A 558,059-nucleotide genomic window follows, 5' to 3' on the forward strand; every position below is an offset into this window, starting at 1 on the left:
TTGTTCATACCTGAACCACCCCTTCTTTTCATATTTGAAAAGAAATATCATGACACTTCAAAAGTGCATAATTTTATAGTTGTGTTCTTCCTTTAGATTTTCAATGTGTATGTTCACATTCTCCAATCCATTAGAGACACTACTCATAAATTGTTTCCCGTTGCTTTCACAGACATAAAAACTGACAGATGTTGAGGCAGACAGACGTAATGACACATAAATCAAATCAGAACATGGCAAGTAAGACGGAAAAAGAAGGTTTAAAAAATAAACCCTATATTTAGACTTATGACATGAGTTGTTTCTGTCAGTGTCAAGACTGCGAGCATCCTCTGGGGTTTGAGAATGGTTCTATACACCGTCAAAGATAGATAATTGACTATTTTGAGTAATTTTATGTACAAAGCTCAGCTGCTGCAGCTCAACCTCAAGTAAACAACATGCCTTGGGAATAGCCTCTGTTCAGCCAGCCTGTGTTTGTAGATTCCTTTCTGGATGAATGTTTTTGTCTGCCAGATGTAAAGAATAGGCCTAACCTTGTTAGCCCAGATGGAGCTATTTCGATTTCCTCTGATCTTCACAGCTACCAGTGAAATGCAAATTATTCGTACAATTAGGAGCACTTCATTACATGAACAATCATATTTTTCCCTTTTTTTTAATATATATTTGAATTTTGCACATGAGTAATTTCCCATACCTGGTATGAAAACATGTAATTTTTCATGAAAGTCTGTAATCTATACACAAAAAAGAGCAATGTTCAATTTAAGACTACACGGATAATCCTTTTCTTTTCGCACTGTTGTAAAGAGTTTCATAGTACACGCATCCAATACATCAGGACCAGTTACAAAGATCATGAAACCAGCTATATATATATATATATATATATATATATATATATATATATATATATATATATATATATATATATATATATATATATATATATATACTTAACATTGTAAAGCTTTAAAACCCCAGTCATATCCAGACCAAAACTGGTCTGATGCGGAGCTCCATAATTTTTTAGCAACTCATTTAGCATTTCCTTGTGATAACGTTATCATCAGAATTTGCTGCTGGTGTCTCATATTCCTTTAGCAAATTAATCAGGGCCATAACATTACAGGATTTCCTGTGTTTATCATTGGAAAAACACAGGCTTTTACAAGCGGTTGGTATTTGATACAGTTTATAATCTTGTCAGACAAGTTTTCTTTTTACTTTTATTTAGAAATAAGTTCACTTCAAAAATACTTTAAAAACATATTTTTCCAAACCTGAAAATGTTGAGTGTTTAAATGAGGCAAACAGGAGAGACCAGGAGCACCTAAATTCAACACTTAACAATTCTCTTGGAATGTCTATCGGAAGATCCAGCCGGCCTCAGGTAGTGTCTTTGCCATGTGATTAGTATTCATGTTCTGTGGAAAGGTTTAGAAGGGTTAGGACTTAGGCAAGGCAATGAGAGGTAAGAGGTAACTGATTTGATCTGGGGCTACTTCAGTCCACTTGCAAGGATGTCCTTGGGTATCTGAGAAACATGTGGGAGAATCATTTTTAGACAACGTGTTGCATGTGTATGTGAATACATCTGGCTTGTTCTTGAAAACAGTTCTAAGTTGTCAAAATGACAAGAAGAATTCTACATAAATATAGTTCATGGACTTGCTGAAACTCTTTTTTTACTTGAAGTAATTGTATCAATGAGTAATTAATGAATAATTAAACCAAATGAATAACTTGCAGTGTTACAGACAACTCAGATTAGGAAAAGCAGACCATCAGGATCCAGCAATTATCTTCATATACAGTACAGGCTGATTCCCCTGGTGTCCCCAAATTGTACCACACTGCATGAGAAACAGGATTCCACATGAACATCTGTTATCACAGCTGCTCCATCATCTAGATGTTGGTACGATATTATCCACACAGGGCTTGGGTCTGACGGGACTGTCTTTGTTTCTGCTGCTCTTCTTGCCAAAGTTTATTTCCTTTGAAACCTTTATCTCAAACAATAACAAAGCAGCTACAGTGTGACTCCAGTCCTGACAATGATGTCTTTGTTATCTTGATGAACTTCGGGAAGTGGAAAGCATGTAAATCAGTCAAAATGAAACACCACTGGAACACTCCTGGAAATGAGAAACATTTTGTTTAATTTGCCTGATGAAAGATTTTCCTGGATAGGATCTTTCATGACTCTTAAATGTCTAAGCAGCACTTTTGATTGTGCTTTTTCTCTGCTCTTTAGTTTGTTAACACTGTGTGAAATAGTAAATTGAGTGTGTGTTTTTTCATCAGCAATTTTACCTCAGGGATTGATAAAGTACAAACTACATTATTCAAAGGGTGAAATGTGACAATATTTAAATTCCTTCCATGTAGTTTTGATGTATTTGGTTATATTTGGTTATAGTTATAGATTTTTATACAAGGTAGAATAACAACGGATAACCAGTCCTATTGTTTGACGTATTAGGACAGAGATGTGATATAAAGAGAGAACAGATTATTGATTTACTGCTGTTCATTTCATTGATAATATCAGCTGGCCTTATGTTGTCTATGTAAAAAACATGTCTTTATGTAAAAAAGACTTGCAATGGTTAAAGTAAAAGCACAACAAGTCCTCAAGGGAGAGACTCTTGTATGTTTTATTCAGTCTGCATCAGCTGAATGACTGGAGATCTCTATAAAGTCGTTTCAAATATTAGAGATCAATCTGTTGGGTTTTGTAGTGCTTTTTTGTGGTAATGCCACTGTACAATTTCTAAGCGTCAATTCGTCTAATTATTGCTGTGGGAAACCCAATTTGGCTGTGCCTGGAGACATCCAGGATAATTGTACCAGATGTTTGAGTCACTTATGGCACTTTGGATGAGAAGTTGAAAAGTGTGGGCCCTTCTTGCTCGTAAAGTTATCAGTTAATCTGTCCATTTATCGTCACAGTCAGGTGAGTTTGGGTTCAGAACATGTATAACCTAGTAGTTTTTATTATGTACACTCCGGTGAAAAATAAAGTACATCTTTTTAGACCCCAGACCAGAAAATAGAAAGGGAGAGATCAGTAATGACATTAGTATCAATAACATGTTATCAATTTCCATCCCTAACCACAGTATGGTCATGTTTTAGGAGAGAGAAGCTACTCACTGCATTGATTAGAGTCAAATAACTTGTGCGCTGAAACATGTTCATCACTGCAGCACTAGCCTATTTGCTGAGTTTAAGCTGGGTGGTGATTTATTTATTTATTTATTTTTTTATTTATTTATTTTTTGGGGGGGCCAGGCAGGTTATAAAACAGTTCCAGCAGAAATGGCCCTGCAGACTTTTACCCCATTCAGTTGAATTACCTCTCCACAACACGCTCAAAAGCATATCCTTCATGAGGGTAGGATTTACTGAATGACAGTTTTATTACACTGCATAGTTGTGACTAATAGACCAACAAATTTGTGGATGTAACCTCAAATAAAAATGCAAAAGAAAGTGCAAGTGAGACAGCCAGCAACATACAACAACTCCACCTCATTTTTGTTTTTCAATTAGATGACACCGTGCTGGTTTGCTGGGAATTGACACATTGGTCAATAATGCACGACAGGAACTGTATAAGGCAAATGTGTACTTTGCGATTGCTCTTCACCAGCTTTTGAGCATGCAGTCAATTCAATCAAATTCTTGTTATGTTCATATGAATTCATCCTAACCAAGGAAAGATACTGGGACTAAAATTATATTGAGGAAAAAACATGTCTAAATGGAAATGTTATTGAGTGATTGATACAAACCAACTGGAGTATTCAGTCACATATCTTAGTTCATGGAAATAGATAGAGTGGAAATACAGTACACAGAAGAGGTAGTTTTTAGAGCTTATTTTTGCCTGATTTTAAAATAATATATATTGTAGGGGGCTGTACAATTGAGGTTATCTAATGGCTAATATAAAACAGCTACAGTTTCTAACTGATAAAACTCACAGCATCAAATCTACATAGTTGAATAAATACAGTTTAATTAATTTTCAGTTAGTTGATTTCAATATGAAATAATGAGGATTTTTCACATTATCATCAATATCATCAATTTTATCTTGATGAATCTTGTTATTAAATTATCCCCCTTATGAACCAAACTGATGTAAAATGGGAAATAGGGGTCTGTGATTGTTACTGGCCAGGCTATTTTAAAAATTCTGCTTTTCCCTACGAAAACGAGTGTGCATATCGACATAGATCTAATTAACATAATAATAGTATCAGATTAAGACCATCATAGAGGGGACATTTTTTTTTTTAAAACTGAACAAAAGATGGATAATGCCAGCTGGGGACATCAGCAGTAACATGTGAAATTAATGCTAAATGTGATAGTTTATATAATGAGAAATTAAACTCATTTCTTTTAAGCAGAGGACATTTGACTTGGATATTGTATGTAAAATACATAGTTGAGCTCTTTTTCATTTTGTGTGACAGTATAATGAATCTTTTCCTTGTATTGTTTTGGCCTCCTTCACCTCTAAGCTTTAATCAATTTGTTGTTCTCTCAATTCACATCCTTCATGTCTTTACTCCGCCGTGTTTGCTGACAATCATGTGCCATTTTTATCATGACAAGGAATCAAACCCCAGAAAATTACCTGCAGTGCAAACTGCTTTCTCCTGCTGCAGTCGCAATTAAAGCTGAGCTTCCAGATTAGGATCAAACACAGTGGTGTAGTTTACTCAGTCGTTTGAGTAACAGAGCTGAAGTGGTTGAAAAAGAAAGCACACACTCTTTCAAATCTGGGGTTTTGTGTATCAGGACACAACAAAATCAACATGCTCCTGCCTCGTCTTAAAATGATGTAAATGCAAGTTCAGGTTAACAAAACATGATATTTTTTCCACGTTATTTATTGAACAAAAAATATTGCCACAATGGATAAACGGTGAATAAAGAAGCTGACTAAAATATTACTGCTTCCATAAGAGTTTAGAGTGAAAGTAGCAGTCTGCTCGAGATAATCAAGTGAACTTGGTAATTGTAACAACTATTTACAGGAGAAGAAACGTTCTGCTCCTTAGCAGTCAGGTGTGTGTTAACACTGTGTCCAACGGGGAAAGACATTAGGCAAGCACTTGTGATTTTTGCTGCTCAGCCATCTGGGTACATGCGGCGTTTCCAGATCATGTCGCTGAAAAACAAACCCAGACCATCACTGTGTTTGACAGGTGGCATGCAGAGTCTGTGCTGAAATGCTGTTTTAGGCTTTTCCCTTTTTATATTATAGTTAAAGGGGACCTATTATGGCATTTAATGTATATTTTAAACAGGCCTTGAATGTCTTAAAAACAATCAAAAGCTTGTTTTTTCTACATAAATCAGAAATTCAGCCTCTGGGCCATGTCTTCATTTTTACCGCTTCTAACCTCCTTCTCTATGAGGGATTCTGAGGGGAGGGGAGGCTATGATGATGAGGCTCTGTGCTGATTGGCTGCCTGAATGACGTGTAGCAGGGGAGGGCACAAAGCCTCGCTCCGGGCAGAAAAGCAGCCGGCTGCGTACACTATTAAAGCATGTGCGATGCGAGCGTCAGCAACAAAATCAATTCCATTGCTTTATTTTTTTTCTATTGGACTGTCCTAACTGGCCGCGAGTTTAACGGTTTCAGTGTGGAAAGAGAGCCTCCGATGTCGGACGCTCGCATCTATTTATGATACGGTGTAAACGGATCTTAAAGCCTGAATTACGGTTCTGCGTTAAATCGACGCGTACCCTACGCCGTAGGCTCTGCGTTGGTGTAACGCGGAACCATAAATCAGCCTTTAGTTACCTGAAGAGGGGACCGGGTCACCTCGTCTTCACACTAATTCACACAGGAAGCTTTAATTGAATTTTAAACAGGTTATTTACTCAGATTCCTCATCATTTCATTTCTTATGTTACAAGACAAATGAATCATGTGAACTGTAAAGAAATCACAACTTAACTTAAAAAAAATAAAATAACATTTATGCACTATTGCTGGCTCAAGGAAGGAGCGTGCATCTTCTGACGGTGTCGTTGAACAGCTTCAGGTGCATTGCTTGGAAGATCTGAAACCATAAACAGAAGAAAAATGTATTACTAATAGAGCTTTTTTTTATTTATTACTAATAAAACACCTGAGGTCCGTTGAGTGGCTCCAGTGTAACACCGGAGCCACTAAACGGACCTACGGTGTTACCTGTAGACAAATATAAATAACATAACAAATTAACGTCACTTACCGCTGATTCGTGTGCAGTTGCCGGGTCCCTACTGTTGGTACTGATCCTTTTATGAGGGTAAGTGTCGATGCAAAACCTAATTTTTACTGTCCCTCAGTGTTCAAATAGCCAAACGATTCGCCGCTTCGAAACAATGGCGGACGCTCTGGCCGGAGGAGTTAGTTGTGGGCGTGGTTTCCAGCAGCGGAGGCCGACCTATGGAAATCACTCCTGTCGTTGTACGTAATGACAGGAGCAGATTCTGAACGGCTCGTAGAAGCCACATGACACTGGATGGCTCACCCGGGCGGGTTGAACAGACACTGCAGAATTTGGTTGCTTTCCTCCTTCTCTGTGTTGGCAGGGTGAGGGGAGACCACTTTATATATGTTAAAGCAAGAAAAAACGTGTTTTTCATAATAGGTCCCCTTTAAATATCTCCACTTTTTGTTTTTCTGCTATTGGGAGTGTTAACATTTAACATGGTAACTGAGGTTTATAGACTCTGGGATGTTGCTTTGTTGGTGTCGCAATTTCTCCTAGGAACATTTTCTATTACTAAGATTGACAAGTTTTTTTGAATAATGACAATGACACATTTTTGCATTGAATTTTGAACTAAGCAGTCTTGCTTTTATGGAGGTTCTCAAACTTGCAGATGATCATTTACTCAACCACTGCCACAGGGTGGTGAGTCACCAGTGAGGGTTTGGGTGTTGACGGGTAAATGTCTACCATGCAGTTTTAAGAAAAAAACAGTTCCTACTGTTTACATAACGAAAAGCTTGTCTTCATGTGGCCGTGTGATGGACTGGTGACCCATCCAGCTGTGAAAGGCTTCTCACTCTTATGCCACTTTAACGGTCAGACAAAACATGAAACAAAAAAATGAGGGGGAGGTGAAGCTGGCATAGAAGGGAGACAAACAGAAACCAAGATATTCTGCTGATCTTTGACTTCCTATAGCCTGGCCTGAATCTAAACTTTCTCCTAGGTCATGTGGATTTGAGGCCATGTTTCCACATAGCCGGGTATTTACAAAAATGGATATTTCCCCCTCTACGTTTTGAAAAATACTATCATTTACACAAATAAATACGCTGTTAATGTGCTATGAGCAGCCAAACCTACAGGGGGCAGTGTAACGAGAAGCATAAAGTCATGCTGGCCAATCGGAATCCTCGAAAAAAACATCAACAAATGACAAGTGTAACTTCCAAGACAGAACGAGAGTCTTTTGTTTGGAGTGACAGAGAAGTGGAGTTACTTTAAGTGTGACGTTAGAATATAAAACAAGTAAAATACAAGAAAATATTGACGGTGGCCAAACAAATTGTAAACACAGGTCGCACACATGATGCTGGTGACGTTTCTGTTGCATAATGTGACGTTCTGAAGCCTAAATGTCCGTCTCCCTCTGTTTACAAGCAAACGTGAAGACGGAGTTTTTGCAAATCTCCACTTTGGCTGGAATTTTCGGTTTTTGGTGACTTTGAGCTTCGTTTTTGTGTAAACGAACGGCCAAAACGCATGAAAACACCACCGTTTTTGGTACGTGTAAATGGGGCCTAAAAGTAGGCGCTGGTTTGAATGCAATTAATTGTACCAAGGGAGACTGCTGCAAAGTGCGTCTTTAGTTACCTTAGACAGGTAGCCTCTTATGGCTGTTGTAATTTTGTTCCGAAGCCTTAATGCCCACCATGTTGCCACACTTGAGACTGCAATAACCACCACAAATTAAACTAATGTTTTTAAGTCAATTAAGTTTTCTCTCAGGTGAGTGATCTGGACTCATGTTACATTTTACAATTATTCCTCAAATTAATTAATTTGTTTGACTGCTGGAGCATCTGAAGGAAATATTATCTGTGGAGTGTAAGCTTGACAGCTTACACGGTGGTACATATGAACACATTTGTAATGCAGTTTACCAAAACTCATTATGTTGTTGTGTTCGTGTTGTTGAACAAAGTGGTTTTGTATTTTTTGCTAATGTTCATGAGCAATCTTGGTCCTCTACCCACGGAGGAAATTTGTGTGAGGTGGATGGTCTTACTTCTAAATGTCCACCATTAAATGTGTTGCTTTACTGTCCTTTTGTGAGTATTTCATAACATTCTTTGATAATGTGCTCATCTTTGTAGCTATTTTTAAGTCAAATAGCACACAAAACCAGAAATACTGTCTCTAGAGACAAATCAAGAGATTCATTTCCAGGACCTTTTTTTTATATTTTGCTGTGAGACCGGGCAAAGAGTATTCCGACGTGAAAGAGGGTGAAGCTTAAAAGCATTGGAAAAATTAGAAAAAGCAAAGGAAAGAAGTGCTTAATCCACTGACACACAAATTTGACATCTTATTGGTAATTTTTTTGGGTGAAACAGAAAAATTATGCAAAAGTATTCACAACAAATCACTCTGAGCTCACACAAACAGAATATATGCAAATGCCACAAAAATCAAAAAACACAGACATTCCTGCTTTGTGCAGGGAAAAAAAAGGGTTGAAATTGTCGCTAATTGTGAAGATAATTCATTATGAGGGAAAATGAAACCCTGGCCTCTATTTCTGCCCAAACTCCAATCAAGCTGTAAATTAGGCAGCAAAGACTCCTCAGACATGAATCCTAACACCTGCACACTAAAAACTGACAACTTAATTGTAACATGCAGAATACAGCTGAGGACCAAGAGACAAGTCTCATTCATTTACCTCACATACACATATGTAACTCCACCACACACATACTTAGTCTTAATGCTTATCACAATTTTTTAAATGTGTCTAATTTTAAGGTGAACTATTCCCAGAGGTATGATATAAGATGACTGACTGAGTTGTGCCCATTCTGGCTCTTTTGCACTACATTTGATTAGATGCATATACAAACTAGTCATAGGTTTAAATTTTTTTCTCCTATTTTGATACATATGTATGTATGTGTGTGTATATATGTATGTATGTATATATATATATATATATATATATATATATATATATATATATATATATATATATATATATAATATATATATTTTTTTTTTTGGTCTGAGTATTTTTTGTGATTCTGTTTTGACAAGTTGGAGCTGCTGCACAAAAGCCAGTATCCCCTCGGGATAGTATTCTGATTCTGAACACTAGTAGTGTTACCCCCGGGTCCCACCGTGAGTGGAAGTCCGGACGTGCCACATCAGCTGTTGTGAATCGTGGCCACTCAATGGGTTATTTTAAGGTAGATAGTTTCCCTGAATGCGAGCTGGGAAGTGTCAATGCAGGGTTATTGCTGCCCTATTGCCTAAAAGTGAGTTTAGAGAGGAAAGAGGAGTCAGGAGGTGCTATTGAGTTGTACAGTGTAATCCAAATACGGCCAATCCAGTCTTCCTCAGCCACTCCTGCCATTGTGGTCGTTGACCGCGTAGAACTTCTTTACTAGGCTCTTCAATTTGTTAATGACCTGAGTTTTGTTACTTCCAATTGTAGTCTGTTCTTTTGTAATCCAGATGGTGCAACAATGGACCATCTTCTACGGCTCTAAGGCTCGGTAACTTGTGGACCTCGTTGTCTCCGCAGGTTCTCTTTGTGAAATTAGAGATATCACATCTTGCTGCTGTTACTCTGATCAGCTCTTTATTGTTTTTTTTAAGCTCCCCATGGGTTGCACTTATACGTTATAAAGAAATCCCACCCAGGTCTGACCATTCTACGTCAACCTATTTACATCAAGGCAGTCTCTTGTTTAAGTGTACAATTGGAGGTGGTTTATTGAAGGGGCCAGCTCAACACCCGTTGGTTAATGTAAAAATGACGGGACACATGTGAAATTGGTAATAAACATGGGGGATCCACCAATGTAAAGGGGGGGGTAAAAAAATTTGCTTACCAACTGTGTGTTGTGTGTCAAATCTCCTGAAGCTCTGGTGTTTTTCCCTGATGCCCCAAACCTGGCTCAAATATGGAGACTGGGAAAGGCCTTGCCTTGAATCTGGTCTAGGTGGTGTTAACACTTTTTTCACTAAAAATGTCATTAACTTCCAAAACTTGACACAAAAAATCACTTAGAGGTAGAGCTGTATCATGACAGCGCTGTGAGCTGTCACTTCTTATTTGGAGTTGGTAAGTGAAAAGTGTGATGACACAGTACACTGCAGGTACCTGGATGTAGCACTTATAATCGTTCGAAAATTGAGTGTGGAACACCGGACGCTTCACGCAATCAGTGATTACCAACTCCTCAACTTAGTGGAAGTAACGAGACGCTTTTTTGTTGTTCTTTTGGTTCAAAAAATATATGATAATAGTAATAAAACTACTAAAAGGGGACCTATTATGAAAAACAAGTTTTTTCTTGCTTTAACATATATAAAGTGGTCTCCCCTCAGCCTGCCAGAGAAGGAGGAAAGCAACCAAATTCTGCAGTGTCTGTACAGCCGCCCGGATGAGCCGTCCAGTGTGATGTGGATCTACGAGCCATTCAGATTTTGCGCCAGTCGTTACGTGACGACGGGCGCGATTTACATAGGTTGGCCTCCGATGCGTGAAACCACGCCCACAACTAACTCCGCCAGCAGGAGCTTCCGCAATTTTTCCGTAGCGGTGTATCGTGTCATTCAAGCAGCCAATCAGCACAGCGCCTCATTATCATAGCCCCGCCCACTCAGAATCCCGCATAGATAATGAGGTTAGAGAATGGGAAGATAAAGACATGGCTCAGAGGCTGAATTTCTCATTTATTTAGAAAAAATAATCAAAAGCTTGTTTTTAAGACATTCAAGGCCTGTTTAAAATAAGTATTAGTTGCCATAATAGGTCCCCTTTAAATATAAGTCTTGTCCTCCAACTATGTTGAGCACGGCTGCAAGAACAGCTAATAATTGCAGAACAGATGAGTGGCACCAGGACAGGACCAGACATTGGTCATATGTGATGTATTGTGTGTCCACGAAAGCTGCGTCTTTTCACACCTTCCATTTCTCTTAGGACCGATACCAGCCTTCAATTCTCTCTGTCTCCCATTCTCCCACTCAAGAGCACTGCGGCCTCAAAGGACTATAAAAGAAGACACTGCTGAAATATCCTAGAAACCACCCTTCCTTTTGTTTTTTTTATTTCTTATTGTCCTGCGTCAAGGGAAGCATCTTTTCTGGAACTCCTCTCGGCCATATTATGACAGCTAATTAAGAGGAAGATGAGTGCTACTTTGCTCTGATGTGATCTTGAAAGATTAAAGATGAAAGATGAGATTATGTTTCTATTAATATAGTTTTATTTTGCTCATGGTCTACACCTCACTCTCATCATGCATGAAGCCCACTGAAAGAAAGAGGACATATGACGTCTTTGTTGTTGGGTAGTTACTTTTCCTCCTTCATTTCGCACAAAAACTGTTGCCCCAAAAAGTATTTTGACAGTTAAACCATCAGCAAAGCCCCCAGTGGGATTGTGAGCGTATTAATAAGATATTAGATGAAATGGTATTTGAACCATAAATACAAAGACTACAAAAATTCAAAACAGACAGTTTGTGCTCTTTCTTCTAAATTAAGTAAATCGAGTTGTCACTTGATAAAGCATGAACACGCCATTTGAAAAAGCATAAAAAAATATTTGGACAAGGTATGATTGTTAGATCATGAATACATCAGTTCTTACGAGGATGACACTTGTGGTTACTCTAGATGAGCAGATTTGAACGTAATGGTAATTGATTTTGAACATCCTCCACAAATCATCCCAGAGCTTGTTAGGTAAAAGCAAGAGCAGAAATGGCAAACACACGTGGAGGTTGCTCTGAGAAAAGGTTGGAAATAATTTGTTTGCTCAGGGAAGGCGGTTATATTGGTTGAATTAAACAAATCTCTATCTCCTATGTGCTACATTTTAGTGTTTAAACAGTATTCAAACAGAAGGCAGTCCATCCAGAACGGCCAGACTGGACCACAGAAATTGTAAACAAAATCAAGGAAAAAGAAGATCAAACAATCACATTCTTTTAATTTCCCATATTTGAATGAGACAGAAGAAAAAATTATGAAATCAAACAAATGGGCATATTTTATGGGACATAAAATGAATATTTTTATGATTTGGTTAGATTGCTGCTACAGGTGAGTCACTCGAGTGAAACTAAGCCCACGTGCATTTCTCACATTCAGGTCCAAAGCATTTGAATCAGGGTTACTAAGTTACTGTAGGTGCCAATAATTAAATCTCCGCAGTGCATGATCGTTGTGAACTGTTTTATTTAATCCTCTTTTATATAGAGGTTGTCATTGTCATGGGCGGTTGTCATGCCAGAGAACATACCAAGGAAGGCGGTGGATGCATGACTATGCCAGTGGATTTAAATAGATACTCATTTAAAAAAAAAAAAAATATATATATATATATATTTTGAAATAAATAATGTCCCAAATCTACTCTTCTTTGGTTTCTAATGCCAATCATGCACTAGACAACTTTGCAAAAACTTTTAAAATATTTTTAAAAGACACCGTCTCACAACTACAACCAGATTTTTTTGTTAATCAAAAGACAACAATGCTCGTAATTGGTTGCTAAAGCAATCAGGCTCGTAACATGATGATGTTTGAATGAGACAAGACTAATGACTTGCAATTTTATTCAACATGCCTGATTTTGTCAAAAGCCGAGAACAACTGCCCCTGATTTGCTGCCACTTTAAACTTAAAGACTGAGATCACAAGAGTGGAACTGCGGTTCAAGCAAGGCTATTTAAGGTTTTCTCCTGACTGACAAAATTTGTCTGCGAATATGAAATCATTAATAAAATGTAATGTGTAAAGTTAGCACTCTCATTTTCTCTTCTGTCATTACTTTCTTGAGTCTTTAACATGATGTCCACTCCAGCTCTGTGAACCATTTTCATCGTTGATGTGTGACATAATGCCTTTAAAGGAGCATGAGGCAGGATTGAGGCAGGATTTATGAAAAAAAATTGTATACGTTTTAAGTTTTCTAGTAATAATGTCAGATGAAGCGTTCCAAACCAAAAAGAATGAGCCCTCTAGTGTATCTCTCCGTTGCCTTGAACAGGCTGTGTGCTGCAAAATGTGGTGCATTTGTGGGGCCGAATTTCCCGCGCTGTCCTGCGGATGTGACGTCACATGACGCTGCATGTGCGTTCTCCCCGTTCTCCCATGCCGGCTTCACTGTTGGCTGCAGTACCCCCGACGGCCGTCGTGGCAAAGAGTGGCGCTAGAGAGTCTCATTTCTTAAAAGGAGCCTCATGCTCCTTTAAGCCATATGCATTTGTCCCAAGACATATCTGGGACAGGAATCCAAACTTACTTTGTAAGGTATTTACCAATAACAGAGATACAAGCAAGATATAGATAACAATTCTGAAAAGTAAGCAAATATTCCTTCAAGTGAAACCAAAACTGACATTTTACTATGAAAGAAAAACTTATCTTCCATTTGATATTGATGGAAGTCAGACTGTCAACAAGGAATGTATTTGCAAAACAAAATAAACATTTAATAGGTTTTGATTGATTTATATTACTGTTTTTTGTTGTTTTTTTCAAGTTCAAATAAAGTCTAACTGGATCCGATGGTTGAATCTTAATCTGAAAGCCATGGAAAACTCTTACCTGATCAGCATACCACTGAGCAGTTGAACATGTTTTGTTACATCATGGAATTATCTGCAAAGTCACTATATAAACAGTTTGTACCATGTCAAAAAAATAGTCCAAATGTTTTGCAACAAAAAAAAAAGTTTGAAATGTTAGAATGCTGATCTCAAGAGAAGCAAGTATGGTGTTAATTGTGTATGGTTTATTCTGCCAAAAGCATTAATGGAAAAGGTAATGGCTTATTTGTTTTTTTTTTTATAAACACCATTTAACTGTTATTTTTCTCACCAGTGCACATCAGGTTTTTTAGTTTTTGCAAATATGTATCTTGTCTTTCCAGTTAAATGCCATTAAAAAAAACCTGAACAACCTTGGAGTAATAAGAAAATATTCTCTCACAAGCGCATTAGAGGCAAAAAAGAATCATATCAAAAACAAATCAAGTTTACATGAAACACTGCCTCTGCTTATTTTTAATGCCAACTTTGTGATGAGTTGAAAATATATCCTGTTTTGAGTTTATGAAAGCATTATTTGTTTTTACAAAGCATGTTGATGTGTTGATATTCAAATCACGTATCTGAAACGCTGTAATTGTGGAGAATTTAATTTCATGATTGCATAGCACCTGGGGCTCTTCTTGCATCCTGCATAGTCTTATTGTTTTTCTCTTTAACTGCATTGTTCTTCAATAATACTGAGAACTTCACAAGTTCACATAGATTTTATGCAGCATGGAAGAAACAAGCTATTATTGTTCATGTCTTCTGTGGCATCCTTGTATAAGCATGTTCAGACACTTGGCTTTTTGACTTCCAGAAAATCTCACATTTATAAAGCACTTTCTTACTATTTCTGTTGGCTCAAAGTGCTTTTACACGACAAACTCACCTATTCACATACACATGAAGTGCTTTTACGCCGTCACACAGAATCTCCCACCGAACTGAGTGCATTTGGATGAAGGTGGCGATCAGTGTCTTGCCAAAAGAAGCTTGAACATGTGGACTGCAGAGGCCAGGGTTCAAACCTCAAACTGTGACTGGGAGATGATTGCCGTACTTGCTGAGCCACGGTCACCTCTGTTATAGGAGAAAGAGGAGGCTGGAGGGAGTGGGGGGACACCTCTGTAAATGTAACTGGTAAAAGTGTGTAAGAAAATGCATTTTAATGAATTAACTTGTCTAAACAAGGACATTGGTATCATTTTTCTAAGTTCGTAGGCCACTTTTTACCTTGCGAGGCAGCCAGTCTTACAAGATCAAAGTCACATGTAAACCTATCTTCCACTGCTTTATTTCAAATCCATTCTGGTGGTGTATAAGGGCAAAACTTTAACAGCCATGTCATTGTCCCGTACAGCATTTCCCGTCAATGCTTTGACTGCAGCAACATGAGGATTGAGCTGTAAAATTAAAAACCACTTGAAAGGTGCTGCATTTCCCACACAGAGGGTAATAGGCTTTCTTTTTTTTTCTTTTTCACAGCATAGCTATTTCTAAGACACATTGTAGAGAATCTAAGACAGGCCATGTCATCAAAATAACAGGTATGTGTGATAGGAATGTAGCAGTAGTTCAGACCATACCTGCCAACACTCCCGATTTAAGCGGGAGTCTCACGATTTTCAACCATTTCTCCCGCCCTGCTCCCGATTTGTAATTTCTCCCGCTTATCTCCCGATTTTAAAGTTAAATGAGTCAATGGTGTTTCACTGTCGGGGTTCCTGCATGGATGTATTATATTAACGGGTTCCTGACAAACCTGGCAACCCAACCCAAAAGCACTGCCTACGTCCAAGCTCCGCCCCATGGAGCTGCTGCGATACGTCAACGTCGCCGCCATATTGGATGTGGCAAGACTGCGCTGTAAAGTGAATGGATTTATTTTCATAAAGCGCCTTTCTACAAAGAAATTTACGTTTTATGTCTCATTTATTCATTCACACACGCACTAATATACTTGGGAAACAGTTAGGCACCAAATATAATATGTTTAATTTTCTCAGATGGCAAAAATAAGAACTTTATCGATCCCATCTCATTCATGTTATAGCAGCTATAGAGAACAAGGTAGTGCCGAAAAACAATATATCCCCCCTCACAAAAACAAGAAAAATAGAGAAACATATTCTCTCATCAGCAAAGCATTACATAAACATATTTTAAAATTTTCAAGTTACAAAATAACATATTTGAACCATTTTTCAGATTTTTTCAGTTATTTTATTGTTTGGAAAATGGTTAAAATATGTTATTTTGTTATTTGAAAATTTGAAAATTTGTTTTGTTTGAGAAAATGCTTTGAAAAAAAGCTGAGGGAAGAGTTGGTGGAGTATCAAGTCATAGCAAGCAAGGAATTCCCACAGGAAGAGAGAATTGAAGGTTCTGGGGCCTTCTAGGGAAAGAGGAGAGCTTTACAAATCTGGCATCACTGATGAAGGCGATGCTCTGCATCCCTCACAGCAATGAAGCTCAGAGAGCTCATTCAGCATGGTGAAAAAGATCCTCACAGAAAACACAATGAGTATGGATAATTCTACTCTTTGCGCACTCCTTTCTTGCAGGATAAACCATACCAGCCCTGGCCACAAGTATGTACCCTCCAAGAAAGTGATTGAAGCTGCAAAGTCTGACACCTACAATTACAACAGGTCCTTGGGTGACAAAGGGAACCTCTGAAATTCTACAAATATTGTATTTTATTGTTATTAATACTAAACTTATTTGGCTCCAAGAAGGCTGTAGAATCATTTTGGGAGGTACATTTTAGCACATTTCATTGTAGCTATGAATTTAAAGCTCATTAAAAGTCGCCTTGTTTATATCATGGCGGGGATGTTGTGAGTGGAGTATTCCAACCACTACCCCAGAAAATCTCCCTATTTTTCACAACCCAATGTTGGCAGGTATGGTTCAGACACAGTCATCTTGCAGTTTTTTGTTTTTTTGTTAGTTTGTTTTGTTTTTTTGGCATTTTCCATCCAAGTGGAGTATGTCAGTGTTTTTAAAAATGAAATTGCACATTTAACAAATATTTGTCACATGTATAACTGAGTGTACAACGGTGTACAATCAATTCATATGATGGAAATAGCCTGCTTTGTAAAACACTATTCCAAAGTTTGAAGGAAAGGTGTTTGTCTTTTTTATGCTTCCCCTGAGTCAGTAACAATATATCAGGAGGCAGTAAAACTCTTACCTTGTGAAGCGGGGGATCAATGGGGGGACAAATGTTTTGTCTCACAAGCCTTTTCATCGTGGTCTTACAGATAGATGGACAATTCATCGTATCTTTAGGCAATTTTCTAGTCATTTTACATTGTGAAAAGTCTTTAAAGGGAACCGTCCGTATAACTTCCATTTACTATATTTGTTTAAGTAAATGTATTATGAAATTATTTACTTTTTATTTATTTTTAATTGGATTATTCATATTCTATTCTATGAACATAGCCAGATGCAAAGGACAATGTTATCCAGGGGATCCCAGCTCTTACCGATCTTTCTAATCTCACCAAAGCAAGCAGCACACTCACTGGGATGATGCACGCTGTCTATCTTTAGAATCCACCCAAACATCACAAAACTTTTGAAGATTTCCAAAGACTTTTTGCAGGAATTGATGCACGGCGCCCGAATCTAAGCCCTAGGGTTGACTCTCAAAATCAAGCTTTTCTTCTGAGGATTTCTGGTGTTAAAATTGTTTCTAAAATTTTTCATATTTGTATTCATACCAACATACTCAATAAATTGCTTTTTTAAAATTGAGTTAAGAAAAATTGGCCGTTAAATCTCAATGTGATTCCCACTAAAACACAGTATTGTGAAGGTGTGTTGTTAAGATGCACTTTATAGTCAGAGATTTTTGTTTGTGAACCTATGTCAGTGTTAATACAGTATTTTAAAGGGAAAATGTAAAAATGTTCAACTGTTCAAGAATTGATGAAACATTTTGCAAATCTTCCTGTTCTGGAGCATATGCGATTGGCTATTTCTAATATCAAATGGTGCATTAGGGGATATAATGAGCAAAGTTTCAATTTCAAGTTTTTTACAAAGGGTTTCATTAAACTGCATTTTTTTTTTAGGTCGAGTCAAAGATTTGGGTATATTCTTCTCCTACATGGACATGAAGGCTCACCATTATTTATGTAGTAAAAAAAAGCATTCAATGCATGTTTAAAGTGGATACTGGTCTCATTTTTAAATGTACGATTATGATAAATAATTAAAGAAAAAAAGCTTTGGAAGTATCAAAAAGGGATTTATAAAAATGAATATCACTGAGATCAGGTTTTCTTTTATCATAGAAACGTAATTTATTTTTGAAATTATAGTTATTTAAATTAAGTAATGCGTTTTTAAGGTGTTGACATTTTTCCACTGGATTTACTCAATTTCTGATACATTTATCTTAAATTCTACAAAATCTTTTAGGGATTCAGTAAAATCCGTATTATTAATTTTCCGTAATTTAAGATTAGTAATTAAGTTCACTAAAGTAACGCACATTAGTTGGAACATGTTTTATTTGTTTTGGTTCTTTTGGGGTTCGATTTTAGTAACAGTTTTCTTAACTTTATTTCAGCACACATGACTGAGAAACTTCAGAAATCAGAAGCTGTTTTAGTAACAGTGGATTAAGGCTTACGACTAAGGTAAACTCTGAAAGTCACTTTCAGTCAAGGCTTCCTCTAAATGTTATTTGAGGCTTGGCAGCAGCCTGCCCTGACAGGTTGTGCCCCAGCTGCCCTGGTTGCTACTTGGCCCTCCTTTGCTCTGTAGGTTGAAAGAAGCACTTGGTGCTGGCATGCCTGTGGAGACGCTGTATGGAAGGGGTGTGGAAGGGCGGTGGTTGTTGTGTTGATTGTGGATGGGTAGGGAGGGTTGGCAAACGACTGATCAAACAGCACTTGTGACTTGCTACGGCTCTAACAATCGACTTTAACCTTGACCAATGGAATTCTAGCACAATGAGAGACGTTCATGCTGCTTTAACACCATCTGTTTTTAGAGATTTTAGTAAACTAATTTGCTTGTGACATCCCAGGCACATGCTGCTAGCACCGCAAATGAAAAGGAAAAAACTAGAGACAAAAAGACATCATCATGTCCTTCACAACATGGCAAGAGAAATATATCATCACTGGCTGATGTGGTTGTTGATCCATATCTGTAAATAAAATGTCTTTTTGAAAAAAAAAAAGTGGTGGTGGAGGTTGAGCTGCCTTTCAGCATGTGTTTTTAATCTTGTTTACTGCTTTAAAAAAGGAATTTTAAAATCCATTATGCTGCACCCACTCATATTTTCAATTCTTTACACAACAGGGAAGACGGCACAGTGAGCACCCACCAGCATTCTCAGACATTTCTTTTATCAAGGCTATTAAGTCTTGTTCTGAAGCAAAAATGTGAAGTGACACTGTGACATTGCTACAGCATGTTACATTAAGATACATTACAAATTTACCAGGTCTTTCTGAATTTCTGGACAAACACGCTTGCCATCTCAACTCCAACATAAAAATGGAAATTTTAGTGTTTGCCAGAATAGTGGAGTCTGTTACTCCTGAGAGATATGAGGGCTCATAGTTTTCATCTGACACATAAAATCCACACCTTGTCAAGTGTGGTCGGGCAGGGGACAAGTTATCATGGAAGTGCATTTGAAGACTTTGGAAGCAAGACTTTGTTACAGTCCTTGTCTGGGTTATATTGATGAGTCATTCTTATAAAGTGTTTGTCTTATCATCTATTTCAATTAAGACTAATGGCACCCAACATTAAATCTATTCATTTTCTTTATTTAACAGGAAAATATAATCTGCTATAACTCTGCAATAGCCCTTTTGTGCTCACTGTTCACATAATGAAGATATTATCCACAGTAGAAGGCAGGAAATGTAGCTCTACAGCCAAGGCCTTACAGTTATAATAACTATCCAACTGTCAAGACAAGTGAAACTCAGGAATTTGTGAATTGACTGTTGAACATATTTATATTGATTATATCTAGCTAATGTTTTACAGTGATGATATAATCACTTTTGCAATGTTAAACTAGCTGTTTTGTGGATATTAACCCAACTTCCACCAGGAGAATTAAATCGTTGAAATGAAAGCATTGTGCATGTAAATGCATACTGTGAAATGCAATACTGAAAACCAACTGTAGTTAATATATTCATGCATATTTAAAGACCCAGCAACTGTAGTTGCTGACACACAAACTGCGCACGGCCGTCCCTAACAGGCACCGGGGGCTCCTGCCAGGAAGGTCTGCGGGTCTGGACACGACCCTGTCAAAACTCTCAGGGGATTCGTTTTTCAGACCCGTTTTCTTAGGTAAAATTTGAGACGAATTCTGAAACTTGAGACACGGGAAATACGTCTGAAAATGACATACATTTCAAAGGGATTAAATAAATCAGCACATTTCTTCATTCCTTCATTTGTCCTTTGTTTCAAGCCAATATCTTCTATGGAAAATAGACTGTTAGCCTTGTCAGAATGTATAAAGTAGCTGCAGGAGGATCCAGGAGAAGAAACTGTTGATGGAAAATGAAAACCAGGAACTCGATGCAAAGGGCAATCAGGCCAAAAAGAAAGCCCTCTGGGTAATTTATCCTCCAACGTAATTTCAGCATTTGTGGGATTCACCTTCAAAATGTAATGTGGCATGCAGGTAGAAAAAAACGTAGGAAATGAGAAATCCACTGAGGACAGCAGAGAGAGAGAAAGAGAGAGGGATAGAGTCATAAAGTAAGTCATCTCTGCAGCCTGCCATCCAGACAGGTCTCCTGTGACCTCCAGCACCACTGCCCTTCACATCTCACATAGTTGGGAGGACATGCTGGAAATATGTGGCTGTCTCAGCCTCCTCCTTATTTGAATACACTTATAATGTCTCTGTCTGCATAAGAGCATCTGTTAAATGACTGAATAGTAAATTGTGTGCTGAGGACAGCAGAGTAGCAGGGCAGATAAAGGAGCTTTGTCTTAGTTACTTTTCAGCAGGTAGCAGCATGGCTTAGACTGCCAACAGGTTTTGCTACTGTGCAAGCCTAATGGTGGATGACTGAGGGGAGGAGAGGGAGTCGCTGCTACAGGAGATGCGATTTTCCACTTGTCCAAGCAGTTTTCTGTGAGATCACATGAGTTGCTTCACATATTTTCAGGAAACGTATTTCTAGGTTTAGATGTTGAAATATGTGTTATCTCTGTAAATGAGAAACATAAATCAGATGAGGGAAATTGAACATCGTAGAAAATGAATGCTCTGTCTATGTTTTTGCTACCATTTATTTATTTATATATATATTTATTTATTATATTTTTTTTTATTTATTTAAACGGGTTGTTTTGGGTTTGTTTTTTTACATCCCTTGTTGACAACAAAATGTTAATTTACTTTCAATGCCGCTATCTCCACAAATCAAATCCTGTTACATCCTGTTTTTTACATCTGCATCCACCTCATAGCAAAAGCATGGTAATTGTAACATTCACTTTTATTTATCCACATTTCTCAATTGTCAAGAAGATCTATAACTATATATATACTGGTCTGAAAGATTATTTATTATTGGTAAACATGCTGCATTGTGGAATACGTGAAGAAAACATGTTGGTGCATCCATCTGTGAGGTGGGGGCTGTACCAGGCAGCCATACCTATTCACTTCATGCAAATCTCTCCAACTACCGCACTAATCTCATCAGATGGGTGCCGGATTTATATAACGACTTATACATATATGATGACCCAAAAGCTACTGTTTACAGAGATTGGTTTAAAGGCATTGAGAGGCAGCTTCCTCTGCACCAACGCCCCCTGTTAATCAAAGTCAGATCCAGTTTGGAAACAGTTTCAATATAGCAATTTGGCTTAAAATGCATCCAATGGCCAAACGGGAATGCTTTTATTTATTTTGTTTTATTTTTTTTATATTTACATGATTACCTTAACAATGATGCTAAAATACTTTCAGTGCATATTTGCAAGTAACTTGTTAATGACAACAAACCCCCATACATGCATGACGCGTCTCCATTACCAGGAACGGCCCTGCAAAAGTGGCTTTCAGAAACTATTATGGAATGAAAAAGGTTTGTGTAGTAGGAGAGGTACTCAGGTTTGCCAACGGGAACCTCCTGGTCAAGGATCTCTGTTGAGTAGAATTTGCATTATCAGTGTTTCGAGAACATAAATCATGTGAACACAACTCATTTGAACCATTTGGAGCGGAAACATTTTGCTGCAAGAATGTTTGATGAAGTTGAAGATTACAATAAAAAAACAACAGATTGGGCTGATGAGTTGGTTCAGGCAAGGGCCCTATGAAATCCGTTTTATTTTTTCCCACATCATGTTTTTAATTTTTTCCATTTTCTGTGTTTTTTTGTTTTTTAATTTTGGAGAATTCGATTTTAAGCATTTTATGCAAATTTGACCCCAAGGCAGTATATAAAGTAATGAAATATAGACAATTTCTGCAATTATAACTGAAAACTTTGTTTTCATAATTGTAAACATATTTAAAGGCAAAAACATGGCACTAGTTATTCTCATATTCTCATCCTTTTTGGACTTAAACACAAAATTTCCAAAACTTCTTTGTATGAAATAAACAACTCAAATAGGCCTTTCAATATCCATTTAAAGTGGAAAAAAAAATAAATTGCTACTGTTCATGCGGTAAACAGACACATATTTTGTCATGACGTTTTTCAGTTATGTCATGACAAACTGTGTTTCTGATAACAGAAGAAGTTAAATAAGCAATAATAAATATAGATACTATGAACTTCATTGAACTAATATAACATTTTGAAATTTAAGCTTAAATATCCAAAGCACTGAACACTGGTTGTGCACGGTTGGGTGTGTGTGTCCCGGTGTGTGTTTCTTTTAGGTGTTCCACGTACTACAGACATCAACGTTGAAGTACATGATTGTCAGCCTCTGTGTTTTTACGTTTATGCTTTTCACTCTGTAAGTGATCCTCGCACATATCCTTTCGTGTCCAGTAAACCGTGTGCTGAACATTGAATCGCTCAGGCCTTGTTGGCGTATTTTGCCAATGTAGAGGTGAGGGTTCTTTCAATCCAATGACTACCACCCCAGTGTATGTTAAAAAAGCAAATAAAATGCATGTTGTATCCCTTGTTTTTTCTTTGTTATTTTGCGGCATACGTCTTTTTCATTTCCTTTTATGCTGCCAGGCACATGGTAACAGCAAAAAAACATTAGCGCCACCTAGTGGGCAGTGTTGCTATTTATCAGTCAACGGTTCTTGTGTCGCGTTCATGGACCAACCCATCGGTTTCTGAAGACCAGTTTTGAAGCCTGTTTTTTTTTTTTTTTTTTTTTTTGTATGGGGTCCAGCATGTTGCTTCAAAAGTTGACATGAGAAACATGCACACTATATGTCAATTAAAGGTAGTTTTGCTTCCAGCTCCTTCAGGCAAAGCCTGCTGAAATATCTCCAGAGCTGCCATCTGACGTTTACAGCTACCATTTAACTCGGAGGTCTTCAACTCCACTTGATGACTGTTTCATTAACAGACCTTGATGAGGAGCTGATGACGACCACTAATTAAAATCAAGTTTGCTAAAATATGCAGGACAACAGACCTTGAGCACCAGAGTTGAAGACCCTTGGTTAAACTTGTTGACTTGACAGCAAAATGAAAAAATAGCACTCACATTTATCCGAGGCTGGGCTAATAGAGATGGCTGGTTACTTCGCTAAATGGGGTAGCATAACAATTACGGATGAGGAAGTGAGTCAATCATATTATCAATAAATTCAATGCTTCAAATGAACTCTCCTGGAATGGTACAAAAAATTGAATTCAGGTTAGTCATGGATGTGAAATCAAATGATTGAGATTAAAACGTTTTTTTTTTTTGTTTTTTTTAAATCTGGCTTTACATTTTTTTTTTTTCTACTCAAATGTTGGACATTTTAACACGGGAGTCAGCGGAGATCGACTCGCTTTTGGAGCCAGCCTCTATTGGTCAGTCGAGGAACTGCAACAAATCTTAGCTCTGCATGGTCCTCATTGCAGAACTTAGATGTTGCTGCTTGGTGGCGCTACAGTGTAATGGAGACACGCTGGCTGAAGAGGCTGAGGATGCAGTTAGACATTCCTGTGTTGCGGGTTTACACTAAACTCCCGTTCCTGGACACGTGTCTCCTAGGACTGTTTATGTAACAGGCCATATGATTTTGGTGCCAAATAGCTTTAAAACAACACTGTCGTCTTTACGCTTTCATATTAACACCTCAAAAGTTGGATTTTCAGCCAGTCAAATTTGAAGGGTTGTTTTTCAACCAAAAATAGGTGGGGACATTGTGCAGATGTGAGGTACCTGTATTTCTGGATCTCATCTATATGTCTGGAGGGAGGGATTCCAAAAATAAACACAGTTTGATTGTGATTTTTTTTTTTTTTTTTAGCTTTTAAAAAAAGTGGCCTAATTTCTAGGATTAGTTTCTTTAGATGAAAATGTTAGACGCTAAAAAAGTCACTGTCACTGAAATAAAAATATGGCGCTAAGTACATTTATATCATTTTCCCTGTTTATTTACAAAAATACTTTATATTGAAGAGCATACAGATTAACCTTACGGGATATTTGTTTATGCATCAATAATGTCCCATGCATACCCAAACAGATCTCGTAAACCTTTAGACACAGTTAGGTAAGATATTTGTACTTGGGTGGAAAGGTGGAAGAAAAAACACCTCTGAGGATTGTGTCTCAGTACTTGAACAGCCACCAGAGCAGTTTTCTTGTAGCTGATCAGAATTCTTGGCTTGACTTCCTTCAAATCTTCTATTTAAGGATTGCACCCCCTCCAAGCTATTGTACCACTGCCACTGCGCTAATCAATCACAGACCACGCTGTGTGCGGCAGCGCCTGTGTGCACATGTGTGTATGCACGGATGCTGCCATGCACATTCTTAAAGGGGTGTTTAGCTAATGTTATTCAAATGATTGTGAGTCCTTAAACATCAAGCCTATTGCCAAATTGCCCTTGACACAGAAATATGTTGTTAGCTAAGATAATGTGCTGCCCATTATTTTAGGCTGTAGTGCTCTGCCAGGATGCAGGATTATTTGTTGCTTGCAGGGCGGCGGCAGCTGTGCACTTAGAGATACACAGAAAAAGGAACAGGGAGCATCTCAACCATTATGCTGCCAGTTATGGAGACAAGAAGGAAAATTGTCGGCTATACCTGCAAGCAAAAAAAATTTCTCTTTCCTTCTCAGCTTATAAACTAATTAGAAATGCTGGAGTTTTGCATCTTAAAACCAACAGTGTCTTGATAATTTTCATGAAATGTATATTTGGAAAAAAAATAATCTTATTCTAGGGCCTTAAAACATATTGTCACAGAAAGTATGACATGCACAAGAAAATCATTTTGTGCTTTCGATTGATAGATTTTTTTTTATTTTTCCACCTTCAGTTCCTACTAAATTGAAGAAAATACTTTTTCTTTCCTTCTTTTGCTCTTTCTTTAACCTTGTGAGCTACAGATCAAATGCATTAGAGGAAAAACAAATATTCCAATAGAAAATAAGTTTGATTTCACTGTTATTCATGCAACTCAGTAGACAAAAACATGAAGCAATGTCTTAAGTGCAGCTTAATCACTGGCAGTTAATTGCATGTTGCCTGTGGTCTTGTACGCGATCTGACAAGATTGCTGACAACTACTGATGTGGGGTTTTTTATTTTTAAACAGTGGTATTTGTACAAACTGTGAACTTATCTTTTACAGACACCTAAGGGTTGAAATCACACCTTGAAATGTTGAAGCACGTTAAACTTTAAACTGTCTGATTAAAGTGTTTGAATTTCCCAATACCTCTTATCTGTATCTTTAGTAAACATGCATCAGCTGTAAAACAATGTATTGTGAAAGGTTACTGTAGCATGAACAAATTCACACTCTCTAACATATACATTTATACAGATGAATTTGATGCACATAATAAGGAGAATTATCTTGAATGGCAAGGATTGTCTCTCAATGGAGAGAAAATCCAGATGTATAACAATATCCTCAGAAACGAGCCTCCAGGAAGGTTTAAGAGAGCATATGTTACACTGTAAATCATTGGTCTTCCAACTTAACAGTCAAGGCAGTGTCAGTCAGAGTTCAAGTGAATCATTGCCAAGATTGTTAAGATGGTTCACAGTAAAATTGTATTATTGTAAGTGCTTATATCAGCTTGAGAAAGAGAAGCAGAATTAATATTGGTATAAAAGATGAATGGAATCTGCTGATTTGTGCCTGAAAGTTTATTCAAATAGGATGCGATATGCTCCGTGTCCACTACCGAGGTTTGGTGCACCGCATGGGGAGAGAGCACATGCATGCACGTTCGGCCCCAGTTGCCAGCAAATTAAAAAGCTTTCACAGACATTAAGGCCCTGTCCCAATACACCCACTACCCCTACTTTTCAGCCCTACTCCTAAATTTTGCACGTTCCCGTGAGGGTAGTGGTGTCCCAATTCCTCTTTTCACCTAGGGGTCGTGGAGAAAACGAGTGTAGTGGCTATGAATCTGGCCCTTCGGATCGAGGGTTTTCCGATGCTCACTAGTTGAACTAGGGCCAGAAAAATTTCCCAGAATGCTCTTCGTCGTCATTTGCGGACTGAATCAAAAAAAAAAAACATGGCGGACATTTCTTATTTCTTAGTGAAAAAATCAATATTTTGAGTTAGTTTCTGCATAAAAATGCGTTTTGATTACGTTTCTAGCGAGAAATATATATTTTACTTTCATAATATTCACTCAGTGAATGTACATAATCACTCGTTTGCCCGTTGTTGCAAAGTCTTTTTCAAACCTCGCTAGAATAAAGGCTGATTTATGGTTCCGCATTACACCAACGCAGAGCCTACGGCGTAGGTTACGCGGCGACGTACGCCGTACCGTACGACGTACTCTACGCCGTATGCTCTGCGTCGATTTAACGCGGAACCATAAATCAGCTCCCGAACCGGCACATTTTTTAACAGGCGTAGCTACAACTGTTAGATTTCATCTATTAAACCAACATTTATCTTCCTAAATGATTTATTTCAGTCAGCTGTAATTCTCCACAGAGCTGCAGGTTTCTCCCCGGGACGACGGCGCAGGTTGACCTGGCGATCACGTCTGTACTCCGGCTGCTGCTGCGCCCCGGACCGCTGGCTCTTATCATCGCCGAAAACATCAGATCAAATTTCTTAACAGGCGTTATTTGGATAAACTGAGCCCAGGTTGGGGATCTTAACGGTTACTTTTACGCCTGGAAAAAATATTAAAACTTAATAAAGTGGCATATTAAGAGCGCTACAGCTGAAATTAAATCAGCTTTTGGCTCTCAGCTTCCTGATTTTAGGGGTGGTGCTGAAAGTAGGGGTAGGGGGAGTATTGGGACAGGCCCCTGGGAAGATTTCAAGTGCCCTAAAATCTGTGGCTTCTTTTTTAGGGGTAGTGGTAGTGAGGGAGGGCTAGTGGTAGAAAGTAGGGGGGGAATTGGGATTGGCCCTAACTAGTTTTTGAGCTGTTGACTTGGACACATGTTGTGTTTGTCTACATATCAGCGAAAACCTCAGGCTTTTAATGTGTGCATGGAGTAGATTTACCTCACACAAGTCACAAGATACACTTTAGGCTTGTCCAGAAGCTGCAGGGAAGGTTTGCTGCAGGCTGTGCAGGGTTCAGTTTGTCTGTTGAGATTATTACCAAGAGTCACAAATACAATCTTTAGTCAGCCAGTCAGTCCAACAGAACATCTGGTAGTTTCTGTGAGGTGGATAATTGTGAGGTGTAGGGGTATAGGAGGTATAGAAGTTTCAAGACAGCTGTTACCAAGTTAAAATTGTTTAAAGCAGCAGAGAGAAACCTTTGCAAGTTTTAACTCAGCAGGTCCCCCCATTTCGATGGAGACGAAGTTGCTCTTACTATGGTCTATGATCACTCCCTTGTTTCCTCCTCCACCATTACTTTGGTGTCTCGCCTCTGCCATGATGCCCACCGTTGCTCTGTGAGCTTCCTTCATCATTGTTGATGTATGACAAAGACACAATGCCATGAGGCAATGTACACTTGTTGCAGACGATTGAGACAGGAGTCCAAGGTTACTTTAGCTGGCTAACCACAAGAGCTGGAGGACTTTTTTTTGAAATGAATGAATAAATAAATCTCTTGTGCTGCTATAACATCAGAGTAGTGCACATGGAGAGCTCACGCAAACTGTGTCATTTCATCTGTGATCCATTTCTTGAGTCATGAGGAATTTGTCGTTTTGATTGTTATGGTTAAATAAAAAAAAAAAAGAAAAATAATACCCTAGCTAGCATCTTCTAGATAGCATCAGAAAACATAAACAGCTGAAGAAAAATTGACATAATACAGAAATACAGCCCAATGATGAATTTATATTAATAATTTGTTTTACTCATGGTCAGTTTGATGGTTGGTAACAGAGTATGCCTGAAATAAGACTCTTCTTAAACAAATTTCAAACATTTGGAAATGCTTTTGCTTCATGCAATCTCTTACATATGAAGCAGTCTTATAATGAACGGCTAGAAATAGAAGTAGACCATAATAATCCTAAATTACAAACGGCATGTATTTCTATCTGCCTTTTTAAAAATTCAATCTAATGTTTTTAGTACCAACAACTGCAAATAAATGTACTTGGATAAATGTGATTTTTGCTCAGTATTAACTTTACATGATCACTGGTAAATCTAAACAGAAAAGCTGCAAGTTACAACTGCTGTTATTTGATGGAAAACAAGCTCTGATAATAATTAAATCATATGTTTTGTCCTTTTGTTCCACTCTTGGGATATTGTCTTTTTTATGATTTGGTTGTTTTGATGCACTGTACTTTTTTCTGTGCAATCAAAGAAAACTAAATTTTATCAGATACAGTATGAAGAACTAGTATTTTGTCATACTGTTTTTTGTGATTCGTGTTTGGTTGTTTTCATAACAGCTGGAAAATGTGACATTTTGGCACTTACACAATATTGAAGTTCTTATACTGGAAAGTGATTAGCTCATCATACATGTTATGTTTCAGAATCTAATATAAAAGGTGGCAGTGAACATGCACAGGGGCTTGAAGTCGGATGTTATTCTGAATTGATGTCAAAAAGGTGAGTGTAGGAAGCTGCCGGAGACTGAAGTATTAAGCAGCCTGCATTTTCTGTAAAAGTCTACAGATAAATGCCCGATAGATGACAATAAATAAATGTGAACATGGCAGCTGAGCCCATTTTTGCATCTGAGGCAAGACAGCCTGGAAGACTAAAACAATAGATACATTGTACAGCTCCTGGTTGATGCTTTCCACAGAAAACATCATTTAATCACTGACCTTTTGTCTATAGGAAAAGAGAGAGAGCGGGGGGTTTGGAGAGCAGCACAGAGAGTAATAAATTCCTTAAAATGGATCCTGAATCCATGAGATGTCATATGAAGCTTTAAATTTAGAATCCTCATGAAGCAAAATGACCAAATGTATTATCAGCCAAGACTAATCCTTTTCATATAAATCCCTACATTTCCCACTTTGTCTTGTTAAGAGAGGTCCTGTGTGGCTGCTGGGTGCCTCTACTCTCCTTACTCTCCTTACCCTAAAAGACCATCAAATACAACGGGGGCGGACTGGGACACGAGCTCATCCATCATGATCAATGTCTCCATGTGACTATCATATCATTTTAGAACGGAACCATGCTCACCTTATCTGTGGGTCCCAATGAAGCAGAAAATAAGGGCCAAGTGCAGTCTGAACATTACTGAGTATAAAACTAAATTGGAAAGTCAAGTAAAACAATGAGCATGAAGTAAATAGATGGCAAAGGTAATGGATTGTGCACAACATTCCCCCTGGATAATGTCAATCACTCTTTCAGACGGATAACCTACTCACTTCACTGAACTGCATTTCTGGTCAAATTCTATTGGTGGATGTCTATTACCTGCATACTTCCTCAAACTACCAGACTCTGATAACATTTAACCGAATCTTGTTTTAGAGAAGGTTGGACAGGCAGGACAAAAGTGAGATAAAATAAGTCGTCCCAGGAAAGAAAAAAAAAAACATCATATTACTAAATCCTATAACAGGGGAACTGGAATGAAAAGAGGGTCAAATGCTTTGGCTTGGAATGTTTAGTTGGCTGTGGTGTGGAGAGGATTATTTTTGATGAGTGAAATGACAGCTAGCTCATGAGACTGTTTAGCCGGTTAAGCTACTTCCAGAGAAGATGATACTTGGCGCTGTGTTTTCACTACACACTTCTTTACAGACATCGAATACACTAATTCTGGCAGACATGAACCATATCTTAAATACTCTTCATCTGCTTTTTCCGTTAACTGGGAATTATTGGATCCAAAGATAAGCAGTGGATGATTTTGATGTTTTTAACTCAATTATCTAGCGCCCGTGCAGTGAATTTTTAGACGCTGAGCAGGAGAAATGTTGGTGTCATTCCCTTGGTCTGTGCCATCCTTCTAATGTTAGATTTGGCTGTGAGATTGGATGTTCTCACCAGTGAAGCAGCACATACTGGAGCTTCAGTTTCTGGCACAAGATAGAAGAACCACTGCTCATCCTAACACATTAATTAATATAGTTTTATGCTGTTTGCTCCCATTTAAAAAGCAGCTTTTGGAAGTTGGGAACATGACACATTATTTTGCATGCAAACATAATGTACAACATAGTAAATATTAGAAACATTTAATGTACATTTAATTCACTTGTATCATAATCAAATACAGAGAGCAGTATGTATATAAAAGTACATTGTCAACACATGCTGGCAGCAACATAATATGGATACTGGATACATGATTATACGGACGTACTAATCATGTATCCAGTATCAGATATATAGTCATATATAGATATCAAATATAGAAGAGATATACAGAGGACTTATTTATTCCACTACTTTATTTGATAACTACAAACGGCATCAACAACTTTCCCTTGGATACCGTTATGACGATAGGTCATCTAGATGTATTTATCAGAACTGAATCTAGTGCTATTATCAAGGCTAAACAATTCAACTTCTTGGAGACTTCAAGAACAGTCTCCTAGACGTCTTGTGGTTTGTTCGATTAAGCTTTGCAGACTTTCGTTGTCTTGTTTATAGTTTGGCGGCAATTGTCACGTTCATTTTTAGATAAAAGAACGCTTTTACTTGGCAACCCTTCCAGACAAACCATACTTGTTCGTGCTGTAATGAACTTTCATATTTAACATGCTGAGTGAGGTGTATGGGATCTGTGATGGAGCTTCTTTTTAAGTGTGTGTGTGTGTGTGTGTGTGTGTGTGTGTGTGTGTGTGTGTGTGTGTGTTTCTCTTAGAACTGCATGGTATATGAACCTAGGAAGCTTGGCAACTTTCTTGAATGCTTTCCGCTGGTGAATAATCATTCCCACCATAGAAAGTTTAACTACAGATTGTTTGGAAATGGTTTTATAAACCTTCCAGATGGATGTTCAGTAGTAATTGCTTCTGTAAACCCATTGATTGTGTCTGTCCCTCAATACATTGTCTAAACAGATGCCAACAAACTGCCAAAATGTCTGCACACCTGCAGATGATCAGTTCACCAACTGCATTTGATTAGGAGCACCTGAATGCAACTTATCTTCATCAATCGTAGCTTAGCAACAAGGGGGTACCTCGTATTGCTCACATGATTTATTTTTGTTGTTGTTGCTGTTGACTTATTTTTTGTTAAATAAAATCAATATTTGTCCAAGGTCAGGTTTGCTTAAACATAAAACCAATTAAAATGTATTTTCTTAATTGATTTTATATTATCATAAAACGTATGTTCAAAATTAAATTAAGAGTAGGTAGTTGCTTTCGTATACGAATGTGATTTCACCATGAAGAGCAAATCCTTATTATGGAGGGCTACAAAAAATAAATCAATTATAAATGTTAGAAGCAGCACTGTAGCAGAAAAACTGGTAGCAGAAAATTGCAGATCAAGTGCATACTGTAGGTCTGCTTTTAAAGTAAAGTCAAGAGTTGCCCTAAGCTCTAAATATAATGTAGTATGCATAACCATACATCTGCCACTTTTGTGTTTTTCTGCTATTTCAGACACTTTTAGACCTTGTAATAGAATGCTATTCCAAAACTAAATTTAACATATTGAGCCATTTCAAATTTTCACTGTGTTAATTGTGTAGAAAGATGACTTTGTTTTGTAATTGGTTTTCTAATAGCTATGGTAATACTACACTCAAATGAACATGGGAGCTCATGGAGGAAAAAAAGGGCAGAACATAATCGAGTGTGGTATGTAGTTGCTCTGCCTTTATTCTTTATTTTTGCCTGTCCTATAAATGCTGTGCAATTTGAACTGCAGCCATTATCTGAAGCAAGCCTAATCCAACAAGTTAATTTAAGATAACAGTTGGAACACAGCCTGCTCCAGAACAGGTTACGTTTGCAACACAAATCACAGTGACGATCGAGCCAGGTTAAAAGAGAGAAAATCCTGGCTTTAGACTCGACAAACCTCAGTAACCCACTTCTCTCGCTTTGTAGTGCACCCCTCTGGTGATGAATAGACACAATTTTTAACACCATCAGAACAATAGTTGGCTCTCAAATATATAACATGAATACAATCCTATAAAGGATTAGGATCCTATATGAAGGTTACTGTACAATCCTGGGAAATCCCATGTGGCTTTTCAAGGCCAAGTAAATTTAATCTTTAATCACATATATTTGCTCATAATCTCATCATCAGCCATGCAGGGTGTCTGAATGTTTTTTCTTTTTTTTTACCCCCACAATGTTGCCGTTAGTCAAACGAGGCCACTGCAATCAGTCCTGACAGATTTGGAGCATGTTACGAGCCCTGTTTGTCACAGGCTGTACCTGCCATTCAAATAGCAACGGAGAGAAAGAGAATAGGACAAAGGGGGGAGGAGAGGGAGGGGGACCTTTAGGTAACCAGAAAAGAGGTAATTTTTAGGACCCCCTAGGGCTTAAATGACATGCCTTGATTTTGCTGAAAAGAACTGTAGCCCACACAGAAAAAAACTGCAGTACTTCTATAATTTCAGTTCATTGCTTATAGTTGATGGCTGACACTTCGTAAACATTCGTTTATGGGCGAAATCTTAAGTGTTATAAATGAGTGCAAGAGCATGCAAGGACATGCTGTCAGGTTATTGTTTGGTAGAAGTTATTTGTGCTGCATGACTTTTGTACAAAAAATAGAGATTAGTTTTCAAGATTTACAGCTTCTTTTCTTTTTCTCTTTATGTTGGTTTTAAAGGGGACCTATTATGCCATGTAATATATATTTTAAACAGGCCTTAAATGTCTTAAAAACAAGCTTTTGATTGTTTTTTTCTAAATAAATTAGAAATTCAGCCTCTGAGCCATGTCTTTATCATCCCAGTCTCTAACCTCATTATCTATGCGGGATTCTGAGTGGGCGGGGAGGCTATGATAAGGAGGCACTGTGCTGATTGGCTGCCTGAATGACGCGTAGAAAATTTAAAGGAACAATGATAGTTCCCTTATTTTGGAAAAAAAAAAGGAAGCATCCAGAATAGGCGTGACAGAGCTAATGTTTTTCAAACATCTACATTCATAATCATTATCTTTTACAGAAATCTAAATTAAGTCATAATTTAGCATTTTTGGATTGTTTTAAGATAAAGTAGGTCAGTTGTTTCTGATTTAAAAAAAAAACAAAAAATCTTAAAAAAACGTGACTTTTTTCTTTTTTCCTTTTTTGACATTGTAATTCAAACAGACATCATAGATGATGATCGCAGTATGTGGGCACTAAAATTAAAAAAAATACTGATTTTAAATGGAAAAAAAATAACATTACTTCTAACCCTATTCCTCATTAAGGGGGTACAGTGATATTAGATATGTTTTTTTTTTTTTTTTAAACCATGTTTTTGTATTTTTCTTTTAATCAACCATTTTGATTTGTGCGTAATCTATGTTTCTAATTAATTTTTTAAAGCATTTTTATTATAATGTTTGACTAAATATGTTTCCTTGTATTATGTTTTTACGTAGGTCAATGAGACAAATGGGCTAGTTTTATATTGCATCCTCTTAAGGCCTGGCATCCACATATGTAGGTATAACACACATCATATTTAATTTTTTAACGGGGCCCCAAAGCAGCAAGAAAAAAAAACATTGCACCGGGTCTTAGGTGCTTAACGTGTATTCAGATCTAAATGTTCCCTCATAGCAGGATATGGAGGAAGAGAGCAGGGGATGTAACCTTCTGCCTATTTCTCAAAAATTCTCTCCACATAATCACCTGCAACAGGATTAGTTCGGGGGCTCAGGGTCTGCCACTTGGTGCTAAATATGTTTGCCAAAAGCCCCAGCTGGCCTTCCCTGGTATTTGGACCAGGTACTCCAGGTCTCCCGCCCCCAACATCACGCCATACCTCCTTTTTTTTTTTTTTTTTTTTTCTGCATCCTCTCACCCATTTATTTATGTCTTTACAACATAGACCGTATTCTTTATTTCCTTCTTAATACAGAGTAAACGTGCCCCAAATTTATGTCAATCAATGATTGATTTGACATGTGCAAATACCAATTTGCATTTAGATTGATAACACACAGTGACAGACCAACGGATGGATGCTGTCTCCCACAAGTGATTGTAGCTTTACTGACTGTGCTAGAATCATGTGACTAACGATGGTTATCATGCATTTTCCTTCTAGCAGCATCGTCATTCTCCGATTGACTGGCTAAAAAAAGTGATTTTTTTGTGTTTTTTTAAATGCTTCAGCTCAGCTAGCAAACACTAAGCTGGCTAGCTAAGAGTTGCAAACATGGTTAGAGCGGCCATGCATGTTGCAAATGTAGCAAATTTGAGAGAAGGCATGAACATGAGCGCTGCATCTCAGATGAGATCAGGCTGTGCATTTTATAAAGAGGTGCATTCATGCTAGAAAATGGAAGATAAAAATGTATGAAATTGTTCTATCCTTGCATTTCATCTGTTGTTTTTCGCTCTTTATTTGAATATTTATGGATGAAATACTCTTTCTCTACATTTTATTATAAGGGTATGCTAAATAATAAATGTCAGAGTTCTGGGCATTTGGATTATCAAAATTTGCTAGTTATCTGAGCGTTTCCTCTATTTGTTGCTAACATTTCAAAGCAGATTACTGTTCTGTGGCTTTTATAAAATAACATTTATAACCCCAAAATTTGGATTATTTATAAAAGAAAAAAATGATTGAGGATGATGGAAGGGATGAACATGCATAGTAATAACATAATTTCTGGGTTAAAAAAAAATCCTTTAATGGATATGACAAGGATCTATCTATAAAGATGTATTTATAGATATGTCTATAAACTGACAAAATAATTTAAATATTTCCCTTTTTTTTTTATGTTTGCAAATGCTATAACACATTGTTTTTCTGTAAATTGATTCCTGAGAAAGTCCCTCAAGTTTAATTCATCAGGGTAAATATTCACAATACAAAAGTCTGAATTTGCATGTTCAGAGGTGAAGAACTTCAGTCAAACAGGCAAATGCACATCGATCTTAGGTCAAGCGTAAAAGATTGAGATTCAAACACTTTGCAATCCCGATAATCTCTCTATGCCTATTGACATGGAAAAACTAGGAAAAGATGAGAGTATCCTGCTGCTGCATATCCCCTCCCAGCATGGACTCTGCACTGATCAGAGGACGAGGACACAGGTGGAGACCTGGAACAGTGTCCTCATCAGTGTTTAAACACAAACCAAACAGTTTGGCCCAAGTAACGGGACCTGGATTTAGCCAGAGTGGGAACAACCACCTAAATACATTTTATGTTGGTTTTTTTTGCCATAAATACGCCACACCACGCTGTCCTCTCATGACAATATAAGGGGCCAGTTCCATAGCCAGAGTGAAGACTTAATACTGGAGAGCCAGGCCAGACAAATAAGATGACTGTGTACTTAGCCACCTGTGAACCAGCTGGAGAGGAGACGGCCATAAGATGGCATTGGATCCTCAGAGATTTGGTCTGATGAACTAAATAAATGAAAACAGAAGCAGCGGACCTGGTGCCACACAGAAATTATGCAGACCCTTTATCAAAATTACAAATGAATAGTACAGCCACAGAGCATCAAGACATCTGTGACTTTGGGAACAGTGTGTGTTGTGTTGATGAAGATGCACTGGTCACAATAAATCTCATCATTGTATCGACCGCATGCAGACTGCATAATGACATTTATATCTTAAATTACAGACACTGGGGATGAAATGGTTTCTTAAATTTCCACCAAGCCTCTTGTTAAAACTAAGTGACTTGAATTGAACGCATCTTAAATATATGGTTACACAAACAAAGTCGGCTCAGCTCTCACTTTTACTGGTCAGCCAGTCACTCCTGTCCTGCATGTTTTAGACGCTACCCTGTAGGGCTGCACGATTAATCGTTAAAAAATCACGATCTCGATTCATGCTTGAACGCAATCTCATTTCCAAATGACGACGATTTAAAAAAATAAATAAATAAAAAAAAAAAATAAAGATGGCTGCATAAAAAAAGGACTAGGCCTATGTTCTAGGTTGTTGTAGTCCTGTCATGGTCAACTATCATGTTGTCATGTTTGTTATATTTTGTTAATGATTGTGGATTTGGAGAAACATCTACCTTTCTCATCACCTGACACATATTGCACATAAATATTGTTAAAATTGTTATTGTTAAAATTATTTAAAGACAAGAGAGATGTTTATTGTTTTTATGTTCAATGACAGCTGTTACAGCAAAAAGCAGCCAGAGGAATAATTTGTTGCCTCAGAACTACAGGATCTGTTACAAGTCCCCTTTCTGAAAGGGTGTTCAACTCGGGGAGGAACAAATATTGTTCAAAATTGTTATTATTGTTTAAATTATTCAAAGGTTTGTGTAAAGAAGACAAGAGATGTTTATTGTTATTATATTTTTGTTCAGCTGTTGCAAAAAATCGTGAGAGAATCGTGATCTCAATTCTAAGCAAAAAAATCGTGATTCTCATTTTGTCCAGAATCGTGCAGCCCTACCACCCTGCTTCAGCCACGCCGTGATACAAGTAGCTGTGTCGTCAACAGAGTCGTGCAGACCTTGATGACAAGCTGGTAAAGAACATTAATCAGAATCAGGTGTGTTGATGCAGGCAAGATCTAAAACATGCAGGACAGGGGGACCCGAGGACTGGAACTGAGAAACACTGCTTTAAGAGATGGGGTGAGAAACGTGGTCATGTGGGAGGGGCTCAGAGTAGAGCAGCTGCTTCTCCATGTTGAGAGGAGCCAGATGAAGTGGCATCTGGTGAGGATTCCTCCTGGACGCCTCCCCGGTGGGCACGTCCCTCTGGGAGGAGACCCCAGGAAAGACCCAGGACACGTTGGAGGGACTATGTATCTCAGCCGGCTTGGGAATGCCTCATCTGGATCCCCCAGATGAGCTGGACAAAGTGGCCTGGGAGAGGGAAGTCTGGGTTTCCCCGCTAAGGGCACTGCCCCTGCAGCCCGGCCTCTGATAAGCGAAGGAAGACGAACGGACGGATGGATGGATGGATTGATGAATTGACAAACAGAGGAAGCGTGCACCAAGAACAAAGTAATACATTATTAATCCAATGATTCTCAGGTCAAAATAACTACGTCTAGAATTTTTGTCATAATACTTTTCTTTTTATTACGAATGTATTACCTAGCAGTAGGGCTGGGCGATATGGACCAAAAGTCATATCTCGATATTTTCTAGCTAAATGGCGATACTCGATATATATCGATATTTTTTCTGTGCCATAATTGGGGTTTCCCCCAAAGCATTTTAGCATAGCATCTCTGTTAGCTTCATTTTTTTCTGAGGCAAACCCTTAAAAAAACAGTCAGTTTTAATACAAAGCCTCGTGCCAAATGTCACACAGGTTCCTTTATCAACAGAGGTCTGCACAATATCAAAATGTATAAAAAAAATGAAAAAAAAATAAACTGCCTGCATATATAGAATAAAAATGCTTCTTGAATAAAATAAAACAAATATCCCTTTCCTGCATAACAATGACATTAAAATACACTGTGCAATTAATACAATGTAGACAGTAACAGGCAGACTTTTCCACTGAGGTTGACATTTGTGCAAATCTCAAATAAAACATTCAAGTCAATTTGTCACAAAATAAGCTATATCAAAATCATTAAAAAAAATATATATATATATATATATATTTTTTTTTTAAATCGATATAAACGATATTGTCTGGTACCATATCATGTTTGAAAATATATCGATATATATTAAAATCTCGATATATCGCCCAGCCCTACCTAGCAGCTATATATTATTATATTAAGGTGATATATGAAGAAACAAACACTACAGGAGAAATAAGAAAAACTTGTATTTTTATGATACGGTGTGCTAAGGCCCCAAATGTAGGAGATCCTAAGTAACAAATTCTTTCATTTTCAACCAGAAGTGCTGCTTTTAAATCCAGACATAAATGTCTACACCAACAGGTACTGATTTAAAAACTGAACAACTGACAGACTCGCCGAAGGACGAGCAAAAGCACTGACAGGCGTGCACCGAGATGAAGACACGGACGGGCGGTGAAGGAAGGTGAAGCAGGACAAAATGTATGTAAAACGAGCAGATGAGACACGTGTTAACAATCAGGGCAGACTAAAGAAGTCAAACAAGAACTCTTCACCTCAGGAATTTGACTTTCAAAGTCAAATCAGGAACTATTTTGGGCTTGGAAATATCCCAGTTACAACACTATTAGATGTAAGTTACAAGTAGAGGTGTCCGAAAAGAAAATGTATTGGAAACCTCTTATGCATATCGGTGATTTGGTAGAAATCCATATTTAATTTTAAAGATACAACACATTCAGGTGTGTTGTATTGTAAACAATACTCATGGTGAAAATTCATATTTATTCAATAAATAATATAGAAAGAAATGAACCCAGCTCAATCACTTGTTCAACCGAGAAGGGAACTTTGACTGGTCTATATGAGCAGAGTGTAGATTAATGTAAATCGTTCTGTTCAAACAGTCAGTGTTTAAAAATGCTACCAGGATTAACTGAGCAGAGTAGGACTGATGTTTTATCGTAGTGCAATGTGACATGGACACTTTGTGTTAAAACAAGTTAAACATTCCTTTTCTACTTACCAATAAATTACCTAAATCAGCAAAATAGGACGACATGACATCACTCACTGGCCTGACAACCACTGTTTTGTCCATTTTCTTTATGAAACAAGATGGATCATATTTGAACAGGGGATGCAGAGACGGAAAGGTAAATCCATGCAAATATGGACGAACATGGTATAGCTAAACAACATTGTAACCCTAGTAAATGCTCTAAACAAATCTGGAGACTGCTGTGATGTTAAAATACTAAAGAACAAATGTAGAAAAACAAAAAGAAAGGACAGCAGTTAAAACTTCAAGCTTCTTAAGCCTGAATTATGGTTCTGCGTCAAACCAACGCAGAGCACACGCCGTCGCCATGACGCCGCCGTGAACCCTTCGGACTTCTCCATCACTCCATTTCGCCGCGGTGCAGTACCCCCCGCGACCGCTAATTTGCGATCTTTTCCTAAATGGTTTATCTGACTTTTTCCGGTCACAGTGAATCAAAGAGATAAGGACAACTATTGTACAAAAAACCAAAACCAAAAATCACACATACACAAAGAAAAGAGCCCTGAAAGTTCACGACTGCTTCAAACCGGAAACCGGAAATGCATTGCTACCAAGCGAACCAATCACAGCCCTCTCGTCTGCGTTTGGTCTTCGTCGCCTCGGCGCATAGTTACAATTTTCAGGAGGTGACGTCAGTGACGGCGTGTGGTCTGCGTCGACGCGTACCACACGGCATAGGCACGGCGTCGTTTTGACGCAGAACCATAACTCAAGCTTTAGTCAAATGGATGGCGTTGCAACACAGATCCTCTCCGTTGACATGAGCCACCCTCCACGGAGGGCTGTGTCACCCAAGGTGTACCGCCAACATTTTTCTGGCTACACATCGACGCAATGCAAAGGGTTTGAGTCAAGGATGGACAATTTGCTTTTTTTCAGTGAACTAAGGTGCATATGGTATAGAAGATAATCCCATGATGCTGCTAAATCTGAGATGAAGGGGTGTACAGTGGCGCCGTGGATATATGGTTTAGTTTAAGCAATTGCTGGCATCAAGCTATAATCACTGGCCCAGAAGGATGCTGTGGCTTGCAGGGGGATCGGCAGCGCAGTGGCATATAAAAGCAACACAGATTGTCTCAGGTTACTAATCCAGCCAAGAAGAAGTGATTTGACATCTTTGATTAAAGCCTTCCTTTGCTGTGTCACATTCACTTTGGCTGGTGAAAAATGAACGGGTTAAGTCAGGATAAGACTGAAAAAAGGATCAGCCTAATTGGTTGAATACACTTATGCAAATGTTCTGTCTTCTTCTCTTCAGGATGAGTGGCTAAGCCTATAGACAATAAAAGGGTCAAGACTGTGCGATAAAGAACAAACCTAAAAAATGAAAATCACATAACCAAACATGTACCGTCATCATATACACTGATTTTTCTCCCTGCATTTTTGGTTAGGTTATACAAAGAGAAATAGTAAATGGCAAACCCTTCTGCCAAATGGTGTTATAACACTATTTCTCAAATCCCCAAGGGATAGTCAACTGAAATCAATTTCTTTTTCTGTAGAAAAGGGGTGAATGTTTTATTCCCTTAATAACATTTTCCAAATGATTTAATCACCAATAGTGCATTCACACTCATTCACTATATTCAATTATCTGAGCCGCACTGACTTCAGTCCACCTTGTGCTCAGTATGAGCACTGATCAGTATTAATCTAATCAATTACATAATCATTTGACAAGCCAAAGGCTACACAAATCTTGTACTAACTGAGCTCAGAATAACATGCCATGCATTATAATGAGAGTTCTTGAAAATCTTCCTTAGCCTGAACAATTTGTGCAGCAACTAGGGCAGATGATTTCAGATATTGAGTGTTCCGTAAGAGAAAGCCACCATGGCATCTTTGCTTATTATGTTTCTGGAAGCAGAGGGTTAAGTTCCCCAGAGGGCTTACTTTCCCCAGCCCTGATGCACATGCTCAGAAACAAAATATCCTTGGTAATACTGGCTGAGCTGTGATTGCATTCTGCATGATATTCTGCAGTTCATTAACCTATAGCTAAAAAAACTCCCCAGACAGTTGATCTAATAGAGAGGACAGTGCTCTATCCCCTCCGCTCCAATAACTAAAGAGTAAAGATAATTAGGGCCCAGTTAACAAGAGGAGAGGCAAATTCTCTTTGCCATGATATAGTTCAATTATAATTTGCTCCCAGTGGCCTTAAGAGTCTTGGGAATAGTCCACATGTATACCCAAGGGTCATCTAAATACATGTCTGTGTCCTTCTATCAGGTGACAATTGTAAGGTGAGACGAAAGTAAAGCATAATACTTTGCTCCTTGTATATCAATAACCACACCTAAAACAGAAACCTTCTTTTAATTCACACCTAGCGCACAAGCACGGAAAGTTGGCCCGTCTAATAAGGGCGTGGGGGGTAAAAAGGAGTATAACAATGCCAATGCATAATGGATTAGCCCAGGTTTGCAAGCTGAATATCAATCAGGTCCTCCAGTACGCACAGGCAACCTTAGCTCTGTTACAACAGAGTTGTTAAGGTGTGAATAAGCCACTAAGTGAACGCCCACCGTGACACTGACGCTGACATGCGATATAGATAAATGAAGCATGCTAATGAGCTTTCCAGAGACTTTCTAGGAAGAGGAAAGGATAATCTGTTAGGACTTGTAGCTTCTCTGAATATTTTTAGATTAAAAAAGAGAGTAGGAAGGTAATACCGAAAGACAACAACTATGCATGTTGATTTGAAATTTGGATAAAATATTTATGTTGTATAAAGAGAGATGAAAATGCATTGCATACTGCTACACCATTGATTAATTTTTTTGTTTGTGGAGCTTAGTCATTTGTGGTATGTATTAAGCCTAATAAAAGCATATCTGTGGTATTGTGGTCATATTGGAAAAACTGATTAAGTGGTGTCACAATATCGGTACTCTCAATGACTGCAGCCAAGATGTTCACATAAATACACAGACGTTGAATGGGTGGAGGATATCAGAGTGAAAAGTTGCTGCAGCTGGTGCCAAGATACACAGTGTTTGGAAATGGACACAGGTACACACATACCAGCACTGCCACAAGGTATTGGCACATGTTGAAGTGGACTTGGCACTCACGCTTGCGAACAGATGTTAATCCAGGACAGATAATTACATCAGTGAGTGAGCAGACATTTTTCCACTTAATTTCCATCTTTTAAAAGTGTGACTTCTCCCCAGAGGCATTTCCAATACAGAGATGCTTCTGGATCTGGTAAAGGGGAAGATGCTTAAAGCCCCCCAGTGAGAGTCCTGATCGCTGGGCTGCAGCGTGACCTTGTCCTCAGTGGGAGGCTCGTCAGTGTGTCAGTGTCACTTCCACAGATGTGTTAAAAGATGTGTGTAGGAGGCTGAAATGAGTTGTCAGCCTATTGCATTTCTTGTCTGTTATTTATAGATATCTTAAGGATACTCGTGCTAATTGTGCACTACAAATGGTTTTATATTGTTGTGGGAAAAAACAGTTCTGCTTTCTGTCTTTTATTGACAGTTTTATACCTTGGCAAGTACCCATTTATTAAACTCATTTATATGAGTTTGACGTAAAAGGTGGAGTGAAATCAATTCATTTTAACCTTCATGACTTTTGCTTCATTAGTTTTGCTATGAAATGAGGGTTCATCTCAACTTTACCTGCCTTGCCAAGTAAATCAAACCCTCCCATGTCTCAACATGTTAGCACTTCACTTCCATTTATAACTTAACCACCGCGTGTGTGTGTTTTGTCCACCAGTTAGGCCTGCTGGTGTGATAGCAAATTACTTCAGTGTGCACCACTACAGTGTCAAATGATTCTTCATTATTGTCTATCTGCAAACCCGTAAGTAGGTTAGATGAGCACAGGGCAATTTATCAACGACTTTAGTTGTAATTTAGCAACCCGGATCCACCATGGCGGAGAGTTGAGCCCCGGGACAGTGGTTCTCTGCAGACCAGGCCACAATAAATCTCACTTTAAATTAAGTTAGCATGTTCTTCTACATTGCTTAATGAGCTGCTCTGGTAAACAGTATTGCGGTACTCTCACTGATTGATTGGTGACAGTAGCTTTACTGCTTTCACAAGGGCTTCAAAAGGACATGAGGTTTCTTGTGGCAGATGCTTTTATCACTTTGTACTCGCAAAGACACGTGCGTTACCTCAGCTCTTAATAACGTTTATGAAGTGGTTCGACAAAGGCCACTTCAGTCATGTTCTGATTGTGTACATATGTGTTTGATTACGCTGTGGGTTAGTGTGTGGACATGCATATATTTGTAGGTGGGTGCAGAGGAAGGGCACAGAACTGCATTAGGGAAATTTATCGTCCATAAGACATTAGATAATTCATGGTGTGGAACCATGCAATAAATAAAAGCACAAGCGTGGGTAAATAGTCTGCCGCAATGAGTGTCACACTTGAAAAAGACCTTCCTAAGACCTTCTTGCCTTTGACAAAGGAAGTAGACTGCGTTAACTCCTTTTTTCCTGCTACTTGTCAGAAACACAAGTGGGCACTTCTTAAATTCTTCACTTAAGCCAGTCTCCTACAAAGAAATCTTACTTATTGTGTTTAAAATTTGATCAGTGTTACCGCATCTTCATATTTTCCCTTTGATTATTATTCTATTATTTGGAGAAATTGACATTTCCTCTCTGCACCAATGCCCTTCTGTCGTGTTCTCATTTAGAGCTACTTTACGCAACTCTACAAATTTGCAATTAAAGCCGTTCTATGAGGTATAATTAAATGTAGGAGCCTGTTTGGTGTGTGAAATTAAGTGTGCAGTATTGAGCAACGCTTATACCCAAAAAGCCCTTTCCCATCGATTCGAAGGAGAACTTAGTTTAATGTCCTTGGAAAATGCGGCAGGTAATCTATTGAGTTATTAAACTGTGAAGGGCTAGGCAATGCTGAGACAAATTGTGATTCTTTTGGGAATTCTTTTTCACCGGGTATCTGCCACAACCAAACTCCTCTCAATCAAAGCTCTCGTACAGTTCTTCAGCATTATTAAGACATTTCACTTCTGAACTTGAATACAGGAATGTTACAGAGAAACGGCTTCTCATCCTGTGGGAATTAATTTGCCGGCGCAGTCCGCTGACAGGAGGACATGACAGAGGGACGTGCCAGACACTGGAAACATGGCTAATACTTCCAATCATCTCTGGTGTGAAAGAGAAATTGCTCGAATCACACTTGTAATGTAAGAGAATATATATCCTACCTTGAGGGGCTTGTCTCTCTGTCACAAAAACAAGCACCAGTGAACATGCTGAAATGGTGCCATATTTGACACGTCTCCCTCTGATAATGCCGGAACCACAAAGCTCAAATGGAGCTGGGACTCGAGTGTGTTGTTTCTCGTCCTCAAATATGTGACCAAATCATTTTTTTTATAAACGATGCAGGTTGGCAGATGAGGCCCTGCAAAGGAGTGTGAGCACATATACCGAAATTGGCTGACAGGGTCTCACTGGGACTAGTTATGCGCTACATTTTTTATTTTTTTGTTTTTCTCATCAAGATATAAATAATATGTGACATGTTAAAGGAAGGCCGAACACTATCTATGTATACCACGGCAAGGGAGAGAAGAATCAATCACCATTAGAGAGAGAGCAAAGGAGTCCGACGATACAGTAGAAAGGGGTACAGCTCTTGAGTTATATGTACAGAAGATTGCCTCTATCTCTCCCGGATCAAACTCCTGTTTTCTTGTTTTCTTCCCATGTCCCAGAAGAATCCTAAGCTCAGCAACGATATGGCTCAATTACGAGGGCCCAGTTCTCCCATAACTCTCCAGCGGCATGTAAGGAGGAATTAAAAATGTGTAATACCTGAGGAATGTCCACACCCAGACGTGCTGACCTTGATGTGTGACAACCAGGACTTCCCGGTCTGCAACTTGGGTTCCAGAAGACAAGTGAAGGGAAAAGCTGTGCTAACTAAAATTAGGTTTAAGAAAGGGAAAAAAAACAGTTTGAAATCTGATACTCAACATTTGTCTCATATTAATTAAAGGGGACCTATTATGACATCTAATACCTATTTTAAACAGGTCTTGAATGTCTTAAAAACAAGCTTTTGATTGTTTTTGCTAAATAAATTAGAAATTCAGCCTCTGAGCCATGTCTTTATCATCCCATTTTCTTAACCTCATTATCTATGTGGGATTCTGAGTGGGCGGAGAGGCTATGATAATGAGGCATGTGCTGATTGGCTGCCTGACGCGATGACGTGAATGACGCGATACACCGCTACGAAAAAATGGCGGAAGCTCCGGCCGGCGGAGTTAGTTGTGAGCGTGGTTTCACGCATCGGAGGCCGACCTATGTAAATCGCGCCAGTCGTTACATAACGACGGGAGCAGAATCTGAATCGTAGATCCACATCACACTGGATGGCTCATCCGGGCGGCTGTACAGACACTGCAGAATTTGGTTACTTTCCTCCTTCTCTGAGTTGGCAGGCTGAGGGGAGACCACTTTATATATGTTAAAGCAAGAAAAAACATGTTTTTCATAATAGGTCCCCTTTAAGCACAATTTTGTCTTTTCAGGAAAAAAATATTTTTTTATACCGGTAGTTCCTTATGCTCATCAAACATGAAAAGAAAAAAAAATACACAGATTTTATTTTCTGAGTTGGCGCATACAAGAGCACCTTTACAGTTTTACTCCCAACACATGAGCTGCCTGTTTTTATTGTCTTTATACACATGTACACTGGCTGACCATATCACATGCAGATAAATGTCATACGCTGCCAATGTTGGTCCCTTAACAAATAATTGTGCCACCCGATAAGGGTGCAATGTAAATTAGGCCCGGGGCTCTGCAGTACCATAACAGAGCCTGTCATATCCAAGAATTAAATGCAAATCCTCTATTATCGCAAAGAACACTCCCTATCCATGAGAGTGATGCCTTTTATGCAGCACCAGAAGGTGCTCAGCTTTCTGTTTGTTGGTGGTGGTGGCGGTGGCGGTGGGGGGGCCAAAGAAAAACAGGCGTTTGACAGAAAACTCCTCTTGTGACTGAAAGGAACTTGTCAATCGAGCAAACAATACCCATCTCTCACCCCGTAATTATGGGTTTCATTACACAACCATGCACCTCTTTCATGCTGTCACTACACCTCTCTCTATCTCTGTGAATGTATGCACACACAGCCAGATGCAGCAGTCACACTCTGCCACACACACACACACACACACACACACACACACACACACACACACACACACACACACACACACGTATGCAGGGAAACAGAGGGAAAGTAGCTATAAACAGGATATATGGGAACATTTTTTTTTGTTTGTTTTTGTAATCCCCTAAAAGAAATGTACACATCAAAACAAAATGTAGTAAATCCTCGCAGTTGTCTTTTTAGCTGTGTGAGGACAAAAAAACTAACCCATTCTGAGCTGGAGTCATGCAAAGAAATGTCAATGAGATTCCAATCAAATTTTGTTGCCTGTTGGCAGAATTATATCCAAGTCAGGTACAACAAGGTTTTAAGCACTCGGTCCATCCATATAAAAGCTGTATCCGGTATATGGAGTATGGGTGAGCAGTGTCTGAGTCTCGGAGGTCTAGTGATTTAGGAGCATGCACTTTTCTGTCTGGCTTAAAAATACAGTTTAATATTTAAAGAAAAGAATATATGGGGGCCATAAAGAAGGTGTTGTTTACGGGCAGCAGTGTTGTTCATGTGCAGTGTGCAGAAGGAGGTCACCCACTGGAATACTGAATACCTAATGGAAATTGTACAAAAAGTGAAAATCATTGTTTAGGTCACCCAGACTCAAACGTTGATATTGATGATTGTATGTGGAGCCACTCTTGCATGGATATGATCAGAGGTTTATAATAGAGAGTCATTATGACTTGACTTCCTACATAAATGGTCATTGTTTAGGCTGTTGGCCACGTGACATCCATCCTTTTGACATTTGACAAAGAATCCCTGATGTTTTTTTTTTTTTAAATAAATGAGCTCCATCTAATAATGGAAGCTAGCGGTATTAAGGTAGTCGATGCACTCTTTCATTCACTCTTTTATTCTCATATGCATGTGCTATAATGCTTTGTCGGACACTATTCACAGCTAATGAATAGATGTAATTGAGAGACTGGAGCAATACACAATTGAGGTCTTTCACGAGTTTTATGGATCTGAGGCTAATTAATGAAAAATGGAGGCTGCATTGTCTCCCATCAAATCCGATCCTTAATTCACTAGGGTCCCAATCACCCCTTCATTGGAGCCTAACATTTTAATCATCCTACCTCCAGAGCACAAGGCCAGTCCCCTAGTCGATTATTGCAATTCAATTTAGAATATTAATTATAGCCACTGACAAAAGGTATGTTCTTTCTTTCAACTAAAGGTGAACCTGGTCCATGTTTTCAGTGAGTTTACTTTGGCCATGATAAGAGTGTAGGTACATATTACAGGCCTTATTTCTGGAGACGGCATAGTAATTTAACTCCCAGCGCCCTCGACTATCCGTATAAATAAGTGGACATCTCTGCAGCAGAGCACCCACTGTTAATCCTTTAGTGAAGACTAATACAATCAATAAGTTCCCCCATGGGAGGGCATTGTATTCAAAGATGTCTCAGTGGTGTTGCAGATGGCCTTGAACTTTCCAAAAAAAAAAACAGAGTTTAAAAGAAGAAAAAAAAAACTGCAGCAAAGGCAGTCGGCGGTCAACTCTTTTTTTTGCCCTATATAGACTGAGACACTGAGGTTAAGAGCAGGTGACTCAATGAAAGGATGTACCAGGCTTGTACTTGGGACCGCAAAGTGAAACAGAGCAAATACTTCTCTTTAAGCCTACAGCAATTTAACAGTGGAAGGGAATTACATTGTGTCGCTACAATATATTTCAGATCTGTAGTTTTAGAATGGAAATGGTATGTATATGTTCAAATATTAATGTCCAAATTCATAAAAGAGATGTATTCTTGTAGCTCAATAGCCTAAAACAATTTCCACTGCTTTCAAGCTTAATGAGTTAACACAACACAGTTAATCCTGTTCTTGCCATTTAATGGTTGATAGCCTGATTTGTATACGCCGCACTAAAACGAGTATGCCTAAAGGCAAGTTGATGCTTTCCACATTGTGATGCTGCAGAGTCTGCGTGATGTGAGTCGATGATAAAGTATGTACTGTCACTGTGGGTCTCTCCTTGCTAGATGCAGATGACTGCCTCCCTCCTCCTGACGCCCTCTCTTCGTCTCTGCCCAGCTCTCCCTAGGCTCCTGGCATTCCAAGCCAGACCCCTGTCAAATCCCTGAGAAGAGGCAGATGGGCCTGGCTTTTTATGTACTAATCAAGGAGGAATTTGCTCCCTCACAGACACGTCACCTCTGACCCATGTGTCTAGTCACATTCATTATTCATTCTCACAGAGGTGAGCTGCTCTAAAGGGTTGAGAGCAGAGTGGAAGCTGAGAAGGGTGAGCTAGAGGATGCGGGGTGGGGTGATGAGTTCTTGTTGTGCCCTGCTCCCGCTGCCAGCTTTCCAATATCCAAGGGTCTGTTCTTTATACAAGACAGAAGACCCCATTTGACATTTCGATCAAAATATTCTGGCCCTTTTTATAGTACTTTTCCTGCCTGTGCTCACACACTCGAATGCCTTCTTCATGTCCTGTTCTCTTTTTGTGGTAACCAGGGGACGAACTTGGACAGTATTGGTAGCAGAATCATTCAGTAGCAGCAGAAAACCAGTTCTGCTATCATTCATACGCTGTTCCTGCTTATAGAGTGCAAATGAATCGCTTTGTTGCAATTTCATTTTGACAGGAAAACCAGTATAATTGTATTTAATTAAGCTCAGACCTACACTACAAAACAGAGGTCCCTGTACTTTATTATATATTGTTATATTCCTCCGAAATTCAGAAGGAAATATATTAACTTTGCTTTTTCTGGCCACTTTAGCTGCTACTTTTCTAAGTCAGATTTAAATGCATATTTAAAGAAAAAAATAATGATCTTTGAAAATATTGTATATTGCTCTGAAAACAGATGGACTTCTTTGTCTTTTGTCTTGCCTTTGGCCGAAATTGCTCATTTGCTCATGATTCATTTAGAGGTTTAAACCAAGCAAACTTTGAGACCTGACATTGTTTTCTGATCTTCCGAATCCATCATTTGAAACAATTATCAGCAGATTAATGACAATAATCCTAAATTGCAGTCTGACATGTTGGGCTCCACCCCAATCAATTGCGACAGTGGGATCTATTTTTATCACATTTTCATCATTACATACATAATGTGACAGTCCATTTTCAACGGTGAATATATGAAAGAGAAAACCACCATCACAAATTAAGATTTAAAATCATGACAATGACCTTACTTACGGGCACTGCCTTAGACGATATATACAGTCTCTCTTTCCTCAGTGTTTAAAAAGTATCTCAGACTTTGAGGCAAAGTTCCTCTGGTTTATGTCAATTAGCAATCGCTAATAGCAAGGATGTTGTTAAAACCTGTTGTTCTTCACTGTGGATGCCTAAGTGACAAAAAACCTACTATTAACTTGTTTTTCTTTGCATGTTGTAACGTGTATTCAGCTCGTTTAAAATGAACTATGTAAATAAAGGACTCGATAATCTTATAAACAGATACTTGAAAGGAACAATGCTTTGTTGAAGCATCACTATGTAGGTGTAGTAAATGGGTGTAACAATGCTGCTACAGGCAGAGTTTAATATAAAATAAAGACTAACAGGTTTTGTGTGTGATATGTTATGATGACTATCACAATCACTTGATGTCCACATGGCGTGTGGTAGTTTGTTTTTTTTATTTTAGTTTGTCACCCTGGGATGTAGGAAGTATTATAGCTGAACATTCGTCAAAGGCTGTGACACAAAGTTTTATGCACTGTTTTCTTCTCCAGCTATGTCAATATGATGCTCTTGGTTTCTTTCACTGCAGAAAAGACGTTCAGTTTCTGTCTGCATCTGATAGCAAACTCCACATTTATACCACGATGCTGAAGTTCTGATTGAGCCAGGCTACGGTAGCAGTCCACTTGCTGAGACTATGCTAAGCTAATAGATATACAGAGAAGAGAAAAGTATACAGTAATCCCCTGATACATCGCGGTTCACCTTTTTAGGTCCCGCAATATCCCAGATATTTTTCATTAATATATTTATTACTCTTTTGATTAACCCTTGCTGTATCGAGTAGATCAGCAGTTCATAGAGATCATCTTTTTATGGGTTTTTACTGCTGGGATTGTGGGACACAGTGGGATTTTCATTCTCTCTGGCTCTGATTGGCTGTTGGTAGGATGACGCAACCTCGGGCAGAACAGATAGGCAGACAGCATCCCGCCTAACTCGGCCTCAGTTCTCCCTGTATCACTTTACCCTGCGTATGCTTCATGTTTAAATGTGTTTAAAGCGCTTGGGAGGAGTATTTTAAGGCTTAAACTATAATGTGCTTTTTCTATGGTCTTGCTATATTGCAGATTTTCACCTATCATGGAGGGTTGTGGAACAAGATGGGGGAACACAGTATGCACTCTTATCAAACTCGAGTCAATCCCTAACATTTTGGCTAAACATTTTAAATAGAAGTGCCAGTGCAAGAATTACTGTCAATACTACAATATTTTTCAGAGCCTCTTTCAGCACATTAATAATTATAGTTTTCAATAAGTCACTTGGGTGAAAATCACATCTCTGCCAATTGACACTGGAACCATATTCAGATGATAAACCCTAACAGCTTATTACATAAATTCAGTTGAGTGACTCTTTTTAAACACTTTAATTATATTTCCTGGTATAATGTAATTTCATTTTTGTTTGGACTCTGATTTGACGGAGAGTCAGTGTTGTTACAATATCATGATGCCCCACAACCTGGTTCAAAATTAACCTAAACTTCACACAATTGGTGACAGATGGTTTACCTGTGGGGTAAACTCTGATCTTCTGTGTGTTAAAGCAGACGGGCATACAGTGAAAGTTCAAGGTCCCCGTAAAATGATTAAATTATCAAGAAGAGTAGTGCACATAATGAATTAAGTTGGTTAAACAGTCATTATGTTGGCTAATCAGTGTATTAAATTAATCTCAGCCCTACTATAAATAGCTAATTTAAGTTGCATTCAACATTAGCTACTTATTTTATATATTCAAAGTGATTATTCATTTCAGTTGATAGATTGCAAAACATGTCATGAAGTTAAATGATTCCTGTTGTCACTTGTATATTTTTATGAGTTTACCATAAGAAAATTAATTGCTGAGGCACATCAGCCACAGGGAAACTCAAAGATTCATATGTTTTTTAATGTTTTGTTTGCATGTCGTGAGTATAAGAACGAGTCTTTATGAGAACATCAATATATTTCCTAATCAGTACAACAGTAAAGATGGCATGCCCGTAGAGCAAAGATATATCAGGAATTAAATAAGGTCAGCAGGCAACATAAAAAAGTGATCACACTTCTCAAAGGCTCATTCCATATTACATTTATGTTAGCTCAGTAATCAATTTGGATTCAGCCATCAAGCTTAGTCAGATCATTAGGATGCAATTTTCATTTTGCTTGAGAGGGAGTCCATTAGTTGCTTGCGTAACATTGGACTCTAAATTGGTGCACTCACATTGCATCTGGACTGATTTCAGAACAATAACCACCACACAGAATTACATGCAAATGCATCATTAGATCTAAAAACACATTGGTGGTTCCAGACACTGATGGTGCAGACACACAAAGCAAACATCTTCCCATTACCAGCAACTTTGTCAGTCATTTCGACGGCTTCCTTTATTGATGTGTTCATGGTGGCTTTGAGCACCCACCCTCAGATCTTAATAGATGGAAATAGCAGCATGTACGCTCCACTGAGCATTACAGGAAGTGACTTTCAACTACCTTACACAAGGTGGGCAAATCAGTGGGGAGCAAGCCATTATGGCAGTGTTGTGGTTCATTTGAGTGCCATGCACTGTGCAAGAAAACATGATCTTTCCAAGTGGCCAGGGGATTCTGCACAGCAGGGTCGCTGGGGGGAAGTCGCCCCGTAAATTACAACTAATTACAGCTTCGATTGAGCTGAAATTCAGTCTACCCACATTTCCACGACGACACGGTAGGTATTTCATTCTTTTCCACTTAAAACTCCGTATCCATTGGCAGCACTGAGAGACTCAGTGGCATTCAAATATGCATACCAATTTGCTCTTAAATGTGCTGTTTTGTGCTTTGTGGAATTATAATATGTCAATTAACACTGATGTAGTCTTATTTCTGCAGCGACTTAATAATGACCATAATATTTCCATGATCCAAAATGTTCAAGATGATAATTTTAGTATTGTATAGACTCTGATAAATACATTCCTCTCTAGCTTTTGTTTTATTATTAATTTATTTAACCTATTATTGGAGTTTATAGATTACAACACTGAAAACCTTACATTTTCTCATGATGCAAGCACAATACAATTATTTTGGCCTTCAGTTGCAGTAGGATTTTTTTTTTCCCCTTATTTCTGAAGTGGTCTGAGACTTGATAGAGAAAGACGATCTTTCTTTTTCTTCTCTATTGTCCCCCTGCAGAAAGCCTTTATCGTGTGCAGCTTCTGCACTTCAACAGAGTTTTTCAATTTCCCACCAAATCACGCATAATGCGCACAAGACAAGCTACGACCCACATGGTACTGGCATTGTGAATTGTGTTTACAAGGATCTTCTAGCAATAAAGGAAAAACCCACAAACAAACACTTTTCCAGAAAGTGAGTGATGGAAAAGGCATATAGTGATATTGGAAGGAAAAAAAAATCAAAGCTAAAGACGTTTAGTATTTTGATCAAAGATTTTCAGAGGCTAATAAGACGTAATAATCACAAACTGTTCAATGGTTTTCCCTCTGCTTTGGTTGTAGGGCATGTGTTGTACCACCAGAGAAAAATGAAGATTATGTGTTTATATTCCTTTTAAGCCCCCAATCAAAACCTCAGCTGAGCCAACAGTGACCATAAATCCTCCCAGCCCGTCTCTGCTTTGTTGAAGATGATCTCCAAGGAATCATTCATTTTATTGTTACCATGGGCACGGGAACACATCTTATTCCTGCCCTCCTCTCGTCTGTTCTCTTTTTTTCTCCCAATTTGCTGAGCTACTATTATTAAAAACAACAAAACAAAAAAAAGGCAGGGGGTGGCGGGGAGAATGGGGGGGACAATAACGACTTACCGTCCACAATCACTGCGTAGAACCAGTATCACTCAACATGGCACAGGGATGAGTCTCATCAGCCCCTGTTATTGGAATGGGAATATCTCTCACATCATCTAAAAAAATTGTTAAACTGGGTGGAAGTGATGACTTTCATGCCAGCCACCTGGTTGTTGAAAGTGAATGAGGTGCCCAGCCTTCTCAGTGAGGGTGGCAGACAGAGCGAACATTAACACCTGTGAGACTAATAAGCCACTGCTTTGGCAAAGCCTCTTAGCACATGGCCTGTGTCATCCATTTTATATGGCTCTGGCAGAGGGGCATTAATACTCTGTTACCTCTGCATTACAAAGGAGCATATGCTGTGTGGTTTACATGTGAATTTGTCTTTCTCTAAAACTAATAGAAACTTCCGCAACTTAGAGAAAAACATTGCAGAATTTCTGTGTTCCCCATTGAGAATCAAATACATCCAGGACTCCACACCAGGGGAATCCCCTACTGCTACCAAACCAGCTGAGTGAAAAGCATCATTCCAATAAGTCCTGGATTGATTCACAAGCTTTAGCCTGATGGCTGCGCCATGGAAATTTCAAAAGAGGAGGTATCAGATATCCAAATAACTTCAACTCAATCTTCTTTATACACTCCAAAGCTTTTCCACATGTCCCTATTTCTCACTGACCCAGGAGAAAAATGCTTTAATTGGTTGTAGTCTTTTGTTTAGAATTCAAGTTTAATAGGCCTTAGTTAGAGTAGGGACAGGAAAATTAACTACTACACGTTCTGGCTCAACTTCTTCTTCACCATTAAGATAAAGTACAGTGATCACATTAGTGTAGGAAGCTGAACCCCAACTACACTCAATCTCGGTCAATGGTTCCTTTTTATTTAAATGTTACAAGCAATGCTGTGTTATACTTGAACTCCTCCACTTGGTATACTCTGTCCCTTCATCTAAAGGAAGCACACCATCCTTTCCTAGGAGAAATGAACACTCATCTTCAAAGTGTTCAAGTGGACCTTGAAGCTCTTGTATAGTGGTTGTCTTCACTGTGGTTATGCCTTGAAATTCTGTTCACACAGCACCCTGTACTACTGAAGCACATTTCAGTTAGTACCTTTGAGAAACCCAGTCATAGTCATTTCTCAAAGTTCAAAAAAGTAGGAAAGGGGATTAAAGCCGCAATCGGTATAAAAAATCTCGGGCACAGTGCTACAGTTTGAACATTATTCATCCTGACGATCGTTCTTAACACCTTTCTGTACGGTGGCATATCAATTCACAGGGTAAGCAGTGTGATACTCTCATGCTTTCCACACAGCCTTCATTCCTATGTCTTAAAAGGTGGGACTCATCACCCATGTTCACCAGCATCCCGAAGGTCCATGTGTTAATTTCAGGCATGTCAACCAGGGCATCTTTAGAGATCCTTTAGAAACTCTGGGAAAATCTCATCCAATGGCTTAGGGAACTGTTACTCTGAGAATTAAAACAATCAAGACGGATGCACTGATGTAGCACAGTGTTTTGCAATATGCAGATACAGTGTGCCACCAGTCACATTCAATTCTATTCGATTTTATTTATATATCATCTATTACAACAGAAGTTGTCTCTCTGCACTTTCTAAAGACCCAGAACATGACGTTCGAGCAATTATTACATGAACAATGGCAAGTAAAAACTCCCCTAGTTGGAGAAATCCCTGAAGCCAAACAGTGGCAAAGGAAAAACTTCACTTTAGGAGGAAAGAAACCTGGACCAGGACCTGGATCATAAGGAGGGACCCTCCTGCTGAAGGCCAGCTGGACAGAGCAGGAAAAGAGAGATCAGACAGAGAGAATTAAGAACAGAGAGAGGACAGACACGGACACAATGGTGAGTTGGTGCACTACAGGGATAACTACACCAGCAGATTTAGGCAGCAGACACAGGGGTGGTCAGAGGGCAGGACCGCAGGCCAGGATGTCAGCAGGCATCTACCAGACATCCATACGGACAGGTGGAAGCAAGCAGTGGGAACAATTATGGTGATGAGATACTTCTAATTAATAACTATGGGTTGAAGAAAGGAAAGAGAATAAGAGGAGAGAGACACCGCTCAGTGGATCATGTTGATGTCCCCCTGCAACATAAGCCTATAGCAGCATATCTACAATGAATATAGTTCAATACGAACTGATTTAGTCTTGTCCTATAGCTGCAGCTATGATTACTGGCCCTAACACACTGGAGTTTACACTAACTAGAGGCTTTACTGAACACACGTTTTAAGTTTGGTTTTAAACACATACAAGTCAAATCAAATATTGAAACACACGACTTGCAAGAACTTGTTTCTGCCATCCCAAACTAAATTTTAAGCTTCTTTAAACAATATATATTTTACTAACAATAGTAATTTTACTATGTGGTGATGCAACAGAACAGCAGCGACATGTTTTAAATATCTTATTATCCCAGTAGGAATTTAACACAAGAAAGTGGACATCATTACTAAGGAGTACTTTTAAAGTCATAATAGTTTTCATTTTCTTTTTCTTTTAATCATTCCCTTTTCTCTGGCTGACATTGATGACTGGCTTTCATTGTCTTGCCATGGCATGCTTTTCAGATACGGCTGTGATGGTGATAAGATCTACCCCAGGCTAAATGTTAATCCGATCCGATATCAGGATATTGGATGAACACTATCCCTTTTTGCAACACACACACACACACACACACACACACACACACACACACACACACACACACACACGTATATATATATATATATATATATATATATATATATATATATATATATATATATATATATATATATATATATATATATATATATATATATATATATATATATATATATACCTAATTGGCCTTGATCTTATTGGCTTCTGAAGCATAGTGTAAACTGGAAATATTATTCACTCCCACAGCGTGGCCAAAAGGAAAAATGGCATTCGCTATTTGTTAAATTAACAAAAAGCTAAGACCCACCCCTTGTAAAAATGTAGTCGTAAAATGAGTTGTAAGCTATGCTCACTTTAGTGAGTTGAACATCATTCAGACAGACCATCTAGGTGCTAAATTAATGGGTTACACTTTCTGTCGTTGCATTTCCATTACAATTTTACGCAAAAGAAAAACAAACCTCTGAATCTGCAAATAAGGTAGCCCTGCATGGGCTCAGTGTTTCCCTTGAGCTGTGTTTTTTTGAATGAACATAATTATCATAACTCTCTGCATATCCTGTGAGACTTCTGTTCAAAACAACAAAAAAGAAAATCTCAACATTGAAGCAGATTGACAAAAACATCTTTAGTTTTTTTTACAAATGATTGTGATCGCCGCTACAGGTGTTGAGAAAATAGTCAGATGATGAATGCAGTGCATGATCATACAGATGATTATTCAGAGGCAAAGCCCTTGTATAATGCATAATGATTAAGTAGTGTGTTAGCACAACTACAGCATATCAATGAGGCCCAAAACAGCTGCAAACTAGACTTTGATTACTTTAGATTGACCGTCTTATGTTGCATCCAGTGCTGCCAGAGACGTGGAACTGTGCAAAAAGTGTTTCCATTACACTTTAGCAAGTGGATTACCGAATTGCAGGTTTTTGCCACATTTGATAGTTGTTTTTATTTTCCGAATTAGAGCCGTTTCCATTACAGGATTTCTTTTTCGATATATGGTTTTTGCGCAAAACTAGGGGCAATGGAAATGCGACTTTTCTGAAAATGATATCTATTTCAAAAGGGTTAAATTATTGGTCTACATGAAAGAACATTGCTGAACCTCATGTAATTTGTTTGAGAACTATCCAGCACATTATTACAACCTGAAAGGATTGTTGTGAAACATAATGTATGAGGACAAACATTTTCCCCATACTTGAATGTTATTGGAGATCATGTATGCATTTTGCAAAATAAAAACAAAGGAAATCAATTGTCGAACACAGTGAATCTTAAACAGTGAACCAGCATTTTCACTAATACACAATGAAGAAAAGTCAAGGTACTGGGATAAAATGGTTGTTTAACCTTGAGAAAACCCCTTAACACTGTCACCACAAGCCTGTGATGACGGTGTAAAGTGGTGGCATGGGCGTATACTGTATGACGGTAATACCAGGATTCACTAGATCCTGAGGCTAGACCTTAATCCTACTGAGAATCTTTTGGATGCGCAGGACTCCGACTCTACCATCATCACTACAAGATTCTAAAATTAAAGCATCTTTGGACATAAATAAATACTGTATTATTCCATAAGCTCATCGAAGCAATGTCACAGCAAATATGTGCCATTCCTCAAACTAAAGGTGGTCGAAAGTAAAATCTGAGTTTTGCTTTCACTCTGCCTGCAATGCCTTTTATATTATGATGCTCCCAGTTCTACAGCTTGACAGAGGGCTAAGTGATGTCACCGCTGTGCTGACGGTGCTCCTAATGTATGGGGGTGGAGAAACAACAGTTATGAGGAAGTAGGGGGAGATACTAAAGGGACAAATGAGAGATGATGGGGGAATACGGAGGGCGCATCTGTGTGGAGGACGCTCCAACATGGAGACACGCAAACAGCCTACACTGAGAGGCTCCTAGGGGAAGCAAAGTGGGCTGCAGCGTATGCTTCTTTCCTGTTGCGTGGTTGCAGAGAGGAGTGGAGGCTAAAAAACATTATTGCAATCATTAAGTCAAATTGACACGTGGCTACAGTCAGGTAGGTGCTGAATTCTGTCCAGTGTCTGTGGGATTAAGGGCCGACGTGACTTCTTTGTCAGTAATTCTGCAAGACAAATAACAGGGCTCCCTAGACACCGCCCCCTTCAAGGCAGCAGGCAGCCCGCACTAATTAGCAAGGGAGGTGTGAAGGAGAAATCATTACTTTATCCTCACACTGTGCCCTACATACTCTCTCTTCCTCTACAGACACCATCCCGGCCACCTCCCATCCATTCTTACCATACCTCTCCATACTGTCTGCAGAAAGTTGTGATGTATTTTGTGAGCAAACTTTTTGCTCAGCAACGCTAAGTGCTGCCACTGAGTTCAAAATGGAGGGCAAACAGACGAGAAAAGCAAGAAATCGGAACCGGTAAGGTTAAAACAGGGAAACGTGCTGATGATGATTAAGGTGCTGGGAGGGAACAGAGAAGAAAGTCAGAGTTGGAAAAAGAGATGGAGAGAGGAATTGAAGGAAGGGGTTTGTGTTGTAAGGTGTGGACAGCTCAGTGCCACGACTCCCCTGGTGTAATTGCAGTAGTAATTACATGGCGTGTGATTGATCGTTTGAGCCAGGAGGACCTCTAAAGCACCTCTGTGTTGTGGATGAGGCCTTTGTAACAATGCTTTGCCCCCCTTCTGTGGACCTTGTATGGGCTCCCATTCCCAGCAGCATGATTCATGAGGACTGGAGCTGTCTGCTGACCCAGGCGGGCCTGCAGTCCAAACCATCAGGCGGCACTCAAAACGGTTGCCCTCTCCACATTTAATTAGCGTAAAAAAGCAGAAGGCAACCCCCGGGGCCCCGACCTTCCTTATTTCATTCTCTGATTTTTAAGCTTGCAATCACAGTGACACATAAGGAGATGTTTATATCAACAAAGTCGGAAAATAACAACTGTATACTGATCTAACTAAAAGTGCTGCTGTTTATTTACCGACACAATCCGCCACAGGCTTACCAACGCTACTACATAGTCCAACCAGATTTAGATGTCGGGGTAGATGCCACAAGTAAAGTGGTGCACTTAGTACATGCAGCCTACTATCTAGTCAAGAACATCTTGAATATTTAACCATGTATCAATTTTACATACAAGCTTTTAAAATATGTGATGTTTATTTCATGGGGACAGAATGCATAAAAACTGCAAAAATTGAACCTTGTTGCATCCTCCCTTCATTCAAAAATCCACTTACAGTATATTGAGGACCTATTACCAGCACCATGCACTCACCCTGGTTTTGCCTCTAGCTACTTTTACTACTACACCGCCACCCACCCAACCCCAAACAAAAATATAATATAAAACACAGGTGAATAAGGAAAGAAAGAGGGGAAAAAACATTGTTGGTGGAAGTCGATAGCATTTATTTTGTAGAAATTTAGGTGTACATATGCGAAAGGAAAAAAAAAATATGCAGGCACTTCACTAAAATACAGTCAACCCCACCAGCAACTCAAAACAGGAGTGGCATAGAATAAATAAAACAGTGCTCCAAAGCACCGCACAGAAATCTAACATTCATGGGTGGTTCGCAAGAGCATCCAAGGCAAATGATAGCATTCCATATAAACCCATCTGAACAACCCACCCACTCAGTCCCCACCCCTGGAAAAAAGCGTCCTTTCAGCACATATTCATAAAGGTTCTCTAATGGCTTCCAGAGGGACATGGGGGCCTTCTCCTCAGACAGAGACATTTCACAGGCCCACGGGCAGAGCAGAGGAGAGCTCAGAGAAAAATATGAAATCTGAGAAAGAGACAGTGAGATAGGGAGGGGGAAAAAGTGAAAGAAAGGAAGAGGGAAAAGGAAAGAGAGAGAGAGGATGTCTTCATCATGAGTGGAATAGGAATGATGCCCCACTGGGGTCTATTAGTGAGCCTTTACATACAATGGCAGCCTCGCCAATTTCCAAGTGAGCAACAATTCAAAGTTGCCAGTTAACTGTGACAGGGATATTACGATTTTTGTGGAAAATATACATTACCTCTTAGAAAACCAGTATAAATACTCTCATATTGGTGTGGGCCATTTTGCTTTCAAATGAACACTGCAGGGTATTTCGCTGGAACAGAATTCATGATGATATAACACCTCTCAGTATAATGCCAGACAATTTAAAAACACCATCATCAGTAAACAGTGCTTTCCTTGGATTCTTTGTGCACACTTGCACACCAAAAGCTGCCATGCTGTAAAGCAGGATGTTGGTCTGGCCATAAATTGGTTTTCAGAGTCAGTTCAATATGTAGAGAACAGTTGGGGATTGAGCAATCAACCTAGAAAATCATGGTTTATCTCTTGAGCTTCTTCTTTCACAATTTCCGGCTTGTGTGAACCGTCACTCATCAGGCCTTATACTGACGTGACCAGAGACAATTACTTTGAACAGAACTGTTAAAACTCACACCGGTATCTTGATTATGGTTGAATTCTTGTTATTCCCTTGATTATGTTTAGAGCACGTAAACGTAGGGCTGGGCGATATATCGAGTATACTCGATGTATTGCGGCTTCTACTCTGTGCGATGTACAAAATGACTATATTGTGAATATTCTAGTATACATTGTCACGCCTTTGCTTTTAGCCGCGGGCATTAAATTACAGGCTTTTCTCACTCTCTCGTCTCGTCTCTCCTTCTCAGAGACATAAAACAAGCGCACCCAGTTACATATGTCAGTCACGTGCTGCATCGTCACACGACTAGGGGTGGGCAAAAATATCGATATGGCAATATATCGCGATACTTTTCCAGCTGATTCAATATCGATATTAAACATTTGAATATCGATTTTTTTTTTTTTTTTTTTTTTTTTTTTTATCCCCAATTTCTTTCCCATTATATCACCCAGTGCTCCTACCTAAGTGACAGTCCTGGGCATTTCCACTCTCTACCAACCCTGGGAGGGCCCTGCACTGAGCTCAGGTTTTATTTCATGTTTTATTTCATTTTATAATTTATTTTTTATATAACACAATTGCCTGTCCTTAAAAAATGAAAAATAATGGACAGAGGTTTATTTATTTATGGATTTATATCTATACTGACTGATCACTGTGCCTGTCCTTGGTTTTAGTACCCATCTTTCTTGTGTTTATTATCATTTGCCACATAATTAAAGCAACCTCATACTAAATTTAATGTTAATTTCATATGATGTAAATAATATGAAAAACATATACAAATAAGTTGTAACTTTAGCTTGTATAGTTATAATAAAACATTGTTTTGACTCAGTTTGTCCCATGAATTGTCACTATAATCTGAACGTGCAACTCAGATTTTAAGATCCATCACTATCATCTGATGTACATATATACAACTTGGATTTTAAGATATGTAATGCATTTTTAAATTTTTCGGTGAACTATGTAGAATATAATAATCGGGATATCGCATAATCGGGATATCGCAATGTGTATCGTATCGTGGCTCAAGTATCGTGATGCGTATCGTATCGTGAGGTCCTTCCCAATACCCACCCCTACATACGACCAGCAGAAAGGTAGCGGCAGCTGTTGTCGGCGCTGCTGTCGGGGACCGCCGGTGAGTTCCACCTAACTTCCCCAAACTCGGCCTGTTTGCGCTGTGAGCTCATTTGCGCGGTTGCTATGCACAACGGACTCTTTTCAAAGCAAACTGGGACAGTTTAGTAAAGACGGGAGGGGATGTTTTCTCCTCGCACGCCGTGCTGATGCAGCTCCAACTGCCGCTTAGTGCGACATTCGTCCGCTCGCAGCGCGCCGCCGAGCCTTTCTCTTCCAGAGCTGAAAAACGTCACCTAGTGTTGCTTAAATATGGCCACATGAAATCGATCACTATCATCGAAACAAAGTCAAACAAGACTATATGACGTCATATTTCTAAAGGTAAGTGAAAGTGATGCAAAGTAAGGGAGGAGAGGATGAAACATTGCAGTCCCTACACCTACAATAGTGTTAATATAAAGGTGCTCTAAAGGGCCTCCTGCTCAGAGCAGCTCATCCTGGTAAAACCGGGACCAGAACATGTTCTTAGCAGATGTTCTTCAGACGGGGAGTCAGAAAGATGCAACGTGCACTTTCTGTTTTGAAATGACACTTTTTATGTTTGTGCCACTCACTGCTTAACAGTTTAATAAATACAGTTTTGGTAAATTTGACTTACAGTATTCCCCCTTTTTGCATGAAAGTTTAAAATTAGCATATATTAATGCAGTATGAACAAGAATGTTTTAATGTAGACATATAGAATCATCATACTGGTGTGATTGTAGGCATCAAAGTGTTAATTCAAGGCTAAGGCAAAATATCGAGATATATATCGTGTACATGGACATATCGTGACACATTAGTGTTTCCACTCACCATTTGAAAATATTGTTCATTGCCCCCGATATACATGTATAACTCAGCCATCCATGCTCACTGGGCATGCACGCGTGACTGAAAGCAGGTTGAAAATTCGATTTTTGCAGATTGCTCCAGTAATATTTTGCCTCTCACACATGTAGGCAATTGTACTTTTATTGGATGCAGATTATCGCTGTGGATATTGGACTATTGTAGGTCACAGTCTTTCTCTGTCCCTAAACGCTAAAACCCCCTGTCCAAACAAGGTGCTCAGTCGCTTGTTAACATAACTAATCCCCTTCAAAATTTCACAAAGTTAAACATTTCAAAACGTTTTGCACTTTTATGCAATTGTAAAGCACAACGGTAACCACCAGCAGCAAAAAGGTTAACACTGACCCAGCTGAAATGACAAAGATCAATGACAGATCTCTCGTCATTGTCAAGTCTTCTGTTTTTGGTCTTTGGTTGTTTTCTGCTTCATTTACAGTACATTGTAGGCTGTGGACTTTGAATTGTACTGAAATGTTTTCTCCAAATATCTTTGTGTTATAGATTTTATGCACAATAGATGCTGAGTTATGAAAGCCTTATTTTCTTCTCTATTTTAGGTGATTCAAAAGTGTAACCAGTAAACATTTCTCTGTGAGCTATGAGCATTGAACGATGTGTTTTCAATATTTATTATTTTTTTGGTGTGTGTAGTGCATAATGACTGTTCAGAAGTGGTCGTATTTTTACTGCTTATTGCACGACACGAAAACACTGTTTTGTTCTGAGGAGCGGTAACTATTGCAAAGCAATCGTTTTGATTCTGCTGAGAAGTGTCAGGGGTTTCACATGTATAGTTTGAGAATTTTTCTGTTTACAAGTTTGAAATCAAGGATAGAAGGTTTCAAAAAAGTGTTTTGGTCATTGAAAATAACTGTAAACACTTGAGGCTCTGGATATATTACCATTATTTGCTGGTGAATGTTGCAACTGAAGTAATTACAAATTAGACACGATTTTAAACACATTATCAGAAATCACAATATTTAAATCACTATGGGACAGATTCATTGTTCCTGAGTGCTTGGCACAAACTATGTTTTGATTAAAAATATATAATACATTTCTTTCTGTATCATCATCCAAGTGCAGAGGTAAACTAAAGACCCTGTTGCACATGTATATATGCAAGTTACTCTCTCAGAGTGCAAACAATTGGGAAAGGGATTATTTAAATGAATCAATGCTGAGTTATTTACTGAGCTTTGCAAAAACAGTTCACTTCTCAAGATAAAAGCATGTCTTAAATTTCATACCTGAATCTGACTGATACTGTATGTCAGGATGCAAGTCAGTTTCAAAAGCCGAGACCCTGAAAGACACCTGTTCATGTGCTCGTACATCACTGAGGCATGAACTGACTGACTTGGAAAAAAGTTTGAAAGCTGTTGAAATTCACTGCAAATCTTTGACATAGTAAAAAACCACAATTAAACTTAGTTCTACTCTGAACCCAATTATGATGAGTCTGAACCTCAAGTGCATTTACCAGTTTTCTTCCTCGGTACTGTGATTCAGAGGCCTATTAACAATTCCTCATGAACAGGGTCCTCTGCCCAACATGGTGCTCATTAAAATTGCATTGGGAGAGGGCCATTTTCATTTATTAGCTTAATTGTCAGGTCATGTAGGGTGGACAGATGAAAGTGAAGGTGTCTGTGCCAAAGGACATGTTAGTTTCATTCAGCGACTGCTGCTGCAGAGTATAGGTCATTAATTGTCAGATGCGACCCATATATGGGCCACATTAAGCCACAGACAAATTAAACAAGCCTGCTCGTAAATTATAAGATAGGGATTGGGGCAATCTATACATCAGTGGCGTGGTAGTCATCAGTCATTGCGAGGCTTAACAACTTTGACTTCCCATCTCATAGATAACTGTGAGGGTTCATCTCACACCAACTCTTTCACTGGCCGTTCATACTTTCTTTTGTAAAGAGTTCAGCTGAGCAGTAACCCCTGTCTTACGAACCTCAAGCCTGCTTCATCACTTTCTTATTTTCTGATTTTAACAGGGAATGTATTAAGGACCAGACCTGGGATTATAACGGCTGTATAAACCACTAAAAGGAGAAAAAATATGCTGTGTATAGATTCTTGTACTCCTGTGTTTTTAATGTATTTTTCTCTCAATAACCCAACATTCTCCCCTTTCAGAGTCCTTTTATTTCTTTTTCCTCCAAAGAAGGTAATTTTCTTTTTTATTTGAAAAGGAATGATAACAGAAGGATTCCATAAAACTACACAATCTTACTCTGGAGTTAAGCTCAGATGATATGGCTACAACATTTACACCACTCTAGATCCAGACTGAATGCAGATGTTTATACATACTCAATACAAGTATATTATGTGGTAATATTGATAATGCAACCGTAAAACATGTAACATTATGTGACACGGCTGACAGCCAGCTCCGGCGTTGGCCGGGGAAAGTGGGTGCTCTTGCTCGCTGTTCTGGCATCTCTCCAATGGATTTAGTCAGGGATTGTCTGAGACAATCACTGTTTAATGCTAGGTCCTTAAAAAAAATGAACAGCTTTAGGATGGAAAAATCCCAGTATTTCAGACTTTGTATCTTGTTTGAACAGAAAGCACGTGTGTATGGGATTATTCTTCAGTTTGTTTGAACTGTTGCCTTCTGCATCTCTTCATAAAATTAAGTTTTCACACTATTATTAAATCCTGACTTTCCTTCACAAATCTAGCAATGCCTGCAAGCTACGTCAGCCAGACAAATCAAGCAACAGTTTGCGCTCACATTTACTCCAATTACACCCACCACTTCACTGGTCTATTTAAAGGAGCAGAATGGTGCCTAACTCTGCCTAGATAACTAATGAACTACTGCCAAGCTTAAAAAAATCTTAACACCTGCTTTATCCACCACACCCCAACCCAGCATCTAGTTATAAATCTGACTACTGGGTCCCACCAGTTGCAGAAGTGTTGCTAATCAGCTCCACCGCTTCAGATGGTTTTAGAAAGGATTTGAAGCAAGTTAGAGGACAGGTACAGTTTACTAGTTGAAAAGCTAATTTTCTTTGACACCATTGAGTCTTTTAATATGTCTAATATGTCTTTAAGATGTCTTGCAGACAGAACAAGACATGGTGAGAACTTTAAACAAACAGATCATTACGGGAGTCTCCAATCACATAGAAAAATTTGTGATCGTATTATTCCAGCCAAGCAGGAAATGCTCGCAATTGCTCTGGTCCTGAAACAATCCCACTGAAGACTGACCCGGTGGTATTCAGAGGTGAACATCAGAAGGAGGAGGTTAAGTTGTACTCGCTCCTCAATAACTCGATATAGGAATTACAGTATTAATGTGGTTTTATAAACAGCAACCTGTAAGTATTTGTTACACTCATAATGATAAAGCAAATGTATTTCCTGTACTGAGTTCACTGAGCTGAATGTGGTCCAGCTGCCGTTTTGAATGGCCGCTCCACTAGTCAATGACAGTGAACTTTAAGGATGAGAGTAATGTAAGGATGAGAGCAGAAAGGCTGAAAATAGCAACAGTCTTACTTGTGTGGATTACTGCAGGATCCAATTCTCACACCATCTCAAGATGACAGGTAAAGATGACACGCATCCTCTGTCTCATTGCTGCAGTCAGTTGTTAATTATCATGTCATTAAAAGTATAAAGAGTGCTTTATTCTACTGCGTTGGCTTAATCCATGTTACAACTATTTTATGAGCGAAACATGTCTGAACCACATGGGCTCGTATCCCCACAGCGGTGAACATGATTAGCCTTGATGGAGTGTGAGGTACCAGAACATGTTCACAAATGACCATATCATGCAATCCACCGCTTGAAACACAAAAATCAATCTTGATAATTAGTTCCACTCTCTGATGCTTGATGCACACACACTGAAGTCACAAATAAGATTTGTGCAAAATCGTTTCAACAGTTATAATTTGGAAAAGGAAACTTGTGGAAATATAAATTGCTGGTCGGGAAAATGTTATTATTCTAAGATTTTTCTTCAATGTTGCTCTAGAAGTAAACCAAAGTTTTACATTGCATGCTCTAATAGCCACTGCTCATTATCCAATTTACCAACCTAATATCATCATCACATGCACAAACACATTTATCTAATTAAGAAAATGGGATGCCTTTTAGAGCTAATCTATTCATATTTGCATCTCAAAGAGAGTGACACTTAAAAGTCACCGGAAGAAAAACAGGACGGAAAATGGAAAATGGACCAAAAAGATGTTTGGTTGATGGGTAGAGTGATTTCACATCTAAAAACGAAGCTGAGGTCACGCTAGAATACCGCGAAGCACACGTGAGTAATCAGAGCATCTTGTGGTTGATCAAAAGATTTGTAAAACAAGTTTGCATTTATTAACTTGTCACGTAATTATGCCTGAAAACTCAACGGTACCACTTCCAACACAAAGTAAGAGGCCTTTGCTGTTGGCAGCAACGGCAAAGGAATCACAGGTGTTTTACGCCGCGCTCTCCTAAACCCGCACAATGGCTCTCCAAAAATATGAAAGAAGGAAGTGAGAGGGTTGTGTACCATGCTTCTCAGGTGAACAGCTGGACTGTGGAATATTTGGCGGGCAGAAAGTATGAGGCACAGCTGGCTTTTAAGAGGAAGAGCTCCCCTGGAGCCTCTGGGAGGTCACAGCCTGCTAGGCCGTGAAGCGTTGCTCGGCAGGAGCCGTGTGTAAAGGCAGAAGGCCTGTGCCACTGCGTGCAGATGTTCCCCCAGCTCTGCTGGCTGCCTCAGAACACACACACACACACACACACACACACACACAAACCTTGGAGCTGGGATGATTTAACACATAGAGCATAAAGCATATATCAGCACCCAGACAGATTCAGTAACGCGCACACACACACACACACATATATATATTTGCTCTTTCTATCCTGTTTGCACCACCACCTCACTTGTATCCTCCATAGCAACAAGCGCCACCTCGCTGCTTGTGAGTGGTGCTAAAGTAGGGTCTAAATGAGCTCTCCAAGGTCTGAAACACACAACCAAATGTAAAAAGGTGCCCCTAGAATGCCTCATAACAGAGCAGCTTATATTCATTACTCAGAGGAAAAGCTGAGTTACAGGACAAAGGAGGGATGAAAAAATTCAAGGCTCCAACCTTCACATCCCTCCGCATTATACCTTTTTATTTATGTCTCTCACACAGTGCTGCATTTGAATAGCATTCTGCAACAGACACAATCAATAGCAAAGAAGGAAAAAAAAAAGGTCTAGGGAAAGAAAATCTTTAATTCCAGAGCTGTTTGCTTTTATCGACCAGAGTGCTCCTTGGGGATATATCCGCAAGGGATGAACAATGCTGTCTGTGGCAAACATATCTAATGTTTGCGGTATCATTACAAAATAACTAATTGAATAATGCCAATCAAAGGCACGGGAGGCTGCAGGGTATTTATTTCAGGTGGAACATGTAGTATGGAAGATGGCTCCGTTGGGAAAGGTATAGTCATTAGACACTAGCATCAGCAGTGTACTGGCAGTGATGAATGAAGAAAAAGACATAGTGACTGGCAGGCCCCAGCGAAGGACAACTCTCTGCTCGGCAATCTCCTCCGTCTGTCCACCTCGACAAACCCTCGCTAACCCAGGAGACAAATCCTCCCGCTGACACCAATGGACAAGCACATCTGGCAGACTAAGGTGCACCAGGGTGCACACTGACAGCCCCAATCAGCCACTTGATATTGACTGTGCTGGCTTACCATTCTCTCACTCTGACACCTTAGACAGAGGAAAGAGAGCAAAAGAAAGGGTGAGGAGGGGGTGTAAAGAGGAAATCAAATATTAATGAGCCCATCGCTACAAGTCTAGTCCAACACTGATATTCAATCAATCAGAAAGGCCCCAGAATGGAGGGATAAAAATGAGACAACAGAAGAACAGAGATTTTAGATCATTTAACACCATCATGTTTTCCAACATGCGCTATAGTCCTATGAGTTCCTAGCCTTCACTAACTGTTAGTTAGTGTTATTAAAACCTGTACCGATACGATAGCAGTGATTGTGTTTATATATATTGTTACTTCTATCACAGTTCTATTAATTATACACTACAAACTGACCAGAGGGTATATTGTTGACTACAGTTTAATCAAATATTGATAACACTCCCACTTTCACACCAGATTTCATTGTGTTTGTTTGCAAAACAATTCAAATTGAATAATTTATCAGAAACGTAGGAGGCCATTATCATTCAGTGTGAGCCCTGAGCAGGCTCCTGATGTCAGGGATCATGTCTTCGTACTGACAGTACATGCAAAGTCTGTGTTCTCTTTTATACATTATTAAAAGCAAATTCTGGAGGTGGGGTTAGACATGGGCACAGGGACTGCTACGTAGCATGTATGAAGGTGACCTGAGGCTGGCTTTAAAGGGAAAAATCGTGACTGAATTACAAAGACGTATTTATAGTTGTGTTTGGCGTAATCATTGTATTTGTTTTGTGTGTAATATGTTGCTTTATTAAAGTGGCAGGTGAATGGTTTACAGTGTAGTTTTCTCTAGTCCTGCACAATTTCATAAACACAGGTGATCTAAAGGGTTTACCATACGCATATGTTTTTAGTTATGAACTTCTGAAATGAGAACACGCCGAAAACCTGAGATTTAGATAGTAATTATTTAAAGCAACACAAATTACGTTTTTATTTGTTTTATTTAATGTTAGAATATCAGTTTAATTTTCATTTGAAGAAAGATTTAATATTTTCAGGAAGTGTCTAGTTATCCCATTCTCCCGTGCCTGCTCAAAATAGCTTTGGATTCCCGTCACGGTCATCTCTCATGACAACTCGGCAATGATTTACAGCGCTGTAATAAATCAATAATGATGGTCAATGTTGGAATTGATGAGCCCACAGAATGTATAAAAAGCGCCGGACAGATTTTCGGAAGATTTGGTTCAAAGTCCAATTTCGGGGGTCTCTGCATGACAACACGTTAACAGAAGATGGTTTGGTTCAACTGTGGTTAATCCAAAAATGGGCAAATGGCTGCTTGCTGCACCAGGTAGCCACCCATTAGCCACAGTTGCCCTCAGGTTAGCCCTGGCTTGCAGCATTCAACCAGGAGGCAAAGGTAGTTGCTTCTGGCTGTGCCGCTAAGCTTCACCCCCCCAGCCTTCTAGGAGAACCCAGATCAAGGGTCTGCTAGTGATACTAATTTATTAATTTAAATAAGACTAATCATGTTACGTGCTAAGTAACTAAGTGACTGCTAGAATTTTGACACCATAGCGTCCATTGCAGCTCTCACACACACAAAAAAAAACACACCAGTGCATACATATGATTGTATCTAAAGAGATGCATAAAAATGCAGTTGTCATGGACTTCACTTATAAAGACCAAAATCCCACTTGTGAGATACATTGATTCCTTTGGTGGATCGTGGAAGGACATACCTGCCAATTAGGGCTGGGCGATATGGACCAAAAGTCATATCTCGATATTTTCTAGCTAAATGGCGATACTCCAAGGGCGAAACTTTAGTTTCAGAGGTGGGGGGGACACAAGTAGGATGGGTAAATTTGTGCGTGTAGCTGTAGCGTGGATGTGCAGTGTGGCTTTGTAAGACTATGTGTGTGTGTGAATGCGAACGATCAAACGATTTTAATATGCATTTACTTTTTTAGACACTTTTTAACTTTTTTTTTGCCCGTTTTGGGAAAATGCTGGATCTGCATTCTTGGCCAGGCTTGATTTTTCATTTTCAAAAGCTTGGGCACAGAAAAAACATAGGATTCCATTGACTCCTTGTTTATAATGGAGCCAAGGAAACTCACAGTACCACTTCTCTTGATCTGAAGGTTTTGTTGCTGAGATGCTGTTCTACAATCACTTTTGGGCTAACATGGTTGGGTTCCTGCCTGCACCTCTTCACTTGGACCTGTCTCCACATATTTCTCCTATGAAATATGAAAATAGATCATGTTCATTCCTTCCTTTCCTTATAAACAAACCAAAATCACCTAACCATTTACAACATATTAACCTACCTTCACTACAGTGCTACTGCTGCTGCTGCTTTCCCCTGCCTCTCTCTGAGTTTGAGCCTGTGGTGTAAGTCCGACATTACAGTTAGTGAAGTAACAGCAGAGAGAAAATGTGCTTTCCATACTCTATACAACACACATAACCAGAGGTGGGTAGTACTCAGTTACATTTGCTAGAGTAAGGTTTAAGTTTACACTTCTTCCTATTTAAGCTTACACTTCTTCCTACTCCTTTTTTGTCACATATAAATCAATTTATCAAGTTTTGAAGGATGAAATTCCTTGTTTTGTTTTGTTTTCTTAAACTTCTCATGAAGTGTTGTTTCTTTTTTACATGTACAAAAATAAAATACATCAAATCAAATCAAGGTTTTGGATAAATTGTACTTTTTAAGAGTAGTTTTAATGCAAAGTACTTTGTGTGTGTGTGTGTGTGTGTGTGTGTGTGTGTGTGTGTGTGTGTGTGTGTGTGTGTGTGTGTGTGTGTGTGTGTGTGTGTGTGTGTGTGTGTGTGTGAGAGAGTGAGGGGGGGGGGGGTATTATAGTGTTGGTTCTCTTTCTCTCACTCACTCACAAGTAACGTTGAGTAATATTTGGCTACTCATCTCTGCACAGCCTACCTGCAACACAGCAGTGCTGCTGCTTTTTTGTCCCGCTGCAAAAATGGATTTTAAACTGAGCTGCCGGCTCCTCTTCATTTCTGCGCCGCGTCCTGCCTGTCTGTCTGTGAAGGCTGATTTATGGTTCCGCGTTAAATCGACGCATCCTAAGGCGCACTGTACGTTGCGCGTCGCCGCGTACCCTACGCCGTATGTTCTGCGTCGATTTAAAGCGGAACCATAAATCAGCCTTGAGCAGCACTGAGGGGAGAGGGGAGGCGGAGCGGGGCTGCCGTGCCGTCAGTACCTTCGCACAGGGTGTCTTGATGATTCGCAATTACAGGCTGAGCCTACCGTTAGTTTTTAAACTGTAAAAAGTGGGGGGGACAAAAACCTGATTTTGAAAAGTGGGGGGGACATGTCCCCCCTGTCCCCAGTGGAAATTGCGCCCATGCGATACTCGATATATATCTCGATATTTTTTCTGTGCCTTAATTGGGGTTTCCCCCAAAGCATTATAGCATAGCATCTCTGTTAGCTTCATTTATTTCTGAGGCAAAACCTTAAAAAAACAGTCAGTTTTAATACAAAGCCTCGTGCCAAATGTCACACAGGTACCTTTATTAACAGAGGTCTGCACAATATCAAAATGTATAAAACAAATGAAATAAAAATAAACTGCCTGCATATATAGAATAAAAATGCTTCTTGAATAAAATAAAACAAATATCCCTTTCCTGCATAACAATTAAATTAAAATACACTGTGCAATTAATACAATGTAGACAGTAACAGGCAGACTTTTCCACTGAGGTTGACAGCTGTGCAAATAAAACATTTGTGCAAATCTCAAATAAAACTTTCAAGTCAATTTGTCACAAAATAAGCTATATCAAAATCATAAAAAAAAAAATGTAAAAAAAAAAAAATTAAATCGATATAAACGATATTGTCTCGTACCATATCGTGTTTGAAAATATATCGATATATATTAAAATCTTGATATATCGCCCAGCCCTACTGCCAATGCGATGCAACCTGCACAAATCAATCATTTTACAGGAGGAAGATGATGGAGATATGTAACAACTGCAGTGCACAATTGATGTTTCATGTCTGGGCTGTTTAGCAAGTTTAATTCACCACCCATCAGTGGTTCATTTGACCCGGTGTGAGATCTGTAAATCAGCATCAGAGCACAACTCTTTTTTTACGAGTGTCAAAGCACATTTTATATACACAATGAGTGTTTAAGTCATTCATGTTTGGCTGGGCGGTTAATACCACATTTCTTTTGTGACGTGACAAACTCAGAATGCAAATTTATTTCTGCTTTACTCTGACTTCAAAGGTTAAAACCCACAGGGCCACAAATCCAGGCTACAGCGATCATAGCATCCCAGCGGGCCACGACATTATTCACCAGCTTCATGTTGGTCATAAATCTAACTTGGCTGGATCTTGACTCAGCCAGGGAACATGAATGTTTTTCCTCCAAGCAGATATTGTTTTTATTGTCTTTGCCGGGTAAGAGGTGGGTGAAAACCGGTGATTACAAGTTCAACCTGGAAAATGCAAAGCCTACTGACAACACTGCCAGCTTTCAAAAACAAGACTTGACTTGACATTGTGTTAGCTGCAGTGCAGGGGAAGACAGAGGAAGTGGTGGCTGATAGGCGTGACGGAGAAGAGGGAGAGAGTGAGGCAGGGGATGCCTTTTTTGGGATTTACTGCTGAGGTGCATTCACCTAACAGCTGACCGTACTGCTTCACAGGTCAGCCGTTCTAACTGGGCTCCATTAATACACCAGCCCACCTTGTGCCACAATTTACACTCCAATGCATCCGTTGGCTTTGGGACAACTTCACTGGCACTTCAGTCTACACAAGAGTCGGAAAGGGATAAGGCTTTGAGTCTAAAAAAGAAAAAAAAGAAAAATCTTCTGAATATAGTTAAAAGATAAAAGAAAAAGTAGCACAGAAAGTTTGACAAGTTTCTCTATCTACTGTTATATATTTTTCTGTCTATATTCGGAGAACTTTGGGAGTTTTAGCATGCGCAGGAGCTTGCTCATTCGCTTTCTATTAAGATCAAAGTTTGTTATGTTTTGCGCCTTGGAGTTGACTCAAGTTTATCTGATGAACCAGTTTCCACTTTTTTGGCCCAGTGGCCTGAAGCACACTTTGGGGACGGGCATGGACATCATAGTATAAATGTGTTTTATGACCAGGCAGCTGCTGGGGGCAGGCTGTTTTTTATGCTTTCTGGCCGAGTAGAACACGGCCACCTGCTTGACGTTAAAAACCCTTGCTGCTATACTGGGCTTTATGGGCACGCTTTTCCCTGAAACACAGATACGCAGAGACCTGAGCGAGGAGGGTTTCCTGATGCATATAGTGTGCTCTTAAGCAATTCATCTGTGCCATAAGCATTTGTGGGAGCAAATCGCTGTCTCTAGAGCTCGGCGGACACGAGGGATAGTGCTTGGTTCATGAACCCACTGATGAATTGCTTTCCTCCTCAACTCTGTGTTTCCCTTAGGCATGACTGTATGTTTCACTCCTCTGACAACTCTGTTTGCCTAAGCTCCAGAAAGCCCGATGATTATCCTGAGACGCTGGATGGAGGTTCTGCAACCCAGTGGGGATTCACAGATGATCACATCTCAGATTCACAGAAGCGAATGTGTTTTGTGGCATTGGAGGGAGGTGAGTGCCACTAGACCACCTGGTCTCCTGATAAACAAGCTCATGTATGAGGAAGAGTGAAAATGATTATTAGAGGGACTTCAGAGTGTCATCCCACCCCTCTCTCCTGCTAGCTCGCTTTCATTGCGAGAGGCAGAACAAAATTACTCCCCGCCAGTGAATAATAAGGAAGTTTATGAAACGTGACGAATGCTTTGGCGCTCTACATGAAATACCAATGAGGGAGGCGCCCCAGCGTGGCAAATGCTACATCCTAATATCAACAGTCACCTTGTGTTACTCCCTCTGCTCCCCAGAAGGACACATCATGGACAAAGTATGAACGCACAGCAGTGCTGGCATGCAGCTACAGGCAGGTGAGCAGTGCAGACAGACAGCATGTCACCGGCGCACACTGGCTCCAAGATACAGACACAGTTGTCACTCAGCGTGTTATTGAGTGACTCATTTTTGACACGTGTCTCACTGCAGATCTTGCTTGGTGTGAAACTTGGAATGTGAGGAAATTTTATATTATGCAGAGACTATGAAATAATTTCTCTACACAATATGAACCGACACTCGTGACAATTGACTATTCAGTAATATATGAAGTGGAAAAAAGCATATATTTGCTCATTCCACCTTGTGTAAATTTAAGATATGCTTTTTACATGGTGGTACCATTAATTACATATATATATATATATATATATATATATATATATATATAGTGAGAATCATAGTTCATTCTCTTCATGGTGGCTTCATGATTGCTACGCTAATCTTAATCTGGACATCTAGGACTATCACTCACGGGTTTTCAGGAGAGAGGTTTCAAAGCCTATGTTTTTTTCTCGTACTGCGCAGCACCATGACACAAATGGGTGGGAAGAAAAGCTCCTGGAAGCTGACTGGAGCACGCCCACCCGTGTCCATCAACAGCTCCTTTAGCCGATCTGTGCTGAGGAGGCTGATATGACAGTAATGGCAGCTGAAACACAGAAACGGCTTCATCACTGTTAGCTTTTGTCATTTATTTATTAAGAACACATGTTCGTGGATATAAAGACTCAAAACTAAGAATCAGTCAACTTTAATGTTGATCTTCTTGCCTCTTTCGGTATTTAATACTGATCCTTTACACAAAGGTTTAATTGTCATTAGCTGGTCTTTTTGCACACTATCTTTTGTCATACTCACAGTTGTATGCACAATTTACAGCATGCAGAGTCTGTGAAAACACCTCATTGATGTTTAACATTTGTTACCTGCCTTTCTTTGACATGTTGTCCTCTGTATGCTCACATTTTGTGTCATTGCTACTGATGAACACATGTGCACAATGTCTGCCAACTCCAAAGGAATATTCTTGATTTTTTTTAATTATATGAAAAGGAATAGTTTCACAGAACGTTATCATAGTTAATGGTAGAGTATAATTCATCACAAATACGTTAAGAAGTATGTTTCTGTGAAGTTTCTCTCCTAAACATATTACTGGGCATATATTAAAGAGGAAGTGAATATCTACGCTGCAAGAGTCATCTGTAATGTTTCTTGTGGTCAGAATTTTAGCCTCAAATGGCACCTTGAAATGAGGCAAAATGAGATCAGTTTTACTGAGGAGTATCTTTATTGACATTGTAGTTCTACGTTTTTCATCATGCTCTTGGTCTGGATCCAGTTTATAATGTCCACTATTCATCATTGTCATCCTCTATAACTCTGTAGACCTGATTTTGTATTTTAAATGAATAAATAAATGAAATCTCTGCTCAGAGAAGGCATGCATTTATCTCTCATCTTTATCACTGATGACCAGTCCCACAGTTGCAGGTCATTATTTGCTGCTGGGTGCAACACAGATGAAAAGTCTATTTTGCTGGCTTGCACATTTTAAACCTTTCAGCGTAAAATGAGTCGCTGCATTTCAACTTGAGCATTATTAACAATCTTGAATAAAAAAATAAAAAATAGAGGCCTGGATGGAAACGACTCTATTTTTTATGAGTATTTGTGTTTGTGTGGCTGTGTATTCGCGTGTATTCGTGTGTATTCGTGTGTATGCCAGTAACTTTACATCGGCGGGGTCAACCCTTTTATCCTCGTCTTTCAGGATGGAGTGCATGAGTGTTTGTGTGTTTCTACATTTTCCGCAGGGACTATTTCAGTTGAGGGCAAAGAACACAGAGAAACTTTGAAAGAGCTTTTATGTACTTTTGAGTGAAATGATCCTAAGAAAGCGTTTTTATATATATAAAAAAAAGGAAAACAAAATCCAGGCCTCCACATCTAGAAGGGCACTTACTCAATTACGAAGCTCTCTTTCTCCCTTTTTTACATCCATCAATCCTGCCTCTATTCTTAGGCCTGTGTGTGCAGGCACTGTTGTGGGCAAAGAGCATGAGCTTAGTTTGTAAGCAATGTAGGGCATGTCACTGAGTGTAAAGTGAGTCACTCATTTTTAACCACTTTATGTCGTATTATAATTTCAAAGCATTGTACGCCCAGAACAAAAAACCGCACAATGTGTCATCTTACTAATCCTCCTTCTGTTGACTATTTTTAAAGCTATTTTCTGTTTATTTTATTATTTTGAAGCCTGACGAATGTAAAATATAGCATGCACAGATGGCATGCAAGGTTGATACTATGTGACAAGTTAACTGAATAATAGGTAAAGTCATTCTGTTGCTCCCCCTTTTGCACCTTGCCTCGGTTTTTAACTGCAGCTTTTGTCAATTCAGTAGCCTGAAAGGCAAGACCTCACTCAGGTTTGACAGAGAAGTCTCCTGACTTGATTGCTGTTTGACATTTTACCTCCCAGAAAACTTTCAGCCTCTCCTCTCCCTTTCGTCCGCTCCTATCATCTCATAAACAAACACACATGTAAGATACTCCCCTCCATGTAAGTCCATCTTCTCTCCTCCTGTCCATCTGCCAGGCAAAATGAGGCCTCAGACAAAGGAGATGGAGGCTAACTCAGTGATCTGAATCAAATGGCAGGAGGAGGAGGAGGGAAAAGAGAATGATGGGTGCCAACGTAGGAGATGTGGGAGACGGAGGGCTTAGAAGGTAAAGCAAGGCATGAGGGGCAAGATGTGAATGTTTTCTGACAGGTTGAAGCCTCGTCTGAGCTGACCCTCTATACCCTGCTGGGAGACACGTCTCCTGAATTTGGGTGGGGTGAAGCTGAAAGGAGAATAGGGGATAGAAATGGGAACTCTGAACCGTCATGATGGAAAAGCCAAGCTAAATGCAGAAGTATCCACCGTAACAAACAGCGAGGCTTGCAGTGAACTGACCTGCACCGAGGCATAAACTTCTGCATGTAGTGCTGCTAAATGTTGCAGGTTAAATTAAACCACTAGATATACAGTAGTAAGCACAGTAACACATGTGATAACCAGGAAATGATAAGAATAAACAAGGAGAGTAAATCTGACATGAATCAGTGCAAGATGAATTCAATTTAGTTGAAATTGCAAAGATCCTTTGGTTCCCTTTCCCTTAAATTTTAGGATTTTCATTTTACTTTTGTATTAATATTTTAGAAAATTGTACATTTTCTGAATTGAAAGTACTGTCCAAACAAACAAGCCAGTATAACGTTGGCTTCATTGTGTTCTTGTTGTTTATTAATATTGTTAACAGCAAAAACAGTCCACACTTAAGTATCTCTGAGATTTCACTGGGCAGAGGAGAACTTTGACAAGAACTATTTTCTAATGTTGGCGTGATGAGATCCTCAAATGTGAAGCTCCATTAAACTTTTTTCCTCAAAAAGAGATAAAAGAGAAGAGATTTAATTAAAAGCAGGGCCTTTTATAGCAGCTCAGGACATGTTCAGTCCAAAGGCATTAAAGTTAGCCTTCAATATGAATAATAACATTTTATTGCAATGGTTCCAGTAATTATGAGACATTGTATTCATTATTATTATTATTATTATTTATTAATTTTTTGTTATTATTACTTTGTTTATAGCATCAATCATATTTTAGGGGTACAACTAAATTCCTTAAAAGTATTTCCTACTCTGAGTCCAAATAAATAGAGGTGTAAACTCTTACTTCAATAAAAAGCAATAATAACAATAATCATAATAAAGATAGATAAACTAATCTGTGATATTGGCTTTTAAGATGAAACCTGTCATTGAAGTGGAAGTTACTCTATTTGTACATCAATATGCACAATAATTGATCCTATCAGCTGAAAGCATGAAGACCAGAGGATGGAGATCCCTGGTTGAATTGGTCTTGGCTCCTTCTACACATGAATGGGGTAATTGACATAGTCTTTTGACCAAATGGACCAGAACTGATCCGTTTGATCCGTTTTGGTTTGGTAGGAGCCTTAGTAACACAGTCTGGCTGCTTTGCCAAGCTCTTCTCATATGGTACTGCTATTCCTGGGAAGTCTAAGAGGCTGGAGGTTTTCTGGACCCAAGCAAATATTCTCTATACCAACACGGTAATGCACGCGCTGCACCAGTGGTTCAAAACTGGACGCGGTTCAAGTGATGTTAATGTGTCAGGGAATGAGATTAAATATGGATGTGCTTGATATGATGTAATTGGTCGAGCTAAGTGGGGTAATAAATAAATACCAAACTCCATGTGTGCACCTCAGATTGGAATGAATAATCTGTGGAGCAGCTGCTGGTGTCCTAAAGGAGAAACCACGTGACAGACGTGAAAGCAACTCTGTAGGTCATTGTCTTGGTTCTGAACACCCATGTCTTTAGCTAGAGAGTTGGTGGACTACAAAAATACTATATTAATACACTCTTTATAATATTTAAAACATTTCAAAGCAGACTAATACCTACAGCTTTAGATGAGACAAACTATATATATGATAAAATATGATTATTTAAAATGATTTATGTTTGAAAGGAACATGCGACGGCACATGAAAAAGTTAATACTATGACATTCTTTGACGTCGATGACGCAAAAAAGTTTAGAGCATCAGTAGTGGTGTGTTAATGTCAACGTAGGGGGGACTGTTTACGTGTGGCGCACATTAAACCGGAATATTCTTCCAGATATTGAGACATCCAATCAAAAATCACATAGATGCATGCAATTATCCAACCCTTATGTTTAAGAGCAAAACGCTGTTTGAATAATATTTCACCTCTGATTAAATTAGCTCAGGCTAGGAGGATATGGGTGTTGTCCTTGTGTCATCTTTGCAATGGTTGCGTATTCTGTTTGGTGGGAATGCTGAATGAAACATAATTATGTTGTACTTCAGCTGACAGCTCATTTGTCACCAGCACATCACATTAAAAACACAGGCCTGTATAGTATAAAGAAAACATGGAGGGAAAAATATGTATTAAAAAGGAAATCTCACGTGGGCCTGGCTCAGATACCGACGGGGCAGACTTCTTTGGAGGGTGAAATAAAAATAAAAAAGCCTCGTATACACAATAGTGCTAACCTCGTTAGACAAACTTCTGCGATCTCATTCCCTGCTCAGACTACCGTCCCAACCAAGACGGATCTCCTGCTCTGCTGCAAAGTGCAATCACACCAGGCCAGACGAATACACTGAAGGGAAATAATCTTTCTGAATCACCTGGAAGAAAAGTTGAGGTGAAAAAAAAGCTGCTCCTCTAAAGAACTGCACTAGTGCATTGTAAGGAACTCGGTTGGCCTCTTTCAGCATGTTTACTTGCAGCCAAGTACAAATTAACCTCCCAAGATCAACAATAAACCTAATTAGAGTTGTGTTCTGCAGCACACATCTCTAAACACAGATCACAGCTTGTTGAGAGATGAATCTCCATCTGTCTGGCTGCACACTGGGAGGAGGAGAGACTCAGAGACTATCAGTCCCAGGATTCTTAGAGTCGTGTGTGTGTGTGTGTGTGTGTGTGTGTGTGTGTGTGTGTTTATGTGTGTGCATGCAAGCAGGGAGAGAGCAAAAAGGCCCTTGTGGCCAGGGGGTTACTTCCCTTTGTCAGTTCTTATTCTATGATGTCATCCTGCAGCAGGGAAGTAGGACATGGCAGATGCAGGGAGAACATGCCACTGGATTTGAGAATGCAAGGTGGTGATGGGAGGGCGGGTGGGCGGGGGGGATGGGCGCTGTCACGCTAACGGGCTCGGACAGGAGCAGCTCTGCCTTCAATTTGACACTCAACCACGGTGGCTTAGATAGCCAGATGGAGAGCAACACATGGGTGTGGAAACAGGACAGTCACCTCATGTAGTCAAGTGCATAAATGAATATAGAGTTTTCCCACAGTTCCAAGCTTAAAATATAACATAATGTTGCTGTATTATTCATTAAAGAGCCAGACTATTTGATTTAAATGCAACTTTCTTTTAAAAATGTTCTTTTTAGAATTTTAGAACGTTTGTTTTTTATTTATAGGGCACAAATAAAAAACAAACATTCTAAAATAAAAAAAAAATAAAAAAATCGCACAGATAAAAACATGTTACAAAAATTTTTCCAAATGATTAAAACTGACATTTTTTCTGAATATGCTTTAGCTCATCCTGTAGTAATTTCCCGAGTCTGCCGTTGGTAAAAACAGCAATATCGCTCACCCAGTGACATTGTACAAGATAAAACAGTGGGGACATGAATGCTCATTACAGGCAGGAGCAGGAACACCTAAAGCTCTCAGTAAGGCATGTCCATAAGTCAACGCGGGGCAGCTATCGCTTGCACTGCCGGAAAACAGAGATGTGACTTCAAAGTTAAGTATTTGGCAAAAAAAAAAAAAAAAAAAGTAGTGCCACGAAGATGTGTTTTAAGCCCTTTGAATGAACTCTTTTGCTGCATTAATGTGCCATAAAATGGGATCTAATCTCCATAGACGTCACTGTTAAATAGCAGAGTTACAATTTCCATCTTTACTGAAGGTCAAATCTTCTTTGGCAGCCATGACTTTGAGAAGACCTGGCTTTATACAATAGATAGTGGAGAGTATCCGGAAAAAAAATAAACTTTTGTTCCACCAGTCCACAACTCATTTTCACAGTGGTATTGCTGATTTCTAGATTGCCCTTTGACAAACTTCAAACATTTCTCGAGGGCAGCTCTGTGGTGTTCGCCACAGCCCCCCTTCCTCTTCCATGACTTATGCATGGTAGACTTATGAACAGAGATGTTGACCAGTTTCACTGCTGTTTCCAAACCTTTAGCTGTCACTTGTCTCATTTTTTATTTTCTTTCAGTTCACTGGGGATTTTGCTCACTTTCAGAAAACATAGCCACACTACTTACCTGTCTATTTACGGACAACTTGTCTTACTGTCGCCTGATGTTTTGAGATTACCTTGTGTCTCTTTCCAGACTTCTGAGGATCAACTAGGCACAGTTCACATCGGCAGGTGCTTCCCAAGAAAGTTAAAATATGTTAGTGTTTTTTTCAATAAAAGCAGCTTTCAACCAAACTTCCAAGTACATGTCAGTATTTTCACAGGCGATACAGTTTGTTTCCCAGACTCTCCTCCTGCAGAACTTTGTTTTGGTAGAATTTGCTATATGCAATTTATCATTGTCTTGCTAAAAGAAGCGCAAGCTTCCCTGAAAATTCTCATTTGGAGAATATTTTACACTCCGCCGTGCATATATTGTTCAGCATTAACAATGCTTTCTCCGTCGTCAATGCTATGAGTACTTACCATCGTGAATATTGACTCTTGAACTGAGATGGAAGGAAATCTGATCTGTACTCTCCTGGATTGTCATCTAAGGCACTACACATCTGTGATTTATATCACACCTCAGTGTGCATTCTTTCAAGTTGTCATGGCAAGAAAAATAATCAACTTTTCATCACCTTACTGTTGGGGTCCCTCAAGGCTCAAGGCTGGGACCCTTTTGAAAATATATACCAGCTCCTTCTGGTCAGTCACACCTTCTTTTTAATTTTTTCTTTTAATTTCACTGCTACATCAATAATCACATGTCTGTCATTCTTGCCAGATGAGACTACAGTCTCAGCACGTCTGATGGATCCTCATGTAAAACCTCTTTGAAACTGATGGATTCATCATTCCAATAAAGACTGCAGATATGGGTGTCATGATTGATGATCATTTCTACGCCAGGGTACTGGAGAGGAGAGTACGGCCGATAGTTGAACCTCGGATTCAGGAGGAACAATGCGGTTTTCGTCCCGGTCGTGGAACACTGGACCAGCTCTGCACCCTCCGCAGGGTGCTCGAGGGTTCATGGGAATTTGCCCAACCAGTCTACATGTGTTTTGTGGATCTGGAGAAGGCATTTGACCGTGTCCCTCATGCCATTCTGTGGGGGGTCAGTGAGTATGGAGTCCGGGGCCCTCTACTTAAGGGCTGTCCGGTCTCTGTATGATCGAAGCAGGAGTCTGGTTCGCATTGCCGGCAGTAAGTCAGACTTGTTCCCGGTGCATGTTGGACTCCGGCAGGGCTGCCCTTTGTCACCGGTCCTGTTCATAATTTTTATGGACAGGATTTCTAGGCGCAGCCAGGGGCCGGAGGGGATCCGGTTTGGGAACCTCAGGATTTCGTCTCTGCTTTTTGCGGATGACGTTGTCCTGTTGGCTTCATCGGACCGGGACCTCCAGCATGTGCTGGGGCGGTTTGAGGCCGATAGCGACGCGGCAGGGAAAGGGTGGCGTGACTTCTCCGGGTGGGTGGAGAAGTCCTGCCTCAGGTGGAGGAGTTCAAGTATCTCGGGGTCTTGTTCACTAGTGAGGGAACGATGGAGCGTGAGATTGACAGACAGATCGGTGCAGCGTCCGCAGTTATGCGGTCGATGTACTGGACCGTCGTGGTGAAGAGGGAGCTGAGTGGAAAGGCGAAGCTCTTGATTTACCGGTCAATCTACGCCCCTACCCTCACCTATGGTCATGAACTTTGGGTAGTGACCGAAAGGACAAGATCGCGGATACAAGCGGCCGAGATGAGTTTCCTCCGCAGGTTGGCTGGACGCTCCCTTAGAGATAGGGTGAGGAGTTACGTCACCCGGGAGGAGCTCGGAGTCGAGCCGCTGCTCCTTCACATTGAGAGGAGTCAGCTGAGGTGGCTTGGGCATCTGTACCGGATCCTCCTGGACGCCTCCCTAGGGAGGTGTTCCAGGCATGTCCCACCGGGAGGAGACCCCGGGGAAGACCCAGGACACGCTGGAGAGACTATGTCTCTCGGCTGGCCTGAGAACGCCTCGGACTCCCCTCGGAGGAGCTAGAGGAAGTGTCTGGGGTGAAGGAAGTCTGGGCATCCCTGCTGAGGCTGCTTCCCCCGCAACCCGGGAACGGATAGGCGGTGTAAAATGGATGGATGGATGGATGGATGGATTTCTTTCTCCCACCATCCTGTAGTCAACACTTGGCTACTTTGTGGTCCATAACATGGCAATATCAGGTTGTGCCTCACGCAGAGTTAACTAGCTTTTGGTTGAGGTCATGGTTATCTTCCTCCTTCACAACTGCCATGTTCGTCTAGTAGGTCTCCTTTCATGCAGTGAAACTCCCACAGATGAACCAGAACCCGGTGCATCTGAGGCCAGATGCATTAAATTGTGTAGATTAATGTGTAAAACCAAGTATACACAAAACCAGAAATGTGCATATAATCCCTTTTCCAGATTCATAAAGCTTTGTATCCATATACCTCTCTTTATGAATCATATGCACATGCCTGAATTTCACTTCCATGTCTAGCCAGGCATAGATGCAGGTTTATTTAATCATTTTCATATTTAGACATTGTTTGTAGAGTCACTCCATGAGAATGAAAGCAACAACAAATAACACGTTTGATTCTAAAATGCCATAAAATACAGAAAAGTTGATGGTCGGCTCCCGCACTCTGAGATGATCGGGACCTGCGACTGCAAAACAAACCCAAATCATAACTCCACCAGCACCGTGTTTGAGAGTTGGGAGGTGAAGTGTTTTTGCTAAATACAGTATGATGTGTAGTAACCCCATTTATCATTTTTAGAGAAATGGAATCCCCCCCTCTGGCATTTAACACGCTAACCAAGTCGAGTCCAAATGTAGCTCCAATTTGCTTGTTTCCCCCCAGTTTTAATGAGCATTTGTGCATAAAGACATAGTTTGAGGATTTGCTGTAAACATAAAACAAAGAGACAGCATATGTGTTGGAAATCATTTTATGTAACAAAGCGGTTATTACTTAGTACCATACTCCATCAGATATTCTATGGAAGGACAGTTTGCACAACCATTTTGTTTTCTTTTGTATTTTTTTTAATGTTCCCAAGGATACAAATAAACTTAAAAATGTTACAAATATAAATGTTTCTTAAGACAATTAACATACTCAATGACAACAAGGAGGGAGGGAAGGAAGGCAGGGATATGGCAGCTTACACATCATGGTCAGACTGGGTTTGTCAACAAAAGTGAGGATAGCTTGTTGATTCAGTCGTTATTTATCTTTCTCAAATTAACAGCGAACACTACCAAAGTATGAACTGGATATGTGGCAGCTGGGAACTATTTACCAAAAGACGTACTTTGCAAATAGTTCCCTCCGTTTGTGGCAATGTTGCACTTACGAATCTTAGCAAATCTTTCCGTCTGAGCAGAGTATCTCGTGGGATAAAGTGCACTCTTAGTTGAGCAACACGGGGAAGTTTGAATTCAACTCAAGCACTTGCCACCAGTCACCACAGAAATGGCACCTTTTTCATTGTTATACCCCTGCCTCCTCATTCTTACAATCACCATGAGCACTGGTCACGTCATCAGCTAATATTTGTTATAGCACAAGTACAGTAATGATGGGATGATTGGCTATTTATTTATCTACTTATTTTTCAACACATAGGCTCTGTTCAGACCCTTCCGCCTGAAAGTCAAAAGAAAATAAAATTCCTATGAAATGGGATGAAGCAGAGATACCACAAACACAGAGACAATGAGGAATATGTGCATCGTAGAAGTCTCTCCAGAAATTAAAACTGCTGTACGTTCCACATCAAAGGCAGGTCTTCCAACCTCACGATCTATGACGATTAATCCTTTTTTAAATCGTTTCAACTAACTTGTTTTTTCCTCTTTTTTTATCATTAACACGAAATGATTTTTTTTAAACAAATGTTTGACTGTTTTAAAATATAAATATCACATGACTACCATAATAAGACTAATTTCCTACTTATTAAATGGTTCAATGTTCATCAAATCATGATTTAGTTCACACGTCTGTACCATCTTTGTCACAGTAAAAAAAAAAAAAAGAAAGTATTTTGCTTAAATAATGGTTATTCATTTCAAATTATTCAGTCACCTCCATCCATTTAACTTGGTTGTTTTGGCAGGTAGAGCATCCGGTGAGAAGGAATAAAAGCATCATCAAATATCACTGCAGGTCCTTGTACTGGTATTGTATCACCTCAGGTGTGGTGTTGCAGAAGTGATTAGAAAGATGTCATTACTTATTTTAACAGCACATCTCTATCTTTGCTGTGAACGGGTCTTTAAAACTGATCACTGCGGAGTCCCTTGTACAGAAAACTCATTCTCAATGCTTTCTCTCTGTGACTGCTGGAACCTGATATTCAGAGGAGAGTTATTGTCTCCTTAAATATGCAGACTTCTCAGAGCATTGTGGGTGCACCTTGAGCTGAGATGATGTGTAAAATTGCATTTTAGAAGCATGCAGCCTTCGAGAGGAGACTTCATGAGCAAGACACATCACAAGCAGCACTGGCAGATTGTTTAAATGAAAAATCTCCATCTATTCAGCCCAGGAGTCAAGCACACTGAATCCCATTTTCCCTTGGTTCCTGTTCTGATTACTGAGCTGGCATGAAGCACACATACAGTCGCACAAAGAGAGGGAACACACAGACACTAAAGCTTCAAGCAGAGATATGGTTTTAAAGTAGCTTGTGTTATGATAAAAGGGTCACTTCTATTAGCGCCGGGGAACTGGGAGGTGTTTGGAGACTCACTTGCCAAGACAAGCATCGTCCTGTCTGCTGCGACCCTCTGTCTGTTTTTGTGGTCGCGCCCGGTGTCCATGTGGATTCAATAGTAGCATCTGCTGAAACTTTGGGGAAGTGAGGGGGACAGGGCTGCCCTAAGCATGAATATATGAATAAATAGTTCAGCAGAAGTGTGCAGCAGAGAGTCCATACAAGGAAACAGAATTTCTCCTGTACTGTACCTAAACAGCAAGCAGCAGATGGTTTCTCCATGTAGCAGACGCGCCTTTCTAGCGTCACAGATCTGAAAAGGTTTGGAGGTCTTCAGCAGAGTGAGGAAGTCTGTCAGTCATGGCCGGGCTTTTAATCCTTTCTCTCCTCATATTTGTCATATATATCTGAGATGTCAGGGTGAGTTTTGCAGTATACATTTTGATTTAATATCTGGTTTTATACAGTAAAAACATTTGTTGTATTCATATCAATTAAATTATATTAATTACACATTTTTCTCCACAAAGTTTATTTCATTACATTTCAGAAACCCATGGGGGGGGGATCCACAGGAAATCTGCTGTGATCATTCTGAGTGGCACTGATTTTTCTTTTTCCCTACCATCGCTCTCCACACAGATTAATTACTGCTGTACTTTTTTTTTTTTTCCTTTAAGAGCCTTCATTTTAAAAAAAAGGATGACATAGATTAATGATACAACTTTTGTAATACCTTAGTATAATTATGTCCCCCACTGAAAACCTGCGTGACCTACAGCGAGATCTGAGAGTTTCTAGTCGTCCCTCCACGGGGAAAGATGCGTTTAAAAAAAGTCTGTCAGTCTCTAATGTTAACAGCAAAAGTGTCTTCAGGACAGAGATGTACAAACAATGGTATTAGTGATATGCAGCAAAAAATAGTAATAAAATAAAATGCATCTTTTCAGAATGGAGATTAGTTTTCGAACGTCCACGAGTCACCGAAACATTGGAGTGAACCGCAGCCGGCTTTTGTGTTCTGTTTTGTGTTTAGTTGGAGTTTGATGTAATAATTACTGCTAAAAAAAAAAAAAAAAAACTGTTAAAGGTGGGGATGACGTGAAACACAAATGTAGCAGTTGTTTCCTCTTCTGTTAAGAGTTCAGTGACTTGCTGAGGAAATGGTCTGCCGTTTGAAAGCTTGTTAAAACATCTTCCTTTTTAAAAGACGGCTGCTCCGCCGCCCGTCTTCTTGAGAGCGAGTGTGGATGAAGTTGCAGTCCTCCTTGGCAGAATTGTCTATTTTCAATGCGATGCGATGTGTAATGCATGTGAGCTCGAGTATGATGTCAATTACAAGACTGAAGTAAAAGGTTTAAACCTGCAAAAAAATAAATTTGACTCTCATACAATTAAAATCTTTAAAATTCAAAGAGCAGTAGCTTTGATTATTTATTTTTTTTAGCTATAAATCAAACTCAAGAGAGGACAAAACCTTTAAAAGCATTTAGAAATTATTGAATAAATACGTAAGGCGATGAACAGCATGACGTTAAATGTCTGGTTCTGCAGCTCTGTGTAGTTTCTGCAGGCGTTTGTGTTCAATACTTGGTGCTGCGAGTGTGTGTGTGAGTGTGTGTGTGTGTGTGTGTGTGTGTGTGTGTGCCACAGTGACGGAGGTCTGTTCCTCCTTCAGATGTCTTCCTGGTCTCCTCTTCGCAGGCCTCTTTGGCACTTATCTAGCGTCTTGTGGTAGACGCGGGTAATCATCGAGCTTGGTGATTTGCGTTGTGGCGTGAACGAGACCTTTCCAGGACTGCACGGCGGTTGTCTATTCAGGCAAAAAGAAAAAAAAGACAAGACAAAGAATCAGTAAGAGAGCGTCAGACTGAGAAAGAACAAGAAAGTGTTACATTGATCCATTCTGGCAGAGGAGCTCAAATAAATGAAAGACTGTAGAGGGAAACTAAAGGAGGCAGGGAGGGAGAGCAGAGAAGAAACGACATGAAGCAAATCCAGGCTGATTGAGAGCAAAGCAGCAGGGGAGGATGGAGAAACAGAGCAGGCTGCTGGAGTGGAGGTGCTTGTGTCTGGTGTCATAGTAACTTCATTTAGCTCCTGATCCTTGCTTCCACTTAAGAGCTCCTCAACTATTCTCACAACAGATGCAAAATATGCATAAATGCACACATAAATAGATACCCTTGGGCAAAAAAAAGAAGACTAAACACATAGCGTACATGTAGCTTTTCTTTTTCAATGGCTCGGGATGGTGCATTATACTCTCACTGTGAGACGTAGCTGCTTTATTTCACCACACCGCAGTCTTGTTTACTGCCTTTGGTCTTAGTTCCAACAAGACTCTGGAGTCTAGAAAGAAACTGTGTCTTGAGTAGGGCTGGGCGATATGGACCAAAAGTCATATCTCGATATTTTCTAGCTAAATGGCGATACTCGATATATATCTCGATATTTTTTCTGTGCCTTAATTGGGGTTTCCCCCAAAGCATTATAGCATAGCATCTCTGTTAGCTTAATTTTTTTCTGAGGCAAACCCTTAAAAAAACAGTCAGTTTTAATACAAAGCCTCGTGCCAAATGTCACACAGGTTCCTTTGTTAACAGAGGTCTGCACAATATCAAAATGTATAAAACAAATGAAATAAAAATAAACTGCCTGCATATATAGAATAAAAATGCTTCTTGAATAAAATAAAACAAATATCCCTTTCCTGCATAACAATTAAATTAAAATACACTGTGTAATTAATACAATGTAGACAGTAACAGGCAGACTTTTCCACTGAGGTTGACAGTTGTGCAAATCACAAAACATTTGTGCAAATCTCAAATAAAACATTCAAGTCAATTTGTCACAAAATAAGCTATATCAAAATCATACATTTTTTTTTTTTTTTTTAAATCGATATATAAACGATATTGTCTCGTGTTTGAAAATATATCGATATATATTAAAATCTCGATATATCGCCCAGCCCTAGTCTTGAGTAAAATGAAAACGTCTCGGTGTTAGTAAGACCTTCCTAGCGACAAACCTAACGTGAGCCAGATTTACGGCTAAAAACTTAATAAAATGTGGGATAGTTAACTTCAATTAGAGGGAGGAGCAAATGTTTCAGAGGGCAATTAAACCCTGGGATTTCTCTGTTGCCCGTCGATGACGGAGTCGTGCAAACACTTCCTCCAATGCTGCTCAACCATGGCTGCCCAGAAATGCCCATGACATCCGTCGGGCAGCCAGGTGGCAGGTGGAGGCGGACGGAACCAGGAAGCGTAGCCACGGAGACGACTGCAGGCATACCCACACAGGGCTCCTCATATCTCTAAGTGCGCGGTTGCCAAGGTGCCCATCACTCAGCGGCTGTTGCAGGGTGCCAGGCGTGCGGGGATGGGCGTTGTTTAATGGCACTCGCTCCATCCATCATGTCAGGTAATGAGCTGAGCGTGGGGGCGATGGCGAGGAGATATACACTAACATATGCGCACACGAGAACCCTCGTTCACAGCAGAGAACAGAAAGCACTACCTTCGTCAGACTGGATACAAAGCATCATGCAGATGGTGCACAGGAGGAGAGGGGAGGAAGAGGGAGGGAAGGAACAGAAGGAGCAACAGGAAAACAGATCAAGATTTGTTTAAGAAAAATGCAAAAATGTCATGTATTCGCTGCTTCTTTTAGTCTAACAGGTTTCTATACTGTACATGAACGTGAAGGCTAACGTGTTCTGGCAGCACATCCCAACGTATTACAACCACTTCTCTCTGTTCTGTTTGTGCTTGATACTGTAACGGTGACGCACAGAAAGAACAGAGAACGTAACATGAAGGTATAGAAATGGGGACAGTTAGTGAGGGAAAAAAAAAAAAGAAAGAAGTAGATCATCTACAATCTATCTCTGCCAATCATTTTAAGTCCCAACTGCCGTAGCCTCATTTCTGGGCAAGCAGTCGCCTTTGACCTCTCAGAGGATGAAAAATCAGAGCTGTGTGCTCCCGCCCTGTCCAGTACGGAGGTGGTGGGGATGATCAAAGGGAACTAAGGGATGGGGGGGGACATACTGCATTTGGGAGAAAGTAAAATCACGACACTGGATCGACGCATACAAACAGAAAACCAATCAACGAACAAATCTATTAAAAATACAGCTACTTGGTTTGTATTTATACCAAACAAAAATCATTGTTCTGAGACAATTATACTAGACGTCACATCCAGGATACACAACGCAGCTTTGTTTTAAAGCTTACTTTGACATTTAACCCTTTCATGGATGAACTTTAAGCAGCAGCACACCACAAAATGCAATCGCTTACTTTTCTAAGCAAGTTACTAGAGAGTAGGGCTGGGCGATATGGACCAAAAGTCATATCTCGATATTTTCTAGCTAAATGGCGATACTCGATATATATCTCGATATTTTTTCTGTGCCATAATTGGGGTTTCCCCCAAAGCATTATAGCATAGCATCTCTGTTAGCTTCATTTTTTTCTGAGGCAAACCCTTAAAAAAACAGTCAGTTTTAATACAAAGCCTCGTGCCAAATGTCACACAGGTTCCTTTATTAACAGAGGTCTGCACAATATCAAAATGTATAAAACAAATGAAATAAAAATAAACTGCCTGCATATATAGAATAAAAATGCTTCTTGAATAAAATAAAACAAATATCCCTTTCCTGTATAACAATTAAATTAAAATACACTGTGCAATTAATACAATGTAGACAGTAACAGGCAGACTTTTCCACTGAGGTTGACAGTTGTGCAAATAACAAAACATTTGGGCAAATCTCAAATAAAACATTCAAGTCAATTTGTCACAAAATAAGCTACATCAAAATCAATAAAAAAAAAATGTAATTTTTTTTTTTTTTTTTTTTAAATCGATATAAACGATATTGTCTCGTACCATATCGTGTTTGAAAATATATCGATATATATTAAAATCTCGATATATAGCCCAGCCCTACTAGAGAGGTCGCTTCTTTGTCAATACTGATCTGTGAAATGATTTCATGGTGTCCAAGCTCAAACTCTATTCATACCGCATCAAGTGTATTTATCCTCCCCTTGCCAGAATGAAGGGGGGAAAAGGTCCAATTATGATGCATTGGATGGATCCAAACCCAGGCAAATATAATTGAAGAGCTGTTGATTGTAGTGACCACTAAGCACGAAAGGGTTAAAGGTCAATGAAGCTTCCCAGGAGTCCAGTTAGTACAGAAGCACATCGAGTCACGCTGCCTCTTTTTCCATCGACTCTCTTAAAATTGATAGATATTCAAAGTTCAGATGTACTGATACAAACAAAAGCTGTGCATTTAACCAGAGCAGACCTCATTTTAGCCTTGATTATTTGAAGTTGCAGCCACTTTGTGTTCTCTGTAAACTGGAAACAATAGACTATTAGTCTGACCACTTGTTGAAACCCTTCAGAGGCGCTGCCTCATTGTAACCACGGTTTGACAAATGACAAGAGCCCTTTGGGGGGTTTCGGTCTCTTGCCTAACTGCCTAAATATATTGGAAATCTTTCGTCAATGACAACGCTAAGTGGGAGAGAAATTTTCAGCAAACTGCATCTCCCATCAGAGGATTGTTGAATGGAGAGCTTTTAGCTTCTCAAAAGGACTTTTCTGTTCCTATCTTCAGGTGCATACAAACCCATCTTTTCTCACCCCACATCAATCTATCACAACAATTGAACAAACAGCTATTTCTACTGGGAGAGAAACATTACTGCTAGCCTCGACTGAATTGTACACTTGAAGTGCACACATGCACACGTAGGAACAGTCGAAGAACTGAGACTGGTGGGGGAGAAGAAGCGTGATCCGCACAAAAAGGCAAACTAGGGTTTTTCTTTCTCTTTTTTGTGCGCTGATTGCAACTCTTTCTACTTGCATTGGTTTTGATGGCTTCTTTACCTGCTTTTCCCAGAGGCGACATCTTTTCGAGTTAGAGACGGAGCGACACAGAGGAGCACAAGAACAGGAGAAGAAATTGACAAAATAAGAGCAGGTATTCTGTGTTACAGCAGGGAGACGTTGGCTTCCCGGCACTTAATTAAGTGCAGACTGGCACCGTTTCTCAAAATGTTACTAAATGCACTGTGGATTTCAGCGAGGGTGGGCAGATGGAGGGGGAAGACACTGATACGCACGCACGCACAAATGCATACTTTCTTTCTCTGACGCACACACACACACACAGAAAAGCAAGGAAATGCATTGTTCCTCAGGTCGACTTCACAGATAAACGGCTCAGCGCGTTGCTTTGAGGAAATCGTGCACGCTAACTCTTCCCCTCTGTTTCCAACACACACGGGCAAATCCTTGCATGTATATCATAATGATCCGAGCCACGAGGGAGATGCTCTGAATAGGCTAAGGGTAATAAAAGGAGGAGAGGACGCCAAGATTACTAAAGAGCTGAAGCAGAGGCCTTAAATCGCTGCGGTGCTCCAACCTTTCCCCGGCTGTTACAAGGGTCTCCAGTGAGATGTCATTTCACGTTATGAGATTCCTGAAAAGAGATTACATATCATCACGTCCTTTGTGTTCCTGTCAGCTTTCGCTAATTGCGCTGAATTACATCATAATAGAGCTCTGTGATCTGCAAAAGTAGGAAATCCAGTCACCCATCGATCAAACACGTTCCCCACTAAATGCTTTGAGGAATTACCCTTTAGTGGCCGGTATAAACAGGGAGACTTTGGAGGGATTATGCCAATTAAAATATCATATGAGTAGCTCTGTACCGCGGGCCAGCGTCTAAACAAAGTGCTGGTTTTGATCAGGGTCAAGTTCACGTAATCAGAAGTCTAAACAGTGTCAGAGCGGGAGCAGAGTCAAGCTGCAGCTATTACGGCGTTTGCTTCATCAACAGTTTTGGAGTTCTTTTGTCGAGCTGTGACACGACACCTCAGATGTGTCACCGCCTCTGTTACTCCTCTGAGTCATTTCAGTTTGTGACGAGTTAAAACATAATGAAACTGATTAAATCTGTGCTCGCAGCAGCCCGGCACGTTGTGTTTGCCTCTCTGGTGAAGGGAAAAATGTCTGCAGCACTAGCAACATGATCAGCTGCAACTCTCTATCACCCGTTTTCATCGGGCCCAGCTCTCCTCCACCAGCCTCCGAGCCAGAGACTAATGGAGCTCCCTACACAGAAACAAGATATGATGTATAAATGGAATGCAGAGGGAGTGCAGCTATTTCTTCCCGGTGAAAGTTATGGGCTTGGTATCGCAAAACTACAGTCGTGGCAAATGTAGTCCCTCGTACCGCCGCGGTAGGAACGGGAGAGGAAACAAAATGGAGCCGAGGACAAGGTGAAAGTACTTGTGGAGAGATAGAAGAAAAAAAAAGATTGAATGGTTAGTCAAAGAGCTGTCAGGGAGCCGTTGCTGTTTGGGGATACAATAAACTCATTGATTCACGATAAGCAGCTGAAAAGCACATCAAATCGTGAGGCGGTGATTACAGCATTAAAAGTTCAACAACTCCGATTTTCTGTTTTCAAAAGTTGTTTCTTCTGCAAAAAGACAGTTCAGCTCGGTGCAGTAACAAGATGGTGAATCTGTCAGAGTTTCTCCAAGATAAAAAAATTCCAGTACTGTATGCAATAGTTGGATTCCAAAAGTCTTGTTTTGTCATGAACAATGAAGTTCATTGCACAATATTTCACACTGCCATCAGTATGACTGTGCAGCTACTTGCTGCCGTATTGTCATTCCTATTACCAGCACCTCTGCGTACAGAACAGAACAGTCACGTACAAATGCTTAGCAAAAAAGACAAAAAAAAGAACTTTGAGATGTGAGACCGAGACTTCTCATGAACCAGTGAGGTTGCTGCAATGCAAATTTAAAAGTTGCATTAATGCTTTAACTCTTCAAACCTTATCTTGGCAGCCAGCAGACGTGGCAGCTGCCTAAGCTGAGAAATAAAATAAAAATACAGCCATGACAGCCACAACTAAGGGGAAGCGAAGGAGCAGGTAGGTGTTTTTGCAGACTTTTCCTCCGTTTAGAATATCAACATGAATGTTAGAGGTCGAGTCCAGGTCAGGGCGAACCTGAAACACTTTCTAGCATCACTAAGAAAGCAAATGGAAATGGGTTTGACTCTACCAGACCTTCGTGAAGATTATTAAACCGTGGGGGGTCGGGGTGGTGTGGGTGGGTGCAGCCAAACCTTCACAAACATCATGGAGGAATCATCATTAGAAAATCTCTCCCTCATCGTCACTTATGATTGTGACTTGACATCTTCTCAAGCCGCTTCTATTTTGGTAACAGGTTTCTTAGCCAATAAAGCTAAAAACCCAACTTTTCTGCAGTGATCAGCAATTGTACGCTTGGAGAGTAGGAAAAAAAAAAGGATGCAGAGTTTAATTAAAAGAACAGCTCTCCAACTGCTACGAACGGGGGTGGATTGATCATGCTGGCTTGTGTTGCAGCCAGCGGAAAAAGAAGCATTTTATTGGTGGAGGGAAGGAGAGACTTAATTAGATACCAGCTAACATCAGAACATCAGTTAAACAAAAGCTGAAGGTGTAACAAGGATGGTTTCTATAATAAGATAATCCAAAACACAATCCAGATCCACAGTAATTACACCTTGAAGAGGGCGAGCTCAAAGCGTCGTTGTGATCCTCGCAGTCGATGAAAAAGATCATTGAAAATCTGCAGAAGGCAAATGTAACAGATTTAGAAGCCTTTCGCAACAAAAACGAGCGCAGAAAATGAAGGGTGGATTTTTTTTTTGTTATATTTAAAAACTTTGGGTAAGTTTGTCTTGTTTGAAAGTCATGTGAAAAGCTATTCAAAGTAACACAAGAGGGTACGTGCACGTTTTTGCAATAAACCGTAGGATGAATGCCATTTTTTCCTGTTAATGATGCATAAACATCTAATTTACTGTCTTGTACAGAGTCCTTTCAAGTTCACCCTGTGATGTGCTCACAGCTAAATGTGAATTACCTGATTTTTTTTTTTTTTTTTCAAAGGAGTATCACCTAAATGAGTGGGCGGAACGAATGTCAGGGGATCTGAGAGTGACGGAGCTGCAATCTGTGCTCTGGTGGTGTTGTTTTTCTTCCCTCCCGAGCATTTCCTAGCAGGCTGTGGTGATCAGCCTGACAGAGGCAAATGCCTAAGACAGGCCTGGATAAACATGCGGCAAGATCCTGACATTCTCCCACTTACTGTACTTTCCCATCTTTTTAATCCTTCTTATTACTGACATTAACGCCAATGTTTAACCAAAAACAAAACAGAACAACTCGTGACTTCTACACACTCGCACAGCACCTGGGAAAGAAACTAAACATCAGCACTTGAAGCTCAACTTGCAATGGACACCACTTCCCATCGTATTCAGATACGGCGCGTGTGTTTATAAGTCTGCATTCCTGCCTGACAGCTTATAAACAGAATTTGGAAGGAAAATGTCTGTAACTGACATTATGTTGTGATAAATGATAACAAGGAGAGGTTAGCAGAGAGCAGGGTGGTCATAACTCATGCAATTGGTTTTGACAGCACAGGGATGTGGTTAATCTTTCTATCCTCTATCACCACTCTATCTCTGTGGGTACATGATGTACATGCTTGGCAATCGTGGTGAGCATCCCAGAAAGTGAATAGAGCCTTTTTACCCCCGCTCCCTCCCAGTGAGGGTCACTTTTGAGCTTTTCTTTTTTTTACCTGCCATTTCTCCTGTCCTTATTACAGCATTTTCCCTTTTATTGTCACACATACCATCAATAAATGCAGCCCTTTTTCCCTGTCACGTCTTCATATATCCACAGCATTTCATGTTCACGCACCGACGTACTACCCCACACTGCTCCTTTCACACCGTGTGAAAAGAGTAATTCCTCCTGACTGCTCGGTTAAAAAAAAGAGGGGTAATCACTGCACACACTCCTACACAAATGTTTATATTTTCAGAGTGAAAACTACTACTTTGCCTGCTCAGAGGTGACACTTTGACAGGTTTCACCAGGGACAGCAAATAAAACGGGTCTTCGCCGCATGCACTTATGCTTTTATTTGACTGTCTCAAATAAAATCCGCCTTTCCTCTTGAAGTTTGGCTACAATTTGTGAGATATTTTTTTTATGGGGAAACACTAAACCTGACAGAGTGAAGGTAACAGCGACTTCTCGCTGGGCCCGTTTGGTTCAGAAACCTCCTCATAGTGTCTCTGCTGGACTTGATTCTTCAGTCACGGTACAATGCCTCTCGGCATTCTGGGAAACAGCAGAGACACAAACAGCCCAAATGAACAGTTATATGAAAACAGTTTTGCAATCGATCAGCTTCTGAGGCAGAACCCTCATTCATGATTGTCCTCTCAGCAGTCAAGATTCAGGAGGCTGGTTTCATCCCAAGTAAAACCCTGGAAGACAACAAACATCCTCTGCAGTAAATACCTGTTAAGCATCTCTTACACATTTTCCTGCTGCTTGAATTTCATAAAGGTTTTGACATTATCTCCTGGTTTTGGCGCACTGCTGGAGAAAACGGCTTACAATTCTAGCGGCACAAGATGCTTCCTGGGAAATGCAACATTTGAACATTATTTTTAGTAAAATCCACCGTTTGCTCTGTTGCACGCCATGAAAAAGTGGGCGTCGCTAAATAATGTCTAAGGTCAAAAATATCATGTTCTCCCCGATGTAAAGAAAAGATCTGAAATAGTCACTTCCTAAACTGATGACTACCATTAATTGGGGAAGAGTAACCAACTCACTTATCAATCAGTAACCGATCACTGGAGGTCTAATTTAGTCAAGTAGACTTTATAAATGATGGCCAGCAGCATTATCAAAGATGCAGATGGGAATAAAGCCTTTGATTTTGGGCTTCGCCAGCAGCCCGGGACTGTGAGCACGATGCATGCAGGAGCCATGGAGCGCACAGATGGGGCCTGTGGCAGAGGCCCGGGCTTCACAGGCCGGAGCCAGGAGAAAAAGTCATCCGTCAGGCCAAGGCACTCTGGTGCCTCGGGGCTTCAGTCACTGATCCTATAAGACTGATTGGGCCTCAGCGGGAGACCAGACCCCTGACGGTGTGGACATCAGTGCCCAGCTCGCTCCACTGAGGCTTGAACTGAGCTAGACTGAGCCAAACCAGTGACCTGCTTCCATTTGGATTCTTGGGAGGGAGTTATGAAGATCAAAGATATTAGTCTATACTGAACAAGTTGTTTTACTTCAGTAAAAGTACACTTTCGGAACTTCAATATTTAATATTTTAAGTAGAGCAAACTAAGCAAATAACATTTCAGATAGGGAAATGTCATTCCGCCATAAATAATTCATAGATTCTGTGCATAAATGTACTTCATTTAGTCCCACGGCTTAGACGTAATTTTGTAGCTATAACCACATGACAGTATAAAACTTAGGACGAAGTGATAGGGTCTAATTAATTTATCCGAATAACTGATGAGCAGACGGGGTCACTGACGGCATCAGTCAGATGAGCAGCTGGAACCAGCGGCAGCCAAGGAAAGCCGTCATGATTGACAGCTGAATGAGTAGACGGAGAGATAGTTAGACAAATGGAAGCTAAGATATAGTTTGACAGACAGATGGGAGCGTAAATGGATGGTTTGGCAGCGTGATAAGGTAAATAGGCTGATGGATCACCAAACAAATGTGGGAGGAGGAAGGAAAAAAAAATAAAAGAGAAGGAAAGACAAGAATGCTTGCCTGTGGACAACAGAAGATAGGAAGCCAGATAGCCTGATAAACACAGATGGATTGTGTTGATACACAGGGAGGTGGCGCAAGATCGATAGATTGTTTTATTCCATTTGCTTGGCAAACTAGAGATTTGATGTGGCTGGTATCAAGGCGATCTGTTTCCGACAATGCCAGGCGTGACTGTTACAGATGGTGAGATAGTGACACATCTCAATCTTTTGCGGGCGTCGCCGTCGTCTCTGTTAGCTTTACGGCTAGCACCTCCCTCAGTGGTGCCATCACTTCTGTGCTACCCAAGCATATTAAATCTCCAGAGCTCTAAATCTACGCACGACTTCATATTAATGAGCGTGGGGCTAAAAGCAAAGGAGCGGCAGCTTGTAAAAAGGTCTTTGTGTCGCCTAATGGAGAACGATATGGATTCCCCTCCTCAGTTTTGAGCAAAACAGCACGAATGCACTGACAACCCAATGCCTCATTACTGCTGCTTACGTTTATCATGTCAAAATGGAAGACAAGGGTGTGTGAAGTTTACAGGCAAGGGCTCTCCTAGTTAGAAAGGTGGCGTCTCTCCGTGGCTGCTTGAGGGACATGGGGGTGCTCTGCAACAGCATTGATGACTGTTCCAGGGCTTATAATAGACAGGAAAGGCCTAGAAAGCATGCCCTTTAGAGGTGCAGCATCTCTCACCGTCTGACAGCTTACAGGCTCTAGGCTTCACAATGACACCTTCACGGTGCGCTCGAGATGACACACAAACACACATGCTTGCAGGTGCAGAAAAGCCTCCCAAACACAAATAAGTTTGGCAACACGGCACACATTTGCACGCATAAGCACACGCATGCACCGACACTCTCACATTAATCCATTTTCGATGTGGAGATAATACCTGGCAAGTGGAATTTCAGCATCATGCTGACAGCAATAATTTGTATAAAACAAGTCAGGCTATAAAAACACCCAGCATTCACGACAAGGACGGGCTGCTGGAAACAAACATCTGTTTGTGCCAAGTTAAGGAAGCAGCGCAACTCTCACTGCAAACAGAAATACAACCAAAGCCCAGTTTCTGGCAGTAATGTTGAGTTTCTGTCAGAATCCAGCAGCGGGCAAAGCAAGCAAATAACCAGTTATGGTTTCATTGACCTATGGAGAGCCGTATGCTGACCAGAACATTCACACAACAAAACGCTGCCCAGTCCACAGAATAACATCTCTCCTCTCTTTAAGCAGAAGCAACATATTTCTTCACATAAAAAAAAAAAAAACAACAAAAAAACAGGATTCAATTCATAGGTGTAATAATACTTTTTTCCACCCCTTTTAAAATATTAACCTAATGAAATTTTTGTTCTGGAGTAGCATTTGTCAGGGACGTATCGTTCTCCCCCAATGGTGCTGTTGGAGTGTGCTGTGGATTTACTGTAGTATGCAAGCAAAATGTTCACAATAAAAGCCCTACTAAGAACCAAAGGACATCTACTAAAACAGAAGATACATTTAATTTGATACTATGGGAGATGTATGACGTGTATAGTAGCAGCTTGTCAGGCTTGTAGTTTATTAGCCCATTTGATACTTTAGTATAGTTTATACAACCTCCAGGAGCACAGATTGGGCCTTCGCTGAAATCTACCAGTAACAGATTCAATGTTTTGGGTGTTAATGTGATTTGGAAGGGGTGGACGTGTCTCACACCTGTCAAATCTGTCAAATTAAGTTAAGATTTTACAGATTTCCTGTTGACTCATAAATTAACACAACGATATGTGAAAACGAGGTGCAAGTGTTTTACATCCCAAATTATTTTGGGGTGTGAAACTAAATGCACTTTTACACTAGTACCTACTCAGCATGACTTGACTCGCCACGCCCCGGTTTTGCGCTTTTACACTACGGGTCGAGGCAAGTGGAGGTGTGCCGAGATGATACTTTTTCTGTATCTATTCTGCCGAGGTTCTAAGCGGCTGAGTCGGCCCTGGATCTGACGTCATCACAATACAGGCCACTGATTGGTCGGGGGGGCGTCAGACGTTTGAATCAGGAAGCGGGAATCAGCGCGAGAGCGGCTCGCGGCTTCTACATTCTATTCAACAGGCAATGGCAGCGCAAAATCTGTTTGGTGATCCAACTCTGAGGTGCAGATGTTCATAAACCTGGTGGCTGAGGAGAGAATTAAAAAGGGATCAAGACGGGCGATAAGGAACAACCAGATCTACCAGGCGCTCGGTCACTTCATAGCTGCTCGCGGCTCCAGCTGACTTTTAGCAGCGCCGACACAAACAAACAAAAAAAACTTGATAACGAACACAAGTCACAGACCCAGCAGCACATCTATCATCTCCTCCAGGTTCTACATCTTTAGTGTTGTCTTCTCCGTTTAGATCACACAATCAAATACGTCACAACAGCTTCGCTCCAATTCCGCCTCCTTCTCATCTGCGTGTCTAAAAACAAACAAGGACGAGGCGTTACCGAGTCGCGCTGAGTAGGTACTAGTAAAAAAGCGCCATAAGGTAACGTAGATATGTCATGTTAATAATGAGAATTTTAATTAAATCACTTAAATCTGTTCTATAAAAGCTTGGAAAGTTCAGCAGTTAAAAATAAATAACAATAAAGACATCTACTGCCGTTACTTCTGCATCAAATGAATTCTTTCACCGATCTTCTGTACCCGCTTTGGTGTTGGTGGTGACTTGAATCTAACCCAGAGTCAACGAGAGAGAGATGGAAAGATGACCTTGGATGAGGTCACCTGTGAACCGGAACAGCGAATGAATTGAAATGCTGAATAATTTGATAAAGGTACAAGGTCATTAACAGAAATTATCATTATTAATATTAATGACAACAAAATGTAACCCCAATTAAGTCAGTTGCAACACAAATCATCTACTGTAGCAGTGGAAGAGTTTCATGTGGGCGGTGATGACAATATTTAGCCGAGGTTATGACTAAATAACCATATAAAACAAGAATGCATTAAACAACAAAGTACATAAAGAACGGGTGAGGAGTAGGTCAGATGTATCACATGGTTTGTGAAAAGACAACCCAATTATTCTCTGATTCCATTTCATCCACTGCATGTTTTATTGTATCTGACTATGTTTGGGTTGTGGCCTGTAGGTCCATCCTAAAGCTCCGGAGACTGGTAATGAATTTGTTCAATACCCAGGCTATCCAGAGAGCAGATGCTTAATGAGACAGGGAAAAAAAAAAAAAAGGGGGGGGGGGGGGTGAAATAAAACATCTGTGTAAAAGGGACTTCCATTAAATCATTGTTGTTTTCATCTCTGTCTAACCTTTGGTACTGCAGCTTAGTGTGCAATAACATTACATTTTTTAACTTATGGTTCATTACAGAACAACAGTTTTCCTCTAAATTATATAATAAAAGAATAAACCAATACAAAAAAATAGGAAGTCATCCAATCTCAGAATTCATGATGCCATTCAAACTTAATAAAACATGGTGTTGGTGTGTTATTTATTTATTAATTCTCCTTCAGATGTGTCCTGACTCACAGTGAGAGGTGTGGTGCAGATCACAGAGGCTTTGCAAGTGAGCGGCGTTGTTCTTTCCTCCGTGTGATCGCCATCAGACCCATTTGGCCATGTGAAAATGCTCCCTTCTGTTCACATGGGGGATGTAGGTTGGTGTGCATCCAGAAACACTTTTCACTTCCTCTTTTAATATAAATCATTCATGCTGAGAGATGCTCCGCTGTGTACACAAAACACCACAACTCTTCGTGTGATGGCCTACACTTTGCTACCTTCATGTTTTTGCTTGTGCATCGCCCTTGTCACTGTCAGTGTGAGTTTTGGTGGACAAACCCTAAAGTAGAGACGAGGGATGCAGAGTGCATAGAGATGCAGCAGTAATTTTGGCTTTTTGAAATTTTTGAAAACAAATTATTTGGATTCTTTTATTTGATTTACCAAAAAAGAGCTTAATAATGCTCTAAAAAATGATAAACGATCGATAAAAAGTTTTTCAACTTGCAAACACCTGAGGGGAAGCAGCCATTCAATCATTTATAGATATTTCTGAGTCAGGATAACCTGCTGATTTATAATCTTGAGGTTGGTTCAGCATTATTTAGTTTAACAAACAGTCATTATCCAGTACTTTGTTGCGTTTCTGTGTGTGTGTGTGTGTGTGTGTGTGTGTGTGTGTGCGCATATATATGTGAGCTATCAGCTGGGGGTTGACTACACATTCCCATAGACCAGACATCTCAGGCACAACTGGATTCTGTGTGAATGAAAAATGCAACTGTCCCCTTCACTTATTCATCAAGGAGGATGATTTTTCTGCGGGGACGCCCTCCAGAGATGTGGCGCTCACATGTCAGGCAGCCTGCCGCCACTTTACCCACAAGGTTTTCAATAAAACAAGCAAACAACACAATTCCAACACCTATAAATAAGTGATCGTTCCTGAATAAAGTGCCGTACACAAACCCCCTCACAGAGGCCACTCATCACACTTTAATGGGACCCTGTATCAGCCAAAGTTATTTCTCTCCAGTTCCCTTTTTCAGTATTTATCTTTGAGCTGAACGAGGGAACAAAGTTAGAGGAGGCAAGCTGAGACTGTGGATGGAAAGGTGCATTCAGATCATCTTAATACCATCGCCTGGCTCAATGCTGGTTAAGATACAGCACTATCTCTTCTATGATTTATGAGGCTATCAAAATGCACTGCCCCTTCTTTTCCACTCTCATCTCTTTCATGCACACGCAAAGAAGAAAACACCAACGCACACATGTAAGCACATATACACTCACTTTTTAAGTTGGGCGTCTCTTTCTGCAGACAGCTTGTTCACAGCAGTCTGAACATTCACAGTGGTGGCTTGCCAGATGCTCGGGCGTTTGTCAACATGATGCTATTGTTTGTTACCTTTTGATGAGAATATGAGAAGGGATCAGACCTAATCTGCACACCTGCAACTTGGCAGACTGAAGTCTCTTTTCTTTTTCTGTGCACCAAGCACAAGCAGATGACATGAAACACACACACACACACACACACACACACACACACACACACACACACACACACACACACACACACACACACACACACACACACACACACACACACACACACACACACACACATACAGAAAAGCTTGATGGTAACTACCTAACACTTTATAAAACTAACCTTCATCAAAATTAAATATGAAAGAGTCAGGGACATTACATGGAATTTGATGTGGGTTTTGTATTATGACCTTTTTCTATCGGAATAATTGAAGATTTCTAGGAAATATGTGGATTTTGCTTGCATTTCCTCAACAGGAGTAATCTGAAAGTGCTCATATATAACGGTGAAAACTGCGGTGATAATTGTGCTGCCTCGGTTGAGCATGGTTGCTTCGAATAAAGACAGTTCCCTCTTCAAACCAAGGGGATGCTTGCATTCAGATGTTGCATGACCTCCTAGTGTGCATGGCTTCTCTCTGGGTACTGTAGGTCGCTATGACAGCGGGGGGGAGGCTTCAGCCCAGCAGATTTTCTTTAGATGGGAAGTTTCATGAATGTTTCTGTGGGCACCAGTACAATAAAATAACTTTTTATTAGAGAAGAATTTATTCCTATGCTCTTTACTTTCTGTGACTATTCGGCCTATTTCTTTCTCTCTGATGGATGTGTGCGTTGACAAACAGACACAAAGTGTGGACATCAAACATGCTGATTAAAGAAGAACTGGGTCACAAGTATCCTGGCTGGTGGCACTTTCTGCTCTGGCTCAATAAGCCCCTCAGTTACCCAAAATCCCTTGGCATCCATGTCAGAGCCAGGGCCTGCGGCAGCACACCTGTGTCCACACTTCTTCTCTGGGATCAATTAGCATTAAAGTTTCAGAGCTGCTCTCCCGTAGCATGGACACAGTGTACACTGGAGGGGTACAGCCTGACAACAGCCACAAAAAGAGAGTGACAGAGACGTGAAAAAAGAGGCATATTTGTGGACACACACGCACAGTAGCAGTCTTCATCATTTCTCCATCCTTAACCGTATATTCACCACATTTCAGATCCACTAAGATCCGATACGGAGGAAGCTGCCGTCTGACAGCAATTTATGGACAGACATTGATTGTTGTTCTCCATATTGTCCTTCATCACGTTTTCCTAATCGTAGCAAAAGTGACATTGCTGCAAGTGCAACTGTTTTTAACCTTCCAGAGCATCTGTTCTGAGATGCATCAGTAGAAAACTAAAATTAAGCGTGAATTAATGTAATCAAAGGGTTTGACCAAGTTTACCAGCACGACAAAGAGTTTTGACATGAACTCACCACCCACCAGCTAAATCAACTAGTGTCCAACTAAGGTTTGCAACTTGGTTTGAAGACTTATTATTATTTTTTTTTTAATTTGATTCTAAATGAGAAAACAAAACCGACCTAAAAGCAACAGTTAAACTGTTAACAGTTCAACGGGACTTATTTAAGCTGCAGCCTGAACATAGACTTACTGTTCAACTCAACTGAATCTCACCATCCCTGACACAGTCATTTAAAATAATACAAGTCGGCTTTTTAAATGAGAATATAGACCCATTTGAAGATATATGGACTTTAGCATCATGTCTAGTAGTATTTAGATTCCACCACTATATTTTTTTTCTGTCCAAAAACATTCGGCATGAGTCCTGTCAGCTACAGTCTGCCATAGATCCAATGTTTTCTTTCAAATCAAGCATCACATAGCTCATCCCGGGCAAACAGACCGTCAACAAGTAGGTGGTAATGTTTGTTTTGAAGGAACCGCACAATCCTAGGGCTTTCACCCTAGGGGGGTTCCCACCACCGTGTGTTAATTTACAGGGAGCATGGATGTGCTTGGCTGTGTAGCCACATCATCGCATGTCTGTGTGAGAGTGTCTGTGCCACAGAGGAAAAAGAGCACTGAGGGCAGCTGTACCTGTGTTGCCTCGTGGTTGTCTCTTGACAGTGCCCTTCACATCACAGCATGGGCCTGGATATGGGATCTGACAGAGCTGACCTCCATGCCACATCAACCTCACAAGACACACAAATAGACCAGCACCCGGCACAGATGAAGCCAGACAAACACACACACACCCGATGACACGGTGGCATGCACAATGATTTAGGTGATATTCCAATTTCCAAATCAAAAAGCACATTGGCACACAATTTGCAACGTGTTTATCAAGATAATCATAAAAAAACGACAGAATCTAACACGGTAATATAATGTACAGCCACAAACGGCACACTGCGCTACCTCTTCTGGGTTACTTAGCCACCCAGCAACACCTCCCAGACAGCTATCAATCGGGAATCCAGCAGAGCGTCTGCAAGACAGCATTGGTAAACAAAGAGGGGATGGAAAAAATAGCCTGAATCAAAGGCAGAGTGGGGTCCCTTTTATTCTCTCTGAGCAGGAAATCATTTACTGGCAATTTGTGACTTATTTTGAAGCATTTTGTTTGTGTGTGTTTGTGAAGGTGGGTGGTGGTGGAGAGGTGAGGTGCTAAACTCTTGCTTATATATTTAAAATGTCAGGAAGTTTGTTCTTTAAATATTGCTACTTCCACAGAACTGTTGCCTAATCACAAATCTGAGTGCATGTGTCAAACAGGAGGCAGTAATTGATGACATTCAATACCAGCGCTATTCATCATGATTGATAGAGAACGGAGGAAGCACTGTGACTTGTATTTCTTACTTTCACAGTGTAAATATTAACAAATATAAGGCACTTGCGCCACTGTTTGGAATAAAATGGAAGGGCTATTCCATTTCACATGTCCTTTCTTAACTTTTCCTGCCACTTCCTTTAACCGATTAGCCTTATCTTAATCCCCACAAACACAACATCATTACAAGTTCCACAACACTCTTTTCACCAGTGACATATGTTACAAGTCTCCCCAAGGCCTAATTGAAATGAAGTTAGATGACCTTTAGGGTGCCTATAGGGACCTGATTGTTCCACTAGCCTTGTTGTATATTTCATTTGCTCCCAACTCATAAATCAGCATGTTGAACTTGGCTGGGATGATCGTCCCGACCTTTCTTGACATTTCCAAATGGCCACATCCTCCACCTAGGATCATGACAGCATGAAAGTCACCCAACCATAGTATATGAAGACGAGAATGAGCCCGCGATGCTGAGTGTGGGGGAGAAAATGAAGCAGTAGCACTGGAACATGGTATTGATTGCGACAAGTGGCGTTCTGTGAGCACAGTTTGATAGACACTCTTACACAATCACAACATGTATTACAGTACATATCACATAGGCAATGCTTTTGGCTTGAAGAAAGACAGTGGATAATTAAAGAAACAAATTAAATGCTATTGGTTAAAGAAAAAGGCCCATGTTCATTGTCCTCTTGAAAGTTCACCTCAATGTATCTATCAACATCTACAGTGGCAGCAGCATGGGAAAGTGTTGTTCTCTGTGCGACAGGACTGAACAGTATATACACTGGTGGAGAGACCGGAGCATTTTGTGTGTACTGCAGGGAGAGAAGTAAAGGTCCACCTCTGACAAGCCTACAGGGAATAGGAACATCTGGTGGACCGGCTGCTCCTCTGGTTAGCATGCTCCTCCTCAGTGGCCCCCAGTGACACACCCACACAGGTACCATGTGCACGGAAATGTACAGGATGACACAGACATGCACATATGCATATGTGGGTATTAACACTGTTTTTTTGTTTCCTAAACCAACCTTAACATTTATAGGAATTCTTTTCTTCATGTGATGTAGATAATTGACTTTCATGGCTACACATTTAAAACCATCCAGCAGAGAGTGGTATAAATAGGAGGCCTATCCTTCATGCAAACATACTGAAGAGAAACTATGTCCAATTCACACCAGATGCTTCTCGTGGTGAATTAAGCCTTCATTATTGCTTGTGGAAAATGTCATGTTATTGGCAAGGTGAACCCTCTCCACTCCAACTCCTGCTCTTGATGTAGCTATGCATGGATTTGTGCTGGCATCTTCCCATATCCACCCTGTAATCGACTAAATACAGAGCCATGCCATATTTTATCTTTGTTGCTCTGTCATTTATACGCACATACACGGGCACACACCTCTGCTCAGCTCCACTGACATCTTATCAGTGCTGCACTGGATATAACTCAGCCTCAATTAACTGTTTCTTCATCTTTGTTGAGTAAGTAACGTTAGATTTGGAGGTCATATTTCCTCCGAGAGTGGGGCTGTCCATCAGGAGACAACAGCAAGAGTAGGTTAGTATTCCTCTGTGAAAGGTTGAGTTACTTGATAGAAGTGGCAGCAGTCTAACTAGAATGATTGCTCACTGCCCGCGGGGCTGGCATTTGGTGCCCTAGGCAAGATATTGCACTAATAACTCCTTACTCCCCTCCTCTTCTCTATCTCCCACACACATACACATTTGCACGCATTTCGGAATTGGCCCCCATAAATGTACAGCCTGAAATGTTCTTCATTTGAACAGAGGTTTGGCCCCTTACTCCAAGAGCAGTCATTTGCAAGTGATATTTGTCTTTCTTTGCTTTCACCAGGAGGATATTTGGCCCTGGTAATAATTGTAAGATTGCGTGAAAACACCTTATCTCCAGCTTTCCTGAAAGTTGCAGCCACATCGTACTGAAGATGTATTAGAAGGAGGTTGTATACAGCAGAAGCAAACTACACTTTTTGACCGAGCTTGCCAACCTGAGCAAGGCTGAGCTGGTCTCCTGCCAGGGTCTCAGCATCTCTCCTTCACCAATCTATGTAATGGACGTGCTAATGATGGTAAAGCAGCCAGTACCTCAGTGAGCAGTAATTTAGACACTGCTAATACTATTGCCAGTGCAGTAATTTTGTGGTGCTGATATGCTACTGATATCAGCCTCCCCGGCTCCTGGTGGTTTTTTTGTGGCAACATGACAAAACTAGATAATTAGACGGAGTGTGTGCAAACACTTTGACTAACTTTGATGGGAAAAAAAAGAAATTGAATCGGGACAGAAAAAAACCCACTCCAGACTTGTAAATGTTTACTTTCTCTGCTGTTTCTCAGAGCTGAGAAAGTGGGTGTATTGATTTTCTTTTTCAGAGAAATAAAACCAAAGAAAGGAACATAAATACAAAGAAGGAAGTCTACTAAATACAGTTATGGAGAAGAGGAAAAAGGGATGAAAACAGAGAAGGAAAGAAGATATTGCAAAACATGAAAAAAGCTTTTTTACTTGTAAACACAAGTGAATAGCAGATTGTTCAAGGAGTTATTTTTACACTCAACATCTTTACAGAATGTGTTGAATGATAAATCTGTTGGATATGCATTGATTTTCCTGATACTGAGCAACACGAGCAGCGACTAACCATGTTGAGCAGTGGCCCCCTGCAGCTGAGCATCACAAACACCCAATTTCCAAATTGATAAATCTCACCAAGTGTCCATGCTCTTACCCATCTGCATCGGATCTTTTATAGAAGGTGGTGGAACTTTGTTTGTTGAGTTTTATATGTAAATCTGGACAATCAGGGATGCAAAGACAACTCTTACTTAGACATTTTGTCTAAATGTGTAATAGAAAACCAAAACAATATGGTTCTTTGGTATCAGATATTATTTAACATTAAAGCTGGCAATACATAATTTTCTTTATTTTATCTTAAAAAAAAACAGACATCCTGATCTCTGAAATGATTTTGAATTGAAGTCCATTTAATTAATATTGATAACACCTTGCCAAATGGTTCTTACCCTGTAACCTTACAATTATTGTTTTGGAAATGACACCTGGAATGTGTTATAACTGCAATTTGGTCCTGCTATGTACATGAGGAGGTCAGGTATTTGTTATAACTAGCCCTAGGCGTGTAGCTGCAATCTGATTAGGCGATGCTTGTGTTAAAACAGGATTTATCAACAGACGCACCAGTTTGGTAACTCCTAACATCAGCACTTTCAAAGTCAGTGACCTCCAACGCTGACGACTCTAACAATACAGGCACTAATGTGAACCACTGCCATCTTTTTGAGGCTCACAAAGCATAGAGTTAGTAAGCTGCCGTCAAAATGTGGTGTGTTTCCACATTGTACGTTTAAAATACATGAATTTGATTTATCATTTACTAATGATCATTATATAATATCCAATTTGAAATAAAAATCTTGCTTAACAAGTTCCTCCTACTACAGTATATCCTTGGTCCAATGAAGAGATTTTTGATGGAGATGCACATACTGTAAATACAGTGATGAAAACTGGAAAACATTGAGCGAAAGGTTCAAATGTAAAAGTTGTATTTCATTGTCTAAACAGACTTCCCATTTGTTAATCTTGTCTGAAATTCCAGGTTTTGTGTTGACCTCATCAACAGCCTATTCAACAGTCTATGTGGGCTGTACGAAGGCTGACGATGCCATCAAGCTGTATTATGTTCCTGGATAAGTGGCGGTGTTACAACACGAGTCGCATTAATGACCTCTGACGAGCCGTGATCCAGAAATATAATCAAGTTGGTTAAAGAAATTGAAGTGTGTTTTGAAAACCATTATTTCAATCAAACTCACTGCACATAGAATTTTCTTTTTGCCATATAAATATTCTTATCGGATCACGTTTTATTCAGTTAAACTGTTTTCGGGGGAATACTGCACAGCAACAGTCATGGTAACATAACGAAGCCTGTCTCAGTTGGTTTAACACATTCCAAAATGTTCCTCTAAGTTTTCCTTTTTATTTTTTTTTCTCAGTTTCTCTGAGCTTTGCAAAGTCTAACATCAAGGTGAAAACGCTGGAACGGCTACTCCTGAGAAGAGCGTTAACGGTCTTGAATCTTTTTCACTTGTGAGTAACGGGCTCAACATTTTGATGAAATGGCCTCAAGAAATTAGAGATAGCATTAATTGCCTCTCTGATGTGTTTGCAGATGTTTTTTCCTTCTTGGTCCTGCATTAACAGACTGTACCCAAACGCTCGACAGGCACGCGGGCAAAAATGTCTGCTTGGTTAGAGGCGGTCACACCTGCTGATGATCAATTCATCTGCAGACTTGATTAAGAGCACCTGTCCGCCACCACAGACGGTGCAAGGACTTAGTTTTTCACACAGTGTTTCCAGTTTGTTTTAGTTTAACAAAAAAGAAAAAAAAGATGTAAAATGTCATCTGCTGTTCAGTTTTTCTTTTTTTTTTACGTCATTATTTTCATTCTATTTTGATTTATTTTTTGTTTTAAAGCTGTGATATCTAAAATTATAGAACTGAAAGAGGCTTCATTTCTTCAAGCACACATGCTGAGGAAAGATCAACGTTACCCGAGTACTACACTTAATTTGATTGGGATACATTCTGACAAAAACTTTTAATGAAAAGTGGCATGGTGGGAGAAATTAGCCATTACCCTGCAGAGCGGACATAAAAGCTTTATAAATGGCAAAGACGTTGGCACTGACTGATTTGAAAGAGCAGAGCTTGGGGAACACGCTGATGCCTCGACAGCGAGAGAACGGGACACGGATTTCACCTGGGGTGGGCTGGAGAAGGAGAGCGAGAAACGAAACAGGAGGAGGAACGCAGGAGGCTGCAGTTATGATGTGCATGGAGACGGGAGACAGTGAGCGACAGGGCAAGAGACTTTAAAAGGCATGGTGTCTGTTAGATGGCAGGATGGATGGAGGGAGTGAGGGAGGTGTGCGACAACAGAGCGTGGTAAGTGCGGCAGAACAAACCGGTGGTGACTCATGGGCTCCTTCATTCACCACTGTGATCAGATCCACCAGGACAGCCCACCATATGGGATGGCACAACTTATTCATCCAATCACTTGGACCACACACAGGAACAGAAGAGGAAAAGGCTGGTGTGTGTGTGTGCATGTGGAGGACGAGGTGTCTGAATATGACGGTAAATGAAAGCCGGAGGAAGGAGAAAAAAGCCAGGACAAGGGAAATAATACATCTATTATGTACTCTGCTTAAATTAACAAATAATTTAAAAAAGAACTGTCCTAGGGAGATAGAACTGTACAATGAAACATAGATTTGTTTGACTTTTCAGGTTAAAAACAAATTGTTTAACTGAAGAATTGCAAGCTTTTGTTTTTTTATGGCTGCTCTATTGGTTGATCTTATTGAAGAAATTTTTTTTAACCCAATCTAATTGCTTCTTAAACCCAACCAATTCTACTTAGCAACTGGAGGGAAATAAAAAATGAACCCACAAACATGATTTAATGGAGAATTCTAAGATACTTAAATTAGGCGTCGTCTCCTCTCTACTCTCTGATCATTTATCCCATTAAGAGACGAAATTAAAAAAAAACACTCCAAATTTGTCAACAGAAAAAAATCAAGTGCATTTAAACAAATTATTTAATAAAATGCTTCCAAACATATATTCTCGGCTTCCGTTAAATGCAGATTAGAGCTAAGCTCTGAGAGGTGAAGGGCCTGGCAAATCGAGCCCAAACACACCACGCACAGGAATAGAAACAGACATAATATAACCAAAGCCAGATATTTTTGTGGGGAAAAAAATGTTTCTAGCCGGCTGGCAAGAAGCATCATAAACCCTTTTATGAGGTACCTAAACTACACTGCGCTTCACAGAAAGCAGAACCAATTTGCTTAACTTCCCAACATGCAGGGGCCTGCCGATAAAAGTGTCTGTCCTATGCCGTGGTTGGCAAAGATATTGTTATTCACTTTATTCCTCTGCCACGGTGCCAGCTTACACAGTTCCTTTTCAGTGCAGATAGCAATCGTTGTGGGGTAATTTAGGGATTAGACAGGAACTGTTATAATCACATGCTTTTGTGGCAGAGGGATAGTCATTTAGTTTATATGATGGCAAGACTGTCTAAAATGTACCTTTTCTCTCTAATTCAAAGTAAGGATCAGAATATATTTTGAAGATAGCTCCCAGATTAAGAATTTGTATTTGCAATCTCAGCATACACTGCAGCAATACTGATTTGGGGAAAAAAAATGTTGAAATGCAGGGTGAGTAGCGCTCTGAATGCCTATGCCTGACGACGCGTCTACCCATACGTTTGAATAATTCAAATTGGTCTGTATACATATTACAGAGGGATGCTGTGAAAGCAGCAGGAGTTCACATCTTTGTACAAAAGGCAATGGTGCGCCGAGGGTGCTATCCGGGATGTTTTTTGCATTTTTTCCCCTGCGTTACGCACTGTTGCCGATGCTAGCTGAACATCATTAAACAACACCGCAGTGTATAATAACCAACAATTTCCCATATTTTAGGCTTAACATTTGGGAGATTCTTTGAAAGTATACATGTTCCCAAGCTGAAAAACAACAGTGACTGCAGGGACTTCAGGGGGCAGCACTGGCAGAGATGGAAAAAAAAATCCAAACATGATAGTTTCAGTGTTGTCACGTTTTCATTTAGGCTTATTCAGCAACAATCACCACGCCTGTTTGCTCTCTTTGCCCTCTGCCACACACCCTCTGTTTTTGTTTTCTCTTAGATCAGACACTTCGATTGATCCACTTTTACCTTTGTTTTCTGTCTACACAACAGGCAATTTAAGGGCAATCCAGCTGCACAGGTGCAATACGGCACATCAAAGAGGACACTGCATTGATAGCTAAATGTCATGACAAGTTGTATCGTGTGATTGCTTTCAGTTTGTCAGAGCAGAATTGTTCTTCCAACAAGTTACTGCCGTATTTAGGAGGGATCAACATAATGGTGTAGATGTGCCCACACATGGTACATATTATTATGTAGGTATAAGACTGATATATTCCGTGTGGGAGATTTTACTTTGGACTAGGTTGAACTAACGACTGAAAAACAGATCATTCAAACTTGTTTTATGATATAACAAAAAAAGAAAAGTAAATGGGAGTGGATATATTGGGAATTTGAAATCTATTTGAGTGCAGAAAGTCAGAAACATGTCAATGGACTTCATGCACTCGTATGGAGCAGGTTACAAATGCGGTGATGCTAATGAATGTGTGACATTTAATGATTTAAAGATGATGTTACCTGCATTTTATTGAAAATAACTGAATAAAGTGGAATTGACAAACTGCTTGCTGGCAGAGAATTTACAAGCAGAAAACTGCAAATTTTCTTTTTCCAAGTTTATCGCAGTGCAACTTAACGTAGGTTAAACAGCTAAACTAGCTTAAATTACTCTTGTCGTCTCCAGAAAACCTGCAAGGGACAAAATTTGATCAAGTATACATCTCAACTGCTGAAGATAAAACATAAGTCAAAATGACACACAGGTAAACTTATAAAGATTCAGACTACACAGTTTACAGAGCTATCATATTGTTGTATTGTAGAAGTTGTGTATACAACATTTTTTATTTTGTGGTTGGGAGTTTTGAAGTCATAATCAGATCATACAACACAAATAATGAGACACGGGCTGTTCGTGTACGACTCAACACTGTACTCTTCTCTCTAGTCTTCATCAAGGGAGTGAGCTTTTCACTGAGGGGGGTCCCCGCTCTGTAGTCTGTTAGTTTATGCTAGAAACATGCACTATGGGGAGACTAGACAGTGGTCCCGAGATGAGATGAGCAGAGGTCAAGGACGAGCAAAACCCTGTATGACTGAGATCTGCCAGTTGGGTACAGACCCTGAAATCATTTTCTATGTAAGAAATTACTTGAATTTTATTTATTTTTCATTTGGGAGACGAAATGTCTGCAACAAAGACGTGACAACACATCAAGAAGTAGGAAACCCACGTCCTCGGGTCCCAGACTACAGTAGTAAATGTTTGGTAGTAAATGTACTTGTTTACAAAACAATGTTTTTTCGTTTTATATTTGGTTGTGCTCATTTTAATTATTAAGTTAAAGTGCTTCTAAATTGTCATTGCATGCTAATAGTTTTATTTTGTGTGTTTTTGTTCAGTCCTCACAATCAAACCTTATATTTTTCACTTCAACTGCATTCTGATCGTTTCATTCGAAGTGACGGCATGTGGAGCCAAAGAATGGACATGTTACAGACAATTGTGCATTTGTGTCTATGTAACTCCACTGATTTAATCATTATAATCTTAAATCGGTAGTTATTGAATAATAACTTGGGGAGTCTCTTGAAATTTTAAATAAGAAAATTAAGTTGAAGGCCTGAGTGACCATCATGAAGACAGAGCTCCATTTCAAGGCAAAGGAAATGTTCAAGACCCCTATATCTGACCACTGCCTGAAGGCTCTCAATTCTACGCATCTAGCCTGTTGGTCTATCTAGGGCAGATATATTTGATGAAAGTTGACAGTAGTAAAGGACTGTCTGCTTCAAGAAAAAAAAAGAAAAGAAAAAAAGGTCACATTCTGACTCTAGATAATAGATGTTGCCATTCTAAGCCAATAATAGTGTCTATAATGAAATCAGTGGAGCAGAAAAGAGGCACTCTTTCATTTTGTTATGAAGGGCTGTGCATTTTGTACTTCCCATTATTCATCAGGTCCTGGCTGCTGATAACTGCCCCATTTGCATCCGAATCAAGAAATCCTTACACCCCACCCCCCAAAAACTCCACCTCCATGCAAATTAAGTGACCTAAAAAGAGTTACTTTTTTAGGCACTGTATTTATTTGTGAGTAACTGTGACCTACTCTGAAGTTGTGTTAATATGGTACCCAGAAGAGGTGGAACTATTGTTGTGGCTTCATCATACTTCAAAGTAACTCACATGTAGATGTCATGCTGACACAATGGTATTCTGTGAGATAAGTTTTTTTTATACATGTGTGTACATTTCTTTTGAGTAACCTTACATTGTTTGGTTCAATGCTATATCTTCTGCTTCCGTTTTTCTCTTGACATAAACTGACTCCATTAACAAAAGACAGAAAAACCAGGTATAGTAAATATCTGTATGCGATCTTGGCCTTGGTTTTCATAGACTGGCTGTTTCAGTACCGCACAATCAACAGTTCAAAGGTAAAATACGTTATAATTTCAAATCTTTCCTGCAAGTCAGGAGCGTACTGTGTGATATTTGTGATCAATCATAACTGCAGAAAAAGATTGCTCTGGCTGTAAAAAATGCTATCCATAAAGCAGCAATCTTGTGACGGATGAACTCCTGAGAGGAAAGTCTGGCTGTGCCAGGCACACTGTTCAAAATCTCCACAGAAGGACAGATTAATGAGCTCTGTCTTCATATACAGTACGGCAAACTCAAGACAGATCTAGGTGGAATCCCCGGCCGTCTCCACAGACTGTTTGGTGAATTACATATGGTGTGCTGTAAACTTGTTTACTTGACAGTATATAATGGCACTCAAAGTTTCACACATGTAACTAAATGCCAGAGGGCAAATGGAAAGAAAAGGCGTGTAGGGGTCCTTTGTGCACCCTGAGTTCAGTTTAGGCCATTAAATAAGCTGGTACTGCAGAGGTGAGCGGCACTGACTATGATATATGGGAGAAACACAAGCCATTGCTGTTATGAATTGGTTGGCTCTGGTGCGGACAATGGTCACTCACGCACGCGTGCACAGATGTGTACGAAAAGACAAAAAGGCTCCCCTGAAACAGACACACTAAAACGAAAGGCAGAAAGAGCCAACAGTTCCTTTCCCTCTTCTCGACAAATTCAATTTTCATCCAGGCCATATGTAAGCTGATTAAAAAAAGCCAACAAAGATTGGAAAAAAATATGTCACATCCTTCAGGACTGGACACAATATTGAGTGCTGCTTTGGCAGTGCATGCTATTTCTTCTTCATCAAAGCCACTGTCCTTCACTTTCATGACCTTTCTGCACCACCTGATGGAATCATGTATCCCTTTTCTGCTTCACTTCCTTTATTGCTTTTTTTTTTTAACTCTAGGTGTTAATTCATGTGTTTTTTCTGTTTCACTACGCATTCTTTATGATTAATATCATGTACCTATGGGTAACGGTTGACAGGCTGTTTGCTTCACCAGATTTTTACATTTTCTGAATTGACAGTCAAGGATGTGCAACATACCGAGAGAACATTTCATTCAGTATAAAGTGAGTATAGAAACATCTGTGTGAACATAGGCCTATGTGTTTTTCATTTTTCAGGAAATAACAATTTCCAATCGAGAATAAAACCAAAAACACTATTATTCCATACATGGACATACAGGCCCCATTCCTGTTTGTAAACAGTGTGACACATTTTTGTGGGCGGGGCATAGCTGGAGGCGTAACCTTGGTGTAGTATTAGCAGTCCTAAATTAATTAGTTTTGAAAGTTATGGATGAAAATAAGTTGACTCAATTACCGGGACCGTGAGTGTTACTAAAAGAATTTAACCCTGACGGACACATGCGCCATCACTCAGTGGGGGGATGATATTATCTTTACCCTTATTAATGATCCAATTTCTGATTAGATGGGTACAATAACCACCACATATTATGTTGTGCACATGACAGTAAATGCATATATTTTTTAACTTACCTGATATGAAATGTGCACTGCAGACAAGCATTTTTGATCATTGCTTCTTTCCAGTCTTTTCACAACATCGCCCTGGACCAAAGTTTGCTATTTTGTTGACCTGGAGTTGCAGCTGGAGCCATTAGCAATATTTCTACCATTCTAGCACCCAACAACACAACAAGACGACATCTTAAAACTTTCATTTAGCCTACTAAACAGCGGTGAGTATTCGTATTTTCATTCAGGCTTCCTTTGTTTTGCCTCCAGCTAGTCGCCTTATGTCATCATGAGGTAGGCTGTGAAAGCGTCAACCATCACCAACCATTTCAGCGTAATCCCTCTGAGCAGAGGGGTCGCCACAGCGGATCATAGTCCCCACATCGATTTGACCTGATTTTACGCAGGATGCCCCTCCTAACGCAACATTCACGGTCCTTACGCAACCCTGCACGCATTTGAATACCGGATTTGACTTTCACAGGCATTTAACAGGTGATGGCACTGCTCTCTCAAATGTCTTGCGTGTCACATATCTAAAAATAGTGTTTAAAAATAGTTAACAAAAACAAGGTAAGAAAACAATGACAGCTATGTTTTCCACTTTTCTCTTGTGGCTTGGGTGGAGCCTTGCCAGTCAAAAGTATGTCACGCACACACACACACACACACACTCTCCCATGCACATGTGGCACCGCCATGCCTGTTTAGCCACGGAAACAATGTCATATCGTCAGAAGATGTGTGAAGAACGCATCTGAATTATGAATGTAGGAGGTTAATTATGGATAGAAGGGGGGCAGAAGTAATGCCTTAGACATTTCCCTGAAACACATGGTTGGATACATGGCAAAAGACCCAGTGCGCACTTCTTGGCAAGTATCAAGTCAGAGAGTCCTTAATTAGCTAGTCAGCGCTGATAATTGTTGGCCCATGTTGCGTGAGAATGTATTCAGCTTTATTTCAGTTAAAGAATATGCTTCAAATGATTTTGTAAGATGGACGTGCTTAACTCAAGTTGACAAGGAAAACTGGTCTCTTATCAACAATAAAGCGGTAAAATTATGATACAAAAAGCAATTATGCTCGGCACTCATCCTTGTAGGATGATGTGGAAAATGATAGTGATGACAGATGAAAGAAATCCAAGAGAAGAGAATTAGGCATTGATGATGACTTCCATCACAATGTTCTTTTTGGAAAAAATATACTGCCTTCATTATCTTTGTCTTTAAACGCCCTTAACACATACAGTACATTTGACAGATTTAATATTTCTCTATATAAATCTTATCTCTTTGAGGCGATAAACCTTCTGCACTTTTGTGGACTAATTATTCCTTTGCAAGACAGTTGCACCTGCAGCTCTGAAAGATTGTAATGGGCTGTCAACCACAAACAAAAGCAATGCCCTTTGAGAAAAGGGGGGTCAGAGATCTGTTTTGATAGAGTTTCGGCAGAGAACTGGGGGATGCCGACTGGGTTGGTGGCATGACTTAAAGGGAAGCAAAGGGATCAGGGTGGAACTAACAAGGGGCGTGCCATCGCCTGGATGGGAAAAAAAGCAAAGCCATTGGGGAAGAATGATGCTCCAGACGCACATGGAGCCCCGTTTTGGGGGGTTGTGACCCCTGGATGTTTTTCAAGAGCTGTAGAAGGATTAGTCAAATGGCTCCACCGTTCCTATTCACTGTGCAGCAAGTAGACACGACTGCCCTCACCTGCTCACATCTATCCACCCCATGAACTGCTTGTCAAAAATAGATCATGTAAATATCGGAATCATCTTTATGGCAGTAACAAGTTTTTGCGAGGCTGCTGTCCAGTGATGAAATGTTTAGTTGAAATAATGTTATACAGCATTTTTTGGGCAAAGAACAGTGTTTTTAAAATCTCTCCAGCTTAGAAAACTCCCATCTCTGCAATTTTACAGATTAAACCAAAAGTTTAGCTATCTATAAAGCTGCAATTTCTTCATAAAGAGTACTACAGTACGAGAGCCAGGGAGTTGTGAAGCGATAATCAAAGCTCTCGTGGGTTCTTTCATTGAGGATCCGCTCCGTCCACTAAATGCCAGCAAGAGGATGAGTGCGATTCCAAAAGTGACAAATAGGAGAAAAGTGGGACCTTTCTGTTTGGTTCAAGGTTTAAGAACGTCACAAAAGGGTAACCACAATATAAGGATATTGCTCTGTCATTGTAAGGATCAGTCAGAGCGAGGCAGTGGATGTACAAGGGCCTGTATGTCTCCTGGCTGAAATCTTCAGTACTAAGAGCCTTGGGACATCCACATGCCCCATTCACCCGGCTTTGCTAAAACATTCAAAGCTTTGCTTCCAAAGGGCCAAACTTTTGTTCCTTCACAAAAGGTTTGACCAGAGGTTCTCCCATAGAAGGGAGCCCCGTACAAAATCAAATTATTTCCAGTGAAATCCTCCTTTCTCCACCTGTCAGTTAACTATGTCAGTGCCATTGTGTCCTCCTTGATAAAGCTCTCCAGTTTGGCATAAAGGAGGCTGGATGTGTATTATTGCTTTTACTGCCATTTATTCCATGAGGAAAGAGGCCCACCCCACCGTCTCTACTTTCTTTCTTCATAGATTTCCTTATTATTTTTTATTATTTTTTTTTTTTCTTTGAAGAAAAATCTGGGCCACATGCCCAGAGGAACGCAAAGTGCTTTAATTCATTTGCACCTTTTCTCTCTGGCTGCCATCTCCAAGGCCTCTCTTTATGCCCAGAAGTGATTTGTTCAGACTGGACCATCAAAGCAATTATGGCAGCAGCCTGCATTCCTATTATGAAGAGAGATGACTGACAACAGGGACGGTGTGGGGGTGGAGGGCACTTTGCTTCAATTTATTTGATCTGAAAACTTTTTTTTTTCATCAACAAAACACAACCAAACTATTCAGATAATCTCTTTGAAATGTTTTGTCCTGGAGATCTTATCCAAATCTCAGTGTAGCATTTTTCAATTACCTTTTTCACCTCTTAGGGCAAAGTGATTGAGGGCCACAGTTAGTTGATGCAGGAGTGAATACAGGCAATGTAACAAAATACTGAGAGGCACATCAGGCAGTGATGCACAGCAATTAATGTAATGGACATGAGAGAGCACAATCTTTGGACTAATGAGAATGTCTTATATTACAGTGCAAATGCACAGGGTCGCCAAGACTCCTATCATTACTGGGCTATAGGAAAACGGCTGGCCACAGAAAGGATACTCCATAAATGGATAATGCTGGTGGAGCAAGCGGCGTATGGCGCCACTGAGCCGATGTTACATCCAAGAGTAATAACTCGGCCTAGAGTGACATGAGGTCAAAAGGACTGATCGGGACAGAATATAAAGGAAAAATAAAGTATTTAAAAAAAAACAACACAGCAATAAAGCTTGGTAGAGCAAAGGATGAGGCAAAATAATGTTCATTAGTGAGAAACTGAAGTAATAGAAGAGTAAAGCGGAGGTGGGGGGGGGGTGTGGGGAGAGGTGAAACAGAGGAAAAGGGAGAAGGCGCACAAGAGAATAGGAGTAATGATGGGGAGTGGTGTGAGGAAGAGGGCAGAAAAGAAATGAAAAAGCCCAGTGTACAGGCAGCAATATGACACCAAGGCTAATCAGTCTGCTGTCTTTCTTTTTCACAAGCTGTCATCTTGGCCATCAAGTCATCAAGACCCTGTGCCTCTTGCTCTCTCATTGACTGATTCCCCTGTTCAATTATTCAAGGTTTATAAGCACGAGCCATCTATTGAACTAGCAGCAGAGCCAGTAAAATAATGACAGGCTTGCTTCTTCAGCCATACTGACTGTCATAAAAGTTTTACAATTGGCAAAAGAAAAGTCAATTTCTTAGACAGACTTTTGCCACCACCGTAAACATATTAATGATGGCATCAGGAGAGAAGAAAGAGCTTTACCATGAAGGAGACTTTAATAATGCAGACCGTAAATGATTTTGCATGCCCTCTCACAAATCATTATGTATAGTGACTGAATATTTACAATGATGGAAAGCTATATTTAGCCAGCGCAGAATATTTATACACGTGAGTGTGCATGCTTATTCAGTCACGCTGCAGCTTGGGTGTGTGCGAGGTGAGTAAGGTGGTAATTCTTTGGCTTAGTTTATACGTTGACCTCAATTTTTCTTAAAAAGACAACCTATGTTACACTGTGACACTGAAATTAGGTCAACTGCTGGCCAGCTGAGGAATACGAGGCTTCAGTAAACACGTATACACAGCACAGAATAAAAAAAAACAACATATGCACCCATGCATGCATGTTCACATACACACACACTGGTTTGTAGGAACCCACTCAGAGACGCACTCCTTTCCTTACTTGTTGGAAATCTTAAGTAGCATCACAGCACCAATCTGCCATAATCTACCCTGGAGCAGCAGTGACCTGAACCACAGGAAGATACTCGTCTAGAGTAGAAATAAAAATAAAAATAGTTGAGGTAATGCAATGTGCAGCCTCATCCTTTACTTAGCTTGCAATGCCTTCAGGGTGGAGATGTTACAAACTCAGCAACCTCATCTGGCTTTAAACTCAAGCATGGCTCCTATACACTCTAGCTACTTCCTAGGGCACTGTCCTGTCACCATATCCTGCTTTTATGGATTTATCATGCAAACCTGATCAGTTTACATTCAGTGCAGCTTTACAAAGGTATCATTATCCATGCACACACAGCACTCTATATATACAGGTACATCTGTACACAAACCGAATCATAAATCTCTGCTCTTTACTATCTGGTTAATCCTAATCTACTGGAGACAGAAGGTCTGTACTGTGGCAACCTGTCTATTTTTAAACCTGACATATTAGTCATCTCTTGGGGGATAGCATTATAATTTATGGAATTCATGAATAACAAGCTGATGTGTTTCCTTCTTTTTAATTCGCCCCCTCCTTTATAGGTGCATTATCAATGGTTCGAGTGGAGCAAGTGCACCACCATTAGTCTAATAGTGTAAAAATATTGATGTAGTCTTGCCCATCTTGACCCCTTTGGCTTCAGTCCACCTAAAACCATAAGAACCGTCTGTTTACAGGTCTGAGATACGACGCTGATCTGAACTGCAACCCATCCATCCATCCACTTTTCTATACCCACTTAATCGTGTACAGGGTCACGGGGTTCTGCTGGAGCCTATCCCAGCTCTGAACTGCAACCACTTACTGGAAACAGACCACACAATGAATGGTTAAACATATGTTAAACGAAACCTTTGTGGTTTACTGCCCCTACCTGAATTATAAAATAGCTAAAAGCCGACCTGGACTTCAAAACTAATTTGTCAGTCAGTTGAACTGCCTTTGCCAGCCTTTCATCCCGATCCTTCTAGTTGGACAATATTTGGCTGTGAAAATGAAACGTCAATGGAAAAAAAATAATTAGCGTTGCACTTTTAAGTGATCTAACGGTGCTGCCATCCCTCTTATTGACTGCGCTCAAATGTAAGTGTGTTGGCCATCAGTAATACAGTGATGCTTTGGGTCCCCCTAACTGTTCAAACATTTCAAATAATAGTTCGTTGAGTTTGTTAATTGTATTCCTGGAAATTGAAAAATGTAAGATCCATGGGATATCCATGGGACCGTACGATTAAAAAAAGACAAAAAAAACATTTGTAGAGTTTTGGTTAAAGCAGATTTGCCACCAACCTCTGTTTCTCTAAATAATCTTTCAAATCTCAAACAAAATATCGTGAAACTACAAAACTGTTCCTTTAATAATATCATAACAAATAATTCAGCGTTAATCTGTGTTTTTTGTGTTCGTTTTTATTTTTTCGTTGTTATTTCTAAGATCATATTAGTACTTTCTATTTTACAGAAATTAACTACTGTAACTTTCTCCTGGAAGCTACTTGTAATTAAAAAAAACACATATCCCTATTTATTTTCATTTATTTATTATTTAATGGTGAAAGCAACATAATTATTATTAAATTATTCTTTCTACAAACAAATGTGTCTCTATAACAAAAAGCTAATTTGTGCATTGAAAAACACTTTTTTCTGTCCTTTTCAGCAAAGTTTGCAATAGACTCTGCTTGTCAAATGAACATCTGAATTCTTAAACTTGAGAATTAAAAGCTATCATCTTAGATTTGATCTGTTTTATATATTGTGAAAATATAGAACAGAAGCTGTGGAGTTTGACTTTGTTTCATTAATTCAATTAAGCAAATCATTCGGTGAGAAAATTGCAAAGCTTAAAATATTCTTTCTTTTATGCATTGATTGCCCTTGTTTGTGATTAAAGGTGACTCTAGTAGTCTGTAGCCTACAATTATATTGGACTACATAATGATTTATTCAAATCATTATGTAGTCCAATATTTTAATTATGGAATGGGCATTTTTCTGTTAATGACGTTTTCATTTACCTACGATGTATTTTTCATGGTTTGTTCTTGTTTTTATTAAATATCTCACTAGATTTCATTTGTGTGGTCTAATGTATAATATTTTTTAAGACAGTATAACTGACTAAAATCACTTCAGATAAACCCATAAATGCAGTCCAGAACGTTCCCTGTATCTACGAGACCAGAGACATCCATTAACTCCAGCTGATAAAGACATATTAGCTCTTTAAACCATTTAGAAAATGTGGTAAAATATTTAGCTACTTTCAAAGCCCTCAACAGAATGATACAAATGCCGTTCAATGCAAAGACACTGACAAAAATGTGTTGTGTGTTTCATTTATGATGCTTTCACTTCAACCCAACTCAAACGTTTTCTCAATGTCAAACAGACAGCTTCTCAGTTGACCCCTGCAGAATGTTTCCTCAGGCAATCCAATAATTACCCTTAAAATAATCGAAGTCCACGACTCCGATAATAAATTCCTCGAATTTTAAAAATGTTTTCATATGAGACTTCAGTTTAGGCAGAGCACAGTAATTATTACTCAGCAGGATCCTGTGTGGATTTCTCTGTATCACTACGAGAGTTTACAAAAGGTCTGCTGGCAAACCACTGGCCAGAGATATTAGCTTTCAAAGCCAATGATCTCAAATTGTACACTTGTGGGTAATTAGCATTGCTGTTCCCTCTGTAGCTTACAACAACAACTGCTGTATATCATTGTGAGAATAAACAGCAATTACATTTACACTTATTGCACTCTTAAGGGCATTATCAGAAGTTCAAGCAGAGGGGCATCTTACAATTTTATAGCCTACCAATACTGACTAAAACAAGAAAAAGGTGGACAAAAACCTAAAAAGTACAGGTTCTGTTAACAGTGAGCAATAAAAAAACAGCAGTTAAATTGTATTTAAATTCTTAAGGAAGATTTGCTGGTTAACAGCAACAGCAAAGCCCTGCATGAACGTAATGAGGATGAAAGTCCTGCTAAAGCTCGGAAAACCAATGCAGGCAAGAGCAACATGACCTCTCTAAAACCCTTCCATCACAGACTTACCAAATACGAGTACAAAGAGTGAGAGATAGAACAAATTAAAAATAAAGAAGCTAGTAAACCACTGGGATTAGTGCTAAGTAACTAAATGGGCATACCACTTTGCCATTACCAAAAAGGAACATCCTCTTCAGTTGCTGGAATCTAAATAAAAGGTGAACTTTGTCCTTCCTCCATCTTTTGTTCATTCAGGTGCAAATGGCTTCAGCCTTCTAAACTGCCTTGTGTGGACAAATGGAGATTTACCATCTTACAATATCCTTTAGGCCCATCAATAAATAATGTTGACACAAATAAACAGATACATAAATAAATAAGAAGAGCCTGGTAAATGGGCATCAGTCAGCATTAGTGATGGAACCATGTCAGGCGAGATCATGCCTGAGTGGAGCCGGCCTTCTGGCTGACGGCACACTCAGGATGAGTGCATGTGAGAGAGAACGGGCACACCACGGTGGTTTTGGGCTTTGTGCCCTTACAGTGTCTGCCCTGTCCTTTCTATAAATCTTCACTGCTGTCAATACTGATACATTCCTCCATCAGTTCTCAGTATGTCTTCTTTCTCCATTTTACTGAATGTGTTCTCCCTGTCACATGTGGACCTTATGTCTATAGTTGTGGATATAACTAAAGAAACTCGTTATTTCTAAGGTCATATTAGTACTTTCTATTTTACAGAAATGAACTAACTTCCTCCTGGAAGCTACTTGTAATACAAAAAAGAAAATGTGGATATATATAACTAAAGAAACTTTAACTTTCTTACAGTACTAATAGTGACTCAATTAACCTGGCTGGAAAACATGTTTAATTTATTTTTTAAACTACGACGTAAAATAAATGACATAAAATAAAGAAAAGCAGGGTTATTATATCTAGCTATTTAATCCCGAGTCACATATAATGGCATTTTTTTTCTTTAATATATTCTTGATCTAGTATCACTTTTACTGATATGACCTATTGAATGGAACATTAAACATTCTTTGACACATCCTATCTTTGTCTGTATTTATGGGAATTACCATTATCAGTCATTGCCAAGGATATAGTCTTTTCTTGTACCTTGATATTACAAATCATCGCAAGCCTGCCAAATAGAAAAGTAAAATATTAATTCTGCTACATTCTGGCTGACAGATTATAGATAATGGCTGGCACTTCAAATGCAAACATCAGCCTGGACAGTACATCTTTTACTTTAATTAGTGTCACATCTTATTGAGGAGTTAAAAAAAAGGAAGAAAAAAAAACGACAGGAGAGAGAAACACATTTAATTGTAGCACAGTCTTATTGTCAGAGGAGCACATAACCATGCAAGATGGCATCCTATTTCACCACACATTATTTTCTCTCTAACTGATCATCGCTTGGCCCCGCTGTATGCCTAATGAGTGATAAATAAGGTTTAATTCAACCAACACAAGTATCCCATCCTTCAACACTAAGCATGATGGCTTGGGCGAGATTCCATTGGAATTATATGAGGGTAATCTTTCAGCGGGTGGGATGGTCCGATTGCCTCTCCTATATTTGGCTTTCACAGGCATTCCTTTGTCTTTAAGCTCTGCAAGTTTATAGGTCTATTAGGAATACATCACACAATGAGTGGCATCACTCTTATTGCGTGAATGTGCCCTGGGTAGAAATAAGATAAAACCTTCCATTATGGGGCCTCCAAAGCACATTTGCCCTCCAAAATTGATCTAGTATTGACAATTTACACTTGGAGTGACCTTTCTTAACTGCCCACATACTTGAAAGCCAATATTGTTTGAAGAGTGAGCAAGAAAAACACAAAGCTCACTGCAAATACACAGGGAACTTAGTGAATAGGGTAAGTTAGTTGACAGTTGTGTTCAGGGGCCAATGATCCACAAGGCGGCAGGGTTGAGAACTTTATATCAACGAAGCTCTGCACCAATAAAGACAGGCAATACTGAAGTTATTTCTGTAGATCTATGAGGCCATTATAGTACTGGGCCACCAGTTTATTAAAAATAAGTAGATAAGAAACCGCTGCAAACCTGGCTCCAGCTTAGCTAGGGAACTGTGAAAGGGCATACCATCATCAAAAGGGCATTTAAACAGCCTCCTGTTGATACCCTCGACTCAAGTAAGTAGCATGACTGTAATTTAAACGGCGTGTTTGGGGTGGTACTTAACAGTGGTTGAGGGATCACTGGGGTCCACTTAGTAAGACGGGCTTTTCCAAGATTTGATTTAACCTTCAAAATGGCCCTATGTCACATTCCACTTACTTTACATCTCCTCTTGGCAGAGTCAAGAAACCAATCAGTTATGCTCCAAGGGCACATCAAATGGTACATAAAATCTTCATTTATTTTTCCACAATGGGTTTACTGCGGAAAATGAAGATTGATCGGGTTCAGAAAAAATGCCCTTCTGGTCAATAGGAGGGACAATGGCTTTGTCTCTGCTCCCGGACATCAAATCCTAAATGGACTAGACGCCCATGCTCCACTTTCTTCCCATCTGGCTTTTTCTTTGCTTGTTGATAAATATCCTTATCTTTGTGAAACAGGTGATAGATTTCAAGCAGCATGTCTCCGCAGAGCTTTTTTCTCATTTGCTGTATTGATATCTCCCATCTACTAAGCCATCCAAACTGTAGCACGAGACCCTCTGGGTCTCTCTGCCTCAAATCACGTTAGCTCCACTTCCTGTAGGCGCGCCTCAAGGGTCACCCCAATGAATAACATCTATCAACACCCTGGAGTAGAGGCCGGGAGCTGGAGGAGGCAAAGTCCTCAACTCCGAGGCACCCTGCAGCCGCAGGCCCGATCTGGTGTGTTACACTAGCTCAAACGTGTATATGAGGAACTGCTGGAAACTAACTGCCAGTGGGGCTGAGAGACAATAAAGAAAGATAAAGCGACGGGTACAACATATGTGTGAGCAAATTAATTGCTTAGGGAATTACGATCACTATCTCTTCCTCTGATGTCATTTGAGAAGCGAACCCCTGACTTTCCTCATAATAAAGGGGGAGATGACAGTATTGCTGCCTGGCTGAACAGATTGCGGTTGTCCACGTCAGGAAGACGTGGATAACAAACAGACCCACGTGAATAGGTACACAAAAGAAAAAATGGAGCCCAGTCAGACATCAGGGTGGAGGACATAAAAGAACAGAGGAAAATGCTTTATCATCACAAGCATCTCCTTAAAGGCAATTTCACTTCAAATCAATTCAGTTTTTCTTTTTTATATATATATATATATATATATATATTGCCAGCCAGAGTAATCTCAGGGTACTGTGCAGAGAAAGCACAACATTTTGAATTCAGGTTCATGCCTTTTCTTTTGTTTTTTTTTCATATGCCTCTTGCTGCCTACTCCCATTCCTTTCTTTAAAATTTCATGCAAGAAAATAGGTTATTTAATCTTCTTTTAACTTACATGGGACTCACTTTTGGCCAGACCAAGTGAATTAACTGCGAGGCTTAATGTCAAACATGCTCTCAAAAGAGACGTGAAATATGATGCTCTTTCACACCTCCATGTCTTTATTGTGGGGCACCAATAAACCTTGCTTGTACCTGTTTATGTCATACTGGCTGTTCCATAACCCCTCTATTAAGACTGCTGCCTGAAAAATGCTTGAGAACATTAGTTCTGGGCTGTTAAAGAGCTCACTCCTTTTAAAAGAAAAAAAAAATCTTATGATTAATAATTTTCACACCACTTCATCTACAATAGAGGTCCCGATGGCAAACTACAATCCTACTTGTAACATCATTTTTTCTTTCTGGACTTGACGATACAACCTCTCAAATCTATTTAGATTCATATTAGGCTCATTACCTTCTTATCATATGCCACGACATGTTAAAAATTTGCTGAAAAGCAGACTAAAAGGAAGAATGTGTGCTGCCAAGGAACACAGCTATTACCATGTTTTTGTTCAGTGCCTGCAAGTGATGCCCGTATTAAAGAAAATTGGTGACGAGCTGATGTCAGATAATTATAATGGAAAAATAACCCTGCACAGCTTTCACAAAAATATTTAACTGATCATTTTGCAGCTTTTGCTGCACTTAGAATGAACTTCTGACTGTGTATTATAACATATCTGGCAGAGTACAAGTTCAAACATTGCATGTCTCCTTTAATAGGCAATTTTTTTTCATGAGCACAAAAAAGAGAACTTTTGATGGACTGATTTGTGAAGGTGAAGCAGGACACTAGTAGTGAGAGATCCTGGTTTGTAATGACATTGAAAAGGCAGTAAATAAATAAGATTGGCTTGGCTCTCTTTGAAATCTGATTGATGTGTCTTTTGGGATGCCCCCCAGTACGAAAGACCGACTGAGTCTGTGGCTTTCATCCCTGACCAAAAATCAATGAGCCAGGATGTATGAGAGGCTCCTGTTCTCTACGCACCAATCTCCTGCCAGATTCCCAGGTAACTGTCTCACAAGAAAGGGAATAAGACATAAAAGAGTTGGGTAACCCATGTGCCCCTCTGTTTTGTTTTCATTTCTTTCCTCGTGATGCAGTCATGGAAAAATCTGTGACATGGAAATAATAAGGTGGTTTTAGTAAGTTGTGCTCGACTGCTGTAAAACTGAATGGATTTTGAATTTAAATTTAAAGTAGACCAATAAAAACAGCCGCACAAACAACCTAGATAAGCTCCAACAGATACTTGAAGTGTGAATATGACTAAAGCAGGTACAAGTAATTGACTGGCAGCATGGAGGTCTCCGCTGTTAAAATGAAGGTGAAAAGTTGATGCTAACATTACCCTGATATGTTGAGCAGTGAAAGAAGGCAGTGCTCAACAATAATTGATTACACATGAATAAATAATTAAATAAACTGGGGATATTGCTGGTTTTAAGAACTTACTGCAAGAATGTAAAATTCATCAAATCTGACCAACAGAAAATGTAATTAAAATGTTTCAGCTTATTACATGTATAACAAAAACAAAACATATTTTTCTACAATGTTAACAAAGAAGGAAGAAGATGAAGACAAAAAAAATAACTATCATAAAAAAAGCTCCCTGATTTCTATAAACATTTAGCAAATACCAAGAATATCCTTTTGAAAGGCTCTAACGGTATTTTTGAGTGGTTAGTTAGTAATTTGAGAATGCGTGGCACGCAGATGCCGGAAAATGAATCATTAAGAGGTGCATCAGGATAAAAAATAAAGAGAAGAATCATTTTCCCAAAATGAGATTGAACCCACTCCACAAATATGGCTTCTGTGCTCTTGCCATCAATCCATCCAGCTTCCGTGTGTTGAATTAGGAATGGCTGCTGTAATTGCATAACACATAACTATGGGCCCTGGGGTTAGATTTTCCATCTTACACAAAATGGAGACAAAGAAATAGGAAATGCTTCTTGAATTGGGTATGATTGTGACTGGCGGCATCCACAAATGGGCTCGGGCTGACACTTGAGGTAGTCTGGTGAAGTGCAGTTTAGCCTAAAGGATGAAAAGGAATGGCGTGCTGGGTTTAAATGAACTCCTTTTGACGTTAGCGAAGGATCTTGTGCGACTCTGACAGACTCTCTCTGGTGCATGCTGCTCGTTTAAGGATGACAGGAGGTTAATCAAGCTTTAAAGCATGAGATTACAACTGACATGAGAAGCGGATTGAATAGATTTGGCACACTGTCTGATAAAACTGCTACAAGATCTTTTTTAACCAGTAAACTCAGGAATGCTGTCAGCCCGCCCAAATCTAAGTTAATACATAACGTGCAAAAGGGAAGTATAAAAACATTATTACTGCCGTTTTAACTCAGTGACAACACCCCCATTCTTTAAATTCTGAAGAAATGCAGCCACTTCTCAGCATTCACACATGGATATCAACTCACCAGAGACTCAGAAGCCTTTTGTCACCTAGCTGTCCATCACTGGAGAACTCCATTATTTTTCTTTGAAATGTACACATACACAGAAAAATAAAGAAAGTCCCTCAAACTGTGGATGGATATTTTTGTTGGCTCCCCTCACAATAGATGAGACACATCCACCCCTATGTTCTATAGCCTCTGAATTCATTTCCAGATTCCGTTATGAACAGGAAAAAAATAAATAAATAAAATAAAATCCACGGAGTCTGCATGTCAAACGGGTTTTCTCTTCTCATCACCTCAGAGTAGAGAATCCATGCAGCTGTTTGTCAAATCAGTACTCCGCTCCCTATCAATAAACGGGAAGCTGCCGGTGCATAATACATGCTGGTAGCTCTGCAGCAGTGTTCACCAGGAAATTAAAATAAATAAATAAATACAATAAGGAATATTGCAGAGATGAGAGGCAGAATCTGATACATAATACCGTGCAGGAAGGACTGCATTTTTTTGTTAAATAAAAGTGAAAAAGATCAGACGTACAGAACATTGCATAAAATGTGTTTATGAACAAAGACAAGCAGATATTAGTTATATTCTAGTCTCTTGGTAGATTATGCAGTGACTCTTTCATTAACACTCGTTAACTGTGTCCAGGTTGCAGCAAACTCTGGACACGATGTTCATGGCAGGCAAAGTAAGACAGAGATACTTCTCAGCCGAATAGGGGATACCACATTAATGGTAATCCGGGTCTGCTCTCAACCATACCAAATACATCCATAGATCATCACAGCTCACATATTCCTAGCAGGAGAGCTACACCTCCACGGTGGGCTTTTTACCTCAAGACATCACTGAAGTTCTGCAGAAACAACATGCCTTTCCTGCCCACAACTGAATTTGTTTTAATGATGTAATGTTGACAGCTAGGCCTCAGCTTTCATGATGCCTCCACTGTGCCATCTTCATAGATGAACTTGGTTGGCTCTTCACAGTTTTAACTTTTTACTTTTAATTCTAGATGTATAAAAGATTGACACTGATTTTATAGGAAAGATAGCTAAATGTGTTAATGGTAAACTTTTATCCACAGTTTTGTTTTCGCCGTTGGTGTTTGTCAGCTTTTTGAATAGATGGCTTGTTTGGTGAAGTGACAGTTTTACATTTACACGCATTTCTATGGTTGACTTGAAATCAACATACAGTGTTTCCAGTATTACAAAAGCTAAAAATAAACTGTCGACCTGCTGCATCTTAATATCTGTCATGAAGCGGACTGGAATAAACTGTAAACTGTAAACTACAAAATTTTTAAGCACTGCCGAAATGATCAACTGACCTCAACCAATGGATGAAACAGTCTCCGTCTTTGGATGACAACCATCCCCTGTTATTTCTCCCGATCGGTCCACCTGATTTCCACTGTAGAACCATCATGCTTTGGGCGGCACCCTCTCCAGGACCCATTCATCCCACCAAGGGCTTCGTCACTCTAAACTAAAGCAATCTTAGCTTTTGTGCGGTAAAATGCAGAATGTGACAGTGTTATCATAGGTGTCATGAACCAGCCTGGTCATTTTTGCTCTGCATTTCCACTCTGGATACCTCAGGAAGAAGGTTTTCCAGTTCTCGTCCAAGGATACTTTGATACTTGAGGTGCTATTGAGAGAAAAGGTCTCTCAAACGGTTTTTAATTCTATACTTGAACATCTGGAATGCTGACATAAGTCTCGTCTGCCAAACCGGTAATAAAGTCAGGTATCAGCTTGCCAAAGTCGCCCCATGGCTTTACTAAGCATTTCTGTAAAAGCTTTCTTGTAATGTTACCTTCATTTATATTCTCAGAAGTGCTGGTATAACAGCAGAATTCCACAAAATGATTTGTGGATCTTTTGAGGTTTAGCAAAACCCAAAACAACAAAAAAAAGATCACACAACATGCATAATCCTAACACACATGCTCATTTACAAATTCACCAGCATAACAACGGGTACTTAGACATGCAGGCACGAACGCAAACAGCAACAAGAATCCCGTGTATAACAACAACGCAGCCGGCAGGATGTGGACGTCGACAATGCTTAGGGAACAAAAAAAAGCTGTGCTACTGAGAAAGCATTTACCAGGAATATAAGCAGAAAAGTATCCTAATAAAACGTACGGTGTTAGAGGCCAAAGCTTTGTGGTCCATCGACTTCTCCAGCAGGATAGTTGCCAAACACTACTACAAGACAGGAGGTGCTACCATGCTGCGTCAGTGTAAGTAAAGAGTGAAGTGGTAAAGCAAAGAAATTAGATGACCAGTGCATCTGTTCCACAATACAGGAAATGTGCTGAGTCTATTCTTTTAGGTTTTATGTTCACTTTAAGGGTTATAAATGTTGCAAGAGTTCACATTTCCATATGTTTCTTGATAATGGACTTATGTATATGAGAACGTTAATCCCTCAGTGTATGTTTCTCTGGTCACTTCTATCATACGTAGGATATCGTAAGTGCTGCACAGTGTTCGCTACCTGTTGCTTCTCATGCAAAGTAGCAAGGACCTAAAATTACATGCCATTTTTCCATTTTGTGGAGCAGATATATGCGGAAAGAGAAGTGTTACCTAACACGGTGCATAAGTGAGAGCACATTATCAACTACAAGCAGTACTTATGGTGCCCGCCTGGGCTTTGATAAGAGACTTGATAATGCATTCATGCAGTTTTATTAATGAAGCTCTGAAAAATGTATGTTAGAATGGATCGTGGTAGCGATCAAAATTTCTAGGTGAGTATCACTTATGTTTCATTATGCATTTTGAAATGTTTCTAGTGACAGATTGTTATAACTTAATGATGGTACAAGTTTTACATTTACCAATCTTGTTTGTTTTGTTTTGTTTGCAGTGAATCTTTCATGTGATGTCTTTTAACGTCTCACTTTCTAGGTGAATTGTGACTCAGCACAGCACTCTGTCTTGTTTTGGACCAAACTCAGCGTGAGTGTCTTCACAGGACGGACATGTGAGTTATGCAGCCAAGAGCAAAGCAAAGTGGAGCGACATGGTGTTCAGTGTGGCTTAAGAAGGTAGGTAAATAAACAGACCTAGAGTTCTCGAACCATAGTTAGCACCCGGCCACCGAGAGGCTGGACTGGAAGGGCTTTGATCACCTGCAAGAATGTTGGCGGTGAAAAGGAAAAAGGAAACAAAAGAAAGGGGGAAAAAAGGTAAAGAGAGAAGAAAAAAAGTGCATCAGAAGTGACACATTGAAGATACTGATGGAACTGCTCCCAGAGCAGAAGAAGAGGAAAATAATCCTTTGGGTTTGGCGACACACCTGCGTAAACATTTAGATATGGAGGAACAGGCTCATAGGAAACCCAAAAATGCAGCATGGAATGAAAGTGCCAGTGTTTCTTTAAGAGCAGCAATGTAGATGATGAAACCAGAGGGGAATGTGAGTGTTGGTTACGAGCTTTAAGCTTTTTTCAGATATACCATATTCAATGTGAAATATTTATCAAGCGCACAGAGACAGACAACCATGCACACTCACACTCCCACGTACCTAAGCTGAAAAACTGGAATGTAATCTTGTAAAATAACAAGTCAGTGGGTGAATATCTTTTACAGAGACATACACACAAAAGCACTTTTTTTTTTTGCACGTTTTACTTAGATGAGAAAGAAAAAACACCTATTTAGTGCTTGTTTAGTGTCTAAGGTGTCCACAGCAAACGCATACAATGCAGTCATTATTACGCTCATTATTTTTTCCTTCTTTCTTTTCTTTGTACCTTGATTGCCAGTGTGGGGCATGGCGGCACCTGTGGCTTCTCCGCAGAACTCTGGCTTGCATATCAATTGACCCTCACACTCCTCCTAGGTGGTGCTCCCGTGGGCACGGCCCATTCATCATGGTAGAATGAAATGCTTTAACACCAGGATTACACTAAATCATCCTCGGTCCTGTTGCTGAGCCATTCATTAATGGGAAAGGGGTAGCTCTTCATTGGAACACTTGTATGGTTGTTTCTGAGGAGTTTGTTTGTGTGCAGAGATGCGTCTAGGCCTCGCAGCGCACTCATAGTGTCCATAGACCCTTAGTGCGCAGTGAGGCTAGGCGTGTTGAAGATATACTTGTTTGAATACTCAACGCAAAATTGAAGTAGTACAAGCACCTTCATATATACTATTTCCATGCAAACTGGAGAATAAAACTCATTAACATAATAGTATGTAGGTGGATATGTTGCATATGGCTCATTTCCTATGAAAAAACAGATATAAGACGGACAAAAGGGTAAAATCTATACAGGATTAAAGACGGTGTTTTCCTGTTGGCCTACCATTGCGCGGTGTCCGTTTTCGCCTGTCTCTGAAGGCTGCTCCGGACTGAAGAGCTTCCATGAGGCTGTCCATCACACCAGTCTCATCACCCTCTGGAGAAGAGCAGAAACAAGCAAAGATTATCATAAAACGAGAGAACATTAACAAAGCTGCGTGAAGTGCATAACACATGTACAACATGTACAAATCAACACAAAAATACATATTTGGATTCATTTTTGTTTTCTTTAAGTTTTTTTCTAATACAGGTACATGAATAAAAAATAAAATGATGATATCAGATTATGTGGCAATGCAGTGTTTCTATTCTGAACAAACTTTGAGCAGTTCTAGTACGAGTGTGGAGACGGGCCTGTCCCTCAGGTACGTTCTTCCTTTTCTTTTTTTTTCCTTTTCCGTCTTCCAAGTAAACCAATGGGGCAGATTAGAATACACTTAACTTAGTTTAGTGGAGCCATATGATAAAAGCGTCCAGCGATGGTCATCGACTGACATTCTTTCTGTGGCTAAGTGCTTTTTACAAAGATTTAGTGTGGAGCCGCTCAATGCGCCGGCCCTCTATCACTGTTCAGTCAATGACACGAGGGCTAACCTTAGAAAAGCATTCCCCCTGCTCACTTTTCCAGATGTCCTGCAGAACCACGAAACCACAGAGGTGGAGGCAGCAACATCAGGAACATCAAGCGTTATAAGGCCAACGGCGCGACTGCTGTAGCTACGCACACCGTGCGCATCTACCATAGTGCTCGGTGGGAGCAGGGTTCAAAAATAAGCTTATGTTCCATATCTAGGTCATCTATCTTTACACCCTCATACTAATGAGTCAGAGGGGCAACCTTTTTATCATTCTGGTCCAGAATAGACATTATTTTAAACCAAGATCATTAGAGTGAGTTATTGTGGAGCTGGAGATTTGGCAATCAATTATTTTGAATATATGAGAGAACTAACTCTTCCCTGGTGTTTACTCTCTTGTTTCTGCTATGTGTTTACAGCTGAAGGGAAACTTTTGAACACAAGAGACAACTTGCACGCAACACTTGCAAAAGAGCTGGAGCAGTAGGTTGTTTGTTACAATTCAGGTGGAATGTAATCTACGAATTAAACACTCTGGCAAAGGATGACGCTTGATTAACTGATTGAAACGCTACATGTTTTCCCATAACTGCCAAAAAGTTAAATGTGCACATGTTGTTCCTCTCCTCTCCAGCAACAAACCACCTGACCTGCAATCAATCAGAGAAGTAAAAGAAGACAGTTTCGGCTAAGAATAGAAACATGTCTTATGCAAATTTTGAAAAAGCAACTCTTAAGTCACAATCGCTAATTTTACCCTCCATCTCATTTCTTCTCTTTCTTCCTCAAGTTCTTCCCAAGGGCTACTTTGAAATCAAAGTATCTGTCCCGGCCGTGTGCCGCGCTTAAAAGCAATCCTGATTAAATCAAGCTTAATTAGACCAGCTTTATCTGAACAAAACCAAAGCTGAGCCAAGTAGTGCTTATCTTAAATTGCAGCACCTCAGATAGCAAGCTCATTGGTTTAAAAGGAGGGAGCATGGGTTTTGTCTCCTATGACCGTAAGAACAATATGGTGAACAACTTGCACTTCTATAACTATATCAACTCCCAGGATCGTTAGCCTCGTCTTCATATGTAGGGTAGCAAGGACACGTTGTGAGTCCGACAGAAAGCAGAGTGTGTTAAGTGCCAGGTAAACATTTATCCACTCCTGCTATGCTAATAGAAACTTTTTGACAGCTCCTTCTTCACATGGACCTGAACATCACAGGGGGCACCAGAAACTTAGACCAATTTGTCCTACTTCTAGCTTCACTGTACCACTATTCATCATTTGTAATAGCCGGGACTAGAGAGGCTTGGTAGACTGGGGTTCAGGACTGTAGACACAAAGAAGCACAAGGACTAAAATTGGAAGCATGCTCCCCAGTCACTTCACAGTGCTCAATTAACTACATCTTAGGATGTCTAACGCTTAAAAAGTCCCACAAATGAGCCTCCAGAATGTATTAACCTAGTCACAAAACTACACTGTTTATATCTTTGACAAATCTGCAAATACAATCAAAGAATTACGGCTGAAAAAGAAATAAAACCGAATATTATTTGACAACACTTCTTGGGGTAATCCTCCAGCAAACTTTCTTAATGCCTTATTGTAACATCAACCACTTTAGCAGACATCTCTGACTTGTTCCTGTAATTCACTCGTCTTATTTTGAGCTGTTAAACCTAAGTCAAATATTCATCCTCTTCTTATTATCAGTCGTGGTACACTGCAAGGTGGGGAATTACAGAAAATCCAAACTCATATGCTTGGAGATCTTTTTCCAGGAGGAAAGATCTTCTCTGTGAGCGGGAAATTGCTTTCTAAATGGGTTAAGATGGGTTAAAACCCAGGACATTGACAAACCCACCCAGGGATGAAACCACCTAGGTGGGAACCCACAACCGACAGCCCTTAGGTCCTTTAATGATCATATTAAAACTTGTGGGACTAGGTGACATGGTTGAGGCTTCTGCACTTTTGGGCATTTTTTTTTTTATTTTTAAACCTTTAAGAGGAGATTTAAGTTTCCTCCCTTCCAGGAATAAGGTGCACTTGTACCAGTCCTCTGATTCCTTCTAACCTCAAATCCTCCACCGCTCCCCATCTCTTACCTGGATATCTTGTGGTACTTGGACCCTGAGGCTGTGCCACATCTAAGTGTGAGCTCTGGGGATCGGCTCAGTCTGCAATATATTTACAGGCAGCAGCACTATCACATTTCCTAATTAGGAGGGGTAACAAGAGCAATGTGCTCTCAGCTGGATTGCCATAAAAACTTCACACATCAGATTAGTTTTCTGCGATGAAAAAAATATACCAACAGTAAAAAAAGTGTCTGTGATGTACCATTCAGCAATCCCAGGAGCATAACACTAAGTCGAATGTCGACAGTAGCGGAGGGGAGGAGAGGAAGGGATAGGAAAAGAATAAGAACAGACACTTTAAGTGTCACCATCAGGGAGGAAAAAAAATGTGAAGAAAAAAATTAGGTGAGCTGTGTGGCGACGAGGGAGGAAAGCGAATCGTTTCTGTGGGTGCGTGTGTGTGTGTGTGTGTGTGTGTGTGTGTGGCGGCGGGTTATTGAGAGGAAGTAGTGGAGTAAGGTGAGGCACAAGGTCATTCAGCATCTTCCTGGATACTTGACGACCTTGACGCACAGACACACGGAGCCTCAGCTACAGTTCAACCCATCACATGTTTTAAATGACACAAATGCATTTGTGCATGCTTTGAGTTCTGGCTCCTTTTAGCTGATCTACATGTTTAGTGAGATCCTTGGCTGATCTTTGTGAATAATTTTGACAAAAGCAGCAAAGGCTTTGATAGATGGTCAGAGGAAGAGAGGCAGAGCATGAACTATGGGGAAAAAAACAAAAAAAAACTAATGACATCAAGATTAAGAAAGCCAATCAGTGACTGAACCCTATACAGCATATAAAAATCAAAGAAACAATCATTCATTATACAAAACAGGGCATCTCTCATTCCTTTAGCCGAAATCAGTTATCATCAACATCGCTAAGGAGAAAAAAGAGCAGCTATCGCCTCTTAATCACGGCAAAGCTTCCAAAATCAATCATCCAAGCCAAAAAATAAATAAATAAATAAATGCAATGGGAGATACCAGCTGCTCTTCTTAAGAATAGCAATCCTATAATTATACAGCAGTGTCAAGAAAGCCTGCTCATAAATTCAATTTGCTGTCACCTGCCATGCCCGGCATGTTTGCAGGAGAGAAAAAAACAAACACTGGGCCGACTGAAAATTCACTTTCTGATTGTTCGTGTGTAACCGTGACGACTCATCGGGAGGGAAAGGGACACGGACCTCCTTCTCACTACATATCAGTCTCTAAAATAATGACAAACTACGACATCATTTATACCCTGACAGACGCTGGGAGCTGTGACAATTTAACTCAAAAGAGTTTGTATGCAATTTTTCAAGAAACGGATAGCGGCTGTATTCTGTTTCTTTTCAATGTATGTAATCACAGGATTTTCTTCTTGTACAAAATCAAAGTGTTTGACCAGATCAAGCACATGACAGAGGTCTATTAGCCACTGCTATCCACTAGCAATTTCTTCAGTCTAATTTGTTCTGTAATTAGATCTAATGAGAGCGTGCAGGCCTTGTGTTTGATGAATTAAAGCCACTGTGCGAGGGAGACGCAGCGAGAGCATAACCTCACCCCAGCCGCCCTCCGTGGCTTCAGTAGAAAGGACGAGAGAGCAAAAGGAGGTGGCGAGGAGAGGCATTATTTTCTTTTCTTTTTTTTTTGCTTGCTTGCTGAAGATTGTTTTTGAGCACACTTGAGCCCATCTGTTCCCCCACAGACAGTCACCTGTGCAATTAACCTGGACCATTACCCGTGAAACAAAGGCCTGAGTGGAAGGAGGGGGGTGCTGCTTTATGGCCAGGTGGAGAGGCAGCAACCGCACTTTTCTTTTAATCTCAACCTCTATCTCTGCTCTCTCCTGTATGCACCTGGTTCTGTGTTATTTTCACACCTGAATTCAACCTCAGCGACCTAGATATACACAACCACCTGCATTGCTCAACACCCCCTTCCTCTTACTGCTCTGTTTCCTGCACTCTAACTGTCTAGCCTTTGAGCAGAGACACCCTGCACTCGCCCTCCTTCCCCGCAGCCCCAGAAGCTCCTAAGACCTGGGCAGACATACACCATTACTGCCACGGAGAGCACAGCGGACACGAGTGCCCCGAGCACAGCACTCATGCACCTGTTAGATATCCTCTTCTCTTTTTACCCCCCTCTTTCTCCGCATCCTCTCTCTTACCATACCCCTGCTGTCCAACAACCCCATCCCAGCAAAACCTTTGAAACAATGACCTGGGAAACCTTTAAGTGAGGCCTCTCACTGTAATTTGTAGAAGTATTTGTGCAATTTGTGTGTGTGTGTATGTGTGTGTGTGCGCAGATACAGGGTCCACTTGAGATAAAGAAGGATGGATGAGAATGGAAGGGTATGATGGCAAATAAAAAAGACAAACGTGATGAGCAAACCCACTCATGTCCTCCCTAACTCAATTACGGATGCTACCACAACACTCCATTCCAGGGGAGATGATGGTGTAGTTGAGCCTTTATTCCCTGTTTGGCGCCAGGGTCAGGGGAAAAAAGAAAGGATGAAAAAAATCAAAGGGGATGATGAGGAGAGTGGAAAGAATATTTCGTAAATGGCGAAGGTGGGTGGGAGGTGAAAGGCGTGTCACATTTCACAAACATGAAGTAGAGAAAAGTGTAGAGGCTCGGCCGGCCCGGTCGCTGCAGGTCAGATCCCACGCAGAATTGGCTGGAGGAAGTCCTGACTGCAGGAGACCGGGAGAAACGTGCAGGAAAGTTGGATGTTGACAAGGGAGAGATGAAAGTGGATTAGCCGCCGTGGCGATTTGCATTCTGTGGTGGAGCGAAAGCCCCAGCGATGCCCCGAATAGCTGGATGCATGAATAAGTAAACAAACAAAAACAAAAATAAACCCTCCATCTGGATGGATGCTGCCAGGCCCCAAGTGAGAAACGGTGGGGAGGGGAGGCTGGGAAATGCGAAGATGGGGAGAAGGCAGATACTCGCAACATAGCCGTCACGTCACTCTTTCCCCTGCTATCATGGACTTCTCCTGCCTGCGGGCCTCCTCACTTACCGCACCATCTACTCACTGCTTTTGGCTAGTTTGCCCAGTAACACCACCGATGCACCAGGGACAGCTGCAACCCGGCACTGACAGATGTTAACTTGACACACTTTCCCCGGGCCACATGGGGTCACCATGTCAGGATGCCAGCAGGGCCATGGGATGCTGTCCTTACAGCAGAGAGGGCCACTATTTCCCTTTTTTTCCATTAAATTAGCTCCAATATGTTTGGCCCTGTCCTATATTCATTTGTCACTGACCTCCCAGCAGGGTCTTCACTCTATTAGAGCTTGCTTTTAACCAATTCTTCACTGTAGAGCGAATAAAGTATATATGCTCTTGCCAGGGCCAAGACAGAAAGCTTTATGTAGAAAAAAACAAGAAAAGGACTCAATATGTTAAACTTTTAGTAGCATGTATGCAATATTAAGAGCCTCTCTTACTTGGAGCTTCTCTTCTGTGATATTTTTCAGTTTAATTCCATCTAATAATTTCTGGTATTGGCTTTTTAATCTGCTCTCCTTTGCTGTGCCCTTAGAAAAGTAGCAGAAACTGAGTAAAATGTGTGTAATGAACATCCTTTAATATGCGAACACTCTTTGATATAGTTCTGTTTAATAATTTATTCATTTTCTAATTGACAGCTGGTGCCGTCTACGTACGTGTTGATTTCAGCCTGACATTTTGGAGTCCTGAGGTTGGATCCTTGAGAGGGAATAATGTTTTACTGTGAATTGCTATCTGCTGCAGTGTCTTTCTTAATGCTACCACTGGGAGTTGCTAAATCCTACACCTTTAATTGCTTTAATGTAATCCTCATCCGTCCTGCTGCTGCTTTGCATTAAAATGCTTTTACGTGCAACACAGTAAATGGCTTTTATTATGGTGAGTGCATTTCTAATCATTGGCAAAAAACAATACCAGCAATATCCTCAGTACTATCAGCAGATTGTGTTGAGTATCAGTGTCTGATGACAGAAATGCAGCCACAGGAACTTAACAAGACAACAGGGTCTTCTACGTTTTACTTTCCTTTCAAAGTAGTAGATGACCAAAGCCGTTTACTATTCATAGATTTAACATACACTAACTGTTTATAGGAGGGTTACTTAAATGAAGTCAATGAAGCGTTGTCTTCTACGTCTTTCAGATGTCAAAGAGGCCATCGAAGAATATTGCTGCTATAAATATTTTACGTTTCATTTCTCCAGTTAAGTGTACGTTCTCTATTTTAGATGAGCGGCACGTTTGGTTAGCGGCTACAGAGTTTGGGAATACGGATGGAGATAACATCTGAACCAAACCCCACATGGGCTGTTTGCATCAGTGAAAGGCGGTGCTGCCTGGGGAAGCTAAATGGATTTGACAATGGGATTTGATGGTCTTTGTAGTGAGGGTAATTAGGTTTGATTGACTGTAAAGTGACTCGTGAGGTCCAGATCTAGGAGGGGAAATGATCAGACACTTGAACCACCCACAAATTAATGAGATTCAACTGTGCCCGAGTAGATTTCACCAGGAAGAAGCAGCACAGTCATGAAAGCAATGGCAGAGCGACACCAATGACGAGGGAGAGAATATACTGTGAGAAACATAAAGAGTGTACTTTAAGATAAAAAGAAAACACATACAAAAAGGAAGGGCAAGGATGTCTGAAATCTCTCTCTGCGACTTAAGGTCACAAACTAAGAGGTCTTTTTGTGTTTGCCTGGCTTTCAATTCAAAGCAATTTTGCATACAATTACAATAATTTGCTGGAACTGCTCGAATAGTGGAACACAACTATTCAGTGACAAAAAAAAGTGAAATCCTTAAACGCAACTTTGATAAACCAACCTACTTTTCCTCCATGTCTCAGTTCACACTGCTTTGTCTTCTGGGACTGAGCTGAGATGCAGCCGTCAAGAACCGCTGTGCCGTTAACTCCTGGGGGCAGATTCTGATTCTGACTGGAGATACGGCTCAATCTAACATGTTATTTACTACAATGGATGTATGGAAGCAGATAATCCTGGCCCCATCATCCCCGTCTTTCAAGGTGATTATTGAATTCATCAATGCATACACAGCACAGACTACATATGGTCCACATTACTCCAGTTCTCGCCTCTGATGGTTGAGAGTAAAAGAAGAGAGAGTTTGCTCGGATAGTGGCATTAAACTGCAGTCACAACCATACACAAATGTAGGAAAATGTCCTCTCTTATTTGTAACTCATGAAATGGAGGCTGTAACCAGACATGGAGAGCATTAATACCAGGAGGCAGAATTATAAAGTATCAAGTGACAATTCAGAAGCATCGCACCGTATATTGTTGCACTGTTGAAAAGTCTGTCTTTATTTATGTTCAATATCAAACATGAAGGTCAGCTTGAGCTCTAATATCAATTCCATTTCCCAAGTTAAGCTCAGGAATAGCGAGAATCTAGTTCAGAAACATTTCTTTTATCTGCTTGGGTATCTGACCTTCACGACTCGAAAGATATCTCCCTTGGAAATAGCGTTTGCCACGTCTGCTGTGCTTTGGAGCCACTAAGCAAAGTCGGGGAGCCAACCTGTCCACCCTGCCGCCGCATGTCAGCGCTTGTCTATGATCATCTGCTTGGCATGGCTCGACACAGGTATGCACTGGTCTACCGGCAGCTGTCATTGTCACACAAAGCCGTCAATCCACACCTCCAGCTTTGTCACTTCTGACAGGGCTCTAGCAGCCACGAGCAGTCCACCCACTGCCTAGAAATATGTCAGATTAGTTTAGAACGCCACACTCCCAGACACTTGAATTCAAAATTGAAACAGAAAAGCGGAAAAAAAACAATAGCACACAGTGATGTCTTGATCTTAAAAACTTTATCAACTAAAAAAAAATTTTTTTTTTGTTTTTTTTTGTGGATGTAGGTCTTAAAATTTTATCATGACATACATTATACGTCACCTCTCAGTGACTCTGTACGTGCGTGTCAAACAGACCAGAGACACTCGGACATTACGGACTTGTACTAAATGAATAAATAAAGTGGAAAAAAAGCGTGCAGAGCTTGTAGTGTGCAGCGAAGGTCTAACCTAACCAACCTCACCGGCTCCTTTTGCTTTTCTTTAGTAAAAGAGATGTTTTTCTGAGTGGAGCCTACTTTCACTTATGTAAACATAGCACCATTTTATCCTCAACGAGTGAAAGGTTGACAAGAAGGATGCGTAAATAAAAGCTGCGGGTTGTCAACATGCCAGCTGCTTTCTACAGAGAATCATAGAGACATGGAGACCTCATTTAAGCAAGCCTCGTTGAAAGTGAAGAACGCCTGAAAAACTATCGCCAACTCAAAAATGATGAGCTTTAGATAGCAAAGGATGAGGCACAATAACTGTAATGAAAACTGTACTGCAGGGACATTATTTTTGGATGAACTCGCAATTGAACAACAAACAATACTTGATGTGCAGTCACAAATTATTAGAAAACGTTGTCAGTATATGTGGCTGTGCAGATCTGAGATATTTCATTCAAACATTGTGGGAAAAGTGGTTTTTAAACATAAAGAGATTTGTTGTAAATATACACCTCCCAGATGCTATCTGGACAAATAAAACAATAAAGAAGATGATTATAATATGTGTTCAATAGCTATAGTATAGAACATATGCCCAGCCGAAACTGATTTATCACTAATATTATCACAAAGCAGCCCGATGTATGGATATGCATCCCGCCAGTATCTGCAAGCTGTTGAAATGGGCTGAAGCGGCTGGGTGGGCTCCAATTCATACTGTGAAAAATGATGCAGGCAAAACTTAATAAAAAAGAAAAAGATAAACAACATCTGTGGAGTGTTTGCATGTGTTTTTAGGGTTTTAGTAAAACTGTAGGCTCATTCAAAAAGCATTTTTTTTCTACTGGTGGGATATTCTTAGTTTGAGATCTATACATCTTAAGATGTTGGATGATGTTCAGGGGAGAATCTGAGATGGAAAACTCGTGGTAAACTCATAAAAGGCGTTGTAAAACTCCCAGCTTACAACCACTGTGCTCCGAAAGGTGGTATTTTTCAGTGTGTGACTTTTACACACAAGCTGTTGGAGCCTCTCTCACTGAAAACTATAACCAGTTTTAGATCTCTCAAAAGTTCTTCTCCTTTTCTCTCTGCTACCTGGACTAAATGAAATGTTCAAGTGACTTTTATGTCCCGCTGATCGTTTATTCTTATCTGCCTCATGCCAAGCTGCACCGCACTCAAAGAAACGTTCGCACTTCCTGGCACTATTCAAAGCTTTGTGAATCTGACTGTGGTACAGAGTTTACACACAGGTGCCGACGTTTGCCCTGGACGGCAGAACCAAATCCCGGCGATGCCAGTCAGGCGACCAGAGAGACCCGAGTCTCCCCACAAAAGCCTCAGAGAAGAAACATCCATATGCTTCCCCATGCTCCAGCTCTGTTCACACTCAGCAAGTTGTTTTTGACATTGTCTTTTGCAGTGAATAATATTTAACTGCATTGAGACATCTAACTCTGTATTAGTTGCAAAGCTGTAGTCTGGACTTATTCCACAGTGTTCAGCAGCTTTCCCAGGGTTTTTGTGTGTGTGTGTGTGTGTGTGTGCGCGTGCGAAAATGTTGAACATCTGGTCAGTTCATGAGAATACAGAAAATCCACTTAGAGCAAATTAACAGAAATGGAGTGACTGGATAATGATTTCATAAGCAATCTCCTACATTAAGATTTCTAATACTTTACAAAAAAAAAATGCATTTAGTGCCACAATTGTCTCATCTATCAGTCAAGCTTGCAAAAAACCATGCCTGTCACAATACATGGATAGAGTACGATATCAAGTTTTATCAAGTGGAAAATGGCAGTTTCCTAAAAGCGTTTGTCTCTTCCCCCTCCCCCTTCTTGGTGCCATCCTGGCAAAAGCTAAATGAATTAAATTCTCATTAAATATGCATTTCATTGTTAATCATTTTCAAGCGAAGAGGATTAGGTTGCAATTTGTGAAATGACATAAAATCTATCCCCTTTCAAAAATAGGCTCTTGAAATTGCATTAAACACAATGCTATGATCCATCAAGCAGTCTTTTAAGCAATAAAAAAGTAAATCAGTAAATCCCCAAAATAGCTTAAGACATTGACCTGTGCATAATTCTAATCGTATGATAGGCATATGTTTACTCCATCTGTTCAACTAATGCATCTGCAAAAACAGAAAATATCCTATATTTCAGTGTTTGATCAGCATCTCAGCAGGTAGATCAACCTATCACATTTCAATATTTAATTTAACCTTTCAAATCTTGGAATTCATGTAGAAAATATTTGAATATAAATAATTTATAGTCCATTTAATTAAATAAGTCTCTTTTTGTTGCACACTTTCGTATTTTCTCCAACCATGACAAAAAATAAATAAAAATATCATACTCAACATGAAATATTGATACCAAAACCTCCTCAAATATAAGACTTTTTTAAATATGTGAAGTACATGCAGAATCTTTGAGCAGACTGGGAGACGAGAGCCAGGACTCTGAAGCCAAGGATGTCAACTAGAGAGAGTGAATGCACAGAGATGAGGGACGCACAACAGGAAAACACTGATTATAAAGTGATGTTTCAACAAAAAAACCCAAGAGAGACCACAAGATTAAAACACCGCTTGAATCTAACCTCTAACCTGCCTGAGTGTCGCGTTCACAGGCTCCATAGAGCTCTGCATTTGTTTGTCCGACCGCAGGTTTTATTTCACATTGAAGCAAGTTTGGATGCCAGAAGAAACTATTCAAGGTTTAATGAAAATGTGTAGTCAATTCAGGTAGTCTTAAGAGAGAGAGAGAGAGGAAAAAAAGCTGCCTGGACTCTGCACATCTAGGATTTAAAAGTGTGCGTCTCATCATTTCCAAGGTCACTGTTATTGCACCAGTCCAGCGATGGAGGTGTTGGTGAGAAGGACAATCCTCGCTATCTCCAAGGCTGCAGGCAATGCTGTCCATGTCATCTTCATGTTTTATTCATACTGAATGTCATATTATGGCATTCACGAACCAAGATCAAAATCTGGCTCTGGTGCTCTGGTATTTAATATCGTCCATATTTCTACCCTTCTCCATCTGGTTAGCCAGAACGGGCGAGAGTGGTAGACGGCCTCCATCAGAGCCACCATGCTGGATTATTAAAAGGAAAGCTTTCCGAGAGGTCAATGCTTAGGAAAGAAAGGACTGCAGCTTGCATCAATTATCTTGGAGAGTTTGTGGTGTTTTGAGGACTGTCTTGTCACATTCCCCAATGTGGCTGAGCTACAGAGAGGTGCTTGGCTGTCGCTGACATTTAGAAGCTGATGAAATGTGGAAATCCCAGTCTGTTTGTCAAAAAAAGAATATAAATAAATAATGGACAAAAGACCACACTGCAAATCCCTTCCAGGCTTGAAATTCCTTCTCAATGTCACTGGTATAACTAGACACAAGCAAACAGCTCTGTCGTCCTAATTTTTCCATGTGAACAACTGCAACTTGCACTGATCAATACAAGACTTACTGGCATTGCTGGAGGACAATGGAGTCACTGTGGCAGTTCATAACAATAAATCTAGCATGCTGCCTGGAAACCATGTTGAACTGTTGTTTCATGTTGCTTGTGCATAAACGATGGAAAACTAATGGCACCATCAAGATCACATTGGAAATGCAATTTACAAAGAAATCTTCACATAATTCCTGAGCTGTTTATGTAAACAACCTCTTTAAGTGAACACAGTCTTTTTATTTATTTGAGACTACTTGTCAGTGATGGGAATGTCACTGAATAAAATGCGGAGGGCTCCTTGATATTTGGATGTGTTGTATCGTAAGTAAAAGGCTACCGTCACACAAGTGTAGCTTTCTTCTAAAACATGTGAAAGCAATCCATATCATTGCTAACGTTTCAACACCACGGCAGAAGATTTCTCTAACACTACACCACCGTAACCACATATTACAGGACTATCCAATGTCACTGGGGATTAGGGATGGGAATCGAGAACCCGTCTGCCTAACGATTCTGTTTGCAAGTCCTGCCAATGTCTGATGCATTTGCGTGATGACGTCATGTACCCGTTTCGTATTTTGGCTCAGAATGTTTCCAACATGGCGTGGAGGCAAAAACGCACCAAAGTTTGGCCCGCTGCACATCCATCATTTTCTCACAGCTCCTTCAGCTGAAGGCTGAATTAAGGTTCTGCGTCAAACCAACGCAGAGCACACGCCGCAGCCGTGACGCCATATTGAACCCTTCTGACTTCTCCATCTCTCCATTTGGTCGCGGTGCAGTACCCCCCGCGACCGCTAGTTAGCGATCTTGTTCTGAATGGTTTATCCGACTTTTTCCCGTCACAGTAAATCAAAGAGATAAGGACAACTAAGGTGCAAAAAAACAACATACTTGAAATTAAAGTGTCAATGTAACCAAAGTCATTCATACTACAGTATATTTCAACTGTATATAACTCGATGAAAATTGATAAGAAAATCGATAAGGAACTAAATAAGCAATATCGATAATGGAACCGGAATCTGTACATTTTTAACAATTCCCATCCCTACTGGGGATGCGTGCATGAGTGCAAACAGGAAGTAGATTGTTTTACTCCGTGGTTGCTTAGACAAGCAGGTTGTAGGAAGATTCTGGAGGATGAAGGAGCCATTTCTTCCTCACGTCATCCATGTGTACCATGCATGTATTTACCTTTTGGAAATGAATGACTATGTTGGCTATGTGATCATTTGTAACAACATTTCAGTTTAGTCTGTCCACCCAGGATTTACAAACTCAAAAGGAACCTAAGGTTGATCCAATATATTCTGCTTTAGAGGGTCAGACACCCTGGAATAGTGTGGGTGCAAGGCGTAACGTCTGAAATTGTAAAATGAAACCACACAAGTACGGATATAGCCTCAGAGTCACAGTTGATAAGAGTAGGGGAAAAAAAATCCACTTCCCCAGCATGCTGAAAGGCATTCCTCCTTACCCCATAACCCCCATGACCCCCACCCACATCTTCTCTTCTCTGCGGCGGCACAGGGACAAGTGGCGTACCTTTGTTCATGTCAATCAGCTGCTTCTTCTTCTGCTGGCGTTCTTGCTTCTCACGCTCTGCTTTCTCCTTCGCCAACTTAGCTCTCTTCGTCTTCTCCTCCATCTCCCTCTTCTTGTGGTTGTCCTTCATTGCATCCTGAAGTCACACACAGAAGAAATCAGAATGTGGCTCCTACTATCTATCTATCTATCTATCTATCTATCTATCTATCTATCTATCTATCTATCTATCTATCTATCTATCTATCTATCTATCTATCTATCTATCTATCTATCTATCTATCTTCCATCCATCCATCCAGATATTTCCCTTGAGAAAATGGTGTAGCTATGACATGAGAACAGAAAAGAATAGCACCAGTGTGCCTGTCTCAGAGGATGGAGAAAGTGGTGTCTTCTTTCTTGTCCTTCGTGACTAACTGAAATGTCAGGAAGAATTCAGGGAAATTGGGATAATCAAAAGAATGTATTCAGCCTTTTACAAATGTGTCAGTTTGCTCTACTGCCAATAGAATAAGATGCAACTGTGTGACCTTTGGAGACAACAAAATGTTCTCCCATCCAAAGCCTGAAGCCCTATAAGCCATCTATTATATGTTAGCACGGACACATGAATGAATGAATGAATGAATGAATGAATGAATGAATGAATATGAATGAATATATATATGCATCAGTCTTCAATTCTAAGATTTTATAAATCAGAACATTATGGAAAATGATCGCCTGGGTCCTTACTGTTCTTAAAATTATATAACTTCAGATTTAAATAAAGACCACACAAATTGCTCTATGTCATTATTTATTTCAGACAAAGTGAACCAAAATACAAAATGGTGTGTGAAAAACTCTGTTTACGCTTCCTGTGTTCGCAGGAATTAACGGATTACGTGGAATCAAATACTAAGCAAATGGATTTTAAAATAAATATTAAATATGTTTGACCACCTCTTAAAGCATAGGTTTGATACTTTACTGGTCTGGAGCATTCATCGTGTGCATGTGGGCAAAATGCCGAGAACTAAAGACATCAACAGTGATTTGGAAGATGTTTTTTTCCTATCAATGTGGGTTGAGTTTTAAGGGAAGTTCCAAGGTCATGACTCTTCAATCAGAAAAAGTACAGTATAGCAATGGAAAACATGAAAGAAAGAATGTTGCCTTTTGCCTCTTAAGGACAATCTAGGAATGAGCATCGCAACGAGTTCATTGCAAGGTCAGACCATGAAAAGCTCAGAAAAATATATAAATAAAATAATGCAAAGTTGCAAAAAGTACTACAAACAGCAAAACTTGTTCAAGAATGTCTTTGGAGACAAAAACGGAGTAAAGATATTTCCCCCTTAAAGCACAGATGAAAACAAACATGACTGAACAGCATGTGCACATCATTTCAAGTATCCAGCCCGACTCTGGCAGGGGTGATGAGCGAGGCTTGTTTGTTTTGCAGCTACAGGACCTGGGGATCTTGCAGTCATTGAGTTGGCCATGGACTCCTCTGCATACCAAACTATTCTAAAGTCAAAGGTGAGGTCCAAATGCTAAAGCTTGGCTGAAACTGTGTCATGCAGCAGGGAAATAATCCCAAGCACAAGTCCAGGGGCCAGATGCATAAACAATATGTACTTACAAAGTTCACATTTTCTTGCACATAAATTTGTATTTATAAGAGAATGAGCGATGAGGATGTGATGTGAATTTGATTGTGAGCATGTATATTGGCTTTGGAGTCCACAGGCATCTTTGTGCTACTGCTCATCTGCGGTCTCCCCCCTGTTATATCTATGTATTTGTGTGTCAGTATGGGGAGGCATAGCCATCTATTTGTGCTGATTTAATAAGTGCAGACAGAAGGTCCCCCAACTAATGTCCCTGTGGTCCTGATGAGTGTCCCATGTTGGCAGCTAAAACAGAGGGATTATGGGGATTGCGGGGAAGGAACAAGGAAAGAGCAGCTCATCATGCCAGTCAATAGCAGCACTTTCCTCCATGTCCAAGGACACGAGCCCTCACTGTCAAAATCTCCTTGTCAGATGACAAAGGCCAGAGGAGCAGCAGAGAGAAAAGATGGGCAGACTAATAACGGAAAGATATAGTTGGATTGATTGATTTATAATAAAGTATGCACAATAAAGAAAGGCGGAGGGGGTTGTGGCATTAAAAGAAGGTAAGAAATTATGTTTTGTCTCTCTGGTCATTTCAAGTCAATGCACACTCATTCACAAATCAACCTGTATTCCATCACCACATCAAGCCTGTGTAAATGATACAGCTGCCCTCCTCACGGGATATTGATCGCATGCACTTTGCTGCTGCTTTGAATTAGAGTGGATGAGAGCTGTGTTGTGTATTCCATAATGAAACAGTGAACTTGTGCATTTTGTTTAAGTGATGGGCAGCTTTAACAGCGAGGAATTTCCTGTCGTCATCCTCTGTTAGGACTATGTTTTATGTCCAGAGCACCATAAATGCAGTGCTCTACATCCGCAACATAAGTTGGAAGATAAATTATGCAGATTACAAATAAAATCCTGTTGGCAAAACTTATTTAAAACAAACAACTAATTCTCCCTGTAAACATGCTTATGCAACATAATTATATTCTGCTAATCAAACAGCACCATTAATTATCCATGCACCGAATATGCATTTGCTGTTTTTTTATTCGTCCCTTTACTATTCTCTTTGACAGTGCACATTTTCCACAGGCAGCAGCTGATTGTATCAGGCATTGTTTGCTCTGCAAGCTGCATTGTACGTCAACACTGGTTTTGTTTGGTGTGAAGACGATATACAGAATACGGGCGACGTGCCGCTAGATGACCATGGAATCATGACGTGTCACGGCCATCACACGCCACCAGGGGTGGAAGTAGGATGGAGGATTCATCCGTAGCTACAAAACAGTTGTAGACGGAGTAGAGATCAGCTGTGTCTCTAAAGACTACGTTAAAAACCTGTGGCGTATCCAACAAGCAATAGCAAAAAAATCTGCTAACGTTATAACTACCGATGTGTTGTTCTAGAACAGACTAATTTAGATGATCGAATGTTCTTTTCATTCGATGCAGAGGACAGAGAACAGCTTTTTCAGCCAGTTGGTAACAGCAGACATACAAGATTTGGGTCAGATTTTCCAAATCAAGCTGAGTTCGAATCCACAGGGAGATTTGTCCCTTTTTTTTATAGAAATTATCAATTAATGGTGTGGTGAACAAATCTGAACGGGTCTTTTGGGTAAACAGAATGAAACTATTTCTACTTATAATACCTTAAACAACACATTGTCTCTTTTATCAAATGCTTCTAAGTTATTCTAAATTACCTCTGACTTGTCAGATTCCATGTTGTGATATTTCACAACAGGCATTCAAAGAGAGTTATAGCTTCTTTTGTATGCAGTTCTGTGGGATTTGAATGTATGTAGGTTTTAAAAAACAACTTCCACGGAACGTGTTTAATGACTACATTTAGTGGCGGGAATTATTGTACTTGCAATCCCCTTACCTCAATAGCCAACCTAGTCGTGAACACATTATATGTTATATGTTACATTTGAACACAAGGGCGCGCCCCACTGTGAGCTCATTAACTGTAACGCTCTCCCACTCATGGTGCGATACAATCACAACCTTTAACAATTTTTTTTAGCATACAGAAAAACTGTTCAATTTGTGTTTGCATTAATAGCAGCAATAAATCAATAACAAGATCAGAATACTTATCTTAAAACTCATGCCTAGGGCATGCTGGTATACTGCACCCATCTACTTCCAACGCGTTTCAATATTAACATCCTGGCCAGACACAAAATGTACTTTCAGTACTGCACTCCGTGAGGTTCATCGTTATATAATTTAGGGGAATGGAGGCCAACATTCATCCAAAATCACCTACGATCAGGGAACAGAAAAACTGTTCTTCAAGAGGAAAAGGTGCAGTAACGTAATTATTTTTTTTCCTCTCCACTGTCGCCTTGTGCTTGCTCAGCGTGGCTGGTTTCCCCACAGTGAAGATTCAATACAATCTGCAAGTTCCTTAGCTCAGTTGTTTTTTATATCAATCAAATTGGATTGTCCGTGATTGGACTGCACTACACAGTTTTCTGTGTAAGGTGCTTTAGGAAGCCTTTTGTTATGAATTGGTGCCATGCAAATAAAGATGAATTGAACTAAATATTTCATTTTGCATTATACTAGACAGCATTTATGAATACGTCATGATTCTGGCTGTTAACCCTTAAATAAACCAGCTACACCCAGTGTAGGGATATTGATTTAAGGCTTAACTCAAAGTGGGAAATGTGGATATAATGTAGGCAATTGGAATTTGAAATACAATTTTTTACATAAAAATTTTCAAATTTTTGATGAATTTCAAAATTTTTGTTTGAAATGTATTTAGCTGTAAATCCCAATTTAGATGTAGGATCTAAAGGACAACACTAAATGTGTGGTTTTGTAGAATTGCACAAATAACAAGAAAGTTTGGTAGCAGCCACACAACTGTGGCCACTGGTGTGTCTGAGAAGGGGATTATAAGTACGCTACCATGCATACCTTGCTGAAAAGGTCAATATTGTGTAACTCAGGCATAATCTACCAACAAGGGCGAGGTATGTTCCTTTAATGAATCATGAAATTATTATTTTTTTCTTTACCAGATATCTCCCACAGCTTGGTTTCTCTCCCATGCTTATGAGTTTGTTCATCCAATGAGAGAGCATTAAGCATTTCCAACTGCTCAGTTACACGACTGATCTCACACAGAGAGTGTCATTGCAATTTCTCATTTGAATTTTACAAACAGTACAACGCCTTTAAGCAGCAAATGTGTTTATTAGCCATCTGTTACACTGTGTGCCAGGATGTGGGGGGAAATGGCTTCAAGAAGTTATGGGTTACCCTGCTTAGAGTTCTGCTCTGTGGTATACGTGTATTCGCATTTTGATGCGTAACATCCACAGTCTAGTGTAATCAATTTAATGACTGCGTCACAGTAGAGTAAGTAAAGACACTGCAGAAACCTGACACAGATTCAAGACAGTGTCTCTTTTAGAGCCACGATTGTCATCATCTTTCACATAATGAAGGAATTAGTAACCCTCTAAAATATCAAACAGACTTGGAAGTGGATGAATGCATCCGCACAGGCAGACACACATAAACCATCAGGCTTAATCTCGTAGATGCTCTATCTTGCTACTTTGTGAACCCAGTCTGAGTCTTTTGGTCATATTGGAAAGTCACTCAATTAGGGAGGAAGACTGTTAGCTCATCCCAGCCCATCTGCTGAGCTTTGATAACTCATTAAAGGGAGGGAAAAAAAATATAAAAAAAAATAAAAAGAGGTACTCATCCCCATGCTCCTGATCAGGATTACAGACATACACCCTGCGATTGAATTTCACTCATGCTCTATTACAGAGTATGTCAGTGGCATTAAATTAACAAATTGTTGGACTCTTGAAATAATGACTCCATGTTCTGGAATCAAATCATATTTCACTGGCCACAGTGGGAAATAGAGGAGCGGGAGAGAGAACAGGGTGGGAATGATGGCAAGACAGAGAATGAAACAGAAGGAAAACAGAGTTAATGGATTCCCTTATCACTTTCGCTCAGTTCTGTGAGTACTGTCGGTCAATGCGTTTACTCAAATGACCGATGTCGGTCGGGTGCATTAAGCCCAGCTTTTTAGAAAAAGCAATTTATGGTGACTGTATTGCACTGTGATTATTTAATACTGTAGATGTTTCGCGATGTGAATGGATTACGGAGGGCAAAGGAACACGAGACGAGCCTCAGTGAGGATGTTTTGTCTCTGTCAAACAACTCAATGTTCTGGGACTGGGGAAATAGAGAAGTGTGAGGTTCACCAAGTACGTCAAGGGACTAATTTCAAGAGGCTAAATTCAGTTCAAGTATTAACCAACAGTAAATCGTTGCGCCCACATGATTTCAGAGATAAACAAATCCCAGACCTGTACCCAACATTTCAGTACTTGCAGGAAAAACGCTCAGAAAATAATTTTGAAAAAAAAAAAATCCATTACTCTGTAAATGAGTTAGATTGGCTGGTTCCCATAGAAAGGACAGTTTAAAAAAAAAAAAAAGAAATACGGTTGAGAAATGATTGATTCCTTGTGCTCTCCAAGCAGAAGGGATTAGCCTCTGTATCAACAACGCTGAAGTACCAAAAACTATAAATTATATCTTAGGAATATGGTGATTAAAGGATTGCTTTTGTATGAATATATTAACAACACTATATCCCACTTACTTCCCTCCCCTTAACCGCAGCACGAAAGTTTAAATAGGTAATAAAATATTCATATGCAGCTATTTGCTTGAGAGAATAATTTATTTTCTTGGCTGGATGCCTCTTTTAGAGATATGCAACTCTGGAATCCTTTAGGGAGAACTGTGTTGTGTGTTCGTGCACTTTGATCAGAGGGAGCGAGATGCTGGTTTCATACGCGGATCAGAGAAAAGACGGGGGCAGGATTCAGACAAGGAGACCTCGCCGTTTACATTAATGAATTGTGAAGAGGGTATACCGTCTGGACACCATGTCATCATCCTGACACCAGGAGCTTTTGTGGCGGTGCCAGGAGGGACAGAGAGGAGGTACATTTATTCAGAGACACTTGAATAAATCATTTAAAGACTACTCAGCATAAAAAGAAACTCTTCGTCGGAGATGATGTGGTTTACTTCAATATTTATATTGGCTCTATCATTACTAATCTAATTTGCCCTTTACTGCTGCTTCGAGAAGGAACGGAATATTTTAATTTTCCTTCAATCTACATTCAAATTCCTTTGTTTTGCCTTCACGGTGAACGTTTCTCACGTGTGATTTCCTCAAACTGTTTCACGCAAATGCTGACAAAACATCTTTTTTTTAGCGATTCTCTTCTCTTAAAGATAAATCTAATCAACGCATACCCTTTCTACTTTGTGGGAAAGGGCCTCCTATTTCTAAATTAAGGAAAGCGTTTCACAGTTCAGAGAAGCCTTTCCCCCAGCTCTCAAAAACATATTTCCACATTTTAATTATTCATTACATCCATTTTGAAATCACTGTCAAGCCATACAATCGGATTGGCTGACAGCAGTGTGATTTATTCCCAAATGACACTATTTTGAACCCCAAACCACATTTTCTTAGCTAATGACAAGCAAGCACTTAAATACGACCACACTAAATAAATCATAATTCACACACTTGTGCACTTCTGCTTAAATTTGACAGGTGTTTAAGCAAAGGGAAACTTAGGCAGCCCTAAACCATTTACTTCAAAAGAGCCACAGTCCATATTAAGGTCCAACATGGCTTGGCTCTTTGAACATCCGGTTTCCTCTGTGAACGCTGTCTGACTGTAATTTTCACTTGTGCATCCTTCAGGATCTGATGAAAGTTTGATTAGAATGTGTGCATGTGTCTAGCTCATTTTATTGACAGCGAGTTTATGCAAAAGCATGTGCATGTGTGGGTGGTGGCATCCGTTACTCAGTGTGTCTACGCTGAAATAACAGGAAACTAGAAACTGGTCATCGTGTTACACAAACCCAAATTTTACACTCACCATGAAGAGGATGCGGAAGTTGGCCAGCTCTCCGAAGAAATCCTCCACGCTGACTGAGTGAGGGTCGAAGGCAAAATAATTGCCAATGCTCTCGTAAAGCTTCTGCATGTTCTTGTGCATGGTGGACAGCTTCTCGTACTGCTCTCGAGCATGTTTACTGAAGCCGTAGGAAAAAACGAGTCAAGGAAAAAAGGCAGAAAGAAGGAGTCTCAAACAGGCAAAACACATTTAAATCCCATGTTCATCAGAAATATTAAGATTTACCACACATGTATCAAGATCTGCAAAAAAAAAAACACCTTCAGGAGCTCTCATATTATTCAAAAACACATTGATGTCAAGGTCATGAAAACAAACAAAAGAAGAAGGGTCAGAGACAATCCAACATGCCATTACAATAACCTTTGCATCTCACTTTGGAGTCAATAGCGTGGGGCGCTAATAGCAGCAGCCCTGGAGTAATGGAAAGGTGTTTTGTAGTCATCAGCATGACACAGATGGTTGTTGGAAAAGCTGATTGCAGTCATTGTTCTATTGTTTCGCACAACAACAGTGGGGTCAGGTTGTTTTGAACCTCACAGCTTACGCTGCACTGTGTAATTTACTGAACAGGCGGAGCACTTTTCTCCTGGTGAATGACTATTGACAGCCGACATCAGTTAAGCATTATCACAGCAGCCACTGACCTCATAGAGACTGCAGTCGGGCACTACGGCACTCGCTTTGGGTGGGATGAAGACAACGCATAGGAAAAAGGAAGAAAGAAAGAACATATCGCCCCAATATTTCTACTTAACCCCTGGTTCCTGTGGTGGAAATGGATGGGGTGGATGGAGGAACCAAACCCCAACCACGCTGGGAAAGAGACGAGGTCCAGGGAAAAGTTCCTGTGGTTGAAATACAGTTATAGTGACATAACCACAACCCTGGTGCCATTAAAGAGTACACACACACACGCACACGCACACACACACACACGCACACGCACACGCACACGCACACGCACACGCACACGCACACACACACACACACACACACACACTCGTCTTTGTTTCTCTGCATTACGTTTCTTTGGACAATGATGACTATTTAATTTGGAAAAACCTCCACAGTTTCAAGTTTTCAATTCTTTTTTTTGAGGGGGGGTAAATAGATAACACAGTGAACATATAATACAAGACAGCTGTCAAATACATGGATGATAAGAAATACATATTTGGAGAATAATGCTTATATTTCACATTCAGATCTGCAAGGACTATTAAAGTAATATAAGTACAGTAATATTAATATAGGAAAAATATGTTTAATTGAAATGTAACTCATTTTTCTGGCCTCCTCCTCCTCTCTTGACCCGTTCTGGCAATCGCTATATTTAATACCTAGCGAATATATCGAACACCGGGATTAGGGATGGGAATCGAGAACCGGTTCTTGTTGAGAACCGGTTCCCAGTGTTTCAATTCCTTGGAATCGTTTGCCTTTTTCGCAAACGATTCCCTTATCGATTCCAGTCGGCGCGAATGACGTCACCAAGCACGTTGCGCAACGTGCGCATTCGCCCCCAGCAGGAAAACACGGAGACAAAGCGGTATAAACGCTCAAAAGTTTGGTTACATTTTACCAAAAAGGATGAAAACAAGGTGACAATACTTGCAATGTGGACATTTCAACAAAGGGGGGAAACTGTTAGGACTCGGCCGGCTGATGCGCTGGGAGCGCGGAGTCAGCCTGCATGTGGTAAAGCTGATTTATGGTTCCGCGTTACACCAACGCAGAGCCTACGGCATAGGGTACGCGGCGACACGCACCGTACGGCGTACCCTACGCCGTAGGCACTGCGTCGATTTAACGCAGAACCATAAATCATGCTTTAGAAGAACTGGGCTCCGGCGGACAACGGAGCGCGCTCCTGACACAGCTGCAGCTCGTCAGCTCATCTATGGGAGAAGTTAAAGCCGCTAGCTTCTCCTTTCATCAAGGCAGGGAAGAGAATCAGGCCAGAATAGATGAATGACACCAGCATTGACTAAGTTTGTGGCGTTGAACATGTTACTGGACATTCTTGTGTAATTGCCACAAAATAATTTGTTGTATTTAGTTCATTTCTACAGAATAATATTTATTTTATTATTATTATTTTATATTAAATACATATTTTATATTACAAATAATTTGTGGGGACGCCCTGGCACCATCGAGGAGCCCAAGGCTGGGGGCGTCTTAAGACCTCAATTATCTTTTTTTTGTTCAAAGATATAAAACAAAGTTGATACTAAAATTGTTTGTTCTCCTTTTTTCCAATTGAGAATCGATAAGAGAATCGATAAAGAATCGAATCGTTAAGCATAATCGAAAATGGAATCGGAATCGGAAAAATCTTATCAATTCCCATCCCTAACCGGGATATGTTGAATGCATTTTTGCTGCAGAACATGAGAACATTTGACACTCATTTGGTTCAAACAAGTATAATAGGCATAATTTGGAGAACTTAATTCCTTATGATACACACTTAGGTAACGATCTTAAATGCTTTGCATTATGGGTGCAGTAAAAGGCAATTAGGTCTTTTTTTGCAGTCGCCTTGGCAACATGAATAGTCTGGTGCAGGTCACAGCATGCAGTTGTGATTGCAATGGCCAAACATTTCATTTATTGAGCAGTCTGTCAGTATTACGTGTAAGAAAAATTTTTCCTTTTGCTTTTGTGGCATTTTGCAAGACAACTAGGTCAGGGAACTATTCTGTGTTACTAATTTACATATGAGGCTATCAATGCACTACAATATGTGTGTGATGAATCAGACACTCAAGTATAAGTCCATTGGTGGAAGAGTATTTGTGTATATATTTTTTTGTTTGTTTTTAAGTGAGATTATTGCCTTGCATTTGTTACATGGTAGCAATGATGTAGACCACACACTGAACAAACCGTGGAGTCACTCCTCTGCCCTGTCTACATGTCTGCCTAGATCTGATTTTGCCCCATTGCTCCAGTCAGACTCCTTTTATCTCTGTCTCTGTGCACTCTACTCCTCTTCTTCTTTTCTGTGTGTAAGCCCAGCAGCCTCGGCGGACTGATGTGGTAAAGTTAAAACTTTACCAAAGTAACTTATTTTTTTTCAAGATCCAAACTCTTGGTAGAGCTGTGGTGTACTGTGGTTGCATTTATTCAGGGGAGTCATAAAATGATCCTTATAGAGAAAAATGTCTTGCTACATCCAGTCTACCATGACCAAACATATGGTGTGGCTCCATTTATTATAGACTGCACCGCGGTACTTCATCTAAAAATACTGGAGCAGTTAGTTTTGGTGACTAGTCTTAGATCCATTTACAGTCTCTCCTTTCAATAAAGCCTAATTAGTCATGATGCAAAATAGGCCCCGAAGAATGAAACTGCTGTACATTATGGAAATCTAACCTAGAAATCTGAAAACAAGAATCAACAGTATCCTGCTCAAAAACATGTGAAACTGTTTGCCAGATCAGAAGCTGAATCCATTCTGATATATTCCAGCACGAGCACACCAATGTCGAATAACAGCATTTACATGCAATGTTGATTTTTTTTTCTTTTAGCCACGATGCCTTTATATCAGGGAACGTCCATCTCACAGCTCTTGACAGTCTTGCAGAAAGGCTGGTGGGTAGGTCCGGTTGTTGTGGCCTGTGGCTCATTGCTTCTCTGCCTGTGCCTCCCTTCCTTTGTCACTCACTGAAATACCCCGGTATGCTCTGTGGTAGATGCGTCCCGCTGGGGACCGGACTGGAGCTGGCTGGGCTTTTGCGCCACGTATTTCCACTTCAAAGGCATGTCACACTGATGGAGCCTGACGCACAGTATCCTGCTACAACACGACCTGGATGGTGGCGCGCTCATCCAACATGCATACAGAAAACAGAATAAAAAGGCAAATATACTCACAGGCATATACATACTTCCCCACAACTTTTCTTTGACTGCCTCTTCATGACTCAGTCATTGTAGCTTCTGTTGTCATTTTCTTTCTTTATTCCATCTCATCTCTTTCTTCCTGTCCACCACAGTCTCTGTCACACACTACTTAAAATTCTCTTTTTACATTACCACTTGATATTCTCTCCATTAAATCCCTCACTCAAACAACTGCGGTCTTCCTTTCAAACTCAGAGTGAACTTGTGGAAGATTTCTGTCTGAGCTGCGTGGGGTATTCACTCCACTTGGGCTTAGCGCAGAGCGGGGAGCAGACATGATGGATTTCAAGGTAACACATCAGACGGTTTCCAGTTGCCCCCCAACCCTGTTTGGCAGTCTTTGCTCCTGTCTCCTGTCTGTCCTCGCAGGAGGGCTGTGCTTCCTGTGCACAAACCTGTGCAACAGATTTCACCCTGAAGCTAAAGGGCTCAAAGTTACAAACTTCTTTTAAAAAAAAGCACTCCATTATAGTGACAGGAGCAATATTGAATCCATAACAGAGTGACTAATCAATAGCTTACAAGAGACCGGTTTCTCACAGAGTTGTAGCTAAGAGCGGTATTTTAGATCATGTCAGATGTGGAATGTGATGTCAGTGTGGCGCTCTGCCGCGTGTCTTTTTAATTCTCTCTCCAGTTGTTTCCAAAACCCAGCTTGCCGTTCTCAAAATCCAGATTTAGGTTTTTGTCTTGCCCTACTGTCCTCATTACAGTGTTTAATCAGTCACTATTTATCTTTATGTTTGGCGTGCCACAGAGGGCCCGCCTAACATTAGTAAGCCGCGATTAAGGGCGCTTTCAACACCAAAAAGTGACGTCAAAAATCAAATCCAAGTCAGATTTATGACATCATTCTAAAGCAACACTCAATTCAATGTCACATGAAAAATTGGATAAGAAGATCAATTTATGGGCCAAAGGAAGCCTAAAATGATTTTTTCAATGGCCACCTATGAAGATGGCAATCAATTACCTGCTTTGTTTACCTTTGTGCACGAGAGAGTTATTAGAGTGGTGCATAAAACCCTACAGTGAGGGCCCAAAAAGCCTCCTTAATAAATCTCCTGCAACCTAGTTCCATTAATGTTTATTTAATGCTTTTCCTATGTGCTTGCTTGCCTCCTCGTTCAAGGTCCCACACTAAGCCTGCTTTTCTCCAAACCCCAACATCCCTGCTCCCTTTATCCCCATACCTCCTGCCAGAAGCCCCTGTGGGCCAAATTACACCAAAGCTGACCACTGACTGGACATAACCCATCATGTTGACAGAGAGAGAGAGACAGAGGGATGAGGGAATGGAGGGAGGCCAAAGAGCGATAGAGAAAGAGCGAGGAGAGAGACCAGAATATTATTAGATGGACAAAGTGATTTTGCTGACTTAAATCAAGGAACGAATGCATTAGCGCTTATTTAAAACCCGAATTTGAAACTACTCGTGTCTGTTATCTATTTATTTACCCAAAGTCAGCACTCCTGCTATTTCTGTTTTTCTCACATTTATAAAAAAAACAGATACTTAAAACAGAGTGCAAAGCTCTAATACCACATTAATTCCCTGTTAGGTTTTGCCAACTTCACACAGTAAGTCAGCTTCACAAGAGAGGACAGCAGCACTCAGTCATACATGGTGATACAAGCTGAAGGGGGCTCGCGGGGTGAGCGGAGAATCAGCTGCCAGGATTCTGAGTTGAATTCATGATGTGACCTGGTGCTGATGTGGACGGATGGGAAAAGAACTGAAATGCAAGGGCAAGAAAGAAGTGAACAAATGGTTTAGTTTGTATTTATCTTAGGTACAGACAACAGGTATATTTCCCAACACCCAGGGTACACTATTTGCAATGTTTCTATTTTAATGAAGAGTACTTATAAGTATACAAAAATATCATGACCAGATCTACTTTACTCCAGCAAAGATATACAGAATACTGATCCCTTGAGGGAAAGAGTTTAAAGCAATAAAAGAAAACCTTGTAGTTAAATAGAAAGTGCAATTATGACATTTCTATCTGTAATCTAAGTGAGTATCCGACCATCTTGGTGCGACATTGAGTGTCTGCTCCATTCACCATAGAAATCCATCCAACATTTCTCAGTACAGCTTTGAATGAAAGCCAGTCCGAAGCTCACGCTTCCACCCCAACAACAGAGCACATTAAAAAGGAAACCGATCTAATGCTGTTGTGTCTGAGCAGCAGTGGCCAACGGTCAGCGAAAAAACATGTCGGATGAAAATCACCAAGCTATTCTCTCCATACAGCTTTGCACTCCAGTGCAAATTGTTTCTGTTTTTACTATCTCTAACAATTATCTCGATACTGGTCCGGTCTAGGATGCTGATCAGTCAGTGCATTACTGTAATAAAAGCAGTGTTTAAAACAGCAAAATGTTCCCACAGTTCTGTAAATTTAGGCAATTTTAGTGATGCTGAAATCCAGGCTCTGTGGGAGCCCCATTATCTTCCACAGAAAATCTTGTTCTTCTTGTCAGTGAAGATAGGCCTTCGCTACTTTGACCACATACCCACCTTGTGAGGCAGGTGGAGTTTCCAATAACAAATCAAACACTTCTTCAAACGACTTCCCAGATGGTTCTGTGCAACAACCCATCTGGCATGTCAGGTCAGCTTTAAGCATGATCCTATTGTCACGGTGCAGAATACATTTGGGAATAGCTGTACAACAAACTGATCATTTTTAGTGTTCTGTTAGAACCTAGACATCCACCAAAGAAATGGGCACAGCACTCAGCCGCAAAGTCAAAGTGAAGGATGCATTCACCACATATCAGACCTGCAGGTTATATTCCCACTTTGACACAGGAGCGATGACCTTTACTCTCTTGATAGTTCTCTCTATCATCTCACCTGCAGCTTTTACCTCCTATTTCTCTGGGAATTAAAAGACAGGTTTAATGTCAATTTTACTGACAATTTATTCTGCCCATCTGTCCCTGAAATATTTATACATGTAGAAAGGATGGTTGCCTCTGCTTAGGCATTCACAGCTCTTCACTAGAGCACCCCAGCTGGTGTTATAACAACTCGATGAGGGAGAGAGTGGTGGATGTAATGATGACATCTGATAAAGGAAAAGAGTGTACATAAATTAGAAATGAGAGGATTAGGTGCAATGACTTGTTGAAGATAGGCTATCAAAAATGAAATGAGAGCACAGGAAACAAAATAAAAAAATCCCCAAATTAAATTACCATTAGAATGGTGTCGAACACAACACGGTCCCATAAAGGCCAAAGAAACATGCGCACTCTTACAAAAGTGTATATGTGATAATTATTTTTGGCTGTTGTCATCGTGCATCCTCGTTCAAAGCGATCTGGAGCTGAACCGAAGCTTCGCAGTGCAATTTTTACAGAGCAACAACATGACAGTGCAAATCCACTGTGTTTACAACATTCACACTTGTCAAATTGTAAAAGGTCAAGTCTCTTGTTTTCTCTGATCTAATCGGTAAACATCAATCCCTGCCCAACATTACAACGACCCGCGAGACGCTCCTTGAAGAGAGAGGTATGTGTGAGAGCACAGCTGTTCATAGACGTAAGTGAGCTTAGACAATATTACAGCTTAACAGCCACAAAAAAAAAAGAAGCGGTGTTTATAAAATATGAAAATGTCTAGGTTTTAATATCTAGTTTTTGTCTTTCCCTGAGATGGGGGGGATTGTTTATGCCAGTGATAACCACCGCTGCATATTTATTGATTCCTCTCCCCAGAATTCCACCACAACCATTCCCTCTGCAGAATAAACCCAGTTAAATATGACAGGAAATGAGTGCTATTTTTTCCTTTGAATAAATCACGCATGCGTTAAGTGGGATTACTTTTGTTTATGCACATTTTAAAATACTGGAATAGCAGTAAATATTCTTAATTATCACAACTGTCCTTGATGATGCATTGTATCTCATTTACACGTGATGCAGTTTCTAAATTGGCTTTTATTGTTCCTACTGTAGCCAAATTACACAATTACTGTACGTTATATGAGTTTTAGGGCCAGTTCATAAGACTTCCTTTGTTGGAAAACTATTTAAAAACTTCTCTGTGTAACGCATGTGGTGGTGACTCGTTTCCTTGCATTTGCCATGGTTTGTATGTAATACTGACATATAAACCCAGCTCTTGGTCTGCACTTTTTTCCTTATTGTTCTGTGCATGCTTTCTCCCTTGATTACGCTTGATTAATCAGGCTCAAACAGGCCTGTTTAACACTCTCTCACTTGCACAATCACTGTCCAGTCTTTATAGTAGTAGTATCGGTGTTAGATTGACATTTTTTTCTTTTCTTCTTTTTTTTTAGTATTTATACATTTAATTATAATGACTTGTTTATGTTAATAGAATTGAACATAGCACATGTGTATTTATCTTAATCTTAATTTTGGATGCAAATTATTGTTGTTACTGCATTATATATATATATATATATATATATATATATATATATATATATTTTTTTTTTTTATATATATATATATATATATATATATTTTATATATATATTTTTTTTTTTTTGTTTATCTAAGTCTGATTAGTTCTTCTTTGAAATACAGGATTCAGTGTCCGCTCAGTTCTCAGATCATAACATACACCTACATCTGCAACAACTTACATTCATCAATAATACAAAATAATAAAAAAAAAAACAATAACAAAGCTTTGAAACATCATTTTTGGTCTCAAAATGTAAAAAAAAAATAATTCAAGACAAGCACATCATTGAAGATGCTCTTTGACCCGGACTGCTCACAACTTCTCTCGATAACATCTGCTTGATAATGGACCTCTGAAGTGGCCACTTAAGTCAGGCCTTCTGAGCACATTCAAGCCAAATGGACATCATGTGGGGCAGCTTTTGATGTGCGCTTCCGGACCGCTGAGCGCTTCAAATGTGAGAGGAATGTCTGCTGATCCCGCTCGGCCGAGTCAAATTTCTATGAACAAAACATGAATGACGGTGGGCATGTTCAGTGTTACATAAATTACACTGATATTGCATACTGTAGATTTTGTAACAGAGTAATAAAATCAAGAGCCGATTCGCTCTCATGTGCAAATGAGTGCAAAGGTCAGTCAATACATATGGAGCACATTATTTTATTCATAACAAAGATGATGTATTCAACTCAGTTGTCAGTGAAAAAGGGAGACAGCCGACATCAAACAACGCCCACTTATGTAGTTTGAACACATAACTGAAAAATACTCACATTAACAGGGCTCATGGCACCAGTCCATGCATGCTAATAATGACAACTTAAACTGTATCTGAAAACACAGCTGGTAACCTGCGGGACAAGATTCCTTTTGGCATATAAAGAGAGAAATGATTGTAGCTGTGGTGATAAAGGAAAGAAAGAAGAAAGCGAAAGGGAGAGTGAATACATTGATCTGATTCTTTGGGTGTGACCACTGGCCCTGCAGCCTGGTGAGTATAGTCCCATTCAATAGCCTCATCATTACCACCGCACAGACCCATTCAACAAGTCAGCCTGCTTGGACCCTGGTTTGGTGTGTGTGTGTTTCTGCATGTGTCCGTGCAGAAAGAAGTGGGACACAAAGGCAAAAAGAAAAAAAAAAAGGGCTAGGGAAGGTTAAATTTCAATTCTTCAACATAATGAAACACATTATAAGACCATTTACAGGGCATTTCGTTGTTCAGAACACTTTTCGTCTAATGAAGTACCCTGAGACTCCAAGTGCAACTTAAAAGAAGAATCCGTTCACTCGAGTGTCACAGAAAACACGCTGAGGCAGCAATGTCATGTCCCTGTTAAAATATGGTCAAAGACTATAATGGGGATTTAGGTGGATATGCAAATGGGAACACATTCAAAAACTGGGCAGTTGTCCCCTTAATAACATAGAGGGATATACAAAACAAATGCATTTTTTTTCCTTTGTTGCAGAATTAAATACTACGTATTATGAGCTAAAAAAAACGCACTGAAGCTACTGTTCTGTTTAATTCTGATGTAGTGTAGCAAGTGTGCAGTGTTGTCATTCTTGAGCCTCTTCCTCATCTGTTGAGTTTGAGCCAGTAGCAGTGAAGCTGCAGCTCCAGCAGATAAAACTGCTGTCTCCATGCACTCTCCAGCATTGACTTATGGGAAGATTTAAGCACATTTTACTGCAAACACTAGAAGATCTAGTCTTCTGTCGATTCTTGAAGACAGTTTCAATAATGTTTTACCGGTCCAGTTTGTTTTCCAGGTGGGAAAACTCAGGAATCTATACTCCACTTCTTCCCCCAGAATAGAACTAGTGTTCATCTTATTCCTCATATTTCTAGTTCACAATCATTTCATGGCACCTTTTCTGCTTCTAGAGGTAGTAAACTAGCTAAAAAGGCCACTCAACGTCCAAGATGTCCTCTACAGAGACTGTTTTGAAAAAGGACAATGCTTCAAAAGAAAAACAAACTTGTCAGATGTTGGGAAGACATTTCATTGAATTCCTATCGTGACTTCAAGCAATTACTTCAGCAAAGCACGACCAGTTTAGGCAAGAGGCAGGGGGTGGGAGCTCCCACTGCAGATCCTCCCACATGTACAACCACTGTTATACAAATGTATGGGAAAAACTCCTCAAGGAGAGATTTAAAAATAGAAAAAGAGATAGTGCTGGGCGTCAGAAAAAATGTGCTCCTTTCAATCCAAATTTCATCCCAATTTTGTTTTTTTGTTATTATGAGATTACAACCTGACATGAATGGCACAAGTAGCTGAAGAGATACAGACAGGGGAGAAAGGAATAATGGAGTCGTCTCCATTGGCAACACGGAGGCGCAGACGCTATTTTTAGCAAATTAATTTAAGGCTCTAAATAATTAACTGATAATTATCTGGCAATCAAAAGTAAGACAAAATGATCCCCCCAAGAGTTTTAATGTCATGTGGCTCAGTGGGGTGGACTAAGGAGATTTATGCGAGTCGCCAGTCAAAACAGACTGCCACTGTCACAATACAGACAGAGGAAAAAAAGAAAAACACTGGGAATACTGTACGATGTGATTAATAGAAGTGGATTTTCCAGTGAGTGGGGCCTCATGAGTGACAGGATTCTGGCACTTGAAATGCGTTTGAGTGGGGAATAATGGATGTGTCTCCCCGCTGTCTTCCATGTGTTTTTCATATGTTTATACCCACAAACATTAATTAATATGTAAATATCCGCCTCAAGAATGACGGTTACCATGAATTAATAACCCAGAACATATTTAAAAATGGTCCTGGCTGCGTTAGTACAAACCTAATTCTGTTACTAAATCTGAAAAAAAAAATTCAATGATTTGCAAACCTCATGAACCCATATTTTATTCACAGCAAAACATAGAAAAAAAAATGTTGAAAGCGAGATCTTTTGAATTACTGTGCTTTTGTAACAGAAGATGAGAAAATGCAACAGTTTCCCTGAAAAAGACACTGTATTGGTGGGTAAATATGGGGCTCTTAAAGATAAATTCAAGATTAAGATGTGCAAACTGCCCATTTCATAGACCAGCATGGGGGCATGGCACCCATTTTTTTTCTATTTAGAAAAATGTTGCAGGCCTGGAACAACACAGACTCATCTTTGGGTTATATGAAATGAACCGTGCTTTCATGGCGATTACACAGGAACAGAGTTAGAGGGGACTATCCACTGATGGAATGTGAGTATTTTGGTCTCTCTTCTCAACTTTCTACCTCCTCAGCTTTTCTTCTGTTTCCTTAAGATCTATGCTGAATATTGAGCATGAATTGAGAGCAACGGGAATGAGCCTGCAGCCCCATTTTGAAAAGATGTACAAATGCATCGACTTGCAGGTCGGGACTCTTAACACCAGAACCTGCCCGACTCTTTAATACTGTTATAATGGGACCTGGACCGTGAAGTTTTCAAAGAAAGAATTGTGCCCGACCCGCTACTGCACCAGCCTTCTTCCCATAAAAGAACTTTCTTGCTGCAAATTAACCTGTGTATCCTTTGGGTGAGGTTAACATGAATTTGAAAGGGAAAAGAGGTATTAACATAACCATTCACTTGCTTTGGTTAAAAAAATAAATAAATAAAAAAATCAGTGCTGACTTAAACACAACTGCAAAGGAATTTGTAATAATATTGTCTTTGGAAAAAATTAACATTTTATGTAAATTTTTGTCTCATTTGGGTAAATCACAGGCTGATGAGGAAGTGTAGTTCATTACTTTTGCTCTGATGACATGCAATCCGTATTTGATGTAATATTGAAAAAGTAGATTAAAAAGTTGAAAAAAGAAAGGGGGCGTGTGTGGGCGTGACAGTCGGACAGACATTAATGTGGCAGGAAAAGTGCGAGAACCGCTAATGCACACCGCGCAGGCTGTTGAACTGAGCAGTGATAACACGGTTACTCTGATCTTTACGACTCCAGGTGTGGCGTTTTGGGTTTCAAAAATTCATTTAAAATTCTGTCCATCAGCAGTGACAGTGATTTTCTGCAGTGTGTCTCAACTTATCTACAGTTTTCCACGACAGAATCACGCCTGTTTTTGACGGAGCAACATCTGAAGATCATTCTGGCCTCGAACCTCTCGTATGGTACTTAAAATCTTTTCACCATATTATAGACTGGAGATGAGATATTGGATTATTCAGTCGCTTGCTACAACATTATTTTCAATTCACAATTTATCGAGGTATTGTTTTCATTAAATTGTAAAATATCTAAATTTTAACATGTGATATGTTTTCCATGTTCTTATGTAAATAAGGCCATGTTTACACATAGCCGGGTATTTACAAAAACGGATATTTCCCCCTCTACGTTTTGAAAAATCTCTTCATTTACACAAACCCGCATAAATACTCTGTTAAGGTGCTATGAGCAGCCAAACCTACAGGGGGCAGTGTAACGAGAAGCATAAAGCCCTGCTAGCCAATCAGAATCCTGGAAAAAAAACGTCAACAAATGACACGAGTAACTTCCAGTTACTTCCAAGATGAACGAGAGTCTTTCGTTTTGAGTGACAGAGAAGGAGTTACTTTTAAGTGTAACTTTATAATATAAAACAGGTAAAATACAAGAAAATATTGACAGTGGCCAAACCAATTGTAAACACAGGTCGCACACATGATGTTGGTGACGTTTCTGTTGCATAATGTGACGTTCTGAAGCCTAAATATCCGTTTCTCTCTGTTTACAAGTAAACGTGAAGATGGAGTTTTTGCGAATCTCACTTTGGCCGGAGTTTTCAGAAATTATCGTTTTTGGTGACTTTGAGCTTCGTATTCATGTAAACGAACGGCCAAAACGCATGAAAACGCCACCATTTTTGCTCCGTGTAAACGGGGCCTAAGATGTACAGTAGGGTTATATATTAGTTACAAACCACTGCATTCTGTTTTTATTTAATTCAGTTTAATTTTGAATTTTGGATGTAGCCAAAACAAATAATAGTGACTGAAAAAGTTGTTGTTTTTTTCAAGTTCAGTGGAGTGCTAGTGGATGTGTGTCTCCACATTTGACCCCAACGACAAGCTTTCCAAAAAGACAGAGAGGGGAGTTACATCACTGACAAAGTGGTGACAAACTACCTTTGGCCGTATCTGTGTGTCCTCCAACCTTTGGAAAATAAAAGCAACTTCATTGCCAGTTCACGTCCCCTCTACAAAGCGTTCCCTCTTCCCCTCTGTCTTTATCCTTTGAACCCCCTCATATTTCACCTGTGCTACCCGACCAATCAGTATTTTCTACCCTCCCATTATTGAGCACTTTTTAAAATGGCGACTGCAACGGGTCCATTTGCGCAGGACAGGCTGTCAAACAAAATATGCAAATCTGCCAGTCCATCTTTCTCTTGGGAGCATGAATGTGAGTACCTACTCACACCTTCATGGTGTATTTGAGTGTGTGTGTGTGTGTGTGTGTGTCTCATAATTGCTAAAAACTAGAGTAGTGCTTCTCTGCAAAGAGTAGCATACTATTTATGGTCCAATACCAACCACTTCTTACTTTTTCCTCAAGAGACCATCGTATTCATACATTTATAAGGGAAGATGTGACGGCACATGTTTGCATACCGAGTCCTTTTTGGGTTTTTTGGATTACGAACAGGCCACAATTAGTGTGACGGTTTGACGTGCTTTGGTGGGCGCTAAGGTTGACAGTCCTGCGTAGGACCCCCACCGCGCAGCCTTTTATAAAATCAATGCCACCACGAAACACAACTCTCCCCTGTGGAGCCGGGCCCTATTACAGCCTCCTTCCCCTTCTAGTATCAGGAGGAAAAACACAGACAAACAGATAAATTACAGCCTCCCTCCTCAGGTGCCCTTCTCTCCCTCGCTAGTCTCTCAATTGTGAAGTTGGCAAAGAAGGAAAGAAAGAAAGAATACAGAAATAAAGAAATAATTTACTTCCAAAATGTGAACGTCTGAATTTGAATGTCACTTTCGGTAGCCGGTTATGTTTTCATGTTGTGAAAGTCGTGTGAAAGTCACTGACGTGGTTGTTGTCAGCAGGTGAAAAAGCAAAACAGGTACAGAGACTTTGTTCACATCTGAGAACAGGATCTTAGAATTGACGGTGTAAATAAGGAAAGCATTTGCTCATATTATTTCTTCTCAGATACGTAAATTGCTCTCCTTGAAAAAATACAGCAAGGAAGAAAAACGTGAGTATAGAAAAGGAAAAAAAAAAAACAACCTTATTGTATTGTCTTTTTGTCTCGCATCTCTAGGAAGGAGCTTTCATGGACACTTCTCCGAGAATACAGAGCAGCGCTGGTATTTGGAACTTGTTGACAGTTATAATACTGTTGGTGAATAGACTGAATTACTCCTTTGAAATTATAACATGCATTCATTGCAACTTCTTTTTTTTTTTTTTACACTTGAAATACATCCATACATCGTTTTCACTGGAAATGTACACACTCTACTATACTCTTGAGCAACAAAAAGAAACTGCTGCAGCTCTACGGTAGGTAGAGAAGGTTGGCCATGTTACCTGCTACAACAGCTCTGTGCGAGCGTCACTGCAGCTGTTTGGCACTGAGCTACTCTAATTTGCATCCGTTTACATGCCCACAGATGCAAACTCTCCTTAATGGGCAGCATCTTCCTCTGCAGGTGACAGGAAAGAAAGCGTGAGTCGGGGACACAGCGACGACGCGCCTCTTTGAACGATCAATTGTCATTGGCTGATTGCTGCCCTGATGACATCCATTTGTGTTCTCTATCCATGAACATTAACCGCGATATTCCACAACGTGAATACATTAACCCTGTAATTTAGCTAATGACCATATTAGGACTGTCACAGGAGTTGATAGGTGACGATACTATATCTTCAAATCAAATCAGCCTTCTATTCTAGTGCACACTACATCTGCATTCTAATAGTCACACAGAGTTTTATGTGTTAATTAAAATTTTTAGGTGGTTTTAAGTAGACTGCGTGCGACTGGATGTGGGGTAGCTGGTGGTATTGAGCCAGAGAACAATCTATATCAGTCATTAAAATGCAAATGCATTTACCAAGCCTCGCTGTGATGCTGCAATAATAACAAGAAGTGTTGAACAATCATGAATCAACCTTGTGTAGCGACCTATTGAACACGCTGCAACGCCACGTAATGAAACAAGAGCTGAAATAAGAGCAGTTTCGACCATCAATGGAAAATCCTGTCCCTATCTAAGGACGTGAAACAGAGAATTAAGCAGCACAAGATGAAGCTGGCACAACTCCAAGCCTACATTTCAAAGGAAAGCGAGATTCTGTGGCCGAAATTAAAGACTGTTGCAAGTGAGACAGATAGGAGAGGCTATTGTGCTTTGTCAATAAACAGGGATGGAAGCAAAGCACCTGCTCATGCATTGTAATCCAATGCAGCTGCATAAACTCAGGGATGTCTTGCTGATTGTGTCAAGTCAGGTATAAAGATAATCACACACTGGCTATCTTATATGAATACTAAGTATACATTCATGCTCCCTCCTCTAATCCACTCTTGTCCAGCTGTTCTTGGTTTGTGACTCCTGAAACTTGATGAGGGTCCACTTTTTTAAAATGTATTTATCACAAGACACTAATTAATACAAACTGATCTTATTTTTATAAAGCTAATTTCTGCACTTCCCAGTTGGATATTTTTCTTCATATTTTTTAAGGCCTCAGTTTATAAACAAGTCATGCAGTCCACCTCAATGTTTACTTAAGTAACTTAAACCCAACAGATCAATTTTAGTCTTTTACTAAACACTAATTTGTAACGCTAATGCCCTGATACCACTTTTTTTTGTTAACAACAAAGGGACAGTAGTATTACTTCCACTTAGAACAGATATAGGGTATCAGTGTTTTTCTGATTGTAAGTCAAGTGCCTAGCAACAGAAAACCATTAGAGAATGTGTTGAAAATAACATTGCATTCATAGACATTCACTGTGCTGAAAGTGTTAGCAACCCTCTTTAGGGCTTTGTCGGTCTGAGTGGAAGGGATGGAGAATAGAAAAGGAGATAACGTGAGAGTCGTGCAAGAAAGCAACGGATGGGTGTGGGAGACTAAGTGAGGATGAGGAGAGGGGGACTGATCTGTTGCAAATCATCTCATCTCTCTGAAAGTAGACAGAACGATAGAGAAGAGCATTACAACTAATCTCCAATCCACACCTTGAAAAGATGTCAAGACTTTCATTTTCCAGTAGCAAGCTCGCTCCTGTGATCTCCGTGAGTGACAAAAGCACTCTGTGAACAGATTACAGTGTATTTAGTGTCTTGCAGTATTGTATGACATTCAATATCTATTACATGAATGATATCTATCAGAATTATACCGTTAATGATGTTAAATACAGCTTTAAAAAAAGAAAGAACATACAGTATCTTCCATGAAGTCATGGCAATCAGTAGACTGTGAAATTAAAACTAATCTCAGAAAGGATTATTATCTCTGATCAGTCTGGCATCAGGGAGAATACTTGATACTGTTGTGTTTCAGATCCAATCTAATAAGCTTAAAGGTAAGTATAAGGCTTAGTATTCATTTGTGGATAGAAAAGCCCATTCTGTACATAGTTCACTTGTAATATGATAAAGAGATATTGTTAGGGGATTAGGTTATCTCCCAGGGGATCTATTAGTAGATAAGTCCTTCTGACTTTCTGATGAACCATAGCCTCCCTGGTTACATTTAATTTATTTATTATTTTCCCCGCGTGTACTTTAACTCAACTGCCAACACAATGCCCGACACAAGCACTCTGCAATGCAGGGACACATACGGATACCCTCATTTAAACTTTTGTCCCTAACAGCAGGCGCACACATTTTCAAAACCAAGCCACGGGAACCCAACGTGGACTACCAAAGGGGTGGTCACTTCGGGTCATCGCTTAGTCTCAGTGAAAAGAATAGAGAGATGGAGAAACAGTAGGCGACGCGCAGGGTTCCACAGCACAGAGGGACACATCTTTTTTCCCCTGTGTGGGATGATGACCAAAAAGGTAAGGAGCAGACGCTGCATCAGCTTTATACAGGCTGAAGTGACATTAAATAGCAAAGGTGGTAATCTTCATCATAGGGAAGACAGTTTCAGTCAAACCGGCCCCACCAGAAAGATTTCATGCACCTCTGCACCGTCGCCGTAGCGACCCAGAGGGGCACATCATGAAGCAAAGGGGTGCAACTAGGACATTGTGTCCAAAGGCTTTTTTGTCCTTTTACATCAGATCACGACAGCTGCTCTTACAAAATGAAATAGCGTTGACAATGGTGTTTGGATTAAAAAAAATAAAAGTTGTTTGGACTCCTTTTGAACTTCACTGTAACAAAAATATGACGTGGACAGAGTTTCTGTCTCGGATCATTATGTACCAGCCACCCTACCAGCACCAACAATTCACCCTCAGTTCAGGCAGCACGCGGCACCGCAGCCATGACTGTGATGTGTCACAGGGCGGGGGGAAAGATGACAACAAACTGAACAGTGGTCCTGAGCAGAGCCTGACTGCTAGAGAGCTGAAATTCAATCTTCCTCTTTTTGCCACCCGTTAGAAATCTGTTAGAGCCCAATAAGGAAGCTGGAGGAAGAAGGTTTGAGATATTTCAGGTCAACTTTAAAGGTTAATTGTTGAGTTGTCTGCTTGGTCAGTGAGAGGATCACTGGGTGAAACCAATCCTGAAGGCGGAGGATGGACAGTGACTGTGGACGGCGTTCACGATGATGAGAAGAGCTGATGGAAAAGGCAGGGAATCAAAGAGATGGGGAGGGGAGGGAAATGTGAACCCATAGACCTCAAATCAACACTTTCACAAAGATGCCGATGTTAAGTGGATTTAGAAAGACACTTAATGTGCTTAAGAGTGATTGTATGCAGCCAACAAGCCCACTGTGACTGACTCATCTTACAATTTGAAGTACAGGAAGCAGCTTAGCCTCTGCACTGAGAAGAGAGAGCATACAAGTGTTGATGGTATCACACATGATTACTGTACCGGCCTTATCAGACACTGTAAGGTGTAATTACTTAAGACAGACACAACAATCTGCACGACTCACCGAAGTAATTAAAGGACACCTGGTGAACAGGAGAACCAATCTGATTTAAGTCCAGCTCATTCCTATGGCAAAAAAAATGAAAAGGTTCTATTCAGCCCAGGCTCAGTGATGTATTTAGGGTTCCCATTAAAACAAACCACGAGACACTGAAGGATTGTGTGCTTTGTTCTGATGAAGGTCATATTAAAACACAGCTGGAGGGGGGTGGTGATTTCAAATGTGTAGTGAAAAGACATGGTCCTCCTGTGGGCATCAGCCCACATCCCTCAGAACGGCTACATGTCAGTCCCAGATCACAACTTGTTCTGTATCTGTGATGCGTACACACACAAAGACTCACACACACACACAAATCCAGGCTCTCACATATACACACGGAGGCGCTTTCTCTCAGACACACACATCCAGAATGTCCCTCATCACCTTGCTCAAAGATGAATGAGTTTGCCGCTGTCCTCAATCATTTTAATCACTTCAATGGAAAACGCTTCATTCCCAGCTATCATTCAGCTCTGCCTTGCAGCTATCTCATGAGTACACATTCCTACTCTCTCTTTAAACTCCCCATCTCACACACACACACACACACACACACACACACACACACACACACACACACACACACACACACACACACATTACGACTCTGACTCTCTGACACTACAGACCACTGTGATACTAGAGTGCTGCATGGCCCACCATACTGTTATGACAGCCAGAGATAGCAAGGTGAGTCATGACAATTACCACATGGATGTAAAATCTAAGCGTACTGTTTGGTGCAAAATGGTCTTCTCTAACTGTAATGTACCCTAAAAAACTTAGAGGAAGGGTTTTTCCTAGCTAGTCAGAGCATTCGTCAACATTCTTCTTTGGATATTGGATCTCGGTTGCTTTTGGACAAATCAGATACTGTATAACTATAAAGCCTCCATTTTTTTTTTTTGTTGTTATTTTTGTTTTTTTCTGCTGCAATTTATCCATTTAATCGAGTTAGGTTTGGATTTTAAATTAAATTATGCCTCCACCCTAAAGAAAGACATATCTTGAACTATATAGAAAGCCATTACAAACCTGCAATCTTTCATTGTTGCTTACATGAGATCTTTCCCATTTATATTTGATTTTGTCATTATATTTTGTTCATATGCGATTGCTACCAGATGGACCTTCTCCAATTCTAAAACGTGTAACTTTGTAACTTTGAGGAGCATGGTAGGAACCCTGCCACACTAAAAAAATACAAATCTTTACGGCTTTGACTGCTTTACGGCATACGTCACTTCCCCCTCGTTCCCGATTCGCAGTCGAGACGAAAATGGGTGGGGCGTGAAGCGCAGAGCTCAGCAGAAGCTGGTAACCCGTTGCTGCGTTGTGGCTGCAGCAGCTCCACACAACAGACGTGGGGAAAAGATCGCTAATGGTTTAACTTTTCACCGCTTTCCTGCTCGGAGGCAGAACCACTGAGGCCAAGTATCTGACATAACAAAGTAAAAGAGTGAAAGAGTCGTCGGCTCGCTTGGATCGTGGCTGTAACGACCAAACACCTTCCACACAGTACCACAAACACTCACACAGACCGGGTCGGATCAAAACACGGGTTTTATTCCCCACTTCGCCAGCTAAACGCAGTTGCTCGCCAGCTCTCTGCGGTGCAATTAACCCCAATCTTCAGATAAAACTAGTTTGTTGAGGAAAAAAATATTAACTCTTATTTGTAGCTGCAGAGGAAAAAAATAATCTCACGAGGAAAACAAAAATATTGCTCACGCCTCGAAGCCTCTTCAACATAATATAGCAGTCAAAAAAAAAGAAAAGAGAAGTAAGAGGGATACAAAACATGTACTGTATGTTGTACTATTATACAAATTGATTGAAACACATGGCGAGTCAAACATTTACCAAAGCAGCTGCCAAACACTCCTAAACAAGGTAGTAAGACGTGGGTTGTGCAGAACTTCGGCAGTAATCCCTTATAAAGAGTGGCGCTCCGACGAGGAGCTTAATTCTTTAGTAGGGATTTCATATGGATCCAGACCGTTAATAATCATTATTTTCTCCATATACCGCTCCCTGGCTTCCTTGTTTAAGGTATCCCGGTAAATTCCAGTTCCTTTCCAGCAGTTTAACATCTTTTTTTTTTGCGTTCCGTCTGTTCACTTGGTGAAACAGAAAAGCGCCCCGTCTTCTCTCAAAACAAATGCAGCGACGGGACAGGAGTTTTCCGGCAGTACGCGCTGGTGCTCATGGGAAACGTAGTGTTCTTTCTGGTAAAACACTACCGCTTTTGTCCAAAAGATGCCGCCAAACTCAGAAAAGCTGAAAGTTACGTTGTGCTGCTTTAAGTGTTAAAACCCCCCTAAAACCTTTACCAAAACTGTAATCACACGGTCGCTGTGTATTAGGTTTAATACTGTAGGTCATCATAAACAATCACTGCCATGGAGCCTATATCACAGGAGTGCTTAAGTTAGAATATAATTTTAGTTGTACTCATGCTTTTTTACTTTTAAGGTACTTTTGTGAGTCCATGCATGCGCAACAGGGAGACGGTACAATCCATTGTCGCTAATGAACATGGTGTGCCAAACTGAGATTCATTACCTTCAATGAGGAAAACTGCTTTCTAATTACAAGCTGTCCTGCTGTCTTGGTTCTGGCACAAATTTTCTCTAAGACCAGGCACAGATTGAATTACTCTCTTTGACAATTCTTTTTTAAATGCACGTTGTTTCTGTTTGGTTTTTTTTACTTGCTTGAAATTAATATTATTTTCAGTGGACAGAGGCACGCTGCAACCAAGGCCAAGTATATAAAAGATATCAGTTAAGAGGCAGGAATCACAATTATGAACGCGCTCCACAAACAAACATATACCTCGTGATAATTAGTGATAATGTGGTAATAATTCCTATCAGAAAAACACTGATCCTAATTTATTCAATTCTTTAACTCCATTAGCAACTTAATCAAACTCCCAAGAGCATAACAACATTATCACATTGTTAGAAAACTGTCATAATAGACATTATGAATACAGAATGAACTGTCAATTCATACTGAAAATGTTATCAATGAGTCTTCATAAATTGTGTTTGTCCATGCAAATGACAGGACCAGGGCAATCAGACATACACAAACAGAATTACATTTCAGATGGAGCATCATGACCTTGCTCCCACAGATTTAAGAATATGACCACTACACCAGCCTGAAGCATCGTAACCCCTGCTGTATTATCCATCACAAATGAGCTTCAAGTGCACATTCAGCCCGCAGAGCGCATGAAAACTGCAGTACGTCATTCAAATAGCTCAATTATTCTCTATTTTGTTACATTATGTTTCAACTTGCCTCTAGAAACAATATGGAACCCTTTCCAACCAGTTTTCAATCACAATTATGTGTTCCATGATCTGCTCTGCTGAACTAGAAATCTTCTTTGCTTCACACACACACACACACACACACACACACACACACACACACACACACACACACACACACACACACACACACACACACACACACACACACACACACACACACACACACACACACACACACACACACACACAGAGAAAAAGCACATATCCAGCAGGTTGATGGCTCGATAATTGTGCTGTGCAACAACACCTTGTCACTATTGGGCTGTGGAAGCACTAACCAACACATCCCTCCAGTTAACACCTATTCTTACCTACGCCTCTGAACGTGTGTTCTCACACCTGCTCAAGCAATATGATGTGTAATATGAAAACAGGATTGGGCATGTATATGTATATTTACCTATTTTTATATACAATCATGAGACGATGGAGTAAATGCATCAGCACATATATTATAGATTAATAATTGCAAGTTTATGTTTCCTTTGATATTTAGAATTCCACCCTTTTACATGAAAAGTGTAGGTATGTCTTTTATTTGGCATCGTAAAAGGCTTCACATCGTAAGTTTGCAAAATGCCGCAGAGGTTAAGCTTTAATCGATTCATGGAGAAGCCTGAAACGAAAGCTGCAGATTCAAGGTTCAAGGTGATCACTGAACAGGGTCACTAAAACAATAGATAAAAATGAATCAGTAATAATGAAAGTGAAAGAAGAAAAAGAAAGCAGAGCACATGTAACAGACAAACTGTGCACTGTTTTCTCTCGTTTTTCTACCTTTGAGGGTAAAGGAAATGCAATTAAAGAAAAAAAAAATCCAAGAGAAGCAGCAAGATACGAAAGCAAAAAAGCCCAGGGATCAAACATAAGTCTCTATCGGAGAACGTGAATTCAAGGTCAGCTGTTAGTTCAGGTAGCCAATGTGTCTCCCACACTTCCCTGTTGTTGTCAAATGGCAAGCCTTAAGAGCCACCAACAGAATACAGGCTGTTTGTGACAGTGAAAAGAAAAGGGAAGAGGCATCATCATTGTTACCACTTGAGAACGCCAGGGTCATCCTACCTATCCATGCTGTTAATTGGAGTTTAATAAAAACTCACAAAGGCATGAATTTTGTTTTGCCTCGCAGTACATTAGCCCTGCTGAAAAGCTATAGATAGAGTTGTGATTACTTCATTTTCTCTGAGATGCCTGACATATTACTGATTTAATGCACTGGAAAAACGTAATGAGGATATCAACATGCAATACCAGCACGTATTATATGAGAAAATGGCCTCAGTGGGAACTCACTTATGGCAGCCTCTGCCTTACAGACACATTTAGCAACAAAGCAAGTTGCAAACATGAAGCTGAGATGCAAAATAGTGCAATAATGGTTTGAATTTCTCGGTTTGCTTGTAACTGTCCTAAAACCTTGCCAGTGACATAGAGATAGGTGCAGTCAATTGACAAGTTCAATTGATTAAACAGTCAATCATTTATTGGCCTGTGGGCAGAGGCACAAGGCCGTGCTCGCTGACATTTGTTAGACTTGCTCAAACACAACGACACACTGCTCAGTATAAAAGGCAAGGATGTCACCTATCCTTGTCAGGGTCATGCAGAGTTCAGCATTTATTCTATAAAATTCAAAGATGAATCTGTTTCACAATAAGGCAAAGTACCATTCTTCCACAACACGTAGTGTTCAGCACAAAGCAAAGAGTTTTTTATTTTATTTTTCTGAATCTATTTTGAATCTTTGTCACTGTCAAGGTCATGTATAGAGAAAATAAACATTACAAGTGCGTTCCATGTGAAGAATCAGTATGATGTTACAAGGCATTCAGCACATGTCATCAGAAAAGAATATCCACTAAAAACTGGAATTCAACAACGTGCTTTGACAATTCTGCTTGTGGCTTGACTGGCAGAGAACGGCAGCCAATCCCCGTTTGAAATGCGACAAAGAAAAACAAAGCCTGTCAGAACAAGTTGGAGAGATGTCTACAGAGAGCCACATGTGGTGAAAACAGAGTCAGGGGGTGGGTGGAGGAGAAACTGTTACTCCCTTGTATGATTCTGTCCCTGAGACAAACGCCATGCTGCTCCCCGCTCTGCGGGACACTCTGACAGGATACTGTCTGTGGAGCTCTCCCCCTCTGTGTGATTGATGAGCCTCATTTTGCCAATTAATGGAAAATCCCCTGTTGACTACCATCAGATTGCCGTTTGTAACTGTTAGTGTTTCTGACTGTCACAGAGTCATTTTAATTAGTGATCTCTTACTTCTCCAAATGTTCTACGGTGTCTGAAATCTCCAGCGCTGAGTGCACGGGGACATGCAGCGGAAATGGCCCATTGTGTTATTTACCATCATTAATTCATTCAATAAAAGCACCGAGCACATTCCTTTTTATTTTTAAGTAAAGATTCAACATTAATACCAAACATATAAATGATCTTCTACACAATTAGCAAACGTGAGACAATTAGTGCACTTTACTTGCATAATGAAGCGCCTAATTGCAGTAAAGCAGGCAAATCCAGTCAATAAGCACAGCTAATCGTTTGTGGGGCCACATATAGGGCAGGCTGCCGAAGAGATGTTGTACAGTCATCTGCACATAGTGATCTGTGGGTCCCATAAGAGGAGTGAAGGACACTCACCATGAAGTGACGTTGAAAATGAACACTCAGCCCTGTGGCAAAGAGCAGAACAATGCTGTATTCCCTCAACGGTGCCAACGAGAGAAGAATAACGTTAATGTCAGAGAGGACGTATGTGGGCTTTAATTTGATTTACATTTGGAAATACAGGAGTTTTTAAATGGCATAGCCACTTGAGTCAATGACCCTCAGGCCTTTTAGAGTCTGGACACTTCCCCGTGTCACATTTATTCACAGTGAGTAAGGTATAACAGATTATGTTAGAAGGTAATATACTTACCTGCACAGAAATAAGCTAATTTCTCACAATTGCATGCTCTTAATGAAGTCACACAGAATCAAGTACATCTAATCATGCTGTTTCAATCACGCATCTATGTCGCAAAAACTCCAGTATTATTAGCTAGAGTAATTTGAATGAATGAATCTGGCAGGATGTGGATCAACAACATAGCATTTGCATCATATGTGCCTTTTGTCTAACAGCTTTTTCTTTGAGCCAGCGTATGTGATTTCACTTCGACCAACCTCAATTGGGGATTCATGTCGTGAAAACACTGTAAAACCTTAGTGGCACATATTTACTTGACAATAACTCCACTCACGTTTCCCCTCCACTTGCATTTGATGGAATAATTTGCAGACAATGGGCACACCATTCACCTGAGTCTCTGGCATTTCATTAAAACATCAAATGAAAGTGAAATCATGAGCCATGACGGCAGAGAGTGGGGATGGCTAAGCAGAGAAGCGTGGCTGGTGTCTACTGCAGGATTAGAGCCCAGCAACAAGTGCTCGAGGGGGGCTTTGCATCAAACCCATGAGCCCATGACAAATGAGGGCGGCTGGGCCTCTGTCTATTACCCTGCACTAAGCCTGGGCCTTTTGGGGAAGTAATGAGGTGCAGATTGGAGCCTCTGCCACTGGGACCTTAGCCTGACTTTCAGTAGAGCAGAAATAATCAGCAGAGACCTGGGTCAATAGTGGCAAAGCAATACAGCTGCTGAGCAACACAAGGGTACACCAAGATAAAAATAATAATGAAAAAAAAAAAAAAAGATGAACTAAAAATAATATACTTTTCAGAGCATCGTAACTTATTAGGACCCACATAATCTATATGTATTGACTGCAACTACTCAACCGTGCACCTTAGAGCAGGGTTGAGAGTTGAGATGTTATTGCATTTCACAGCGACTGTAAAAACCCAAAAATATTCCACGTTGATGTTCCAGCATTTGTGCCTTATCTAGACGGCTATCAATGACAAGCCGAGAACGCAAGGGCAAACGTAATTTACATCTTGGTGATGGAAGCAATAACGCGGAAAATACAGACCAGTCTCCCCACATTACGATAGCAGGGCTACAGAAGAAAAGGTTAAAGGTACTGAACTCGCCTGCCTGTAGTCCTGACCTGTTCTGGTCTACTGGGGTCAGGTGTGTGGATAATTTTGAAGAAAAATGAATATAAAATGCAGCAATAATCTGATCTTGTACTACTGCACAAGAATGGAGCAGAATACCACCTGATAACACAGATGTTTATTACCCTCAACGCCAGGTCATCTCCCTAAGTGAGGAGTTAAAACAACACAGTATGAATATGGTAAAAATACTGAATTTACTAAAGAAGTCATACAGATTCACCCTGTGTGATGGTGGTGGGAGGAGGTCTACTTGTGTTGCAGGGCGAGAGCCTGCAGGACACAGCAGGTCCAGAGAACACCTTACGGGATCAGACGGACATGCACGGCTAATCAGAAGGATGTGAGGGTCATTCAGCCAGAAGAAAAGAGATCCAGAGTTTATCATGGATGTACCTCTGCTGCACCAGTGCCACACCCTCTCTTTCCTCTGGAAAATACTATTCAGGAAGTTGGTTACCAAGCGTGCTCTACTGGTTAACAGAGCTGCTTTGGGTGAGTGTCACAGCCAAGCGAGATGCTGATAAACAAACGCTCTCATATAGGCTGGCCAGTACCAACACAGGAAAGAGACAGCAATGGAAACATAATATTTCTGTTAACAAAAGCTGAATTTTGCTGTGTTTTTGGGAAGTCACTTGATATTTTACTTCATTTTATTACCAATTTCCTAAAACTGACATCAGCTTTATACATCCAAACAATAACCAATGCTCACTTGCTGTCTATGTTACATCATGTTTTAATGGTTAAACCAAGCCTCCGTCTAATAAAATAATACATTATGTGAATAGGTACTTTGCTAATTGAAAAAGGATAAAAGTCCCTGCTATGTTAGCATATTTATTTCTCCACAACACAAACAATACAGATTTACAGCATAAACAAATGTGCTGAATTAATAAAATAAACTGATCAACTGGTTCATGTTGGGGAAGACCTGTAATCATTAACGATGCTGCTGAAGGCTTGCTGTAAGTAAAAAAAGTAAGTAAAAAAGTAAGTAAAAAAAGGGGGGTTTGGCCTCTACTGCGTACAACAACAGAACAATGAACGTGTTGTACTTCACAGTCTGACAGGAGAGTATGAGAGCAGCACTGTGCAGTTGTATGACAGCCGGTACCGCTGGTACATCGGGAGAGACTGCTGGGTGTGTAAAATTAATACAGATTATAGTCAAACTGCTTGTGCTTTTGAAAAAAAATAAAAAATGTTTAAATGACTCAAGCCACAACAACGTCAGTTCATATCTAACCTGAACTAAATAAAAATAGGGATGAAATCTTATAATTCCCATTTTATTTTTCGTGTTTTTGATCTGTCACTACACTAACTATAATTCCCTGCTTCTTCTGCCCTGATGATGAAAAAGATCACAACATCAGTGAAAGGATGTTAAGGCGTGGGCTGATTAAAGCTATAGCAGCGCTACATGACTCATATGACTGCAAAGTCTGTCAGGATGTCTGAGGAATTAGCCAAGCATCCGTGGCTGCATATCCTGGTAAAGTGATCAATACATTTAGGCTCCATTACTAAGGTTCATATTTATAACCAAACAAACTCATATGGAGAATAAATACAGGTAAGATCACCATCATATGAATTTTGGTAATGTTGGCCTATGCAATCATTTTTATTGATGTACAGTATACTGGAGCGTGTGTGTGTGTGTGTGTGTGTGTGTGTGTGTGTGTGTGTGTGTGTGTGTGTGTGTGTGTGTGTGTGTGTGTGTGTGTGTGTGTGTGTGTGTGTGTGTGTGTGTGTGTCTGTTTTAACAAAATCCTTTTTGAAATCAGTCTTCAAAAAGAAAGGCAAAGTTTTTGTAATGAATGCTTTAACTTTAGGAAGCCTGCCAGCATGTTTTTAAGTGTTAATTACATCTCTGACAATGCATTAATCAGCAAGAAATAGATTTAATTTTTCAGCGGCCTAATCAGTCTTTGCCTTTATGTGCATCTAAACATTTACAGTGAGGCGAGACATCAGAGAAAGCCCTGGCAGGGGATATGAGTACTCAAGCACCTCTACTTATTTACAAGATAGCGTGCTTTATCTGAGCTTTAGTTAATTGGTTATACAGTTTGCAGTACATTTCATTTGCAGAAGACAATTGTGGTGGGGTTGGGGGTCTTGAGAAAGGTGATAATTACGAGAAAAAAAAACCTGAATAATGGAGATGTGGAGGGGTGTTTGATAGAGATGGGCATGTGGGACTCTGGTAGTAGTTAAAACAAGACAGTCAGATTTCAAGACAAGAGTCAAATAAACTCCTGTTTTTCTTATAATTCAATGACTATTCAAATACTCAAAGATTATTGGCCATAACTTGTATACATAAAATATAAAATATAAATAAATACTGGTCCCATCAGTGGGAAGGAGAAAACAGGCCTGGGCAGAGGGGTAGGCGTATCCTGATTTTAAAACACAGCAGACTCAAAAACAGAGCCAATGTTTTATAATCGTCTTTTATTTCACCTTAAGCGTCCGTTCTGTTTAAAAAAAAAGAGAAAAAAGGATTGCTTTACCTGCACACAAACCTACCCTGAAGATAACTCTTGCCGTTTGACAAGGGCCATCCATAAACACATCGTAGAGAACTTATTGGTTTGAAGAGTACGCTGAATCAGGGTGAAAACAACAACAAGTTGATACTCGTATAAATGCATCTGTCAATTTTGAAGCCACAAAGGTGGATTGCAGGTCTGCCTTGGGGCTGGGGAAGCACGTGTCTGGTCTGACCCTGTGCAGAGAGACTAAGCTGGTCTAAGAAAGTGATTCTGAGGAATGACTGCTGAAATCCAGAGGCCGGGAGCTCCCCATTTACCAAAAGATAACACTACCTAATGTATGTTTGTATCATTTCTCAAAAACTTGGGTTTTGGAAATAAACCAAAGGACATTCAAACAAAGGACATTTAAGCAGATGTTAGTGGTGAAAACACCTGATACGGCCATGCTGCAGCATTTTTAAATGGGATTATAGGGGTGCTTTCTAATCAACATTCATTTCAAATCTTAAGTCACTTAAGCCACTATTAGGATAAGAAAAGTTACATATTAGAAATGACAGTAAGTCTTTAATAGCTCAACCTTGGTTTACAAAGTTGCAGCTGAACAAACTACGAGACCTTTGGAAGAATTTGTTTTCAGCATTATATACCGAATCGGAGATTTTTAGCCATATGCAGAGAATTTTTTTTTAATGAAAATCTATCAAGGTGTATCATCAACAACAAACCTAGCTTATAATCACTGGGCTGTCTGGGAACTTCTCTGTGTAACAATAATTGTAGAGTGACATGTGAAGCTACTTGTGCACGAGCCAAAGCTAGGCCGACATTGGGCCATATAACAGGACAAGGCGCAGCAGCATATCATGACCTCAGGTGAAATCCCATTCTCTGAGCTGAAAGCAGCCGTGTTTAATTAAATACCCCTGAACTTCTATGACTTCAAGAAATAATTCATTATTGCTGGTTCAGGAAAATCTACATCATTCATTGTGTGGACTTTGTTTTATCTTAATTTTTGTTTTGTAAATTATGAAATGGTGTAATGTTTCAAGTGTTGCTGCTGGTATTTGTTTAAGATTATTGAGTAACTAATCTTTCCTCCATCAAGTTGCTTCCTTATTTTATTGTACAATGTTAGTCCATTTTTAGCCCAATAAATATGTCCAAATTAAGTCTGTTTTTGGTCTATTGTTGTATAGAAAATGATGGCTTTTCAACTAAATCAAAATGTTGTTTAGATGACTGCGTAGTTGTCTTTTTTTGTGGGATGGCATGCAATGGAAAAGTCAACAAACTGCTGGTCATACTCAGACAGCCTCACCTGCAACCATTAATGATGATATTCATGTCACGTGTAGCCCACCCCAAATAGTAAAAAAAAAAAAAAAAAAAGAGAAAACGTGGATGCATCAGCAGATGCCTCAAGTATCACACCCCGGTAACATGTGTCAATGACAGAGCTCAGTGAAGGCAGCTCCTTGTGACTCAATGTGTGAAAATGAGAGAAAATGACAGGCTTTGACTGTGGCATTCAGGGAAATGGAAGGTTAAGTTGAATATCACTTGATTGGGTTAAATCACTAAGAGCAGCTCATGGAGATGTATTAGACATGTCCAAGCATTCATCAAGATTCAGTCTGCTCTCTCATCATCCTCATCAAGCCATCTGACCACATCAATATTCTAGTATGCACATGGAGAGTCTAACTTTGAACTATTTTATCACAGTAAATGCACATTTTTGTGTGAGAGTGTGTGTGTGTGTGTGTGTGTGTGTGTGTGTGTGTGTGTGTGTGTGTGTGTGTGTGTGTGTGTGTGTGTGTGTGTGTGTGTGTGTGTGTGTGTGTGTGTGTGTGTGTGTGTGCAATTATGCAATTGATACCAATAGCCTCTTCGGTGAAATAAGACTCTCTGGGGGCTGTCCCTCAGTTCTACAACCTTTGTGAGGCACCATTACTTGTGACAGATAGAGATCACTAAGCTGCTGAACAAACACCTCATTCAGTCATTTGCATACATTACTGTAATGGGAAAAGATGTATCAATAAATTCAAATAAAGTGCTTCTACAGAGTGTATTTCTGTCTTTTTACTTGACAAAGTTACATTATCTATTTTTGAATTTTAGATAAAATCATAAAGTTTTAAAAATCCCCAACTGAGCCATTCTTTTTGTGATACTGATGTAGGTTTATACGGATTGGGTGACCTCTTATGATGAACTGGGCATCTTTCCTTCCTATGCTCTCATTGGTATATGCCTTTTTCTCAGGTATCTTCGGCCTAATGGGTTGGGGGTTGGGTTTGTTGAGAAATCTGATGGCAAAAATAGAGGTTAGAGGGCCATGTGCTGGAATCTTTGTGTTCTTGTGTCTATGATCCACAGGACTACAACAAAACTGGAAGCATTTGCACACACATGCTGATCATCAAGGATTTCTGAAGAGAAATATAATGTCCAGTGTCAGGAAACTCGCATATATGGACCTCCCAAGATCTTCCAACAGAATAAAGAACCTAAAACTCATAGATAAAAGCAAATTGCTCTCTATAAGCCCCTGATCTTCCATTCCATCTAAAATCTATAGACAATCTGGCAAATCTGGAGGAGTCGGTGCTGCTAAAGGTTGTGCCATTATTTTTGTTCATGCCGTTTTTATCTGCTTCATCATCTAACATATGGAATGGTAACAAAAATGTTTATTTATATTAAACATGGAATAAATAATAATGGATTTTATTAATGTTTTTCTATTTGAGTTATTTCAGACCATTTTTTTTTCTTAACTTGAAAAAGTAGCAAAAACAATATATTTTGCTTTAAAGGAGCTTGAGGCTCCTTTTAAGAAATGAGACTCTCTAGCGCCACCCTTCACCACGACGGCCGTTGGGGGTACTGCAGCCAACAGTGAAGCCGGCACGGGAGAACGGAGAGAACGCACATGCAGCGTCATGTGACGTCACATCTGCAGCCCAGCGCAGGAAATTCGGGACCGAATTGCAGCACATTTTGCAGCACACAGCCTGTTCAAGGCAAAGGAGAGATACACTAGAGGGCTCATTCTTTTGGGTTTGGAACGCTTCATCTGACATTATTACTAGAAAACTTAAAATGTATACGGATTTTTTTCATAAATCTTGCCACAATCCGGCCTCAAGCTCCTTTAATGGCCAAAATTTGTAAAAAAAAAAAAAAAAAAAACCTTACAACTTTGTCCTCTAGAATCCACTTTACTACATATTCCTTAAAACACAAATGACCCTCCAACTAATATCCAAGCTGGTTGAAGCTCTGTATCTAACTAAGCAACAGCGAGTTCAGAGCACACATGAATTCCTCGCCTGACCCGCCGGCCTTCACGCATCTCTAAGATTAATACAATGAAAATTCTGAAAAAAAAAACACCTGCGTGTAAAAGTAGCCAAAACTGTCATCAAAACACTTCAGAGCACAACACAAAGAGGGGATAAAATACATATTTACACGGGGCAAAGAAAAAGCCAAAAATAAATCGGATTAAGCCCTTCAAACACTCTCCAACCAGCAGCACTCGATCAGGTGAAATGTCGTGTGAGGGGGGTGTGAGGTCACGGCGAGCCAGCACCTCTCTGCTCCTCCGGGGGGGAAACTCCAGACAGTGGAGGAGAACCAGACTGCAGTTTATCTACACTTCTCCATTTCCCTTTCACTGAAGTACTTGTTCTTGTAGGAGCGAGGGAATCGATACAGATGTTGGGGGGCAGAAGAGCTTTCCTGCCTGCCTGTTGTGTTTCCAACTCACCAGAGCACCGGAGATGTTGACTTATTTATTTATTTCAATTCCTTTATCCTACTTGGAAGTACAAACATGGACACCCCTCCTTGAATGGAGGCAGACTGTTCTCGTGTCCGGAGCGATCACCACCCACTGAGCTAACTCAATAGAAACAGAGATCAGATGAAAGGAAGTAAATGCCAGGTTAAAAGCTGCCTCGTGTGAGAGCACCTACACAATCTGAAGGCCAAACCACTTTTTAAATGACTACACAGAAAGCTTAAAAAAATACTATTAATTATGTTACGGACAAAAAAAATGATCTACAGACTGCTCTATGAATCTTTTTTTCAATTCCCTTTGAATTATACCAGGGCCGCAGGGCGTTGACAATAGACTTTATTTTCATCATTGATCAAGCTAACTGTATATATTAGGACCTTTTTCTTTCAGAGATGATATTAAAGAAAGTGCAGGGACATGACTAATTCAATTTGGGAGCAGAGATGCCTGGATCTAAGTGAAACACTCTGTTATCACAACAAGAATGGTGCCATGAGGAAAGATGGTTTGTGAGGAGAGAGTTGTGTGACCGGTCAGGAGATGAAATCAGGGCGAGGCGATAAGATGGTGTGAGGGGCTCGAGCCCCTATTAGAGTCCCCCAGGGGGACAGGCTGCAGGAGCAGAGTGCAGTAAAAATAGCCACGAGCATGATTTTGCTCTTGGGACACCAGCAGGAGTGAAGAGGGAGATCTGATCAACATTTCACAGCAAGGCAGCCAGATCCATTCCCTATAGTCCCCTGGGTGCCACCTATCACACCAAGTGACTTAAAGTGCCTACTGCCAGGAAGAACACAAACAGAATACACCGCTGCCATTGCTGTTGGAAAAAAATACCACAAAGAACACCTCGATGTGCTTCAACGCACATGCTGTTGCAGAGCAAATTAAATCCATACCTGTGCACAGTGTGGAGATGACCAGAATAAAAAAGGATATAGACATCTTTTCCACAAACTTATCTTGTTGGTCATCTGTTTTGGGGAAGTTTTCGATATCGTTCTCGAGCCTCTGAATGTTGCGTTCCATGGTGGTCAAACTGGTCTTTAAGATCTCAGCAGGTACTGCAAAAAAACAGAAACATAATAAAGTGATTAGGATCAACACTTAAGAGAAGTATTGAGATTATAAAAAGTCAATTCCTCATGATTAAATCAAGAAAGTCCTTTTCACATTTTAAATTTAAGTAAATAGAATAAAATTACTGGACAAAAAAATAAAAAAAAATGATGCAACTGATTCAGGCTACATTGTGACATAGTGACTTCGTCACGCTCCATTTGCGTGTGGCCTAGAAATGAAGCATGTGTGAGTACAGTTGTGTGTGTGTGTGTGTGTGTTGTGTGTGTGTGTGTGTGTGTGTGTGTGTGTGTGTGTGTGTGTGTGTGTGTGTGTGTGTGTGTGTGTGTGTGTGTGTGTGTGTGTGTGTGTGTGTGTGTGTGTGTGTGTGTGTGAGAGCTGTGGCTCATTAATCAGTCTGTAATCACTGTTTGCAGAGTTGCTGTGGAATCCACAGTATTTAAATCAGGTCTTTCAAGTAGAAACTTCAAACGCGAGCATGGTCTTACGGGATGAGAAGGGACAGGGGCATAGATGCAGTACCATGTTTAGATTGTTGTTAAGAGGTTCTTTTGTTTTCTTTTGAGCACATACACAAATACATGTCTTAGCCTCTTTCAGACATGTTACACGTGGAAATCAGATATTTAAAAAAAAAAGAAAAAAGTTATGCACAAAATCGACAGAATAAAAGATGGATCTTTGATTGATGTAATTAATATCTAATTTAAAAGGCACTGTCAATTCACCTCATTATGGGCTGTTTTGCCATTTCGATGGTCGTAAACCAATTTTGATTGGTTTTGAAGTTAATGAAGTGGGCAAACCTCTGCTGAAGCCTTATAAATCCATATGTTCAAAGCTATCTCTGGGTGATGAGTAATAATAAAAAGAACCGCAAGAATCTAGGCCCATTGGGAGGCTCGATGAAATGAGAAAAAGACTGTCCACTGAACAGAATCCCACCAAATTGTTGGCCTTGCAAAGCTGGATGAAAAGATTCATGCAAGGTCATGAGGCAGATAATGTATGTTTACTTAAAAAATGGGAGGCTATGTGGGTCAAGATGTACATTCATAGGAAACTGAATGGTTGGACTGCAAAAAAAGATGAAAAAGGGAACGTTCACAAGGTTAAAAACCTCTCGAATTTTACTTCTTTGGTGAGATGGATTAATGACCGGATACAGTCAGAGAAACGAGAAGAAAAAAAATGCAATCTAGGATTTATAAGTGGTCTTTTCTTGACATTTGAAATCTCTGATGGTTTTGAGAGAAAGAATGTTGAAAGAAATTATTGTCTGACTTGAAACACTGTCTCAGTTTAAGGAAAACTTCAGTAAGTTATCACTGAATAGAAATCTATAAAAGTTAGTTTGAGTAACTGACAGTAACTGAATTTATGTGTGTGTGTATGTGTGTGTGTGTGTGTGTAATACAAAAGCCGCTGTCAGATGTGGCCTTTGTGATATGAGGGTCAACCTTGTCTTGTTTTAAATGAGTTCCACTGTTTGGGTTTGGTCTCACTTTCAATCTAAGACAATAAAATATGACAGCAATTGTGTGGATCACATGCACTTAAACAACCTTCAACACAAATACACAGATGAATTCCCTCAAACACTGCGTATTGTGATCAGACCAAAAGCAACACAAGTGTGAGTGAGAGGTGAGGTTTCTGTTGTTATTGGACTTTACAGTTAGCTGGCTGGGTAGAGGCACTGGGAAATATTCACAATCCCCCCCCGCCACAGTTCCCGTACAGGGAACTCCTGGGAATAATGCAGGAAAAACAAAACAATGCAAAAACAAAAGACATACCATCTCATAATGTATTTCTTCACTGAACGAGCCACATGCTCTTGCAACTATACTATTCACTAATAGTGAAAAGGAAAGTGAACAGTGAGAGAAGTGGTGAGACAATTACATTTCCATCCAGTCTTTGGAGGTCTTTGTCAGGCGTGCGGGGCTTCTGATGGCACTGCTGTAGTTGCTTGAGGCCTGACTGATAGTAATGGGTGAGGGTTTGGCTCTGGTTATAGTAACTACAGGAGCCAAGAAATAGTGGCTCAAGCAAACTGCAATAGTGTTTCAGGGGAGCTGTTAACAGGATCAGAGTGAAGCCATGGGACTTCAGCACAGACTATTATTTACATGAGAACCGCTCACAGTTGAGACACACTGCCACAAATGTTCCTGAAGGATTGTTTATACCACCCATCCAGCCATCTTCCACACCGGCTGAAGGGGGGGGGGGTATCTCCCAATAACCTTGACACATTTAGAACTTTGCTTTAACATAGTAAATGCATATTTTGGCAGTAAATGTCAGTTGGTGTTTTTTTTTAAAACACATGCAATATGCATTACTAAACGTCTAACCACAAACCTAATGCAGATTATTTTAGGGATATCCAATCTAAACAGACATATTCACACTCAAACCTACGGGGAATTTAGAATCACCAATTAACCTAGCATGCATGTTTTTGGACTGTGGGAGGAAGCTAGAGTAACCGGAGGAAACCCACGCAAGCACGGGGAGAACATGCAAACTCCACAAAGAAAGACTCCCGCCGGGCCCAGGAGTCGAACCGGGAACCTTCTTGCTGTGAGGCAACAGTACTAACCACTAAAGGCTGAAATATGCTTCTGCGTCAAACCAACGCAGAGCACACGCCGCAGCCGTGACGCCGTGCTGAACCCTTCAGACTTCTCCGTCTCTCCATTTGGTCGCGGTGCAGTACCCCCCGCGGCCACTAGTTAGCGATCTTTTTCTGAACGGTTTATCCGACTTTTTCCGGTCACAGTAAATCAAAGAAATAAGGACAACTATTGTGAAAAAACCAAAACAAAAAAAATCACATATAAACGAAGAAAAGAGCCCTGTAAGTTCACTACTGCTTCAAACCGGAAAACGGAAATGCTTCGCTTTCAAACGAACCAATCACAGCCCTCTCGGTCTGCGTGTGGTCTGCGTCTCCTCGACGCGTAGTTACAATTTTCGGGAGGTGCACGTCATTGACGGCGCAGGTGACGGCGTGTCCTCTGCGTCAATCCAAACCACACGCCGTAGGCACAGCGCCATTTTGACGCAGAAGCATAATTCAGCCTTAAGCCACCATGCTGCCCCATTTCCAACACTGGGATATTCAGTAGACAAAATCTGTCAATATCAATGTCTTACTGGATTCCAAGTGGATCAGAGGAGAAACAGAGTATCAGGGGTTTACATTCTCGTAATGGCTGCAAAGAAAATGTGTACTTCTCTTTATGAACACATATCGCATATATCTAAAAAGTGAAATAACAGCAAAAATGCTGTGCTGTATGGAGAACATGGGGGAGTACAAGAAAGATAAAGGTTTTTTGACAGGATTTTCTTCTTTTCTAAAAAAAAAGTCAGTATATTTCATAAAGCCTTGTCCACTTTTCTTAAGATAAACTGCCAAAGAAAATAAATACCGTGTAGCTCACGACACCAAATCAGCTGCCATAATGTTAAGATGTCAACTTTCTATTCAGTTTCACAAAGGGGCAATTTTCATTTTGATTTATGGACAAATATTGCCATTTTTCAAGCAGCGCTCTTGCAAAACCGCCTAAGGTTACAAGGAAAATCGAGATTTATTTTGAACATTGCTGCCAATGTAGTATAAAAGATCAATTTTAAAATATGTATCTATATTTGAAAGCAAAGACAAATGATATATAAAACCAAAAGAAAAAGTCATTTCTGAGTGTTTATCCCCCTTACCCATGTAAGGGTACATTTCTGGATACGTGAAGAAACAGCAGAAATATCCTGATACGGCATATCTTATTTACATTAGACGCTGTTGCATAAAGAAGTAACTATTATGTATCTTATAATTTAGTAATACCTTACTACGATGAAGCTGACATACAGTATTAAACATGATGGTGAACCAGCAAAATAGTTATTACTTCTGTATAAGATCTTTTGAGCTAAAAGAGTCATAAATGTATGTTAACACAAAATATTAAGCACCGATTACTTGCATACATATCCATGATTTCTCTACGATAGCTGATTTATTATGCTTTTCTTAATAATTCTGTTGTTGTCCTTTTTTCTCCGTTTCTGGTGTCACCTGAAAGTGAATAAGTGATGAAGTCGGAGGCCGACGACTGCATAGAAGAGGGAAGAAACAAAAGGATAAACACAATTGTGTGTGTTCCCCTTTCAGCAAAAATCAAAGCATCTCAAATTGCAGCAGAGAACATGATATTGTTGCTCTGACACAGCAGTCACATTGTTCTCTCTGATTATCTTGGATCATGTGACGCTAAAAACAGCAGGCAAGAGAACGCTGCAAATGAGGAAATCTACAGTTTAAACACAGGCGATAGAAGAAACTTTGTGCAGGAATAACTGTAAACATTACCTTGGATGTTGACATAGTTGTATGTATATAAAAGTGCAAATCCTCTTCATTTTGTCCTATTTCCTCTTTTCATTTGCAATTAGTTTAAGCTCTCCGTGTTTAAGAACTGTTATCCCCACCAAAAGAGGCCAACCATAAGGATAAAATATGTTAATCTACAAATCCCCACTGCTGCTGCAGTAATAATGATAAAATACTGTGTTTTCAAGAGATCAAATAAAAAGAATATGAATAATAGCAATTAAATGCCATATCCAGCAGTTTATTTCATCAGGTGACTATAAACAACACCACACATATATTGCGAGCGGCCCATTAGTAGTGCTTCTCTATTACTCTGTAATTGCTCTGATATGGTTGGGAAAATATTATCTACCATTTCTTCCAACAAGTACTGGTTTCAGTGAAATGCTACGAAAAACTGTTTCTGCAAAATCAGCAACATTTAAAATAGAAAAGATAGGCGCGCATGAGCATTAACTCAAGGAGAATTAAATATGACATGAGGAAAAATAATTTCCAAATTACAACATAACTCGTAGGCGAGTACACACACAAGTAGACTCAGCTCCCCCACAGTCCAGCCCCGCAAAAAAAGTGGGGGAAAAAAAGATTTTAGTGTAACTGACCCTCTGGAGGGAGGGCGTGTTTACAATGGGGGTCATGTCTGTGAGACTTTATTGCTTTTGGCAGCCATCAGAGCTACGGCCTAGTACCAGTTCTCTGGAGGAATTACAAATGGAGTCAATTACAATATATTTTGATGCATGGGAAAGTTTAGATATTGACCCGGGGTGATGAAAATTCCCCAGGAAGTGCTGAGGATATCATTCAGAGTGATGTGCTGGGGCTATATGTCTTCAGCAATAAAAAAAATAAAAATGAAAAAAAGTAAGGAAGTCACAAGGGCACAATGGTTTACCTCCCGTCTACTGACAGGCACTTCAATGCAAGTCATGCACTTACATGTAGATTGACATTTGTCTTTGACAAGGCTTTTTTAATAATCTTATCTGATGTCGGGATCATCAAAGAAGCCTGAGTTTTGACTGTGTGTGCACATTTAGATTTTTAGGCTAGACGTGCACCTAAACTCTCTGGAAGATGAGTGGGTGTCACAGGAGCCATGTGTGTTGAGTAATGTGTGTTTCTGCCACTTTTTCAACTGTTGAGTGTTTAAACTGAAAGACATTTCTGAGCGAAAGATCATGCCTCTTCTCCGTGAGGATATATTAACAGATGTGTTGTATAAAGAACCTTTGTGAAAGCCAAACATACTAAAACAACAATTCATTAAGTTTTGCTTGCTAATTATTTCAGTTTGTCTAAATGACTGATATAAAAACTGATAATCAAGCTCCATTTTAATGCTGACAGCCACACCGACAAACACTGACTAAAAAAGGGGAACACAAAGGAATAAACATGTTTTAATAACCATGTCAAATACTACCAGATTGCATGTGCAAAAACCAGTAGCTACTGGAAGGAAAGAAATAACCTGTGTTGGGCTAGTCGTACAGAAAAATCCCCAGTAATGGAGGTGTGGCAGCAATAATAGCCTGCAGTGGTTGAGTCATGCCTCTCACCTCATTTGCAGTTTCAAAGTTGAACCTTACAACATAGCTGAGGCCATTTTACCTGACACAGTTAAGCCACACGGTTCACTTGGCATTTTCTAGAACCAAGAAAAGGAAATCCTTACTTGACTGGTCTGAGAGCTGCAGTAAGACATTTGAAAAAATGGAACAAATATGCTTTTACACTCACAGTCGTGTAAAAGCAAAACTCATTCAGTGATGAGGTTAAAGGTACAATAAACAGACATAATAGGAAAAAACACTTTACCTTTAGTAGGTCTTAAAATTAGTTAATAAACTGGAGAGACAGACAGATGAAAAACTAAAGCAAACCTTTACTGCTTCCATATGAATAAAGGAGGTTAGCAGAAGCCAGGTGCACCTAATCAAATGGCCTTGATTCAATGATCATCAGAAAATATGAGCACCTCTATAAAAGCGGACGTTTTGGCAATATCCTTGTCTGGGGCGATCAGGTCTGTGTTAACAGAGTTTCAAAAAGGAGAGATATCGGAAGCGATCTCTGAGAAACAACTGTTGCTACCCATCAATCTGGGAACAAGGCCATTTCCATACAATTTCTTATCATTCATCATACCACTACAAGCAATATTATCTGCAAGTGGAAAAGCTTCAAGGCAGCTGCTAGAACACTGTCCTTTAAACACATAAGAATGAAGTGAAGGCGGTTGGCAATAGGGCTCAGTGCCACGTTTAGAGCAATTCAAATGGAGCATATCAGCATAACAAGTTTCAAGCACAGCGGTGGAGAATTTATGATTTGGAAGAGTTTTGCAGCTACGCGGTCACCTTGCAGCCATTAAGTCAAACATGCACTCTTCTGTATGATAAAGTTATCGCCTCGACTGAAATGATGCACCAGGGCCGTGGAGGAACACTTTTCCTGTTGCGTTTATTGGCAGTTGTTTGCACGAAATTCAGTAATCAAAGTATAACAAAGTGGGTGCGACCAGAAAGAATGTGTCCTTTATAAACATGTTTTATACACTCACAAAGTTATAATAACTTCATTTTGTCTCTAAGGACCCTATCAACACCATCACTTGAAATAAATTACATCTCAGAGTCTCGTTGGGGACGTAGAATAGATATTTATTTTGACATAGGCTGACTGCCCCAAGTACTAACATTAAATGCTATTTTGTTGCAAATACATCTTCTCAGCGTTCTCACTCAAAACTGCTTTGATTCATGCTGTTTTGGTCCCTAATGGAAGTTCACACCCATCACCATCTAATAATAGACCTAGGGTTGTTTTAATTCCTGAGTGTTCCTTTGAGAAAGCTGCACATAAATGAATGCTCGTAAACCTTATTAAATTTAAAACCGTTGTAAACAAGGGTGGACTAAAATTTCTCTGCAATGATATGAGACCAATAATGTCAAAAAGAAAAGGATTAGTTCGAGTTATTGCACACCTCATCTTGGCATAGTTTTTACCAAATTAATAATCACATGGAGGAAAATGCCATGATGTTGTTCTTTGGATGTTGTACCTGCATAATTTTACTAAAAGGCACAGAGCTTTATTTAAAATCTTATTTTGAGAAGGTGAACATGTTCACATCCCCCCCCCAACCTCATGAACTTCTGGACTTATATTTTAGTAATATACTGTAAGCTTGTCACCTTCTTGGGTGGGAATCTGTTTTGAATTCATGTTAATATGGTGCGATACCCACTTCTGTCATGTGTCTATAGATTGGTTTGTACATTTAGTTACCCGGACACATCCTTGGTGTTTGGCTCTCTGCCCCGTCCTATGGTGGAAGGACCATCTGCAGTGGGTTTTTATATCATTCCTACAAGGGAAAGGGGCCAAGGCACGAGATGTAACTGGGGAAGTTGTGTCGTATTTATTCATTGTCATTTTGCACTGTGGGGATTATGTTAGTTTGTGTTATTTAGGTTTTGAGTAGTTATAGGGAATTGTCTTGGTTGTCTTGGTCACTGTCCAACCAAAGCAATTTGGGTGGGGCCGCAAAGGAGGGCAGCTCACTGCTCACGGGAGATGGCCTTGTGGGTGCCAGGAAACTAGCCTGCTAGCCTGATTGTCTTTCTGATTGTTTGGCACCGTTAAAAGAAGTTGGAAAATACATTTTCCGTTATTCTTTTTCCACCTGGAACTCGAGGCCCACATTCCAGCTAGTGGCTGGGCTGCTTGGTATCTCACACTTAGTTATATGTATTATAAAAAAAACATGTTGTGACCACCAGTTTTGCCTTATTGCACAGAATATTAATTGTTTTCACCATAAATTCTGGATTCCAAACCCAGATGTGTGCATAACAATGTTTGTAAAAACAGTAATATTAATAATAAAATTCAGAACAATCATACTTATTTAAGAAAAAACCGAAAACAAATTCTGTTATTATAGGTAAAAATATTTTAAACAAGATGCATTGCTTCAACTAATCAGAAAAGGAGACTTTTTTGTAAAATGAAGATATTCAAAAATACATATTATAGATTATATTATAGATTCCTTAAATTATATTTTATTCAAAACAGATGATGTAAGCACTTAAAATATGATTGTGTATTTCACATGAATGTGCTTTGCAGGTCAATAAATTAATAATAATAATAACAATAGTAGTAGTAGAGATGCAACAGTAATCACTATCGCAACTCAAAATCAGAGTTACAAAAGCGTTTAAAAAAACTGCAATACTCATGATGCAGTAACCATGTTTTATTTTAGTTGTCAAGTGCATGTTTAGTTCTCTCTTTTTCCTCCTGTCATTCAGCATTATTTTAAGTTCACATTTGTAGTGCAAGAGCTCCCACTATTGCCAGTCAGAGAAAGCTCTTGATATATATTTACACAAATCATACTTAAGTTAAACTGTATACAGTGCATGCTTTCTACTATATAACTACTACTTTAGACAACTAGCTTGATTCTTTTTTTTTTTCAATAAAAAAATGCTCTATGCTTTAGTGTTTTATTATAGAAAAACACTATTAAATTTACTACGGATAACCTAGATGAGTATGGTAGTGTTATCCCCCTGTTATCAGCTGCAGGGGACCTCGGTGTTATGTTCAACGGTGTGTTCAAATTTGATAAACAGATTAGTTTAGTGGTCAAGACCAGATTTTCTCATACAAGACGATTCAGTAAGGTGAAAGCCTACCTCCTTTCATTGGACTTTAAGAGACCTATTCATTCTTTTATTACATCTCGTTTAGCTTATTGCAGCTCTTTGTATAATAGGCCTGATCAGGCATCACGTCAGGCTGTAAAAAGACGCAACAGCTTGCCTTCTCACAGGAGACATAACACCAGGACACATCTCTCTTGTACTGCCCTTTTTTACGCTGGCTTCCTGTCCATTTTGAAAATCAATTTTATGATTTTATTGTTTGTTTTTAAGCACCTCCAAAAGGGAAAACACTACCTTATTTGCGTGAATGCTTGAAGCCTTACACTCCACTAGAGCATTGTGGTCTAAAATCCTTACTGCTTTTTCTTCAGGTTTTAGTACATTTTAATTATTATTCAGTCTTATTTGTCTCTGCAGTTTGTACACAAGTTTGAACAGCAATTGTTGTTTCAAATGTGCTACAGAAATAAAGACTCTGCATGGCAGGGGTGCCCTCCTCCCTGAGCCAAGCTTGCACCTGACCGTATACCTTACCTGAGTGGGATGTTGGTACTTGAATCACCACTGTAGGGTGTTCAGGCGAGGCGAGCGATGGCACTCTAGGATCAGCAGGTGGGCTTCCCTCCCTCATAGGTGTTTCGCTGATTTTGGCCCACGACACCTCAGGAGGGTTCAGCAGCAAACCCAGCGCTTCAGGTTCGCCACCTAGCATCACCTCGCCTCAAGGCCCACGTGGAGTCCTTTTCTCTTCATCCACACCCACTGACTCCCCTGTTCCGCCACCCTAGAGAGGTCCTTGACTGCCTGCCGATGGGCCTTCCCTCGCACTCCCATCTCTCTGAGTAGCCTCGTTGTTGAGGTGGCTACAATCCCTCTGCAACCTACTTCCACTGGGCAGACCTTCGCTTTCCAGCCTTGTTGTTGAGAATCTGCTGCGAATTCTGCGTACCTCAGCTTCTTCTGCTTGTAGGCCTCCTCCACCGCACCCTCCCAGGGCACAGTGAGCTCGATGATGTAGACGTGCTTGATCGAGGCTGACCACAGCACGAGGTCTGGTCGCATGTTGGTGGATGCGATCTCAGTTTGGAAGCAGAGTACAGTGTCGAGGTCTGCCAGCATCTTCCAGTCCCTTGCTCTGCCCAGCTGCCCAAAGTCTTCTCTTGCGGTGGTGAGACTGGTTTTGCATCCCACTAAGATGTGCTTCGGCGTTGCTGGGCTTGGACATATAGGACACGTGGGGTCTTCGCCATACCACTGGCTTAAGTTTTAAGGAGAAGGTAGGACATCGTAGGTAGCCCTGATGGTAAAGCTCACTCTGAATGTCTCCATCCCCCACAGCTCTTTCCAGGAGATCTTCCTCTTCTCCACTCCTTCCCATGCCATCCACTGCCCTTGCTTTGCCTGTGCCACCGCTTTTGCGCGTCTTCCTGCTTCCTCTTCCCGACGTACCTCCTGAACCACCAGCTTGCGTCTCTCGGATGGATTCGCCTTGCTCCAGGCTGGTGTACTGACCCCAAGGCCAAGACCAGCCTTCCCCTCCTGCACTCGGCCCACGATGTCCCTGTGTCTTAGTGTTACCTTTGCCTGTTCAGTTGGAACCAGTGGGGTCCACTTCCTCCCAGTGGCCAGTATGGGGGCAGCTTGGGCCACAAATGGATCGCTCGAATCCAAAGGATCATCTCCAGTCTCACTTTGGCACACTTGTACTCCTCTGCTAGACTGGAAGTGGGCCTTTTCCATAGAACCCAATGCTGCTGAGGCACTTGGGAATGCCCAGCCACTTCCTATCCATCCATGTAAGCATTGGCTATAGATTACTAGACAGAACTCTGAACTAAAGTACTTTTCAATTTATGTACCTTGAAATTATCACCTTGACTGTTGAGCATATTTCGGTAACTGAGTTTTTTTAATCTTAATTGTCTGTACTTGTGGCGGTAATTTGATCCATCAGAAGGGGATCCATTATGAGAATGTGATGACTCAATCTCACTGTTAGCTTCTTTCTTTTAAATATATTTTTATCTCGATTTTTTTCCCATTTTATCACCCAGTGCTCCTACCTAAGTGACAGTCCTGGGCATTGTGCCCTCTACCAACCCCGGGAGGGCCCTACACTGAGCTCCTTTGTAACCTTCTTAATTTAAATCTAATTCTTAAAGTTCTTAATTAGGATGCTTACAAGAAAAGTATTTGCAATCAACCCACTTTGATTTCATGTTTTTTCCCTTGTTCATTGTCAAATCAACTTAAACTGGCGTAAGAAAACAGTGTGGTTCGTAATATTGGAAAATAAAACTGATGTGGACTTGCAATGGTAAACAATTTTCTCTCAGAATGACTCATTTTCATTACAAGATGATATCTAAGTGATGTTGTGATGGTATTTCTAATTTATATACATTTGAATTAATTGCTCACAAGTGGAAGCATTCTTGACCATACAAGACCAACAACAAAACTGGAGAATTTTGGTTTTGTCCAAATTTGGCTGGCAATTGCAAAACACAGCAAATCAGCATGAAGATAGCATACTAACAGGCTAGCACAGTGGTGGGCGGTGATGATAAGAGCTTGTTTTTTGCAGCCACAAGACGTCATATGATAAACTGATCATCAACTCTGTGTGTGTGTGTGTGTGTGTGTGTGTGTGTGTGTGTGTGTGTGTGTGTGTGTGTGTGTGTGTGTGTGTGTGTGTTCTATACTTCACTTCTTCTATGAGACTAGTGAAAAACTATCCATCCAAGTTAAGGGAGTTTCATAGCAATATTCATTATTTTTCCGACTTCACTGGCATACTTGTTAGCATACTTACATACACCAAACTTTCTAGTTGTATTCTGATTGATATGCTTATGAAATTTATAGGAGTTAGTTAACAGTGCAATTAAAAGCTTGGTATTTAGACTGATTTTCTTTGTATTTAATTATGTATTTAGAAATCTCATTAATGAAGTGGAAGAGATAAAAAGGATGTATGAAAGATTTCTCTATGAATAAGCTTCAAAGTTGGGAGGATCATTGTCTCGATGTGAGCCAATAAGATTTCATTTTGGAGAATGACCTGAAATGGCCTGGATAGTTACAAGTGTGGTGCTAACTGGTGAAATTCATTCATTCATCCATTATCTCAAAACTTCTTCATATTCAGAGTCACAGGGGTCTGCTGGAGCTTATTCTAACTCTCTTCAGGAGAAAGGCCTGCACACCCAGGACGAGTTGCTAGTTCATCAAAGAATTGAATAACTCATTCTTTGAAATTTCAGGTAACACCCCCACACACACACTATATAGGAATCCTCGTGTCCCATGTTACACTAAAAGAGCAGATGTGAAAGGATACACATCACTTTTGAGATTTAAAAGGTCAGATCAATTTCTCTGCCAACCCCATATATCTCAATTTAGCAGCCACCACATCCAGAGAACATATCCATCTCTTTGCAAACCTATGTTTAAAAATAAGCACAGAATCATGAAGTATTTAAGTGGGGAAGTGTTGAGTATTGATTTGGCCGGAGCCTCAACATATTTGTGGCTTTCTACATGAGTACTTGATTGCAAAGAACAAACTACCCTCCTCCACCTTGTGCAAAAGAGGAAGTCAAAATGCTTTTTGGATAGATACACACACACACACACACACACACATATATATAATTCATTTTAAATCGAAAGTACATGCAAATAACTTTAGTCTTGTCCAGGGAACCATCTGGCATCTTTTTGAAAGTGAACTTGCCGTTCAAAAGTCCCTTTTCATTCCCCATCTTTTCTCGCTTTCCAAAAAGTTCACGCAGTAGTCCACCACTTTTCCTCAAGCTACGGGTGCCGTCAACCAGAAATTATATAATGCAGGTTTTTTTTTTTTTTTTAAATCCTGCGCGTTAATCGTGCGTTAAAATAATTGTCGGCGTTAAGAGGACATTAAGTTAACGTGTTATTAACGCGTTAACTTTGACAGCCCTAATATACATATACATATATATATATATATATTAGGGCTGGGCGATATATCGAGATTTTAATATATATCGATATATTTTCAAACACGATATGGTACGAGACAATATCGTTTATATATCGATTTTTTTTTTTTTTTTTTTTTTTTAATGATTTTGATATAGCTTATTTTGTGACAAATTGACTTGAATGTTTTATTTGAGATTTGCACAAATGTTTTGTTATTTGCACAACTGTCAACCTCAGTGGAAAAGTCTGCCTGTTACTGTCTACATTGTATTAATTGCACAGTGTATTTTAATTTAATTGTTATGCAGGAAAGGGATATTTGTTTTATTTTATTCAAGGAGCATTTTTATTCTATATATGCAGGCAGTTTATTTTTATTTCATTTGTTTTATACATTTTGATATTGTGCAGACCTCTGTTAACAAAGGTACCTGTGTGACATTTGGCACGAGGCTTTGTATTAAAACTGACTGTTTTTTTAATGGTTTGCCTCAGAAAAAAATTAAGCTAACAGAGATGCTATGCTATAATGCTTTGGGGGAAACCCCAATTAAGGCACAGAAAAAATATCGAGATATATATCGAGTATCGCCATTTAGCTAGAAAATATCGAGATATGACTTTTGGTCCATATCGCCCAGCCCTAATATATATATATATATATATATATATATATATATATATATATATATATATGCAAAACTTTATATGAACAAGGTTGACCAACAACAGACTGAGGGGAACTGGAAAAAATTATCATGTGATCAAATGAATCATAATCTTAAATAATGTTTCTCAAGAGATGCATGTCTGTTCTGGGCTTAAGAGGGGAAGTGGCATCTGGCTTTTTATAACCACATAATAAAAAAAAAAATACATTTTGATGATGGTATGGGGGGGCCATCGCTGATTTAACCATAAATTAAACCGCACATTTATGAAGGAACTATTAATGCTTATATAGGTGCATCGAGGTTTTGGAGCAAGAGTTGCTCAAATTCAATCTTTTTTTTTTTTTGTTCTCGAGGGAAGCACACTTCAGCAAAACACTGCCAAACCACATTTTCCATATACAACTTGGAATTCTTACTGTGCCATTTTCGTATAAAGTCACAGATATTGGACTGATTTGTATTATTAACATTTCTTGTACACAAGAGTAGACTTTTATCAATAATTATATCAATTGAGGGTTTTCATGTATTTGCCATTTTCTTACCTTTTCTTGACAACACAACACTCAGTTTTAAAATTATGATTTGTTTTATACAATATGACACTTTTTATTGAGTCTGAAAGTGAGATGAATATAAATCAAGGGGAAACGTGTGTTATACTCTGAAGGTCATCAATGTGGAAATTACATTTGTTTGTATTAACAAATCATTTGATAAAATATACCTATAGTGTTGGATAATGGTTTGTTTGTTCCTTCAAACTGATAATACAGAATGCATATAAAAACAATCAAGGGCATTGCCAATACTAAACCAAGAACCAAAAGATGAACAATTTGTTTCGAAAAAGAAAAAAAAGAAAGCATTTATATAATATATGTCATAATGTACAGTAATAATATTTATTATAATAATATCAATTGTTACTTTCCTTTTTCCACAAGATTGTGCTAGTAACTCCAATGCATACGATTAAAAGCCAAATTATTTCTATAATATTTTCTTGAGTTGTTATTACCATTTTCATGATTATACCTATTATTATGAAGATGGCCTTGTGTTCAGTGTGGTTGTGGTGCACTTGTTGTGTGGAGGAGGAGAGAATGAGTGATAGCCACTACTAAATTGGCTCAACCAAGAGGATTCTGGAAAGCAGTACCTGGGAATAGCTGATAAATGCATGCTGACAGACGTGACTGGATTATTCATAATCAGACATAGCGGGTTTCCAATGGCCCAGGTTCTAACTGTTAACCAAATTACATAGACTGTGATCAGTGTCTAGGAAGCAATAAAAAACTGGTTTATCCAAAGTTATGACACTGTCTCACTGTCCTTCCTCATCACTGCAGGGCTGATCTGTAAAGCTGAAAGGCAAAGAGCCTACAGTACGTATGGTTGGGCGGTTATGCTCCCAAATACTCTGAAGAAGAGATGCATTGTTTTGTTGCAGAGCAATGTTGCATGCTATTGCTAATGTTATAGGTGTTTGCTTTTTGGATAGGAGAAATTAGTGATTTAGTGAGTGGAGATTGATCCCCTCCTCCTGATTGTTATGGCAGATTTGATCTAGTGACCATTTCAGTGAAAATAAAAATAATCAAAGAACATGCACAATATGGTAATCATCGTAAAATGAACAGTTACTATTACATTATGTAAATGGCTTATCTATGGCATTTTTAGATTAGACCCCGTTATTATCCGTGGAAAATGAACTCGTGTTTAACGTGCTGGGCAGCGTGTTATTGCCTCCCTGTACCTGAAGTGGAGTTGAGGGGAGGGAAGACAACTCGGGATGTGTTATTGAGTGGTGCTACACTACATAACAGCCAAGTCTGTTTGGATGTCTTCACCAACATCAGACGAGCTGGCTGGATGGAGGGGATGGAGCAGGTGGCAGATCCATGCTGAATAACAACCGGATTTGTGTAGCAACTTCGCCCAAATCCTTTTGCACAAATATGACCAGCACTCTCCCTCTGCCAATCCTGCTACTGTGTTCTTGACTGCAAAGAACTTCTTTCTGAGACTCTTCAGTGTGTTAATGATCCGAGTTTAGTTTCTTGCAATGCCACGGCCTGTCATTTCAGTAGCCAGTTGCAGATTACAGCTCTGTAATATGACAATTCATGGCGGATGAGGAGCTTGAAAACATCCTCGTCTTGTCATCAACAATCCCACCCATGCCCAAATCAGTACATTAGGCCTGACCTGCGATTAAGCGTACTCTCGGAGGCAAATTATTGGCAGGGCCAGCTCAACACGCCACTCAGTTGATGTAAAAAGAACAAGGGACACGCTAGATTTGAGTGTTAAACTGAGGGGTATTCGCCAATGTAAACATGGCTGTAGTTAGATCATCCTAAGTAACTGTGGTAATCGATGGCTCACAACATCAGGTTCTGGTAGAACAGCAGGATCCAAACAGAAGCCAGTTTCGCACCATATTCATGCAAAAAATAAAAAAAAAACTGTTTAGCAAAAAGAGTTGACGCAGCGCCACATGAGTGTGGGCCTCCGTACAGAAACTCGGCATCGTGGACTCAGCTGAGTGGCAGCTTTGGAGTCTCTGGCGTGTACCACCGCGCTGGCACCGCCATCACATACACGCTCACCAGTTTGGTTCTGCGACTAGCTTTGTTGCCCGCTCAGTCGGAGATCCCTCAATTTTACTTATTTCTTTAAAGACAGGAGACTGATGTGCAGTGATGGCACATCATTCTTCCTTTGATAGGGCAGTGTGAAAAAAGATAGAGATCTTAAGACTGGACCCAAAGTGAGGGAGAAATTCTGTCAGAGAAGTACATTGATGTCCAAAAGAGAAACCAGTCATCTCCTTCCAAGATTTTAAATTCACATTGACAAATTATTAACTTCCTGGATGAAAATGGCCTTACTGAGAAGAGTAATTAAACAGAACAAACAAAAAAAACAACAACAAACGTTCATTGGTTTTCAGTTATTCCTGATAAGTGAAGCATAACTACTTACTGTATGTGATAAAACTGCTGAATCCGAGACTTTGCTATCAAATCAGCAGGTCAAAAAGATTGACAGCCCCTTAATGTGCCTCAGCAGTCTATGGAAGTGTTTACTTGGGTATTAGATTCACTGTATTGTAGGGTGTGCAGACGTGATAAGGTCCATTGAGCAGAATCTGCTTTCAAACCAAACCATTCAAAACAAACTAGTCAATATGACTAAGGGAGACTCAGGGGTTGAAAAGAGGCTACCTCAGACAAGAAATGTGTGCAGAGAGCATCAATTTGCAAGCTTTGCATCATTAAAACAGGAATACATCATGAAAAAATCTGGAAAGAAAGCAGTTAAGGAATAATAATAAAAAAAGGAAGGAGAGGGCTCTTCAGGTGGGGAAAAATGTGTACTGGGGAAGCTGGAAACAATAATGAGATGACATGAAACGTAATCCCCTCTGTCTGTGATGTTATTGGCAGCCTCTCCAAAGAATGGTGGCTCCCCTATTATGACTTAACACATCAAAATCGCGGCATAGCACACACAGAAAAGGCCACCTGATGATAAACACAGCAGACAGCGTCAGAGGTTTTATCTTTTCAGCCTGCAGCTCGACCCACGTTCAATTTGGCCTGCAACAATCGATTCTGTCCCTCCTTACAGCCGCTTCAGTTGTTGGAATAAAAACAGACCTTTCGGTAAAGAGCAAGTCTCAGCTGGTATGCCATGTCAAGGCCAAGAAAAGGGAAAACCAGCAAGACCCTCAGATTGTGGTGAATATGAAATCTCTACGCATGTTTTGACGAGAACAAAATTCTGGTCCTGGTCATAGCAAAAGATTACAAAAAGATTAAGAGTGACACAAACAGTATGGGTCTTTAAATCGTTCTTTAAATACAGCATTAAATACAGTCTTTAAATACTGGAGCTGCAACCCACACATAGAAATAAAAATAATTCAGATGAAGTCACTTGAGAGTCTTTTACCCTCAACAAAGTCGGATTAATGTTAAGGTACTATTCAGGGTATAAGTGTAACCAGAGACACAGTAGCAAGACAACTAACGATATTAGGCCCCAGGTCCTGGTGATATTATGATTGTTTTATGGTTAACTATAGCTTAGAGTAGTTAATCATTTATATTTCCTTCTTTATTTTGTTAGTTTTTATTTTTCCCTATGGAAATAAGCACAATCAGCAGTATAAGGGACACATTTATTGTTCAAATTTGTTTGTAACACATTAGCTTCCTCAGTTAAGGTTTAAGTTATGTAGTTAAACAAATGTGCTGGTTAGACCTGTTTGCATCCACTTTGGAAATTCAAAAATAATCTGTATTCTATAGAGATGAATTAGCTAATCATTTAGTTACTGATGTTAGACAGTGGCACTGATTTACTGAAGCTGTTACAGTTTAAAAATACCGATAGCTGTAACTTCATGAAAGTAAGATCTATCATGTAGTATAGTAACTCTGACCAGAGGATACTGATACAATACTCAACTAGAAAAACAAAATCTGACTAGTGCTGGGTTTGTTAAATAAGCATGACATTAATTTCAAACAAACAAAGATTAAAAGAAAAAAAAAGAAACATATTAATAGAAAATAAGCAACTATCACAAGTGCCATAAGGTCCTGCAACAGATGGCATGGCCCCTCCAGAGCCTCCGTCTCCAGATCAAGGAGTCAGCCGGGATCATGAGAAGAGTCTGCATGACTGACAGCCCAGATACACAGAGGAATTGTGGCAAGTTGTCAAGTTTTCTGTCAGGAAAAACAAAACCACCCCTCTCTTTTCAAAGAATAAGTAGAAGTCTTACATCGAGAATTTGTTAAATTTTACACTAAATGCTAATGTGATTTTGACAATACTTTTTTACAAAACATCCCAATTCACAATCCCTAACTTTAAAATAATGTAGCTATACATTCAAGTTGGAATTTAACTGTTTTTTTTTTATTTATTTATTTTTTTTTTTATCTTTAAGAAGTTTACATGTAATTTGCGATTTTTCTCTCTGCATGTCATGCTGCCATCTCCCATCATTAGTGTTGCGCAGCGTAATGGCTCGGATATACCTTCAGTCAAACAGCATTATTCATGTTTTTTTCCCTTTCTTCCTCGGCTGCTCATTAAGTCATTAATTCAGTCCTACAGTGAAGGTATCCTGGCTGAGTCTTTTCATTTGTAGAGAGCATAATCATAACTTGTACTGAAAGCAAAAAACTTTAGAATAATACCAGCCTCATTACATTGGATTAAAAAAAAAAATGAAAAAATTGGTGTGCAATACTGGTATAATACAAAACACTCTTTCCATGACAATTATAAATACCATGTCCCATTTACTTTCAATATCAAACCTTTTTCCAATGAAGGTTGTCCCTCTGATCAGTATGCAGGCGACCTGGCTTCAAATCCTCAATTTCATATGCAAATGTGGTGCAACTGATTTAAATAATATTTGAATATGGATCACACAGTGTGACTCCATATCACAGAGCTGTAAAAAAAAGTGGAAAATGCAAATCATCAACATGTAAGAGAAAGGTCATAGTCAGGACCTGTTGGATTTATTTTGCAAATAGAGGGCTGGCTGCTAAATTAAACTCATTCTATAAAGCCTAAGGACAAAATTAGAGTAGACCAGCTTGATCTACATCATAAAGGAAAACAAACATAATATGGTTCACGCGATGAAAAAGAGAGCCCATTTTCAATATGAAAGTGAATAATCAAAAGGTATCTGTGTTGATTGTACATTCTAAAACATGTCGCGATGAAAAACATTGATCGAAGAAAAAGTGTTGGCAACAAGAAAGCTTTCTGCGACAGCCTCAAATATCCATTTCTCCTCCATCAATTCCAATACATGTTACCAATGTAGGTGCTATGTTTTTGTACACTACCTCAAAAAAACAAAAAAAAAAACAAAACTGTGTTCATCCTAATTTCCAGCATTATTCAATTTCCAGGAGGGGGGAAAAAAAGAAAAAAAGGGGTATTACCTGATTGGAAAATAAATGGTACAATACATTCAGTGAATGGCCATGTAAGCTGTATCTCTGCTGCTCTTGGGGATCTAAGTCATGAGTAATAGTGGAATATTCACACTTTATGCCATGTATTAACTGAGAGGGGCACAGGGGAGCCAATTCCTTGAGGCCCAGCATGTAGAACTGCCTACCCTCCTCTAGGGCATTCTTTTAAATTATATATGGATGACAGCCTGTGCGAAAAATGACTGAAAATTACTATCCAAAATCATTTCCCAACCCCATTGACACACAGGAGTTGGCAAAGGTTGCACGGATTCTTCTGACAGAATTTCAGACGCGCACAGATTAATCAAACAGATGTTTACAAAGACTCAGGGTGTTAATGTCATAGACAATATGAAACATTTGTGTAAGCAACAAGAATGAGCAGGGGGATTAGCAACAGAACATCTCTGAATTCTGCTTGTTTGCTGCTTGTTTGAAAATGTCAGAAGTCAAATGCTGATTTCTGTACTGTTACATATGACCATGATGACAACACACACATATATATATATATATATATATATATATATATATATATATATATATATATATATATATATATATAGATAGATAGATAGATAGATAGATAGAAGTTCCTTGAAACATATTTTGTTATTTGTTTATGTTCGGGACACTAGACAGCATCTGTTCTTCGCAAATACTTATCTAAGAAATCCCTGGAACTCAGTGGTAATAGCAACACCACAGTTAAATTTAGTCTGAATTTTTTTATCATTGTAACACAATATGTACATATCCTATCCACTGGACTGAGACTCAGTACTTCAAGGGTGTAAATAAAAGAGGTTACATCTGGTTTGCTAAATTTACTTAATCCTGGAAATATGGACAAATTGCAGTTACAAATGTTGAAATATACAAATTTTCAGCAGAAATAAACATATTTACAGCCTGGCTGGAACCAAAAATAGTTTGGGTTCTGATTTGAGTGACAGCTGCATGGCGGTCGATGACGTTTAAAGCGAGCTGTCATCAGTTTAGCTACTCATTGTAGCATTTTTACTTTCTGAAACGTATAAAACCAGATTAACTAGGGAGACTTTCTAGTGATTATCATCTCTGTTTCTTCAGACAACATGAAGTGAATCAGTCCTAAAATACAAATACAATGTGAAAAGAAGTTAAACATATGAACACTCTTGTGGAGAACTTTGAGTTAATGCAAGTTTAATTTCTATAATTTTTAATACATTAATTTATCATTTTTTTATCAACAATAAATAATATTTTAGAGTCCTTTTGAATCAAGCTATCACAAGCACCTAACAAAAACACTGTGGGCATATTGTGATGTATATTATGCTCTTTCACTGCGCTGTCACAAAACCCTGCCCTTGTAATTGCAATGCATCCAAGATGCCTTATCTAAAGAGTGCAGGGATCACATCAGAGAAAACTCAATTCCTCGCTCATTTGTTCAGCAATCATCATCACAATTATCTACATATCAGACCAGTCTGACAGATATTTGATCACAAGTCTCCCCATGACAACAACTTCAAAGTTCCCTTATGTTTGGTAAATTGTCCTGTCAATGATTTTTCATTGCTAATATTCGACCGTTATTATGACATGTAAAAGGCATTGGAGCTCCCCCTCAGTCTTGGATCTGTTTTTCTTTTTTTTGAATCTGTGTAAAAGAACAAAATGATTAATCAAAATTCATGACAATGCCCCGGGAGGATATGAAGCACTGTGATAATGTGCAAAAGCAGTTACTGGAGAGCTGAATTGCTCAGGAGTTGGGTGTCAATACCGATGTGTCAGAATGATAGAATGACGTTCCTACATGTTTGCAGTTAAGCGCATTAGGTAAATGATCAGCTGCAGGGTCACCCTGGAACAGGTGTTGTGTTGTCTCTACAAGATAATATACTATGGGAATGGTCTGAAAGACAGCATACGGCCTAAAATGGCTCTGTGTGTTTGTCACAGTGTGTTGCACAAGTTCCATGTGCCCTTTTTCTTTCCAGTTACTAAAGATTTATTTAAATGAGAGCTACTTTTAAAATGTGAAGTGTCTTTGACGATGCACTATTTTTATAATTTACTGCATTTCAAACCAATCTAAAATATAAAAATAAATTATTAATATCCATCCATCCATGAGGTAAATCAAATGTTTCTTTTTTTGCAAAAACGGTCTCTTCCATTAACAAGTTATTAACATATGTTGAAGTATTATGTGATGCATGTTTGATGTTTGTTGATTAACTATTTATACATTCTGAAAATGAACCAATTAGTTTCACTTCCCAGGATGGATAGGTCACAGTTAGAAATCAGTATTAAAAACAAAAAAACCTCCCGAGCAACGTTCTAATATGACAGGCTGAATTTCTGGGCTGGCAAAAATCATTATTCTCACTCCTGGTCCCATTGTCAGCCTTCATTGAAATCTGTTGTCACAGAGTGGAGGCTGATGTGAAGCAGGGCTGCCGGCCTCCCCGCATGTGTCTATCTTTGTCCACATTCATACTGGCTGGCTAAAGCAGTGATGTAGGAAATCAGAGGTGGAGGGAAAGTGAGATAGACAGAGCACAAAAAGAAGAGAGCGGGAGAAGACTTGTTATGGTCTTACAATGAACTACTCATCCACCTTAAAGTGAGTGAAGGGGGAAAAAAAAAGGAAAACAGAGAAGGAAAACTCTCCAGAGCCCATCACTCAGCCGGTGTTGGTGGAACTAGACAGGTCTGTTTCTTATTCCAAATAGTCTTCATGACAGACTGTCCATTTACACTGCTGGCCTTACCGATCCTCTGCTATCACTTCAGGGTGCAGTTATGAGTTTACCATAAGCAACCCACGACAAAAATAGCTTATGACTATAGTCACAAGACAAAGTCAACAAGTTTTCTGCTCAGCTTTACTTAGACAGTATTGTGCACTGTTATGAATACAGAATAACAAACCGCCAAAAGTTCAATTCTCAAGTAAAATCACTCTTCAAAAAGATTATGCTCACTCATATTGAGTCATACATCTCTTTTTATCCTTCCATAAAATGAGGGTTGAGAGTGATCAATTACAGCCTGAAATGATGAAATCGCTTCTGCCTACATTTTGCTGTTTTAAAAATTCTGTCCTTATGTAATTCTTTATGTGTAACAACAACACACACGCATTCAAATCATATCAACAAGAAATCTCGGTCTGAGACTCCCAAGAATGCCATTATTTGTTTATTACCGAGGTCTGTGGCTTCAATAATGCAAGTCCTTTTCGAAATTCCTTTGATGCAAAAATAATGAACTCTTAAACACAGAACACGGTTTGCTTGGTGCTTCGGTGCTGAAATTGACCAACTGATGGAAAAAGAGGCATAGACTTAGCATCAGCAGACACTCAAATGTAAACAAACCTCATCATCAATAATGGATGACACTTCAGATTATTACGATTGAATAGCCAAAACAAAATTCTACAAAAAAAATCTCAATGGACTTAAATTAAGTTAAAATTGTGTGGATTTTAACCAACTCCTGCTATATTTGTCACTAAGTGGTGTTATATCTATACAATCTTATGTCAACTGACATTAGCTTGAACAAATCTTTGTCAGTCAAGTCCAATTTATATATAAAAAGTACTCAGTATAATGATAAGAATAATAAAATAGATAAATAAATAGAGACACTGTACAACACTAAGTTATTCATTTGATGATGTTTGTATAGACATTGTTTGCACTGGTTCAGTATGGAGTATTTCAAGTTGTCTTTACACTTTGTTCCACGCCTTCAGAGCGTGTTGACGTCAGTCAGCATAAGCGTACAGGCCACGCCACTGTTTTTCTTTTCTTTGCAGTTAAGGTCAGTGTTGCTCTGGTAAATAAATCTCACACAAGTTTTTAATTTATGGCCATTTTTTCAAGTATTGTGTAACGGATACAAACTACATCAGCAGCCAAAGATGGTAAACACCTTTTCCTTTCACCTACTTGCAATTTCCCACTTAATGAATAACAGTTAAGTTGAAATGCTGCACATATCTCAGACCCATAGCACACATTATTAACTTCCATGATTAAAAGGCAAATGGGATTCGTATTGAGAATATTAATATGCACCTAAGTCAGATTATTGTCCAATTACTTCAAAGCAAGAGTGAAAAAGTTTGATTACCAATCTAAGTGAGAAAATGTAACCGAGCGTGAAATCAGTTAATGTTATTGTCATTGTTATTTTTCTGTCTCGAATATTAAATAAAAAAAATATTAAATTAAAAAATTTAAAAAAAACCGGGGAAAGGGGATAGGACAGGAAGATAAGGAAGGTAAAAAGGCCTGTACACATTAGCACTTAGTGGAACTATTTTTTTTTCTTTAAGGACAAAATGCATTTGACCATCATTAAGTCCTTCCCTCATCCTTACATTGTACACACACTCACACACACACACACATAAATATATATATATATATATATATATATATATATATATATATATATATATATATATATATATATATATATATATAGATGTGTGTGTGTGTGTGTGTGTGTGTGTGTATGTATCACAGTGACAGTTGTGCAGCTAGACAAAAATAAGACATAAAAAAAAAAATAATAATTTCTTTCTAAAAATCCATACCAATACCTGACATGCGTAATTAAGCTCTATAGACCATTATCTTCTATTAATTATATCAATCACTCATATGTGGATGGATTCTCAGGCTTTTAAGAAGAAAGATGATTTAAAATTATGATGAGCTACTGGGGGGTGGGGATGATGAAATCAAAAGACATCCCATTTCAGTGTAATGAACACGGTTAGATTTATAAGTTATATCAGCCGATTTCTTTTGATTTTGTCGGCATTTCATTTCACAATAAAGGATTTTAAGGATCTGTTGTCATAAAGATGAAATTTAGAAGCAATACCTTTGTTTCTTTCCCCCTGACTACACAGTCTTGAAGCAACAGCACTGAATTTCCATCTACCGTATGTTTAGTTGCTCTGTTGTGAGGAAACCACATTTGTATTACCTGAGTTAATTGTAATCCGTATTTCAGGACAACTGGGAGATGAGCTGGAACACCATAGCATTCACCAGGAAATAAGATGGCTAAAGTTTGAGTTCCTACCAAAGCAAAGTATGTTCATCTGGTTAAAAATAAAATACAATTGCGAGACAACTGCTGTTGTTATTATGTACTTGGCCTGAATGAGTCCACTCTACAGATTTCTCAAGCTGCTGCCGCCGACTTCAGTGAGATGCCCTCCCTGCTGGCGTCGACATGGGGGAATAGCTTCTCAACCCCATGATTCCATGTGATTCCACTGAGACCCAAAGACAAATGATCCTTTCTGTGTCCCACCCCATCCAGAAAGCCATTTTGTCTACGTAATACAGAGCCAAGTACTGCTTCAGAGTTTAAATGGGAAATGGATACTGCTTTATTATGCTGCTGTGCCTTGAAATGAATGTGGATAATAGATATATTCACAGTGGTATTAATATCCTCAGAGTTCATCTTTTTTTTTTTTCTTTGCTCATTTTCCATTTTCTCTCTCAAAGGCTCCAAAGTACTTTGCCCTTGGCTATGCCTTATACTAAATAGATTTATGAGAACATTTGTGTCATATTTTCTCCTTTCCAGGATTGTCAAGACGGATTGTCAGTGAGCCACTGATTGAGTGGAATCACCACACAGACTTAGCACCCACTGTCGGGCCCCACTAGCTCATCTCTGGGGGGGAATTTAGCAAGGCAAATTGGCCAATGACACCTCTCTCCGGGCTTTGTCACTACCATTAAGAATAGGTCAGAGGTATGACAATAGTGGTGTGCATTTCAAATGATCATTATGTGATTGCTCGGTTATGAATGAATGCATATTCAGTGTGGCCTGTATAAAGTTGTCAAGGACTCATTTGAGACAGAAAAGACATAGTAACAGACCCACAAATAAATGATCATATCCTTATTCTCATCCCCAATCATCATTACTTTATCTGCCATTTATGTTTGTGCTCTGACAAGATATGACGTTCAACTAATAAACTTTACAGTTGCAATACAAATATAAAATGTTCAGAATTCAATTTGAAAAAGGAAGATTTTCATATGTAAATATCGCAGTTGTTTTTGAAGGCAGGATGAAAAACTGCCACTTCAGTTTGTTATCATTACAGCAGCACCCCATATTAAGTCTGGAAGATGAGCACATGCTTCCACTTAAGTATAAGTGGTAATAGTACAGTTTCTTGAAAATACTTACATTTATCCCCCTGAAATGTTTCATGAATTGTAAAAGCAAAGAAATGGCAAACATCATGTCTGAATCGTTTCCTATTAACAGACCACATTTCATATATAATCAGAAGCACCTACAGCCTTTGCACATCAATGCTTTTGGGGAAGCAGGATTAATACAGACCTTCGTCAAATCCTTCAACCCTGAAAATGATTTGGGATAAAGATTTTCTTTATCCCCATTTGCTAAAGCAAATGTTGAAGCCGGCTGTGAAATGTAGTAGTATTTAGTTCACAAAAAATAATAATAATTAAGGCGCAGGAGTTCCCTCAAATAATCACAACAGGATCCAATGCCAGAAGTGTAAATTCACAACCCAGATGTTTGTAAATGACCACATGTATAAACCTTATGAGTTTAAAATCCATGAAAATATACAGTAGTATGTGTTACAAACACAGTTCTGGAATTTGCTTTGTTGTAGGGGACAATGTTTTCATCATTAAAGGAGCATGAGGCTCCTTTTAAGAAATGAGACTCTCTAGCGCCACCCTTCACCACGACGGCCGTTGGGGGTACTGCAGCCAACAGTGAAGCCGGCACGGAAGAACGGGGAGAACGTGCATGCAGCGTCATGTGACGTCACATCCGCAGCCCAGCACGGGAAATTCCAGCCCGGAATTGCAGCGCATTTTGCAGCACACAGCCTGTTCAAGGCAAAGGAGAGATACACTAGAGGGCTCATTATTTTGGGTTTGGAACGCTTCATCTGACATTATTACTAGAAAACTTAAAACATATACGCATTTTTTTCATAAATCTTGCCTCATGCTCCTTTAAGCAAATACATTTCAGATCGAAATACCCACTGTGCTAACTTTACCTGCTAGTTAGTTATTCATAACCTAATTCATCTGTCATAGAAATCTACAGTAAGACTCGGGTTTAAAAGTAGAGATATAGTAACAGAGCTATGTCCCCATAGAAAAGAAAGACTGTTCTGTATTTTCAAAAAAGCTTCAATATGTGAAAAAAATTGCTACAAGAAGAAGCCTGAGGAAAATCTCTAGGTTGTAATTGTCTTACTACCATCATTGAATCAATGCTTTTAAGACGAAGACCCTAAAAACTGAAGGTCATGCCTGTGTTTCTTTTTGGGGAATTCATATGTTGACGAGATTCACCATTAATACCAAAACTTAAAAATCACAAAGTCATTCTGAAGTCCATGAATGGTCTCAGACTCAAGCACTGGGGATTGGACTCGGTAGTTTGGTGACTTAACCACAACACTAAATGAAATAAATAATTATATCAGTGTATGAAACAGCAAAGGAGAGCCAGCATCTCAGTTCAATACTCAGTGATCTACCTGCATCTAAAGGATAAATACAAATTTTTGAGGCCAGTAATGTACACATTTTGGATACAGAAGTAAGATGGTTTAAAGGAGCATGAGGCAAGAATAAGAAATGAGACTCATTAGCGCCACGACGGCCGTCGGGGTTACTGCAGCCAACAGCGAAGCCGGCACGGGAGCGCACACGGACTCCTCACAGCAATGCAGGTGATGTGACTGAGTTGTTTACGGTGTTTACGTGACGTGTGCAAGACCTCTTCAAGCATCATGTCAAGCGACGAAGTAAGTAACTAACAATGTTATCTTACCTGGTCAGTAGGAAATGAGCCATGTCAGCATCTGTTTTCAGTCCCAATTCAAGTTGAAGCTGCCTCCATGACTCAAACGCATATCCAATGTTTACTCGTGTGCCTGCCCGTTTTTGCTCGTAGTTTCTTTTCGACTCGCGACTTGTCTCTGATAAAGGCTTTGTTTTCTTCTTGGTAGCACTTTTTGGTGAGCTTTGAGTGGCGCTGGGTCATTTGCCGGCTGTGGAAGAATCCATGTCTACCCAAACAGAAGTTTGGATCCACCGCACTCGTCTTCTTCCTGTATCCAAGTCGAGCGCCGTCGAGAACGTGCATGCAGCGTCATTTGACGTCACATCCGCAGGACAGCGCGGGAAATTCGGGCCCGGAATTGCAGCGCATTTTGCAGCACACAGCCTGTTCAAGGCAACGGAGAGATACACTAGAGGGCTAATTATTTTGGGTTTGGAACGCTTCATCTGACATTATTACTAGAAAACTTAAAACGTATACGCATTTTTTTCATAAATCCTGCCTCATTCTCCTTTAAAAGAGGAAGTCATCTATGTTGAACAAGGAAAAAAAAACACACCTAAAAGCAGGACAAAAACAAAAACAAACAAAAAAACAACAGCATTTAACCCAGGAAGTGGCCTCAGTCAACACTAAAGCTGAGACTTTTCTCCCCAGGTGGTTTCACGACCATTCACACCTTTTTCATGTGACCAAAACACCTCACATTTTGACCATGAAGAACAGCTTGCTGTGAAAACTAAACACTAAATAACCCTAGTGACCCAAAGGAGGTGCAGGTGTGTCAGTGATTGAACTGTGACTTGAGTGACTCAATAATAAACACTCAAACAAGAGATTATAAGCCTGAACCCTCTCATCGGTTAGTTCAAACCAAAAAGGCCTTTGTGAGATGAAACATGTTCATGCTGCCATCTATTCAAGCTTCTTCATGACAATCAGTACACAATCTATACCTAGAGTGAGCTGGAAATGTATATGTAGCCTTAGTTTCTGGACAGTATATATGAAACCTAGTGCACTGGCAGAACAAGATCAATCGCTGGCATCAACAAAGGATGCGGAGAACACAAATAAGGGCAGAACATAAAGAATAAGAAGTGTTAAAGAAAAAGTCATATTTAAAAACAGTTATTTTAGACACCCAGATAAATGATAGGTCACTTTTAAGATGTTTGAACATAAAATGTGTGTAAGGAAAATTTGAAAACATACTATAAATATTTTTCATGCGTAATTGCAGAAGCTATTTTACTTTAATTTTAGATCATTTTTACTCTTTTAACTTCTCTGCTCACAGTCTGGTCTTAAAGCATAATACAGTCGAATGTGATTAATATAATAATTTGTTTTCTGGAATTAAAGGCTTCAAAAAATATGAATGTTATGCTGTTAATGCTTAAGCAATATTTGTAATAATTATGAAGTGAAAATGATGGATTTCTTGGATGATCAACTGAGATTTACTAAATAAACACTGCAATAACACACGATCAACAGCAATACTGGAACGCTTAACATGATAAAAATCATATTAAGATATACAAAAAAGTAATTGCTGGAAGGATTAACAGACTAAATGGAGAAAAAAAGTTGAACACAACTATAACTTATAACTGGAAAATTTCCGGAAAGTTTGATATGGGCATGCCATACTGCGCATTTGTCCCCTCTTCTTGCTTTTGTTCGGGGTGATACTGGTTGTGTTTGGGGTGGTTTTGGTTCTATTTGTGGTGCTTCTGGCTGTGTTTGTGGTGGTTAGTAGTGACCACTAAACTCCACACCCTGCAAAAGGTTGTTAAGGGTTGTTTCTTTTGGCTTGTGTGTGGTAATGGCTGGAAGGATTAAAAGACTAAATGGAAAAAAAAAAGATTGGTCCATTTTGCTTCATCGCAATATGGACCGCCACTACAGACATACCCATGATAACACATTATTGTAGAGCTGCAGTTTGAGCTGGCTTGTGAAAATGGAAAAAATAAACAACATAAACTGCTAAGATGAAGTATATAACAAGGTAAATCTGAGATTTTGTTGAAAAATGGTGCAGCAGAGAATACCGAAGTAGGCAATCAAGGCAGACAAAATTATGATTTTCAAGGGAAATTATCCTGGCCTGATTGCACATTTAAATGAGGTTTTATTAATTGTGTCAGCACTATCAGCCAATGTCGATGACCATTTGATTACTTTTGAATCCCTGCATCGCCAACAAAATCCTTTTAATTCAGTCTCTCTCTGACAAACCTCTTACAATCAGCAATCAGAAACGGATGACAGGCTCGTTTCAGTTTTGTTCACATGAAGAAGTACATTGTGATTTGTATTCCTTTACTATCAACTATTCGTCTGTAAACCACATATTTGAGGCACATAATCTGGTTCATTTGAACTGTAGGAAAAAAAAAAGATTACAATGACAATTGCATATGATTAAGCAGTTGTTTCAGCCTATGGTTTTCTAAACAGAAACAGCTTGATTGCAAAATAATTTCACTCCTGACTTAGCTGAAGGCAAAGGACTCAACTAGAAAAGAAAATACATATTTAGGAAGATCTACTTAGGAAACAGCAGTGCATGCCATTGTGCATTTGTGGGTTTTGACCATGTTATGAAAATGGTGCTTTAAATGTTTTAAAGGTGAACTGGTTTGCCCCAGAATTTTCTATTTTGTTTTTTCATGAAATGAACAAATTCATATGATTCCAAACACAAACATCTAAATGCATGTCATACCAAAAATTATCCACTGTGAAATGAATAACCGAATTCTTATTTTTATACGCTTGAAGACCTTTCAGTCCACTTATTCGATGCCTGGCAATCACAGTCAGGTGCATAATTAGTAGAATTAGATTAAATGACCAATTAAGAGACTAACAGGGTAAATAAACCTGCAGGGATGCCACGAAATGCCCCAAAATAGGAGTAAAGTTGAATTAGATTATTGAGAGGATGAATGACAGTGTGGTCAGAAAAACAACACTATTACTGTCACAAAGGAGTGCTCACTGTTGTCAAGTGATGAAATGGGTGGATTTAAAATGTGATAAACAACAAGAACAATGAATAAATGACACAGTGAAAATTACACTGAACTATGTTTTCCAGTACAGGGAAGGAGTGGACACTTTTGGGTCATACAAACAGAGACGTACCTTTGCTGGCACTATCCACATGCTCCAGTTCCTCTGGGAACCTCACAATCTCTGGGTGATTCTCTTCACACTTCTCAGCCAAGAAATGAAGAAGTGTTGTGCTGTGACTGATGGATTTAGTGTCTCGTAACTAAGAAGAGAAGAGAAGATAAATAGATTAAAAAAGATTTTTACACTCATGCATGTCATTCTAGATTGTGTTTAACTCCTCCTCATGTTTGAACCTATGAAATGGTAATATGCTTTTTACATACATACATACATACATACATACATACATACATACATACATACATACATACATACATACATACATACATACATACATACATACATACATACATACATACATACATACATACATACATACATACATACATACATACATACATACATACATACATACATACATACATACATACATACATGTATATATATATATATATATATATATATATATATATATATATATATATATATATATATATATATACATAAATAAAATCGTCACCTACAGCCTTTGCACAGATTACGGCTGAGGTGATTGGCTGAGCAGACTGCCAATCAATCATATTAGAAAATAAATGTATAACTTGATATAAATTCTACTGGCGTGGTACAAAAAATGTCACCCCCTTCAGAGTTGTTGGACGCCAATTCAAATGATTGAGACAAGAATCCTTTATTTTCCAACTCTAACATGGAAGTCAATGAGGATTGTGTTGCTTTTGGAGCCAGCCTCTATTGGTCAGTTGGGGAACTGCAACAAAAATTAGTTCTGTACGTCTGTCAATGCAGAATTAAAATGGTTGGGGCTTGGTTTTTCAACAAGGTGAGGAATCTCACTCCGATCTTATTTCTGCTGAGAGTTGCACATGTACACTAGACAATGCGAGATGAACAATATGGCAGCAGCAAAGTTCATTAAAAGTGTCCATCTTTCTTGTCCTTTTTTTGTTAAAGGGGACCTATCATGGCATCTAATACCTAATTTAAACAGGCATTGAATGTCTTAAAAACAAGCTTTTGATTTGTTTTTGCTAAATAAATTAGAAATTCAGCCTCTGAGCCATGTCTTTATCTTCCCATTCTCTAACCTCATTCTCTATGCAGGATTCTGAGTGGACGGGGAGGCTATGATAATGAGGCACTGTGCTGATTGGCTGCCTGAATGACGCGTAGAAAATGGCGGAAGCTCCGGCCGGCGGAGTTAGTTGTTGTTGTTCCGGCCAGAGTTAGTTGTGGGTGTGGCTTCACGCATCGGAGGCCAGCCTATGTAAATCGCTCCGTGGTTCCGTAACGACGGGCGCAGAATCTGAACGGCTCGTAGCAGCCACATCACACTGGATGGCTCATCCGGGCGGCTGTACAGACACTGCAGAATTTGGTTGCTTTCCTCCTTCTCTTAAAGCAAGAAGAAACGTGTTTTTCATAATAGGTCCCCTTCAATTAGCACATCTTTTAAAAAATGCCATGCTAAATGTATAAGCTGAGAGCTAAATAAGAGCCGTTTAATAATTATGAGATTCAGTATTGCGTTATGTGCCAATACAGCTTTCAACCTGAAGGTACAGTGCACTCTTCATGTGCAGAATCGAGTTAGATAGCCTTCGAAGACTACTTGGAATATTCGTGTGATGCCATTTGCTGAACATAAAATCGAGATAATGACACCCACGAAGCATATGCATCAATTACAAATGGATACGAAGACACCATAATGCAGTGAGACGTGACATTTTGAATCAAAGTCCAGCACATGCTACGCATGTATGTGTCTGTGTTCACATGAGCACATAAAGAACTTATTCCATATTCATTCTTTACCATAGCGTCTTTCTTCAAACAGCACGCTTGGAAAGCTAAATGGAAAAATAGATGACTATGTACTTGTATGGATAATAACATTACAGCTACGAGCCCGCAGTAGCACATGGCCGTGTGTAACCTTGACCATGGACCATGGATGTACATTAAGAGAACATTGAAAGAAATACAGAACTAATTGTCCGAGGCATACATCACAAAACTACACATTAATAAATTATTTTTACATGTTTGGCTCACTGGCTTACTAAAATAAGCATGCTAAAGGGGGTGCATGCACCATATGGATGTATATGTTTACTTATGTATTCAAATGCAATGCTTACTGAGGCAGCAATATAGCATAAAGTGCATCTCGAGGTTGTAGCATATTTCCCTAAGCTTCCCTGACAAAATGAGCATATGCTTTACAGAAGGATCTTTCACCTAAACTAATCTAGAGCCAATACAGAGTAGGAGGATGGGGACGCTAGGGTTTCATAAAGAGCAGTGGGTGTAAATGGAGAGACCCTGCGGTTTCAGGTGATAAGGCTGCATTAGAGTTATCAGATGAAATTGGAGGCATAGTTTCATTGTAGGGTGAACATTACTGACATAATAAAACGGAGCTAGGGCCAACAGGACATGCACCATGTCACTAATACTTCAACATCCCACTCTAGTTATACTTCCTACACCTCTAATCTAATGTCAACCTTTTCAGTTAAATAATGTGCAGAAAAAAATAGGAATACATCATTCCAATTCAAGTGGAAGTGTAGAGAATATAATTGTGACAGACAAAAATTGCAGTGAGCACATTTTGGTGTGAGGTCAAATGAGGAAATACAAAGCCACCAATGTACATGCCAATATCATATTTTCTGTACCTTAAAAGTGGTGAAATGAAAGTTTTGTTTTTAGCTAACACATCCTGATGGCAGTTTTTGTAATAGCATTGAGGAAGCAAGAAAACCCTCCAGGTGCTGATGTTGGTTTTACACTCTTCTACATTAAACATTTCAGTTCACATATCTTAGAGGTATCGTATGTGTCAATGTGAAAGTCCAGAAAACATTTAAACCCAGACTAATCCCCATACTCTGTGCAAAGCGGAGCTCCACGCACTAAACATGCATTTCTTCAGAATTTAAAGAACCTTATGTTTCACATCATACAATACATTTTTTTATACACATATATATATTCCTACATGCCATTTTAGCAGCAGCTTTACTCACAATGTGTCATATCCCATTATGTTTTAATAGGACAACTGAACAACCATGGAGCTTGTGTGAATTTTAGAACTTCAATCAAAACTGTTCATTCAAAGGAAGTGGAAAACATTGCTTCATTACCGTGTCGCCGAGAGCAAATCCAGAACAGTGATATCAATCAATTTTTCACAACATAAATTGCCCTAAGGTATCATTATTTCAAATCCCCAAGTAGTTGTACAATGCATCCCTTCATGAGAGAATTTAGAGTGGCAAGCTGTATTACAAGCAAACAAGTTTCTACTTAAATATCTTGATTGGAAATAAATAAATAAAACAGAAATTAAGCAATAACAGGAAAAGTGGCAATGGGAATATAAAACCCTCACACCAACAGAAGGATTGTCAGTCCTTGATTGCTCAATTTAACTTGCAGATGGAGCTGCAACAAAGTAAAAACACATTTTAATAACTCCTCATATAGCTGCATTTTACACTTAATCAGTAGAAAACTAGAATAAATGTGTTTTTGCAATGAACTGCATCCATAGTCACAGCTGAGAGAGAATGGCCTGAAAATGTGAACACATGGATGTAAAATCAACTCATACAGGATAGAAATAAACCTGTTTTGATCATTAAGTGTATAACGGCCTTGGTAATTGTAACAGTCACATCAACTATTGAAAATAGTTTACTTTGAACACGAGGTCACACGCCCCGTTAGCATGCCAAGAACAGCCTGCCTCTGTAGTTTAATTTCATCTGCACAGAAAATGAGTTTATTTGCCAGAGACAGTAAAAGCTTTTTTTTTCTTTGTTTTTTTTTCATGGCGAAGGGAATAAAATGGAGAAGTAATATTTCATTCTAATTTTTAAATACTTTTTATGATTAAATATTAATGCATTTGTTGAATCATAGAAAAAAAAAACATTGTATTTCAGTGGGGTTTCAGCATATTCTTTAAAGGTCTTCTTTAAAAACATGCTCGAGCTTAAAGGTTCCTGCTTGTATTTTTATCTACATGTGCCTCCGCACTAAACTGCATCACACTGACATGAAATTCACCCGTTAATACCGTCCCTGTACACAGCTGTAGCAAAAGTTCACCTAATAGAGGAAATACATATCCAGAGTTCCCATGGAGCAGGTCCTTGGGTCGGTAACCACTGAAGCTTCATACACGTCCATTCTTTCATTGCAGATTTGTCCAAGCGCATATAATATTGACATCAACACACAGTCATCACTGTGGATCATTAGAGATTTCATCTACCATCACAGAGGGTGCTGAAAATAATACATTCCAGTTTCAGAGGAATATTTTGGGGGATTTGGGTCTAATCTCCGCTGCCTCTCCCCAAGCATCATTCTGAAGTATTACCAATAGTGAGAATGCCTCAAAGGTTGACTTTCAACAGAAGTAAACTGAGCTCATTTTAATTTAAACTAAAATTGTAGACTACACTATTCTAAACTAGAACTGCATTCATTTCAGTCAATTTAGATGGCACAAAGAATGCCATTTCAGGACATGTTCCAGAGAAAGTAAACAAAATTAAGTTAAATTAAATAAAGCCTAATTCAACCCAACTCAGTCCAATTCGATTTAAATAATACATCCCAATTCACTCCAATCATGGGCAAATTCTATAAAACCCATCAATTTTAATTAAACTATAATCCAGTCTAACTTTGTATAACAGTATTTAGAAATTCCTAAAAACAAATGAATGGCATGTGATCGTCAATGTAATACTGTGGTGTGAGTTTGCATGAGACCTTGAGCAACAGTGGAGAGGAAGAGTATTTGTAACTGCGGAGGACGAGAATGATCACCTCACTTTGGAAAACTCCTGCTCCCGACTTGATTCCCAGGGCGTTGGGAAGATGCTTATCACCAGACTATGATGGCTTTCCAGACATTCATCTGCCCGTGAATACGCAAGAGATGAAGTGGCGGTCGAAAGGCTGAATGCAAAGGTGGGTCAAAACGTGCCCTTGTCCCCTTCTTACACCAATCACCAACCTCCTTCCCGATGAGCCAATTAGGTTCTCTAGTTGTGCCACCCAGGGGGGTCATTTATTTGATTGAGTAAAGTGAGAAAGCACTTTTTTTTTTCTTTCTCGTCCATCATTAATGATCCAATCAACCCCCTGAGGCATTATCAGGCTTTACACCAACACTCCACACTGATTCAGTCACCTTCCAGGATCACCAAATGTGCAACTAGGCTTTTGCGCATAAAGGGACCTGCATAACCAATGGGCTTTAAATATAAGAGGAATGAGATGGCCTTTGATACGTATTAATATCAACTATCTCAGATAACATTTTGTAAAACTAAAAGAACTATAAATACAATCATTACAGTGGAGGGTGATGGTGTTAAACTTCAGCCGTCCAGCAGCTTATTCTTACACAGAATCAATCCAGTGAGCATTACTCCAGTAATTCCAGTCCCCCAGCAAAGCCCCATAACACTCATATGTGTTGTAACTTGGCTCTAATCCTCTGAGCATGGGTCTGGTTCTATGAATCCATGCATAGACCCAAAACAGTTGGACTGCAGCTTTTCAACTCTCAAAGAAATTTCAAAAAGAAGCCCAAGTTCTTATGCAAATTGTGGCACCCTCAGAGGGTACGTTTGAGCGATGACAGCACAATGGAGCTAATTACAGATCAGATTCATTATGGTGTTATGGGTGGGATTAAGGCTCCACAATGTCAGTGAATCGTAATTTCTGATGTAGCCAAAGATTTCTGAGCGAAAAAGAGTAATGAAAGCTGTAATTGTGCAACTCTGCAATTCAATGCAACATAGCTCTTAGTCTTATCATGTGTCTCAACGATCATTATCCGTCAAGTTTATTAGGTTTTCAAGCAGTCTGCTTTGCACTTATTTGAATCTATTTTTCTTATAAAGGGTTTATTTCTTGTGCAAGTGCAAGCATGTTTAACAATATAAAACAGAAATGCAAAAAAAACAAAGAAATGGCATCCAATATTTAGGAAGTGAACTCCCAGATGTGTTTTGTACCTATTTAGTAAACTCATTCAAGGAATTTACTTTTGCCTTTGTCACCAGTACCAGACTCTGTGTTTGTCATAGCTAGTTAACTAGAACATTTGTGTTTTATTGTTTCACCTTATCACATTTGAATTCTAAAAAAGTGCCCTGGGGAAGTAAATACATTTGAAATAAAAGCATTCTCACTGCAAGAAGCACTGCAGTGACATTAATTCGCACAACTAAATGAAAAGTATCGTGCGGAGTTAAATGAAATCCGTTCCTGAATCACTTTAAAGTAATATCAACTCAGCTTTGCATATAGATATTTTCAAAACTTTGTTTCTTTTTTATCTGTACTGTATGTTTTGGGAGTGCGTTACCTTGCAAAGGAAGTTGATGTTGAAACCAAATGTCTGCGCGTTTCTTGAGCCAGCATTCATGTAATTGCCGACCAGCAACACCAACTCCAGGAACTTGTGGAAGCTGTCACTCTTCTTCACTTCCTCACAGGCAAACGTCACATTCATGATGTCTGGCCGGATGTTATTCACCTGCTCCTCAAAGGTTAGCTTAAACAGTATGCCATTGAGGCGTGGTCGTAGGAGCTTTACTGAGCTCATCTAAGGGTCAAAATCAAATGACAAGAGAAAAAGAAAATTAACACTTTATTTTTATTTTTCAGTGAAAATAAATACATTCTGTGCAGAATTATCTGATGCAATTCTGATGCTTTGTTCGAATCAGCACCTCTGAAGAGCTGATTTATTTAAATGGCCTGCAACTGCAGAAATAATAATCAATTACGAACAAAGGGCTTAATATAGTATATTCAAACATAATTTGTATCCAAAGGGGGGAAAAAAAAATAAAAAAAATATGCCCCCTAAGAGTCTGACTCACAATGAAAATTATGTAAATCAACACAGTAACTTTTTTATGTGATAAAAAGGCCAAGAAGGAAAAGAAATCTCACTTTAGATCTGAAGTGTAATTACTTTTGAAAGGAATGAACTGAAAATCAGGTAACCTGTAAATGGGATCTAGCTGTGTGCTGAAATTTCCTCCTCACAGAATCTCCCATTAAAGAGATTTGTCATAAATGATATAATGGCCTAAAACCAAATGTGGAGGCTTGGGAGTGGAGTCATTGAAGGGTGTAAGGGAGTGTGTGCACTAACATTACGAAACAGTACCGTGTGTACATGCTACAGTACCGGTATGTTCAGTGTATCTAATGACTGGAAGGTGAAAAAGAACAAAAAAAGAAGATTGATACCAAGTAAACAGACATGTTATCCACAGTGTTATCTATATTGCAAAAGACAGAGCCTTCGCTCGATTTTCATAATAAATTGATTAAAGCATTGGGAAAGATCAACTGGTCGGCTCAGCAGTATATTTTTCAAAGACCAACATACATTACAAACAGTATTCATAGCCTTAGGTTATGACTTTATCCAGAGACATCAATGACAGCTAATGTCAAAGCATGATCCTGAGCCTTCGTCAAATATGTTTGAACTATTCTTTGCTCAAGTCAAATGCACTTTTTTTTAACCTTAACTGCCTTTGGAAGATGGATTACCAAGTTTTGACTTTTTTGAGGAATGATGGTTTTCGTATGGTTAGATGGTTAAAATAGGGGATATATCCCTCTAAATATATTCATTTCCTAATTGTAGTTATTTCACTGACCAAACCAGACCATCACCCTGAAAGTGAATAAAGAAAAGGAAAATATTATTATTGTTATTATTTATTTATGTATGCTTTTTTTTTTACATTCCTGCAAGGAATCAAACGAAAATAGAGTCAGTGTGTTTTTTTAGTACGATGATCTCTTATGAAAATTAAACAGGCACCAGCACCACATGATACTCACCACAATGCCAAACTGCTCCGACTCCACCAACTCTTCATATTCACTCTTCAGTTCTGCAAGGGCACTCAGCTCTTTCTGCTCTGGCAGGTTTTTAATCAGGTTCTACGAATGAAAAAACATCCAAAAACAAAGACACAGACAGAGAGCTGCTGTTAATGCAAAAATCCAATTTTCTGTTCCGGTCAGAATTAAAAAATAAAAATAAAAGTTACAAATCAAAAAAGTTCAAAAAAGCACATCATCTTGACTACATTTTTTAGAACTTTATAAGCATGAAGATGAAGAACATATTTGCACTGATGGCTGTGTATCAGTGGGTAGAATTAATTTTTCTGCATCTTTCTTAAAAAGGATCTGAGAAGAAAAACTAAAAGTAGCTGAAACTATTAAAACTGGCTTGAGAACTCCACGATGCTTTATAAAATCTGGAATGACAGCAGTGAACAGTCGTCTTCCAACAGAAAATGTGTCTGTTAGAATCATGAGTGATTGGGATTTGAGGTCTCTTAAAAGCCTACTGAAATCTAATTGAAGAGAAAAGAGAGTCGCTCCTCATGCCAAGTGGCCATCGTGCAAGCCTGTGAGCTTGTGAGGACGGTGTTATGACCAAGGCCTGCTTCAGTTGGCCAAGTCTAGGTTACGTGCCCAGAAAGATAACGTACAGGCGTATTTCAAAATGGCAATATCAGGATTCATAGGGCTCAAATTATGAAGAGAGTGATTCCTGGAAAATATGGCATTATTCTAACTCATGGACAGGTCACGGCTAAGTCTAGACCTTGAGACCCCTGAGGCTGAAAAAGACTGCACACAGTGCTCTGACTCCCAACTCATCAATACTAAATATTGGTGAAGCAATGTGAATTGAATGAAACAAAATATTAACAGTAAGTTACTTTCCCTTACTCCCTTTTGGGCCAGATTAAATTTACTCAGAATATACCACAGTGTTCTGTGTTTCTAGCAGTAAAGTGATTATATTACATGCAATCACCGTCCACTATTGTTTCGTGACCATGACAGTGGCGGTTGTGGTCCTTGGCCAATTACTGAACATGTCAGAGACTTTGAGACAGTCGACCTTCTCCTGCATAATGCATGTCACCTTGAAATTGACTATGAAACACATAGGATGACACTGTCATTAATTTGTTACTGCCTGATAAATTTCTTTTGAACAATCGGGGGGGGGGGGGGGGGGCTCAAAAATGAGCTGAATGATGCAGCTGGTGGTGCTGAAGCCGAAGATTAAGATGGAGATGAGGAAGATAATGGGAGGGGCTGCATTTTCTGTAAATGTTAATTGTTTGTGTGAAGGTCAGCCAAGTTAATAAAATTGACCACAGTAGCTTTCCAACTCATTTTCTCAAAAGAGAAGAAGGGGAAGAGGTGCCCTTTTCTGGGTCTTCCTTCCTCATTAGGTCCTCAAAATTATCCAGTGGTAGCGGATCGGTGCCGGATCACATGACCAGATGGAACCGAAGTCGGAGGAAAACAGAAAGAAAATTGGGCCACTGGCCCGTGGACCAAGTTGTAAACCTGTGCCGCCATCACAGTCAGAGCTATCCGAGTCTACAGCCCACTAATGATGACATCTGTCTATTCCTCAGGGAATTCAGTAATAAAGAAAGTAAACCTCGCAACCTTGTCTAGGAAGGAGCCATCCCATCCAATGCTGCTTGCTTTGCCAAAGCTCCAATTAAGTTCAGTAAGAAAGCAATAGTCCCCCAATACTGAAGGTTTTTCATCATATTGGATGAAATATTAAGAATTGTTGCTTAAATAAATAAAATAAGGGTGCAATTGGAACCGTAAAAGAAATCAAATTGAACCTAATTGATGATTCAGAACAGTTTGTATTATTTGTCCTGTTCTTTATTATTCACTAAACGTCCAGTGACTAATGCTGCTCCATGCCTGGTGGAAACGGTCAACCAGGCTGGCAGCAAAATTAAGAAATACATTAGTAATAACATAATCATAGAGCCCTACAGAGAAGCTAAATATGTATTCAACAGTTCAACAGTTACTTCGAATGCTGAGAAAAACCCAATTATTTCAACAGTATTTTTTGAAAATGGGGGAAATAATATTTAACTTTCTTAACAGTCACTTTTACTGGCCTCCCATGGGGGTGGGGTTATTAAAGTGACTTGTTAAACACTGCTTTGACAACGATGAACATGTCAACAACGTTGTATCAGTCAAGAACCGTAAGAAGTGTTATGTAAACTGGCTATCAGCACACTCCACAAAAAAGTGGAGTCAATCACACGCACCACGAGGCTGTGTGCCACGAGGAAATGCTGAATACCACCAACTAACAATGAAAGACAAGGTAGCGGAGCATCAAATCCATCTTGTGCTCATCATTTCATTTGTCTCTCATCTTGTTAATTATCACAAACCCCACAGTGTGCAGTTGAGGCAAAGGCAGTGCCATATGTGTGGTGATGTGGGAGACGATGCTACGCCAGACTCCTCACAATAGGCCACCAGACATACACAGCAGTCTAGGAGAGATTACTGGAAACATGCAAGCAACAAAACATATTCCTTTACCTTCTCAGACAACGATGAACGTATTACATGTTTCAGGATAGACAGGCATTTTCAAGTGGTAGACACATGCTACTGTGTTGAGGGATTAATGTATACCAGTAGCACCAACATTACAACAGCAAGAGTCCAAAAAGTGTCTCTTATAATATTTTCGATTTCGATTTTTTTTGGTAAAACTACAAAAGACAATGGAAAAAATTGTTTCAAATATTTTATCTTTATTTTCAAAGAAAAATAGCAAACAAATGTCCCTATTGGGAATGAAGTGCAACTGAAAGATACTGTAAATCCTCCTTGAGTTTAGTAAAGTGACAACATTTACAATTTTCTTGACCAAACAAAGATGACTAGACGAGCTCTGTCTGTAATGCAGCCAGCTGCAAAAAAGGAAAATCGATTTTCCGATTTCCTTTTTTTAACATCGATTGTGATTAATAAATCCGATTTAAATTTAAAATAGATTAATCGCACAGCCCTAATATATATATATATATATATATATATATATATATGTTTTTTCATTCGTAATATATATATATATATATATATATATATATATATATATATATATATATATATATATATATATATATATATATATATTAAAAAAAACACATACATACTACATACAGTTAGGTCCATAAATATTTGGACACTGACACAATTTTCAGTATTCCAGCTCTGTACAACACCACAATGGATTTGAAATGAAACAATCAAGATGTGCTTCAAGTGCAGACTTTCAGCTTTAATTTGAAGGTATTTACATCCAAATCAGGTGAACGGTGTAGGAATTACAACACATTTTATATGTACCTTCCACTTTTTAAGGGACCAAAAGTAATTGGACAACTAACATAATCATACATCAAATTGTCAATTTTTAATATTTTCTTGCAAATCCTTTGCAGTCGATGACAGCCTGAAGTCTGGAACCCATAGACATCACCAGACGCTGGGTTTCGTCCCTGGTGATGCTCTGCCAGGCCTCTGCTGCAGTTGTCTTCACTTCCTGCTTGTTCTTTGGGCATTTTCCCTTCAGTTTTGCCTTCAGCAAGTGAAATGCATGCTCAATCGGATTCAGGTCAGGTGATTGACTTGGCCATTGCAGAACATTTCACTTCTTTGCCTCTTTGGTTGCTTTCGCAGTATGCTTCGGGTCATTGTCCATCTGCATTGTGAAGCGCCGACCAATGAATTTTGAAGCATTTGGCTGAATATGAGCAGATAATATTGCCCGAAACACTTCAGAATTCATTCTGCTGCTTTTGTCAGCTGCCACATCATCAATAAATATAAGAGAAGACTTCACCAGAGGAAATACAGAGGAAATACAGATGGGTTACACAAGGTGTAAACCATTGGTGAGCCTCAAAAACAGGAAGGCCAGATTAAAGTTAGCTAAGAAACGTCTAAAAGAGCCAATGCAGTTCTGGAACAACATCTTATGGACAGATGAGACAAAGATCAACTTGTACCACAATGATGGAAAGAGAAGAGTATGGAGAAGGGAAGGAACTGTTCACTTTAATCTGGCTTTCCTGTTTTTGAGGCTCACCAATGGTTTACACCTTGTGTAACCCATCTGTATTTCCTCTGTATTTCCTCTGGTGAAGTCTTCTCTTATATTTATTGATGATGTGGCAGCTGACAAAAGCAGCAGAATGAATTCTGAAGTGTTTCGGGCAATATTATCTGCTCATATTCAGCCAAATGCTTCAAAATTCATTGGTCGGCGCTTCACAATGCAGATGGACAATGACCCGAAGCATACTGCGAAAGCAACCAAAGAGGCAAAGAAGTGAAATGTTCTGCAATGGCCAAGTCAATCACCTGACCTGAATCCGATTGAGCATGCATTTCACTTGCTGAAGGCAAAACTGAAGGGAAAATGCCCAAAGAACAAGCAGGAAGTGAAGACAACTGCAGCAGAGGCCTGGCAGAGCATCACCAGGGACGAAACCCAGCGTCTGGTGATGTCTATGGGTTCCAGACTTCAGGCTGTCATCGACTGCAAAGGATTTGCAAGAAAATATTAAAAATTGACAATTTGATGTATGATTATGTTAGTTGTCCAATTACTTTTGGTCCCTTAAAAAGTGGAAGGTACATATAAAATGTGTTGTAATTCCTACACCGTTCACCTGATTTGGATGTAAATACCTTCAAATTAAAGCTGAAAGTCTGCACTTGAAGCACATCTTGATTGTTTCATTTCAAATCCATTGTGGTGTTGTACAGAGCTGGAATACTGAAAATTGTGTCAGTGTCCAAATATTTATGGACCTAACTGTACATACACACGCACACACACACAATCAATAAATGACGTGCACCAGTTTAACAAAGCTGAATAAATTCATCTTTTTCTGGGTGAGCAGCCACCCAATGGCACAAGTCAGCACGAATTATTTCCATCAGTGTTAAAATGCCTGAAAACACAATACTTGCCTGTCTATCAAAATCTGATACATTTCAATCTGTAGAAAAAAACCTGTCTTAAAGACGTGCCAAATTGTTTACGGTTGTTTTTTCTTCTATTCTGAAAGAGATTAGGATGTCATTGCACAAAATACTCAATCAATTTACTATAGATTTACTGACAGCAGGTCAAGTGAAGGACTCGGAGGAAGCCGAACAAAACTGCCATTCCCTGTTGGCCGGTTGCCTTTTAACTGTAGTAGTTTATGGTGAAGTTATTCCACTATTGCTGAAATAAGTCCTGCACCTGAAGAAGGGAAGCAGCTGAGAGGGTAAAAGAGTGCAAAGGTAATGAGATACAGGTTACGGTTGAGTAAACATTTGTAGAGGATGACAGTATCTGTAGGGCTTTTACTTCCATACTTTGATCTCTGCTGCTGTCAGCCAGCTTCCTGTGAATCGAGCGCACAGTTTCAAAGCATCCGCGAAGCCATGCCAAGTTAATACAGAGCGTTGCTGGGCATGCATGAGCAATACACTTAATAAAACTGTTTATACTTGTGCATAATCTTAAAAACAGGGGATTATTGTGGACTGGAGCTATAGAGTAAATTCTGTATATCACAATGCATTAAAAAAAGGCAACTCTAATTGTCAATCCAGACTCTATCCTATTAAATGTTTATACAGCACGCTGAACCATATTTCAAGCTGCGATGATCAAACAACATACAACCAGCGGGATCCTCAAGATAAGTCTGAGTTAGTGATTTAAAACGAAATTCTCTCCCGTTGAGTTTTCCTTTTCCCTTTAAACTAAACTAAAATAAATACTATACCTATAGTTACATTTGATTGAATAAACTATGCACTGACATAGGCGGAAATTTTGAGCCAATAAGCCTAATTGAGTAGAAAAAAGGAAAACAAACAAATAAATACCAAATCGTGTCTCTGAGCTATTAAAGGGTAAACACCAGTCATACAGGCTGCATATGCAGAATTTACACCCGACCAAGCTACACAAATACCTCAAATCTCACTCTGAGCCACGCTGCAGTAATAGACTGACAGGCAACAAAATGAGTGTGACAGATTCCAAAATCGTATTAAAGTAAATGAGAAATGCAGACTAAGAGAAAGACGCAGACGCTGAAAGAGAAGGAAACAGGATGAGAGAGGGATGGGGGAGGGATTGATCTGAGTGTTGGGGCTGGAAAACCTGACAGACTTAGTGTGACATTAAATTCCCCTTTTAAAATAAAATATCAGTTTTATCCTCCCTTCTTCCCCATGCACACACCTGAACATTTGCATCTGGCATCCAAGATGTGAAGTAGGATTAAGACCAACTCAAAGGAGGCAGATGTGTGCATAAATACAAGAGAGGAGACAAACAAAGCTGGAATTTGGTACAGAAAACAAGATTATTTCAACATATTTATTTCTTTTTTGAAATAGGTGCACTGTTCACTGTTGTAAATATTGCTTCCTATGCATTAAGTCATCCTGATACAGAGCTAGAATGTGATAGGAATGTCAATCAAACTGATGTGAGCAAGCACGGGAAACAATAAGAGAAATTAATTTGTTTTTGTAGTCTGCTGTCTGAGAGTGTCTCTTTGAGTGATGTGCCATCTGTCACAGCCACAAAGACACCGAATTGGACAATGAAAACAGATTTTTTTTCCCTCTCTTCTTTATAACGTATTTATGAAAATATAGAATGTCAGAGGGGAAACTGAGTGGGTTGTACGTAATCAAAATTTAACTGCTGTGCTGTATTGTGCATGAACTTTGCTGTCTGTATGCTTTTGAATGAGCATGCGTGTACAAGTATGTGTGACTGTGTATGCCTTTAATCAATATTCTACCTGAGCACAGCGTGCCTGGCCAGAACCCTCTGGCCAGAGATCAGCAGCGTGGTGATCATCAGTACATGTAGTACCTTGGGACCCGGCCATCAATATATGAAGCATATTTGATATCGCACCAAATTAAGCATTCTCTATCTTTCCCTTGCCTCTACTTTTGCTTTTACTTTGTTTATTGAACAACCCCTCTCCTTCCTTGTCTTATGTTCCCAGTCCAACCAAATCAGCATTAATTAAATTTACATTTCACTGTTAAATTAGCATTTGATGCAGAATTGCTACGTACTGTGTGCCAAAATAGACCACAATTAAACCCATGGGGTAGTTGTTCCTCTTCTTTTAGCCCTAATCCACCATGCCCATACTTATCACCTTGTCCCACATGTGCACTTTTAGACTGTGAAAATGATGCCCAACAATTTGCCAGTCTCCAACAGTCACCTGTTACAGCAGTGAACAAAGGTTGGCATGGGTCCTGAAAGCCCTGCAGCCAATGAGCAGCCACGTGTAATGATCGGGGCCATGCATATGGATGAGCACGGTGGTGATGTGGATGATTGACAAGAGAGATAAATAATAATAACAAGGAAGGCTAGTTGGGAAGACTCCTGTGAGACCTGGCAGAAAGGTTGTTGCCATGGCAAGCTGAAGGGAAGGAGTGCAAATCCAAAACCTTACAACGCTTCTGTTCATGAACATAATGTAGTCGGAGTGACTTTGGATTTCATGTTGGATACATGCATATACATACATGTGAATAATAATATAAATACTAATTACAACAATTGCAATAATAGTATATTAAAATATGAAAAATATGAAGAAACTCAGAGTTCAGGTTGATGAAATATACATAAAAGTAGGTGTTGGGAGAATATACAACACTGTCAGCTCTAGGATTTCTACAAGGGGCCATCAGGGGGCTACACTTCTCACAGAGGCAGCAAATAATTGTCTAACAATCTTGCACACATCCCTTTATTCCAGTTGGCAGATCGCCTATGGAAAACATAGAATCCCACGTCATGATGACAGCAGTGACCAGAAGAGAAAACCCTCCGTCATGCACAGCCACAACGTTGCTGTGTAGTGTGTAAGTCCAGGGTGTAGTGGCTGCTTCTTCTCAATTTAATGTTTGTTAAACGTGAGCTGAGTGGTGATTTATGACTCACCAGCAAACTCAGTAAAACATTCACTGCTATTAATACGTTTTTGAACATCCTATTGCTGCGGTTCAATTTAAATATTTAAGTTTCAGAAGCGTCATTCCTATTTGGCACATTTGTTTTGCCAAATAGGATGCATAAGACGGAGCTACATCAATAATATCATCATCATAGACAGATGAGTGACTGGACAGGGGTACTTAAGGGAGCCAATCAGATTCCAGCTGGTAACAATGCATTTGTGGCCTTGGCCCTAGAATCACCCATGGTATTTAATATATTACATACAAAATGTCTGCATATGGGCTGATGATGTGGTGCTGTTTCTGGTTTAAATCACTGTTGCTGCATTGTGTCAATTTAACTTTCAAATAGCTCGCCTTGCTAAATTAGGATGCACATTTAACAGGTGAGAGATTATAAGGATCACCCTGAATCATAAAATGAACAGAGATCGTTCCTAAAGTCTACTAAAAAGCCATACTAAGCCAACCAATGAGTAGTAAAAATAATGCGCACACACTGACTCATGAGGACATGCTGAGTTTAAATACGAAAGATGCTGGACACTTTTCTTTTCCCTGCATTTTTTTGTAAATTTATATGGTGCATTTGCACACAACATAAGGCAATACTAATTACAAATGAACAGCAGCAGCGCAGAGTAAGTCATTAGCCTTTCCTTTTGAAAAGAAGATGGGGTAATATAAAATACATTGGCAGACATTAAACATTAAGAAGCCACTCTGATATTCTGCAAAACAAGCCCCCAGGGCCGTATCATCTGCTGACGAGAGTTAGCTTACCACATACACCAAAAACTGGGCGTCCTCAAACAGTTAGTGATGACTCCCTCATTTCGAGCAGCAGGGTCACATGGTATATTCTAATTAAGGTGGGAAAAATGGAAATTGAGCTGATTGTCTGTGGGCTGCAAAACCATTTTTAAGGTTTTGGAACATGTTTTTGTCACTGCATTTCCTCTAGATCAACCCAGCTGAGTGAAAATGACCTTGAACATTCAGTCATAAAAAAAGGATCATGAAGAACTAGCTCCAGTGAACAGAAAAAGTTGTACAACTGATGGTGTGGCCTCAACAAGGTCCTGAATTCAACATGATGCAGTCCGTCTGAGATAACACGAACAGAAAGAACAAGCAAAGTAAATATGAGACTTTCATCTCAGAGACAACTTAATTGGGTGCTTTACATACACAAGTGCATTTGAGTTATTTTTGTTTGACTTAATGAACATTAAGTGATTGAAGAAAAAAAAAATCTATGGTTCTCCAAGAAACCTTTGCCTGACTGTTGACATTACCCACATTTTTTGGCGGGATGATTCACAAATGCTAATTAATCTGTGTTCTCCCTGCCATCAGTGACCAGCACGTTATTTCTCTATCAAAAAAAATTGTCGGAAATTGTCTAATCGTATAAATAAGAACTTAGACCAATGTTTTACAAGTGTATTCTGTGCATCACTTAGAATGTTTACGTGGACAAAAACACCCAACAGAAACTACTATGAAAATAGCAACTTTAGTCTAAACAGGGTCATAATTTATGTAAGAAATAATCAAATTAAAACATTTTGATCTATGTCATTCCACCCATCCATCCATTATCTATACCAAGTTATTTCCTTTAGGGTCACAAGGAGCTGCCTGAGCCTACCTCATCTCTCTACACTCAGGACAGGCCACCAGTCCATCACAAGGCCACATTTACAAACAGACATACACACACACTCACATTCACTCCTATGGGCAATTGAGAATTTCCGATAAGCCGAACATGAATGTTTTTGCACTGTGGGAAGAAGTTGGAGTTCCCAGAGAGACATGGGGAGGTCAATCAAATTCCACACAGAAAAGCCCCAGCTGGGATTTGTACCAGGGACCTTTTTGCTTTAAGGTAACAGTCCTAACCACTAAGCTTGAGCCACAATATCAATAGCAATATCACATCCTGTTAGAATTTTGGTGGCATTTTGTGACCCTAAATGCCGTCCAAATGAGGCAAATTTGAAATGAGTGCAAAACAGATACAAGTTATCCAAAAAGCTGGGAACAAAACACTCACATTGGTATGTGGGATCATGCTGTAACCCCAACAAATCATGTTTGGCATGGTTGCATTCAATTCTGGATTCAAGGCGGGAATAGCTGTTCCATCGAGCTCTGCACACCTGCCAAGAACCCTGACATCCGAATGTCATTGGGTGGATTTAGTGGTGAACGCGCCATTGCTAAAACATCCCTATGTTATTATCAATTAGCTCTGACTCACTGAAATCAATGTGGGGATGATCATCGTCGTGACATGAACAAAACAGAAAAGTGCTTCAACAGAACACCTCAACCATCCTGCAAATTTTCAACCAAATAGCGTTCAGAGCGAATATGAGGCTGTGCTTGTTTGATGGAATTGGAAAGCTTACGAAACCAGAAAAAGCTCATCTGCCTGGGGGAACATTGGAGGGTAGTACAGCATGTAGACAACTTAACAATTAATATACCTATCACAAAGAGCAGTTTTCTAAGATGTGCCAATTAAGCAACAAGGGAATGCAAAGTAGTCCAAGACAACTACTGTACAAGGATCGTAAGGAAAAATTGGCAAGAAAAAGACGAGGCTCCGAGAGCTTGGGGAGTATATTTGCAAGGCATTAATCTAAATGCTTAAAAACCAATACTACTTAATCCCCCTCTACTGTAAGTAAGAACTCTTTCCAACAATGTGTCTGGTTGCCAGGCCACGAGTAATGCAAAAATAACAATTGTCAGCCACTTGAAGCTGTTTTACAAATTTCCAGCAACCACCAGCATCACAGAGACAGTCTCGTCCAATGTTTTTATTGTTCAAATTTTTGAGTTTATAACAACTTGATAAGTATGAAAAACCATGCAGCCATTCCTATAACGCTGCTAATTTGATATAAACTATCACAAGTATTACAGTTTTCAATATGGAAATGCATTTGAAGTGGTGAAAGTAATGGAAACTATTAAATGCTTCAAGTTTCACTCGGGTTAAAACTTACCTAAATCTAAACACTTTTGCTCTCTAAAATAGAATTAGAAACCCAACTAAATTTTTGGAAATACGAAAGCAAAATCAAGATATTCTATGTTTATTACACTTCTTCATACTCATATACATTGTTGGGGATGATTTAATCCTTGTGCTTATTTCACTTCCCTTCAGCTGGACATAGACACAACATGGGAACACATATCATCACTTTGAAAGATAAGCTGTCACCCCGTGAAAAAGAAGCTGTGAGGGACCCTTCGAAAAATTCAAAACACCAAAGAAGACCCAACTTAAATCGATAACAGCAAGATCATGGGTGCACTCATGTTGTGATTTAAACAATACAACCGTGGAAGAAAGTGCATCTAGACAGGATGCCACAACAAAAAAAAAAGAAATCCAAGGAGCCTAGTTCTCATTTGATGCCAAACTACACAAAGAAACCAGGGCCCTTAAGCCCAAAGCACATAGGCATGATTTTTTTTTTTCTTCAAAAAAAATACAAGGTCCACAGGACCTTTCCCTTGCTGATTCTGTTGCCCACAAACAATAGCAATGGAAAGCTTTGTCAAGCTGTCAGCCCTTTAAAAGCAGACCTTTGCCAGGCTTTATGAGGCTCTACCTGTCTCACTGAGCCAACACGTATTGTTGTCTTTCATTGTTCGCTTTATCTCATTGTTATACATGATATGGTAGCGGGGTGAGTCTGATGTCTTTCTGTACTTGATGAAGCTGACCTGATATATATACACAAATGACCTCTGTTCATCAGCACTATGAATATGAGTAACAGAGAGTGTGAAAGGGAGAGATAAACTGCATGCAAATGTGAGAGTGATTTCACATGGGAAATATATTAACACACACTTATTGTTTGGATGATAAATGACACAACTGCACTGGGGCTAGAAGACAGAGGGATAACTGACATTGTCTATTTCCATGTAGCATATGCATGTTTCTATGCTGACTGCATGGAAATGAAAACAAGTGTGGAATTGCAAGGAATCATATGGAGCATGGATGAATGGTGAGAGCCCGGACTGTCTGCCAGCATTCATGGAAGTGTACATCATTTCTGAAGTGTTGATGGGCTCTAATGCAGAATAAGGAGAGCCAATCAACTCCTATCTAGCTACTCTGCCAGGGTGACACATTGTAGGAGTACTTCAAGGCCAGCGCACAACCACATTCTGCTGACAAATCATTACATTAGGCATGTCGACAGAGAAGAAAGATAACAAGATTGAGTTACAGAGTTTCAGATACATTATGAGCACCTCTCACTTCTTTTATTCTCTCCATTCTCAACATTCCCCTCCATTAATAAATTCCCATTTTGATTGTCATAATGTTTTATTTCCATACATGACATGTTAGACTAATTTCCAAGTTTAAATAAAAAAATGAATAAATACATCAAAAGTCAATGTTTCCACTTCGATGGTACAAGTCTAGTGGGCTACTAGTAACAAAAATGCCATAATCATGCAAATAGGAATTTACTCATGAATTGGTAATAATTTGATTCTGGGAGCTTCTGTATGGTGATGTTGAAAATACAGCATCTGTATTGTTGCTTGGCAACCCGTGATGTTATACAGACACCATTGTTCAGATTCTTCATATTAGATTTATTTATTTTTTTGGATGAATAAGGAGGGACTATTTATTGAGCAAGCCAGAAAAACAAAACATTTAAACTAGGGCTGTCAAACGATTATTTTTTTTAATCGCGATTAATCGCAGAATTTCAAAAGTTAATCGCGATTAATCGCATTTTGAATTGCATGTTTAAAATTCTGTTATTTCGCATTTCAAGGCAGTTTTAAGCCCATAATGTAAATCATTTCTTACCATTGTGTCTTAATTGGGAATCAAATGAACACAAAGAAAGAATTTCCTTTTTGACCTTTTGTATTTTCTTTCAAAAAAGTGCCATGTAGACCAACTTAAAACACTGTCTACTTCAAATACAGTTTTTCAAATTAAACAAAGTGCCATATAGACAGGGCTGCACATAATTATTTTGGTCTGGTGCTCAGAGGAGCCCCTGGATATGTGACTTGGGCCTCCAAAAACGCGGTGACCCGTCTCGCCGGATCGATAAAAGAGGGATGCAGGAATAAGTTATAGGCAAAACGATATTTATTCACTTATAAAGATGAATGGCTCAATATGGTCCTTTACAAAGTTAATTTATTTCAATAATTCAACTAGAATATGGTGTAACAGTTAATTTATTTCAATAATTCAACTAGAAAATGGTGTAAAAGTTAATTTATTTCAATAATTCAACTAGAATATGGTGTAAAAGTTAATTTATTTCAATAATTCAACTAGAATATGGTGTAAAAGTTAATCTATTTCAATAATTCAACTTAAAAGGTGAAACTAATATATTACCTAGTCTTATTACATTCAAAGCAAGATATGTTAAACCTTTATTTGTTATAATTTTGATGATGGAATTGTTTATTGATTTCATAAAATATTCTCTAATTTATTTTTTATTTGGGGTTTTCATAAACTTTGAGCCATAATCAGAGCAGCGTCTTGCAGGTAACTGCTGCACGCAGTGACGGACGCTGGCTGATTTATGGTTCCGCGTTGCACCAACGCAAAGCTTACGGGGTAGGATACGCGGGAGCGCGAACGTAAGGTGCGCGTCGCCACGTAACATCATGCAGCCACTTCTCGGCAAACACACGTTTTCTGTTTCTATCCACGGGTAGTGGTTCAGTTTGGCGTCTCTTTGTAGTTGGTGGTGGTGGAAGTTTACTTTAGGAAACAGCAAACATGGCGCTACAGAGGAGTCTTCTTCTTCTTGAGGTTTATTGGCGGTTGGCATCCAGTTTTTTCCGGTGCATTACCGCCCTCTTCTGGATCATTACAGAAGAGTCGACTACGGGTGAGTAGAAGGGACAAGGTTTGCGATTAAAATGCGATTAAAAAAAAATAACGCATTATGGATTGCATTAATCTAATCGCGATTAACGCGTTAACGCTGACAGCCCTAATTTAAACACAAAAAAGTATTTGCAGAGTTCCTCCTACTCTATATGGTGACTGCACAAGTATACCAACCAGGCACCATTATCAAGGTTTGTAATAAAGTAAACTTACAGATTTTGTTCACGATACAAACATGGGAACAGTAAATGGAAAATTAAAACCAAATAATCTTCTTCAAACCAACCAGCCACTTTAAAAACACCATCAACATGTATATATAGAACCACTGAAGGACATTATACAGAAAACATTGAACACTATGTTGAAACACTGAAGTTTCCAAGAGCATGGATAGTGCTACTCTGTCTTTAAAATCAATTTTGCTTTAAGACTGTATAATCTCAAAGATTTCAATGAGGATTCAAGCACTCTGCTACCATATATTGTACATATAGGTAGCAGCTACAGTCTGTGTTTAATCCCTGGATCCACTGCTGCTTCATCACTGCCCCACTTTGATACAATTGGTGACATTTTCATTCCAATACCCCTATGTATTTAACAACTACTCGTGACTTCATCGTCAGTGGTTTATTTACACAATATACTGTATTTAAATCCCCTTTTATTCAATTGCAAATTAATCCAGAGTGTTTTCTTGATAATATTTTAGGTCTATACATTCACCCACTCCCTCTAAGATTAGAACGATGGTTAATGCATTGTTTTATTTATTTTTTATTTGCCAAGCCCCATCATTTTTTCTCTGGATGTGTGTGCATCTGTCTGTGTGGATAAATTGTGATTGGCGTGTGGCTGAAAGTGGGTGGTGTGGAGTGATTAATCAGCATAATGAGTGTAGATGAGCACTGTGCAGATGGAGCACATACTCAGGACTGTGTCACCCAGCAGGAGGTCCCTTCGCTCCCATTCAGTGTCTGCATTGTTGTTACTATGGCTGGAGATGTATTTCGCTGGCATTTGTTGCTTTCTTTCCTGCCTAATTACTAGGATTACCTGAGTTTGTAAAAGGCAATATTTCTGTGTAAATAGGAATTATTTCATTTTCTTTTGTATCTCCTAATTCCGACCATGAATCTTGCAAACTTGTGTGTCACAATTATGTGGGTTTTTAAAAATAATAATAATAATAATTGTGAAAGCTTGTAAACTAACAATATCAGTAGCTAAGGTGTGCCTGGAGTGTAGCACAATCAATATTTCATGAATCGGTCATTATATGGGTGATACAGCCTTCTAAAAAATTGCTGTTGAGCATACTTATTTCCAGATTTTGTTGTAAATATAAACAAGATAGGTTGAAGTATTCACCTACTTGCAGCTGAGTACAATAACAGTAAGTAGAACTATAAAAGATATATATAATTCAGATATTTCTGGTTTTAAGGATAATTTAAACTAAGTATGTTTGTTACAAATAGCATGCTATATCTAAATGTAACACAGTCTACATCAGTGATCTTCAGTTCAGGGCCTCGGGACCCCCTGCAGTCCATGTTTTAGATGTCTCTCTGCTCAAACACAACTGACTGGATCAACAGTAAAGCTTGTCCTTAATGTCTACAGTACTGTCAATGACTCATTGATTTTCAACCAGGCGTGTTCATCCTTTTTTTTTCTTCTTCTTGTTCCGCCCCTTTTATATTGATCCCTTTGCTAATGTTCAGCCAAGTGCATTTGATTAGATGCACCTGGTTGTTTCTCACTCTGTCAGTTCATATAATAATAAGCATTCTTGTTACAAATAACGAGGAAGCTGAAAGAGTGTACTTAGTCTTTTTATACACCCTGTCCACATGTTCCTTCCTTTTTGTGAATAAACAATGAAACAGAGTAATATGTCATGTTTAGCCTGTAATCATGTACTGTACCCCTTTTTTATGCCTGTTAACAATAAGCTTCATTTTGATCATGTCTAAATACATAAACTATTGGCGCTGAAGACGATTTACTTTCTTTTTCACTTTTTCTCATACATAGTGCATTGGATGTAAACGTCTCAGTGACACTGCCAGGTGCAGGACCTTCTACACTGATAAGTTAACTCACTTGGTCCCGCCAGCTCCCCTCAGACTTTGTGACATTCGCTTGGCTCCCACATGGTTTTTGCTGACTCACACACTTGCTCTTATAAGCCAGGCTCTTTGTTAGAATCCACACTGTCCTCCTTCACATGTACTAAAGAGGGGAATGGGGGAGGTATAGGCAACAATAGGAATCCTTTCAAACAGGATGACCTGCCACTTGCATGTGGGAACAAACTTTCTGTAACTGACCTTAGTTATACTCTTAACACTCTTAAATTCAATTCAATTTATTTCATTAACTTTTGTTTAATCCGTAAAACATCATAATGTTGCAGATAGGAAATCATAGTGTTTAGTTTTTCACAGTCATTTGTTCTGACGCATTAGATAAAAATTGTCTATTTTTCTCATTTGTAGTTCATAGTTGGACCGCAAACGCTAGACTATCTGGGGTTTATTTGCATAGGTCACCTCTTTTTCTTATGTACTTCTTCTTACCCATTTCTGCTGAGCATTTGTTTATAGACATTTTCCCAGTTTCCCAGATCTAACAAAGTTGAATAGTGGCCTAACTAACGATTTGAGTAATTGTTAATCCAGTAGGCTATTGTTGAGCTTCAACGGTGTATTGTTAGCTGTAATCTGATCAAGGTCAGTTTAATGGCAGCTGCTTGATGGTGGATAGCGTCCCTCTTTTCCCTGTAACTCAAGCAGCTTACTTTATGCCAGTCCAGCCGTGCGCCTGGTGCTCTGGGTAATGAGGGCTTGGTGGGGATCGGCACGGGGGACGCAACTCTGCTGCTGGCAGATACAGACTACTGAAAGGCTGAAGGTGGAAAAAGGTCAACACCTTAACTTCCTTTCTCTTTCACAAAGCAGAGGGGGGTATGCCATCTCATAATGTACACTTTGTACTTTGTGCAAGATTACCAGCCTATTAAAGGTTATCGGAGCTCAAAATAATAGCCCTGCAGGGCAGCTCTTTGGATGGGCCCCATCTAAATATATATTGCTTCTCTGCCTGACACCAGTGTCTGTGTTCGAAATAGTGTAAAAGAAGCACACTAGCTGATGTACACGCCTTCGGTGATAAGCTAGAATACATAGAAGGAAGAAAGTAAAACTAGTAGGAACTATCTTTTTACAACTCTGATTGTACAAAAATAAACACCACCTCGTACGAAACGATGCAGTGAGTACAATGCATCACTGCCAGGATTTTATTAAAATCAAATCTTCCATTTGATTCCAACCCCTGCAGTCTACACCTCCTACTGATAAAATAATACACAAAGAGAAGTCAGCGTAACAGGTTTAGTCACAAGGACAATGCAAGAATTATTAGAGAAAATTGAGTCTAATAATGCCAAGTGATGCATCTTCCACAGAGATGCACCTGCCCTGTTCTCAATTAATGTTTTGTGAGACTAAATAAATAAATAAATATATAAACTAAATGGGAACAAAAATAAGTAGCCTTTAGGAGGCTCATCAATCACGGTTTAAGACAAAGGCAAGAGCGAGGAAGGGTGGAGCTGAAGAGACTTTGCCAAGCCATGCCCTTCATCATCCATTATGAGAGAATGAATTGGGGGTGGAGGGTGGAGGGGTGGAAGGGGGGGTCATCTCTGTGGTCCAGATGAGGATAAAAAGACTGACTTGTGTCCAAAACAACCCAGAGCAGGTTTTAAAATGGGGTCACCAATCTCCCGCCACACAGATAAATCCAAAAATGTATTTTTTACATGAACACGCAGGGAAATGATTTTCTTTCTTTCACGTTGTTCCATGCCTTCCGCACACACATAATATGCGCATATGCGTGTGCAGATGTATGTAAAAAAATCTGTCTTACCTGGATGAGTGATTCGCCCAGTCTCTCCTCATCAACCTGCAGCACGATGTCCCGGATCTCTTCATAAGGCAGGCGGAACGAGCCCAAGAAAATTGCTGTTGTGATGTAGAGAGAACAGAGTCATTTCCTCTTCCTTTTTATTAGACTGTGGAGTTCAAAGAATATTTCATAGCTCATTGCCCCTCTGACAAAATGACCATAGACTTTTTTTTTGCCACTTAGAAAAACTTTGTCGCCCTGATATAAAAATTTAAAAGAAAGTCACTGAGCTCCACCCGTGTGTGTTTTAGCCCATTTATTTTTTAAAATAGAGATGTAACAGTCGTAGCTGGACTATGTGTCATCTGGAAAAGCAAGGTGTTTTTGTTTGGGTGAATACAAAGGGGCACGCTGAATTCGCCTCGGGGGGAACGCCTCGTGGATGCTTCAGAGTCCAGGTGGGCTGCCTACTTTGGAAATTGGAGCTGATGGTGTATCCAGGTGGAAGTCACAGGTGGAGTTTTGGTAATGAGTTGGAGTGGAGTCGCTCAACAGCTGCTGTACGACTGTAGCAGTGGGACCTGATGTCTGTATTTCACGTGTTAAAACGGAGGGGGTGGCACTTTTTTTCTTCTTTTTCCCCCTCACAGCCTTGTTCTGTTTATTACACAGACTTTCAAGTGAATTTACTTTCTGTGTTGTTATGACATAACACAAACATGAACTTCCTCTCTTCACCGCACTCCGTTTACTTCACTATATTTTGGTGTTGCATCAATGTTGGAGGCCACCAGCCTGGACGTGTTAAGTTATTTCCTTGTTAAACGTGAACCCCACTGCACCAAAAACGGGTAAAGTGGTGTGGGTGTATGTTTTTTTAGCAGAGATTCTACAGTGTAGAGAGACTTTGGTGTGCCCTTAAGCAAAAAAGAAATCTGGGCCTGCACATCCACCCACTAGGATCAGTTGTCTCGGATGCCGCTCAGAAGCACCAGGATGTGTTTGTGGCTTTGGGACCAAGGGGGAGAGGAGAGTATTAAAGCATAACCCTAAGACATGCTAGTATAACATACACACACAACAACAACAAAAAGCAATTGTTTTTCTTTAACTATTTCTGAACACTGAAGCTCTGTTTCACTGTAGTTGATACAACGACAGATTATTCTGTGTTCTTTAAATGTGTTTCAACTACATTTCCTTTGGAAATCCATGAGATGATACAACACATTTAATAGTTTTAGAAGACTGCCTATGGATAGTCTTCTTGGGATAGTTTATCGTAGCTAAAACCACCGCCTTCTCATATGTCTGTTCAAGTCGACTACCGAAAGTCGCGCAATCTACTGCAAATAGACACCAAAACAGCGAACAGGTCGGCATTTACAAATGTATGTAAATATCAGCATGAAATAAGAGCCCGATAAACAGATCGCAGTCTCCAAAAGTCAACTTGTACAGACTTATCACAAGGTGATATACGAGGTGAGATAAAACACTGTCTGTAAAAACAAGATTTTTTTATAAACTTTCTGAACAATTCAAAAGTTAAAATTACTTTGATCTGTAGGGGCTGTTTACAACTGTTTATATAGTCGTCTCTGTACTACATCAGCTAACCGTGTATCAGCCACATGTACAAAGAACACTAATGTCTCCAGCTAACGGATGATTACAACTATTATATATTTTCTTTCATGTTATATTGACAACATATCTGTGCCTTTCCCTTCTCGGTTCTTTATCCTCTATTTCCTATCTCCATTTTCCTGCTCTACCTACCGCAGGAGGGTCCCTCCTTATGTACCAGGTCCTGCTCAAGGTTTCTTCCCTCCTAAAGAGGAGTTTTTCCCTTCCACTGTTTGGCTTAAGGTCTTTCTCCCACTAGGGTAGGTTTTATCTGCCATTGTTTATGTAATAATTGCTCAGGGGGTCATGCTCTGGGTCTCTGGGAAAGCCCTTAGAGACAACTTGTATAGTAATAGACGCTACATGAGCAAAATCTAATTGAATTCAATGCATATTTAATAATTTGAACATACTATAGAAAAAGAAAAAGTCACATTTCATAATAGTATTTCATAATAATATTTTTTTTTCTTTTTCAGCCCTCAGTTCCTTTCGAAAATGCTTAAAAACAAATCCCTTTGGCGGTGTTTGAGACGATGACACGTTCTGCGTGTCTTCTACTCCATTATCATGGCTCTGGATATCAGGAAAGGAATCAGTAAAATAACGTAATCATTTTTAATGGGGCGATGTTAATGCAATTGCACGAGGAAATATGTGTTGTCATTAAATACAGAGCTGTTCTTGCTCGCTTTTGGGAAGAGTCATTATGTCTTTACATTGCCAAACGTCCACATACTTAAACAAAACCCCAAGATTCAACATCCGTCGAGGGTCTTGCAGTTCATCAACATAGAGTAAACTTAACCAGAATGTATTGTTTTTTAGTATTTCATGACTTCTGTAAAGTCGGCAAATGCAATTTGTGCTATCTGGGGCCGAGCAACAAGTCAAGCAGCCACATGCAGCTTACAGACAGTGTCAGAGGAAGATTTCTGCAGTCAGATAGACACAGTTTATCTGAAGCCGCTGTGCATAATCACTATACCTGGATACATAAAGACGCGCTGACATCACAATCACTCATGTCATCCCACTACCTATCCCTGTCACCGAACCTTTGCATCAGAATTGAAAAGGGAGCTTGGTGGGTTCAGCGACAGGCAGTGAAGATGATCCATGATGTTGTAGTGAGTGTCAAGGCGACTCCGGAGAGCAGTGCTGTAGTGTACAATAGCATGCCTCCCACTGGTTTCAACACTATTTTTATTTATTTATTTATTTGCTTCCTGACAAATTCAAACCCCATTTGCTGGATTGGTAATCATATGTGGCAGTGACAGCTATCGACACTGCTGCAGCTCGTGCACACACTCACTCACACACAGATGCTTCTGTGTATCGTCCTTATGTTAACACGCCCCACCCTGATACCTCACCGCCATGGACAGGAAATATAAGAGGAAGCTTGATGAGTAGAGTAAATGTACACGCAATAGCAAAACGTGAGTGATGCGCGGGCTGATCCGAAGCGAGTGGCCGACCGCGTTCGCCTGCGGTCGCCTGCAGTCACCGCAGGTAACGAGTCAGACAAAAATATGCATAATGATATACGGATCAGGTTCTTTGGAATAATTACTGGACCTTGAAAATTAATATTTAAACACTATTTTATAGCAAAAATGGGAACGCTATATGTCATATATACTAAGGCATCCTTGGCTGATTGACACAAAGATGCAGCACGAGCTTTCCACGCAGGCGTAGGCGTGCATGACACGAGGCAGGTGATGGAGACGGTCAGGGAAAGGTTGAAGACGGTCAGGGAAAGGTTGGAGATGGTCAGGGAAAGGTTGGAGATGGTCAGGGAAAGGTTGAAGACGGGGGAATTGAAAACAAAAAAAGATACAAGGATAGAAAAAGTAAAGTCTAGGAAAAATTTGAGGAACTAGTCAATCAAGATCAAATTTCTTGCTCTAATGGATCATTGATGTTTGAACGTCAGCTGTCGTGTTTCAAACCTACCCCCGATCACTGCAATACATATATTATCATTAAAAGTTTACTGTAGTCCAATAAGGCTCTTTGAGGTTTAAAAAATACATACACAGAGCTTTGAGCTTCTTTAAAAGTCAAGTCACCCCTGTCACACATGTTGAGTCACAAAAAGTGAAAGTAATTCACTATACTCACATGGAGGGCTGCTAAATGTATATGGTGCCACCTGCTGATTTATGGTGCTCGTTGGTGTTTGACAAATATATGTATTGTGGATAATAACAATTGTATTTCTTATGTAAAACAAAAAAGCGAATGCTTGAAAGGAATACTTAAACTACGGGTGTTTGACACACAGATACTGGCCCAATGTAATCAAAACCGATAAATGCATCTACTCACACAGATTCTGAGCAGTCTTGGCATCCAAGATACGAAGTTCTTTCGCCTTCTTCTTAAACTGTGGTACTCTGTCGTCGGTCTCATCTTTCACATCTTTTCTCACTGCGGGAAAAAGAACAACATTTATTTGAGTTATAAAGATGCATGTTACTTTGATACTTTGAAATGGCATGTTATGTAGCGAAACTGCAAAGCATACTTCCTACTCAGTTTGTCTGAAAGCCCACCTGCTCATCTACAGATCAGAAGTTCAATGCTTTGAAAGAAGAATCGCAGTACAAAGGAAAGAGTTTAATATTTTACAATAAAGAGTAGCAATACGAGAAAGGAGATTCTTCAGATCCTTCCCTCTCCCCCAATGGTTTTTGAGAGGAAGCACACTTTGTTGCTAATCATCACAACTGTTGTGTTTAAGCCCAAGGTGGAAGTCTCATAGGAAATCTAGAACAAACAATCTGCTCCCTTAGTGCTGGCTTGCATATTTGAAGAAAGAAACAAGGAGGCAACATCTCTTGGGCAGCTGGAAGGAGCAGTGCTTAAGGCTCCTAGCTACTTCTACTGTCTGCTGTCAGAACATGACATCAGGGATGCGGTTGTTTACTGTATTAAGTTGTGCTAAATTGGTGTAGGTTTAAACTAATGCCAGGGATGGTATTGCAGCTTGAGTTTCCTTTCAGAACATTACGACATTCCTTTAGGCACTTAGAGAGTTTAGACATTTGACTTTGTACACAATGAGAACTCAAAGTATAACAAGCTGTAAACACACACATCAGCCGAGAGCATTTTTATAGTGATAGGATGAAAGTTAGGACTTGAGAATTCATGAACTGATCCTAGTAGATGTTGCCTACCATTTAATGATTAAAGTAGATATATTTTACTTGTACTGTTTATAGCAGCTGGTTTTAGGGCATGGAGTTAGTCTCCAACCCCCTCTTCAGAAGTGTTTTTTTCCCTCTGTTTTAAAACATTATACTTCCCATTACCAAGGTACAGCAAATGCAGCATGAGAGGAAGTCGGCATAATTTCAGATCTAAAAAGCCAGTTTCCTTGATCCTTGAGGCACCCAAACGTATGCTTTCAAGCCAAGAAAAGGGTATTTTAAACATGATATGCCCTCTTTAAATGATGGAGCACGGCCAGTGGATTCAGCAAGTCATAATAAGATAAAAGTGGCAGGCTACGTTATAAATGCCAATGTTTTCATTCAGACTTTGCCAGGACTTGGACTTTGCATACACAATCATTGTGATTATCCACAAAATAAATTGATCATTGAACCAGTATAATCAGGCAAAAAGGGGGAACAAAGATGATTACTGATGTAGTATAGATAGAAGATTAAAACCACTGCCAGTTGACACGAGTAGCAATAATTCTGTCTTTAAAATGCAATGTTCTGCATTAGCACACTTAAAGGAAACCATGAGACCTCACATTGATGTGGATATTGCTTTGACAGCAACCCTTGCATCGTTCTTGTAGATCAAGCACATGCTCCATGGCAACGGTTCTCCCTGACAGTAGAGGCTTCAATGCTTTTGTTCTTTAACTTGCTTCTGGGCAAATAATGTTGTGCGATTAGAAGCAAAAAGCCTAATGCATTGAATTCGATTCCAAACATCTCAAACTCTGTTGAATGAAATCAAACATTTATGTCGGTGTGTCAGAGCTATTGCTCTCCATACAAGATCTGCTTCCCAACTCAGGTGACCAGAAAGGATCCACGGCCACCGTTCTGCATCAGACATTGCCAGATGTCCTGTGTACGTGTGGGAATGTACCAAAGCTGTTTCGTGACACAATATTGGCCAGTTGGTTTCCGTGATCAAATGAAAGCAAAGCAAGCCTACATCCAGGAGATGCCTTTGATTTTACATGACTAACACATGGCGTTATTCCAAACCCACTAAAGCCTACAACAACCCAAAAGATGAAGAACCTCATTAATTAAAAACAAACAAAAAATAAATAAATGAAAACAATATAACATCCAAAAACTCTGTCTCATACATTATGAATCAGCTGGCAGTAAGGAAGTGTTCTGTTTGTCTTACGTGGCAAGAGACTTAGACAAAAAAAAAAGGATTAGGAAGCCAATAAAAATAAAGAACACACGGACACATAAATCTTTCTCCCAGAGTACTCCAAATACAAAGAGCAACTTGAACTGAAGCAGGGAATTTGGCTTCTTCTTGTACCAAACTGTTCCATAAAACCTCTATTATCTATTCTATCGACTGCCACTTTAATCTCTAACCGGAGTAACTTAGAGTCTCAGCAGGGCGCCCTCAGCTCTCTGGTCAGCCCTGTTTGCCCTTGCCTTTAGGGCTCCATGATTTATAAAGTTAAACAGAAAAAGAGTGCCTTTAAAAATTTGAAATGGGTGCCTTTCTTTCCCGGGCCATCCCGTAAAGCTCAGAGCTCTCCTGCAGGGTATTGAGTGGTGGCGTGTTTCCTCTGAGAGCTGCATATGGACCGACGGGCCCTGGAGGGATTCACACATCCGAGCTGCCACGCTAGTCAGAGTCCCAGGTGTGTGGGGAGGATGAGAATAGGTGGCACATGTCCAGATGACTGACCGCAAAAATAAAGTTTTATAAATGAACCCAAAAGCACAGATGTTCTCTATTAGTTAGAAAGAAAAAAAAAACCCTTCCCTTCTATTTGGGTTGAGATTTGGAAGTTTTCTGTTTCTCTTGTAAACTAAAGTGAAACTTTGGGGATGTGTGTTCATTCAAGTGCTTTTTTTTCCAGCCAAGAAAGCTTAACCTGTCCAACAGAGCAGGTCCACAACAGCTGATCCAAGTCCTTGCCAATATTTATACGTGTTTTACTAGTTGCCCACTGGCTAAAATATAATACTGGGACAACAATGCAATCCTTTGTGTAAAGAGTTATATTTGTCCGTGGGATCTTTCTAGAAACCACTCAGTGGAGAGCCATTTGTGATAGGAACAATGTAGGAGTGTTTCTGGCAGGTTTTCCTTGAAGCCTCAGTGTATAATAGAGTCTTTTTGCATGGATATATTATTTCTGTGTCAGGCTGTCAAATGAAAACACAGTGATAACGAAATCTTAATTGCAAGCAAATGCAAGCGGCACAATAATATATTTACTTCTCCTGTGTGGAATGACACAAAAGGCTGTAAAAAAAAAAGAGATAAAAAGATTTGTTTCGAGAAAAAAAATTATCTTAAAATAAGAACAATTCCTTCAAAGTACTTCATCTCATTGTCATATATAGGGCTCAATTTCCACATAGCAGGTTATGGGGCCAGATGAACCTAAGTGTCAAATGTGTTTGACACGACTCGTGCAATGTACGTTTCACAAAGATAAATATTTACAATTAAGACATAAACTTTAAAATCTCAGTTATTTGTTGTAGCCATTGCTTTTGACATAGTGGAAATGAACACAGAGAAAATCCTCTATCACAAGCAAGTCAACTAAACTGCACGGAGAAAAGCCTCTGGTGAGAACAGTTGTTAGAAACCGCAATAACTGTGGGGGAGTTAAAGATTGATCGATGCCAAAGGGAGTACCAAATTGTTAGTTTTCAATGAAAACATACATGAATGTTTGAGCAAAATAACAATTTTAGTTTATCATGGATGACTTGGCATCCGTTCTCTGTGGGTCTTGGACTGACATATACCCTTGGGAAGGTCTGTGATGACAAGACTTCTCCAACACTTGGACATCCAGTCTGTTTGTTGGCCCAGAACCACCATGCTGGTTGCCTTCCATCCGATATCTCCCTCAAGACATCCATTAAACCCAGGGCATTACAAAGCTAAATACTACCACATGTTCACTTCCGGACACAGATCATCCGGCTGAGCCCCACCACCGAACACCAGAAAATGAGCCGGCCTTGAAGAGAAATAACAGAAAAACCGCGGACGAAAAGTGTTCAACAAACATATTTAAAGGCAAAGGAACACAGAGTGGAACAGACGATTTAGAGTCTGGTCCTCAACAAGGCAATTTTTTCCTTCAAATGTGCAATCTGCCTGCAAACATGGGCCCTGTCCTCCATCTCAGGGACTCAGAGTGAGGATTTGGCTACTGGAAAGCTGCCAGTCCGTCTAAAGGAGTTGGATTCTGAAAAGAAGTCACTGGCCTCAGCGACAAAAAACAGAAAAATACAATTTCCAAAGAACTGCTATTCACTTAAGGCTTAAAATATTTCTCTTCTTCATTTTAACATCCACTTTGGCAAATCAGCAACATTTAATGGGATGTTAAAAACGTATAACCCTACAACTTTAGCCTACTATCACTACTTGGTATTCAACTGGTATACATTTTATGAATGAATAATAAATACACGTCTCCTGATGAAATGTGGGAGAAAGTATTTCTTCTGGCAGATATTTCAGAAGTGGTCCCCGTGTCAAGGTGGAATGGGGAGTCAGGAGCGTGGGAGCTCTCTACTTTGCAATGATCATCGTGGCTAATGATGAGGAAAAGTGTGGGAAGCGGCTGATGATAATGATGGAAACCGCAGATTCATGGTACTGTATGTTACGGTGTTAGTTTGACCACACTTGTGAGTAAAACACACGTCTAACAAAGATATACAAGTCAGCGTTTAAGCTGTGACTGTTATCAGTCCTCCCCTTAAAAGCATCTGGATTTGTTTTTCCAAGATGAATAAAAGTTGTGTGTACAGGAAACAGGATAAGTCCCACAGAGTAACACTCTGACCTGTAGCCAGTAATGTCTTCAGTATGCAGAGGGAGAGGCACAGCCCACGGTGGAAGGTACACAGCTGGCCTTGGAGTGGAGCCCAGTGAGAAAAATGCCTCCTCTTCTAATTGAGACAGCACAGATCTCCCTTAGAAACCTTGTCCAGACTTCTGGAGAAGGTTTCCAGGACGCAGTTAATGTTTCAAGTGAAATCAGCGCTTTTCTGTCAAAGCACACGAATCACGGCGTCGTTGGGGTTATGATTGGACATGACGTGCTTGACTTTTTTTAGTTCTTTTCGTATGTGTGAGTGATTTTTATTTGAGACTTTTTCTTGGTTCAATTTAAGGTCTTGGTTTAAGCCATGATTTGAACATGTCTAAACCAACAATGAACCACATTAAAAAAACACTCCCGATTCTGTTTTGAATAGTTTTCTGACTCACATTTTTTGATACCTCTCTGAAAACATTAGGTCATTTTATTTATTTTTAGACCGATTGGATCTATTATTTTGAACTTTTTTAAATGTATAAATCTTTTTTATAAATATTATTCTGATTCTGGGGGTGGTGCAGAAGTCTCAGAAAGGTATTGTCAAATATGCGACATCAGGCATCAAAAGGTCATGAGGGGGAGGAGCAAGAGTGAATAGAATGAGCTTAACCAAGAAAAACGTGTGGCATAATACAGCCTTTTAATAAGGATATTCAATCCGTCCACATCTACACATGACTATTTTTCTCTCTGTTAAAGGCAGGGAGTCCAGCCTGGCTCCGACTCTTAAATTGGTCAGGGAAACACGGTCCAGGGGGCAGCAAATGGATTGAGCCTGACAGCCAACCAGTTCTAGGAAACCATTTCCTGGTTGTGCCAAAGCGGCCTGTCGTGACCCAGTGCACTCAAACGCTGGTGGGAAGGCATGAGCTGACGGTACAATCGGCTGCACCACGTGCCTGTTAAAACGCCGCTGTTCAGTCCAACCCTATCCATCCAGGGGAAAACATTAGAGCTGGCCCTGTCTCGCTGTGAGGGGACGTAGAAGAGAGATTTAAGGCTACGGCTCTTCCCCGGATAACTGACAGTATTAGTTAGGCCCCTGTGGTCTTTATTATTGATTGATATTCAGATATCTGTCCAGCCTAGTTTAGTGCTTAGGAACTGAAAGCAGAATGCACTTTGACAATAACTAATAACCCACCAATTCAAAGAGTAAAGAGCAATTTCTCCTTCCTGATTTGCATGGTGGCTGGCGAACAACACTGTGGTTAAATTTCCACACTCGGGTGGCATAAAATAGTGCAGCGAACCACAGGAGTCGTCCCTTGGGGTCGTCCTTTTAGACTGGAAACTATTTATGCAGCAAAGCCTCATGGGACAGTTAATGTTTCTGTTTTGGTCATCAGTTTAGTTGTGTTTTAACCCGCAAGGCAGCTGTTTTATGTTCAGAATGTCAGCTGAGGACAATGTATTGATTAGGTTAAAAAGTTACCACCGTGACAAAGGTTCTTGCTTCAATTAGTGACTTTTGTCAATGTCCAATGTTCAGTGAGTGAAAGTGACTTCCAGAAAACTCGATGTGCTTAGTTGGGAAAGGGTGCATTACGTATATTATACTTAAGTCCAGCAAATTGGTATTTTTATCACTTCTCCAAAAATGTAACAAACCCTTGTGTCTGGGGAAAAGGGTGAAAAAAATGGAAAAACTGCAGCATAAAGGGGTGTCAAACAAGGAAAAGACATCCGTGCTTATGTTTTATTTTTTAAGAAATGTGCTCAAGTATTATCTCTTCTTCCTGTGAAGGTTAACCGATAGGTTGATCCAATTTGTCTACTGAGGCATGAAAGGACTTAAGAAATACTTCACATTTATGTGCTGGAAAATGTCAAGGTTTGCCGAGAGATGAGGACGAGAGGAAGGGGAAATGACTTTTTCTCTTGGTAGCAGCTTGACTTCATGCTTGTTAGCAGCAATAGGTTTATCCATGGCAATCAACGCGAGGACAGATATGTGCAGCGTTATTCTAAGTGCTGAATGGCGTTAAAGACAGCTGGTGCTGCATCTGTCACCAAAAGACAGTGTCCTTTCCATAATCCAAAATGCAACTAATTTAAGAAAAAAAAAATAAGTTTGTTCCCACATTGATGGAAGCTTTAAAAGGTGGCATCGTGTGACTTTGTCATGACTATTCTTAATACAACCGCAGAGAAGCAGGTCTTTGTGACATGACGGTGTCAAAGCGGACGAGACATGATTAAAACGTACACCGTGTAGCTTGTAGAGATGGAATTAAACCATGGAAAGGATAAGGAGAGGAACTGCGTTTAATAGACTTCAAGTCTCTCTCTTTCTTTTAGTCAGTGTTGTTATTAATAAACATGAAACGGTCGCTTTTAATTTCTCTTATGTTAAATGATACCAACATGTCTCTCAGTTGACAACATTGTACCGTGACAACGAACGCCAATGCTGTTTTTATTTTGTTGCGTTTTATATGGATCTTAACATTTGATGTCATTTCAACCACATTAATGACAAAAAGAAATGGTTTAGCAACATGTAATAACGTGAGAGTGTGACAGACAGAAAAAAACAGGAGCGATCAGAAGAACGCTGCACTTGGCACTTAAAAAGCATCATTAATAGATGCAAAATTAGATTTTCAAATGGCATTATTGTATAAGGATATAACACAAAACAAAAGCAAACAAAGACAAATACAAAAAAATATATATATATATAAAAATATCCCCCAAAGTGTAAATACGGACACATAAAAATGGACTCATAATGACTAAATGACTGTGAAAAAGCAGATTGTTGTAGTTATGTATCCTTTTATTATGTTCAAATCTGGCCTCTTAGAGTACAGGCTGTCAAGAACACCATAAAAATGGACAAAAACTCTCTTTTATTAGCAGAACAACAGAAAGCAAATAAGTCAAATATGGTGTAAAGAGTGATAATGACATACGTGCACTAATTCTGTTGAGATCCAGAACAGAACAGAATGAAAAGCAGGGTTTTGTTTGTAAGTGTGCAGACCTGATAAATCACGTAGCAAAAATGTAACTGCTTTTTTGACTGCAGCAGAATTAGGGCTGCCCATGGTGTTTGGGGCAAAAATCGTTTAAGAGCAGCCCACCTCTTAGTGGGTTGATTATGATGTGATAAAGTCCTGCTGCTACCTTGCTCTCTGGATAAATGTCATGTGATGCTGAGGCGCCCAGCCGCTGTACGTTCCCCTGTGAAGTCTATGAGCAAATGGAGGAAACTAATAAAACTAATAAAACACCGTACTGCTGACACAGAGTTTTAGTTGTTAGCTTTGAATTACACTAGCAGGTAAAAAAAAAGAAAAAGTGTAAGACTATTTTTCTTTTTTTAAATCATTTGCTCAGAATCCTTCCTTAATATAATTAATGTTAAACAAAACATCAATAATTTTAATTAAAGCAATCGTGCAGTTATATCTATGGAATTGACAGATGCAGAAATGCAAAAATACAAAAATGCAACAGAAAAAGGTTTAAATAATTACTTTTCGGTGGGGGAAAAAAATCCTATATTATATATACACAACACTGGTAAGAGTTTTGTTTTAAGTGAATATAAGCAGATCAATATTTGTAGTCATGTTAGTTGTAAGATATATTCTGGGTTCTAAAATAAGTTTCTAATGGCGAATCACAACAAATATTTTATGAAAAGTTGAGCGCATTGATCAAAAGCAGGCATTCAAGCTTCCGCTGCTTTAAGCTCCCTCAGCGCGCAAGATGAAGGGAAACTGCGTGAGAGCAAATGCATGTCCAATGGCAAGAGATAATCTCTGAAGCATGTGCTCTCTATGTAGTTTATTTGGCACGGTCAGCCTCTTTCATATGCACATTAATCTTGATATGGCACAAACGTGTCTTACTCCCCGGGTAACTCGCTCCATGGTGAACTGAAACAGCTTTTATAAATAACATGGAAACATAAACTATATGCAGAAGTCCACATAAGAGTACAATAAACAACTACATCTGCGATGCAACTACCACCTCCCCCAACCCGTTTTACTCCTGACAGAGTAAAGCATAAGTGAAGAAAACAATCTTAAATCCTGCCAAAACATATCATCAACAAGGAAAAAACTAAGCCATGATGACATTTCTCCTGCTGCCAAGAAGACAGAATTGGGTTAAAATGCAAGAAAAGAAGAGGAGCCTACATGCATATGGACAAAACCTTTTAATAAGCAAAATCTGTTTATTCCACAATGCCATCTTTTAAATGCTTGATATACTTTAAACAACACAGCAGTTGTAGTAATCAGTTTACACAAGAAAAGGCTGTTATCATACGAGAGCATGTAATGCTTCCTCACACAACAGCACTGTGAACTCACAAAGGAGAACTGCCGAAAATGTACCCTACTACACTGTGCGATACTTTACAGCATTCTGCTGCCTCTAAATAAATCATATTTCTGCAGTTGATATGCTTTTAAGATAGCGCTCTTGTGAAGCCACAGTTACTAAAATACTGTCATGACAGCACTAAAAGGCAGGGTTTGTGGTGCTTTGACATGTAAGTACATCCACTTAAACAATTTGGTACTCTTAATGGTTTACTCGCTTTAGTGCCAGGCGGGATCTGAACTGATGGGCTCCACTGAAGAAATGTGTTGGTGTGAATGAACACATTCTTTAGCAAAATGTGCATTAACGAGTTTACAGTGCTGGCTTTTATGACTTGTTTACATTACGGTATGCACTCTTCCACGATGCATTCAAATCAAAGGCCAATGTAGAAAAAAACACTGACATTTTAGAAGTGAAACAAACAACAACATAAACGCTTTTAGAAGTCGAAAGGGTCAATGATCCACAATCATAGGAGAAGAAGGTGTGTACTGGTTGTATTCTTGCTCCATCCTCTTATTTCTGCCTGCCAGCACGTCTATAGTCGATTCCCCTGATCTACGGAGCCGTGTTGGGACTGACACTTGTCTTTGTACTTGTCTTTGTAAGCATTTTTTTTTTAAACAGTTTGGTATGCCAGGCAGCTTCTTCCCTCTCCTTTTTTTTATTCTCCATCTTTACATTCAGAACTGTCTCAAGAAAGTCAAATAAGAATGCAAATAAAATTAATCTTCAGTGCACCGAAGTTGCACATGGATTTTGGAACTGGGACCATATTTCCATCAGACAGATGGCCGCATGTGGCAGCAGACTTCCCATACCACCCACAATCAACAGCTTCCTGTAGGATTTTAAATGCCCCCACTTTTCTTCAGCCCTTCAGATCCCAGGACTCTGGAGGCGAATGAGCACCTGGCCAGGGAGTTTCATATTCCTTGCAGGTGTGCCTCCACAGCACTGTGCCAGCCTGATATGCACGCATATTAAGTACTGTATTGGCATTCTATTTTTCAAATAGTTGCAAATTTACTTTCAAAGCAGGCCACCACTGAAGGACACAGCACATTTTTGGCCTACCAATTTCATAAGATGGAGGATGAATGGGCTCCATATTCTCTCAGTTTTACGCTTCTGATTATACATTTCATCTCTAGGAAGAAATTTCAACTCAAGGCTTCTCCGTGTGCATGTTCATGACCTCGTCATGAAAGATACCACATTTCTTTTAATGCAATGCAGGACTAATAATTATATTGATGTTAATCCTTACAATGCAGTATTAATAACTAATATTTTCAGCCATGTTTCCTCAACCATTTCTTTAATTTATCCTGCACGTCCATCCTCATCCTGTTGCCATTCAATGTGTCAGCGAAAAACAGAATCTCATGTTGTATCTAAATGAACCAAGTTAATTGGTATAAATGGAAATATATTAAATGTATGACAGAATAGATTCTTAAAACATTTTAAAAGACTGAACTATTTTGTAGAGAGGGGTGGGATTACCTTTTCAATGCTTTTCTGTTCAGAATAGATCTGAAATCAAGGTTGCAAGACGCAGCAAAGAAGGTATTTAATGGAAGCAGATGCCAATTATGCCCCTTGACATATCTTGCGATATATTTTATTTTGTGCTTAGGGAATTTAAGGATCAATCCAGCAATCTTGCAACAGTTACTGCGGTAACGAAAAGTAACCGACATCTCACTGGAAAGATTAATAAATGACACACTCCCTGAGAGAATCAAGGTTACAGGAGTAAGATGGCCTTTGGTGGACTGTTTTTCTTTTTTCTTTTCTTTCCCCAGATCCATGTTGAAGCTCAGTGTCAACACCTGCTCTCATTTTTCAACTCATAGTTTTACAAACTCTCACCGGGGACAGTTGATATTAACAGATCCATTATCGCCACAGTTTATCACGGCCGGACGGACTCCTTCTCTCCTCCGCTCAGCTTCAACCTCCGTAGGAGAGGACTGGAATAAATTACTGTGGTCCACAGCTCAAGCTTTTACCTTCAGTGTCATTTCAGCCTTCCAGAATCACTGGTCTCCAGAAAAGGCCACTGGGTTTTCACAACTACTCCAGAAAAAAGAACTGTTTACATACAGATGCATTTAATGTTAATTAGGGAAACTACACTGGAAGCAAGCAAAGTAATTCCTCTGTTTAACGCTGGGTGTGCTGGTTGCTTAAAGGGCAGGACCATCACAGCATCACAGTAAAACACTGCAATATGTAATATGTCCTTGTTATGATCCTCGCATGTGATACAAAATAATTATCAGCATTTAACTCTGTGTTTACTTTCCCCATGTCGCTGTATGCTGACGCAGAACTCACCAAAGCAAAGTGTGGAGGAAAAAGACGGATGGAATTATTAAAATTATAAAAGCGCAATCAGTGATGCACCTATTGTTCGGTAACCGAAATTGTTCGGCCGAAAATGGCAAAAAAACACTTTCGGTGTTCGGTGGAATAAGTGGGAAAAAAAACGAACAATTACCGGTAATAACGGCGTTGTATATAAGGAAATAGACTGGCCGCTCCGTAACTGTTGCGCACCACATAAATCGTTGGCCAACCAAAAACCAACCACATAAGAATTTTACCTAACATTCACCAGCAGGTGGAACCAAAACAACATAAATCAATCTATTACAGGTGCGTTTAGATGACGACATCAAACAGCAAAGAGCGTGGAGTGAAGTGGTGCGGTGCAAACATGTCAGCAGTGTGGAAGTATTTTAGAGTGGCAAAGAATAATACAAGAATGGCTGTTTGCAATGAATGTTCTGCTCAAATATCTAGAGGGGGCACATCTGCAAAGTCTTTCAGCACTACAAGTTTTATTTATCATTTGAAATGATAAAAAACCCTGAGCGCTTTAATGCATTTTTATTGTTTTAAGGCCTATGTTACAATGTTCAGTCAGTTAAGCCTAATGTAAGCTCAAAGATGGCCAAAAAATGTATTTTGCTAATTTATTTATTTTAAGTTATTGTTCTTTGCTGGTATAATGTCTGCTGGAATATTTAAGAAATGCTGGGAAATTAAAAAATGTTCAGTTTTTTATGTTCAACAAATGTTTTCTACCTTGTAATTTTGTAAAAGATTTTTTTCTTTTAAAAGCATGCCTAAATCAAATTTATTTGATTTATGCAATGGTGAAAAAATTGGCAAAATAAATGAAAAACTGCGAAGAACCATGTTCGTTATTGTTCGGTATTCGGCCAAGTGTTTATTATTATTTTCGGTTTCGGTTTCGGCCACAAATTTTCATTTCGGTGCATCACTAAGCGCAATCATTATTCAGGTGGCAAATAAATAAATAGATAAAATAAAGATCAAACATCTACTGAATGAGTCATGTAAATGTCCAAGTCAGGGAGAAACTTACAATTTCTATTTCATGATAGGAAGAAGGAGACTTTCCTTTTTTTCCACAAAACCCTGCAGGAAAGAGAGGATAAGTGAGCTCAGAGGCGAGAAAAATCACTTCCATGGGTCCTGGAACAAAAGACATTTTAAATGCCTCCAGCCTCTCTAGTACAACAACAACAACAACGACAACAACAACAGGGGGCCTACCAGAGACAGTGTTCACATATTATTAAACATATGCCAAACACTGCTGTTTCAGAGATGAACTGAAACTGGCCTGTGTTTCTCTGAGCATTTTGGTCATTTAAGTGAAATATGGAATGCAAGCACTTGGTTAACTAACATGGATGGCCTGGTGGCCGGCACTGCTGCCTCAGAGCAAGAAGGTTCCTGGTTTGAATCTCGGCAGGTTTCAGTGTGGAGTTTTCTCCTAGAGAAAACCTCCCGCTGACATCCCACAAACATGCAGGTTGGACTGATGAGTGATTCTAAAGACAGGCTGTCCTTTTGCCTGATGATAGTGAGGATAGACCCACGTGACCCTAAATAGTAATAAGTGGGAAGTGATAACTAATGGATGGATGGATGGGGGTCTGTATTATTTCTTCTCTGCAGCGGTACAAATCATGTCGAGAGAATTACTGCACTTTCCCAAGGAATGTAATACTATCACTATCCTCCTCCACATGACCGCTCCCTGAGATTTCACTTCTTCTGTCCATCACTTGAAACATCTGGATTCATTTTAGAAGGTCAGGGCTAGTGAAGCTGAAACTGTCAGTAGAGGTTGTCTTGATGTGTGTCATGAAATGGAGCAGAGAAATGCCACCCTCATACAGACCAGGAAATAACATTTCTGCAGATAATATAAAGGACTTGAAAACCCTCTGCTAAGATAAAGGTGTGTGTGTGTGTGAGTTTTGCAGACAGCCAGACACATTAAATGGATACTGGGAAAAAAAAAAAAAAACACAGATGTGCCCAATAAAATTATTTTTAAATGAATAGAAAAATACTTGATTTCAAGAGAATCACAGAATTTCACAAAAATAAAGCAGTATCGCTCCCCGAATACAGAGGAGCAAAGAGCTGAGAAGATCAAATAAAATTTGATAATCTACCAAAACTGAATCTTCATGCACTCAAACAAATAGGTGCAAAAATGTAACAAGATCCCACAATTTCTCAGCACTTAGAAATCCTCTAGGTGGAGGAGGCGAGCTTTTCATGGCCCCTCACAAATATAACCATATATTATTATTAGTATCTTTATTAGGTATGTGCTTTTGGGTCCTTGCTCATTTCTTTAGGGGCAAAAAAAGCGAAGCGAAGCAGTAACTCCAGAGCCTCTCCCGCCCGTCTCCTGATACCTATACCTCCTCCCTAACTTCTCTTGCTTTCGTCTTCCCTTTTTCCAATCCCTCCTCCTGGATTAAAAGCTCTTAATTTTCCCTAATTACACAAACTAATTTCTTTTTCTTCATGTCTCGGCATTTCTCCCTGTTTTTCTCACCATGGGGCTCATAAACATATAGTGAAACAGGGTTTAATAAAGCTGCCTTGTGAGGGCTTAGGGCCTTTAATGGACACAGGGCTTGTTTGATAAGTCTCCACTTCATCACGCACTTTATTAATTAAAGTTTATATTACATTAGAAACAAAGTTAAAGCCATTTGCTCCCCAATAATGGTTTCATGTTCCTGCATATCAATTAATTGGAATGTTGCCTCGCTATTTGCATTTTGCCGTTCTTTGACAAAAACTGTGCTGGGATTAGAGTCAGGCAATATATTGCAAACAAAAAGCAATACGGTGCCTTATACAATTATAAGGCACTTGACTGCACTAATGGTATGGTAAATCCATGTTAAGTTGCACATATAGGAGAAAATATCCTCAACAACTGTCACTGTAACTGCAACACAGGCAGCCAGGAGTGCAATAAACCCCAAGTTTGAATCGGCAGAGAGCCAAACTCGTCCCCTGTCACCATTTCTATTTGTGATCTTCATGGATCACATTTCAAAATAGAGGCAGGGGGATGACACTGTAGAGTTTGGAGACCTCAAACCATCATTTCAGCTCATTGCCAGTTTATAAAATAAAAGAAAAGAAGAAAAAAAAAACAAACACAACCCAGCTACATGTGAGTGTTGTCATGGTAGCACTGTCACTTTTCTTATTCTTTCATTTTAATTAGATTTTTAATTGATTTTTTTTCTTTATTTTAAATGTTAACCACTTTGGTCACACCTCGTTGTTCAAAGGTGCTACACAAACAAAGACTGATTGATTGATTGATAGATTCAGTGTTCAAGAGATAGGTTGATAACAAGTGTCAAGCACAAAAAAGGGGGTACTTAAAATAGTTCAAACTACAATCTATCTTTCCTAGTGCTTTAACCTCCCAAATTTCAAAACATTATATTATTAAAAGGTTTTCACATATTTTCTTTTTACATGAAAAATAGTGAGACCTAATAATCTTTTAATTCATGAGGATTTATAATATTCATGTTTGTTGTCCCACTGAACTGCTGTAAAAACGGCTCTTTAAACCGCATTAATTCTTTTAACCTTGTAAATTAGGCAAAGACCTTGCACTCACGAGCATGGCTGGGATTCAGCTTTATCTTGCAGCTCATTTCTCTCTTTGATATTAAAAACTCCTGACCAGAACCTTTCTGTGCTTTTACAAGAATTAAGTAAAAATCTTAAAGGAAGTCTTGACATCCTGTTAAGATTTTCTGAAGCAATGAATAGATGGACTCTGCCCTGCATCCTCACTCATCTACCCACACACTCACCATGCAAATTCTGTGTGTGTTTGCACTGAGGAAGCAGATGATGTAGGAGGCATTCACCGGGGAAAGCAGAAGAGCAGAAGTGCTGTGTCCTATCAGACATAATGAGAAAGCAACAATACACACAGTAATTGTGGGCAACTTCAGGGACCCCCCTCTGGTTTGGTTATGGGGACACTGGTGTTTATGTCTGCAAGAATGCATGAGTGTGTGTTTGCACACGCTCAGCTAAGACAGTGGAGACACATGTCGAAAGACGCATGTACAAGATAAGAGGACACTCAATGCAGTTACAGGGAATGAAACTGAAGAGAATGAAAAGAGATATGACCACTGCGTTGCATGTTCAGTGGCAGTTATTTTATGGTAGATTGTCAACACAACACTAACTAGTATAGTACAACGAATGGGTTCTGAAAGAATACATGAGAAATACAGAAAATATAATCAAATCTAGAATTCAATGCCAGAGGGTTGTTTAGCATTGTGTTATTACACGCTTCCTTTTAAATATACGTGTTCTGTTTTTTTTTTTTAAATGAGGTGAAACCAGGCCATGATTACAGGATTTCAGCTGTTCAGCAGTCTGTGGTTGTCGTTGTCTGACTCTCCTCTTTACGATGCCTCATATATCTTAAATGAGACAGATCTGAATGCAGATAGGCCCGTCAGGCACACACAGTCATTCCTCGCAGCTATTCAGTTGTAGGTTGTGCTGGATGAAGTTTTTCATTTTTGTACTGAAATAATCAGACCTCAAGTGAAAATATGTCACTATACTACACAACACTGCATTAACAGTATTTTCAAGTGCATGCAAGTCATTTCTGTCATGGGCCCTGATGAACCCCTGTAACATCAGACACTGGCTTTTGAGCCGTTTACTGAGCAGCTCAGTTGATCTTTTCATGTTTGATGCATAGAAGGTTGTAGCATGAGACTGTTGAGTGTCAAATCTCCAAGGTACATCTACGATCATGCATGATCATACAGATCATGGTGGTATGATGGTTTCTCCCACTGTGAGGAAACTAATGGAAAATGGAAACTTAGAAAGAGTGTCAAGAGTAAAGGAGGGGGAAAGACTACATTTTCTGTAGATGCTCCTTTTAAACCCAATATTTATTGTAACTTAACATGTATTCATTTAGTTATTTGTCTTTGAATGACCTATTTCCCTAATTGTTAGTGGAGTTGGAATCAAGGCTGGAAGATATGAAGATATGTTTTCCTTTGTAAAAAATGTCCAATAGTTCAATGAACTGACTGGAGATCATTTTCATTATATAATATGTGTCGATTAAAAAAGAAAGAAAAATTCAAATAATATACACGCAGCTTACATGCATGCATAAGTTGTAGCATTTTAGAGAAAATCTCAACTTTTCTGGAAATGGGTTTGATTAAACTGAATTAGAAATGATGGTCCAGAATAGCATGCCTTGCCTATAAAGCAGGACTAAATAAACATTGGTGAAGAAAAGAGGGATTAGAGGCTTCAACACATGTAATAGGTTTGTGGGACAGAAAAGCAGCGGCCAGTTTCTTGTGAAGTTTGTGATTAGTTACAGATAAATCTGTGTGTAAAACACCTGTTACCCCTGATTAAATGAGTGCAGCACCAGCACTGTGTGTGTGAGGGTGGGTGGGGGGGGGGGTCATCATAGTTTATGTCGTGTCAAAGCACAAATGAGCGGCCAAAGCACTTCTAATATGTTCCTCTATTGTGTGTCTGTCTTCCTTTGTTTTCATGACAAATGAAGAGTATACGGATGCGGGCTGGAAAGATGGAGTGAATACAACAATGGCAGCAGGTGCACCAAGATAGCTAATATTTGCTCAGCAGCTTCTGTGGCAAACAGGCAACTCCCCCCAAAGAAAACGGGCAATAGTCCCCTCATAAATGTCTCTGTTACAGACGCATAAATCCGGGGCTGACTCAACCATCCTATCTGGTCCCCTTTTCCCATTCCTTCTTCTTCTCACAAATCCCCTCAGTGAAGGACAATTGTCAAGACGCACATCAGTGACAAGTGACATTGCAGAGGTCAGGCTGAAAGTTTTTTCTTTCTCTCTTTCTTGGGTGAAAAAAAATGAAAGCTTAATCCATTTAGATAGAAAATCCATTGCAGCTGCCCTGGCTGTGTTGGGGGTATTAATAAGATGACATTGTATATTTATCAGGGGGACCAGAGTGTTGTTCCATCACCGCCTGTCCAGGTGTAATGAATGGGCCCCACACCAGCAGAATTGCTAGAATTTCCATTTTACAAAAATTGTAGAGTGAACAAAATATTATTGAATATGATAAATTCAATTAAGAGAAATAACATTAGCAGGCGCTAAAATACTTCACTGCGTCAAAGGACCTAGCCGACATGTTGAGCTTAACTATATCTAACAGAACCGGCACAACTGGGGAGGAAACCAAATCAGCATAAGGGAAAGAAAAGGGCCAATCTTCTAACAGAAACTAAACAAAACATATGTACAATAGTCAACACCGAGTCCAACGAATATCAAACACCGAAAACAAAAAAGTCAACAAATATAGCTGCAACAAGTGATGAGGATGACAAGTAGTTTGTGTGGGCACAGTTGCCATAGAAACATGGTTTGATCTTGTTCAAAAAAGTGCCTGGTACCATGTAAAAACATATTTATTTATTTTTTACAATTCTGCCCAAGTTGCTACACAAACCAGGGATCCCATCTGCATTTTTTATTTATTTATATTTTCTTTTACTCTAAATATCTTTAGGGTGACGGTATCCACTACGGTCTTGAGATAAGGTTATTTGCATTTCCAGTGCCATTTTTCTGACTGTGGGTCTGATTTAGCTACATTTTAAATAAATGTGCTATATACTGATGTTTAAATTAGGTTTGTGTATATTTCTATGAGAAGAAGTTAGTCTGAAGTCTAGTTAACAGAGTCAAGTGAAAGAATTGGAGAAAGTGCCTAGACAACTATTGTTATAAATGCTATATAAATAAAACTTAATTGAACTGTAAAGAAAAAAAATATTAGAGATATTGTATATGACATAATAACTACATATATATATATATATATATTATTGTATAGTATTGTTTCTGTAACGCTGTTTTTAAAGGAATAATTTTACAGTCTGATGGATAATTAAAGACCTTGGATTTTGTTTGTTTTTTACTTTTAAATTGCTTTTTTCAGCACTGAATTGTTCTTTAATGTGATTTGATTTTAGTAACATTGCTTTGAAATTCCCACACATAATCATTTCAAGGGTTTTGAACAGATGAATGATAGAAAACAGCCGTACAACCAGGTAGACTGAATGCACAATGCATCCAAGAACACAGAGCGACCCTGAAGATAAATTATAATTTTTGTACATAATGCAATATAAAATTAAAACTATTTCAATAGAATGATTAAATGCAGAATAGATGCATGAATTTTAATATTACAATTCATATTACAAATTACACAAAGTGTGCAGTGGTATAGAGCTACATCTGACATTTCTAAATAAAAAAAAAGAATACAGTTTAAGAACTGCTTTAAAATGTTGAGAGTTGTGATGTTTCTGATTAAAGATAAAAACCTGCCTTCATTTACATGTATTCAGAGGTATGCTTCTGAATAACTTCTGAATGTTCATGGACAGTTACTGAACATTGTGATATACCATCCCGACAAAAAGCAACAGTTAAGGTAACATCTTTGTATCTATGAAAAAGTAGGATATGAGGGGATACAAGAGGAAAAATAGCTTGTATCCAGAATTCCTTTGATAATAATGATACTATTACTACTATACAATAATAATAACAAAAACAATGGAAGAATTGTCAGGGAGTGGTGTTTGCTGAGTGATAAAGGGTTAAGAAACGAGATAACTATATTAGATTCCTATACAGCTTCAGTACTTGGCCCTTAAGTATGGAGTATTGTATTTATTCTGGGACATCAAATTTTGGCTCCACTGAGAAAAGGTGCTGGCAGATCCTGAGGGAAAAAAATGTTATCATTGTAGAAGAACTCTGCCAATTTTTCTACTACTTTTATAATACTGGAAGTTTTAAAAGAAATTGCTATCTAAAATAAGTCAGGAAAAAAAATTACATTTCTTTGCAGTGCCAAGTATTATTATCTTAAAATGTCAATATTTCCCAATCAAGATATTTCTCAAACTGCAAAAAAAGTTTTCATTGGCTCTCCATTGGTCACTGCAAACAGGTTTTAGGAGACTTGTTTGATAAGTTGTGACATAAAGTTGCTCATAAAGTACTTCAGTTACTCAAAATACATGAGTCTGGTTATTATAACAAACTTATTGGTGATGCTAATTTTGCAGACTGTAGCAGTTTTTCACTTCACAGACATTCTTTGGTAAATTGTCAAAAAGGTTGAGTTAATGCCATGACTTATGTCTGAACATGAAAAAGTGCAAAGTTTGCTACACAAAACAGCGGCTTCCTACAGAGATCACTTTACATGTGTCTTCATAAGTTGTTTAACACAAAGAACTGACACAAGCTCACCTTTTTACTTAAACAATGAAGGGTACTTGTATGAGCATGAGTACTTGAACACAGTATTGGACAAAAAGCAGAAACTGATATTGCTGTGGTTTTCAAATCCACCCATGTGTAGATATATCAACACACAAGGCACAATGATTTTTCAGTAGGTAACTGAACTACAAGCAGTCCACTTTAACAACTGCAGATGACAGATGTTGATGTATCTACCATAAGAACTCAATTAGGGGCTGACCTTTCCTCATCGGTGGTCAAAGGACTCATGTGGATCGTAACTCTAGTAATCACAAACTCCGGATCACTGTGACCGGGGGCCTACCTGGATGAGTGAAGCGGTACAGTAAAAGACACTCAGCCTCATGAAACCTTATATCTGCAGCTGAGCACTCTGTGGTAAGTTACAAAGGAAGAATCTAGTATTTTTCTGGCTATAACTGTGGACAATTAAATCAGCAAAACACGGGTACCTCTTAAGACTTGGCTTTGTGCAGGAAATCTCCACGTGAAACAAGGATGGAGAGGGTGAGGGGTTCCAAGTCGGTCAATAAAATGGGCCCCTGCCCCAAGGCAACAAGCTCACTCCAGCTGTGAGACAAGACCGCAGGCCAGTGTTTAACTTTCATCCGGTCAGCCAATGGCTCTCCCACTGCTCCCCCACCACTTGCCACTCAGCGCCACATTCACCTCCACCACACTGCACACCCCCCTCCCCCCTGACGAAAAGGCAATCAGTGAGTGAGCTTGGCAGCCTGAGGCAAGACAAAAAAAAGTCTGCAGCCAATAGTTTTCTATGTGAGATGGCACAGTGGGTAGAAAATTGCAGACTTTGTGAAAAGAAATAATGCTGATGCTACCAACACTCCAGTGAGGACTACACATGAGACATCGCTTGCTGGAATTAGCGTGAAAACATGTGTACTACACCAACAAATGAGTCAAACAAAAACTGCTGCACCTGAAACTGGGATAACGTCATTGTTTCTTCCAAAAGTTTGGACGCCAATGGTCAACATTATCCATGTATTAATGTATACCTTTTCTTTCTTTTGGAAGCAGAATTATTCAGCAGTAGACACCTCATTTTCACCAGTTCTTTCTTTGCATTACTAAGTCATCTTGTAGCCCTTAGAGGGAGAACATATGAACAGGTAAAACAAGTTGTAAGGTGAGAATCTGTGAATGGTACATGGGAAGGCCATCATGGCCGGAGCGTTCAGTATATGCTGCCATTTTCACATGCATTCGCTAAAAAAAACATTTGAAGACGCGTCTTTCTCACGACAGGAGGATGAGAAGTAGAAGTAATTATTTAACCATTTTTTTCTTGGCTTGAAAGTGACAAAAGACAAATCTAGAGTTGCAAATTAACCCGAGAATAATGAATGAGGAATGGAGCCCTGAGGTCGTAATTGAATATTTGCTGGACTCATTTTGTTGACAATGATGGATGTCCCCAAAAAAGAAGGCCTCAGCAAACTCATAATTCATATTTCATCATCCCTACATCTGACTTCAGCTGTACAGATATATTGATTGGTAAATGATGAGTTTTCATTGTGGAGCAAAACTGAATGAAGTTTGACATGTTCCTATGTGTTTGATAAATTGGTTATATCTAGACTTTGAAAAAATGAACATGATTGCTGCATGGAATATTTCTAACACAAAGTGGGGAGCTCTCAATATACAAAGCTTGAAACTATGTATCAAGGTGTCTATAACTACACACTTTGGTTCATCACTGCTGATATGGTGAGACCCAACTCCCTCCTGTGGCCCGCGGTATGTAAGGGGATTTAAAAAACGAGTTGCTAAAAGGTCACTTCAGGCAGCAACCATACGTGATTCTGTGCAGTGAGCTTACACTTTCTCCAGCATTTATCTGTAGCAGTGCAAACAAGGTACTGCCATGTAGTATTCTGGCAAATAAGTCAAAACTTTATTTTTCCAAAAAGATCCAGTACTTGAGTTTAATATTTTCCATGTTTACTGAAATGGAAAGACTAATCCAATACAGACTTGTGGTTGACATTAAGAAAATCTAATATATCATTTCCATTAATCCAATCAAACAGATCTACATGTGCTTGGACAATGTAACACTTCCCTGTATCTATTTAGAAGTACCATTATGAAGAGCGTCAGCAAAAATGCATTTAAATCCATGAACTGTGTTGAGGGCAAAAAAAAAAAACACGATTTGTGACAAATCCCAATGACAGCGGGCTGCCTGCAAATGAAAATGTAATTTTAAGCCTCTAAAAAGATTTACAGTAAACATTTGCAAGGATCCTTGTACAAGACACCATTTCTGTGGGCAAGCAAAACTATAAAGACTTTCATATGAAGACAAGAGAGAAGTCAATCTCAAGGGAACAAGTCAGATAATGTCTTAAACGCTTTAAAGTACCACAGCGGTTGTTACTATCAAAGTTATTATAGCCCCTAAGAACACATCTTTGATTCTTAGAATTGTACATTTTGCCACAAAAATACCACTTTTGGCCTTAAAATAGCTTGTGTATTACTCTGTATGTTTTTACTCATTCAGTAAAATGGGATCTGAATGTATGCCAAAAAAAGTGGTAGAACTGAGCTGCTGTTGGGTTCAATTACATCCTTACAACCCCCCCCCAAAAAAATCAGTGTAGACAAAGTTTCTACTGTCTTCTCTACCAAGCTTGTCTTAACTTCTTATTGTAGTTTGCCCAGCTTCTCATTGCACAAGCTCCCCCAAGAAAAGGCAAATTAGCTGTATAGCCTTGTCCAGCCAGTGGTCATGATTGGCGCTTGCAATCCTGAGACAAACGAACTGCCTGACCTTGCCTTCGTAAAGGTTTAGACGGTGCTCTGCAATTTTAAAGAACAAGGTCGCAATGCTGATGAATGCTTTTAAATCATGATTTACTTAGGAAGATATGAAAACAGCTGGTCAGGCTAAGAAAATTAGAAACTGACTTTATTGTAGCAGCACGCATCCAAAGAGTTGTGCAGGATCGTGGGCTTCACTGGCGATACTTTCCTATGTCTTTGGGTGAAGTACTTACGAGCCGTTCGTGTCAGTGCTCTTAGTTTGGGAGATTGCACCAAAGCAATGATGCAATCTGCTAGATCATTAACGAGGCTATTTTTATTTATTTGTATTATGTGAACTTGGAATGTGGACTCCTTTGTAATTAACTGGATTAACTGAATTACAATATATGGGATGGTATTGGACTTGGACTTAACTGGATTGTCTTTGATTGGACTTTAATGAAATTGTTTGCTGTGTAAAGTGCCTTGAGATTACTTTTGTTATGAACCGGCACTATACAAATAAAGGTGAATAAAACCGACTTGAATCTGAGAGGATTTATCTATGTACGGTGTTAATGTAGCCGGTGTTGTGAGACGGTTTCAACAGGTCTCCTATAAAGACTGCGGATCATGTTGCAACATTAACTTTTTTGCAGTACGCAAAATTTTGTGACAAAGAAAATAAGTATGCAATTAAAGATACCTTATAAAACAGTTATATCAACTACAGGGAGCCAAAGTTCCTGCTGTGTGGACACAAAAAGGTGAAACTTCCTCCAATAGAGATGAGAACTATGAACAGGTTCCTGTGAAGTGTTGATCACGCAGCACACTGTAGCAAATCTCTTTAAAAGCCAGCACTACGGATGTGACATTGCTGCCCTCTGGGTTTCCATTTATCGGATTAAATACAAGAAAGTGGGGAAAAAGATTTGCAAAGTGGACTTAAATGGTGTTTCTCTACAGGCCACTATACAGGAGCTGCTTTACAACTATGGCTGCATGATGAACACGATTCACTACCTGAGTGCAGAAATGATCAGCATCCAGACACAAAACCCGAAGAGCATAGGATGAAAGTCATTGAGACATTTGATGAAAACAGGAACAAACAAGCTTCTCTTGAGCAGAGAAGCATCCACACACCATATGTATGTATATTTATATACATATATATTTGCAGATGCATTTTGTGAATGTATGTTTCCTAGTAGTCATTTTGATTTTCTCCATTTTGGACTAAAAGAAAACACTTAGAGAATCTGCTTTATTTCTTCGGAGGTGATATATGCATGCGGACATCAAAAATAAACACAGTAAAAAAGTAATATAGTATTACTAACACTGTATTGAAAATCAGCAATAAATCCTGATTTTCTTTGAAATGTAATATGGTTGAGAAAACCCACAACAATACTATTCCATGACTGCATTTAGGAACATTTCTGTTTAGCTTTAATCCACAGACTATGGTAGTAGCAGGAATTTCCTTGCTCAAACCATATAGTTCACCTTGAAGACAGACGACTCCAAGACACAGTACAGATAAAAGACAACCTCATCAACACATCCAAGGGAGGTAATAATAACAGACCATGAATAAATATTTTCCCACATGATTAAACTGGGAGGAGATGCTAGAAAGGTGGGAAAAGGCAGCTGTGAGCCCAGGCTGAGTGTGTGAGTTTGTGCACGGAAGGAGTCAGATAGAGCAAAGGGATAAGAATGCAGCTATCTAGCGTTTAATGTGCGAGGAGCCTCAGAAACAGCCGCACCCTACCACCCCCAAACCAGAAGACAAAGGCAAAGAATGTCCCCCACAAGCAAAGAGGCAGCCAGAATCTCACACTGTGTCAAACGGTTCAGCCTGAACAGCATTCCCTGCAGAACGCTTGGAAATTTACACCAAAAAAGAAGGCGAAAGGCGAAACAGCTATTCAAAGAGAGAAAGTTACTCCGAACCATGTTCTGTTGCAAGGCAGGGCTACTAATCAAAGAGCGCTGGCATCCACTTAAAATATAGATTTCAAAATGGGTTTAATCAACAACTTTCTTGTGATGTCAAGTTAAAAATGTGGATATGGTTTTGTGGTATTCTATTTGCATATGTTTCTGCGTTGTACTGTATGTAAATGAACACCCACTTGCTGGCAGGGCTATAAAAACTATGTACATCTAGAGAAGCTGCCTGCGATTGATCAAGCAACCATGAAGTGGGAGAGCAGTAATTGAGTTCCACATCAACTATTGCAATCTTGCAAATTGGGCACTTTCTTTCACGCGTGGATTGCAAACAAATAGGTTTCTAGGATTTTCGGTTCATTTTATTTATTTATTTTGACGCCAAGAATTACAAATGAAAATGCTTCGCAGCTGGCCCAAATTAAAAATGTGTTTACAGTAACCAGGAAAGCTATGCCGCGCTAACAGAATTAAATAAGTACGGCTAGTTTTGATACAGTATGTGGTACGACTTAAAATCTACAAATGTTCTTTCAAAGATTTCTTTTCAGGCTCCAGTAGAAATAGTCATCAGATATGTCAAAGTACATGTACATCAATGATACTAGAGGAAAAGTTTTCTGATGAATGTGTTACCTACAGTATGTTCCTAAAAGACAAAACAGATCAAAATCACTACAAATGTTCTTTAGGACTACTGAGTCATCAGTTTATTCAAAACCAAACTAAGTGCTTGGAAACGTTAGCATCTTAGATTGCTGTTGACTGCATCTCTGTAAGCAGCCACAAATACTCTCACTGAAATACTTGATCTGTTCATTTAATAGCATCCACACCAGATGGAGCCTGCAAGTGACAGTGGGAGAACACACAACTTTCAACTTCCTCAAAAGAAGTAAACGTGGTGCAGAGGGTAAACAAAAGTATGCAATCCACAATTAACTACAAAACGTCGCTGAACAGTGAGAGGCGGTAGGTGGCAGCCGACAACATACACAAAGCATCCAAGTTCAGATGGCCATCACTGCAGGGAGCGAAGTAAGTACAAAAGGAAAAGCCAATGTTTACCTTTGTACACAGCTGTAGTCATCATCAAAGCCAATTCTTTCATCTGTTTAAAAGTGATTAAACTGTGCTGTGGAAGATGTCCAAATGCAGGGATTCACCTACAGTTGTCTGCTCCAGACAATTTTTAATCACAATAGGTGAGTCTGCTAATGTTGGCAGTTGATTTTACTTTGGACAGGGACAGTTCTGATTGCAAAGGTCTCATTCACTCTGCCTGAATGTTTTCTCGTTACAAAAGATTTCCACTTCCTTTTCGAGTGACAATCGTTCATCTAATACGGAGTGGTTTTGGTATACGATTTCCCAAATGTCACACGCTTTCATGCTACGCTCGGCTATCCGGCTTCAACCACATGCATTTTGGTCCATGTGTTTTGGAAATCAAAAGTAAACAGAAAAGCTGACAACTATTTTACAGGTGTTTTCACTTGTAATGTAAATTTCAATTCAATTCAATTCAATTCAATTTTATTTATATAGCGTCTAATACAACAGATGTTGTCTCTAGACGCTTTCCAGAGATCCAGAACATGAACATGAACATAAACATAAACATAAACATAAACATAAACATAAACATAAACATAAACCCCCGAGCAATTATTATATAAACAATGGCAGGTAAAAACTCCCTTAGTGGGAGAAAAGCCTTAAGCCAAACAGTGGCAAGGAAAAACTCCCCTTTAGGAGGGAAGAAACCTTGAGCAGGACCAGGCTCATAAGGGGGGACCCTCCTGCCGAAGGCCAGACTGGGGGAGTCAGGGACGTCGACAGCACACAGCAGGCAGGTGGAAGCAGCAGCGGGATGACCAGAGGTGGGGGGGGGGGGGGGCGTCCGCAGCACACAACAGTCATGTGGAAGCAGCAGCGGGATGACCAGAGGGGGGGGGGGGCGTCAGCAGCACACAACAGTCATGTGGAAGCAGCAGCGGGATGACCAGAGGGGGGGGGGGTGCAGGCAGGCGGAAGCAGCAACAGCAGACATTCACGTAGGCAGGTGGAAGAAGCAATGGGATGACCAGAGGGGGGGGAGGGCCGGGAACACAGGCCAGAACGCAGCTCCTGAGGCTCCGGCCTGCAAACATACACAAAAGAGAAAAAAAAGGGGGGCCGGCACAAGAAACTACAGGAACAATGGACAAAAATGATAGCTATGAGATATTTATAATAAATAAAAATGGTAATGGAGAAGAGAGGCAGGGAAAAGGAGAGAAGAAGAAGGGTGAGAGGCACCGCCCAGCGGATCATGTCGGTGTCCCCCTGCAGCATAAGCCTATAGCAGCATATCTACCGCGAAGCTATATTTGAGACTAACTATTATAGTTTTGTTCTATAGCTGCGACAATGACTACTGACTCTAACACACTAAAGTTTACACTACCTAGAGATTTACCAACACCAGCTAGAGGTTTACTTAACACTAACTATAAGCTTTACTAAACAGAAAGGTTTTAAGTTTAGTTTTAAAGGTGGAGGTGGTGTCAGCCTCCTTAACCCAGATTGGAAGTTGGTTCCAAAGTAATGGTGCCTGATAGCAGAACGCCCGCCCTCCAAATCTACATTTAGATACTCTAGGAACTACGAGTAAACCTGCACCCTGGGAGCGGAGAGCTCGGCCAGGAACATAAGGCACTATCAAATCTTGTAAATACTGCGGAGCTAAGCCGTTTTGGGCTTTATATGCAAGTAATAAAATTTTAAATTGAATTCTGAATTTTACAGGTAGCCAATGGAGCGACGCTAACACTGGAGAGACGTGGTCTCTCCTGCTAATTCCTGTCAGTACTCGTGCTGCTGCATTTTGGATCAGCTGGAGCCTATTCAGCAAATTACTTGGACATCCTGCTAACAACACATTACAGTAATCCAGTCTAGAAGATACAAACGCATGAACTAGTTTCTCTGCATCCCTCTGCGAGAGGATTTTCCTAATTTTTGCAATATTACGGAGATGGAAAAACGCTATTTTACAAACCTGATTAACATATGGTTTAAACGACAAATCCTGATCGAAAACAACACCAAGGTTTCTCACAGTTGCACTGGAAGCCATCGCAACACCATCTAATCCCTTCCTAAGATGCTCTGGACCAAGAATGATAACCTCTGTTTTATCTGAATTTAGAAGCAAGAAATTTCTGGACATCCAGTCCTTGATGTCCCTAAGACATGCCTGAAGTTTAACTAACGGTTCTGTTTCATCCGGCTTCATAGACAAGTAGAGCTGCGTATCATCAGCATAACAATGAAAGTGTATGCCGTGATTCTGGATTATACTTCCCAACGGCTGCATGTATAAACTGAACAAGACTGGCCCTAGCACTGAACCCTGCGGAACACCATAACAGACCCTCGACTGTTCTGAAGAAACCTCATGTACATGAACAAACTGGAACCTGTCAGATAGATATGATTTAAACCAACGTAGAGCTGTCCCTTTAATCCCAACAACATGCTCTAACCTGTGCAGTAAAATGCCATGATCAACAGTGTCAAAAGCAGCACTGAGGTCCAGTAAAACCAATATGGACACTAATCCCTTATCTGAGGCCATAAGAAGGTCATTCGTAACTCGAACCAGTGCTGTCTCTGTGCTATGATGCATTCTGAACCCTGACTGAAAGACTTCAAACAGATCATTTCTATACAAATAGTCACATAACTGGCTTGAAACTGCCTTTTCCAGAATTTTAGATACAAATGGAAGGTTAGAAATTGGCCTATAATTAGCTAAGGTGTCTGGGTCAAGGGAAGGTTTTTTAAGTAAAGGTTTAATTACTGCCACTTTGAAAACCTGTGGTACATATCCTAAGCTTAGGGATAGGTTGATTTGGTCCAGTATTGTCACACCAATAAGAGAAAAAACATTTTTGAATAGTCGAGTCGGGATGGGGTCTAACATACATGTGGTTGACTTAGCTCTATTAACGAGTGAGGTCAGCTCAGGGAGGTCTATAGGATCAAAACAGTCTAGAGACAAGTCAGAGCCTAGGGAAGTCGCTAAAGCTGAAGAAACGCCCACAACCGGCTGGTTGATTTCTTCTCTAATTCTCGTGATTTTACTGTTAAAGAAGCTCATAAAGTCCTCACTACTGAGAGCTGCAGGAATACACGGCTCCACAGAGCTGTGACTCTTTGTCAGCCTGGCTACAGTGCTGAACAGAAAACGTGGGTTACTTTTGTTATCCTCTATCAACGTTGAATAATAAGCTGTTCTTGCTTTGCGAATGGCTTTTTTATATACTATTAGAATATCTTTCCATTCACGATAAGAGTCTACAGACCTACAAGAGTACCACTTCCTTTCCATTTTACGCACGCTTTGTTTCAACATGCGAATATCTGAATTGTACCAGGGAGTTAAGCTCCTGTGGCTAGAAACCCTCCTTTTCAAAGGAGCAACTTCATCTAAAGCTGAGTGCAACAGATCAGCAGTGTTACTAACAAGAAAATCAACATCAGAGGTAGAACCCAGGTCACTGGCCTCTATTGCTTCAGTAGAGGCTTCACTATTTTCCACTGTCGCAAGACGAGCAACGGTCTCCTTAAATTTAGCAATAGCTTCATCAGACAAACATCTGCTAAAATAATACCTCCTGCCCTGCACTTCAACATCAACAACATTCAATTCCAACGTTATTAAATAATGGTCGGATAAAAGGGAGTTAACAGGTGACACCAACAGACCATCAGTTTCAACACCGTAGGTGAGAACGAGATCGAGAGTATGACCAAAACAATGCGTCGGCCCGTCCACTTTTTGTGAGATACCCATTGATTCTAGAAGAGAATTGAAAGCTAATTTAAGATTATCGCTTTCAACATCCATATGAATATTAAAATCACCCACTATGATGAATTTATCTGTACTGATCAATAATCCAGAAAGGAAATCTGAAAATTCAGACAAAAACTCTAGATAAGCGCCAGCAGGGGGCCGATACACTACCACTAACACAACTGGCTTCTCTGATTTCCAGCTCGGAAATTTCAGACTAAGCGTGAGGCTTTCAAATGTATTATAATTGCACTTAGGTTCAATTTTTGTTTGGAGACTGGAGTTATAAATTGCTGCGACTCCTCCGCCCCGGCCCGTGTTTCTAGGAATGTGATGATTAAAGTAGCCGGGCGGAGTTGATTCATTCAAACTAACATACTCTTCATCCTGTAACCATGTTTCTGTTAAGCAGAAAATATCACTCCTGCTCTCTGTGATTATATCGTTTACTAACAGAGACTTGGAGCTTAATGATCGTATATTTAGTAGTCCGCATCTAGTTTTTCGGTCTCTTATTGGTACCAAATGTGCATTGGTTTTAATTTTTACAAGATTATTTTGGTTAACGCCTCTATAACGCCGCACCTGGTGAACTAGTGGAGGGCGGGGAACTGCAACTACTTCTATTTTGCTAGGCACCTGGTTAGAGTTACCAGTTACATCATGTAATCTTATAGTTTTGTTGGCAGGCGTTGGTCCTCGAGAAGCAGCAGAGAAGTGTGTTAAACTACAGCTCTGCATCCTGGCCTGGACCCTGCGATGTCAGGGAGAGGGGAAATTTCAGGAACTGCCTACCTAAATTGTCCTTTGCCAGTTCCCTGGATCCAGCAAGAGTAACCTTAAAATTATCCATTGTGAACAGTAACAACTAGTGGTGGGGAAAAAATCGATAATGCAATATATTGTTGCGCTCTCTGTCGCAATAAATAATCGATGAACTGACGGCAAATACAGATATTTTATTACAACACACATAATGGATTTACGCGGTTGTCACGTTGGAAACGTTGGAATCTTCAACTGATGTTCAGGATTTTATTAAGTTCCTTCACACCGTAAAAGAGCTGCAGAAAACAGATATTCATCTTACAACACACTTCAAACAAATATTTACAAACGTATTAATTCCTTTTTCCTCTCTAACTGAGACACTATAACAAAAAAATCTGTTGAAATCTCACACACGCAGCAGCTGCAGCAGCAAAAAGAAACAACAAAAAACGTTAACTGCGATGGAAGATATCCGGTCCGAACATTCAAAATAAAAGTCCCTTTCAAAATAAAGTTCTCCTTTCATCCTTTCAAAGGATCGTTCATCCTTTCAATTAAAGACAGGTGCTAAAATAATGTAAATCATAAATATTTATACAAGAGAAGTAACTGAATAAATAAATGACCAAATAAGGGCAATTAGCCCTTTACAGGCAGTGAGGTACTATGCTAAATTAAGTTGCTTACTGACTTTTCAGTATTAGAAAAAAAGCAGTGCACTGTCCTGGTTTATATAAAAACATGTTATTATGTTCATGCACTTTAATTGGTCCAGCTGTACAGTGTTTACATTTACAAGCCTAGAAGGCAGTGAGGCAATATACAAATGCACTTTCTTTGTACATTGTATGAAGTTTTGGCATTGAATTAATGCATAACTACAGACGTTTTCCTTTTTATGGATATTTTTTCTCTTTCAGTCACATATATCGTGATATATCGATGAAATTTCTTACAATATATCGAATATCGTAGATATCGTGATATATTACCGTTATCGTGGACCACATATCACCACAGTATTGAATAGTGAGTTACCCGTACTGTCCCACCCATAGTAACCACTCAGTCTCTCATTCATGACTTAACGTGTTTCACATAATCTCATGACTAATGAGCTCTCCCAGTGCTTTCTCCTATTGGTCCAATGAAAAATTAAACAATTGTAGCATCAGTGTCCATAGTTGTTTAATTCAAAACCAACCAGACTAACTATCACTTCATTGATCACTGAATAATCAATTGAGACTGTGAGCACTATTGCAGCGTAATTTATTTATGTTTTTTTTTTTTTGTTGCTTTTGTTGAAAAAGCTTGTTAGAAAAGGTTCATTTATTGCAATCATATCCATGAGCATCCTCAGTATGGTAACTGTGACTAACTGGGCATGTTTTGTCGCCCAGGCAGATGGCCTCAGCTGGGGTTTAGGAGAGAGTCTAGGAGAGTAGAGCTCACTGTAACCGTCAGGCCTGGATCTTGGAACCCACAGCTTTCTGCTACACTGATCCCAATCATCGTACACCTGCTCTCCAGCTTCCTTACTTTCCAACTTAACTTGTAGGACAGACTGGAAGATTTGAGGAGGATGTGAAAATGGGAAATTACTCTCCTTAACTCCTAAGCCCCAACTTCAGACTAGAGGTGGATGCTGATCCGAGAGCCCCATGTCAAAACCCTTCTTGAGGCTTTTACACTGAATACAGAGAGAGTTGAGGCAGAAGATTTGGTGAGGTCACAGGAAAACTGGAGGCCATCTGCCTACTCGTGCTGGACTGTGATTATGAGCCTTAGGAGTCCCTACGGTGGAAGGAGTGAATGCATGCAGTTCACTATGCAGCCTGCTGTTTCCCAAGTGAACTTCACACTTACCTAACACAGTTACTATCGGCCTGCATGCGTGAGGTGTTAAAGGCCAAAGGTCAAATCTATTTTAGGGCGCATGGAAAAACAACAAGGTTGTCCTCAATTAATAACTATCAAACAGAAACACACATGTTTCTGTTTGCCTGAAAGAAAAACTATCCAGGTTCAGCATTTATCATTATGACAAAGCTTTAAGTCTAAAATATGTACAAAATCTGATTTAGCACAAAATAACATACAGATGAAAAAAAAAAAAAAAATTGACAACAAAACATGTTTCAAACACAGAAAAAACACTGTATGTGCAATTATTTCAATTCAAACACAACAGTTCATTATGACAAATGCAATATGACGGTTCACAAACAGAGCAGTGTGTCAGAAAGAGGTGCATCAGAGGGAAACATCCACCAAGGAAAACAATGACTCATGTGAACATATGGCATATAAAACAATCATTATTTAGCAATGACTAAGCCAAAATGCAGAAGCACTCTATAAAATTTAAGTATGATCATGATGAAATATGTTCTTGTTATAAATGCCTTTAGCAGCAATGACTTGAGATAAGTGTTTTTCTGAACGATACTAACTCTCATACTGGAGGAATATTAGCTCATTCCTATGTATAAGTTCTTTACAAGTTCATCTGGGGCCTATAAGTGGGAAAATATTTTAATGAGCTGCTCAGTTATGAATTCAGTTGAATTATATGGCCTCTACATTTTCATCTTTACCAGATGACCAGCCATAATCTCAAATTATTCCGCATTTCCTACTCCTAGCTCTTCTTTTTACTTACCTTGAGTCTTTAAATAACATTTTTTGTTTTGTTTTTTTTATAACTTTTACAGAAAACAAAGTGGCCAGCTGTCGTGATTTCATGATTGGCAGGTCCCTGCAGAATTCCCTCACTTACAAGGACAAGGGCTATGACAAAAACAAGGCTCTCGCAGGATGTATCCTCCCCTGCTGCTTCCATGCCTGGAGGCGGCTAAAGGAGCTGCCCTATCTATACTAAATAGGTAGGGCAGACGAGGGCGCACATGCTTTCTGCATGCCTGCCGGCACAGTCAGTGTGTCCCACTGTTCCTGGCATGATAGAGTGAATGTTGTCACTGACGTGGTCTCAAAAAGCAGAACGCAGTGTGCCCCCTTCTGTGGTTCCGGATATGTGATGACTCCACGCTGTCCAGGTCTATTTTGTTTTACCGTTGAACTATCTGCATGTTGGATCAACATCTACCTCTGCGCCCACTCTAGCGCATCATTTCTCCCACTCACAAGCCCAATGCTTTGGGATCAATTTGGAGGGATTGTAATTGCCTTGAAACTATTGCTGCATCATTAGACCAGAGATCTAAGATGGCATTTGCAGGGAAAGAAAGGGCATGGCAAACAGCTTCTACATAGCTCTAAAGGTTACTTTTAATCACCCAAGAAGAGGAATCCTCTCCTAATGCCTCATTCTTTCTTTTTTTTTCCCTAAATCCCAGTCAAAGATCCACATCCACCACATAACAGCACATATGGCACAAACCTCCTCTAATTACGCGCTGGGTTGGCAGTTGTAGAAGGACGCTGTGAATGCCAACCTTTGACGTGCTTCTTAATGTTCGAAATAAGGAACTTAGAAATCAACTTAAAATATGAAATCAAACATAACAGCTTTAATTAATCGTGCAGAGGATCTGTCATATTCAGGTGAGAGCTAACATGTCATCTGGTAGCCGCTAAGATGCTTAAATGCCCTTAATCTTAGGAATGCAAATTGTGGCGAGAAAAGATTGTCAGACAAGTTTTGAGAAAAGTATAAAATATTAGACTGGATGGGTCTATTCATTCTTTCATTCCCTAACCATTCTCATGTTGCTAAAGATGCCCCTTTGCTCTGCTAGCAACAAAACAAAGTGGCTGGGGGAGAACACCAAACTGACAAATTGAAAAGAAGATGGCTATAATTCAGTTCTTACTCTGTCAGTGCATACAGTGAGCAATGTCATGATTGTCAGTTATGAGTCCATCATTTTTCTGCTTCTGTCTATCTGACTTTTCAACCCTTTACTCCTTCAGATAAAGCAGATACTAAGTATAAATAAAGGGCAAATTATTATGTATAGGACTCAACAGTGAAAGTGCAACCATACATAAATGTTAATCAGTGGGATGTTACTTTTTTTCTCCTTTTCACTAAGTTCATTATTTCCTTTGAATACAGGCTCATGCAGACAAGGTTATATGACAGGAATTCTTGCCAGCACCACATTTCTGCACAGTTCCATCAATGGCAAATGTGACTCTTCATCCGACAGTTGTAAGACTGCCACACATCAGACACACATGTGTGTGCAAACCAAATCTAGGTCAAAGATCCATTAAAATTTCAACAAAGTCCTCAGCTCTGCCATGGAAGTGAAATGAAAACAATTCAAATGAATGTGGAACACTCACGATGCTGAGTTACAGTATGACGTCCATTAAAAAGCCCGGGTAACCCATTGATGGACACAACAGGGGAACACGCATTTAAGTGCCTTTATTAGTCTCTCTTATAAAATACTGGTCATTCTGAATTATCCAAGGGGGGAAAAAAGTGTGTATTGGTATATAAACGTCTGCTTTCAGGTTCAGTTTTCTTTTTCTTGCTTTCCACAGGAGGTGCAGTATTTTCCAAAACAATTTCATATGATGCTTCATATGAATTTTTATAGTAAAATACCAATTATTACACTGAGAAACATTTCCAAATGTATAGACGTCTGCAATGGAAACAGTCTTTCTGTAAAATGTCTAATAACCCACCTTCTCGGTTTTACTTTGACCCGCTCTGTGATAGCCAAAGAACTAGAGTTGGCCCAGTTTGGCCCATTCGTGGGGGTGGAAGTCCCAACCCAATCAGTGGGTCAAACCCTGCTGTGTCAAGGCCATTTGGCTGGACCGATCCCTATTTGATCTAACACTGGGGCAGGCAATCAGTTGGGTTTTTTATTGGGTTGGATGACTTGGAATTAGAGTGTACAACATAAGCACATCACGAAACCCTCTTTGTGCTTTTCTAGCTCTTTAATATATGGTATTATTGTGATTGCATAAAAAAATCATTAAGTTCTGATAACATTAAAAAAAAACATAGTAACTATTGTTACAGTTCAGAATTGATATTCTTGTTTTATTTAGGATAATATTCCTTGAAGTAGTGCTTGAAGTAAAGAAATCAATGTTACATTATTACTGTATTAACACTGTGGTCTGGTATGACACCGAAATCATTTGCAACTAAAACAACATAAGAAAAACAATAAAACCTATAAAACTGTGAATGAAAAGCAATACAGGCAAAAAAAAATTGTTTGACAAAGGAATAAGAAGAACGCTTCCTTGAATCACCAAGAATATCTCAAACAAATTAGCAATAAATCACTAATTATTTAGTGAAACGAAATTGAAAAACCTAAAAAATCCCTGTAATTCTTGAGGGATATTAATCAAAGACAAATGGGATATTATTACTATACAGGAGATTCAAATGAGGATGTTATTGAAATTCAACTAAATCCACGGTACACCTGTATGCCCAGAAGCGGCAGAGTCACATCAGAGTCCAGTTAACGGGTCATTGTGAGTTTACCAACTAAACTCATGCAGCATCAATCATGTGGAACGCTGTTATTAAATCAGTTAATTGCAACGCTACCCCAAGGAAACCAAAGGGAATGGATAAATAAATAAATAAATATCCATGAACGTGACACAATCAGAAAAATGACTCACATTTTATTCGAAGTAAAACACTTGATCGTGACATTTGAAAAACAGTGTCGAATTCAGGAGTAATTCTCAGTGGGTGCTGTCAGAGCCTAATTAAAGTTCCCCCCCACCTCCCCTTTGGAGCTATTTGGATCCTGCCTGTCTTATCTGAATAAATGTGAGTGTGTGCGTGCATGTACATAATCATTTGCACGTGTGCCCTGATGAGTGGATGTACGTTTGTGCAAGCTGGGTCTTTAATAGAAGGAAATACAGAGAACCTTGCATAGATGTGATGTATTTTCCACCGTGTGAGGACAGTCTGCCCCACGGTGCTAAATTTCTTTGGGGATGTATACAAGTGGGTCTATCAACCTGCAAATGAGCCAGAAATCCTCACATCTTTCCATATGAGCCACAGTTCCCGAGCTGAATATGAAAAACAACCCCCACTGCACATTCAGGAACACAGCTCAGTCTGATCTGGTGTTAACAAACAGCTTTCTAGCTAACTTCAACGTCACAAACAAACATGCAGCTTTTCAAAAGGATGTCACTTATTCCATGAAAACTGGCTTGCATCCATCCACCCACATGCAAACGGCACATCAAAGTCATCTGTGCTTGCAAATTTTGTCCACTTTCGGTCACAAGGTCCATAATCACTAAATGTAAAATATTAACTGAAACAGTGAACAAGCTACTTTTTTGTTGCATGTAATATGCAGGGCTGTTTCACACATTTATTTTTTCTGCCTTCCTTTTCATTTTCTAATTGGCTCCATCAAGTAATGAAGGTCATCAACGCTGTGCTTTTACTGCTACTCTCTGCACCCGATTGGAACAGCACAGTCTTAATTATCAGAGAAGAACACAGCGGCTCTGACCCACGATAGCCTCTCTCAGTGTAGCATCCAGCCCCGTTTGTGTCCACGCATATGAAGGCACACATACATTGAGTTCAAATGAAAAGACGCCAACAAACAACATGAAATGCTCACATCCCACACACTTAGCTGGCGCTGGCCGATTACATGCCACAATGGCAGTGGCCTTCATATATTCCTATTAACAGCACAACAACCTGCCCAGGGTTTTAATTGGGAAATTGAGCAGTTATTGGCAGTGCATCAGATAGTTGGGGTTGATGGTTATTTCAAGTGGTCTGATATGAAATCCATGGGGTTCTCTCCATGGCTTTGTTGTGCTTATTAGTCATGTGAACAGATAACAGATTGTATCTTAATTGGAAATCCCTCTAGTAGCCTCGGTAACTTCATTGCAAAATGATCCACACCTTTTTTGGACTTTGTATCTCGGGTTACTTTGAAAATGACAGCAGGTTAGTTAAACTGCTTACACTGTAATAAATTGATTAGGGGAGTTACATGCTGAGAAAGGTACTCAAAAGTCTAATTACAGTTTGAAAAGGAAATGGTTAGATATTTATTACACATAGTTCTTCATAAGAGAACTCTCTGAATCACATAAAACCTTGTATTATTTGAAACTATTGTCACCTTGAGGACAGCTTAAAATGCACAATCACAGTAAAATAAGGCTTAATCTAAATAAAGTTTTAAAGGTGAAAATAAGGTGAAAGTTGAAAATATTATACAACATGCGTACAGTTCTGTGTATCCTCAGTGAGGTGTATTTGACATTTATTGGTCAAAACACACCAAGGACCACTTTGTACAGCATGTTTCACCCTGTATAAACTGCCCTTTTCAGAGCCGCAGTATATCTGTGCCTGTCGCTTTAAATACAAATGAGCCGCCTCTCTACTTGTCCCTCTCCGCGACGGAGAGACGAAGTGCGAGTGGCACACCCCCTCCCTCCATCCTACTGAAAACTTCTGCAGGAGGGAAACGAGACTAGCGGCTTCGAAAACAGCAATTCAGCTGTACATGTTTGAACTGCATCAGACAGGGAATGAAGAGACCACTGAGTGTGTACGTGTAGGTGTGAATGTGTGAGTGGGATTGTGTGTGTGTGTGTATGTGTGTGTGTGTATGTGTGTGTGTGGAGGGGAGGCTTGCCAGCCAATGCATGACAGAGACTGATGCAGGTTGTGAAATAACAACTGGTGCTAATAACCGAGGTTCTGCTGCTTTGACTGGTCGGCAGCTAACTACCTAAGGCAACCCCCTCCCAGACACACACAAACACACACACACACACACACACACACACACACACACACACACACACACACACACACACACACACACACACACACACACACACACACACACACACACACACACACACACACACACACACTGTGTGGGAAAGACTGGTGCTAAGTGGGAGAGATTGGGGCAACTGTAAAGGAAAAACAATAACGAAAACTATTTATAGCTCCGTTTAGTCTTTCCTCATTAAGGTGTCCCGATAAGATAATCGACTTACACCAATAAACCGACGTGAGCCAAACAACACCATTAACATCACAAGGACGGCACATTTGCTCTTAGCCTGTGACAGGCAACCAAAGGAAAACAGCACATTTAATTAACTATTTCAAAAAAAACTTGCATTTTCATCATGTGTAGACATGTCTTGAACAGTTGGTGCTGATCCTTATTTCAATAAGAGTTTAGGTGTCCGTCCAGATTTGTATGTGAATCAATCCAATTCTGACTGGTGTGAGTGGTTTGTGCCCAGTTAACCAAGACTTTTCCTTCAAAATTCAAGCGACTCCCCAGGGTTCTCTGCTCGTCTGCTGATGGCAGGGAACGCAGCGTTCTGTGCTGGCCCGCGACGGAGCGCTACCGTACTAGTTTTGGGCGCGATAAGTCTATTAACTGCTGCTCGCGAAGACAACAATATGGCAAAATCTGAGCGGCTTAATTTCTCCCAATTGCCCCGACTGGGCAGCATACTCAACTGAGTGGTTTAATAAAATGTTTTATGTCCTGGTAGGCGCCCCGGATAGCAAAGTTTAATACTCAAGCCTTGGGAAGAAAAAAAAAAAAAGCGATATATCCATGATATGTTCCCTTTGATAAAAACATTGATTAAAAACTAACTAATCTCAGTCTCCAGTGAAAAACAAGACCAAGAATGGATAGAGTCACAGTCAATACTGGCGCTCCCCAGTCGTAACTACAAAATGTATAATATCAGCACAAATGAAATGTCATGGTCTCCACCAGAGCCAGAGAGTCTTGGACGTGGTTCCCCCTCTGCACACTCTCCCATATGATCTCTGTGTGTTTATGTGCACGTGTCTGTGTGTCTCACTCTCTTCACATTTTCATACAGTTTGTCCACAAGTGCGTACACCGCTCAACTCCTGCTGCTGATGCACCTGCAGTCCAGGTTCTGGTCAACATCTGCAGCTCATCAGCCCCGGCCGTCCTCCCGGCTCTGCCAGGTCGCTCAGTCACACTAAGTGGTGTGAGCCATCACAAGCCAACATGCGTGCTTGTTCCTTCTGCTTTTTCAATGTGTTAAACTTGTTTTTCCTTATGCTTCAGATCCATTCTTGCCTGTTTGCCAGTCTGCTGTGCTCGAGTGCCACCTGTTCATATAAACTGCCACAACACTGCCTGGTCTAAAGATTAAAAACTAGCTTAACTTGAATGTCCACTCTCAGCTGTCCAGTTCTCCGACTTCCTCTCGGCTCTCCTTTAGGGCTGCCCCACCGTCTGTGTCTGGTCCTCAATGTCCAGCATGACACTCCCAACAATTCACTTTATTAACCTTTATTTTAGCAGGAAAATCCCTTGAGATTGAATCTCTTTTGCAAACTTGTTCCTGGATTCAATCATCTTTTTTTATCTTCTCATTATTGAACCAAAGATAAAATTATTAATACAAAATTTTGAAGCAGCCATATTCTTAGCCATTGAAGCCCCATGAAACACCTTTTCCTTTATTTGGAGGATATCAATATAGTTGGAATCAAAATCATTTGATTTTATTGAAATCATTGTAGGTAATATGCTAATAGAAGCAATAATACTGTAGAAAGTAAAAAGGAATTGAAATGATATATGTATATATAAATAGTATAAGCTAAGTGTATCCAGGACAAAAACACTTTCACTAAGGCTACAGTACGTTCACACTGCAGGTCTTAATGCTCAAATCTGATTTTTAAAGGAAATCCATTTTTTTGGCGTGGTCGTTCACATTATCATTTTAATGCAACCATCATCACACTGAGTCATGAATGGTATAGGCATATATATAGGTATATATACAAAGATGGTTATTATTATTATTATTATTATTATTATTAGTATTATTATTATTATTATTATGTATAGTATATTATATTATTATTAGTATAGGTATCGGATAGGTGAATGGATGAATGAATGGGATGCCTGGGTCTGGGGCCCTCCGTTGTCGGGCCTGCGCGGGTGTCGCCTTGTTGGGGGGTTCCCTCTCTCCGGGCCCGTCTCCGGTCCCCCCCGCTGCCTCTACGGCGGGGCGCCCCTCTGGTCTTGGAGGGCCACTTTCGTGGGGGACGGGTGCGCCTGCCCGCGTCGGCGGCCGGGGCGGCTCTGTCTCTCCGGGCAGGCTGGCCCCCTGCCGGGTGGGGGTCGTTGGCCTGAAGGGTGAGGGCCTCCCAGCCGCGTGTCCGGCCCGGACCGGGTGGCCGGGGATTGCCTGGGTCGCGGTCCGCCGCCGCGGGATCCCTGGCTGCTTCTTTCCGCGCCGTGGGGGCCCCGCCCGCGGGCCCCCTCGGCCGCCGCCGGGCGGGGGGGGGGGCCTCGCAGGCGGTGGGTTGCCTCCCTCCTACTTCTCCCCTCTGTGGGGTTTGCCGGTGGCCTGGGTTCCGGGCTCTTCCTTGTCGGCCTCTGGTCTCGCGGGTGGCGGGGTCGCTCCCCCCCCTCCCCCACTATAGATACACTTCAGGTGGAGCTTTGTTTGGTTTATTACACACACACACACACACACACACACACACACACACACACACACACACACACACACACACACACACATATAGTCATTTAGTCACATGCACACACACACACACACACACACACACACACACACATACACACACACACACACACACACACACACACACACACACACACACACACACACACACATGATCATATACATATACACACACACACATAGACATACACACTGGCTTGTTCACCTGCATGCTGGCTCTCTAGTTTTTGGGCTTAGGTAGCGGTAGCGATAGCTTAGCTCAGACTGCGATCAGATCTCAAGATTTAGGTCGATTGCTGTTCGTGTTTTGGTTGGCTCCGTGCCGGTTTCGTGCTTTGTTTGTGGTTTTTTGTTGCAGATTTCCAGTGCTTGACGTGTGTCTCCGTGTGTTCCTGCTTCCTGGATTGGCAGTGGATGTCGTCACCCCCCCCCCCCCCCCCAAAAAAAAAAAAAAAAAAAAAAAAAAAAAAAAAAACACTGGGTTTGTATGTGTATATTTATGTATGTGTACGCATATGTGTGCGTATATATATGTATATATTACATATAGTAATAATGCACATATATACACTTTTGGTTTCTACCGTCATGGTATCAATCAATAATATGTGTGCAGACAAGGTAAATAAAAAAAAAAAAAAAAATGAATGGTATAGGCAAACACAACGTCACGCAGTGCGTGGTGTTTACAGAAGTGTCTGTCTCGCAATTTTGAAGTACTTGCACAGTCGGACCAACACGATTATGCCCAACTGGTGAAAGAGAGAAGGAGATTGAGATACTGTAAAGGAGAGCACAAATGTTAACGCTGGCCCTAACGCTGTGGCTGCTACCGCTGTACGTGTGGATGCAGACTCTGAACCAGGAGTGGTGACGTCAAAGCTACATGACTGCTCTGACCGCAGACACTTCGACGCAGATCTGATGTATCTGATTTAGGACCATGAAAATCCATATGAAAATCAGATTTGCGCCGTTCAGACTGTCATTAAAAAATCTCATACTCGTCACATATGGTCAAAAAATCGGAATTGAGCTGCAGTGTGAACGTAGCCTAATATTTTGTTGCAAAACCAATGGTAACAATGACATTAGATGCTTTGACCTCTAAAAGCTTTAGTCCACTTTACATGATTTCAGGTTTGCTTTACCACTTGGTGACATTTGGATTTTGTCTATGTTCTTTCTAAGTTTGCACAGTCATTTTTGCAATGGCAGATTCAACTTTATGGATTCAGACCTCTTCTCAAAGGGCTTTTTTTGTTTGAGATTTCTGATAAAAAAATAGCAGAGCCAATTCAAAACGCCTGCATCTAAACAACTACAGGGTATATTCAAATAAATTAGGTTTCAACAGCAAACAAGGTTCTTATCTTTTTTGTGAAGGGTTCATTTAGCAGGTTGATGTTGGGATTGTGTATGGCTTGGATTGAATTGGTCTTAATTACATGAAGCTGAAGCCTTACTTGTTTATTTGGTGTGCTAAATGTATATATTTTATCATGCTTTGCATTTTTTTTTTATCCTTGAATTATAATGGTGACTACGTCCCCATTACAATAGAGGTTCTTTATATTTTTTGCCTTAAAAAATATTGCTTGATGCCAAAAAAAAGACACCGCAACTCATCTTAACTCCTGGTTGGCATCAACCTAGCAAGGTCGATGTCGTCCCCTGGATCGCATCCAAATTTTCAATAGAAGTAATATCAGAGGGGAGTGGTGAAGCCACAGGCAAGACGTCAAATTAAAAGTTTTTATTATAATAAGGACTAAGGAAAACTATATTCATATTTTTCTTTAACATACATTAACATGTCGTGCAACTGATCGTTGGGACCAAACATTTATCCATCCAAAAGTATGGCCACAACCGCAAGCAAAGTGAAATACGTCATTTGAGTTCTCCTTTCGCAAAAAGGAAAGGTGTACTTCAAAATTATAAATCACGAAAAACATCTGAAAAGAAAGAAAAAATCTAAACGATAAATGGCTGAAAAATAATATCTTAAGTGGCTCTTTTGTTCTCTCTTCTTCACATCTTCTCCTGCTCTGTACAGCTGGTCTTCTGCAGGAGCCCCCCCCCCCCAGGTTTCTTCCCTCCTAAAGGGGAGTTTTTCCTTCCCACTGTTTGGCCTAAGGTTTTTCTCCCACTAGGGGAGTTTTTTATCTGCCATTGTTTATATTATGTTTATGTAATAATTATCGCTTTGCTCGGGGGTCATGTTCTGGGTCTCTGGAAAGATCCTAGAGACAACTTCTGTTGTAATAAACGCTATATAAATAACATTTAATTGAATTGATTTGAATATCCTGAAAGCTATCATATATTAAAGGCTGTATATGGTAATGCAAGGAGCCTCATCAACCAGATACATACATATCTAAATGAGAAAACAATGCTCAGTACAGCTGTGTCATCCATCATAGTTTGTCCATGTTTCCACAAAGTCCAGCACATAGTTAGAAACACAAACCGGTGGAGATGTGGATGGACATGTCCAAACTTGTTGCATCACCACAGAAAACACTGCACCCATCAGGGTTTTAAAGCTCATTGCTTCTCAGAGCATACTGTGAATTATAAATACTTGATTTAGTATGTAACAGTATTTACTAACTCCTCATTTTGAACCACACAGTAGGTTAAGAACCCGAGATGTGAGATGAAAAGGTGCCAAGATTTAAAAGCTGTGAATTTATCATCAGACAACAAACGCTTTATATGTCTCTCTTGACCCACATCACCCTGTTCTGGTTCATGTGAAAGGCTTAGAGCTTAAATAAGACTTGGGTCATGTTTCATCAAACAAGAATAAGAATTAGCTCTAAACGTCCAGAACATAAGATAATAATAACCCTACAACTCTACAACAGCAATACATTAATGCATTCCCTTGTGGGTGACTCATTTTCTTCATTTTGATTTAGTTTTGTTTGTGTAGGCTACAAATAAAAAGGATATTTTAAGAACAAAAGTTTTTTGGAGATGAAACCTGTTGAAAAGACAAGATCAGTTGGATTGTATATCGTTTGTTTATCAGACACCTGGTGCTTCTCTCTCTTACTTCGATTTTTGCAGGTTTATAACAATATATTTGTTGTATGAGATGGGTATTTTTTGCAACCTGCATGTTATCTGCCTGGCATCAAAGCTTATATTGTGTTATTGTTCAGCTGTGTTGAGTGCTGATATCATTATTGTCTATTGTTCTCAGTGTGAGAAACATTTTAGCGCTGTAAATAAAATTAATTCCAGCATGCTTTATTTTATTATTACAATGTTGTTAATGAATATCATGTGTTAGCCTATATAATTTTACCTAACACACAAAATCAAATTGAATCGACTACAATAAAACAACAAAAACTGACAAATAACGTCATTGGTAATGTTTAGAATGTTTTTGCAATTATATTATATAAAGAGATTTACTTTGGCTTTTTACATGCCTGCTTTATTGCAAGGAACATGAGGAAAATCGAGATAAAATAAATCTTGTTAAAGGCAAAAAAAAAGGTTTTCCTTCTTCTGAAAACCGTTTTCTTAACCTAACTTGATGAAATACATAACCTTTCAGCATTTCGGGATACACGGACGATATTTTGAGAAACAGTTCAGCTTTCCCCTGAGCTAACTGTTTTTCTGAGCTGCTTCCACACATAAAGCAACGGAGTGAACGTTACTTTGCCAAACGCATATCTTCCTACAGTGACACATCGTACAGATCCCATGGTCTTGTGAAACACAGGAGAGGTATTTCTAAACACAAACTACGACAAGAAAGAAAGAAATAAAAAGGAAAAGAGAAAGAAAGAAAGATGAGTCACATCAGCAAACCTCTAACAACTAAAACATTGACAAGTCCATCGATGTGTGTGATCCAATAAAATGTTGATGTAAGATATGTTCTGATGTCTATAGGTAAGACTATGATTAACAAAACCCCAATGAGACTGATGGAGAGTGCACTCCTCTCCACTAACCACAGCTCCAGCCCTCTGCACGGTTTCACTTATGGCCTGTATCACAGTGCCCCCTTCTGGCCGGGAAATCTTTATGATTACAAGTATCTCAGGTGGAATTTAGACTTGTATCACATCAGTTAATTAAAACAAGGACTTTGGAAAGTCAGTAACTTAGGATCCGGTTGAAGTGGGCATAAAATATAAGTACAGAATCAGTTCAATTTGAACACTTTGATTTCATTTCCAGAACTGAGAACAGTCGTGTTGCATTTAAGTAAAAAACCTCAAGGAATCAAGATGAAACGTCTGATAAAAAAGAACATTGTATGACTAAAGAGGTAGAAACAATTAAGCTTATTTGTTGAATAGTATGCCAGGGACAAAAAAAAGTCTAAAACTTTATGCAAATTATACAAGTTCAATGTGTATTCATCTAACTAAAAAAAAAAAAACCTCAAAGCTTTGGTTTCATTCTGTAATAAAACCACACATTCAAGTTAAAACCACATTTCTTTGAGACCGATTGAAATGCTCCCTGCTGGATCAACACTTCTGCCTACATATTCAGAGTGTTCTGACTTTAAGCAGATAAATTACACATTTACAGACTGCTCGTGCTGACTTGGACTAGCAGCACGGAGTGGGCATCTTTCCTCCAGGTTTGGCTGCGTGTTTAGTGAGAACCGTTAGCAGCGAGGAACAAAACTGCTCTGACGTGAAGTTGAAGGCTTCAGAGACCATCATGTTGGTACTGCTAGTAAAAAAGCATTCATTACTTCCAGTGCAAATGAGTCATACAAGTTAGCGCTAATTATCTTGTTGCTGGAGGACAAATAAATCAAGCAATGGCCAAGGCAAAGAAAAAAAAAAAAAATTTAAAAATCATCCTAGGACAATGTTTATTGTTGGTTTTATGTTGTTGTTTTTTTGTTTTAAAACCATGTCATGTCCTAAATATGTCATAGAAAATACAAAGCATATTCCTTTGGACCCTGGCATGTAAATTATTGGAGAAAAATTAAAATGAGCTCAGTGGTTAAACTGCAGTGTGGTACCGGGGCAGATCTGAGCCGGGATGGTTGTTCAACTTCTCTCTGTGTCTGTGTGGCCTTTTGATGGACGATCAACCTGTCCAGGCTGTACCTTACATTCACCCAGCGACAGCTTGAATGGGCTGAACTGGTGCAGAAAGTGCATAGACAGACATCTCAGTGAAATACACAAACAACCAAACTAAAAGATGATGATATTTTCTTCCAAGTGAATGAAAGTGATTTAGAAATCATGCAGGTAGCTGTGGCTCCTTTAAAGAAGGGAAGTGAGGTTCTGTTTAGTAACAAGTCTGCTAAGAACTGTTATCATTGTCACCCTTAGCTGTAATAACAGCCTCCGCCGTGGTATCTATCACATCCCTCTCCCTTTTTCAATCAACCCCTTTATCTCCAATGATATTGCATCTTCCACATGCATAACTTATTTCAACACGTTTTTTTGGGGGGGGTGGTTTCTCGCCTTGCTTCTATATCTGAGAAATTGAGAACTTTTCAAATAATGTCTCTTAACGTATGAACTAATTAAAAAGTATGATAAATTAACGAGATAAAGGCCTAATGGACTCAAACATTAATGATCTAAAACAATCCGAAACCCCCAAAAACAGTCTCTGTGGTTGCTACCTCTTCTTTTTCTCATGTGTCGATCAGGTTTGAAAGAAGAATGACTGTTGTACAGCACTATGAGGGCGTATCTACTAATCACTGAACACTGAACCATAATTACAGCCCTTTCTGTTCATATACACATGCTAACAAGAAGGCATTCATACACCAAACGCCTCTGAAACACCTTTTCTTTCGATAGATTCTTATAATATTGGGATGTTTAGTGTGAATATTGATAGCGGCTTGCAAGCTGAAGCCTAAAAGTATGTTAATGTTTTCCGACAGTTGGTGCCACTGAGATCAGGGGGGTTAATAGCAAGATAACATCTGCTAACGCAAATGTAGAAAAGCTTGTGTAGACAATTAGCATGTGACGGCTACATAGCAATCACTAATCCTTTGTCGTACTCATGCAGTCACTTCACGTCATAAATACAAAACTAAAGGATATGCACTCACCAACATCTTCATCCTTGCAAGGGATTTGCTGCCAGTACGATTAAACCAAGAAAACAGTGTTTATAGTGTTCTGTCTGTGAATCATACAGCTGTAAACAACCATCAAGCTCCCTTTCCTGCCTTTCAAGCGTTTAAACCGGCAACAATGTGCCATTAGTAAAAACAATGCGCCGGGAGTTTCTCTTGACAGTGAAATATCACGGGAGTCTGCAGAGGCTCTCGTGCTGGTATCAGCGCCCACCTGTGTCTAAGCATGTATACAAACACCCCCGGGGGCGACTGCAGCCCGCTCTACGAGGCACCGCCATGATCGGAGCACAATGGGTGCGCTCGCTGCTCTTCTGTGGGGCCTTTGGTACTTTGCTAATAATCTACCCAGCATGTGTTTATCTTTGTTGGACCAGGTTCTGTGGAGGAGACAGTCAGAAAACGGGGAGGCGCTCAGAATCCTGCCGCACATCCAGAGGGACTTCTGGCTTTATGCGAGCACGCTGTCGTGTGTGTCGGTCTGAGAGACAGAAACGGCAGCGGTACAGTTACAGCGTGAGTTCTGCTCTGACTTACGCTGACACAATCACTAAATGTTTAACTGCAAAAGAAAATAAAAAACAAAACAAAAAAAAGCATCTCCTGAGCTCTGTTGTGTCTCATGTGCCTTTGGGGACATTTGTCGTGGGGTTAATTACACACCACCAGGAGCCCCAATTAACAAACATTGGAATACGTGCAAGCAAAAGGACAGACGCCAGTGTATTATGTATACAATTTATGTGGCGCAGGTAGAAGCTGCATTAAGTAAGAAACTCCAATATGACAGCAACAAAGCTAACGAAGCGTCCACAGAGAGTGAGGTTGCCCCTCGACTTGCTTACAGTCAAACTGTCTTCTACACATCTAATGAACAAAGCCGCTCTCAGATACTCAGGGACTGGAGGGCCACAGCGGCCAGCGCGTCCTGCTCAGTCATCCGATACACCACGAGCTCATCACACCCTTCACGGGAAAACCCTAGTCCTCACACACAGATACAAACAATCGACCCCCGAGTAGATGCACTTCCTTACTTCTGGCTGGAGTCAGTGCTCATTACGCTCTGCAACTTCGTGGAGTCATTTAAAAATAAAAGGGTTTAAGTTTAATAGAAATGCATTTTTTTTTCTCACATATCATAACTTTAAACAGCACGAAAGGAGAGTGTTGCTGGTAAATGTGTTCATGAGCTTCCTGGAGGGTAAACAAACAGGGTCAGTGGCTGAGTAACGGGAGCGGTGCACATGTTTAAATTAAATCCCAGGTTTGACTTTAGGCACTCATAAACATGTAGGAATGAAGAATGAACGGGAACACACGGAAATCTATTATTGAAGGTTGTTTTCATTCTCTCCGATTGCCCCAGTGTAAAACAGAACACAGTACTAAGCTGTTTACTAAAAGTATATTCTGAGTTGATGTATCGAGTAGAGTGTCAAATATGCGCATATGATAATTTGTCGTGTGCTTCCTTGCCGTTATGATGAGACATTATGTACAGCTGCCTCTTTTTGCCTCAGTGCGTGGTATTCCAGTAAAGGATGTGATGTTTCAAAATTGAAGTGCAACTCGCTGACACTGCCTCGACTTCACATACTCCGTATCAACGTGAAGTGTGTTCTTGTGACTGAAGCAGCTGTTGACCTCTACGTCAAATGCAAAGTCCAAGGTATCACTAAATTATTACAAGATGCTTTGCATACTTGAGTGTGGAGCGGCATATTCCCGTGGTGGGAAACTTTAAAAACCTTTTTCTTCAGATGTCTCCATTTCAGGAGCAGAACTTTAATAAAAAATTTTTTTTTTAAAACTGTAAGATGTCATTCACATTCACTTCAGACATCAAATGTCCAATGCATTCCACTGCTTAGTGTGATTAAAATTAAAATCAAGGAGTATCAATCCTCTGAGGTTAATTTATCTTTCACAGGATGTCTTGTGGTGTCTTTCCATCCAAGGGATGCCTTCGGCCCAGAAAGGTTAATAAGCTGCTTTACCTCAGCTGTGGCTGGATTGGACGGGAGTTGGAAAGGTAAGGAGAGAGGCCATGAGAGCAAAAGCACCTTAATGTAAATCCCTACAGTCAAAGTAATCTGTCAAGTCTTTAAAACCACTGGCTCCCCTGCTTAACAGTTTCCAACCAGGACTGGAGCTGCACTCTCCATGCAGCCAAAGCAGTGTGTACACAGGCCTAACATCAATCAGCTTTTATATAGTGATGAGCAACAGGGGTCAGGGGGTTTTGATAAAATTCAGAAATGATGAAACACCCGCTGGAATACATTGTTCCGCTCCGTTCTCGCCCACTGTGGATTTTAATGTTAAGTGAGTCAGTGTTTCACTTTAATGCGCTTGATTTGCTGTGTATTATAGGCTCTGGTGTGTCCGTGTATACTGTAAAAGCCAATGCTAAATTCCCATGAAACAGCCTTTATCTTGAAACGCTAATGGTGTAGTTTCTTCTTACTTGAATGCTTAGGTGGAAGAAAAGTGCAATAATGGTGCAACACCAACAAAACACCTATGGCTTAACAAGCCAAGTCTGACTGCAGCTGCGCTGCAGGATCAGGCTCACTCAGTTTGTGAATACATTTCTTGTTTATACAAGAAAATAGTGTTGTAAAGACAAGAAAAAACTAAAATATCAAGCCAAGAACAACAGAACAAAAGTTAAATGTGGAAGGTGGTGCTGAATCTTTTGAATCTTTTTTTCCTAAATTAAAATCATCTAATCATAGTGAGTCTTAGATAAATATTGATTGATATTTTCGAAAACACATATAATAAAAAAAACAGCAAAAAAAAAACAATAAAAATCACTGAATAATAAATGTACCTTCGGAAACAAACAGTCTCAAAACTTGTCGATTCACCTTTGGCATCAATAACGTAAAGTTGTTTCCTGTATGACTTTATCAATCTCTTGCTGAGCAGATCATAAATCTCAAGTTTAGGCTCTTTAGGCTCGTTTTGTTTTTGTTTTTTTTAGCCTTAGATAGGACAATAATCCATCCAAAAAAAACTAAGTGTTTCGTGTTATGTATCATTTTATCTTAAAGAAAAGAATCCAAAATTGTGTGATGCTGACATGCTGGAGTCACCAAAACACCATGGATCACCCATGACCAGTAGCAGCCCTTGTATCTTAAACTGATGTGAAGAAATATCTTTACTTGCACAGCATTTCATTTGGGCTGAGGTCTGGACTTTGACTAGATCAGTCTAAAACCGTGATCATGTATATTTGCTGGAGTGATGCGGACCATTGTCCTGTTACACGACCTATTTGCAGTCAAGCTTTAGCTGTCAGACAGATGCTGCTGCTGACATCCTGTGTTTGGTTTTGGCCAAACATAAAAATGGGCACTGAGGTCCAACAACTTTTGGTCTCGTTTTTCTTTAAGACAATGCTTAAATGCAGTTTTGCAGACTTGTTGTTGTGTTGCTATTATCTTTTTAAACAAGAGAAAAGGCTTCTAACTTAGTATTGACCACAATATTTTTTTCCCCAAACAAACCGGACATGTTCAGTCTTCTTCTAATTGGGCTGTCATACTTTAACATTTAACATGCTCAGTGAGCTTTGCAAGGTAAATGTCAAACTCTTAGCTTTTTTTTTGTGTTACTCCAAGCACTTCACTTTGCAGGAGAGTCATCCCCCGTGACGACAAAATGCTTTCCAGTTGTAAATAATAAAAAAAATCTTTCTCAACGTAGAATGTTGAATTCCAAGGTTTTTGAAAATGATTTTAGATGCATTTTGAGAATGACGTGAAACAACAATTTAACACACACCTGAACACTCCAGACAAGTAAACATTTACTCTTACAGAGGTCTGCGCACCTGATGATCAATTCATCAAGGGCTGATGGTTAGTAGATTTACTCTCTTATCAGGTGGAAGTAGCAAAGCTGTACTCAATACTACCTTTTTAAAAAATAAGTAAATAAATCTTGGTATGGTAAAAACATATACATTTACATAAATAGATATTGTTGTTCATCCACAGCTTCTTTATACTAAGACCCACAATGATCAGATGATTTTTTTAAACAAAAATAAACAAAAAAAAGAAAAAATATAAGATTAAAAGACTGATGGTAGTCGACACTTGCGTATACACTATATACTGCTGATACATTCACATCTGTGAAAGTGTTTTTTTTTTCTACATTGCGCCAACGGTGTAAATGTTGAAAACACAAAAGTGAGAGATATGCCTTCACAGGTTTTGCTGCAGAAAGAACAACAACGCTCTGGAGTTTATCAAAGAGTCCATCTGTCCATGACACTGTCTTTATCCCTTGTTCTCTTTATTTAAACATAACTTATAAATTATAAGTTATTCTTTTTTAATCGTCATCATTTATCGTCTCCAGAAGACGCTCAGAGAACATGAACAAAAGGTAGTAACATGGATCAAAAATAAAAGTAAGCATAAAAAAATGATTCTTTTATTTAAGCAAATGTATTATCGTTTCATTTATTTATTTATTTCACTCATGAAAAGGAAGATAGAGGAACCGAATGTGGAAGGGGGAAAAAAACAGCTCTTATGCTTTTCAAAGGAAAAGTAGATTCAAAAGACAAAAACTAACACGACAGACGGATTTAAAATATCTATGCTGTGGATACTGTCACAAGACTATGATAAAAGAAAATAAAAATAAATAAATAGTCGGAAGTTGCTAACTTTAGGTTCAAGGGAGATGACAGGGAATGGAAGCTAGTGAAGAGAAGAAAGGTTGGAGGAGGAGGATGTAGGAAGAAGTAGAAGTATAAAAGGAAAATAAATAAAAGACAACGGAAAAGCAAAGGTTAACGACCGATATGTGCATCCTGTGCATCCTGCAGGGAAACCGGGGAAGGCATGATGGACAGTTCATGTGTCAGCTACAGAGACGGAGCAAAGTCCCTGGAAAGCACAAGAAAACCCCAAAAACGTTGCCTTTCTTTCCCATGAATTTTCGTACAACCCAGAAAAAGTTAAGGCGAGGTCTGTTGTTTTGATTGCTGCATCCTATGATGAATGAGTTCGCCTATACATGTGCTGTTTGTGTATAATAATAACTGTGATGAATGGCCACAGACAGACGGCTCATCCAATCGCTTGCAGAGTATTTTTTGAAACTGCTTACCCTTTTCCAAACAGCTTCCGAAGCCAAATTCTCAGACGAATCTGTGCAAAAGCCATCTGACAGATCAGGTTATTAAATGTCATGGTCTCTGGGTTTTGTTTTGTTGTTTGTCCCTTTATGCTAGTTTTGGTCTTTGCATTTCCAACTTTATTGATTGAGATTTATTTCCTGCTTTATTTTTGAAGATTTGCTATCTCCGTGCATTCAGTAACAGCTTCCGTAAAATGATATGGAAAATAGATTCAAAGCTCCTTTTGTTATCGCCTTTAGCATAGAAAAGCACTTGAGCATCCTTTACAAAAGAAAAGGAGATGGTTGTAGGAGTCAAACAGATGTTTGATGGTTTTTCATATATTTGTGTTGTGATTCATGTAAATAAAAAGCGGTGACTGTAGGCATGTGTACCTTGGCCATGCCCTTGTGACGTTTGCCAAAAATGACTGAGACTACTTGTTGAAAAATGCATGGATACTTCTGGCATTGATGTCAAGTCAGAGGCAACATGTGTTTTCTGTGTCAATGGTGTCATCAGAGTAATGTAAAGTCCTTTTGCTAAAGAACACTGATATAAGCCCACGCCATCACAGACTTGTTGGTAACAAGTAACGAACTGTGTTTTGTCAGGTTCATGTGCATTTCTTCTAAAATAATGACCAAAAACAAAAAAGGTGGAATACTGTTTCATCAAAATACAAAGACAGTTTGGTTTTACCTTGTTTTTAAATTGTGACAATACAGGAGCAGACAATCTACGCTTTAAACAAGTAGTGGTTGTATTATTATTATCTGTCAAAAACATGTCCTGAAGACCTAGAGGACACACTTTGGTCCCACAAGCAACAAATGATGTTGATCTGAGTAATAATGTCCAATTAAACACCCCCTGTCTTTAAGCAGTAAGCAAGAAACATATTTACAAACCAAAGTATTTATTTTTGTTTTATTTTTTGACGACATTACCCAGTGTTAGGCATCAGGGAAATAAGGTACGGCATCCTCTTTTTGATTGGTGTGAAAATCCTGAATCACGCCACATCCACAGAATCTATTACTAACAACTGTAGGGGCGGTAATATTTTTAATATTTCACCTGTTATCAGTCTCTAACTTCTGTAAATAACCTCTAAGTTAACAGTTGTTTGATTTAATTTAAAATGACATCATAAAATACAGCGGGTGACATGTTGTTTCCTTTCCTAATACACTTAAAGTTGGAATAAAACATGTTTAGCTCTTCTCATGAAAAAAATATGAATAAAATAAAAATAAAAAAATGTTTCGAAAGACAAAATGATTTTAACTTTATAGGTAACAGTGTATACAAACTGTGTTTATTAGCTTATTAAAGGCGGAAAAGGAAAAAACTCAGAAGAGTGAAAAAACTACTAAGAGAATGTTGTGTTATGTAGTAGATTTGTAAAATGGCAAAGACACTGTAGAAATGCAGTCATTTCTCAGTGGTCTTATCATGTCCCCTTTGACAAACCGGTGCATTTGAACCAATAGCATTATTGCTTATTTATCAAAGATGACTTATCAAAAAAAAACTACTGCATTTTAAACTTAAAAAAAAAAACAAAAAAACTTTTGAATTCCTTCCTCATAAGCACTCAAAAATGTCCAATCCAGCAGAGCCGGCAGCCCATGCAGTCAGCAGCAAACCATTACACATCAAGTATTCTCTATAAAACTCTTTGCTCTTATTCTAACTTCTGATCTGGCTTTGATATGCACTGCGTCCTACACTGTCTGGGATCATGGGGGGGTTAGTTAATGAAGCCCCATTCCGGCTTTTCTGTGTGAAAGACTCCACTGACAATGTTGACATTGTCCTCTTTTTAAAGGGAAGTCTTGTTTTAAATAAGTGTCTTTTCACTCAATTAGGATGCTCGCAGACGACGCCTGTTTTGGATGAGACGGTGAAAAACAGACAAATAAGTACGGACAAGCTAAACTCTTTAAAGGTAAATACCACTTTGGAATACATTAGACTGATATTCTACCACTATAGAAGAGTATCCATCAATGTGATAGCAGGGCATAATTATACACTTACCGTCATATCAGTAAATGTAACAAGAACAGGGATATGAGCGGGAAACTGATATTTGGTCTTTGTGAAAACAAAGCCATAGTATAAAAATAAATGGATAGAAATTAAAAGAAGTTTAACTTTGCAGATGTTAGTTAATTTAGTTCATTTAAATCATAGATTGCTTTTACTCTCTTGCTTTTTTTCTTTGTCCTTAGACATCTTTTTTGTCTTTGGATCAGACTTATTGTACAATGGCTGTGTCTGCACCACTTCTAGGCAGAAATAAAATAAAATATATAATTGAAGGAAGAACAAAGATAAAACACATCTACTCATATGGCATATTTATTTTTGATGAACACCGCACTCTACCTGAAGGCACATAAAAGTTAGCAGGGTGTAGACTTGGGAGGCTGTAATCGGCAGGTATCAAAGACAGCTAATATTCAGACGGCTAAAGTTAAAGTGCACTGTGATAGCCTGAATGGCTCTCATCTGAGAAGAGAAGATTAAAATCAGTGGGACACCACAGTGAGGCAATATGAAGAGGGAAAGAGAGGAACATTTTACTCTCACGCGCATTCATCCACTCCCTCACACAGATGCACACACATAATATATCCTCCTACAATAAACCAATTACTCGTCGTTAATATTTAAGAGCCTAATTTCCATTCATATGTAATATATTAAAAATTTGCAGGGATGAGCAAAGAAAAGGGCTGACCCTGGGAGATTCACAGTGGGCTAACTGCCCCAAACAGTGAGAAAAGAACATGCGTGTTTAGAGTTTCATTAAGACAAATGTCTCCTGCCTGCGCTAACAATTAATGGGCTCCCTTTTAAAATGGGAAAAATGGTACTTTTGGAAGCCTTTCTTTCTTTCAGAACTGAATAATAGTCGTTTTTTTTTTTTAAATGTATTCTGCAAAACATCTCCCCTATCAAGCCGCAGCGACAGTCTGCAAAATGAGCGTGCAGTAAAACTTGAGTTGTGATGCTGCATGCGGCAGACGAAGGCTGTTAAACAATAACCCCGAGAATAAAACTGGATGTCTTTAAACAAAGCTGGTCTTTGTTCCAGATGGACATCTGCGAGGGGATCGCTTCAGAAGCAAGTAAGCAAGCAGGAGGAAAAACGAAATAAAAAATAAAAGTGATGAATAAAATAAGAAGCCAGAATAAAGGGGAAGCGGGCTTGGTGGAGCCTCCCTCTTCTCCATTAACACAATCAGTGACAACCAGCCACCAGCTGTTTAGATAGATATAAAAGATAGATGTGATTAATTACAAAGTGCATTGTTTTATTTTTTCCCATTTTCCCTAATAGTTAGACCTCCTCAACAGCAAGACATGTATGTTAATTAAAGTTGCTTAACCGGAACAAAATGCTGTAAATCGGACGGCAGATGATGGCCCTTGTCGGGGCCACGACACATAGTTTCCTGGTCGGGAAGAGAAAAGGTTTCTACTTTTGACTCGGAGGTTTCAGTGTCATGTGAGTTGGCTGACCATGCCTGAGCGTGTTTGATCCGGTAGCCAGGTCGACCCTGATAACAGAGTTATTAGGAGACTTATTAGGGAGAGCCAGATAGATGCCCCCCCACTGATTCCATCATTACTGCTGTTGTGGCTGGGTCATTACTCCCCTGCTGCTGGGGCTTTGTAGCAGGGATTGAGACTCTGCTGGTTTCCTCGGCACATCGGCTGAGCGAGAACGTGCGGCGTGGACTTGCCGGGGACAGCGGTAAGCGGTGGGGACAACGGGTGTCAGAGCGAAGGAAAACTATTGAAGGATTTGATCAAATCCCTTGGGATGGAGCAGGAGATGGCTGTGTAGCCATAACTTATCGTCAGGCTTTAGCCAGGTAATATTTCCAGAGCTGACCTTTACAGTGATACGACAATCTGATGGGCAACTAAAACACTAGAAATAAGAAACTTGACTGAACAGAATACATGAAGTAGTTAGATAATATGATATTAACGCAGAGAGACTTGTGTAATATCAAGATACCTTGATGTTTCCTGAAGATAGTATGGAATTTAAAAGTGATTTTGTACAGGAACAGTGCTGGAGGCAGTGTGGAAACTTGAACGCTGATCACTCTCATATCTTCTGGTTATGTCCAAAAATCCACATTTTCTGGGAAAATATATGTATTGCTGTGGGAAAGATTTTGGGATATAAGGTTCCTAATGATGTTAAAGTTTTGTATTTCTGTGATTTGGCAGATGATGTGATTAGGAAGGAAGACTGGTATCTGTGCAAAATATTGCTAATGGCCTGTAAAAAGACAATCACCAAGAACTGGTATAAACCTGAGACCCCAGGTCTTAATCAATGGATGGACAGAGTTAAAGAAATATATGCTATGGAGAAGATGACTTTCTGTTTGAGGTCCAAAGGAGCGACCTTCCACAGGAAATGGGCGAAATGGGATGCATTTATTGGAGGAATAGAGGACGCTTTCAGTTAAACAGGTCACTTGAGCTGATTGGACATTGTCATGACATAACATCATCTATATAGGAGCCCCCATGTTTTTGTCTGTTTTTTTTTTTTGTTGTTGTTTGTTGTATAAGCTGAAAATACTAAATAAAAAGTTTAAAAAAAACAAAAAAAGTGACTTTGTTTCACATACTGTATGTAAAACATTGACATAGCCTCGAGTCCTGATATATGAAGCCAATAGGGAACTACTTTAAAGCGGAATACTTTCATGTTAACAAATCCACTAAGGGTTTACCTAAATGATGTATGGCTCCAGAAGACTGCCATTCAAAAGGCATCAACTTTCCTCATGAAATACTAAAAATATTGATTTTTTTCCTTCAAAATACCTCTTGTTTTTTATAAACCTGGGCCGAGCACTTTTGCTGAACTGATACAAAAGTCAGTTGAGAGCTCATTAAACTTTGGAGTTAGCTTTTCCCGAGCAAAGTCATTATGTCACTCTAAATGGCTCTTCCAAAAGTATCATTTGAACCGCTCTCCAGTGTATTTTCAATTTCTGCACAGGACCACTGTGTCAGGGGACAGTGTTTTTCTCATTATCCCTTCGCTTCAAACCAGTCTGCGCTTGTAAATGCTGTTGCAAACAGAGGTCACTGTTTGCGATGCTGACCGGTGCGTCCAAACACAGACTCTTATCAACTCAAGCGCAAACAATTACATAGCCGCCGATTTGAGCTACATCTATGAATACCAGATGTCAGTTTTAAAAACATCTATCACATGTCCTCAATTCAGCTGAAAATAGGTACTGTGAATGCTGCTTAAAGCAGAAGGCCGCATAACCAAAATAAAGAACGACTCTTAAAATTCTCTGATACATTTATGACTACAGCACAACCACAATTCCTATAGGACGACTGATCAACCTAGTTTTATTAACCTTCAAAGGTCAGTGCACAGGGATATGTACGGCATGCTTAAGGTTTTCCACTCTTTTCTCTATCCCCACACACACACACACACACACACACCGTTCCCCTTGCATGGACTGGCACGAGTATAATCTGATTCAGCGGGAAACCCTCAACCTCCTTTCTTTGTGTTGTTTTTTGCTGAGAAAGCCAAACATCACCATTACAAAGTGGCCTATGCCTTTTGTCTGTCGACAATTGATGTGGGCAATGGAGGAAACATTTTAGAGAGAAGGTGTGTGAAGTTTGCCAACCACAATCTTGCTTCAAATTGAACTGCAAAGTTCCAGCTGAATGAATTGGCTTTCAAATGCAGGAGGCCATAGCGACACACATTCAATCCCAGAGTGAATCTGATTTGATCCCAAGAGGCACAACCTACTGATTGATAAAGCGAACCGAGGGGAGATGAAAAAGAAAAAAAGAGACTCAAGTTAATGGAGAGGAGTGTAGAAGAGGAAAGGATGTTCTGAAGGCAAAAAAGAGCTAAAAAAAAAAGGAGGAGGAGAAGTAAGCAAAAGGAGAAAAAAAAATATTTTGGTGGATGATAAAATATCTCTTAGCGTAGCCAGGTTGTTCTGCAGGGTCCATTTAACATCTCATACACAAATTGTAAAGATGTGAAAAACTAGGGTGATGACAGAGAGAAAATAGAGATTTCTGTCTGTGATAACAGATTTTTCATCTCTGTGTGTGGGTGGTAACAGTTTTATTATTACAAAGCACACAATGGCTCCTTTGGTATACCTGCCTTGACATCAGTGACTGAGGTGTAGCTTTAAGTGTAACATATTTTCACCTCACTTATAAAAAAAGAAAAGAAATAAAAGGCTTAATTCTTCTTACAGTGAAGTCAGATGTGGGGTGTCTGAACAAGGTTGGTGCAACAAAAGGGAACCGATGCAATTTTGTTACTGGAAAGCAAAGAAGAACGCAGCTCATAAAGATAAACTTCAAGGAAAAGAAGGCCACAAATTTAAAATAAATAAAAAGATCAAAAAAGTCTAATATCTGGGACCCCTCACACCAAAAAAAGTATATTTTTGCAACTGTTATGCAAAATGTTAAAACAACTGAATTGATAAAGGAATGGATATATCTGCCTATTTCTTTTCCTCTCTTAATGTCTGACCTGCAAAATAAGTTATACTGTACCAGATGCGTTGATATAATCCAGTATATATAATTAATTACTAAGATTAATTTTAAAGTGGAGATTCTCACTATTTCTTAATCTGATGTGAGATTTTTTCTTCATGAATCCCTTCCAAATTTCCCCGGCCTCAATTTCTCCTAAAACTGACATACACAGTGTGTGAAGCTTTAATAAGATCATCAGATGATAAGTAACAAAGACAATGTATAAATGATTGAAGCGGCACTCTTAGAAGGCCTTAAGTTGAGTTTAAATCCCTCATGATTATCAATTCTTTTCTTGGTAAAACTCATTAAACAGCAAGACCCATAAAAGCAGCAGGAGAGATGACAGTCTTGCAATCTCAGTTGTTTTAGAGACCTTTGAGCGCAATAAGCATCGGAAAATTGGAAGCTGTTAAAGCGATTTTTTCCCCCCTTTTACTGCCAAAATGTTGTTCTTCAACAATGAAAGTAACAAGCAAGAATCCTAAAGAAGGTGGAGATAACAGAAGCCTTTTTTTGAACCATTTTCTTTGGGTATCTCTGCAGGGAAGGCATTTACACCTGCTTGCCTCATCTTTCACAATACACTAAGCCCCAAAAGTGTGCTTTACTTATAAATATCAGCATCTTTCTGCAAAGACTGAGGTAACATAAAAAAAGCAAAGGGGAAAAAAAACAAAACACCAACAAGCGATATATCTGGGGGGGTTTGTGTGTTTTTTTTTGTTTTGTTTTGTTTTGTTTTTTTTTAAGAAAGAAAAACGGGTTGGATTTAACCAGTGATTTATTTGTCAAATCGACACATGGGATTTATAGTTCAGTGTTACAATGAGAGTAAAAGACCTCAGGAATTAATTTTTCAAGCTGTCCTCACCAGCTGAATCCACAAAAACCCTTTAAACTGTACCAGTTTTACTGAAACAACTGGCTACACCAGTACAGCACGGATCCATTGCAAATATAATGCAGGGATCTTGTTGACTAAATGTTGAATGTTTAACAACAACTGCTGTATCCATTCATATCCGACTTATTCTGCATGAATCATGGAACAAGCGAAAGAGGAAAACAAACGGACTACCATCTCATTTTAGGAAAATCTATTCTAGCACCTCTTCTGCAATAACATCTACATCAAAGCGCCTCTCATTGACTTTCAACTCCACTGACAGGAGGAGGGGGGTAGATATCAAACATTAAACAGCATTTTTCATTCATGAGAAAATCATGTTCTGTTTCAACAATAGAGGGAAAAGAGCTGATTAAGTGAAGTCGCTGCGGGGGTAATTGATAGGGATCCAGCAAAGGTAACTCCTGGGGGAATTGCTGGATCATGAATTCCCACCATGCCAGCAGGAGCAGGGACTATCTATGGAGCTTTTTTTTTTAATCCCCAGTGGGAAAGAAAGTGAATTTAATAAAGAATTTTAAAGGGCATTTGAAGCTGAACTACAGCCATGTGTATGCAGAACTACACACGATGAGTTGTATTTTAGCTCGAGAATATATCTGGAAGTGAATTTGACATAAATTCTGCTGTGAAATGTAGTGGAGATGTGGATTTAAATGAAATATGTGCTTCCTCAATTAGCACTCGACAATTAAATGAAAGAAACCTGGAAATGATCATTAAATACTAAAAAAGTCACACCTCGAGTTACTTCACACATGTTTCGGAGAACACGTTAAAAGATGTTGGGGGAAGCAGACGTCTTCTGATGAGAGACGAGAAGAAAGTGGCATGACAGCCAGAACTCTTCCTGCCACTTCATTAAGCTCTGCAACAACTGTTCCTTCCAACTCACATCCTCCTTCCATCTGCATTATGCCGGCAAATCACCTTGCAGCAGCCCAAGGAACATTTCTATTTATTTCACAGCAGAAACAAAGAAATGAATCTGGTTTGTAGACTTGACGGCAGTAAGAGAGACATAGCAAGAAAAGGGCTTGCAGGCTGAGTGGAATCCAAACAGAAGGTAAATATGCGGGGAAACTTGGACCGTCTTTTTATAGATATGTCCGCACACATTGATGGAGCTCACATTTGATTGTTCTGTGCTAACAGAGCTCTGACTTCTCCCCTCCCACTGCTGCTAGAATTAGAGGGGTGTGCTACACATACACACACCGACTGTCAAAGAAGTAGAAAACAGGCAAATTGTCATGGGGAGATACATCAAGTGCCTTCATACACCCTCTTCCACACAAAAAAACAACAACAAAAAAAAAACAGAGACTTTCACTGCACTGCTTGTGTTATTCATCAGCAAGTTAGGTTGCCAGGTTGTGTATCTGAGAGACAAACTGGCTGCGATAAGTAAACTCCCACAGCTTCCTTCACAAAAGCCTTGCATCTACCCTGATGGAGGACTGGTCTACTGGACTGGAAAAAGCAAAAAGCAAATCAAGCATAGCTGCCTTTGGGTTCACACATGCATGTACGAGTTCAAGTTCGCACTCTTGCACACATCTAAGTGCACGGAAAAAACAAGAAGAAAAAAAAAGATTCGAAACCACTCAGTGGGCACAGAGACCAAGTGCATTGTGCAGCGATGTGGCATTTGGAGATTTCTCCAAAACATGCACATACCAGCCCAAAAGAACTGTATCCCTAATTGGCTTAGAGGTTTGAATTGAGAGCAGAGCCTGTGTTCAAATGCAATGGAAGAAATGCTTGGTTTTAAGATAATTAACATTTCAGTGGGAAAAAAATCGCTGTCACAAGATGAAAGTGCCTTAGCAACTATTGCCGGAGAGGCTAAATGAAGCATGTGTGTGGAGATTAATTAAGGATGGGGCGGAAAGAGATGGCCCCTCTTTACCTTTACTCTGTGAGGAGAAGCAGAGGGAGAGCTGAGCAAATAGGTCAGGATTCTCAAACTTCTCTTCTTTGACTTTGATCCAGAAGCAGTTCTCTGCCATTTCCTGAGGCACTATCTGCAATGACACAAGGAATCCATTATCACCGCGATCAGAAACCGTCATTCCATCAACCTGCCACTCAAAACTTCTGCTGGCTGGAAGATGGGGTTTGTGAGTGTTTCTGTGTGTGAATACACACATGACCTTGTGTGGCATTCGTAACATCCAGGTGTGGACAGGACTGACAAGGGATAAAAAAAAAAAAAAGCATGAGTATTTTTTTCCTTTGCTTTCCAAAATCTCATAAATACGGCTAACTCAGGGAGGAAATACATCAAAGCTCCACATTTTTGCCTCTCAGTGGTAACTCTTCAGAAAAAGAGAGGCTCAGGTAAAAGTCAGGAATGAAACAGGTTAATTAAACAATAACAAACTACTTACATGACCCTTTGTAGTTGATTGCAGTTAACAATAAAATCATTTTGTACTCTAATTAATTCCAATTTCGTTTTTTGTTGTTTTTTCTTATGATTTAATACAAATATGCTTTAAACAAATGTTATGTTACTGGCTGTGAAATACATGAAACACTTTGGGTTCAGAGTGTCTGCAGAGAAATCAAAGTCAGTATAAGCGTTGCTGATCCCCCCCCCCATTCTTTTTGAAATGTCTGTAACACGCTTTGGTTAAAACACCAGAGAGAGAGCAAGAGCGTCCAACTATTCCCTTTTTACTCTGACTTTCCACCTTCTTTTTGTAGCGAGTGATTCTATGGGTAGGAGTGAGCTGCTCCAATACTTCTTGGACGGCTGTTCTATAGCTTTAAGTTAACATGAGAATGTAACTGTGGACCGAAAAAAAAGAAAGGCAGCACCTAGTAACCCCTGAAGAAGTTGTTTCCGTATGAGAGAACAGTATCTAGTCGGAGCGCTCACATCACACTGAGGCCTCACTATCACACACTAGATTTGAAGTTTCTATTATCTATTAGCTTAGACTTGACTGTACATGCCCCCGCCTAAAGAGTGTGATTATGTTTATTTCATACCTATTTAACAAGTATTACTAAAAACCTTGCATTGTTGAAGGATTTGGATTCAGAGTGTTATATCCTTAATATACTCATCTAACACTGGATTGTGTTTTATCATTTTCTTCTTTTCTTTTTTTTCTTAAAATGGTGTAATCGAACTCTTGGCCCATTAAGCGACTGTGGGACTTTCCTGCGGAGCCATAGCAGAATAAAGACGGCCTCTCGGTGTTTGCGGAGAGGCATTTGTTACTACTTTATCTAATGAGCTAATGCTCAGCTTAAATACGAGCCCCGTCTCACGGCACACAGTGCAACAGAGGTTATTTTCTTCATCTCATTGCATCCATGTTTACCGTCACTCATGTGCTTATAAATATTTGCAATCAACAACTTAATATTATGTTAAAATGTAATTATATGAATGGTAATGGCTGAGGGTTTATGACTGGAAGATGGAGCACAATTACGTGTGTATATGGTTTATATTGTCAATTACACAGTGCTTTACTTAATCTTCAATAATTGTTTTCTATGAGAACTACTTATACAGCTATAAGAAAGTAGGAGAAGGAAATAATTACTAATTTAAGTTTCATTTAGCGCTTACCAAAGCTGGCATTCCCTGATGTGTGCTTGTGCTGAACCCATTTTGGCACCTTGCACTAATGTCACCATGCCCCTTACTAGACTGGAGGATTTCTAATATATGTCTGTAAATATCCTGGGGAAAATGTCAGAATATGTATCTGCAAACGAAAATGCGTTTATGTGAAACTGCATGGTCAAAATTGTAGTTCCATATTGTTCTTAAAAATTCTGACTTTATCTATCTGAATCATGCACCTGTTTGACATAAAAAATATGTGGGTTTAAATTTTTTTTAAATCAAATAGCACTTTGTCCCCCTGTGTTCTTTGCACGGCCGAAGACTACTCACTCCTGGCACTTGGATACTCCCATCTGCTGCACATAAAGAAGACAGACGACTCGTGTCGCACTAAATCGGCGCAAGAGACACATTGTTTTTCTTCAGGTGGTCATGAATTTCATTTGCATCATCGTCGGGCTAAATTTCCTGTGGAGGCAAGGTTAATGCTTGTGCACGTTAACCTATTTCTGAACACTTTCCCAAACAATAGACATTTGCTGGGCACTGCCGCACACAAATCACATGTGCAGAACTGCATACAGATTGAAACAAAAAGGTAAAAGATTGATGATATTTTTATCAAGGCACTAACACACGCAGCCTCCTGGGGATTAAGACGTACAGTAAAACATTTCTTGATGTTTTTCTGCTGCTCGCAAAGTTACAATGATATCCTGTACTAATGTTGGAAACTATACATTTTAAGTAAGACACAACTGTTGACGTGTAGGTTGAGTTCCTCAGTTGTCCTTCTCTTAATGTCTCATTTGGCGCATTGTTGATTTATAAATAACATTATGAAAATAATAAAAAAAACTAAACAAAAACCATTATAGTACTATTTAAGTTTTGCTGTCTAACTGTAGATACAGTCAGTTTTATTCACCGAAAGTAGTGTCAGGAAATGCAACAGCTCTGACAGACAGCAGGCTCACAGAGATGACCCCAACCAGTCTTTGAAGCCGCTTGATCAGTGGTTTATGCTTTTAGTCTTAAAATTATAACTGACTGTCCTGTTTCTTCAGAAAGAGTGTTGTTATTGTTATTTTTGAGTATTTCAAAAGGATGGAAGTCATTTTTTTATGACTTGTGATTACCTTAAAGAAATGCTTTTGCAGTGTGGCAGGGCATCAGACCAGGATTGTCTGTTAATCCTGACATGTTTGTAGCTCTTTAATATGTTTTCCTGAGCTGGAGAACAGTAATGATTATGTCAAAATAAGTTTAGGAGCCGAGGGGAATTTGTAGCTCTGGAGTCACAGATCTGAGCCATTTATTGTTATTTTAGCATTATTTTAGCAAACATAAAATATACTTGACTTAAAACTGTACTGTAAATCTTGAGGAATTTCTGAGAGATTTATTTTGTGGAAGGTGTTATAACCAATCTGTTTACTTGATCACCACTGACAAATATGTGAAATGTAAATTACCACTACTTTCCTTTATTTACTTTTTCTAATTCAAAGCCTTATTCTGGCATAAAACACAACTCACATTTATAGTACGATGTGAAAAGAACTATTTTGAGATTGTGTTTGAGGTCAGTACTTAATGACTAAAACTAAATCACACAAGTATCCGAAACAAACAAGTTCTGGGGCAATGAATAAATTATCTGTGGCGAAAAAGAGCCCAAGTGTAAGCAATGTATCACTAAAATTGTATTAAAATGTGACTGAATGTAACGCATCCAACTTTTCTTCCAATTATGCTAAGAATGTGCAGATCCAAGTACATTTGAGCAGCCAAAATTGTTTACTGCTGAATCCTTTGAAATGGGTGCTGAGTTTGGAATAATGTGCCCCGTGGCTAAATGGCTGTTTGACTAGATTAAGAGTGCATTAGAATATCACCCTTTTTGGTTTCGATCTTGAGCTTTGCATTTTTATTGTTTTGGTGGGCTAAATCCAAAATACTGAAGTCCAGTAATGCAGAAAAAAAACATGTTATTTGAAGGTCTCATGCATTATCACAATTTAATTATTCCTATAATGTTTCACGTGTTGGTTTTGGTGCATGAATTTCTGAGCCCTCTGCACCACTGTCATGATAAAAGACTAAATAAAAAAAAACAACAAGTATTCATATGGAACAAAAAGTTACATTTAGAAAACTATTATCTAGAAATTGTTAAAAATATATAATGGGGATGTATTTTTTATGTATTCGGTAAATATATCATAAAAACTTCAGAGAAAAGAAGGACAGACAGACAGACAGACAGACAGACAGACAGACAGACAGACAGACAGACAGACAGACAGACAGACAGACAGACAGACAGACAGACAGACATATATCACAACGGCCCAGTAGAAATCTAGATCTCAATTGGATTTGAAATTCTAACTGTTTTTTTTTATGTGTTGTTGTTTGTTTTTCCTGTTGAAGGTTTGATGTAGATTTGCAAGAATTTGCAAAGATTTGCAAGAACCTGTCAACAATGTCGATTACATGTTTACAGCCCATCTCTTTTTGTCTTAATTCAAAGCGTCTTGCCAGGTGATTGAAGAACCATCTCCGTGATGGAGAGAACACTTATCAGAGCTCTTTTCACCACGACATGAGAAATCAATAAAAGCAAAGCTGACAGTCTTAGGCACATTTTCTCCCAGAAGTTTAGTGCCATTAGTTTATGCAAAATGAATACTTAACCTGATGTAGAGAGCGTCTTATAGTAAAACATTATGGGATATAACAAAAAAACTGAAATAAAATTACAGCTAACACAAGTTATACGAGTATGAATGCAGTAACTGTCCAAGTCCAAGTCCAATGTACCGAGTGCCAAGAGTCTGGATAGGCATACCTTGCTCCAGTTGACCCGCTTCATCACATTTTCAGGCTTGTAGACCTTCTTGGCCTCCAGGCCATAAGGTAGCTTGACGACAGGCAGCGAAGGAGGTGGCGGAGGCCCGCCCATACCAAAGGGAGGCGGAGGTGGTGGGGGCCCGAAGCCAGGCGGTGGTGGGGGCGGCGGTGGGCCTCCCCCTGGGGGTGGAGGAGGTGGAGGTGGTGGGGGCATCCCAGCGTGCCCGGGGGGAGGAGGGGGTGGCGGGGGGGGTGGGGGGCAGCCACCGGGTGGGGGGGGCGGAGGTGGTGGTGGTGGAAGCCCTGCACCCCCTGGTACTGGTGGTGGTGGGGGGGCCCCCGGCGTAGCTGGACCTGCAGCAATCTGCAAATAGTCAACAGAAATGTCAGTGACGGACCAGATGACGGGTGAAGCTCCGGGAGGTTTGATGGAAACCTGAACGTGATACTCCCGAAAGGAAACCTCAACGGTGACACTTTAAAAGCCTAAGTGTGCTTTAATCACCCGTTCCTACCCAAAATGTGTTGTGAGAGACATTTTAAATGTGGCTTAAAGGGGACCTATTAAGAAAAACAGGTGTTCTCTTGCTTTAACATATATAAAGTGGTCTCCCCTCAGCCTGCCAACTCAGAGAAGGAGGAAAGCAACTAAATTCTGCAGTATCTGTACAGCCGCCCGGATGAGCCATCCAGTGTGATGTGGATCTACGAGCCGTTCAGATTCTGCAACCATCGTTACGTAACGATTTACATAGGTTGGCCTCTGATGCGTGAAACCACGCCCACAACTAACTCCGCCGGCCGGAGCTTCCGCCATTTTTTCGTAGCGGTGTATCGCATCATTCAGGCAGCCAATCAGCACAGTGCCTCATTATCATAGCCCCGCCCACTCAGAATCCCTCATAGATAATGAGGTTAGAGACTGGGAAGATAAAGACATGGCTCAGAGGCTGAATTTCTAATTTACTTAGCAAAAACAATCAAAAGATTGTTTTTAAGACATTCAAGGCCTGTTTAAAATAGGTATTAGATGCCATAATAGGTCCCCTTTAAACACGTGTCCACCCTATAAAAAAGTTAATGTTTCACTAATGTTCAGAGCAGGAAAGATATCATTACATTGCTGCAGGGTCAGTGTCTTTTACAGTCCACCACAACTCTACAGTCTGACACCTGCAACTTTAAGCCACATGAACATATGATTAATGGCTCCACGACCTTGTTCAGCAAACCGTTTTCTTTTTGGGAGAGATGGACACTATTTATTTAAGAAAGTGTTTAAAGAAGTTTCCCCAAATATATTATCAAGTTTAGAAATAAACATCAAGGGCTACACAATGTTTTACTTGGGTAAAACAGATAAATCGTGGTGACAACAATAACCAGAAACCTCCTAAAGGAATTGTTGCGGCAGTGCATAAAAACCATATATTCATGTCATGGCTGTCGGGGATAGTGAGCGATGTACAACATACATCAGAGGATGTTTGAGAAGCTCATACCACTGTGGTGTAATGTGTTTTTCACATCATACCACCTCGATGTACGAAAAAATAAATAAATTACTTTAAAGCATCAGTTGATTTAATTATCAATTTTTAAATGCACATTTTTTAACCACACAATACTTCTTAACTTGTCTCATAATGTGTGCAGTTTTATCACAAAATTATATTGAAATGTATTTTTTTTTCCTTAATCTAAAGTGCAAAATGTATCAATTTAGTGTTTCATTTAAAAGTAGTGGCCGTGTATATGTTCATATTGAGGATGAAACTCTAAATGACTATTTAGCAGAGATAAGAATGTTGTTTTCCCAACAAGTGCTCATTACTAGTCCTACAGAGGTGGGCTATTAAAAATTAGACGGGGTGTAATTATGACGTGAGACCGATAAGACTCAGTCTCTCAGTACTTTGACATATCACGCTGCACATACGCAGGACGCTGGTGACGGTCTAGCGGTAAGGCCAGCAGAAAAATGTTTAGCGGAAAAAAGGTTATGCAAATACCACAATTACAAACGCCGCTGCTCCAATAGAGTTTAGATTAGATGTCAGCTCTTACCAAAAAGGATTTCCACTCGCACTTCTCATTTCCAAAACCAATTCTCCTCTACATGCGTTTTAAACAGTCACTTGATTGTGTGCGTAAAAGGTAATTGGTTTCATATTTAAAGACATTACGTAGTGTTTCATTACATAATGACATTGGTGGATTGTTTATAAGAACCAAAATTAAAAAGGTGTTCTGCAAGGAGCTCCTAGCAGAGATTGCATGGAGCCCTTCACTGAAAAACCCACATGAGGTGATTACACACGTCTGTCAATCTTTCAAGATTAACATGAGTGAAAGGAAGCAAATTAGCGGCTGAATTAGAGTGTTGTTGTTTTCATACCGAGGATACTATATTTGTCCATCCACCTCCCTGAGCTGCACATCACAAGCCCAGTGGTCCATGTAACTTTTACCCCAATGAGAAACATCCAAAAATACTCTGTGGAATTGATAACTAATTGCTTTCTATCCTCTTAATTCATAATCAAGTCTTTATGCTCAGTTCAAAAGTGACGAGATCAGATTTTGTTAATCTGCATTGTTTTTAAGGAGCTTATATGATTATCATGCGGTTTCTATGTGATATGTTCAGCTGTGTGAAAAAAGGAAAAGGGCTTTCCCAGGTGTGCTTGGGATAATCATGCTGTTTGTTGTGTTTTACTCTCATTAACCTTAACATATGACATGCTAACTCCAGCCTGTGAAGTCTGTCATGCATCTGTTGTTTTTTGGGGGGCTTGGTCCATTTATCAAAGCATGACACAGTTTGACTTTGGGCTGCACTTCCTAATACCCACTCTTGGGATTGTAAGACTGTCTTGAATATTTTCAACTAGTGAATATTGTTTCTCACTATAGGATGGAATAGAAAAATGGCCTCATAACCCCTACCTGATTGATGGGCAGCAACAATTACTTCTTTAATACCACTGCTGAGGACTTATGCCCTTGATATTTTGTTAAAAGACATTTAAATGCTGTAGAAAAGCGAGGAGGTCGTACTTGCGGAGGATCAGAGGAACCTGGCTGCCACTTACCTATTTAATTCCGATGTATGCAGTATGGGTGTACAGTTGAATGTTTTATTTTTACCAACCTGTAGAAGTTTCTTAGATATTACATAATTTGTAACAGATGGCTATTAGTTTGGCTGAGTCCAATCTACAGCTCTATGTGAGGTAGCAAACCAGGCTAATGGGAAATCTAACCTTACTAAATGGATTTCTACTTATCTGGACTCATACTAGGGGTCAGCACGGCAGGTAATTAAGTATGAATTTAATGTGATTAAATTCCAAATCTCATTTCTGATTCAAATCTAATTGCTGATTCGAAGATTTGATCACAAATGTTTACTTATTAAACTGCATCCCACAAACAGGCAAACAAAACCTGAGTTTAGCATCATTTCCACCTGTTAGTGTTAAAATAGCAACATTGAGTTGAAATGAAATGAATCAAGGGGAGGGCGTGCAGATTGGAAGAAAGATCAACTTAGAATCGAAGGAACTAAAGTAAGAGATCTATGTTAATGGCAACTCATGCAAAAAAAAGGGACACCCACCTTGGCTTCAGATTCCCTGATGAGTCTCTGAGCCTCTTTGAGCTTGTCTTTTTCAATAATTAACTGTGCAAACACATACACACCAGAGATACACACCATGGGAACGCATCAGTACGGACACAGAGGGCAACAAAGAAGCACAAATGGGGGTGAGTTAGATAGACAAAACAAAGAACACTAGTACAGCTAAGGAAGTGACACCAAACACGATAAAGTTGAGAAAGAGATGAGAAAAGAGGACGTCCCTTACACAGTTAATGACAATTACAGTGTTATATTCCCACTGTCAGAATGAGCTACTTCATGTGCAAAAAAGCAGGGTGTGCTGTACTTTTACACCTAAAACAAGATGTAATCTATCTTCAAAAGAATATCCATGTAGAGCAATGACTGCATGAAAGGAACACAGCACAGCATCACTGACAGTTGGTGTACCTTCAAAACCCTTCTTCCATTTCCTTCTCTTTTTTCTGGCATTGCAAAATACATTTCAACTCAACACTCTCAGATGTGTGATGGGCATTGATTTCTCCGTGCAGTCTTTGTTTTAGACATGTACCCATTGTGCTTTGATATTTCACTCTGTGCAACCTTGCCAAAAGATAAAAGATAAAATATATTCCACAGGAAATGAAGTATTTTTATGGGCCTTAAAAGCTTAAAAGAAGGCAACTGAAGAGGCCTTTTGGATAAGAGATGAAACATTTTAAAAAACCTAGAAAAGAAGTCCAGTTGCCTTGTGTCGAAGCTTTTTAGGACTACTATGACCTGGATGACTGAGAATCTAAAGCAGCGTATTTTTATGGACTCAACCCAACAGACCGGCTCTAGAGATATAAATATTTAACGTGCATAATGGAAAAAGGAATGAAAACTTTGAAAACTGGTTTAAAAAGACCTTTTTTACTTCCCAAGACTCTTTAAAGTTGTCAGAAAAGTGCAATATTTATAACCAGAGCGATTGTTATTTTATGTTTCAACCTTAGATGGAGGCTTTGAGATATCAAGATATATATTAAAAAAATAAAAAGAAACTGTAGTTTGTCCTGTCTTTTAACCTCCATCTGAAATAAAATTGACATGTTTGATGCACCGCAGTATTTTTGGCTTAACAGCTAACTTGTCCCTTCCAGGCGACAACAAAGCTCAGATAATGGTTACTTCATTGTGAATTCTGCCGCCATTGTCAGCTGAGTCAAATTCTGTAATCAGTCAGGGTCGACGGCTGTTTGGCATTAAAAGACACAGTGCTCCACTACACCTGCAGCTCCTCTGGGGGCCATGCTGGGTCAGCTACAAGACGGCCAGGTTGTTAAAACCTATTAATGGGATGGCGCAGAGTGTTCCAGTGCACCACTGCAGTGCTACATTATTCATCACATCCAGAGCCAATTCAGTGAATAGCTTGTCTGTTTTGCCTTGAATGGTTGCGAGGAAAGGTTTGAGGAACGGTGGATGAGTTCCACTTTCTTGTGATTTTTGATGTCCTTTGTTGATGTTTACAAGCAGAACCTCCACTTTACTCAATTGGGAGATAATCAAACAGACACATCAAACGTGCTGCTTGTTACAATGCCAAAGTTCCAGAGAAAGACTCTCATTAAATGTGCTGCTTCTCAAAAACAGTGAAGTAAAGCAACACAGATGTGCATTTATTTTCTGAAAGGAATTCACTTTTGGAGATGAAAGGTTAGGGTTAGTTCTCGCTTCATTCATATTCAGCAAAACCAAAGTGATCGCATATCTGCTTTGATGGACAAACTGAACACATTTTCCAACAAAGGTTTGAAGGTTCTGCGCTCTTACATTTAATGACTTCTGTAAAGCGCCATGTCAAATGTAGAATAAGGTGCAAAATGCACTATCGCAGCTGAGTCTTTCTGAAGAAAAAAATTCACAGTCTGACAGAATGGCAACAGTCAATGCTTCAAGCAGAAAATGTCTTTTTCAATATCTAATCAAACCAGGGTTATTATTATTGAACCTGCATATTTAAGAACCTTTCCAAGAGAGCTTTCAGCACCGGGTCCACCTAAATGTCACAAAATCATAGTTAAAATCGAACTAAATAGGTGGGACAGAGTGAGAGCTAAATGTTCTTTTAAATATGTACATATTAAAATGATTTTGCATTCAAATAATACATTTCTGTTCAATAGTAACTCAAAAATAATGTATATACCGCCGTAACATGAATTTAGATTCAATCCCAACATCGGAAGCTTCCTCAGCAATTCTATTGAATATTAGAGTATCATGATGGCAAGTATTACATCTATGCAACATTTAATACCGCCAAACCTTTTATAAACAGTCCCAATTCTCAAAAAATTATGAAAAACTGTCCCGCAACGTCCTGTTTTGAGTCAGCAGGTGAAGTAGCGGTGTAACGTGAGTTATTGATCTAGCCTTAGCACTACATCGGTAGCTGTTAATGGGTTATCAGTATCAGTAAAATCCCATAAGCCCAGGTTTTTATACTGCAAAAGATTAAAAAAAAATATAAGGATATCTCTAAATGGGTTACGGATATTCTAAAGTGCTGATAGCCACCGTGCACGTGACTGATGTTTGTTAACGTGCAGCTCTCCAACACTGACTGCTCTTTGAAGCATTCAGACACAGAGGAAAATTCAACTCTAAGGATGGAGAGGAGAAGGTCTGCAGTAAAATCACTTAGGAAAACACAAAAAAGCTTGACAGGGCAAACCGTGCACACAAAAGTAAAATACAAAGAAAAAAAAAGGCTAAAAGAGAGAAGGCAAAGGCAAATGGAAGCCTTAACTTCTTAAGGCCTTTATCAACATGGGCATGGTGTAATTTAGAAAAAAAGGTGAGTGATTTCCGGCCACAGGTGCTGGTAATAAGTGTTTCAAACTGTTCCTTTGGAAATTGAGTTTCCCTCATCCCACTTTAACAAAGGTTGTGCCAGAAAAACAGCATTCAATGACTGCAAAGACTTATAAATAACATTTTAAGCTATGAAAACCTTTATGAAGCCCATATGCAGGTGCAGGCATTCAGATGGTAAGTGCAAACTTAGGCAACATGGAATAGCCATCTCTTATATGAATGTAGTTATTCTATCTTTCAATGCTGCTTTATATTAAATTCACTAAGCAGAGAGAAAACCCATCCTTTTATCCCAAGGTAGTACTAAAGTGTATAAAATTGGGTTAAGAGGGAAATAGCAGTCATTTTCTGTCCTTTAAAATGGAGGGTTTTGCCTGGGAATAAATTATGTGGAAGCCAGAAAAAGAAATGCAATCCATCTCTGTGATGATAGAATTTCATAGGAAAAGCTTCAATAGACCAATTCGCTCTTACAAGAGCTACAACTTAGAAAGGAGATTGACCCTTTATTAAATCAGAGGTTCTTGAACGGATGTTAACTCCCACTTACCACATCTTCACATCTCTAAGAGGGGTGGAAAAGTAGGCTTCTGACCAAATCGAACCCTTTCCAGACTTGCCATTACTTCCATGATTTTTAAGGCAAATATTTTCACTTGAGTCACCATTAGATTGAAATGCTTTTGAACGTCAGGATTTTAACTAATTTCCTTTTTTCCTGCTTTTATTGGGAGACGGAAGATATAAAGATCTCTAAGGGATATAAAGGTTGGGGGAAGGTGTGGATTTACCTGTGTCTCAAGGGTCTGAATCTTAGCCTCCAGCTCCTTGATTTTCTCCTCCTTCTTTTGAGTGTCAGCCTGGGCTTCCTGGCGCGCACTGAACTCCTCATCAAACTGCAAGAAAAGAGACCCGAGTATGTCCTTGTGCAAATAAAACACATGTACGCGGATGTGAGCGGCAGGTTGTCTCCTCAGCGTGGCTACGGGGCACATCGGCACACACCAAAACACGCCGTCTTACACACATTTCTATTCATAGCCCCCATGGCCCTCGAGCCCCGTTGTCCTTTGTGTTTGTTTCAGGCTTGGGTTCCAAGTATGTTGATGGATCTAACCTTTGCAGAAACCAAGACATGTCGCAACAATGACTTCACAGGACCAGCAGGGTGCCTGGTGGGATGGTGGGACATGACTCTTAAGAAAAAAACATTCCTAGGACCCCTGTCGTCAAACTGCAACCCAAGCTTATAGACATCAGTAAGAATATGCAAAGAGGCAGGGTTTGAATGTTGTGTTTTGCATGTATTTGATATAACAATACCATTTTTGAGGGGAAAATATACATCCAGCAAGTAACAAACTAATATCCAATCATATTAAACATAAATAATCCATCTTTTAATGCAGAATTGCATTAAAACGGCCTGAAGATAACTTAACTCTCTCAGGCATTGTGCACAAATAAGTATACATCAGAACATCGCCATTGATTCTTGTAATGCTGATACGGATCATGTAGCGTCACAGCCAGGTATTGATCAGGGCATGGAAAATCGATAGTTTGTCTGGGGGATCTGGCGAAGAAAAAACTTTGCTGACGGGAGCTGGCCGACCAAAGGGGGGGTTGTTGGAGTGATTAATGTCTCACCTTTTTAGAGTACTCTGCAGCCTTCTGCTCGCTCTCTTCAACTTTAGCTTTATCCACACACTGATCTGCAACACAAGACAGCCACTGTCACCAGATACTTCATAGACATCTCAGCATGCGGGGCACATCTAGGCTCTTCGTGTGAGATTTACAGGACTTGCAAGACTTACAAGCACATATGAATCTTGTTTTCAAAACATAGTAGTGGGAGTATGATTCAAGTTCTTTCTTGAAACATTTATTTGGTCCATGAGGTGTTTAAAGATTTTAAAAGTAGCTTATATCTTGGGCATTTTTCATTACCATACCCATTCAGAGGTGCTTTGATGTCTCCCGAAGGGATAATTATACACTCAGTATTTCAAGAACTTCAAAGAAATCCAGGTACCAATCTAAAGATTTTTAAATGAGACAATTTCTCTATGGAGTTCTGCATGTGCCTCGCATTACTTGAAATAGATGTAAAAATAAATAAAAGACGAGACAAATATTGACTGGATTAATATTGAATTAAAATATAAACCATTCCTCATAGACTTGAAACTTTGTTTTGAAAATAACATTTCCAACATTTCTGCAAAAGGAGGAGCTGAAATGAAACAGTATCCATTCAATTCAGTTCAACTCAAATCAAATCAAATCAAATCAAATCAAATCAAAATACTTTATTAATCCCTGAAGAGAAATGAATTAAACATCAATTTATAAATGAAAACTTAATTAAACAACAATGACACTATTTTCATATCATTAATAAAAGCTGAAAAAGGTTCTAAGGTCAACGCATGATGTATTTGGCCAGACAAGCACGAGGAGCGATCAACATACAAAGCCACAACCTGGCCTGATTTAAAAACACAAAGATCCTTTTCTGGCAAAGTCATCACATTAAACAGGATTAGACATTAGACATTTAAAGGTGTGAGAAAAAGCCAAGACCAAACTGTCCATCTAAGCACTTGTTGGCATGAAAGCTACTACATTCAACTAAAATGATAAAGGGGGTATGTTTCCCTCAATGTTGTTGCTTGCTAGTACATTTACATGTACTGTTAGATCACACATCGTGCAACACTTTGCCCATCTTGAAAAAGGAAATATCACAATAAATGTGATAAAAACAAAAGAGAAAAAAGGTGAAGAAATGCATTTCCATGGCTTATTATTTCCAGTAAAGTTTAGAAACTTTTAATGACTCTTTTGGCAAGTCACAAAGCTGTTAGTGACACAACTGAGATATACTTGTTGGTGTTATTTATCTATTTCAGTGAAAAAAAATATTCCCATTAGTACTGCAGCACAAATGTATGTTTTCTCTCTTACTCTACCAGCACATACACAAACCAGAAAATAAGAGACAATAATTAAAAAAGTTGCCACACTGATCTTTTTGCTTCAGGAAATGCATCAATCATTAACAATTAGATGACATTAGTATGTGAAGACACTGGAGGTGTTGTTCAATCTGAGCTTTGTCTTTAAATGTATGTCAGAGGTTTAGTTCCAGAAGGAAAATGAACTTTTCATAATGAAGTTGTCATATTTTGCAATACAGGTGTTATCTTTTAAAAAAAATACTGGTGAAAGCTATAAGTTATGTTAATAACTAATAGATATCCCATATCTCCCAACTTACCAATGAGCTGGGTGAAGTCCACGTCTAATCTTTTACTGTAGCCAAAGTCGGGGTCCATCCCGCTGCGATGCAGAACCACCTGAGACACGCATTCTTCTATCACCTTGTAGTACTGAGGCCTGAACGGTCAGGAAACAAAGCAGAACAATCAGACGAGCCGCAGGAAGATATGAATGACACAAACCCTGCAAAGCTAATTAACCGCAAATGATTCCCTCATCCACGGTAGGAGTCGCAAAATGCCATGTCAGAAAGGCTACCGCTGGACAAAATAGGCGCCCCATTAATGTCGATCGCTTGCTTCACCCCATCACGAAATTAGCAGATTAATAGATCCGCAGAACTGTAGTGTGCGACAGCTCGTCCATTTCAAGGTGACTGACAGTGGTGATGGCTACGCTTGCCCTCTTGCATAATTTGTAATCATCTTTCCTAATTAGAGCAACCATAAAAACCGAAATGTAAATCTAATCAGTGTAATGTGTGTAATTGAAAGCACAATGACCAGAAAAACATGTCAGCCAGTTAGGTGTGTGACTGAGTGTTTGGTGTGTGAATCAAACCTGAAAGTCCACTGCCACACAGGCTGCTATGTGACCTTTACTCTGTAACATTATCAACTTTAATTGCAAGTGACATTTTGGAAAATACGATGCCATCTTAAGTTGAGCCCCAAACTGAGAAATAATAATTTTCTTATGCATGACAGTGAACAGAGGTCGATGTTTACATTTACAACAGAAATAACTCACTTTATGAATCTCTTAAAGACTCCACTTCTGCGAGAGTATCAAATAAGCGTAGATATGAAAGTTACGCTCCTCCAAGTGTAGCAAAATACTAACAAGACTCCAAACAGGCTTTCAGTGGTGTATTATGTTTCTTTGAGATGCATGAAATCATTCCTTCATTCATTTTCTGTAACAACTTCACCCCAACTCAGGGCCACAGCGGTCTGGTGTCAGCTAGTGAAACGGGCTGCTCCAATCACAGCTCCACCACAGTTGTATGAACCTTTTTCTTTTTTTTTTTCAAAGTTGAGCTTTTAATTCACCCTTGATTGTCCAGTTGATTTATATAATAAAGAAGGGAAAACCAGAGACGCCCAAAAGCCTGAGGTTTCACAACAACTTAAATGATTATAAGTGGAACTCTGAAGAAAGCATCTGTTGCCAGGTGGGTTTGTTTTGTTGATCAGGGGCCCGTTTCACAAAGCAGGTTTAGTGAAAACTCTGAGTCTGTTAACCCTGAAATGAGGGAAACTCTGAGTTTTCCGTTTCACAAAGGGAGGTAACTCAAACCAGACAAAGAGAGGTAACTCTAGCCTGTTTCACAAAGAGAGGTAACTTAAGCTCTCGGTCAGTTACCGTAGTAACAGACGCTCTGAACCTAACCTGGTCTGGACCAGGTTTATTTCAGCGAACCTGGAGTTTCTCTCTGTCTCCTCCCTCAGTGGCGTCAATTCAGCCAATGGGTCTTTACGCATACGCATCCGTTTTCTGCACCACGGACAGTTAGAGCAGAGTTAGAGAGCAGAAAAGGCGTATCTGACAAACGCAACGTATTTTATTCACTATGTCAGTGCAACAATATCACTGGGACATCCCAGTTTAACTTCAAACAGTTAAAGTCCAAATGCAAAAAGGACAGGGAGAGTAAAAAAAAGTCAAATATTTCCCTTAAACAGATGTATAAGAGGATTTATATCTTACTTTGAGATGAACTTGCATAATTAATCCATCAGTGGCTAACAGCCTCGTTAATATCTTCTGGACCCATCACTTGCCTTCTTTCTTTTTTTTTATTGCGTGGTTGTCTGCTTCATTTTAATTTTTGTAAGTTAGTAACACTGCAGAGCGCACTTTTTTTTTAACTTTATTTAAAACTTTATTTAAAAGTTCCAACTACAGTCAGAACATTGACCGTGGACAGTCAGGCATCAAGGAATTAAATAAACAAATACAGTATGAGACATAAAGTGGATGAAGTGCATAAGTCATTACATAAGTAACATAAATATAATAAAATAAATCAATTTAAATAAAAAGAAAGAAAATGGCAGGACATATATTATATCTGCAGAGCGCACTAAAAACCAGATTGATAGCGACCACTGTCGTCAGGGACGCTGGGACATTTCAAGATATGAGGGGGGGGGGGGTACAAGTGTTGGGAAAGATAATACCTACTGAAATCCATCATGTTGTTCTGATATGCATTTGTAGTTATTTTATATGTATGAAGTAATAGAATACATCAATACAAATAGATACAGAGTAATTCCATAAATGTATTTAAAAAAAAACATTTACATTCTCCCCTGAAGCCGAGGTGTGGCAGCTGCCGTACCCAATTGACGGCCCTGATCTAATTGACAATAAAATTTCATTTTTTTTTTCAAAATATGCTCTCATACTCGCCATATGCACGTATTAACGCTTCTAACTCCAGTGGCGTGGAGTATGTGGATCTTCAGATGCAAACTAACGTTTCCTCAAACGGATTTTGTAAATTGAAAAGATAAATAAAGTTAAAAAGAAAAAAAAGAAAATGTATGTCGCTCTTTTGTGTCGCCGGTTGCCATGGTGAATCCTTGTATCAGCGATCTACTGATGCTGGCTTTTTATTTCCCTCACGCTCGCGCTTAACTCCCGGTGAAACTACTTAGAGTTGAGTAAATTACCTCAAATCCGCTGTTCTGGAACCGAAAACTCAGAGTTTCCGATCTCAGAGTAGATCAACTAAGAGTTCAGGATTAGACTCAGAGTTTGTTGAACCTGCTTTGTGAAACGGACCCCAGAAATGTTCATAATCCAAATAAGTCTCTAAATAAAAAGAAACATTTGATTAGAAGAATTTTCTTAGTAATAGAGATTTAATGAAGTGAAGTTAATTTTCAGAGTTTTAGCTCCAACTTAAACTCAAAGTCAGTGTTCCCCTGATACCTTGTGGGTGGACAGAATATATCATGGATTGAATAGAAATGGGAAATTGCACAAAACGTCAAGCCAAAGTAAATAAAAATAAATCAGCATTCAGGTGGACTGTTTTGAAAGCATGAAATGCCATACATTAAGCTCGAGATGGTGGAGTCACCCACTCATGACTGGCACAAGCTGGTGAAAGCTCACATGTCGCCCCACATGACTTAAGCACTGTGGCACTCGGCTTACAACTGTCACCATTGCACACCACATTATTATCTCAATAAGCCACCCTATCTTCCCTTCCTCCTCCATTCTCCGCCACCACCGAGCAGATAGAGGCAGGGTGGAGATAACCAGAAACGAAGAGAGTGACCCAGAACTGTCAGGCCCCTCTACAGTGGGCAGGGCCGGGCTCCCAAAGCAAACACATGTCCCCAGTATCATCCTCAACCTCTTCTTTTACTTTGGCACCTTCATTTCTCCCAATGATAGCTTGCAGTTCAGCACAGGCCCGGCCAATTGATCCAGCTCTGCTCCAAATAACCAGTGTAATCCCCATATCGCCAGGCTGCAAAAGAGCAGATCTGCTCTATATTTATTGGGTGGGTTTGATGTGCTCCCATTCATTAGACTTGCAAGAAGAGATTAATTATCAAAAATAATCCAAACCCCGGAGGGGAGAAAAACAACTAGTGTTTTGTTAGTAGAAATTACAGTAGACAGAGCAGCTACCCACAGAAGACTACGAGATGATTAGAATACTAATTAGAATATTTAATGAATTATTGTTTGTTATTATTTGAAAAAGAGAATCAAGGTACCAAGTCTGCTATCATTTCCAATGAATAAATAGATACAAGCTACTTCATCTCTTACTACAGGAAGAACATGGTGGGTTCCTTTGATCTCAAAGCCAAAGTGAAACCTTTGCAGCCCTCTGCCAATCAAACGACTGTCATGAAGTGGTTTCAGTTCCAGCCATGCAATTATTTTGCTCAAACTTTTACCCCGCACTCTTTAGAAATGGTGCATCTTCACTGTGCTATTTAACATTCATCCAATAACCAAAGACCTGCTTTAATCTTTAAAGGCTCAGACTGAAAAGAGATAATATCTAAAGGAAAGGGCTGCACATGCACTGCAGTCCTGCCCCTTCCATCATCCTAACTACAGCTGTGATGCATAGGGAATGAAATGCCTCTGTCATAATGCATTTGGGTGTTAATGCTTGTGTGCGTGTTTGTGCGCGGGAGTTTCTCCGTGCACTTGTTATGAAGGCTGAGGGGGAGGGGGGGTCTAAAGCATATCTTTAAAAAGACCATTAGTCTTTTTCAGGAGCGTTGGTCCTGATCCCTTCTTATTGCTGGCTTACAGGAGCGTGCGTAGACACCGGAGCAGAGGTGGACATGGCAAAACTGGATAGTTGATGTGATTTCTATTTCTCACTTCCTCTGAATAGATGAAGAATACATAATTCATAACGCAAAAGGGACCAGCAACTGGTCTTTGGTAAATTCATCTTCCACCCCTCACCTCCCTTCATCATCAAACTTTCTTTTTTAAGTCTTATTTCTGCAAAGAGCTTGGGATACAGCTTGCAATTCATCTGAGCCACCCGGTGCAGAAGAGTTACAACCTTATTATACCGAAACAAACTTACGGGTTCTTCAAACAGAAATAGAAAGTAAACCCTACAATCCAGAGTGGCTTATTTATACTTGACAAAATGATACTCCCTGAAGTACCTGCAGACCAACTAATAATATTTTGTACACTGGAAACAAAATGTAGTGACAAACTATGAGTGCAACTGTTTGCTGCAGTGCACCAATTCGGAGGGCAACAGAGCAAACAAACAACCAACAAAGGGCATGCCTTTCAGTTTTCATCTGCAGAAGTCGAGTTTCCTCTCAGGTTTCAATCCGTCCAGGTTGAAACACGTACCCCAGTTCTCACCATGTGGCAGCCCCCACAAACACACACAAACTGCATACGTTGACCCATCGTCTCATCAGAATCCACTCTGCTCTAACAGGTGTTAGATCTCATGTGAGTTACACCTACAGGCTGTAACTGCGAGTCAAATTTCCTATTTTCTCCTTTTTTGTGTCCAATTTAGAAAATATTTTTTTTAATACATCCAGATTTCAACATGGTTAGCACATCAACATAATGTCAAACGACACACAGAATCATAGAGGAAAAAAAGGTGTTCCCTAACTTATGAAAAAGTAAGTTCAAAATGACGTGTGTGCTGGTATATTTACTTTTAAAACATACAGACGGAGAGAAAATCTAGAAGTTATGAGAACACTCGGAGCAAGCCTCATGAGCCAGCCAGTCAATATGAAGGCAGTGAAAACCAAACTGACTTACCTGATGTAATAGTCATTTCTGATCAGCAATAGGTGCTGGAGAATTGACAGGAAGTAGTTCTCCGAGCCGGTGTCTTTCACCATATTGGACAAGAGATGGTAGACTTCATTCATATCAGTGCAGGAAACGCTGAAGTTAAAGAAATCAATTTTTTTGACAAGTGGTTGACATTTTTTTTCAGAGTTAATACAGTTAACTGTCAAGGCTCACTATTTGATGAGGCACCCAGATGGACGTCATTATTCAGCTCCTGTGAATATTCAATATTTTATTATTATTTGCCTTCGTTTTCATTATTCATTTCTCTCCCAGAGTTCCTCAGCTCAGCTTTTCTGACAGGTATCACCATGCAAAAGCTAACAGAGATATAATTCCTCTTATCCATTTTGTCCCAGGGAAGGTACTTCAGTGTGTAAGCTGTGCCGTGTGAAAGCTGCTCCGCGAGGAGATGAGTCAATGAGGAACACTCCCACAGGTTTACGTCAATCCGGGCTTTTCAAGAAATAGGAAACTCATTACGAGGAAATGCCACTGAATGCTTAAGCATTTTAGGATAAAGCATTTTGAAGATGTGATTGTTCCCAGGGCACCAGTACGCCTGAGAGTCTGTCCACACATCTGAACTGACGTCCGCGCACAAGCAAAAAGTCGTGTTATTAAATTTTCAAAAGCTATTGAGTAAATGTCTCGGTTCGCTTTCCCCACAAAGACGTAATGATGGCTTTCAAATCTGAAGCAACTATTGCTGGATCAAGCTGTGTTTCCAAATCTTTATGTTTAAACACCATATGCAGTTGTTATTGATTTAGTTTTTGCTCTGCATTTGTTTTCAGAAATAGGTTGATGTTGATAGTGATGAATCGTGGCCAAAGAGGAAAAAACTGTTTGATGTTGCACTATTTAACATGCGCAACAGGAAAAGAGGGGCACTGACTTTATATTGAATCAAACACTCCAAAATGAAATGTTTACACCAATAAGAGATAGCCATAAGTATCTGTTCAGAAAATATCAGTTTTTGCTTTCATAAATATCTAACAGGGTTCTAAAAGCCAAGCTGTAATAATTAAAGAACGGAGGAAAGTGAAATCTAATTTTTTTGGCCCCTGAAAGGACGTTTTCCCCCGTGGAGAGCAATTGTGTTTGAAGAAGTTAGTTAATCATTTCAGATATGGGCAGAAAAACCAGCAGACTGAAGAGACAGCAACTTGTTATGCCGGCAAAGATGAAAAACATATTTCCATCAGTATATGAAGCGTGTATCTTGACAGCCTCCGTTACGACGTTTACAGGGTAACACGCCGACTGCAAACCCGTCAGGTTAGATCTGCAACAGCAGACAAACCATATGTTGAGATTCCCCTCTTCAGCATGTGATGCAGGGAATAAATCCAGTTGATGCAGCGGCAAATCATTCATGATCTTTAGGTAACTGAGCGTGCCAGACGCAAAATAATCTGCAAACATGGCAATTGATTTATTTTTTTTAAATTCTATTTGACATTTTTTCCTATTAATTTTAACCTTGTCTATAATTAAACTTTTATTCAACATCAAATTTTTAGAGGAACAGGGATGGGAGTTTAAGCTGCTCCAAAGCACCCCCCTCCTCTTCCTCTCACACACACATTAGCTGTGTATGAAGCCTGGGAGAATTACCAATCCTGTGAGATTCAATTATAGTCTCACCACAGCTGAATTTGAAAGGACACAAGAAGGAACTCACACTGGGAAAGGTTCCAACCAGCTTCATCTATCACTAAACTGCAGACATAAACCTAATGTAAAACGCCAATCTATGCAGTGGCAACCCTCCATCTCAGCTCTTTTTCTCACTCTCAGACGCTCTCCGTCTCTTTACACTTTCTCTCCAAATAATGAATAAACATGAACGGCAGTCAAGTGTGATGTAGGCCAGTCAGTAGCGGGGTCAATCAATCACCATTCCACAGTTCATTAATATTTATTTGGGGCCTGGAGTCACCTCCTCTGCACCTGGACCTGGGGCCCGGACACAGAGGAGACAAGCTTCTCCAGGTTAATATTCATGAAACTGCTCGAAGAAACAAGGAACATGTGCAACGCTACCTGTGTGAGACCATGCATGTGCGTGTCCGTGTGTGTGCGGTGCAGACAATGGGACAAAGGGTAACCTAGGCATTCCAATCATGCCCATACCTCAGAGATCAATACCACATTGTCCTTGGAAACAAACATTAGGCCCTCTCATTTGTGAACCTGCTGAAGCACATCATTAATCCAGGTAGACCTTTTTTCTTCCTCTATCTCGTCTCCACACACATACACAGCCTCCTCCCCTCACTTACATGTGTCAACAGAAGCTGTCACTCACAGGGGCACTTTTGTGCTCATACAAGAACCGTGGGATTTGGTGAAAGAAAAAGGTTGTAGGATGGAACATCTGCATTTCAATGTCAGTGTCTCGTTTGTCTGCTCGCAATGTCAGCCGCTCACATATGGCCTCAGAGAAGATGTGTGAATTATTAAAGGTTTCTTATTTGCGATAGCTTGAGAAGTTTCCAACTTGGGACTAAATTAAAGCTGTTCTTGTTAATTTCTACACTGAATGTTAAAAGCTAAATAGATTTTTATAGAGATCCGGTGGTCAAAATCCACTTCACTTAAGTGGAACAGAGAAACATGAGGTGGAAATGCTTGAAAAGTTTACAAAGCATGTCGATTTGATCTCTTCCTCTTGAGTCCTACTTAACCCAAAACTAACAGACAGAGGACAAAAAGCAAAATGAAGTGGAGATGGAGAGACGGATAAGAGCAAATAAAAAGAGTGAGGAGGTTGGAGGTTAAGCTGACAGAGTTATTTACCTAGTATACCTGTCCAGATATTGAGCTGAATATTGCACTCTCTCTTCTCTAATCCCTCTCTAATGAACAAAGCCATGAGAGGGATTTATCCTATGCAGCTTGACCAAACCCACAATATGCGCTCATCTCTTTACCGATAGTTCTGCAGACTTGTAAATCACACATCTTCATTCACACAGAGAAAAAGGATATTCCATCTCGGTGCGGATGTCTTCAAGGCGATGGGAGAGTTCGATAGCATCCTCCTCCTTGTTCTCATTGAACACCTTCAGCTGGATGTCCAACTCCTCTGTCTCTTTTAGCTCCTGCAATGGATTTAGTCATCAGTGGTGTATAGGTGAAAATACGCTACAAGTTTTACAAAAGGTCACGCTGCAGAGTTTAGATCGCATCTGACAGCCGTAGTCGTAAAACGTAAAAGGCCTGCTTTTTCATGCACTTTCGAGTATTGTTGACCGATTTACTGCAATCTACCACTCCAATCCTCATCCTTCAACCTGTACACTGCTGAGGCAAGGCATCAAACCACCGACTGACTGCTCTAACTCCTGAGCCACAGCTGCTTGGAACATTTAACGTTAGCCTTTGTATTGTTAAGTCCTTCCAGACTTACTTTGCTGTTAGCTAAATTTAGACTAAAAATCTACAGTTTACTTTCTAGTTTTCAGATTCCTGAAAACTGAGATGCCTTTAACTCTCGCATAGTACTTGAGATATTGCCCTCCCTGCACAGGTGTACCAGTAGAAAGGGGCTAAAGGGATTTTACCACTTCTGTATGAATCACCTGCGGTGCAGTTTAAGGACTGAGACAAGGCCAAACGTAACCCAATTTCTGTCGGTATCAATCACCCTGCACTGTTTTTTTGGGAGCACCATCTGTCTTAAGCAAACAACACGGGTTCGAGTTGCACAACACCGAAAAAAAGAGAAAGGGGAAGTAGAGGATCGGGACATCTAAATGCATGTGTCAAGGACAGAACAACACAAAATGTGCCTTCTTTTCCAGCAGAGTTGACTTTTCTTTGCCAAACGTCCCTCTGACTACTGAGTATAACTCACAATTAGATGTAGGAGTGTCAGTCCGAATGGTGTTATTAAAAGTGGTGAATGTGGGATTCATTAATGACTGTACATGGAAATTGTTGATATCGGGGGCAGAATTAAAGATAATTAAAGTAACGGCCGCAATAATCAACAGGAGCAGCTGGGATGACTTATTAACAACAGGTTTAGTGACATCCTCACCCCACTCGCAACAAATGAGAGTTTGAGTGATGAGCTGGATCTGGCTTGCCTTAGGCTCCTGTGAAGACGTGTACACTAGGGTTACTGCTAATGATGCATGCGTGCAGAGGTGCTAGCTCTGCATCGCGGTCGGCAAACGCCTCAGCTGTTTCTGATTAAATTAACTGTTGCCGGTTTCCAAGTTGTGAGTTCACACAATAACTATCTTCACATGTATATATGAAAAAAACATTCAGGAAATCCAGTTCTAAACTGGCATTATTTGGTTTAAATATCCGATTACTGCATCGATATTTATAGGAACCACTGATATTGCATCAGTTATGAAGTTTAAAATATACAATTAAAGCTATTACTCACGTGATGCAAGAGTTATAAAAAGATACAACATTGATCATGTTAGGCACATTCTGAAAGCGTATCTGAACCCAGCAAACTCATTCATTATATCGGCCTTCAAGGGGGGGAAAAAAAGTAGCAAACTCTTTTGCCATTTGTAGTCTAATAACTCACAGAAAGGATCTTCTTCAGGCCACATCTTAAGAACTCATTACGCAGATGTATGCGGAAATCCAAGTCATCAGGGGAGGTGACCAGGGCATTGATCAGCTGCATGCAAGCAACCTGTGGTGTAGACACAAAAAGAGCCACATAAAAGTAGAGAAAGGAAAATGATGGGGGGTTTTCCTCTACTTTCTTCCTGAAAACGATGAAAAAGCAGCACATTGCATAAAGCATTAATACTGTATATGTACGTATATAGTACTATAGTTCATGTAGTGTGTGTATATATATATATATATACATATATATATATATATATATATATATATATATATACACATACATACATACATACATACATACATACATACATACATACATACATACATACATACATACATACATACATATATGTTTTGGAGTAATTCTCTGTTCTTACTGTTCTTGCCAAGATTACAGATATAGCAACAACGAGAGGAGAATGAAGAGATGGTGGAGAAAGAGAAGGAAACCAAGTGAAAACATGGTAGAAAAGTTCAGGTCTGGTGCATCTATTGACTAGCTGTGCATTATAAATGGATTTATTGGTAGACAAAAGATAAAAAATAAGTTTGTGTGTGGATGTGTGTGCGTGTGCTGGGTGGTCGGGTCGAGTGATGGGGGGCTAAGAGGAAATCGCACATGAATTATAATGAGCGGTAAGGTGTTTCAAGGGAGCGAGTCATGGATGAGGCCGTTTTCCTTGGGCAGACAATCGATAGTGGGCTGAAGGATTCTCGCGGACGAGGTGAAATGCTGCTTTCTAAATCCTTGTCCCCGTACCGCTGGCTGGGGTGTGTTATAATAAGACTAACTACTTTGGTGATTTAAAAAACTTTGGAAAAAAAATGAGGTCATTTGGATTAAAATGTTGAAAAGACGTTACATTTTTAAATTCAGGCCTTTTTTGGAAATTCATTCACGTTTCAGTTTCTTCACTAAAAGCAAACAGAGACGTACGTTGAGTACTTCAAACATGCTTTATTCATGTATTACGCAGTCAAAAGTGTCTTGTTTGGGGTATCATCCGCGTTAGCCTGAGAGTACTAGCAGTGGGAGGGGTTTTAAAAACAGCATCATTCAAAACACCACTCCCCGGGACAGTTTCTCACACTCTCAGTCACAGAGTCTAAACTGAATTTGTTGAAACACATTTTAATCACATTAACCAAGTCTAGTTGCGTAAGACCATCACAGACTTTAGATTGAAAGTTCATTCATTTCCTTGAAACCGCTGCATCAGCAAAGCATTTTAATTTGCTTCACAATTAGTAGAGCTTCATTTCATTAACAGCAAAATTTAAAGGAAAAACAACTGCCTCCTAATAAAAGAATATCTCGTTTCTCTTCCACCTAGCGCCTCATCAGTTCCCTTCATGACTCTTCCTTCATGACTTCTCAGGGCCTGAAGCAAAACTAATTCCTTAAGTAATTCCCTGCTTTGGGCTTCACAAAAGCATGTCTTAAGTGGTGTTGTTATTGCCGTTATAAACTTGTTGGGTTTTTTTTTTCCCTGCTGCTGAAGCGCACTAGTGAAAATGAAGAGGTGTGGTGCTTTGTTGCCCTTTCGCATCGGTACCGCTGGGACTCTGCTTGACAGGAACATGGAAAAGAGCATGGAGAAGTGCTGGTAGGATGTGAGGGTGAAAAAATCAGCAAAGCCTTATGGAGAGGAGGAAATGTGATATACACCTGTGTTTGTGTGCGTGTGTGTGCATATATATATATATATATATATATATATATATATATATATGCGCACTTTGTTCCCTGGTATGCTTCTTTTTCTTGTTGGATCATGAGATACTAACTTGTGTACTTTTGGATTCGCTCACCTGGAGCTGCTGTGCCTCGTGGTTCTCCAAACCTTCCACAATTGGAGCAAACCTCTCTTTATTATTTCTCTCTGCAGCGATCGTCATGGCAGCCAGAATCTTGTCCAGGCTGGAAGAAAGCAAGGGACGTGCAACAAGGCAAACATAAAAATCTACTTTTTCATTTTTAATCACGTCACTGACAGCACATTTACTCACAAATGTTCAACTCAAACACAATGTATCACATGCTCCCTTGTGCACTGGTGTGGACATTTACTCAGCCAGTCTCCGGTCACGCTGACAAATATCGTGGCTTTCCATTTCTTAGTATGCAATCTATTGTTGCAGCCACAATCCCATTTTGACTTCGTTTTGCTGTTATTAAGGCGAAGCTTGACAAAAACATGGTCGGGCTGCAAATCTGTTCAGTCGTCAACGACTGCGGCAGAGTGCATTTAGCTGAGTAAGGGAAGGTGTAAGTTACTATAACAAGACAAATGTTCAAATTCGCCCAATAAGAACGTAAGTCCATTATAGTACTTAGGTTTAGCTGCTTCGAGCACTTATAACAAGAGTACTGGACAATTTTACTATCCAATTTGAGAATGGAAATTCAATGTCCCAAACATAAATATGTACAGTAAATGAAATTACTTCAGCGGCTACATGAACAGTGATTTATAATGGTCATGTATCATAATGCCACTGTACTGGTGGTGCATTGATATCTGACAGCCTTTAAGCCTGATGGAAGTTCCTGTCATTGATCCTGAAATGCCAATTCACATATGCACCACCATTTGTTTGTCTGACGTGCCATATGTTACTAGCAGCTTAGTGAACAGGGGAGATCATCGTATGGCAGTCTGGGTAATACAGGCCTAACATTATGATAAATAGAGGGACTGTGCGCTGTGATCGATGTTTCAGAGTCACAAACAAAAATGGAGGAGCTGAATACTGAGTAGCTTTAAAAACAGTTCAGAACACGACAGATACGCCTGGCTCCTGTTCTCTTTTGATGCTGTCACCCGAAGTAGGTGCTGAACATGTCAAGAGTCACAACATGGGTTGGAGTTTCTGAGCTGGAAGGTGACACCTCGGCTCCTTTGGTCGTCATTTCCACAGGATCAAGACATTTTCATCCAAAGCTATAATCATGACATGACTGGTATCGTGTGAGTGAGAGAAGGAGATGTGAAGAAAGGGAGAGACGGGAAGGGGAAGATGCACCATCTAAACACCCAGTATATGCTTAATATAGTAATAGCGTGTGTTTGCCTGTGGAGCACGAGTATGTGTCTCCGTGTTGAAGTGGGGGCTGAAAGGAACATGCCTCTAATCACTCATTCACATCAGAGCTTTGATTACGTCGTGATTCAAGTGTGAGAATCTACCTACAAAAAAAATCAAAGCAGCACTTTCAGGAATTATCTATTGTATATCAATTACCCCGTAAGGCAACTTAATTATGATTGGTCGTCTTTATTTTGACATCCATTTGAAGTGTTGTCAAGATGGTAAAAGCTGTCTATTGTGTAACACTGGAACTGTGCTTTTTATATAAAAAGATTAACTTGCTCAGACTAAACATCCCAATTATGAACTTCTGAGGAGCAGCAGGTTTTACTACCCATTCAAATACCGGCATTATTACTATTAATTCCCCTTAAAATTGCACTTTTTTCCACAAGAGATGCTTTTAAAATGTCAGCAATGCAATTAAGAACACTGGGAGAAATAATGAAGGCAGGATTCAATGTAGTCATTGTTGTCAGCCCCAGTGTCCTGCTCGTGCTATGGCACACTGGAATGCTAAAGGAGTCACAGCTCATTGTATCCACATCATCTGGGGGGTGGAAATGATTAGTTTTTAGCCTGATAAAGGTCCATCAGGGATCAAGCACCTCTTGCAGATACATACGAGATGTTTTTGAATAGATTTATATTAAACATATCCTGATTCCAACAACGTATAAGGGCATTATTTTAGGAGGATGATGATTTGTTTCCTTTTTTTCAATTTACAGTGATTTTTTTCAAAAAGCCAAAAGCAACTGAACCAAGCATTTGGTTTAGTGTTTTTTTTCTGCAGTTATTTCTCATACGTAGGCTTTTACACTTCAACTCGACCAAATGCCCATGCATCTCATTCACAAACACATCAAGCTTTACAGGTATTGTTACCTTTTAAAGGTTTCAAGAGATCTGTTAATCAGAACTACATTTCCAGCTGAAGGCCATGTCAGTATGAACAGTGCACAGCCGTGTCTACGGATCGATTATGTGTATGAATCAGTTCTAGAAAGTTTTTTTTTTTTTAAGTCTCTCCTTTTCTCACTTTGGGTATTACAAATTTAATTTCACTTGCATTCTTTTGTTTTTGCAATCTACACACTTGTAAATAAAACCAACCCTCTTGAGTTAAGCGCTTACCCTTGAACTGTGCAAATCTCATTATCTTCCATAAGACTGGAAATAAGCAGCTGGCCTTTGATTGGTTATCGGGTCATGTACCTGTGATGTGTGAGACTGGCTGTGACAAATGATCAGATAAACTGTGTTCAACTCACATGTTTTCCTCTCCAATAATGCAGACAGCTGAGAGAATTTTGACGATCTCTGTCATCATGTTGGTCTGTTTGGGGTCGATCGCTCGTGCCAGCAGCAACAAGCTCCGCTCGTCGCCCAAGATCCTCTGCAGCCCATACTGTATGGTGCAGAAGAGAAGAGGTAAGATTTAAAAAAAAAAAAAAAAAAAAGGTCCACTGGGTATAAATTAATGAGAGCATTTGAATTCATAAAGAACTTTTACTCTGCGTTAAAAAAAAAAGAAAAAAGAAATATACAAAAAAGCTCTAATGTACGTAAGTTATAGTTAGCCTTAATCTTCTTTTAAGGAAGGACAATGAGGCCAAGGAAGAAAATGAAAAGGATGATGAATTAAATCAATTCAGGACAGGACTACAGGGACTAATACTTATAGTCTCCTGTACCTTTTAGTCTCAGTACAACTGGAGAACTGTGCTGAGATGACCAAGTGTGGGGATTAACTGCACAAGAAGCAATACCAATAGTTCATCTATCCTTGAAATATGCGCCTCTTTTGAAAAATGAGCCAGGCCTTTCAAAAAGGGATAATTAAAAGATGTGAGACTGTGGGCTTGAAATAGTAAAATTACCTTCACTTTTCTATTTAATTATCCAAGGCTTGTCAACGACTATATTTAAACCCAGTTTGGGAATTCTGACCAACTAATATTAGAATAACGTAGGTGCACCAAGAGCAAACCCTTAACTCGGTTTTTGTTTTTGTCTTCATTGCTTTTGAACTTTTTTTTTTTTTCATCTTTACACATACAGTATAACGTCATTAACTGAAACCTAAGAAAGTGCTGAAATGGATTTCCTTCTCATGGCTGACTCATACAAACCTTATTGTTCATAAAAGCTTTCAAGCACTGGATGAGTTTATGCTGGTTCCGTTTATCAATGTTTTCTTGTCTGAGGAAAAAAAATGGGAGAGAGAAAGAGACGAGGGATTAAAATACTGTGATCAAATTAACACGATCTGGCGAAATGTGATGCTGCATGAATTAACTCACTGTTTCTTGTCCAGTAGCTTCTCCAGAGCGTCCAGAAGAAGGCCAAGTCCTTCATGACCAAAGTTATTTACCCAACTAGAGGGAGAAAGAAATGTATAAATGAAATACCATGACACACTGAGGCAGCAGAAATCAACGACACTCGGTAGGTATAACATTCACAAAAGGAAGCAAGACACACAAAACTGCCTCACAAGGATAACTATTATTTTTTAATTCCTAACAGAGAACACAGTAATTCAAAAGCCACCACGTCCCGTCCTTGATGTTGAATACAGCCGGATTCGTTGTGACTTTAGACGGTGCCCATTTACGGATAAATAAACAGAAATCCATCTTGGCCGCTATTCTCATCACTAAGCACTTTATATCAAGGCCCCCCTGTGAGCGACTCTGTTACTGTGCCAAAAGATTAAGCAATGCAAGTAAGATAACACTGTAATCAATAATGGATCGCGGGAGATAATTGGCTATAAACCACAGCGTATCAGGAGATGGCAAATGATCCAGTGCAGATCGGCCCGTGCCAGAAGGAGAGAGAGCGAGAGACGCGGGGAGGACGGGGGGGGTTAGTGGTCACAGCCATATTATGTCATTAGCATTACTTGTTTTCGGGCCCCTAACTGTCAATGACATAAAATGCATGAAGCAATTTTCCAACATTAACCAGACATAAGTCAATGATTTATCCAGCCTTTTTGACAATGATTTGAAATAATAATAGTTTGAGTATTAAAAGCCGTTTGTATTGACTCAGTGAGTCGGAAGAGACCCTCATTTAGAGATGAGATACAATTGCCTGAGGCAGCGAGCGAAGTTGAGGTGAGGTATTTCTTTAATCTGTGACGAAATTAGAACTCGCCAAAAGCTCCCGAGTCACCATTACTCAAATTTCCTTTGTAGACAAGCAGATCCAATTTTAAGTCAGTCACATAAACTGCTGTGTATAATGATGATCTGTTTTCTTAATAAAAACTTAACACCGTAATGTCTTTAGGAAGACCACTCTACCAAGAGTCTTCTAATTTGATTCCTTCCTTCAAGCATTAATTTGGAAATGCTGAAGGCCGTGGAGGAGAAGAAAGAACAAAGTGTCTCAGTTTAGACTAGAAATAACAATGTAGCCGAAAATCTTTGTGATGCAGAAATAGGACAAGAGGGAGAAAAAAAAAAGAGTTTACATGGTTGAGGGTGCACAATTTAGTCCACAACCTTTGTCTGTGCTGCTTATTATCGTTGGTAGCTCGAGTCTTTAGAGAGCGGAAAACAGGAACAATATTCCTGAAGATGAATTATGTTCATTACAAAGTATGACTGTACTAAAGGATTCTGGGATACAGTGTGACATCTGCAAGGTGTGTGGGAACCGTTTAAGGAACAAATGTTGTCCTCTACCCTAAGGACAAGTGAAGATCTCAAATAATTACCATATTGTGCTTTGCATTAAATTAAAACTGGTTATCACACTAAAGCAGGAGGATGACAGTGTTTGTTGACAACGCTACTCGCTTTTGCGTTACTATCTACTGTATAAAAATTTGACTTTGTCTATTTTTCATAAGCTGGAAAGTAGAATATGCAGCTCTACGGTAGTGTGGGTGCGTACCACATGAGCAGACTCAATCAGGGTAATGAGGTTTATTTCTTAGGTTCGATATTTAATTTCTCTGCATTACACTTAAACATAACACGCTGCTTTCAAAGATGATGGAAGCAGCTTGCAAAGGGAAGAGGTGGTCTACGTCCAAACCATTAAAGTGGGTACGGCTTGCAGTAAAAGCTAATTTGATACCAAGTAACCCTTTAAGGTAGTAAGTAAGTAAGAAAGTAAGTAAACTTTATTTATATGGCACCTGTCACAGACAGGGGAGCTTCACAAAAGAATAAACACAATAAATGTAAAATAGATTAAAAAACGAAAATAAAAAACCTCTTGGGGGAAAAATGTACATAAAATCAACACGATGGTAATAAAACAACCCCCTCACTACTGATGTTTGAACGCTTGGAGAAACAGGTGGGTTCTAAGTTTGCTCTTAAAAGCGTTGATGGAGTCCAGCGAACGTAGAGACAGCAGCAGGCATCATTCCAGAGAGAGGGACCACAAGCAAGTTTTGGACCAACGTCCTCAGCCTCCGAGATGGAGTGTAGCCTAATAGGCCCCTAACATTGTAATGTGAGCCCTTCTATTAGGCCGAGTCAGCAGCCTTGCTGCAGAAGTTTGGACCTGCTCCAGACGAGACAGTACCTTTTTCTTTAGACAAGAAAATAAACTGTTAAAGTTCGGCAAATAAGATGGCACAAATGCATGAATGATTAACTCAAGATCCTCCTATATTCCTCATATTCTTCGACTGGTAGAATGGGTTCCTCATCCGCTGCTTGGGGTGGTGTTATAATGACATTTCTTTATAAAAGATGACACCAAGATGTCCTAGGCTAGATTGAGACGAAACACTCAAATCCCCTAAAAACTGGCCCCGGCACCTCAGTTTTATCTTTAACTGCAGAGAGTTTGCACTGAGCCACTGTTTTATTTGCACAAACCACCTCATCAAGGAGTTCGATATCTGAACCTCAGAGGCCTTAAAAAAGCAGTGCAGCTGGATATGTCTGAAAATAAGTGATGCGAAACATCAACAAACCTAGACAGACAGATAGACAGACAGAGACTTTATTGATCCTGAGGAAAATTCAAATAAAAAAACTCAAATGCGGACGGAGCTACTGAATTGGCCACTCATGCCTGATGACTCTGAAATAAAGCAGAGTGTTTAGCATGTTGTAACTGGATGGTACGACAACATAAATAATGACATAGTCCCTGTGCGACATATCACTGACATATGAAGGCACCGCACTCTATCAGAGCAGACACTCGAGAACATGGAGACTTTGGAAAAAGAGATGGTGGCAAAATCGAGCAACCGCTGGTTGAACTGAAGTTACTGCAGCATCTCCGATGAGTGACACTGTACTGGATGCAGTCATCAGTGATAAAAATGCTGAACAAGAAAGGACCCATCACCGAAATAGCAATGAGCAGGAGAGCTGGATTCTGAAGAAGTATCTCATTTATTACAAATGAGTCTGAAGGATGGCTAGTGTTATTTTAACGGTACTTAAAAGTCTGTCTGAATGCTCATATTTTCTCTTTGATGCTGTGTTGACAACTGGCAAAAAAAAAAAGAAACAACTCACAGGTTTCTGTCTAAAAGCAATAACAGACAAACCAGAAACGGGGCTGGAGACTGTTTATGCAGTCAATTTTTAATCAAAAACTGAATTATTACCACAGGTTGCAACATGCACTAAATGTTTTGAGTGATTTCTACAACCTCGGTAGACTATCATTCTCAGTCCTCCCCTGCATCCCCTTCAAGTATTCTGCAATTTGCTCCGAACTTTACCATAAAATGAAAATTGAGAGGTGAGACATCTAGTGTTGGTCTGTGAATTACTCCCTCTTTAGTCATCAGAGACACTGCCACACCGGCAATCATCCTACAAGAGACATTGAAACCTAAAATAACAAATTCCTTCGTAAAAATACTCAGAAAAGCTGCAGACAGTAGTTTCTGAGGTACTATGTTACAACCACTTTCGATTTGGAAGACAAAGAAACATAAGGTTTTTAATTATCATTGGATAATGTGGAAGTTACTTCATACTAAAAGAAAAAGAGGAAAAATCTCTTCTTTCCCACTCTTTTCTCGTAAAGTGGGCACATATTCAAGGATTTCATTAACTTCGAGGGAACTTGTTCATATAATATTGATGGTTTTAATTCTCTAGTTAAGTGGCACCAAATTGCATTACTTTCTGCAATCATGTTTTTTCCGCGGGCGATATGAAAAATTAATGGTCAGTCAAAGGACAGCAATTTATTATTTATTTTCTTATTTAATTAAGGTTATTTCTTCTGGTTTGACTTAATTATGTTATCGTTATGTTAACTACTATAAATTGGAGGGATTGTAATTGTCGCAGCTTATCCTGCATAAAAGTGGGCTATGATATGATCACTATAAAAAGCTGGCGTTCACTGAACAATATTCCATCGTCATCATAAGTCTATTAAACCTTTGTAAATACGACTGTTGAATTCTCCTAATAAGACAATCATCAATGTCCCTGTTAATTAACATTTGTTGACCCTTTCAATTAAAAGATAGTACTGATGACCTCAAATATGCTACAAAAACAAATTAAGCATCCATCCCTGCCCGTGCACGCATCGATGCATCAAACCATCCACGTTGGATCGAGAGGGAGAAGATCCCAATGTAAAACCACCATAAAAGAAAATCAGCATGTATGCCAGCATGGGAATATATGTTTTTACTATGTTTCAAAACATAATGTCCTTCCTTTAAAGAAAAACAGGCAGTCAACGACCAACAAAATCATTCATTCTAGCAGTTTAGACACAAGTCCCTGCTGACAGTAGGTATACGAATAAAGGAAGGTTTATGGGGGGGTGAGTCGCAAAATCAATGCAGTAACCACACAGAGACATCAGCCAGGACAGAGTGGCACTCCAACAGCTACTCCAGGCTGAATGTTCAATGTCCTGCTCAAGGAAACATAAGGGCATGAAGTGCATTGCATGGAGGAAAAACGTCATAGCAAAGTGTGAAGATGTGAAAGTGAGTCGAGGGTTCGATCAACATAAAGATTAATATTTGTAAAAGTCTCAAAAGGAACAAAATCAGCGAGAGAAAGACTTTGTCCTACCCTCGGTGAGACTGATCACTGGTCTCATGTTGGGAAAGCTCACGGAAGCTTTTGTTTCAGTCTGTAAACCAGTTTTATTATTTCAGCAGGTCTAGGTGAGGAGCTTTGATACTGAAAGCTTCTGCGCAAGTATAATCAGTTTCATATTGTATTACAAACCAGGGTATACTATGGTCCCTCTGTGGATTTACTGACCTATTCAGTGCTAAAGAATTCCAATTGAGGTCTGATGTGCTACGCAGCAAATGGATCTGAACAATACAGCTTGAAACAGAGCACCGCCAGCGTCTGCTCGGTGATTCAGCACAGCAGACGTGGAGCTGCATTACGCTCAAACCAATTTAATGGCCTTGTGAAATTAGTATAAAGTTATAGGGCATTTTAAAATGAATATTATATGTTCATAGAAAATACATTTCATTAAAATCTGCAGAATTGAACACCAAAATTTGAATTTAATTTAGTTCAAATCAGTAATACTTTAATAATCCCTGGAGGGAAATGATGTACAATTACAATTTAAAAGATTGATGTTTAAATCACAGATTACTGTCTGGGTAGTGTTTAAACAGATTTACAGAAAAGAAAAACCTATGACTGTAAAATGACTTCAGAAAGTGCAAATAATAAAAAGAAAAAAAAGAAAAAAGAAAGAATGAGACAAACAGCTTTAACACTTTAAAGACCACACATAGAAACCAGTGTTAAAAGATTTGATGTTCAGGAGTGAGATGGGAGGAAAAGTTATTCAATCATTTGAAATCTGATTTGTTTTTGTTGTTGTTGTTAATTAAGAACTTTGTGCCACCGCATGGATAGAATAAAATAAAACAGGCTGACAAAGATCCTCATGACTCCAGGGAGAGATTTACAAAGTTCTACCAAGTATTTTAAATAAATCCTTCCACTCTCAGGAAAATCCTCTACAAATAACAAAGATTTTTACACGAGTACCAATTTAACCGGGCTACCTTAGCAAATTCATCCCGAGAACAAATCATTAGATGCTAATACAGGAATTACAACTGTTTGCAGACCCTAGCACAAGCATTTGTGGCGGTGCAAAGCCTAATGCTTGCTTGATCTTTGCTTTGAGAAGGCCCAGAGTTTCAAACATCAGCAGCATATTTGTAACTAGATGTGTCAGAGTTTACGTTTCTACAATAAAGAAAACGAAAGAGATGTATTTGACCTGAAAATGATTTATACTTTGAAAACATTAAAAGCGTTTGAAATCAACCTTAAAACCAAAACGTGGCGACTCCCAGACGGGTAACATGAGCAACACTGTGCGCTCGCATACACTATATGATTAATTGTAATTACTCCATGATTGCACTGGTCCAATTAAAGCAGCAAAAGGTGAGCGGTTCTGATTTGCCAACTCATTTACAACTGCCCGATTGTTCCAGCTCAAAAAAATACCACCACCACCACAGCATCCACCTGCTAGTCTCCAAGTCAAGGGTTGACCTGTTGCTAGTTGATACTTCAGTGTAAATATATCAGTGGGAAGTGATGGACTTTTACCCTTAACGCCAGACTGGAAGTATTTCCAGAAAAATTATGATTATAAAGCATGTATTCATTGCAACAAGTTAACTGAACAAATGGCTTGATAAAAAAGTAAATAAAAAGATTAAAAAAACAATGTGATTGTTTTACATGGAGTACACTTAGGGTGGGGGGTTTGCAACTGTAGTATAACACTAAAACACACCTATGAGTTAAAAACACCTCTTCTGCCTTTTATGCTGTCAGTCTTAGACATTCAAAAAGCTCAGAGCCACTGAGGCATTGCCTGTACAAGAGCCCTGAAAGACCCTGTGGTATCTGGAGCTAGGACCTTAGAAACAGAAGGAGCAACCGTGGAGAAAACATCTTCAAGTAAATCGTGAAGCAGCCCCCAAGGCTTGGACTTTGAGATGTCCCCAACCTTGTCATTTTCTCATAATGTTTTGACCCTTTTCAAAGTCTGTCAGTTCTTCACACCTACCAATTTCCCCGTATCTGACACACTGACCAAAAGCGCACACAGATCTCTGCACTCTCCTACAAGACAGATAATATTACCTTATCTTTTCTTTGTGAATGGCCTAGTTTTGGCTTGTTTGTGGCAAATATTTCTGAACTAAATACTGTTGCTTTGGGACCATGGACATGCATAACGGAGCATCATGTCTCTCCACAGAACTAACCTGAAAGCGTCCCTAAAACTAACAGTTCAAAATACAAAATAATACAAAGGACTAATGCAGTATGTGCAAAAGCTATGAAGTAACTGTAACTTGATGAAGACAGATGAATCCATCCTACACGAATAAAAAATAAATAAAGCAAATAAAGTCAACAACACAGCTAGTATCACAGCAACTTATTTTTCAAAACAATATAGCAAAGGAGTTTCATGGAGAGCATCACACAACCAGCTTGAGTGGTCCTGCTGTTTGTTATTGGTGCAGAGGCAAATAATGCAGTCTCAGGACCACAGAGCTGATGTCAGCACTCCAGAAATGTGATTTTGGGTGTAACCAGGCAATCACAGGAACCAGAGCAACTCAGTACTCAAAAGGATTGTTCATTTGTGGTGGATTTAGCGGTCTAAAAGCTACTAGGATAAAAAAAAAAAAGGCTAAGACTCTGCAAGATAAACAAATGTGGAGACGAAGATGCTTGTGTGCGTTTCTGCATGAGTATGAAGGGAGCGTGAGACACTAATGAATGCATGTCTCTATGAGGATAAAATCAAATATCAGGTGCAGACAGCTGACAGCACTGCATGGTTCCTAGATGCTCTGAAATATCCCCCCTACAGTGAGCAAAACACGTGAAATGTGTAATTATCCTCTGAACAATGCTAAAGAGTCAATCCAGCACAATAACTCCCCCCGACTACCAGCCGAAGATAGCCAAGTTAGATAGCTGGTCAGATAGGCTCTTTTCCTCTCTCACTCTTTTTAAAGGCATTTTAATTGTGTGGTATTGTGTGTGAACTGTGGGAGATCTCAGAATAGATTTATCTGAATCACTGTAAATGGCTTGGTAAAGACGAGTTTCATCTTTCAAGGAGAAGGAAATAGAAAACCAAGCACTTCATTTCAAGAGTTCACTCTGAATATAGTGTTACAATCTTTTTTTTCAGGCTTTTGTCACTGGCATATTTCACAGTTGACATATCTAGAAATTATTAATGTACTTGCTCCAGTGCACCAGAATTTTTGCAAATAACATCAGGATTAGGGATGGGAACTGGCCATTTTTGGTACCAACTGGGTCAGTACTGGAACAAACAACAACCTACGGGAAAAACAGTGCTATTACAAGTATTTAAAATGGGTTTACACTGTTTGACTGAAATACACTGCTTAATTTTTACCACCATCGAATCAAACCGTAGCAGAGCGTGACATTTGTTGTGCATGTGCGTCTCCATGCACATGTAAGCAGTCAGTCATGGCTGAATAGGTGAGATGTGTAACAGTGAGGCCTCACACTGCCAAACTTTTCAGGAGTAAAATGCATTTAGCATATTTTTCCATGTTGGTACCACACATTATGGCACTTTTGCACTAGGACTTACTTGGCCCGACTCGGCGCGGCGCGGCTTTACACGGCTCCACACATGTGTTTTCGCACTGCCAGGGGAGAAGTGGGGGGGTTGGGGTGAAGCTGCTGTGACGTACTCGATTGCGCAACACCTTTGTTCATGTCGGCGCTGATGAGAAATCAGTTGGAGCCGGGAGCTTTTTTAATTTTTTCTCGATAGCCACCAGGTTTATGAACATCTGCACCTCAGAGTTGGATCACCAAACAGACGTTTTTGCTGTACAATAAAATCGCCGCGAGCCGCGAGTCGCCCATGGATGTATTATAAAACTGGATGGGACTTTGAAAATGGCCGCCCATTCATTTCAATGCATTCTGCTCAGCCAGCGCATAAGCCGAAAAAATCTCTGACTTCCGGGTTTACTTCCGCGTTATGCGGCCCATTGAGCATGCGCAGTTGAGTCACCTCCCATGATGCTCTGGGGCCTCCCATCATGCCCCGGGGCAATGACGCGAATATTAATATAATATGTATTAATATAATATATAAATTAATGTATATTATTACATGTATAGTATTACATATATTATTAATGTATTAATATAATATAATTACATAATATATATTAATATAAACATCCGTGGAATGCACGGACACGGCTGTGACGTCAGCCGTGACGTCACGCCCAGAAAGAGACTTTTCTTTGACTTTTCTGGCCGTTATAAAACATTTTTGACAGATATAAAGTCCATGACTTAAAAATATAGAATACAAAGATTAGTAATTGCCGGTGATTACAGCTGGAGGTGTCCTGTGAACAGTTTTAGAGGCTTCTCTTTTACTATTGCGGTCTATGGGAAAAAAGCTTTCTGGGCCACATGGGATTTTTTGTTGCAGTACCGCGGCTGGCCACTGGAAAAAATCGGCGTGCCTTCTGACTGCCAGACCTGGGGGCTGGAGTCGCCTCGCGCTGACTCCCGCTTCCTGATTCAAACGTTTGACGGCCCCGCCCCCCGACCAATCAGAGGCGCGGAGGGTGGTGACCTCAGAAATAGTCCCGGCTCAGCCCGCTATAGAACCTCACTGAAATGGTTACAGAAAAAGGTATCGGCTTGGAGCGGCTTTACCCGTCTCAGCCCTAATGCAAAAGCGCAAAACGGGTAGAACCGAGCTAAGGTGATACTAGTGCAAAAGCGGCATAAGTGACTGACTTGTGCCATATAAGTGACAAAACATGAATTTTGGTTCATCCATAAAGGTTGCAATGCTAAGGCCTCATCCGGCAGGCTCTGTGTCCAGTAATCCTGTCAAAGATGAACGCACTTCATCTTTGGGGTTGGTGTGGGGTTGATGACACAGGGACCATCACAGAAATGCACACAGTTCTGTTCATAGGCATTTGCCTCCAGCGTGCTCATTTTGCAAACGTGAGACAAGAGACAAGTATCAATAACGGTACTGAAAGATATTGGTATCAAAAACCACTACTCATATCAACATGGCAACAAAGCCTACCAATACCAATATCCTTCCCTAATCAGGACCGCAAAGAAAAGCACTGGTCCAGAGCCAGGAAACGTGGGGCCACACCGGCCTCAAAACTGTCTCCAACCAGATGCTGGTGCCCCCTCCACCTCCCTCTTCAGGAGAGAACTGGTGGGAGAACAATCACCTCATCAAGTATTAAGTTCAAATATATGACTCGTTCTAAAACATAAAACATGGTCTTGAAAGACGGATAATAAAAATTTCAGAAAATGACATTAATTAGAAATGTATATGACATTTATTTCCTGTGCAAAGCAGTTATTTCTTGAACTGCAAACTAATTTCATATTAAATCAAAGTAAAATTCTAGTCAGATATTTCAGAATTATTTATGCATCACTGGGGCTGTAACAGATATGGCTATCTTGGAGGTTAACAGATGGTGTCATAAAATGAAATACGCATCACTCTTAAAATACGATCAGACGCCGAGGACCTTTATTCCTCCAAAGTCATTTTCAGAGCCAACAAAGAACAAGGGCAAACAGCATCTGTGAAGTCAACCTCAAGGCTGCAAACAAGTTAAATGTCTAATTTCTGCCAGCTTGCCGCAACAGTCACAGACATGCCAAATCTAACAGTCCAATAATACTGAGTGTTCTATAACAAGAATAATTGCACCAGTCTGCAAAGTCAAACACAAAAATGATTCCCTGGTGAAAGTTTTTCTTTTAGTGACAGATGACAACAGAAGCCTTTGTCTGTGAACCTCTGCTCAATCAATTAAGTCATTTTCAAATCTTTTTCGTCTCACTCTCCCTGGCAAGAGGCAGAGAAAACTTTTCGAAGAGGCTAGTTGGGAGTAGTCTGAATAAACGTTTGGAGTCTGTGCTTTTGCAACAGCCAAAATGTATTCTATAGTTAAGAGAGGTTCATATTTTGCATACAATGGACCCTTCTTTATTCCAATCCACATTTTTAGACATAATGCTTAATCCAAAGAGTTGAAAGGTATGCATTTGGCATCTGTTATTTAATTCAAATAAAATGTACACTGAACAATTTTCATAATAGCAAATGCTCTATTTTAAGAAATTAAAATTGGATGGAATATGGTAAATCTTATACGTATTAAAATTGAATTCAGACGCTCAATCATGGATGATATGACACATTATTATTCATTGCTAAAGTGTCAACCTGACAGCCATTATTTACACTTTTTTTTCCTGCCAGGAAAGATTCAGAGCCTAAGCTATCAAGGGAGCATCTCCAACTTTTGAGATGTTTAGAAGCTCATGCTTGTTTCAACAATGGCAGCAGCAGCGGGACAGATGGGTGTGCTGCTGGTGTTAATTGGCTGTTTTGCTCAGAGGAAACAGAAAACAGCCAAGGGAGGAAGAATCAAAGAAATAAGAAAGTCAGTTCATGCTACTATAAAAACTTTTATGTCAAAAGGAGTGGTTTTATGGGCACCTTCTAATGATCTTGTGTTTCACCGTATTCAGCTTTGGATGGATGCATAAAATTGAACTGCAATGAAGTACATTCATACATTTTCCAGTAGTCATTTTAATACTACATTTTTCAATTATTTAATAGAGGAACTAATTTAACCAGGCAAGGTGCATGTGGCTCAGACGTCTCACAGTGTGAGGAAGACTCAACAAATTGCTAAATCAATATCTAGCGTATTATGACGGAAGTTCCACTTCCACTAGAAATACCCAGCAATTTAAGCCTTGATGAAATAAGTAAGTCCTTCATATCAAAGTTGTATGCATTTCCACTGAGATCTTAGGCATCATAATTAGGCAAATGAGTCCACTGATTTTCGGCTGGATGTCTACTTAAGGAGAGAGTCTGAAACACAGGTCACGTGCAGGCAAGTGAAACCACCCTGAAAAGGGAAAAAGGCCCTTCTGTCATCAAAATCTGCTGCTAATGTTATAACCACAGAGAAATGGTCAAAAAGTAACACTCTGTCTTTAATTTTGTTCTCTTTCGTCACTCATCCCCAAGGCTGTTTAATCACCGAAGATTAAAACTTGCTCTTCTGTGCTGTTCCCTGTGGTACAAACTGAAGTAAACGTTACGTGAACCATGATGGGAGTTAAACCAAGGACAAAGGGAACGCAAAGATAAAAAAATAAGCGACGTAGGTAAATTATCAATCAGAAATGTTTTCCATGCAAGCCCTGCGCGAAATAACAAATATTCGTTATGTAAATCCCCAATCACAGTCGTTTTAGGAAGTAAAATATGAAACAGCTAATTTGTTTAATTCCTGTGGTCTAGTGTTGTCAAACGTCCTGTGGCAGCACTGTAGCTACAATCGACCAAAAAAGATAGATTTTAGTGTAAAGAAAATGCGTAGGGGAGTTCAGCATTGAAAGCAGTTGATGTGCAGTCGACAGTCCATGATTTACTTTGAGATATTGTACAGCTCATGCGCTTCAGGAAAATCTACTTTCTATTGTAGCCATTGACTTTGGCTGTTTATCATTTCCATGTTCCTTGACAGTTGCTGAATTTCAAAAAAAGTTAGAAGAGCAGAAACAAGTTCATTTTCACTTGACAGCCCGAACGTCTCATCTTATTTTTACAGGATAGTTTTGGGAGCTCAAACAATTTGCCTTAATGTGACTTCTCTCTCACGTGCACATTTACGTTACCGTGCATGTATTCAAACCTCAGTCGATGCATATAAGGCAGGTGACCTACAAATATGACTGTGATCAAATAGTGTGCTGATCGTGATGGAAGACTCTACAAAAGAATAACGATGACACTTTTTTCCCTCACACAAAACAAGTGTGCTGGCCGGTGTTTAATCAAGTTGGACAATGGGGCAGTCAATCAACAGAGTGCACTACTTCGTGCTGGCAGATGTAGCAACTGTACAGTTTGTAAAGTCCATTACTGGCGTTCTGTGTGACCCACAGCACTCAGCTGAGAGAAGCAGGTAAGACTGGTTCAGACTCGGAGACACCTTGAGTGGCAGAGACGCAACATCATCACAAAAACCCACACACTGAGTGCACAGAAAGAAAGAAAAATCTGGTGTCAGCAAATGTCTCCCGCCTCCAAGAAAAGACCCCAAAAGGTAATGTCCTGAATAAAATACCTGACTTGAGGCATGAATATTTCACATGAAGTGAGCAGCCCAGTTTAATGTATCTAACATATGTCTCAGGTGATCTGAAAGCTTCATCTAATATAGAATATGAGATCTACTTTCTGATCAGAATGTGGAGAAAACCGAAGTGGAGAAACCCCACAAAAGCATGGGGACAACATGCAAACAGAAACCTACTACCTGTCCAACCAGCGAGCTGCCTGCACTGTGCCAAGTCTCGCTAAAATAAAATTGGAACTGAGATCATGTAAAGCTGTTGTGTTGTATTTGAGTGAATGCTAATGAAGTAAAATTGTTTTCCTTTTTAGTTATTATATTTGTTGATATATTTTCAAATGGATCTTTTCCAAATTGTCATAATATGCAAATATGGCATAAAGATAAAACGAGAACAGAAAGAGGGTCGGGGCTTCGAAAAAACACAGACTTCTTTTTCTCGGAATTAGAAAATAAGATGAGGTAACTTCCTATAAAGTGGCATCTCACTTCATTTGAGTGGATTAGGAAATTAATGGAAAGTGGCTATTCAATCTGACACTTCTAAATTAAGCAAGTATGCAAATGGAAAATGAAAAGAAGGGGGAGAATGAAGTTGAGGACAAGTAATTGGCTGGGGTATTTTAACAGAAAGAGAAGTCGAAAACATGGCAGCTGACGAGTAAAAAAAAAAAAGAAAAACCAGAGAAGGCAGCGGATGCTCCAGGCAATGCCATCTGTGGGTGGATCTGCAAAGACTGCATGCCACACACCTGTGTGGGACTGCCGGGGAGATACGGCCCTCAGCACAGTGGCCCCGGAGCCACCTGTGCTGCCAAACAGGTGCGAAGCCCGGCCAATTAAACTATTAGACAAACACAGGCCTCTGGGAGCAAATTAGCAAGCAGCACAAGCATCCAGGGGGGGACGGGAAAAAGCAGTTGTAAGCACCCGCAGTGAAGACTAACAACACTTTTGCTGGTGAGACTTTCATTTCAGCCTTCAGTTTTGTGTTATATCAAACAAGAAGACAGTGGTTAGGGCGAGAGCGTTAATACACGGTGCAGGAGTCGTTGGGTGTGGTATAGGCCGATACTGGGGACAGGAGAGCATTACATTTAGACTTTAAATAAGTGAAAATTACTTTATGGCATGGAAAAAATATTGTTAGTGTCCCTCTATCAAATGGAAAACAATCCCATTATGTTTCATGGAATATTTTATTAGCCTGTGACTAATGTGACCGAGGTTGTTCAAAGATGCAGGAAATAACGGTCCATTTACGTTACACACCTTAATTTAAAAGTTATTTCAAAACATAAATATTTACTAAAAGATGACATTTAAGTTTTGAAAAATTCAATGTTGGCAAACAGTCTGGAATATCAAGTTCATATTCATATTGATTTGAGAAAATTAAATTCTAATTTCTAAAGATTCATCTTAAGCAAAACTATTTTGAAATATCTATGCAGCTCATAATGTCACAAATATTGATAACATCCTACATAGAATAAGAAGTAGAAGATGCGATAAAGCAGCAAAAGTTAAGTAATGAAAATGGAAACAAAGAAAGAAAATGCTAAATATTTGTGGATGGTTGTTTCTCCTTTATTGTTAATCATATTATAGATTTTTGAATGAAAACATGTACCTTAAAGCTACACTATTGTAGGTCCAGCCTTTTCCTTTAAGAATGTGTTGTTGACTTTACGCTTTGATCGTTCCATAGATCAGAGTAAGATCAGCGTTGTTTTGACTCAGCGCCAGGTCATCGGTGTTTTGGAGCACCGTGATTGATTCTGAGCTTATTCACACTGGGCAGTAGGTTTCACTCCAAGATGCTTCAATTATCGAAAGACTTAATTTGCCCATGCACAGATTCACAGCCTCCTCCTGCCAGACGGTGGAAAGAAGCCCTCAAAACATAACCGAACCTCAATATGGTGTTCTTTTCTTTGACATGGAGCTGACGTGTCGGGCCAAAAAGCTTCAGTTTCTTATCAGTCAAAGACACATTCTCCCAAGAAGTCTTTGGCTTGTCAATGAGCATTCGAGCAAATCTGAATCTGCTGTTTGATGTTTTTCTTTCACTCAAGCATTCCTCTAGAGACTTCTTTCCTAGGGGCTCACGGCTGCTCAAAAGGCAGTGGATGGTATGATCAGACAGGATGTACCTTTATTGTAACTTATCTTACAATATCCTTGTAAAATTAATTATAAGTCTTTTCTTGTCATATTTCCGTCTGTCATATCCATCAAGTTCTAAAGTAACACAGGTATAAGGTATTGGATTTTAACTGATTCACTATTAAGGGCTCTAATGACTTGTGAGGGCACTAACAAATGAGTACACATTCGTTACACCGTTCCAGTCCTCGAGGGCAGTTGTCCTGCCTGTTTTGGATTTTACCCTGCCTGATATAAATGACTGTGTCATTGACAGACTTGCGCAGACTTGAGAAGCTGATGACGATCCATTGATTCGAATGAGGTGTTGGTGCAAGGAGACATGTAAAACATGCAGGACACTGGCCCTCCAGGACTGGAATTGACACCGCTGAGTTAGTCAGTGAAAGAAAGGAAAAAAAGATCCAAAAAGATACAGAATTTTCAAATATCACTAAAAAAAACTACCACCAGTGAGAGATGAAAAAAGCCTCAGTTACTGACCTGACAGGGTTACTGGTGAGAGACACTCGAAGGGATTCCAGGCAGTTGAGCAGTTTTTCATCTGTGATGCCCGATCGCAGTTCATGGACATATTCTTGTGATGAAAGTGTACACTCATGCTTGCTGTTCCTTAGTCCGCCCTGCAAACAACAATCGTTAGGACAATGATTAGATCGCCAGACTGAACCATAACCTCATCACCTTCAGTAATGTAATAAAACATGACTGGTGTGCCACCGACAGACACTAATAAATGATTTACAGCAACAACATCCTCATACAGGGATGGACTCCCTGAATTTGATGAAGTGATTTTAGAACGTTGATGAATGGATGGAAATGCTGCGTATGTCTGAATAAGTGGAATTTAGAGGAAAGCTACATCTTATCTAACATTTAATCAAACTGAAACAATTGCATTATTAATAGAAAAAGACTTAATAAGAAGTCGTACGAGTCGATGGCTGTTGAAAGTAAGTTTGACTGCAGCATTTTAGATAACTCAAGCACGGGCCAATTGATGCGCCGCAGTCAGAGAGCCAAATGAAGTTTCCACATGCTATCTGCAGCAGCTCCTGCTATAAGTAAATGGATTCCTGTGTTTAATCTCCGCCGGGATATGTTGCTACACTAATGCTCACACAATGTGACTATCTACTGTCGGCATCACTTTCAGCTCCACAGGATAACATTTACACTTACTCTCCAAGCGCACCATAAAACTAAGAGTGAGTATACAGTGAGCTTTAGTTTGATTCCATCGTCACTCTCAAAGTTTATTCATCGTTGCGCTAACGTTATGAGCAAACAGACCAGCAATCAACCAAGAAAAAAAAAGAAGAGTTGTTTTGAATGGAAATTGATTTATGACACTGTCACTGCGAAAGCTGTGTATATGTGGTAATTACTGGATTGTATTGTGTAAATGACCAACATTTCTGGTGAACGGAGTATGGAGCCAAGCAAGTATGTAGCAGAGTCTGCATCACACAAGCCTTACCCAGACTCCTTGGCAAAAAAGCAACACTACTGGGTTCGTCCCTAGATTGCCGCTTCCCCACAAAGTGAACTGTGCTAATAGGCAGTTTGGAAAGTAATAAGCTCGCTCATTTATCTGGAGAAAAGAGAAGCCTGCTGCTCTGCGGCAATGCTCAGTCATCATGAATGAACTGTTGTTGTTTTTTTTTTTCTTTTTCTTGGCCTCCATTTAAAAAAAAAAAAAAGAGAGAGAGATATATTGAAATAGCAAGCTACAGATAATATTCTTGTTTTCATGTAAGCTGAGCTCATAATTTGATTGGCCAAATAATGACATCAAACTGTAATATTTGATAAATGGTGATGTGAAACCATTTTCTTCAAAATTGCCAAAATGATCTGTACCAAAGCCTATTATAATATTCAATAATCACTGCGTATAAATATAGCCACATGCAGCTTAGTACCTCATGTTACTGGCTATGCGAGTGCAAAAAATACCATTCCGGAAAGAAGCAATTTAATACCACCATTATTCTGTTACACAAAGAAAATATTTCATTAGTATTATTATTATCATTATTATTTGTTCTGAGACAGCACAGTGGGGTGGTGTGAGCTTTGTTGTCACACAGAAGAAGGGATTTTGATTTGAATCCCAGCAGGAACCGTGCATGTTCTCCCCCGGTGTCAGTATGCTCTGGGCACGTTATCGTCCCTGAGTCCAAAAACATGCACGTTTGATTGTTTGATGATTCTTAAAAGAACACATGTGTTATTGTGAACATTTTGCGGTTGTTAATTTGTTCTCTGCAGCAATGTAATGCACAGGATATCTGTCCGGGCTGTACCCCACAACCCTGGACAGGAGGAAGCTGGAATAAAATTAATTAATTAATAAATATCCTTACTTTCCACTGTCAAATTGTCTGACAATAATATACAGATACTGATGTAAAAAAATCTATGTGTGCTGGTACATTCAAGAATGGTACTTTACCTTAATTATTCACAATTCACATAAAAGAAGAAAAAAAATGAATAAAGGAAAATGTAAAAATCAGACAGACAAGAAAACATGAAATTGGCAAATACATTAAGCATGCCTTTTTTATAACTGGACCGTTGGCTGGTTAAAAGATTCCCTTTGCTGGCATATTGCATGAATGTGCTCATTAATTTAAAACACTTTTAGTAGTTGCATTGTGGCTCAACCAAGAGGGATAATACCCCATTGGGAGGAAAGCCTGAAGCCACAGTGTTCATTATCCCACACAGCCAATGCTCCTGGACAAAGACCTGGCAAAGAGCAGGGACCCGGGCCATTTAAACAGCTGATTAGGGCAGTACATCACATGGATCAGATCCAATAATGCAGGGAACATGGCATCAGTATACAGTCAATAAAAAGGTAACTTAAAAGAGCAAAAGAAAAAATGGAATAATCTGTACTTCATTCCCCCGGCTGAGCGAGGTTGGAAACTGATGTAATAAACTGAATGTGTCATGAAAATATGACAGTTTGCAACATTTAAGCAGTTATATCCCAAAATCATTTTTGATGTGTCTATTAGGACTAGAGTTTTGATAAAACTCTGCTGACTTCAGTCAACCAGACAACAACAAAAGCAAAAACACTGTTTTGGGCAAATGCTGGAGGAGCGATATGTCAAAGCTTTGGTGATTGCACTTTACTTGTTTAAGTAAGAATTCAAAATCATAATAACCTTAAATGTTGCATTGATCTATGTTTATTTGTTTGAAACCATCACAATACAGATGTCATTATAATGTACAGATGTTACAGGTGGGTGTGTGTAAGGATTATATGTAGTGCAACCAAATTATTAATCATGGAATTAATATAACCCCAACATTCTGCCTGGTAGAGTTTGGCAGTTTCCATGTAAATTTTACCACGTTTATGGGCAGTTTGAGTTCAAATATTTAAGTTGATGCTACTAATAATGTCTTTCAAAAATAAAATCTCTTGGGTATGCAACGATGCTTCCTACATATGTCATATAGGACTGCATCCCTTACAAGTGAGTAAGTGATGCCATGCGACTTGCTTTTTTAAGAATGCAGATTCAAATGTGCTTGAGCTCTGCGACGTGTTTTCCCACACCACAAGTACTGAGCCTCATTAACCGTCTTCCCAAGATGCACTGAGTTTCTTAAGAGCGGAGGGAATATACTTATTAGTGACATTTTAATCACGATTCATTGTTTTATTTGCAGTATATCAACATTCAGTACCATAAATGGTTGACGGCTTACCTTTGCCAAAATGAATGTTATTTATATCTGTATATTATGTTTCTGTCTAATTGTGCCAAAAATCACACCGCACCACTGCCAAAATACCGAGACAGTCGTTTGGTGTCTGTCTGATATTATGACACTAATAAAGCTTTAAGGCCCCACAGTTCCAAAAATTTACATAAATCCTGACTAAAAGGGGGGGAAAAAAGAAGAATGATGTATCCAGTAGCAAAAAAGGACCATTTAAAAAGTAAAAATGCAGATTGAGTTACTGAAATCCGCTTTTTGGATCTGGCTGATTGGGTGACTACAGTTTCAGAGTAGTTCTTCATCAGTAATGGCCAGTGAGAATCAAATCCAACACTACTTATTTATCTCCTTACATCTCAGTAATTCCCAGCAAGCATACCACTATGTCCAGAAAAGCTGGAGCTCTGGTTTCATCACATGTTCTGACCTCTGGAAACCAAAGACAATGACCATAAACTGCTTTTTCCTGACCCTGGAGCAAATCAATACAATGCTTTGTAATAATATCAACATTACACCGCCATCCTGGCAGCAGTGAACAGGGCTGAGGAACACGAGGGGCAGACCTTTAAATAATAAGCGTTCTTTTTTCTTATTTTACTGAGGGATGAAGAGAAATGTGTGAAGTTCGTAGTGAAGTAGTAAAATGTAAAAGGTCAAAGGGCACAGGGTGTACTGTGAGGAAAAAGTAGGAAAATAATAAAAGAAACAAAAAGGAGAATTTGGGGTGGGACGGGCGGCCGGCGGCTGGGTGCGGAGACAGGCCATCAGTAGTCGCTGCAGTCTCAACAACAGGCACAGCCTTGCGGCTGCAGCCTTGAGCCTCATCTCCTGGCGCTTATTGAATCCCCTTATTTGTCGATAACAGTATTTCCTGAAAAGAAAATAGTGCTGGAAGCAATAACTTCAGTGAAGCCTGTCAATTTCATTTTTGGGGGTTAGGGGAGCATTGAGGATCATTTCCCTTCTCCTCTATCACCTCAGTCTCCCTTTCTGTATGCCATCGGGAGCGAGAGTGCCGAGCCGTCTACCGAGGGAAAAGCCAAGACGACAATGCCAAGGCAGCTGCACCACCACATGTCATCTTCACCTGTAATGAGCCTGTAACTAGCTGGCACCTTCTTCAGTGCCCATTGCTCAGCCCACTCAGACAGACTGATAGATGCATTATTCAGTTTCTTTTGTCAGCTTACTGCAAAACCGCACAAGCGGTAGCCTGTCTGGCCTGGAAGCTGGAGCTGGGAGATACTGGAGCTTGACCAGCCACATTCCTTCAGTTCAGCCTGCATCACCCATCTATCATTTAGACGAATGCAAACGAACAAAAATATTCTTCAAAACAATGTGTGTCCAATGCTCTTCCCATGTTATAAGTTACGTGCTTCCTTTACAATTAAATGATGACAACACTGCTATTGGAATTACATATTTGCTGTAAGAACGCACGGCATTCAAACAATCACAGATGTTAGAGTGGATGAGTAAGCTTTATTAGGAGAACACACACAATGCAAATAAACTGTAGGAAGAAAGATCTCTGTTTGTTTGAATTTTTGAATTTCTCAAAGTACTTACTAATCTGGAAACATAAAAGTGAACAGAAGTTATAAGTTCATACTGCTCTTGAATTGTAATGAATCTAATCAGATTAAGATGTTTGGTCTTCAAAAGAACCAGACAGAAAGTTATAAATTACTGGAAAAACGTAATTAGCGCTTCTTTGTGTAATTAATGAAAATTACTAGAGCACCCCACTGTTCAACAAAAAAATAATAAAGATAGAATCTTTGCAATTAGAGCATATCAAGCAGCTTAATAGCTGTGTTATAACTTAATTTCCTGTTCATTACGGACCGATAGATAAGTTGATGGAAAAGATACAACGAGAATGGGTAACAGACACAACACAGACAGTTGGGACCAAATGTCACGAGTTTCCCTTTCGACAAATAAGAGCTATAACAGAAAACTTTCAAATAAACTGTGGAAGGAATAAGGTTCACAATGACACCTTAGTTGTAGATAGATGTTACAATATAAACATGAGCAATCATACAATCTAAAGTCTGACATGTGACTGTGACGGCAGTGGCGGTAAAGGTCAACGGGAACACGGATCAGTTGAGATGCTGCTTGGCTGGACAATGAGTTTTCCCGAGCCCCCCCTTTAAAGGACAGAGTTCTGCAGCCGGCAGATAAGACATTTCATCTACTGTAGACGCCGGGGCACAGGGCTCCCAGCACAGTAGGGGATTTCCCACTAGACCATGTGGCAAAGAATTTCATCTCTTTTGCTCCTAATCCATCTACCATTCAGCCTTTTTACCTCTTCCTTAATTCATTCGTTCTTCCTTTCTGTCTCTCACTCTATCCACAGTGAGGTGTTTTTCAGCCGTGGATGACAAATAAAAAGACATTTGCATTTATCTGTACACACCAGGGGCCTTTTTACCCATGTTTTTTTTCTTTCTTCTTCTTCTGCTATCTTCTAACTTTTGTGGTAAGAAAGGAAAATCTACAGACAGCTTTATTCTCCGATGTCTGTGAAACTACAACTTGCTGATAACAGACACAATTAGAGCTACAACACTCTCCAAAAAAGCAAAGAGGAGCAACATAATAGCTTGCGCCTAAATGAGACAACCTCAACACAACAGAGCGGCAAACTGAAGAAAGAAAACAACAAGGCTTTAGCTGGTTGAAAATAACACCGCTGGGTCGCTTATTAACAAATACTCGGCCGTGGTCGAGGCATCGAGGCGTGTTTTCGTGTGTGCTGATACCTATGGTCCCGAGGAAGATCAACTCGTCACAACTATCACAAAGTGGGAGTGTGCACGCATGAAAAAGGTTGGGTATAAAAACTCTGAACAAAGTGGGATTCGTTGATTCAAAACTATAACTTATGAAGGAATTTTATTTTGTTCCAGAAAGGGGTTTTGTTTCAAATGCATTTGAAACATTGCATCCAGATGTCATGTAGTAATGAAAGAACAAGTGTGCTGATGTAACTTTAGACATCAGCACACTAAAGGCAATTATGAACAAAAATCAGAAATGTATTCCATCACATCAATGACAGGAGAACACAATTAAACTTTCGCAGGAGGTTGCATCAGAAAGAAAAGTCTATTTAGCAGCTTAGTTTTCATGATGCAAGACACAACTTTTAAAAGGAAAAAACATTTAGTGTAAAAATTAAAAATGCTCAAATAAGGCACTTGGTTGGTAACAGACTGCTTTAGCTATAATAAAGACAACTGTTTATTTTTATTGCACTTTTAATCAAATATTTTTACCATTCAAACCCCGCAAGAACAAGCTTAAGTCAGCTCAACATGGACTTGTTTGTAACACCAATCCTGACCTTTACCAGAGTAACTACAACGGTGATTGTGTTCCTCCCTTTTCAGTGGATCTTGTCATTCCTTTTATTTTTCACACTTCTACCTTTCAGCTTGACCCACAGCTGAAGGTTCAAGCTGGAGAAAACACACACACAGCCAACATCTCTGCCCTCCTGGCCTTGCACCAGACACGAACAGGGTAAGAGAGGAACAACAGACACTGCAGACTCCCTCGGCTTTAATCTCGCTGCAAGATGACCTGCTATAAGTCATCATTAGTATTTCAAACAGTAAGAAAGTGTTTCCCCAAATGATCGTCGTCACAAAACCTCATAAAAAAGTACTGATAAGGAAAAATGTACATCAACGCCAAAGTTTCAAATTGAAACTCTAAAGAAAAACCTCTAACATAAATATTATGTGTAAAAAACCAAACTACTTCACTGAACTAGCAAAAAGATATTCAAGAAAGAATTCAAAGTATTGGATAATTCCCTTTTATATGTGCTGAGTCCGTGCTGTTGCTGTCTTTTGTGAATAAATTGATGTCACCATTGAATTCAATAATAGGTGAATGTCAACCATTAAAACCACAGCCATCGACAAAACTACCCCAAACAACAGGGGTAGGCAATCCTGGTCCCAGGGTGCAGCTGTCCTGCGTGTTTTTAGATGTCTCAATGCATCAACACACTTCATTCAAATTAATGATCGTCATCAGTTTGTCATCAAGGTCGGTACAAGTCTGTGGAAAAACAGTAATTTATGTGAGGGTGAGTTGGAGCAGGAAGACACCTGGAACATGCAAAACAGCAGCACCAGTGTTGCCTTACACCATTAGCTTTAGTACGCTTGTTGCAGCCTGTATGTTACAATTTAAGGGTATTCTATGTCCTGACCCTACTAAGTTACAGAGAAGTGAGGTTTTTCTATACATGTCTGTATTCCACTGTAGAGATATGTATCTACTATTTTAAGGTTAAGTATTGAAATAATCACTTCACCCAGGTGTATCAATGGGTACCTAGCTTTGCTAGGGGAAGTATCCAGCGATAGACCAGCGTCCTATCCTGGAGGTGGTTACCATGGTTACCACCTGTTCGTTTGCGCTACAGAAACCGGAGATAAACACCGGCTCTATGGGCCACAAGTCTCGAAAAGGACATACATACTATTGAAATAATGAGGACAAATTATGTGAGGAAAGACTCAAAAATGGAAAAATGGAGCAGTGCTCATGGGTTTTTCAAGTTTCTTGACAAGCGAACACAAATCTGCCTGTGGCCTTGGAAATGGGTCCAGTAGTTTTGGCGCTCTGATATGATCTCATGCTTTGGTTTTTGAGACCACTCTGGGCCAAATTTTGGCCTCGGCCCTATTGATTCTCTTAAACTGCGCTGTAGCAACGTTCACATCCCCAGGCTAGAGACACTTGCAGTGCAAGTAAACAGCCACATCCACACACAATGTCCTAAACCATTAAAAATAATCATAATCCTCCTTTTTCTTTTTCTATTTTAATTCCATTCAGCTTATTATATTAAACCTAAGGTCAGTAAAGACAAATTTAAATAATGTTGGATAAGAGGGAATATTGTAAAACTTAAAACCTACATTTTCAGCAATTTGTGCATCTGTGCTCTTGTTTGTTGAATGAAACGTGAACACAAGTGTGAAGGTGTGTGTGGGGGCAGGGGACATGTGTGGCTGTACTTTTTAAGCATGTGCCCGTACGTGTACGATTCTGAGGTTCTGTTTGTGTGTGAAGCAGAATATTCCCTGAAGCACTTCTCCCTGTGCTTTGCAGGATTCATGTCTGCACTGAATTTCAATGACACTTCTATAAAGATAGGAGCAGATGTCAGCCAGCGTGCTCAAAGTCAGGTAGAAGGGAAGGAGCAAAGTAGAGGGAATAAATTGGTAACACGCTAACCACAGAGAGAAGTTTGGACTTAAGCAGAAATGTATTTTCAATTTTAAAAAAAGAAGCAGCATGATTTCTCATAAATATCCCCCTCTGTCTCTTAAAATTATTTAGATGTATGTGTGTACATTTGTTACCTCAGTAATCATAACTGATTGATATTGGTTTCTTTTTTGGTGAAGTAAAAACAAACGTATCTCAAATAAGGCTTTACTTTGATCAGAGCTACTCGTGCAAAGTTTAGAGGCTTTTAATGTCATTGTGGGGTATGATTGCTGCTACTAGCCATACATGGACTTTTATCTTGAGTTTCATTTATGTTTTTTATTTTTCTTCAGAAAGTGGTTCCATTTTATGGATTTAATAACCTGGCTGGTATGAAATCAGACTGATCAGGTTGATATGCTGTGATATGCTTAAGCATCACAAATATAAGACCTATAAAAACCTTAGCTTTATATTTTGGTCAATGCAGTATCTGCAAAAATATTTTTTGCATTTTCACTATCATTTACAACAGTTCTCCCACTAAAATCAAATGCCTGTATGTAAGACAAGATGTAAAAAGGGTATGAAAGACACCTAAAGGACAGGTTTCTGAGTTCAACCACCAACATTAAGATCATTAAAAAGAGCTATGGATTTTTTTTCTCTCCATTAACTCAACCTAAAACTGCAGTGGCTAATTCAGACTGCTCTCATGATAATGCCGCACACTCTAAGTACTCATCAGCGATCTCAAGGTCATTATGCTGCTTGTTTCTGTCCTAAATAGGCACAGGCCGGTTACCGCTATCACAGGACTTGAAACACGTTTTGAAAAATTCAAAGGTTCAAAACCAATATAAGAAAATTTGTCCCCCTATTTCCATGTTTGTAGTTTTTTTTTTTTTTTTTTTCTCTCCAATGTCTCATTTCAGATATGAGAGTGCAGGGATTTCCTGACGTTGTGCACAGCACAGATGTAGACAGCCAGCCAACCTGCAAGTGTATTATTATTTAGCTGATCCGATCTCGATACCCGTTTCCTTTCCACCAATGTGTAAAACTGCTCTAGCTCACTACATATTTGTAAACTGCTTACTGGCTCGTGTTGGAGAGTACAAGTAACGAGTGAGCTTGTGTGCGTCTACCGAGATTCTCGTACCGACCCACGGCTAGTCCCAAACGCTCCAGAACGGCACAGATTACTTGTTTTTATAATAGATAATGTCAAGACAGTGGTCATGTTTCAAAGACAGTTACAAGCAATACAGACAGAAGAAAACCAGAAAGGCATGAGTAGTCTTAGCACTTGTTTTTTTCCCTTCATATACACACACTGCTGCAGCAGAGGGGGTTAACAAGTGAGCTGTTAAGGAGGTAAAGTCACACAGGATCTAATTTAGGGTTTCACTGTGGTCTCTGCTGCATTGATTGCATTGTGAAGGCCTAATGAACTATGTACTCAGCTCCCTTGTTACCAGCACTGGGAGATTGGATATGAAGCCAAGAGCTGCAACTACTGACAAAAAGTTTGAAGAACAAGTACAGAAAAGGTCTGAAGATGGGTGGGTGTGGGTTTTCTCTTTCTTTCTTTTTTTTGTGTGGGGGGGGGTAACAAATATATGAGCAAGTGCACTGACTGGTCTTTAATGCATGTCCTGTTTTGTGTGCTCACTCGTTCGTCCTCACCGACCTTCTCGATGAAGGACTAACCTTAATAAATCATACATAGGGCAAACACACAATGGGCCAAGAGGTCCACGTTCTTTTCACAGTTGTTTCCCCGGTGATTCGGCTGCATAACAATCCAAGTTGCAGCAATAAAAAACACTTCAAATAACTTTCGTTGACTAAGAAGTTGCGGATTATGTGTGTAGACAATACAGATACAAATGATGAGCAGAACTCAGCTACAGAAGGGGTCTCACCATTTTTAAGATGCACTAACTGTGAAGGCTGGTAGCATTACAATTTGATTAAAAGTGCTAATGAGAAAGGACATTACATGAATTAATTTCCCCAGCATATGATCTAAATCTGAAAGGTTCATAAGCCAAAATAATAGATGGATCGAGGCATCAAGTACAGATATGCAGTACAGACCAAAAGTTTGGACACACATTCACATTCAAAATGGGGAAGTGTGCCCAAACTTTTGGTTTATATATATATATATATATATATATATATATATATATATACATACATACATACATACATACATACATACGTGTATATATTTATATTGATAGATATATAAAAAACACTTGTCTGTTCATTTCCTTACTATGTATACCCCTTTCTTGCCACTGTCTTAAAACATTATAACACAACTTATTAAAATAAATATAAAATAAATAAATGTAAAAATAAATTTCAAATCTATGATTTAAGCGTGTGGCTTATATGACCTGCTGATGAGCGTGCAACACTGCAGATACATTTTGGGTTTGTTTTTCTCCTTTTTTTCTTTATCCTCCCTTACTCCCTTACCTCTTGCAGTTAAGTTTGTCAGACTGCTGGTGCCTCTGTGTGAGGTTAATAAAGCCCAGCTGGTATGGCCTTGACACCATGCTTCTACTACCAATGGGCGCCACAGTCGTGACCCCATCCCTTGCATGACCCAAGGTCATAGTATTCTGCTGTATTAGTAGAGAAGACCATGTTGGTGCACATCTATAGAGCCTTTGTAAAACACAACAAAGGCAACACACTAACATCATAATTCCATAATGCTGGCAAGGCTATCTAACTTTGAATAAGAGTATACTTTATTTTACACGTCTTAATATCTATGTCTGGCAAATTGAGATTGGTGTATCCATCTTAATCCACATGTCCCTGTTTCTGAAATAGTTTCAACTCGTACCAGTACAATATACTAAACCAAAAAGTAATCATCTTTTCCATCATTATTTACAACCTGTACAGAATGTGCAAAAAAAAAGAAAAAAGTGGGGACTAGAGGCAGAGAGAGCGACGCCAAAAACCAGGCTCGGGTAAAAAATGAATTGGCGCAGACATTAATGATGTCCAATCCCTACACAAGTTCTGTAGACGGATTGTGATGAAGGTGACAAGCGTGATTTATGACAATGGCAGTCCTCCGGGGGAATGGTGATGGCCTTGCCAGAAGCAGAATGGGGGGTATGCAAGTGTGTTTGTAACTGTGTTTATGTTTGTATTTGCAGTACTTGTGCTCAAATTTTGAAGGGATTCTGATCAAGTAAACACACCAGAATTTGCTTGTGTATAAATACACGCGACTGAACTGGTAAATAAGGAGAACGCTGTACATTTCCTTAAACCAGGCAGTGGGTTGGGTGTGTAGGATTCAGTTATTTCCAGAACAGTCAGCTTTGATCTCCTCATATCTGCATTGGCGTTGTCTTGTCTTTAATAACCACGGATAGATTTCCTCTCCTCTCCCCTGTTAGCTAGATAAATAGGATTTCAAATTGTCTGGTGCGAGCCCATCAGAAGAAAAACAAGATATAGATATGTGGAATATCTTCCCGTCAAAAACCTGCACTCAGAGATCATCTCCTCATCACACAGACAGAACATCTAGCAGATAAGGGCGGGAGAGGTGAGCTGTGAGGGGAACACTGCATACGTGTAAGGAGGGCGGTGAGAATTAACTTTGTGAAATGTGAGCAGCTACAAGCCAAAGAAACTGCTCAAATTTACTAGAAAGTCGATGGTGAGGGTTTTTTTCTGTGTGATATCTTATGTCACGGTTCCTTTACCAAAATTTGAATAGTGACTGGCGATCATTTCCTGAGTAGGAATGTAACCATTTTTGTTATTGTATGTGTCTTGTTTGCATTTTGATAGTAAAATATTAAGCTGAAGGTTTAAAGATATGGAGAAGAGCGAAGTAAGATACAGCTGAAAAAAGCTGCTGTAACCCTTCTTCAAATCGAACATGACTCTATATATGTACACTAAGAGCTCAGGAAACAAAAACAGTTTCTTCTGATGTCCACAGAATGACTTTGTTTCCATTGAGAAGCTGAAGCCTATCCAAAGTCAGTAGAAATACCTATTCATCAAAGCGTCCGTGTCCAGACTCCAGCTAATAACAGATGGAGAGATCTTAACAGTCCATAAATAAAGCCTCCAAACTCAAGAGAAAGCACTTACATCAGCAGAGTAACAGCTAAACCAACTCCCTTCTAGGTTGGGCTTGACTACTCCAACAAAGCAAGATTAATTTGACTGTTGAATTGAGGCCGATGCCCCAGCCGTGGCATGCTGCCTAGCTGATGGCGAGGTGCAGTGGTGCCTCCCATGCACCAGGATCATTGGTAAATGTCAACAGTGCAGTATAACACGGAAAATCTAAAAGTGGCCTCCAAGGCTTCGGTAAGATGGGGTTTTTTTTTGTTTTTTTTTTTGGTAGGAATAATATTAAACCACTACAACCCATCAAACATAACTCATTGAAAGAAATGGATAGCCAGTGTATCAGAAGGTCACGCAGATGACCTTCTCACTGAACTCACTTGTACTAAACAGCACCAACTCACTAGAAAAAGTTGCATATAATAAGAAAAAAAAACAATTAAAGCTCTATGAGAAATTATTTTACAAGTAAGTGAACAATGGCCAATCCATAAACAAAGAGTTGATTAAAGAAATAATTAAACTTTGATAGTGTTGAACTACATCAATATTAGTAGCAGAACCATTTAACGCATTGATATTCCGTCAAACAAAGAACAGAATGTTTGACCTTGGATGAATTAATTAGATTTCTCATGTGTGTAAAATGCAGCCAGACAAGTATTATGTTTTTTTACATATACATTCTAGATAGCACAAGCTGTACTCTGGCATGAGTGCAATGACACACTGGCCACAGCGTTGTAAGACATGCAAAAGTGTTAGTATGTCCACAGAGACAAGTAGAAAATGTACTCAGTTTTTCACATAGTGCTTCTGGATTATAGTCTAGTTTTTTTTAATAAATAATGACAAGGTTTAATATGACATGTTCATTCTAGTATTGCCAAGTATATGTTGCAGTCCCACAACATAAATAATACTTTCCCATATAGACAGAGTCAAAAACACTGTATTCTTGTGTGTAAGTGGGTGTATCTGAATGTGTCTTAAAAGTTGAGCTATTAGAGACATTAAGAAGCTTTACCATTTAAGTAAAGGCCACTACAGCGCTGGCATCCTTTTCTTCTCAACCCCCAGCCCACCAACGCACCGATCATTGACAGGTGTGACCTTTCAGCTATGCTGGTAGCAGCCACTCTCACCCCGAGACAGTAGGCATGGTTTAGTCACTATCTCTGAGGATTGTGGCGTCCTGCACGAATGCGCACGTGAGGTGCAAACTCTTCTCAGCATGGCCAAAGGACCTGCTATGAAAAATAGAACACCTAATGCCTGCAGATAGAGACATTCATCAAAGAGCAGGACTCCTGCTTGACTGCTTAGTGCGCTGCCATCCCTCCCCATTCTCTATTCACTACCAAAATGCAAAAGCAGGTAACATAGTTTAAAGTAATAAAAGAGGATTTGGAAGTTTTGTTATTGTTTCTTTAAGTGTAATATTTAAAAACTTTCCTTTTGTCTCTTGATTTGTTCAGCAAACACTGAGTTGAATCCACTGGTCTCTCATTTAGATCTCTTGTAAGAATATCAGACTATCTTGAGAACAGCCATCAACAGATGGATGAATATGGAATGGCTTTGCGTCTCTACTCAGCACAACAATTCGCCTCCATTGGCCACCCTTTGGGATGACGGTTGCGGAAGGACCATTGGGAATATCAAAGGGACTAAAAACACCTTGGGAAAATTTACCCATGGCAATTAAAGCCAAGCAGTCAGACAAGTTGACCTCTGCAATGAACTACTAAACCCGGGAGTAAAACTTGGTAATGACATGACATATGCTGTATGTCTTCGCTCTATCTCCAGAGTCCCATGTGTTGACTAAAGCAGGTCACACAGGAATAATATGGTTGAAGAAACTGCCTGAAGTATGTTTTATGGCAAAATATAACAGGACAAACGGAGAGTGTGGGTTCCTTTGGTTTATTCAAATTACACTCCACCAATAAGGGGTTACCATGGTATTAGGACAGGGGAGGCTATTGAAAATATCAAAGTCTAAAGGTTCTGTGCCATGAGATTTCTGTTTTGCCTGGAAGTCATGATAATGCAAGTGAGGCTGTAAAAAAAGGAATGTGAATTGCTCAGCGGCACAGTTCACACATGGAGATCAGAAAAAGATGATATTCTTGCCAGCCGTATGCAGAATACATATTCCCTCCAAATATCGACAGCTTCTATTTGCTCTTTTCTTACGAATTCAAAAAGCTACGTTGATATGTAATGGTCTAAAAGATTGGACTTCATTCCAAGGATAAAGCTGATTTTTCACACAGGGTCCGTACACAGCAAACATAGCAGACTTTGCCAAAGGCTGACCAGCAGAATTTAGATGCACACAGTATATTTTTCTGTAACAGTGCAGCTCCAGGTGCCTCATGGGGCCACTGCTTTCCTTCATCCCTTCCTGTACCTTCATACCTCTGTCTCCCCAATCCTCATCTTTCTTGCTCAAAAGCATAGAAGTAAAAAGGCCTTTGGTATGAGATCTCCTGGTGTCACGGAGCTCTTCAAAGAGCCATAGGAAAAGGAATAAAAATACACAGAAAGAAGGAATATACATACAAGCTCAACGAAAACAATCCAATAAAACCTAGGTTGTTCAAGATATACTGCTGTATATGGTAGGAGGTCCATGAAGATTCACAGCCAAGTATTCAAGCATAGTTTTACTAATAAGAACAGACACACTGCAGTGCTGTTTCATGTACCCTAATGTGTTTGTTTGCTCAACTGACTGAACATTGCATCAGGCACGCAGATTGTGTTTGTCTATGTGCCTTTGTGTGCTCCTGTGTGTGTTCTCAGCCAATGCCAAGGGCCTCTCAGACGTGGGGGGTGTAACACTCTTAAGAATAGGATTTAGTAACACATAGGCTGCTCCGGCATGGCAGCATCAAAGCAGAAGCATTAAGAAATCCCTTCTGCACATGTGCATTTATATTCCTGTGTGCAAACATGTGTGTCATGTAAGGCTTTTTGGGTTTTTTTGCAGATAAACCTATTGCCTCTTTAAAGGGTGGTAATTTGTAGATTTTCATATTACGGTATCGCATAGCTTCACGAAGAAAAAGGTCCATCCAATCAGACATATGCATAAGAACATGTATGTTCATTTGTACACACCTTCCAGACGTCTTACATCATTTATTACTCCGTTCATGTCTTGATTTTGTAGCGTGCAAGGCGACAGTGGTAGTTGTTTGTTTCCCAGTGGTGTTCCTTGCAAGACTCAAGCAGCAGCTGCTCAACAAAACATTCCAGATGAGTAGCAGGGCCTGCTGGTATCTGACTTAGATTCATACCAGTGTGTAATAGAACATGAACATATTACTTTCCCCAGAATTGCTCAGCGTTTCATCTCATTCCATTTGGTTTAGCTAACCATAACTCTGTCCGTTTACACCGCCCCCACTAGCTTCTACAAACTGATACACCTCCTCCAAGGAATGATGAGAAGGGAGAGATTGCTCACACTTCTGCTCAGTGGGCTATTCTCTGCCAGCCAGCAAGCCAGCCAGCCAAGTTAAAAGATGTATAATTTGTCCAGAAAATTAGTAATCTAAATTTGCCTCATGAGAGGAACAAGATTTTATAATTTTTGCAAGCACACATCATTCTAGGTTGCTGGAGGATGACAATAAGGAAATGAAAAAAAAAAAAATCTACCGAGATACCACATAAAAAAAGAAAGAAAAAAACTTTCAAAACTAAAAGTACTGTACTGCTCAGGATCCTGGCCCAAAGGGTAACAAAGTGCATACGCAGTAAGAAAAACAGACCGATGAGGAAACAGAGAGGAAATGGAAGAGGATTTACAATGGATGACCATGCCCTTTAACTCTTGCACTTGCTAGAAGAATAGTCGAATAACATGAGTGTCCATGCCCATGAAAACACAAATATTAACCAGCCTCAAAGTCATCAAACTTCAGAGGTGGCTCTGTGTGAAGCAAGACCAGTTTGAGCTAACACTAGCTGCATTCACAGACCAGTTTCTGACACAATCATGGCCTCCTTAGTAACATAACCCTGCTTGAACTTTATCCTTCATGGGCCATAGAGAGACAGTATAAAACCAAAGCACAGAATCAATAATGAGAGAAGACGTATCCCAAGTAGAACTGGTGACAGCAAGTGTATCAGCACCCTTTTTCCCCACTATCTGCCTATCCGTGGGTGAACAAGGCCATGCTGGAGATTAGGTTTCAAGAGAAATGTGTTGAGTGAATATGACTTGCCTGTCACTGCATCTACAAACACCTCAGAGAGTTGTCACAATAATGGAATTTTTGTTTGGAGGAACAGTGGTAGCAGAGCACAGAGATAAACAAGAATACAAGATACGCTGTCAGCGGAGATGTGAATAGGGACACTAGATTATCAAATCTAATTCTACATCTATGAAAAAAACATCAGTACTACAGTTGGTGTGGATATTATGATCACAAGGTATAATGCAGCTTTCGTATTACAACAGATCACATTTCTGTTTTGACTTCACTCTAAACCAATACCAAAATCAATTTGTCACCACTCAACATTCACAAGCTCAGACAAGGGACTCAAAGCAGCTATTTTCACTGCTGAGCTGTATCTATTTTCACTTTTCTATCCATATTTAACCTTAAATTAAGCAATAAATGTATTTGACTTATCCATTTACAAAGCTAGGTGCACAAAAAAAAAATTAAAATAAATATATATACACATATATTTGTTTCCCGACAAAGACTATAGCTCTGTGTCTGACTTTCTGGAGAAAATATCCTCCAAACATGTGCAAGTGCAAGACTTGATGATTAACATGCAATAAGGTGCACTCAACTTGCTATGCACCAGTGACGGCAATAATGTCCCACCATGGACGTAAAATCCCTGGGGTTTAATCACCTAAATACAAAGACTCTACAGGAGGAAAGCATCCTCATTCTAAGCAGGAGTAACATTAGCTCAGTCAGGCTAAGACAAGCATCACATTCATAGACAGACAATGGAACCAAGCGCTGTGTTAAATTGGCCCTGTATAAGCTCCATAAACCATTTCAGATAATGCACAACTGTTTAGTGGGCAGAAATAATGAGGTTTATCGCATTGTAAACGCACACAATTGGTCCTGTTTGGTAAAATACAACAAATGCACATGGGCACTGGAGTGTGAACCCCCTTAAGCCTCTCTAAAAATTGTAATAGTGGTAAAGTCGATGTGTGCTTTAGCAAAAAAGCTATCACTATACAACAAGCAAGAGGATTTAAGAAGCTGAAGAAATGTATTATAAAGCGGAAACCTCAATCAAGAGTCAAGGACAATGACATCCCTTCTCTGCCCTTTATGTTTCAACTCTAAGACATTTGGCATTTTTAATGAAGACTTCCTGAATCCCCATGATCTGAAAGAGCTTAACTCTATTTCCCAAGGTTAGGGCTCAGTGCCAACATGAGCGAATGCTGCTTCCCAAGCGGCTCCCTGAGAAGGCACCTGGACTGCTGAACAGAGACGCCCACACCCCAACAATGAACTTACAACTATACTTTGGAGCTCTTCAGTTTGGACTCTCTTTTAATGTGATGACAATGGCAACCAGCACCAAAATATGAATACATAAATAAAATGAAACAATAGCACACAAACAAGTGAGAGAATATTAATGTTGCTCTCAGCAAGATCGCTGCCCTGGCAACATTATCAGAATCATCGAAGCCAATTAATTAGAGAACCAGACTTGACCTTTAAGGTGAATCCACTGCAGTTGTTTGTTGATAGGAAACAAGGACAGATTTGCTCATTTGAGATTAGAGGAACAGCAGGTAGAATTAATAGCTTTTTAACACTGGATGACATTAGAATAAATTAATTTAATGATGGCAACAACCAGCAAAATAGGCTTTGAGACTGACATAAGAAAAAAGAAAAACTTGTTTGAAAGTGGAGAGACGTGGAGTGGTGTCCACATGACGTGAATCTAGCGATCTGCGCTGCATGTCACACTTAGTAAAAGCAAGTTCACAGAGCCTGATGTTATCTATGTAGCTAAGGAAATTACACCAAACAAAGAGAAAGAAAAAAAATCATATATAACCAACAAAACAAAAAGACAACATGAACTTTAACATAGACTTTTCACCCAGCCCTTACTAAACATATGTCATACTGGTCTCACTTAGATATTGGAAAAGCATATTTAGCCACTAACGCATCCATTCACCTGACAAATATTCTGCACCACAAAAAAATAAAGACAATGTACAGTTTAAAAAAAAAAGTCCTTTAACTGTAAGGTTACACCAAGTATTCATTTTTTTAGCAGTGGGAGTACCTCACTTAAGAAGCCGAAGAAGAGCAAGTGCTCCTTAGTTAAACTGCGACACGAAGGCTCAAGCCTGTTAAATGTAAAATGAATGTTTTCATGCATCTTGATTAAAGCTGACAGAACTTAAAAACTCATTTTGTAAGCCATTGATTTTTATGCCAGAATAGTTACAATGTTACCCTCAAATGCCTCCACATTAATAAGAGAGATCAATCAGTTTCATCGCCCATACTCAGCTATACTGTATGTTTGGACAAAATCAATACTTCCAGACATGTGAAAGGATGTATAAGATTTAAGCTTTTACTCGTAGCTATTTATCATATGAACTCACAAACTGTCTGCACTAAACATCATGAAGAAAACAGTTCCGCAAACAATCATAGCCCTTCCAGAGCGTATTTTATTTTACTTCACCCCTCTTCTCCATAAGTGACAATTGTGTATGTGTCTGCATGTGTGAACATCTATTTGTATGTTTTTGCACTTGCGCACATTCAGATTTAAATGAGCATGTTGGCTTGTGTGTATCGTCTGCAGTAAAAAAGATGACAGGTGGTGGGAGGGTAGTAGTTCTTTTGAGAGTTGTCATAGTGTTCCGGTTTATAAGCCAATGACAGGAGACACACACCCCTCCACATCAAAGTATATTACAGTTCATCACCTCCCCACCTGCAGTGTAATGACATTTAGCCAATCCTATAAAAATCCCAGGAAACCTGTGGGTATAAATCAATGCCTTTCCACCTTTCCAGCTTCAACTCTTATGCATTATTAAAGCTTCCACATCATTTTCAATGAGTATGAGCTCTTACGAAAAGCATGTGTATATCCGTCTTCCCCCAAATCTGGCTTGGGAGAACAAATGAGCAGACATTAATAGACAGCGAGAGAACGCACATGCATACAAACACACACAAACACCATGCAGAACTGTGGCAGCTCTTGTCCCCTCATCCTCAACCCCATGGAAAAAAGGATCCGTTCGTATCTTTGCTGACAAGCAGTTTACATAAAATCCCATTCGTTTCATATAAGCAACTCTGGCAAGTGTATGGTCTGCCACCAACTGATAGAAGGATACACAAGCTCCACCTGTCTGGGACCGCGGTTTATCCTTCTTTTTCATTACCCCCTCCTCATCTGGCAATCACATGTTTCCATGGCCACCACACACATCCATAATATAAAGACGTGCTCTTAAAATGTAGTCCTAGATGTATAGTAGAATAACACAGGCCAGTTGGTTTCTGTGTTTTGGCATGTGTGAAAGCTTGCAAGGCAGAGGTGTGAACTGAAGACTGGGAAACACGTTTATTAATGCAGTCAGTGACTACCCTCTGCAGGCAAGTGGAGTGAACACATACAGGATGGAGCAACAGACGCAGGGCAACAGGAGAAAAGGCATCTACATAAAAATGAGAGTACAATGTCATGGGTTTAAATGTCGATTGCAAAATCATATTCCTAAATATTTTTAAATTAAAATTATATTTCATTATCAACAGTTATTTTAATGGCAACACTGAATGACATCATTTTACAGTTTACAAAGTACATATTTTTAGATCCATTTACCATGCTCCATGCTGTTTTTAGACAACTTACAGCAGTCATTATTTATAATGAGCCATCATGATAAACAAACATTATCAAAGGAAAAATATGTTTTCATTGCATCAATATTGAGCATATTTATGTGCCAAGGGGAAAAAAAATGGCAATTTCAGTCTCAGCACAGCTCATTTAGACAATTACAGGACATTATATTCTCCATGTTAGTTCCCATGAACTACAACAGAAATGTCTGAAAAATGATTTCTTTCATTATAAATCAATACCACTTCCATTGCACCATAATAAAAATGTATAGAACTAAATCAAGACATATGATTCTGTGTTTTTTTTTCACTTGGCAACCTAATTTAGTTGTTTTGATGGCAGCCTGTTCAATATGACCGTATCAGAACACCCTGCATGTCTCGCACATGGAAAGAACAGCTTATTTCAAACAGAACATTTTTTTTAAATTGAAAAAAAAACAAAAAAAAAAACAAGCAGTGCAAAAATCATCAACAAAACAGAAACTTAAACTATCAATGCCATTAAAGGTGTGTGCAAAACCACACCGCTTTAGTTTCCACCTCTCAAAAAACAGGAGGTACATCAAGATCTATTCCCAATAGATTCACCCGCAGCAGATGAGGTACCCCACTGCTGCACATCAAAAACAATGCACCACATGAGTCTTTGAATGAGCTGTTGAAAGACAACAATCAGTTTCATGTCAAGGTGAACGTCCTGAAATTATTAACATTATTTACTGCTTTGACAAGCTGCAGAGAGGAGGAAGGCAGGGAACCAGGTACTTGATGTTGTTTAAAATGTGAAATATATTCCCTGGCACAGTGTGGAGCTGCATCTTAATTTTCACCGCTGGTACAAAGTGTACTGTGGAAATAGTTTCTGACGAGTAAGATCATTTAGGGGCTGTAGTATAGGCTGCAACATCTTTTAATATCATCTCTGAAACACACACACCCACTCCTCCTCCATCCGCAGCTTGACTGGTCCACCGCCCTGACTCTTAACACATGTTAAGTACAGAGGTCAGCGAGATGCAAGGGGTCTCTCTGCCGTGTTAAAAAGAAGAATCAGCTTATTAAAAAGTTAGCACTAGAGTAGGCTTTGGTGCCCCCCTTCCTACGCCCCATACCCCCTCACCGTACACCAACAGTAAGCTAATTAACTGCTCAGGCCAGTAGCTGGTGTCAATGGGGGAAACAAAATATTTCACCTTGTCAGCTTCCACTGGTGACCTCCGCTGATCTTTTGATGCGCTATGAAAGTAGATGCACAGAGGTATCAATGTTGCTCAGCAAGTTCAGCTCATCATTATAAAAACCACAAGCCAGAGTCATCAATTAAGCCTAAAGTCTGTGATCCTTGAAAAGGAGGTGAACTGTTTTCTTGTTTAGTTCTGGCTGTGAACAAAGTTGTGACTTGATGTGGACTTGGATGAACTCTACCACTTGTTTTTGATCCGGAGCTCCATCACTTGGTTCTATAAATGAGCTACAACTGCTTTGATTTAGCAGTTTCCTGATCGCATTGCGTGTCTCAAGAGTACAATAATTTGACATGCAAATAATACCTGAGGTAGTGTCACTTCATTTCGTGCTGAAAAGCTCCGAATTTTCTTCCACCTAGTTTTCTGGAATCGCAAGTGAGGATCATGTTCCGCTCGAAATGAAGTCGTGATTGAAAGAAAACGACTCGGAGGGTTGCTTGATATTTTCAGTGTGTCTCCTTAAAACATCACTTACTGATTGCTTCCCCCGTACTGCCTTCTGGCTCGGCAGCCTAGATCTTTTGATTAGAAGAGACTCCCCCATAATCACGAGTGTATGATTATGGCATTAGGCCGGATTCTTCACATCAGAATTTGCAATCAGGAAATTGGCGTCAGGGATCGATGCAGTGCAGCACCTCATCTGATGGCAGGGAAGGGAGCAGAGATCTATGTGGGAGGAGGAGGCTTAGGATCAATTAGGAAGCGGCTGGCACATACAGACATTACTTTTAATCTTCTAATGCATCTGCAAAAAGACGTGGGACTGAGCATTTGTTGGCTTCTAAGAGAGCGGAATCGATCCTTTCTGCACATCTTTACTCCAGTTTGTCCTGGGTTGTTTCAACAGCATTTAAGACATAATGAAAGGAGAGAGCCTAAATCCGCTTACCCTCCCTAAGTAAAGAAACTGTATTTGGTGTCACACTTTAGGTGAGCCTGAAACATCTTAATCCTTTGAAATAGTTTCTAATACATTTGAATACCTGGATTATCTCTCAGATGTACTGTAGTCTACTGTAGTGCTGCAGGCTCACCTGCTGCGTTGACATTCTATTTCATCATACTGATATTCCCAGAACATGCGAGAAGATAAGCGGGCTTGATTGACCTGAAACATTCTACAACCAGCTATAAAGGTTTTATTTCAATATAAAGTACAATGAAATAAGTGCCATTACTTTGCTGTAAAGTCTATTACTGTTATCAGAACTGGGAACCAATGATAGGCAGGTGAATTATTTCACACTGCCTTGCCAACCCCGTCACAGCGGTATGTTATTGGAGCACTTCAGGCTCTGATTACAGAAGCCATTTGTCATGGCATTGTTTCAATAAGCTTATGCAATGGCAAAACATTTATTTCAACTCAAGACTGCACTGTTTGTTTGATTGTTTTTCACTAAGAGCTTATATTGATGATTGAAGAGTCATTTTGCTGCATAAAATATAGAATATATAAACATAGAATATACCTCGGCGATGCTGGAATGAAAGAGATCTATGCATCAATTATATTCCGATGCTCAGCTGACCTCATTGTTGGGGACATAATGTTGCTGAACCTCAACTGGACCGAGTGAAGAAAGCCCAGGCGATCAAGCTGTCTCCACAGGCTGACATTATTCATGATCGATGCATCACCTCGTCTGCCACTCCCCCTACCCTGACACGCCGATCACTGTGGAACGGGCTAAATTAGGACACATCAAAAATATGACACTCTTTCACTGCTCCAGAGTCCAAAATATATTCTCCTTTGCAATTTGTAGCCTCTTTTAAGCCTCCCTGATAAATGGCTTTCTTCAGGCTACGCAGCTGTTTTGTCCCAAAACCAGAAGTTCTTTTCACAACTTTGCTATTAGTTGCACTGTTGATTTTCTTCTATTATATTCAACAACATGCTTAAGTGAACTCTGGTTAATGGTCTTGTATTACCACTATTCTCTCAGGTTTTATTAATGTGTCGGACACAGAGTCTTGGTAGCTTAATGGAGACCAGCAATTTCTCCATTTTAAAACACAATAACATCTTTTCAACAACCACAGGATGTTTTCCGGCACGGATTTTAAAGGAAGCTACTCGTGGAGTTGGTTTCAAGTTAAATACCTTGCATCCAACTTAGTCACAGTTACTTTCTAAAAAGAGGCTCTTTCTTTAAAAAGTTTAATCAGGTGGTGCTTTTTTTTGTGTGGCCATCCAGCACGTTATACTATTAGGTAATTTTGTTTCATTTGATAATCTAAACTGTCTTGCACAGATTCATGCTGCTAATGTGGTAGACATAATACAAGCGACTGGGTGTGTTGTACAGAGTCCTTATCAGTGTAGTCCATGTGGAGTGTGTGGCTCATTCAATTAATCAGGCATCATTTAAACCAGCCGAGCTGGTGACAGGGGACCCAATCACTGGTGAAAAAAGTCATTCCTAAAGTTCCTACTCCGTGTCCCCTTACACTAATGCACTGTGGCAACCTTCTAACTATCCAATTCCAGACCCAGACCCCCACCGTCTACACAGTCCCTCAGCCTCTTCCCACTCTCAGTCGCTTCGCATTCATTAGACCCCACACCTCTATCAAAGCCAGAACCAAGGAAAGCTGCAGCTCCATCTCATGTTTTATAACTTGCCTCTAAGGAACAGGAAAGTAGGGAAGAGAGTGGAGACAGAGTGCCGACAAAAAGAGAGCACAAGAGTGATGGGGGTGAAGGAAAGACTCAAAGCCTCCCTGAGCATTTCTGAGGGAGTTAGCCTGAGTGATAAAGCTGAAAATTATGATTTTGTGTGGGCGCATTCCTGTGTGAAAGCAGGGGAGCAAGAGCTAAGTGCTGCTGCACAAGGACATCTATCTACATGGTTGCTTGTTGAGTGAATGGACAAAAGGAACAATGTGTTGACAATGCCAAATCATAGATTTCATAATATGTGGCTTGAATGGTAAGACTCGAATTGAGGTTTAATAATCAGAATAAATTAATTACTGTAAAGCTTATTCAATGAAGCAGCATTGAGAAGAAAGATTGCATATTCACAAAGAATTATAGAAAGTAAAAGCTGATGAGAAACTATGTCAATAGACTTTTTATTTGCCATTATTACATGAAGCACCTCACAAGACAACAAATGTCCCTTAACACTGTGTGCCAATTTCAAGGTTTCCTGCTTATAAAATATGTTGTATTCAGAGAAGAATTTATTCATTTCCCTAGTAGTTTGTGTATAACTACCAATATACTCTATTTGCAATGACTCATGTTTCCATGATGAAAAAAATGCATAACAAAGTAGGAGCTAAATAAAAACTACTTTAACAAACTACTCAAATGATCAACTGACTGTAAAGCAAATCTACGATGCTAAAAGATGCATTGGCTTGAAACTTTAGGGGGGTAATAGTTCTGAAAGACTATACGATGTGTCTGACCAGAATATTCAATGATAATATTGCAGCTATACACAATATAAAAAAGGAATCTACACAATGGCTAAAATAAATCAGGAGCCCACAGAAGCTTCAGTGGGCTCTTTTTTCTTTCTTTGTTTTGTCGCTGTTTGTTTTCTTTTTCCCAAAGTTGTCCTGATCTCCATTAAAAATGTTCAGGAACTGATTGACAGACCTACAAGAAAACTTCTTTAAAAGGGATAACTATAGATACTCTTACACTATTGTACTGTATACTGGTTATGTGTGTGCACCCGACAGTGAAAGGAAAACTAATCCTGCTGGCAGAGTCTAAACCTGACCTGAACGCTGACCCCAAACAGCAGCAGCCCATGTAGAGAAAGATGGACAAGCTGGCAGGATGCCTGCGCTTGCCAACATCGTCTCTTTTCCAAGCACTCTCAAGGACCGATAGAGCCTCAAAGATGATGCTGAGATTGTGAGAGCAGCACAGAACGTCCACCCACACACACACACACACACACATCCAAGAAGGAATAATGCTCCGTCTTGCAGGGGGAGATAGTCATAACTGAAAGATTTTCAACGGTGTGATGATTAAAAAGGTGGAGCGCAACAGAAAATGAGGAAAGGCAACAGGCAAATGTTCAATGAGGGTCCGTAATCCTTTATTGTGTTTTTGTGTGTATTTCTGTCAGGAAGAAAACAGGACAATATGGGAGACAGAATTATGGCTATGACAGCAGGACAAGGTGAAGTGGGTGGGCCCAAAACTCATAAAGAGTACATTGACTCCTACCCTGTTTATTATCTTGTAACACTGAAAAACTATGGCAGACTTACAGAACAACTACAGTGAAACTTGTTACAGTATATATCTCAAAAAGTAGGTCTTCTGGTTCACTCTGTGGTTCTGTTCCTCTCTACAAGCTTAATATACTATTCAGTCTAATGCACCTATAGGAAGCAGTGGAGATGCAACAGACCAAAGCAGCCAGAATCCCTTAATACGACCAACAAAACTCCTACCTGATCTTCTTGGCATGTCAACATATATTGACATTCAAAAATGCTGCTAGGTCGAACGTATGGCTTTTAAAGAAAATAGAGGAGACTGAGAGATACGTGGTGCTTTAGTCATGCTGCATGTCAAATCGTAACTGTCTGGCACGGTTGTTAACTTCCAAGTTGCCAGTGCACAGAGTAAAATAGAAATAGGAGTCCCTGTGGGTTCAGACCACTTCAATTTCAACCGTGGCATCCCAATTAAGAGTTGCGGGGCAGAAGAAGTTCTTCGGCCGGAAGATACACAAAACCCCCTCTGAGAGGGACGATGAGGGAGCAGATTGCTGTGATTGCTGGGTTTAGGTTTCATCATATCTTCAGAAACGATCATTTCTGAAGGTATGATGAAAGCTAAACACCGTTTCGTGATGAAACTTTCCTGAAACATTGTTTCTGCTTCCAGTATGAATACACAATGTGTTGTAAAATACTTGTTATTGATTCTGATTTGTAAGCTACTCACATTCATGTAATTTTGCTGTGTATACAGTCTGTATAACAGAAATAAAAAATAAAAAAAAAGTGATATGTTCCTTTTGAATAGACCTTTTGTAGATGTAGGAAGTGTTGAGTTTGCGTTGATAACTTTACTGTTACAATTAGGCATGCGTGTGTCTTCAATCCATATTTCAGTCGAAAATAGAGACTATGTCCCTAAGTGGTTCTATATACAGAAAATAATTCATGTTCAAGTTGGTGGAAATTTCACAGCAATAATACAAAGGTTTTATAACAGATGAGCATGGAATCATAATCTAATACTGCTTAACCCAATGTGAATGCATTGTTTTCACTTTCATAACATGATGTTACGCCTTGCTTATCAAACTTCCACGCATGGTCCTGCTGTCTCTAAGGTCCACATTAAAAGTTTTTGAACATTTTTGAACTAATTACTTGAAGGGCAGGTGAAAGAAGACTTTCTCCTATCAGAAACTGACCAATTCCCACAGAAACAAACAGATTTCCATTTCCCTCCCAAAACAAGCACGTATGTTGAGGGATTAATGATTATGAACAATGTTTTTTTTTGTTTTTTTTTTTAAAGGTGAAATACGAAAAAGAACAGCAAAAAAAAAAGAAAAAAAGGCCAACCTAAAGGTCTGATGCTATAAACCAGTAACACCAAAAAAAATGTGTCTTTGTTTCAGGAAATATCTATTATGATTATTGATTATTGCAATCCATGAATGCCATGAACATGCATCTTATTAAAACAAATGTATTTCCCTTTAAATACATACAAAAAAACCGATATCATGTGTCTCCATTGTCCAAACACTTCCTGATTATTCAGCCTTTCATCTGCAGAAAATGAGATAAACAAGTTCTTGAAAGGAGCCTACAGTATTTGCCTGCAGCCTCAATAAGTCTTCTTTAGTTCACATAAACTTTGCCAGCCAATTATAATTTTCCTTCGAACCAATTAAGTTATTTTTTTTCCCACTCATTTGTAGTCACCTCCCAAAAAAGGGCGGTTTTACTGGTTTTCCATTTTTCAGACCTGATTAAACTGACCACCTCTAATAGGCCATGTAAGCACTGGGTCTACAACAAATATGTTGATTTAAAAAGCCTTTTGTTTTTATTTCATTTTCCTAAATTAACATAAAACAGAGACATTGAGTGTATCTCAGAGAAGCGTTTTTCTATCCGACTGCTCGGTTCAAAGGATTGAGATCTGGAAGTGATTGCACTGATGAAAGCTAAGTCAAGGAAAAATAAATCATACTCTCTACACTGGTGAAAAGATTTTATGGAACAAATGTCCATCATGAAACTTTTTTTTTTCTTTTTGTTGCAAAGCGATTGATATAAATGCATGAAGACAACATGCCAGCGTCAACAAATGATCTAATATCCCTCTAGACCATATGTCACAGTGTGTCCCGCTTTGAAACTGTTGCATTACTCTGTTCATGTTATTTCACCATATAATATATCATCATATCAAAATACAATATATCAGCCACGATTCCAGAAATATAGATGTCTTATAATTAGTATCATCTCCCAGGTCTGCAGCCTCAAGAACAGGAAAACCATCTCCTCAAATCCGACCTCACAGCCAGAAAAATGTTCAGATATGTCATCATTCAATGGGAATATTTTATAGCAATCAAAATTTTTCCATATTTTGCATTTGAATACGAGTATATGATTACAACGCACACTGGTTTTCTGACACAATATTCTCTCATTATCCACTCACAGGTAGTAAACACATCCTATTAAGCAGCAGCCTTCCTCTGATGCAATACAGAGACAAGAAGCAAGCCTCAGCTGTAATTTCAACATTGCCTGAAGAAACCTTGCCTCTGAAATATACAGGCAAAGTATACGTGCACATGGATGCAGGTGCATGCTGACACAGAAGAGCTGGGAAGATGTTTAACTTTCTGTCAGCTTGTATTAGGACGAAAGACAGTCTTTTGAGGAAGAGAGGTGGCCGACTTAGAGGTTTGTGTGTCTGCCTGTCTTGATTTTCACCTACTGCCAACAACAGGGTGGGACAGTTAATGAGGTTGTTCAATAGTACCATCACTACCAACCCTGATGTCGTCTAACTCCACAGTGTAATTTCCCACAGTGTCCGTTTCCTGCTAGATTTTTTCCCCGAAAGAACATTTCCTCCACCTGTCTAGCAGACTAAGATCTAGGACAGCCTTTATTTCAGAAATACAGACTTTGAGGACCGAATGGAATTAAACATGACTGTGGGAAGTCACAGGGACCTGGTGCACATAGTCAAAAATCCAGTCACTAATACAGCTAACTAAGAATCAAACAATTGAAGACAAATGTTTAAAGCATAAACTCAAAATTATTTTAGGGATGTTAATTTAGGGTACGTGCAGTTTTAAATGCTAGCTGTGGTTAATGAGGCCAAGTACAGTAGGTTGAACCAGTGAGTCTAACGCTCTCAGCATGCGATCGAAAGCCCATCCTCACCCCAAGGTCAGGATGAGGACATGGGTGGAGAGGGGGCGGGGGTCACAAAGAAAGCAGCTCACACAGCAACAGAAGGGGACACAGTCTAGCGAACCCATAATTATCAGCTGGAACACAACAAAAAAAAATATTGTGACCAGGATACTGAATCCAGGGAGTGCACAGATCAGCTGCCTTAAATCATGCTGAATGAAAAGGATTGTCTTTGTAAGAATCCTCAGCACACAACTTGACAAACAAGGTTGTTTTTTTGTGTTTTTTTCATGCATTTGGGGGAAGGAACCTTCCCCATGCAATTATTACTGTTGTAATAAAATCTGTAAATTATTAAGTTGTTGGTGCAATAGCCTAACCTCATCCAATCACACCAGTGTGATCTATAATTCAATAACGGCTGCAGAGGTTCCTTTATTATTACCAACACAGTGGATTCCCAAATGAGCTCACAATTCAACTTCACTCTGTGTCACTTTATCAGCCAGTCTCTCTCCCTCTTCCTCACTGTCTACCTTGTCTGTCTTTGTGAGTGTCTCTGAAGTCGACGGTGGATATTCCTACATCCATCGCATGCATTGATCACAACTGTGCATGAAATTAGCAGCCACACTTTGCGATAAAATGTTCTAACTCCAAGAGGAGATGCAGCAATCATATCAATCTGACTCCAAACAGCATGACAGAGGGTGTGGGAACGAGTGTCGGAGAGAAGCCCGTTTGATCATCTTCCTAAATATGTCTGTAACAATACCCAAGTTGTTTTGCACAGAATCAGCGAGAGAATATGCAAATTGGAAATACTGCAATGCACTTGTATGTGGAGCCTGGGTAGAGAAAAGGAGTGCTTTTGTGGTGCTTTCTTGTTTTGAAATTCAAAAGGAAAGCAAAAATGGCCAAGAATCCTTTTTATAACCCCAGGCATTAATTCTGCATATTACAACCAATTAAAGAGATCTGAATCGTAGATTTATCTGTGGAGAGAACATCTGGAGAGGGGTACTTCAATAAGACTCTTGTATCAAAAAGGACCCCTCGGTGGAAATGAAATGTTATACTGGAACCAAAGTCTGAGAGAGGAAAGAGACCGGGTTAGGGGTACAATTAGGACAGACGAGACAGCTCCTTGATTGATGGTGTTGCGTATTCAGTAAGACACTGCTAACAAAGGAAAACAGTCATGGAAAGCGCGGCGTATCTCTGCATAAACATTAAAAAATTTAGGCATATACCTTTTGGAACACACCCACATAAACAAAAAAAGAAAAGATATTACAGGGACAACATCTCATCTCTTCACCAACTTTACGGAACCAATTTCTTCCAAGCGCTGACGCAAACTTAATACTTATAGCAGCGGGAGATAAATGGTGTGGACTCTGAAAAACATGTCTCATCTCAGACAATGTGATTCACAAGTTAACGTGTTATATGCATTTCTCAGATTATGTCTCACGAATTACACTTGCATCAATACTCAATATTCATTGTTGATATAAGGACGGTACACACGTAGAGGGTTGAAGCTCCTGTCCTTTTTTGCTTGCTTTTCTTATGAGGTATGGTGGCAACTTATATTATTGTATGCTCCGAGACACCGGTACACAACGGTGAAATTTAATAACCTATGCAAAGTTTATTTGTGTATATTTGTTTCTGCCTCATTACAATAAAACTTGCTGACAAGAACAATTTTTTTGCTACACAGGACCTTGTATATCCAAGTTCTTCTTGCTCTTCTTATTTATAATTAAACTGGCAGTGTGGGGCACCTTGGGGCGTGTCCCGCATCCATCTACCTACCTAAAGAAGTCCACAGAGACGGAGACGTATGTATTAAAAAGGTGGTTTTGGCCTGCTTTTAGCGGGCCAAAGCCAAGGTGAGAGCTAAGCCTCTACCCAACACAAAGACACTACAACTCTGGACATACTGCTCTATTGTTTTGCACAGATCTGGCAAGGCTGCAACTACAGCCAGGCAAGTGTGACTCTTCCCTTTACATGTCAGATCTCCAGGGATGCAGAAGCTGGATAAGAACACCGAGTTCAAAGAGATGTGATGGAGTGCTTGTGAATTTCAGGAGCAGTGGAAAAGCACAGAGGGATAGAGAGAGAGAAAGCTACATCTGATCCAAAAATGCATACTTATAATATGCACAATACACACAGACTAGTGCTTGTGCATCGGCAACAAAGAGTTTCCCATCTCTTCTTCGAGAATTCAGATGTGAATAAAAGGTATGCGCATGGCCATGCTCGTCAAAGGGGACATACAGTATTCAAGAAAGATCATGCCGTCTGTGCTTGAGAAGTTTATTTGGGTGTCTCAAGTGCCAACAGACTCAAAGGCTAATAAATAAAATAACCAAGCTCCTTGTCTAGTGCACCCTAGGTGGGAAAACATTTCATTGGGTGAGCTGTTAGAGGGCTAGAAGATGCACCATTCAAATCCTAGCTGGAGCCGTTCTGGGTGAGGTCTGCATCTTTCCCCATCCTTACTTTAGTTTCCTCCCACAGTCCAAAAAACATGCCCCTTAAGGTTAATTATTGTTTCTAAACCATACGGCTCCTGACTACCTTCACTCCTTCATCCAGAGCTACACTCCCTCTCCACAGCTCCGCTCAGCCAGTGAAAGACGCCTGGAGCTTCCACCACAACGTGGCATGAAATCAGTAGCCAGACTCTTCTCCTCCGTTGTTCCCCGATGGTGGAACAACCTACCAAACTCTGTCCAATCTGCAGAGTCTGTACCTACTTTTAAGAGCAAGCTAAAGACTCAGCTCTTCCAGGAGCATTTCTGCGTTTAGTAAACGTCTCTGCTCATCAAAATTAGTTAGGAGATTTGTCCAGATCTTTGCAGGACTCTGTATAAAGGGACTGTTGTCTGTTGTGTTGGGTGGGAAGGGAACAAAAAAAAAAAAAGTCTAGTGCTAGCAAGGCCGTACCTGTGTCCAACTGGACTCAGCAGTCTGACCAGCACTTGCTGGTCCCTCCTATTTGATTTATTGCTTGTGTTTGAGACTACAGTGAATTGAGTCTGAGCATGTGTCTTTTCTGTCTGTATGTGGCCTTGGGACAGGCTGCCGACCTCTCCAGTGGGCATCTCCACCCATAGGCATGTAGGCTCCAGCAGACCCACCTGTGGCTCTGAACAGGATTGGTGGCTTGTGTAAATAATGGATGGACGGAGATGTGCAGATTTCAGGGTGTGGTTACTTAACAGAACCAGCTTAGGGTAGAATTACAGCCTTACCATCTTTATCTCCACCAACAGTTTCAAATTAGCCTACGTTGCCATATCGCTGATGTGGAAATCATTTCTTCCTTTTGCGCTTCTTTTCTTCTTCTTTATGTTGTTTTTTTTAATTTTTGTATTGATATTAACATTAAATCCTAAATTCAGCTTAAAGGCATTGTATGTAGCGAAACCATTTCTGATCACATGTAGGCATAAGGATCTTCTTTGCCCTCAATTACCGCAATGCACTTCTAACTGGCTTACCAGCTTGCTCAATAAAACCCCTACAAAAAGGTCAAGAACGCATTGGCACAACTGATCTTTAATCAAACCAAAAGGGGGGTCTGTCACAGATCTATTCAATGACCTACGCTGGCTAACGGCAGCTGCCCGAACCAAACACGTCACTGAGAATAAACTGCAGAGTTACTTTGGGGTCAACTTGTTTATTTTAACGGTTTGGATAAACCGATTAACGCGGTTGTGAAGGCTTATGCTCTTCCTGGGCGTTACACAAATCAGAAGAACATCAACTGGCGTGTCGTCTCTTCACACAATGCCATCTCAACCATCAGTTCTCTTACAGGGTTCCCAAGCGGTGGAACAAGAAACCAGTTGCTACAAAAGCCGTCTCTCCATATGTTCAACAAGCTCTTGAAAACCAGTCTCCCAAGAGTGCCTCCTATCATAAACTACTTAATTTCACTAACTTCTTAAGCCAGGATTATGCTTCTCCGTCAAGTCGACGCAAAGGGAGTGCTGTTGATCCATGTGTGCTTGACGCCGTAATTCACCTTTTGAAGTTTGCATCATGAAGTGATGTCGAGCAATTCACTGCCAAGACGCCCAGCTCTATGATGTGCTGCCTCAATGTGGTCAGAGGCAGTGTTACTACATAGAGTGATTTTTAAGACAGAAATTAGCAAAAAAACTCAAACAATACTTTGTGTAATGTCCCCTATCATCACAGGAACTAAAACATCTTGTTAGCTTTCTTATTAATTATTTTTTGTTTTATTTTGAAATTCGAATTTTTCATTTCTCACCGGAATCTGCCAGTAGAATGACAAACGTGTTAAAATCCATAAAGAATACACATAAACGACAGCTCCTAAATTTAGCTTATAAAATCTGGAACAAAACACAGAAATAGGAAGAAAAAAGAGCCTTTTTTCATTAAGTTAAAAAGCGAAAGAGCAATTATGATGGGATTAACCTCTCTCCAGCTGTCAGTTACATTATTTCAGTGCTCTTATTTATAGTAGGATTTCTAAGAGCTTTGAAGAGTTCAAAGCATGGCTCACAACAAGTTTGTCCTTAAAAGATGCATGGGTGCCATCTGTCTGTGACCAAACCGCAAGTGTTTGAGAACAAAACCGCCAGGAAAGTGCTTTTCTATCTAGCTGCTGTGTTGAAGTGTAAGCTCTGTTGAAATAGGTAAGTTCTCCTGTCGTATAATGGGTTTCAAGGGTGACTGGATATAATTTGTTACAAACTTTAAGCTTGTATGGTGCTGCAAAGCTAAACTACCAATATTGAAAGAGACACACCACTCAGAAGATGGATTAAGACACTCAGTTCAACTGAGGCCCTGGAAACTAGTGACTATGAAGACACATTTGAGTGAGAAGGTGTGGTGGCCTTGTCTGACTTGTTTTACCAAAGTAAATTCACAGATATTTCATTGAGGCCTGAACAGATGTGAAAATAGAACATACTAGTTTTCCTTTAATAAACAGTCCAGCTGATCAGCATCTATGCTGGTTAGCTGTCTCCCTAATTGCTACTTGGATCTAGCAAAAGTAGCGTGGCCGAGGTTCCAACAGTAACATAAAAGAGGCCGAGCCCCCCTCTTTGCTTGTGAAATAATACGGTCTTGAACGGCCCGAAACAACAGAAATACACAATCAGTAGTGTGCCCCGAGTAATACAAATACATGTGCACACACACAGCCTCACACAGAAACGGAGGCACAAAGGAATACACAAATGCCACAGCCAGCTTACCATTCCTCTGTGGACAGGAGGAACACTCCCGCCACATCATTTCAGAGTGCTTTTCATCACAGTGTGACAACATGTCAGCTCCAGTCCCCGTCACTACGCCACACTGCATTGATATTCACCAACTGTGCAGCAGCCTGGGACACAATACAACCATGCCAAAAATATGACACTGGAAGAATAACTTTCCTGCATTTACTTTTCTGTGAACACACCCACGCACTACACTGTTGCATCCTTGCACAAAAAGTGCAACACACCAATTAGAACTGTTGCACAGATATCGCAAGCATACGTCGACACAAAAATATGTCATCCATACCATCCGTTCGCTTCTGCTCAAATGCACTTCAGCTCGTTTATATCCCCAATGGTTTGAGTGGGTTTTTTTTTTTTGTTTATTTTTGTGCTTCATCCCTTAAACAGAAACTGAAAGCTTCTGTATATGATATCGGGAATTCTTGCCCAACACCTGTCAGCTCGACTGACAGACTGATTTATTGACTGACTGACTGACAGAGCCAATTCCACATTTATTCTGCCTGAACTCATCCCACAAGCAACACCCAAAACTGATCATTCAGCACCCGCTGACATTTAAACCCCTGAGGTTAAGAAGAGGAGTCCTAGAGCACAGCAGAGTGCAAATGGAGAGGTGGAGGCCTGTGCGTGTATTAAAATGCACGCTTTTGGCAGGTTGCCTTGAGTAACTTGATGTGATTTTGTTACTGTTCATCTCCCTATCAAAACAAACATCTGAGATTACAAACAAAAAGATAACAGTTACAGGTAAACAAGTTTATTACATTGCCCTGTCACAAGGATATTAGGAATTTCCAAATGCATTTCTATTGCATGGAGCAGCAGTATGAAGAATGAATCATTGATGATATCCCCTGACGTGGAGGGGATATGAAATTGATGAGGAATCAAATAGGCAGCCAAGTCAATCTGCTCTGCAAATATTGCCAGCACTGGAACACCAGGTAAGCATGTAATGAAATTTCTAGTGCAGTCTAGTCCTGCACAAGAGTGTGATTATACATTCACTTTTGACTGCTCTGCATCTCCCACACAAACATAGCCCTGAGTGTGAATACAAACACACTGGCTGGGGAGATGCACTCAGCGAAGCAATTAAACATCCCTGTGCGTCTGCATACAAACTATCAGCCAAATCAGACTCCAAAGGTATCCTCAATGGAAAGGAGGTGGTGTGGATTAATCCAGCCCTGCGTGTCCGAGCTGCATGGCTGCTCCACCAGCCAGAACTAGTGGGCTTGTTAAAGTTGATTTATTAGGCCTCTGTTTAGTTTGGCTTTCCCAGGCAAGGCAAGGTCAACAATAATGGTCCTCTGAATGGGAATAAATTTCAACCTGGATATATATGGCCAACACTCCTATTCCCCAGCAACCATTCATAGCATGCAAGAGCAAAATGCATCTTCCATCCCACTCCCTTGTACACAGGTCTACAGTTTCAACCTCTTACAAACTATTTCATCAATTAATGCCCTATTTTATTACTGAGCCCTAGGTAAAAAAGAAGATCCAAAAGAGTTGGCTGCATGGCTTCTACAAACCCAGCTTAATGTGGCATATCAGTAGACAGGAGAGCTGGTAAAATAGCACTTCGTTTATCATTAAAATGTGGTAAAACAGCCTCCCACCTGCTATCACAGGCTGACAAGAAAATAAATGTATGCATCTCGTGAAATTCTGGTATGAAGGCAGAAAGGGGGCGGGGGGTGCTCTCTCTTTATCCATTATTTACTCATTTCCAATCCTGTCTTTGAGTCAGAATGGAGCTGGACATATCAAGCCTTCAATTTTACAAGTGAAGATTTACAATATGAACATACGGAAATTGAGCTCTGTCAGTCTCACGGGTTGCCTCGCAAATGAAATATCTGCACTGATATTGGCATGTTTACATGGATGTCAACACGGTGAATGACTGAATCATCCCACTCTTATCGGTAAACACATTTATTTCTGTGCATCTGTTGAGATTCACTTTGCAGAAAGATGAAGCGAGAGGAGGTGTAAGTGCTTTTTCTGGTTCTTTTCAACATTAAAAAAAAGGATATGTAGGATCTCTAAAGAAAAGAAAATGTATGTAATACAGTATATTAAAACAAAAATCGATCTGCTGCATATAAAACATAGATCAACTGAAGTATACATTAAAAAGGGTGCCACTACAGGATCCAGAGTACTTATACAATTTCATCCTTTTTTTTATTTTGTACTGGCTCTAATGAAGCTCGACCAAGCAAAACAATAATAATGACTTCAAAAAAAAAGTAACCAAGGTGATTTATCAAGACTTTGTCATGTTGGTGGTGCAGAGCTCAGCTCGAAGCACTTATTTAGTCATTATCCTATGTGTGAGGCCGATTGCCAAAACATTTAAAACAACTTTAGCAGAACCCCAACCCCTCTAAATCCACCTCATGTTCCTTCGTCACGTCGCAAAGTAATCCAGTAATAACTGCACAAATTATCCCACAAGTGCTGAAAATGTTCTGTAACTCCTCAGAGACACACCGGTCGGATTAACACACACTTCTGTACTGATATGCTTTGTTTAAATTTAAGAAATTAACTCTTGCCTTGAGCATGCCTCCGAGCTCAGACTAGCTGGCTCGTCAGAAGCAGCATCGTGTGCTGCTGCTTTTTAACAGCCTTTTGTGCATTCAAATTTGCCTTTGCAAAAACAGCAAACTGTGTTATTATGCCATTTTTTTGTGATTCATAGGAAAGCAAGATTAATAAAGCATAAGGACCTGTACCAAAAAAGAAATAGTCAACTGAAAAACAGTGCTGCAATTAATAACAAAATCTTCACAGTTAAGAGGCCATTAACAACAGCTGCAAGGCTTTACTGTTTCCCAGCCAGACTTAGACACAAAAGCAGCAGCTCTTTACAGTTTTATCCACAACTTCCGAGAGCTATCAAACTTTTAACCTCACGATTATTTAGAAAGTACAATCAAGTCTCCACCACAATGCCTGTCCTCTCTTTAGAGCACTTTTCTGCATGAATCAACCATTTTTGCTCCAACAACTAAGGCGATGCGTTTTCTTTAACATGAAAGGCTGGAGTGAATGTGAGTGAGCATCACTCCCGTCATCAGATCATGCTAAACCACAACTCTTGAAGCACAGGGCTTTAACACCCCGTAAATGCTCCACTCAGTCAACAGCTTTGAAGAGGCTTTTTGATATTCCTTCACTCCATTAGGTAGTCAAGGGGAATAGGCCAGGATATAAAAAGGAAATAAAGTCAGATTAATCTAACGCATACAATATCCTCAAATCAAAAACAGGCTTATACTACCTATCAGTACAAATGTGCAAGACTGGGCCTAACATGTGAGAATCCGTCACCACTTATTAGGCATTTCTGAGTTTGGCTGTCACACTGCAGCTGTTTGAAACCGTTGGCATTGTCCTCACGGTGACTATCTCCCACATACTGAATAGGTAATCTGTCCCAGAACTAAGTGTTCACATGAATTTAACCCAAAGGCCCGAATTAGACAGCTCTCTTTTTATATTCAAGTGAATGACGTGAAATGTAAGGAATTCAAAAGGGGTTTTCATGGGAGGTGGCTCTGTGCTTTAAATTCCTAGCATTGCGCTGTTTCGAAATCCATTATATCCGTAATTATGTCCAGACCGCAGAAAAATCTGTTGAGAAAAATAATGTTCATATTGATACTATTCGGGAGTGGCTCTGTCATCTTCCAATGATGATAGAGCACACATGCCTGCCAACACTGAGATACCCTTCCTTTAAAATACAAAAAATAAATCAAAATTGAAGCACAGTTTAATATTTGTCCACAGCGAATAGCAGTGGCCCGCTGGGAATATCTCACTATCGAAAAGGAAGATAAATATTGATGAACTAGGTCTTTGGTGTTGTGCTTCGCTTGAATCAAGGAAAACACTAGCAATGGAGAGGAAATGAGGGGAGTGATAGAGTGCCAGAAGAAAGATGAGGCTGTGTGTGTGCATGTGTGTGTGTGGAGGGGGGATTGATATGAAAGTGAGTCAGTTAAAGTAAAATCACAAGCAAAGATATTCAAACTAAAATGTTGGGCAGACAAAGAAAAGACGAGGGGGAGATCATTTAGAGCGATATATTTGAGCATAACTAACTGAAGACACAAAATCAGTAATAATCAACTTTTCTCAACGGGGAGTTCAACGGGTCCTCAAGGAAGTTGCAAAACAAAGAAAGAAGAAGCTACTGTAATCTATCGAGGATGGTTACAGTCACGTTCAACCATCTGTAACAACCTGCCCGTTATAAGTGCATATATCACATTTTAAATCTAGTAGGTACAATGTGTAGAATCCCAGGAAGGCAAGTGAGGCAGTTTTTCATAGGCTAACCCGACCCTCACAACATCCCTTTTACTTAATCTCAAGTAGTTTGGTTCTCACTTGTCTAATTGGATTGACTCTTGTCACTTTTTAATTGCATTGGTGCACGAATGAGGCTCTTCAATTACTTTGGTTATCGTGCACTCCAAATGTTTGTCAAACCTTTTAAACTAATCAAATTCAACTTAGAACAAAGCACTTACCGGTGTATATGTGAGCATGACAAACCAGGAACGCTCAGTAGAGCAATGGGGCATGAAGACGACAAAAAATTATGTTACATGTGTCCTATAATTGGAGTGTTTTATATATATATATATATATATATATATATATATATATATATATATATATATATATATATACACACATATATACACACATATATACACACACACAAAAAAGCATGTCCAAAAACATGCTATTCCTTGCAATTCTGTAAAATTTTCTCAACATATATGTTTTTGAACAACAGCTAAGAGGCTAAGATCAAGCAACCCTTTTCAATTACTTTCTCTCTTTGTCTCTTTTCTAGCAGCAGTGGTTTCATTTGCTTTGATTGTATATGATTCAACATTTTCTCCTTGGAAGAGGTATATTCACCAACTTGTTAAATCTCATATTAACAACTGCTAAATTAGCAATACAGATGAAAATCAAAAACCTCTCCATGTATGCTGCTCGTGTTTCATGGCCTTTTGAAATATAACGACAACCAAAAAAATAAGAATAATTCTGTGCTTGCTACCATATACTGGGGTGCCTGAAGTGACTACCAAATGAGGAAACAGTTGTTATGAACAGAGCATTAAGTACATTAGGTGCTTAACATCCCTGTCATATTCTTTATTACCTCTGAAAATGATGTCAACTATATCAAAGACATAATAGCTATCATTTAAGCATTACTAGTTTGTGCCCAACCCTAAACAGGACACCAGAAAGTATGATCTGCCTCATTAGTATCTCTGAGGACTAGCGGTCCCCACAAATTCAGCCATTACACCAGATTAACTCCTAATGATGTGACAAAAACAGCAACTGACAATTGCAGACAAGTAAACTTTTCTGCCGCGCTGACTCCCTATCAAATACACAGTTAAAACAAAAAGCCATTTCCTTATTGGAAATATCATAATATCATATTTGCTTTAAAAAAAAAAAATGAAGAGATGTTCTTCCTAATATATAATTACTCTGTCCATGCCCTGAGGTTATTTAATTTGTTGAAAGACCATTAAAATCCCTGCATCCAGTGAATAAAATAATGAGGATCTTTATTTGCTCCAATTCAGGGAGGCAGGCCATAAACAAGAGCAAGCAATAACAGACCCTACAGAGAGGCCAGGCTACTTACAAAATTAGGCAAATGCTACTAAAACTTACTGCAATTTAACATCCCTGACAGCAGTGACAATAATTTACTCATTGTGCCCACATGCCACACCATAAACAGGGAAACAAAGCATTAACTTGTCATCGGGGAATTATGTCTATTTAGCTGACTCAATTGTTAAGCAGGGAAAATAGGTTGGTTTTTTTTGCTTTTTGTTTTTCTTCCAAAGAACTTGATGTGACTATAATGGCAAAACAAAAAGACAAACAGATTAATCAAGGGGAGATAAAGAGGTTGAAAATCTTGGCTTTGCAGTTAGAGAAGGGGACCGAGCACAATCTATAGGTGACAGAAATGCAAGGGAAAGGAAGTGTTTGGAGAAATATTCAGTTCAGAGACCTGCTCTGGTGTGAATAAAGGGAATGACAATGAGTGACATAAGCACCCTCCCCCAGCCTAAATGCTGGCGGGGAGCTTCTGTAACAAAAATCAACCGATCAAACCATGGTGGGCAAAACCTACGTCTCAATTTGCTCATCCCCAAAGCCCAGAATATTCTTCTTGCTGAACTAAAGCTGTGTGGGGATTAGTTGACGCACACTGACTCTCCAAGGTCAACAGGAGTGACTCAGCTCACCGTGATTCACTTTTGTTTTAATACACCGGCGCATGTCCAATAACTGGATGCGGTTGTCATCGTTCCATGAGTTGCACACAACTTGTTTCCACCTCTTGAACCTTGAACTTCTCAAGCAAATATCCCCAATCATCCACAATAGAAAAAAAATCATAACTTTTCATTCATAAATGTTGCTGCTACAAGTGTAAACGCTCCCTGGAGTGTTCCAGCTGACTCCTCACAGATCAACGACCTCACGCAGCAAAATTCAACTGTTCATACTTTGTAATTATATATATTTTTTACCTTTTACTTTTTTTTACCCCTCCCCTGCATGTCTGCGTTAAGTGCACTGCTGACAACAAAAGTGAGTTTCCCCACTGAGGGAGAAAATAAAGGATTATCTTATCTTATCTTCTCCATAAGCATGAAATGCTCCAGTTTTTAATAGGTGCTGTCTAGTTACAGATTCAATCTCATTAAGAAATGCCATCTTTTACAGTGAGCCAACAGTCAAGTTTTAGGTCAAGTTAAAACGCTGTGGTAGTTAGCCTGCTTTGGCATAATGGTGTCTTAATAACAGAGTTAATCATTTTCTAGTTATAACTTCATTAAGTCTGTTTATATTCAGTACTGTTGCAGATTTTCAAATTCTGCTCTTTCGGTGGAAGTCTGAAACAACTGTTTCCCTTTATCTGATACTCAGACACTTAAAATGTGCAGTCACAGGAAGGTTTTAATATCAAATTCAGAGAAGAGGGTTGTCTGTTTAGATCCTACTTTCTCAAATAACATCAATCGTAACTCTGATTTGTAGTAGGGCTGGGCGATATGGCCTTTTATTAATATCTCGATATTTTTAGGCCATGTCACGATACACGATATATATCTCGATATTTTGCCTTAGCCTTGAATTAACACTTTGATGCCTACAATCACACCAGTATGATGATTCTATATCTACGGTACATTAAAACATTCTTGTTCATATTGCATTAATATATGCTCATTTTAAACTTTCATGCAAAAACAGGGAATAAGTCAAATTTACCAAAACTGTATTTATTAAACAGTTACTAAGCAGTGAGTGGCACAAACATAAAAAGTGTCATTTCAAAATAGAAAGTGCACGTTGCATCTGACTCCCCGTCTGAAGAACATCTGCTAAGAACATGTTCTGGTCCTGGTTTTACCTGGTTTCACCTGGTTTTTTACCAGGATGAGCTCCTCTGAGCAGCAGGGGCCCCTTAGAGCACCTTTATGTTAAATTGTAGGTGCAGCCAGGGGCTGCAATGTTTCATCCTCTCCTGAGGAGAGGATGAAACATTGCTCCTCCTTTACTTTGCATCACTTTCACTTATTGTCAGAAATATGACGTCATATAGCCTTGTTTCACTTTGTTTCGATGATAGTGAATGATTTCATGTGGCCACATTTAAGCAACACTAGGTGATGTTTCTCAGTTCTGGAAGAGAAAAGCCGGAATTATGGTTCAGCGTTAAATCGACGCAGAACCTACGGCGTAGGGTACGCAGGGACGCGCACTTACGCCGTAGGCTCTGCGTTGGTGTAACGCGGGACCATAAATCAGCCTAAAGGCTCGGCTGAGTGTGTCACGCTGAGCGGCCGTGCGAGGAGAAAACATCCCCTCCCGTCTTTACTAAGCCGGTTAGCTTTGAAAAGAGTCCGCCGCGCGTAGCAACCGCGCAGATGAGCTCCCGGCGCAAACAGGCAGAGTTTGGGAAAGTTAAAGTAAAGTTACAGCGAGGTGGAAGTGACCAGCGGTCCCGGACAGCAGCGCACAAAGCTACTGCTCGGGGACCAATGATAATGCACACACGACAGCACGTGACTGACATGTGTAACAGGGTGCGCTTGTTTTATGTCTCAGAGAAGGAGAGAAGAGACGAGAGAGTGAGAAAAGCCTGTAATTTAATGCCCGCGGCTAAAAGCAAAATGCGTGAAAATTTATATTCGAATATGCACGATAGAGTCATTTTGTACATCGCACAGAGTAGAAGCCGAGATACATCGGCTATCCTCGATATATCGCCCAGCCCTAATTTGTAGCATCTATAAATTATTTATTAAGGAGACTACTGCATGCAATAATGTCAGCCCATCACTGCCGCTGATGCACAAACACCCCCTGCTCACCACCCCGCTCGAAAACGTAAAAAATAAAATCCCAATTTAACCTGAGCTTACAACCATCCTATTAACATCTATCATATCAAGCAGATGTGGCATCAGAAAAACTGCAAAAAAATGGGCTATCTTAAAAATCAATTTCTAGCTCCAATTAATTCTTTGGTTTCTGGAACCAGTACTGGATCGATAAGAGCGAGGCGCTACTTGAAGAATGTCAAAGATAACACTGATATGATTTTGAATATTAAGCTCCACTTCATCTCTAAATGCCATTTGAACAGCAACAACCATCAATAATCCTTAGGTATCTCAGTGACAAGATGTTTTCTTATAAAAGCGCAATTCCCCTTCACCGGATTCTGGATTGAAGGCCAAGAAGGAAATCTAGGAAGTGTTTATTGAACCTACAGAAATATGTCACTGAACCAATGTTGACACAACAAAAACAAAAAGCAACAGACATTAAGTATGAAAGAGAAAAAAGACACAACACACCACTCCCTAGTCTTCTGAGGAGTCTTTTTAATTTGGAGGGGCAGAAAATCCCCAGCCAAATGTGGAGCTGCTTTGCTTATTCCACTGCGTCCATTTCCTCTAAAGCTTCCTGTAAATGACCGCTGCAGCATGTCTGATCAGCATATTAAAAAAAGCCTCATTTAATGTTATTTTTCCTTCAGGGAATAATAAAGTCACTTGACAATGAAGTTAAGCTTCATAGAAAGGAATGTCCTAGTATCCTGCTATAATTTCTCCCCTCCTTTTCCTGCTCTCCTTCTTCACTTTACACAACCAGCTGAAATCCTTTTGTGTCTGTGCACGATGAGCACATACTGATCTCAGAGTGGCACGAACTGCATTCCTAGGGCTTTCTTTAGCTTTGTGTGAAAAAAACTAATAAATCTAAAATGCCGCCTCTCCCCATGCTGGGGATTAGGCCTCGATGGTTTTACATGGGGAGAGGATAATACCACAGAAATGGAACCCTGCTTCTGCTGCATCTTGACTGACTACGAAGAAGAAAAATGTGCTGAAAGGCCAGTATGGCCAAGGATGTCTCTTCAGCTGAAGGCTAGATGCTAAAATTTAGAGGAAAATGGTTGGGACTTTTGGTAGCTTACCCTGTTCCTGCCATGATCTGTTATTACTATGAGCTGATAATGCTTCGTATTAAGAGATTTCCCAGGGCTAACCCTACTATAAAACAGAAGAGTGCAAGGGGAGATGATTTATTTCTTAAAGGATATGCCTGCAAAGATATAGTGCATGCACATATATAGAAAACACCATACAGCCAAATGTTATAGAGCCAGACGTTCACTTGTTGTACTAAGTTTGAACTCTAATATAAGGTTCTCAGACCCTACAGCAATAAACGTAAGCCACGGTAATACCCTTAAAAACACCACTAGACCGCTATTGGCACCTGAATACAACCCATAACATACAGAACCAGAAACAAAAACATAATAATTCTCTATGCCCGCATGGGAGAGAAGCAGTAAAAAAAAAAAAAAAAAAAAAAGACACACACACATTCAAGTAAACATATAAGATGTGCCTTACAGCAGCAATGTAAGAATGATTGAATACATTTTCAGTGCCAAAGACCACCTCCAGATATACTGGTAGGTAACATGCTCCCTCTGAGCCTGAACCAAGCTCCTTCTAAACAGGCATGTGGGAGTTGGCACATCTCAGCCCACACAGCAGTGTACTAACACCGCAGTGCACTGTCTCAGAGGGGAATGCATTCTGGTTCAGGTGCAGGAACATGCATAGTTAATTATTGTATTTCAATATAGGGAACATAACACGCTCGGCACGGATCTAACAAGGGTTCTCGTCCTCTCCACGGATGGCTTAAGACCTCAGAAAGGGACCACTTGAACTAATCGTGCAACATGAGAAAAACATTTTGCTGCTTGCTTCATAAATCTATAAAGGAAATACACGTAGAAAGGGAGACTGGTAGAGCGCAGTGAAAAGTTGTTTTTCTTGTCTTTTTTCTTGCAGAAGGAATAAAACAGAAGACCCTAGCCCTCCCCTTTCTTTACAGTCTCTTGTTCAAAGTTGTAAGGAAGCTCAGGTACAAAAGGTGAAGCAGTTACTTCCCTCCCCCTTCTTTAGTGTGATGTCTGCCTGCTCACCATGCAACACTAACAGAATCTTTCAGAGCTCTTCTCTCTTTAAGCGCTAAAGATCGGTCTCTCCATTCAGTACCACTTACTAACTTCAAGGTGATGCAAACGCCTAGGCGTTAGCTCTACAAAGTACATAAGTTTCAGACAGAGACGCGTGCTCTCGATAGAGAGCTGAGAAGAAAGTGTTAGTGGAGGAGGGGAGAGGTGACAGGTATGTGAGGAACACCTTCTGAAGTGTCAAAAGATGGGCTCAGCTGATGAAAGAGGATAGGAAAGAGGAAGGGAGAGGGGGAAGGAGGGGGACAGCAAGAGACAGAACGAGTTGATGTCACATCTGAGGCAGGAGAGAGGCTTTAAAGTCAGGAGCACTGGCTCGGTATTCCACGCAAGAGTCTCGTTGGTTGAATTTAAAATTTGTGTGTCGGTGCTTTTGTGTGTGTTAGACAAAAAGTACATGATAAGCATATGCGTGAATGTGTAGCAGTTGTTTTACTGAACAAGACAGACTATGGGAGGATGGAGAGAGAGAGATCTGCTGCACACCTGTGTGCATGAGCGTAGCAAAGAATAAATTGTGAGCAGATATGCCATTTTTTTTGTTGTGTTCAAGACATGGAAAAATCATCCTTTTTGCATAACGGGTATTCATTTATCAACTTTGTCCCTTCTCATTAGTGCTTGAGAGGAGAAAGGGAGAGTAATGATTAACAATAATATACAGTACATACAAGACCACCACTCCTGAAACCTGGAAAATTGATTGCCAGCCTAAGCTTGCATAGAAAAGAGCTGCAGAACAATCAATCCGTCTTAAGTTTTGTGAATCCAGCCGGGTAGCTTAGCCTGGAGAAAACTAGACAGAGGCTTCGATGTGGACACAAGGGAGAAAGGGAAGACAAAGCCTTGTCAATAATACTTTGTTTTCCATCAACTCCGTTCCTTAATCACCCTGGTCTTAATGTGCCTTTCTACCCACCAGACCCACTCCCATTCCAATATATCCTACATGAGCTGGACCTAAACAAACATCAGCCTGACTCTTGCTCACTCGCTCTCACAGAGCTGCCCTCATCCATCTAAGCCAATAGCAGAGGTCTTCATTATAGAGTGTGTGGTGAGAGGGTAGGAGAAAGTTTGTCTATATTGATGGTATCTCTATTGTCTTTTGTTCCTAGAAAAAGAAAATTAAATAAAAAATAGATTAAAAAAAGTCAACGTTTGCAATAATTACCTTCTCTGACTCTTCACTTGGTGGTAAAGTCACATTTACATTCTAAGTTACTTGTAAACTTGTTTAGAAACTTGATCATATTTTAACTACTGATTTTGTATCCATTCATTTCTGTTTAAATTTTAAATCATGCTTTTTATTTACGTTTTAATGCCTGTAAAGCACTTTGAATCACTGTGTTGTTGAATTGTGCTATACAAATAAACTTGCTTTGCCTAAGTCTTTACAAAGACATGTAGTTTAGTGTGAATAACAAACTATGAATAAAAACCTCTACAGATTTCCCAAGAGGGAATAGACATTTTTAGCGCACAAATGTTACACTTGTACAGTGAAAGTAGTGTAGAGGTACTGCTGGTTATAAGACATAAACTATCCATTGAGTTATTCAGTTCAGCGGCGTCTGTTCTGTAGTTAGTAGGTTTTTATCATTAGTTATGTACACTTGGTATACCGAACAACAGACGTGAGTGTGGGTACACTAGTGCTGTTTCCATTACACTTCTTCGCCAAAAAAAGGGACACTCTGAATTAACAATAGCAGTATTGTTGTGGGGCGTCGTGATTCCACTGAACGGTATTTTTGTATTTATGAGCGTAACTCCCCTAGTTCTCTCTGTATCTCCATGACACTGTGCATCCAATAAAAAAAGAAACTTGGCTTTATAAAAAATGGAGAAAAAACCCCCATCTTTAGTCTTTGACAAACTATTGTGATTACCGCTACTGCTGTTGAGGCAATAGTCAGATTATGAAGGCAGCTGATGATCTTTCTAATGATTATTCAGAGGCAAACCCCTTATGTCGTGCATAATGATTGAGTAGTGTCACAGCATCGTAAAGATGAGGCCAAAAACAGCCGGAAACTAGATTTTGATGATTTCATTGACCGGCTACGTCACATCCAGCGCTGCCAGAGATGTCCAAATGCACAAAAAGCGCTATCCTTACACTTTTTTGGTCAAGTGGATTATCCACACATCTGAAAAACTCTTCTAGTGAAAGCAAAAAAAGTTTGCTGAAATATTTGGCAGTTTTTTCTTCGAATTGGAGAATTATTCTTTGCAATATCTAGGTTTTGCGCAAATCTAAAGGTAATGGAAACGCCACTATACATACATTCACCTCTTTATTATGTATGCAGGTTTATATACCGGTATATATATATACACACAGGACTGTCTCAGAAAATTTTGTGATAAAGTCCTTTATTTTCTGTAATGCAAATATGTCATACATTCTAGATTCATTACAAATCAACTGAAATATTGCAAGCCTTTTATTATTTTAATATTGCTGATCATGGCTTACAGCTTAAGAAAACTCAAATATCCTATCTCAGAAAATTAGAATATTCTGGGAATATTAATCTTAAACTGTAAGCCATAATCAGCAATATTAAAATAATAAAAGGCTTGCAATATTTCAGTTGATTTGTAATGAATCCAGAATGTATGACATTTTTGTTTTCTTAATTGCATTATAGAAAATAAAGAACTTTATCACAATATTCTAATTTTCTGAGACAGTCCTGTAATGTATGTATGTATATATATATATATATATATATATATATATATATATATATATATATATATATATATATATATATATATATATATAAACAAGGCAGGTGTAGGGTATATTTCAGGGAAATAGTACAAAAAATGCAAAAAACAAAGCAAGTACAGAACATTTCAAACTGTACTTCAAAAAGAGAGACAGCCAAGTAGACAAACAGGAAATGGGGGAGTAATAGAAAACTCTACGTGGCTTTGAGCTGCAGAAAAATCCAGGCATACCTGAGCACTGTTCAAGACAACTGTGGCAGAAGTCTCATTGTGACTGAGTTAATTAGCAGCACCCCACAGTTAGCATCTCAGGGTGTGGGAGGACGGACCTCTGGGAGAGCAGCCTGCCTTTGTCTCAATCCGAGTAAATGGCTGGCCTCCCTGATGAGCTCCAATCAGCCCTTGGAGCTTCCTTCTGTCACGTCCTGCTTAATGGTAATTATGTGGAAGGCAAGCAAATTTTATTATTTTGATTTGGAGGTTGAATCACACAAATTACACTCATAGTCGCAAAATTGTGCACCATCACATGTTTTCAGTCTAGCAGGATATTTAAGCATGCGAATGTAAATAAGCATAGTTCAGTTAGTCCAGAGGCATTTTCAATCATTAAAACTTCATGCTGGGCAGTTTAGCACACTGACTGAACAAACCAGAAAACACTTAAGTGGAATTTTTTACTTTAAAACTTCCAGAGCTGTACAAATAAATTAGCCCCCCCCCCCCACAAAACTACCGACTAATCGAATATAAACATTAGGATAAGTACAGCAGCGGACGAGAACTATTGATCCCATCATAAATGGTACAGACAGGAATTCATTGAAGTTTCTAATTGACAGTCAAAAAACACAGAAGTGGAAAGCACCTAATGTGTTTAAAGAAGTGCAGATATGCAGGAAAGGGGACTTTGGTCGAAGCGTGTCAAAGTAATTATTGTAAATGATTACATGCTACAGTAAAGTTGTTTTGTCATTTTATCATTGTTTATACGTATGTCTAATAAGATGCCCCAAAGCTGGATTTTTTTCAACTTTCTGGGTTTTTGTGCACCTGAATAAAAAAGTGTCTCAGTAGCTTCTCTTAGACTCTCATGCCGCTCACAAATCAGTCATGTCATCTGATGATGCATCTTAAATATCAGCCAAGATTATTTAAAGACGGGCATTTTATGCAATGTCAAGGTGCGTGTGCAAAACAAGGGTTAAAGAGACGCGTGCGCACACACAAACACACACACCATCTTATTTGGTTAGTTTTTGCATAATTCCAACTGTCAAAAGGATTGTCATTCTTCAACATGTCATAGTTGGCAATGACATGCTACTGAAGCTAACTACCTGCTGCTGTCTGACAGTGAATGACATTTACAAGTAAAAGCTGCCAGAAACAAAAAAAAACAAACAAACAAAAAAGTCTGCCTCTCAATCATACCCATGCTGTTGATATACAAGCAGAGAAGCTGGCTGCAGGACAGGAAAAAGTGCATTTTCTAGATTGTTACTATTTGTTCAGTTGATAAAATAAGAGAGGAAACTGGTAATTCTGTCATTATTAATACATGATGGCAAGACAGTCCCTCCATTAAACAAAAAGTGATTTGAAAATAATTGTTTAATAAGAGATCCTTCAGGAAGATGATTGGAGCCTAAAAGTACTGAGCTACAAGTGTATATGCACCCTTAATGTTTTAATGTTTACCTTTTACAGACCTTAGTAGACAGAAACCCAAAGCAGAAAATGACATTTTTAGTGTGGCTCATTAGAAGAAAGCCCTACTTAGTTAGGTGTTAAATTCAGACAAGAGACACAACAGAAGGAACATGGAAAAGGTCTCAACCTGACTGGACTGATGGTTTGGAAGTGGTCCGACACCAAGTTTCAGTCTGGTTAAGTGGTGTTCACAAGGTTCAAATGACCCTTTGGTTTGAGGTTTGAGTTATCGTACCAAACATGCAAAGGGTGAACGGCCCCTGAAGTGCCCTGAGATAACCTATTGTTCTGATTGAGCAATTGTGATAAAAATACATTAAGTAATGGCTTTTTTTTTTGTGGCACTATCCCTCCATCTCCTACATGTTGAAGGTCACAGGGGCTGGAGCCTATCCAGAAATGTACCCAACAAGAGGCAGTGGACACCCAGGACCGGTACGATGCTACCGCCACCTCAAAAGAAGAAGTGAAGGAATGTCTACCATTTCAGCAACTGTGTTTATTTGTTTTCATGCTGTGTGCACATGGGTGATCAACACAGGGAGATTATTCTTCAATAATGATGCTGGATAGTAGTATAGTTGTTTTGATACGTGGAAAGGCAGCGTGACAGAGACACAAGAAGAAGTAGAGGAAAGAAGCAGGGGATGAGGATGAAGAGCAAATAAAAAAGACGTTAAGACCCCTCAGGAATTGCAGCACACTTCTATTTATAGAGGTGGGACTAAACCAGAAGAATGACAGGCATCTACTATTTACCTGAGGCCTCCCTGCACTCTCTGTAACATAAACACACCCCAATATATACAATTTGACACACTTTTGGAGGGTATTTCCATCTTCCCTTTCTTTATATTCCTGGTTGGTTATTTATTTATTTATTTATCTATTTTTTGCACATTTCTATTCTTCCCCTACCATGAACAGTTAACCCTGAAATGCAGTGGTCATGAACGGGTTCTTCTCCAAGACTATTGCATAAAAAAATAAAATAATTAATTATTCCGTTCAGTTTGATTCAATCTTATTTATATAGCATCTATTACAATACAAATTGTCCCTAGGCACTTTTTAGAGAACAGGAACCGGACCCCCGAGTAAACATTAAAGAAACAGTGGCCAAACAGGGGCAAGGAAAATGTCCCCTTCAGAAGGGAACTACAAAAATGTAGATTTTTATTTTTTTTTAGTTGCAACAAAACAAACTGCTGAAATGAATGCTATAAACAAAAAATCCATGCTGCGAAAGAAGATGTTTTTACATCTCGCATCATTATATTTTGACACGACAACATGTTTGGAGACAATCATTTAAAAAAGGTACCGGTAGACCAGGAATTGTTTGATGAAGAAAAATAATCAAATAATCAAATAGCTATATGTTCGTAGTATATATTTAAATGCAAAACACTGAATAAAAAAGAAAAGAAAATCCATCCCACATCAGGCACAAGTGGTGAGCGCTGCCTGAAATTCCTGAATTAATGAATGTTGACAATAAAGAAAAGAAAGAGGCATTACGGGGAAGAGAGCTGTAGGTATCTGTTGGGGAGGTGTTTAATTTGATGAGCAAGCTGCAATTCACATCTGTTGACAAAAATCTAGCGCTACGTGGAAACTGTTGACAGCAAATAACACCGAATGAAGTTTCTGAGCTTTGAGCGGAAGCAGAGTAGCAAATAACACCATCTTTATGCATGTGCTGGAACAGTTAGTCAATATTCACACGCTGCATCAATGTGGCTCTACAACAACACATGTACTTAAATAAACCTGTTTTAGAATCGTCACACATGAAAATTAGGACAAGACGATCAGCATCTATTGATTTGAGATCACAAATTTTGGACAAGTCATCTACAGTAACGAGATCCGTTCTTGCTTTTTTATCCTCATTTCTCCATGCATCGCTTAACCTTGAGTAAATTTGGCGAGGCATTCACACCTGGACAAATTGTCCACTGTCTCGTATGCTGTCCACTTATGAATAATCTTTCACGCTTTAGAATCATGGAAAAGTTTGGAAACTGTTTTGTATACTTAAGCAGATTCATGAGCATCACATAACTTCTCTAAGATCAAACATCTTTCTTTTGCGTGATTTTTTCAACCCACCATAACACTCCAGATGATCAAACTCTTAACACTTTTGCTTTTCATAGAGCTGGTCGCACTTGCTGATAGTCTGTTAATCAAGCACATTTAATCATCTGCACCTGGCTGATACTAAACATCTTAATTCTTGTGAAAGCACGAAGAACGACCCTGCTTAGTTATTCACACCGCACTTCTGTGCTGAGCTTACTTCTCATTAAATAAACAATGACAGCATAATATGCCACATGCCGTTTAATTTTAACACCTGGTACAGACCCGATATATATTCTGTCCTTAAAGGTAAAACATTAGAACTTAAAAAGGATGTTCCGTCTTTATCGCACATAAACGCCCTGCACTAAAGTCCAGTTAAAGGAAATGACTGTAGTGATACCAGAAGCTCCTTTCAGACATACACTTGACATCTGACATAGCGCTTCATAATAATTACTTGGACGTGCCGGTCACATACTGGAACGTGACCGACCGCTCTGGTCATTTTCCATAATAAAGTGAGACACCAGCTTGATGAGGCTGAACTTAGTAGCTTACAGTAAAAACAAACACTTTCAACATGGCAAAAAAAAAAAAAAAAAAAGCTGAACTGCAGAAGAACCAATAGACAGGGACACACAGCAGCAGTGGATGAATAAGGCATTTGATCAGCTGTTCAAGTGACTCCAACAGATTGTGTTAATAAATAACACAACTGTTCACACTTTCATAGTCCACTGCCGACTTTCATACTATAATTAGCTGCAGCACCTAGTAGCCCAAGTGTTTAAGCTGCAGCTGGATTTTCTGCTCTGTATCTCGTATCGATGTTCTTTATTGACATCCACCACCATTTTCTTCCACATAATGTAGAATCATTGTTAGCGCAATGTGATTTAAAAAAAAAAAAAAAACAGTAAAACAAGATTCTGTTTACCCCGTCTGGCTGCTGGGATCGTAAAGATGGTATCATCATGTGAAACAACAGATCACCTTTGTCAGAAGTGTCTAATAGCTGTGATTTCAGCTGTTTCTTTCTACGCAACCGCTGTGTAACTGGCTCACTACTATGTTGTTTTGCGAAACCTGTGACTACTTCAGTTGCTATTAGTGATATATCTTTCATAGTGTGTCAAAAGGGGTTTATAAAGTATGACGTAAATGCTGCTCGATGAAGCTGAACTTGATGAAGTCCGCTAGGACTCTGAGGATAATCGCTGAAATTACAAGGTAAGTCAGTTGTAAGATTGGTTTCTTTAGACATTTGCACAAGAATGCAACATGTGCTGATATACCCGCAGGAAGATGCCAGTGAAGATGCCATGAGTTAAGAGGCTCAGCAGAAAAGGCAGCTCCAGCGAGCTGGACCCTGCTGGCTATCCCCGGGCCCACCCTGCTCTCATTATCCTCCTGACTCACACTGCTCACCCTCCAGCATCGTGTGTGTTTTTTTTTTTTTGAGGGGTGGGGTTGGGGGTTAATTTATCGTCAAGTAAAGACTGTGGTTCTTCACTCTCATAAATCTTTTGGGAACTTGTGTAGTTTTCATGTGAAAATGAAGCTTGAGGCAGTTCCTCACTTTATCACTCAGTGTGACTGAGAATTGAAGATGCACAAAACAATCTGATGGGTTTGGGAGCTTTCTGTGTGTGTGTGTGTGTGTGTGTGTTTCTTGTTTGTGCATTTAGTTTTTGTGTGAAGCTGCCAGTGAGAAGAGGAGTACGTGTCGTTTCAAGGGTGGTTGGGGTTTTCATCAGTTTTCCTCAAAGCATGGGGTCAGCAGAATCACAGCGCAGTCTTCTTCCCTTGTTACCGTGCATGACGGTTCTCTCAACGGACCGGGACCATCTGTCCTATTATCTAACAAGGCCTTGTTTTTTTTTCTTCTCCAAAACTTCCTGTCATGTTTTTATTGAGGAGCTGCACTTATGAAAAAGATAAAAACACTACCAGCAATTAAAAGGAACCATTTAAATAACCGCGCTGCAGAAATGTTTGTGCAGTGGTCTGGATTTTGAGCACACTTGTATGCTTTTATGGAATAATATTTGTATGTAATAAATAATGTCTACTATGTTACTTTTGTTGAGAAATGACAGGCTGGAAGACATGAATTTGTCTAAAAATACATTTTTTTAAAGTTCTTTCATGCCAAACAACAGCAACATCAGCTTTTACAGAAGTTGGACGGTGGATATATTCCATTGTCTTTGTTTCAACCTGTGGTTAAGTCTTGTCTGTCATTCATTCTTCAGAAATATAACATTATGGTTAGGACATAAAATATTTGGTTCGGATTAGAAAAAAAAAAAAATATGTGGCCAAAGCAAGTCAAACTGGGAGGAAACGAGGTAGATTGCGTCTGGATCATTCCCAAGGCTGGGAGCGCTACCCTACCTACAAGGCCTCCTGACACGCCAAAACTAAAACTAAAATAAATAAATTAAAATCTAGCTTACACATCAGCAAATGCTCTGAGGAAAAAACAAAACAAAAAAAAAACCAATAACTACATATCATCCTAATCAACAGTAAGACAGGAAATTTAGACAGTGCTGGTATTTATGTGTTTAATGACACAATTTGTCAAGTTTGTGCAACAGCTGCTCGTGCGTCGCATTAAGCCATCGTTGCCATATAAGCCTGCACACTAACTGGACTATCTGACTGCAGAAGTTCAAAACTGTGCCAGGTTGAAAGTGACTCGTACAAGTTACAAGGTACAACCTAGTCAAACTGTTGTCAAAAAATGTTAGGAAAAGCACCAGGGGGCTCATTCACACATGGCACAGACACGTTCAGGCGTCACCAGATTAATGGAAAGCAGGCATGTCTGAAAAGGGGCTTTACAACTTTCCAACTTAAAAGGAGACAGTTTCTTAAGACTGTCTACACTTACAGATCATATGTAGAGAGAAAACAGTCTCATCTAACAGCATGTGAAACTGCCTATCCCTACTAAAAAAATAAATAAATGCCTTCAGAACTGAGCATGAAATGTTTCTGCCATGTTCAACTCTCAGGGACAAGTCGCACAGCGACGGAGATGAAAGGAGCAAAAAATGAAAAGAGAATTATCCTGATTAAACTAGTACACACAAATGAGTCGTGCCAACCATGCATATCAAATGTCTCTCACACCTAAAGTGAGGGCATTGTCTTTAATCAGAGGGTAATTTATTGACTCCCATTTACGAAGCCATAAAACTAGTGATCAAGTCCTTCAACCGTAAAATGCAATGAACTAGGGAAGTGTTTTGTGAACAAAGACAAATAACAAGGCCCCACACATCATTATGGTGCCTTCATATCCCATTAGATTGGTCCGAAATGCCTTTTAAGTTAAGGAAGTGGTGTCATATGCAATCAGGGTCAAGAGTAAGACAAATGAGAGGCGACAAATGCGATACAACTGTTGAGAATTCAAGCAGTCCAATGCGTTTTGGTTTTTTTTTAAATCACATTTTTTTAACATATTTTTCAACTTTTGTTTAACCAGATTAGTTAGAGAAATAGATCACTGCAGTCCACGGATTTCCGGTTAAGCAGGTGCCCCGTATATGGGTAATTCACTGCATGTAACGCACCCTTGCAAAGGAAAACCCCGCCCAGCTACCCAGTTGACAAGATCCTCCAATATCTAATAAAGGCCAGTGGCATCCAAAAAGAGGTCTTAATATGTTTTTTATGGATGTGCTAGTTACAGAAAAATTGTTGGATGTTGGTATAAACATCTTACAAAATATTGCCAAAAGGCTCTGGATGGTTGTAATATGTTGCTCTGTTTATTTCGACAGCATTTTAACAAGTTGCTTCTCTGCCAGTGTAGGCACAACCTCATGTCCATCAGGGAGAACAAAGCCCTGTAATTGCGTGCTTTCCCACTTGAGCCCTATATGGCACCATGCTAATAACAAACTGATGAGAAATTCATTAAGGTTCCAAATAAAAACAATCTCTCCATGATAAAAGGCGAGTACATTATAATTAAACTGATGCATCGCAGTTTTCATTAGGCCATGGAGCCCGAAAACCTGAACCACGGAGATGGATGCAATCGCGCACGTTTGTTTTACTGCACGTTTGAGTCTGAGGTATAAAGCAGATCACTGCCATAGGTGTTCAGGCAGCAGCAAAGAGACCTGAGAGTCATATCGGAAATTAGCTGACGCCAGAGATGCATTGTGGCAGGTTTACTCTGCAGTCTGCAGGAACTTGTGCAGTCAGAATTAGTTACGCTGCTGACCAATGACAGAACGGGGCAGGCTAGAGAATGCAATTAGGCATTGCGTTTCTCCCCGTCTACTCTCTCTCTCTCCTTTTCAGTTTCCATCCCATGCTGCTATGAACCTTCCACCTCTCTATCCTTCCACCTGTTTTTCCTCAACTCCATTTTATCCCATCTTCACTCTTTCTGAAATGCCTCTGTGGCCTCACCCAGAGGGCCAGTTTCAGGAACAGCAGCAAGGGAAAATGAAGGGATGAGCCACACAGCTTCTGTGCTGTGTGTGTTGCAGCAGGACGAAGGAACTGCTTGCTTTTAGCTGTCAGCTTTGAACTGGCAAAGCCTTTTCTGCTCACAAATACATTTAAGCACAGGGCCAAAGTGTGAGATCTGGACTCAAACATCCCCCTTTCCTACCATCATATCTCAAGCAGAAAACAATAAGATGGGCAACCAAACAGACATGCACCTTTTGAGGACACCACTAAGCATGGACAAATGCCTAAAATGAAAGGTGATGTGAATGAGACCACTCAATAATCGCCAGTGACTTTGAATACTAATTCCAAGTCATGATTTATTAGATTTTTGAATGTAAGGGTACACAAAAGCAAATAACCTTGCTTTGAAAAACTGGCTTTCATGGGCGAGGGCAAACGGATAGCCTTCAGGCTTTCAAATGGAAGCATACACATGCAAACCCATCCAAACACTTATGACTAAAAGCCATTTGTGCACTATGGCCCACCCATTCACTGACATGATACTGCATATACCATTAAACCACTGACAAGCTGTATAAATGGGACTAACGTCCAAATATTGCCCTCTTTACAACAGGCATAAAACACTATTCTGATCCATTTCTGCTTTCTGTTTACAAGTTACAACAGCCGGTGGAAATGGCTACCATACTGCATATGCATGGTTGAAGCCATTGTCATTTGACCTCGGGGAAGGGGGTGGGGGGCAACCGGGTCACACTAATGTGGACCAAATATTTCTTCCAGAGTCATTAGGATGATCAATGCCATTCTAATGAGATAACATCTGGAACAAAGGACCCTAATAGCAGACAGCTGCTGGGCAAAGTGAGCTAATTAGGAGAACATTCAGTTATGCTAACTAATGCAGTAGCAATTGTGCCCAGCTTTTGGACCCCATCCTGTTAACATCCAAAAAAAAAAAAAAACACAACGGTTTTAATATTTCACATCTTCTATAATAAATAATCATCACTCCGTAATATCTGTGATGATCAACGAGCAAGAATGGGTGGGAAATGGGAGGGAGAGAGAACCTCAAAATCTCAGTTTAACACGAATGCTTATCGACCGACACTAAATTGGTCAATTACGGAGAAAATCTGTTTTGAGGTAACCTTTCAGCTTATTAAATAAGCTATAAATCAATCTTTAGAGCAGAATGAGTGGCTGGCTTTTAATGAGCAAACGTGTCTAATATCTGTTTTTCTCTCTCCTTCTTTCCTTCAGTGTGTGTCTCGGGGTGTGCACAAGGGAAACAGACTATGCACTTCTTACAGTAAGTTACTGTGAGATTAAAAATCATTTTGTAATTCACCACAGCTTCCAAGTGTCCAATTTAAATCAAAAAAGTTCTAAATAGTACAAATAAAATGTACTGTACAGGGAAATTTCATTGAACAAAGGCCTTGTTCTGTCACCATGTTTATTCTTATATGCAAGATTTTTTTTCATATAACATGAAGTAAACCTACATATGATTACGGTAGTCGTTATACATAAAATCAGACTGATTTGTTTGGGACCCTTTTGATTTTATATATTTCTCACAGCAAGTTCAAATGCTCTCTAACTCTGAGACAACTTGACATTTAGAAAACCTTTGAGACAAAAAACCACAGTGTAAGTCATAACTGCTGGATGCAATTTACCTTTCAAAATAACTAACGCAAAAAAGTAAATGGAATTTACTTTTGCTGTATTGAGATGATTTTTTTTTCTTTCCATTTCATTTTTCTTTCCGACTTAATTTTACTGGGTTGATACAATTATATGAATTGTATTCAAATGCATATCCCTAAAAAAAAATCCTTAATTGCACAGTGTGTATGGGAGCATATACTGTATGCATGTACACACTCACACAAAAAAAAGAGAAAAACAATAATATTAGTTGCAGTCGACACTGCAACAACGCTGCTCCTCAGAGAGCACGACAGCAGTGGTGAAAAAACTTCCAACTAACAGTAATTGGTTTTAAAATAATAGAATTCATTACAGTTATGGCGCTTGTTCGGAGATGCAAAGAGGGAAGGAAAAAACATCCACTAGAGACTTGGGCTGAACTGCCTCACTAAAAACCATGGGGAGATGAAAGGCATAATTCAAATGACAATTTTAGAACCTTTAGTTCATTTATATCAGAAGCTCAGACGATGTTGCCGGGATAATAACATCAGGATTTTTTTTCAGTTCTTTTGTTCTAATTGAAGAGCTTGGAAAGAACTTTTTTTCCCCTCAGTTTCATTCTTTTTTTTTTTTTGTGGCAGCAAATTGCTCGTTCTAACACACAGATATTTGCAGTGACACACAAACAACCTAACAAACAACACCCGTTGGCAGCAGAGACAGCCAAGTGAAAGCCAGCGTAGGGGATCTTGACAGAAAATGCACGACACCTTGCACACGACGCTGAGTTTGCTCCTGGTTTTATCAAATGGCTGCGTAATTACAGACATTAAGGCTATAAGCTATAAGGACCTGTGTTTTTGTCACATTTAGTTGAAGAATGTGTGATTGGAGGCCTGCATCACAGGTACAAGGAAGACATTCTCCAAATCAGCATTAAAAACATCCTTTCCTCGGGAGCACTCAGGACATAAAAGAGACAGGTCAACCATCTCAACTTGATTGGATGTCACTCCTCATGCTGAGCCCACAATCAACATCAAGAACATCACCATTTGGGACGCCATACATCTGCCATCGAATCAGCCTCGGGCCAATATCAGGTAATTGACCATATTCTCAAAAAAAAAAATGCTTGATACAGTCTGACTACCAATTGATGGAGCAAAAAGCTTTTTACAGAATGTGTCAAACAGCAGGAATGAACCTTATTACTATTATTTGCTTTATTTTTCTCATATTTATTTCACAAAGTCCCTGAAAAAAAAAAAAAACAACACCATATGGCTGTGCATTAAAAATAGATGCAGTGATGGCACCTGAGACGAATGACAAGGTGGAAGTAGTTAAAATGGAGAGCACAGCATGTGTTGAGGACTGAAGCATTCCTTCAGACACTCCTGGGCAATAACTGAAACCCATACCTAACCGTGACTATATGTCCCAGCTGTTAAACCAAGAACAAGTCTTCCCAAGGGCGCAGGGGGCTCATAAACAAATGATACGTATGGGTGGGTGGGTTAAGAAGAGCATATTTCTGAGGGAAAGAAATTACAACAGGAGTGGGGTGTGAGAATACAGACAACTATTCCAGAACCAAAGACAATTATATGAATGACTTGGTTTTGCGTGTATAAATGTCATGTTGTTGGTGAAAGAGAGCATCTGAGCAAATCCAATATATGATTCAGCTGTCTGGTTATTTAGTTTGGGTTATTAACAGTTAACATAAAACATAAAACATGCTTCCTCACAGACTCACACTGAGTGAGACTAGAATAAAAGGGCAAAAAGTGAAGTGGAAGCAGTAAAGCTTGGCTAGCTTCCAACACATCAGTCTGGCTCACTTTTGTATCCTCATAAAGGAAATGTTATAATGATAAATTAAGTCTACTTTCTCTTATTCTGTCTGCAGTATCAAGGTGAAAGGAATAATCAGAGAAGATGGACTAATTTCAGTCCTGTTGAACCGCTTCACACTTACTCTTCCCTTCAAACATCAGATTTCTAACAAGTGGCATTCGTGGTGCACATGGTGCTGTGTTGCATGGGCTGAGAGAAGCCAATGAAGTCGATCCCATAGCAACAATCTGCCTTTTGAGTACCGGGTAGCGGACGATTCAATAGCCGCCCACTGCCACCAAGTGCCGTCCTTCAGTACTGCACCGCTGCATCTGTGGCAGGATCCTTCCAGTCAGACCATGATCACTGATGATTAGCTAATGCATTTACTTAAGATCCGTCTCCCTCAGAGCTGTTGTCAAACACCACCTCTATATTATTACTTTGCTCTAATACGCACGAACTTTGGCTGAGCACAAACGAAGGCAGACAAATAATAAACCGTGTAATTTGCAAGAAGATGCAACCACTTTGGCAGTGTGGGACGCAGAGTGCAGCCAGCGTGCATGAAGAGAGGGTAGTGCCAACTCGCTCAGGATAAGACCCTCCTCCTCTGGCACAGCTGAACTATGCCTTACCAACCGAGCTCAAGTAAGCCATAGAAACCCTCATCGTACATGATGACTAATTCATAGCCATTCACTTTTTTTTTTCTTCCATTCATTTATCTGCCAGCCAGCACCTAACGTGCAATAACACAAAGGTTACCATTTTTAAAGTATTGGAATGTTGAATAAAAAAGAAATAAAAAGAACTACAAACCAGACATCAACAAAACAAGTGATCATCTCACTGATCTTAAAAGGAGAGAACCGTCTGGGGAATCTGGGAGAACCTGGCTGCCGATGGGGTGATTATGTGTCTTTACTCTTGTGAGTCCGAGTATGACAGGACCATGAAAGCGCTGTAGCTGATAGCTGAGGCAGAGACTGTATCTTGTTAGTACTCTGTAGTGCAGAGTGGACAAGTTGGATGAGCAGCAGGGTGCGCCCCCTGGTCTTGGTGGGCTGTCTGACTGAGCAGAGGGGGAATTACAAATATGCTTTAAATGTGACTATTTCAATTTACTAGATAATTTACTCTTATCTATGGCAATTCTGTCTGATCAGGGATCCTTGTCAACAGCAGCCTCTTTGTTCCTCTTGCCCCTAAATCAGTCAGTTGTGCGCCAGACATCAGAGATCAGCAGGGATTATGCATTGTTCACAAAGGAGTGCAAATCAAAGTAAAGTCTGTATTTAGATTGAAAAGAAAGGCCAACATTAGAGAGCTCAGTAGGAGAATGAAAAGAACCAGTGCGAGCATTTTTCAAGCACAAGTTGTTGAACTAAGAGAGGCTGCAGTTCACAAAGATCGCGTCCACAAATAGCAACCGATGCCATCAACGAAAGCAAATAACTTCTCAAATATACATACAGATGTAGAGGATATCGGAAATCTAAAGGAGCAAATAAAGAAATCGGGTGTGACTGGAGTAGCAAGCAATCATAAAACATGGGGATACACAGAATTTCACAGCTGTGTGAACAGTTAAAGCAGATGCGATGGGATGTGATGGTGGGTGCATACAGAGAAAAGGGTTGTAAAAATATGCTATAAAGTTTATGGAGCCTAATGCGGCCCTGCAGGAGCCTCCTGCCGAGCTGAGCATGCCGACAGTGCTGTTGAGTGTGTGACAGAGCTGTGGGGGAGAGATGTACAACTGAGCATAGCTAGTATTCACAAGGTCCATCACTTGTGTGGGGATGTGCATATAGTACATAAAATCCCCAGAAACGCAATCAAAAGAACTAAGAGTCCTTTTTCTTTTCGTCTGCCCCTCGCTAAAATAGTCCCCGTCTATCTCTCCTGCGCAGTATCTAAATCCAAACTGTAACATTGAAGTTTATTATAAGTGCACATGGAAAAAACATGATGCTTATAGCATGCAGACGCATATCATGTGCACACACCAACCCAATGGCAGACTATAAAGCATTGCCATAGCGACTGTTCCATCCAATATCACCATACTGTGGCCACTTCAGCCTTTCATGTTCCTTCAAAATAACGAGATGCAGCTCTCCTCTTCTGATTGAAGAGGAATGATTGTTTCAGCCTTTGAAAAGACATATTTTGTATAGAGAAAAAGATGTGTGGGGGAGAAAAAGGGAGAAAAAAAAGGTAGAAGCTAGCAGGGAATACATAACAACACAAAAACTGCAACAAAAAATAAAAGGAGACAAATACTAATGGGAAAGTAACCTGGTTGTCTCATCCCCAGTGGGTTCTGCTGCTGATTTAATCCCTCCTACACAGCCCACCCTCCGCCACAGCTAAACCCGAGCTGCTTCTACATCCTGCAAAGGTCAGTGCAGCCTCGAGTGCCTGAAGACAAGCGATTCAGCAAAAAGGCAGTCTTAAGTGAGCAGTCTTGAAAACTATAAAAGGTAAACATTGACTGCTTGTGTCACAATTGCCATTTAAAGTATTTCACAAGGAAATTATACATTAAGTAATCTGCTAATATTGGTATTGTTCAAACTGAAGTTATAGTCCTGATCATTCAGACTGTTTCAGGTTTTCTGATCTTCAGTACAGCCGGTTTTCCCCATGATGGATTCTGAGCCCTTGTAATTCTAGGAAAATATAGTTGGTATAGTTTTTCTACAAATTATAGATATACTAAGGGAGACTCAGACACTCTGTTAGGCTTAGCATCGCTACTTGAATTTCAAAGGAGTGTTTTGTAACTTATCTTTGAGTCGGTACATGTTCAAAATGCATTAGAAGTAACAGCAGAAACCTGATCCAGATTCCCTATTCAGCTGCAGTTTGTCAGATAAATATTTATGTAACTCCCAGATTTTTTATTTTTTTAATTCAATCAGATGAACTCTGAAAATAAGGTTTTTAGCCAATCAAAGAAACATCTTATTCAAACAGTCCCCTTCAGAGCATATTTCCTTGATCTTAATTTAAAAAAGAATCTATGGTGAACACTGGCTCAGGGCATGGGAGGCACACATAATTGATTAATTTTTCATTGCCGTTCTTTTAAAGCACCAAGGACATATGCCACATCAAATCTGCTCAGCCCTAAGCGCCCAGTTTAATAGCTCGCTTGAAACAAAAAGTCTTTCAAGGCATGTTGTTTTAAAAGGTAAAAAGCAGGAAAAAGGAGGGATGCTTTGATTTCCTTTCAGGACCATCATATGCAGTCCTATAAAAAGAACCAACAACCTCGTTACATGTTGGGACATAAGGAAAAGAGAAAACTATCCAGTAGTCAGCAGGTCTTCAACAAACACAAATGTTACACCAGGTTATAATTCATTTAACAAAGCAAAGCTGAAATGCAAACACTGAGATTTTTGTCCATCCATCCATATATATATATATATTATTTGTCTATTCATTTTTTAAATGTTTTATTCTTTTAAATTATGATATCAGTCGCTGATATCTTTGTGGAGATATTTTGGCTTTCGGGGGCATTTCGTCACGCACGGCTCTGTAAAGTGAAGCCAAGGCCTTTGAACTAAGTTGAAGTCGTGACTTTGACTGGGTCACGGCAAAACCTCGATTATTTTTTTCTAATTTTTTTTTTCTCCATTCGTTCAGTTGTAGATATGCTAGTGTGCATATGGTCATTATCCTGTAGCATGAGCCAACTTCGGCAAAGTTTTAGCTGTCAGACAGAGTCCCTCACATTTGACTCCAGATACTTTTGTATAGAGAGAAGTTGATGGCTGAGTCAATGCCTGCAATGTTCTGCCGTTCTGCGCCCGGAAAATAAGTCCAAGTCCTTTCCTCCCGCCACTGAGTTTGACAAGTGGCAGTGGAAGTTTGTGCAGACATTCTGTGTTTGGGTTTCACCAAATTTGGTACAGCGCGTACTGGCTAAACATCTCAACTCTACTCTTATCCATTTTTTTTTTTGTGGATCTTTGCTATTATAAAACATGTTGCCATTTTAACTTTTGAAGAGACTTTCTCCGGGCAACCTTTAAGCCACCAGCTTCTTTCTAATTGAACTTTTCTCAACTTCAACATTTAAAAATCTAACTGAGACATAGGTCTTGGGTTTTTGTGATTTTGTTAGTCTTTGTATGGCATGCCAAGGATCTTTAATTCAATATGATAATTTATGAAAATGTAGAGTAACAGCTCTGGAACAAAGCTACAAAACCTAATACTGAGGACCTGAGTCAGCAAAAAGTTAACATTTTCATTTAACATGAAACTGAAATTAAAGTCTGTCAGCTAATGAATTATTACTATTAAACATAAAAAAAACTGTCTCATGAATCAATGAAAAGAAAATTAACCCAGATTTCCCTTTTTCCACATCAAATTTTTTTAAACATTCATTATTTTCATACATTTAAGGCAACTCTCCACTCCTGAACTCTGTAAACAGCAAAAAAGGATAATATAAGAAATGTTTAAATGCATTAACAAAGTTAAAATTAAAATTGAAATACGGTGTGTACTTGGGCCATACAACATCACAGTTGAAAACTGGGAAGATGATAAAACTTGAAATCTATCAAGTGTTTATGTCTGTTCTACTTTGCTGCTAAAACTGCTCCCTGACATTAAATAGCCTTTCCAGACACTTAAAAAACGAAATGTTTTATTCATTTTCAAACAGCATGGTTTAATTAAAAATACATAGCAAAAAATAAATATCTAACATAAAGATAGTTGTACAGATCTTTCTATTTCTCTTCTATCCATCTAACACAAAAACACCCAATTATATTAATATAATTTGCCATTTATGAACTTCTTTGTAAATATTTTAATTGAAGATGATGGCTGCTCTTTTCAAAGTATTGTACAATTAATTTTTTTTTAAACCTCTGCCATGCTCTATTTCCCTAAACGTAGAGTAGCATTTGCATATTACAGCATATCACTGCTCCTGTGCATACACATAGGTTTATGCAGAAAACTAAAACCCCAATAGATCAGCTAGTGGGCATGATAAGTCGGACCTGAGGCATTTTAGGCTCTCTGGTTAAACCGGCACATGAACAACAGCACACGGAGAGTCAGTGTTTACAGAACCACAATTACAACATGCTAGCATGTATGAGCAGATTGGCACATAAGCAGTCAATCTGTCCAGTCATAAAGGTATTGATCATTTCCTGTGCACTTGCCAGTTTCCAATACATGTGTAACACTTTTGTATTTTAATGGACAAGGAGAGATGGAAGTCTACTTTTCACAGTAACGCTGCAGGAGTCTTTGAAGGATGGACCTCGACTTCTGACGTAAATCAGGCAAGTACTTACGCTGTTTCTATAAAGCTTTTCTGGTGGTTAGCGGGTGGCTGCAGCACAATGCTTAAAGAAGTCAATGTCCATTTAGGCTTGCATCAGTCTACCTGCAGTCATGGTGGTACCCAGATGTGCTGGTCACATTCTCTAAGTCTTGCTTTAGGATTTTGAGAGCGGCCGTGAGTCTCAGCAGTGTTGTCAACTTCCACAATGGTCAGAGTGGATTAAAGTCAGTTCACAATTCGTGTTCTTACCCAACCTCCTTCCTGACTAGGAGAGGGTAAAGTGCCAGGGAGATTTCATGCCTGAGACAGAGGAGTTGCACTTGTGCTCTCCCTATGGACAATCCTCGCTAACATTTCCCTCTAGCTCATCTGAGAGCATGCACTCTGTCCCATCGATGCACGCTGACAGCGTGAAAATGGGAATCTGCTGGCAAAGCAGGGACCTAACTGCAGCTCACGATTGGTTAACCAGACTAAATGCTCTCTCTAAATACTCTCTAAATACTCTTACCTTTTCTCTTCTCCTTCACTGGGGCTTTTCAGATTGAAAGCTCATAGCTTTTAGTATGCTGGCCGTGTTTATTTGCGACTGCTGCAGGATTGGTACGAAGGTTAAAAACGACAGTCCAGACACTCCGGTGCGGTGTTGAGTCGAGAAGAACATATTGATAACCCATGTCTCTGACAGCTATTATAATGGTTTTCAGACATTTTGAAACTAAGTCTCTCCATCCTAGATGAGCAGACCTGATTGAACCTGAGAATGTGTCCATTCATATTTACCGAGCTCAGTCTAGCCGTAACAGCCGACTGAGAACTACTCCTTCCACATCCATGCTGAAAAACCCACGGCTCCCACAGAAATACACAAGCACAAAGGAACAGTTTAACAAAAACAGACAAAAATGGAATCAATAAAAAAGTCTCTGTAAAACGCCTCAGACAGCAAGGTTTGTCTGAGCGTATGGGCAGAGCATTAGGTAGGTCACAGTGCACTGCTTTACCTTGACTGTGCTTCTGTTAGGCTTTTCAGTCCTCTTAATCCTTATGAAGCCTTACAAAGGCAATGGAAGACCATTTAAAGTGACAATATTACACCAACCGAGCCAATATAAATGGTTTCTTTCTCTAAGAATGTCCTTTAAAGAGTCAGAAAAGTGCTATTTTAGGAAGAAAAAAAAAGGTACTTCCAAAAAACTGGAATGATAAATGACTTTTATTGTGATTTAGATTTTTGTTAAACTATTTTAAGTAAAATCAATTGAAAAAACACAATTGTAAGAAAACTCTGCCTTTTGTTTCTTGAAGAGAGTTGTTAATAGCACAAAAATGTCACAGCTGAAATATGTTCACCGTGGGTCAGTGTGTGCATTATCACTTGGTGGTATTACAGCATTTAAAGGCTAATAGGTGCTATGCTGCATTTGATTTGAAGAATAAACAACAAAAACCAACATAGGCTATCCCAAGTAATACTCTAAAATAATCTAAAACTATCAAAATTTTCAAGCAAGATTTGTACTTGTGATTTTTACTCTTTCCAAAATGAAAACCTGTAAATAATACTGGAACTTTTACTGGCGCAAGAATCACAATCAAAAAAATTATCTCATTCACAGGATTCCTTCTGAAACAAGATTAATATGTGTGTACATGTTTGTGAATGTGTGTTGAAGTTGGTACAAAGGTACATATGTGCACAGAAGTCACCACATTCAGAAGCCAAATAAATAATGGGCTACTTACCGCAACTTTGCTCCCAGTTATCTGCATGCAGCGATCAGCGGAGAAGGTTAATGTGCAAAAAGACACAAACAGCACAATCATTAGTAGGGCAGAGAATACTTCATTACATGTTGAGGCTTTAGCGTATCTTGTGGGACACAACAAAAAACCTTCACACAATTATGGCACAGATTGTATTACAAACTTTATAACAGCCAACAAGAGCACACTTATAACTATTGTTGCAAACTCAAGACAATGCCTGTGTTTGGGAGCTGCATATTTCTTTTTTTTTTTTCAGATAAATGTAAACATCAGGACGAAATGTTCAGATATAAAACATACAAGATATGAAACATAGGTGGTAGAATATGCCTCCAACAGATTTACAGATTCACGCCCTAAAAGTTGCAACGACTCCGGTGGGCAGGGAGGCTGCAGCAGGTCTCTGAGGGCAGAAATCAATGTGCTGCCATTAACATTGGTCTTTAGATGTCAAATTTGTGCAGCAGACCTACCTTGAACCCATGCAGTCAGCACAATTCTTGGGGTTTAACCTTGTTATCTGTCAATAGTGGCAAGTAGCAGGAGTGATTTTCATTACTGTAACAGTGGAACTTATTTCACAGAGGGAAAGTGTCTGTTGGGAAAGTGAATGTATTCTAATTTGTGACAAAGCTCTTCTATTTGTGCAACGGTTTTCTAAATAGTCGTAATTTGATTGCATGAAGTTAGGAGGGACATTTAACTTTTAGTTCTTTCTGTTTTGCTTTCCAAAGAAGGAATTTCCCTTACTGTTTTTACATTTGATGCTTGACCAAGAGTTTGCAGCAACATTAAAGTGAAATTACATGTGGTAATTGTGTGCTGGAGACGCCACATGTCCCTGTCTAAAGTGCAGAAAGTCCTACCTCAATAGCAAGCAGGTTAAATTATGTTCCACATTTATCACAAATCTAGATATCTTTGTAATTTTGGAAATGACATATTTGAATTTTACTTGATAGCAGCTTTTTCAAAATAACAGACATTGTCTTAAGCCTGCGTGGACAATAGTCAGGGAGGATCTTGAGGTTGGGCAGTAAAGTATCACTAGAGAGATTTGGAAAGATTTGTATTTTCTTGTGCTGAATAACTTTTAGTAGTGTGGATACAAAAAAAGGACTGATTTATGGAACTGTAAAGAAAGTTAAACATTGATAGCTACAATACATGTAGTAATAATTGAAAAAGGACTCCAGTTGTGACACTGAGCCGCCCCCCTTTCAAGACCCTTCCATCATACACTTCCTGTATGAAACAAAGAATCGTTAAAAAAAAAACACACACACACAAAAATATCTGCGTTTTAATAGTATTAGTATGACAATGAATTTTGGCAATATTGTTTTTACTGCCACATGATTATAGGTATAAATAAGGAACACAAAACAAGGTGAAAAAGAAAAGCGAGCTGTTCATGCAAAGCTGATGGTCAAGGCTGTTCACAGACACACTGTAAAAGCAGAGCTGGATTACAATGAAACACGGCTCACATCCAGATGAGCTAAGTCAATGTAGAAAAGTCTGAAAAGAGTAAGACTTTCTTTTTTGTGTTGGGGGTAATTTGCTATTCTCTTGCTGTGGGGCCCTGGTACAATGTAAGAGTTTCTTTTTCTTTCCAATTCTGTCTGGCTACAGTAGAGAAGAGACGTGGCCAGAGATGAGAGAGAGAAGGAAGAAAACAAGCTTCGACATCCCTTTTATAAGACACATTTAGCAGTAAACAAAGAACTTATCAGTATTTTTTCAAACAAACTATAATAATTGTACATAGACAGCTGTTTCAATGCTAGTACCGTATGTAGACATGCATTAGTGAGTGGCGTACATATGACAAAGCTGACGCTTATGCAAAGAAATCTCAGGCATCTCAACTATTGAACTGAAAGAATGTTGCTTTCGGTGAAACACAACAGGACATATTCAATTGAGTAAGTCTGCAGAAACAAAGGGAAAAAGGCCACACAATGCTAAGGGAACTGTTTTGGTCCACAAATATTTACTAATTTAAACTAAAGCATGTTAAGTATGCATACACTGTATTTTCTGTAGGTAAAGAAAGACATGTCTACACAAATTTGAGTAGCATTATGGTTGTGGGAGCTTGGGACATTCCTAAATGTCCCATCTGCACTTCATTCACTGCAATAAAGGATGATTGTAAAACAGAATATTTAAGCAAGGTTAGTAAATCACAAAAGTAATCTTTCCAAATGCCTTACTAAAACCTGTTAAATAATGTCTATGAAAAAAAAAAACACACAAAATGGAATGATGCAACAGAGAAGCCTTTCAGCAGGACCAAAACAACAAATTAACTATAAAGCATTAATCAAAAAAAGAACCACATTAGTAGTGAAGGCACCAAAGCAAGACAACTAAAACCCCCATATTGTTCACAAAAGCCACTCCCACATTCGGCCGCTGCTCGGATCTTGAATTTCACCTACTTGCATTTGGTCCACAACACATGCTCGTCGGACCCCACAAGCAGCACTTTTTATAGCAAATCACCCCAATGTTTACATATATAGTTTGTACATGCATTTATGCACAAAAGCAGAGAAACTCGATCATCATAGCAATGATACACATCCAAGATGAAGACCCAAAGTGATTCTCAAAAACAAAGCTGTTACATATAAGTTTAGACAATCCCAAACTAAATCTGAATTAGATTTCTAAATTTAAAAATGAACATACATGTTACATACACAAATTGAAGTGCTCTTGAACTATTGAACAATAAAATTAAGTGTTCCTGTACCTCATAATTTCAGCTGTATTTACAAGATCTCGCTACAAAAGGGAATTATTAACCACGTCACATCAAAATAGTAAAACGCTCCCTAAACATTTCATCTGGCATTAGTCAACATTACATATTATCTGCATGTGGAATGGATTGGGATTTACAGCTGCTCTGTGTTGTAACTGTATAAACACCAGCATGAATCTGCATGAACAACTTCCTCATGACTGACATTCAACCATCCCCCCTTCCATCAGACCTATTAAATGTGATCGCAGGGTGCAGACAGACATCACATTTTGTCCTCTGTCCTTTCACTACAGAGATTACGTATTCAACTGAATAAATATCTGTGCACACAAAGCATAATGGACCCTGTGAGAAATTCAATCATCTCAGATAATCATCATTATCAATAATGCCAGTTAATTACCATAACAATGGGGAAGGTGATAAATGACGATGTCGAGGGAGAGCTACCAGGTTCTGGAGACAATGGATACAGAAATCCATTTTTCTAACAGAAAGTAATATGTGAATACTGCCTCACAAGACTGTCCATAACTTTAATATATGAAACAAGTTTATTGCACCTTAATGGTTTATTGAGAGTTGATTGAAGTTTATTGGAAAACTGTTATTTTCCATATTTAAATTAATAATTAACAATAAAATGCCAATTTATATTTTAACTCATCTCAAACTAAAGTAAATAATGGTTAATTGAGAAAAAAGTTGTTTTACTAAGAATGAAGAGAAAAAAAGTGCAATAAAGCCAAATATAATGCCTACTCAAAATCACAGACTCAAACTCAGTCCCTTAATAATTTACATAATAATTTAATCATTTGCTGGCTGTGCTTGTTGCTGTTGTGTATGCTGAGGGGATAAAGTTATATTACTTATACTACAATTTTATTGATGTGTTTATTTCCATTGATTTCTAAGACTACTACTATTCTTTGATGAGATGGAGTAGCTTTTTACTTGCGTGTCAAAAACTTTTAAAAAAATTGAAAATAAATACTACACGCTAACATTTCTAAATCATTTAAACCCATATCTTTAACTGAAATAAATATACTGTTTTGTTTTTGTTGGATTTTTTTTTGTTTTAATGTAAAACTTTAGGTGTATAAAGTTTAACTGAAATAAATACTCAAAGCCAAACTTGATTTTTATAAAATAACATGGATATTCACACTCTTGTATTAACTGAAATGCACCAGAAAGATGCTGTTTCCCACAGATCCTGCACTGCACTGCCTCAATATATGATTTCCAAGTTAATATTCCACACCATTCCTATACTTAGCGTTAGCGGATAGCGTTAAATCCCACCAGGGTTACTTTGAATAGTCAAAACAAATATAACATATCTAGCAACCGATGCTAACACCGGCAAATTTAGAGTCTGGATATCATTTGGATTACGGTATACTAAAAGCTAAGAGCACTGAACAAAAATCTGCAGAGCATCAATTAAGGACAGCAGTAACACAGCTGAACTCAGCCTAGTGAGACGCCATGATGACGTCCAGATTAAGTGCTATGATGCCAATAGAGAGAGCACAAGCAAAAACAACAGACGCATATGAAATATAGGCTTAACCAGATCCATCCATCCATCCATTTTCTATACCCGCCTTGTCCTTTTGCAGGGTCACGGGGTTCTGCTGGAGCCTATCCCAGCACAGGGGGGTAACCACAACATGATAAGTGCAAAACTAATTAGAGCATCAGCTGTCCAATTTACTACTAAATATTTACAATCTTACCGTTTAAATAAGAGGGGTGGCTTTGGTGCCACGCCAACATACTACAAAAGAGCCAATGTAGATGTAAGAATAAATTTCACCAAAAGTTGTGTATTAGACATGTAAATTAAACTTATGGCTTTTCTTCCAGTGCCTGGATATAACAACAGTGCAACACATCGCACAAAATTGTTATAAAAATACATTATATCTACATTGTAATACATTCCATGTTTCGAGTTGGGCCTTAAAGCATATTTCTATGAGGTTAGGGTGTCAGTGAAATGCATGATCATTCTTTAATAAAACCATGTCTCACAGATTTTAAAAAAAAGTCCCAAATTTCTGTGATTTGCATTCTGTGGAGAAAGATTTGTCTCACAATTTTGAACTATTTGTCTATTTATTGTTTAACAGGGTGAAGAAACCCTTAGGAGTTTTACTTCTAACGCCTTTCTGGGTGCTATAATTTGACTTTTCTATACACAGATATATCGCAGACCTGTTGCAAATTAACCTTGTTGCAGTAGCTTTTTCCCCCAGTCATTTGCCCTTGTCCAAGTTTTTTTTTAATGTTTTGCTGACATAATATTTACAACCAGCATCTATTTAACAAAGAAAGATTGACCGATTACTCGGTTTCAACACTTTCCATGTTGCCGTTGCTATTTTCAGTTACACATAGGATAAAAAATGATTTGATAATAATGTCATGAGTATGATACTTACATTTTACCATACACCCCAATGTTTTTGCAAACGAAAGTCCATGGAATTAAGAAGTTCAATAAGCTTTTGTTTTTGATAATCAAATAATGAATATAGACACCATCAGCACTAGGTAAAAATTCACATGCAAGAATAAAGTCCAACACCAGCAGTTTCCATGCAAGCATGTGGCTGAACAAACACACTGACCATTCAACTAGCGTCAAGTGAGCCAGAGACTAGAACCGAAATCCAGTAAATTTGGGAATTCGTGAAAACAAACAATGAGAAAAAAAAAAAAAAAAAATCAACACTGCAATCAAAGTTGTGGGCCTCGAGCATGAAGAGTGCAGAAAAGTGGTGTGAGAAAGAGAGAGAGTAAGCAAGAACAGATGAAAAAGCAAGCCATGGCACGGTGTATCAGGTTAAATTCATTCTGGAGTATAGCAATGAATGCAGTCATTTTTCAACCCACTCAATTCAATTGTACAGTAAATTTCAATTTATAAGGGCTAAAAAAAAAAGGTGTTTTCTAACTTACAGATTTTGCAGTGGCCGAGATGTACTGCACAACCATTTCTCGTTTGGTACTCAAGTCCTTCCCACGTAGAGGGGCTTTTCGTTCCTCGTTCAGGTTCATGTCCTCCTAAAAAGTAAAATGCCACGTTAGAGACTGATCATTACTTCAATTTCAGGATGAGGTTTTAAGAAGAATAAACTGTACAAAAACATGCACAATGCTGGAGACCAAACCACGCTTAAAGCTAACAGAACATATCAATGCCTGCATTTCAAAACCTCAAACTTTGAACTAGATCATTGAAAGCACAAATCTATTTCATTAACAAATTGAAACATTTTAGACCAACCAACAATTATATTTCCATTTCCACTATGACCCTTTGATATTACAGTCTGTGCTATGGTTGAATTAATTTCTATCTTTCTTTATTAAAGTCACAGGTTACAGCTGCAGATTGTAAGGAGCAATAATTAGTCTGTGATATAAAAGTAGCAAGGCTGCAGCAATAAAAACTGCACAATACACCCCAACTATGAACAGAAGAACAAAATCAAACAACAGTGCCTCTATTGAGGCCATGCAATCACATCTGATAGGCTGGATAGGAAGTATCTGCGTGTTATTGGGGAGTGTTATCTTCATGCTACTTTAATTCGGCATCACAAAGAGGCCTTTCATGTGAGAGACATCAGGGGATAGAGTGAAGGCCGGACAGAGCACTAAAAGCTAGGGAATGACATGGTGATTAGAATGGAGGAGGATGTTTATCAGAACCACTGTCTCACAAAGAGATGGCGAGGATGAACAGAGAGAAAAACACATCCTCCACAGGGTTTCTGGGACATCGGCCCACTGATGCGGAGGCATGCTGCCCTCTGCTGGGCAGAAAATAAAATCATATGTCCATGTACATTTGATTCGACAGCAATTTCCCTCTCCCAATTTTATGTAAAGTGCACCTCTTAAATTAAAAATATAACAAATATGAAGAATGTATTATACAGAGACTTCAGTCCTACCGCATGGAATCTGATTCAAGCTGCATTTGCTTCATTTGTCAAGGCAGGAATTCAGTCCTAAAGCACTCTGACCTAAATTCCTTCGGCTACATTTCCTCCAGTAAATACCCCTTGAGCTAAGAAACTATTAACATCTTTCGTGGAACAGGGAGGCGAAATACAACTGAAAATGTCTTCTCACCCAGGAAAACTAGCATTTTTTCTTTTTAATTAATCTTCCAACCCAGCTAATTTATCTGCTTAATTGGCATTCAGTAAAAGAGGCGAAATGTAGCAGAGAAACTATGTTGTGGGAGGTGGTGGCATATGAGAAGTGATCCTGCAGGATACTTATCAGGGGGCAAACTAGAAGAGTGAGCACTCCCCGTTTAGCCTACAAAATGATTAATGCTTTTTTATTAATTATACCCTCACAGGCAACATGAAAAGAGTCTCAAGATGTCGCGACTATTCTGCTGGTGTAATTGAAATGACAAGATTTAAGTTTCCATCAGTGGCAGTGGACTCTCAGCAAGCTCTTGTAAGACCTTTCAAAGAGCAGTTATTGTATATTTGTGCTGTTCATAACGAAGAAATGTCAAATAAACACGTATATAAAGTGCAGTGCATAAGTAACAGTGTTTGGGCGTGGTGGCTAAAGTTAAAGAGCTGAGTCTCTGCCATTAGGCTGAGCTTGTTCACATTGAACGAAGCTGCATGTTGATCATTATTGCATTCAAAGCAAACCATTTTTAACAATACAGCAGTCTTGACTAACAAATCACCTCAACTGAAGTGAGCAGGTGTTACATGCACTGAAGAACAGTCCCCAAATGAGCAATAAGTTAAGATGGCTGCACTGCAGGTATGGCAGCATCTCACCAGGGAAGATGGAGAGCATCTGTTGCATACTGCGGATCGCAGATCCAAGGCAATCGTTAAGGTAACACATATCAGCATCAAATTCATTATTAACCACATCACACTGCATCAAGCAAAATAGTTTGGTTTAAAAATATAATGTCACAAAATTGTGTCATACCCCATGTAATGTGCATTGATGCATATCAAATATAATCTTATGTGAGAAGATTTGAATCCTGAATAGTGACTATACTGAATCTAATCCAATGAGTGAGAAAAAACAAAGAAAAAAAGGCCAAGTCATAGTCCTGTTAAAAAATACATACAATGCAAAAATGAGTGCAAAAACCTCCAAAAACCTATGACAGAGATGCTGTGGCTTCAACCCCACAGAAGGCTGAGGATTCCCATCAGAATGAAGAACAATAAATGGATACCATCAAACGCATGTAAGGCTGAAAATAGTTCGGAGAGTCTGGCCCACAGGGAAATGTGACTGCGAAAAGCAGAACTATAAAAATGTTTTTCCTTAACTGTGACAAATCAATTATTTTGTCCACTACCCTCAAGTCTGATCCATGAGTGTGTAAGGGCGCACACAGCAATTCTTCTGTGGGCTGGTTTTAATGGTTTGACACAGAGTGGAACTGCTGAGGGATCAAACAGGAACTTATTACTGGGTGTGTTCATCCTAACAAATGCACACAGAGAGACGTATAAAACCTCCAACAAGCCGCATCGCCAGGGCAATGAAACATTCCTGGTTCCCTCGAGTATTTATACGAGCACCTCAGTGATGCACCTGAAGGTTTCTCTTGTTTACTTTCCTTTTATTTGTTTGATAGCTCTTATATGATTGGTTTGTTTATTGCAAGGAATCAAACAAACCAACCAACAACATTAAGTACACTCTGTACTAAGTTTATCTGTTTGCTTCAAAGATGTTAAACTGTTCAATTCGAGTGCAAAAATTGATATATAAATACCGAACGTTGCATCAGCAGATTTATTGGTTCAGCTCAGCAAATCTTCGGGAATTTTTTTCAATACACATGCAGAGTAAATACATATTACACAACTATAAAGACAGTGCTCGAAGTCATTTTTGATCAATTTCAACTTTCACTGAACTTTTATTCTGTTCTCCATGGTGAACTTTGAGAATTGTATGAAGTATTAATTTGCTTTTTCTTGCCACTGTTTCTTTCTATATTTTGCCAGATCCCTTTGATGATCTTTCAGTAATAGGCTATGTCCTATTAAAAGCACCAAAAAACACAACGCAGAGCAAAAAAAAGAAAAAAAAAGTTTTCTCATGGTCATTATTACACAGTAGGTGGTCTCTCTAATGTGGCAAGAGTCAGGCATTGATTTGTAGAGGGTCGGATACCAATGGCTACAACATCTAGTCCTATAATAAAAATATATAGCTGAATTGGGGGCAAAAACAAACCAAAAGAAAGTACATGATATAAATGTGTATGCCACAAAAAAAAGAAAAAAATGATTGAAGAGATACTTCTAGCATCAGTAGAATCTACCCAGCCCAGTTATTTCTGTTTGCTACATCAATCAGAGAAGCTTATAATACAATAGAGCTGGCTTCAAAAACAACATAAGTAAATAAGCCTTTTTGATTTCATTACTGTAATTATACTTCCCAACCCCAAGTGTCAAGCCCCGTCAAATGTCAGAGCAGCAGACATGCCTCCTGTGTCATCTGTCACTGAGCAAATTGAAGCCTGGGTTTAATGTCACGCCACTGTGAGCACAAACATAGTAATTGAGAAGTGAACTGAGTGACAGGGATGAGCACCCAGGCAAGAAAACGCTGAATAGAGGTCTGATGAAAAGAAGGAGCACTGATCGCATTTCTGTGGCCCTGGCAATAAGGGCTATTGTACGAGGGAAAAAAAGGAAAGGTAAACATTACACCACATACACTTGGCCACATAGAGAAATTACCCACAAAAGTACACACAACCTATGCAATGAAGCCAGTCATTCAGCTCCTCACTTCAAACAGATGGGATGAAAGCTTTTTTTTTGTTGTTGTATTTCAAAGCTGCAGTACATAAAGATTAAAATGTATTTCAATGGAGAAAAATCACAGCTATGACAGAACTTTGACCCCACAGATGAGAGCAAAGAAGTTTCAAAGATTGGCATGCTTATCAAAGTGCTCAGGTGGAGTCCTGTCTATGAAGTGTTGATATTAATCAACACTTCATAGACTTTAATATTAACAAAAATAGTAATAATCATGTCTCCCCATTGTGACAACAATTGCCATCCTAGTTAATTTAGAACTCTTATAACTAGAGATGGGAATAAGATTTTTATGATTCCAATTCTATTTTCAATTCTGCTAATCGATTCTCATTTGGAAAAAAAGGACAACAGTGAGGCATATGGCTCCCAAATGATAGGCAGTGTTCGTTAGTTAGTTACCTGCAGTATTATTAACCAAGGACCTGCTATCGTTGCTGCTGCTGGGTTGAAAATTACTGTCGTTAGTCTTGAGTGAATTGAAAACGTGACATTCATTGGTTGTTATTGCATGCTGTGTGCGCAAATGTTTTAGCATGTTGTCAATATTTCCTCCCTTTGAGGAAATATTCACTTGGCAAGTATTGCAAGTTGCCCGAGCGTTTGTATCGCATGGGTGCCATGTTTAATTTTGAATGCTGGTTTACGCACATTGCGTAGCATCGGGCGTGACGACGTCATTCGTGCCCACTGGAATCGAAAAGGGAATCGTTTGCAAATTCCAAGGAATTGAAACACTGGGAACAGTACATGAACCGGTTCTCTATTCCCATCCTAATGATAACTCTCATAGACTTTAAAAATTAGGGCTCAAAAGACACTACTCTCACTTCTATCACAACTGGACAACAGCAACGTGTACCGGTAGATAAGAATGCTATTCATTAACTGTAACTTTGATATCAGAAAAATCATTTTAAGGCTAATCATCAAAAAGGAAAAAAAGAGAAAATAGAACGAATTTACTGATAGCTCAACCATGAGTGCTTATGTGCCAAAGAAGAGTGCAAACCCCTGTGTCTTGTTAGCGTTTCACATTCAGCTGCACATGAATTCACAGTTTAGACTTGAAGTTTGTAGACGAATCAACAGGGATCAGCCTCACCAATAACCATGATGACTTGACCATTAGGAAAGAGATTGATCATCCGGTCTTATGGAGACGTAAAAGCATCATGTTCCAGCTCCTGGTTTACTTGCTGTCATATCAGATTTTACACAGCCAAAGTCTACGTTTCCCAGTTGAAGGTCTATTACCAGACAGTAAGGAGTGTGGATGTTTGTTAGAGACCAAAGTGACATGAAGGACTTGTTTGCCACAAGACAGATTTTTATTTTAGTACTTGGGGCTATTAACCTACATCATAATAACCTGCTATTTTAAGTGCCGAACAAGACTTGAAAATGTCACTCTACTTAAGTGATGGCGCTGATAGGATCCTTACGGACAAACCAAGGTCATCCTAGTTGCGTAAATCTACAGAAAGTGTATAAAAAGGATGGTTTGTGCAGGCATCTCCTTCTGGCTGCCACCACCGTGTACAGGAGAAGAGCTCAGGCCTGACACCTTCTAACACTCATTTTTCATATATATCTAAGCACTGATCCAGTTATATGGAAGCAGAGGTCATTAAATCTCCTCCTTCTGTGTCTATTGATTAATCTGTTGATTATTTTTAAGATAAAAAAAAATTTATTCCAACCCATCTTCCGAAATCTGAACAGCTTGCTGCTCAAATGTTCGGTTACAATAATATGAAATAAAAAAACATATACATTCTTTTCAAATAGCTTTAGTAAAGAAAATAAATGTAACCAAAATACTTACAAATAAATGCTATATACCTGCAAAATGTGTATTTTTATTAAGCGCCAAAAAAAAGAGGCATTTTATTTATTTAAAGGCTGTGAGCTGTCGGAACAATAAATAAATGTTAAAGAAATGCAGGATTCACTTGTGTATTACTATAAATGTCCATAGAGATACACACTTGCTAATGCACTCCCTCCCTTTTTTTCGGGAACAAACATACACGCACACACACACACACACACACACACACATTATATATATATATATTTTGCCCAAAATTTTGCCTAAAATCTCGATTTTTTTCTCTCAAAATCCAATTTTCGATTACGATTACGATTATTTTGTGAATTGACAAAAGGCAAAGAAATGATTTCAAATATGCTGTTTTTTTATTGAACATTTTCCCCATTGGGCTTTAAGTGCAAACTTTGCTCTTATTAAACCAAAAATGAATGAATAAAGTGCAAAACTCTGTAAAATAAGTTGAAAAAAAGTTTTAAAAAATATGATAGAATATAAAGTTTTATCTCTGGAAAAAAAAAAAAAAGCAAATCAGCACTTGCAAACATACAGTAAGTTATATTTCCAATTAAATAAAACAAGACATTTTCTAATTAAACTAAACTGGGTCTTTGCATGCTAAATAATAATGCAACCCATGAAGGAGGTAGAGGTGTGTAATGTCAGTCATTACATTTGCTATTGACATTTGCAAGTTTTTTGCAAGGAACTCGAGCCGGTCTACCGCATCTGGCTTGAGGGATGCCCGGTGGCACGTTACAACGCCCCCTCCTACACTAAAGAGCCTCTCCCATGGGGCACTTGTCGCAGGTATTGAGAGGTATTTCCATCAATCATTAATATGGTATCAATCATTAATATGTGTGCAGACAAGGTATACAAAAAAAAAAGTGAAAAATCGATTTTACGATTTTCACGTTTTAACATCGTTCTAATTACGTAATCGCGATTACGATTTAAAATCGATTAATTGAACAGCCCTAATATATATATATGTGTGTGTGTGTATATATATATATATATATATATATATATATATATATATATATATATATATACACACACACACACACACACACATACATACATACATATATATATATAAATAAAATACTTATTTGAGTAGCAGTTCATCCTGCTTCACTCCCATACAGTGCAGCGTCTTCACTCAAACTTTGTCAGCAAATTCAAACTTGAAGCTTAATCATTAAATTACTACCATCATTGTGTGCAAGTTAAAATTATTTATAAACCACATTTAAACAAACAGTTTGTTCAAAATAAAAAAGAAATTAAATTAAACACACACACATACTGTATTGCTGCCATTAGCCAGCTTACAAGCTAACAGCAGCAGGATACAACCGGAGCAAACGCAGGATGTTGAGAGACTCAGTAATGTAGTCTGAGTGACTCACTGAGTGACTCACTCAGCTCCGGAGCTCCCTCATCCGCATCGATGGCTCACGTTTCCTTGTCAGATGCTGTATCATCACTGTGGTGCTCCTGCGCCATGTCAAATAATTTTTTGCGAAGCTTGCATGTTACACATCTTTCAGTTTTGTTTTACGTATACCTCGTTGAGTCAACAGCACCTCCCATTGAAAACAGTAAACTCTGTGAGGTGTTCAAGAAACCAGCTTGAGAGGATTTAAGATTTGTCTCAAGTCTTCTGCTGTTGTTGATCTTATGTCTCAAGTGTCTGTGTGTTGTGCTTTCAGAGAGCTACTGCATACGTTGGTTGTAACGTCCAACCAGTCTGGTCATTCTTCTTGGCTTGACTTAAATCACCTCTCTTCCTCATTGTGAGTCGTCCTGACCACGTCTACATCCCTAAATGCATCAAGTTGCTCCATAAGAAGGCTGATTAGACATTTGCACCAATAAACCGCTGAACAGGTGCACCTAATGAAGTGACCAGTGACAGTGAGTGTAAAATGCTTTATTACAAAGTGTCATACTGACCAGGCACCTGAGGTTGAAGTCCCAAATGTTGTCTAAATGGCTATGGCTTAGCACAGAAGAAATATTAAGAAAGATTTACTTCTGTCGTGCATTTAACGCCAACAGATAATATGATAATTATCATACTTACTCTCAAATAAAGAATCTGATTCGCAAAAGCTGCAACCGTATTTATTTTCACTTTCAGAACAGGCAAGAAGGCAAGAAGATGTAGACAGAATATTTAGAGACAAAGTTGTCCCGTTGCTGCGTTACATCAGAATGCCGTTATCTAGCTGGTCTTGCTCAATGGCTCTGTAAGGCTAATATAACAAGGTGTATATTTATAAATAAATACTGCCATGTAAGCTAGACTGTACATTTCTATTTATCTGATGATGAACTGAAAATATATATATATATATTCTTTTTTTTTTAAATAGCCCATGGGCCGCTGGATGGTGCAGTGGTTAAAGCAAGCAGCCCATGTACTGAGGCTACAGTGCTCCAGCGGCCTCAGGTTCGAGTCCCAGCTGCATGTCCTCCCCCTTCTCTCTCTACCCCTTTCCTGTACACTTTGAGTAAAGACCACCAGAGCCACAAAAATCTTAAGATCAAGCTGCTCACAAGAAATAACCTAAAAATAGGACCCATTTCACAAAGCTGGAAAAAAAAAAGTTGAGCTATGATGGCAAAATATCTTCTGAAAAAAAAACTAAAATACGCTCTTAAATGCCTGAATAGAATGACTTACAAATAACATGTTCTAGAGATTCATTTTGACAAGACAATCATTACATTTATCAGATTTTTTTTTTTTCCAAAGAAACAACAGAGGAATACAATTGAGCTACAGTGACAATGACAACAGTATGTGTAGATAAAATTGTATTTAAATAAGTGCGGCTGAGAGGGCATTCAAGTGTTACAGGAGGAGCGCAGTTCACGACAGAAGGTTATCTTGAAAGAGGATGGTTTTCAACACCTTCTTGAAAAAGGAGAGGGATGACTGTGCTCTTGTGGCCACAGGTAACTTGTTCCACCACTGGGAACAACGTAGGAAAACAGTCTCACCTGAGATCGCCAAAAAGTCCCAACAATACACATTCTGGGCCAAAGTTACCTTTTCTTCCTGAAGAGCCTCCAGTGCCTCAATGTAGTTGGCACTAAACTGCAAGTTTTATGAGTCTGCTGTAGTAACACAAAGAGGGTAGATAACACTAACACAGTCCACTCGCTGATTATACTGTATAGCGCTCAGATTTGGGGTTAGTGTGGACTGATCTCCATGCACTTGACGGTGTCAAAACTTCATCTTCAGAGTGTTTTCTCCAATAAATAGTGTTCTGGTCACTTCTAAGAGGGATTCAAAATGGCTAGGCTTCCAGTTACACTAACATGAAATCAATACTTGCCATACAAGTACATGCAGGAATCCCTTTTAAAAATACTACCATCCACCATCATGGTCATTCCTTTCAACTTGTATTTATATTCTTAAAACAGAATTACCTTCTGCACATTTCTGACAATAATCTGTTAAGATAACCATGTTGTGGTCCATTTCCACCATTCCACTTTACTTTTTGCTACATCGGGAGTAATGCACCCAGCATGACTCCAAAAGGCTTTAATTATCTCAAACCGACACGGACCAACAGTTACACAGAGAGACACTTTAAAAAGCAAAAAGGATCACGAGAATAGCGAGAAAATACACTTTTGTTTTTAGTCGACTCTCATAAATCCAGTTATACTCTTTGATCATTCTTTAATTCAGGCATGTGCATTACTTTTGATTATCAAATTTTGAAAATATACATTTCCATTATTGTCCTTATACATTTCTCCAGCAATAAAAAAATGGATGCATGAGAGGTCATAATTAAAAAGGAAAAGACTCTCAAATGTAACTTTTACAGCAACTGTGCGTGCAGCATTAAGAGCTATAATAAAAACTGATATGCTAGAGATTGTTCTATGGAAATGAAAAAGCAAGAAAGAAACAAAGCTTACCATCATTTTCTCGAAGAGGTCGATAATTTCTTTTTCAGAGAGGTTCATGGATCTGTCGTCAAAAAAGGGCTGAGGAAGCGGTAGTTCGGATTGGGGGGAGAGGGGGTCTGTTGGATGCTGTATAAGTGGCTTCTCCTTCTTCATCCCTGTTTTCCTGAAACTTGTGATTCGATCACGCTGAAAGAAAAAAGAACAAATAAAATATTACCCTACTAACAACCTGTAGTTTAAGTGACCTGTGGTTCACTGAAAGAAAACCTTGATTTAAGCTGCCTGTTGCAGAAGTTCATGTTGTATCCCTCTACCAAGTCTCATTTCACCATAATTTAGGATAAAAGGGATACTCTGATGTTGCAAACTCCTCTAAACTGCAAACTTAAGAGCATAACTCAAATAACATCAAAACTAGAATCTGTTTGTTTGTTTTTTCTTTACTTAATATTCAGAACAAATGCAGACAAAGTGTTCTACACAATAGTAGTGGATAAAAGCAGTATTTATTATAGTGTACTGTATAAAACCTATCAGGATTTCACTTACCATCAAATCCCAAGTATTAATGCTCATCTTGTTTAAGTCATTTAAGCACACAATAAAACCATCTTCATTAAATTGATCATTTGACACTAAAGTAGGGAATGCTTGTGGTAAGGTTTAGTGTGAAAAGAGAACATACATTAACCACATGCAGGGAATAATGTTAGTCACATTTGGTGAAATGGAATGGGATACATGCAAGATGAATGACTGTTTATGGAAAAAAAAGAAAGAAAAACAGAATAATGGCATACGTGTTATGAATACAGAAATATTACAAGATGGATCAAACTTGTAGCACACTAGTAAAGTCACGCTGGCTCTTAGCTAACAAATGCTATTTGAAAATATGTCATTAAAGAATAAATATGAATAAAATGAATAATAATAAATCCAAAATACCACAGATATTTTCACATTAAATATTCTGTAAGCTTCTCAAAAGAAGTCTGACATCTGAAGGTTATGTTTTGCTCAGATAAGAAATTTAAGCCCAACAGACTGATTAAGCCAAAAACACTTAGATGATGCTACTGCTAACTAAAGGTACGAAAGAAAACTTTCCATCTTATTACATTCGACTGCTTTCAAAACAAGACAGAATCCTGATTTTTGTCTACTACTGTGTAATAGCAAAAAGGTCACTTTGACTTTCTTTTGGCACATTTGATCCATCTGCATATTTCAGTTAAAAGTCCCATGCAGTGACAAAAAAAGATGATGATGTCAAACAAAACGAGTCACACCGAAATGAAACCAAACACCTTACCATATCATCAGCCAAAGTTTTAATGTGTATGTTCTGTTGGAGGGAGGGCACAGTGTGAAAAACAAATCCCACAGAAAACAAAAACACCACCAGATGTCATGTACAGTAACTGTCCCAACAGAAGTGCTTTTACATGTACAGCCTCCATGTCTCGCCAGTCTTAGACTGCAAAAACAAAATTAGGATTCTGATAGCACATAAGCATATGATATAAACCAAAACTTTTAAAAGCTGGCCACCGTTTTGGTACTTATGGCCCTTTTCCACTAGTCCTTACTCGGCCCGACTCGGCTCGTCACGCCTCTACCCGTTTTGTCCCCGTTTGTTTTTCCACAGCCAGCGGAGAAGTGGGGGGGTTGGGGTGAAGCTGCTGTGACGTACTCGATTGCGCAACCGCTTTGTTCATGTCGGCGCTGATGAGAAATCAGCTGGAACCGCGAGCGGCTGAGAGTAAAACAGCCCGTCTACATCCCTTTTTTAATTCTCTCCTCAGCCACCAGGTTTATGAACATCTGCACCTCAGAGTTGGATCACCAAACAGACGTTTTGCGCTTTATAGTAAAATCGCTGCGAGCCGCGAGTCGCACTGACTCCCGCTTCCTGATTCAAACGTCTGACGGCCCCTCCCCCGACCAATCAGTGGCGCGGAGGGTGGTGACGTCAGAAATAGTCCCGGCTCAGCCCGTATAGAACCTCGCCAGAATGGTTACAGAAAAAGTATCTGCTTGGAGCGGCTCTACCCGTCTCAGCCCCTAGTGCAAAAGTGCAAGACGGTGCCGTGGCGGGTAGAACCGAGCTGAGGCGGGACTAGTGGAAAAGGGCCATTAGTTCCTGTTTTATTTTGAAACCCTGTGTCCTTGTGTTTCAGTTCTGTCTGACTTCCCTTGTCCCCATCTGCCCTGATTGTCTGCACCTGTGTCTCGTCAAGCCTTCTGTGTATATCTTGTCTTCTTTCCCTTGCTCGCCGCTGGTCCGTACTGTTTCTATACTCCTTGTGTCCTGTCGGGTTTTTGATTTTCTCTAGTGGTAAACTCTTGTGTTTTTGTTAACCTTGCTCTGCAGCGTTTTTGGTTTGTTTCTACTAAATAAATCACTGGTTTTTGGAGCTCCTGCCTCTGTGTCTCTCCTGCATTAGGGTCCTAATCCACCGTTCCCTGACACTGTCATTACTTGTCAGTATATCGTCTAATATTTGCACATTTTGGTTACTGTACATGGTACAATAAGACAACATCTGATGATCCCAAAAAATAAAACATGTACAAACACATGTTCATGTCCAAACATTAAAAATGGATAATAAAATAAATATACTTGTGAAATTAGTAGTACACGGTCTTTCAACTGTAAGGTTTTCATATCGGGACATAATGAGATGTTATCTGATTATGTCAATAAAACTTGAGATGAACAACACAACATTATATGTTAGAATGTGTACAAAACGTTTTTAAAGTATACAGCCTGTCATTCATCAGCTTGTGGAACCACCTGTACCGTCATTGATGTAGAGTCAGTTATTTTCCGTATGACATTATCAATCTCTCCAATTGTTTGTGAACTTACTAGAAGGACATTTATCAAATGTATTAATAGTGGTGGCTATCGTTAATTTAGTAGATAATTTATTGAGCAGAGCCTGGCTGCTACTTACATCTTCATCCCCATGGAAGCAGTGAGGGTGTAGTTAGTTTTCTGCACGCATGACATGATACAATGTCATACGTTATGTGTTGTTCATTTGAAGTTGTACTTTTGTAGTCCTCATACATAAAACCCTTAGAATTGAAAGTGTACTCACTGCCTCACGTGACATGCATGAAATCTGTACATAGGAGAAGACACCAAAACCCAGACCCACACCGTTTCACCCACTGAAAACATGCAAGTTAGTGCTGTTTGATTAAAGCTGTATTTGTTGAAAAAATAACACCCATATTCTAAGCACAAGTGGTTATCGCTGTAATATGGACTCTAAACAGCAGCTTTTGTATTGACAGGGCCCTAAAAGATTAAAGATATAACTTCAACGGATATGACTGTTTATCTTCATCTCAAACATGATTTAAAGAAAAAGGCTATTGCTGAAGGCTTGTAGCTCAGAGAGGAACTCCGTTTGAAACACACCTCAAATGGGAACCAGTTAAAAGTGTGCCAAATGTTGCTGGTCTCGTATGTAAATTACTAATGACTGGGAAGACATTGAGCTGTGATGACGTGAATTCTGCCTCGAGCCGCAGATTTCTCCACTATTCTAATCAGGAAATTACTGATATTGGGGCGAACAAATACACAGGCTTTAACCTGTACTTCCCCCCCGTGTATCTTCATTAGCTGTCGCTCTGGGCGACATTGCACAGACACTCAAACTGCCATATCTGTCGCAAGCTTTGTCAGCATCAAAAGATCAGCAGTTAGAGGTAAAGATATAAACTGCAGAAAACATATTGTCAGTCTTGTGCAAATTACATTTTGTTCATGTTATTATTCCAAGTCAAGATAACAGACATGTCTTTTTCATCATGGGCTGTTACACAGAGCTTTTTCTGCCCGCCGGGTATTTCCTGCGCCAACCTTATGAGACGAGGCAACCACCTGGGCCTCACCGACGGAGCCAAACATCAGCGCCACACAGACACGATTAGCTGCTTTTCTACGGCTTCACAACATCTGCAAAGCTAATAATTTGACCTGAGCAGCAACTTTTCCCATTACTAACTCAGAGCGTATGTATCATTAAGCCCAGCATTCCCCTTGCAGTCTAAACCCGCGTGAAACAATAGCTAATTTTCAAATGGAGTACTTAAACATTTTCTAATCAATTTAACAACAATCAAATCACTGTTTGGTTAATTGCCCTGACTTGAGAGCCTTTCCCTGCCCATTATCTTGGCAACATCGCAACACTGCAATTAAACACCTAACAATTAAGCTTGTATGTCCTCTGGGCTTCTCTTGCTTATTAAAGTAAACTTTTTCATCATAATAAAGGTTTATTGCAAATACATATTTCTCTAAATAACCTAATCAAATTAGCTCTGGGTCCCTCCTTAATCAAATATGATCATGACTCCATGCAGATCCCTAAAAATGAAAACACAAAGCAATATCCTACAACTTGAGAGCCAATTTGGGGACGCAAAACTCTACCAGTATGCATATTTCACACAATCACTAAAAATTAATATAACAAAGTACAATAAACATGAAACACTTAGCGCAATCTTCTGATTGTTCGTTTAATTCACATCTGTATTGTGTCATTTTAACTCATTCTTTGGAACAGTCTTCAATAAAAAAAATCAGAGGCCCGTGTGCTTTTATAAAACAGGTTTAGGTAGATAATTATTACAACTTCAATTAGTTTTCATAATAAAAAAAGGATTACTGGAAGCTGGTCACTGTTGGGTGTGAGGATGACCTCTTTCTTTTTTTCATTCATTCATCATGCCCTTATCTAATCAACAGAGCACAATTGTTTAATTAACTCCAAACAATTGCTTGATGACAGTCAAAGTTACTGATGATCAATGTCCCCTATCAGTTACCGTCCTGGCTTTTCAAAATCACACTTGTTTCTGTAAAATAAAACACATCTGCTCCAAAACATTATCTGTACAACCCAAGATGACCAAATTCTTGAGATGTCAAATAATCAGAGACATTTGCATCTAGTGACCTTTGAGAAGCTGCATAAAACGTGTCTACTGTACTGAATAATAGCAACACAAGGAATAAAGAGTTAATCACTTACTACCACAGTATTGTATAAAGGTATTTAAGGCACCCCAAGCTTTGTTGTTCTATCAAACTTTTAATGTCCATCCATATTTATTTTTCTCTTCACTGTGATGTAAACAGAAAACAAAGTGATAATAATAGAGGTAGATCTCCAATATAGCCAGTTATCGACCAGCTTTTAATAATCAGCATCAGTTATAAAGAAACCCACATCTATCAGCCTCAAGATAACATCGCTCAATGTTCAGAAGAAATTCACTCAACAAGCAAAAGCCACTATTCACCTTGACCTTCCTGACGTTAATTAGTATTCAGATCTATTTAGGTTTAAGACAGGCAGGTTTTTTGTTTTCATTTTACAGAAAAAGGGAAATACATTATGTCGTGAAAACTTTGACAAGACAGCAAGACCACAGTACCAGAAAGGATTGTAAAAATGTTATACTTTAAATAAATAAGTTCTTTATTTATCCGTGCTTTCACAAACTTAAAATTATTGAAATTACACCGTGTTTCTGCTTCATTTGCAAAATAACTCAGGGTCCACCTGAACTTTTAAGCTTTTAAGCTTAATTCAAACAAAACACGCAAAAGCCAAACGTCAGCGTTTTACAATGACGTGGTTAAATCCGATCCACGCAGGTGCTGCATGTCAGTGCTCACTGTCTAATGCAAGATGAGAACCACAGAAAGAGAGAAAAAGAAAAAAAAGTAATCGTAAAATATCTCTAAATTTAGTCAGTTTCCCCTCAACATTTCACCAGAGAGCACCAGAGAGCCTGCAAGAAAACAGTCACGCAGACGTGTCAAAAGCCCTGAAAAGGGTACAAGTAACCAGTAAATAATGTACCATCTTGACAATGATATAAGAAGGCAAATAAAAACCTGCTTTAGACTGAAATAAAGAAAAGCTTGGCATAATTCCTTCTGTGAAGCACCAATAGAGTAATGTTCACTGGTCGATGTCATTAAAATTTAAATTATCTAGTGTCTTTGTGTAAGCTGTAGCACTAATAAACATGAGATTCGTGACATAAAGAGCTTTAACAATCAAACAAACCATTTATGCATTCAGTCATTAATCAGTATTCCTTTAATGTTGCCTACAACTTCTTTCAGATATGTCTGTGAAAGTTCAAACTGTCAACCACAGTATTTGCAAAATGCTCATCATTTGCATAAGAATGACAAACAGATCAGCTGAGGAATAGCAACAAAGTTCTCAAAGAAAATCCTAATTTTCTCATAGCATCATGTTGTACCAATACATATTTGTTTTAGCATGTGAAGTTGTCATGGAAACAACAAAAAAATTGCCACTTTTTACACATTGTTTGAGAAAAGCAACAGGGGTATTAATCAGATGTGAGACAGTCATGTTCAGTTGCTAGGAAATGAATTAAAAGCTCTGCATGTCTGGCAATAAATTCATGAACAGCATTACGCGTATCACAAATGATTTGAAGTAGTAGCTTCAGGCTGCTCTCATGCAACAGAACTAGATAGACAAAACAAGCTCAACTGTCTAATCAGATGTCCACAACCATTGTGTACAGGACCAGCAGGCCACAGCTTATTTGTCATTAGGACTGCAACTAATGACTATTCTGTAATGTCCGACTAGTGTGCTCACAATAATGGCTAAACACAGCAGAGATCGGAAGGAAAAAGATGCCTCACTCTGTTGATTTTTGTTTTGCCGACAATAGTCGACAATTGAATTCGTTGGTGACTATTTCTATTATCAATTTTTGTCCACAACATCGAAAAACACTGTGGTTTCACAACCAGAGGCTTCCCAGTCAAATACAGGATGGGGGGCCCTGTGTGTAGCGTTTCTGTCTTTTAGTCTGGGTAGATTTTCTCCAGGTATCCCAGCTTTATCTCTCAGTTTAAAAACATGCATGTTCGGTTGACTGGTGATTCTAAATTGGCCTTAGGAGTGAGTGTGAGCGTGCATGGTTGTTTGTCTCTTTGTGACCCTGTGATGGACTAGCAACCCATCCAGGGTGGGCCCCGCCTCTTACACAGTGCCAGCTGGGATACTTTCCAGCCCGCCAACAGCTCTGAATAGGATTAAAGCCGGTTTAGAAAATGAATGACTAACTGTCTGACTGACCTTGAAACAAATGCATAATAATTTCAGCGTTTGGTACCAAAATGATATTCATAGCAGCATAGTCTGGGCTAGTGTCATGCAGCTTCACTAAAACATGCTGCGGAGTCAGCGACAATGGTGAGCTGCAACTGTTTTAATCGCATATAGCAAACATGTGCTGTCTGTTTGCACAAGTAGAGAAAGTAGCACAGCTAATGCATGACTGTATCAATATGTTAATCAGCCACTATAATCTCTTTTGATAATCCAGTTAAAGGAAGTGATTTGCTTTGCCAAAAAATTACAACAAAAGAGAACAAATACAAACAAACAAAAAAAACACTGACACAATGCAAATTTCAATGAATAGAACTTTGCCTGCACAACACAAGCCCACCTCCACCCCAGAACAATATGTTGACATGACCGTCTCCTCCCTGCAGGCTGACCTGCCTCATGTTTTATCCCAGGGAAAACACATTGATAAAATGTAATTTTGACAACCCATGTGCTGTGAAAACCTTGTGCATCCCCTATGATCTTGTCGCCGCCTTAGTGGCACTCTAGGCTGAGAACCACCAGCTTAAATCCTTAATTTCCTGTGCACCTTCAGGACCAGTGAAATTCACCTGTCTTTTCATTTTGAATGACTAAAGCTCATGTCCCACAGGGCCCAGAACAGCCATGGTCTGGTTTTTTAGAGATTGTGCGCTTGACACCTGAGGACGGAATAAATGTAGCTTTTTCGACTTCCAAACTGAATCTCTACCACTCCTTTCCCACCAAACCGGTTCCTGGGCTGGTTTTGGGCAAGTGCTGACTCTGGAGCAGGGCTTTCTGTTTCCACTAACAAATAACCGGCTCCAGGCCAGAAAAAACGTTTCCAAGGTAGCACCAACTCTGGTAACTGACGCTTGCAGCGACGTAAGTGACGTTTACAGTGACGTAGTGACGAGGCTCCCCTTAGCACCCCGAGCTATGGATAAGCAAACCAGTTCTCAGCTGGTTCGCAAGGTGAACGAGTTGTGAACCAGCACCGGCCCAGTACCAGCCCAGTACCAGCCCAGTACCAGCCCAGTACCAGCACAGTACCAGCCCAGTACCAGCCCAGTACCAGCCCAGTACCAGCCCAGTACCAGCCCAGTACCAGCCCAGTACCAGCCCAGTACCAGCCCAGTACCAGCCCTGGAACCGGTTTGGTGGAAAAGGGGTATACATGGTTCAAATCTATCCTACCCTCTGAACTGTTTACCCACAGTCTCTACAGCTTAATGCGAGATAACATACGAGTTGTTTCATTTTTAAAATTCGCTGTATTTTCTGTCCCATTCTCATGTTTGGCAGGTCGATCTCATGTGTGTAAAGTGAGTTGCAGTCCAGTTACAAAACTTGATGCGTATTTTTAGGGGGACTTCCGCTTAAGCACGTCCAACCCTTTTGATTGGCTCTGCATAATGGTAACTTCCTCTCTGTCTTTTAAAGGAAGGGTAAGAAATAGACCATGTCTAACCCAGAGCATATTCACTCATATTCAGTAAACACTGAATACACTGAACACTCACCACCCACAGCTAGCTATCTTGTGAATAGTCTTGATAGACAGTCGTGGCTTTGTAAACTGAAAAAAAGAGTGGGGACAGTCTGCACCCCAAAACTATGACTGACATTACTCAGTTCAATTCAATATTACTTATATAGCATCTACTACAATAAAAGCTGTCTCTAGGCACCCAGAACATGAGCCCCGAGCAATTACTCTAGCCAGTGGCTGACAGAGGCAGGGTTTGTGCTTGTGCTTACGCACGTGGAGTGAGGAACTTGGAAGATTTCATGATGGGACTTTCACGAGTTTTCATGACACTTTTTCACAAAAGAAAATCAAAAATCGAAACTGAACTTTGCGTTAAATGTAGCGCTGCAGGGGGTCGGTGTTTCCAATAAACTACGTTTTTCAAATAAAGGTTATTCTTGTAACTCTCCGTATCTCGTCCTGTAAGACTTCTCTTCTAAACAACAAAAAAAAGAAAATCTCAACGTCGAAGATGATGGACAAAAACATCTTTAGTCTTTGATAAATTAGGGGCTGATCGTTCAAATGATTATTCAGAGGCAAAGCCATTATGTAATGTATAATGATTTTGGTAATGTTATAGCATAACTCCATCCTATTCATGAGGTTAAAAACAGCTGGAAACTAGCTTTTGTTTACTTTGGATTGACCGGCTACGTCACGTCCAGCACTGCAAGAGACAGGGAAATGTGCAAAAAGTGTTTCCATTACACATTTGTCATAAAACTGATTATTAAATCGCCTGCACAAATCTAGGGGTAATGCAAACGCAACGACAGGCGACTCTGAAGGGAGGAGATAGGAGCTAGCTCTCTGTGTTTTGTTGATGTTTTTTTTTCAAATTCAGACATCACCAGTGTCACATGTATGCAGTTGTTCACTTCTACCAAACTAAATGAAAAAACTGTCTAAAAACATCTGCATGTAAATTACTCATCAGATGTTTTCGTAAGACTGGAAGCAGAGTAAAGGACTATGGGTAAATCACAAAAAATGTGGGCCAATGCCACTAGAATAAATCAGGACAACTAGCAGCTGATACAACAAGAGGGTCAAAACACTAAAAATCTGCATCACAGCACATTTCACATCTATGTAAACCAATTTACAAACAATTCAGTTAAGCAGAGGCTCTAAACCTTTTTCTCAGAACACTTAATTTATTTAAAAATTAACAAAACATTACATTTGTGCAATAATTGAGAAGGCTTTAAAAGGGCATGAGTCAGTCAGAGCCTTTAACATTTCAAGAAAGCACTGGCAGTGTCTTAAATTTGCTAAAATGTCAACTACTGAAAAGGGGAAGCACACAAAAGCCAGTGCAGCTAAGATTTGAATGGCTCCACACTGGATAGCCTGACCATGTGACTGCAGACTAGCACAGAACTGCCCTCGGGTTATCTCCATCTCTGAAGAAAACTAATTTGGAGAAGTGCATCCTTTAAGGTTGACGAGACATGAAGCCATTACTGAAGCAGAGGATTATGGGCTAAAATGAAGGTCTTCTTAAATTGCTCCCCACATCAAATAACATGTCATTTTGAACTTTACCAAGTGTTAAAGCTAATGCATACTGGCAAAGACTGGTCCATGTGCTGAAGGAACTTTACAGTGTTACATCTGGGAGTTTTGAAACATTGTTGGAGAGATTTAAAATCAATTTTAAGCATTCCAAGAGGCTATCATAACGGGAACGGGAAGTCTTCCCACATCAGTTACATGGAAAAACGCTCAACGCTAAACATGTGGGCACAAGCATGATATGATTTCATCTTTAGATAACTAGACAGGCAGGAAGAAAAATGTTGATAAAAAGAAAAACGTATCCCAGGAACTGATACGGTTGGGTTTAATGTTTTCATATAGTGTTAGTGAGGAACCTTGCAATCTTCGGTCACACACTACGTTTCACTGAAAATGTCACCTTCTGTTTCACATCTGCAGTTTACGTCAGCACTTACAAAAAGTGTGCAGAAAGCTGTCAAAACAAGTCACCAAAAATGCTTTCTAACATACAATTGTGAATCAGACATGAAAGCATATCATATCCAATCTTTTTTTTTAAATAAAAGCAAAGCCAGGATTGTGACAAACACTTCTTTCCAGCAAATTCTTTACATCTGTAAGTCAAGTAACAAAGAGGGGGAGCCCCTTCATCCTGTCCTCTGCCAGACTTCAGAACCGCAACCAGAACAAGAACATGTCTCCCAGTCATGACTTGTTGAAACTGCTGTGTGTAACATCCACTAATGATTAATGTACAGAAGCATAAAAAGATAATCTATTAGTGTGCAGCTTATGTATTATGCACGGTTTTTTAATGTATATATCACTGAGCCACCCCAGTACCACTGACACATGCAAATAGGGCTCATTTCAGAGGATCAGTGAATGTGTTGGTTTTTTTCCACTGTGTGACTTAAGTATTCTGGGCTGCTTCCTCTCTCCAACTTCCTGAATGCCATTATGACGCTCACATGTGGTTAGTTTCCTGTCGCCTCTCACACGTCCCCCCGACACCACTGTTGTTATATTTACATACAGAACAATCCATGTAATGCAAAGTAGAAGAAAAAAAAAAGACAACGTGACAAACCCCCAGTTGAAGCTGACCAAATGTAAAGGCCATAAAAAGCAGCATGAAGTGTTCAATAAGCTGACAACTTGCACTAACCACATAACATGGCCTAAAATGATCCCCGAGGCTTCGCTAAAGCTCATAAATCGAAACACAAAATCTCAAAATGCCACAGCCTTTGCAGCCAGCTGTGAAAGCTATGAAACCTGATCTGCAGTGTTATAGTGTCAAAACTCTCAAAGTAGCTGAACACAAGTTAGTGAACACCAAAAATTAAAATAAAAGGAAAATAACAACTAGGGAAGCATGCAGATAAGTTTCCCCACATGGAGTGTGGCTATAGCTGCACTGGTGCAGAACTATACGTTAATTATTGTGTCATTTAAATGAAATATGGTCATTTGCCTCATTTGTATTTCCAGTCTCACTGCAACCTCCTGACAGAGCACTTTTCAGTGTCATTTCGTTCCTCCTTTTTAGGCCTGTTGCCACAACTACAAACATTGATAGACTTTTAATGTTAACAACTATACCTTATTTAAGCAAAAGGTGTGTTTTTACACCTTTATGTTTAGAATTATGATGGAATAGCATTTTATGGAATAGCATTGTCCCAATCTGTTTTGTCTCAGCTACACATTTCAAGAAAATATTCCACATTTGAGCCTTCACATTATTCACTCCGGCCAGTCAGACGCTCAGTAAAACAGTATGTGTCCTTTTCTTTATGAGTTTATTATTACATTACGTTTCCTTGCTTATCTGCATCCCATTCTGTCTTGCATATTGCTGTGAATATAAATGGCTTTCATTCATGTGATGACTCAAATGTTTTCCTCATTCATTAGTTTTCCTTTTCCCTGGCCCCTGCCTTTAAAACTTTAATAGTGACACTGACCAGTTGGTGAGCGAATGCCTGCACTCAGTCTCACATTACTGCAAAATCCATGCAAAAAGTGGCACCAACTTACTTTCAAAGAAAATTTACCCTGATTTTGAACCCGAGTTAAAATATTTCTTACTTGCCAGATGAGATACTCGTCCGAGTTACTTTTTCATTTTCTATGATGTAGAATAAATCCTGTCTAAAGCCCCCAAGGAGACAGATATACAAAAAATGTCATCTTTTGTGAAGATTTTTGCTATTTTCTTACCATGATTAAAAAATTGTGAATCCATATCAGATATAAATTATGTCAGCAAAACACAACAGCAGCTAATATTGCTTCTTTTTTTAAATTACCCCTAATAAATCATTCTGATTGTTTTTAACCTGGTTTACAAGCAGGGAAGCTCTGGATTAATACACCAATTTAAGGTCAAAAGATAAAGACAGCCTAGCAAGAGTGCATTTGATAAAAAATAAATAATCCAGAGATTTGGAGCCAAAGTCATGTAACATGGAGATCTTTTTTTACTAGTAGAGGATATAGCACATTCAAAGACCCTGCATCATTCATGTTTTATATCTAAAAACTGTTCAATTTGACAAGCACATGCTTTAACATCTAAACCAGTGTCAAGCTGATCGACTACCCCTCTTGTTCGATGAGAACAGAGGATGGCTGCTTTGATTAAAAATATCAGTTTCAGTTAGGATGATTTACAAACTATTGGAATCTAAATAATTTAGGGTAAACTCATTGTTTGTCAAATATTTTCAGGTCAGTCTTCAGATTTTGCACCTCTAGAGATGCTTTGCAGCCACATCAAAAGACAAGCACATGGCTAACTCATATGTCAACAAACCTGCTTTACAAAAGCACATAAAGCATGCTTGGCATACTCTGCATACTTTCGCTGATATCACCACCTTTTTTAAACTTATGTGCACATGCATACCATTTATGCCCAACCTGAATACACCTTCGACCTACAAAGTTTTTATTCACTTTTTGTAGCAAATGTACAACTGTAACAACTGTACAAACCCATAAGCTGCAAATTATAAGAATGTGTATGTAGGAGATAAAGTCTGATTAACTTGTTAATATCTAAAACTAAAAGTCAACTTTGTTCATGCGACCAAAGAAATCCCACAAACAGATGCACATGACAAGTGTCCTTTTTCCACTCTTGCAGTAGGTTGAAAATATGCTGGAACCTACACAGCCAAGTGTATGCAGTCCCATTGTTATTATATGGACCGAGTAGGACGGTTCCTCTCTCACTCTGCTCTCTGTGAGGTCATCTTTTACTCTGCTATGCAGGGAGGGGAGAAGTTTTCCCTGTTAAAGCAGCTCCCCTGAATTCCTTTTAAAGATTTCATTCCATTCGCATGTTCTAATGACTTGTGCTTTCATGCTATTCCAAAAAAGGATATTTAGATAAAAAGAATAACTAGAAACGCCTGACAAGTTTTAAGTCACGTTTATGTCATAACACTTGTATTATACAAACGTCTATATCATGATAAAGAATAACATTTGTGTTTGTGTTTGTCCTCAATAATCTAACTTCACTTTTCGTAAACCAAACCAGCAAACTTTGGGTGAAAATGAAACTCTGTCAAAACAGCATGTTCTGATCTGGACCACATCCATAGAAACTACATGGTTCATCAAAAATGGTCCTTTACAGTATCATACACTGCCTGTCCAAAAACAACAAGGTAAAAAATAAATAAATAATTTTCATTTTAGTCCCAATCTCCTGAGTTCCTTTTGAATTCTATGTGTGGAAAAGCTCTCCCTTTTGCCATTAAAACATAACCGTTAATTATGATTACATTTAAGATTTTGAGATATTATTTAAGTACTATTAGACACAACCATGAGTGATTGCCGATAATAATCATTCAAGTTTTCCTCCTCGAAGAATATGGTTCCCCACTATTCATCCAGTTTCAAATAATGCGTTGGACTGTTCTTGAACCAATTGTAGTAGTTTCAGCAAACTCCTGAGATGTTTTCTTTACGTGACGCATGCCAATAATTTGACCCTTCTGAAGAGATCAACATCTTTTCCACAAACACAGGATGCGGCTGCCAACATGGTTGTTTAAGAAACGAGAAGCTACTCACTGCATCAGTTGGAGTTACCGGTAGTTCATTTGTTGCCAACTGAAACATAATCACCCATAGAGTAATTATCCAATGGGAGGCTCTTACCTTTATATTTAATTAAATCCAGGTAGTGACATTTTTTTGGGACAGGAGAGAAAACAATATGACTCAAAGGTCAAGTTCATTCTCCATAACTCAACTTTTTTTCACCCATCTCAATGATCTGAAAGCCATCCGTGATTTTGACCGATTACAACAATGAGCCAATAACGTTATGTACGTCACAGCAACACTGGCAATAACCACTCCAGACTACCTGTAGCGGTAGACGTCTGGACACAGGACACAGGAGGGTGCAGTGGGATTCCTGGAGCAGAGGAAGTGCGTCATGCAGGATTTCCTTCTGGTGAAGTGAGTGCTTGCAGAATAAGGAAATTATAATCCCACATTTAGAGTCTTGCAAACACTTGACGACCTCCCTGGGAGACATGGTTCCTGGCTTTGAAACACTGGCTGAAGCGGAGCTGGTAGCTCCAACCTCCAGTGTGTCCATCTGATTGAGGGTTCAACTTTCACAATAAAATGAAAATAGCTAAATTAAGTTGTTTGCTTGATATAAAGAGACGGGATATTCAGTGTCTCATATGGATTTAGAAATATGTAAGCAAGTACTAAGAATCGGTTATTGCAAAGCAACTGTTTCAGAATAATAATCTTTATTGAATTGGCTATGTACCCTTACCGTTAAAAGTTTAGATCATAGGGGCCCTGGATAGCTCAGTGGGTTGAGCGGGCGCCATTTGAATAGGCTATAGTCCTCGTGCGGGCAGCGCAGGTTCGAGTCCCGGCCTGTTGCTCTATACTGCAATGTACCCCCCCATCTCTCTCTACCTATTTACTGTCTACCTACTTTCTCAATAAAGGCCACTAGTGTTACAAAAACCTTTAAATATTTGCGCAATATCCTTCCCACAGCTGGTGTTTATTATATTAGAAACCACTATCAGAGGCTTTTATTTTGTTTCATTAGACAGTATCATAATAGAGATCTGAAACAAATGTTGTTACATTTCCCTTTTAACCATTTAAACTTTGAGATTTCACGTGTTAAATGAACACACATCTCCATGCTTTCATAAGTGCGTTCTGTTTTCTACATGTCTGCAAACTAACTTGATTTTAAAGTGTTTAGTGGGGCGGTTTAACATTTGGGTAATCAAAAAGAGCATATCAAGGCTCCACCCAGCAATGAGTAATGACTTCCTGCCTCAACTCAAAGCTGGAGATGTTTTTTTCAACAGCTGCAGTTCAAGTTCCTCTGAATCCAACTGCCCTGCTAAGAGAATTGAGCAATGGGGAACATGTCTAGCCATGAGACAGATTTAAGAAAAAAAATACATTAAACAAAAAGCAATCTTAAAGATACAGTTTTTAAAAGTGATTGAATAAGGGCTAATGTTATATTAAACTTGAGACTCAAGTTCATCGCAGGCTATCATGGTGATTTCTCAAAGCGACACTCTCGGTCTAAGGAAACATGCTATTTCGGCCCACTTTAGGGATTTCCTGTCTGGTAGTTATTATGGCCAAACTTTCCTTTACCTTTAACTGTTCTCTTTACAACCAGTGATTACAAGATCAAATCTCAAGAGTAAACAACAGTCAGTCAGTCCCATGGTCAGCTTTTACACATGCAATCTATGCAGTTGTGTTCATTCATTATTTTTGTCACCAAAACCTCATTTTCAGTTCCTTATGAAAGAGATATGGCCACAGCTAAACTTGAGAACGCAAAGCAACTGCAACAGGTCTGTTTCTGGCAGTGACATCATCTGGAAAGTTCAATAAGTCAAACTTTCCACTCAAAGATGTAAAATTAGAGCAAAGATAAACAGCAGTCACAGTGATTTCAAAAGCTGCTGATGGTGTACCCTCACATGCTACAACACTCATGCAGTCCACGTCTTGATTACTTTCAACACGCCTAGGACAGCGAATTGCGACTGAGGCTTAAGTTTGTTAGTTCCTATCAACAAGTAAAAGCACAACATGTGTTGATAAATTGAAAGAGTTGGAACCAAACTTTTTACATAATCCAAAACATGACCTCCACCAAGACCACAAATCTTCTTTCCAGCAAGACAACACACAAGGACAATGTCATCACACTCGAGATCCACTGACGCAAACAAAAGGATGTCCCCTTTCTAAATAAGCGGCCTCCTCCCTATATATAAATCCCTTCACCGCGGTATGCTGATGTGGAACCATAAAATATATCATAACGGTTACTTTCAGTTGTTATCTTACGGACACTGCCCTCACACTGTATGAGATTACTTTTATCACACACACTCAAAGGATTCATAAAAGCACCACAAACCCCTATGGACATTGTGCTACACAATAACTCATCCAGTAACTTTGTCTGTATGTGAAAAAATATACACAGTCCCAGCTCCCCCAACAAGAGTGCTCTTCAGAAAACTTTCAGGTGACCCACTGATGAGATGATCACGTGATCCACTGAGTGCTCTGAAAACTGAAACACTCAGCGAAATACTATCTCTTTTGCTCAACTCAAATTGCTATTAGCTTCTCCGGATTGGCTTACATTAAATAGTAATAACAACACATCAATAATTGATCCTGTTCTGAACAAAAAATTCCTGCACCAAAAGCATGTAGTTTAATAACTTTATTGAAGTGGTGTGGCCAAAAGAGAAATCGGACAGTGTAAGGTAGTGAAACTTTTCTATAGGAGATTATGTTCTCAAGACAACTTTCTCAGCTTAACTGAAGTCTGCACTAAACCCCCACTTGTCAGACTCCAGGATGTGACTCCTTTCACACACATTACCTCATGCAACATCAGTGTGCAGTGTGAGAACCTACCAGCTTTTTATTTTTCCCCTCATCCTCGCTGGACTTCTTCTTGGAGGGCTTGTTGGGGTCTTCCCCGCCGCTGGCCTGATCCATATCTGCCTTTAACTTTCCTCCAGAGGCAAGAAGTGCGTCCTTATTAGACGTTGATTATCTCCACAGCACCGGGGCAGCAAAAACATCCAGCTTCATGCGGGTTTAAAATCCATTCGGTTTAAAAAGTGAAGAAAGCTGGCCGTTATCAAATAATGGATCCAACCATAAAGGAGACTTGTTAGGAGAATAGGTGTGGTGGTGTGAGTTGTAGTCCACGTCCTGTCGCCTCCTCACATCTGTTCACACAGGCGGGTAAATCCTCTCTGAAAGTATCATAACATGAAGTATCATGACATTATCCCAACCACAAAGTCCAGGGTGTTAAGTTACACAAATGTTTCCCTTCACACGTGTTTCCCTCCACTCACTATGTAGGATGCAAGAGTGCAATAATGTTCAGTAGGAGCAGGCAGCTTTATCATTAACTGTAAAACACGTGTAAACAGGCTGAGCTAAGTTAGCTGAGCACAAACACAACAATACAGTGTTTATACACTAGTGACAGGGCTGAAATGTCAAAGAAAGCAAACTTACAGCCGTGTAACTTGGTCATAACGAGATAAAACGGGTACTTCCAAATGCCCGGACACTTCCCAGTGTCCAGCGACCAGGCCGTTATTGAGCCGACAATAGCGGGAATTATTGCTGATCAATAATCGATTGAGATGTTTGGGAGAAATCACCGTTGTTCTCTGTGAGTGGACCACTTTACAGTGCTGTCCACTCATGAAAGGCAGCACTGGGTGAACACTACCCCGGTGGACGGTGTTCGTATGTATCCCGTACAAAAGAGCCACCGCCACGGATAAGGTTGCTGTAATTACAACGTTATTGATAAATTTAATATAAGAAAAAACTCAAAAGATCTCTTCTCGGAGCTTACCTTCTCAACCAAGCTTGAAAACCAGGCCCACTGTAGTCCCGCCCCCCCTGGTTTCCTATTGGTCACCGAGGTTCGTGCGGAAAAGCAAGTCGGGCCGCTATTGGTCAGATACGGTGACGTAGGCGAGGTCGGCGTGGCGTTGAAGGGGCGGGGCCTGGCGGCGGAGTGGCCCTTTCACAGCAAGAGTCACTGATATAAACAACTACTGAACACAATTAAGGCGTGAGGCCGGTTATTATTCCACCAATTATTTGCATTACATATTTAGAATAGAATAAGCTTTATTGGCCAAGTATGAAAATGCCAGACAGGGAATTTGTTTTCATTTTTTTTCACTCACTGCACCCAGATTTAAATAGTTACAAACAGTAATAGACAAAGGGTGAAGGGTGCATTGTTTCAGCATATGATTTTGGTTATTATTATCATTAATAATAATGTAAATTTCTGTTTATACATTTTATCTGTCCTAAGTCATCCAAAGTCACTTTTTGTACAGACTCATATCCAGCACTTTAAAAACCTCATATTGTACATTTCTGTTTATACATTTTATTTTATCTCTTATATATTTGCTTTTATATTTGTATTATTTTTATTGTATTGCACCAATCACCACAACAAATTCCTTGTGTGTGTTAACAAACTTGGCAATAAACCCTTTTCTGATTCTGATTATCATTATCATTATTGCACAGTGATTGATTACTCTGAGACTATGAGTGATGAGAGTTCATCAGAGCAACAGCTTGGGGGAAGATGTCTGCATGCATAAACCTGGGTTCATGAACCCTTTTTTTTTTTTTGCTTTAATCACTGAATATAAGAGGATATGTTATGTTATTTTATTTTTTTATTTTATTTTAGTTGTTTTTATTCACTTAGTTGTTGTTTTTTTATTATTATTTTTAATTTATGTTATTTGTGAAAGGGGCAGATCAGATAAGATTCTTCTTCTTTCTGCTCCCTTTTCATTCACAAGTTAGGAACATTTGTATTTGTGTTTGTATTGGATTGTTTTGTTTTTTGAATGAAATAAAGAATAAAATGAAAATGAAATGAAATGAAATGTGGTCCTAAGCAGCTCAGATATCAGTAACTGGACTTCTTTTGTTGGTTATTTTAACATATTTTACTTTTCATCCAATAAGCTTCCTCTGTCCTGACAGGTGGGGAGTTTGTAGTTCAGTTACTGGTGGGGTCTGGCACGGCACTGCCTGTTGCTGTAAACGGTAGCTCATGTTATGACTGTCTTTACATTATCTTGAGATTTCCTGCCAAACTTTCTTCAGGTAAACATTCATTTTTGAAACACTGGTTTGGATGCTCTGCTGCATAAATGATTATTACTTGTTATTCTAATATTTTATGGGGAATGACCATGAAAATGGGAGAGCTTTCTGACAGGAGCAACTAACTAAGGTTTTCAAAGTAATGTTGAACATGACCTAAAAACCAGAAGGGTTCCAGAGGAGATATAGACCAGGACTAATACAGAGAGTAAGGAAGAAGAAGTCTGAATTGTCAAGACAGATGTGAGATCACACCTAAATTGGAAGAAGATGGAGCAAACACAGAGAAGGACTGGTGGAAATGACATACTATGTGTTTCATCAAGTTTTGCCTTCAGGGATTGCACTCCAACACTGAATTGCTGTGTTTGAGTCTCTGTCCACATTATCAACTTAACTGGGACCTCATCTGAGTTTTGCTGATGCTGTGTGAGATTTCATCAGCTCAGTTCTTGTGAAACTACAAGACAACACCCTGACACATTAATGAGGATATTTGAAGATTTCAAACCAGCCTATCTCTCTGATAAACTTTCAACTTTCCAACAGTTTTTGACAAATTAAATTTTTTTACTTATTTAGATTTTTAGTCTAACAATATACTTTAACTTTGGGGATTGCTTGAGTATTATTAAATTCAGTTAAGCTGTTGGGAAATTCAAGTCATGTGGAAATAGCTGACCTATTAGTCCCTCCTAGCGTCATTAGGGTCTTTTGTCAACTGTAAATTCCTTGGAGGCATGTGAGATGCTTTGGTCACACGAATTAACGTGTCAATGGCTGTGAAAATGGCTGGAGAGAAGATTTGAGGCTGCATTGAGAGGGTTGGATTGTTGCAACCTGATACAGTACCACCTTCTTTGTTTATGTTGATTTTTCCCATTTAAAATGACTTATTTTTATCAATCTGTGATTGAAGTCCAGATAAAATGAAGTCCTAATGTGCTGCACATCATCATATAACTGTGACAGTAATGGGTAGAAGAAAAACAAACCCATGGCAGCCAATTTACAGGTGTATGCTGAATTTCTCATCGTTTCTTTCACCTGATGCCTGAGAAATGGAATGCCTTATTTCAATGTCAAATGTCATTTCAATTAAACTACGGTAGTTCTAAAAACACAGAATGACGACTTTTTCATCTCACATCAGTTATTCCCAACTACAGCAAAACATATTAAACACATCGGGTACAGTCACACTTCTGGTCTTGCAACATTTCCGTCTCTCAAGCAGCTTTCACTTCTCTAATGAAAAAAAAAGAGATAAAACCACAAAAACAATCGTTACAACAAACAGTTTTACTATCCAATCACAACATTACCACACTGTCATCAGTGGTGATGATCTTGGTCTGTGAGAATGTTTTCTCCGTTTTCTCACATTTCATTCTGAGCCACATGACCACCATGCGCTAACAGCCAACGGCAGATGAGACACTTGATCTCATCCTGGCCCATTGCCCTGATGGAGTGAATTATAATGGAGCTGCAAATTCAGTGTAGAGGAAGCATCTGAGATAAGGGGAATCCTTAAAAAAAATGATAATTTCAGAATCTAAATCTGTGTTTATTGACCAAGAAGGTTGACTCAGGACTCTGTCTCCAGCTGTTATTGTCTCTAGCTTTACAGAAAAAAATAATCCATCAAGCGTTCATCCATCCATCTATCCATTCATCCAGTCCTCTCAATGTGGATGAGCAGAAAGAACCTCTGACTGCATCACTGACAAGACTATTAACTGTATAAGCCATGTATGATATAAAAAGAAATTTGAAAATGTAGTTCACTTCCAGATGGGAATTAATAAAAAGGTTAGAAAGATCATCTGCACAGAGTACAGTGTGGTAAGGCAAACAGCGTTATATGATCAGTATTTCAAGGATATGCAAGACATGGTTGTATCAGCTATTAATAAGGGTGGTGGTATTAAGGAAGAAACTGTTTTGGCATCTAGCAGATTTGCTGTGCAATGTTTATTAGTGTCTGCTGAAGAAATAAAAGTATTTGGAAAATGTAATCATTTTTATGTACGGTATTCACTTTCGTGTTCATGAGGTGTGTAAGTCCTGGAGACAAGGAAGCAGAGCTTCAATAATTCTTCTACTGATCTCACTGTACCCTATATCCTGTCCCTGTTCTCATGCTGTATGTGGTACAGAACATGGATGTGCACAAGATGAATTACTGCCGTGTGGAACTGGGTCAGGAGTTCCTGTGGCAGACTGTACGTCCTCAGCTGCCCCAGAAAGTACACTCTCTGCTGAGCAATTTTAAGGACTGAGCTTATATTGGCCTCTTGGCTCAAGTCTTGGGAAATACTAGTTCCTACAAACTTCGAGATCTCCACAGGACTGTTGGATAAAGTGTGGGGCAGCAAAGATGTGGCTCCTTAAATCCACTATTGGCTTACTTGACTTGAGTATGTTCAACTGCATGTTGATCAGACTCCACTAAGGCACCAGCTGTGCCACCTCCCACCGATATGCAGGGGATTAGCAGCTGGATACATTGAGTTGTAATGACTGGTAAAGAAGGCGAAGAAGAGTTAGGAGAAGACACAGCCCTGAGGAGGGCCAGTGATGACGGGCTCCATCTCTCCATTCGTTAACTCTCCATCAACCACACTTTAGGTGGTTTAAGGCTTTTCTCCCACTAGGGGAGTCTTTACCTGCCATTGTTTATGTAATAATTGCTCGGGGTCATGTTCTGGGTCTCTGGAAAGCGCCTAGAGGCAACTGTGTTGTAACAGACGCTATATAAATTGAATTGAATTGAACCTTCTGTTCAATGCATGAGAGGCTGGTGATCCACTGACATGACAGCAGAGACACAGGGCTGAGAGAGTTTGGAAGAGGAGTCTTGGAATTAGTTTACTGAATGCAGACCTGAAATCGACAGACACAATTGGATCAGGTCCAATTCGGTGTGTTCAAAGGACTGTAACAACTTCTTAACAGGCCTGTATTCAATCTGTGTTGTTATGAAGGGTCTCTTGTGTGGACTTTTCTGCTCACACCCTTTATAGACCAAAAGTACAACCATAATGGTGTGTGTGTGTGTGTGCGCGTGTGCGTGCGTGCGCGCGTGCGTGCGTGCGTGTGTGTGTGTGGTGTTGTATTTGATCCATGACCAGTAGACTGCTTTGTGCTGTGGTTAGGCTGGATCAGGTGAGACATGTGAATAGGTTCTTCTCAGACTTGCAACTGAACACTTTTATGTTGTCAGCCAAGTGTTTGATTGCCCCGGGGGTGGGGGTTGTGAGTAGTGGATGGTTTTCTACCAAGGCATCATTTAATACAGTTAGCGTCGTATCATATGCCTCTCGTCAGTGATGCAGGATTCGTAGCTGCAAACTTGACATTAACCTTTTCAAAGTGATTCTTTCACGTTGGTTAAGAAATAAATCATATTTGTTTTACTGTGTATGACAGAACGTAGGAGATACAATGTAACCATTCATTGACCTTTTAATTCAATCAGAATAATGCTGGTCACCATTCGGGTTCATTTGTATTAATTTGGATGCTTCAAAGCATGAACAAACTCGAGGCCTCTAACATGTAAGATGAAATGTGAAATGCTAAACATTCTGCTTTGTCTCAGACTCAGCATGCTTGGAAAATCCCAGTGTCCCCCTCAGGGAGCTCTGGGGTCTTGAACCATATCTGCTGTAACATTCAGGAAGCATTAAGTCAGACCATCTTTGCACAATATCACCATCTTCCGCCACCTGGCTGAAAGGGATAATTGCCACTCTAATCTCTTTAATCAGAGTGTTTTTTGATCTTTTACGGGCCCCCATTGCTTTGACTGTAGGCTTCTCCCCTGACTCTACAAAGCTGATGTGGTTTGGCCATATACTGGGGTTGATTATTGTAATAATCTTTTGTGATGAACAGGTGGCTGCCTGATCATATTTTGGTATGGTGCATAGTGTCTTATTGACTGTGTGTGTTCTCGCTACCCTATTTCACTTACTCCTGGTTCCCCAGCCTATCCTTTGCTCTCTCATTCACTGTGGCTGCAACTGGGAGTTGCCCAATGACTCAGCAATGACTCAGACTCAGCAATGGATTGATGAGGTGTCCGTGAGCCTCTTTGGTGAGTATTAGAGTTGTTCATACATAACGACTGGATGACAATAGGCGACCACCAGATACCCACCAATTTCCCTTAGATCAGTCTACAAGATCTGCACCTGGCAACATGGGCTTGAAATTGTGTGGCGTGAAAGTGGCCAAACTGCTGATTAGTACTTCACACAACACCACTTGAAATTAATCAAAATATCCCCTTAACATTTAAGGGAATTCAGCCAGGTCCCATCGTAGCTGCCTCTATGACATTTCAGATCATGATTCATTGCTCTGATTAGAGATCAGTCTGAGCAAATATAACTTTTCAACAGGACCCAGACGCTCACAGAGAGAGATGAAGCAGATGGATGACCACACATGAAGGAAAAAAGGGAGTGGAACAACACAAGGGTAACAGTCTCCTGTGATTGCAGCATGTACTTGCTGTTGGAGGAGTTGACATTTCCTAAAACCAGCCAATAATTAATTGTGTGTTTTAATAGATTTAATAGATTCTTAATAGATGATTTCAATAGTTATTTACATAAATATTAAAAATGTTTCAGCATATCCCAGTTTTTTTCTGTATGACATGCCAAAGTACAGCATACTAAAGGCCCGTCCAAGCATTTAATTGGGTCTTTCAGCTTTCCATGTGACATGTAACCCTTACGGATAAAACACAGATGTGTCCAAAAATAACTACTATTCAGATATATATTACAGTTTTAAAACAAAGTTCATAAAGCAGCACCATGAAAATCACAACGAAATATAAAATGTGGGATTTCAAATTAATTTTCAACAGGTAAACACAACCTTTTCTTGGCGTGTGTGTTTTTAATGATGGGGGGGGCAAGCACAATTTCATTGAATTGTATACAATAACAAATTAAGCCGTCTACACTACAGCAACAAACAGGAACAATGACGTGCAGCTGTGACACAGTTACTGATAATCCACAGCTCATAACCACTTTGCAAAGTTAATCTAAAATTCATTTAATGCCAACAATATCATAGCAACCCTTTTGAATCCCTCAACGGTTTTTGTTAGCTGCCACAGATTGGAATCATCATTCACTTTCACCCTCAATAATTAATTACACACAGCTGTTCCAGATTCGGGATATCTCTTTCCCAAGAGTCATTCAGCTATTCCAAGAAGATTGGTCCTTTAAACGTGTAAACAGGGACGTTTGAGCCTAAAACTTATTTGAATATTAATTTTTCCACATCAAGAGGATAATCAACACTTGAGCCAACAACCCAAGCGATTGGGGAAGTATTTGTACCACCAATTAAAACAGACCTCCTTTTTGTGAGGAAAAAAGAACTGAAAAGAAGCAAGCAGTGGTTGTAACTGCGATACTGTGAAAGCAGCTCAGCTCTTTTACCAATTTAATTTGAGATAACCCAAGATTGAAACACTGCAAACAAAAAAGGAAATGACATTTTCATCCTTCAATAACTGCCTGGATGAAAATGCCTTTCAAAAGCGGCTCAGAGTTATTTGTATCCAATACCTTTTGAGGGCTGGTTTAAGGATCCTCCATGGCTCCATGAGTGCGCTGTTTGAAGAGCACTTGAAAACATCGCTCAAGTGACAACTGAGATATACAGAAAGCTATATCTGAAAGGAGTGTGTCACAAGTCAGTGTTACACAAATACAATAAAAACTCTCAGCATGTTCCCTCCTTATTTATATGGTTTGTTGTATATCAACTAAAGTTGCAGCAGAATCTCTCAACAATACTCTAATCATACTAACCAAAGAAAGAAATCTTGACTTGACCTTGACTTCAAATCCATTATCATATAATAGATCAGGGAAAAGTGGATTGAACATTATGCAGCAGTTGACTGATAAAAATCACCATTTAGGGGCTATATTTACATTATTGTTTGTATATCAAATCCAGAACCTAGTGTCGAAAGGGTTAACATATGGAGTATCAACGCCATATAAATGGAATAATTTAACCTGTATCCTGTTTTTAAAATGCAGTGGTGAGATACATTTAAGTTTTATCCTATAGTAAGTAAAATTATAATCATTATCGATTACTTTGCAAGCTTGAAAAGATGGATAGGCAGTTTGATGAATCTTCTCGTGTGAAATCAGAAGGCAAGGCTCATTACTATTATCATTTTTTATTAATCATTGCTGTTTTTTAAAAGCACACATTCAAATTTCTAATAAATGGATGGCATCTGCTTTGCCTAACCTGATACGTCCTTGGTGAGAAGAGAAAGTGAACAGAAGTGGGAAAGCATCAAAACACTCAACTTAGAGTGTATTTTACTGCTTAATATTTGTTATCTTCAAATACAGCAAATATTTACTGATCTCCAGCTCCCCGTTTGTTTTATATGTTGCCTCAAACCAACAATGTTTTCCAGATTTATTTTTTAGATTATTACTAAGTAAATCAAATAACTGTTTTCAAGAATATATATTTCCAAAATGTTTAACATGTGGCAATAATCTTGATATCAAGAACAAAAGATATGTTCTAAAACTTGTTAATTTTCAAGGTGTTGACTTTTTGTGTTTTACAGATTCTCTCAACTCATTTTAGCCAAGTTGAGATCAAATCCTCAATCTCATGAGATTGTAAGGGTAGTTTGATCTTGTGCGAGCAGCATTTTTCATCCAGTCTGCTTTGAACGTTGCATTTCTATTTATAAGGAATTCAAAGCATGTGCTTGGAATTTTACATTGCTATTGTCACTTATGATATTGTGTAATCTATTAAATATGCCTCTCATAAAACTAATGAGCCCATAATGTGACATGGTCATCCAGTAACCCGCCTGCAGCCATGAACATGAATAATATTTAGTGCTTCTTCTAGTGTCACCAAGCACCAGATGGTTACTCCAGATTTGGGATAATTAAGTTACTCGTTTGTTTTTAATGTCACTGTAAAGATAGCACTCTATGTGAATTTTGAACAAGGATTACAAGCAAATGATTTAAAATGATCATTTGAAATGTTTTAAATGGTTGCCATACCAGTCAAATTGAATTCCATTGGCTGGAAATGTTATATTTTCTTACTATTAAGTTACTGACCTATGTGGGTGAGTTATGAGGTCTGGAGTAAATTTAGATGTGGTCCATGCGGCAATGTTTGATTCTGCAATTGCAGACATTGTCTTTGGCACTTCTATTATTTGCGTCATGTTGTTGCCAAACTTGAATACAAGAGGCCCTACTGCTGCGTGTGGGGTATCCATTGTTGAGAAGGGAATAACATTCCAACGGACAAAGACCATAGTGGAAACATTAAAAACTAAAGATTGGTCACAATACTCAAATCTGAGTTGTGCCTCAAACTTAGTGTGTGCAAGTTGAGATTAAGTCCCCATCTCTCTCATGTCTTATGCCTGAGAAACAGTGACTAGACAACCAATAGGGATAGCCTCACCTCAATTCATATACTTAAAAATAAAATGATAAAATAAAACAATGGTGTCAACACTGAACAAATCATATTGGTAGATCAATTAAAAGTAGAAAACTTGTTGATTTTGTGGACAAAACCGTAATTAAGCTTAATTTTTTGTGGCTTGCCTATTTCTCTCACTTTGGAGTTCAAGTTTCTGTTTTGTTTTTACTGTTTTAATTCAGTTCAATTCAATGTTATTTCTATAGTGTCTATCTAACAGAAGTTGTCTCTAGGCATTTTCCAGAGACCCAGAACATGACCCCCGAGCAATTATTATATATACGGTACAATGGCAGGTTAAACCCCCCCTAGTGGGAGAAAAGCCTTAAGCCAAACAGTGGCAGGAAAAACCCCCCTTTAGGAGGGAAGAAACCTGGACCAGGACCTGGATCATAAGGAGGGACCCTCCTGCCGAAGGCCAGCTGGACAGAGCAGGAAAAGAGAGATCAGACAGAGAAAATGAAGAACAGAGAGAGGAGAGACACAGACACAATGGTGAGTTGGTGCACTACAGGGATAACTACACCAGCAGATTTAGGCAGCAGACACAGAGGTGGTCAGAGGGCAGGACTGCAGGCCAGAATGGCAGCAGGCATCTACCAGACATCCATACAGACAGGTGGAAGCAAGCAGTGGGAACAATTGTGGTGATGAGATACTTCTAATTAATAACTATGGGTTGATCCGAAGAAAGGAAAGAGAAGAAGAAGAGAGAAGGAGGGGTGATTCGGCATCTAGTAAGATGCATGAACTTAGGACAAGATGGTGTCTTCCTAGATGTAGCTTTCTTATTTAAAGAAAAAAAAAAAAGGGGTGTACCGGTATATATATTCTAGCACTGGCGTGATATCCTCCTTAAAAGTGCTTTTGGATTGATAAAGGACTTCAGCTGCTGCTCCCACCTCCCAGTCTTCTGCATTTGAGTTTAAAGCTGCACCATCCCTTATGGGGTGACCATGGCTCTGTGTAGAGAAGGTTTTACTGTCGTGACATAATTTGAAAGGACCAAAATCCAGGAGATCTATAAAGTCGTGAAGAAAAATCCATTATTTTAACAAAAAACAGTGCTCAGGTAGGAATAAAAAAATAAACACAAAGAGGCCTCTAGCAGAAGACAAAGAAAATCTAAAAGATGACTAGTCATCCAGACAGGCAAACAGATGGGACTGACAAACAGTCAGACACACAGGTAGGAAGGGAAAAACAAGACAATATATAGCATTCTCACAGGGGCTGACCAAGCCCCAACCATCTAACTTCCAGGTAGTATCCCATGTGGAAGTAAGATTTGTTGCAGTTCCTCGACTGGCTCCCAAACCAAGTCAATCTCCATTGTATCCCTTTTTAACATTTCTAACTTTAAAGCAGAAATAAGCATATTTACAGTCTGGTTCAAAAAACCTTTTGGTCTCAATTGTTTGACTTCACATCCATAGGCCCTCACATACTGGCATTTCTTTGCTGAATGTTTATCCCTTTTACCTGTACGTAAGAGCCACTTTCCAGAAAGGCCTAAAACCCGATCCTTCTTTTTATTCCACCTACCGAGGAAGAAAAATGCGTAAAAAAGGAGAGACCAGTTGTGTATTCTCCTATTCATTAACTGAGTGAGGATCAACTTTCTGACCACGTTGTACGAGTGCCACACTTTCACAGGGAGAAGTGTCTACACCACGCATTATTATTCTTATTCACTCGCTCTAAATAATTTAACAATCTTAAATTTGATACAAGAAAACAAGTTTTCAAAGAGAAGATGAAATCAGGCGTTATATTATAGGCTGATTTTGGAACCACTTCTATGTCTTGGAACCAATATCTATGTCACTTGTGACATAGATATTTTTAACCATTGCTTGCCGACCATACTCATTAGTACTGGAGCTGCACTTCAAGCAGCACAAATCTAAACATCAGTTGGTAAGAAGACCTGGACACTTCCTGGACATTTTGTTAAAAGTGTATTTGTAACTTCAATTTTCCTTTTTTCTTTCATGCGACCTGTGAAAGACGTGTGCTCCTTACCATTAAATCTGATGCTCTTTGCATAGTAACCGAGGGTCAAACCACACATGATGTTAAACTCAGTCCTGTCTGTTGAAACCAAAATACACTCAGAGACAATACTTAAATGACAGCTTGTGCAGTGGCTCCTGATACAATTTGCCGCACCAGGAGCCCATTTTCCATGATGCATACACAAATGCTGATAAAAGCTTTGCTTTTGCAGCTGGTAAACATGCAAATGCACTTTGAAAAAGATTACGACGTTGGAACATAACTCAGTCTTCATGTTTATTCCCTTTTGTTTACGGATGCTCTGTTTAAACAAGCATAAGTGAATGGAATTTGGTGTGCACAGACCATGCTGTAAACATCTTGAGTCTCCATCCGTATCACCTTCGCTAATAGAAAGGCCCATTGTTTAGGCCAGGGAACACATGAATAATAAAGAAAAGACTCCCAAGTGGTCCTGTAAAGAGTGCCAACATTTGTTACACTTTGGCTCATGGACGGCATCAGAAGCATTTCACACTTTCCTTAGCACACCCTTTAACAAAATTAATTAATTTCTAAAATAATAGTACTTACACTTACATTCTCTTTAAATAGTTTGACTCATAGGACCAAAGCACAGCATATGCATCCTCAGGGCACTGTAAGTGAAGAAAAATTATTAGTAATTTAGTACAGAACAGCACATAGCTAAGATGAAGAGGAAAGCAATGTTGGCTTGAGAGAAGAGGAAAAGAGGAAAAAGGGAAATGAGATATGAGATCAGCAAATCAAAATCACCACAGGGATGCAGAAACCCTCAACCGTAGACTTAATTCATATATTTCTTTTTGCCTGTGGGAAACATCCAGTTGATGCAGACGTCGACATTTACACCAGTCCAAGATGGTCCACCAGGTTTCTCTGATGCCAACTGATTGCAGCCCAAAAAATTTTAATTATTCTCACTGGAATTAAAACCAAAAATGAGCCTTCAATGATGTATAAAGGAAAACTAAAGACAAAAAAAAAGGTGAAGGACGGGATGAAAACCAAGGATACATGCTTGAATTAGAAGCTTACCCACCTCTTCAATGCATTGCAGATCAAGTATGGCCACAAATGGAAAGCTTCAAGGCAGCTGACCTTAAAAAGGCCTACCAATAAAGTTATATGTTTAGGACTCTTCTGAACCAAAAACCATATATTCAAATTTCTGTAAATGTGCTTATTTATAACTTGATCCCTAATGTGTGTATTAATATCACTTGTATTGGTTTTCTCACCATTTATTTATGTGTCTTTTGTTCTGCGGTACCACAGCACTCTGTCCTCACTGACCAGCAGTATAAGACATTTACTTAAACACCCTCAGAGCTGGTACATAAATACAAAAACCGTGTGTACATAAAGCCTGAAAACAAGCTATCTAGAACAAGATAGCTCATACTTAAAAAGATGGTATGGGAAGCGATTTCCACAATGAAATACTGGGGGCAAATAGCAAGAGTAAGAAGTTGTACAGTATATTTTCATTACTAATTTATTTATCGCTTGCTATAAACCAAAGATGCAAATAGATGTGTGATATACAGAATATACAAAGAAAGAAAATAATGGGGTCATGAATCAAAACAGGAAAAATAGGGGTATAAGTCAGAATATTAATGTTCTTATCTAAAGCTGGAATCTGTGGAGAATTTACTATAAAAGTAACAACACAGTGGGGTACATACATCACACAGCCACACGATTTAAGCACAAATTCTATAAATAAAGCAAGTGAAGTTGAACCTCAGACCCTAATGAAAATCCATAAGGATTCCTTCTGGGGGAATAAGTGTTTAGACCGGCTGAGTTTTGCATTCAGATTAACGCGACCCGCACCCACCGGTGACTGCTGGTAATATTCAGTGTCATACAACACAACCTAAATCAGGCTTTGAAAGGTTGAATCTAAGCACATACTTAGCTCTTCTTGGCAAAGTTCATCACTGCAGTCATAGTCAAGCTTATTTGTCGCAACACATCAAGATGGAAATAGTTGCGCAGCACTGCATGTCTGACAGAAAGTATTTCCAGTTGGATCAGCTACTATTTTAAGTCTAAACGAGCTCAGTACTGTTTACATAACAGTAAAATCAACAAATGAAAAGGAAGAGTAACCAATAAATGTAATGTCTATATACAAGAAGGACATTTTTGCTTCTGTTTGTTTCAGTTTTCCATTTTTCAGTTGGAATGTCAGATACAATCAGTTCAAATGAAATTCGTAAAGAAACAGCAAAACAAGCACTGAGATAGTTGATAAAGGTCAGAGAATAATGCTCCAAGCAGCAATGGTACCAACATCCAGGTAACCCCCCCCCCCCCCCCCCCCCCACACACACACACACACACACACACACACACACACACACACACACACACACACACACACACACACACACACACACACACACACACACACACACACACACACACACACACACACACACACACACACACACACACACAAAACCTTGCCAACTCAGGGTTAGCAATTTGAAAGTTCCAAGGATATGTTGCCCTTGCCCTCTAAAAAGTTAAAATAAAAAAATCATTACTATCCCCGAAGTTAGCCGTCAGCTCCGTGAATAGCTTCGGTCTGACAAAAGGTTAAAGTGCTTTTTGTTGGTAAGGTTTTTGAATGACTATTTTTTTGAATGCCAAAGAATTGGTTGGCTGTTAACAAATGGAAGGAGATGGATGTGTTTGGATGTGGGTTTTTACCAGATGACGACTCCTGATGTGTTTTGTAAATACAACGTGGCTCAGACAGAGATGTTCTTGGGATTACAGTGTGATGACTTTTTGGAGCAGCTCTATCTTCAGAACCATATGGAGTCATCATGTTGACAAAATACATCCGCACGCACACGCACACACACACACACACACACACACACACACACACACACACACACACACACACACACACACACACACACACACACACACACACACACACACACAAAATTGACAAAGATCTTAAAATTGAGTTTTTGGTAATTGCTGTCTTTGTTCCTTTCATATTTCATCCAGGACATTTTGTCTTGATGACACACAGATACACTCAAACAAACAGACTTATATTACTTCTTGTAGAAAGTACTTGTGCAGGAGTGGCTGCAGCCAAACGCAACAAGGCCCATATCGCTGCCCTTAGGTGCAAAACCAAACACAACACGGGACAAGCATCAACTTCACCATCCAAAGCCATAGAAAGAACAACATTTCAGAAAACATAGAAATTAAATTCAAAATACAACCACAAAACAAAAAACTGGATTTCACAAAGTGGTCCAACTGCACTGTCAGTTATCATGTGACTGACTTAGCTGTGCTTTAAAACTAGGCTACATAAACCTCAACATTTTGTGTTTAATATGCGTCTGTGCTCCGAGTTGAATGTGGTTAAGGTGCCTCATCGAGTACGTGCTCAGCTCGTTCACAAGTAAACCAGAAAGAGGAAATATGCATGAAGCCGAAGTTAGACTACAATTCATAGCTTCCAAATTAGCAGTCGTTAAACTCCTGTCAAAGTGGAAGCAAACTTCAAGGTGTGGAAGTATGTAATGAATTAGAAATGCAGCCCTTGGGACAGTATAGTTAAGCCTGGCCAGCTATCCTAATTAATTTACTCTACAGTTGAATGCTAACTTTCCCCTGCAGGTTAAAACACAGGTACTATTAGTGCAACAGGATTGAAGATTGATGACTTTCAAACATCACAAAGGGGTTTAACACCATGTTAAACTGTGGCTAAAGTCACTGCAATAGGGCAAATATGTTTTTGAAAGGTTTGCCTCGGCCCAGTCAGTGGTAGACGTAACCTTGCAAAGGAGAGGGAGAAATAAAAGGACAAGCCTGTTCAAAATAATCCTGTGGAGATAAAATCTCAATGTAACTGTTACACAAGTGTAGTTTCTTTAATCATTAAAGGATATGCAGTGGTACACAAAACCACAGGCTTCCGGCTACATACCGCTAACTCACACAGTCTCACACAGATGTTTGATCAATTTGAAGATCACTATTTGACAAAAAAAAAAAAAAATCTAAGCTTTCAGTCCTATTTTTGCATAAGTTTAATGGAAGGACCAAAAACAGCAGAGCTTAACTTGGTAACATACCTGCAAGAATTTCTGTGTTTACACACTGTATGTAGGCCAAGCAAATGAGGAATGCCACCATCTGCCCATGTTGTTCCAAATTCAACAGATTAGGTGTGATACTGTGGAGTATTTTTGGATGTTCAAACAGAGTCACAGTGAACTCCACCTCTGCCTCTTTGGTATGGAGGAACAGCAGCCTGTGGGTTTTCACTGAGAAAGGAAAAGGGCAGCTCTGGGACAGGAAGCTCAAGCAGATTTCCCTGGTGGGAAGCCCCATTAGTCTGTCATAGATTTACAGAGGAAAAACAGAGTGAAAGCTGCGAACACAACAGAAGCCACTGCACCAGACCACTAATAATCTCCTTATTGCTACCCAACATTGATGAGCATTTGGCTTTATGAATTCAATTAATCTGAAATATGAAATCACTCATAATTCAGCTTTTGCTCTGGTGAAAATGTGTTGTCCTTAAAAAAACCCCCACAAAAACCCCAGATTATTTTACACAAATTAGGATCATAAATGACAAGTATATGTCATTTTAAGGAATATTTTATAAGCTTTTCACCTAATGATAGTTTTAAAAGTGTTATGATATATATATATATATATATATATATATATATATATATATATATATATATTTTTTTTTTTTTTATATACTGTTATGATATATATATATATATATATATTTTTTTTTTTTTTTTTTTTTTTAAACCATTACGTTAAATGGTATATGCAAAAGCAGTGTAAAAAAATAAAATAAAGCCAATATTTTTATTAGGCATGTTCAGATCTATTTTCTTAGGCTACGTCATCACATTCAGGGTCAAAGAAGCCTATTCCAGCTGGGCAAGGGGTGATTTAGACTCAGGTCACAAGTTCATCAGAGGGCCACAAAGACACATATGAGACAAAACAACACACCCACTCACTCTCATAATAGATATTCAATCCAACATACATGTTATTGGTCCGGTAGGAGGAAAACAGATCACCAGAACAAGAAAAGCCGGGGAGGCAGGTGGATAAACTACACCCTCGGCACAGAGAGACTCAAACCACGATTCAAGCTGGTAACCTTCCTGCTGTGAAGCAACAGTGCTAACCACCCACCCCACTGCACTGATACCATTTAATGCCTAACTGATCGAGAAAATGAACAGATTACATCATTGATTACATTAACTAGATGTAACCAGAAACAAATAGAACAATTCTTTATTATCTTATCATCGGAGTTCCAATCCCCTTTCCTTACATCATCCCTGCCAGTTTCCACCCTACATTCACCACATTTCCTGGGTTTGTACAGTACAATCCTACGCAAGCCTATCTGCATCTTCCAGTATATGTGTGTCACGCATGTTTTCAGCAAACATTGTTATTGTGGCCATGTAATCTTGAATCATTTTCTCCCTTTAAATTTTGCAGTGCTGATTGGATTTGGTGACGTATCAAGGTCCCAGGGGCTCCTCCTGAACAAACAAAGCACAGTTTAGTTGTACTCGTAGTAAAACTCTCAATGGGCCACAGTGGGCAACAAATTAACTTTTCTGATATGATCATTTACAGAAGACAATGCAACAATAGCAGCGGAGTGAAAGATGCTTCCCCAACTTGTTCAACGTCAGACACAACAAATCCAAAATGCTTTAAGGGAAACGCAGGAGAGCAGATGGATGACACACATTATGTTCAGTTGCTTGTTTACATTTTCATCTAACTTATGGGAGACAGAGAGGATGAGAAGATTGGTTGGGAAGGAATATTTCTAACCTGCCATCGGAGACAGAGCTGTTTTAGAGCAAATGCTCTTAATGTGCCAGCGATCATATCTGCCTCTTGTTTCTGATTATTTCGTAAAAGACAGGGGAAAGCAAGTTCTCTGGTTTAAGGGGCAACATGGGATACAACATGAAGGTGAAGTCTTTCCTGAGTCACTGAGTAATTGTCTTGCCACAAGATGAAGACAAAATAATCTACCTTGAGAAATGAACAGGCCTTTAAAAACTACGAGACAAGGAAATGAGCTCTCCTGATTGTTTGTGGTTAATATCATCTTTCTCAAAGGCAAGACATAAAGCCACACACTTGAATTGTTTCAACACAAATGCAGGTTCTAACAGGCTGTGAATACTGTGAATAATCGCTTTGAGCCAACGTGTACTGCAAATTGTTATTAGTGTTTCTGGAGGGAGGTGTTTTTCCAGGAAAAGTAATTATAATATTAATAATAATGTAATGTAATATATATAAATATTATATTGATATAAGTAATGTTGACCACAACTATACAAGATGTATCACTCATTGAAATTGACAATCGGATGGTAATCGAGCAGTGGTTAACCAACAGTGACATCTAGAGTTTGAAAATAAGACCATATCCCACCGTCTCAGTGCCTTGTGCTTTTTCTACAAAATGCTTTGCTAAATTGTGCTGCATATAGAAACTACTCCGTGCACAGTTGTTCAGGAAAACCAACACATAAACCATACTGCAAACCAAAACTCTGCAACACTTATTCCTACTGAATATATTCAGCTCCTGGCTGTGGACGTCCAATTAGTCATGGACCGCTGCGATCCAGTAATCGGCAGGAACTTGAAGGCAAGAAATAACAACATAGATGACTTCATGAGGCATTGCAGACCAAATGATAACCATTTACCATCAAATTACACTGCGCTGTAAGGTCAACAACTCTGTGTGTGGGGAGCCTTGGGAAGCAAAATTTCAAAGCAGCTGTGTAATTGGATGAGAACTGTGCAGTAAAGTGCACATATTAACGTGACTGATAATCTATACTGTGTAATGGTCAGCCGCACTTCAAAAAAATAATTTTTAAATGTAGATAATTCGTTCTGGGGTATGGTGTCATGAGAGAAATTGGGTTAACCAACCCCCTAAATGGCAATTTATATGTTGGTTACGATAATATTAACACTCAATTAAGGCCTAAATAAAGGCAAGATGATGATTTTAGTATAAAAATAAATGTATGAATATTATTTTGCAGAAAAATATGTGCCATTAGAAAAAATGGAATCTCTCTGAATGATAGCAATTCTACTTAATGTTATTCTGCACTGTAAATATGATCCGTTCATCCACTTTGCCCCTTAGCCAAGCATTCGGTATATTGTCCATTTTGTGGAGAGTTGGGCTGGGGGAGTAAGATTGGTAAATTGTGTTTGCAGTCACTTCTTCCAGCAGGTGTGTGGTACAGTTCAAGAGGCACACAGTGCCCCCCAGCAAACCATCGGGATTAAACTGTAGACTAAAATACATTCCTTCGAAAGTGCAGTAGCAGGTTCTGAAGTGAGATCTTGTTTTTCAAGGTACACACGAGCTCCTGCTGCACCCATACATGCCTCTCCCCCACTCACAAGCTCCTCTTTTATCTCCCACCACTAACAAAACACTGTGTCTACCTCTCTGCCATTCTCACTCTTCATCCTATACAGGATGAAGAGCGTTTTACTGCTCTGCTGGGAAGCAGGGGAGAGGTCCTCAGTGTGAAATGGATGTGCAATCACACCTCTTTCCTTGAAGGTTATTACCCGCAGTTCTTGGCTTTTCTTCACGGCTACCATGAAGCTTATGGAGGAAAATGACAATGGTCAGGTTTGTTGAGTCAGAGCATTAAACCCCGAGCAGGAGAAATAGCTTAGACTCCACAGGCTTCCCAAATCACCACACTGAGCCAACTAAATGCCACAGCAATAAGCAAAGAGACAGGCAGCATTTTTCATCACAGAAGGGGAGCTCATTTCAGAGCGAAGAGACTGGCGCATCTTGTTTTGTGCTTTTCTTAAAACGGTAGATGTAAAGTGCTGTCAACGAAAAGCTTCACAGCGGTGGGTCAAAGCTTTCATTACGGCTTCAACTGAGGGACGTCATTAACAACTCAGCACATCTGGGCGCCTTTTTAGTTCAGGTGAGGCAATGCTGAAAGAAATGGGCCAAGTGAGCAATCGGCGCATTTCTGAAATGGTTCCAGCAGAAACAACAAAAAAAAATATTAAAAAAAAATATATTAGAAGACCAAATGGTTCAAAGGGCTCACTCATAGTGATGGGAACAGAGGAGCTCCATACGTACCTTAATCTAACAGCCAGCAGATGGTCGATGAGGGAAAATCTCCATCGCACATTGGCTCCATGAATACTAGGCGTCACAATTGCTCCGTTTCTTTGTTATGTTTATGTTCTGTTTATTTCTTCATGTAGCTGTAAACACATTGGCAGGTTCTGTAATTACACTGTCACATCTAATAAAAACACTGTACACTTAACAATATCCAGACCAATTAGACCAGATGGTTAAGAAGTATTTATTAGGAAACAAATGTAGGAGATAAAAAAAACAACAAAAAAAACAACATAAAATGTCAAGAGGATATGAGCAGGCAAGAGTCAAGAATGTAAAACCAGGAAGTGCATGAAATGGACTGGCAAAGGGGGAAAAAAATGACAGAGCTAAAAATACACACAGGCGCTAACAAGAAATGGGTTTGAACATCAAGAAGCCAACAGACCAATACATGAAGTAAAACCAGAAATCCCATAACAGGGAGAAGCACTATCAAAGTAAAACCGGAAATAAGGCAAAGGAGCACAAACAGCCTTAAAACACACATAAAGCCTTAAATAAAAACACAAATGTAACCCAAAACCATGGCGTCACTTTCTCTGACGCAATTCTGACCAAACATAAACATTGCAGATCTTAACATGTAACAGACCCTCATAGATGTTTTAATATAGTTTTAATTCCTTAGCAAGCACTCAATGCCTTTCTTTCTTGGATTTGTCCCTCAAGGCATCCGAGCAGAAATAAACTGCCACCAGCTTTAGTCAAAAGAGATGTGTAGTGGAACACTTCTACATATAGCATGTAGCTCATGTCTTTATGTAACTTAAACAGCGGTGAGTGAAGTCAGTGAAGCCTCACTGTTTCATCCACTGCTTACAAAGTCAGTGTGTGTTGCATTGAAACTGAAAACACTTTCTGTGTGAAATTCTGCCTGTTGTTATCCTCCACCAGGACTACAGAAACAGCATACCTCCGTGCTGACTGGATTCCTTTTACCCTCCCAGGTCTTGCCATCTCATGAATCATTGAATTCAAGAATCAAAGAGATGGAAGCATTGTCCTGAAATGATGAATGTCATCTCCCATCAAATGAAACAGATGGCACAGATTGCAAGGTAGAAAACTGCAGCTCAACAACAATCTTACCAAGCAGCGTCTCCCTCATTTTTAATCAAAACCTTAAACAAGACAGCTTCTGAAATCTGCACCCCCACCACTGTTGAAAAATTGATGAGAATGCTGAGGCTTTAAACACAGATTCATAGAAATAACAATAACCTGCAAAAAATCTCTTGGAATGTCAAAAATAGGGGTTGAAAGTATTTACTCGCAAACTGCTTTCAGGTAAGGTTGTTTTTTTTTTCACCCCCTTCGATTTGTCCTCTTCTGACCTTTTGTCATGGCATAGTTTTGTGCTAACTTTAGATATGAGCATATCGAGTAGAAATGTGCTGCTACTTTTTTTTGTTGACCTTTTAGCTGCTTACTGTTGCAAAGAAAATAGGCTGCACAGGACTTACTGTTGTATATTCATCCATCCATCCATCCACTTATTCCTATTTAGAGTCATAGGCATGAAGAACAAATATATATATTTTTCTAATAACAGCAATACATTACTATACTACTACTATACGCTCTACCATTAAATATGATGTGCTTGATAGAAATTGCACACTGTAGCCTGAATGTTTAATAAAATAAATTACTATTGAGCGCCGTTTTGAAATAAAAAAACAAAAGATGTAGGAATATAAACATCGAGAGGGTAATGGATTATTAGTTGACCATTACTGTATGCTAAATCCATCCTAACACTTCACACTTTTCAACTACTTGGCACTGAGTTATTAAGCCCCAATGGCTCCGTTTGATCTACAAGCTTATTATGAGGCATCGTGTTTTCATTATCATCAAGATGACATTTTGATTGCACTATGATTTATTCTGACTCATTCAATTCTCTTAAGAATATTGGAGGAAAGGATGGAAGCCCGTACTTGCTCACACCCGCCGCGCAAAGGGGAGTGACTAAGGGCGTTGCGAGAGAGATGTATATTAATTTTGGGGACAGAATCCTTTAAACCCTCCTGTATGCCCTTCAGTTCACCACTGATTATTTATATATATATATATATATATATATATATATATATATATATATATATACACACACACACACACACACACACACACACACACACACACACACACACACACACACACACATATTTGTCAGGGACATGATAACCTCATCATATTCTCATCATATTTTCCTAGATTTACTTCATGTTGTTTACTAGATTTACTTCTACCTGATAGAGAGCCCCATGGTTCAGTTGTTCTACTTACACAGGAAACAGGCAGGGACAGATGGTGCAGCGCTTTCATCTAACAAGTGGAAAAAATAAAACATGTTGGGCTATTCTGTATGAAAATATATTACATTATGTAGGATAGATTAGGTGTAAAAATGCATTAAAATGCTTTTACAAACTTAATTTCAACCATAAACATATTTAAAGGCCTCTTCTGTTCGGTAACAGAATACTGCAAAGCCACTTTCGACAATCCAGTGAACAATGCAACGCCAGTGGACAACGCCCTCAGATGGGAATGTAACAGTGATGAAAAAATGCTTTGGGTAATAAATTAAAAATGAACATACCAGTGTGTTTTCTATTGTCCTACTTTTCAAGGATAATTAATCATTGGTACCATGTAAATGTACCATCAAAATCACAAATGCTGTTACCTATGAGGGAGAAAATACAGATCGGATGATTCTTTTCTGAAATTTGACCTTCAAACCAAAAACATCAAAGTAATACACTTAAAGATCAGTGATTTGTATCAAGTAGTACCACAAGTCCACAAGATTCCATAAGAACAGTTGTAATGCAAAGTAAAGAAAAACAAATCACATAAGCACATATGTTTTGAGATTTAAGGAGCTTCTTTGTCAACACATCATACTTTAAAATGCAGTAGACCGTTGAAAACCTTGAGTTACGTGGGAAGCTTTTTAAATGGGATCCTCTGAAGTGCTTGCAGAGTGAGCTTGCATTTGTGTTGATCTGCAGAGAAGGGTGGAAAGAAAACTTTCTCAAATAGCTCTCGGGTTTCAAGAAGGACACCAAATGTTTGGCATTCAGTCTTTCTTGCTTGATGACTTTCTTTAAAACTAACAGCTTTATTAAACTGGTTTGGCACAAAAGGACCCCGAAAAACAACATTTCTGAGTGGATTGAGTCTCTTGAAGGTCGGCAATCAGGCACTCAGAAAGAGGAGGGGTGCTTATTTCTTGAATCACAATGCCATCCAGTGGCAGATCGGTCTGTCACACTTCTCTCTCAACCCTAATGTTCTCTCTACTCTACAGCACCAGTACTTGGAATACAAATAATACATTTCTCAATATCAAACTGTGCAAAAATGGGTGATGGCATTCTGGACATTATAAGAGAGGCATTTGACTGATAATCCACAGCATTTCTATATACTGCTTTGCTGAATAACTCCTGAAGCACTTTAAGTGAAATATGACTTGTTTGAATGGCGCTATATGAAAAGTTTGATTGAGTGACTGATTGGTGAAGGTCAGTTCACTCATGTAAATAATGAAGTCATTCTTTATAGTCTAGTGGAGCTTGAGAGAATCCTATTCCAAAAAGAAAGCAACTCTAATAGCTTCAAAAAGGTCATTACAGTTTAAGTTTAGAAGGTTCTAATTGAAATTAAACATTTTTTATCACAAAATAAAATGTGGACTCTGAGCATGTACACTGCAGAGATGGCATTGAATTGAATGAGGGATCTCGCAGTGTTAGACCTTGTTCTTGGGGGTTAAATGTCAAGTATTATCACTGTTGAAATTTTAACTTTTCAGCTATTCAGGCATTAAATTTGTCCCTCATGTATGCACGCTTTTAAAAATCCTCCACCCGATGAACTGCTGCTTTCACATGACGGTCACATTACGTGTTCAGATTCACTCATTATTCAGAACCGGATTGAATAGTGAAAGAGATTTGGTATATTGGAACAGTGAAGTGAGTACTTCAGTTTGAGAATATTTTTTGGTAAAAAAAAGCACTTAAAGTATTAAAAGTAAAATAATAATGATAAAAAATAAACACATCTTTCCTGCCTGTCCCAATATAATTAGTGACGAAATTGATGGAGCCAACTGATACTTCACTGGTTTAAAACGTAAAAAAAAAAAAAACTGTAAATGTATGTGAAGCGCTTTTGTAAAGAGATTAAAAATGTGCTTTGTGAATACATCAAAGCAGAAGAAAGTATCCCTCCATATTTACAATTTTGCTATTTTATCAAGTAGCGCTGGTCTCCAGCAGCTCCTCAACATATGCACTGAGTATGGCATTGATAATGATATAAAGTATAACGCCAGTAAGAGTGTTGTTTTAATCTGTAGAAGTAAAGAGGACAAGGGGCAAATATTTCCTGATTTTAAATTATCTTTTAATGGTCTCCATGTTTGTAGGATGGTCAAATATCTCGGCCATTTTATCACAGAACACATGGATGATGATGACGATATCCACAGACAGTGCCGCAGGATGTACGCACAGGCTAACATCCTCACACGCAAGTTCAGCATGTGCTCAGAAGCTGTGAAAATTCAACTCTTTAGAGCCTATTGTTCACCACTCTACACTGCTCACTTGTGGTCAAGCTATAAAAAAGTAAGCTTCCACAAACTTCAAGTTGCATATAATGACGCTATGAGAATCTTACTCAAAAGGCCTAGATGGTGCAGTGCAAGTGAGATGTTTGTAGCTGCAAGAGTCAATACTCTCCATGCAGTTCTTAGAAATGTAATGCACAGTTTCATGTGCCGTTTGGATGAGTCTGTGAATGGCATCATTGTTAATATAAATGACCCTGGGAAGAGCTGTGTCAGATACTCCTCTTGTCTCAGGAGACATTGGCTTAAAAGCCTGTATTTGTAATTCTTCCTGCTGGACAGGTTTTATGTATTGTATGTATTTTGTCCTATGTTATGTTTTTGTATGGACCACGAGTCTGCAATAAACTTCTACTACTTATCATAAAGAAGGATTTGGGGAGTCCTCGGTTTCAGGCCATTCTTCCTTCTGTACAACCAGAGCAGCTCTTGGTTCGTGTTGCTGACAGTGAGACTCATTCTGGGGGGAGCTGGACTCTGCCAAGGCTGCCCTTTTGTCACTGATTCTATTCTTATCTTTTATGGACAGGATCTCTAAAGCACAGCCGGGATTGGGGGGTTTTTTGTCCAGTGTGCATGGGCTTGTATCTTTGCTTTTTTGGATATTGTGTTGTCCTGCTGGCTTCTTTGAGGCAGGGGCCTCCTCACGGCCACTAGGAGGGTAGAAAAGTGTAAGCCCGGTCTTCTGTTGGAAAAAGATGAACTGCCCACTCCGGGCTGGGAGTGAGATGCTGCAAAACAGAGTTCAAGTATTTCAGAGGCCTTTCAACGAGGGGTTCAAATGGAACGAGGGATTAACAGGTGGACTGGGACAGCGTCCATGTACCAGCCCATCATGGAGATGAGAGAGCTAACCTTCTAACCTCCATTGACAGAGGACAATCACCGACATTTACTTTTTCTGCAGCTCTGTCAGAGAACCCACAGACTGATTACTTCGATGAAAGCTAATTTGAGTCAGTTGGCAATCAAATTATGTTAAAAAAAGAATAAATACATAAAAAAAATGAAATGAATCAAAAAACTGGGCAGCATGGTGGATTGGTGGTTAGCACTGTTGTCTCACAGCTAGATAGCTCCGGGGTTGACTGCCAGGCACTATTAACGTGTTCTCAGTGAATGGCAGTCAACAACACTGGGAAAATGTTTTGTGGACCGATAAAACAAAAGCTGAATTATTTAGGGAGAACCAACCGCACTTTGGTGCAAAAAGGGCACAACTCGCCAACGTCAGCACATCACCCGAATGGTGAATTATGGTGCACATGTTTTGGGTTTGCTTCACTACCTCAGGACCTGAACCTCTTGGCATCAACAAAGGGAGAATGAAATTTAAAATGTCTTACTTGGTCAGGTCAAGGTGGCTATCCACCAGCTGAAAGTGAGCAGAAGCTGAGTGATGTAGCAGGACACCCTAAACATCGAAGTAAGTCCACCATTTGCTGCCAACTTCCCTCAGAGAGGCTGTGTGTTGTTCACACCAGACATCCTACAAATGTGAAGCAGTCCTAAACAGAAGACTGGTCAAAAAGTTATTTTCGGGGTTGTATCGGACGGATCTAGAGCTACCAAAAGCGGTTGGTTGACGTTATTACAGCAAAATGAAGTTAAACATGCTAAGAACTTAGAGGGTTCATTTGCTTTTACACTGTAAATATTTAAAATGTGTGTTCAGTAAAGAAAGTAGATATTCAGGATCAGATTCGTTTGTCATATGCAGGTTATCAACAATGCAATGAAATGTTATGACCAGTAGAACCAATTTTAATTCATATTGTATGTTGTCAGCTATATGACAGCTGTGTCATGAAGTTCAGATCACATTATGTGGTAATTTAATTTCAAGAGGTTCACTTATTTCTATCAATCCATCCATTATCTATTGCCTATATTACAATGCAATAACCCAAGGATCTGCTGGAGCCCATCCCAGCTCTCTCCATGCAAAAGGCTGGGATACACCAGTGGTTGACTTACTTATTTAAAAAACAACAACAACAGGCGCTTTGTGATTAATAGGTTGGAAAATCTTTAGAACATAAAGAGTGGCAGTTGGTGCACAGTGTGACAAATATGACTAATTAACCCACTGAACTGACCCAAGGCCCACTCAAGTCCAAAACCCAAAATCAGAGACACCAATCAGAACACATCAAGCCTCTGCACTCCCCGCTCGGTCAGTATGAAGTCCCACACACTTCATTATGAAAGGATGAAAAACACAGACTAACGTGCACAGCTGGGAATATTAGATAAGGCTGAAATGATACTTTTAAAAATCATTATTTTACATAAAGTGATTTATTCCATAATCATTTTTAAAGTAAATAAATGATTTGCCAGTGCAATAAACATTTTGGAATGTGTATTCAGTGAAAAGCCTAATTTGACAAGACATTTCTTTTCAATGAGTCCAACATGTCCAGCTATGTTGATTTAATTTGTTCACCAACATTTGAAACAGGTGCTCTTGGTTTTGTTGACTTCTTGTGCAGCCTGTCAGTTCAATTGCAGCATCTCTGCTCTTACATCAGTTCTAGTTTAAGCAGATTGAATTACGGTCGAGTTACATTTCCCGGTAAAGGCCTTTTCCCCCTCTATATTACAGTTAAAGATTAAACAAAGCAACAGATCGTAAATCTAGCAGCATCATAATTAAGGTGTTTTGCTCATTTACCCCATTTTTATTTTATAACGTGTTTACAATATAAATGGTGTTTATATGAATGTTGTATATGTAAAACAGCTTTGAACACAAATGCCATCACAACCATAAAATCACAACTCAAGCTCAAATATGTACAGTGCAATATTACATCATATTAAGTAATATTTAAACGGACAGAAGTTTGTCTTTAAAGACTGCATCTTTGAAACTCCACTGGAGGTAATAGAGGTGGAGGTAATGATACATTTATTCAAGCTTTTTTAATTGTCCTCAAAGATAAGACAATCAATGACCCGCTGTTTGGACAAGTAACTGATATATTTAATATATTAAATGATGGCCTTATTCATTGATATGATGATTTATTTGAAGGTGTGTTTCCAGTGTGTTTGCCAGTAGATGGCAGAACAAGCCTGAAAGTCACACTTGCCCAATATAAAAACTGGTATAAAAACCATATCTTATACAAACGTGCACTTTAAAATAAGCTCTTTTTTGTTTGTTTGTTTTGTGTGTTTGTGTGCTTTTTTTTAACCTATATGTAAGGATGCTGGCATAATCAGAATCAGAATCATAAACGCACAATAACTTTTTTTCCTGGAAAAAAAATAGGAAATGGTTTTTATTTTAATAAAAAAACAGTAGCAGAGTGTAAAATAAGAATAGAGAAGGATAAATATATCAAAAGTATAAAACTGGCATACAGTATATGGCTCTGCAGAGGATGCAGATTCCTAATTTATGATGTAGTCAGCCAGATAAAATGCTGAACTGATGTTTTGATGTTTGAATTTTATAATTCCACACATTTGTTTTTGGAAAGCCTCGGAATAACTCACCTGAACACAAATATAATCAACATGAGTCTATTTGAATCGGTTGCAATATGTAAAATCTATGGAGCAGAATCTATGTTTGGCATCCTGGTATTTTTTTCTGCGGTATTCTCACAGATTGTGTTTCATATATATATATAAAAAGGCTGATGATAGAGTCCAGCCATATCCGATATAGTTGCCTCAATCCCCATGGTCTTTCTGTCTGCAGGGAAATGAAATGGTGATGTTCTACAAAACACCCTGTGAACAGATTGAAAAAGGGGAATATGCACTGAGATATATTTTATACAGATTACATCCACCCATGAGAACGATCCACCAAAGTATTCGAGCATTGAAGAGGAGATTTATACAATCCTTTTATGATATGCACAATTGCATGGAAAATTGCTAAAACATGCACGGGAAGTGAGTCTGACACAGTGTTGTTGCTGCGTAATGAATGTTAGAAAATGCTGAGAATTGTGACCTAGACATAGTTGCTTTCTGCTGTTTGGACATACATATCCATGTACAGCGTGCATGCATACCGTTGCATGTAGATCCTTCTCCTCTCACTCCTCTTAGAGAGATGAGTAGGAGCAGGTTGTCACATTAGAATTAGCGCTGCCCTACTTAAAGTCTGAAGAATGTCCCACGTGCCTCACGTCTGATTGGGAAGACTCTGACATGCCTCCTTCGCTTATCTGCATGGCACACTTTTACAAACCTGCAGTGACTCTTCAGGGGTCACCCTGAAAAAAGATGTCAGTTAAAATCTTGATTCAGTGGTCAGTTCTCTCAACTGGGTAACATCAAGAAAAATAATTTAATTATTATCAATAACTCCCACGTAATGCTCATATTCTGCTTTTAATAGTATAATACAGGTCCTAGGAACTCCCTGATAAGAAGTTTCAAACCCTAATTGTGAACCAGAGATTGATTTAAATGTTTAAATAGCCTATCTGAAATGAGATATAGTGGTGATTAATCATTGATAAATGTTTAAGATACGTTGGAGAGTGTTTGTATGATGTAATAAGTATAACTATCAGTACTCAAGTGTTTTACGACAACTTTAATATTAGATGTCTACAAGATGTCTCAGCTCTCGGCCTTCTTTTGCACTTCAAGCGTATCAGACACTGAGAAAAGCCAAGAGCTGAAAGTGTATTCTGACAGTTCCAGATATTATATTGGATCCTTGGGTCAGGCATCTAATACGTGTTGATTCTCTTTTAATGGTTTAGAGCAGTGATTCTTAACCATAGGGCCGCGGCCCACACTTGGGCCGCGAGCGCCATCTAGTGGGCCGCCAAAAAAAAATCTGTTTTGTACGTGTGGGCCGCGGGGGCCGCGGGACTGCATAGCAACTCCCAACCAAATGAGGAGAAGAAGACACTCAGCTAGCTGTACGTGTAATAGTAAGAGAAATGGTGTGTATTTACAGAGAAAATCCTTCATTTTGCACAGAAACGCCACTGAAACAAAACACAAAGTTTTTCATCAAACATATCCACTCAAGTCTGAACTGAAGTCACAGAAAATAAGCTGACCATCTTAAAACATCCTGCCCATATTTGGGTTCCAGATACAGCTGTGAAGCAGCTTTCTCCACAGTGAACAGAATTAAAACTAAATATCGTTTCAGGCTCATCAATGAGCACCTCCACATGCATATGAGAACCTGACACCATCCAGCCCAGATTTAAAGTCCTGACAGAAGAAATTAGAGCTCAGTTCTCTCACTGAACGACAGAAAGTGGGGGCATAAGATTAAAAGAGGGGAAGAAAGAAAAACTGCAAAACTGTTCAATTGTTAAGATGTGTTTATATTAATTTAGTATAAAAATGTGTTGAGACAATTAACAAAGAAAAGGGGAAATTCAAACTGCTGGTAGAGAAATAAAATAAGATAGCATTTGAAAAATATAATAAAATCTACTTTTTTTTTAGAGAAAAAAATGTTTAATTCAAGTTAAACATGTTAATTGGCAAATATGTACTTTTTTAATATAACAGTCAGATGCAGATGTTGATACAACTATGAGGCTACTTGAATATATACACACACACACACACACACACACACACACACACACACACACACACACACACACACACACACACACACACACACATATATATATTATGATGTTCTGGACCTTCGCTTGAGTAAATTTTCTCTAAATGGACCTCTTAAAGTTTTAGTTGAATACCCCTGCTATAGAGTGTTTATATTTAATGGGCCCGGGCCACTCTGTACTGAAAAAATTGGGCCCCAAGGTCAGAAAGGTTAAGAACCCCTGGTTTAGAGTATTTTTAAGCCCAAGATTTTGTGTCTAATTTTCCTATTTCATTACAAAATCTAAGAACCACAGTGACATGTAAAGAGTGGCGGTCACACGTGGTGGAAAAAAATGCGGCGCAGAGAAGAAGTCTGAAAGCCCGGTGAGCAAACTGGAAACACAAGTAGAAAGCCTTGGTTAGGGAGGAGCAGACAATGGATGGGGGAATTTCAGGTCGCGCAGTCCTGCTGTCTCTAAAATCAGCAGCGTGTGGCAAATAAGACCACGAGTTGAAGAGCTGCAGTGCATGGAGGTATGTGTGCTCACCCACAACCACGGATCAGGTTTCTCATCAGGGCTGTCACACACTGCCCCATCTCCAAAACCTCCATCAGTAGTACAGTACGTATTTATCTAGGGAAACAGGTGTTTGTCATTGCACTCTGTTGGGATGCACACTAAGAGTGCAATAAATCAAGCTCAGCTTTGACAAGGTACAACTGCCAAGAGGCGTGAAAAACCTCTATCTGTCAAAAATATGGAGAGGAATAGCCCGTGGAAGTGGAGCCGGGCAGTTAGTTCCACTTCCAGGTGAGCTCAGCAGCTTGATCCAGACCCGGTGATGTGGGTATCAGCAATGAACCCCGTGTTGAAACTAACTGTCTCACTCAGAGGAAAATAGTCCAGGTCTCACACGTGGACACAGACATAGGTCAGAGAAAGGGTGTAAGGAGAGAAGCTCTGCATCACAACTCTCAAGAATAACTCTCAAAAGGGTCGTAGCAGTAGTTAATATGACACAGTTTGAAATTCATGTTACAATAAATCCATATGATAGATACTTCCATTCTTTGTCTGTGCGAGTACAGGAAATATGATGCCCTCTACTTCACCTCCTGATCTTGAATGAAGATGACCACGTGGGCCTACACTGTCCACACTCTGTGACAATGAATTAATGCAAGGTGAGGTGAGCAACACAAATCTGCTTTCACTATTAATCACCATTGTCCAACTTTCACACGCTTTGGTGCGAAAACACAATAAACATCAATAACAACAAAAAGAAGACCTGTCTCTGAAGGAGAACCATGTTTTTGACTTTGAATAAAAATTCAGACATGAAACAACTAAACAAAGCTTACAGCACATTCACGACAATGTCAAGTCAGCTTCTATGCAGCCATTAGCCGCTTTAAAACAACGCTGTCGGATTCTGCCGATAGCATTTCTGATGGAGGGCCGCTTACTCTGCACAGCTGAGTTTCTTCTCTTATCCATTTCTATCTTCACAGCAGCTCGCTGCGAAGGAAGTGAAACCAGCAGTCTCTAAGACACTGCCAACACACAATCCATCACATTTACAAGGATACTGTACATAGTTTTCAGCATGGTTCAAAAATATATTACATATGTATCTGAACATTTTCAAAGCATGCTGAATGGATGCTCTACCCTACCTCACAAAATCAAATATTTTCCAACCTGCACTGGTGAGACAGTTTTTGGCTTTTTATTTAGCTGATTTGGATTTAGGTGCCTCTCCTGGTACATTTTCTGCAGGTTTCTCCTACTGTATATGCTTGTGTCTTCTTTGTCCATATTGTCACTACACGGTTATACGACTTGGAAACTCCTAAAGTATTGATATTTTTCATTGAAGGTAGAACAGGAGACGTTTGATGTATATGTTGAAGATGTATACATTTTTGGAGCGAAGAGCAATGCCATGGTGGCTCTATTTCTATTTGACAGGTAGTTGTCTTTTCACCTCAATCAATCAATCATTATTTATAAAGCACTTTTCATACATATATGTAGCGCAAAGTGCTTTACATGTTTAAAATTTGTACAATTTAAAAAGTAAAAACAGGGCCCCAAACCCCCCCACCCCTCACACAAACCCCCTCCCCTGCAAACACACAAGAGTACGGAAGAGTATTAGGGCCATGGAGTAGAAAAAATATTTGAGAGGGGAAGATTTTTTTTTTTATTGTGCACTTCGAGAAAAAAGTCAAAATTTCGAGAAAAAAGTTGAAATATCGAGATTAATGTTGAAATACCATTTCAAGAACAAAGTCAAAATTTCGTGAATAAAGTCGAAATTTAGCATTTTTTCTCAACATTTCGACTTTTTTCTCGAAATTGTACTTCAACATTAATCTCAACATTTCGACTTTTTTCTTGACATTTCGACTTTTTTCTCAAAATTGTACTTCAACATTAATCTCGACATTTCTACTTTTTTCTCGAAATTGTACTTCAACATTAATCTCGACATTTTTCTCATAATTTCGACTTTTTTTTTTCGAAATTGTACTTCAACATTAATCTCAACATTTCGACTTTTTTCTTGACATTTCGACTTTTTTCTCAAAATTGTACTTCAACATTAATCTAGACATTTCGACTTTTTTCTCGACATTGACTTTTTTCTCGAAGTGCACAATGAGAAAAAAAAATCTTCCTCCACTAAAATATTATTTTTACAAGTACAAGAGACACGTCATAATAATTAAAAAGAGCCATCTACACCCAACCAATCCACCTGTCAATAGGAGAGCGAAGAGGTCCAGCAACATCTTCCCACTGGCAGCAAGCCACCCCCCCACCAGGGCACGGTGGACCCCATGAAGGGCCAACGCAGCCAGAGCAAACTGCAGGGGGCTCCCACTGAGGAGGAATATCATGTACTGTATGGTTCAAGTAGTTTTTTTAGTCTCATCGCTTGGATAAGACATGAGGAAAACCTCGTTCATTAGCCTACATTGTATCCTAAAGTAGCCTAGATTGTATCGCACCTTGAGCATTTTGGCCGCATATTTTTAAAATTCCATTCTTTCTAATTTTCCAGGTATAACCTACTCCTCCACTATAGACATGCACTTTTTTGTAACCCAAATATCTTTGCAAAAGTTACGTAAAAAACTAGGTTTCCATCAGCAAATGCATTTTACTCTGATTAAGACGCTTAAACACCAATATGAGGAAGGCTATACTCATAGAAATACATAACGGGGCTAAAGATGGTTTTTGTGAATAGCTACCACTCCACTGATTATTTAAGGAGATTGTTTGAGAGTTTGGGGGAAAACCTTCCATCGTTAAGGTCCAGGTTTTGAAGTTTTGGCATTGTCCGTCTCATTACCCTGGGTAGAGAAAAAATAAAGTAAAATGGAACATATCTATATGGTGTGAACATGTTTAAGTCTTCATGTTGATTTCTGACCATGTTTTATATGAATTATGTGTACATTATATATGTATGTGTGTGTGTAGGGAAAAATCACCAAGTTGGGAATTTCTTGGTTTTGACTTTAGACAACATCTGCATACTGCACAAAGCAAGTACTAGAAGTTTACTCCATAATTCCACAAGCAGACAAACTTACATATGGGACTTTCAATAAAAACAACCTTTATATATGAATGTCAAGGTGAAACTTGTATTTCCTGGATCTCGTATTATAAGATAGCCTTTGCACTTCCCAGGGGCAGACTTATAGACAGAAAAGGAAGCAGAAAAACCTGAGAGTCAGGTATTCAAGAAGGAAACAAGCCCCTGAGATTTTTAAATCTGAAAGGAAAGCGTGTGTCATACTTTTGTATCTTAAGCAGCTCTGAGCCAGCGGGTAACATTTGCATAGACAACAGGATAAACGAAGATAAGGTGCACTGCACAAATGGGGTTTGAAATTGCAGGTGACTTATTTCTATCTTCATTTACTCTCCTACAAGAACATCTTGTTGCATAATGAAGATGGATGCCAGCAGCGTGTTTGTATGTTCATGTGAATGTTTATACAAAAGGGTTTGGTCATCTAGGGATTACCCCCGCTCTTCTCTCGCTCTACCCAGCTGTCTTATCTCTAAAACCTCTTGGACTATGCTCTGCTGGATTTAGTAACCAGCAAAACTTTCTGATATGGTAGTTTGACTTGGAAAAATGGGGAAAAAGAATAAACTGAGCGCAATATAAATAATGTGCAACGAAACGCAGGAAGGTTTTTGCATTAGGTTGCAAAAAGAAAAAGTGAATAAATTGAAGTGGAGATGGTTTGGAAATAAAATACCATAGTGTGCAACTGTGGAATTACTGAAACCACAAAAAACATGACTTTCTGTGAGTTGAATAGACTTTTTCGTCATCGTTGTGGCCCTGAATTGAAGCTGATGGGCAATTTAATGGGGCTAAAAGTGGATGTAAAGCAACTCAGTATTTTTTTTTAGATTAACAATGCTTAGGGTACCTTCCCCCTACGAACTCATAATGCCAACATCTGGAAGAATTATCTTTGAAATCCAGAGTTGAGGTTTTAGCCATATTTATATTTTCCGACATGCTTACATTGTAGTTTCCAAATGTGATAATGGATAACATATTTATTTATTAAATCTGATGCTTTAATACATGGCAGTCAAGAGTGACAGAACTTTGTAGCTCACCAAGCCCCTCAAGGCTTTTTGTAAACTCCACACGATCCATTCTTCAGTTTCATCTTTGTTATGGAAGTTCTTTAATGAGAATATGTTTGCCACAAGGGACGGGCAAATAAAAAAGCTGAGCTGATGTTTTTAAGGCAGGCTAACGTTGATGAGTCTCATATACATTCCAAGGGGAATGTTGACTTGGCTTTTTTTGAGCTTGGGGATTCACATCTTTACCTTGAAAGTATTGCTGTTGTCCTCAGAAAATGTGGCTATATGGACAATTCAAAGGGCCCGAATACAAGATCCCTTCAAGCACTCAGTCTCTTGAAGACATGATACAGAAGTCAATTTTAAATGGAATAAGAATTAAAGTGTTACGTTTGCGGCACCTGACTCAAACCTTGAGCTTAATGGTTTTCTTTTGAGATTTGTGAACTGTATATTTGACAGTTTTACCATCTTTATTGGACACGAGTCACTGAAACATGCAGCAGTGTTAACGCACAACAATACATGTATTTATCATGTTCTCTGATTGTGTATTTATACTCATGTTTAGTCAGAAATGCTTCAGGCATGCATACAAGTTCCCCCTTTTTCTTCAGCGCCTGATGTAACAACAGACAATTGAGGCTGAGCGCAAACACTCTGGTCTCATTCTGGATAAATTCAAAAGGTTAAAACAACCTCTGTACGACACTGTTAGTTTTAACCACCTGCGTGACTATCAGGGGTGAACTGAGTATAGTAATTTAACATGAATAAAGACGTGACTGATGGTCCAAGTTCAGCAAATTAATACATCATTTGTATTCAAGCGGATCAAAACGTACCTCAGGAGCTTCAATGCAGAAGTGACACAGAAAAATTGAATGCATTGTAATTTTAACAACACAAGACTGGTTAAGACTAAGCTTTAAACGATTGTCCAAATAGGTCATTGCAGCTGTGTGTGACAGCAGAGGCAAAACTCTCAAAGACAAAATATAAGTCTGCACTAACTGTACTCATAAGGAAGGTCGTAGAGTGACTAAGACTAATATTTACACCACAATACAGTATACAATATCATCATCTTGACATCTTTGAATTTGTCTGAGAACTATAAGTATTCTTCTTCAGTGGTAGTGAGTAGTTTCAAAATCCCATATAAACCTACAATATAACACAATGCATGCACTGTAAACTGTAAGTATGTACAGTAAAAATCCTCAAAAAAAACTACTATACGATATAAACTACTACTACTGGTCAGTTGCACACCAAAAATTCCTCCAGAAGGCAAGCCATCTGAGTATTTCTCACGTACTGCAGGTTGGACAGTTGTTTGCATCCTACTAAGTATACTACATTTAAGCTAAACCAGCATGCAAAAGTGGTGTATTGTAGCAAACAGTTTCAAAAACAGTCGTTCTCCATCTGGAAAGTTGGCAGACTGAGCTCCACAACGGGTGGAAGTGTCATTGAGCAGGAGACCGAACCCTACGCAGCACATATGTTTTTGCTATGCTACCAGTGTGCTTGTAGGATTTTATAGTTTAGAGCAGAAAATATTTTTAAATAAAGAAAAAATGAATGCTCCCTCTGCTTTATGATTTATTTTATCGAAATGGGGCCATTGTTTATTTTTATCAATGGAAATCCTGAGCTCTCAAAAACTGATGTGAAACTTTTGATAAATATTAAAATCAATAAATTTAGAGTTAACTAAAAAAAAACTTTTTTAAACATGCAAGTCGCCCACTGTTGGCCTTTAGGTAAGATGCAGGCTTCAAGCTTCCTCCTTACGTCATTTATGTTGACATACAGTCACATTATGAGCAAATACCAGTCTTCTCAAAAGGAGTGGGCCGCTAGGTGTCATTACCTTAAAAGCTGATGATCTTGCTCTGTTTTATATCTTTACACATCAACATTTTTTTGATTATGCTTAGGAAAACACTTTTTGCCCCCATAAGGCTATGGTATCAAAATATTTAACTATTATTGATATAATAATATAAAAGACCCCTTGATTGGTGAAGCCAATTCATGAAACAGGTCCTGTTCGATGCAAAATAAGTTTGACTTTAGTGATTTGGGGTTTTGGATTTAATTGACACATTTACTAATTGAACACATTTTCTTTCTTTTTCTCATGACATTTATTGATTTATTCATTATAATTCTCTCTATCACTTTTAAGTTTTTCCTTCCTTCCTCCCTTCCTTCCTCCCTTCCTTCCTCCCTTCCTTCCTCCCTTCCTACCGACAAGAATGAACTATGTGTTCATTAAACATGACAATTGGAAATAAAACAGCTTACTGTGGATTAAAAAGGAGTGAAGATTCATAATGAAATGAGGTTTAAAAAAACGGCTCAGTCATTTTTCATTTCCAAACAAGAAATGCACATCAGTGATGGTTTCAAACCATTTCTACTGATGTCAATCTACTACTTGCAAAAGAAAGAAAAATACAACAGCTTAATTGTATTTGCAGACAAGTGCATATACATACACGGCAGGACAGGAAGTTTTATGAGTGTGTAAAGAAAAAAAATCATAATGGACAATAATGAGAGGAGTGCATCTGACAATCTCATCTCCAAGCTGTAATGTGAAAATGTATTTACAAGCAACATCACAAGAAATCCATAAATACAGTGAAAGAATTATGTTTATGCACAATACAGGGGGCATTCTAATAAGACTCACTGCTGTCAGCTACTAACAGCAAAACCATTTATCCACTGCATTCACACACAATTTAACTCAGTGGGACCATTAACAATATGGATGGAACGATGGATAGAACCCTAAAAAAAAAATAACAGCAACAACAACATTGACATTCAGATATTACAAATTTAAATGGCAGTTGCTTTGTAAGAACTGTTGCTAAACAACCTTGCAACACATTTGGAAATAGGATGTTGTTCATGGGATTGGCGCTTGAAGACATTTACTTGGAACACAAATGATCAGCTTGAGACAGAAAGGTAAGACATGTAAAACCCAGGAAGAAAAATGTCCTAGCTGTTACAGTGGATTGTCCATTTGTTAAGTATCCGAGGCTGTGAGAGCGGGAGGGAAGAGAAAAGGAGCTATTAGTGAGACACTGAGTGCGCCATTAGAGCAGTGTGTGCAAGCAATCACGCAGTTACAGCTGAGATGACCACGGACACGACACGATCCTTGACATGTATTAAGTCTAGTGCCAGAGTGAAGATCAATGCACATGGAGACATTACGAGTAACCGTATTACAGAGAAGATGGTCCTCTTTCTTAAGAGTTAATATGCCACTTTATTATTGTGAGCAAGCCTCTGACAGTTATTTCACTGATTATCTTTGAATTTTAAGTATTATGCTTATCTAAGATAAATCAATATGTCAATATAGCGCAAAGTTTACATACATGTGATGTCTTGCTGTGTGGTATGGATGTACATGACACAATCTTTGCAGTATTGAGTCTTCATAGTGGTGCGAGGAGGCAGGAGACATGAGGCAGAACAACAACAAAAGATTATTTGCATATTGCATGTACTGTAGAAATGCTAAATTTCAAAGATCAGCAATAGAAAGATGAGAATTTTGTGGTGGGCCTCCTTTAACTGTCTGGTTTCTACAAACGCCACCATATCCACTGAGATTGATGTCTTGGATGTTCAGAGTCTGGGTGAACGACCTTTCATCATGTTCTTTGAACCCTGCTGCAATCGGCAGTTCTGTTGGGGGGTCGTCCGAGTATGAACCCCACGAATGCCAGGATGCAGGTTTATCATTTCATTGTAACTATAGTAAAACAATAGTTTGAACGGTGATGCCTTTCATGCATGAGTTACCACCCAGGTCAAACGAGTAGCTGCCTAGTTTACGACAGCCCAGATTAGTGGAAGGCTTCAGCAGGCACATAGCATCCATCTACAAGTACAAAGCCTCCACAGGATGTTCAATAATCTTATGTTTGTCCCTTTTATAGCGCTATAAGTTACACGTCCTCAGATGCTTCTGACAAACAAGAAAATGGTTTAATCAAAGATTGCAGCTACATCTAATCCTGCAAAGACCACAGGGAACTTGGAATTTCCTAAGTGAAGCAAATAAAAGGATACGCCCCAACAAGTTCAAAACACTGCAGTGACGCAGGTACAACTTTCAAAGTGTGCAACTTTCAAATTCTTATTAATTCTCCAAAATAAAAACAACTGAAAAATTAAACCCTCAAATCAGATGGAAAAAACCGTCAACTTTTGTTTAAACAGTTCATAACGTCACTTAAACTGTTGGATGCTGTATTAGGCCACTGGCAAGAAAATCAGAAATGCAGTCTCTGAGCTGTTTTCCACAGAAAAGTGATAATTAGGTCCATAAAAGATGAAGGGCGCCCTAAGTCCATAAAGGATGAAGGGCACCCTAAAGGTACAAAGCCAGATTATGCAGTCCCATGTGTCACCATGGATCAGGGTTCCTGTGTGGTGTGACAGCAGGAGGCCAGCACTGGACTTTGTCCATTGAGGTTTGCCTGATTACTTTGACACCTGTGGCATTCCCCAGTAAATGAAACAACATCAGCTGTTGGCAATTTTATTCACACCCAAATGATGATTAGGGTTGGACAATGTTTCACTTGCATCCCATTTAAATTCTGAAGGAAAGACAATGTAGATTGTTAATACTTGTTCTGTGAGAAAATTAAATAATGGTCACAGTAACAATTATGACACCCTGACACTGCTTTTTCAGGAATGGGCAACGATGATTGTAAACAATGATGTTTTTGAAAAAATCCTTAAAATCTTAAGATAAAATATAAGATAAAAAGAAAATGGAGAATGGATGTGAAACAAGTTTATTTCACATTTGTAGTTTGTGCTTTAAGTAGAGCAGGTTGTAACAAGAGATAATGTGCACTTATTGAAATTACCAAATAAAATGCTATTGACCTATGCACTTTATTTAAATGACCTATTAAAATGTAAAGATGCTTCACATCTAGTGAAATGTTTTCCTCTGGTACTCAAATATTAGATTTTTTTTTTTCTACACACAAATGTTGTGTATTTTACATTAACAGAGCCTGCATTTACCTCCAACTCATTATCAGTTTATTTGCTTGAAGGATTATGGATATTATGATTTTATATTGAACGCAGAATTATTCAGTAGCTCTCTGTGATCTGATAGCCATGACTCCAGACATGACTTCATTATATGCCTGTGAACAAATGCATGGTGCTTCCTTGAGCTAAATAAAACATCAAATAGCAACCCAAAGAGACAACTAAATATTAATTTCTTCTTTACACACGTGTAACCCTTGCCTCTCGCCTGAAAATAGCTGGGATAGGCTCCAGCAAACCCCTGTGACTCTGCAAAGGATAAAGCGGGTATAGATAATGGATGGATGGATGGGTTTATAATGTAAATCTTTCTTTTTGAATAGGCACAATCCTCCATTATCTCACTCATATATAAAATATATATGTATATACATACAGTACATACATACATACATACATACATACATATAGCATGTTAACATCCAGAGCAACAATTTCTTCTAAAACCTGTCTAATTTATCACTATTTAGACAAATTTCCAGTGTGACATGGTCCGTCCGAGGCGCCTACAGATCCAGAGACGTTGTTTGGGATGAACACAATAATCACACTTGGGTACAGACCAAAACAACTAGACAAAACCCCCAAGAATATGTGTATTCTTTGAGTCAAATCAAAAGACGAACTCTAGGGGCACGGTGGCGCAGCTGGTAGTGCAGCTAGAAGGTCCTGGGTTCAATTCTCACCAGGGACGCTGTGGGCGCTGAGTGCGTGTTAGTTCCCCCGTGACTTCAGCACCCACACCCTGGGTAGGGTTGGCGAAAGGGCCTTTCTGTGTGGAGTTTGCATGTTCTCCCCGTGTTCCCTTGGGTAGCTAATGGGAGCTACCCTCACAAAAACATGCAGCAGTCCTGGGCTATACATGCCCCCTCTGACCAGCCGGGGCGCCAGATGGGGTGTGGAGGATCTGGCCGGATTAACGTGAAGCACTGTGAGGGTCATGTTTTATGATTTCTCCAGTGCCTTCAACACCATCCAGCCAGAACTGCTGAGGGGCAAACTGGACCATGCTGGAGTCTGCCAGCAGCTGACATCATGGGTCCTGGACTTCCTCACCGACAGACCACAGTTTGTGAGGAAAGGAGGCTCTGTGTCCGACACGGTGGTCTGCAGCACAGGAGCACAACAGGGGACCGTCCTGGCCCCCCTCCTCTTCACCGTCTACGCAGCCGACTTCACCCACCACACAACAACCTGCCACCTCCAGAAGTTCTCGGATAACTCCGCCATCGTCGGTCTCATAAACAACGGAGACGAGAGGGAGAACCGAGAACTGAACAACAGACTTGTGGACTGGTGCCAGCAGAACCGCCTCCAGATTAATACAGGGAAAACAAAGGAGCTGGTAGCGGACTTCCCCCAGTGCAAAGCCCCCCCCTCGCCAAGGAACATCCAGGGAACGGACATAGAGATAGTGGTCTCTTACAAGTACCTGGGTGTTCCACTGAACAAAAAACTGGACTGGACTATAAACACTCAGGCACTCTATAAGAAAGGCCAAAGCAGACTCCACCTGCTGCGCAGACTGAGGTCCTTCGGAGTGAGGGACGGCCTCCTGAGGACCTTCTATGACTGTGTGGTGGCGTCGGCCATCTTTTATGGTGTGGTCTGCTGGAGCAGCAGCATCACAACAGCAGAGAGGAAGAGACTGGACAAGGTGGTGAGGAAAGCCGGCTCTGTCCTGGGCGGCAGTCTCCATCCTGTGGAGGTGGTGGGGGAGAGGAGGATGGTGGCTAAGCTGTCCATCATGGACAATGTCTCCCACCCCCTTCATGAGACTGTCAGAGCCCTGGAGAGCTCCATCAGCACAGCTTCGTCACCTGCAGTATCGCAGGTCCTTCCTCCCCACTGCCATCAGACTGTAAAACCAGGCCTGCTCACCGTAGCAACGGACAATAATATGTGCAATAACAAGATAGGCAATAAACATATGTGCAATATCTATGCAATATCTGCCTGTCTACCTCACAAACATCCTACCTGCTTTTTTTTGCACCGTTTCTCTTTCGCACTACTTTAATTTCCATTGCAATCTGCAATGGAATGCACGTTCTATATTTCGCTGCTGCTGCTGAACAAGTGAGTTTCCCCATTGAGTGAGAAATAAAAGGATAATCTAATCTAATCTAATCTTCCACGCGCTACGTCCGGCTGCAGAAGCCCCACCCTGTCTGGTGAAAAGAAGCGGCCTGCTCACTCCTCAAGTAAGGAGGCTTGAGCTCAAGTGTAGGGCCCTCCTGGGGTTGGTACAAGATGGCAATGCCCAGGACTGTCACTTAGGTAGGAGCACTGGGTGATAAAATTGGGGGAAAAAAAATAGGGATTACGGTAAAAAAAATTAAAAAAATAAAAAGACTGGTGCGGTCCTCCACCATATTAAAATTTAAACAAGTAAAGGCTTTCCCATGCATTAGTCATGCATAACTATAAAATGTGCACCAGAGTTCGTCATTTTTTTTTTTCAATCCCGCTTTTATCATCCAGTGCTCTTGCTAACGTCACATAGAGAAAGCAGTTCACCGATATATAACCATCACCAGGTACACCAAAAGCCCTGGTCCTTCAAGCAGCTCAAAAGGTGACATGGACATTTTCAGGCTGGCCAGACTGGACCTCAAGAGGGCCATTAAAATTGCTAAAAGGGACTACTGTGCCAAACATTGGATTGATTCAGGCACCAACGACTCTGCAGCTGTGTGGAGGACCCTCAGGACCATCACCAACTACAAAAGAAAAAGGCCCGTCATCACCCCCTCCCCTGGACTGGCTGACGATCTCAACACCTTTTATACCAGGTTTGAGAGACCACTTGGCCCCCCATTGTCTCCACTCCCCTGCCTCCCTCCCTCCTCTCACAATGGCACTGTGAGGTACCCCCAACCTACTCCTCACCCCGCTATAACTCACTCACTCACTGCATGCACACCCCCCGCCTGCCTCCTCCCCCCTTACCTTCACAAAGAGAGATGTTATCAAGATCCTCACTCGGCTGAAGCCAAGAAAAGCCCTGGGGTCCGATGGTGTCTCCTCAGCAACACTGAAGCACTGTGACACCCAGCTGTCACCAGTGTTTTCAGACATCTTCAACCGGTCCATCTCTGAATGTCGTGTGCCACCTTGTCTCAAGACATCCATCATCGTCCCAGTTCCAAAGAATGACAGGATTACGTGCCTGAATGACTACAGGCCTGTCACCCTGACATCTGTGGTCGTGAAGAGCCTTGAGAAGCTCATCCTGTCCTACCTCAAACTCATCACAGACCCCCTCCGGGATCCTTTACAGTTTGCCTACTGAGCAAATCGTTCTGTTGACGATGCCATCAACCTCAGCCTCCACCATATACTCAGGCATCTGGACCAGCCGTACGCCTACGTCAGGGCCTGTTCGTGGACTACAGCTTGGCCTTCAATACCATCATCCCAGACCGTCTGCACACAAAACTGCTACAGCTACATGTACCCAGCCCCATCTGTGAGTGGATCACTGACTTCCTCACCAACACGAAGCAACAAGTGCCACCAGCCACCTGTCGGCCCCCCTCAACACCAACACTGGTCTTGTCTCCTGTACCAACACTGGTGCTCCACAAGATTGTGTCCTCTCCCCCTACCTGTTCTCTCTGTACACCATGACTGCCTCTCCAGCCACTCATCCATTAAGCTGGTCAAGTTTGCAGATGACACTACGGTCCTGGGCCTCATCAAAGATGATTATGAGACAGCATACAGGGACACGGTGTCACAACTGGCAGCGTGGTGTACACAGAACAACCTGGAGCTCAACACCAATAAGATGGTGAAGATGGTCATGGACTTCCAGAGACACCCACCCTCCCACCCCTCACTTCTCATCAACAGTTCTGCAGTTTAGGTGGTGAACTCTGTGAAGCTCTTGGGCACCACCAACCTCAAGTGGGAGACACACTCATCCAAGGTCATCAAGCGGGCGCACCAGAGGATGTTCTTCTTCAGACTTCTCCGTAGGATGAATGTCTCCCCCAAGGTTCCCTCCCACTTCTACGGAGCCACCATCACTCTGTTGTACCCCGCATGCTCTGCCCACACCATGAACAGACTGGAATGAATCGTGCGCAACCAGTCGTCTCACAAGGCTTGAACAGGATCCTGTGTGTGTTCTGCATGATGTGAGATCCCGGCAAAGGGCCAGGAGGATAGTGGGGGACCCGTCTCACCCAGCTCACCCCCTGTTCACTCCCCTCCCATCAGGTCGCAGGTTCAGGTCCATCAGAACCAAATCCACCAGGCACATTAACGTTTTTTTCCCTCAGGCCACCACTCTCTTAAATAAAGGTATCTTAGCCCCCCACAACAGAATCCCTCATGGAGAAGGAGGTTAGAAATGGTAAAAATAAAGACATGGCCCAGAGGTTGAATTTCTGATTTATGTAGAAAAAACAGGCTTTTGATTGTTTTTAAGACATTCAAGGCCTGTTTAGATATACATTAAATGCCATAATAGGTCCCCTTTAATACAGAATCTGATCCATTGCTTGAGCTCTCTTTCCCCTGTTTCAGTTTAGCGCTCCAATATTTTAAATCACTCCACTAATCCTGCCAAATTAACTTCATTTCCAGTGCCAATAAAAGCCTAATAACTAGTTTTACATTGCTTAAGATGGCCTATTCCTTTTTCTTTACAGAGGTTAGCCCTTTAATACGTTATTAGTGACAGGACATGAAAGTGGTTTCCAAAAGCATCTCCAAGTAACAAAAGGTGGCAGGAAATATAATTTCAAGACCTCATTATTCCCTATAGATGAGATGGTGCTTATAATATCTGTGTCACCATCAAGTGTTTGGAATATGAGCTTTATTGCATCCTGGGTGACAGTGTAGACTCCAATCGCTGTGTATTTAAATAATGACTTGGCAATTAATGCCACATTGAGAATTAGGTTGTATAATCCCCTTAGCCCTCGGCAGTTTATAAAACAAATATCAGGCAAAGCAGTGACATGAAACAAACAACTAAGTCCCTCTGTGGTGGTGTATAAATGCTTGGTGGAGACTGGGGACTGAAACAGCTCCTGGCGTCTTAAAGTTAAGAGAAAAAAAAACAAAAAAACAACATATATTCGTTTTGAAGTTTGGCGTTAATGCTAAATTACACAAATCAAGTAAGCAATAAAGGAAAAGCAGATGTTGAACACTTTACCAGATATTAACAGTTTATCTGAAAAGAAAAAAAACAAAATCCAGCACACTCACTTTGCAGCTGATTTACTCCACTCACCCCCTTCTGTCAAGTGCAGTTATTTGCTACAAGGAGCGACACATTTTGAAACTGTTGGGAAAGTCCTTTTAAACATCGTCTGACATACTGAATTCTTGTCTCCTGTACCTGCTCCCGCTGGCCTTCTCCAATCTGCTTTGCCCAGTGAAGTGGAAATTAGGGATGATAGGCCTGGTAAGTGTCCGGCCTCAAACCTCCCTTTCTAAAGCGCTCTCTCCACAAGTGTGCCACTTATTTATAGATGATGGGCATGGTGGATTAGCAACAATCCCCAAGGCTACAGTTTGGAGAAATGACTTTGAGGGCTTTCTTGGCAGGGTCCAGCAGTCCATTTCCCTGCTCAAAACCCAGCTGAGCCTTTTGGCCAGAATTATAGACATCACACACACTGGGTAAAGACACGACAGACTGAGGCTCTTGTAGGAGGGTTTAGGTTTGTGTGAAACCCTAATGGTTACAGTAGACACGATTTGTCCCTCTATAGAGGCGAGAGATTTGTTGTGATATATCATATTTGTGGAGCAAATCCAGACATGGTTCGTGCACTTAAATCTAATCGTTGGCTGTTATTAATAAATGGAGTTATACTTTAAAGAAGTTTTTTGTGTGTACATCCATTAAGTTAAGCTGCATCCCCTCATCTTAAATAATATTGAGTATATATCCAGTGCAAAAAATCGTTTTTAGGAGAAAGCCTAAATTGTATTACTACACTTTCCAAAATTGTTGCACGTCCACAACTGCCTCTTTAAAGTATAATTTGGCGGTTTTTTATACTATCTAAAACAATCATGGATTATGAAAACATTCTTCCTATATTTTCCTTTGCAAATTGTTATCTAAGTGCATGTTGCATTATGAGACTTGTCACAAAAGTACCATTGCACTCTATAACATGGCTGATTGAATCAGTTTAGCCTGACCAGTCAATGGACTTCCCACTTTTTAACTTCAGTGTTAGTTGCACTTGGTAGAGGAACTGAGAAAATACAGATAGAGTATTAAACATCAATAAAAACATAGTTTCAGTTAGCAGCATGTTGGATGAATGCTGCCTTCTTTAAAATAGGAAAAGCAATTATCACCATCTCACAATATCTGCACCTTTTTTTGTGTACAACACTACGTGTTGGGCATAAAGATAAGCTGCAAGACTGACTTGATGTGTTCTGTGGAAAACACCACTGAACTGAATATTTTTCCACATGTGAACGCTGGTTTCACTGTGGCAAAAAAGCAGTAGTATACATTGCACTAGGGGGTGAGTAAATTAGTGAAAACTGTCCTGTGGTCCATGCCTGTATGCACTAGATTAGTTCTGGGTGACAGTGTGCCCTCGAAAAAGCTCTGGGTCTTGGCACATGTTGGCATATTTATCCAGAGACTTTGTCTGACAGCATTTGGCACCCGTGTACAGCATCAGCACGCTTGCAGCTGCACCTTCACTTCTCCACAACGTTATTAAAAAGTACTGAAGGGTTCTGACAGCATTATGCATGGCCAGAATGTAAGCCTTATTTTTACTTTTTCTACTTTTTCACTGCATTGATAAGCAAGGTTGCTACTGGTCTGTCTTGATGGTGGACTACTCGTCCCTTCAGTCACAAACAGAGATGCAAAGTGTAGGCATGCAAAGCAACCAGGCACTTTCATGTAGAAGATATATTATATAAATCATATTATATTTATCAGCTTTCCCAAGAAAACGCAAGCCTTGCTATATCCTTACAGACAGGAACAAAGTGAAGCCTTAATGCACCCCCTAAAGATGTTTACACAAACAAAAATGGAAAGCTGTTCTCCTGTGATTTATTTATTTATTCTAGTCTAACGATTTGTCGTGCTTCGGTAGTTCAGTGTCGAATCACTGAAGGACGGGAAAGCGAAAGGTTGGTAATATATGACATCAGTACTGAGGTCAGGAGCTGAACAGGGATCCCCCTCTTTATCTTATCCATTTATTCATCTGTTCATCTTTTTCCAAATTATTTCACGTGTTCAATGTTTGATTAAACTCATAAAAAGAGACTCTGAGGCACACATGGCATTGTCACCACTTTGCAAAATGTTTCCACAGCAACTGCTCATATTAACAGTCTTTTCAAACTGCTTTCAATGGAAAGGTCTTATAAACCTGCCAAACTGATAAATAGAGGAGATTTTTGGACACAAAAGACCATTTTTTTCCTGAGCTGGGGGAGATCAACACTATCGGTAATAAAAAGGAAGCTGAACATTCATCAGGTAAACCAGAACCTTGCGGCATAGTAACTAGACATTGAAGCAGCAACAGAAGCTCGGATCTAATAATCAGCATCGTTTTCACACCTGACTCATCTTCCAGAGGTTTTACGGTTGTTTTTGAAATCTGAAATGAGGACTAGTGGAGTCCATCAGAGTTGGTTTTGAAATCATCACCTAGCGAACATCAGCAAATGTGTATTCTTTGTTCAGATCATGATAAAGCTCCACAAATACCTTTCATCAATGTCCTTTAAAGTTATAGTTCATAACAATAAACCTAGATGTATGAGAAAAAAAATCCCGACGTAATTGCTTGGCCTAGCTGTCATCCTTTAATCATTTTAAATTATTAATGCATGTTTTTATAGTTGATCCTTATACACAACAGAATATTAATGCCAAAAAGGGCATAAAGAAGAAGAGCACTGTTCAGAAAGAAACAGATGGAGAAAGTAAAGGAATCAATGGTTTTTGAGAACATTTTGCAAAGATTTTTCGGGCACACAATGAAGAACTAAAAGGGATCCTGCTTATATCTCATTAGATAGGCACAGCCATGCTCATATTCTATATTTTGTGAAAGATAAAAGCAAAAAATTTAGCTTTTCCAAGATAATGAACAACAACAACCTTCAGGTTAATGATAAAGTCACTTGTTTTCTCCTCAACAGGAACTTTATGGGACAAATGCACTCCAGCCAGCTGCTAAACAGTGGGTCGATAGGAGGGGACTTTCTCCTGACTACTAAATGTCAATAACTCTGATCCTTTAAACGTAGCAGGGTGCACAGTCACATTTGAAACACTTGACTCAGATTTAACTCTGAAATTCACCACTAACCCTAACGGTTCACAGTCCACCCACAGACAAAATATTTGATAATTTTCTTCAAAGCAAACTTCTTTTGACTGTTTCCCTTTTACGGGTCACCACAGCGGTTCATCGTGTTCTGATTATAAATTTTTCACGCAATGATACAAGTCTCTCGATTTATCCAACCCTGGGACCAGCACTGTTAATGCTCTGGTTACAAGTGGCTTGGTTATTTCCTTATTCAACTAATGAGATGATGTTTCGGATCACATCTGTGCAGAAATATAGAAACTTTGCAGAGTGAAAATGTCTTTAAGCATCACATATACCCTTCCTAATCTCATACAAATGCAACATTGATTCACAACTTGCACAATCTCATGCATTACATTTATGAAACTGGAGAAAGTGCTGTTTCGACTTGATGTCTATCATGTAATAATGATTGGCAGTGTGTCTCAGAGCTGAAATCTATGTGCTGTAGGGATATTTCATCACAGCCTTCAGATAGAGACCTTTGGATAGAAGACGATCTCTGATTTAATCCTTTGGAGATGCGAATGTGGAGACTGATGGCCAAATTCACTGGCTTTTTTGTACTTCTCCACACATCGTAAATGTAGAAAAATCCTAGACCAAGTCCAAACTTTACTCGAACAATTCTGTATTTTCATATTTTTACAAAGCTATCACTTCTTTTCCATCTCTGAAGAAAATCCTGCAGAAGCTTTTTAATGAATTTGTCCTATCAGTCTGCAAAACAGGGCTCCAACCTCACAGCTTTGGGAGTTCCTCTGTAACCTCAGAATCTATTTAAACTTTACATTTTCCAGTTTAGAGGAGGTCAAAAAGTGCAAAGCTCAGACCGCTACCAAGAATATTAACATTTAATGTAATAGCTGCGCTACACCATTCGGTTTGAGAAACACCAGTAATGCCTGTTCTTCCTCCCTCCAGTCTCTCCGGTGGTTGTGCGCTCAGAAAACCGCCAGAGGTAAAGACCAGCAAGCCTAAAGTTAATGTGCTCATGGCGTACTTTCCCCTTTGATGACTGCGAGGAGAGAAGTCTTTGCTGTGAGATCCTGCGTTTGAGGGGATGGAGAAAGGCTTTAACTGCTCCCTGTTGGATTTTTCCACTGCACACATGAGAGGAACCTACAAAAGGTATGCAATGAGGCGATGCTATATGTTCAGCATTAATTATTTTATGTCACTGAAGGCTATGCGTTGCATTGAGGCTCTTTGGAATTATGTTAATGGTATACTTTCCTATAGTGTAGCTATAAAATAAAAACTTAGTAAAAAACACGAGTAAGTATAGCACATTATTTATTAATTTTAGCTATATAATACAGAAACATGCAACTCTGACAAGGATATGGCATACTTTTCTCAAGCCGATTTGCTTAACATCCTCCCTATGTGGTATATGCGGGTGCAGTTTCTCCAACAGCATGTGATCCTACAGTAGGGGGATTTTCAGTGGATTACATTCAACTTAAATTCACCCCCAACTGTGTTTGTGTGCATTCACAAATGTGAGAGCTTTGCTAAAGCCCTGGCCTCACTGGTTTCCAATAATACTGTCATCCCTGTTCAGCGATGTCTTTGGTGGGGAAATTGCAACGCTTTAACTCCTCAATCCCCATGTAACGACATCAACCGGCCTATCAAGCTGGGGAAATAATTACGCCATCAATATCATCATTATCTGCTGCCCTCTCTCTGGTCTTGATTGAGCCTTCGGGTCAAACCAATTCAGAGAGAGAACATATATATTTAACGGAGACAGTTAGTCATGACCCACTGGCAAGTGTGTATCTCACCCCAAAGAGATGAGTGCAAACACACCAAACCTGCTGACTGTACATACAGCAAAACCATTTGACAAGGACACCGACACACATGAAGTAAACAAACAGACACAGCTCACCACAGGGCCCAATTTAACGGCAGGCATTTGGATATTTTCTTTACAGCGCCGTGCAGCTGCAATCTTGTAGCACCTCGGTAGCAGACGGGAGGCATTGGCTTGCATTCAAAGGATGGCAGAGCCAGACAGAATCCCCACACTGCTACTGAGAGGAAAGCCAAACTAACCTTCTTTTTCCAAATCCGGGATAACTTTCCCAGAAGCTCCTGTTCTCACGATGCATTTCAGCCAATGTGGCAATCTAAAATGTTACCCACACAAGTAGGGCTGCTCTTTGTGATATACCTGAATTCAAATCTAAATGGTTGATGGTTCAGGTCGCAGAGTAGAAAATAAACTTACAGTGGCATGCAAAAGTTGAGGTAGCGCCAGTAAGATTTTGTGTTGCAGTGAATATTGCTTGGTGAGTAAAAGGCTGATTCCCAAAAAGTATCAAGGATCAAAAACAACTTCAGTATTTTATCTCCAACACTACATCATCCCCATGTGGGTCACGTTACATGTATCAGTTATCAAAGGTCTATCCACCAGATGTTTTTAAAAGGAAATTCAGTGATGGCCCACAAAGGCCATGGCTACATTGTTGTTTTGGACATCTTGACGTATCTGAGATCTGCTTTAAAAATTGTTAGCATTTTGTCTTCAGTTTTATTGTTAATGATTTGATGTTTTATTTTTAGAATGTTCTGGGATTTACTTATATGAAAATGTTCCTAAACAAGGGAAATGTTTGCCTTGGCACTTATAAACCCACTCTCATGCTAAACATTTGTAGAAAGGGGTTTTCTACTCTGCACTTTTGTTTAACCGTCACATATAGTGGTCAAAAAGTTCTTCCCACTGGTTCTCCAGACTTAAAAAAAAAAAGTGTCACCCTTCATTTGGAGATTTCACTGTATACTGTAAGGGTGAAGATAGGTGTTCAGTAGAGGATGACATCTCCATCTATCTCTTTGGCCTTATGTTACAAACTGAGGAAACGGATTGGTAAAAACATTGAACTATGATTTTATATCCTTGATGACCTTCATCTACATACTGTACATTTTCTGAGTAACTGGCATCTCCTACAGAGCCCATAGCTGCTGTTTGTTGGCACAAGGTTTGAGGAATTTTGCATCATGTGACTTCTCCTAATGATGACTGGGAACTTGACTCTGGATTAAGGGCAAGAAAACCAAAGACATTTTCAAAAACCAGCAGTGATGAAAGGCCCCCTGCTGTGTTTCCTCACATCAGCAAAGATAACATCCAACTTGGATGTAAAATATTCTCCCACATGAGAGGCGATAACTTTTCAGTTCATAATAAACAGCAGTAGCTTACATACAGTATTACCAAATTGAATAAAACAAACAAAAGAATCTAACATATATTCTTTCAAAAATGTGTAGTTTTATTAAAGGGGACCTATTATGAAAAACACGTTTTTTCTTGCTTTAACATATATAACGTGGTCTCCCCTCACCCTGCCAACACAGAGAAGGAGGAAAGCAACTAAATTCTGCAGGGTCTGTTCAACCCGCCCGGCTGAGCCGTCCAGTGTGATGTGACTTTTACGAGCCATTCAGATTTGTGCATTTTCGTTACGTAAGCAAAATGCAAACCACGCCTCGGTCTCCTCCGCTGCTGAAACCACAACCAACTCCGACGGCCGGAGCTTCCGCCATTGTTCAGAAGGGGAGGCTGTTTCCACAGCGAGAGACAGTAGAAATGAGGTTTTGCATTTGCATTTGACATTTACCCTCATAAAAGGATCGGTACCAACAGTACGGTCCGGCAACTGCACACCAGTCAGCGGTAAGTGGCGTTAATTTTTTATGTTATTTATATTTGTTTACAAGTATGATCTTTGCATGGGCTAAGTATTTAGCTTAGCTCCGGTGTTACTCCGTGTTACGGAGCTCTATTAGTAACGTAATACATTTTTCTTCTGTTTATGGTTTCAGATCTTCCAAACAATGCACCTGAAGCTTCAACGACACCGTCAGAAGATGCACGGCCCTTCCTTGAGCCAGCAATAGTGCATACATGTTATTTATATACAACTTATGTTATTTTATTTTTTAACAATAAAGTTGCCATTTATTAACATTCAGTGTTGTGATTTCTTTACAGTTAACATGATTCATTTGTCTTGTAACATATAAAATGAAATGATGAGGAATCAGAGTAAATAACTGTGGTGTACCTGTTTGGAATTCAATTAAATCTTCCTGTGTGAAGACGAGGTGACCCGTTCCCCCCTTCAGGTAACTAAAGGCTGATTTATGGTTCCGCGTTACACCAACGCAGAGCCTACGGTGTAGGGTACGCGTCGATTTAACGCAGAACCGTAAATCAGGCTTTAAGATCCGTTTACACCGTGTCATAACTGCATGCGAGCGTCTGACTATCACGTCGAGCTGCGTGACATCGGCCGCTCTCTGTCCACACTGAAACCGTTAAACTCGCGGCCAGTTAGGACAGTCTAATACAAAAAAAATAAAGCCATGGAATTGATTTTGTCACTGAAGTTCGATCGCAGCCGCTGCTCTTCTGCCAGAGCGAGGCTTCGTTCCCTCCCCTGCTACACGTCATTCAGGGAGCCAATCAGCACAGAGCCTCATCATCATAGCCTCCCCTCCCCTCAAGATCACTCACAGAAAAGGAGGCTAGAAGCGTTAAACCTAGAGACAGGGCCCACAGGCTGAATTTCTGATTTATGTAGAAAAAACAAGCTTTCGATTGTTTTTAAAACATTCAAGGCCTGTTTAAAATATACATTAAATGCCATAATAGGTCTCCTTTAAGCTTTTAAGTTTCGTGCTCAATTAGTGTCACTTTAACATTTATCAATTACAAAAAGATAACTAGTCTGTGTACAAAGATCCCAACAAGCTAATTCAGGTCTGATATCAAGTTATGAGCTCAAATCCCGTAAGTGCGACCAACCTTTCACACAATGGTCCTTTTCCTTAACCCAACATTTGTAAAAAAGAGAATGAAAAAAAGAAGCTTATTTGGGAACAATGCTTCGTGTTAAACTGCGACTTTTGAGACTGACTCAACTTTAACACTCAACTATTCACAAGTTCAGCTCAAACTTCTGCATGCTAGCCTTCAATTAACTAACTCCTTGTCTTGATGAGTTACTTACCACATATATATCTATTTATTTTTCACATTTGTATGACAAAAACACGAGTCCTAAAATTGATATGCAACATATTATCAGATAAATGTATGATAAAACAGTTATTGAAAGCTGTAGTGACTTGAATGGATTTGACCCAAACCAAACCTACAAGTCACTGAGGCGCTGATTAACCTTAACAGATGACGCGTCTCCTTGCGCATGCATGTCAGTTGTTTAAATGAATGTCCATAAACATCCTTTATGATGCTCAAAAAATTGGTATTTATTAGTATACAAAAGCTCCTTTGTCACCAACGAACTATATGCACTTATCGTATATAACTTGCATGAGATCTGTAGAACAATTCTGTGGCAGGGTGGAGGAGGCGCAGCCACTCAGGCTGATGGGACACAGGTGTCTCCCGTCAGCCCCACCCTGCCAGCCTTATAAGAGGAGAGGCTGCTGCTGTGAAGGAGCTGAAGCACGTGTGTGGGTGTTTGAGCGTTTCTCGTAAATAAAGTGGTTGTGCACTGAAACTCCGTGTCCTCTCTGTCCTGTCGGTCGGGCCCCGTAGCACTCGCCGTGCTACAAATACCAAACTCCAACATGCGAAGCCAAAGGAAAACGGTAAAAAAAAATTGTGTGCTCACTGGCAACCAGCACACCTGCCGGTGATCAGCCACACCTTTATAAAACATATTCTCTGGCTCCATACACCACCTACAGTGCAAAAATGTCACTGCAATTCACACACCCCTGTCATTCAATGGGAAGCACAACAATACAAATTGGCTCTAACAAAAGCTAACTGAGTGTTAATCTGCATCTCAGCCTAAAAATGATGCCTGAGATTGTTAGAAAACAATATTAAATGTCATGTTGCCCTTTTAAATGTTTGTACAAGGCAGATAAATAAAGAGAGAAAGAAAACAGATTTGATTGCGCCATCAGCAAGTTAACAGATTTCACTATGTCCAGCTAAAGGGCGTTCTTATGAGTTTTATTTCAAATATACTGCATTATACGTTATTTTTGGATACATCAGTTTTAGGGGCAAATAATATTGTACTATTTATTCCTAAATTAATATTAGTTTCTGATTTTAGTCAGCTTCTTGTGGGTTTTGACCCTATCCTGATGTGCTTATCCAAGCCTTCACACTTGGTTTCTTACTAGAGATACATGCATTTGCTCTCAAGGCAGAATCAATACAAGCAATAAACGTTTGCAACCTGTATGTGAACACTTTATTGTCACATATATCAAGGGAGGGAGTAATTGTCCATCTTGAAAACTAATCAAAGAGATGCCGATGATTTAATGGTGTGGATGAAATGGAAGGGTGAAATTACGCGATGCTGTCCGGTGAAATCAAACAGGATCAGTGTGAGACCACAAAGCTCATTCATGATGCCTAATTACCGTAAAGCATCTTTAATGAACTGACACTTCTGAAGATAATAAAAGTAATGGTAACATATATCCTGAACACGAAGCACGGTAAAATGTTCTCCTTTAAGTCCAAATGTAATAATGATGGTTATTTGACCAGCACACAGAGATGACTTGCATATAGTCCGCTGTTTGGTATGGACAGGGCCACAAAACAATTAGTCGAAATATGGTGTAGTTGTGCATGAAGATATGAGTTAATGGAATAATGCAATATGACAAGCACTGCAGCGTTCCAGCATAATGCAAATATTTACCTTTCCACTTCAGCAGAGCATGATGAGCCAAATATGCATCTCATTTACACAACACTGGGTGTGCAGGAACGAACATTTAGGCTGGGAGACAACGGCGAAAAATAAGGCCACTCAATTCATATCGTTGGGAGACCTTTTTTTTTGTTTGTTTTAGAGAGGAACTTATTCAACCGCAGTGTTGAGAATTAATCTACCACAATGCACAACAACCTTTATTTCTTGCATCTCATTTGCTTTATTCTTTTTTATTTATGTCTCTGTCTTTAATTTTGCTTTTTAACTATTCTTACTTTTTAATAATTTTTTTTTATGTAAAAGCACTTTAATTTGTTATGCAGATGAAATGTGCATAACAAATAAACTTGCCTTGCCCTGCATTGATGCCATTTCTATACCATGCTACTTTAAAATCCCTGACTCCCCTTCAGAGCACAGGGTTAAAAAAGTGGGATTTCATTCAGTATCCTCAGTATCCCCAATCTTAACACCACTGATTTTCACTCACTATATAAAAAAATTTCCCTCTCTAGCTTCAGGCAACAAAACGTAGCTTTGAGTTTTGCCTGAGGCTGCCTTTACCAAAACCACTCAGCCAACCTTATTTTTCTCCCCCCAAATAAGGTTTATGGATATACATCAGTGTTATTGCCTTTTAATATCCATCCTTAACCCCTAACCCTGTTTAAGAGTGTAACGCTCAAACAACTGCACATTTCATAGCTAAAACCTAATTGAGGAACTGAAAAATTCATGAAAAAGATGACCATTTAGGTGAAAGCCTTGCTGAGGTTATCCCTCCAGTGTGCTTCTCCAATCGCTTATTAATACAGCTCTTGCATGTTTTTGACACCGGCTGTCAAAGACACCATTTGCACTCTAAATGAAAGAGAGATTTTACATTCTGCCAGCTCTGCAAAAAGTTGTAGGAGCGCAAGGACAGTGCAAGGCTTTAATTTCACTGATCCATCTTACGGAATAAAGAGGGGGAGTTCTGAGATGACTAAAAAACTGCAGGCATGCAATCTGACTAACTCGTACCCATTGATAATATTGCTGGATGGGGCTCATATCAAGACTAGTTTTCCATTATCTAAAACTTAATTCTGGTGCATTTTTTATTTTTCCTCTTAGGGTAGACTCACAGCAGGAAACTACACCTGATTCCCTTTGTTGGTCCCCACTCACATCACTCCAGTCTCAGTCATGCTTCAGCACACTGGTATGTATTATCACATCTTTGTTTTAGTTTACCCAAAGTACACACAGTCTCAGAGGGTCAGCTCACGGAAGAAAATGCCACAGAAAATATAATGGCAGCAGTACTGATCAGATTTCTTGGCTTCTGTGAGTTGTTGTTGTTTTTGGTCAGACACAGCCCTGTCACATTTTTGAATTTCTGGATTATACTATGTTCTTAAATGAGCCTATCATAAGGAACTGCCACATCTACTCTTCATGACTGTGACTTCTTAAAATGTAATCATACAAACTGCCAAAACACTGTATTTCTTTTATATGTAGGTCAGTTCAGGATTTTTTTTTTGTTGATATTCACGTTTATTTTTAATTCACACTGGCATTGTAATTTAAGGTTATTGAACAGTCCATGGATCATGTCAGTGGGGGAATGTGATTAAGGATTATTTTACTTATTCTGTTTCTCACAACACATCAGTTATTATTCCAGCCTAAAAATCCTTTATCTAATGCTCCTGATCATCCTTTTTCTCCTTTGATTGACCGCATCCGTGAACAAACTTCAAATATGGGAACCACAGAAATTCGATGTGACAATCTGGCAGGATTTTGGGCTCAGAAATCATTAAAACAAATCACGCATTCGGCACTAAACTCACTGGGAAGTGAGACCGGGCCCCGAGTTCATTCTGTTCACACCTAAACAGACTTGTCAAAGTCTTTTCTTGTTTTCTTCAGCATGTCCGACCAGAGAGCATTAGGTATTCTAAGGTATTCCACCTGTCAAGCCAACGGTGCACTGACCTTACCAGCATAATGTCTCCTCTACAAAATTAAACTGGAAAGCAAACAGCAGCATGGTTAACAAGGGCTATCCTCCAGGTTTATTTCAAAGGCAACACACGCCTTGTGTTTTTTTTTTGTCTCCCCCAACTTCTTCAACCTGGATTGTTTAAAAAATGCTTTTTCAGACAGGAGTCTGTTTTTACACTGAGAAACATGTACAAACTGCTTAAACAAGTATGCATGTACGCACAGCATAGATATGACCTAGAGATGTATGGCAGACCTAAAAGGCAAACATGATCTCACCCAGGCTTCTCAGTTGTGACCACACACATGCACAGATTCCACTTGCCGTCGTGATTCAAGAACATTAAGAGCTTTTACCACACCAGAGATTTTCTCTCCACCACGCTTCTAATCTTTCCTCTTGTCTTCCACTGCATTTGTCAGCTCCGTTTTGCTGGGGAGCTACAGCGACGGGTCCGAGCAGGGCTCATCTCTTCACATGATTATCTCAGCCAGGAGAAATTTCACTTCTCACCTTTACTTGTCTCTCGCATGCGCTCTGGCTTTTCTCATCTCTTATCTCAGGTCCCAGTGAGGATGTTAATAAGTATGTGCCTTTGCCGGAGGATTTTCTCAGCTGTTGGACTCTGTGGAGCCCGCATTCATGGATGATCAAAATAATCAAATGCAGAATATGCAAGAAACTGTCACACTTCTCACTTTTTGCGAGGATTGTTGAAATGAATATTGCATGATCACGTCACTGCTTTTTTATGGGAAGTTGTATCTGCAAATTGAGTTTGCACACAGCTCTTACAAATTTTTCATGAGGCATTCAGTTCAGGAAAACAAAGGGCAACTGCAGAAGTAGTGTCGTAATTTTCACAAATTCTCTTCTCAGTCATTCATTACATAATGAGCCATCGTTTCCAAATGTGAATTCCAGTTAAAAAAATAGGCTAAAAAAATACACAATAGTCATTGGGTCTTTTTTGAGCCTATTTTTTCTTCCATCATTTCACTCCTTAAATACTGTAAAAAAGCTTCCATCACTGCATGATACATACATGTCAACAATTGATAACTTATGGCGCTTTTACACTAGTACCTACTCAGCGCAACTCGACTCGCACTTTTTTTTGCACGTTTTGCACTTCTCCACTACAGGTCGAGGCAGGTGGAGGCGTGTCGAGTTGATACTTTTTCTGTATCTATTCTGCCGAGGTTCTAAGCGTGCCGAGTCGGGCTGTATCTGACGTCATCACAATACACGCCACTGATTGGTCGGGGGGTTGGAGTTAGACGTTTGAATCAGGAAGAGCGCAAGAGCAGCTCGCAGCTTCTACATTTTATTCAACAGGCAACGGCAGCACAAAAGTCTGTTTGGTGATCCAACTCTGAGGTGCAGATGTTCATAAACCTGGTGGCTGAGGAGAGAATTAAAAAGGGATCTAGACGGGCGATAAGGAACGACCAGATCTACCAGGAGCTCTGTCACTTCTCAGCCACTCGCGGCTCCCAGCTGACTTTTCAGCTGGGAGACAATCAAACAAAAAAAAAGTGTTGCTGCTTGACCTTCTTTCACTCTCATTTCTTGATATCGAACACAAGTCACAGACCCAGCAGCACATATATCATCTCCTCCAGGTTCTACATCTTTAGTGTTGTCGTCTTCTCCGTTTAGATCACACAATCAAATACGTCACATCAGCTTTGCTCCAATCCGTCCACTTCTCATATGCGTGTCTAAAAACAAACGAGGACAAGGCGAGTGGAGATGAGACGAGACGTGACGAGTCGAGCTGACTAGGTACTAGTATAAAAGCGCCATTATGCATGTTATTGTGATGACCTTTTCACTGATGTATCACATGTTGATGGTGACGTTTACCTGCAATAACACATTCTTCATTTTATTATTTAAAGGCACACTATGTTACAATACCTCTCCAGACCAAGACCACGATTGATGTGTTTTTATACTACAGTTAGTATAATACAGCCCTTTTAGTTCCCTCTTTTTCAGTTGAATTACAAAGGTAGAACAAACGCTCCAATTATTTCTATCATCTCTAGTGGAACAAAGTGGCAGTACATTGCTGGAAATGAAAAAGAAAAAATGAATAGAAAAATAAAAACTGTAGCATTTACATGCTTGTTAATAGGGATGGGAATCGAGAACCAACTCCCAGTAGTTTGATGCCGTGGAATCGTTAACCCGTCTGCCTAAGACTCTTTTTATAAGTTCTGCCATCTTCTGACGCATTTGCTTGATGACGTCATGTACATGCTTCGTATTTTGGCTCAGAATGTTTCCAACATGGCGTTGAGGCAGAAATGCACCTAAGTTTGGTTGTATTTGACAAAAAAAGGACAATGCTAGGGCCAGGTGCAACCATGGACTGTGTACATAACAATGGACAAAGCATTCAGTCATGTGACTCAGTTTCTGAAGAATGGTTTCCATCTTACAGAGCACAGCTACGTCATTCAGCAAGCCCTCGGGAACGTGCCCACTGCACGTCAATCATAGTTAGCGTTGCTCTCACCTCCTTCAGCCGAACTCCGCCAAAATATCAACAGAGTTGCTGTCAGATATATCAATTTATATATTGATTCGACAGTGAAATCAAAAATGACCGTCACGTTTACCCAACGCTGGGTTCGTACAAACGAAAAAAAGGTTGCAGAGAGGCAGTAACCACGGAGCCATGAAAAAGGAGTCTTCAAATCGATCAACATAAATGTTTACAGACCTCCAAAACACTGACTTCATATGGATGATATGCTGGTTTTATATACATAAAAAATAAAACTTATGTGCTTAGGCCTGAGCTTGTCTTCATGTGGATGGGGCGCAAGAGTGGTTACATGAGTACAAACCCAAGTCCATGACGTTTGGGGAGCAAAAGAAGATTAAGAGAGCGGAGTGATTGGGACTAATCAAGGCCCCAACAAAGGGAGGGCTAATAGTAAAACATCAGTTTAGCCAATTATTTTATAATCATAAATCTACATATTTTCATTTTTGTCAGGACAAAAACTTCTTTGCATATTTCTAAAATGATCTTCTCTGGGAGCAGGCGGGGCCGGAGGATTTCTATGGTCCTTGTACAAGCTTGCTTTGAATCTCCAATAAGAAAAAACTTTAACTGAGAGAAACTTTAACCAAGATAAGTTGTCTACCTTTATTTCCAAGTGTCTTCTTTCTTATTTCAATAAACCCACAGGTTTCAGGAACCAAACATGGCTAAACAACTGGCAATGGCAACTGCCCCCCTGATGTAAAGCATTGCCCACCCCCCCCAAAAAAACCATTCTGTCCCTAAAATCATACTTTTAGAAACAATCACGTGTATGCCCTAAAGCCTCTCATTGCATTGAAATAAAAGTTGAATTCACAAAAAAAAAAAAAGAACAATATAATTGTAAATATAATTTTAGGCAGCTGAAAAGCTCACTTATGGACCTGGATGATTGTGGATCAAACACGTGTCTGCTTCTTGCTTTGCGGCCGCATGCACTGCTGCATCACTGACAGGAGACAGTGACGCAACTTAGGGGCCCAACTTCCTCCAGGTAAAGTCAGTCTCTTCGGGTGACATTTTAGCAGACAAAGTAAAAGGCAAATTGAATTTTTTATTAATTAAATGTACCCTTTATCCACAAAGCTGTTGGTACCAACAGGAGATAACGGTGCAGTTCTAAATATGATACATTTTTCCAACTATGTGCACTATTGATTCCAACAGATTCTGAAAGCTGAGAAGCTTGACTAAAAACAGAGAAGCAGAGCTTTTCATCAAGATACTGCATGCCCTCCCCTCCTGTACATTTCCAGTGTGGGAGGGGGAAAGAGCAGGTCAGCTGAGAGAGGCTGAGCAAGTGTGCAAAACTACTGAAAGATAAGTATCACGCTCTGAGCTAGTCCTGAAAGTTTTATCAGTGTTTCATAACAATCTGTTTTACACTCTCAAAGTGTCCTTTTATTTTTTTCACCATTATCTCCTGTTGACACTGACAGCTCCGGGGATGAAGGCAAGGGACGGTCATTGATGACATGCCAATAGTGATTGACATGCGTGGGATTTGTTGGAGCATATTTCCCTGTAATAAACTGTTTTAAAGCACGTTTATGGATATTTTGCCAGCACCATTTACATATTGGGGATTTTCAGACACTACGATTTTCAGACACTACGATGTCAATGCCACATTGCCTCGACCTTGCCACTTCTTTGCCACCCCATTCGAAATTTCTATCCGCCACTGCCAACCGGACATAGTGGTGGTCAATTAACTCCAGAAGAGAGCAGTCGTGATTTATGTGGCAATCCCAAGTGACAGCAATATCAAGAAGAAGGAACATGAGAAACTGGAGAAGTACCAGGAGCTGAAGGAGAGAGAGATCTTCAACAGATCCCAGGAACGACATCAGAGATCTCCGTCCAGAAGAGCACGGTTCTGGGAACAGCAAAAATACTGCGTAGAACCCTGAAGCTCCCAGGCCTCTAGTAATGGACCCGAACTGGAGCACAGAGGATTTTATTGATTCAGGAGTTTGTGTACTAGATGCAGTGCAAAATGCTAATTTTTTGCACTCATTTAATCTGCTTCCTAAGATTTAAGCAGATGAGATGGATGAAATATCCTGCCAGAACAAAACTGCTTCTTTCATCCCCCAAACTGCCAGCTAAAGGAACAAGATGATCACACAGGAGACTCTTGGATAGGGGAACTCAGCCTGACAGCCTCCCGGGGAGATTTGGCTCTATGTAGCACAGTCACCTCTATCTCCTCTCTTCTTTAATGAAACTTATCTACATGTCACAAAAAGGACAGGACAGAGAGAAAAGAGGGACGCGAGAGAGCTGTGATACCTGTCTTCACACTCAGGGGCTTCTCACTTGATTAATGAAACAATTGACTCAGTGATTAACAGTTTCACATTGAGTTACGAAAAAAAAAGTCCAGAGAGACCTGAAAGATATTGATTTCTGCCCTTCCCCAAACACATCAAAACCCCTCTCTCCATCTTGAACCCTATGACCACAGGAAACAGGCCTCAAAACAGTGAATTAACCAGCTCATTAACACACTCACTTGGGTTACTTTACATTTGATCACACCAGAGCTCCTAGAGACAGCTTTTCCCTGCTTTAACATTTAACAGACTTTTACGCATGGAGGTGCCAAGCTATGGTTGTAAACGGAGCTGTTGAACTGTTTCGCTGTGGCGTTCTGAGCATTTCAGGCATGTCATTAAGACTTCAGGACATTTTGCCAACTATGTAAAAAGCCCGACATGTCTACTTTAATTGGAATTGTGGACCTGAGGTGCTGTGGGTGCATGAAAGGGAAAGTTGCAGTCAAACTTTTGTAACAGAACAGTGGACAGACTTCACTAAAGGACTCTGTTGGCAATTGTTATAATTTGAATACAAAAAAGGCTTTTTATGTACTATGAAACAATACAAAGAGGTAAGGTGAATAAGTGTTAGTTATGGGTTGTTTCTTTTGTATTTCTATTTCCAATAGAAATGTGACTTTGAATGTTTTGTCTTGATTGCATTTGAAATGATTTACTAACAACCCAAAACACACAAGGATGAACATATTTGCAGAGAAGTTACAAGAAACCTGTGACATGCATCTCTAAATGAAGATATCTGAATTCAATGCAGAAGTATGTCATAAAAAGATGGTGGAAAAGGAAAATACAATATAAAAAAGAAAAAAACGATTCAGTTTCCCTCTCCACACTGCAGTTCATTTTACGAAAATGAAGTAATCACTCTGTAATGTTGAACAGTGCTTCGGAGAATTAATTTTTTACCAACTCACATGGCCCGCAGATGTTTTGTTTTGGAAAACACAGCTGTGGGCAACCCTCAAGAGAAAGCAGCAATATCAGTTCAGCTACTTTATAAAATTCAGACAATTATATTTTATTAACTTCCGCGTGTTTATTCTCACCATTTCATAGAGGAAAATAGGGAGAGTTGGGGAGAAGCTACTGCAAAACAAAAACATCTTGAGCGGGTCATATTAAACTTTGATTGTGGAAGGAAATGGGGTGCAAGCCATTTCATTTAGTTTGTCCTTCTCATGAGACTATAATTTCAAATTATGGAGAAATAATGTGACAAAACAATTGTTTCATAAAGGATCTTATCACTGTAAATTGTTTTCCCGGTGATGGTTGCATGACGCACATGTGAAACATCAGATTAAAGCTGGAAATGCTTTACCAGCACAAACAAAAGAAATTCCATCTCTTTCAGTTTTAGGTAATAAATGTTTGGAAAAGTTGTTGAAGGTTAAAATATGTGGGTTGAAGGTGTGATGAAACAGTGGTCATTTTTAATACTTTATATACTTTCCAGCTGAGGTGCAGAGCCTGCATGGATGGAGGAGCATAGAAACAGCGCTGAAAACTAGCCGGGGATAATCTGCTTTTGCCCTTCTCCAGACCGGCTCAGACGTGAGTTTTATCCATCAACAGCCCAGAAATCCAAATAACAACAAGCCATGAACTCTGTCAAAGTGCAGGTGGAGGCAAAAGTACGGGGAAAGGCTGCGAAAGAATAAAAGAATAGACCACTTTTCTGCACTGAAAGCAAAACAATCTGAAAACCAAACGTAATGAATTTTGGGGTTATGAATATAGCGGGGTAGGTTGATCGACTAGTATGATACAAATGTGAAGTAAATATCTACAGAGCAACACACGAAGAACACTTAAGTGTACAAAGAAAGCATTTTGAAATCTGAGTTATGTAAACATCAGAGGATAATGAAATACTGTAAAGACTCCAAACAGTCATGTTTATGATAGTTAAACACTGTGGCAGATTTGGAGGGTGGGCATGGTTGGGCATGGCCACCCGGAGCACCTGTTTGGCCACCATACTAGCCACCCCGGATGCAATGACTTGTTTTTTTTTCAAACCTTTTTTTTTCTTTTAAATCAGCACCGCCCCACCCCCACAACACCCACCCCGGCCACCCCATTGAAAACTGTCCGGCTCCACCATGATATTTCTACCTTGGTGGAAATTGTCTGCAAACCAATACAATTATGCTTCAAAGGTTGTTAAGTCTAAACTGTTGAATTAATATTGTGGAGCTTTTGTGTATGCAACTTTCATGTGTGACATTATTTCTTTAAAAATCACCATACACATGTATTTTTGTTCTTTGATGCCGCGTTCCATTTGTCCTCGGAAGTGGGGATTTCCCAGTTCCCAGTTTGATTTTTCAACTGGAACGCCCCTCGAAGTGGGATTTCCCACTGGGAAAGTGGGAGAGTGTTCACCACCCCCGAGTTCACATTCCAAGATGGCTGCCCCGGTTGTAAACAGTAGAAGAGAGCTCTGTAAAAATTCGTAGCACTTCATTCTAGTTTTGGTCACACTAAATCAATCGTATACAAGTATTGTTCGGCATATATATGCTGCTATAGTGTAATTTACGTTTTTCATGTGGTATATGCGAACTACAAACTTGTTTACCTACTGGAACGCTGATAACTCGGCTGTGACGTCATTCCCAGTTCCGAGTTCCGACTTCCGAGGTAAATGGAACGCAGCATTAGTCCTCACATGCCTTGGGCCAGCCATGACTACATGCTACATTTTTTCAAAATCACTATGTCTAAGTTTTACATTTGGTTTTTTAATGGCCTGACAAAGTAGGCACACATAGAATCACTTTGGAAATCTGTCCCAGAAGAACTTGGGTTAACTAGAAGAAATGTACCGAAATATCTTCATACTAAGAAGAGTATTTACAATGACTGAAATCACTTGATCAGAAGTTGATCTTTGAGGAGGAGAAACTAGCAGAGAAACACTGCAGCAAATGTGACAGCTGGACTTCCAGCTGACTGTGGTCCTGACGCTGGCTGACAGACTACAGCCAGCTGCCCACATGTGCCCTGCACAGATTCCCATAGTCCTGCTCTGCCCGTGAGGCTTGTTAGCCTCAGATGGTGTCATTCCTTCTGCTCAGCCACACTGAGCATCTCCACTGAGCTCTGGACCGGTCTCTGTGGGAGGGAACGGCAGCACGGCATTCTCAAACAGATTCCACTGCTCAATTCATCAAATTGTCCAGATGTGCATCAGTGCACATGCGGCTCATTGACCAGCTGACGCAGGTATGCGGATCTGTATACCGTGCAGCTGCTGTCTGACCCCAGGACAATCATACCCTGATGCCATTTCATACGATTGTGTGACCAGATACGCTTAACCTGATGTTGCAGCTGTTCAGTGAAGTAAGAAAAGTACTTGCTCAACAAATAGTCACTTTTCCGCTTAACCTCAGGTGATGTATCCCTAATGCCAGGCTGGGACTATGGGATATCAGCACAAAAATAGCCTGACCTACAAGACATTGGCCATTAGGTGCACAATAAGACTAACAGTTGATTTGAAACTGTGTTATGCTTTTCCACGAAAGGATCCATGTGTTTTCATAAACAGTAATGAAACAGTCTCATCAGCCAGAATGATAAGAGAGAGGGAAATGTATGCCAAGGTTGAATACTTTCAGACATGCAGATGAAAAAGAGTTATTGCCACAAATCAAAAAGCAAAAAAAAGCTTTGCAATGGCATCATTACAAGTGTCATCAAATAAAAGCTTCAATGTTTTTGCAATCTCAGTAAAAGCTGTAAAGTTAAATGCATGAAGGCTAATAAATACAATATAGTTATGATACACATTCAGAACAGCAACCGTCAACTTGATGTGTTCCCTGTAATGCTTTGTGCCATTATTCATCGTCAGAGCTCACAAAGTAAACTCAGCACAACACAAATACAACAGATGGTAATAACACAGTACTGAAATGAAAAATAATTTTATTAGCTTTTGCAGAAAGCCTTGAGGCATCAGAATGATCTATATGTGCTGTCACGATTTCTTCATATGGGCCTACTGGAAGGTGTGCATTGATTTTTTTTTTGTTTCTCTCTTTCTGGCATGAGAACATGACATGGAAGGTGTGGATACTTCTTTCTGCAAAAGCAGAATAAGCTCTGAGGGGTGGAAGGAGCAAAAGAAACACGAAGCAGGTATGCTCTCACTTATTACTTTAAACCCCTTTTGGTATGGCTCATAAGTTTGACTAACATTACTTTGTTTTCTCAGGTTTGAAACTGAATCCAGTGAGATGAATGTTTGCTCTCCAACATTTATGCTCAATATTTGCCAGGTAGTGATCGGTAAAAGTGGAAAAAAAAAAGGTTTTTTTTCTCCTTGCTGTGTCCTTATACTCTCAAATTGATCTAAAAATTGGAAGGGCTTGGTAAAAAAAAACAAAAACACCTGAGTAACTTGAATTAAAGCTAAAACAGCTCATATTTTATCACTGAATGTAACTAAAATCTTATCCCATGCCTTTATATATTCATGTTTATTTGTTTCTAATTTTAATTTAGTTGGTTTGTGCCAAACGTTTACATTTAGATCTTTCCCTGTTTTCTGCATATCAAGCTATTTTCTAAATATAGACACCCTTGGTAATTAGGTTGGTGTCCAGGATGTCACCCGGTTCTTACCCAATGCATGCTGGGATAGGCGTCAGCTCCCCCTTGACATTTTACAGGAGTGTTGATCAATCCAGGTCCTCAAAGGGTCGCTGCCCTGCATGTTTGAGATGCTTCCCAGCACATGTTGCTCCAGCACACCTGGTTCAAATTAATTGGTCATTAACTTGATGACGGGCTGGTTGGTGATCCATTCATGCGAATCATGTGCGGAGCAGGGGAAAAAATTGTAAAACATGCATGCCAGCGGCCCTCAGATCTGAACGGGGCAACACTGCAGTACAGCACGAGGCATCTTTAAAAAAGGTCCGACTTATTTTCACGTTCAAAAAGATATTTCATCCACTTATTCGTAGTAACAAGTTTTTCCAGTGACTGAGCAAAATCTTGATAATGTTGGTGCTTCTTCATGACAGAAGAGCGTGAAGGGGTGTGTTCGCTGCAGACATGACACAGTGATTGCAGAAGCCATTAAATGTCGCTACACTGACAGCTGTTCAGGGTCATTCATCAAATTATAGAGTGAGAAAGTTGGAAAGATGGAGGCGAACAGGAGGGGATGCAAATCTGCCGAGGAATGGAGTGCTCGAGTTGATGAAACATTTCTTGGAAGATTACCCCCAGGTTCAGCTGTTCCCCGTTAGCCATCCACACATTTCTCACATGTCTTTACTGAAAGTTAGTCTCTGCTATGGTTTTTTCACTCCTGACATAACAAAAAGTATCTGATCCATGTCGCCTCAACGCTGCCTCTTGAAAATTATACAATTGTATTTTAAAATTTTTGGTTTTATTTTCCTTTTTTAACAAATGGAATGTCACATTTAATATTAGAAACGCACTAGTGTAATAATCCTTCATTTAAAATGTTCCGACATGTACTTTTGAGGAACGCCACTCATCAACTGACTTACACACAGACCTGGATGCGCAAAGCCTCCCATGTCCACATAACAAAGTCTGGGATCATCTCATGCTGTTTAATCTTTATTCGCCTCTCAAGGACACAGACCTTTATCAGAGCTGACCAGGAGTGTGGGTCCCACCTTCCTCGCCTCCAATACGCCATTGAATTATGGAGCCCCTGCTGATTCTCCTTAAAGGGCAGCAGGACGAGGGAGAGAGAGATGCAGCGTATGCTTAGCACTAAGCCGATGGCTCCAGACACGGCCCATCCATCATTGTCTGCCCTCAACGACCCCTTTTTGCCTGCCATTCTGCCACTGAATTGCAGGCCCTACAGGCCGGACTTGCATTTAGTTGAATTATGTTTACCAGTTATCTGAAAGAGCATCCATTTAGGGGATTTCTGGTAAAGGGCAAATACACATTTATTTCTTTTATTTGAAGAGCATGTATAATAAAAGAAAAAAAGTTATTTTGATTGTGTAAAACCTTTTCTGTGATGCCCTATGTAATTATGATTTTCCTTTTCTAAAAAACAAAACTATTTAAGTAAAAATGTAAGGAAGCTGTCTTTGTCTGTTTCTTTGTTGTCACTGCCCACTGGCCCACTAATCTAGATGCACAGTAGTACAATTACATAACATATGCAATTATATTTTTAAACCCCTAATTTTTCTTCCACTCTAATGACCATCATGCAATTAAAAGCAGAACACGATTAGAGCAAATTGAAATAGTTCACTTAGGGCAAAACACATTATTCATAAACCATTCAAGGTTATGTCTCACTTGGCGACAAGGTACATTTTTATTCACTTTATGATTGTTAGGGGAAATTAAGATGTCCCAGCCTTGATAATAGATGTATCATGGTGCCGCTGAACAGTCTTAAGAGATTATGCCGCAGTTTAACTGGAGTTTTTAGTATTCCTTCTTGTTTTTGGGAATGTGACTTTTATAATGTTCTCATCGGCTCTGTCAGACTTTGGTCCTTGGAAGTGTAGCTGATACCAAATGAGTTGGAATTAAGAAAATTACTTAATTAGTGGATATTTATTCACAGCTGCACACTGCCCAGGGAGGTAATTACCCCATTTAAAGGGAGACCATGAGACATAGGTGCTTAAAACCTCCAAATAAACACAACATAAACGATAGATCACACATGTGTTTCAACAACTTGCTGTCCATTGCAGGACAAGAACCAGTTCTGTGGGGATTTCTTGACACTTGATCATGAACCTCCAAGCAATTTGAATCACCTTGTTGTTGAATTGTGCTATAGAAGTAAACTTGCCTTGCAAGGAACACTTTTGGATGTTTCTTGCAAGACTGTAACTACTGTTAGAAGAAATGACCATGGTAATGTATAAAATGTCTGCAAAGGTTTATGAAGTAGAATGTATCTTACTTTGCATTTTATTGCCAACTTATGATGTTTTCCTAACCCTAACCAAGTTATTTTAATGCATACTGAAGTTTTAGGTTCAATATTAGATCAAAAGGAAGATGGACAAAATACAGGATTTAAAACAGCCGTCTGAAGATTGGATTTGAACATGGATGTCATTCTTCAGATTTAAGAGTCTATCGCATTACTCCCTTCCAGCATCCTAGACACATTTTTGGTTGATGTGCCCGCATGGTGCAATGGTGGATCAATGCAAGATGCGACTGTAATGAAGTTTCCTGTGCGTTGGGAGGTGATGGTACAGGGCAAGCCCATGCACTGAAAAATGATGCAAATGGCTCTTGATAAAGCTGGGAGGGAAACTGTGCTGCAATCAGCAAAGTGAGGGCCTGATGGTTCAATATGATGAACAAGTAGCAGCTTCAGTAGTTATATAATAGTATTATGCAAGTTGAAGCACAAATCAGCCTTAGCAATCTTTAGCTCAGCAGGTCCCCCTAGGGGCACGGAGTCTTTTTTTCCCCAACACTGCAATATTTATACTTCGTTTTGTCTTTTGCTTGGTTAACCTCTCATTTTCATGTATTGCTTCCTTGACTTCCTGATATGTCCGCTCTAGATCTATTTCATCATTGCCAATGTGTGTCATGCAACCATATAAAGAGATGAAGCTGTTGCAAGACACAAAAATATTATTTTGACCCTTGCGAAAAGTAATCAAGTATCGTTTTCACATAGCCTAAGACTAAAACAGATATTTGACCTTGAAAAAAATGCATATATTTTTGAGCTGCTTTAAATAAAGTTAAAGTTTTTGCACTTTGACAGAATTTTAACTGCCCCATTTGTTTTGTTTCAGCTGTGGCTCTGTTGATTTTGATGCAGTAGTTATAAATTTATTCCTCTCCCTCGGCCTCTGTTTCTGTGCATATTATCAGTGTTTTTGCAGGTTTAAATCTACCCTTCATTTGGCAGCAGCATAGATGCCAGCACTCTGCCTGAAGTGTCTGTGTGTTCTTCCAGGTGATAATTAAAGTGACGTTAGGTGAATCGTTCAGTGCTCACTCATCTATGCAGCTAAGAGCTGAGTTAATGAGCAGCAGGAAATGGGAAACTTTATGTTGCTACACAGTTGGTTCTTATTTGTCATAGGTTTATCTTTATTGGGATGCTGCACACATGTGGCTGGTTTCACATTTAATCTGTTTTGTCACCAGTGTCACTTTCAATAATGTTTGGCACTGAAACTTGACTCATTCTCGCTGGCTTTCAATTCAGAAGAAACAAGCTCTTGTGGGGTTTTTGCTATTTTTCCAATGCCACTTCTTATCTCATTTTAGGCTGTTCACTCCTGTTGATGAACACCAACAACCACCTTGCACTAATAATACTTCCTTGTGAGGCAACTGTAACAAATTTGTATTATTTATTTAATGGTCTCTCTGCTATCAACTACAGTGGCAGTCAAAGGTGGGCTTAAAATCTGTATGTTGGTAAGTAATTGTACATTATACACCAGAGGCCTGGAAAGTTGAGGGTTTTATGCAGTATTTTTGCTGTTCTTAGGGCACTTCTGAACTGAGATTTCTGATATTGATTCATATCTTCGAGTGACTTTAAAGGAGCTGTATATAAGAGCAATAATAAAACGAATCATAAAATGACCCCGATATGTCAACAGACATTTAAAAATCAATTTCAAATACTTATGTCACTGACAACAGCACTCAAGCCAGGATATTCCAGTTTAAAAAGAAGAGTTGCAGCCCTCAACTGATGTTTATGTTGTAATTTTTTGTTTTGGCCTGAAGCTCCACCCTCCACCTATCTCCCAATCACCAAGTCAGTATTGTTTCTGAAGCTCCACCCTCCACCTATCTACCAATCACCAAGTCAGTATTGTTTCGGCATCCGGGTTGCCAGCTCGGCTCTAATTATCGCAGCCATGGCAGCCTACGTTCCTGCTGCATTCTGCAGCCTACCTGGCAACCTCTGGTCGGGGGGAGGAGGGGGAGGGTACACGCAGCTCAACAATATTTTGAAAGCGACTGCAGTACCAGTTTTGGCCATTTCTTACAGACAGCTCCTTTAACTGCCACCGGCACCGCTGTTGTTTTCACCTTCCACATCTTTGCCATTTCTTCTATCAATCTATTTCTCCAGCTTCTAGTGTTCCTTCTTCTTGATCTTACTGTCACCTGAGATACCTGCATCTACCGCTACTGCCGTCTTTCTGAAGTTTCTCCACCACCACAATGTCCGGTTGATTAACCATTACAAGTTTATCAGCTTACATTTGGAAGTCCCACTGGATCTTTGGGATTCACAGATGCACTTGAGGGTCTCTCATAAATCTCTGCCATTCACATCCACATGACATACAAACATTCAGCCTTGAGTCTCTCCTGTAACAGCATTCCCGTCTTCCAATAATACAATTTTTCACAACCTTCGAGCACATCCAGGACAGATTTGGTCATGGGGGCGTCTCTGTGATTTACGACAGCTGGTCTTTGTACACACAGCACATCCACCTCATGAACCACAAGAGTTGTGTGGCTTTAATTTTCAATAAAACTTGACATTTCAAACCTTGTACTGAGCTTTACTGAACACTAAGAGGATTGTATAGGAGCTGCTAGAGTGTTTTATATTGAGTAATGCCCTCCAGGTTCATAGTGCTAAAACTCACATTGTATTTGTAGCTAAATTTACCTCCAAATATACTCCAGTTAAGGTTGAATGAACACCACAACTTCAGCTCTCACTTTAAAAACTTTCTTATGACCTCACTACTTTGTTTGTTTAAATTAGTTTATGCTGCAACAGTGGTCGATTTATAATAAAGAATGATGGATTTATTACTTGATCACTTGTTACAAAGAGATTATCAAACATGAGAACAGACAAAAGCTGTTTCCTGCTTAACTCTTTTACCTTTTCAGTACTAAATGTAAATGTGCCCTGGGTTAATGGGATGCATGTACTTATATCTGCTTTAAAGGTCAATCCAAAGAGAGAATGCAAAAGATGTGCATGTAAAAATTTGCATGAGGGAGCCAGCATCATCACACCTGCTCCAGGATCTGTATTAGCCTGAGCTGAACACAAAGCTTTACTCACCAACAGGTCTCTATGGGTCTTGTTTAGGCGAGAGCTTTATTGGCCACGTTTCCTCTTTCTGAGTTCCCATCATAATTTCTGGAGCGGTGCACAAATCAACAGTAAAATTACGAGAAGACAACATCCTGCCTCTGCTACTTTCATGGCCCTACTGTGTGCCTCTTGATGATATTCAGAGCTGCATGCTACTCACATTCCCCTGCACATAAATCCAGAGACATTTCTCCGCTCGAGATTTTACAGCACACAGAAACCACGTTAATAATGCAGCGTTTTCAAAACTAATGCAATGTTGTGCAAGAACATGGAAATTGGAAAACTTGTTATGTTGAGGATAGTGTTTAATTGTGCTGTAAGAACAAAAAATAAAACAGAAAGCATGTGTTGAAAATTCATTGCTTCTGAAAAACAGAATCCACAAAAACCAATAAAATGCAACTTGTGAAAAGATGGAGATTGTTCAATTTACAATAGACTTTCAGACATGGGTTTGAGGCCATGTATATAGTGAGTGTTTGCTTGTAATGGTTTTGTGTGACTGTGCTGGTTTCAAAAGTCCATGGTTGCCATGGAGACCAGCATGGGTTGAACAGGCTCTATGGGAGACATCATCGGTGTTTGGGTGGTTATTGCTCCCTCCTTCGCTGTCAGTGATGTTCCAGCATCCTCGGAGTCAGAGATGCCCTCTGTGTGTGGATTTGTGTGTGTGTGTGTGTGTGTGTGTGTGTGTGTGTGTGTGTGTGTGTGTTTGAGAGAGAAAGAGAGATACTTTCCAAAAGCCCCTTACTAATCTTATGTTTTATAGTTTTACAGCTCAACTGCATTCTGCTAGCACCCCAGCTCTCTATATGTTCCAACTTGTGCTTCTATTAAACATAATTATTGGTGCAATTCCTCACTTATAGGGCAGGAGGAGCAAGATTGCGTTCCCTGCGTCATTTGCCATCACTCCATTAGTGTCTTCTGGATGCATTATAACCAGCAAGCAAACATGAAACCCATTATGTGACCTTGGCTCCTGGCTCCACACCCCCACAAACCCCTGAGTAACAAGAATGTTTGATTTAAGATTATGTATGATGGTCTGGAGACCGAGTTTGCAGCAGCAACTTAAATTGGTGATTTTAAAAAAAGAAGCGAAGAGAAAATCAGCAGTGTTTTATTCTTGTCATTGGCAGCAATAACACTTTATAAATGGACCCAGACTCCATAAACAAAGTGAAGTATTGCTTTTATTCTTCAAAGACTATTTTGTCATTTCACAACAAAAGGAAGTTCTTCTAAATATAAAATCTATGTTTGTGTCAGTTCAACCCTCTCCTTTTTTAATTATTCATTTCACAACCTCCCATCTTCCCCGTGGAATATGGTTATCACACACACAAACTCAAACACACTCGCAGACAGACTGAAAAACACACACAGAGACAAAGTGGACATGCAGCCTAATTAAAGTATTGGATACACTTGTAGAAAAGCCTCATTTATTTCTTGTCATTGAATTTTCGTTTGTTTGTTTCATTTAATTTTAGTGTGCATTTTGTATTCATTACAAGACAACAGAAGGACTTGTTGGGCATTAACAAAAAGGCCACACTCAGTTTAAGTATCTTCATCTGGGCATTGATCAGACTGAGAATGTGCAATACACCTCAATCTTCTCCATTCATCTTGCATCAAACAAGACATCCCGACTTGGAAGATGACGTTTTCAGAAATATTTAATCATGTTTGGCAAACATTGCTGGTTCACATGCGCGCGCGCACGCACGCACACACACTCACACACAGACACACACACAAACCCACACACACACACACACACTAAAGAAAAGCCTCAAACATTGTGCAAAGACTGCATTTTTCTTGATTTGGTTCCCAGTAGAGATGAACCCTACAGCTCATTATGTGATGGCATCCAGGTATGGTGTTTCGCTACGTGACCAGATGCACGTGCAGCAGAGTTGATTTGGCCGCAAACACTTCCTCAGGGTTAAGAATGAAGCCTTTTCTCCTCTTGTCATTTTTAATATCACTCAATCTATAATGTGTCTTTAGTATGCATATAATACAGATGTAAATGAGACTACTTCCAGAGTTGTACTTGGGGGCGGAGCTCAGCCTTTGCAGGTCAGGTTGTTATTCATGAGCATTTCCATGAATTTGCTGATTATTTTCTCACTTGATTGATTCAGAAACTAAAAAATAGTCTCAGTGCCCAGAGAGACCCCATCACAATGATTTGTTGTGTGCCAATTGTATTCATGTAAGTGTAGCATATTTCTATTCTTCTTCTTTATTGTGTACTGCAGACTTCAAGTCAGTCATTTAAACAAACAGCAGCGTGTTTATTTTCAAGTGACAGAGTCACGACCATCGAAGGAGCCAATGTTAAACAACTTGGTGCTACAGACTGCACATTAATGCTGTTCAGGTAAACGTTTAAAGGGGACCTATTATGAAAAACACGTTTTTTCTTGTTTTAAAGGGATTGTGACATGAAAAACACATTTTACTTGATTTTTTGTGTTTTGTTGGGTGTCTTGACATCAATTACACCCAAAAAACAACGAACTTTTAACATTCAGTGTATTGTGTGCTTTCTGGGATTTTCCGCATAACTATGCAAAAACGGCGCATCTGGTTTGGTGGCGGGCCGTTACGTAACGGCCCGCTAAATCACCGCCCCCTCCACCCAGCTCCCTGCCTCCTCTCCTCTCCAGCGCACCATAAAGGCTGATTTATGGTTCCGCGTTACACCGACGCAGAGCCTACGGCGTAGGGTTACGCGGCGACGCGCACCGTACGCTGAACCCTTCGGCGTAGGCTCTGCGTCGATTTAACGCGGAACCATAAATGAGGCTTAACACGAAGCTGTTTAGAGCCTCTTCTCTTCTCATCACCGGAGGAAAACTGCTAAGAAGACCCGCGGCCACTGACTGGACTTAAGATAAGGGGACCCTGCTGCTTGCATTTATTTATTGCATTTATTATTATGCCTTTATTTTTATGATTGTTTGCGGTGGACTGCTTTTCTGTGCATGCTTCGCCTGTCGCTCCCGGCTTAACTCTCCGACGCCGCTGTTAGAAGTCCGGTTCGGTGTGCGCACGGACTTCATCCCCGGGCTGTAGTCGCCCTGTCTGGGCTGTGTGTGTGGGTGTTTGTGGTGTGCGCGCGTGTGTGTGGAGCGTTTTATAATACATCCATGGTGTGGAGACGCCGGCAGAAGTGTGTAGCAGTTGGTTGGAGGAGGTTTGGAGGAGGAGCGGAGCAATGATTGACAGGAAAGGGGGTAAAGGAAGCGTTTTTCACGGCGCAAAAAAACACTGTAATAAAAAGCCAGGAATGGAGTACTAGAGTGAAGTTTTTCTTGTTAAAACCTTTTAGACACATTTGAGGGATGTTGGCCAAGACTTTTAATAGTGTTAAAAGCATTTTAAAAATGATGTCACAATACCTTTAACATATATAAAGTGGTCTCCCCTCACCCTGCCAGCAGAGGGGAGACAAAATCCCATGAATTTCTGCAAGGTCTTTGACCCCCGCCATACAGAATCCCCCAGTGTCACGTGATTTTTTTTGAGCCGATTAGAATCTGCTCCCGTCGTGACGTCATGACGGGAGCAGATTTCCATAGGTTCAGCCTCCGCTGCTGAAACCACGCCCACAACCAGCTCTCTCCGCCGGCTCGACCGCCGCCATTGTTCAGAAGCGGTGGCTGTTTGAACAGCGAGGGAGAGTAGAAATGAGATTTTGCATCGACATTTACCCTCATAAAAGGATCAGTTCCCACAGTACGGACCCGGCAACTGCACACGAGTCAGCGGTAAGTTCCTTTTTTTTATGTTATTTATATTTGTATGATCTTTGCATGGGCTAAGTATTTAGCTTAGCTTGGAGCTCCGGGGCCACTCACAGACCTTTTTTTTTTTTTTTTCTTCTGTTCATTTCAGATCTTCCAAGCAAAAGGCTGATTTATGGTTCCGCGTTACACCAACGCAGAGCCTACGGCCGTGGCGGGGCGCCTGGAGCGGAAAAGGAGACGCTGCTCCCGTGGAGCTGCTCTGCAGAGGCGGGCCCGAAGACCCGTCTCTGCCCAAAGACTGGGCGGTGGTTCCTCCGGGAGGAACCGCCGCCAGAGCGGGAGCCGATGCGTCGGCTGCCGCTCGGGCAGCGGGCTCCGTCGTTTACTGTTGAAGGAGCGCGGCCAGAGAGCTGCAGTTCTCCTGGACTCATTGATCACGCTCGGATGAATGCAGAAACGGAGGATGGAGATTTCTATGGGTTTGATTAATGTAATAACTTAAATAAAGCACAATCAAACTAAGTTTTGCTCACGCTCTATTTTTAAATACCACACTTGTATGCTTGTGTGTGTGTGTGTGTGACTAAAGGCTGATTTATGGTTCCGCGTTTCACCAACGCAGAGCCTACGGCGTAGGGTACGCATCGATTTAACGCAGAACCGTAAATCAGGCTTTAAGATCCGTGTAACTGAATGCCAGGCTTATTCTCCTCCCCTGCTACACGTCATTCAGGGAGCCAATCAGCACAGAGCCTCATTATCATACCCCCCCCTTCCCTTAGAATGAGGCACAGAAAAAGGGGTTAGAAGCGGTAAAACTATAGACATGGCTCACAGGCTGGATTTTTGATGTATGTAGAAAAAACAAGCTTTAGATTGTTTTTAAGACATTCAAGGCCTTTTTTAAAATATACATTAAATGCCATAATATGTCCCCTTTAAACCCACATCATTATCTACAAAGAAACTGACTGTTGGGTTTAATATTGAATTGACTAGTGACCAATGTCTTTTCTGAGTGGTAAAAGGGTGCGTGTTCATCAGAACATGAGCATGAAGATGATTCATACAACCCTAAAGCTACTTACAGCAAGACCTTGGCTTTAGAGAATAAATTATTCAGTATTATCATGAACTATTCCAACTGATTAACCTACGTCAGGTTTATCATTTTGAGTATTTCCATTGCAAGTTTATTAGTAATGTATGTTTCAATATGCAAGTATCTAAGTTCACACACATGTCCCCAAACAACAGCCACATATGAGTCAACATATAATAACAGTTTGCAACAATTAAAAAAACTTAAAGTAAAAGTGGAAGGTTGACATTATTGCAAATATAAACCAATTTGAATACATTTTAATTAGACCAAAGGGAGAAAAATAAAATTGTAAACTCCTTTCGGAATTACGTTTTACCACCAGCAAAACCAGAAATCTAATGAAACAAAGGTTTTGCCTGTGGTGTCCACAATCCTGACACTTTGGGGCTGTTGAGGTCTGGAAAAGTCATATTTACTGACACATTCAGATTTGCATGGTGCTGTAACATAACAGATCAACATCATAGACAGAAATACCCAGCTACCACATCTTAATCTCCACTCAATTGAATGTCTTGCAGAATTTTCTTTACTCCCAGAGTGCAAAGCAGTAAAACCATTTCAAAGAGGCACACGCCTTGAGCGAACGGGATTGGAGTGAGGTTGAAAGGCTTCAGCTCCAGAAAAAGGGATCTGTTTTACTTTACTCATACATCCCAGACTGTGTGAGGAAGGCAGAGTACCTATAGGAAACCCAAACAAGCAATAGGAAAACAAACTCCACACAGAAAGATTCCTGCTGTGTTTCGAAGCAGGAACCCCCTGTTGTTGCAGTGAGGCAGCTGTGCCAACCACGCTGCACCACCTCAGGAATGTATGTAAACTTTTGAAGAAAGTCGTAAAATGTCTCATTCACAGATAAATGCATGGACAAAGTTGGGCATTAAAAGGCAAAGAGATTGAAGAGATATCTAGTTTGACCTGCCAAGAAATCTATCTAAAAGTATTTAAAATATCTTCAAACCGTTGCATTGCGTTAACTGTGCAGGGAAAACTCGTACTTTAATATTTACCACTAATATTCAGGGTAGTAAAATGAATAATGTATAAAATTAAAGCTGCAAGCAGCGTTGATCGGGCCCTCGCACTCATGGCCACCGCCCTCCCTCCAGGTCCCCCCAAAAAGAGAATATTCAAAATAAGATAAATGTAAAAAAAAAACTTAAATAACTGGCTGCAAAGGGGCTTAACGTTGTTTGGTAGAACATTGTTAACCAAAATTGAATCATTATCCAGGTTCATTTATCGAGCATACTCTCTTGCAATCCCACCAAGGATTATAAAAGAAATGAACAGAATTAAACCTGCAAGCAGCGATGAACGGGCCCTCGCACCCTTGTGCACGTTCAGGCTGCAGTGGAAGCGCTTGTATGACTTGCATGTAGATTCTTCAGGCCTGGACATCAGCCACGACTCTCTACACCAAACCATTCAAAAGTTATGGCAGAAAGTAGGAACTATCAGATATCGACCAATCAGATGAAGGGGCGGGGCTAATTTGCAGCAATTATGTTCAAGAACTCAAAACCGAGTCCGATGACACCACCCACAAGTCATTATGTCAAACCATTCAAAAGTTATTACAGAAAATTGGAACTATCACATATCAACCAACCAGAAGAAGGGGCGGGGCTAATTCATGCCAATGAAGGTCAAGTACTCAATACAGAGTCCGATGACACCACCTCCAAGTCTTTATGTCAAACCATTCAAAAGTTATGGCAGAAAGTAGGAACTATCAAATATGGACCAACCAGATGAAGGGGGGGGCGTGCTTTTTGGCGTCTATCGTCACCACGGTAACGCTTTTGACTAAGAAAAGTAATGCGCGTCGTCGCAGGATGGAGACGCACATGTTGATGTATAACACACCTGGGTGCACGTTACGGTTCGGGCCGTATTAACTGCAGAAGGAATGGCATAAATTGCGCCAAAATTACACGATTAATTAAAAATGGCCGACTTCCTGTTCGGTTTCGGCCATGGCGCCAGGAGACTTTTCTTTAAGTTGCGACATGATACAGGTGTGTAACGATTTTCGTGCATGTACGTCAAACCGTATGGGGCTTGAGGCACAAAGTTTTCTAGGGGGCGCTGTTGAGTCATTTTGCCATGCCCATTAATACAAACCATCAAATATCACATTTTTTGCCAGGCCTGGCTTGCATGCAAAATTTGGTGACTTTTGGGGCACGTTTAGGGGGGCAAAAAGGCCCTCAATTCGTCGGAAAAATAAAAAAGAAAGAAAGAAAGAAAAATTCCTACAGATACAATAGGGTCCTCGCACCCTCAGTGCTCGGGCCCTAAATATGATGTTCATGTTGGTAGTATCGACAGCTAAAATTCTTTTTTACTCTCCTCTCTGAACTTTCGGTTTCTAGATATATAGAAAATATATATTGTGCTATATTCCTGCAATGTTGATGAATATTTTCCTTTTAAGAAAGAGAACATTGTCAGTTAGCTCCATAGACTTATCAATGGATCACAGCAGGCAAGGCAGAGCCAATCTACAGAGCCTGGTTTTGTCAGGATCCATTCTGTATCGGGCTTTTGTTGCTTCAGCTTCCCCGGAGAGCCAGCCTGAAAGCCTGATAGACTGAAAGTCAGGTTCTCTGAGAACAAGATCCCACAGGTGTCTCAGCAGGATGCTGTTTTAAGGAAACCCTCAAGACATTTGAGCACAAACCAGCAATACCATGCCTGGAAACCATATTTGGGTAAAAGATCATCCAAGTCTGTGGCCTGAAGGGAAGGTGAAGAGTTTAACTTCAAATTTCAAACTTTATTTATTTATATAGCGCTTTTCATGCATATATAAAAAGAGAGCTTATGAGAAGAAAATGAAACTACAATAGAAATCCAACCATTCATTTTCTTAATCCACTTTCTGAGTCACCAGGAAAGAGACATCAAGTCCATCACAAGTCCATCAGAAGATGGAAAAACAAGAAAAAAGTGTTGAACTCAGGTACTGACCTCACTGCTACCCACAGAGGAAATTATATCAATAAGAACTAATAAGTGAAAATGAGATTATATTAGAACAATGCAACTACTTGGAAATATGAAAAATAGTTTTTGTCTTTAAATAAAAAACATATTAGGGTCTCAGAAAACAGTCATTCAATGAAGTAAAAAAAAAAGCAGCATTCTTCACCATACATTCACTATACTGTGATTTCAAATTAAAAGTGTCAATACTGTGATGAAAAAGTACAATTGCCAGATATTAAGATAAGTAAAGGAGTGCAACTGCCATTTACAAAGGAATTTAGTTTGGATGGGAAAAAATACATACCGCAAATTAACACTAAATGATAAGCAGTTCAACAAGTTCAGTTTTGTGTGCTTGTTCTCAAATAGATTGATCCTACAAAAGAGAAAGTGACTGCAGGGCGCCAAAGCCATCTTAACTAAAGAGAAGCGGCCTAAATGTTCATTTTCAGACAGTGATTGAAAAGATTCATGCATATGCATATTTTTTATGAGTGAATTCCAATAAAAAAGTTTTGTATGTGCAGGTTGCATTAGAAATTAAAAAAAATAAAAATAAATACAATTCTAAATGAATCAGAAAGGTGGAGATGAACAGATTTTGAGGTCTCTAGAAATAGTTCTTATTTCCAGACATTGCTTTGCATTTATATCGCCCTCCCATTAATTTTCAAAACAAGATGTGCCTTTGCAAGTCAAAAACCTAATTACCCATGATGGATGTTGGACGAGTTTCTGACAAGAACTATTAGCTATGTTGATCATTCCCTGGGAGTTCTCTGCCTCGCCTCCATCTCACACCCAAACTCTGTCCCCACCATCATGCCTGGTGATGCTTTGACAAAATAAACCCACAACATGCTGATGAATTATTCAAATTTGACTCAGTGATGTATAAAGACAGAGCTGCAGCCGAGAGATGCAGCTATCACTACCGGCAAACTGCTTTCCCTCAGCTCACTGAACCTCCAATCCAACCAATTACCATCCAGAGCCCTCCAGCTCTTGAAGACCAAATAGGAAGACGAAAAAGCAGCAGCTGCTCACATTATTCTAAAGTTGTTGCAGTCAAGACCGCTGCAGTGCTGTGATGGAGGTGATAGAATTTATCAATTCATAGTGTAGTGGCAAGTGAGTTATTGTCGTTCCAACAGTCAATGTACAATAAATGGCAATCTGCCGAGACGAACAGGAACACTGATGTGATGTTTTTCCTCACTGCTTCCAGGACAAATAATTCTGACTCCTATCTGCATTTCTTTTTTTTCAGTACAATGTACGTGGAGGGCTCAGTGGGTTGCATTTTACGCGAGTTGGTGTTGGTGTGACAGTTTTGCATTCAGCATTCTTTAGCTATGGTGAAAATAAATAAGCATTTTACATTTCTACAAATCATGCATGGATGAATCATAACATTTCTTGCGAATACTAAAGGGCTTAGAGATGGGCTGTGATGGTTTGATATAAAAAAATGTTCCTGCAAAATGCATAACTCTTGTTGCGTGTAATATTTAGTGTGATATGTGGTTGAAAATGCAAAATGATATTCCTGAATGTGTTTCTTATGAGGAAATGTGTAAAAATGAGATTCATTATGTGTCATTATCAATATAAAATGGGAAATATATAGCTGAAGATGCCATGGATCTGCATTAGACCTGACGCTATCGTTCTGTCATGTAGAGCCCCTTCCCATTACATCTAGTGACTCAGCTAAATTTAACTCTACCACTTATTTTTATTTTCCATCATAGCTAGTAGCTCGTAGCTGGTACTGATTGTAGAAATGTTGTGCAAGAAAGGGAGTGCTTGTTCAGTTATAAAAGGGTTATTAATACTGATGACAGTTATTAACGTAATTACACTAAGTTATCAAAATCTATAAATCAAAATGGGGCACCACCTGAATGTCAAGAAATAATAACCAAACAGCACAATCCGTCTCAAAATAACAGTCTGTTACCAGGGGTGGCGCTATAGTAGGAAAAGATGAGAGGAAGAAGAGAAGAGAGTAAAACCCAAAACACTCAGTACCAATGTGAAGCGCTCTGGTCATCAACTGGGAAATGAGGAAACGCTTAGTTTTCTGTTATGGAGGAAAACATCAACGAGATCCAGGAACGTGGATGCAACAATAGACAATATAAAATAAACAAACGCACTTCAGCAGCTGTAGCTTATAAACACATTTGTGGCGGGATGGGTGCCCTGGCTCACAATGTTTATGACACAGTAAAAGAAAACTAGTTAAATGTGTTAAAGTTTCTCTGCCCAGACACAAAAACAGCCTCTTATGTGGATGGCTTTGTAAGCAATGGAAGTGATGGTTTTGTCTGTGGCGGACCAGCGTTCCTGTCGGTTTGGTGAACAGCTGGATGATTACGCTCCACAGGTGGTCCTGGCGGGGAGCATCTCTTTCTCTCTTGCTCTCCTTGTTTCCATATGGATGACGGGATGTAGCGTTGCTACCGCAGCTGGGTTTGCTTCGGCTCCGGGTTGGTTTTGAAGGCATTCATGTCATTGAGTCACTCGTTGCAGCGCTGTGGCCAGACAGACTGTAGGGGCCGTTTCCTGGCAACCAGACGCATTTTCAGGTACAGCGATGGAGAAGTAGGCCGTTAGTAGGAGCTGTGGCCTTCACAGCTCACGGGATCAGGAGAGAAGAGGTCCGTGAGAGAGTGAGAGCAAGTTTGAGAGAGAAGGGGGAGCCACTCTTTCAAGCCAGGCCTGGATCGCTGTGCATCAGTGGGGACCCCTGCTGGGTTTCGGGGTCCATGCCCAATGAGAGGCTTATTCCTGATCACCTAGGTATCAGAAATGGAACAAAGCTTGCTGGGGTTTTGAGTCATTATGAAGGTTTCTTTGTTTCAAACCATGTGGTCAGGCCTTACAGTTGATCTTAGACCTGTTTTTGTTCAACCATGGCTGTGGCCCAACATCTAAGCCAAGGTTGCAGGTAAGTGAAAACACAGGTAAGTGGTCAAAGAGAATCCTCACCAGTGGATGGTACAGTTAAGATTGTTTTTAATCATTCATTAGTAGAATGGTTGGTGGACTTATTTTTCCTGAATGATCCACTTTCTCTTTAATTTCAGTTCACAGACAGACAAGAGGTAACCCAAATAGCAAAATATGAGTGAATCAACTTTGAAATATGGTTACGCAGAAACATTGAATCCATCTTGAAGCAAGGCCAGCGACAAACAGAATATGTTGATTCAACACTGATTAGACATTGGTTAACCTTAACCAAAAATCAACCTTTTTGACTGTAATTCAACATTGAATTAACATCTTTTGCTATATGGGAAACAACAATTAGTTGTGTCGTTTCCATGTTCCAATAGGCGCACACCATGTGTGCACAGTCCACAATATCTGACTGACATTGGTGGAAAGCAAAGTAAAATAGAGTGCCACATCCCTTTCGTCTGCAGACTGTGGTCGTTCTCAACTCAGCTCTCCGTGCAAAACGACTGTAGGTGCACTTTCTTGTGAATTGTATCAGTGGTATTGTTGCCATGAAAGACAAAAATTATGAACAGTTTTTCAATAATAACATTAAATTGGTATTTATTCTTGTAATCTATCTTGTGTCTATCTTGTAAACTCTCCACACAAGCATTTATCACTAAACTACAAAAACTACCACATGCTCCAGTCTTGCATTTCAGTAACACAGTTAAGTATGCTATTCGAAATGTTTGCATTTATTTCTGACACCATTTTTCCTCACTAGCCATCCATCTAATCAGTAAATCTCTGTTATTATACACTTCAGATCATAGCCTCTTTGAATAAATGGCTGTTTCTCAACTTTTGTTGTTAGTCCTTTAACCATAGGGGTTGAACACCGCAGCTGTGCTGGGAGAGTGAGAAAAAAAAAGCCCAAAAGGCTGAGCTGCTCGTTTGCAAGATGTCATGGAAAATTAGGTCCTTGCATGTATTTAAATCAAAGTAAAATGCTCAAATGAGTGTTTTATGATATGATAAGTGTAGCTGTAAGCGTATCAGAAGAGCCCAGCTATTCTTCTTCATTAGTTGACCTTTATAAGAGGCAGGCCTTCAGTCGTTATCATTTTTATCAGTATGAGTCTTTTTTTTTTAATAAAATGATTCATTTTGATTTCTCAAATTTAAATTAAATGGCTTTCCATTTATTCTCATGGGACATGCCAGTGAGAACAGTGTAAAACCGACTCCATTTTATTCACTTGCATGATTCTCTTCAAGTACATTTTCTTGACAGTCAAACTAGTTCCTACATTGTGAGCATATTCAAGCGAAAAATGTCAGTCATACATGTTCACAATACATTTTTTATTTGTTTACAAAACTGAATGCCTGTCAAGTTGCAAGTTTGCAGGTCCAGTAGCCTAGAGATCCCACCTACCCTCTCCTTACCCTCCTCCTCCACTTCTTCCAGTTCCCTGTCAATCTGAGAGATGTGATCTCCCCAGTTTGCCCTCCTCACCGTTAGACGTGAGTCCCTCTGAATGGCTGAACTTTTTAACCTTTTCATTAAGAGAGTCCATTCACCCTAGGGAGGGTCACAACCCTCAAATCAGTCAGTCCCCCAGTTTGTGACTACAAGTGAGAGTAGGAATGTAGATCAAACATTAATCAGAGAGCCATGTTTTTATGGCTCAACTCTCTCTTCTTCACAAAAGACTAATACAGAGTCTGCATTACTGAAGACGCTGCACCGATTCACCTGTCAATCTCTCGCTCCATCCTTCCCCTACTCGTTAACAAGACCCCAAGACACTTGAACTCCTCTACTTGAGTCAGCCCCTAACCCCTACCTTTGTTATCAACTGAGAAGCCTGGCCTCCGATATCGAGATGCTGGGTGTCATAGGCTACCTGTTGCTTGCAATACTAAACACAGAATTTCAAATAGTTGCAGCAGCTCACTTAAGGTTTTAAGTTTATATGGACAGACAAGAGAGAAATGTATTGCATGTTAAGTCAAAGGATAACCTTCTAACTTGTGGTTTGATTATAACAAAGAAGCAGGAAAAACTGCAGTTTGCCAACTGGCCACTGGGGTCTGGCTCCAAAACCAAGCCAAAGTTCATCAACGCCAATGTTAAATGTCTAGCGGCAGAAATAAATATATTTATAGCTTTGGTTTGGGCTTCACAAATACATTTCACATCCATGACAACTCAACTGTATGGGGGTTTTTTTTTTTTTTTGTAGCCCATTGGTAAAATTATATGAAGCACCCAAGCTATGTAAAATAATAGGTGTGGACTTTTGTTTGGCGGAGACATTGGCTAGCTGTCATCACATTTGCGAGTTTGTGTTTAGCACTTTTTTGAGTTCTGAGTATAGCTTCTGAGCTGTCAATGAAGACCCAACAGATATATTTTAAAGAGAACATGTGTTAGAACTTGTGTTATTCTGCAAAAAGGCTGATCTGAATGGCTTTGGGTTGGCCTGGAAGGGTTCAAGAACGAAGCTTAGCTAAGAGGAGGCAGCTTGTGCTAACTGAGTGTCGGCTCAGCATATGTAATAGTTGCAAATGTTTCTTCTTCTCCAGCTTCAAATTATGTAAAACTTGCACTTTTTTCCCCTTTGTATTAAATGATACTGAATTAAATACTTGGACTGCTTGGCACAGAAGCATTTTGAATAATCCAATCTTTCGCTGTACTCTCAAACATGATAACTCATCAACTTTAAAAACTACGTTGAACAAAAGTAAATCTTTTAACATGAAAGAACTCTTTCAAATCCTTCTTTGTGAGGATAGAAGTCTCTTCTAGCATCCACAATGATCAGATTTTAATGCTAATCTGCCTTCAGTACCGTATAAATCTGTGCAATAATTTAAAATGAACTATTGAAAAATTTGCGATGCATTTATGCCATGCTAGAACACATTATGAAGGTTTTTTGTGGTTGCTATGGAAAAAGTTAAAATATGTGCTCCTCCTGAATCTTTGATTTTTGAGGTAATTTACAGATTTTCTTCCCTTCTTCCCTTGAAACAGCAGAGGTCAAGAGTATAAAAGTATAAAACACTTCTCCTGTCTGATTCCAGCTGTGGGTTTATTTTCATGCCAGTGTGACAACACATGCAGGTGAGTTGGATGAAGGTCAAGCAAAGCCGCATAGTTCCTTAAGAACACTTAAGCATGTTTTCCAGACAAGTGTCTCCTCTGAGGCTCAAAATATTTGACATAAGAAGGAAGGATGAAAAGGAACAACAATGAAAAAAAAAACTGAAAAAACAAGTTTGGTAGAAACAAGTTTTTGTTACAGTGTTACTTCTATTTACAGCCAGTTCTATATTGTGGCCAAGAAACACTCCTCTTTTATCTGATGGTCTGACTCATGAACCAATTTAAAATTATCTTGAGCCTCGAGCATTTTCTTTTATAATGTTTTGCATAAAGATAAATGATTGTGCTTGAGAAAACTGTCAGGGAAATAAGAAATGACTATGCCTCAAAACTTTACTTTTGGTTCTTAATTTGGCTGCAGATGAAACCATTGTAGCCTTTTGTACTTTGTGTGTCAGAAGGCAACGATATCACCATGAACTGTTTGCTTCTGCTTATGAGAAATCCTTTTCTTATCATAAAGTCAAGACTAAGCTGTTTTGTTGTTTTTCTTTTGCCTTTATTTTCCACACAAATGATCTGATTAAATACTTTGATAATGTGTGGTTGTATATTTACAGATGATTACAGTCAGGGAAGTAATCCATTAATATTTCAGCCTGGAAGCACGAAGAAAAAAAAAAGTTTTGTTCTGTAGCAGGCTGGACCTGTAATTAACCCTGAGGCAATCACATATAACACATTATTTATCTGAATGCATAAGTAATAGACATTCATCATATGTACAGTGATAGTTTAGTATATCCCATCCCACATCACGTAAGAATATTTCCAAATCTGCACCATTAAACTCATGCACTTTTGGTGCAAGCACAGTTGCTGGTTATCTCTTCCTTTGTCACACAGTCTGATGCACAATACAGTTTACTGAGGGGCGCATGTAGGTAGGTTAACCACTAATTCTAAATGTTTATTTGGAATTCTGCAATGTCAGTCTTTTTCAAAAATATTATATACTTTCTCTTCGATTAATCATATGTTGCATCTGAGAATATTTTTTATTAAACCATGCAGTTTCTCTCCTCTTTTCTTGGATATCTGTGGTATCTCAGCAAACATTCTCCATTGTTCATTTTATGTGACTTAAGTCAAGTATCTCATATTATACATTTCCACATCCAGTTGCATCAAAGATTTTCTGATTCAAGGATCCTGACCACAAATGGGTCAATCAGCTATAAGTTAATCAGCTCATTAATTTATATTTCTAATTTACATTGCAACTAAGAGTCACTGATTACTTAGGAAAATGTTTCCAGGACGCATGCATTCAAATGTACTTTCATTCATGGTAGAAACTCTATAGTAAAACTGTGTGCATTGTGAATTGCAATTAATAAGTTAATGTTAATAAGAGTCATGTTCATTTTATATAGCTCTGCTGGTTTGTTGTGCTCCAGTAACCTTAAAAGAATGATACGAACCTCATGCAACACTTGTGTTTGAACCACTTACCAGTTGCCATGTGGGAGTAGACCATTTCAAGGTGCATTTGGTTGGGTGGATCTGTACAGGTTTGCATGATCAAACAGGACCATTACTCATGTCTAACCATCACCATATACTTTTCAGCCAAGACAGCTGCTCAATCAGACTGAGCCAGATTATTCTGTTGATATATTACCACATAAACCTTGAACATGCACATACAAACTATCCAATATTGTTACTGGCTTTGAAATGAAGGTCCCCATTCGATTTAATAAATTATTCCAGTACAAATGTGCATTGGTAGGAATTAGATTTGCTCCTTTTTCCTTCTCTCTCTGCACTTTCCTTACAAATGAAGGGTTTGATGGTTAGTATACAGGGAGCTGATGCAGTGATAGTATTTCTTTCAAAGCAAACCTGACATGTGAGTATTTTTATTCAAATATGCAGGATATTCTAAGCCTATACTGACTGAATCTAAAGATTTTTTTTCAATGTCAAAGTGCTCTTTACAAAAGTAATGAGAAGACCAGTTTAAGCGAAAATGCACCGCATCTACAGTTTATAAAGTACAATACATTTTGATTATTCCAACATTTTACTATTGGGGGGGAGAAAAAAAATCATGATCTTGTTTGACAAAAGACTTCAAAAGTAAATGTGAAAAATTCTGTTAGCTGGAGCGAGGGATCCTAATTTGAAGAGGAAATTAACTTCAGAGCCTCCGAAATTAATTATCAGAAGATGCAAAGACAAAGGTTCAACAAAGGTCTAGAAGGTGTCTGCAGAAAAAGAGGGGAATTCAGTCCCAAAGATCCCTCTCTCCTTCTGTTAGCTAATTAAAATTTAATGCTTTACCACCTTGTTTAGTATTCCATTCATTCTCATCACAAACTCACTACGCTGACATAAAAGAAGCTGTGGGGCATGATACTGTTGTTTCTTACAGTCTCTACCACTGCACTTGTCATTATGTGGAAAATGGAACAGCCCCGGAACAATCTTTGAAAATCCACTCCAAAAGAAATGAGTCGCACAAATGCTTTTTTAGGCGTTTCTTTTTTTTTTCTTCAAACACATATTTTGTGAGCTGCCCGATATTAAATGGAGAAATACAATTGAAATATACTGTATACTACAAGAAATGATTCCTCAGCCAATTAACTATATTTTGCCCCAGAAAGTTAAATGAAAAAAACAGCACTGAGTGCTTTATTTATGTCTGCTGTGAAGCCGTAGCAGTACACAGCTGCACGTTCAAATCCAGCTAGAATTATGTTACAACTTTACGGTTTAGACCTACTGCGATGCAGTGAACATGACTCAAAGCATACCAGTTTCAGTCTGCATAGAAAACAAATCATTACTATTGATCTGTGGAGAGTGGTAGCCGAGTTGAGTGTTTTTGTTTGTAGGAAAAACAAGGACAGGCATCAGCCGTAAGATACAACTATAATGAACCATTTTCACTTTCTGCAGACATCAGGAGAGTTCGTGTTTGGTTTAAAAGTACTGCTGGGGCAGGGTGGCGCAGCTGGTAGTGCAGCCGTCTCACAGCTAGTCCTGGGTGCGTGACTTCAGCGCCCACACCCAGGGTGGAGTTGGTGAAAGTTCTCCCCGTGTTCCCTTGGGTAGCTAATGTGAGCTATCCTCACAAAAACATGCAACAGTCCTGGGCTATACATGCCCCCTCTGGCCAGCCGGGGTGCCTGATGGGGTGGGGAGGATCTGGCCGGAATAACGTGATCCTTCCACGCGCTACGTCCGGCCAGAGAAACCCCACCCTGCCTGGTGAAAAGAAGCGGCCTGCTCACTCCTCAGGTTAAGGAGGAGACCTGAGCTCAGTGTAGGGCCTCCCGGGGTTGGTAGAGGATGGCAATGCACAGGGACCTCATTTATAAAAGAGTGGGTAGGATTCATACTAAAAGTGCACGTAAACCCAAAAGCCGAAAATGGCGGGTGCAAAAGAAAATCCGGATTTATAAAACCATGTGCACGCACACTTGCACGCAATGTTCGCTTTATAAATCACAGTCCAGCTGAAAGGTTGCGCAGGTGAATTCGCCTCATATCCCGCCCTCTACACGCCCACTTTCTACCATGAATGGGCAATGCAAAGTAGTTAATGACTGTATTTGCATATGAGGATTTTTTTATATATATAATGAGTTTTATGTGCGCGCGTGAAACCTTTAAGGCTGATTTATGGTTCCGCGTTACACCAACGCAGAGCCTACGGCGTAGGTGCGCGTCGCCGCGTACCCTACGGCGTAGGCTCTGCGTCATTTTAACGCAGAACCATAATTTAGGCTTACGTGCGCGGGTAAAGGTTTCACGTGCGCATAAAACTCATTATATATTTTAAAAAAAATCGGAGTCCCTTTAGTTGAATATTATTGGAGTGTCACAAGCGCAGGTTCAAGCCATCCATACTCAAATCGATTGTAAGCATGTACAAAACTTCCAAATGAGTTCGGAAAGGGTGCCGCCACTTTGAGATTTAGTCTTTGGAGTCTCAGTTCTTTCTGTTGACCGCAAGTCGAAACTTTGAATGTCATACACAAGTGACCCTGTTCCACTTACAAAGTTGGAAAATAAAGCTTTCCAACTGTCGGAATTGTGGTTGCCATTGCTAGTTGTCGTTAGTAGGCTATACTACTTCATAACACTACATGTTATTAAGCATCTAAAAAAACAAATACTGATGCACAGTAGATCCAGTGAGGAATGTGAACAGCTGTGTGTGTATGTTGGGCACAATGTATGTCTATGAAAGTCAAAACTGTTCTAAAACAGTAAAACATAGGTTAATGTTTCCTTTTTTTTATGCAATTTGCAGCTGTATTGTCATCTGAAAAGCAGATATGTGACGTTTTTTTCAACAAGTTGGAATTAACTTCAGGCACATTTCAGCTGATTCTCCTGCTTTTGAACTCCTACAGTACATTCAGATTTTTATGGAGCTAGAACAGTCTCATAATTCACAAATGCACAGGACAAGTTTTACAAATGCACGGACCGATTTGCAAATACACACACCGTTTCACACGTGCACAGGACAAGTTTTACAAATGCACAGACCGATTTGCAAATACACACACCGTTTCACACGTGCACAGGACAAGTTTTACAAATGCACAGACCGATTTGCAAATACACACACCGTTTCACACATGCACAGAACAATTCACACGTGCGTAGGACAAGATACACAAATTTATTTTTGATGCACACCCAAATATAACCTGATTTACAAATGTTTTTTTGTCTGTGAGTTGCGCTGGATTTGTGTGTGAGTTTTGAGACTCCTCTGACGTGACTAGATCCACAAATAGGGTTTTTTTTAACACGGAAGGATCTGCAACCAATCAGATTAAAGGGGCGGATACACCTGCTGTTTGAACTGCGTTAGCGCTGTTCGCTTAGAAAAGTGATTAATATTTCGAGTTGGTGGAATACAGATAAATAAACACCAACAGGAGATAAAAGATAAATAAACAGGATGGAGAGGAGATCACTGTTCTTATTTTCTTGTGATTTCGGTAAAGAAAACAGCGCGATCAGAGATGGTTTGTCGGGCTGTTCAACCAGAGCCGTCAGGAGAGTTCTTAGTCCTGCCGATGCAGCAACTGATGATGAGAAACAGCAGAGATATTTCTGTATTTGAACTACAGGTGTCTTTCAGGAGAACGAGCCTGCTGACGGGGGTGAATATTGCTGCAGGTCGTTCTGGCTCTGGCCGCGAGTGGCGCTGGTCCCGGTCAGACAACAGCTGACCACAAGTGACCAGACGTGGAGGTCGGAAACAAGCAGCTGTTATCCTCACATTTATGATGTGACATCGTCACCACACAGAGACAAACATGTGTCAAAACAGCGGTGGCAGATCAACACATTCCCGGTGCAGAGTCATGCTCATGGGAAGATGCAGCCGTGATGATGCTGGTCGGGGTTTAGTCCACCGATCATCAAACATCTGAGCTAGATACAGAGGTTCTTCGGTTATCAGTCGACTAATACCGACTTTACTCCAGATATTTCGGTAAATTAATCTCCCGGTAAATTAATGTGCTGCTGCTCCACCTGGCCGCAGCAGTTCGTCCCCGTCAGGCAGCGCAGCTTCTGCTGGTCTGTCTGGTTTTGAATCAGCGGGACAATCTAACACGTAGTCAAACCAAACGGAGCAAATATATAAAAATATCCGCTGTTTCTCATCATCAGATGCTGCATCGGCAGGACTAAGAGCTCTCCAGTCCCGACGGCTCTGGTTGAACAGCCCGACAAACCATCTCCGATCGCGCTGTTTTCTTTACCGAAATCACAAGAAAATAAGAACAGTGATCTCCTCTCCATCCTGTTTATTTATCTTTTATCTCCTGTTGGTGTTTTTTTATCTTTATTCCACCAACTCGAAATATTAATCACTTTTCTAAGTGAACAGCGCTAACGCAGTTGAAACAGCAGGTGTATCCGCCCCTTTAATCTGATTGGTTGCAGATCCTTCCGTGTTAAAAAAAACCTATTTGTGGATCTAGTCACGTCAGGGGAGTCTCAAAACTCACACACAAATCCAGCGCAACTCACAGACAAAAAAACATTTGTAAATCAGGTTATATTTGTGTGTGCATCAAAAATACATTTGTGTATCTTGTCCTACACACGTGTGAATTGTTCTGTGCACGTGTGAAATGGTGTGTGTATTTGCAAATCGGTCTGTGCATTTGTAAAACTTGTCCTGTGCATTTGTGAATTATGAGACTGTTCTAGCTCCATAGATTTTTGACATTCATATAGGGGGCACAAACAGTACAGCCTACATGAAATTAATCTCTTCACTTTTATTCTTAGTGCTTCAGTTCAAGTTGTCAACACATTTCCTGGCTGCATGGGACATTGAGATCCAGTTAACCTTCTGCTGCAGATTAAACAATGAAATTGAGTTTAAAAGGTCACATGACCTTCTTACTTCACATAAATTCATTATCGGGTTTCCACCTCTAAATAAGATACATTTCTCACCACTAACGTAGCCTTATTTACCATTATAGACACTGTTCAATAGAAAAAAGGCTACAAAGAGAGAACAAAGTTACAGTTGTGATGGTGTCTGCTTATCTAGAAATAAACAAAGCGTTCACTTTATTTGTGTGCACAAAACTATGCTATCAGTTTCTGATCACTTGGAAAAAGACGCTACATTGTTGGATAAAAAGGTTTGACAAATTGTACTATGAAAAACAAATAGCAAAGAAAGCTGATACCAACTCTCTTAATAGAGCTGCTTGAAATGTGTTAGTTGCTTAACCTGTGTCACCATATAAACCCCACAGGCTCACTTTTTTTCAATAGTTTTTTATTTTATTTCTCCTTTCCTCATAATTCAGTTCTGTTTATCTCTGTGCAGGGGTTTTCTGGCATCAAAAAATACTGTGATCTTCTGGCAGGGTCACAAAGAGACCGAGAAAACCAGAGAACCAGATCTGACTTTTATTCCATCTGCATCTTTACTGGAGTCTGGGGAATGCAATGCAAATATATACAGTTGTGCTTTTTTTTTTTGCAAAAGTGTAAATCCACTTGGTCTGAATTATACTGCCATAAGCAGTTATTTGCTTGTGTTTCAGAGATTACATCTTGTATTTTAAGTTATAATTAAGACTACATTGGCAGTAAAACAAGCAAATGGCCATGGTGTTACATAAAGCAGTACAAGACTGCACATTCTCATGTGATGGATCAGTCGATAAAACATGAGTAAAGAGGTTAGGCCCAGACAGGCCGAGGAGGCTGCTTATAGTTTAACTATAACACTGACACGGACCTTCCTTTACATTGGGAATTCACATAATATGGTTGAATTTTAAACTTTTCTTTTTAAAGTTGTCTGATTACAGGTGTAATAAAAGCACATTGTAAACGTTAAATCTATCTTTAAGGAAGAGTGCATTGGAATTTGCCCCTGGAGTGGGCTACACGCTTGGAAATCAAAGGAAAATCAAGAGCCTATGTGGCAGACTTTCTTTGACATTGTAATCTCACAATGATTTGCCTGACTGACTAACTGACGTTGTATTGCCTTGTCATTTACTCTGTGGTGACCATGTCCGTCTGTCAAAGCCTATCAGTTTTCTTTTAGACCACATTGGCCAGCAATCCGGTTGAATTTGTGCATGCAGATGGATGGTCATGTCTTTCTGGGCTATTCCTCAGTTTTAAATATATATATATATATATATATATATATATATATATATATAGCATTATCTCAACAAAATGTTACTATGTAAAATAACTAAGATTTGAGATTACATTTGTTTTTTGCTTTTTTTGCTAAAAACTTGACTGAGCAACAGCAAAGGCCACAAGGATTAGGCTGAAATGGGTTTAGGCACATATTTATGTATGAGGAGGGAAGATATGACCAAGCACGATCCTCATTTAATGGTGGGGAGTTCTTGCACCTCAGAGCACCTTATCAAAAAGTTTCCTTCATATACATTTTCTGAAGTAGAAATCTTAGTTATTGCTTTGATGTTAAATGTTAATGCATGAAAAATCTAGATTCACATCAGGATCAACTTTAAAAGTTAATAACTTGTAAGTTGAGGAGGATCCCACCTAGATTTTGAGTCATTCTGATAACAGGCACGCAAACTATGTTACGTCCTGATAACGATCAAATTAACAACACCCCCATTTCAGTCGTATGCTAATAATAAGGGTACAATCTTTTAATAATGCACCAAATATTGAAAATATTTGCCAGAATTTTTTTTCTAAACCATTTAGGAACTAATGAGAACCAGTTTAGCACCAAAACTCTTGAAAAATTGTAAAGCCAATGGTAAAGCTGAAATAAGCAAGCTCCATCTCCAGAACATCAGTTATGTTATCTGGAGTGTTGGGACTAACGCGTTATTTAGTTAGTTTTGGCGGTAACTAATACTCATTACTACGCATTATTTTTTTAATTCAGTAACTTAATTGCCATTACCAAATGGTGCGTTACTCTGTTATTTCTGGCTACAGTGAAGCTTTTTTTCTCCACAGCGGAGACCAGAGGTAAACGTAGTGTAGTGTTCATTCAAAAACATGACGGTCATGGCGAGCCAAGAGAGCAAGGCGAGTTTCACAACGTGGAGATATTGTCATTACTGTAATCCTTCGTTTCTCGCAGGGGTTACGTTCTAAAAAGAACCCGTGATAAGTGAAATCCGTGAAGTAGCAACCTTTTTTTTTTTTTTTTACAATTATAGAGGGCTTCAAATTGCAGAGATCAGCACCGCCTCGCACGCATTTCCCTGCTCTTCCGAGCCGCTGCATCCTGACTCGCTCTGTAGCATCTTTTTCTTCTAAAGCCGCGGTGCAGGTGTGTTTTTTCGATTGAAGAACATAGTTATAGGTAGTTGTTGTCTCTCTTTTTTCTTCTGGGCAAAAAGATTCTTATAAACCGACATGCCACCATGGATTATATCTAAGAACTGTAATGGACGATTCATCAAAGGCTCCCATTCTTGAGCTGCTGCTGAAGCTCATTGGCCGTTCTCAGCTTGTTGCTAAGCAACCAACGTTATTGACACAGGAAGTGAAGAATCGGTGAGACTGTTTAGCCAATCAGAATGCAGAACACGATGCACAAAGCAAATCCATACAGTACGAAATGAAGGCTAGAGGGCCATTAATGGGAGCATTTAAAATAACGTTTTTTTAAAGTAACTAAAAAGTTACTTTTCATAGTAACTCATTACTTTTTGAGTTACTAACTGAGTTACCTTTTAATGAAGTAACTAGTAACGGTAACTAGTTACTATTTTTCAGTAACTAGCACAACACTGGTTATCTGCATACTGATCTGACATAGTTTTTACATCAGAACCCCTTTCTGACACAGTCCTCATTTATTCAGGCTTGAGACCGGCACTATGAGAAAACTGGCTTGTGAGCCCTTGGTGCCTGGAGTAGACACCAAAGATCACTATTGCATTATGGGTCTTTGGTCTTGTCCACAGTTATTTCTGAATCCATATCCATTTCTGTGGATTCTCTTGAACTTTTTGATATTTTGTACTCTAGATTTTGAGATCTGCTAAAGTCTTTAGAACTGATTTTTTTTACAGTTTTTAGTGAAATTGGTCAAATAAATCCATATTTCCTTCTAAAAGATTTAGCATGTCAAGGATGTTCCACAAAGTGCACTTTTTTCATCATTATGCAACTTTTCTAATCTTTGTTGCTTTAAAAAAAATGTTGCTATATCAGTCTCAACATTACCATTACATTTCATGAAAATAAAAATTATTTATCAACCTTTGATATATTTAGGTCTTTGATCATTTTTTTTTTCAATTCAATAATTTACACTACACTTGCCTTTAGTCAGCACCCCAAAGTTTTTTGAAAGCTGGATTGTATCATCGATATTGTAAGAAACCTTTCGTAGTGGGTCTGAATAGGAAATGCATTTTTTGACATAACGATCATTTACAAATAATTTTGAATTGTCCAGATTTTTCTTTTTTTACATGCAGAGAACATGTGTAAACAAGAAACATACAGGAAAACTTAAAGAATGGCACATTGACCTTGTCTCCCTGCAAGTTTCTCTAAACGTTTGCAGGATAATCACCTCTTTAAGTCATTAAGACTATGGGCCACTGCACAAATCTTTTTGTATTCACTCAGACCAATGACCGTGCAGAACGTTATTCCCTGCGCATCTGAGAATTAGGAGAAGGTAAAGCCACTCCAGCCACAGATCTATCCCTCAAAGGAGAGCCCAAAATCTGAAAATTTGCTTTGATCTGGGCACCAGTTTATATGGGACTAAGGGAGTGAAAACTCTTACAACTTGTTCAGGTTATGGGAAAAGACTCAGATGTTCAGCGACAATGTTCATTTGCTGGGCTTACCGACAACATCGTATAAAATCAGAGCACTGAGCAAAACATTTCCCTTTCCACTAAACAGCAATGCTGCAGTTCAAATCCTCTACACACAAATGCAGATCTGAGTGCTCGAGTTGCTTTAAGGAAAAAAAACAGCAGCGTCACATGAGAAAATATTCAAGTCAATGTCAAACACCGTTACCTTGAATTACTAGGTAATAGGTGAAACTTGTTGCATCATTCCCAAGACGCCTCATGGCTGCATAAATGCAAAAGGGTGCTTCTACTCAATACTTAGCAAAGGGTCTGAACACTTATGACCTATTTCACTTTTTCTTTAATACATTTATACAAATTTCTACATTTGTGTTTTTCTGTCACGATGGGGTGCTGAGTGTACATTAATGAGAAGTAAAATTAACTTTCGATTTTAGCAAATGCCTGCAATGAAACAGAGGGAAAAATTTAAAAGGGTCTGAATACTTTCCGTACCGACTGTATTTTTTTAGTTCAATTAATACAAAGCCGATAAAGCACTGTTCCTCCTTCTGCTTAACTCCACCCTTTCCATAGTGGAGTCCCTGTCTTCTTCCTCCCACCTCTCTTTGGTATAAGTTATGCCTTACAACATGCTCACTTCCATTGTTCACTCATCTATACATGATCACCTTCACTACAGATCCAATGATCCTCATACTTTGGCATTTGTTTTAATTTTTATGTTTTTGGTTAAAATAAAATATTGGCCTACCACCTCCGTATCTCCTTTTGTTTTGTCATGTGTTTTGAGCCGGCCGTGACACTGCACAAATAATACCACTACTGTCATTTAGCAGATGCTTTTATCCAAAGTGACTTACATCTGAGAGAACAACACTTTTAGCTCACCCTTCACCTTCGGTGCCCATTTCTTTGACAAGAGACGCTTCGGCAGTAGGGGGAATCGTAGAGCAACGGGTGGCAGGAGTTTGGCAACCTCTTGCATTTTTCAGCCGCAAACTACGTGACAGAGAGCGAAAGTATAGTGTCTTTGACCGTGAGTTGTTGGCACTGTATCTCGCCACCCGTCATTTTCGTTTTTTCTAGAAGGCCGTTCATTCACGGCATATGTAGACCATAAGCCGTTGATCTTTGCAATGTCTAAGGTGACAGAGCCGTGGACAGCTCGCCAGCAGCGCCATCTAGCGTCCATCTCAGAGTTTACCACGGACATTCGGCATGTGGCGGGTAAAACAAACCTTGTGGCCAATTGCCTGTCACGCGCGCTTGTGTGTCCTGTAAACCTGGGAGTTGATTTTTCTGCCATGGCTGCTGACCAGCCCGATGACCAGGACATTGCGACTCTTAAGTCTGCTGGTACCGGTCTCAGACTGGAGAACTTGGCGGTGGAGGTCGGAGGTCCAGCTCTTCTCTGCGACATCTCCACTGGTCGGCCCCGTCCTGTGGTCCCAGTTTCCTGGCGCTGGCGGGTTTTCGACTCAGTACACTCCCTTTCACACCCTGGCATCCGGGCGTCAGTGAAACTGGTTGGGGCCAAGTTCGTCTGGCCCGGCCTCCGCAGGGAGGTTAAAGAGTGGGCAGCTGCATGTGTAGCATGCCAGCGGGCTAAAGTTCACCAGCACACAAAGGCGCCCCTGGAACAGTTCCCGATTCCAGCCAGGCGGTTTGACCATGTCCACATCGACCTGGTGGGCCCTCTTCCCCCATCGCAGGGTTACACGCACCTCCTCACCATGGTGGACCGTACCACCAGGTGGCCCGAGGCAGTGCCCCTGTCCTCTACAGGTCAAAAGATGTGGCGCGTGCTTTCCTGGGTGCCTGGGTCTCACGGTTCTGTGTCCCGTCTGACATCACGTCTGACAGAGGCCCCCAGTTTATTTCAGAACTTTGGTTGTCGTTGGCAGAAGCTTTGGGAGTGCAGGTACACCGTACCACTGCATCTCATTGATTCCACACAAGATGGCTGCTCCATACCACCCACAAGCTAATGGCCTTTGTGAACGTTTTCACAGGTCCCTCAAAGCAGCGCTGCGTGCTGCGCTCTTGGATGGTAACTGGGTGGACCGCTTATCGTGGGTCATGCTCGGTTTGCGGACGGCCCCGAAGGAAGATTTGAATGCGTCGCCCGCAGAGCTCATGTTCGGTCAGCCGCTTCGTGTGCCAGGAGAATTTTTGCCTGAAAGTTCGACTCCGCAAATTCACCCAGCAAGCGGTTCCTTCACATCAAATTGTTTTTTGACCCCGGGGCCCATTCACCACTGTTTTCCGCGAACATTCATCCCATCGGAGCTCAAGTCTGCACGGTTTGTCTTCGTGCGGCATGATGCTCATCGTTCTCCTCTACAGCCTCCATACGATGGCCCCTTTAGAGTCCTCGAGAGGGGCCCTAAGGTTTTTTGCTAGACTTAGGTGGCCGCAAAGAGCAAGTTGCACTAGATAGGCTGAAACCCGCACACACGGTAGCGGATGAAGCTGTGGTCCCGGCCCAGATCCCCCGTCGTGGACGCCCTCCTCTGAGACCCCCTGTCGTTGCTTCAAAGGATGGACTTTCTAGTTTACCACCGAAGACTGTTATTTTTTCTCCGCAGCATCCTGCTCACACTGATGCTCCTGTGGTGGTACAGGAAGGACGGCGCAGCCATTATGGTCGGATGATTAAGCCACCAGGGAGAGACTGATGGGCCCTTCCAGGACAACCTTCTGGGTGTTCTGGGGGGGGCTGTGTGGTGGACACAATTATGGACCTTGCACCCATCAGGACTGTAGGGAAGGGGGCGTGGTCACAGGTGTTTATGGTTGCTTAGCAACGCGTGTTCAGTTTCTGTTGTCAGCGGTTAGTTGTCAACTGTCAGTTCTGTTGTCAGTTGGATTCCGTTGTCTCGGAATAAAGTCCTGTTTTACCAACCTCTGGAGTCGAGCCTCATCTTGCCACAAAATCACACTTAAAAGTAACTCCACTTCTCTGTCACTCCAAACGAAAGACTCTCGTTCATCTTGGAAGTAACTGGAAGTTACACGTGTCATTTGTTGACGTTTTTTTTCCAGGATTCTGATTGGCTAGCATGACCTTATGCTTCTCGTTACACTGCCCCCTGTAGGTTTGGCTGCTCATAGCACCTTAACAGCGTATTTATGCGGGTTTGTGTAAATGATGGTATTTTTCAAAACGTAGAGGGGGAAATATCAGTTTTTGTAAATACCCGGCTATGTGTAAACGTGGCCTTCAACTACTGTATGTTACCTACTGATACTGCATGTGATGTCATCACTACAGTTGTTGCCAGGGAACAATCACAACACTCTGCAATTCTCTTATCATCTGTGGATTTCAACTACGCCTACAATCTTTTTATTTTATTTTATGTTTTCATATATTTTCCTAAGTAATTAACTGAAACAATATCACATCTCTTAGGGAAATAATAAAGTCATATCCAATTTGTTGAAAATCAATTTACAGAGCACAATAGCATCTCCAAAGCACTGCATACATGTCAATGTATCTAATTACAATTAAAATGCCACTAATTAATTTATCCACTAATGTGTCATAACTGTGCAGCTAGGAGCTGACTGCTCTCTATCTCTCTTTTTTATTTTTGTGTGTCTCGCTCTGTGTGTGTGTGCGAGTGTCTGTGTGTGATTATTTAGAAACTATAAAACATACATGGCATGTTTGTTAACTACTTCCGTAGGCATTAAAGTTTATTTTGCGTCAAGCTCCTTCAGTGGCAGGAAGATCATGTAATAAATAGCTGCCAAAAATACATCTGCACCAAAACTTTAACAAATTCAATAAAGCTGATGAAAAACGCCCAGAGATTTATTTAGTACATACTTAAAAACTCTGGAGAGCCTAGTTAAATTATGACACTTTATAGTGTGGATACTCTCTCCAATTCAGTCAGACATTTGAATATAGTTGATCCTTTTAATTGCAGGATGGTTTTTCAAACACACAAAGGAGGATGTCAGACAGACAAGAGAGGGTGCAGCACAAGTGCAAATACACTTTTAACAGTTTATGTGATAACAAATATTTCAAACTTGTAGAAGTTTAAGGAGGCTTAAGAAAAATGCAACTGTAGTTTTTTTCAGAAATGGGGACAAATGTGCTCGTTCAGACAAGGGGCTAACGTGTTTGGTTGCCCTCAGATTAATGGAAAGGAGAACATTTCTGTGGGGGGCTTAATAGTCGTCTTAAGGTCGTGAGCACTGCTGTCCTTCGTGAAAACCTTGTGGGTGACAGGGGTCTGCAGAAGGAATATTTCTGGCCTCAGACGACATAACTCATGTCAGAGCTCAACTCCTATCCACTATCTAAGAGACCAGCAGCAACAGTTTACCTGACAACAACAGTACACCGCTTTTTATTCCTTCCTGCTTTTCTCTTTTTTCTATCACCTCTAAATCTGCTCACCCCAATTCCACCTTTCTCACATGCTTGTTCCATTACTGATCTACTCTGAGGTTTCTGCAGTTGTTGAGAAGTAAAAACTCTTATTAAAATATTTTGACAATTGTTGAAGCTATAAAACTCTCATGGATACATTCAGCACATACAGTACGGAAGAACCAATCAAAATAGTATTATGCAATTTACTCTTGATAGAAACAGGTAAAAAAATAAAAAAAATAATGAGCCTGTAACAATAATAAGCCTATAAAAGGACTTTTGGGGTCTTTCTCAAGAACATGAAATTAAGTTATTATTCAAAAGAGAAATTGAACAATAATATTTTAATCATACAAATTAAAGTGTTATCTGATGTTTCATCAAAGAAAAATATAGCTGCACCTCTGGCTACTGAGGGAACAATTGCATATGTCGGGTAAAATCATTCAAGGAAATTGAATGGAAAAAAACAAATTTTACAGGCAAAGCCTGAATCTTTGGGAGTTTTTTATTCCAAGACATCTTTTTGAAACTAAACTGATTAATGTCCATATTCGAAAAGGTTCAGAAAGGTCTCCATCCACATTACAACACCATAAACCCATATCACACAGTCATCCATGCTCACTGGACATCCACGCGTCAGTGAAACCAGGCTAAAAACTCTGCTGGAAGTAATGGTTGCTGCAGATTCTCTTGGAATGTCTTTCCTGCTGCTCATGCAGGCAGCTGAAGTATTATTAAATGCAGAATTTAACAGGGTAACAATTTTTGGGTAGGTGTGTCTTTGTGTTATCTTCAACCGTTGGTCACATGGTACAAACTTTGCAAATCAGGGAGGGAAAACATAGCATCCAGAAGAGCAAAAAATTCTGTGCAACTACGCCTTTGTTTCCAAATGTTTATGGTTTAGCTCATTTACATCACGCCTCAACAGCTGCATTAACAAACTCACATGGGGTCTGCAGAAGATCAAAATTGTTCCAGTTTTGATGGTTGAATTCACTCAGTCATGTGGATGCTGGGCATAAGTGTGAAGAAGAGTAATGAATGAAGTGATGAATGAGTTTTACGATTCAAATAAATGTAGTATTAATGGGGCTACACCCTGAGAGATACCCAAACAATTTTGTTCCAAGCTTGTTTGAGATTTCCAAAACTTTGAGGTCCCATGCTAGGCTTTTTTATGACTTTCAAAAGTTAAAAATTGACTTAAACTGGAACATACTCAGTTTTGAGGCAGTCTAGCTGTTATTTTAAGAACTGCATGACTGATTAAACAGTTAATAAAAGTTTTTTTTTTTATAAAAGGAGCAGATTTCCATTTAACTTCTTCAATTTCTCTTCAGGTAGTGTTAATCGCATCTGTGGATTTGTCTTATAAACTCCAATTTTTCTTCTAAACTCCAAGCACAGATCAACCCAGCCCACGCATCTATCCCCACGTGAGCTGAGCCGCTCTCCCTGTAGGCTCATTGTGCAGCCTGAATGTACACCTGTACCAAACTTAGAAGTCCACATGAGCATGCAAAATGAGGTATGTAAAAGCACCTTAAGCAGTACCATTTGTAGTCCCACTGGTAAAACCTGCCTTTTGTAAATAGTGAGTGTGCAACAAGCAGGAAAAACTCAAGGGACTGGCTACTTCCGTCCAAGTTATACCCCTCCTTTTGTCCGATGACAACAAGGATAGGCTCCAGCTCACACCTGTGACCCCAATTAAGATGGAAGTGGGTTGGACCGAAATGGATGTATGCATGGACGGATGGACGGATGGATGGATGGATGGATGGACAGATGAAAAGTGCACTACACAGAGTTTGACAGGATTTCTCTGCAGGTTCATCACTACCAATAACTTGTATCTTTCTTACACACATAGTTTTGACAGGCAGAGCTCTCAAGTTCGTAAAGCAACTAGAAAGGACACAAAAGGCAAACAGATGGACACATTTGTTGTTGTCCTTCCATTAAAGGAACTGACAAAGAAAACATACAAATCCAGGAGCCTCCCTGGTACAGGGGACAAATGCCATATAAGAACATAACCCTGTGATCATGCAGCGCTTAAAGGGTTTTAAAAGAACAGAAGTAATGCTAAATAATTTACTGAACACTGACTAATGAAAATCAGACT

General features: G+C 39.6%; 1 protein-coding gene across 6 annotated transcripts; it reads right to left on the reverse strand.

Annotated features, from left to right (window-relative positions):
* Nucleotides 1-83,978: 83,978 nt before the first annotated feature.
* Nucleotides 83,979-456,027, reverse strand: diaph2 (diaphanous-related formin 2). Of its 6 annotated transcripts, none has more exons than XM_061725705.1 (32): nt 456,004-456,027; nt 455,037-455,383; nt 439,150-439,182; nt 437,844-438,020; nt 428,157-428,261; nt 422,378-422,398; nt 355,602-355,741; nt 340,042-340,116; nt 339,871-339,940; nt 339,010-339,146; nt 336,455-336,563; nt 334,590-334,700; nt 333,023-333,135; nt 329,987-330,103; nt 324,684-324,802; nt 323,048-323,112; nt 322,189-322,293; nt 318,545-318,607; nt 314,921-315,286; nt 310,387-310,501; nt 248,963-249,064; nt 245,015-245,109; nt 227,095-227,196; nt 225,593-225,832; nt 219,172-219,301; nt 188,184-188,308; nt 154,936-155,100; nt 147,345-147,480; nt 133,550-133,642; nt 132,305-132,370; nt 91,688-91,709; nt 83,979-87,572 (listed from the first exon to the last, which is right to left on the reverse strand). In XM_061725705.1, exons 2-32 carry the CDS (start codon nt 455,118-455,120, stop codon nt 87,434-87,436), a joined length of 3,540 nt encoding a protein of 1,179 aa, XP_061581689.1. In that variant the 5' UTR covers nt 455,121-455,383; nt 456,004-456,027; the 3' UTR covers nt 83,979-87,433. The 6 variants fall into 6 exon arrangements, with proteins under 6 accessions (XP_061581689.1, XP_061581688.1, XP_061581690.1 ...); XM_061725704.1 differs by lacking the exon at nt 456,004-456,027 and adding an exon at nt 455,655-455,997; XM_061725706.1 differs by lacking the exons at nt 439,150-439,182; nt 456,004-456,027 and adding an exon at nt 455,655-455,997.
* Nucleotides 456,028-558,059: the final 102,032 nt, after the last annotated feature.

Source organism: Cololabis saira, chromosome 7 (genome assembly GCF_033807715.1).
Source record: "Cololabis saira isolate AMF1-May2022 chromosome 7, fColSai1.1, whole genome shotgun sequence".
Lineage (NCBI taxonomy): Eukaryota > Metazoa > Chordata > Actinopteri > Beloniformes > Belonidae > Cololabis > Cololabis saira.

What these genes read in the sequence shown, in the direction of transcription:
- diaph2 (XM_061725705.1), bottom strand. Translation starts at nt 455,120, where the DNA reads ATGGATCAGGCCAGCGGCGGGGAAGACCCCAACAAGCCCTCCAAGAAG. An exon ending in AAGCTTTTATGAACAATAAG is followed by an intron (nt 339,147 to 339,870) that starts GTTTGTATGAGT and finishes TGCACCATACAG; the next exon opens with TATGGGCTGCAGAGGATCTT. An exon ending in GTCGCCTCTGGGAAAAGCAG is followed by an intron (nt 87,573 to 91,687) that starts GTAAAGAAGCCA and finishes TTGCCTGAATAG; the next exon opens with ACAACCGCCGTGCAGTCCTG.